Below are 576,716 nucleotides of genomic sequence, written 5' to 3'. Positions count from 1 at the left end.
CCCAGCTGATCATTTTTTCTAACGAGGACTCCTCGGAGGTCAAATACATCCCCTGGAAATTTGGTGGCATGTACTGCCTTGGTTAGGGTCTGTTCCTGAGTGTTGGCTGACTGATACTTCGTCAATGGAGCGACTACCTCCTGAGGAGAAGACGAAGAAAAGCCACAGCTAGATGCTGTCGATATCTTCACCGAACATTTTCATGAGCTGTCTAAATTCATCTTATACTGGAGGCTCATACGTACTACAGCATGAACTCTCCGTATTATACACAACATTAGTCATAAGGAGAAATCTTCTGGAGAGATTACAGCTACTGAACTATCAGTTCCCAGTATTTACTGCATGCGAGTAGACCAGAGAGAAACCGTCGGCAAAGAACGATACGCTCCAGGGTAATTACCATTGCCGAGAGCGTAAAAAGTCTCACGGTAAACCCCTTTCATGGAAGACTCACTGATATGCCTAGGAGGTCGATTGTAGTGCACTAGCCTCGACGTGGAACAAAAAAACAGCCGGTGCTCTCTGACAGAACCCACCAGTTCACACAGTTGGTTATTCCAGAGATACACATCCGCCTCCATCACTTTGGGAATTTTTCTGCACCGTTCGAAGCACAAATTGAATTTTTGATCCCCAGAGCTCGTCAGGCAATCAGGAGAAACCTACAGTCTTGCTTCGGGTGTAAGATCTTGAAGAAGCCTAGGCGGCAACAAACCGAAGCAACGCTGCCAGCTGAACCAAGTTACTTCTGCTAAATCATTCGCTGTGCGTGGATAGACTTGGCTGGACCACTATTCATCAAAGTGGGAACAGAAACGCACAAGTCTCATATCGCTCTTTTTGCATGTGCTGCCAAGCGAGCAGTGCATCTCTGTACAGGTTTGCCAATAGATACTTTTCTTATGGTACTCCAACGGTTCGCCGGAATACATGTACCCCGTGCGATTTACACAGACAACGGGGAAACATTCCACACAGCAAACATGGAACTAGCACGACTTTGGAAACCGTTGACTACCACAAAGATTTCCCAATTCCTTGAAAATCACGTTATTACATGGAAATTCATTATCTCACGAGTGGCTTGGTGGAGAGGACGTGGGAAATAATATTGGGCAGCATTGTCTGCTGAAGATATTGCGGCTCGGAAGGCTGACGGATAAACGATTGACCACCACCTTGATTAGCACTGAAGCCGGTGCGAACTCAGGGGCCCTTCGCGCAAGGAGACGCTGCACTGACGCCTTCCCTTTTCGTGGGTGGAGAAAACCACGAAACATCACCAACGGGACAAGAGACTACGTCGAATCTAGCAAAGGAATTCCGACTGAGCCAGAAAGTCTCCGACAATTTCTGGAAACTTGGGCACCAAAAGCGTTGTATCGTATTAATATAATAACATAGCGTACTAAATCCACAAGAAATCTTATTGTTTGTCACAGAACTACGTAGACTAAGGTGACAAAAATCGTGGGATAGCGATTTGCACATCACAACACACAGATGGTGTTGGTATCTCGTACACGGGCAGTGCATTGGTGGAGCCGTCGAATGCACTCGGGTGATTCATGTGAACATATTGCCGACGTGGTTGCGGCCGCACCTCAAAATGGTTCAAATGGAGCTGAGCACTATGGGACATAACATCTGAGGTCATCAGTCTCCTACTCAACTACTTAAACCTAAATAACCTAAGGACATCACACACATCCATGCTCGAGGCAGGATTCGAACCTGCGGCCGTAGCGGTCGCGCGGTTCCAGACTGAAGCGCCTAGAACCGCTCGGCTACAACGGCCGGCTCGCACGTCAGACTTCGAACACTGAATTGTACACTCCTGGAAATTGAAATAAGAACACCGTGAATTCATTGTCCCAGGAAGGGGAAACTTTATTGACACATTCCTGGGGTCAGATACATCACATGATCACACTGACAGAACCACAGGCACATAGACACAGGCAACAGAGCATGCACAGTGTCGGCACTAGTACAGTGTATATCCACCTTTCGCAGCAATGCAGGCTGCTATTCTCCCATGGAGACGATCGTAGAGATGCTGGATGTAGTCCTGTGGAACGGCTTGCCATGCCATTTCCACCTGGCGCCTCAGTTGGACCAGCGTTCGTGCTGGACGTGCAGACCGCGTGAGACGACGCTTCATCCAGTCCCAAACATGCTCAATGGGGGACAGATCCGGAGATCTTGCTGGCCAGGGTAGTTGACTTACACCTTCTAGAGCACGTTGGGTGGCACGGGATACATGCGGACGTGCATTGTCCTGTTGGAACAGCAAGTTCCCTTGCCGGTCTAGGAATGGTAGAACGATGGGTTCGATGACGGTTTGGATGTACCGTGCACTATTCAGTGTCCCCTCGACGATCACCAGTGGTGTACGGCCAGTGTAGGAGATCGCTCCCCACACCATGATGCCGGGTGTTGGCCCTGTGTGACTCGGTCGTATGCAGTCCTGATTGTGGCGCTCACCTGCACGGCGCCAAACACGCATACGACAATCATTGGCACCAAGGCAGAAGCGACTCTCATCGCTGAAGACGACACGTCTCCATTCGTCCCTCCATTCACGCCTGTCGCGACACCACTGGAGGCGGGCTGCACGATGTTGGGGCGTGAGCGGAAGACGGCCTAACGGTGTGCGGGACCGTAGCCCAGCTTCATGGAGACGGTTGCGAATGGTCCTCGCCGATACCCCAGGAGCAACAATGTCCCTAATTTGCTGGGAAGTGGCGGTGCGGTCCCCTACGGCACTGCGTAGGATCCTACGGTCTTGGCGTGCATCCGTGCGTCGCTGCGGTCCGGTCCCAGGTCGACGGGCACGTGCACCATCCGCCGACCACTGGCGACAACATCGATGTACTGTGGAGACCTCACGCCCCACGTGTTGAGCAATTCGGCGGTACGTCCACCCGGCCTCCCGCACGCCCACTATACGCCCTCGCTCAAAGTCCGTCAACTGCACGTACGGTTCACGTCCACGCTGTCGCGGCATGCTACCAGTGTTAAAGACTGCGATGGAGCTCCGTATGCCACGGCAAACTGGCTGACACTGACGGCGGCGGTGCACAAATGCTGCGCAGCTAGCGCCATTCGACGGCCAACACCGCGGTTCCTGGTGTGTCCGCTGTGCCGTGCGTGTGATCATTGCTTGTACAGCCCTCTCGCAGTGTCCGGAGCAAGTATGGTGGGTCTGACACACCGGTGTCAATGTGTTCTTTTTTCCATTTCCAGGAGTGTAGTTGGAGCTAGACACATGGGACATTCCATTTCGGTAATCGTTAGAAAATTCAATAGTCCGAAATCCACAGTGCCAAGAGTGCGCCGAGAATACCAAATTTCTGGCACTGCCTCTCACCACGGACAACGCAGTGACCGACGGCCTTCACTTAACGACCAAGAGCAGTAGCGTCTGCTTAGAATTGTCAGTACTAACACGCAAGCAAACACTGCGTGAAATAACCGCAGAAATCAGTATAAGACATATGACGAATGTATCCGTTAGGACAGTGCGGCAAAATTTGGCGTTAATGGGCTATAGGAGCAGACGACTTTCCGGAGTGTCTTCCTTAACAGCACGACATCGTTGCAGCGCCTCTCATGAGCTCGTGACCACGTCCGTTGGATCATAGACGACTGGAAAACCGTGACCTGCGCAGATGAGTTCCGATTTCAGTTGATAAGACCTGGTGGTAGCGTTCGAGTGTGGTGAGAAGCATCCAAATTCTCAACAAGGAACTGTGCAAGCTGGTGGTGGCTCCATAACGGTGTGGACTATGCTCCGGTCCATCTGAACCGATCGTTGACTGTAAATGGTTAAGACCGACTACTTGGAGATCATGTGCAGCCATTCATGGACTTCATATTTCCAAACGACGATGGTATTTTTATAGATTAAAATGTGCCATGTGACTGGGGCGATTGTTCACGATTTATTTCAAGACTATACTGGACAATTCGATCGATTGAGTTGCCCATACAGACCCACCGACATGAAAATCATGGAACATCTGTGGGACATAATCGAGTGGTCAGTTCGTGCACAAAATCCGGCACAGGCAACACTTTCGCAGTTATGAACGGCTGTAGAGGCAGCAGACTTCCAACGACTTGTTGAATGCATGCCGCCACGAGTTTCTGCACTGAGTCATGCAAAAGGAGGCGGAACACGATGTCACCTCAGTATATGTGTCAACAAGTCAGAAATATTTCTTCAAAGAATAAGCAGATAGTCTCTCACTCATAACAGGTACCTCATACCGAGACACCTTACCCCAGTATCCAAATGAGGTACCCTTCTAGCAGGGACGTTGCTGACGCCATTCACGGTAGAATACAGGATAGTAAATCGAATTTAAATTCGTGCGACCTATTAACAGCTATCGCGCCCGCAAAATGGGACACCGTGAGAGTTCTTGAAGGTGGCTTGGTGTAGCAGTAGTAGTCGTAGTAGAGGGTTCTTTAGGTGCAAGACAGCAAAGTCTTCAGCGCCCGCTCAGTAACAGATTGAGACGGATGTCAAGAAAATACTCAGAAGAGTAAGATAAAACAGAATGTAAAACACAGGTAACAAGATGTGATAAATATATGCCTACCCACACCGAAGCGTGGGACGAAGCATGTCGTCAGCAGTAAAACATCGACAACACAGGAAGAAAGTGGTAGAGGGAGCTAAAACAATATAGCAGATGGAAGTGGCTGGCCGACCGCGAGGAAAAAAGTGAGGAGCCAGCCACTCTCCAATACACTAAAATCTCCAGTCTAAAAGTTTAGGCCAGAGTCCAGACACATCACAAAACATTAAAACCCCCCGACATACACGTCTCATCGTTAGCTAAAACCCATGGCAGATCCCCATCAACTTGTGCTTCTGCCCTTGCATCAGGGTATAAAACGCAGTCTGTTAAAATGTGCAGGACAGAGATGTGCTCCGTACATGGGAAGCGGACAGGACTTGTCTGCTCCAGTTTTACAGGGCGTTTGTGCGATCTCGGCTCGATTATGGGTGCACGGTGTATGGGTCTGCGAAGCCTTCTTACTTAAAGATGTTGGACGTCGTGCACCATGAAGGGCTTCGGTTGGCCACTGGGGCATTCAAAACTAGCCCCATAGCAAGCCTCTGTGCAGAGGCTGGTGAACCGCCACTTCATATGCGGCGACGGCTACATACGGTGCGCCAGGCGTATAAAACTTTGTCCACACCATACACTCCTGGATACCATACCGTTGCTCAGCTTCCTCTGGCACGGCGATTTCATAACCGGCAACGTGCGACACGGCCCTATGGGTTTCGCGCACAGAATTGCCTCTCTGCGATGGATATGGCTGGTCTTCATGTTTTACGTCACGGTTGGAGCAGATTTCCACCTTGGCTCCTACGAGACCCAGACTTATTTTAGATTTGACTAATTTTAAGAAAGTACACAAGATTTTACATTCCAATCTCTGTTTTTTAACATTTTAGATGTGCATCACGGTTTTACCGTCGTTTACACTGATGGCTCTAAACAGGAGAATTTGCTTGGCTGTTCTGTAGTGTTCCCTGATCATGTTACCCGGATTCGCCTCCCTGATGAATATACCGTTTTCGCAGCGGAGCTCCGCGCGATCCTGAAGGCACTGGAGCGGATGAATCGTGTTCGGGGCAATCGATTTCTCCTCTGCTCCGATTCTCTTAGTGCCTTACAGTCACTGCAGAATCTGTACCCAACTGAAGCGGTGGTCCAGCTGATATATGACCAGTTCTATCCGCTCCAACGGCGCGGTAAGAAGGTGTCCTTCTGCTGGCTGCCTGGTCATGTAGGAATATGGGGCAATGAACAGGCCGATGGGGCTGCCAAGGAGGCCTGCAGAGAGGATGATGTAGTCCAGTGTCCTATTCCCTTGCAGTCTGTCATCTCTGCACTCCACAAGAAGTGCATGGAGTTGTGGGAGGAAGAATGGCTGGCGGTGACGGCCAATAAACTGCGGTTGGTGAAGTCAACAACTCGGCCGTGGCGTTCCTCCTGCCGGTTGCTCAGGCGGGGAGAAGTGACCCCCACGCGTCTTCGGATTGGACACTGTCCTCTCACACATAGCTTTCTATTACGGCGGGAGGATCCCCCGTTTTGTGATGATTGGTGTAGTGGTGCAAAGTGCTAAGTGCAAGGTGGTGGCGCGGCTACGGACTTCCCATGGGACGGACGTACCCAGGGAGCGGCGCAAAAGGTGCCCACAAGGGCCCAAGCACAGCGAGCAGAGAGGTTGCAAATACAGACTAAAAAACTTGTAAGAAATGTGATTTAAGAATCAATCAGGAGAAGTACGTGAGTTCTCCTACCCTCGTGGACGCATCTTCTGTCCGCGATTGTAAATGAACGCTGTTGTCACAGTACCATTTCTTAAGAAGCGCATCGTCCGAGCATCAACATAAATAAACGACAACTGCGGAAGAGACGTCTGTAGCTAACACGATTTATGTGTCAACAGTATGTTTAGTTCACAGAGCTGCCGTCACATAGCTAGCTCAAGATCAACACTAAAATTCTTAACATCCAATGAACGCAAGATTTAAAGAAAACATGAGCACGTCTGAAGATGTACCGCGCAGCTCTGAAGTAAACGTTAGGAACAAAATGCCCCATCAGAAAAAAGTCTCCGCACCATGAAGGAGTTATGCAACATGAACGAAAGTTGGTGGAAGTGTTTCTAGATCTTAAAGTTGAGGTATATTTAAATTTCACTCCACTCGCATAAGAGTGGCACCAGTAGCGCCACTATGAGGATGGAAATCAGGTTTGCTTTAAATACGCGCTGTAACGGTCGTAAGCGTTAGTGACCTTTGAGGCTGGACGTGGTTAGTCGATGTTCGTCAAGAGCGCCTTTAAGGCGACAAGGAAGCCATATCCACACCTCACTGAGTTTGAATGAGGTTGAGTAACAGGACTACGGAAAGCTGGATGTTCCTTCTGCGATATGTAGAAACACTTGGCAGGAACGTAGATACTGTACATGACTGCTCACAGCGGTGGTAACGAGAATGTACAGTGACACGAAGACCGGGCTCCAGACAGCCACGTGGCGCTACCGAGAGGGAAGGCCGCCGTCACGTGCGGGGTGGCCGCTCGGTTTCAGGCGCCATGTCACGGATTGCGCGGCCCTCCCGCCGGAGATTCGAGTCCTCCCTCGGGCATGGGTGTGGGTGTGTTGTTCTCAGCATAAGTTAGTTTAAATAGTGCGTAAGTCCAGGAGCCGATGATTTTAGCAGTTTGGTCCCTTAGGAAGTCACACACATTTGAACATTTGAAGACCGCCGTGTTCGGCGTGCGTCTCTGGCGCATCGCACCGCATCTGCAGCAGCAATCCGAGCAGTGGTTGCCACCACAGTGACACAAAGAACTGCTACAAATTGGTCATTTCGAGGGCAGCTCCGAGCCAGACGCCCCGTGGCGAGCATTCCACTGGCCCCAAACAACCGTCATTTGCTGCTTAACTGGTGTCAAGAGAGAGTTCATTGGAGGGACGGGTGTAATTCTGCGGTGTTTTCTGATGAAAGCTGGTTCTACCTCGGTGCCAGTGATGGCCGTGTGTTGATTAGAAGGAGGCCAGCTGAGGACCTGCGATCAGCCTGTCTGCGTGGTATACACAGTGGACCTACATCTGGAGCTGTGCTCTGTGGTGACATTTCTTATGACAGAAGGAGCATTCTCGTGGTTATCCCACGCACCCTGACTGCAAATCTGCGTGTCAGTCTGGTGATCTGATCTGCTGTGCTGCCATTTATGGAAAGCATCCCAGGGGCTGTTTTCCAACTCGATAAGGCTCGCCCACGGACATCTGTTGTAACCCAACAAGCTCTACAGACTGTCTACATGTTCTCTTGGCCTGTTCGATCATCAGACCTGTCTCCAATTGAGTCCATAAGGGACATCATCGGACGGTAATTCCAGCGTCATCCTCAAACAGCATTAACCGACCCTGTATTGACCGATCAACTGCTACAGCATGGAACTCCAGCCCACAAACTGACATCCGGCACGCGTACAACATAGTGCATGCACGTTTGCACGCTTTCATTCTACATTAATCATTTTTTGGTGTTGTGGTTTTTTTTATTTTGGTCGGTGTAGTTTCGTAGACCACGAGCATACAACGTGGAACATTCAGCAGTACTGGGGTAGTTGCCGCTACTTTGCTACAGGTTTGTAGGTTCTCAAAGGTCGCTGAGAGTGTGCTGAAGCATATGTGCCGCCTGATGGACTGCTTCCGATTTTCCCAACTAAGGACTGGAACAAGACGTGTGGTGGATGAAGCAAGCAAGAGTTGGAGGGGAAATACAATTTACTTGCTTGCCTGCCAGTAACTTTGCTGCTCCTTATTTTCGATTGCTATGATCTTCTGTGTAAATAAAAAAGAACACACCTTCTTTGGCTGAGTAATAATACAAGTTGTCCTAGGGGTAATGGTGAGTTTCAGGACATGATAGGAACGAACATTCGAAGCAGAATAGTCTAGTAAATGTTTGCTGTAAAGTGTATGCCTTAAGAGTTATGAGCACTTGTTCAGTAGACGATGTGTCGTTCGTCAGCAGTTATCTAGGCGATCTCTGACGAGATGACAGAGCAGCTGCTACTTAGCAGAGTACAGCCCAGCGTGACTTCAGTAACGCAATCGGTGAGGTTTCGCTTTGCTCAAAGTAACGGACCGCAAAATAAAATTGTAATGTGAAAACAATAACAGGAAAGGGATATTTTCTCAACCATTAATTATAGTTCCTTTTCTTTTCTTTGTAATTAGCTGTTATCCAAGGCAGCACCCACTTACCAGTAGTTTTGTTATGAACAGTGATTTTGCCCAAGTAAGCTACTGCATGTGCAATAACACCAGCTTCCCTCACGTGTCTGCCTGTTCGGGTAAAAAAAGAGATGGGGCCCCTCCACGCCCGCACCAACGTGGTGACCAAACCAAAAGTTCTACTGTCACCTCCGTAAACATGTTAGTTATCTAGTAGGTGGATCACAGGATGCTGGGCTGTGATGTTGTCCGTGCGTCTGGGTAAGGCTACGCATTAACACGGTCCATCAGGTGATAGATAGTGGACGAAACGCGAGTGAGGGTAGCGATTTGAAGAGCAGAGGGAAAAAAGTGCCATGGCTCGTGCCGTGGGAAAAAAAACCTCTGCGACAGTGGGATGGGTAGTAAGAGCAGTAGTGGCTTACTAGCTGCGATAGTTCATGCAAGGTTGGATTTGTTAGTATAGGTATCATGCATCATTACCGTGACAGGCGATGGCGATGTGTCCCAGTTGCTGCGGCTGCTACTTTCCTGGAACAATCAAGATCGTTATACAGTAGTGGGAGATCGGTCATAGATCATCTCACTGTGTGGGGGATGTGTGGAGCTTCTTTGCATGCAGTGTACGGTACGGCTTCCCTGTATGGTGCCAGTTATTCGGCAGTGTATTTCAGCTGGATATCCAGTAAATGCGTCTGATTAACAGGGGCTCGCCTGTGCCGTTATGTTTGCGTAAGCTTGGCCATAGATGTTATGTCCTTGCAAGTATGTCTTTTGGTCTTTTATGTTTCCATCTATGGTTGTGGTCGTAGTTCCCCAGATTCAGAATAAACGGGTTCTGCGAATGTCTGGAGTTTCTGTATAGTCTTGTGGTGAGTTTGTGGATTACCTTCGTGAGAGTCTCAAGTCGGTATTCCCGGTGTAGGTCCTCGATGCGTGTGTATCGTGGAGCATTGCTTATGATTTTGAGTACCTTGTTTTGTATGAGCTGCAGACGGCGCAGGCGGGTAGGCGCAGCGTATCCCCAGACGGGAGCTGCGTACGTCATCAGGGGTCGGATAAGTCTCATGTACATGGACCTCGACACCCTTCTGTTCAGTGTGCTACGCCTGTTGAGCATAGGATAGAGCTGTTTGAGCCTCGCGCTAGCTCGGTTGGTCATGTGTTGTATGTGGTCCCCCCAGAGTAATTTCCGGTCCAGCCAGACACCGAGGTATTTGACTTTCTCGCGGAAACGTATTGGACGTGCATGTACAGTTATTGGTCTGCAGTAGCGGTGTTTGCGCAGTTGCTTCGGTCTTCTCGTGAACAGAACGGCTTCGCACTTGTCGACGTTTACTCTAACACGCCATTTCTCCAACCAAGGCTCGGCCACTCTGAGTGCAGTCTGTAGGCGTGACGTAATGTTTGATGGTTTCCAATCTTGCGCAAGGATGGCTGTGTCATCCGCGTAGATTGCCATCATTGTGTTGTGTGTGGTTGGGAGATCGTTTATGTAGAGGTTAAACAGTAGGGGCCCTTGGATGCTTCCCTGGGCTACTCCCGCGTGTATACCGTGTCGTGTTGACTGTTTTCCCTGCACGTCAGTGTTGAAACTCCTGTCTGTGAGGTATGAGTGTATTAGACGCAGCAGCCCGTCGGGGAATCCCGCGTCGCTGAGTTTGCGGATGAGGCCGTTGTGCCATAGACGGTCGAAAGCCTTTTCGATGTCCAGGAACACTGCCCCTGTAGCTTTGTTTATGTTGAAGCCATGTGTTATGTGTTCAACGACCCGTTGGAGTTGTTGTGTTGTGGAGTGGTGATTTCTGAAGCCGAATTGCTCCGGTCTCAGAATGTCATTTGTTATGCAGTGCCTAGTGATGCGTTTGAGAATCACCTTCTCAACAATCTTACTGAGCGAGCTCAGAAGGCTGATGGGTCGGTAATTTTGTGGGAGGCTGTGGTCTTTCCCCGGCTTCCTGAACATCAGGACCTTGGCCGTCTTCAAAAGGCGGGGAAGTGTTGGTGTTTTAGTATGGCATTCGTTATATGTGTTAGGTACTCAGTTGCTTTATCCGTGAACTCCTGGAGGACACGGTTTTGAATGCCATCATGACCAGGGGCTTTCCTAGCAGCGGAATGCATTATAGCCCAGGAGACTTCGGCTGTGCTAGCATGTCGAATGTCGTCGCGCATGGTGGGTGTGATGTGTGCCCCACTCTCCCACCTCCCAAGCTGTCCCAACGCACAATGCGTCAGCATGCAAAGCATTGCTGCTGCGTGGTGCATACAGAGAAGCACGGGCAGGAGAGCACACCTATCCATCTCGCTTTTGGAGTGTCCATACATTATACATCGTATACAACAACAAATTGTGTGGCAGTATTGATTACACACAATGAAGATTGTATAAGCTTTGTCTTTATTACCTCGAATCGTACCATGTAGCACATATCAACCAATAAAATCATTTTCAAAAATATGATAGAGACCAAAGTCAAAAAGCTTTTTCAAGAATAAACATTTTTCCCTAATTCGCATAATATTAGTCAAATCAGTAAGTATCTTGCGCTACACACTTTTTAATGTAGTCTGTTATCTCCAGACCAGATTCGTCGAAATCTGTTCAGCGAAATCTGTTCTGTTGGTCGTGAAATCATAACAAACAGGGTTATGATATTATTGTGGTTAACACTGTCAATGACGATGTCTTTTTTTCGTGATCCGATTTCGATGAAGTAAAAGACTTTGCGGTGTCCCAAGCTATGCTCAATTTAACTGTGAAAATCCCATGAAAATTTATCTAGTAGTATTGGAAATCAGCATGTTCAAAACCAGAGAGACCGACAGATACGACGGTTTTAGATAAAACTTTAAACCACTATATTTCTCCGTGATCCGATTTCAATGAAATAAAGCCTGTACGGTGCCGTAAGCAATACTCAAGTTACCTGCGGAAGCTCCACGAAAATTCGGCTGTTAGTTTTGGAGAAGCATGTTTAAACAGACAGACACGACTGTTTTTCAGATTTACAATTAGCATAAAGATTAATAATGCATGACGAGAAAATAAAGTGTGTTCTTTATTTTACATCATACGGAAATCATTGTGCAATTGCTGCATTAAACAAAAAGATACAGATTTTGTTATACTTTAAGAGAGAACATATAACTGGCTTAATTAAAACTGGTAGTGAGAGGGGATAGATAACTTATTTAATTACCATTGACGAATGTATGAGACGTAGGTGACGATATGTTGAGTAGATTGGTGCAGTAATGGCGTGAGCAGACTACCAGTCGCCTGGGAGCTTTGAGTCTCAAAATATTCGACGACATGGAATCCTACAGAGAGGTACCTCTGATACAACAGGTGTGTAGGGACCGACGCTTTTCAATGGTCAGGGCGGCGCGCTCCCACCGCCCTGCTACCAGACACCCACGTCGCTTCGCGAGACAAGGGAGGCGATTGGTTAGTTTCATAGCCGTTGGCGATTACAAGCAAATGGACCCAGCTCCCGCTAGATGCTCGAAAGTTTGTGAGCCACCTTCTACACAAATCATGATGCACAATTCTCAAAAACCATACAACATCCGAAGCTAGGCTCGCCACTGGTCGAAAATCCCACTTCGTACCACAACTAGAGAAGCGAAGAGACAGGACACAGCTCTACCGCTTCCTGACTGACTGCGCTTCGCGAACGATGTGCTTCAGTGCAGCACTTGGTAAGATGTCAGGTGGTATGAGGGGGATCAAACAAGGAGTAATGGGGTATGTTACACTGCGGGAACAAAAGTCAATAACACCTGAGTAAAAAAGCGGGATGCACACATACAGATGATGGTAAAAGGGTACTACACTGGCCGAGCTGTCACTGTACTCTTAGTGATTCACGTGAACAAGTTACCGGCGTTATTGTAGCCGCACTGTGGGACTCAAGACTTTGAACGGGAAATGGTAGTTGGAGCTAGACGCATGGGGCATTCTGTTTTGAAAATCGTTAGGAAATTCAGTATTTCGAGATCTGTAGTGTCAACAGCCATTACCTCTCACAACGAAGAACGCAGCAGTGGCCGACAGCATCCACTTAACGGCCGAGAGCAGCGGCATTTGCGCAGAGGTATCAGAGCTTACAGGCCAGCAAAACTGCTTGAAATAACCGCAGAAATCAATGTGAGACGAACGTATAGGTTAGGACAGTGCTGCGAAATTTGGCATTAATGGACTATGGCAGCAGACGACCGTCGCGAGTGGCTTCGTTAACAGCACCACATCACCTGTGGCGCCTCCCAGGGACTCGTCATCGTATCGGTTAGAATCTAAATGACCGGAGAACCTTGGTCTGGTTAGATGAGTCCCAATTTCAACTGGTAAGAGCTGATGGTACGGTTCGAATGTGACACAAACCCCACGAAGCCATGGACCCAAGTTGTCAATAAGGCACTACGGAAACTGGTGCTGGCCCCGTAATCGTGTGGGCTGTGTTTACACAGAATTGGCCGGGTCCGAGGTTATGTTCAGGTACTTGGAGATCATTTGTAGCCATTCGTGGACTTCATGTTCGCGAACAACGATGGAATTCTCGTCGATAACAATGCGCCGTGTCACCAGTCTCAACTGTTTGCGACTGGTTTGAAGAACATTCTGGACAATTAAAGCCAATGGTCTGATCACCCAGATCGCCCAACATGAATCCCATCCAACATTTATGGGACATAATCGAGAGTTAAGTTGCTGCACAACGACCTGCACCGGCAATACTTTTGCATTTATGGACGGCTATAGAGGGGGCATGGCTCAGTATTTCTTCAGAGGACTTCCAAACACTTGTTGAGTCCGTGCCACGTGGAGCAGCTACACTACGTCAGGAGAAAGGAGATCAGACGCGATATTAAGAGGCATCCCATGACTTTTGTGTTAGTGTAGTGCAGCATTAACTTATAGGTTGAGAATACTTGATATCACATACGTCTCATCATATTGTCTGTTGGTCCGTTATGATTCATTGGTCACATAGGTTGCTGAAAGAAACGTCTTGCAAAGGTCATTTGTTGTTGTGGTCTTCAGTCCTGAGACTGGTTTGATGCAGCTCTCCATGCTACTCTATTCTGTGCAAGCTTCTTCATCTCCCAGTACCTACTGCAACGTACATCCTTCTGAATCTGCTTAGTGTATTCGTCTCTTGGTCTCCCTCTACGATTTTTACCCTCCACGCTGCCCTCCAATACTAAACTGGTGATCCCTTGATGCCTCAGAACATGTCCTACCAACCGATCCCATCTTCTGCTCAAGTTGTGCCACAAACTTCTCTTCTCCCCAATCCTATTCAATACCTCCTCATTAGTTACGTGATCTACCCACCTTATCTTCAGCATTCTTCTGTAGCACCACATTTCAAAAGCTTCTATTCTATTCTTGTCCAAACTAGTTATCGTCCATGTTTCACTTCCATACATGGCTACACTCCATACAAATACTTTCAGAAACGACTTCCTGACACTTAAATCTATACTCGATGTTAACAAATTCCTCTTCTTGAGAAACGCTTTCCTTGCCATTGCCAGTCTACATTTTATATCCTCTCTACTTCGACCATCATCGGTTATTTTACTCCCTAAATAGCAAAACTCCTTTACTACTTTAAGTGTCTCATTTCCTAATCTAATTCCCTCAGCATCACCTGACTTAATTTGACTACATTCCATTATCCTCGGTCATAAGTGCCTTAATTGTTATGACATCAACCTACATAACTGGCTTAGAGCAACGATTTCGAGACAAACTCTCTACCGACCAGTCACTGTTGCCATGTGTTAACGCTGTTGATTTTTCAGCTTATTTTGGTGAGAACCGTTGTACACGACACACCCAACAATATTAGATGCAGGTAAAGTAAATGATTGGAAGTGACATGCCTGCAGTCACAGTGTAGGCAACTTACAGTGTCTTCATACACACACACCTCACGACCTATCGGCGACAACGACTTCAGTTTTTTTTTAATTTATACAATTTTTATTTATTCACTGCAATGTTACATTTAATTTATTGAGTTCAGTATTTTATATCAGCATCAGTCATTTAAGTAATATTATTCAACACTTCGTTTTTACCAAAAAAAGTATAAATTTGTTTAATCTGCAAAGAAAAATTGCAGGAAGGTAGTTTTACCGGCAGGTGGGGGGGGGAGGGGGGGAGGTTCAAATGTGGCAGTGGTGCCGGATCATTTCGATGCAGCCCTGTCCTTAGTGCTCCGTTCTTTGAGCATTAACTATCCCAGGGACGGCTCCTTCCTTCGTCAGGGAATTTCGGTCTATTCATGTGCCATATGCTAGTCCCCTAGACTTTCAATTTTTTCTCTGGGACGTATTGTCTCAGAATTAATTAAAAATGGCCTCCATTCTCTGGTTCTGACCAATGATTTAATGAGATTTTCCATGGTTGGAAGGTAAATGGAAACATGCTGCTACATATTCACAGTCTGGAGTCCCACTGCTCCCATATCAGCTCGCTTGATATCTGGTTATCGACACCCTGAGTGTTAAGGGGATGTGTATTGGAAGGCCCTCTGTACTTACAGAATGACAAGTATACAACAAAATACTCAAGTTGCGTTGTAGTTTCTCTGGCAACATTGGTGCTGCTGGTTTGACGAGACTGCAGTTTGGTCCAGCTTGGCAGCATGCAATCCTCACCACTGAGAGACCGCTACAAAAGGTAAAGGTAAGTCACATCAAAAGAATTGTATTTCCTACTGCGAAGACAGCGTCATAAGCGAAAGGAGAGTTGCGTATCTCAAAGTAGTGTGGCATGACTACAGAGTAGTAATATCTACAGCACGATAATTCAGACGGGCAGAACACGATTTTTGTCGTCAGCATACATTACCCTCAAAAATCAGCCTGGATAGCCGAGCGCGTTAAAGTACTGCTTCTGGGATACGGGGAGGTGAGTCTGCCCGGATTCAATCCAACTCGCGGATTAACGATGAGGGCCTATGAAACGACCAGCCTGAATATTGTTTTTAGTCGGTTTTCCACACCCAGCTAGGTAAATACCGGCTGGTCGGCATTCCCGCCTGAGATACATACTACGCAAACATTTACAAAACGTCCTCATGCTTGAATCTAGATTTACTCCAGACTCAGACATATACGGTATAGAGATTCCATGCCAACCGTACAGGTAGCGTCAGGAACGGCGAGCCGTCAACCAGATGCCACTAACATTGCCTCAATGGCGAAAGAAGGGTGAAAATAAAGCGGCACCTATTTCAGCTTAGGTGCCAACACTCAAGAGTTTTCGAGGAGATGACGCTCAAATTTTCTATGCTACTTCATAAGTCTTCTCGTGCATCCTAAAACCACGTGAGTTGGTAGCGCAATGCCTAAGACAACAGTCTGGAAATTTCTCGAGCCATGTTCGGATCTATTCTTATGTTTTGTTTTTCTTTTGTTATCGCTGAAATATGTAACATGAATGTTTTAATGACATCGTAAAATACAATGGATTTATTGACAAAAGAAATAAGCACTTTAAATGTTATTAGAAGTAGATTATATCATCATAAAACGTATCTAGATAACATTAACTGAAAATTAACAACGTAAGAAATCAAGTGTCTCCATTTTTATTTTACTTTTTATGCTTCAAGAGAATCATGGAGTCATAAAAGCATTCAAAGCATAAAAATGGAGATCACATATGGTAAAAATACAAAGAAAATCAATACAGTTTAATACCCTGTACCAAAATTATTTCACTGAAATGTTAAATTCAGTCAGTCCCAAATACACCATATAATACAGTTTAACTGACGTTTTACAGAATACATCGAACTTGGGGAAATGACTTCCTTGTCACTTTTGTATCTTCCTTGTCACTTTTGTATTTGCGAATTCATTTATCAATTCCTGAAAATCTTAACTGACTGTCATGCCTGATTCTATTGCTAGTACACCAAGACCGACAGTCATTTTTGATTTTCTGCTATCTCTAGGTAGTTCTCCATCCGTTTTAAAACAGAAAAGGACCTTTCACCTGAACAGTTTGTTGCTGGAGTACCGTTGTAAATCTTGAGTTGTAGATCTTGAGTGTCCACACCTGGATAGACACCAGTAATTTTTTAAACCAACATTCTACAAAGAAATGATGAGAGGACAATTGTCAGCATCTTCTTTCCTCGTAGACAACAGATTGCTTTTAAAATGTATGCATTCTTCAACAAAGTTGTTCCCCATGTCAGAAATAACGGTGGATCTAAGTTTCTCAGCTGCATCATAAATTTGAACAGCTTGTAGTTCGGTGATAGTTGACAGAAATGAAAATCTTATGTTATGTTCTCTCCAGACATTAACTTTTTCTGTAACTCATTCTGAAGAGGTCGTATAATCTTTAAGTACGATATTTTCATTCTCCATAGCTCAACACAGTCTGATCAGTTTCTTCTTCAGGACTTTTGTATTCGGATTTGAGTCAGAAAATTTCTCGAAGAATCTCTTGTGATTAATTTGCCGTTTCGTTTTCTGATTCTCAGCAGCTGAAGGATGTGGAACTGAATCCTAATCCCTGATCTCCATATGTTTCTTTTCTGCTGAATCCATGTGAATTGACAAGCCGACCGAAGTGGCCGAGCGGTTCTAGGCGCTACAGTCTGGAACCGCGCGACCGCTACGGTCGCAGGTTCGAATCCTGCCTCGGGCATGGATGTGTGTGATATACTTAGGTTGTTTAGGTTTAAGTAGTTCTAAGTTCTAGGGGACTGATGACCTCTCGTCAGCTACGAGATCTTTTCGGCAAAAAAGATGGGAAGAAATCATAGGCAACGACTCAATAATATAATCAATCAGATTATAGTGCTCAGAGTCATCAGAACCATTTGAATTGACAAATATGTCTGAAACTAACCTAAAAACATTGCAAGAGACACTTCAAAAGACGTAGAAATGTCTACATCCTCAGCTTGCATTTTTTTTCATTGCTTTGTCATACTATTGCAGAATACAGCCTTACACTGACGTCATGGTTGCTACCTGACTCCTACTTAACGTTCTAAGAAGTCCTTCAGCTTTACATCTAACTTTACCAATATAGTCTTTCCAATCTGCGTTCAAACTGTTACAAGCATCCTCAGGTGGGCGCCATCGTGCTGTAGACATTCACCTCGGTATCATACTCGCAGAACCAAAAAACGTTTCCAATATATTCCATCTGCCTGTAGAATTTGCAAAAAAGTTGTATCAAGTTTGAATTAACTCAAAACACCGTACTGCAGCTGTCCAACACTGTGCAGCTGGTCAGCCAACTGGGTTCAGCGAGTGTGCCAAACTAGGAGTTAAAAAAAAAAAAAATTTGAGAGTTTTGGTCCTTGAATCTTGCTTGCAAGCCTGAATATGCGCCAGTCATGTTGGTTATCTGATCGTATGACTGACCTCTACGGCTGTCAAATTTCAGTTTCTGTAGTTCTAAGGAATTCAAAAATACTTCCGGAAGCTTCTTTCCAGTGCGACCCGCATTTTTTTGTTAAACACAGGAATTTTTCAAGTGATAGCCTACCTTCATTTACGTACCTATAATAATAATCTTCATAAGTTGCTTGTGAGACGTATGAAGTAAATCGTTTTCCATGGTTACGAAACCTTGCTATATGGTCAGCCAAAAAAGAACTATGCGCCGCAATTAATTCCAGACACACCATGAAATTTCCATTTTGCATAGAGCCAAACACTTGTTTGTCTGCAGGAAAAGCTAGACCCCTAGAAGGTACCTTCTTAACTACAGAAATAATTATTTTTAGCATATTTTTCCTATATGTAACTTCATGTCCATACAATTCTATTCATCTCGTTTCCTCTGCTTTTCAGTTTTAACAAGCAGTCTAAGCGGGAGGTAGAGTTTTCATGCTTAGCTATCCGTTCTCCAAGATGGCTCCAGTCACTGAAACCAGATGTTGCACATTGAGATGCACCACCAAATAATTTACAACATGCACCGAACAACGATCCTTGGCTAGGTGCGTATACAAGATATTCATGGTTGATAATTTCATCATTCATCAAAACCTTCGAAATAATTTTTGCTGCAAAATCGCTGAGATCCGTCGGTGTATCGCCTAAAGGACATAGAAAAATCAACATTTTTGTTTTCATTGATATCATTTTTAACCGAATGATACAGCGTCTACTCATTGTTTTTCCAGTAAAATGAGCCATTACTGAGAACAAGAAAAGTCCTGTGCCTTAGAGTGCGTAGATTCTTGCCGTCTCTCCGGAACATCCGAAAGTAAGAACTTCTTCATCCTGTTTAGCGTTTACAACACTAATTTTGTCTGCGCTTACAGACCTACACTGTTCGTTGTTATTGGTTTTAACCGCAAGTTCACCTGAATGTTCAGAGCCACGTTGTTCGCTCTCACTTTAACCACTAAAGTATGCGTCTAGTCGCGGTGTTTTCTATAAAAGTTTACTATTCCACTCTCTTTTTCTTTCTTTAGCTTTGTTTCGATATGCAGGACCAGTTAACCTAGATTGTCCACCCATACCGCTACCGTGAACTGAAGAAAAAGAAATGTGCGATGCAGTGTTGGAAACTGAACTACCCAGCCTAATGTGGCAGAAGGTCAAGCTGGACAACAAAAAAGCGATATAGGTGGTAGTTCGCAAATTCTCTCTTGCAATCTTAGTAGTAGCGCTAAAAACAGCCTTTTTATGCCCAAACCCAATTTTATTAACATTTTCTGATTTCCATAATCATTACATGTTTTTTTCGTTTATCACCCACTTTGGACTTTTCCATTTAAGAAAAAAGGACCTGAAGAAACAAAGAACACTAAGAACAATTGATTCTTCTGTTGCTGCTGGTGTAACATTATTTATCATAGAACATTATTTATGGCAAAAACCATTTACTTTGTTTTATTATTTATTGAAGTATACAGGGTTATTACAAATGATTGAAGCGATTTCACAGCTCTACAATAACTTTATTATTTGAGATATTTTCAAAATGCATACAAAAACTCAAAAAGTTTTTTTAGGCATTCACAAATGTTCAATATGAGCCCCTTTAGTGATTCGGCAGACATCAAGCCGATAATCAAGTTCCTCCCACACTCGGCGCAGCATGTCCCCATCAATGAGTTCGAAAGCATCGTTGATGCGAGCTCGCAGTTCTGGCACGTTTCTTGGTAGAGGAGGTTTAAACACTGAATCTTTCACATAACCCCACAGAAAGAAATCGCATGGGGTTAAGTCGGGAGAGCGTGGAGGCCATGACATGAATTGCTGATCATGATCTCCACCACGACCGATCCATCGGTTTTCCAATCTCCTGTTTAAGAAATGCCGAACATCATGATGGAAGTGCGGTGGAGCACCATCCTGTTGAAAGATGAAGTCGGCGCTGTCGGTCTCCAGTTGTGGCATGAGCCAATTTTCCGCGGGCTACGCGTGAAACTTGCCCGCACGCGTTCAACCGTTTCTTCGCTCACTGCAGGCCGACCCGTTGATTTCCCCTTACAGAGGCATCCAGAAGCTTTAAACTGCGCATACCATCGCCGAATGGAGTTAGCAGTTGGTGGATCTTTGTTGAACTTCGTCCTGAAGTGTCGTTGCACTGTTATGACTGACTGATGTGAGTGCATTTCAAGCACGACATACGCTTTCTCGGCTCCTGTCGCCATTTTGTCTCACTGCGCTCTCGAGCGCTCTGACGACAGAAACCTGAAGTGCGGCTTCAGCCGAACAAAACTTTATGAGTTTTTCTACGTATCTGTAGTGTGTCGTGATCATATATCAACGAATCGAGCTACAGTGAATTTATGAAATCGTTTCAATCATTTGTAATAGCGCTGTATATTCTCAAAATAGAAATAATCACTAAACATGGAGCTATGTAGCCGCGCGGGATTAGCCGAGCTGTCTAAAAAAAATGGCTCAGTCCCCTAGAACTTAGAACTACTTAAACCTAACTAACCTAAGGAGATCACACACATCCGTGCCCGAGGCAGGATTAGAACCTGCGACCGTATCGGTCGCACGGTTCCAGGCTGTAGCGCCTAGAACCCGAGCGGTCTAGGGCGCTGCAGTCATGGACTGTGCGGCTGGTCCCAGCGGAGGTTAGAGTCCTCCCTCGGGCATGCGTGTGTGTGTTTGTCATTAGGATATTTAGGTTAAGTAGTATGTAAGCTTAGGGACTGATGTCCTTAGCAGTTAAGTCCCATAAGATTTGACACACATTTGAACATTTTGGAGCTATATAAATAAAACATAAACTGAAAAATATTTCCAACACTGTGTACAAACGAGTGTGAGCTACAGATCAATCGTCAGTCGTCTACACTGAAATCAACTTCTGCCTTCTCATACATTTCTCTGGCGCTATAAAAGTCATTGGCAGATTCCCGTGGTTCCAGAATCGCAATGGTGACTTCATTTTATGATATAATATTTGCAGTATATTGTGGCACCACTGAGCTTGGTGAAACAAGGATTGTGGGGGATTGATGTTGTCGTGTGTCATAGTTTAATATCGCAAGTTGAGTCTCTCTGTTCAGGTGCATTTTTAAATGAGTTTGTGTTCGAGATAGAAATGTCTTGAACGAGTGTGCATAACTCAAAAATAAGTTGCCATTTGGTAGAACACACGCTTCTCTCTCCTGTTACTGTTTATCTATGATGTGTTGGTGATTTATGATTTCAGCTACTCCTCCAATTATTTCTTTTCGTTTCTCTTACTCCGCGGAATGAACTGATATTGGAATTTCCTAACTGTTCTGGCAGATAGAGGGGAAGCATGTTAGAATGAAGTATCATAAAGACAGTGCCTCAAATTACAAACACTTTTCTTCAATTAGCTTGCTTGGAGTTATTGATCATGATGACAGCTCGGTGGCTATCATGGGCAACTGCGACAGACACTGTGACACCACAAGTTCTGAAAACACTTCATTTTCCTGCGAATTCATACAAGGAAAATACACTCCTGGAAATTGAAATAAGAACACCATGAATTCATTGTCCCAGGAAGGGGAAACTTTATTGACACATTCCTGGGGTCAGATACATCACATGATCACACTGACAGAACCACAGGCACATAGACACAGGCAACAGAGCATGCACAATGTCGGCACTAGTACAGTGTATATCCACCTTTCGCAGCAATGCAGGCTGCTATTCTCCCATGGAGACGATCGTAGAGATGCTGGATGTAGTCCTGTGGAACGGCTTGCCATGCCATTTCCACCTGGCGCCTCAGTTGGACCAGCGTTCGTGCTGGACGTGCAGACCGCGTGAGAGTCCCAAACATGCTCAATGGGGGACAGATCCGGAGATCTTGCTGGCCAGCGTAGTTGACGTACACCTTCTAGAGCACGTTGGGTGGCACGGGATACATGCGGACGTGCATTGTCCTGTTGGAACAGCAAGTTCCCTTGCCGGTCTAAGCATGGTAGAACGATGGGTTCGATGACGGTTTGGATGTACCTTGCACTATTCAGTGTCCCCTCGACGATCACCAGTGGTGTACGGCCAGTGTAGGAGATCGCTCCCCACACCATGATGCCGGGTGTTGGCCCTGTGTGCCTCGGTCGTATGCAGTCCTGATTGTGGCGCTCACCTGCACGGCGCCAAACACGCATACGACCATCATTGACACCAAGGCAGAAGCGACTCTCATCGCTGAAGACGACACGTCTCCATTCGTCCCTCCATTCACGCCTGTCGCGACACCACTGGAGGCGGGCTGCACGATGTTGGGGCGTGAGCGGAAGACGGCCTAACGGTGTGCGGGACTGTAGCCCAGCTTCATGGAGACGGTTGCGAATGGTCCTCGCCGATACCCCAGGAGCAATGCATCCGTGCGTCGCTGCGGTCCGGTCCCAGGTCGACGGGCACGTGCACCTTCCGCCGACCACTGGCGACAACATCGATGTACTGTGGAGACCTCACGCCCCACGTGTTGAGCAATTCGGCGGTACGTCCACCCGGCCTCCCGCATGCCCACTATACGCCCTCGCTCAAAGTCCGTCAACTGCACATACGGTTCACGTCCACGCTGTCGCGGCATGCTACCAGTGTTAAAGACTGCGATGGAGCTCCGTATGCCACGGCAAACTGGCTGACACTGACGGCGGCGGTGCACAAATGCTGCGCAGCTAGCGCCATTCGACGGCCAACACCGCGGTTCCTGGTGTGTCCGCTGTGCCGTGCGTGTGATCACTGCTTGTACAGCCCTCTCGCAGTGTCCGGAGCAAGTATGGTGGGTCTGACACACCGGTGTCAATGTGTTCTTTTTTCCATTTCCAGGAGTGTATATTTTGCTTCTGAAACCATTGTCAGGCACAAACATGCTCATCCTTCATGTGCTGACTGGTGATGAAAAGTTTAAATTTCGAACCTATCTGATGACTCCTTTCCCGAAATCAGCAGCCTCGGAAAATCCTTCAAAAGCAGTTTTCGAAATAAAAAAAATATGCAGGGGTCGTCGTTTGGTCGAAAATGTTTTCTGTATACTCTCTCAAGAGTGGTGATTCTTTATAAGGCCTATAGACGTACAATCGATACTGCAGAAGCTGCTGTGAAAGCGGCATATTTGTAGCTTAAATTGTACTACAATGGCACCACTACTTTATGCAAGCACATTATTATTTCAACTAAACAGCAGTGTGCACTATAATATTGACCTGGTACTACAACTCAACTGCGCATTTATTAATAAGCAAAGAAAACACCTATCTGATGTACACTTTCGTTAATTTCCTTCCTTGTCGCCGCCTTTTTAATCACATGTTTATAACCGCAGTGTAGTACATCGTGCAAAAATACATTTTCACGCACCAGCTCAGTCAGTCTTTCTGTTTCTGACTCCATCTTGCGCACACCTTCCCGCTAAGGATTTTATAGAAAACCGCAACCTGCCAGCTGTACTTCGCAGGCAAGGGCGGCCTATCACAGGCGCCCGCCCAAGACATAGGGTTCCCGCGCAGGTTACGCGCTCCCTGTTCGACAGGGCCTTAACCCTCTAACGGTAAGGCGAAGTTTCCTGGCATAAACGGTAAGGTGGGGTTGGATAAGACTCCAACCTCCAAATATCGATTTTTCGGGGTAATATAAAAAATAAATAATGGGAAAAAGATTTATTTTCAATTAAACACACATTGTGTTTGTTATACAACAAGTTTTTTTTTTATTTTTCTAGCCAATAAGTAAGAATATAAAGCACTTTGGAAAAAAATAGGAACTTGATTACAAAAAAATACCTTAATAGAAATATTCTCTATAAAATTATTGAAAACATAATAAAAATCAATAGATTCAGTCATCAACTAAGAATTTCAGTGCTTTAGAAATTCTTAATATACAGGGTGTTTAAAAAATGACCGGTATATTTGAAACGGCAATAACAACTAAACGAGCAGCGATAGAAATACACCGTTTGTTGCAATATGCTTGGGACAACAGTACATTTTCAGACGGACAAACTTTCGAAATTACAGTAGTTACAATTGTCAACAACAGATGGCGCTGCAAGTGACGTGAAAGATATAGAAGACAACGCAGTCTGTGGGTGCGCCATTCTGTACGTCGTCTTTCTGCTGTAAGCATGTGCTCTTCACAACGTGCAAGTGTGCTGTAGACAACATGGTTTATTCCTTAGAACAGAGGATTTTTCTGGTGTTGGAATTCCACCGCCTAGAACACAGTGTTGTTGCAACAAGACGAAGTTTTCAACGGAGGTTTAATGTAACCAAAGGACCGAAAAGCGATACAATAAAGGATCTGTTTGAAAAATTTCAACGGACTGGGAACGTGACGGATGAACGTGCTGGAAAGGTAGGGCGACCGCGTATGGCAACCACAGAGGGCAACGCACAGCTAGTGCAGCAGCGGCCTCGGGTTTCCGTTCGCCGTGTTGCAGCTGCGGTCCAAATGACGCCAACGTCCACGTATCGTCTCATGCGCCAGAGTTTACACCTCTATCCGTACAAAATTCAAACGCGGCAACCCCTCAGCGCCACTACCATTGCTGCACGAGAGACATTCGCTAATGATATAGTGCACAGGATTGATGACGGCGATATGCATCTGGGCAGCATTTGGTTTACTGACGAAGCTTATTTTTACCTGGACAGCTTCGTCAATAAACAGAACTGGCGCATATGGGGAACCGAAAAGCCCCATGTTGCAGTCCCATCGTCCCAGCATCCTCAAAAAGTACTGGTCTGGGCCGCCATTTCTTCCAAAGGAATCATTGGCCCATTTTTCAGATCCGAAACGATTACTGCATCAGCTATCTGGACATTCTTCGTGAATTTGTGGCAGTAAAAACTGCCTTAGACGACACTGCGAACACCTCGTGGTTTATGCAAGATGGTGCCCGGCCACATCGCACGGCCGACGTCTTTAATTTCCTGAATGAATATTTCGATGATCGTGTGATTGCTTTGGGCTATGCGAAACATACAGCAGGCGGCGTGGATTGGCCTCCCTATTCGCCAGACATGAACCCCTGTGACTTCTTTCTGTGGGGACACTTGAAAGACCAGGTGTACCGCCAGAATCCAGAAACAATTGAACAGCTGAAGCAGTACATCTCATCTGCATGTGAAGCCATTCCGCCAGACACGTTGTCAAAGGTTTCGGGTAATTTCATTCAGAGACTACGCCATATTATTGCTACGCATGGTGGATATGTGGAAAATATCGTACTATAGAGTTTCCCAGACCGCAGCGCCATCTGTTGTTGAAAATTGTAACTACTGTAATTTCGAAAGTTTGTCTGCCTGAAAATGTACTGTTGTCCCAAGCATATTGCAACAAACGGTGTATTTCTATCGCTGCTCGTTTAGTTTTTATTGCCGTTTCAAATATACCGGTCATTTTTGAAACACCCTGTAGGAACTAAATGAGAAACATCTCTTACTAATTGTAGAAAATAATTATAGTGTCAGCAGTTTCGAAATATGAAGTTCTCAATAACAAATATCTTTGTACACATAACGTAATAGGAACAAATAATAAATGTATAAAGTTATCCTGGAAACGATCACATACAGCCCTGAAAATACATATTTGGCACAATTTATCACATCTCAATTTCTTTACAGCCAGGGCATATAATAACTTTATGCTCCCCACATATAGAACGATTACACTTACTACAAAAAGCATTCCCCTTCCTATCTTTTGATCTGTCACACAAATCACATCTTCTTTTCTTTAGTGGCTGTGCTTGGATAGGGTTGTCTAATTCGATTGGTTCTTTTTCTAAAAGTTTTCCAATAGACGAACGGAGCTCACGGGGAAGATGTGTGTTATTCAACCTCTTTTCCATAAGAGATTTTGTCAGAGAGAGCGCAAGATTTTTGAGAAATGATATTCTCGCGTCATTTGAAAAGCTGTCCATTTTGCTATTGCTTTTGTAAATGATAAAACTATTTATAGCAGCGATGTCTAAAATAGCATAAAAGTACCGCATGGGCCATCTCGATTTTCTTTTTGTGGTCCTGTTGTGGCAAAGCATATCTAATACATCGACCCCTCCTTTAGTTAGATTGTAGAACTCCACAATTTCAGGCTTATTTGATTTTTCGTTAATCTCGCCAGAGAAGTGCATAGACGATATCAGTAAAACTTTTTTATTTATCTTTGGGGTAAATGACACCAAAGTTTTGTCGTCCTGATACATAAATGTTGAACAGCCTACTGGCGCGGAAAGCAGCATTGATGGTGGTATTTGCGGTTTTTTCCTCCTCAGTGAACCTACAAATGTGAGTTTCTTTTGGAGGAGGGCGTCAGTCACCTCCAGTGAGGAGAATCAGTTGTCCGCTGTAATGTTTCTATTAGAACCCCTGATAGATTCCCTCCGCGCAAAACATACTGGGCAGGTAAAGGCAAATCTCCAGGTCTCCTCTTTATTCTGTTGTCCTTGCCAGTGTATGGAATGCCACGTAAAAAATAGAATGCCCTTGCGTCGCATAGTGACATTATTTTCAACCCATATTTGTCGGGTTTCGATGGGATATGCGTTTTGATTGGACAGGCACCCCGAAAACTCAGTAGAGCCTCATCTACTGTGACATATTCAGATGGACTATACTTTTTTTCACTGCTAGATTCAAACATGTCCCACACTTCTCTGAAAGCCGCAAATTTGTCGTTGATTTTTCTCGCCTCTCTGGTGGCTTTATCATCGAAGCGGAGGTTTTCTAGAAGAAATGCAAACATTTTCTTGCATATAGTGCAACGGAATACCGGAGGTCCATAGGTTGCTGAGAACATCTCATCTACACTGAGCATAGAATTTTTTACGACACCACTCATGAAGAGAATTCCCATCAACCCTTTTATTTCAACGCTCTCTGTTGGTGAGTGAAACCACTGGATCGTATTGTACTTCTGCCTAGATTTCTCGATTTCAAGATTTGTGTACAAAACAATTTTTTCTATAATTTTCGAATCTATAAATAATAAAAATATTTCCAATTCACTAGTGACCCCCCTCGCTTCCCCACGTGGACCAGGGAGATGAGTAATAATATTTGACGCTGGTGTTCTAGAAAATTTGGAATGGATGGGTTTGTTGGTCCATATTACCTAGCTCAAAATTTCTCTCATCATCTACATCTGACAGAATTATCAAACTCGACCGCTCCTGCCGCACAATGAAATACACCATCCTCGTCATCAGTATGAGATAATACATCATGCTCGGTTTCTGAACAGTTTTCTGCATCGATGTTGTCGCCATTCTCTGACTCAGCCTCCTGTCGGAAAAACTCGTTGTATATCTCCTCAGGAGTTCTAAGGAGTTGATGCGCCATTTTAGTAAGATACTAGAAGAGAAAACAAAACTCAGATGTAATACAAACATCAATATGGGGTTGAATCCTCCCCAAAAAAGAAACTAATAAGTGTGACGTAAACAGTAAGGTGTGGTCGGATCCAACCCGAGCGCGGGTAATGTAGGTTTCTGATAGAGGGGGCAGCTGCAGGTCTCTCAGCAGACTGACGTGGCCTCCTCGGCGTTCTCGGGACGACTGGCTGCTAGGGGGCACTCGCAGTCGAGCAGCCGACCCGAGCGGAACGCTGCTCTCTGCACCTGGCGTAGCTGCCCGCGGATAGCTCCTTGGAGTGGTCTCTAATAAGCTGCAACTGGCGTAGTTGCCAGTGACGCTCTTCTGAGCGGCACGAACCCGCGCAAGCTGCTTAACGCTTTCGGGCGCTAAGTGGCAAGAGCTTCGGCTCAGCTTCCTGCAACTTCGGTTGCAAACCTCCCCAGCGGGATTCTCCCGTTCTTTGGTAGGGTAATCTCAGTGTGAGGGGCCCGTTCACGTCGGATAACCCCGTGCACTGTAGGCCGCTCTCTTCAACCCGCGCTCTCTTGCGCCGCTCATTGCACTCCGCGCAGATAGGTCGTAGGGACACCCCTCTTCTGTAGGAACACGAGACACAAAGCTTTCGCTAAAAAGCAAATATTGTCGCTCCTTAAAAAGAGCAAAATTGTCGTGCATCCATCCTTCCCTATCCAAATAAATAAATACTCCCAAAACAGCAAAGATGTCCGATCTTTCCTGTGCTTCCCCACCACTCACCCGCAGCAAAGCTGCAGCACAAGAGGCAGTAATGCCGGCTACTCCCGCCATCATTTCCGTCCCACTGTCCACCTTCCAGGAGCAGGTTGCCCTGAAGGACAAGTAGATCACGGAACAGCTGGAGCTGATCGCAGAGCTGATGGGCAGTGAAAACACACGAACAGAAACACCCACACCACACACACAGGCACCTGCTGAACAACAGAAGGACGTGCCCCCTATTTCACCTCTGGCGGCCCAGGCACCGACGGAACCGGATCCAGAGCCGACAGAGGACACAACAAACACAGATGAAGACGGGCCGTGGCAGCAGGTCGGCCCAAGGCGCAAACAGCAGCCAACTACGCAAACAAGTGAGCCCACAAACTCACGAGGCAACGGCCGAGCGCTGCTGCCAACACCATCTACGTCGCGAACAAACAACAATAACAACACAGGGACCAACACAAACAACCCTGCGACTGCAGCAACCACAAACATACACGCAGCTACGCAGAACACAAACAACACCGCGACTGGCTTCCCACCGCTCATCATTCATAACTATGGAGACCTAAGTCTCCTAAACAAGGAATTTAACAATAAGCACAGCCCCACAACATACTACTCTAAGCTCACCGGGGAACACGCCGCACTGTACATGGCGAACAACGCAGACTACACGAATCTACTGGAAAGGAAGGTAGAACACTTCACGTACAGGACAGTCTTGGAAAAAACACAACAGTACGTGATTAAGGGGATAGACTCACGAACCACGACAGACACGGTACACAATGAACTCTCTGCTCTCGGGTGGGAGTGCATTCGGGTAAACCGAATGTCAGAGTTCGGCACAGCGAGACCGTCACATAACTACATGGCGGAGCTGGCCGACACGGCCAAATCCCGCGACCTGCTGAAGTTAAAGCTATTTCTTCACATGGTCGTTAATGTAGAGGTGTACAACACGCCGCGCACCCCCCAACAATGCCACAACTGCCAGCGCTATGCGCACGCGGGTATCAGATGCGGTCTCGCACCCCGCTGCCGCATTTGCGCTGGCGGTCACACAACCCAACGCTGCAAACTCCCCCACACAGCACCTCGCAAGTGCGCCAACTGTGGTGCTGCCCATCCGGCAAACTACAGAGGGTGCATTGCATACAAAGCAGCTCTGAGGCGCAAAATCGCGAAACATGCGAAACCAACCGCCATCACAGTTCCAAAACTGCCCCCGCGCCCAGTAAGAAGTGGAGTATCCTTCGCTGGAGTGGTCGCTGGCAGCCCCAGCAGCGCGGGACGGTCGGGGGAGCCCCAGAGCTCAGAACACGCTCAGCAAACACCCCCAGCAACAGACACACAACAGGCAAGCACAACAAATGACACCACACCCGCACCGGGCACACCACACGAAACAAGCAACAACAACACCCTACCCCCTGAGATCGCGAACTGCAGCCCACCACAGGCTACAGAAAACGCACCCACACAGGGACAACCACAGCGCCAGAGGAGGAGGAGAAGGAGAAACAGCCGCAGCACGAGGAACACGACCACACCACAACAAGTACACAGGCAACAGAACACCAACACCCACGAACACATCCCGGACACCAACTCAACAACCCACATAACACACCCACTCACCACAGAGAATACACAGGCGCCCACAACTGCCACACGAACAACCGACTCGCAGGCCAGCCCTCACCAAACGCCAACACTGGAACAAGCGGCCGCTAACACGACCAATAACTCGCAGGCCGACATGACCAACATTACAACAACATTCCAGAGAATAATGGAAACATTATTCCCCGGACGCACGACCACCGAAATAGTCACGAAGATTATGGGGTGTGTCTCACAACTCTTCATGCAGTTCATGTCGGGTACGCTCAACTGGACTAGCTTCCAAGCCACTATCACACCGCTTTTTACACTACTACATGGATAATACACCACACCAGCCCCGAAACGCAGACTTAAACACAATCACACAGATCCTGTTTTGGAATGCCAACGGGATCGCAAGCAAAAAAGCCGAGATGGCCGCGTTCATGGAGCGAAAGGGTATCCGAATCGCTCTTGTGAACGAAACACTGCTTACGCCTCGCAAACAACTAAACCTCCCAGGTTATTGCGTCTATCGTACCGACCGAGCGGATGGCAGGAGGGGAGGCGGCACGGCAATCATTATTCACAGAGACATAGACCACACGAACATCGAGCTCCCAGCACTTGAAAGACTAGAGGCTACGGCCGTCAGGGTCAAGTTCAACGGAGCCAACACCACACTGGTATCGCTATACAATCCTCCTAAAAACATAGTAACACGCGATATCAGCACAGTACTCAACATAGCACCGCGGGTAATAGCCGCTGGAGACCTCAACGCAAAACACCCTGATTGGAACTCACGAATACGAACCTCCAACGGCAAGAAACTGTACGAACACGCACTAGGCCGAAACTACATTATACTCGGACCGGACGTTCCCACGTTCGTGCCTACACAGGCCCGACATAGGCCAGACGTGTTAGACATAGCCCTCATAAAGGGCATCACAAGCACACTCAACCTGACGGTTGAAAATGATCTGGACTCAGACCACATGCCTGTAATACTGCACATGGAAGAGACACTGCAGGACATCGAACCACGCAGGATGCTTAACTACAAGCGTGCGAACTGGACACTGTTCAAGGAAACGCTTGATAGTCGCATTCCTAACACCCACAAAATTAACAACACACAGCAAATCGATGAGGCTGTGGAGGCTCTCACAACTGCCGTCCAAGACGCAATAACTGACGCCATTCCATTTACAACGCCAAGACAACACTCGACGGCCCTGCCCCAGGAAATCCTGGGCCTTATCTCAATGAGGAATCGCCTCAGGAGATACTGGCAGCGTACCAGGCGCCCGTTCTATAAACTGCACGTCAACAGACTCCAGGGCATAATACGGAATAAAATTCAAACATTCAGAAACGAACAATGGGGACAGAAACTCGCTCGGCTGGATACCACACGTCCTGGCGTGTGGCAGCTGGCCAGACACTTCACCAGGGAGAAACATTACATTCCCACGTTACAAGGACCAAACGGCCCAGCCTACTCCGCGACGGAGAAGGCAGAGCTTATGGCCACAACACTTGCAGCGTCCTTCATGCCGAATCTGGCTCCTTCAACCCAGCATTCACACTTGAAACAGACCAGGAGGTTACACGACTTGTAGCCCAGCCCTCGCGCGACGAAATAAGACGTACTAGCACAAATGAAGTCACATGGGCTTGGTGTGCTTGATAAAGCACACCAACGCTAGAAAAGCCCCTGGGCCTGATGGCATTCAAAACCGTGTCCTCCAGGAGTTCACGGATAAAGCCGTAGAATACCTCACACACCTAACGAATGCCATCCTGACACACCAACACTTCCCTGACTTTTGGAAGGCGGCCAAGGTCCTGATGTTCAGGAAGCCAGGGAAAGACCACTCCCTCCCACAAAATTACCGACCCATCAGTCTGCTGTGCTCGCTCAGCAAGATTGTTGAGAAGGTAATACTAAAACGTATCACTAGGCATTGCATCGCCAACGACACCCTAAGACCGGAGCAATTCGGCTTTAGGAATCACCACTCGACAACACAACAACTCCTCCGCATAGTCGAACATATAACACACGGCTACAACATGAACAAAGCCACAGGGACCGTGTTCCTAGACATCGAAAAGGCTTTCGATCGTCTCTGGCACAACGGACTCATACGCAAACTAAGCGAAGCTGGTTTCCCAGACGGACTCGTACGTCTCATACACTCATATCTTACGAACAGATGTTTCAACACTAACGTGCAGGATAAACAATCAACACAACACGGTATCCAAGCTGGAGTACCCCAAGGAAGCATCCTGGGGCCCATCTTGTTTAACCTGTACATTAATGACTTCCCAGCGACACGAAACACGGCGTTAGCCGTCTACGTGGATGACACAGCCATCCTCGCGCAAGACTGGAAACCGTCGAACATCAACTCACGAATACAGACAGCACTCAGAACAGCTGAGCCTTGGCTGGAGCGATGGCGTATTAAAGTAAACGTCGACAAGTGCGAAGCAGTTCTGTTCACACGCAGACCGAAACTACTGCGCAAACACCAACACTGTAAACCGATAACACTACATACACGCCCAATACGTTTCCGAGGGAAAGTCAGATACCTTGGTGTCTGGCTGGACCGGAAACTTACATGGGGGGACCACATCGAATACGTTGCCAACCGAGCGCACGTGAGGCTCAAACAGCTCTACCCAATGCTCAACAGTGAAAGCACACTGAATAGGAGGGTGTCGAGGTCCTTATACATGACACTGATTAGACCTCTGATGACGTACGCAGCTCCCGTCTGGGGATATGCAGCTCCCACACGACTGCGCCGCCTGCAGATCATACAGAACAAAGTGCTACGAATCATTAGCAATGCTCCACGCTACACACGCACCGTGGATCTTCACCATGAATACCGCCTTGATACCCTCAAGGAAGTATTCAAGAAACACGCCACACGACTATACAGGAACTCGAGACACTCGAACAATCCTTTCATCCTCACTCTGGGAAACTACGATCACAACCACAGGTGGAAACACAAGCGACCAAAGACACTGCTATCTAGGGTATAACCACCTATGGTAAACTAACATACGCAAACAGCGACAAACGTCGGTAAGCCCCTGCATATCAGCAACACTGACTGGCAACTACCAGCTGCTATTAGAGCCGACCAACAGGCCACAGCAGGGACACCGACGAGCTCGCCCACAGACGCACGAACAATCTCCCAACACTCCCTCACACTGTGCCTCCGGTATATGACCTATCGGACACAAGACCGATAACAAACCTAACTGTTGCAGGTTGCAGGACGCTGAACGAGGACTCTGTACCAGCACCCAGCGCCAGCCGCCGAGCAACACAAACGCACAACGTCAAGGTATCGACATGCATGATACCCACTACTAACAAAGCCTATCCTTGCACAACCTATCGCAGGCAGCAAGACAACCGCTACTGCTCTTGCCGCCCGACCTAACTTTCGCAGAGGTTTTTTTCCCTTGGCTCTTGCCTTGGCACTTTTTTTCCTCTGCCCTTCAAACCGCTACCCTTCGTCAGATTTCGACCAATCTATCTCCAGATGAGCGCGTATTAATGGTTAATCCTAACCAGACGTACGCAAACATCGCAGTACCCACATCCTGCGACACCTCACTTTAGTGAATACTAACCCTTATGCAGAGATGGCAGTAGACCTTTTGTGTTGGCCATCATGCCGGTGTGGGCGTGGAGGGGCTCCACCTCTGAAAAAGGCTGCTAGGATAGCTGGAGCCACAGCGCTCTCAGAAAAGGGAGTGGGGAGTTACAAACAAAACAGACTCGCTGGGGTCGGATCCAACCCGAACCTTACCGTCAGAGGGTTATGCCCTCGGATACGGAAAACGTTATGCAAGTGAATTTGTGGTAAAATACGAGTTTAATGACTGGTACAAATATTTGCCAATATTTAGTCAATAAATAATGAATGTCTGAATGCTAATGGAATTAACCTTAAAATTTTCCTCTGGGCAGCATAATCTAGAGAAACTATTGCTGAAGTTTAAAAGAAAAGTTGACCAAACACAGAACAGATATGTATCTAGTAGAACAATTCATGATGGGTGGGTCCCTTCACAGTATGCAATCCCTGTGAAGGAGCGGCATGATAAGTTTAGAACGTAACATAGGCCAACAGATAGTAAAAGGTTAAGTGATGGATATCAAAGGACCACGTATAAACCATTCAACGACTATCATAGTAGAATGTATCGAAAGACTGTCACAGAACTCAAAGCAATCTCGCTAAATGTAAAAACTATCAGTCTGACTATTGTGTTACTATTGTCCAGGCACTCACGGACTCCACAGGAAATGAAATTGTGCCTTATTGTTGTTGTCTTCAATCTGAAGACTGGTTTGAAGCAGCTCTCCACAGAAGTCTATCCTGTACAAGATTCTGCCTCACTGAATTACAGCAACCTGCTTCTATCTGAACCTGGTTGCTGTATTTATTTCTTCGTCTCCCTCTACAATTTCAATCCCCCACACTCCCCTCCAATGCCATACTGATAATTCATTGACGCCTTCTACCCTTGATGTTTCCTATCAACCGATCCATTCTTTTAGTTAGGTTGTACCATAAATATCTTTTCTTCCCAATTCGATTCAGAAAAAACTTCCTAACACTTAAATTTATATTAGAAGTTAACAAATTCCTGTTTTTCAGAATTACCTTCCTTGCAATTGCTATACCTTGGTCATCATCAGCTCAAATAGCAAAACTCATCTATTACTTTTAGTACCTCATTTCCTAATCTAACTACCTAGCTTAATTCGACTACATTCCATTATCTTTGTTTCACTTTTGACATCTTATAAAATAATTTCAAGACACTGCCCATTCCATTTAACTGCTCTTCAAGGTACTTTGCTGTATCTCACAGAATTACAATGTCATCGGCAGACCTCAAAGATTTTATTTTTTCTTCCTGTTCCAAATTGCTTCTTAATTTTCTTTACTCCTTGCTCAAAGCACAGATTGAATAAGATCAGGGATAAGGTACAGCCCTGTCTCACTCCCGTTTCAACTACTGCAACTCTTTCATGTCCTTCGACTCTTATACCTCCAGTTTGGTTTCTATACAAGCCGCATATAACGTCTTGCGCTCTGTATTTTATCCCTGCTATCTTCAGTATTTCAACGAATGTACTTCAGAGAACATTATCAAATGCTTTTTCTAAGTCTACAAAAGCTATAAATGTAGGTTAGTCTTTCTTTAACCTATCTTTTGAGATACGTTGTAGGGTCAGTATTGCTTCACGTGTTCCTACATTTCTGTGGAACCCAAACTGGTCTTCCCTGAGGTCGGCTTCTGCCAGTCTTTCCATTCTTTTGTAAATATCTCGTGTCAGTACATTCCAAAACTGACATCAAACTGATAGATCGGTAATATTCACAACTCTCAGCACGTGCTTTCTTTGGAATTGGAATGATTACATTCAAACCCGCGTCCGGCCATCCTGATTTAGATTTTCCGTGATTTCCCTAAATCGCTTTAGGCAAATGCCGGGATGATTCCTTTGAAAAGGCGTGGCTGATTTCCTCACCCATCCTTCCCTAATCCGACCTCTCTGTTTGGTTCCCTTCCCCAAATCAACCAACCAATCGTCTTTAACTGACTTAAGAACGTCTTTCATCTCATCTTACAGTCTTTCAGTCTCTTCATTATATTTAGAGTCAGTTGTAACACGGACTTGTACTACGGTGGTGGGTGTTGCCTTCATGTCTGTCTTGGTGGTGAAGTGCATTCACTGTGCTGTTCATAATAGCATACCCACATTCCTATTTTGTTGTTCATTATTAGACCTACTAAACTAAAAACTGAACTCCCCCCGAACAGGCCACGAAGGCCCACCGGTACCGACCGGCCGCCGTGTCATCCTCAGACCACAGGCATCACTGGATGCGGATATGGAGGGCCATGTGGTCAGCACACCGCTGTCCCGGCCGTATGTCAGTTTCCGAGACCGGAGCCGCTACTTCTCAGTCAAGCCACCACCGCCTAAAGAGAAGGCCTTCGCGCTCTTGTGACGTCACGCAAAGCGGGCCGGGGTTCGATTGGCGCTGCGCTTAAAGAATCGAGACGCACGGCCTGCAAATCTTTGTCAAACGGTTTTACAGAACCTATTCCGTAAAAAATAATTAATTTCTGAAATACTTTTAGCCTTATATGGCAGCTTCATGATAAAGTGCCAATCATTTCGATAATGGTCATAACTATTGTGGTATTTCACAGATGAGTATCAAATTTGAAAACGTTGCCATCAAAAATAGAGGTCGCTATGAATTTGTGTTTGATGCATATTACACATTCTATTGCTGAGTATGAAATACAGATGAGGTTTTGAAATTTTCGTAAAACTTTGGATCAATATCTCCTTCCAATCTCGAAAAGATTGAGCATCTGCAGCAACTTCACTTCCGATCGCGACGCGCGGGAATGAAATATTCATAACGCCTGTCATATCTCGTAAACCGCTGGAGATAACGAAACGAGATCTTGGCAAATGATACCACGCAAAGAGGAGAGTACTTTGCCGAATGGTTAAAATAAGTAACTTTATCAATCGCGATATAGCAGAAACTATAGTTTATAATTCTTTTTTACCGGTAATGTAATTGCATAAGACTTATCAATAGCCAGTGAAAACGTACGAGTGCGGGATGTAAATAATATTGCGATATACATGATAAAACAAGGTACATTTGTGAAAAATGCACTGTGATAAAGTACATTCTTTCTGGACCAGACAACTATTATTTACACTCACTTCAAAAATTCTGCACTAATACAGTGTACAATATTAAATTCCTCTGCCTTCAGTATCCTAAATAAATATTCTGTAGCTGTTTATAGAGCTCCCTCAGGAAAGCTGAGTACATTCCCCAAGCAAACAATCACTTTTAACTCACCTCTCAAAAACAATTATGCGTTGTTATTGTAATGTAAATTTTCTTTCCTGTAAAAATATGGCAGATTTTGAGCATAAGTCAACAGTGAAAATCTACAAACCTTCAGCAGACATTTGCAGCAGTTGGAATGAGACAATGTGTCAAGCTAAAAACGTCAATAATAAATTTAACCTATTTCTAGATTAATTTGTTCCATTGTTTGACACGTCGAAAAATAACACAGATATGCTTCATACAGAGAGATCGCTTTTTAAACATGAAAACAGCAGTTTCAACATTCGTTAGCACTCATGCTAACTAATGCGAGAGTGAAAAACAACACCCACTCACAATAGAGAATAAAACGTATCGGTAATGCGTAACAAAATACGAACTGCAGAGAAATTTAAACACGAATAAAAAGTAACACGAGCCACAAATTTATATTTCGTTTTCAAAATCAAAATAAAGCCACTTGATAACGAATACTAGGCCCACTTACTGCCAACTTTTCCTCACAATTTTAGTCAAATGTATCCAAAATGCAAGATATTCCACCAGAAAAAATAACAATTGTACTACGTATATAGTTTTTACATACCTTCATGTGCTCAGTGGGTTGGAAATTGACCCGATGAATCGCTGAAAGACATTTCCAACGCAGATTCGCATCTTTCGGAAAGGAAAACAATATTACTTTCGGTCGAGTTCCGTAATTCACACGACACCTTGGCACACAGCACTTGTAAACCATGTTCACAGTAGCTTCACTACACGCAAACACTGTAATCGCTAGTTTTAAGCACGAATATAGCACTCGATCCAACAAACGTGTAAATAAACAAACGCTTCGAAACACAACATGGTGGCCCGCTTGGAGTGACGTCACGACCTGCTATGAATTTCGCGCCGCGGCCTTGTCTCTAGGTGGTGGTGGTCAAGCAGCTCCTCAGTTTGCCTAACAAGGGCTGAGTGCACCCCGCTTGCCAACAGCGCTCGGCAGACCGTTCACCCATCCAAGTGCTAGCCCACCCCGACAGCGCTTAACTTCGGTGATCTCACGGGAACCGGTGTTACTACTGCGGCAAGGCCGTTGTCATTAGACCTACTACTGTATTCATTTTGTGTTTATAGCCCTGTGCTCATCTAACCGGAAATCTTGTTCTACCACTGCACTTCACAAATTCCCACTATATCTAATTTCAAATTACCCATTTAAATTCTCTAACCTTCCTACTTGATTAATGGATCTAACATTCCACATACACAATCTTAGTATGCCAGTTTTGTTTTTCTTGATGACACTATCCTCCTGAGTAGTCGGTGCTTGGAGATTTGAATGGAGGACTATTTTACGTACAGAATATTTTACGCAAGAGGATTCCATCATCATTTAACCACGCAGAAGAGTTACATGCCCTCAGCAAAAATAACGGCCGTAGTTTCCCCTTGCTTTCAGCTGTTTGCAGTTCCAACACAGCAAGGCCGTATTGCCTAATGTTATAAGACTAGATTAGCCAATCATCCAGACTGTTGATCCTGCAACTACTGAAAAGGGTGCTGCCGCTCCTCCTCAGGAACCACATGTTGGTCTGGCCTCTCTGCAGACACCCACCACTGTGAATGCATCTATCTTCATGGCTATCTCTATCGTTGACACACTCAAGTCATCCCCAGTTCAGGAAGGTTCATCTTTGATAGGGACAACAACGCAAAATAGAAATTCTGATTTCCGTTTCCAAATGTTTATTTGGAAAGGAAAATCCATATCTATTGCCTCCATTTAATTCTCGCAGTATAGCAGACATAAATGGCATAGGTACCAGTGTCAATGACATTGAGAAACAGTTAACACAGTTAAAGCTAAACAAATCTCCAGATTCTATACAGAATTTTTTGTGACTTAGGACCTTCTTTAACCGAAATACACTGTTGATCCCTCAAGCCACAAAACTTTGCCCAGTTGCTGGAAGAAAACACAGGTCACATCTGTCTTCAAGATACAAGGATGGTCAGATGGTAAAGTGACCCACAAAATTTGCGTTCAGTGTCTTTGATATCATTCTTTTATATTATGTTAGAAGATATTCTGACCTCAAATAGGTATCTCAGTCTGAAAGACCTCCCGGCCGGCCTCGGTGGCCGAGCGGTTCTAGGAGCTTCAGTCCGGAACCGCGCGATTGCTAAGGTCACAGGTTCGAATCCTGCCTCGGGCATGGATGTGTGTGATGTCCTTAGGTTAGTTAGGTTTAAGTAGTTCTAAGTTCTAGGGGACTGATGACCTCAGATGTTAAGTCCCATAGTGCTCAGAGCAATTTGACCCAAAGACCTCCCGCTTGAAAACTGGTATGGATTCTGAAAACATCGGTCATGTGAAACGCAACTCCTGACTTGCTCACGTAACATTCTGGAAGTTAAGTTATGGATCACATCTGTCAGATAAATGTAGTATTGCTTGACTTCCAAAAGTAGTTGACTCAGTACCACACAACCTCTTATTAACGAAAGTAAGATCTTATGAGGTATCAAGTAAGATTTGCGAATTGATTGAAAATCTTGGTAGGGAGGCCGCAGGATATTATCTTGGATGGTGAGCTCAGCGACAGATGCGGCAGTAACTTCAGGCATGGCTCAGGATAATGTGCTAGGATCCACCTGTCAATGTTGTGTATTAATCATTTGGTTGCTAATGGTTATAGAAACTTCAGACCTAAATAATGTACTATCTGAAAAACTGCAAAAAATATTCAATCTTATTTCAGTGAGACATCAAAGTGGCGCAAAGACTGACTACTTGCTTTTAGATATTCAGAAACATAAAATCGTGCTTTTCACATAACGCAGAAATGCAGTATCATATGAGTATAGTATGAGTGAGTCACAATTGTAATCACCCAACTCTTGCAAATACTACATATAAAAATTTGTAAGGATATGAAATGGTATGACCTCATAGACTTAGTAGCTGGTAAGGCAGGTGACAATATTTCTATCATTTTTAAGATACTGGGAAAATAGTATCAATCTACAATCGAGATTGCATAAAATAAACTCATGTGACCCAGCCTAGAATATTGCTCAAATAACGGAGACTCACACGAAATAGGACTTACATGAGACAATGAAAGTGTACAAAGAAGGTAGTAAATATGGTCACATATTCGTCTGATTCATGTGACAGCGTCACAGAAACGCTAAAGAGGGCGAAATTGCAGACACCTGTACACAGATGGCAACTATCCTGCTTATAACTAATGTACTTATAAAGTTTTAAGAACTATCATTTAGCTAGGAGTCTAAGAACGCACTACAATTCCTTATGTATTGTTCCCATAGGCAATATTAGACTAATTACAGCAGGCACAGGGGCATTTAAGCAATCCTTCTTCCCACTGTTGATATGTGAATGGAATGGAAGGAAGACGTAAATGGTTTAAAATGGGAAGTGTCTTCTGCCGTATAGTTCACAGTAGTTTGCGGAGTATAGACTTCCTTAATTAATTTATTTATTCATTCATTCATCTCCAAGCATTTGCTTGCAACTGATTTCGCCATGAGTAATTCTACAAACAAATTTTCACTACACACTGACATGTTAGGGAAAGCATGGCGAAATTTTTCCCTTCTGTGAGATAGTATGTTTGGGTTATGTTTGCCATTGCTGCTGTTTCTGTTTCTGATTTGCTACTTCCTTATTAAGCGTTCAGACAAACTGTGTAATTCTTTTTAATGACCACATTATGAGAAGGATAGACTGCTACCCACCACATAGACAGGATGTCAAGTCTGAGACAGGGCAACAAAAAGAATGCTAAACATTTGTGCTTTTGGCCAACAGGCCTTCTTCTAAAGTAGACAATACACTCACACATACAGCTCACACATACATGACCATCGTCTCTGGGCACTGAGGCAACCTACTGTGCATGTTGAGAGATGCAATCTGGGCGATAGCAGCAAGAAGAGCATTGGGGTGGGGGTGGGAGGGATAGTAAGGTAGGTGTGAGAGAGGGTGTGCTGCTTCTTGTCGAAGCGTACAGAGCCGGCCGCTGTGACCGAGCGGTTCTAGGCGCTTCAGTCCGGAACCACGCTGCTGCTACGGTCGCAGGTTCGAATCTTGCCTCGGGCATGAATGTGTGTGATGTCTTTAGGTTAGTTAGGTTTAAGTAGTTCTAAGTCTAGGGGACTGATGACCTCAGATGTTAAGTCCCATAGTGCTTAGAGCCATTTGAACCATACAGGGACATAGTGAGGACTAGATGAGTAGCTAGGGTGCAGTCAGGAGACAACAGTGCAAGGGGGGGGGGTTAGAAAAGGAGAGAAATAGGAGACTGTTGGTGTGCTGGTGGAATAGAAATTTGTCTAGTGCTGGAGTGGGTGCAGGGAAGGGGATATGTGGGTGAAGAACAGGGACTAACGAAGGTTGAGGCCAGTGGGGGAATGTAGGTTGTATTTCAGGAAGAGTTCCCACCTGTGTATTTATAAACGCTGGTGTTGGTAAGAAGGATTAAGATGGTGCAGACTGTGGAGCAGTCACTGAAGTAAAGAATGTTGGGTTGAGCAACAAGCTCAGCAACTGGGTAGTCCAGCTGCCTATTTGCCACAGTTTGTTGGTCGCCATTCATACAGACAGACAGCTTGTTGGTTGTCATGCCCACGTAGAACACTGTACAGTGGTTGCATCTTAGCTTGTAGATCACATGACTACTTTCACATTTAGCCCTGCCGTTGATGGTCTAGATGATTCTTGTGACCATATAAGAGTAAGTGATGCTGGGAGGGTGTATGAGACAGGTGTTGCATCTAGGTCTACTACAGATATTGGAGCCGTGAGATAAGGGGCTGGAAGCAGAGGCAGAGTAAGGATGGGCAACGATATAGCGTAGGTCTGGTGGCTGGGGGAATACCACTAAGTGAGGGGTAGAAGGATAGTAGGTAGAATATTCCTCATTTCAGGGCACAACGAGAGGTAGTCGAAACACTTGTGGAGAATGTGATTCAGTTGATCCAATCCTGACTGGTACTGAGTCACGAGGGGAATGATCCTTTGTGGACAGACAGTTGGACTGTGATGTAGCAGTTGACTGGAGAGATAAGGCATGGGATATCGATTTCTGTGAGACATTGGTAGTGTAATTTCAGTCTGTGAAGGCCATATGGGGGCCCTAAGTATATTATGAAAGGGATTGCTCATCACTATAGTTGTGATGGCCATGGGTGACTAGGCTATATGGAAGGGACTCCTAAGTATGGAATGTGACTGGAGATTACTATGCAGTTTTTATGAACGTTTCCTTTATATTTTCTTTATTTTCGAACGACTTAAGTAGTAGTTTAGTAATAACAATAGAACAATGACTAAAAACGATAAAGTTCAAAGAAAACAGATACTGAATATAAAGCTCTTTGGAGGACTATATAAGCCTTTATTAGCATATTGTTAAGCTACTACCAATATTACCATTAATGTTTCGACTATTGGAACAGTTACTAGTACATACTGCTCCTTGTCAAATGTAGATGCTCATGTGAGCCATTTATGCCTTGTGAAGTGAACTCTGTGAAAATATATTGCAAAAAGTATTTTAAGGTATTTCGTGTTCAGAGTAATTGGAAAAGTTAACCTTTGAAGACTGTGTTTCTGCCCAAGCAAGTGCTTAATTACAAAAAGGAGTTAATTCAGCAAAATCCCAAGCTGAAAGACATGCGTATTTGCTCCAGTAGCAGGACACAGTCAGAGTGACATCACATAGAAGTCTCACGTGTCACTGCGATGAACTGTGGGGGTATGGATGTGGTGAACCTAATGTTTTGGGCTATTTAAGGTGGCACCATCGGATTCCCATTTGTGACGTCATGCCACCTCCCTTGTTTTTTTTTATCTCTATGGGATTTTGCGATAGAGTGAAAATATCTCTGGGGTGAGCCTTAAGCTCTGCACATTGAAATGGAAGCACTTTCCCATTTCTCTCCTTCCCATTACTATGTGCAGATCTCAGTATCTACTTTCGGTTTTATGCAAATTATGTACAGATCTTAATTACGCACTATTAATTTTAAATGTTATTCAAATAACTTTTATATTGTGTGCAGATCTTAATTCTCCATTTTCTGGTGTGACAAGATTATTTATATTAATTTTAATTATGAATTCATTAATCTTTCCAAAGATGTTAATGTTTTGTCAATTGTTTGTTCTTTGGAGGAGATGTGTTTTGGAGGAAAGTTGGAACGACAGTTGAATGCATGTGGCTGGTGTTGATGGAACGATTGGACAGTGAAAATGTTTTGCATTTTTTGCGAATAAACAACGATGACTCAAAAATTCTGCAGATAATTATTGCAACATACACATATAGGAAGACTAGCTGCAGTAAGACCAAGGATTCTCTTTCCTAACGGAGAAACCTACATTCAAAGTAATTTAGGTTAAGTATTCCTTAACCAGCAACAGAGAACTGACTCTATAAATACAAGTTTTTCAGTTTTTCCGGATGTTTAACGGGTGGTGGAGGAGACAAAGAAGCATGTGCTTAATTGTGTAAATGATGATATTACTATTCAATGCAATCTTTAATATGTGAAGAACTCGCTGATTACATTGTTAGTAATTGGAATGCTTCCCAAGGTAGTGGGAACATTTGAATGTGGTCGAGGAGCTGGTATTGCACAAAGCTGGTCTTTAATATGTTCGTATGTTTGCAGTTAATAGTGAGTGTTGCCATGAACAAAATTCGAGCAAGAATTTGCGGATAAAAGAAAGTGAGAAGTGAAGGGTGACCAAATCATCGCTGGACTGCCACACAAAAGACGAGTACGATAATTTTCAGTAATTTTCTCTTCAATTCCTTTTCGTAGTGTTTACAAGTGACAATATTGTAGGCAGGTTAAGGCATAAAATGTGTGTGATGAAGTTCAAGGTTAGGATTTGCTGTTGTGTATACTGGTCCTTGCTATAACAATCACCATGTCTAGTTCCAAGAATATAGGCGTTACAGGAGAAACATCTACTCCACCACAACAAATCCACATGTCGACACGAAACTGGCAGCAATCGTCTGAAAGCCCGTCATTTTTGGGATTTCGATCACGGGAGAAAGCATCTGGTTTACTAGCGAATTTAGCAGAACTATTAAAACAAAATAACAAAGATCTGCACACAAGTTGTCAGCATTGAACTGCGAGTGGCACGTGATCTCGGGACGAAATGAGGAGTATTCTACCTACTATACTACCCCTCACTTAGTGGTATTGTGCCACCCACCAAACCTATGCTACATCGTTGCCCATCTTACTCTGCCTCTGCTTCCAGCCCCTTATCTCATGGCTCCAATGTCTGTAGTAGACCTAGATGCAAGACCTGTCTCATACATCCTCCCACCATCACCTTCTCCTATATGGTCACAAGAATCATCTATACCATCAAAGGCAGGACTACATGTGAAAGCAGTCGTGATCTACAAGCTAAGACGCAACCACTGTACTGTGTTCTGTGTGGGTATGACAACCAACAAGCTGTCTGTCTGTATGAAAGGCCACCAAAAAACTGTGGCAAAGAGGCAGCTGGATTAAGATGGTGCAGGCTGTGGAGCAGTCACTGAAGTAAAGAATGTTGGGTTGAGCAACATGCTCAGCAATTGTGTAGTTCAACAACAGCAATGAGACATATTCACATATATACTCATTACCAGAACTTGTTATGAATGCAATTAAGCCCACATCCAGGTTTCTTGCAAACCCTGATTTATGGAGGAAGTGCCTTCATGGAAAGACTTAAAGTGTGGAAGAAAGCCTCAATAATTTAATATGTATTAGATGCTCAAAAAGGACATTCTGTGGACATGTAGTACTTGAAATAGGTGTCTATGATGCAGTTTTGTGTTACAATAACGGAAATAAAGGTGCTGAAGAGAGTTGGTATAGATCGTGGTGTGTTTACAACCAAAGCATTTTACACCATCGATGCGAGCAGAGTCAAGAAGGCTAACAGATCAGTGTCTTACCTGCAAATACAAGCCAGGCAGATCCAAAGAGGAAAGAAAAGAAACCTGGGGGATGAGGAGTATCAATATAAAGGATTCTCAAATTGAGGTAAGCTTATTGCATGTAGAAGTATGAGAAGAAGATCTTTGAACCTCATTTTCTCTGTTTTACATTTGTTACGTTATTAGAAGCCTTTTCGCAGAAAGTATATCCACTAATGCTATGAAATTTTCAGGAATCTTTTGCAACGTGTTGCTTTCTCCCTGGAGCTAAAAAAATATGAGATCCTGCAATTAAATTCTGATTTTTAGACGATTGTATGTAGAAAAAAAGTTAATTTTAGATGAGCAAAATTAAAAACTCTATTAATGTTACAGTTTCTACCATAAATTAATAACTGTAGCTCAGTGGTCTTATAACCTTCTCAGGACACTACAATAAAATGTTCAGATTAATTACATTATTAGAATTTGAGTTAAAGCTTTTTATAAAAAAGACAATATAAAAATTAGAAATTCAAATTTCTGGAAAAATAATAATCCTGCACATTTTATATTTAATTATATTTTTCCGTTAAAACACAGCTCTTTTGCTTTACACATGCAAAATTTTAGATTTGTGCATTAATAAAAATGGCTGTAATGATTTTAAATAAATGTTTACATTTTCTGTTACATTCCCCCTTAATCACTGAAATGACAAACCTCGTAGTTTAATATCGTTACTATAAAGGGATGAACATCGGATGAAGTTATCTGGAGGAATGCAAATTTGTTAGTATCGGCATAAAGGTAAGGCAAAGGAATCTGCGAGATCGTGCCTTCTTTTATAAATTTTCTTTCTCTATCTGGATACATTGCGCTCTAGTAGAGCTTCAGTACTTTATGTTTAATCATTCAAGGCAAGATCTCAATAATTTCAGACATTATAAAATTTTCTTTCACCTTTTGGAGAGCACACTCCATTGCTTTTGAAAGCAGTGCCTTGGAATGATACAAACGCAGCGTGTGAAGTTTAAAGTTAGATTTTTTCTTTTTAAAATTGAGATAGGACTGTTAACACTCTAATAAATTTAAAATGGCTAAAGGCACTAGACCCAGAATGTTAGAAAAAGAACAGTTGATAGAGTTTTGATTGAGGGAGAATTTGCACGATGAAGAAGATGTCGAATTAGAAAACGATCAAGCGATAATTTGTCATAGCATTTCAAATTCTGCTTTAAGTAATGAATGTTGGGGTGGCCTCTAGTTTGGTCAAGATGAGTTCCAAAGTGGTGAAATTATATAATGCTGTGATACTGCATGATCCAAATATGATGATCCAAATATGAATGAGGATATTTGACTGCCCACGGATGCTTGCTCAACAGGGATGGGTGCTTCTCTGTTCCAAACTGAGCAAACTGGTGAAAATCATCAGTTTCACCAGTAAAATTTTATCAAGATGCTAACAGACCTACATAGTGACTGAGCTAGAGGTATTAGCTGTTAAATTGGTGTCAGTAAAATGTAGCTATTTTGTGTTTGGCAAACACATAAAAGTTTACTGTGACCATCAGTCAATGAGTTTTCTTTTATGATCTAGGCTGTTACATGCTAGGTTAGCCAGGTGGGCATTGGTATTGCAATCTTGTGATATTGAGGTAATCCCTGCAAAGTTCTGACAATATGCCTTATCTATTTTTCCACAAGAACATTCATATTGTCAAGAAGTGATTGAGGAAAATTCACAATTTAGTCTTGTTCATAAGGAAGACACCATTCAAGTATTATTACATGATATGGGTCATAATATGAACAAATTGCAGGATGATGATCCACAATGATATTGTATGAAACAATAATGAAGGCAAGATAATGAGGAAACAGAATTCGCAATTCATCTGATATCTGATGATATACTTTATTATAGTAGTGATAGGCAGATAAGAGGCGGCGAATTTGTATCCCTTCTCAATATGTCATGAGCTTTATATGATTTAACCATTACAGCTGTGGCTATTTCGGCATTGACAAATGTACAAACAAGATAATGCAGCATTGTTACTAACCTAATATGAAAATAAAAGTACAAAGATTGTTGATATGTAGGGTGAAAAGGTCAGCCCAATTAACAGGTGTAGTAAGAATGCCTTACATCTAATAATTCCAACAAAATCATTCCAGTTACTGGACTGCTCCCCACTGCTAGAGGTAATATATTTTCTGTTTGTGATTTGCTCAGTAGATATCTTAAATTATATCCCACTCGATCTACAAGACTCTTGTTCAGAAATTAGAGCAGAACTATACTAATAACCACCCAGAAGAAAGTCCTGTGGAAAGGATATCTCATGAACTAAATCGCTTCATGAGGTGATATGCCTCAAAACAGCAGACTACTATACAGTATGAATCCATTCTCAAGAATATTTTTAATCACTTGCCCCATTCTTTCACTTATTATATACTGGCAGAAGAGCTACTAAATGAGAAAGAGTCAAATGAATGGATATACCCTCTTCCAAAGATAGCTGATCAAAGTATTAATCAAGAAGAAAAACTAAAATTAAGATTATAAAATCTGAAACAGAGTGCACAAATGCATAAAATAATATATGACAGTAACTTAGGTAAAGTCATTAAATACCACGTGGATGGAAAGATATTGCTCCAAGTTCACTCCAAGCCCTCAATGCTGAAGAAGAAATATAAAGTGGCAAACAATGTACATGGTTCCATACACAATTATCGGTATACCACACGATGGCAGTTATCTCACAGTATACCCATCTTATCTCAATTTATATCCCACTTGATCTACAAGACTGTTGTTCAGAAATTCAAGCAGACTTTCTGTCGAACCCATATAGTGCAATGAATCTGTCTAGAAAAGATGAAGTGCGGAAAAGTTTCCTTAGTGCACATTTACTAGTGGCAAATTGGTCAGTGACATGTTTAAAGAACTATAAAAAGTAGTTTGAGAACTTATCACAAACATAGAAGGCAAGTGCAAATTCCATTGTTAGGTAGCTCCAAACTAATGTCATTCTGTTCTATAGAAATCATGTGTGTGAATTACTTTGTGGGAAATCACTAAAAGAACATGTGTACTGCAATCTATAAGAAAGACAGGACACAACCCTTGAATATTGTGATTCATTAATGAGGTGTGCTACAGATTTGTTTCAGAATTACATCTTAAATAATAAATCTGCCATAAAAATTTCTAACTTCAAGTGTAAATGAGGACCACTATAGCAACAATCACTGATGTGTGGAAAAAATATGGATAACATGATCTGGTAACACACTGTGGAGTATATAATATGCTTGCTGTTTGTAACAAACTATTTATATAACAATCTCAACATAATAGATGAAATAAGGACTGCAAAAGCAGCTATCACTATGATGAAAATGAGAAGTGTTCTGTCATTGTGAGCATTTGTGCGAAGTGAACTGCTTTAGCAACAACCACATTAACGCTTTCGTGAATATTCAATGGCTGTTCAAGTGGAAACTTTATTTTATATCGATGATGTGCTCAGTAATGAACTGATGATACAGTTGGTATTAGGAAGGTGCACAACAGTGCAAAGTTATTAATAAAATGGTTGATGTACTTCTGCTATGTTGTTCAGAAATATGCAAACAAACGAACTGTTAATTTGATTAGCTGTGTGTTGAACAAAGATGTTAGGCTATCACCACCATGATTTATGAAATGCACATGGCTATAAACCAAGTGAACTTTTCTTGTATCTGGTTTTTCAGGACACAAGATGCAGATTATTAGTACTGTTTCATATTCATGGCTTTAAGTTCATGCACACCTAACTGCAGGCTACCAGCAAGTGGCTGGTCGTCTGGAAGGGCAAGAGTTCAAGCCTGCAGAGCTACAAGAAATAGTCCTGTTAGACCTCAGCTTCTGCTGTCAACCACAGCCGTAGTGGGTCATCACATTTGTGACCTCCTGTCTAAGAGAAATGGTTCTGGCTGTTAGCCACAGGTCTAGCAGGTCATCACATCTGTGACCTGCTGAAATCACAGATAACAAAGAGCAGAATCCCAAACATACGTCACTGCTAATTGTAAAACTCAAATTTGAGTTTGATACATGTACAGTCGTGGACAAAACGAGCGAGACCCCTCGCCTTTTCGTTATGCTGATCCGCACGGCTTTAAAGTCTGCTACACAGCATAACAGGCAAGGCGACGAAGTGCTACCAACATACTATGCACAGGCGTGAAATTGACAAACTATCTGAACTTTTTTAGGCTGTTTTCAATAATCTGTAAGACTATATTATTGCTGATTAGTGTGTTAAATACAACACGTAAATATAAGACAGAACTGAAAGAAGAAACGCTAATTGGTATGAACTGTACCAATAAAAATGAATTTCAACTTATCGAGATAACATAACTGTTTTAGTAAGACAAAGAACACCGGATCGTTACGAACTAGCAAAATATTATCCGCATTCGGCCGTGAAACGGTCTGTGACGACGTTCAGACCAGTCATACTGGCTTACCGTTGCTGACCTACCATGAAAGTGTGCAAATTTAGCAATGCGTGAAGATTCATAACGAAATTCAGTTAAAAATCATTCAGTGCCACACTTAAGTCAATTCCATTATTGACAGAAGCGGAAAAAGTAGGCAGTAACATGTATGAAATTCTACAAGAGTGTCATATTGACATGCACAGGGCGCCAGTACAGAATAAAGGTAACGATAAAACGTATTGGGGGCGCGAGAATTTCTTAAAATTGCTTTACTGATATTCTACCTGCCTCCATCGAGATTAGAACCGAAAACAAACCAAACCTCCCTTTCACTACGCTAGCAGACAACGCAGGCAAACAGCCCTCTATTATTACCCCAGACATGAATAAGCCGGCAATTTCGCAATGAAAATGGTAAAATGATCTGCAGATTCTGTTGCATAGAGCTTTCTGGGCTCAAAAACATGAATTTTCTTTCTTTATGTCACCGCTTATGTGACAATCATTCGGGATGTTTATCGAAATAACAAAATACTGTTATTAGAAGGTAAATTTAGTAGGATAATTCTGCACCACCTCAGGAAATAAACGGCTACATAGCTGCCAAACATATTCTACACTGTTTCGAATTCTCCACTAGACACGCCACAGCTAGAAAACGTTCATTAGCCTAAGTGTTTCTTAAGCTAGCTAGCAATGGGAATGTTCGCACTTCTAAAACGCGGTGGCATTAATACTTGGATGTGAATTACCACGTGTATAGGCAAGTGGATTCTATTTGCATTCCTGTAAACTTGATTTGGATCGAAATCGTAGCTACGATTAATATCCTGATGTATCGACTACAGCTAGAAAATTTCGAATAAAGAGTAGGAGGTGTTATTTATGCGGCCCTCATCTTCAGTAGCTATCGTAGCTGTTTTCGTTGTTAGGATTTCGTCACATAAACCGGTATAAACGGAACCCTACAAGTCTCACTTTCTTGACCGTCTATCTGTCTACCCAACCTTTAAAACCCGTTTACCTTCTGAACGGGTGGACATAATAAGCGGAAATGTATCGCACTTCTTGCGGTAACCGGTCCCTTGGTGGTGCAAAAAAGTGAGCTTCTATGTCAACGCAATCTAAAGATACGGCCGTTTATGTAAAGAAAATTCACGCGAAAGGTCAAAAAATGGCTTCAAGAAATATGCGACCAAACTGCTTATGTCATCAGCCCCTAGACCTAGAACTAATTAAACCAAGCTAGCCTAAGGACATCACAGACATCTATGCCCGAGGTAGGATTCCAGCCTGCGACTTAAGCAGCCGTGCGGTTCGTGACTGAAGCGCCTGGAACCGCTCGGCGACAGCACCCGGCGGAACCCTATTCACCTCATGTATAATGATAATATACTGTCTAGTGAGGATAAACTGTATTCGCCAGCAACTCAGATCGTTTGATCACGGAACTTTTACGAAGCTACATTCAAACTTTGTTCGAAGTCGTCTGCAATATCCATTTACGAGTATAAACACCCTAGGAACGTCGTATGCGATATCCACTTCTGAAGACGCTGGCAGACATTGCAGTACCATAACAAGTAGGTAAGAATTTATTGTTATTGGTCCATGCATCACACTTTATTTCAATATCAATTTAACGCGCCTAGGTGTTCGTATATGCCTGAAACTAATGAACAAAAAGTAAATAAACAGCAAACAACTTCGATGTTCAACTCAAATGAAAGTCACATGTCGCAATTACAACATAATTTCGTTGTTACATCTACATGACTACAACAACAAGATTTCTTTGCAATCCAGACTTACGTGCCTGGCAGAAAGTTCGGACTATTTCTCTACCGTCCCACTCATTAACAGTGTGCGGGAAAAAGGACCACTTAAATCTTTTCTTGCAATCCTTGAATTACATTATTACTATGGTTTCTTCCTGTGTAAGTTCCCGAGAAAATGATGTTTTGGCATTCAGAACAGATGTTGGTGATTGAAATTTCGTGAAAAGATCTCGCAGCAACGAAAAACGCTTTTGTTTTCATGAATGTTACCCCAACTCGATTATCAAATCTGGGACCCTCTCTCCCCTATTTCGTGACATTACAAATCGTGCTACCGTTCCTTGGACGTTTTTGCGTGCACAGTCAATCACGTCTGTCATGGATATTATAGCAGTGGACGGACAAACGTAGTATAGGCAGTGTTTTCAGTTGGCCTGTTGCGTATTCTTCGTGTGCGGCCAATAAAACGCAGTCATTCGTTTGCCTTCCCCACAAAAATATGTTTTCGACCGTTCCAGTTTGAGTTTTACTGGGTACTGAGATGAACTGACAGTGCTTCGACATGTGTTTTGTCATGTAACCGAAAGTTAATTATTGTTATTGGACGCAGCTTTCGTGTTTAATATATTCCTCATTCAACAGAGTACACTGCTCCTACACCACATATAACTGTTTCAAAGTATCAAATTGTTACTGATGTTACCATGTTGGAGTGGTCATCTTAACTTGCCGTTTTGAAACAAAGGAAAGTATTATAGAGAAATGTAGCAACTAAGCAGCGGAGTATCCAAATAAACAAACATTTCCGGTTTAAGTAGTTGCAGTAGGTCTACTACACAGTAACGTAAATTAGGAGCAAAGTCCATTAGTAGATCGTTATCAGGAAAATCAGCCCTCATAATGCAAAGTGCCACTACAAGAAAGAAAGTTTCCAAACATGTCAATGAGTAGTCGAGGAAAGTGGACGCATTCTGTCTACTGAATCCCAACGCACGCCATTTACGAGGGGACACGCGAAGTGTCATACCCCGATCTTGCTGAAACTTCGCTCAGTGAAAGAGGGGACAAAATAAGGGAACACGTGTCTCGGCTTATCTGCTTACACTCTACCGCTTCTGAGAAAACGACGACGCCGGCTGGAGAGGCCGAGCGGTTAAAGGCGCTGCAGTCTGGAACCGCACGACCGCTACGGTCGCAGGTTCGAATCCTGCCTCGGGCATGGATGTGTGTGATGTCCTTAGGTTAGTTAGGTTTAAGTAGTTCTAAGTTCTAGGGGACTTATGACCACAGCAGTTGAGTCCCATAGTGCTCAGAGCCATTTGAACCATTTTTTTTTTGTTGAGAAAACGACGGTCAAAGTTTTCAATGCGCTGTTGCTATAGTGTAGATATCTCTTAGCGGGTAAGGATTCAACTGAAGCGGTGGCTCTGCGGCTACCATAGCGACTTCGGAACTTTGCCCTGCGAGTTCGAAACCCGGTTCCCCCCCCCCCCCCCCCCCCCCTCACTCTCTGAATTATCTACGAATGTTTATTCCAATTTATGTTGAAACCCTGTTGTCGTTATTCGTCAGTTAATTTACTGTGTAAAGAAATAAGTTAAAAAGGGAACACATAGTGCGTAGTGGGGCGATCACTCTGTTGTAGAAATAATTCAGAAGCCAAGATCGCTTAAATACTGTTTACTGGATAACCGGTTTCAACACACTAAAGGTGCCATCATCGGATCTGAATGTAGATTAACATTTATAAACCATTTGGATATAACGATACATGAGGCAGACCAGATGATTTTAGATCAGCTGGTCTCATTCGTTTATTATTTTTTAATTCATTAATTACACATAGAGTTAATTGGCGAATAATGACAACATTATTTCAACATAAATTAGAAAAAAAAAGCATTCTTAGATAATTCTGATAGAGAGGCAGGAAAAAATAATAATAAAAAAACCAATATGGTCTCGAACACGGGAATCAAAGTTAAGAAGGAACGACGGTAGCCACTGAGCCACCGCTTCAATTGCGTTCTCGGCTGCAGAAGGTATCTACACTATAGCAAGAGCGCGTTGATAACTTTGACTGCCGTTTTCTCGGAAACGGTCGAGTGTCTGCACATAAGTCGAAACACATGTTCGCTTATTTTGTCCTCTCCTTCACTGAGCAAAGTTTCCGGACAATCAGCCTATGACACCTGGCGACTTCCCCTCGGTAGTTGAGTCGCTTCTTACGCCTGGCGAGAATTATGTATGCCTCAGAGTAAACTGCGCCACTTGGAAACACGGCGAGCGAGGATAAACACCTTTTCCTTCTTATAAGGCAACCTTCTACAGCTAAAATTCACGAAGTGCTCTTCAGGTTGCCTCATATATTTCAGAAATGTTTCTTGCTTTAGGCTTGCCGCATATGCAAAACGTAAACATTTCATTTCATGTAATATTTATCAGGATAAGACATGGCAAGAGTGGACCAGTCCCTTCTGAGAAAAATTACAGATTCTAAGTTGCTCCACTATGTAATGACACGGGTACGGGCTTGCGACCTCTCGTTTATGCCATTGATTTCCGTGTTACACATACTTGGCCACTGCGTTGTGGCTGCCATCGTGTAGGAGGCAGTCTGTTTCCTACTAGCGCTGTTTCCGCAGCAGATATTAACCGCGACGAATCATTCAGTCAACGCTAAATGGCCCATCTTGCTGAGGAAGACAAGGGCGCTATAATAGCACTACATACAGAGGGATCTTCAAATGGCTATATAGCAAGAACTATGGGTCTTCCCAAGTCGACGGTAGCCAGGTGGATCAGACGAAAGGAAGAGAGTGGTAACTTGAATGGGAGGCCTCATGGCCGTAGCCGCAAAACAGCAGCAGCTCACGATCAGCAGATACGCCGTTTCAGTGAGAACCACCCATTTGTCAACGCACGACAAATTCAGCAGACTTTGGGTCTCAATGTTAGCAGTAAGACCGTCACTCGTCGTTTAAGGGAAGGTGGACTGAGAGCAAGAAGCGCTGCTTTGAAAGAGACATTGACTGTGTCCCACAGAGAAGCTCGCCATGCTTTTGCTGCTGAAAATGTCGAACAAACCTCTCCAGTTTTGGAGGCGAGTGATTTTCACGTATGAAAAAGTTTTCTCTACGGCATCAATCAGAAAAGTACTTGTTTACCGGCCTAAAGGTGCTAGGTATAATCGAAAATATATTACTGTTGCCGAAGGAGTAGCAGGGAGCCGGTAACGGCATGGGCATGGATATTGGCCGAAGGGTGTGGGCTCCTGTGGGAAGTGGAAGGAAGATTCGATGCGCGCAATTACATATCAATTCTGGAGAACGTTATGTTGCCTTTTGTGACAGCAAGATTTGGCGATGATCAGATCATGTTCCAACAAGATCGCTTGCCTATTCATACGGCACGTGTGGTTAAGAGGTGGTTCGACGCCCATAGTAATATTACTGTAATGGAATGGCCACCTAAAGGAGCTGACATGAATCCCATTGAGAATATTTGCGCAGAAATGGTCAGAGTAATATGAGAAAAGGGGCAGTCACCGTCGACTCGCCAACAGCTTTCTGATGTCATTCATGACGCTTGGAATGAGTTACTTGAATCTCCTAGTTGTGTGGCTCGAGTTGTGGGCTCAATGCCCAACAGACTTCGAGCTGTTGTGGAAGCCGAAGGAGGCTATACGCGATACTAAGCAGCGACAGCGGAGGTGTTTTTTTTTTTTTCAGCCCTTCGCCAATCAGCTGCAACAGCTGTTTCAAGTTTTTTCTTTATTTACAGACGTATATTTTATATAATTTCAAGGAAACGCAGTAAGTGTAATGTGGACAAACAAATTAATTCACAGCAAGATATGTAATATTTAATTTGACAAGAGAAGAAATACACACCTTATATATTCATGCAGTCTCTAAAAATACATGACACACATGTATATGCAAGAAGGGTACAAAACAATTCAGCACAAATGAAAAATATTGAGGAGAAGCTCGCCGATGAAGGCGTAAATGGAGACCAAAGGTTGGGCTAGAAGGAGAGGTAAGGAGGCCCGAAAAAGCAGAGAAAAATCAAATACCCAATAGCCTTTGAGCCGTTGTCGCAGCAGAGAGTGGTTGGTATATGTGATTCGGAGCAACAGTAGAAGAATAGTTTTATTTACTGATTTTTGAGGCTTTATTTTGTGATGGCTAAACAGTGCTGCATCATGAGACCCACTATTTTTCCACATGTGGCTTAAACATCAGAGGTGTAAAAAATTTTGAGAGATGCCGAAGTTCTCTGGAAGAGTAACGTGTTTCAGACAAGAAGATGATTTTTAGTTCATTTCATTTTAACCATTCACACTATGCTTTGACATTCTAATCTTTGATTTCATTTTATTATCATGTATCTTTTCGTCAGTGAAAGTCAACGGTAGTAAGTTTCAAGATATGAAGAATAACTGGAAGTTTTTAATTTGTGGAATAGCGTATTTAACAGTTAATATTTTCAACAAATTTGTAGTTATAGGACATATTAAGAAGCAAGTCAAAAATGGCATTGTGGAAAGATCAGGTTGGTCTCTAAAGGGTAACGACGGTAAAACAGCAAATACGAAACTATGGGTAACAACTATTGTTGATGGTGAGGAGCCATAATTGATATGCCACTATTCTGTAATTGTTTTTCTGAAGTTTATCGTCAATCCTAGGACTGAAACCGATACTCTGTTTTACGTAAAGAATATAACCTTCCAAATTTATTTAGCAGCGCAGAATATTAAATCATAGTTTATAGATCACGAACCTAATCCAACTGCCTTTAATTTTATTCTCACGGATGACATTGAGACAGTAAATAACAAGAGAAATAACAGAACTCTCAGAATCAATATAGAGAATTCAAGTGTTCAGTGGATTCAAAAGTTTGCTATAATAGCGAATAATTGCTTTTACTGACTCCTTCATGCCTACGTTTTCTGTCAGACAATGTTTGAAACTAGGACTAGCAAGGTAAACAATTTTTCCACAAATTGTCAAATTGGAAGTCGGAGAGCCAGTTACATAAATTACGATGACAACAAACGTTTTTCAAGTAAACTGATCACAGGAGGCATCCAACACATTTATTGTGTGTTACATGCACAGTATGTAAACTGGCAACGCCACCAACACACAATACCACTAACAACGGAACATCCCCATCGCACGCCCCTCAGATTTAGTTATAAGTTGGCACAGTGGATAGGCCTTGAAAAACTGAACACAGATCAATCGAGAAAACAGGAAGAAGTTGTGTGGAACTATGAAAAAAATAAGCAAAATATCCAAACTGGGTAGTCCATGCGCAAGATAGGCAACATCAAGGACAGAGGGAGCTCAGGAGTGCCGTGATCCCGTGGTTAGCGTGAGCAGCTGCGGAACGAGAGGTCCTTGGTTCAAGTCTTCCCTCGAGGGAAAATTTGAATTTTTTCTTTTCAGACAATTATTATCTGTCCGTCCGTCCGTCCGGTGCGAGGTAACTGCGCCGTAGTATGATGACGCTACACCGGAACAAACATCGAAACACATGACGTCAATCGACTACAGCGCACGGAAGAGAGAGTATTCCTGCTAACGAGGCTCCATGGCTGGCAGTGGACTGTTCGCTACTTTGGAAGAGAGTGCATTAAATACGTGAGATGCATTCCGTGGGCAATATGAATCTAGCAAATAGAGCTCGCGACTTCAATAACAATGTCAATGAATATTTTCCGAACTGTAAGGCATCGGAAAGTTCCTTAAGGGATCGAACGATTGTCGAACATTTGTATGATTATTTCCTACATTTGTTGATGAACACTACGTGTGGTGATGATTGTCTGAAAATAAAAAAATGAAACGACTCACTCGATGGAAGACTTGAACAAGGACCTTTCACTCCGCAGCTGCTCACGCTAACCACGCGACCACGGCGCTCCCGAACTCACACTTTCCCTGCGCATGGACTACTCAATTTGTATATTTTGCTTATTTTTTTCATAGTTCCACACAACTTCTTCCTGTTTTCTCGATTGATCTGTGTTCAGTTTTTCAAGGCCTATCCACTGCGCCAACTTATAAGTAAATCTGAGGAGGGTGCGATGGGGAGGTTCCCTTGTTAGCTATGAAACAACTGTAGCAAAACGGAGCATCCTCGTTATCCATGTGATGGATAAGACGACTGATTCGCAACATAAATGTCAAAGTAAGCATCAATTTATGTTGCAACGTGCTTCCTGGACCAAATAACATACATTTCCTACGTCTTCAATACGAATCATGAAGCAAATGTAATTTAAAGGACATAAAAATATCGAGTGATTTTACTAACATAATTATGAACCACCCACGAACATCAATCGATGATCACATAGTTGTCAAAAGTATTCTACAGTATTGCCATTGTCCATTAGACTAGCAGCAGGAAGAAAACGTTCGCTCAGCGTGGTGAGATATCTTGCACTGACGAATCTAGCGCTTCGAAGACGCCACAGCATCGTCTGCCACCATTTCATGGGAAACGAAATATCTCAACTGTACAGTCTTAGACATAAAAACTGACCTCCGGCCGGCCGCCATAGAGACTAAATTAGAGTCTATTCACTTAACGTGGGCAATAAAACTGACCGGCCATCTGCACAATTTGGCAACACTGTAAGATGCGGAAGTGTTAGGAGGAAGTGTTGCCTACTTCCGAGATTTTCTCGAATTGTGTGAGCCCGTGGTCTAGTGCTAGCCGGTTGGCCTCTGTAATCAAAAAACTGAGTGGAAGGATACACCACCGAACTTGAACAGGATGTCCTGCGGCGTCCGCAACGACCAAACACAACGATCAATGATTAACACAAAAAAAGTGGTAATCGTCATGCATTCTAAGCTTATGGTCGCCTGTTCGCGTCCAACAACTTTTTTTTTTTACCACATTTCGGTCTAAAGTTATGAGTCTGATTGAGTATCGAAGATAATTCGCTTAACATTCTACCCACCAGCAATAACAAGTATTCCAGAAACAACTCCCCACGACAGCTCGTGGCTGCGCCGCGATCAGAACAGCTTACGCTCGAGCGTTTCCTCGCGCTGCAGCGGCTACCGGCCACCGGCCAGACGCCACCCGCCGCTTGAAATCCGGCGCCGCCCATGTGAACGCGGCGCCACGCTGTCAGTGTATGTATCAACTGTGTTTGGAGCGAGTGCTTTTGGTAAAAATACGCCAGAAAAAGATATTCGTGTTTCAACAAAGATCGTTCTGGCATGAATGATTTTCCACATTAAGGAAGTCTCGACTACTGATATATGTGATAGATTACCATTTAACCATCATGCGACATTTGCATTCAACAGGCAAAATTCAGAAGACTGGTGTAGGAGTACTGCATGCTCTAATTCGAAACAACAAAAATCAACGGAGTGACTATTATTGAACGTCATCAGGTCACTCATCGAGCATTCCTATGCAGTACTGTTACTGGTGACGTGTTATGATGCCTTTATCGTTAACTTCCTAAGAAGAAATGAAAGGCTGAGCCCCACCAAAAGACGTAAACTCGAGGAAAGAGTAGCGTGAACATAATATTTTACATCTGATAAATCCAAAAGTGTGTTTTGGGCTACGAATTATCCCCCCCCCCCCCCAGGGTGCGTGAACACAGATGGAATTTGTTGCCAACAACTCAGACACCTTTCGGTCGCAGTGTAAGAAAATCGAGCAACAAAACTACATCACCTGTGCTATTGCATGATAACGCACTATGTTGACTTGAGAAACAAAACTATCCAGGAGATTGATAGGAAAGTCGTCTCTCAGGCACTTGTATTGATAGGGAAGTCCTCTCTCAAGCACTTGTCCCTCTCGTCATATATTGGTAAAATTTTACCTCTCCCGCTCTTGGTCGATCAACCGTCAAGGCAATTCATTTCTAGACGAAAATACTCTTAAAACTACTCTGGTTTAATGACATCGCTAGAACCAGTAGGTTTCTACAGGCGTACAATTTGTAAACAACTTTAGCATTGTCAGATCGTTTCAGATATCGTGAAAGAAAATTCTGCTGCTGATTAATTTCTCTTTGATAATTACTGTTGCGATTAGTAAACTAATGGAAAATGCAATTAAAATATTCACTGTAGTAATACAAATTAAATTCAGCTTACTACAGAAACATCACAACGGTAGTCTTTCTTAATAAAGACGATTGAGCCTACATTAACACGAATTAGTAGGGTATTACCGACTTTTGACTTCGAAAAGATCTGTATTTATTTCATTTCCTCTACCATTCGTAAGTATTATGAAAATGTGACATTTCATAGATAAAGTTATGCATTCACAACAATATGTCGGCAGAGAACACAAGTGGCATTATGAATTTGGCAGTACCGTAAGGATTTCGCTCTGACACTAAGAGTTACTGAAAGTAGCGAGACGAATTTTGCTCGAGCGTTGTCTTACGATTCCCTTATTGAGTTTTTATCAGCCTGCTTGTAGCTGTGCTACAAAAGAATTAAAAATCTGGCTTTCAGCGAGTCTCGAAAGGCGAACGAAAGCAGCTTGCGCCTGTTAGCTAAGCATGTTACCTGGGAACTGGTTTTTTCCTAAAGTGGGAAGACATCCTTTTGTGGTTGAATTGTTGGCAAATGTCAGTCAGACGTGTGCCGTTGGTCTAAGCGTTTCGGTGTGTTGAATTTGTACCAAAGATTTTTCTACAGGTTTTTTCTGTCCCAAATAGAGAGTTGAAGTCTCCCATTAGTATTTTCACGTCATCCTGGTGAATTTTGCTCATAGTATTTTCGAGTGTGTTCCAGAATTTTTCGACATTTTCGGTGTTTTTCTTATTTTCGATATTGGTGGGGACACGTGCATTGATGAGTGTATATTTTTTACTGGGGCTCTGAATGAGCATAGTCATAAGTCGCTTGTTGATGGGAGGGCCGCGGTGGCCGAGCGGTTATAGGCGCTTCAGTTCGGAACCGCGCGACTGCTACGGTCGAAGGTTCGAATCCAGCCTCGGGCATGGATGTGTGTGATGTCCTTAGATTAGTTAGGTTTAAGTAGTTCTAAGTTCTAGGGGACTGATGACCTCCGCTGTTAAGTCCCATAGTGCTCAGAGCCATTTGAACCTTTTGATTGTTGATGGGTGTGATTTCTTTGACAGAGTTGATGATAGATCTGTGTTCGAGAAATGCAATGCCGAAGATTGGTACGCCTTTCGCTACCTTTTGTTGTATTTTGCTCTTGAAGATGCAATGGTTTCCCTAATGCAAAGGTTTCATTGTCAGTTAGTCGTGGTTCTTGAAGAGCAAGGATGAGAATTTTTTGTCGGTGGATTACTTTTGTGAGATTATTTAGTTTTCGTGTTTGGATCAATGTATCGATGTTTACTTTTAAATGCATGTTTCTGGCTTGTAGGGAAATTTACCAGAGATCTTCGATATTCTCTGCCGTGCTAACCTTGACTCCCCAGAATCCGAAAATCCAACTACCGCCTGTCGACAGCCGGGTTGTGTACCACCTGTGGTAAAGTTAACTTTGCTTGCATAGTTCATGTTTGCTTGTGTTTCATTGGTTTGGATTCGGTGATACCAGGACCGGACAGGACCAGAGGGTGTTGAAGCCTTTGAAAGCAAATATTTTCAGCCAAGCTCATTGAGCTAACAGACGGTGACCAGAGTAGCGGTGATTTTCCCTCAGACGTGTCTGGATTTTGGGTTCAACGGATTTAGTAGCCGTTCAGGATTGTGTTAGTATTTGGTTCACCCCTAGTATTTGATTTCCTCGGTACCACCCATATGGAGGAGGGTTTCCCCTATCCGCCACACGCGATTATTATTATTATTGTCATTATGTCATCAGTAAATCCGATCTGGTGTATCTTCCCACCACTGAAATAGATGTGTATTGTTCGATTCAGTATTTCCATCACATAAATGTGGGTTATAATTACGTTACATTGCTGCTAGTAGACATATTTCTCACTTTTTCTTAGACAGTTGCTACCTATTACTCCATCATAGGAATTTATGTGCGCAGCATTGTTGCAATACAGACGTTCAAATTATCCGATTTCTGTAATTTCGTTTCGATACCAGATAGTTCTAATCGGATCCAGCCAGGCGGTCTTAATGTGGATATCCGACTAAGACTCTCATCATGTGATAGACTGGGTAAATCACATTCTTAATAGGACTGTTGAATATAGATCACTTATCTATGACAGGGCCTGAATTCTTAAACACTGTGGAAAATAATAATCCAATGTGCTTATTACAAATACGTAATTTAAATATAAATATATGAACTAACGAGTTAGCAGTTTATTTACAGGAGCAGAGCGCCATCCATCATAGCAGAGCAGTGCGAGATTGGTTTCAGGGCCAAGAGAGGATAAAGCTGTTGCCGTTTGTTCCACGATCACCAAACATCAATCAGATAGAGAATATGTGGGCAGAGGTAACAAGGCCATTGCCACGTGGATCTACAAAAGCAAGCGACCTTTGGACAAATATAGAAAACATATGTTGGGACGTAAACCATCACGCTGAACTGTCGACGACTTAATGAAATCAATTCCCCTACGCCTTCGAGAAATCTTACGTAATGATCGTGGATGGGTTGGTTACTAAAAGTATAAAAAATGTTCAAATGTGTGTGAAATCTTATGGGACTCAACTGCTAAGGTCGTCAAAAATGGTTCAAATGGCTCTGAGCACTATGGGACTTAACATCTGTGGTCATCAGTCCCCTAGAACTTAGAACTACTTAAACCTAACTAACCTAAGGACATCACACACATCCATGCCCGAGGCAGGTTTCGAACCTGCGACAGTAGCAGTCGCGCGGTTCCGGACTGAGCGCCTAGAACCGCGAGACCACCGCGGCCGGCTAAGGTCATCAGTACCTAAGCTTACACATTACTTAACCTAAATTATCCTAAGGACAAACACACACACTCATGCCCGAGGGAGGACTCGAACCTCCGCCGGGATCAGCCACGCAGCCCATGACTGCAGCGCCCCAGACCGCTCGGCTAAACAAGCGCGGCTACTAAAAGTATACTCGTCCACAAAACCCATGTGGACAATTATCTGATAATCGGTCAACCTTTGCTTTGTCGCAGCTCTTTAGCATACAAGTCCATTTACTTTCAGGCTCCTCCTTACAATTCTTGCAATGCAAGGTAATTGAGAAAACTCATCCACTCGACGCCAACTGAGGAACTGACTGGTGCATGCGTTGTTCAACACACAGTAGTTGTCACCCTCACTGGAATCAATGACTGTGTGTGTGTGTGTGTGTGTGTGTGTGTGTGTGTGTGTGTGTTTTCGTGTTCATGCACAATCTGAATCAATACTATTAACATTAGAGAGACAACCAACAATAAATAATTCATCAAATATGACTGTAAAGTTTTTAATGCGATGGGAAGTTAGAAACTGAATTTTCACCCAACCCACGTCCTGCATATTACGTTAAGTAAGATGGATTAACTCCATCGTATCGTTAGCAGAGACAGTGCGCTCTTGTTGTCGAGGCTCGCGACAAGCGCAGCGATCAGCAGTGCCCAATGCCGCCGCGATTTGTTTATGTTGGCTGAGCGTGGACACTGCAGCAGACGCTTCGCCATAAACAGAAAGAAATCACCTTGGCTCTGACCGCAGTGAGCGGATATCACTGCCTGCGTGTTCTTATAGTAACCAACGTGAGACTCTACTCACAGGTGCCATGGAGCAATTGCAACGGGTATCATGTCATTAGTCATCAGAATATTAACCAGTGATGAAATGTCCACTCTATTTGAATCCCAAGAAAATAGGAACCTTCTCACAAAGGAATGTGAGGTGATATCAAAATTTATCCAACATACAAAAATTAACTGCAGGGCTTTCATGTATGCAGTAGTAGCACACAAGGAAATATTGTGTCTTGGAAGCGTATATTTCATTTCCTCTTCTCATATTATCGCCCTTGTTTTAGTATAAAGTGGGAAAATATACACGAAAAACTTAAGTTCCTGAGAAGCATATAAGTCATTTCCTCTTCTCATATCATAACTTTTGTTTTAGTATGAGGTAAAAAAATAAACAGTTTAGGGTTCTGAAACATAATATGACACCAGATTCTTATCGTAGGCGCTATCGGAAACGCAAAAAGCAGGGAGCTGTCCATTCTTTTGTCCAAAAGTCTGTTTCGTTTCATGCATTACTCACGCTAGGAGATCCTTATTTAAGACTTGTGGGCATCAAGTTCTTCAGCAGAACAAGGCTTATGTTATTGTGCTAATTACGGCATGGAAAAAATGCAACAAAGACGAGTTCCCCTGGAGCACATGTCTGTATTCAGCAATGACAGCCAGCTGCCACAACACTTCACAGAATCCTTGCGACAGGCAACACAACTGTGCGTGGACTTCAGACTTCATTCAGTAAGACGTCAGGAGATGGATGGAAACGTCAAAGTCGTATTCAATCCAGAATGAGGTGTTATTAAGGTAGTTGAACGTTCTAGCAATTACACTTCTATAGTTCCCATATGAGAATTCCGATAGACAAAAGAACCCGTTAGTGTGAAACCATCTGGAACTGCATTAACATCAAACTGCAAGGACTTGAGACAATACGTGGACTCTTCTCTTCGCTAAGTGACCTATTACTGACATTTAGGATTCTCTCCGTCCTAGGCGTAATGGAAATGGAACTTTAAAGGCGCTTTCCGCTATTCTTGACAAACATGAGAATCTTGTACTCACTGCGAGTTACAACTGCGTGATGATAATGGTTCAGGTTGTCAGTAGTTGTGGTGGTGTTATGCTGTCAAACTGCTTACAGCAACGTTAATGGTGGCGCACATAATTTAGCTGACTACCTACTTAAGTAAAGATAGTGTTTTGGCGTCGTCGCTTGTCTTCATTTGGTCTCAGCTTGAGTAATCCGATTTAACGAACATAGTACTACATTCGCGGGCGGCTGATGATACAGTATGACTACAGAGATCATCGTGCGGGTGATAAATTAATTCTGCAATGACTTGCTTAAAAAATATTACTCTCAGCTATGCAGCTGGAATGACTCATTACACAGGTACTCTATGTTGCACTTGGTTTAGTGATCAGTTCGCTGCAATCCTGCTTCTACTGTTTGTAAATACTTGTATACTTCAAAAATTGTTCAAATGGCTCTGAGCGCTATGGGGCTTAACGTCTGAGGTGGTCAGTCCGCTAGAACTTAGAACTACTTAAACCTAACTAACCTAAAGGCATCAGACACATCCATGTCCGAAACTGGAGACAAACCTGAGACCGTAGCTCTCGCGCGGTTCCAGACTGTAGCGCCTAGAACCGCTCGGCCACCCTGGCCGGCATACTTGTATACTGACCATTCGTTATTTGACAAAATATGAACTACAATCTAATTCGCATGTATATGGCATGGGTTAGCTCCGGCACGAAGGTATGACTAAGGATTGGATGCCGTTGGAGTCCCGTTATTTTGATGGCAAGACAAATGTTCGCAAATCACCTCTATTGCCTCAAAAAACAATTACATCTTAAATATCGAAGGACCGACGTCCACACTGTCACTGCGCGTTGAAATACAGCAACGACGGCAGATGAACATTTGTGACCGACTGAGCTTCGAACCTAGACCTGCTGCTTACTAGACAGACGTGCTGACCACTGCACTATTATTCTTTTTTAAAGTTTTAGAAGTCTTTCGGCACCAGGTAGGCGGGGGCAAAGAGGGCAGGGGTCGAAAATCTGGGGCCTGGCCACAGTGCCTCCCCCATACCTGTCACTGAGCAGCTGCATTATTCACATGTATTCCATGTTTGCACTCATATATTCCTTTAAATTGTTGAACAAAATTGAAGTGGTAATTAAGGTAAAATAAATTACAGATTGTCGCCTCCAATGGCGTGCGTTCCTTGTGGAACATAACTTATTAACAGTGAACAGGGTAACGGAAAAATAAATAACAAACATTCATTCAAAAATATATTCACAATTTAAGTTATTATGCACTGAATGCATATGAGGTCTGTAAGGAAGCCATATATTTTTCAACAAATGGAAGAAGTTTCAGAGCCGGAGGGGGTTTGCCAAGTTAGAACAGTTCTGATTTTAGAATCAACGTAAAAGAACATTCCAGGAATAAAAAAAAGTGAAAGAATAGTATTCTGCTTCTAATCAATAAAACTGTCAACCTCTTTGTAGCCCACATAAAACAACAGATAAAAAAATTTTAAACCATTCTTTGTATTTGTTATTCTTCTTCAGCTTAAAATGTTCTTCTGCAATACAAAACATGCACTCTTCTAAGTTCTAAGTTTTGTTTATTACGACGTAAAACACAAACTGTCCCAGAAGCCACGAATAACTGTTATTCTTTGCGGACGGGTAACATTTCCAGTCCGGTTGTAAAGCTTCAGTTATCGGTATATGTCTTTCTGCGGTTCTGTTGATAGTGCTAATTTCTTCCTAGTCCAGTTCCAAATTCTGATTCTATTTTAACATAAGAAGGTGTGCGCTACAGTTTCTACAAGCCCACATTTGTCGTAGTATGAAGATGGTCTTAATCTGATTTTTCATAATCGTTCCGCTGTGGGTATGGTTTCGTTTACAACGTCGCACCATACGGCACTGACTCTAGTTGGTATAATTTTATTGTCGATATTTTTCCAGACGTTCCTCCAGTTTTATGTAGGTTAATTCACCGGAATTGGTTTGTGTAGACGATGTCTGGTAACATAATCATAGACGGTTCTAGTGTTGGTTTGTGCTGGTGGAAGTCTTATACAGCTCCAATCGCCATAGTACTTTCGGACGTAATCTAGGCTGGCGTGCTACATTAACAGGAGTGTTCCTATCTCCAGGATCGAACGAGAGGAACAGAAGTTTCGTGATGCCTGTCTTAGTGACGTGTATTAGTTTAAAAGCACGTCTTTAATTACAAGTCCTCTGCTTTGCCTCTGCAATGTCGCCGTGTGGAAGAATACTTTGAAGATATTTTGTTTCCACACATACCAAGATGCTGCAGGTAATATTTTATGTGCAGTGACCTGCAGTATCGGTAAGACTGCTGCGACATGATAAATTTTGCTAAGTATGTAGGTATTTATAAACTGAACTTTCTGCAGTCAGTCTAACGACCGCATGTCATGGGCCTTCAACAAGGTTCCGATGACATTAAGTTTCCGCTCCCAATTGTTCGGGGCCATGCGCTTGAGATCCGCCCTTAATCACAATCCGAGTTGGAGTCTCTCTTCAGTTACATCTAACCAGTGCACACCTATTGCACTATTGTAAGAACCGATATGCAGTATTTTTGATTTAAAATTTTGTAAATTTGTGATAAGAACTTATGAGAGTAAGCCCCCCGACCACTATTCCACTCGCTCGCGGCCACACTGTATTCCCGCGTGGGTTTGGACGATGTCGTGCGCCTAGCACTGAAAACTTTAGATGAGCCGCCGAGACCCAAATAATTATACAGGATGTTTCAGGAGGAATGGTAAATATTGTAGGTGGTGGTAGTATAGACAAGTTGCAGACACAATGCCATATAACATGTGTCCAATTTTTATTTCGTACATACAGCTGGGTTCAATGCATTTCCGTTTCGTACGTTGGACTTTACAGGACCCAGTTGTCTACATTTCCTTGAAAATGATTTCCAGCGTTATTGGAAGAGGTTCATTTGGCTACAGGAATGCCTACGTTCCTCCAGCATGACGGGGCTCCTGTAAATTCTAGTCGTCGGGTAACACATTATCCAAACCTAACATTTTCTGGAGGATAGATCATTAGATATGGGCACTTTTCTTGGCCTTCAAGGTCCCTGGACGTTCTCTCTTTGGATTTTTGTCTGCGGGGATGGTTAAAGGCGAAGTCTACAAAGAAAAAGTAAACCCAAGAGCCGATTTGATCGTTCGGATTATGAATAGTGCAGCCCTCATAAAAGAACGCAAAGACGACCTCAGAAGAGCTACACGTGGTGTTATCAAGAGAAGTCAAATGTGCATTGAAGTTGTTGGGGGAATTTTTGAAAATCAACTTTGAACGTCCTCATTTGCCTTTGATTTGAGTTTGTTAGGTTACGTACTAACAGCTGTATCTCTGTCCTCAATAAAGAGTGGACGCATTTATATGGAATTTTTTTTATGCATTTCGTCTGTACTACCACCTGCTAAAATATCTACTATTCCTCCTGAAACACCCTGTATATGGATATATGTGTGGTGTCTGTTCTTTCGGACATGTCCGAAAGAAAATGCTTCATTGCATTCTGCAACGACCTTCGATCTAGTTGTACGGGCTGATAGAGATTTCTGAGCTGCTTGGCTGTCTGAATAAAAGTAGATGCTACGATTTTTGTAGGGTCTACTCTAATTCTCCTCCGTGCACATGCTGATAGAAGATGTCATGTAATATTGTGGCCATCTTCCCTAGAGAGATTCTAGGCAGTACACCAGACCCGGTACATTCATCTGTTTTCGACCTGTCAGTAAACCACTATATTATGTCTCCTGCACGGTGTAGTGGTTCGTTCTTCCACTGATCCCTGCCTCCAACTGTTACATGGCAAGGTTTATTGAAACAGCTAGAAGTTATTGTATAGTTAGTCGGCATTTCCCGAGCCAGCGCCATACTGATTTGGGATTCCGTATATTCTAACTATATCCGGCTATTTTCAATTTTTAATCTTTATGTCCCTGCCGCTGTCTCCATTTTAAGCCACAGGTGTAAGGCAGGCATGTCTAGCGTAATATCAATCCCAAGAGTGGATGTCCTGCTAATTCCATCTGTTTGTGAAAGTAGATCAGTCTCTGCACTTTGCCAGACTCCCTAGCTGCCACCTTCTGTTCGACTTTGTTCATATTATAGACCTATAAATTATCAATGGTCTTTTTACGGAAGTGTATATCCAGTAAGTACTGGGTTTAGACCGCATTTTACCCCACAGCAGCTTCTAGTGCTTATAAGATTGTCTTTCGCAGTAGAACAAATTATTTATGTGAGGTGTTCATAATATTTTTCCATCCAGGGCTACCTCTAGATACATTACAACCGAGCTATATGTATGTTCAATAAGAATTGGACACATGTTATATGTCATTGTTTCTGCAATTTGCCTATACTACCATCTCCTGCAATATTTACTATTTCTCCTGAAACATCCTGTATAATTCAAATGGCTCAAATGGCTCTGAGCACTATGGGACTCAATTGCTGTGGTTATCAGTCCCCTAGAACTTAGAACTACTTAAACCTAACTAACCTAAGGACATCACACACATCCATGCCCGAGGCAGGATTCGAACCTGCGACCGTAGCAGTCGCACGGTTCCGGACTGCGCGCCTAGAACCGCGAGACCACCGCGGCCGGCATCCTGTATAATTATTTGGGTCTCGATGGGTCATCTAAAGTTTTCAGTGCTAGACGCACGACATCGTCCGAACCCTAGCGGGAATAAAGTGTGGCCGTGAGCGAGTGGGATAATTGCCGGGTGTTGGGTCGGCGGGGGGGGGGGGGGGGGGGGGGGTACCGCGCATGTGGTATGCGGCAAAGATGGGAATTCGCGTCTGCTGAGGAGCGTGTGTAGATAGGTGCTGCAGAGAGGTTGGTTGCTGTGTCCCGACAGTGCCCACCGTCGGAGCTTCGAGTCCTCCCTCCGGCATGGGTGTTTGTGTTGTCCATAGTTTAAGTTAGATTAAGTAGTGTGTAAGCTTACTTGGTCCCATAAGTTCTCACCACAAATTTACAAAATTTTAAATCAAAAATACTGCATCTCGGTTCCTCAATAGTGCAATAGGTGTGCACTGGTTAGATGTAACTGAAGTGAGTCTCCATCTCGGATTGTGGTTAAGGACTAACCCCAAGCGCATGGCCCCGAACAATTGGGAGCGGAAACATAATGTCATCGGAACTGTGTTGAAGGACCATGACATGCGATCGTTAGACTGACTGCAGAAAGTTCAGTTTATAAATACCTACATACTTAGCAAAATTTATCATGTCGCAGCAGTCTTACCGATACTGCAGGTCACTGCACATAAAATATTACCTGCAGCATCTTGGTATGTGTGGAAACAAAATATCTTCAAAGTATTCTTCCACACGGCGACATTGCAGAGGCAAAACAGAGGACTTGTAATTAAAGACGTGCTTTTAAACTAATACACGTCACTAAGACAGGCATCACGAAACTTCTGTTCCTCTCGTTCGATCCTGGAGATAGGAACACTCCTGTTAATGTAGCACGCCAGCCTAGATTACGTCCGAAAGTACTATGGCGATTGGAGCTGTATAAGACTTCCACCAGCACAAACCAACACTAGAACCTATAAAGGCACATTTGCATGCCGAGCGTGAGTTTCCTCGGAAACTCGAAATATTAATTAAATAAATAATCAGTGACAAATAAATAAAGCCTATGGCACACAACTGCAGCGCTGTGTCGCTGATAAAACAAAAGCACAATTACGTTACTCTTATGTTTGATTAAGAAAGGGGAGAGCTCTGGTAGAAGTGGTGCGAGAAGCACGTATTTTATTTTATTGTCTGGCACACCGCCATATTTCATGTTATAGAAGAATACTGCGAGTTGCAACCAGACTAGGCACTCGATTCTGTAAAGAATTTATATTTATAAAAGTAAGTAGGATTATGAACTGTAGGCTTATTCATTGAATATATCTGATTTAACTAACTGTGTAACTTTATTATGTTTAGTAGACAATCACCTCTGTACGACGTATTGGCATGGCTGGCAAATTATTGAAATATTGAGATTTAGATTATGAGTCCGCACCTACCGCAGCAGTCTTTGGAAACGATTTATTTACGAAGTCCGATTATTTCAGTTTTATTTCACGGTCAACTACGAGTAACATTGCCTTTATGAGAAAGCCATTGTCAAGCGTCTGATACCGAATAATTAAACGTCCACGTTCCAGATAAGCAAATATTTATTACAATTACAATCACAATCACCATCATACAGATAGAATAATTAATTAATTTAAATAATATTTTTTTATTTTATTTATTTTATATTGGCGACCGTGACAGTTTGTCATTTGTTACATTGTTCTCTTTGTTTCATGTGAAAAATCAACTTTCTGGACCTGGACTTGACTATATGAGAAATAACAAAAATCTGAAGATATTTGCCAATTATAAAATTTTGCGGGAAGACGCAATGAAGCTTCCAGCAAAATAAGGTAAGACGCAGCATCTTTGCATTGGCAGGCTTGACCAGACGCATAATTCAGTGTATTAGCTCTTCAGTAGATTCTGTAGTATTTCTTTCGCGCGTAGCAGTTTTCAGTGATAAATTTCATTCTCAGTACTTTTCCTTAAACAATAACCTCTGCAACAATACCAATACACGAGTGTACAATATGGCCGACTTCTGTACGATACGTTGTAACACGGACAGCAGCCATTAACAATAATCCCATATTCAGTTTACATTTCTAAATTAACAAACAGCCATTGTTGCTACGAGCGATTCGTGCTCAACTGCATTTTATTTTAAAACCAGTGTCAAACATTATTTTCTTCAAACATATATCACGTGTGGCATGGCCATAACTAGAAAACAATACGCAAAGATGGAACAGCAAAGACATACTATTCAGACGCAATCCGACTCGGACGAGAGACAAGTGTTAGAAAATGACTTTACGACAGCAACCGGTAGTGACGATTCATCAAATATTGACGCAAGTGTTAACGGAAATTTTGACAATAGGCCGTCCACCACAAAAATTTCAAAGTCTCAGTCAGAGCCCATGTTAATACATGACGTCACGTCTAATGACGCGGCGGGGGCAGAGACCTTGCAAACAGTAAACATTGCCAACATGTTACAAATGCTAATGAAACAGAACGCGGAAAACATGGCAACCTTAAAGACACAGTTAAAGACACAAAATGACGAAATTAAATCTGATCTCATAGCAATCAAGACAGGTAATGACACTTTATGTAAACGTGTAGAACTTATTGACGCCACACTGACCAAACAGATGACTGAACTCAGTACTAAATTTTCCCAGCTTAATACAAGACAAGAAAAGACTGCAACTGACGTAGCACTTTTACAGACACAAGTAAAAAACCTTAATGTCACGTGTGAAGTTCTTACTGAACAAATTCAAACATATCCTTCAGTACATGACAACCTTGAAAAACGAATTACTGACGTACAGAATAAATTTGACAATGTTGAACAACACCTGACTGACATCTTACAATCTGATGCCACAGCTCATTTTCAAAATATTAATAAAGAATTTCATGATTGGGTAGTGAACAAAGACAAACATTTTGATAGATGCTTACGTGAAAATTTACCAACAATTGTGCACGACTCCGTAGCGCAATACATTACTAATAACAAACAGCTGATCAGTGACGCAGTACAATCCGCCACTGCACCCATGAGACAATTCACCGATCGACCACAGTCTGAATGTAACGAAAATATCAGTCAAAATGCACAGTTCAGGAACCAATATACATTCGAGTATGACACACACATACCGCACACGACAAACACACAAGAACAAAACACACCACGACTACAACACATACCACGATGTGCAAACACAAACACAAGCTATTATCATGGTAAACCACAGCAACATTATCGTAATTACTCGCCAGCTGAACATACCAGTAATTACAGTGGAATAAATCCATATCACAATACGAAGGAAGAAGAAAGCTTAATGAAACACAGGCAATTTCAGATTTTTATCCCAGAAAAACGAACCATTCATCCGGTGATTTTTCTTAAATCTTTTAGTAACGCATTTCCACGCACTTGGAGTGACCGGAAAAAGATTTCATATATTGTCGGTTACATCCAAGGCGATGCAGCTGTCTGGGCATACAGTCAAGCTGACGTATGTACCACGTACAGTGAGTTTGAGCGTGCTTTTCTGAACAAATTCTGGTCGCAATCCGTCCAGGAGCGACTCAGAAGACAAATTTTAGAACCTGAAACTTTTAACAGTAAAAATGGCAACTTACGCAGATATTTTGAAAAATACTTGAACATGGGACACTTTTTAGACGAACCAGTCGCAACGCGTGATATACTCCATGCGTTGAAGGCCAAATTGCCTTTCAACATTAAAGAAAAACTCCTACATATCTCGGATGACGATTCAGATTATTTTTTAACAGCCTTAGATTCGGTTGACATGTTGAAGATCAGCGCTTCGCGCGGCAAAACAACAGCCACAATGTTTACACTAGTGGTATGCAAAACATGCAGGCTTGCCAACTCAATTCTGGCGCGCCCACAGTTGGATACGCGGTACAGCAAAAACAGCAAACTCACATGCCGTTTCAATACGAAAATCAAAATCAACACGCGTATTCCAATACAAACAATAGTTACAACAGTAATAACACTTCATGCGGCAATCCATACAAAAGGCACCGCGGTAATAACTACAACGGTAACAACGGATACAAAGGCAACAACAAAAACACAAACAGAAATAGAAATAATAATAACTACGAGCCAAGACAGCATCAAGGTTGGACTCGTAACGATCAGTACTTTCATTCAAACTCTGCTTTACCACAGCAGCCACCAGGACAAAATTGGAGCATACCTTACGACCGACAGGTAAGTTATAATGCGCAACAGCAACAACAACCGCAAAAGTTTGGAGATCATAATAGGCAATATCCGAATGTGAATATAATAGAAATGACACCTGATGCACAACCTCAATCTGTGTCAGTACCTAGTACAAATGCCAATCCAACAAACTAGAAACAGTCACTTCTATGCCCCAGGTCGTGGCTGAAGAATTCTTGGGGGGGCGACTTCAATGTTAATCAGTTATTTGACACCACAATTGAACAACAAAATATTGATATGCCTAATAATACTAAACAAAAACTACCTGTTTTATTTATAAGATACAACCACAATGAGAATATATCAGATGAACTTTTACAAGACAGTACACAATGTCGTTCAAACACAAATGAAATTGTTTTAGCATCTACTACTGGTGTAGTAGGTGGGATTCCAACTACTATTATCCGAGATACAGGTGCAGCTGTGAGCGTTTTGTCTTTTAAGTTCTATAAAAAGATGTGTGAATTGGAACCTGTGCCTGAGTTTCCTGCCCAAAACTGTAAAATAACTACTGCACTAGGTAATAAGTCATGTAGGGTTATGAAGCAAGTTTTTGTAAACATTAAAATAGGTAATGGAACCGTACAATGGCCATTCCTGGTTGTACAAAACCTTGTGACAAATTGCACATTAGGAATAGATATTATGAGCGAGAAGGACTCTATTATAGACTTCTCCAAAGGTAAATGTATTTTAAATGATAAAGGCAGTGTAATTATTATTGATTTGGACAGGAGAACTCTAAAGCATGACAAACACTGTACAGGGTACAAGGTTCAGTTAGTACTTGACAATGACATTCAAGATATGCAAACACACTCAGCTGACACAGAGATAATGGACTTGAAAACATTGCTTGATCATAAGATAAGTGAAGCTACAGCTCTCAGTGTACATGAACGTATAAAACTACAGGAAGTGTTATCCAAATATTTACAAGTTTTTACCAAACGATTAGGTGTTATCAACACGTATGTATACAAGATTGAAGTTAAGCCTCACAAGATATTCTACCACAAGACATATAACGTACCGTTATCTCAACGACCTGCTGTGTGGCAAGAATTAAAACAAATGTTAGACTGGAAGGTCATTGAACCATCCACCTCACCTTATTGTAGTCCTCTACTTGTTGTCAAAAAATCAAATGGAAGCATTAGGTTAGTGTTAGACGCACGAGCAATTAATGAAATAATTTTACCGGTTCACACAAAACCCGAAAATTTAGAAGAGCAATTACAGAAATTTCTAGATGCAAAATATTTTTCCACAATAGATCTCGCTAATTCGTTTTGGCAGGTGGGTATCACTCCTGATTCACGGAAATATACTGCATTTATGTTCGGGGGGCGAACCTATCACTTTTGTGTTCTACCTTTCGGACTGAATGTCAGCTCTGGGGTATTCATTACAGCCCTGGATACCGTGCTTGGCGATGATTTAGTTGAGACAGTCATACACTATGTAGATGATATACTGATAGCTACACAGTCTTGGAAGGAACACGTTGACACACTTCAAAGAATTTTAGAAAAATACGCACACCGAGATCTTAGAGCATTTCATGCTGAATAATGTCAAAGTCATACCCATCAAAATATTGCTAAGCAACTCGAAAAACACTGTTGTTACAACACAGATAATAAGTAGTGTAGAAATTTTCATTTCAGCGGTTCCAGAGTCGCAGTTGAAGGCAGAAGAACTCTTCTTTCAGCGCGCGCCACCACCTGGAAGACGGAATATCAAAATAAAATTTATAATTACGTAGCAGTGAATGATATATTAATTTTTCACGGAACATTTGTTATTGTAGGTACCACTGACTTGGTATGACACCTGACGAACCGACAGACGTCATCTGTGAAGCGATCTTTTACTTTGAGAAATAGATTAGACGCACATCTCTCAACACGAAAAGCATCTATCAGTAGTCAAGGCCACACAGACACTCTACACACACGCACAAAACGCGAGGAATCGAACGTTTTCTCTCTCTTACTATTTTGAATATTTATTGAGTAGTGAAAACGCCTGGTCTTGCCTACTGATGTAATGAATGTTGTGTCTAACCTATCTTAATTTCAGATGACATCACGTGACACAATGTAATAACCTATAGCTATGTAATGATGATGCAAACATGTTTATGTGCAACTGTATTATGTTTATGCTAAGAAAATATGTGACGTGTGTATGTATAATTACTTACTTTTTTAACTGATGTATCATGTAACTGTTACTATGTAAAAATTTGAACAAAACGAGTGCCAAAAAGACATTGCATAGTGAACCTCTGTTCACGGACATTAACGAACATTACTAACTCTGCAACTACGCAGAAACCTATGTGAAGGAAACGGTTAATGCCATTCATTATGCATCGTACCTATGTAAACGCGATGAACGAATTCCTTGATTAATAACTACGAACATTTAGGTGAGCTATATTCAGCAAAAACTGAAAATGTGAAGTGCATAATTCCTGCATCGTCTAGTGACATTACCACAGTACCTAACTTCAAGATGTTAACTGGATTAAATGGACACAAACTGCCTGTCCAGAAAACAACACGACGGGTGGAAGAATTTTGGTTGGAACTTCAGGGAATGAAATGTTCTCGAAATGTGACGGACACTCTTACCTGGACTGTCCAAGGATCGACGCCAGCTATGTGCCGTCCGAGGTTCTGCAACCAAGCTTCCACGGAATGTAAAAAACGAACTGCACGTGGACCAATTACTCGACGGGTCACGTCTGATCTGTAATAAGCAATGCTTTTAGTCACAACGAACTGCATCACAACGACTATAATGGAAATGGGAAATGGACACGCTTATGTATTAATCACGTTGTTATACAACGATGTTACTGTGATCAAAAAACTTTACCACGACGATACTAACCTGTAAAAAAAATTATTGTGCAGCAGATGAATATGAACTGTAATAACGACACGATGTGTATAGGTCAACGCACCTGAAACATACGGACATTTTTCTTTGAAGTATTTCAAAACAATACTCTGTAACTAAGAACATTCAACAATCTAAGTTGTATTGTGTTATAACAAATATTGTAAATTTAAAACTAAGTTACCTGTCATAGAATGTAGTCTTCATATGTAATCTTGGTTGAATATTTTCTTTGTGCAACGACTGAGAAACGCGCGCACACGAACAATATGAACTGCAATACTGTGCCGCGTGATCTAACTGTACGATATAACGGCAGTGCCGGAGTCACACAGACGCTTCTGCGCATGCGCGCACTCTATCTGCCAACATAAGAACTTTTACGGCGCACCCGCGTCATTCAAATTTTGTATATAATGTGTATAATGTAAGTCATGTAAATAGTTGTAGATAACTTAGATTTTCTTGTGCCTTTAGGTGAATTGCTCGCCTGCAGGTGTGTCCTTTCGCCTCGCAATTCAGGGGGCAATATAAAGGCACATTTGCATGCCGAGCGTGAGTTTCCTCGGAAACTCGAAATATTAATTAAATAAATAATCAGTGACAAATAAATAAAGCCTATGGCACACAACTGCAGCGCTGTGTCGCTGATAAAACAAAAGCACAATTACGTTACTCTTATGTTTGATTAAGAAAGGGGAGAGCTCTGGTAGAAGTGGTGCGAGAAGCACGTATTTTATTTTATTGTCTGGCACACCGCCATATTTCATGTTATAGAAGAATACTGCGAGTTGCAACCAGACTAGGCACTCGATTCTGTAAAGAATTTATATTTATAAAAGTAAGTAGGATTATGAACTGTAGGCTTATTCATTGAATATATCTGATTTAACTAACTGTGTAACTTTATTATGTTTAGTAGACAATCACCTCTGTACGACGTATTGGCATGGCTGGCAAATTATTGAAATATTGAGATTTAGATTATGAGTCCGCACCTACCGCAGCAGTCTTTGGAAACGATTTATTTACGAAGTCCGATTATTTCAGTTTTATTTCACGGTCAACTACGAGTAACATTGCCTTTATGAGAAAGCCATTGTCAAGCGTCTGATACCGAATAATTAAACGTCCACGTTCCAGATAAGCAAATATTTATTACAATTACAATCACAATCACCATCATACAGATAGAATAATTAATATTTAAAACAATATTTTTATTTTATTTATTTTATAAACCGTCTATGATTATGTTACCAGACATCGTCTACACAAACCAATTCCGGTGAATTAACCTACATAAAACTGGAGGAACGTCTGGAAAAATATCGACAGTAAAATTATACCAACTAGAGTCAGTGCCGTATGGTGCGACATTGTAAACGAAACCATACCCACAGCGGAACGATTATGAAAAATCAAATTAAGACCATCTTCATACTACGACAAATGTGGGCTTGTAGAAACTGTAGCGCACACCTTCTTATGATAAAATAGAATCAGAATTTGGAACTGGACTAGGAAGAAATTAGCACTATCAACAGAACCGCAGAAAGTCATATACCGATAACTGAAGCTTTACAACCGGACTGGAAATGTTACCCGTCCGCAAAGAATAACAGTTATTCGTGGCTTCTGGGACAGTTTGTGTTTTACGTCGTAATAAACAAAACTTAGAACTTAGAAGAGTGCATGTTTTATATTGCAGAAGAACATTTTAAGCTGAAGAAGAATAACAAATACAAAGAATGGTTTAAAAATTTTTTATCTGTTGTTTTATGTGGGCTACAAAGAGGTGGGCAGTTTTATTGATTAGAAGCAGAATACTATTCTTTCACTTTTTTTTATTCCTGGAATATTTTTTTACGTTGATTCTAAAATCAGAACTGTTCTAATTTGGCAAACCCCCTCCGGCTCTGAAACTTCTTCCATTTGTTGAAAAATATATGGCTTCCTTACAGACCTCATATGCATTCAGTGCATAATAACTTAAATTGTGAATATATTTTTGAATGAATGTTTGTTATTTATTTTTCCGTTACCCTGTTCACTGTTAATAAGTTATGTTCCACAAGGAACGCACGCCATTGGAGGCGACAATCTGTAATTTATTTTACCTTAATTACCACTTCAATTTTGTTCAACAATTTAAAGGAATATATGAGTGCAAACATGGAATACATGTGAATAATGCAGCTGCTCAGTGACAGGTATGGGGGAGGCACTGTGGCCAGGCCCCAGATTTTCGACCCCTGCACTCTTTGCCCCCGCCTACCTGGTGCCGAAAGACTTCTCAAACTTTAAAAAAGAATAATAGTGCAGTGGTCAGCACGTCTGTCTAGTAAGCAGCAGGTCTAGGTTCGAAGCTCAGTCGGTCACAAATGTTCATCTGTCGTCGTTGCTGTATTTCAACGCGCTGTGACAGTGTGGACGTCGGTCATTCGATATTTAAGATGTAATTGTTTTTTGAGGCAATAGAGGTGATTTGCGAACATTTGTCTTGCCATCAAAATAACGGGACTCCAACGGCATCCAATCCTTAGTCATACCTTCGTTCCGGAGCTAACCCATGCCATATACATGCGAATTAGATTGTAGTTCATATTTTGTCAAATGACGAATGGTCAGTTGAAACGTCCCCTTACAAAATTGTACAAGACTGTGCTTAACCTGACAGACTGTGCTTAACCTGACAGACTGTGCTTAACCTGACACACAATATTATTTACCCCAACGCAATCTGACTTTCAAAAATCCCTACAAAAGAATGGCCCTGACTAACATTAAACTATACCTTTCACAAATAACTTACCTCACAAAAATCTTCATTACTCGAACTACTGCAATACAGCGAGCGCCATTATTGCCAGCTAAATAAAAGATTCAAACTACAGAAGGCACTAACTACTGATAGGCATAGTTAGCAAATGAAAGATATTAATAGAGAACAAACAATGTATTTACCTTAATAGTCATAATATATATATAGCAGTTCATGACAAATTACAAAACTCCGCCATCTCTCTCCCCACATCCACCACTGCTGGCGGCTCACCTCCAACTGCGCAACACTACACGCTGTTCACATCCAGATGCCGCTGCCCAACACTACAATGGCAGACAACAATGCAAACTAGCCACAGGCTGCACACAGCACAGCCAGTGATTTTCATACAGAGCGCTATGTAACGTTGCCAATTAGAAAATATAAAGAGCCTACTTACATAGCCCCCATGCTCCCCACAAAAAATTTTACAAATTTTTTTGGGCAGTGGCCAATAATGATTGGAAAAATTTTTTCATAACTACAATAACAAAGATATCAAATGAACACACTTATTTATACAATGTTGGTCAGAAGCTAAAATTTTTTCACAGTCCATAAAGACAGTCCAGATTGTTCATCACAGTAAAATTTCAGTGTTTTTTTTTTTCTAAGTCTGAGCAGTAAAAGACAATGCGTCCCCTTAGAAAATTGTACAACACTGTGCTTAACCTGACAGACTGTGCTTAACCTGACACACAATATTATTTACCCCAACGCAATCTGACTTTCAAAAATCCCTACAAAAGAATGGCCCTGACTAACATTAAACTATACCTTTCACAAATAACTTACCTCACAAAAATCTTCATTACTCGAACTACTGCAATACAGCGAGCGCCATTATTGCCAGCTAAATAAAAGATTCAAACTACAGAAGGCACTAACTACTGATAGGGATAGTTAGCAAATGAAAGATATTAATAGAGAACAAACAATGTATTTACCTTAATAGTCATAATATATATATAGCAGTACATGACAAATTACAAAACTCCGCCATCTCTCTCCCCACATCCACCACTGCTGGCGGCTCACCTCCAACTGCGCAACGCTACGCACTGTTCACATCCAGCCGCCGCTGCCCAACACTACAATGGCAGACAACAATGCAAACTAGCCACAGGCTGCACACAGCACAGCCAGTGATTTTCATACAGAGCGCTACGTAACGGTGCCAATAAGAAAATATAAACAGCCTACTTACACAGTATACAAGTATGCCGGCCAGGGTGGCCGAGCGGTTCTAGGCGCTACAGTCTGGAACCGCGCGAGAGCTACGGTCTCAGGTTTGTCTCCAGTTTCGGACATGGATGTGTCTGATGCCCTTGGGTTAGTTAGGTTTAAGTAGTTCTAAGTGCTAGCGGACTGACCACCTCAGACGTTAAGCCCCATAGCGCTCAGAGCCATTTGAACAATTTTTAAAGTATACAAGTATTTACAAACAGTAGAAGCAGGATTGCAGCGAACTGATCACTAAACCAAGTGCAACATAGAGTACCTGTGTAATGAGTCATTCCAGCTGCATAGCTGAGGGTAATACTTTTTAAGCAAGTCATTGCAGAATTAATTTAACACCCGCACGATGATCTCTGCAGTCATACTGTATCATTAGCCGCCCGCGAATGTAGTACTACGTTCGTTAAATCGGATTACTCAAGCTGAGACCAAATGAAGACAAGCGACGACGCCAAAACACTATCTTTACTTAAGTAGGTAGTCAGCTAAATTATGTGCGCCACCATTAACGTTGCTGTAAGCAGTTTGACAGCATAACACCACCACAACTACTGACAACTTGAACCATTATCATCACGCAGTTGTAACACGCAGTGAGTACAAGATTCTCATGTTTGTCAAGAATAGCGGAAAGCGCCTTTAAAGTTCCATTTCCATTACGCCTAGGACGGAGAGAATCCTAAATAACAGTAATAGGTCACCTAGCGAAGAGAAGAGTCCACGTATTGTCTCAAGTCCTTGCAGTCTGATGTTAATGCAGTTCCAGATGGTTTCACACTAACGGGTTCTTTTGTCTATAGGAATACTCATATGGGAATTATAGAAGTGTAATTGCTAGAACGTTCAACTACCTTAATAACACCTCATTCTGGATTGAATACGACTTTGACGTTTCCATCCATCTCCTGACGTCTTACTGAATGAAGTCTGAAGTCCACGCATAGTTGTGTTGCCTGTCGCAAGGATTCTGTGAAGTGTTGTGGCAGCTGTCGGTCATTGCTGAATACAGTCATGTGCTCCAGGGGAACTCGTCTTTGTTGCATTTTTTCCATGCCGTAATTAGCACAATAACATAAGCCTTGTTCTGCTGAAGAACTTGATGCCCACAAGTCCTTAAATAAGGATCTCCTAGCGTGAGTAATGCATGAAACGAAACAGACTTTTGGACAAAAGAATGGACAGCTCCCTGCTTTTTGCGTTTCCGATAGCGCCTACGATAAGAATCTGGTGTCATATTATGTTTCAGAACCCTAAACTGTTTATTTTTTTACCTCATACTAAAACAAAAGTTATGATATGAGAAGAGGAAATGACTTATATGCTTCTCAGGAACTTAAGTTTTTCGTGTATATTTTCCCACTTTATACTAAAACAAGGGCGATAATATGAGAAGAGGAAATGAAATATACGCTTCCAAGACACAATATTTCCTTGTGTGCTACTACTGCATACATGAAAGCCCTGCAGTTAATTTTTGTATGTTGGATAAATTTTGATATCACCTCACATTCCTTTGTGAGAAGGTTCCTATTTTCTTGGGATTCAAATAGAGTGGACATTTCATCACTGGTTAATATTCTGATGACTAATGACATGATACCCGTTGCAATTGCTCCATGGCACCTGTGAGTAGAGTCTCACGTTGGTTACTATAAGAACACGCAGGCAGTGATATCCGCTCACTGCGGTCAGAGCCAAGGTGATTTCTTTCTGTTTATGGCGAAGCGTCTGCTGCAGTGTCCACGCTCAGCCAACATAAACAAATCGCGGCGGCATTGGGCACTGCTGATCGCTGCGCTTGTCGCGAGCCTCGACAACAAGAGCGCACTGTCTCTGCTAACGATACGATGGAGTTAATCCATCTTACTTAACGTAATATGCAGGACGTGGGTTGGGTGAAAATTCAGTTTCTAACTTCCCATCGCATTAAAAACTTTACAGTCATATTTGATGAATTATTTATTGTTGGTTGTCTCTCTAATGTTAATAGTATTGATTCAGATTGTGCATGAACACGAAAACACACACACACACACACACACACACACACACACACACACACAGTCATTGATTCCAGTGAGGGTGACAACTACTGTGTGTTGAACAACGCATGCACCAGTCAGTTCCTCAGTTGGCGTCGAGTGGATGAGTTTTCTCAATTACCTTGCATTGCAAGAATTGTAAGGAGGAGCCTGAAAGTAAATGGACTTGTATGCTAAAGAGCTGCGACAAAGCAAAGGTTGACCGATTATCAGATAATTGTCCACATGGGTTTTGTGGACGAGTATACTTTTAGTAGCCGCGCTTGTTTAGCCGAGCGGTCTGGGGCGCTGCAGTCATGGGCTGCGTGGCTGATCCCGGCGGAGGTTCGAGTCCTCCCTCGGGCATGAGTGTGTGTGTTTGTCCTTAGGATAATTTAGGTTAAGTAATGTGTAAGCTTAGGTACTGATGACCTTAGCCGGCCGCGGTGGTCTCGCGGTTCTAGGCGCTCAGTCCGGAACCGCGCGACTGCTACTGTCGCAGGTTCGAAACCTGCCTCGGGCATGGATGTGTGTGATGTCCTTAGGTTAGTTAGGTTTAAGTAGTTCTAAGTTCTAGGGGACTGATGACCACAGATGTTAAGTCCCATAGTGCTCAGAGCCATTTGAACCATTTTTGACGACCTTAGCAGTTGAGTCCCATAAGATTTCACACACATTTGAACATTTTTTATACTTTTAGTAACCAACCCATCCACGATCATTACGTAAGATTTCTCGAAGGCGTAGGGGAATTGATTTCATTAAGTCGTCGACAGTTCAGCGTGATGGTTTACGTCCCAACATATGTTTTCTATATTTGTCCAAAGGTCGCTTGCTTTTGTAGATCCACGTGGCAATGGCCTTGTTACCTCTGCCCACATATTCTCTATCTGATTGATGTTTGGTGATCGTGGAACAAACGGCAACAGCTTTATCCTCTCTTGGCCCTGAAACCAATCTCGCACTGCTCTGCTATGATGGATGGCGCTCTGCTCCTGTAAATAAACTGCTAACTCGTTAGTTCATATATTTATATTTAAATTACGTATTTGTAATAAGCACATTGGATTATTATTTTCCACAGTGTTTAAGAATTCAGGCCCTGTCATAGATAAGTGATCTATATTCAACAGTCCTATTAAGAATGTGATTTACCCAGTCTATCACATGATGAGAGTCTTAGTCGGATATCCACATTAAGACCGCCTGGCTGGATCCGATTAGAACTATCTGGTATCGAAACGAAATTACAGAAATCGGATAATTTGAACGTCTGTATTGCAACAATGCTGCGCACATAAATTCCTATGATGGAGTAATAGGTAGCAACTGTCTAAGAAAAAGTGAGAAATATGTCTACTAGCAGCAATGTAACGTAATTATAACCCACATTTATGTGATGGAAATACTGAATCGAACAATACACATCTATTTCAGTGGTGGGAAGATACACCAGATCGGATTTACTGATGACATAATGACAATAATAATAATAATCGCGTGTGGCGGATAGGGGAAACCCTCCCCCATATGGGTGGTACCGAGGAAATCAAATACTAGGGGTGAACCAAATACTAACACAATCCTGAACGGCTACTAAATCCGTTGAACCCAAAATCCAGACACGTCTGAGGGAAAATCACCGCTACTCTGGTCACCGTCTGTTAGCTCAATGAGCTTGGCTGAAAATATTTGCTTTCAAAGGCTTCAACACCCTCTGGTCCTGTCCGGTCCTGGTATCACCCAAGCCAAACCAATGAAACACAAGCAAATACGAACTATGCTAGCAAAGTCAACTTTACCACAGATTCAGAGCCCCAGTAAAAAATATACACTCATCAATGCACGTGTCCCCACCAATATCGAAAATAAGAAAAACACCGAAAATGTCGAAAAATTCTGGAACACACTCGAAAATACTATGAGCAAAATTCACCAGGATGACGTGAAAATACTAATGGGAGACTTCAACTCTCTATTTGGGACAGAAAAAACCTGTAGAAAAATCTTTGGTACAAATTCAACACACCGAAACGCTTAGACCAACGGCACACGTCTGACTGACATTTGCCAACAATTCAACCACAAAAGGATGTCTTTCCACTTTAGGAAAAAACCAGTTCCCAGGCAACATGCTTAGCTAACAGGCGCAAGCTGCTTTCGTTCGCCTTTCGAGACTCGCTGAAAGCCAGATTTTTAATTCTTTTGTAGCACAGCTACAAGCAGGCTGATAAAAACTCAATAAGGGAATCGTAAGACAACGCTCGAGCAAAATTCGTCTCGCTACTTTCAGTAACTCTTAGTGTCAGAGCGAAAACCTTACGGTACTGCCAAATTCATAATGCCACTTTTGTTCTCCGCCGACATATTGTTGTGAATACATAATTTTATCTATGAAATGTCACATTTTCATAGTACTTACGAATGGTAGAGGAAATGAAATAAATACAGATCTTTTCGAAGTCAAAAGTCTCTAATATCCTACCAATTCGTGTTAAAGTAGGCTCAATCGTCTCACAGACACTTAATGCTTTATTAAGATAGATTACCATCGTGATGTTTCTGTAGTAAGCTGAATTTAATTTGTATTACTACAGTGAATATTTTAATTGCATTTTCCATTAGTTTACTAAACGCAACAGTAATTATCAAAGAGAAATTAATCAGCAGCAGAATTTTCTTTCACGATATCTGAAACGATCTGACAATGCTAAAGTTGTTTACAAATCGTACGCCTGTAGAAACCTACTGGTTCTAGCGATGTCATTAAACCAGAGTAGTTTTAAGAGTATTTTCGTCTAGAAATGAATTGCCTTGACGGTTGATCGATCAAGAGCGGGAAAGGTAAAATTTTACCAATATATGACGAGAGGGACAAGTGCTTGAGAGAGGACTTCCCTATCAATACAAGTGCCTGAGAGACGACTTTCCTATCAATCTCCTGGATAGTTTTGTTTCTCAAGTCAACATAGTGCGTTATCATGCAATAGCACAGGTGATGTAGTTTTGTTGCTCGATTTTCTTACACTGCGACCGAAAGGTGTCTGAGTTGTTGGCAACAAATTCCATCTGTGTTCACACACCCTGGGGGGGGGGGGGGGGGGGGATAATTCGTAGCCCAAAACACACTTTTGGATTTATCAGATGTAAAATATTATGTTCACGCTACTCTTTCCTCGAGTTTACGTCTTTTGGTGGGGCTCAGCCTTTCATTTCTTCTTAGGAAGTTAACGATAAAGGCATCATAACACGTCACCAGTAACAGTACTGCATAGGAATGCTCGATGAGTGACCTGATGACGTTCAATGATAGTCACTCCGTTGATTTTTGTTGTTTCGAATTAGAGCATGCAGTACTCCTACACCAGTCTTCTGAATTTTGCCTGTTGAATGCAAATGTCGCATGATGGTTAAATGGTAATCTATCACATATATCAGTAGTCGAGACTTCCTTAATGTGGAAAATCATTCATGCCAGAACGATCTTTGTTGAAACACGAATATCTTTTTCTGGCGTATTTTTACCAAAAGCACTCGCTCCAAACACAGTTGATACATACACTGACAGCGTGGCGCCGCGTTCACATGGGCGGCGCCGGATTTCAAGCGGCGGGTGGCGTCTGGCCGGTGGCCGGTAGCCGCTGCAGCGCGAGGAAACGCTCGAGCGTAAGCTGTTCTGATCGCGGCGCAGCCACGAGCTGTCGTGGGGAGTTGTTTCTGGAATACTTGTTATTGCTGGTGGGTAGAATGTTAAGCGAATTATCTTCGATACTTAATCAGACTCATAACTTTAGACCGAAATGTGGTAAAAAAAAAAAAAGTTGTTGGACGCGAACAGGCGACCATAAGCTTAGAATGCATGACGATTACCACTTTTTTTGTGTTAATCATTGATCGTTGTGTTTGGTCGTTGCGGACGCCGCAGGACATCCTGTTCAAGTTCGGTGGTGTATCCTTCCACTCAGTTTTTTGATTACAGAGGCCAACCGGCTAGCACTAGACCACGGGCTCACACAATCCGAGAAAATCTCGGAAGTAGGCAACACTTCCTCCTAACACTTCCGCATCTTACAGTGTTGCCAAATTGTGCAGATGGCCAGTCAGTTTTATTGCCCACGTTAAGTGAATAGACTCTAATTTAGTCTATGTAGCGGCCGGCCGGCGGTCAGTTTTTATGTCTAAAACTGTACGCCAATGTGTTTCAATCACATATCTGTGTGGCGCTAAAGTGTGGTTATGGATAATACGTATGCTCAGATTGCGAATCTAACGTCATAGGTAAAGAGAGGGAAATGAATTAGGCGTCTTTCGTCTTCCGTAACATCACATATATTTTCCTTATTCTATCTTAAATAAACTGCGCAGAAAATCAGTCACCAGAAGTAGATAACTTGTTAGCAACATCAGATGATATTAACAGCTTGCCGGCGCGGGTTAGCCGTGCTTTCATATCGCGGATCGCACGGCTGCTTGCGCCGTCAGTTCGAATCCTACCTCGGGCATAGATGTCTGTGATGTCCTTAGGCTAGCTAGGTTTAAGTAGTTCTAGGTCTAAGGCTGATGACATAAGCAGTTTGGTCGCATATTTCTTGAAGCCATTTTTTGACCTTTCGCGTGAATTTTCTTTACATAAACGGCCGTATCTTTAGATTGCGTTGACATAGAAACTCACTTTTTTACACCACCAAGGGACCGGTTACCGCAAGAAGTGCGATACATTTCCGCTTATTATGTCCACCCGTTCAGAAGGTAAACGGGTTTTAAAGGTTGGGTAGACCGATAGATGGTCAAGAAAGTGAGACTTGTAGGGTTCCATTTTTACCGGTTTATGTGACGAAATCCTAACAACGAAAACAGCTACGACAGCTACTGAAGATGAGGGCCGCATAAATAACACCTCCTACTCTTTATTCGAAATTTTCTAGTTGTAGTCGATACATCAGGATATTAATCGTAGCTACGATTTCGATCCAAATCAAGTTTACAGGAATGCAAATAGAATCCATTTGCCTATACACGTGGTAATTCACATCCCAGTATTAATGCTACCGCGGTTTAGAAGTGCGAACATTCCCATTGCTAGCTAGCTTAAGAAACACTTAGGCTAATGAACGTTTTCCGGCTGTGGCGTGTCTAGTGGAGAATTGGAAACAGTGTAGAATACGAAACTTCCTGGCAGATTAAAACTGTGTGCCCGACCGAGACTCGAACTCGGGACCTTTGCCTTTCGCGGGCAAGTGCTCTACCAACTGAGCTACCGAAGCACGACTCACGCCAGGTACTCACAGCTTTAAATCTGCCAGTACTTCGTCTCCTACCTTCCAAACTTTACAGAAGCTCTCCTGCGAACCTTGCAGAACTAGCACAGAACAGGCTCTGGCTAAGCCATGTCTCCGCAATATCCTTTCTTTCAGGAGTGCTAGTTCTGCAAGGTTCGCAGGAGAGCTTCTGTAAAGTTTGGAAGGTAGGAGACGAGGTACTGGCAGATTTAAAGCTGTGAGTACCGGCCGTGAGTCGTGCTTCGGTAGCTCAGTTGGTAGAGCACTTGCCCGCGAAAGGCAAAGGTCCCGAGTTCGAGTCTCGGTCGGGCACACATTTTTAATCTGCCAGGAAGTTTCATATCAGCGCACACTCCGCTGCAGAGTGAAAATCTCATTTTGGAGTGTAGAATACGTTTGGCAGCTGTGTAGCCGTTTATTTCCTGGGGTGGTGCAGAAAAATCCTACTAAATCTACTCTCTAATAACAGTATTTTGCTATTTCGATAAACATCCCGAACGATTGTCACATAAGCGGTGACATAAATAAATAAAATTCATGTTTTTGAGCCCAAAAAGCTCTATGCAACAGAATCTGCAGATCATTTTACCATTTTCATTGCGAAATTGCCGGCTTATTCATGTCTGGGGTAATAATAGAGGGCTGTTTGCCTGCGTTGTCTGCTAGCGTAGTGAAAGGAAAGTCTGGTTTGTTTTCGGTGCTAATCTCGATGGAGGCAGGTAGAATATCAGTAAAGCAATTTTAAGAAATTCTCGCGCCCCCAAGACGTTTTATCGTTACCTTTATTCTGTACTGACGCCCTGTGCATGTCAATATGACACTCTTGTAGAATTTCATACATTTTACTGCCTACTTTTTCCGTTTCTGTCAATACTGGAATTGACTTAAGTGTGGCACTGAATGATTTTCAACTGAATTTCGTTATGAATCTTCACGCATTGCTAAATTTGCACACTTTCATGGTAGGTCAGCAACGGTAAGCCAGTATGACTGGTCTGAACGTTGTCACAGACCGTTTCGCGGCCGAATGCGGATAATATTTTGCTAGTTCGTAACGATCCGGTGTTCTTTGCCTTACTAAAACAGTTATGTTATCTCGATAAGTTGAAATTCATTTTTATTGGTACAGTTCATGCCAATTAGCGTTTCTTCTTTCAGTTCTGTCTTATATTTACGTGTTGTATTTAACACACTAATCAGCAATAATATAGTCTTACAGATTATTGAAAACAGCCTAAAAAAGTTCAGATAGTTTGTCAATTTCACGCCTGTGCATAGTATGTTGGTAGCACTTCGTCGCCTTGCCTGTTATGCTGTGTAGCAGACTTTAAAGCCGTGCGGATCAGCATAACGAAAAGGCGAGGGGTCTCGCTCGTTTTGTCCACGACTGTACATGTATTGAAATATATGGGTTGGATTTACATAAGTGAAGCAAACTTGTTAGTTACTTTCCTTAGTCACAAGTGGACTTATTTGAATGTAGCAACCTGTTACATTGATTTTAATTTGAATCTTGAAAGTTGTTAGGCACATTAGTGGATAAGTTGTGAAATATTTAAGTTGAATGTATTTAAGATTTTCTTACTATGAGTATTAGAAATTTCGAACTACAATTTATGTTTTGATTTATGTAGACATTAAGCATTGAAATATTTAAGTTTTCTTTACAAACATTACTATATTATGACCATGTTTGTTGCGGAAATATTTAAGTAGTAATAATGAGATACTTAAGTTATCTTGACCCAATGCCAAGTTTAATTGAATGGGATTTATAAGTGCCATCCTTAAGGCAGCTGACTAGATTGTATTACGCTATTGAGAGCTGCCATTAGCACGTTCAAAGCAGGTAAAGTGTGGCATGCTTCTAAACTGTGATTAGTGAAGCAGGTATCCACTCACACTAAACACAGTTCAGGAGCTTTGTAGCCACACTATGTGTGATTGAAGATTACTGTATAGTTTTATGAGCATTTTCTTTATAATGTTTTCATTTGTGAATGACTTTAGTAATGTTTTAGTAAGAAGAATACAGCAAATATCAAAAATGATACAGTTCAAACAACCGAACATTGAACATAAAACTCTTCTGAAGACTGTATAAGCCATTGTTAGCGTATTGTTAAGCTACTACCATTATTACTGTTACTCTTTCGATTAGTGGTAGCATTACTAGCACTGCTTCTTGCCAAATGTAGATGCTCATATGAGCCATTTATGTCTTCTGAAGTGAGCTTTATGAAAATGTATTGCAGGAAAGTATTTCACAGTGTTTTCGGGTTCTGAGTGATTGGAAAACTTAATCTTTGAAGACAGCGTCTCTGCCCAAGCAAGTGCTGAATCACAGAAAGGATTTAATTCAACAAAATCCCATCCATAGAGACAGTTTCAGATCATGAAGTTTTTTCAGAATAATAATTTGTAACAAAAAGTCAGAGATGTACCAAATGATCTTGAGAGTTGACTCACAGTGACTGCAAGGAAATAATACATCTGACCCCTAAAATAAACATTTCTAACTAATCACTAAACAAGCCTATGTAAGTTATTTATTGTGAAATGTTGGAACTTTTCCAGAATAGACTGAAAATAGAAAGTGACTTGTTGCAGAACTGTGATTTTAACTATCTATTTAACGAAATAATGCATGCTCTACCAATACCTACTTTATTAACATCTGTAAATGTGTGCAGTGAGCAAGAATGCAAATGGCACAGTTTTCTCACACAGATTATAAACTGATGCCCCATACAGCAGAAAACAATAGTTTGTAAGGAAACTGAGCCACTTCCTGCTACAGTAATTAATCTAAATTGCTTCCCTGAGATCCCAGTGACATCAGTTGGAAGAAAAAAGATTATATTCATTGAGCCAAGCAGAGGGTGGTTTCAAATTGTAACAGCTGTCAAAGTGGAGGTACTGCTGGTTGTTGGTATGTTTGATATGAGTGGAGGGACTGATGCAGCTATCTTTGAGGTGGAGATCAACATCGAGGAAAGTGGCTTCTTGTGTTGAAGGGCACCAGCGAATGGGTAGAAGGTATTGATGTTCTGGAGTAATATTGATAGGGTGACCTCACCCCAAGATCCAGGTCACGAATATGTTATCATTGAATCTAGACCATGCGGAGGGTTTGGGATTCTGGTTTCCTCTAGATTTACTATGAATAGATTTGTATAGGATGGTGCTATGTGGATGCACCTTGCTGTATGATGGATAACACATGCCAACGAAAAAAACTGTTTTACTTTGATAGCTAATCTTTATAGATTTTTATGAGCTGAATCCAAATCTAACCTTAGTTTTGTCGTATTACCCATAGTTTTCAAGCAATATGCTTTTTATTATATAGTATTAAAATCCTATGCTATTCGATAAATGGGGAGATTAATGAAATGCTTTGTTACAACATAAGCATGGTTTGTATTTACAGTAAGCTACTTAAAACAACGATATGTGTTAATAGAGGTTTCACTTGTCAGCTGGAATTGTTTATATTTTCTTTCTATTATTTTTTTAAACTTCTTGTGTAGCTTTTTCTATGATGAGTCGCTTGCTGAACTTCTCAGTGAAGTGACCAACAGCAGTCTCCCATCATGTAGGTGTTCCAGCGGCCTTAGTAGCATTTCTCCATCACTTTAATCTCCTTGTGAAAACGCTCTGCTTGCTCCTCATTAACATCTCCCATATTGTCTGGGAAGTAATCAAGGTGACTGTTCAAAAAGTTAACTTTCAGGCTTATTAAAGAACCTAATGTTTTAAACTGCTTTACCATTGCAGCTATAATAGAAACATATTCTGGGTCTTTTTCATGTCCTAAGAATTTTGTAACGACTTGCTTGAATGATACCCATGCATCTTCCTCATTTAAGGTCATTGTGGTGTCAAAGTTAACATCAGACATCAATTTTCTAATGTCAGGTCCGACAAAGACACCTTCTTTTAGTTTAGCTTCCGAAAGGTATGAATACTTCTGGCAGAGATACTTAAATCATGGTCCATCTTTAGGCAAAGCCTTTACAAACTATTTCATTATGCCTAACTTTATATGTAGAGGTTGCAGGAGAACGTTATTTGGATCTACAAGGTTTTGTGTAGAATGTTCTTCTCACCAGGTTTTAAAGAATTCCTCACAGACGAGTTCTTTCTGTACCAGTGTTCATCCCTAGCCCTACTGTCCCATTCACACAAGAAACATGGAAATTTGGTAAAGCCACCTTGCTGACCAAGGAGCATGCATGTTACTTTTAGATCGCCACGTATCATCCAACCATGAGCAGAATAGCCTATTTTATTTAACATTATTTCTAGGTTTTCATAGCTTTTTTACATGTGTACAGAATGTCCAACAGGTATAGAGGCATACATGTTACAACTGTCTAATAAAACAGCTTTAAAACTAGTTTTGGATGAATCAATAAACATCCTCCAGTCTTCCTTGTTGTATTCAATACGAAACTCATTCATCAGACCTGGAATGTCTGAGCAGTGCACTAAATCACCTTCTTGCTGAAAAAAGTTGGAAAATTGCTGCTCTCTCTTTCTATGCATGTATATGCTGGTTTCAACTGCCAATAAGTTCTTTTCTTTTAATCTAAAGCCAAGCAATTCAACTTTTTCTTTCATTAAGCCCAGATCCCTAACCAAATCGTTAAGCTCGGTCTGAGTAAACAATTTGGGCTCTAGACTTTCTGTATTACATTGGAATTCATCATCATCTGGTTCATCTAAATCACATTGAGCATCAGAAAATACTTCTGTTGGAACAGAATTTAAATCACCTGGTGGGTCAGGAAACGGCAAATCTACACCATGCCTTACTGGTCGGATGGCAGATGAAAGGTTAGAGTAGCTTATTACCATTTTTGTTTTCCGCATAATGACCAGTAATATCAACACTGCAAAAGTAGCAATCATCGTAATGATTTCTTGGCTTCCTCCATATCATGGGAACAGCAAATCTAAAGGCTTTTCTCTCCTTTTTGAACCATTTTCTCATGTCTCCAACACACACACAATATACCTTGTGTGGCGCCTAAAATTTATCTTGATCACCAAGTTTAGATCGAAAGTATGATAGATAAACCTTTTTCAAAAAGTCAACAATGTTTCTTTCGTGTTTTTTAATCACAAATTCAACACAAATATAAAAAAACTGTCAGCAGAGTTTTTACAACCACGATTAAACACTGTATTGAGCACATGTACAGGAAACGAGAAAGTGAAGTTAGATTGACAGTAAACAAACCACCATCTGTTAACACAAATATAGAATTGACATTTTTTGCCATCAAATGTTTCTCAGCAGTGCTACCAACGTCATATACATTTATTACACCTCATTTTAAATTATTTTAACTATACAAAAGCTGTTAAATTCTTTAAAAAATCGCTTAATTTAATAAATTTAACTGTAAAATGTGAAGAAATGGAGGGTGATACAGTTTTTGAAGTATCATATTTAGATTTCCCACCCTAACAACGAAAAGAATAAGGTATTTTCACCAAAAAGTTTTCCATTGTTGGTCTGTGTAATTATTTGTTAATATGGATTTCTCTTCACTGTAATTTTTCTGGTGCTGTAAGCTGTATATTTTTCTCAAATTTGTAACTTTCTGCTAATTAGGAGATAGCATTTCTTTGGAAGTACAATTGTACTGACCATTCATATATGATGCAAAAACACTTCATAAAGGTTTGTTTTCAAATATGAGCTGTAACGTTACATGCATTCTGCTTAACCTTAATGAAAGTTATCTTAATCCATTTTGACATATAAAAAATGTTTGTTTTGTTTTTTTCTCTGCATGCAATAATTCATATTGTCACAGAGTATGCAGTTTCATGGCAAGTCACATCTCCGATGGAATAAACAGCTGAACCAGCAAGTACCACAAAAGTATAGTAAAGCAGCTGCCGTCATTCCACCTTGCAGACATGTGGCGCCCATCCTTACCCATGTACATGCACAGACAGTCATAAACTTCCAAACAATATGCTATTCTAGACCAACAAACTTATAAAAAACCAGTATGCTCACAATGATACTCATCATTTGTCGGGCTGGTAGACATTGTGCAACACATTACCTTACCCAAGTGGTATGTTATACTGTATGTCACCTTTTTGTGTATGTAAATGATGTCATCACAACCACAGGACATAGAGAAATAAATAATACTGCTAGTTCAGATTGTACATTTGTCTTCAGAAACTAAAATTGTTAAAACTTTGTAAAATAAAAACCCTTTACTTATGGTATTAGAACTAAGTAATATTTCATATAATTCCTTTCAAAACATCTTTACTCATGACATAGCTGTAACCTTACTTAATGATTACTTGTGGATTACTTACAAAGACTCATTAAAAATTTGTCATTTCAATGTATCTGATCTCAAATACTTTGCTTGAGGTCGGATAAACACTGGTGCAAAGTAACCATCCTTCAATATGAATTTGAATTCTTGAAGTAAGTTATAGCCTTAAAATGTTATGACCATGTATTATTTTTTCATTGTCTCTATTTCTCTATATATGTGGACCAGCCACAATGGTGGCTGGTAAACCAGCTGTACCTCTGTTTTAATTATCAATGGTCTATTCAGACACAGTGAGTATTCGTAGCTTAGTCATGCTGACTGGATATGGAGTAATTATTAATTCCTATTATGAATTGATCATAGTTGTATCTTCATCTGGATTAGAAGTGTCCGTGCGGTTAAAGGCGCTGCAGTCTGGAACCGCAACACCGCTACGGTCGCAAGTTCGAACCCTGCCTTGGGCATGGATGTTTGTGATGTCCTTAGGTTAGTTAGGTTTAACTAGTTCTAAGCTCTAGGGGACTAATGACCTCAGCAGTTGAGTCCCATAGTGCTCAGAGCCGTTTTTTTCATCTGGATTACCAACTAAACTTGTAAGGAAACATAGGCTTAGGAGCCTCATTTCTTATTTCCTCTACACTTCTTTCAAGTAGGATAAGGTAAGCAGGCAGTTAACCTACTTATTCTAAGTTAAGCTAACATTCCCTAAAAATGTGTATAAACTAAATCATGTGATTTAACCATTCAAAATAAGTAAAAATTCCCCTCGTAAAAAGCACCTAGCAAACAAAGGTACTGCTAACCATGAGAAAAGTACAAAACATTCTAAGGAATAGTTGTGAAACACGCAAACATCCCAAGTCGTTGGATGTATACATTCAGTTCTGACAGCAAATTATAGTTTTCCATAGACACTTCGAGCTTTTCGCAGTTTATATATTAATCTGTCAATTCCAAACAATCAAATGTAATAAATGTTGAGAACAACTAGTGTAGTAAACTCATTAACTTCCTACTTTCTGTGTTAAGAGCAGCACACAAAGTTAAGACAATTCTCTCCTAGTTATCCATTTCTGAAATGAGTATAAGAATTAGACCACAAAACTCAGGTGGGTTTCTATATTTTGCAACTTTGGAGTAATCCTCAAAGCTAATAGTATCCTACTTCTGCAGAAACCCATAAATACTCCTCCCCCTACAGAAAAATCCTTCATAAAGACCATTCAAATTTTATTGCTATATTGTCCCTATATATATATATGCCTCCATTTTTCCTCCATTTAAATTTAAGTAATACTCCCTTTTTCCCACCTACACTATTCATAATATAATTCATGTATATATGCGTATCATAGCCTGTTCATTATTACATCACTCCCATTAAGCCACTACTTTCTCGTCTTACCTCTTATAACTTTAGTTACCTTAATTCTATTGTATTTTGAACCCATACCTTATTACTGAGCTTCCTCTTAAATATACTACTGTCTCTTAAATATATGACTGTCTCTTAAATATACTACTCTTTGTTCAACTCAGCATGAGCAAGAAACATTATTTTGAGTAAAGTCATCTAGACCAATATTAAAATTTTCTTCATTTATTACACCACTTCAGCTCCTGCCGCTATCAGAGATCGAAAAGCTTAGAACTTACAGTACAAGGTTGTCCTTGACAAAATATATGTTGTTCCTTTTACAGAGCAGCCTTTTTGGACTTAGAATGTAATCTGGATATTCTTGCCATTTATTACCATCTCTCTATGTGGTGATGGCTATGCATGTAACAGAGAATCTATTCAGTTCTGATATCTCTTCTGATCTCTTGTTCTTTTTAAATGTGAGCTGTGGCAAATTATGGTGATTTCTGTGAGTAATGAGTAATTCCTTAATAGTAAATGCTATCTTCTTATGCATAGTTATCTACATATTACTCATAAAATATTTATTCTCATCTATTATGTAGTGAAGTTCATAGTCAGTGTAAAATAGTGACTTGTCTTGCTTCCAAATTGTTCGGTAATTGAGTAATTCAACTCATGCTTGCCAATATTTCAGGTAATGAAAGCTATTTTTCTGTGAGCTCCCTCTCCTGGATTCGATTCTCCTTGGTACAGCTCACAACCCAAGTTGAATTATTATACATCAATGGCTAGTTTGAACACCTGATTCATTTTAGGATGATGCTTTTGCTGTAGCTTGCTTAATATTGCTAAAGTCTTCTTTTCTACTTTCATCAAAGTTCCAGATAGTTTTCTATTTCAATAAGTTCGATAAATGAGCATCTTTCACAGCCTAGCCTCTTATAAAGCTCCTATAGAATCCAGCCAAATCTAAAAGTGATCATAGATGCTTAATATTTCTAGTCTCTGGACAGTCTTTTATAACTTGCATTCTTTCTGGACATGGTTGTATTCCCATTATTCCCACACTGTGTCCCAAAAAGTCAACTCTTGTCGCCAAAAGTATGTTTTGGAAACTTTTATTAGTAACACTTTTTCTTCCAGTCACCTCAAACTATATATATCAATAATTGTCAACAGTCTTCCCAAGTCTTGTAGACTATTAATAAATCATTGACATACATTATTAATTCTTGCACTAATTCCCTCCCTAATAAATATTGAGCAGGAATGAAAACTGACACAGGAATGTCCAATTCGGTAATGGAGTAATTCAATCATGCTTGTCAAGACTTCAGATAATGAAAGCTATTGTTCTGTGATCACCCTCTCCTGGATTCCATTCACCTTGGTACAGCTCACAACCCAAGGTGAATTGTAATACTTCCATGGCATTTACTTTAAACTGAAAAGATTTTCTTTCAAATAAGAAGGCTGTGTATGGTCTTGAGTGTTCATGTAATGCTACCTGCCAGTATCCTTCCATGAAGTCTATGGAAATATGAAATTCTGCTTCATCAAAGTTAGATACCATCTCTTCTGTACTCAGGGTTCTAACCCTTCCTGTCTCTTTGTGTTTATGGAGTGATCATGAATCTAAAACTAAATGAACACCTACCACAAGTCTCTTAAGTACCCACAACAGACCCTAAAAATACATTGAGTTATGTTGCTGTCTATCTCCTTTCGTATTTCATCTTTCACTGCAATTCGAAGGTTTATTGGTACTGGATATGACTTGCAAAAGGAAAAAAAACTGTGTCATCTTTTACTTTAAACTTACAGAAGTATTCCTTCATTAGTCCCAAGTTATCTGTGCCCACATCTTTATGTTTTAACAGAATACCTTCTAATTAAGATTTCTGTTCTTCTGGCACTACAGGTGATTCTCTTGCTATCGATTTAATGCCAACTCCTCTTGATTTAATGCTTCCCTTCTTTTTCTTGTTTATTTTCATCTGTTGCAATAATATTAGTAAACACAACTAAATGAATATGCTCCTCTGATGATGGGCCTGGCTTAGATTTCAATGGATTACTTTGGAAAGCTATGCTAGCTACCTTTTTATCTATTTTCCACACAAATATTTTCTGGTTGAAATCCAATTGATAATAATTATCAGGTATCCAACCTTATCCTAACAGGATATCTATGGCACCAGCAACAATGTTTGATGTAAGTTCCACTTTTTAATCGTAACTGGTAGTCATGTTTCTTTTTTAATTTGCTTCCCTTTATTACAGGTGGTTCCAGTAACACACATTCCCATTACTGGTACTAGGAGGCAACAATATTTCTTCCTCATTAGCGCTAGCCATGGTGTAAGATTAATGATATTTTATGCACAGAATATAGGTGAACATCAACTTTCTTTCCAAAAATGTCACCCACTACTAGTGGTTTACAATGTTCTTCCTTAGCTGTTACTTTTCCTTCTTCAAACAACTACTCAAGAATAGGTCTCAGCCATGTGAGGATTACTGTCTTCTCTGAATGAGGGTCTACTATTCTATTATTAGTTTGGTATGGATCTTAGTGTCAAATCTTTTTCCTTAACTTTAGGGTGAATTTTACAGCAATTCATCCACAAAGCTTTAATGTAGCAAAAATTATGTTTATATCTTTTTTAGTAATAGGTCAAATTTCGGACAACTTTTTCCATAACGAATCATATTTCGACCAAATTTTTTTCCAAAAATCCAAATGTTTGTCGTATTTTTAAGTACACAAGAATATAAACACGAAAATTTTGCTCACATGACAATGTTTGAGGTAATGTTGTCACAATTAAACACAATTATTACAAAGCTGTATTTATCGGGTTTATAGTAGACAAGCAGTGTAACACATTATGTAGTCTGTTCACTGATATAAAGATTGTTGCACAGAGTCTACAAAACATTCTCGAAGCCAACAAGGGCGGCTTCTGGCGTAATAAACGTAGCACAAGTTGTCATCCCATTCAGTTTGAATACAAACTTAGTCCTATTCGACGAAACCAGGGGAGAAGTTCTTCAGCAATGACAAGGAAATATTATTTTATAAAGTATATGAAGGTTAATGGGGAAAACGGCTTTAATGTGTAATAACACTGCAACACCTCCAAACACAGTAGCTGCATGAAGATAACTGCTGATAAGGACAGCAGACGAACGCTGTTATTTGAGTAGACATGTCCATCTTCAGAGGTGCAAGAACTTGTTTAAGGTGGTGGTGTCTTGCAACGTCCTATTGGAGAAGCTGAAGAATTCCCGCTTCAGACAGTTCTTGAAGTACAAAACAAATCCAGTTCCAGATGAATCTACGCTGAGAAACGACTATTTATTTATTTTTATTTATTGTATTTTTTTTGCATGGAGACACCAACTGGTGTCTTTATCTATGTGCTACGAGGAAGTGCTCGACAAAATACGAATTAAAGTTGTTGACCAAGAGATTAGGGCGTCTATCGGAAACCACCAATTTGGATAGGGGTTGAATTGTAAATACTTTTGTTGGTGTTCTTAAAGTAGACGGACCTGGAGAAATGTTTCTCCTAAGGGTGTGAAGTTCTCAGCAGAATAAACAGCTCGACAACTGCGTTTGCGTTTGACAACTCAATGAAGCTACTGTCGCTAGTTGGTGTGAATAGAGACCAATAAATGGTGCTTCATACATGGCTGTAGCAGCCTACAGACTTCAGAGTCTCTATCCCAGTGTGGCACACATCATTTGCCTTGCACACGCATTGTACAGAGCTGTAGAAGAGGTGAAATTAAATTGCACTAATGTGAGCCAACCGATCTCCTCTAGCAAGAAAATCTATGTGAAAGCTCCACTAAGAGTACAAAAATTCAAGAACAGGGAGCTTCCCTCCATTTCCCCCTCAGCTTGTACTTACACAATGAGGTTCTTGGGTTAATGTTGTTTAGTATTACTGTACCTATTACACCAAAACAAGACGATCTTTTCTGTGCCTGATAGTGATTAATAAAGTGCTATCAGAACTGCGAAAGAGTTCTTTACAGATATGTTGTCTCTAAACTTGGCATACATCAACGCGCTGTGTCGTCCGAACAAGACACAGGTGCAAAGATGCGAGCTGGTGCCAGTGCCATAGAGACTCTCCACTTGCGCGAGTTCCACCTGCGCCACTGTTGGCGCTGAGGGTAAAGATATCGACCTCGCCTCAGCCAATTGCTGACCGATTACAGTCCGCCAATGACCAGACGACAACGGAAAGAAGCCTGCTCGGACGATAGAAGAGCAGCTCTCGCCCACTTGTTTATAGATCATCGTCCAGGGCTGACTTGGACAGGGAACATCATTCAGTGAACTCTTAAAAGTGAACAGACAGTTCTTGTAAAAATTTCATTTGCTATGTACTGTGAAGTTTACCTTCAATCATTTGCACTTAGCCATTGAGGGCCTCTTTTATCTTATATTACATGCAGTATTGCAGACTTAATCATTCAACAAGTCACAAAGACAAGTAAACCTTTTTAACTCATTTGTGTGACTTCGTTGCTAATTTGTTGGAGTGTTGTTGAACCTTCATTCACCTACCCTGTCACCTGACCCTGGGGCACAGTTGTGTAATAGTGGCAGGGACAAATTGTCTTAGCGGTGTACTGCACCAGAAGCCATTCCACAAACTCTCAAACTCGGCCTGCCGTAACACAGGGCAACTCGGCCTCCACAGCAGTATCGACGAGCCCTTTACAAAACTGGTGACGTGAGTTTACAAAACAACGCCAACTTTCCAGTGGTATCAAAAGGCATCACATGACTGTAAGTTGATGGTACTCAACTGTGTGATGCCCTGTCTATTGTGCAACATAAGCAATGTGAGTTGCATTGAGCTCGTGTTCATCTGATCAATAAAGTGAACAACAAACTGCAAGGTGTTCTCCAGTCAATCAGCATATTAGTACTTACATTACTGTTCACACAACAAGCTGACACTCGGCACGGTGGCTGATGGGAGCGACAGCTGCTGGACATACCTTCACATCAGCCACCTTCACATCAGCCACCACACTAATTGTCAACCTAGTTTCTGATGATGTTATTTACATTACTAGAATGAATTGTCTGTGCCTCGTTACTTCCTTGATTATTTCTCCTATTTTTATTCCACATCCTTACTTCACAATACTTCGTATTACTTTTTCGTTAAAATGTGTGTGGATACCTTTCCCTTCATTATTGTCTGGTTGGCAGTTGTCACCTTGTGCGTAGTCTCCTCATTCTTTGTTCAGTATATCAATACCTTTGATAAATGTCAATAAACACTTTGCCGTCATCTGCTAAGATATTATATTTGTTTCTTCACATAGTAAGGTAACCTCTGCACCAACACTTTAATTACAGGCTGTCCTCTATAGGATTGTCCACGTATTTTGAGCTTTTTAGCTACCACTCAATATACAGGGTGTCCCAAAATAATGTATATGCTCTTTGAAACAGAGAATATCTTTAATTAAAGAAGACAGAAATACAATTTTTATGGGTAATAATTAAGAAGGCGGTGAAAAACAACAATGATTTCTTCTGTTTCAGGATTGTCAGTGAACATGGCGTTATCGTTTGAACAAAGGAAATGGACGCTAAAGTGTTACTGGAAAACAGAGAATGTGAGTGTCGTATGCTGACATTGGAGAGCTGAATTTGGAATACCACCACCAACAAGAGTAACAATTCTAATAATCAGAGATAAGTTTGAAATCGAAGAAACAGTGCACAATGAGAAGAAGGGACATAGCGGACGAAAGAGAAGTTCAACAGACAACGAGAGTTTTGATGCAGTAATCCAGGCATACACACGATCCCCGAAGAAATATGTGAGCAATGCTCTCATGGGACTGGGATCTGCAGAAGCAGTGTTCATAGAATTTTGCCGTCTCAGAACTTTAAACCTTACATTCCAAGACTTCTCCATGCTCTTAACGAAGATGATCCTGATAGGCGAAGCGAATTTTGTGAGTGGCGCATTAACAGATTTGAAGAAGAGCAATGTTTCCAAGATCGAATTATTTGGCCAGATGAAGCGACGTTTGAACTTGATGGAGCAATTAACAACCATAATTGCGTGTACTGGGCCAGGGAGAATTCATACGTAACTGTGCAAAGGCATGTTAATCTACCAGGAGTAACAGTCTGGTGTGGTCTGTCTTCTAGAGGGTTAATCAGACCGTACTTCTTCAACAACACTGTCACAGGTGACTCGTACTTGGAAATGTTGTAAATGATAACTCCTGGTCTTAGCGTTGTGTCTGGAAATGAAGATTATTACTTTCAACAGGATGGGGCGCCACCTCACTTTCACCTGGATGTGAAGGCATTTCTCAATCATACATTCCGTACCAGATGGATAGGACGAAGATGGAGTGTGGAGTATCCCGCTCAATCTCCAGATTTAACTCCTCTAGACTTCTTTCTTTGGGGTACTCTCAAGAATACAGTTTACACTGTGACACCACACACACTCGATGACCTTAGAGAGCAAATTAAACAAGCCTGTGCTGCTATTCCGTTGGAAACAATAACATTGGCATGTCGCTCAGTTGTAAGTCTTTGTCGACAGTGTATTGCGATGGACAGACACCACTTTGAACATTTCCATCTTAAGTCGGGCCATGAGGCACCTAGTACCACTAAAATTGTATTTATAACCCCTTTCATTAAAGAGATGTTCAGTTTCAAAGAATGTATACATTATTTTGGGACATTCTGTATTTCTTATAACTACCAGGATGCCAACTATTACTATAATATTTTGGGCCAAATAACTCTAGCATTAACTTTTCCTGTGTGCTGGACAACCAGTATTTCTTAAACATTTCCTGAAAATCATTCCAAGAAGGGAATTCTTCGAATGACCAGTTCCTCATTTAGCAGCATCCCCTTCCAAATAACTCAGGGAAAAATCAGTTTTTTGGATTCATCAGAACACTTAAGCAGGGACTTATAAAATATCTTTAAAAACATGGAGAATGTACATCTGCCTCTGGATTTAATTTAATACCTCCAGTTTCAATATTTGCATAAGTAGTATCCAATTTATTATTAAAGTCAGATTTTAATTCTGCAAAAACTTTCAATAGCTCTTCCATCTCATATTGGCATATGGTAAAACCATAACGAGTTTGCACCTAATATTCTACTGCTGCTAATTTGAGGCTAAACAAGTGCTGTATCGTTATAAGAGGCACAGGGGAAAGCTAGTGTGCAGGGGTTTACTCCAGTTCACTACTACCAATGTCACATCATCATAACATCTGTTCTTAACATACAAAGGATTACACCATAATATAATTGTGACATTAAAAACTAAAATAAATGCTCCAAACTTCATCAGTGTAGGCTTAAGTATATTATTTTTAACATTTTAAGGTCTCAGAATGATAAAATTAATATGAAGGGCTTATTTCAATAGTCGTACAAGTCCATTTTTGTTCATTTTGAGATACAGAGTCCTAAAATTAAATGAATGCTGAAAAATCTGCAGTTGAGATACCAGATATATTCAATTATACTATTGAAATAAGCCCTTCATATGTCAGGCAAAATATACGATCTTAAGAAAAAATAGTGGCACTAAATAAGTTACCTCTATTGGTTTTCTAATTATTTACTAAAAACCAAATTTGGAATGAAGTCCTTACTCATAATTGAGCAAAGAGGCACACTTTCTTTCAGTGAGCATAAAGAGGAATCTGGACTTGCAGACTGGAAATTATGCTCAGTATGTTCTCCACTACTTTCTGCCAGACTGCAAAAGTAGTTTCCAGGCTCTTGTAAATATCAAAGGAAGGTATAAAGCATGCACACAAAATTTAAGTGCTTATTCATAACAACATAACAAAAGAAATCACCATTTGAATATTTACCCATGACCCCACGAACTGTCAAGCTGGCGTATTTATACTTCATTCAACATCTCTGTTTTTGGATGTAGACACTTTTAAATTATTTCACAGTAGGTACCACTGTCACAAAAAAGTAGTATGAATTAAGTACAGCTCACCACAGTTGCTCTGTAGCATGGTGTGTAGCGGACACTGATGGCAAGCTGGATCACTGTGCCAGGTGGACTCCATTGCTGAAAGTTAATGGGTGGCTGACACATTCACTTCTCAATTCTATGTCATAGTTGTGGAACCAATGAAACAGTTTTAGTCCTTAGAAATTGTGATTGACGGTCTTCCCACTCATTCTTCAACAGCAGAGTTGATGGCTTTAATAATTACTCATCAACCAAGCAGGTATTATAAAGTTTCTTTATTGAATTGCTGGTAATGGCTCGTGTGCTACTGTAACCTCAACTATTGGTCACATAGTTAAGGACAACAACAATATTTTTCAATGAAACCCCCTTCAAAATCGTTATTTTTTTCTGGGTTTCTGTTTACTGTATTTTTCTTATTCAGATTTACAGCACAGAATTAGTCTGGGCTCTTCAATGAGTTGTCAGGATGAAGTGTTTTCCCTTTTGTGAGACAGTATGTTTAGATTACTGCCATTATTTCAATTTCTGATCTACTTCTTTATTGAGTGTTCTGACAATCATGTAATTCTTCTTTAATGTGGACTTATTCCCCACTGCACCTCCTCAGGTGGTGGAAGCTGTAAACTTTGTTAATTAATTATTAATTAAGATCAACCTCTACACAATTCTCATATTCTTCAAGTTTAAGATAGACCTTATCTTTCAGCCACTTTAGTGAGACCTGAGGTACCTATGAAGGTAATATACTAAAACGTCTTGTAACTAGACAGCTGTAACTACACTGCGTTTTCTCTAGTTGTTTGTGTATCTGTTTTTAATATTTGATAAGTATTATGTTTGTGCACAGGCTGCCTTAGGCTATACTGGCGGTGGTTTTCTTTTAAAGCAAGGGACAACTGTGTATGAAGAGACATGTAACTATTAATACAATTTACTGTTTGGAATAAGGCCCACAAGATGTTTCAGTTATGGAAACAGCTAATGCTCTTCTTCTGCTACATTTTTTTTCTCCAGGATAATCACCCCACCCAACAAAACCAAATCTTATATAAACGTGAAAGAATGCACAATATGAACAAAGGTACAGTTTTTCAGAAAGACATTTATGTAGTTTACTCAACAGATAAAATCTGCATCCATATACATGCCAAGTAGTTTACCAGATATTCATTGGCATTAAACCAAGTATTTGATAACTTAAAGGACTGACCGTTTTGTAGTTTCAGTTTGTTCACATCTTTCCCAGAATTTGCAGTCATTGTGTCATCTGCATTATGTACAGATATACATGGCAAATTACTCTGAAGATCATTAACAAACATTGCAAATGACAGTGACTGAAGAATTGATCCTTAGGCAAAGGTTCCAAGTCGTGGATGCCATAATGCCTTGGTATCTCCATTTTACTAAATCAAATACATTACTCAGATCAGCTAGAGTGCCTTCAGTAGATGGTTTTGATTCAAAAGAAGCTTGCACGATAGAAATAACATTTTCACATCTTTGAATATGGACCATTGGGGCCTGAAAACACACTGAGACCTAGTGAATTATGAACAGTGTGTATAAAAACAATCATCTGATTTCGCACATCGACATTTCTGAAACTAAAAATAAAATATACAACGAATTTTATTTTTTGATGGATGGGATACACAAAAAGTTTTTTTCAACTTAAAAGGTCATCTTTTTTTATTAAAGTTGGGTATGGGAGTGAACATCTTGTAGCAATCACTTGGGAACATCCAGTATGCTAATAAGGAAGTTATCTGCTTGAGACAGCATTCATTTTAAAATCATTTTTGAATACATAACATCAATTTTGAAATCTTTTTTGAGCTATATTTGTGGCTCTGTAGCAAGATCTAGTACACGTATGCAAGCTGTCATGCCACCTCACATTAAATTAGAAGTAACACTGAAACATCTGGCAAACTGAAGTCTCTGCAATATTTGTATATGTTTGTTTCACTGATGCAGCACTTATTTTGTAATCAGAATTTATAAAGCTGTGGAGAAAAGTAATTACTCTGTAACAGGGCCAATATGAACACTCTCATATTTGCATAGGATTTTAATGATGGACAAGAGTAGTTTTAATTCTCTAAAGTTAAAAATAAATTTCCATTTCGCCATAATACTTACACTCAATAACTAAAGCAAGACCTATTATCACTATACTGAAATAAAAAATACCTTTACAGTATTGAGTGTTCTGCTGTAATATGAACTTCAACAAGTCCATTCTGCCAGTAACGATACTGTTTAATCATTTCGCCGCTTTGAAAGATGATATGTTACTCTGTTACAAATAAAGATTATAAAGAGTTATTGAATGTTAAAAAGATGTCCCTGTCACATAGTTTAAGAATATTTTGTCACTTTACTTAGTTGAAGAGCAAGCACATTATTTTGGTATGACGCTAACTTTTCAAGTAAATAAACAAACGATTCTAGATCTGTGCTGTTGAATGAATCAGAGTAGAATGAGAGCAGATCCACTAATAATAGTTGCTGAAACTTGTGGATGTTGGTGGAGGAGGTAGAACGCCACTTAACTTTCAGAAGTTAGGTGTAAGTTGGTATAACAAAATGCAAATTGCATGTTTCCACACGTATGTTGACTTATGGGATTGGTAGCAGGGGATCTACTTGTAAGAAATTCATGCCAGTAGAAACCCAGCTTTAGAGCCAGGTATGGACTTCTGATTACCAAGAGCAGGGGAACTGGCCTTTGTAGCATTGTGACAACAAAATGAAAGATTAAATTTGTATTCAGTAACATTAAAATCATAGATAGCTTTTTCACACTTTCTGCTTCTACCTAATTTTATGTTAATGATAATCCAAGGAGCTGGGATAGAGACCATGATGTGGAATATGAACTAGAAATAATTAAAACACAGAAACATTATAATTAAAGTTGAACTTTCAAACCACTGTAGAAATTACACCACTGGTCAGAATAACTTCAAATTGATATGGAATATTATCGGAGAAGGGGGAAAACGTATGGCAGAAAAAAAACAAATAGTTACAAAATGTAGCAAAAGAGGCTGTAAGAATCATGATTTAATAGTGGTCGACTAAAAATGAAGAATGAATCATACAACGATACCTAAGGTGTACGTTTGACTTTAAACAAACTGTACTACTCAGTGTGCATGGGTGTACAGGTGTGATACTGTTAGTTAAGTAAGCCCATCCACCATGGCAAGGTCATATCACATAAGATGGGAAAAATCGGTTTTTAATGTCCTGAGGTCAAAACCGCATAAAAAGCATCACTCACATGGGTTTTTAATTGTTCTGAGGCATAAAACCACATAAAAAGTATCAGTCACATCGGTTTTTAATTGTCCTGAAGCCAAAAAACGCGTAAAAAGCATCAATAAAAATAAAATCGTATTATTAATTGCCATGTGACTGGCGCAAAACATGTGCAGTGTGCTGTCCACCGTTTTCCACAACACTATGTCTATTGACACACAGTCAACATGGGTTCAGAAAACATCGTTCCTGTGAAACACAACTAGCTCTTTATTCACATGAAGTGCTGAGTGCTATTGACAAGAGATTTCAGACCGATTCCGTATTCCTGGATTTCCAGAAGCCTTTTGACACTGTACCACACAAGAGGTTCGTAGTGAAATTGCGTGCTTATGGAATATCGTCTCAGTTACGTGACTGGATTTGCAATTTCCTGTCAGAGAAAAAATGGTTCAAATGGCTCTGAGCACTATGGGACAACTTCTGAGGTCATCAGTCCCCTAGAACTTAGAACTACTTAATCCTAACTAACCTAAGGACATCACAAACATCAATGCCCGAGGCAGGATTTGAACCCGCGACCGTAGCGGTCGCGCGGTTCCAGAATGTAGCGCCTAGAATCGATCAGCCACCCCAGCCAGCGCTGTCAGAGAGGTCACAGTTCGTAGTAATTGACGGAAAGTCATCGGCTAAAACAGAAGAGATTTCAGGCTTTCCCTAACGTAGTGTTATAGAGCTTCTGCTGTTCCTTATCTATATAACCCCCCCCCCCCCCAAACCATGAACCATGGATCTTGCCGTTGGTGGGGAGGCTTGCGTACCTCAACGATACAGATGGCCGTACCGTAGGTGCAACCACAATGGAGGGGTATCTGTTGAAAGGCCAGACAAACGTGTGGTTCCTGAAGAGGGGCAGCAGCCTTTTCAGTAGTTGCAGGGGCAACAGTCCGAATAATTGACTGATCTGCCCTTGTAACACTAACCAAAACGGCATTGCTGTGCTAGTACTGCAAACGACTGAAAGCAAGGGGCAACTACAGCTGTAGTTTTTCCAGAGGGCATGCAGCTTAACTGTATGGTTAAATGATGATGGCGTCCTCTTGGGTAAAATATTCCGGTGGTAAAATAGTCCCCCATTCGGATCTCCAGACAGGGAACTACTCAAGAGGACGTCGTTATCAGGAGAAAGAAAACTGGCATTCTACGGATCAGAACGTGGAATGTCAGATCCCTTAATCGGGCAGGTAGGTTAGAAAATTTAAAAAGGGAAATGGATAGGTTAAATTTAGATATAGTGGGAATTAGTGAAGTTCGGTGGCAGGAGGAACAAGACTTTTGGTCAGGTGATTACAGGGTTATAAATACAAAATCAAATAGGGATAATGCAGGAGTAGGTTTAATAATGAATAAAAAAAATAGGAGTGTGGGTAAGCTATTACAAACAGCATAGTGAACGCATTATTGTGGCCAAGATAGATACGAAGACCACGCCTACCACAGTAGTACAAGTTTATATGCTGACTACCTCCGCAGATGACGAAGAGATTGATGAAATGTATGATAAGATAAAAGAAATTATTTAGATAGTGAAGGGAGACGAAAATTTAATAGTCATGGGTGACTGGAATTCGATAGTAGGGAAAGGAAGAGAAGGAAATGTAGTAGGTGAATATGGAATGGGGGTAAGAAATGAAAGAGGAAGCCCTCTGGTAGAATTTTGCACAGAGCATAACTTAATCATAGCTAACACTTGGTTCAAGAATCATAAAAGAAGGTTGTATACGTGGAAGAATTCTGGAGATACTAGAAGATATCAGATAGATTATATAATGGTAAGACAGAGATTTAGGAACCAGGTTTTAAATTGTAAGACATTTCCAGGGGGAGATGTGGACTCTGACCACAATCTATTGGATATGAACTGTAGATTAAAACTGAAGAAACTGCAAAATGGTGGGAATTTAAGGAGATGGGACCTGGATAAACTGACTAAACCAGAGGTCATACAGAGTTTCAGGGAGAGTATAGGGGAACAATTGACAGGAATGAGGGAAAGAAATACAGTACAAGAAGAATGGGTAGTTCTGAGGGATGAAATAGTGAAGGGAGCAGAGGATCAAGGAGGTAAAAAGATGAGGGCTAGTAGAAATCCTTGGGTAACAGAAGAAATATTGAATTTAATTGATGAAAGGAGAAAATATAAAAATGCAGTAAATGAAGCAGGGAAAAAGGAATACGAACATCTCAAAAATGAGAACGACAGGAAGTGCAAAGTAGCTAAGCAGGCATGGCGAGAGGACAAATGTAGGGATGTAGAGGTTTACCTCACTGGGGCTAAGATAGATACTGCCAACAGGAAAATTAAAGAGACCTTTGGAGAAAAGAGAGACACTTGTAAGAATATCAAGAGCTCAGACGGAAACCCAGTTCTAAGCAAAGAAGGGAAAACAGAAAGGTGGAAGGAGTATATGGAGAGTCTATGAACTTGAGGACAATATTATGGAAATGGAAGAGCATGTAGATGAAGATGAAATGGGAGATATGATACTGCGTGAAGAATTTGACAGAGCACTGGAAGACCTGAGTCGAAACAAGACCACGGGAATAGACAACATTCCATTAGAACTACTGAAGGCATTGGGAGAACCAGTCCTGCCAAAACTCTACCATCTGGTGAGCAAGATGTATGAGACAGGCGAAATACCCTCAGACTTCAAGAAGAATATAATAATTCCAATCCCAAAGAAAGCATTTGTTGACAGATGTGAAAGTCACCTAACTATCAGTTTAATAAGTCACAGCTGCAAAATACTAACACGAATTCTCTACAGACGAATGGAAAACTGGTAGAAGCCGACCTCGGGGAAGATCAGTTTTGATTCCGTAGAAATGTTGGAACATGTGAGGCAATACTGACCTTACGACCTATCTTAGAAGAAAGATTAAGGAAAGGCAAACCTACGTTTCTAGCATTTGTAGACTTGGAGAAAGCTTTTGAAATGTTGATTTAAATACTCTCTTTCAAATTTTGAAGGTGGCAGGGGTAAAAGACAGGGAGTGAAAGGCTATTTACAATTTCTACAGAAACCAGATGGCAGTTATAAGAGTCAAGGCGCAGGAAAGGGTAGCAGTGGTCGGGAAGGGAGTGAGACAGGGTTGTAGCCTGTCCCCGATTTTATTCAATCTGTATATTGAGCAAGCAGTAAAGGAAACAAAAGAAAAATTCGGAGTAGGTATTAAAATCCATGGAGAAGAAGTAAAAACTTTGAGGTTCGCCGATGACATTGTAATTCTGTCAGAGACAGTACTTGGAAGAGCAATTGTACGGAATGGACAGTGTCTTGAAAGGAGGATATAAGATGAACATCATCATCATCATCATTTTGGACAATTTCCAGCCACTGGCTGGGTCTGTAGGGAACACAAGCCTCTCCATCGTGTTCTGTCTTTCCACCATTCCCCCTCTTCCACCTTCGTCCAGTTCTCTCCTCTTCTCGTCACATATTCCTTCACTCCCTTCACCCATCTATCTCTTGGTCTTCCTCTGGGCCTCTTCCCCTCCAGTTGCAGATCAAACATCCTCTTTGGAATTCTTCCCTCATCCATTCTCTTCATGTGTCCATACCACTGCAGTCTTGAGTTTTCTATCCTGTCCTGTACTGGTTCCTCCTTTAGTCTTTCCCTCACATACACATTTCGCAATCTGTCTCGTCTTGTTACACTCAACCTGCTCCTCTGGAACTTCATTTCACTAGCCTGTATTCTACTTTTGTCGCTTTTGTGCATTACCCATGTCTCATTTCCGTATGTCAATATGGGGACAAAGTAGGTTCGGTATATAATTCCCTTGGATTTCTGTGGCACCTCCTTGCTCCAAATAAGCCCCCTAATGCATTTGTAGAACTGCCCTACTTTTCTGCACCTTTCATTTATTTCCATTGTGTTTCCCCCCTTACTTTCAGTCATGCTTCCCAGGTACTTTAAGTTCTCTACCACTTGTAGTTTTTCCCCTCCACAAGTTATATCCACATTTGGCCTATTCTTCTTCCTTGTTGTGACAATTATTTCACTTTTCTTTGCAGAGAAATGAATTCCATATTGTGCTGCCGTTGCCTCCCATACATCTAACTGCTCTTGCACCTCCTTCTCGCAATTTCCCCATAACATCAGGTCATCGGCAAAAAGCACTGCTTTCATTTTATGATCTACAACTGCATCTGATACTTGCTGTAGGATTTCATCCATAACAATAATAAACAATAAAGGCGAAAGTGCACTTCCCTGTCGTAGCCCATTTTCCAGCTTGAACCATGCAGTACGTTCCCTCCCCACTTTCACACAACTCTCACTTCCTTCATACATTTTTCTGACTTTTCGTGTTATCTCTTCATCTATCCCTTTTGCGTTCAGCACATCCCAGAGCTTGTCCCTACAGATACTGTCATACGCCTTCTCAATATCTAAAAAGGCCGTGATTAAGTCCTTCCCGTACTCATAGTGCCTTTCCTGCAGTTGCCTTACCGCAAATATGAGGTCCGTTGTTGATCTTCCCGGTCTGAAACCGTACTGCTCCTCTTGCAGTCTACTTTCAATACTGCTTCTTATTCTCTTCTCCAGGATCTTTTCATAGATTTTTCCACAGTGGCATAGCAGGGTGATTCCTCTGTAGTTCTCACATCTCCTTTTATCCCCTTTCTTGAAGATCGGGACTATAATTCCTTTCTTCCAATCCCCAGGAATTCTGTTCTCCTTCCACACCACCCTCAGCACTCAGTATAGCCACTGGGTTCCTACTTCTCCTGCTGCTCGTATCATATCCACTGTTACTTCGTCCCAACCTGGTGCCTTGCCCCCTTTCATCCTCTTTATGGCTTCTTCCACTTCATTCCAAGTTAGATCATCAATTTCCCCACTATTACAATCGTCTGCTGCCTTAGGCTCTCCATCGCTGTTAGTTACCCGCTTGGCGGCATTCAACAGATCTTCAAAGTACTCCTTCCAAATCTTTTTGAGCTCATGCATTTCCTCCACAACTCTTCCATTATTATCCATGATCCTCAGACACTCGCTTCTGTCGTTCCTCTTATTTCTTACCATGGTGTAAAGTACTTTTTTGTTCCCTTCACTGTCCTCTTCAAACATTCTTGTCCATTTTTCCATCCACTTCTTCTTCTCCGCCCTTACTATGGTCTGTGCCGCTTTCTTGCTTTCCTTATATTTTACCCTAGCTTCCTCTGTTCGGGTCTGGAACCATTCTCTGAAGGCTTTGTTCTTTCGAAGTACTGCCTCTTTACATATGTTGTTCCATCATGGGGTTTCCTTACTTTTCCTCTTTGTGCTAGTTCTTCCACACACAGTCTCAGCTGCCTCAACTAGAGCCCTCTTAAAATCTCCCCATTCTTCTTCCACTGTTCTCTGATCTTCCTTTGGCAGCTTCTTCCTGATCAGTGTCTGGTACTGGGTCCTCCGTTCATCCTCTTTCAGCATCCATGTCTTCAACCTTTTCTCCTGTATATCTGTTGCCCTCCTATCTTTTTTCTCTCTCAGGGTGGCTACCAACAGCCGATGGTCACTGTCTAAGGCCTCAGATGGGATGACTTTAACATCTGTGAGGCTGCTCATCATCTGCCTATTCACTAGTACATAGTCTTCTACTGAAGTTTGGGACCAGTCTCCACTGTACCAAGTTATTTTGTGGCTACTTATCTTCTTGTACCAGGAATTTGCGATTGCCAGCCCATTCCTCTTGCAGAATTCCAGCAACAATTTTCCTTCTCTATTTCGGTTCCCCCAGCCCTCTGGTCCCATTATCTCCTCGAATCCTTTCCTGTCTGTGCCAACATGTGCATTGAGGTCCCCTATTATAATCTGATTACCTCCATTTAGCTGCTTTTGCATGTCATCTTCAAATTCCTCCTTCTCCTTTTTTGTACACCCCACCTGTGCGGCATATGCTTGGATGATTTCAATGCTTTTTCCTTTCACTCGTACTCTGGCTTTTATCATTCGATCATTGATACCTTCCACCTCCTCCTGCAGACCCTCTCTGACCACTATTGCCACTCCATTTCTTCCCCTCTCATTCCCTATCCAGTACAGTTTACATCCTTTACTTAGTGGGTTTTCACCAACTCCTCTCCACCTAGTCTCAGCAAGTCCCAAGATGTCCAATTTCCTCCTTTCCATCATTTCTACAATTTCTTCTAACTTCCCAGTTAGAGTCCTTACGTTTAAGGTGCCCAGTCATAAACCAACTCGTAATCCTTTTCCATTGCTTGGTCGGTTTCCTTTAAATCCGTTCCGTGATCCGAGGCATGTTCCCTTTTTAACATCAACAAAAGCAAAACGAGGATAATGGAATGTAGTCGAATTAAGTCGGGTGAAGCTGAGGGAATTATATTAGGTAATGAGACACTTAAAGTAGTAAAGTAGTTTTGCTATTTGGGGAGCAAAATAACTGATGATGGTCGAAGTAGAGAGGATATAAAATGTAGACTGGCAATGGCAAGGAAAGCGTTTCTGAAGAAGAGAAGTTTGTTAACATCGAGTATAGATTTAAGTGTCAGTAAGTCGTTTCTGAAAGTATTTGTATGGAGTGTAGCCTTGTATGGAAGTGAAACATGGACGATAAATAGTTTGGACAAGAATGAATAGAAGCTTTGGAAATGTGATGTTACAGAAGAATGCTGAATATTAGATGGGTAGATCACATAACTAATGAGGAGGTATTGAATAGAATAGGGAAGAAGAAGAGTTTGTGGCACAACTTGACAAGAAGAAGGGACCAGTTGGTAGGACATGTTCTGAGGCATCAAGGGATCACAAATTTAGCATTGGAGGACAGCGTGGAGGGTAAAAATCGTAGAGGGAGGCCAAGAGACGAATACACTAAGCAGATTCAGAAGGATGTAGGTTGCAGTAAGTATTGGGAGATGAAGAAGCTTGCACAGGATAGAGTAGCATGGAGAGTTGCATCAAACCAGTCTCAGGACTGAAGACCTCAGCAGCAACAACAACAACAACAACAACATCTATATAAACGATTTGGGAGACAATCTGAGCAGGCGTCTTCAGTTGTTTGCAGATGACGCTGTCGTTTATCAACTAATAAAGCCATCAGAAGATCAAACCAAACCGAAAAACGATTTAGAAAAAATAGCTGAATGGTGCGAAAAGTGTCAGCTGACGCTCAATAACGAAAAATGGGAGGTCATCCACATGAGTGCTAAAAGGAACTCGTTAAACTTCGGTTACATGATAAATCAGTCTAATCTAAAAGCCATAAATTTAACTAAATACCTAGGTATTACAATTATGAACAACTTAAATTGGAAAGAACACACAGAAATTGTTGTGGGAAAAGCTAATCAAAGACTGCGTTTTATTGGCAGGACAATGTAACAGACCTACTAAGGAGACTGCCTACACTATGCTTGTCCATCCTGTTTTGGAATACTGCTGCCTGGTGTGGGATCCTTACCAGATAGAACTGATGGAGTACATCGAAAAAGTTCAAAGAAAGGCAGCACGTTTTGTAATATCGCGAAATATACGAGAGAGTGTCACAGAAATGATACAGGATTTGAGCTGGAAATCATTAAAAGAAAGGCGTTTTTCGTTGTGACTGAATCTTTTCACGAAATTCCAATCACCAACTTTCTTCTCCGAATGCGACCATATTTTGTTGACACCGACCTACATAGGGATGAACGATCACCACGATAAAATAAGGGAAATCAGAGCTCATATGGAAAGATATAGGTGTTCATTCTTTCCGTGCACTATACAAGATTGGAATAATAGAGAATTGTGAAGGTGGTTCGATGAACCGTCTGCTAGCCACTTAAATGTGATTTGTAGTGAATCCACGTAGATGTAGATGTAGATGAAATTGAAATCGAGAAACAGCATGTTCCACAACTGATCGAAGTGTTTACAAGGTCATGTTCTGAATGTGTTGCCCAATGTGTGCCTTCAGTACTCCTAAGTTTGCAATCGGAACACTGAACACAACATCTTTCAGACAGCCCCACAGCCAGAAGTCACACAGATTAAGATCAGGTGATCAGGAGGGCCAGGCGGTGGAGAAATGATGGGTGATAATAATAACATTCCCGAAATGGCGCTTCAGCATGTGCTTAACTAGATTTGTAATCTGCGGAGGTGCGCCATCTTGCGTAGAAATGATCCCATTCACATATCCGTGCTGTTGGAGAGCTGGAATGATGTGGTTGTGCAAAAGACACTCATAGCACTTACCAGCGATGTTACAGGTAACAGGAATGGAAGCACCTGCCTCTTCGAAAAAATATGACTCTATGATATATGATGCCATAAACCCACACCACACAGTGACCTTTCCAGGATGAAGTGGTACTGGTTGATTTCCATGTAGATTTTCCATTGCCCATATTCGAAAGGAGGAAAAGCCGTGTACCAGGCATATTTATACCAACTTCAGGGGTCGTGCACATGACAGGTGATTTCATTTATGTATTCTGACACATACAGCGCTATCTATTGGTCAATTTTCACACTATTTTTTTGCTTATGCCATACGTTTTCCCACTTCTCTGACAATAATGCATTGCAACTTGACATCATTTACACCAGTGGTGTTATTTCCACAGTGTTTTCAAAGTTTAATTGTAATCACCCTGTATATACGCTTTAAAATAATAGGTGATATAATAAAATTAGTTTCAACTGTATAAAGTTGGGTTTCCATAAGCATGAATTTCTCACCCATGCATTTCTCCACTAGCACCCATGTAAGTCAACTTAACATGCGGAAACATCCAACTTTCAACCTGGCTTGACAACTTACACATAAGTTACGAAATATAAACGCTGTTTAACTTTTTTACATGATGTCATTTCTCCCACCATCGCCTGTGAGTTTCAGTATTGCTGCTAGGTGGATCTGGTCTCAATCTGCCCTCGTTTGTTGGACTGTGCACATATTTAAATGTTTGATTACATACATGTGTAATTAGTGTCATAACAAAATACTGCTCTTAGTTTTCAGTTAAGTTAATGAATACCTTATAAAGCAGCATAATTTTCTTGAACATGCCATAGAAGTCTCAGTCTAGGATCCAGAAATTTCTTATCATTTATTTGTAATAAAGCAACATAGCATCGTAAGAAGTAACGACTAGATTCAAGAATATTGTAACTGGGGATATGGATTTACTGATATTCATATTACTGCAGAACAGTCAATACTGTAAAGGTTGTTTTTATTTCAGTATTGTGATGGCAATTTTTTCACGTTAGTCATTGAGTGCTAGTATTATGGCGAAATGGAAATTAATTTGTGGCTTTATACATTTAAAACATTGCTGCTCAGGAAAAATCCTAACTTCGCGATGTATCTTCAATCTGTAGTAGATAACATACGAATTTTAAAATAGTGTTCTTTGGAATGCAATATCTGTATTGCAGGGTCTCAAAAAATATTCAAAATTGATTTTACTCATTCGAAAATGATTTTTGAACGATATGTCGTCCTTGGAGAGTAACACCCTGATTAGCGTATTGGATATTTCTAAACGATTCCTACGAGATGCCCTTTTCCGTATCCAATACTTGTGGGCCCATTTCTGCTGCTTTAATGACACTATAAGTTCTTCATCTGCAAGATGAGCAACTCACATACGAATCATTTCACTTACCGCCATCATAAAATTCTTGTAAGTTGCGTTTCCAGCTTCAGCATATGGAAACGCTAACTTGGTTGAAACGGTAGCAATGGAGGGGGGAGGGGGATGCACATTTAAGAAATTCTTGCCTCTGGAAATTTAGTTTAACTTCAGTGCTTTGTATAATAAACTGTTATCTATATATGTACTTACTAGCAGTGAGTTGAACAGGTTATCACAAGCAGTAATTAATTTATGTTTATTGGAAAGAGAACAAATCTACACTCGTAAGAAAGGTTTTACATATGGAGCAGAGACCACGAAACAGAATGCAGTCTACAAATACATATTTGTTACAAAATAATCCCTTTGGCTATGTAGCGCAAGTGAAGAGTACAATATGCAGTTCTGAATATACGGGAAAATTGAAGCCACTACCGGATTCGCAAGAAGAACTTCAAAATATTTAGTGGAAAGAGAGAAAACTGAATAATATATAAAATGTCTACAGCTAGAGTGGAGACCACTACAATTGAAATGGAAATGTCGTGTGGCTAGGGCCTCCCGTCGGGTAGACCGTTCGCCTGGTGCAGGTCTTTCGATTTGACGCCACTTCGGCGACCTGCGCGTCGATGGGGATGAAATGATGATGATTAGGACAACACAACACCCAGTCCCTGAGCGGAGAAAATTTCCGACCCTGCCGGGAATCGAACCCGGGCCCTTAGGATTGACAGTCTGTCACGCTGACAGACTGGTTACTACAAAATGGTTACTACAAAATGTAGTTTAGCCTCAGGCGAGTAGCGCGGATTTCTGTCACCTGTTCTGAGGCCTAAATTTACCACCTTCCTTTTTTTTGCAACTAAGCAAAAAATAATTGAGGCCTTCGACAATGCATAGTGATATTTGGTTAATACGAGGGTCACTCCGAAAGAAGTGCACACTATTTTTTTAAAAATCAATCCTTTATTCTACATGTTTGAAAGTTTTACAGTGTGTAGATACATCCTTTAGGAACAATATTTTCATATCTCCACATAATTTCAATCCCTCTCAACGGCCTTACGCCATCTTGGAACCAGCGCCTGTATACCCCCACAGTAAACTTCTGGACCAACCTGTTGGAGCCACTGTTTCGCAGCGTGCACAAGGGAGCCATCATCTTCAAACCTTGTTCCACGAAGAGAGTTTTTCAGTTTCTCAAAGAGATGATAGTCACATGGAGCCAGGTCAGGACTGTAAGGCGGGTGTTTCAGTGTTGTCCATCCGAGTTTTGTTATCGCTTCCATGGTTTTTTGACTGACATGTGGCCGTGCATTGTCATGCAACAGCAAAACATCCTGCTTTTGCCGGTGTGGTCGAACACGACTCAGTCGAGCTTGAAGTTTCTTCAGTGTCGTCACATATCCATCAGAATTTATGGTGGTTCCACTTGGCACGATGTCCACAAGCAAGAGTTCTTTGGAGTCGAAAAACACCATAGCCATAACTTTTCCAGCAGAAGGTTTGTGTTTGAATTTTTTTTCTTGGGTGAATTTGCATGATGCCACTCCATTGATTGCCTCTTTGTCTCTGGTGCAAAATGATGGAGTCATGTTTCATCACATGTCACAATTCTTCCTAGAAATTCATCTCCACCATTCTCGTACTGTTCCAAAAGTTCGCTGCATACCGTTTTTCTTGTTTCTTTGTGAGCCACTGTCAACATCCTGGGAACCCACCTGGCATAAACCTTTTTTAACGCCAACACTTTCAGTATTCTGCAAACACTTCCTTCCCCTATCCCAACGTAGCGTGACAATTCGTTCACTGTGATGCGTCTGTCATCAGTCACCAATTCATTAACTCTCTGCACATTGTCTGGAGTGTGTGCAGCACGAGGCCTGCCGCTGCGAGGACAATCCTCAATACTGCCGTGCCCGCTTTCGTCACGTAACCTGCTTGCCCACTGGCTAACTGTACTGCGATCGACAGCAGCATCTGCATACACCTTTTTCAACCTCTTGTGGATGTTTCGCACTGTCTCGTTTTCACAGCACAGGAATTCTATGACAGCATGTTGCTCCTGACGAACGTCAAGTGTAGCAGCGATCTTGAAGACATGCTGTGACGGCGCCACTCACGGGAACAGGTTGAACTAAGTTTGAAAACAAGCAGGAAGGATATATCTACACACTGTAAAACTTTCACACGTGCAGAATTAAAACTGTATTTTTACAAAAATAATGTGCATTTCTTTTGGAGTGACCCTCGTACTTATAATCAAAAGATAGAGATGTTAGAATTTATTTTTCCTGCATTACATATTAAGTGTCTGCTATGCTTTCCAGTATGTGAAACAAATAGTTCTCGAATATTATTTACATCGCTTGTTTGTGTGAGTTATCTATAGCAGCAAACAAATGATACGGTTAAGAAAGTTTCAACAAAGAAAATATATACAGTCATGCAACGAGAATTACATAATTTAATGCATCTGAATCTACAGGGAACTGGATTTCATAATAATAAATTATGGTGTCCTGATTTAAGTTTGGGGAGTTCTTGTACATATATTACTTTTCTATATATTATCAGTAGGATCTTAGTAGGCATTTCCACTGCACATTACACTAGGTGCATCCAGTCTGCGTATGGACAAGCATGCTCCAGTTCGTCTGCCTACTACTAGTTGATGGGATCAATTCAGTTAAACCATGCCTTGCCACGTTCAGGAGAATATCACCACTCACAAGCGCTTACCTTGCTGTATAAGCTTTTCATAATGTTAGAGAAAAAAAACAGTAATGAATATTCACGCCAATAAGCGACATCAAGGAGGAAAGTGCTAGTAGCATAGGAGAATAGGAATATTTGTACGGGGGCAGAAGCCAGTCAACCTATTACCACAGCACTTTTCCTACAGACTAGCTATTTGGAATACCTAATAAGAAACCGTTGCAGAATCTAGAGCGAAAAGCAGGCATCCTGTGACGTATGGGAAACAAATAGATTTCTTATTTCGCACCTCTGATTCTCGAGGGTGTCATTACATATTGACTTATACACCTTATTATCTTGCAGTGTAGCCATGAATTAGGTTGTAAAGGTAATAGGTAGTTGAGGAAGGCTTTTGATTAAAAAAATAGACTTACCTGTGGCTAGGGCTAATGTCAGTGGAATATGGCATAGTAGTTGTTATAGAATATACTTGTCCAGAGATTTAAAGCAAATCTTTAAGTATTTCTCGAACGGTGGATAAAACGTTTCTTTCAGGGATTGTGATATGGTTAAGCATACTTTTTTTTCTAGAGATAGAACACAGCCAATCAGCTGCAAATTGGCTGGTTTATTAAAACCCCTTTACCAGAGTTTCAGCTTCTATAAAAACGTCTTCTTCAGAAGGCAATATAGACAGTGTAAGCAAGTTACCAATGGGAACACACATACAGATACAATCATATCATATTTTTTTTAGCTTCTATTTTTGAGGGTGAATGGTACCTATTAACTTAAATTTCAGGAAATTCGCTGTAAAAGTTATCAAGATATTGCTGACCTTGTTGTTGGCAAATCTAAACTTCCATGTCAGCACAAAAATCCAAAATGTCTCGATCAAGGTAAATTCAGAACGCTTCCTGAATTTGCCAGCAATCAGAGTCTGAAGTTTTCAACCAGTTGATTGCATCACTCAAGAGTAGATTTGGGAACCAATCTGCAAAATTTTTCAAATCATTGGAAAAATTTACTCTTGGGCATCCTACAGGTGTCGATTAAATTGTAAAATTTTACAAAAGAGATTTTGATGGAAAGAGATTGATAAGTGATAGAGACATGTTTTTGAAAGTTTTGAATAGATAAAACGAGCACGAAAAGAACTTGAGAGGAGGTTTGCAGTTCTTAAAAAAATTTGAATGGGCAATGGGACTAATTCCTAGATTTGTGCACTTCCTTCATTTGCCTATTACATTTATCATCCTTTCCTAATGAATGAAGGTTTTCGTTTTTACATTCATCGAATCTTATTTAAGATCAATCGAATTAATTATGTTGTTATTTTACATATTGCTGAGAGTTACTGTATCACAAATGAATAATTAGACACTTGAAAAACACAAGAAGAAAAACGAACATTTACACACTTGAACAACACAAACTTATTCAAAACCAAACCAAACAAAGGCACATGACCAAAAGGCAAAAGATTACACACTTGTACTGTGTAACCTCCCCACAGAAATAAAGTCAATGATAATGAGCCAAATGTTAACTCCCCACAAAATATCGTTAAATTGAAATGGAGCCAAGTGTAACCTCCCTACAAAATATAATAATAATTAACTGAATTTTTTTAATATTGTAACCTCTGAACAAGATTAATATTAATGTAACCTCTAAACAAAATTGGCTCCGACTTATAGTCTCTATGCAAAGAATGCATTCACACTTAATATTCCCACAAAATTCTTTTTTTCATTTAATGTCAAGTTCGAAATAGAAAATTTCTAAACACCAAAAATAATAAAAAAGTTTCTGTAACCTGATAAATTTAATAAGGACAGCAACGCTGACCTTCGGCCCTGTATTCTGAATTAAAAAACAACAAAAAAATTCTTACCTCAATAAAAACTGCATCTATATCTGCTCTTAATTATACATTCTTCGACACAGCTTCGTGCAATGCTGGCGTATATATATATATTTTTTATTCTTGGAGGAAATGCATAGGAAATACTCTTTAAATTGAAATGAATGTTTTTCTTTAAAAGAGTTACTTTATAAAAAAATTATTATTGGGGCATTTTTTGAACAAATTAATTATAATTAACATTCATTATTAGATATGCGCAATGCTGCTTCTTTACCTTCTACAACAATACTCAGTGTCCAGAGTCCTGACCAGAGTCGCGAGCAGAGCACACCGCTGATGCATGCCGACTCCCGCTCAGTACAACCGTCCACTCGCTACTCAAGCCGACCGACTACTACTGCCGACTCGCTACACACACTGTTGACTCGCGCGGTCAAGCGCAGACTAGCAACAGCTAACGATAAACTACTCTCTCGTCAGAGATTCTGTCATGCCTCGCCCATCGCTGGTAATGTATACGTCTTTCATAACCCTCCACTGGGGGAGCAAAAATTTGGCAGCGATGGTGAGTCATTTGGACTTGCCATGAGCAACAAATTTTTCTTAACTAACTAACTTTACAATCACAGAATATATACAGATATATAGGTGCAGAACATGAAGTAAATATAGTGCACATGCACTGAGTACAGAACATATCAGGCAATGACAAAATATATATACAATGAGTACAAATCATATTAACAAATGACATAAAGTGCACACGCACTGTAGTACAGAACATATCAGCAAATCACAAAAATGTATATGCAATGAGTAGAAATCATGTTAACAAATGACAAAAGTGCACATGCACTGTAGTTCAGAACATATCAGCAAATCACAAAATGTATAGGCAATGAATACAAATCATGTTAACAAAATGATTTTTACTATGTTACAAGAATTAGGATAGGAAAGGGAAAGATTGCGTCATGGTTGTAGCACTTTAAGTTGCATGCAGCTGCATTGAAAGTCTATATCTTTCTATAGAAGCACAACACCAAGTGAGACAATCTGAAGTTCTTTTCCTTGAAGTATTAATCAGTATAGCCAAGACACTGAAATGTCGTAGTAATATTCCATGTTATCATTTTGGTAGTACATTATGTACACCAAACAGAGGGACCATAATAACATCTCCATCGCTCACGGTGGTGGACAGCATGTCATGTCAACACCACGTTCTTGTAAGGTACACCAACGTAGAATTAGTGCAAAAACCAAATATAGTGCTCCATGATCATGAGGATATACAGGACAAACGGATATTGCAGTAATTCCAGGTAATTAGGTCAGAAGGTGAAGGATATTAAGTCACATAGTAGTCCTCATTGAGAATTACACTAGTCTAACAACTGATTTGAGTAATTGGTGGCACTCGTCGCCCAGTTACTGAACATTTCTGTACCATGTATGTAGTATTGCAGAATAATGTTCGTAAATCGTTTGTTTACAGAGAACATTGGCACTCATTGCCTAGCTACAAACCATCAGAAGTCATCATTGAAAACAGGAGCTAATAAGTGGCATAGTATTACAGAATAATATACATAAATCGTTTGTTTACAGAGAACATTGGCACTCATTGCCCAACCACAAACCATCAGAAGTCATCATTGAAAACAGGAGCTAATAAATGACATAGTATTACAGAATAATGTTCATAAATCGTTTGTTTACAGAGAACAATGGCACTCATTGCCCAGCTACAAACCATTAGAAGTCATCATTCAAAACAAGAGCTAATAAATGGCATAGTATTACAGAATAAAGCATTTTTTTGTGCTAGCAATGCATTGCGTTGGGATCGATAATTACTAACAATATTTGCTTTTGAGTTATTGCTACATATAAAGATGTGTAACATCATTCGTCATGAGTCAGCTGTAGCAAGGTTATGAAACAATTAGAGTATATGTGATCACATTCATAAATGACATAGGTTTAATGAACAACTGCTTATAGCACATTAATTTCATGAATAATTTCTCCTGCAAAATATACAAAAATGGATTATTAAACTGAAAGAAGAAACGCATATTATGATGAAAAGTAGTGATCTTCGAATTAACAGTTAGTGAAATGTGTATAAAAAAATATGTGTTCTCTAGCTGTCCTTTCCAAAACCTTCAGTCATCATACTGTGCGATATAACACATACTGTCAAAACGAACTGCAACAAATAAATAAATACATAGCATAAATACATAAACTTCAACATTATCCTCATCTGTAAATAAAAAAAACTTCATTATCCATATTATCATAACTCCATTATTATCATCACCTGTAAAGAAAAACTTCATTATCCATAGTAGCATATTCTTCATCATTATTCATCATCATTCATTATCATCTGCAAAAAAGTCACTTCATTACTCATTATACAACTATTCCTTATTTCTAGCATATTTCCTCACTAAAACTAAAATGTGTAGTTCTGTCTGACAGCCTGCATCAATCGCCTCGTATTCTGAAAGAAAAAATTAGTTAAGATTGCTATTCTACGATGTGTATAGTATATTCTTGTTAATGCTTGTTAATTCTGATCCACTTACTCTTCCTCACGAGGTATTGCATCTTCTTTCGTTCATTCCGAAGGTGAAATTCCCATTTTTGTTTAATTTATTTCTTTTACACGTTATTTCTTTCTGAAAATGATGAACAAAGATTAATGTCTTGCATTAAAATCATATACTCACTAAATAAAAACTAGTTTATATTAACATAATTGAGCATACAGCATAGCATGACAGAAAACGTAATATGTGAAAAACATAGACAGTGTTCAGAGGCAAAAATGTACAGTGTATCAAAATGTAGCAGCAAAAAAGTGTAAAAATAGTCACGATGTTGAGATATCATAGGGTAAAAATGCTAAAGTCAATTGGTGTTTGTTGTATCTTAAATATTTCATAGTGCATAGAAACAAAACAGGAAAACAATCATACATACATAAAAAAAAGATGACAAGAAATGTGACCTTCTTTGTGTTCAGCTTGTATGTTGTGTAGTTAATAGAGGCGAGAATTAAAGACTTTAATGGAGACACAATTTAATAAAATTAATGTCACTAGTTAAAATTGCATAATTATTCATATGATACGTAAGTTCATCTGGAAAAATGTGCATGGTCTGATGTGTAACGACAAGAAAAGCGACCTGCTAACCTTACCTTGCCGGGCACTTGCCAAGAAAAATACGACAATCATCAGTAAGTATTCATGTGAATATAATTGCATAAGTGGTCATAAAAAATTAGGAAATGGCATTACAGTATGATAAATCCTAAAGTATGTTCATTCAATAAAGGGTTTGATATGGGATATGTGGTGGTTCCCTTTGGATTTCTGGTTCTCAAAGTTTCGAAGTGTACAACATTGGGGTGAGGAATGCTGCGAATCCGATATGGACCTGCGTATAGAAGTTCGAATTTACTACACCTACCTTTTACTCTATTGGGTAAATAGTGTGTACGTACTAATATCTTCTGTCCAATGTGAAAGTCACGGCGTGTACAAACCTGTTTTTGCTGTCTTCTCCGGCGCTCTGCGGCACGTTTGATGTTGTTCAGCGCAATGTCAATTATTTCATGGTGTCGTAATCGACGAGATGTAGGAAAGGTTACTAATTCTTTAATTTTGTTAGGTGGTTCAACATTTTTCAGTATAACAGACGGAGATAGTATAGTAGATTCATTTGGTATGGAATTAATTACATCCTGGAATTAGAGTATGTGTGTATCCCAATCAATATGTCTTTTATGGCAGTATATTCTACACAGTTTACCAATTTCTTTCATTAATCGTTCACAAGGGTTCGAAGAAGCATGGTACCTGGATATATAGATCGGAGAAATGTTTCTAGCTCGTAACATACGTGTCCATATAGCAGATCGAAACTGTGATCCATTGTCGGAAATTACTTTCAATACATGCCCTACATGAAATAGAAAATGTTTTACAAATGCTTTCGAAACAGTTTCAGCAGTAGCTTTGCGTAACAGAGTGAAGGTAACAAATTTTGAAGTGAGTTCATCAGCGACAAAGATGTAGCAAAAACTTCTATTAGTTCTGGGAATCGGACCAAAAATGTCTACAGCGGCCATATGTCACAATTTAACAGGTACAATGGGATGTAATGGAGGAATATGTGAAATCGTGTCTGACTTAGCTTTCTGGCAGATTTTACATGACGCTAAAACTCGTCGTATACGTTTCTCCATGTTGGTAAAATAACAGTTCTGTCTCAGTATAAGAAAACATTTTCTGGCTCCGTAATGTGCGTAACTTAAATGAATATACCAGATTAATTTGTTGACAAGTTCATCACGAATGCATAATAACCAATTGTTGCTGTCAGGATGAGAGCGGCGAAACAGAATGTCATTGCGTACAGTATAATGGTTTCTAATGGTAACATTATTCCTATCTTGCCAAAGGTGTTTAATTTCTTTCCACACGTTGTCTTTACTCTGCTCTTGTGCTATGTCTTGTAATGACGACGAAATGAAATTTTCATATGCAACTTGTTGAATGTACATGACGCTGAAATTTGCTTTGCAGAAGTTGGTTGCGATGTCTTGCTGAGTGTTGCTGAGAGAACGAGATAGTGCGTCTGCTACAATATTTTGTGTGCCGGGAATGTGAACAATTGTAAAATTAAATTCCTGCAAATATAGTTTCCATCTACTTAATCTGTCGTGAGTAAATTTAGCCGAAAGTAAAAACTGTATAGCTCTATGGTCTGTGTAAACGGTGGTATGTCTTCCATAAAGGAAATGCCGAAATCTCATAAATGCCCAGACAACACATAATGTTTCAAGTTCAGTAACAGAATAATTTCGTTCAGCAGGTGACAGAATGCGACTTGCAAAAGCGATGTTCTTAATTACTGTACAACCATCTTCTTGAATTTCCTGAAAAATATGTACGCCTAAAGCGGTGTTAGAACTGTCAGTGGCAATGGAAACATTTCTAGTAAGATCTGGGTGCGATAAGAGTGATGCATTCAACAAAGCATGTTTCAAATAACATTCTCGTGAACAAGATTCTGCGTGTCAAAATTATTGCTTGCGTTACTGGAATATGCAACCTGTACTGTATCCAGTCAAATTCTATCTGACGTGCTATTATTTTCGGGAGGATGCTGTGTCATTTCGACTATCTGTACTGTTCTGTTATTTCTTCCAGATGTATTACGTTCTGGATGATATCTACTGTCTGGTTCATTCATGATAATATGTTGTTGCTGATCTTCTTGCTGCTGATAAGACCGACTGTTATTAAATGTACGCTGAAAATTGTGCTCATTATTTTTACGTCTGTCATGATAGTCATTTCTATACGGTGCAGTGCGATAGGAATTGAAATAGTGTGTTTTCTGTACGTACTGATTCCCTTGTTGCTGTGCGTTACTATTTGTTGGAGCTGAGGCTATACGTGCACGCGGCGAAACATTAAAGCTTGGTTGACCTTGTACATTACATTGTTGGTTAGGTATGCTAACTGGCTGCCTTTCATGCTGTTGCGGTGAAAAACGTCTATTGTTACCAAAATGTGTTTCCTGTTGCTGATAATTTTACACATACTGATGATTACAATTTTATCTGTTATTAAAATTACGGCGATAGTTGTCATTTCGGGAGTGTCTAAAGAGAACTGTCACTTCGGTAAAATTTGTCGTATCAGGTTTTCTTTACTCATTTTTTAATTCTAGATAGAGCGATAGTTGAAGAGCTGTTTTGATAGATATAAGGGATAGTAGAAGAGAAGGCAGCAGTGCAGGAAACTAAAGATGAAACAGCACTACTACGGCCCAGAGCCCTGTGCACGCTACGGCACATATTTATTAAAGCATAATGAATCCCCTGAGGTTGATTACGTGCTACAAATAAATTTTAGCTTTTGCGTTACAGGCAAGGGAGGTAAAAATTCAGAAGCAAATTGTTGTATCCAAGCCAATGCTAGTTTCTGCATTACACGCAATAGCGGTGAAACTACAAAAATAAATCGACGAATCCAGCTCAAAGGGTGTACCTGTGCTCTGTCATTTTTAAATACCTTAGATTTTTTTACAGATACAAACTGCTTATAATCAACGTCATCGTCACTGAATGTGTGAACAGGTTCATGGTTGCACAAGAATCCGTTTGTCTGTATCTTTTCGGATTTTAAGTCGCGTAGTCTCTGTAAATTACTTAAGTTATACTGGCTGTGTGAGTGTGACAAATGTTCGGAATGTGCCGTATGCTGTGACGTGTTAGTGACTGAAACATTTTTCATTTCTGTTACTTTAATACTTTCGTCAATTTGACTGATCTGTTGTTCAAATTTCTTATTGATTTCCGTATCCAGAGTGTGTGAAAGTTCTGGTGACTTTAAATTAAACTCGTCGCGTATCTGTGTTACGTTTTCTGAACATTGTTCAGTGACTGCATTAATTTCATCTCTAAATGATTCTGTTGCTGCATGTGTATTACTTAATTCTTGTGCAACAGATCTAGTTTCTTCACAACTGTTCGTAGCACAAGCCTCAATTTCGTCACGTAACTGTTCTTTAGTATCATGACGTTGCACGGTAATGGCTGTAATCTGTTCACTAAGTTGTTTGTTCTGTTCATTAAGGTTGTCGTGTTTATCGTTCGGCTGTTTAAAACTTTCATTAAATTGTTTGCACGATTCATTAAGTTGTTTGAAATGGTTGTCGAATTTTTTATTACGTTGTTTGAAACTTTCATTAAGTTGTTTGCACGATTCATTAAGTTTGTCGTATTTTTCATTAAGTTGTTTATTCTGTTCACTAAGTTGTTTGAAATTTTCACTAAATTGTTGTTTGATATTCTCGTTTTGTTTTTCATTAAGTTGTAGCATTAATGCTATAATTCGATCCATGCCAAAATTAGCTACTGTATTCTTTGTGTTGTGTAATGGTACATGTGCATTTGTCACGTTGTCTGTACCGGTAACCATTTGGTTATTCTGTGATTCTTGAAAAGGTTTGCTAATCAGATGTGCACTGTTAGTCACTACCTCAGAATCAAATAAATCTTTCGTATTTTGAGTACACTGTTCATTTGCGTTAGAAACAATTATCTGTTCGCTACGTAAATTTTGCAAATCGGGCGTGTCAAACTGGGCAGCGTTCATTGTAACAGAACGTGCAGCGTCATCAATTGTCGTGAAATTAACCGAGGATACAATTGAATTTATTTGTTCACCATTAGGATCAAAATCATTACAAGTGGTCGGTACGCACTGATTGTCTGTAAACGGACGATTGTCATCATTACACTGCGTGTCGCAAGTACTATCGGTCAAATTATTAGAGTCAGCTATTTCGCTCATTACACATCGCGATGTACTGTTAAGTCTTTCGCGGCATTTTTCACAAATCAAAATTATTCACAAATGAAATAAAGACAATGCAAAATGCAATAAACACAAATACAATACCGATGATCTGTGAAAGAAAGTGACAAAATTAGTAAATGCGTTGTGCCAGATGCAAACTACGTTTAAGTAAATAAGAGCAGATATATGACTACTTCTCAGAAGATTCCCAAAGAAATACGATCCTGGCCGGATGTCGCCAAGTGTAACCTCCCCGCAGAAATAAAGTCAATGATAATGAGCCAAATGTTAACTCCCCACAAAATATCGTTAAATTGAAATGGAGCCAAGTGTAACCTCCCTACAAAAAATTTATAATAATTAAATGAATTTTTTTAATATTGTAACCTCTGAACAAAATTAATCTTAATGTAACCTCTGAACAAAATTGGCTCCAACTTATAGTCTCTATGCAAAGAATGCATTCGCACTTAATATTCCCACAATATTCTTTTTTTCATTTAATGTCAAGTTCGAAATAGAAAATTTCTAAACACCAAACATAATAAAAAAATTTTCTGTAACCTGATAAATTTTATAAGGACAGCAGTGCTGACCTTCGGCCCTGTATTCTGAATAAAAAAAAAAAACAAAAAAATTCTTACCTCAATAAAAACTGCATCTATATCTGCTCTTAATTATACATTCTTCGACACAGCTTCGTGCAATGCTGGCATATATATATATATTTTTTTTTATTCTTGGAGGAAATGCATAGGAAATATTCTTTAAATTGAAATGAATGTTTTTCTTTAAAAGAGTTACTTTATAAAAAAATTATTATTGGGGCATTTTTTGAACGAATTAATTACAATTAACATACATTATTAGACATGCGCAATGCTGCTTCTTTACCTTCTACAACAATACTCATTGTCCAGAGTCCTGACCAGAGTCGCGAGCAGAGCACACCGCCGATGCATGCCGACTCCCGCTCAGTACAACCGTCCACTCGCTACTCAAGCCGACCGACTACTACTGCCGACTCGCTACACACACTGTCGACTCGTGCGGTCAAGCGCAGACTAGCAACAGCTAACGATAAACTACTCTCTCGTCAGAGATTCTGTCATGCCTCGCCCATCGCTGGTAATGTATACGTCTTTCAACTGCCAACTGCTGAAAACAAAGGTACAGAGTTCAGTTATTAAATTTCCAAAGATGAAAAAAATTATAGCACCATTCTCCCTTATTTACTAACTTACAGAATCCAGTATTATTACACAACCATTGAAATCTAACTGGAAACAATGGTTTCGTTGATATTTCAGTAAGTTGTCCTTCAGTGTCCACTTTTAAGCCTGTAATTTCACTAGCACTAACAAACGTGTACAAAGATGTGTCTTATACGAATATGCTACGTTTGTCGATGAAATTTAGGATTCTAGGCTCGCTGGATAGCAGCTTCGCTATCAATATGTAAAATTGGTGTTGATTTCAACTGATTCAATTGTGTGAAAAGCTTCTTCATCCGGACTATCCCTCAAGCAGCTTCGCCAGTGGCTACAATCTCAGCTTCAGTTGTGAATATGGAAACAGAAGATTGCCTTTGACTAATCCAGGAGATAGGTGCCTCAGAATAAGGACAAAGAACACCTGATTTTGAACGCCCTGTGCCAACATCTCTACTAGGATCAGAATCACCATAGCATTCAAAAATCTCCCTTTTTGAGCTTTTTTATAAACAAGCCCACAATTTGTTGAACCTCTCAGGTATTGTAGAATCCTCTTAAATCACAACCTGTGGTTTGTCCAGATTTGTAGATACCACACTGACAGCATATGCAGTATCAGGAACTGTTCCACACATCAGAAACATTAGTGTTCCGACAGCTAGTCTGAACCGAAATTCAGAGTAATGATGACTTTCTTCTGCATCACTGTCATTTTCAACCGAGGTAGATATAGCCTTGCACTTATTCATGTTGAAGTGCTCTAATATTCCACACAAATGAGACTGACTTACGTGAACAGATCAGTCTTCTTGTTAATCAGTTTCCAGTCCTAAGAGAAATGATGCAGGTGATGAAGTAATTTTGAAATCTTCTGTTAAATCACTGATAAATTATTGTAGTTACTATTCACTGTGAGCTGCAATCAAACCATCATCAACATAAAGCACAAGCAGTATTTTATTTAAAAAATGGCTCTAAGCACTATGGGACTGAACATCTGAGGTCATCAGTCCCCTTACTTAGAACTACTTAAACCTAACTAACCTAAGGACATCACACACATCCACGCCTGAGGCAGGATTCGAACCCGCTTCCTTTGCAGCAGCGTGGTTCTGGACTGAAGCGCCTAGAACTGCAAGGCCACAGCGGCCGGCGAATATTTTATTAGAGCCTTTCTATCTCATGATAATACAAGAATCAGCTTTGGTCCTCTGGAAGCCAAGTTTAGAGAGATGATTACTGAACTTTTCATTCCAGCAACAAGGAGCCTGCTTCAGTACATGCAGATCTTTCTTTAAGCTACATTCTCTCCCAGACCCATCATCACATCCTTCAGGTTGCTGCATGTATGTGGTTTCTTTCAAATCATCAAAAAGAAAAGCTGTTGGAGCATCAGCTTGTGAAAGTTTCATGCTCTCAATTGCTGCAACACAGAGTAGTGCTTCATTAGTAGACACTCGAGTTACAGGACTAAAGGTTTTATCATAGCCAACTCCACTCCTCTGAGAGTAGTCCTCCACCACCAATCTTGCATTGAATTTATTGACTGATCCATCAGCATTTGTTTTCACTTCATATACCCAACTGTTTGGAATGACCCTCTTTCCTGGTGGTAGTTCAACAAGGTCCTATGTTTTATTTTCCTGAAGAGTTTTTATTTCACAATCCATGGCTTCCTTCCAGCCAGACTTCATGGCTTCACTGAATGTTTCTGGTTCTTGGAACCATGCTGAGAGATGCATCACACAATCTCTAAACTATTGTGGAGCACTGAGAGTTGATCAATCACACAGAGGAAGTGAGGCTCCTTCATTTATGTCTTCCTGATCTTCCTCCTGAGTGTCTTCGTGTATATTCACACATCTGTTATCCTCATCAATAATGGACTGGTCATCAGTCTGATGTGTTGAATCCTGATGATTTAAAAGTAGTCATTGGGGAAATTAAAAGTTTCTCAGATTTCAAATGCATCTCTTCAAAGATTACATCTTGTGATCTAATGAGTTTGCCCTCCTCTTTACAATAAATTCTGCAACATTCACTGTGATCGTATCCAATAAGAATTCCTTTCACTGCTTTCCAATCCGTCTTCCTTCTCTGATGTTTCGTAATATAAGCATAGAAGGTGGAGCCTGTCTTCTGCAAACGTTTCAGTCTTGGCTTCTTGCTATACCATAGTTCATATGAGGATATCCCTGGACTATTGGAAGGTCTGTTCAGATCAAGATGTAGGTTGCAGTATTCACCATCTTCGCCCAAAGCCTTTGTGGAATATTTCCATGTATATGCATTATGGCTCTGCCAGTTTCCACGACATTGTGAAATTCTGTTCCATTGTCACTGAGAAGTTCCTTGAAGATATATCAAGCAGTTTTTGCTTCAGCTATGAACTGACGTAACTTATTTGCAACTTCAGATTTTTCTTTGATGAAATTTAGTCTACTAAACTTCGTATAATCATCATTAAAAAGTACAAAATACAGATATCCCGTCATTGAATTCTGAAACCGACCACACAAGCCTGTGTGAATAAGGCATCCAATTCTGAAGTTCTCTTCCTGGAGCCAAATGGCAAACGATGAGCCTTGCCATAAATAAGCCTTCACACAGTTTACTGTCCCTTTCCTGATTGATGTTTAGCTCGCTACTACATACAGACTTCACATGGCGCTTCTTTTGTTGTCCAAATCTTGAATTTATTTTTAGATACAAGATAGATCATTTCTGATTTAGCTAGCTAAAAATACTGGAAAAAAGAGGACGATCTGATTCTAAAGATGAATATATAAGGGCAACTAGTGCATACAGGGACAACCATAATCCTTACTGTTGTTTTAGCAGAGTATGTCATTAACCGCCTTTTGAACTGGAGATGTTATTCAGTTCTCTAATGTAACGTGGGTTCCTGCCGTGAGAAAGACTTCAAGAAAATGGTTAGAGTGGAACAGAAAGAATTTTGTTATGATGGGAATCGGTGTTTCTGTCATGATTTCAGATAAGAGCTTTAGATCGAATAGAAACATGAGGGACAGTGTTTGTTGATAAGACAATAGATAAGACTTGTCTCTATGAAGCCAGGATAGCTGTGGAAACGATGGTGAAATATGATCAAAGAATCGCACATCATGGATATAACGATCAGAGGGGTTCACAACCAGTTCCAGGCACCATGGGATATCCTGAGAAAGGCCTTGTATGATAATATTGCAGTAATCCGTAATTGGAATTGTAAGTGTTGAGGAGTAAATGAAACAAGAATTTTTCACTATGACAAACGAGACATAACGAAGCCTCTGGTGATTAGTATATGAACTAATAAATCTGTCTATACTAAAGACACTGCTGCTGTTTATAGGAAAACCATGGTACTAACACTCCTATCAGTAACTGTTGCCTCTAACAACAGGCTGAAGCTTTTTTTCCTCTGTGGAATGACAGTAACACTGAGGGCTCAAGTAATCGTAGTTTATGGTATAATTGTTTAGGTTAAATCTTACAACTAAATTTTGAACCACTTCCATTTGTCCAATTGCCTTCAAATCCTCCGTAAATACCTATGCAGCTCCCAAGACAATGTGTCAACTGATGAAATGACCATGTCGACAGGATTATCCAGCGTGGCTGCTGCTTGCCACCTCCAAATTTGTGCCGCCCGTGGCCATGCCACTCCCTCATCTCCCCCTGTCCCACCCCCCTCCCATGCCATCCCAGCACCCCTCCATACGATGCAACTGTTAAGCCTATCTCACAAATCTGGTATTGTGGAAGAAGCAAAATTACTATAGAATGATGTTTTGAGGAAAACAAAAACTTATGGTGGAATAACTAATTTTACTTCTTTCTAGAAGTTTTGTTGTATTAAGTTTCACTGGGTACATCTGTTCACTTTGGTCTTTAGGTAAAAGCAACTACTCAGTGATGCTGATGCCGTCATCCAGATGGTGCAAACTCTGATGATGGCCCATAATTAAAAGACCAAAGCTGGTCAAAAGTTAACATTGGCTGTGATGAAGACTGTTTTTAAATAATTTTATACAGCTTTTCATTTTATTATGAATGTATTTGTATTTCTTAATGTTCATTTCCTCCATGCCACGGTATGATAGATACCACACATGGGTCATGTGTTAAACATTGGACATCTCTGCACACACATATCCATGAAATGACATCATAATGTATACCATCTTATCTCCTATTTCAGTGACATATAACTTGGTGGTTCCCCTGTCTGTAGAAATCTGGACACCACAAATAAGAGCTAAAGAGTTAAGAGCTTACAGTAACACAGTGGCACTTTCTTGTAAATGCAGTACAAGATATTATACAACAGTGTTGTGCAAAGTTTCTCGTTTATGACGTGACTGAGCAGTGAGTGCTGAAAGAATATACTGAACTTTCTAATTGTGTCAGTAAATTATCACATCATGCCAAAATCACAGTATATACAAACTTACAGAAAGGAGTGGTAGGATATGTTGGATATTAAGGAATGGATGCCACCAGTTGTAACAGAGACAACTACAGCATTTTACAAAGCAGAATAAGGGCAAAATTATACTATTTAAAAGGTAATTTCCAAGAATGTTTGCCTATCGAAGTCGCAGGCTCCAAACGATAGACATCTAATGTGCAATTCTAAATCGATCATGTGACTGTGGTTATGAGCAGATTGATAGTGGTCACTACAGCAACGAAAAAAAAGAGCGTTACTGAAATAGTTGTAATTACAAAGGAAACGACTTACCTCACTCGTCGTCGACGTTGTCATCGTGACAGAAAGTCCATTTGATGTGTATGCTACGGGAAGCATTCCTTTTTTGTCGCAACCTGAGTAGATTCTGCCAATGTCACGCAAAAATACGGGTAGAGTGTCACATTTCTGACAAAAATTCAAACAATTTTCTACATTGCATAAGCATGGAATTAGATTCTTCCACGTGAGGCAATCGGCCAAAGAAACATCTACAATACCAGACATCCCACTCACTACCGATATAAATCGTTTGGTTTTTTCCTAGTAACTTGCAAATATCATAACACCCACCACCACAGTCGATTTAGAATCACAGGTTCGATATCCATCATTTGGAGCCCGCAACTTTGTTAGCCAAAATTCTTGGAAATTACCATTTAAAACATCATTTTAAAGTTCTAAATAATACTTTCCAGCATCTTTTTCATTTAGTAGTAATGTGAGACTCAAATCATGTTTAAAAGAGTTAATGAAATCACAGGTGCAAAAAAGGCTGAAGTTAGATCAGCACTGTACATTGCAACAGATTCTGCAATAATGAGTACTGATTATCTGCCACAATTATAGAATACGGTATTTTCTTTGAGTGACAGTAAAATAGTGATCTTCATCTGTATGTGATATAATGTATGGGCATAACTGTGAATATACTCAACTCGCATTTCACTTTTTGTTAGTGTGAGATACAGGCAAACAGAAATTCAATCTTACTATAGATGAATTGACTGACATCTCAGTATCCAAATTATTAGCAGTTGCTGGGCAATATTACAGCACACAGATGAACGAAATTTTTGGGTATTGTTGAGCTACTAAAATGTAATTATGCGTCTTTAGGAATAAAACAACTTGATCCAAAAAATATGCAGGGGCTCGACATAGACAACACCAGCATGATGCATGGTGTTAAACAGTGGGGTATATGTTCAGATGAAAAAGGAATTTGAAAATTATTGTTCTTCTGCTTTGCTTCTGTCATTAACAACAGTTTGAACTTTCTCATTCTACAGATGAAACTCAGTCCAGAAACAATTAAGTACTTATGCATGAAACTGATGAATAATTCTCATGTTCTTCTCAGTGCAACTTAGAAAAAGTTTAGGCGCATGCACAATTATTGTGAATAAATTCGCAATACTTGCACCTTATACAGTACCACAAGGATACAATCATTAAGATGCATTCTGTGATCGGTGGAAACTGGCTACATTCTGGCAGCTGTCGAATGTTCATGGGTGCTGCCAACATTAGCTACATAACAGTGTTGTGCTCTGTAACAATAGGTAGCTGTTATGTAGTAGTGTTGAGCAGTAGTGTGGTGTTGTGCATAGTGATTGTTTATGTTATTTACTAAATTGGGTGAAGACGCTATACCTGGACCTGATCCTTCTAGTGACTCGCCATCAACTTTTGTGTCACTTCTGCAGCTCATTAACCTATTACACATTAATATCTTCCATGATCTGTAAGCTGGCTGCTCTTGGAAGAAGGAGGCAGGGTGTGTCTTAGCAGCGAGTGTGGTACGAGCCGAATGCAAGCTTCCACCTCCAGCATCCTCCGTGCAGGAGCCAAGTAAAAGTATGTGATCGAACTAAAAAAAAACAATAAATTTTCAATCCGAGACTGCGGAACCCCCTAAGTTATTAGATAGTTTGGCCAATTTAGTTCGGTCCACAAGAGGCAGCATAATAAATCCCACAGCTAAAATTGATCCCCTTCAAAGCAATATTGCTAATCATATTGATCCATCCTCATATCTCTGCTACTCAGTCGAAAGTGAACTAAAACTCTCCAGTCTCTCCGATGACGAAAAGAAAACTTTATCGGACAGATGACTTTACAATAAAGCTGGCTGAGGAGTTTCAAAATACCCATGCAGATAACTTTGAAGTAATCCACCAAATGACATTCCTAAATATTAGAGACACCTTGAAAAGAGTGAAACATCCTATTACTGGTTTGGTATTAGTTAACGATATGAGTTTTAAGGAAAATGACAATATTGAAAACCAGAGGGGAAACATTAGCTACATAAAATGGATAACTGAGACATCCAATTCTGAGTTCTGCCAAGAAGTAAGTATAGTGATGCCAGAGGTGAAAATCATTTTACAGAATTCGTCTCACTCTCAAATGGTTCAAATGGCTCTGAGCACTATGGGACTTAATATCTGAGGTCATCAGTCCCCTAGAACTTAGAACTACTTAAACCTAACTAACCTAAGGACAACACACACATCCATGCCCGAGGTAGGATTCGAACCTGCGACCGTAGCAGTCGCGCGGGTCCATACTGAAGTGCCTAGAACCGCTCAGCCATACCGGCCGGCAGTCTCACTCTCATTTTCAGTGTTAACTCTAACATGCTCCAGTGCAGGAGCCAAGAGAATTTTTAGCCAGGTAAACTTGATGAGAAAACACAAAAACAACTCAGAAACAGAGTTAAAACGAATTTACTCTCTGCTATTACGACTGTAAGATACAGATTGAAACGTTACCATTAACTGTTATTCATATGAAGTCCCAGCAGAAATAGTGAAGCTTGTTGGTACAAATGCCACATATGGGAGGGTGACCAGTGAAATCTGCAGCACCAACAAAAGAAATGAGCCCGAGGAGAACTATACTTATTTTTTCTAGATGAGTGTTTTCTCGTATTTTTATTTTTTTATGTATTAAATACATTGCTTGTGGCTTAATCACTGTCTTGTAATGTGTAATTTTGGACCCACATGAAAGGAGAGATTTTTTGTTGTATGTATTATTTGTTAGTTGGAAAGCAAATTCAAGTACATTTTTTTATGGATTCCATTGCTTTACTGTCACCAGCCTCTCAAATAGTCCATTCTCTGAGATATTTACCCAGTCTTATACCACTCTTAATATTTGTGTTCCATTCTCTGACTATACTTTCTCAAGCCCACAACTGAACAGCAATGGGTTCCGATAGTTCGCCCATAAATTTAACTTACGAAAATGTATTTGTAAGGGTCACTTTTATAATATTCGTTGTTTTCTTATCCAAACCCATTTCTTCCAGGACTGTTAACAGAGATTCTCTAACAATCGAATCATATGCTTTTTTGAAATCAATGAAGGAGATTATGTATGTCTTGATTTTTGGCATGCCATTATGTTTCTGAGGTTTAGTATTTGTTTTGAACATGATCTACTCTTTCTGAAACGTCCCTGGTATTCCCTGATTTGCGAGTCCATTTACGGCTCTGTCTGTTCAAAAGGACCTTAGAAAGAATCTTGTATGTTATATCCAGCAGTGATATTCCTCTGTAATTGTCTTCAAACCTTTCTTGTGGATAGGGAGGATGAGAGCTGTTCTCCATTCTGTGGGGATCTCTTCTTCTTTCCAGATTTCTTCGAAAACACACTGAAGGGATGTAATTGCATTTTTGTCAGTTTTTTTCTATAGTTCGGCTACTATTTGGTTTTCTCTGGACGCTTTGTTGTTTTTAAGTTCTGAAATGACCTTCTGTAGTTCTTCAGCTGTCGGTGGTTCTGAATCCGGCTTCTCACGGTTATTTGGGATGGATTCAAATTTTTCAAGGATGGGTTCAAAATTCAAGAGTTTCTCAAAGTAGCTTGCTAGTAATCTGCAATTTTCTGCGTTATTGTGAGCGATGGTCCCATTTACATCTCGAAATTGGAAGGTGGGTGCTTTGTATCGTGATTACCTTTGTTTGAAAGTTCTGTAAAAGCTTCTTGTGTTGTTTTTAGTAAATACTTCATCAATTTGGAGGAGAGTTTTGTTTTCATGTGTCTTCTTAATCCTTTTTACATTTTTATCTACCAGTTTTCTAACTCTAATGAAATTCAGTCTGCTTTCTTCTTATTTCTGTGATTGCCAGTTTTGTCATGCCTGTTTTCTTGTTTCAATGAGGGCATCACATTCTAACGACCACCAGACATGTTTTTTACTTTTTGTGTTAGGTGTATCCGTTCGGCTATAGTAATGAGGTTTTCCTTGATATCCTCCCAGCTTTGTGTCTGAATGGTTTCTGTTGCTTTTGTGAATTCATCTGATTTTAATATCTTTTCCGAAACACTAAACATGAATTTCAAAGGCCAAATGGAGAAACTTGAGCTAAAGGAAAGAAAAAAATTAACAAACATCATAGGACCAAAATTTTAAGACAGTAAGATTATATTAATCAAAAATGAAACTCTCTACAAGAAAATTGAAAAACTTTCAGATACTATGCGAAAAAGGAGGATAAATTTTTATGGACATTCTCTCAGAATTAATTCCAACAGATTAACCAAACAAATCTTTGACTTTTTCCGTAACCGCAAAGCGAAACCCAACTAGTTTAAAGAAACTGCGAAAGACCTTGTAGAATTAAAGATTTCAGAAAATTCACTTATCGATCGAACAGCTAAATTAATTATTAAAGATGAAAACATAAGGTTACAAGACAAATCTACACAAAAGTCGAAACCCTTCATCTCGGAAGAAGAGAGGAAAAGAAGATCAGAAAGATTGAAGAAATACTGGTCCCTAAGGAAAGAACAAAGCACAAAGAAATCATTGATCCAGCGTACCCCAAAGAGGGCGAAACGGAAGAAGAAGAAGAAACGTATAAATTATAGTTTAACCATTTTTACGAGAATGTTTTAATCTTCGACCATAGATGGTCGAAGGTTTTAATATATTCATTGTATGACAGTTGGAAACCCTGCGAGTACTTTTCAAATGAGCGCCAATTTGGAATAGATATTGAACATATTATATTTTAGCTTCTCACACATTTTTCTATGTGGATATTTATAGTAAATATATCTCACAAGGTATAAAAATGTATAAATTTTAATATTCGTGTTTAGTTACTATGTAGCATTCATACGATGCCGAAAAGATGTTCGTTCCAAAATAATGGTTTGCTGTTTCCGAAACATTGTTATTTTGTGTTTGTCATTGATGCTTTTGGTTTGTTGAGGTGAAATAATAAGTGTTCGATGTTTTATGATTGTGTTGTTTGTCGTATAGATTTCTGTACATCGTATTTTGTAGAACTACCCTCGTAATTGGATATACCCTTTAGAACAACATTGTTTATCATTCACAGTGACGACGACATATGAAAATGATAATTTTAGTTCAGTAGCTGACAGTAAAACTCAACGACTGACTTGGGTATGTACGAAAGTATTTGTAGCAATACCGTGGTTGCTTGTAAATAGTGAAAGCTGATTGTTTTAATATCGTAACTGCGAGTAGAGTCCTTGATTAGGTTTGAATTTAATTACTAGTAAACCTTGAAGTTCAGGTATGAAACTTTTACAAATAATAGCGAAATAAATTTACAATTGTTAGTTTTGCTATCAGTCTGTGAATACATAACAAACCCGAAAAAAGCCTATGTAAAGAAGTAGATTAGTGATCGCATGCTTTGGTGTGAAGCAAGCAATCCAGAATACTGAAAAAAAAAAAAAATTGTGATTATTCGTTTGCCAGCTTTCTAGTAATAATTATTTCACTGAGAATTGCAACTAATTATCTAACAGTAAATATCATACGGTATCTATTAAATACTGGACAGTGATCATTGTTTATTTATCCAACATTCTTGTGTATCCTTTTATGTGGATCCCTTCAGTGCCTTAATGACATATCATTTCGTTTGGCTGTTTTTCTTTGTTTACAGGGGTCATCCCACATTGATATAGAATTTGTCCTCACAATACGATGAAAATAAATAGCTCGAAATATAGAGATGTATAGAATATGTAAGATTACTTTTATCAGTGGTCGTCCACGACATTATCCATCTTGGCATTAGCCTGAAATTATTTAGGAAAATCATGAAAAACGTTAATTAGGATGTCCAGATAGAACAAACTCCATCCTACTGAGTTTGAAGTTAGTAACTGAATAAGCACACTGCCTCATTCAGTTGGCCCCTATTGTGCAGTTTGCTCCAGATACTTATAAAACATTGTCACTAACTCCAGTCTGTTTAGAAAACTGACTCTGGACCTTTACAAGTCACATGCATGTCTGCCATTGTCATAAAAACTGTGTGAGCTTCGCCCCCCCCCCACCCCCGCCCCCAGTGTGATGTTGAGCTCAGGAAAATTACAAGGCACACACTGTAGTAGATCTTTTTCTTTTAAAAGAATTTCATTATGACCACATATTGTGATGTGACAGGGTGCTATAGTTATCCCCTTCCATTATTAACCACTGTTCAGACTCATGTAAATGATCCATAACTGTGTAGGCTACATTACTTATGAAGAATGTTATAGCTGTCTTTTTAAACAGTTATATTTTAGTAATCTCTCTCATTTTCTTGGATAGGATGTATTATACAGTTTTATTTTCTGGTAGAAAATGCTGTTTTGAGGTTTATGTTTGTTTTTCCGTTTGTAAATGTAAGTCTGAATTGGCTCTTGTTTCATGATTATGTATGGAACTACTAGCTGTTACCTGCAGATGCTCTGGCAGATCAGTTGTCCTGTCATGACGGGTGATGGCTAAGTAGGCTATTTTACGTGCAGTAACATTAGCAACCCTCACCTGTCTGCCTGTTTGAGTAACTATAGCTTGTAATATGCACTGCCCCTCCTCCCAACTTATGCAATGCACGAGATGGCTGCATTGCTGCCAAGCAGTGTGTGTGGAGGGCCATGGGCAGGAGCACACATCTATGCATTGTACTATTGAAGTACCAACACATTATATGGTATATAGCTTACATTTTGGTAGAGATTTAATATTTTTTAATATGATATATGTTCACTGATGTAAAATTGCTACAGTGGTTTGGTTGTGAAAAGGTAACAGGCAACACATACTTTTGTTTTTATAATATTAGTAAGGGTTAGTGGATACTTAGTAGACCAGATGTTCTGCCCAATTTGCACAACAGATTATTGGATGTAGGCATACTCACTCGGTACAGTAAGTATAGCCAGTTTTTATAATAATTATTTACACTGAGCCTTAACTTCCTCTTAGGTATTATTCTTACGGCCCTTTTCTGAAATTTAGAAATGGTGGTCAGAATATCATAGCTAAGAACTGAGTGTATGTAGGAATAGTATGTCACCACAGGACATTGGCTGTTACACACTGATAGTAGAACCCTAAGAACATAACATGCCGATGACATTCTTTTGTCGGTATATTTGTGTATTCATTCCACGTTAATTGGCAATCAATATTCATTCCTAAAAACTTTGTGTTTGTTACAGAATCCTTAGCTGTATCATCAGCATAATGTAACATACTGGTTTTCCCTTTTTATGCAGGCGTGCACACTGTTTTCTTTATGTTCAGTGTTAATTTATTACATATGGCCTAATTGTAAAAGATAAGAAGTGAGTAGGTATAGATACATGTTCCGGTCTATGTGGTGAAGTGTTGCTTAGACACCATACATGCCTGTACTGCCCAGTTGTAAAAGATTAGAAGCCAGCAGATATGGATATTGTCCCAGTCTCTGTTCTGAAGGGGTGCATATACAGCACACATGACCCATTAACAAACAGAATAAATGAGTCCTTCAATTCAGGTATTTTTCCAGAATACCTAAAGCATGCACAAAGTTGTGCACTAAAGAAAGATTAGGTGTAAAGTATTGCAAACTACAGGTCAGTTCTGCTGCTATCTGCACCCTCAAAAGTTATTGAATCTATCATGAAAGATAGTTTAATGATTTACATGAATAATTACAGTTTTCAACTAATAGCAGTTTATCAAATAAACAGACTTGTCCATGGTTTTTGGCAATGTTGGCTACAAAATACTATAAAAAGCTAGAAGCAGTAGGTGTAAAAGGAAAAGCAAATGATTGTATCACTTTTACCTTGAAAAAAGGGTGCAAGCGCTAGAGATAGTTTACACATTTGCTGATGTTAAATTTTTTGTAAAACAATTGTTAGACAAGAAACATAGGTATCCCTTAGGATAGTGTACCGGATCCAGTTCCGTGTTTAGTATGTATCAGTGTTCTTCCAGATAGTATAAGACATGAAGAAAAAGTTCTTGTCGATTATAACAGCGACATCATAATTGCTGATAAAACACCACAGCTTCTATTTGCTAAAGCAAATGAAATCTTCAAGGATGTTTATAATTAGGCAGTACATAATAAATTAGCATCGCACGTAAAGTATGCACTACAGCATAAGGAGTAGAAACAATTTGGTCACATTATGCATAGATGATAAATCAATAGACTTCATAATAAACTTTTTAGGGATGAATACTGATTGTCAGTTAACAGGGAATGAACACTTGAAGATACTGGCATGCATCAGCATGCTACCAGGCTTGCAATAAGTTCTGGAAATCAGGGAATTTCAAACTTATCAGGGAAATCAGGAAATACATACCACTGGAAAAATCTTTTTGTCTCTGTATATGAAGTGGTTTGTTTACTGAGATGTCATGCATTGTTACTGGCTGGGCAGAGCTCTGTACATGTGCCACTTCCCAACTTTCTCATTTTTACTGCTTCTCCCCTTCCTACCACTCCCCTTAGCTTGCAGTCAGTGCTGCCACCACTTCTTGCCACTAGTATAGCAGCTGCAGACAACAGGCAGGGATGCGTGAGGTGTAGTTTGTTTGGGTCTGATTCTCAGAGATTGTTGACACGGGCCGTAGACGGTGGTCACATGTGCATGAGTTGTGTCTGAGTGAATTGTGAATGCGTGTGTGTGATTTCGTTTTCTGACAATGGCTGTGGCTGAAAATTTAATTGTGAGAGTGTGATTGTCTTTTCTGTGTGTCTGTCTGTGGCTCAGTGATACTCTTTATGGTGAGTTGCTACCTATCCTCATTAGTACTGATTCTCAGAGTATTTGTGCATGCTATCTGTTGCAAGGATTGATCACTGCAGTCTCATTTCATCAACATGGTGTCTGTGATACATGAACAGCTGACCACACGAGTGGACTTCCATGATGGGCCAAAACCGCAGGCCATTTCTGCAGGTATCGCTAATGGATCTGGCCTGCCGATCTGAAGCCCTTAATTTCCCACCAATATGAAAGCCCTGCTTGTCAGATCGGGTCTCACTAATCTGCCCACAGGCTGGGCCTGTTTTTATTTGGCATAATGTGGCGGATTTTTGTAATTTATCTAAGGACCCAGGACTGCAGTGCTTCTCGGCAGGCCAGAGGCCACAGGCAATGGATTTCAGGAATTGTGACTGTCTCTTCACAAGTACATTGTACAGTGTGGTGTTTTATAGACATTTTATTTATTCTAGTACATTTTGGCAATCTGAAAGTAATTTTTATATTAGAGAGTATGGATAATAAGAAGAAAAAAATTGTGGCAGTCCCTGGCAGTTTGTACGTTATGTATTCATATATTTCTCTAAAGAAAAATTACACAACACCTGTAAAATAATAGACATAACACAATGTGTAATAACTGACAATAACGAATATAATAGGACTAACATTTTATTGGCAGTCACATATACTGTTGGTTACACAAGCCTTCTGTGCCTTATACACTTCTTCCCAAGGTGCCTACTTTTTTATGAGGTTATTTCTGGAATCAGTGAAGGTATTTTAAATCTGTTTTGTGACTCCAAGGAAATGTGTATTTTTGTCACCAAATGCGTTATGTTTTATTGAAATAAAATAACAACAGTGGCCTTAATAGAACACATATACCGTTGGGCTTGCTTTCTCCATCTAAAAACATTTCATTACAGAAGATGTTGATGTTACTGCTGAAGATTTTTGCTCACACAGGGGAGAAATACAGAAGTCCTTAAATTTTTTTGTCAACTTATGTCTATACTGACCCTTGAGATCTCAAAATTTGTTAAGGAAAAATGCTAAAACGTGTCTGGAAATCAGGGAATTTCGCTTGGGAAAACTTTTGGCAACCCTGGTTATGTTCTTAAGAGTTTTTATCATCAGTATGTAACAAACAATGCCTTGTGGTAACATACTCTTCCAACATACACTCGATTCGTAACTGTGGCATACTTTTCTGGGGCTGAAGGCATGAAACATGGACATGATTTTCGAACTACTGAAAAGGGCCGCAGGAGTAGTAACTAGAAGTAGTCGGGTTTATTGTAAAGAGCCATACTGAGTGAGTGCCTCTAAACGATCTGAAGTGTATATCAAGGAAAACATTACTAAATAAATTGCTAATAGCTCTATACATAGCTATTAAAAAAGAGCCACTTTGGACTTACATTTACCAAGGAGAAACAAATAAAAACCCAAAACAGCATTTTCTATTGGAATAAATAAGTGGTATGTACTACACAATCAAAGACTACTTCGAGGGCTCAGAGTGGTGATTAATAATGAAAGGGGACAAGTACATCACCCTGTCCCATTTCAATACATTATCATGGTTCACTGCTTTTGCAAGAACATTGTTTATCAATATCTAAATTGCATGTCATTCTCCTGTGTTCAGCATCTCACTTATCATGGAAGGATGCTGACTTAATTTTTCAGGTGGACAAAAGAAAGAAGTGGAGTCAGTTTTCAGAACAGACTGGAGCTAGTGCAAGTGGCATATGTGCATCCTTGGCCAGAAGTCATCAGTGGAAATGCTTAGTGTGTATGGCAATGAAGAGCAAAACTGTTTCGTGTTATAAGCTTTATCAGAGTACATTGTATAGTAGGCACGTACTGAGTGACCAGCTGAATGAGGTGGTGCAGCTGTTAAGACACTGATCTCATATTTGGGAGGATGGAATTCACTTTGCCCGGCCATTCTGGTTTGGATTTTCCATGGTTTTCCTAAATCATTGCAGGAAAACATCAGGATGGTTCCTTCAACAAGTGTGTGGCTAACCACCTGTTCTATCGTTACAGAGCACAGTTATGTATCCTGTGCAGTTATATATTGAGCTACCCATGACAATTGCTATATCTTTTATAAGAATGAGTGATCCCCTTCAATTTACATACAATTGCTACATCATTGTGAGGTGAGCATTAGATTGGGGGAAAAAATTAAATGAAACATCCTTCAGGGTTTCATTTGGCTTTTCTAAAAGGGGTTCTTGTGTTCTGTGCATGAATATGCTGTTGCTGTCATAAGCAAAGAGAGCTTTCTCTCAATGTCTTGTACTGCATAGAAAGTGATTACTATAAGCATAGTCCATATCAGTTCAGGAAGGCTAGGAAAAAATCTTACCTTTACAGTCTCAGATGTTATTGAATTTAGCATATGTTAAAATGAAGGACTAAGTAAGGAACACACATTTTTTTTGTTTTCTCAAAAAAAGATTTGTGCTCCGAGATACAGCCCTCCAAAGATGACACTGTGCAAACCATGTGGAAGATGCAAATTTTGGAAAAAATTTAAAATGCTGTATACCTGAAACAGCTCCAGGTATATTGTTTTTTTTTTTTTTTTTTTTTTTTTTTTTTTTTTTTTTTTTTTTTTTTTTTTAAATTTGAAAGATAATTGGTTTATGATTACAAAGAAACCCTCCATTTGTAGATATGTGTCAAAGTTCTTTTACTATAGTGTTCTGAACTTTTTTATAATTTATGGAATTTTTTAAAAAAATGCTAATCCATAAAGGTTTTATTTTTTTTCTGTTGATTAGTATCATATAATTTACTTTCCTTGAAAAGGAGAGCTTCCACTTTTAGGTTGAACAGGTTTTATAAACAATTGAAATTTTCGGCATACATATAACTTGTTTTATTGCCACATTATCACATAATCGGCTCATAAAAATCTAAACCTAGCCTTATTTAACATTATTTTAGTTTTTAAAGATGAGTAAGAGAGACGTTTTTCGAGCATTTTAAATGGTTGCAAAAGGTATGTGAAAGGTCCAAAGACTTAAAGGTTTCAATTTATACAACTTCTGTGTACTCTGTTTTGTGCTGAAATTAGCCAGTCAGTGAACTAAAAATGCGTTCCACTGCTTCAGTATCTTCCTTTGATATAGAGTGATGCCTTCCTGTTGAACCAATAAGAACTGGCGCACTTACAGTCTTCAAAACATTGTGAACAGGAAGTCAGCACAAATGGTGTTGTTGCTGTCCTTAAGCTGATAACCTATAACCAGCAGCTGGTCCATGTGATAACATAAAGTTCACTACAATTTCGTTTAACTCATGAACTGGTGTCTATAATCTCTGCAATCCACCAGTCACAGTCATACACAAATGCCATAAACATCCACCTTCTCAGGTTGTGAATCTCAATATTATCCTGCTGCTTCTGAGGTGTTGGCCGAACAAATGATATTTCTTCTTTCTTTCTCTTTAAAGTGCCCATCACTTTGAGTCCAATAATTTGTCTTCTTTGTTCCTTTCACAGGAGTAGTTTGGTTGGACCATTCTTCTTTTTCCTGCTCACAGAATTCTTTGTTTTTCTCTTTGGGTAAAAGAATGAGGGCTGTGGATGTGTTAGATTTCACGACTCTTGTAAAATCCTCAGCATTCTGAATCACAGCTGTATTTGGTCTGGAAAAATTGTTTTGTAGCATGGTGCTTCAGCAGGCCTCCTACAACACAAGACCCCTTCCCGTGACCAGTAGCACTGTATACCCAGTCAGTTGGCACAAGCGACTTACTCAATTCAAACAACCAGTAATGAGTTTTAAAATGACTAGGAGCACCATCACAAACAATTATGATCTTTTCTGCCCCTGTTTGCAGTTGAAGAATTTTGCACATCGCTAGCAAAGCATCTGCTGAGTCATGTTGCGTGTCATCACTTATAGCTATAACACTTGTGGTTTTGTTTTGAAAATATGTCACTCCTGTAAACAGTGTAACCTGGTCATTACTCCAATGATATAACCTTGTACTTCTTGTGGGAGAATTACAGACCAGTTCTCAGCAAAATCACAGTGAAGAACTAAACATAGTTCTTCAGCCTGTACACACCCTTTCACTTCTGAAATGTGTTGTTGTTGCAATTTCTTCAGATGCTAGTGTGTTACTGCTTACACTGACTGTTTACCAAGTTCATCAACGAAACTGTCAAAGTCAACAGTTGTCTTAATTAGTTTATTTTCCCCCATGCTGCATGTGTAATTTCTACAGAGTTATCTGCTACATCTACCAGGCCAAGTGTCTGTAAAGACAGTGTTCCCTTTCCAGGGCAGTCACCACATTCTTGAAACAAACAAGTCCTTCACTTTACGTCACAGTCCACTAATGACTCCACACGCCCAACCAGGGTGTCATATGTCACGTGCTCCAGTAAGATCTTCAAAGTTACCGCACAAAGTTCAAAATTCATGCAGTACACACATAAACAGACATCTCTAGGTGGGTGTGAAACTACCCACTTTGGTCGTAGTGCATAAAATTTTGATCTTCCAATATGTGAAGTTGTTTAGTTGCTCTTATAAACTGCAAAAGTTTCTTTAATACTGCAAGTCATATACCTCTTCATTTTCACAACTTTTTGACCTTCAACTGTTACAGTTATAGTGTCTTTCTTGTTGGCACTCTGGCAAGAACAATCCCATTTATCTTCCAGATAAAATGACTGCACTATTTGAACTTGAGCTGCTTCTACAGGGTGACCATAATAGGGATCTGCTCGTGATAAGACTCGTTTTACAGACCTCACATTTCTTGATTTGTCTACCATGTACTTTGATACTGATGGAATGTGGTTCACAATTGTTTTCTTTGAAAATGTCAGTGGAATAATAGTTAAAACTTGCACCTTTTCACTGTAGGATGCACAATATTCAACAGCTGAATTGATATTTGTGAAAAAATCCTTGCAAGAGTGCTTCGGTTCATTTTCTTCTGAAGATGGAATTTCTACATTGAAGAGTGTGGTCAGTTTTGCTGTAGTGTATTCATCATAGCTTCAGTAATTCTCTGCGCTTTCTTGATGCATAGAGCTTCTGACTTTACTTCACTGACCATGGTTTCTTAACAGGACTAACACCTACCTCTGTAGTTGACCCCCCCTGCGGGTCCGGGGTAAGAATAGGCCCGAGGTATTCCTGCCTGTCGTACGAGGCGACTAAAAGGAGTTCAACCGTTTCGGCCTTCCATGTGATGGTCCCCCTTGGGGTTTGACCTCCATTTTTCTAAATTTCTACAGAAGTACGAGCCTTTTGGGGAAGGACACCTTACGTGGTGTACCACTGGTCCTAAGTGCACTCAGACCTTGGCACTCAGCATTGCACCGGCGTTGTAACCATACCCACTATTGCTCAAATTGGGCCTAAACGCCTTTTGGGTTGTCCCAGTTACGCCCATAGTGCGTCTCCATCTGCACCAGCGATCATGATGGACTTTCCATGGCACCAGAAATCCAGCACGGTAGCCAGCCCGTTGTGGTGGGGTCGTCATGTACCCTCTAGGTTGTAGCCCCCTGACAACACAGGGATCGTACTGCCGATACCTGAGCTGCACCCTCCCCACGTCGGCCAAGGAGTAGATGCCCGTCTCCTTGGGGCATCAGGACTCCCGGCAATGGTCATCCTGCCAGGTGGCCCTTGCTGCGGCTGGGTGGCGCCCGTGGGGAGAGCCCCTGGTCGGAGTGGGTGGTATCGGGGCGGACGTTTCGCAGATGAAACGTCACCACGTATCGGGTCGCTCTGCGGCCGAGTCTTTTAAAAGAAAAAGTACCGTTTCTGGTTCTGGTTCTCCTGCCCCTTCCCCCTTGGCCACTCCATGGGAGGAGGGACAGGCCCGCCGGCTTGGAGCGAAGTACTTCCCCCGCTATTTAGTCTGTTCTCGGACCGATGGGGGGACATTCGCCACCTCCAAGCCCATGTTCTTTGTTCAGCACATTGAGGACATCTTCGGGGAAATCGAGGCTCTCAGTAAGATGCGTTCAGGGTCCGTACTTATCAAGACCACGTCTGCCACACAGTCGGCGGCGCTCCAGGCGTGCGACCGCCTAGGGGACATCCCAGTCTCCATTGTCCCACATCTGGCACTCAATAGGACGCAGGGGGTTATTTTTCATCGTGACCTCCTGCTACAATCTGATGAGGAGCTCAGGGCCAACCTGGAGCGCCGAGGCGTGCATTTCGTCCGGCGAGTCCAGCGCGGCCCCAAAGACCGTCGCATCGACACTGGGGCCTTTATCCTCGCCTTCGAGGGGGACGTTCTCCCAGAGAAGGTAAAGGTAATGTGCTACCGGTGTGACGTGCGACCCTACGTTCCGCCTCCTATGCGCTGTTTTAGGTGTTTGCGCTTTGGGCACATGTCGTCACGGTGTGAGGCTGAGCCCCTCTGTGGCGATTGTGGCCGTCCTCTTCGTGAGGAACATACATGCACCCCACCACCTCGGTGCGTTAATTGTCCTGGCGTCCACTCGCCTAGATCCTCAGACTGCCCCGCATATCAGAAGGAGAAGAAGATACAAGAAATCAAAACTTTGGATCGGCTGTCTTATTCTGAGGCCAGGAAGAAGTACGACCGCCTCCATCCCGTGCCATTGACCACTTCATTTGCCTCAGTTGTGTCCACTCCTTCCGTGGTATCCTCACCCCTCTCCTGTCCCCCCTCTGCCTCCTCCGCCCATCAGGGGGCTCTGCCTCCACCTCCCAAATCCCTCCCTTCCAAATCCTCCTCCCCCATGGCCCCCACCCCCTCTGCCCCAGGGGCCATCCTTCCTCCTCCTTCCCCCCACACGCCACCTGAGAAGCGATCCTCTTCTCAGGCGTCCATTGGGGAAACGTTCCGGACCCCGGCTTCCGAGGTCCGGCGTTCCAAAACGGACCCCACGCGTGAGGACCTTCTTCGGGTCCAGCCCACCGTCCCTGTGCCTCCTCGGCCTTCCAAGAAGGCCTCCAAGAAGAAATCTTTATCCCCCTCTCCACCCCGGCGCGTTTCGACTGACGCTCCATCCGTGAGTCGCCGCTCCCGGCCGTCCTCAGTTTCGCCGGGACGCTCTGCTGCCAGGCGCTCAGCTGGCCTTTCGTCGGCAAATGATGCTGCCCCTCCTACACAACCAGGGACAGCGGCCGCAGCTGGCGACCAGTCGATGGAACCGGATCCGCCTCCCGTCGGTTGTAGCGTTGTTCCCTCGCAACCTGGCCCTCCGCGGCCGTCGAGGTGACCAGCTCTTCCCCCGTCTCGTTCCCACAACTTTTTGACTAGCGATGGCGTTGTTTCATTGGAACATAAGAGGTATTCGATCTCATCGGGAGGAATTACAACTGCTCCTCCGCCTGCACTGTCCGCTCGTCCTTGGACTCCAGGAAACCAAGTTGCGCCCGACTGACCGTATTGCCTTTACCCACTATATCTCGGAGCGGTATGACCTTACCCCTGTGGACGGTGTCCCAGCTCATGGTGGGGTCATGTTGCTCATTCGGGACGACGTCTATTACCATCCCATCCCATTGACCACCCCACTCCAAGCAATAGCTGTCCGCATTACTCTTTCTGCTTTTACTTTTTCAGTTTGTACCATCTACACTCCACCGTCGTCTGCCGTTAGTCGGGCTGACATGATGCACCTGATCGTTCAGCTTCCCCCGCCGTTTTTATTGTTTGGCGACTTCAATGCCCATCATCCCCTTTGGGGCTCTCCTGCATCCTGTCCAAGAGGCTCACTCTTGGCAGATGTCTTCAATCATCTCAATCTTGTCTGCCTCAATACCGGCGCCCCGACTTTCCTCTCGGACTCCACTCATACCTTCTCCCACTTGGACCTCTCAATATGTTCTACCACTCTTGCCCGTCGGTTCGAGTGGTATGTCCTTTCTGACACCTATTCGAGCGACCACTTCCCCTGTGTGGTTCGTCTCCTGCACCACACCCCATCCCCACGTCCTTCGAGCTGGAACATACTGAAAGCTGACTGGGGACTTTACTCATCCCTGGCGACCTTTCCGGACCACGATTTTCCCAGTTGTGACAGTCAGGTCGAATACCTCTCGGCTGTTATCATCCATGCTGCCGAACGTTCCATTCCTCGTACTACTTCTTCACGTCGCGTTTCCGTCCCCTGGTGGAACGAGGCTTGTAGGGACGCTATCCGTGCTCGACGACGTGCTTTACGCACCTTTCGCCGCCATCCTACGTTGGCGAATTGTATTGAATACAAACGACTCCGAGCGCAATGCCGTAGAGTCATCAAAGACAGCAAAAAAGCTTGTTGGGCCTCTTTCACCGGCTCCTTTAACAGTTTTACTCCTTCTTCCGTCGTTTGGGGTAGCCTGCGCCGGCTGTCGGGCATTAAGGCCCACTCCTCGGTACCTGGCCTGACCTCAGGTAATGCGGTCCTTGTTGATCCGGTGGCTGTCGCCAACGCCTTTGGCCGCTTTTTCGAGGAGGTTTCAAGCTCCGCCCATTACCATCCTGCCTTCCTTCCCAGGAAAGAGGCAGAAGAGGCTCGGCGACCTTCCTTCCACTCGCTGAATCTGGAAACCTATAATGCCCCCTTTACTATGCGGGAACTCGAACGTGCGCTTGCACTGTCCCGGTCCTCTGCTCCGGGGCCGGATGCCATTCACGTTCAGATGCTGGCACACCTTTCTCCGGCGGGCAAAAGCTTCCTTCTCCGTACCTACAATCGCGTCTGGACCGAAGGTCAAGTCCCCATGCGTTGGCGTGACGCCGTTGTTGTTCCTATACCCAAACCCGGGAAGGATAGACACCTTCCTTCTAGTTACCGCCCCATTTCTCTTACAAGCTGTGTCTGTAAGGTGATGGAGCGCATGGTTAATGCTCGGTTAGTCTGGATTCTTGAATCTCGACGGCTCCTTACTAATGTCCAATGTGGCTTTCGTCGCCGCCGCTCCGCTGTTGACCACCTCGTGACCTTGTCGACATTCATCATGAACAACTTTTTGCGAAGGCGCCAAACGGTAGCCGTGTTCTTCGACTTGGAGAAGGCTTATGACACCTGTTGGAGAGGAGGTATCCTCCGCACTATGCACAGGTGGGGCCTACGCGGTCGCCTGCCCCTTTTTATTGATTCCTTTTTAACGGATCGAAAGTTTAGGGTACGTGTGGGCTCCGTATTGTCCGACGTCTTCCTCCAGGAGAACGGAGTGCCTCAGGGCTCCGTCTTGAGCGTAGCCCTTTTTGCCATCGCGATCAATCCCATTATGGATTGCATTCCACCTAATGTCTCAGGCTCTCTCTTTGTCGATGACTTCGCGATCTACTGCAGTGCCCAGAGAACATGCCTCCTGGAGCGCTGCCTTCAGCGTTGTCTAGACAGCCTCTACTCATGGAGCGTGGCAAATGGCTTCCGGTTCTCTGAAGAAAAGACGGTTTGTATCAACTTTTGGCGATATAAAGCGTTCCTTCCGCCATCCTTACATCTCGGTCCCGTTGTTCTCCGATTCGTGGACACAACTAAGTTTCTAGGGCTCACGTTGGACAGGAAACTGTGTTGGTCTCCACACGTCTCTTATTTGGCGGCCCGTTGTACACGTTCCCTTAATGTCCTCAGAGTTCTTAGCGGTTCATCTTGGGGAGCGGATCGCACTGTCCTGCTTCGCTTGTATCGGTCCATAGTCCGATCGAAGCTGGATTATGGGAGCTTCGTCTACTCGTCCGCTCGGCCGTCCCTCTTACGCCGGCTCAACTCCATCCACCATCGGGGGTTACGTCTTGCGACCGGAGCCTTCTACACTAGTCCTGTCGAGAGTCTTTATGCTGAAGCTGCCGAGTTACCGTTGACCTACCGGCGCGACGTACTGCTGTGTCGGTATGCCTGCCGGCTGTCGTCTATGCCCGACCACCCCACTTACAAGTCCTTCTTCGCCGATTCTCTCGACCGTCAGTACGGGTTGTATGTGTCTGCCCTGCTGCCCCCCGGAGTCCGCTTCCGTCGCCTGCTTCGACAATTGGATTTTGCCCTCCCTACCACCTTCAGAGAGGGTGAGAGCCCGACACCACCTTGGCTCCAGGCTCCGGTTCATATTTATCTCGACCTCAGCTCACTCCCGAAGGATGGTACTCCGGCTGCAATGTATTGCTCACGGTTTGCCGAACTTCGTGCTCGACTTGCCGGTCACACCTTTATTTACACCGATGGCTCCAAAACTGACGATGGTGTCGGCTGTGCCTTTGTCGTCGGGGCCGCCACATTTAAATACAGGCTCCTCGACCAGTGTTCCAGCTTTACGGCCGAGCTTTTTGCTCTCCATCAGGCCGTTCAGTATGCCCGCCGCCACCACCATTCATCATATGTACTGTGCTCTGACTCACTCAGTGCTCTTCAGAGCCTTGGAGCTCCCTATCCGGTCCATCCCTTGATACAACGGATACAGCAGTCCCTCCATTCTTTGGCTGATAATGGTGGTTCTGTCAGCTTTCTGTGGGTTCCCGGACATGTGGGAGTGCCTGGGAATGAGGCTGCGGATGCTGCAGCCAGGGCTGCAGTCCTCCTGCCTCGGCCAGCCTCCCATTGTGTCCCGTCATCCGACGTTCATGGGGATGTCTGTAAGAGGCTTGTGTCGTTGTGGTGGGATGCTTGGTCATCCCTCCAAGGAAACAAGCTCCGGGCAGTAAAACCGCTACCAACTGCTTGGACAACATCTTCCCGACCATCTCGGCGCGAGGAGGTCCTTCTGACCAGGTTGCGGATTGGGCATTGCCGGTTTAGCCACCGCTACCTGCTCTCCGGTGACCCAGCCCCGCAGTGCCCTTGTGGTCAGGCATTAACAGTGTGCCATGTTTTATTGTCGTGTCCCCGTTTTAGTCAATTTCGTGTTGTCCTGTCCCTGCCATCTACTTTACCGGATGTTTTAGCTGATGACGCTCGAGCAGCTGCTCGTATTCTGCGTTTTATAACTTTAACTGGCTTGTCCAAGGACATTTAATCTTTTTACTTATTTTGTCTGCATCTTTGTCGGGTCCTTCTGGTGTCCCCTCCATCCCCTTGAGTTTTACCAGATTCCATGTGCCCAAACAACAGTGACTGGGCGCTAATGACCTCAGCAGTTGAGCGCCCTTAAACCCAACCAAAAAAAAAAAAAAAAATCTGTAGTTGACTGATTCAGGGTATTTAATTCTTCCTCCGTTGATGTAAAATCTGCATCACCTGCACCATGGGAGGCTTCACCTTGTTCAGATACTATCATTGTTGTTATTCTGTCAAAACATTCAGAACACAAAAAGTTGTCACTTTGAAGCAGAATATTCAGATGAGACCTCTTATTCCCAACCTGAACAAAGCCCGTTTTTTTTTTGTTTGTCTTATATGTCACTCTTTTTATGGATATGCAAATAGTCAGCACACTTCACTCTCCTGTGGCCCCAGTCAGAAGACATTGCAAACAATCCTTTTCACATAACACACTGCAACTGCGTCAACTGGCTACTTCCTCACAAAAACACAGAACTCACTGGATGGTCTCAGATATCTTGAAAGCCTCTTCAGTAAACAAATTAGCATTGAAAGACTACAATATGGAAACTGCAAGTGAACAACCACGACAAAGAAACTGACAAGAAACTACAACAAAGTGTAAGAAATATCTGTAACAATGAAAGTGAAAAGAAATAACTGCAACAAAGAAAGTGATAAGAAATAACTGCAACAAAGACAATACTAATACACATTGTAACAAAGAAATTAGTAAGAAACAACTTCAATGAAGACATGCATTAACCTTGAAAGTTAAAAAAATAGACTTTTTAAAATAAACCATGTCCAACTTAAAAGTGGAAGCTCTCCTTTACAGGGAATGTAGAACTACGTGGTACTAATCATCAGGAAAAAAATAAAAATTTTATTGATTGGCATTTTTGAAAAAAATAATTTTGTTGCAAAATTCGCATCTTTGAAATAGTGTTCACAGTGTCATCTCTGTAGCCCTGTAGCTCGGGGCAGAAGTTTTTTGGAAAAACCCCAAAAAAATACATGTTTCTTACTTACTCCTGAATTTTAACATATTCTAAAATCAATAACATCTGAGACTATGAAGGTAATCCCCCTTGCTTGAAGTGATATGGATTATGCCCTAAGCAGGAATGGCTAGAGGACAAATGTAAAGATTTAGAAGCATATTTCACTAGGGGGAAAAAGATACCCCATACAGAAAAATTAAAGAGGTCTTTGGGTAAAAGAGAAGCAACGGTATGTGTATTAAAAGCTGAGATGTAAAACCAGTCCTAAGCAAAGAAGGGAAAGCTGAAAGGTGGAAAGAGTGTATGGAGGATCTGTACAGGGGAGATAAACTTGAAAGCAATTTTATAGAAAGAGAAGTGGATGTAGATGAAGAAGAGAGGGGAGATATGATACTGCGAGAAGAATTTAACAGAGCTCTGCAAGATCTAAGTCAAAAGAAGGCCATGGGATATACGATATTCCAATAGCCTTTGGAGAGCCAGCCATGACAAAAGTCTTCCATCTGGTGCACAAGGATGTATGTGAAAGGTAAAATACCCCTAGATTGCAAGAAGAATCTATTAATTCCAATTCAAAAGAAAGTGTGATAATTGCTGAACTATCAGTTTTAAGAAGTCATGCTTGCAAAATACTAACACAAATTCTTTATAGGGGAATGGAAAAACTGGCAGAAGTCAACTTTGGGGAAGATAATTTTGGATACTGGAGAAATGTAGGAACATGTGAGGCAATACTAACCTTGCGACTTATCTTAGAAGATAGATTAAGGAAAGACAAACCTACATTTATAGCATTTGTAGGCTTAAGAAAACTTTGACAGTGTTGACTGGAATACTATCTTTGAAATTCGGAAAGTAGCCAGGGTAAAATACAGAGCACAAAAGGTTATATGTGTCTTCTACGGAAACCAAACTGGAGTTAAGAGAATCGAAGGACGTGAATAAGTAGCAGTAATTGAAAAAAGAGTATGACAGGATTGTAGCTTATCCCTGATGTTATTCAGTCTGTGCTTTGAACAAGGAGTAAAGGAAACGATGGAGTAATTTGGAGTAGATTTTAAAGTTGAGGTAGAAGAAATAAAAACTTTGGTGATTGCAAGTTGTCAAGAGACAGCAAAGAACTTGGAAGAGTTGTTGAACGGAATGGACAATGTCTTGAAAGGAGGATATAAGATGAACATCAACAAAATTGCAGCAAAGATAATGGGCTGTAGCTGAATGAAATCAGGTGATGCTAAAGGAATTAGATTAGGAAATGAGACACTTAAAGTTGTAGATGAGTTTGATATTTTGGACGCAAGATAATTGACAATGTCCAAGGTAGAGATGATATAAAATGTAGGCTGATCGGTTTATGGGACACATTCTGAGACATCAAGGGATCACCAGTTTAGTGTTGGAGGGCAGTGTGGGGGGTAAAAATCATAGACGAAGACCAAGAGATGGATACAGTAAGCGGATTCAGAAAGTACTTATTCAGAAATGAAGAGGCTCACATGGGATAGAGTAGCATGGAGAGCTGCATCAAGCCAGTTTTCGTACTGAAGACCACCACAACAACAATATCCTGTGACCAAAAATCACATAAAAAGCAAAATGATATTGGTTTCTATTGTTGTGAAACTGCTGCAAGACATGTTTATATGCATCGACCATTTTCTACTTCTCAAGTTGAAATCGAGAAACAGCATGTTCCACAACAGCTCAGAGTGTCTTGGGGTCATGTTCAGAAAGTGTTGTACAATGAGTGCCTTGAATTCAGCTGTTTTTAATTGGAGCACTGAACACAACATCCTTTGGATAACCCCACAGCCATAAGTCACACGGATTAAAATCAAGTGACGTGGATGACCACATTCTAAGGAAATTGTGGTTGATAATAGTAGAATTTCCTGAATGCCTTTGCACTGGGTGTGTGATGTGTGGAGGAGAACAGGGTTGCATAAAAAAGATCCCGGCCACACATCCACACTGTTGGAGAAATGTAATAATATTGGTGCGCATCAAAGATGGTACAGGTAACAGGTCCCGCAGAACTCATGTCCTCAAAAAAATACAACCCTGCAGTAAACAATGCCATCACCCCACACCACACAGTCACCTTTGCAGAATAAAGTGGTACTGGTCGATATGCGCAATTCTGCATGTTGGAGATGGAAATGGGCTTTGTCTGATCCACTGATCCATTGCCATCCATTGTCCAATTCCATGTGAGCAGGGAGTTCCAGATCAAGTATTCATCTTGCTGTTAGGTCAGCAGGAAGCAACTTCTGAACATGGGGTGCAGGATATTTTGTAGGATTTTATGCGCCATGCTTGTAGGCATGGCCAGTGTTCTGGCAGTTCCCTATGCACAGCATGTTTGCATGCCGCTGCTCGACCCCTCCTACAATTCTGTGGCCACTACTTTGATGGACGTCAGTTCAGCTGCTTTCCTCCCTCTGCCACACTCACACTGCACTTCAAAACAACCTGTCTTTTCACATTTTGTAACGATTTTCTCCTGACCCTTAGCAGACATTGGACAAATGCCTTTTTTCATAATCTCGAGTGTCTGGAACTTCTGCAGTGCTTCTGGCATACAGTCACCGTTCTTGTAAAGAGCCTGTTGGGTGTCTCGGATGCAAACTGAGCAACAGTCATGTGACGTGCATCAGTTGGTTTGCATATTCGGGTGCTTACAATACCATCTAGTCATAAAATTTTTCTCAAATTTTGTTTTTGGTGCATGACATTTCGCTCTGCGTCAGTAATGTGCTGTTCAAATCTGATAATATGCTGTTCAAATTTGATGTCATTCTGAGCAGTGGTTCTCTTTCTATGATGTTTTTAAACTCGAACTTTAATTATGGACACCTTATATACTAAGAACAGAACAGGATCCAATACACTGCCCTTAGAGACATATTTGTTTATATGTATCTTTTCTAATAATTGTTGTACTAAAAATCTATCATGAGTAGACAATCTGAACTATCTCTACCCTAACCCTAAGCATCCTGTTTTGCACATAAGTTTGCTGTTTCTCTTACGCTTATTACTTCTAGCTTGTAAAGTAGTATTTTATGAACAGTGTCAAAAGCCTTGGACAAGTCTATGAATATGTCTGTGACACAATCATCCTTGTAAAGATCTTCAAGTATCACTTTTGTGAATTCTTTAATGGTCAATACTGATCTTTTCCCACTTTGGAAGCCGAATTGTGTGTCATTAAAAAGTTGTAATTATTAATGTAATGCATTAGTCTAGCTTTCATGATACATTCATTTAATTTTGAGAATGCAGACAGTAGTGGAAATAACTTGTTGTTTTTAATGCTCTCCACACCTTTCTTTAACTAAGGGCACATTTCATGTGTGTTTCTTGTACTTGAAGTAAAGGACTAATTTACTATGTTTGTTATGGAGCTTATATGCTGTCTATGCACACCTTCAGAATAGAGACTGGACCTCACCTGTGCCTCCTGGCTCCTTATTTTTTAATTTCCGTCTTGTTTTCATGACATTAAGCTCTGTTGTGAGAAACATCATTTTGTTTGCTGTGTAAGTCATTGGAGGTGTACATGCATTCTAAGAAGATTTGATAGAAACTTCTTTACAATACCGAATAAATAATCATTTACAAAATTTGCCAATTCCAAAGGATTTTCAGTTATTGTACTCCCATCTGTATTCATGTGTAATTGTACTCCTGTCTGCCTTTTCCAGTCTCTTGTTCTGTGATATCCCATATTACTCTGTTTTTATTTTCTGCGTTATACAAGTATATTATTTTGTCATTGAATGTTTTTTCCCCAGAAAACAATACTCCTCTGTATATTTTTTATATCTGTGACAGTAATCTAGGAACTGTGGATAAGTATATAGAACTTTTGTAAAGACTGGAGAAATTTTAGTTTTTGGGAGGAATTTCAGATACCTGCAATTATTGATCTATTTTCCTTACCTGCTGCTGTTGAAGTGCTTACTAATTTAAACAATGTACAGAATTCAGGGAACTTTGATCAACATTGTCATACTTCATCATATGTTTGATTTGCCAGTGCCCTAGAAAAAAACATAGTTTATGTTCCAAGAAGATCCTTTTAAAGCCTGAAGTTTTGTGACTTTTATCAAGCCTATCTTTAGTTTTATTATGTACAGGGTGCAGCCAACTGCAGTTGGTGGCTCATGTCAGTACCAATGACGTGTGTCGCTTTGGATCAGAGCAGATTCTATCTGGTTTCGGGCGGCTAGCGGAAATGGTAAAGACTGCCGGTCTTGCTTCCGAGATTAAAACGGAGCTAACCATCTGCACCATCATCTATAGAACCGGCTGTGGTCCTGCAGATTCCTTGACTTGCACCATCAGGTGGTGGGTTTCTGGGTTCCACTTAACAGGTCAGGAGTCCACTACATACAGGAGGTGGCTACATGGGTAGCGGGGGTTGTGTGGAAGGGACTGGGTTGTTTTTTAGGTTAGAAGGTCTCTGGGAACCATAGAAGTGGGCAGGTAAAACACAGTAAGGTAGTTGTAGAAACGATTGGTATTGTAGTTGTAAATTGTCGTAGCTGTGCTAGGAAAGAACCAGCTTCAGTGGTTTCTATTAGGACTTGGAGAAGTCCTAATAGAGTGTTCAGAAAGGATAGATTAAATACAGTTGGTGGTGGAGTATTTATTGCTATCAGAGGTATCTTGCCTTGTAGCGAAATTGAAGTAGATAGTTCGTGTGAAATAGTATGGGTAGAGGTTATACCTGACAATTGGACTAAACTATTAATTGGATTGTTTTACCAACCCCCAGACTCAGAAGATATAGTTGTTGAACATTTCAAAGAAAACTTGAGTCTCATTTCAAATAAGTGCCCAACTCATACAATTATAGTTGGTGGTGACTTTAATCTACCCTCAATATGCTGGAAAAATTATACATTTAAAGCCAGCGGCAGGCATAAAACATCATCCAAAATTGTACTGAATGGTCTCTCAGAAAATGTTTTTGAACAAATAGTTCATGAGCCCACTCGAAGTGTAAATGGTTGCGAAAGCAACAAATAATCCTGGACAAATAGTGAGTATTGTGACGAATACAGGGATTAGGGCGACAACAAGGCAGTTGTTGCTAGGCTGAATACCATAACACCTACAACCATAAAAAAGAAACACAAAGTATATTTATTTAAAAAAGCTGATAAAAATGCTCTTAACGCCTTTTTAAGAGACAGTCTTCACTCCTTCCGATCTGATCATGTAAGTATAGAAAAGTTGTGGAATGTTTTCAGAGATAGTATTGACAGCAATTGAGAGATATATAGCACATAAATTAATAAGTGATGGTACTGATCCCCCATGGTATACAAAATGGGTCAGATCATTGTTGCAAAAACAACGAAAAAAGCATGCCAAATTTAAAAAAATGCAAAATTTCCATGATTGGCAAGTTTTACAGAAGTTTGAAATATAGCGCATACTGCAATGCGAGATGCTTTTAATAATTTCCACAAGGAAATTCTGTCTCGAAATCTGGCAGAAAACCCAAAGAGATTCTGGTCATACATAAAGCACACCAGTGGCAAGACGCAATCAGTACCTTCACTGCGTGATAACAACGGTGAAGTCACTGATGACAGTGCCACTAAATCAGAGTTTTTAAACACGGTTTTCCGAAACTCCACCAAAGAAGATGAAGTAAATATTCCTGAATTCCAATCAAGAACAACTGCCAAGATGAGAAACATAGACGTAGATATCCTCGGTGTAACAAAGCAGCTTAAATCACTTAATAAAGGAAAAGCCCCTGGTCCAGATTGTATACCAGTCAGGTTCCTCTCAGAGTATGCTGATAAAATGGCTCCATATTTAGCAATTATTTACAACCAGTTGCTCACAGGAAGATCCGTACCTGACGACTGGAAAATTGCTCAAGCCACACCAATACCCAAAGAGGGAAGTAGGAGTAATCTGCTAAATTACTGACCTATATCACTAATGTCGATTTGCAGTAGGGTTTTGGAACATATACTGTATTTGAACATTATGAAGTACCTAGAAGAAAATGATTTATTGACACATAGTCAGCACGGATTCAGAAAATATCATTCTTGTGAAACACAACTAGCTCTTTATACTCATGAAGTAATAAGTGCTATTGACAGGGGATGTCAAATTGATTTCATATTTTTAGATTTCCGGAAGGCTTTCGACGCCGTTCCTCACAAGCATCTTCTAACCAAACTGCATGCCTACGGAGTATCGCCTCAGTTGCAGAACTGGATTCATGATATTCTGTCAGAAAGGTCACAGTTCGTAGTAATAGATGGAAAGTCATTGAGTAAAACAGAAGTAATATCCAGCGTTCCCCAAGGAAGCGTTATAGGCCCTCTATTGTTCCTGATCTATATTAACGACATAGGAGACAATCTGAGTAGCCATCGTAGATTGTTTGCAGATGATGCTGTCATTTGCCATCTTTTAAAGTAATCAGATGATCAAAACAACTTGCAAAATGATTTAGATAAGATATCTGTATGGTGCGGAAAGTGGCAATTGACCCTGAATAAAGAAAAGTGTGAAGTTATTCACATGGGTACTAAAAGAAATCAGCTAAATTTCGATTACGTGATAAGTCACACAAATCTGGAGGCTGTAAATTCAGCTAAATACATAGGGATTACAATTACAAATAACCTAAATTGGAATGATCACATAGATAATATTGTGGGTAGAGCAAACCAAAGACCATGATTCATTGGCAGAACACTTAGAAGGTGCAACAGGTCTACTAAAGAGACTGCTTACACCCCACTTGTCTGCCCTATTCTGGAGTATTGTTGTGTGATGTGGGATCTGCATCAGGTGGGGACTGATGGATGACATCGAAAAAGCGAAAAAGTACAAAGAAGGGCAGCTCATTTTGTATTATCGCGAAATAGCGAAGATAGTGTCACAGACATGATATGTAAATTGAAGTTGCAATCATTAAAACAAAGGCGTTTTTCGTTGCTACGGGGTTTTCTCATGAAATATCAATCACCAGTTTTCTCCTCCGATTGTGAAAACATTCTGACATTCTGTTGGCACCCACCTACACAGGGAGAAATGATCATCAAAATAAAATAAGAGAAATCAGGGATCGTACAGAAAAATTTAAGTGCTCGTTTTTCCCACATTCCGTTCGAGAGTCGAAGAGTAGAGAGACAGCTTGAAGGTGGTTCATTGAACCCTCTGCCAGGCACTTTATTGTGAATAGCAGAGTAATCACAGAGATGTAGATGTAGATGTAGATGTGACAGTAATTGTCAGAGAGGTAAAGATCTTTTATAAATACTTTAAAATTTTCTCTGTTGATGTCTCTAAGTACATGATGTAAGACAGATTCTGAACTTTTTGATACAATAGTAGGAGGGGTTTTATCATTTTGCCATGCCAAAAGTGTTAAAAATGTTTAGAAAGTTATTACTAATTTCACCCTTGACAGCACTGATATAAACGCATGGGCCTTCACCCTATAAGGTAGTAACTTGCACATTCATATGGTAATAGAACTACATGCTTTATTTCATAGTCTCCACACCAGTGCTGTGTAATGCATGTCACACTACTGTTGAAAGACTGTTATTCAACTTCAGTATGTTGTATTTTTAATAGACTCCAGATTCTGCTGGAAAACAAAAAATTCTGAACAGATTTTTGTGGTGTTTGTGCAATCTGGAGTGGTACATTCTATTTTTTGTGTACAAGCTGAAGAAATCTCTATTGTTGATATACTTTGAAAGGCGGGAAGCCTGGTGTCATGATTTATCCTTGTAAAGGCCTAGTCCTCCTACTTGTGACAACAAATATTTGACAGTGTGTGGCCCGACACTCACCTGCTTTAGTCTCACTAATTAATACCACCATCTTCCTTTCCCAGTCCTGTTGAGGTGCAGACGATGCTCATTGTAGCTCCACCTCCCAACATTCCCCACCGGCACCAGTGCAATGCGTGACTTGTCAGCAGTTATCAGTGCCATTTCCAGCTGTGCGTTAACTCACCATTAAGCACTGCCAAGATGAGGCTGATTATGCTGCTTGGACAGCACAACTGTCTTCACATTGGTGCTACTTGTCCTGTAATATGCCCCGTTCAGTTAACTACACTTCTGCCATAACTGCTACCTAGCGGCAGTATTATCTTTGTCCTAACAGTAGTGTTATTCTTATTCTTCCAACTCATGAGTAGAGTCAACTGCACCATCTTGAGGCTCCTCTGCCCTCAACTCTACTAGCTGGAACCTGTCAGTGGTAGACACAACAAAACTGTCCGACCACAGCCTCCCCTACTAGCCTTGTTACCAACTGCTAGTTCCCAACTAACCCATTCACCATTGCCATCCTCCATCATCACTGGCGCCATCCTAGCTTCATTGAAATGTGTGTGAAAGGCACATATCTTTCTTTATTGCTTCTCTATTAAACTGTTTCTGCAGAATGTTTTGGCATTCCAGACATTCTCTTTCTCTCTCTCTCTCTCTCACTCATGTTTTTCAGGATTTGCCCATCATCCATGTCCTAGTGGGCACTAAGCACAAGAGAATCTTCTTTTGGTTGTATTTTGATGACATCTTGTTTGTGTTGTTACCTTGGTTCCCTTCTCGGATTTTTTAGTGTTTTCTTTACGGCCACCAGTGCTGACAGCTTTTAGATGGTAAATGGGGGACCAGTCTTCACTGCTCTCCAGCTCAGATGTCATTGGGAGCAGCTGAATGAGCTGGCAGTGGTGCAGCCGTGTGGCTGCATGGGCAGCCGGCATCATGGTCTCGACAACTCTGCAGCACTTTGGCAAGGAGATAAACGTTGTTCATGGCCACAGACATTGAGACAACAAGGCCAACCAGGTCACCAGTGATAATAACCTCTGCTGGTGTGCTGCTAGGTGCAGCAGCTGCTGTAGGACAACTCTGTGCGGTGTCAGCACTGATGGCAGCTGGAGCGCTTGCACTCCTGCTGACAGCCGCTGTGGTGTCATCTGAATGGCAGTGTATTCCCTCCCTAGGGAGATCAAACGACTGTCTCTCTGGTTTCTGTCTCGAGCATGCTGTCTGGCGTACAGGCACCATCTTCTTCCATTTCCAGGGGAGGAGACAGTTGTGGCAGCATTGCTGGCCATCATGTGCTTGATGTTGCTCGAGTCCTCTGTCGTCCATGCAGCTGAGTGCAGACGGTTAGCAGAGCAGCCAGTCTTCGGTTAGCAAGGCACACTGCACTGGTGGACAGTTGCTGACTTAAAATCCATACAGCCACAGTAACTTGCAACACGCATACCACCATTGTTTTTGCACTTCGATTTGTGCATCCTTGGTGGTGGGCAGATCTCTCTTAAATGGTTACCTGCACAGTTAACACTTGCTTCAGAGAAGGAGCAGCAGTCTGCCACCTGCCTCACCCTGTGGCAGCAAAATTTCTGATGTGCTCCTCTCTTTTTGCAAAGTGACTTGACAGTCACTGTGGTGTAGGCCACTCTCTTCAGCTGGAACAGATTTGTCCAGGTTGTCTACAGCGATCACCAGGAGCAGTGGTGTCTCTTTCTGCATCTGGTGGCCCTCGATGTATGACACAGTATGCTCTGTGAATCTGAGACCCTCCAGTTCTTCTTTAAGGAAGTCTGGGATTGTCAAGTGCGGAAACCTCTTGAAGATTGCATAGATGAGCTTTCCCAAAATTGTGGCTGTGTATAGAAGGGCAGCAATGGTGCTGCCGCCTTGCTCGTCACCTCCTCGAAATCGTCAAAGTTAGCGTGCTGTCTTGCTGGTTAACTCGCAGTCATCCACTGCTTGAGATGTTGCAGGAGCCCCCTGTAATCGTCTTTGACCTCTGTAATGATTTGGTTTGACCAGTTGTGCCTGTATCAGCTGCAGGTGATAAATGGGGGGCATTGAACATGGACGCTACGGGTGCATGTCCCACCATGTTTTTTTCAGTCACAGCTGCCTTCTTTGAGCTGGTCTTCGAGACCACAACTGGTCTTCTCATCTGTGTTGATTTTTTGCTCACAGGCTGTGGCTCTGGCCTGGAGCAGCTTCTCTTTTCTTGATTGAGGCAGAATAGCACTGCCTGTGCTGCGCTTGCCTTCCAAGCTGCCTCAGAGAACTTGGAATTACATGTCAAGGCAGGAGGATGGTCATCATTTACCACAGCTCCCACAATGAATCCCACTACTCACTAACTTTTGTGCAGCAGCTTCCACAGTTTCCGTTCATAGTCAAATAAAATATCTATAGGTAAGGAAAAAAACATAAATATATGAAACTAAAAGAAACTCCTGAGATGTATTAAATTTAGTTTCCTGTAAAAGAATGTAACCTCCAAAAATGGGATGAGTTCACTACAAGCATGAGTTCAGTACAGTCATATGTATGCACATAATCGAAATGTTTATTTCACTCCATGTAGTTCCATACTTACCCATCATTACTAATTCATTCACAAATTTCAGTGCCATAGTCTTTTATCACCTTCTCTTCACGGAGTTGCTGTGTGCTCATACATCTCTGAAACAGTGAAAACTAAAAGAGAACAGCTGAAACAACACTGTGTCGATACATGCACAATAAAAACCATAGACCTACAGTCTTTCAGCAAGTAAATATACTTTGTAAATTTCACAAGTAATTAGCATTTCTGTGGGGTAAAGTACTCGCTTATTAATTTATTCATATTTTGTGTTCTGTGAATTCTATCATACAGGAGATCTTTAAGAAATGTGGAATAAGTCAAACTATACAGTAACAGGCAGAAGGAGCTATTGGAGGCAGTGTATAACAGACGCCAACAGCAACTTAAAACTATTGTTAATCTATTCACACTGAAAATTACAAGAATTGCGCTATAAATGTACAAGTACTGTGCACGAAAAAGAAAGCAGCTACTTTGAAAAAGTCACTTAGCCTCCTATTCCATAAATTAGTTGCTGTTTTTATCTGCTACTTCATATTAATCATTTGTATAACTTTGCTATCTCAGAAATATTATAGCTATATTGTGGAAAAATTACAAACTTCTTTAACATTAGCATTCTGTTTACTGTGAATATTTGCAACCCCATGGTCAGTTGTTCTGAGAAACTTTGGGAGATGTACCTAATAAGGAACACTTGTGTTTAAGTTTTGAAAGCTTGGGGACTAATTTCTGCTGACCATACCAGGACATGAAAGTCCATTTTAAATCCTAGACATGGATACATAAAATACTAAGAAGTTATTTTTAATTCTAATATTGTTATTGTGAATTACCACAAATACAATTATGTATTTAATATAAAAGTCTAAGAATATAAAAGTTTCAGAATGGTCTTAGCTTCAAGCTGTTTGATTATCAACTTTTCAAACAGTTACAAAATATTCTTACTATACCATTGTGTTACATACATACTTTTTTTGGTTATATCTGTGAAGCCCAAGCAAATTTTATCACTGGACAGTTTTGGTTTATCATGATGTTTCCAATTTCAGTTTGTTATGCATCTGGGTACGTAGTTGGAAGTTGCAGTAGTGCCTCATCCAGTGTGTAGCCTAGCCATTGATCTCTACTTCTAATACATGTGAGTTAGTCATATTGGCATGCATAATATGAGCCTTTATAAGATTAAAATTAAGGGTTAAACTGTTTACTACATATCAGCTGTAATCCTGTTCCATTATCCTTATTGCTCTGTCCTGTTATAGGTGTGTTTGGGATCTTATGAATATACCATACATTTCATCAGCAAACATTACTATGTGTGGTTCTTTTTCTTTCTTTCTTTCTTTTTTAATGATTTCTCTGTTGTCCCTGGTAAACGTGTGTGCAGCTCAATAACAGGAGCAGATCAGACAGAAAAACATCTTTCAAGTTGATTTTTAAAAAAAATAATAATGTCCTAAAATTTCTTTTCTCTTCAACCAATTTGATGTGTGCTAGTAACACATTATAAATTATAATTCCAGAATGATTCATGTGTCTTTGAGTACAAGTTCATTCTATTCATTATGTGTGGAGAGCCGTACAGTTGTGCTTGAAATAATGTTGGTAACCAGTGTTAGTTTGTAGATACCCAAACAGAGCGCTGACCACAAGCACACACTTTTAGGGGTGTACCAAAATTCATGCAAGAAGTAATTTTGATAAAAACCAAGTTTATAATAAAAAATCATAATTTTCATATTGATTCATAAAATGTTGAGTGTAGGGTTATGTATGAAATAGCATACCTGGTAAGTGGTCTTCACAGCGTAGTGGCATACACACTTTTTATTTTACATTTTCCGTGGCTGTTTTGCATAAATGTGGCTGTATTTTCTTGGTACAATGCTCCCTCATCATGGTGTGGGTGGTCTTGGACCACAAAGAAAAAAGTCCATTTTAAATCACATGATCTGGACTGCCAGTTCTGATCACCCCAAACTGGCAGATTATGCAACCAGGAAATGACTCATGCAATATTTGAATTGTTTTTTGGGCTGTATGGCATGTGATACTGTCTTGTTGAAACCACATATCATCCATGAAACCACATATCATCTGCGCCCATGTATTGCAATTTAGGCAAAAAAAATTCAATTATCATTTCACAACAGTGAGCACCACTTATGAACAGCCACATTTTTGGAAAAGAATCGTCTGATGATGCTTCCAACCCAAAATCCACAGCAAACAGTAACACATTGTCAATGCATTTTATTTCTCAACAATAATTTGAGACTTTTCTGTACCTGAAATAAGACAATTTCATTGATTAATCAACACATTAAGATGAAGATGAGCTTCGTCACTGAAAATAATTTCCAAGTAGACAGTTCTTGTGTCAGCTGAACTTTGTAACCATTAAACAGCCAGTCTTTTGCATGAATACGTTGTAGAGAGCTTCTTGAAATGTCCAATTCTTGACCACAGTGTTGATGGGCTGAATTGATGTCCCTGGACAGTCTGCAACACTCTCACAAATTGCTTCTATGTTTGGAGTTGTACGACTTGCTGAAGGACAGCCAGAGTGTTTTGCAGTTTCTGTCCTTTTTTTTTTTAATTAGTCTCTTCAAAGTTGATAAAGTTAAGTCACTATGCTGACCATATTTTGCACGAAAATTTGTAACTGTTGCTGCCAAACTTTCACTATTTTTAAATTATTGCTCATCAATGAAAACACACTGTTCTTTCATTTAGTGCTCCATTTTTAATATCCTTGTACTTTCCTGCTCATATATAAATATGAAAATCTTACTGCGCAGTGGTGTGTGCAGTTACTTTAAAAAAATTCTTCAAAAAGCTTTCATTTGCTGAATGAACTTTAAGAAGAGGAAAACTCCCATGGAACATGATTTGCCAGACAGTAAACTCATGACTTGAGTCTTTCTCAGAAAGTCTTTACATTATCAAAAGAGAAAGGAAGACTGGGCTGGGGGTTCAGAAAGGGGTATTGTTGTATATAAATAAAGGGCTTCACTGCATTACTAGGAGACTAAAATCTTTCAAGCAGCTGAGCAGTAAGATGGCTTTAATGGAAACAGCCACATACTGTCAAGCCACGTACATCTATCTATACATCCACATGATTACTCTGCAATTTATGATTAAGTGCCTGGCAGAAGCTTCATTGAACCACCCTCAACTTATTTCTCTACCATTCCATTGTCGAATGCTGCATAGGAAAAACAATCACCTGAATCTTTCTATGCGAGCTCTGGTTTCTCTTGTTTTGTTGTGATCATCATTTCTCCCCATGTAGGTGGGCACCCACAGAATATTTTCACAATTGGAGGAGAAAGTTGGTGATCAAAATATCATGAGAAGATCCTTTAACAATGGAAAACACCTTTGTCTTAATGGTTGCCACCTCAGTTTCCGTATCATGTCTGGAGCATTCTCTCCCCTATTTCTCGATTATACAGAATGAGCTGCTGTTCTTTGAACTTTTTTGATGTTCTCCATCAGTTCCATCTGATGCGGATCCAACACCACACAGCAGTTCTCCAGAAGAGAGCAGACAAGCGTGCTGTAGGCAGTCTCTGCAGTAGTCCTATTGCACTTTCTAAGTGTTCTGCGTATAAATCTCAGTGTTTGATTTGCTTTCCCTGAATCTGTGTAATCATTCCAATTTAAGTTATTTGTTATTGTAATTCCAAGGTATTTAGTTCAGTTTACAGACTTTATATTTGTGTAATTTATTGTGAAACTTAAATTTAGTGGATTTCTTTTAATATTCATGTGGATGACTTCACACTTTTCATTATTTAGAGACAGCTGCCGCTTTTCGCACCAGACGGATATCTTGCCTGAAGTATTTTGGGGTTGGTTTTGATCATTTGATGAGTTTACGGGATGGTAACTGACAGCATCATCAGCAAACAGTCTAAGAGGGCTGCTCACATTGTCTCCTATGTACCATATGTAAATCATGATCAGCAGAGAGCCTTTAATACTTCCTTGGTGAACGCCAAATACTACTTCTGTTTTACTTATTGACTTTCCATCAATTAGTATCAACTATAACCATTCTGATAGGAACTCACTACTCCAGTTGCACAACTGAGGCCACACTCCATAGGTATGCAATTTCATTAGAAATCACTTGTGAGATGGCATCAAAAGTCATATGGAAATCTAAAAACATAGAATCAGTTGGACGACTCTTGGTGATGGCACTCATTACTTTGTGAGAATGAAGAGCTAATTATGGTTAGAAAGAACAATAGTTTCTGATTCCTTGCTGACTATTTGGCAATAAATTGTTTTCTCCAATGTAATTCGTAATGTTCAAACATAGTATATGTTCCAAAATCCAATTGCAAATAGACATTAGTGATATGGGTCTGTAATTCAGTGGATTACTCCTATTTTCTTTCTTGGCTGTTGGTTTGACTTGTGCAACTTTCCAGTCTTTGGGTATGGATCTTTTGATGAGTGAGCAGTTGTATATGACTGCTAAGTATTGAGCTATTGCATCAGCATACTCTGAAAGGAACCTGACTGGTATACAATCTGGACCCGAGACCTTACCTTTGCTGAGTGATTTGAGCTGCTTTGCTACAGCAAGGATATATATTTCCGAGTTACCCTCATGTTGGCAATTATGCTAGGTTCAAATTCTGGAATATTTACTTCGTCTACCTTGGTGGAGGAGTTTTGGAAAACTGTAACTCAGCTATAGTCGCTCTGTCATCACATCACCATTTTTTTCGTGCAGTGAAGGTATTGATTGCATCTTGCCGCTAGTGTACTTTACGTATGACCAGAATCTCTTTAGATTTTCCGCCAGATTTCAAGACAGAGTTTTGTTGTGCAAACTATTAAAATAATACCAGTATAACATTGAAGTTGGTGCTAAATTTTGAGCTTCTGTACAACTACACCATTCGTGGGGATATTGCGTTCTTTAAATTTGGTATGCTTTTTTCGTTGCTTCTGCAACAGTGTTCTGACCTGTTTTGTGTTCCATTGGAGATCAGTACTATCTCTTATTAATTTACGTGGTATATATCTCTCAATTGCCATCGGTACCATTTCTTTGAATTCAAACCACATATTGTCTATGCTTGCATAGTCAGATCAGAAGGAGTGGAGGGTGTATCTTAGAAAGGTGTAAAGTAAATTTTTGTCCACTGTTTTAAATAGAAAGAAGAAAAGTAGATATGTAAAACTAAACAACTCAAAGAATGCCCAATAGTAACAGAAGCACACAACACTTTTACTTCTATCAAGAGTGTTGTGTCTTCCAGAGAATCGATAAGTATTGGGTTGCACGGACGAAAGGAGAGTGGGATTCAGAATGAGTAATTGATGTGAATGGTGTTATGATGTAAGTAGTAAATGGCAAACTTGAGAAGACAGTGTTCGTATTGACTGTCAGTCCTCCGTCATTTCTTGAACCTATAGATTCTGGGTTTATTCACCTTAATGTAAGGCCATACATCCCAATCCAAAATGGGCACAGCATCATAGGCAGCAAGAGAAGTGCAACTTTGTGAAATGTGACCAATAAGCACACAAAGAGGGATTACTTGTAGAGTGGCTTTATTCTGTGTCAGCTGTTCAGACAGTCAAGCTTTAGGCTTTAGCAGGTGAAGCCATTTTGAACAGTTGTACCTGAAAGTACAGCTTCAATGCTTGAGTTCTCGTAAACCAGTAGTGATCTACAACTAATGGAGGCTGCAAACAAATATACTTTGCAGATCAAACTCTTATCTCTTCAAGCAGATCAGATAAAATCAAACATTATGCTACTAAGAATGAAATAGTCACGATTTCGTTTAAGAAGGAACAGTTGATAATAAACAGAACTGCTGAAGGAAAGAGCACAATGCCCTCTGAACATGGAGCACTGCCTTTGGTCAGTGAATTTGAAGATGTCTTGGATACTGGTCTGTCTGAGGAAACCAGTAAGCTCCTGGTACAACTCTCATCCATCACAGTATCCCCACCTCATTGGAAAGTTAATATAAAGGTAAAGGTAAAGTCAAAACACACTGGTAAGATTGTTGCTATAATAGTACAAAATGATACCTATATGTTTCATTCATTTGTGCTTTATGACCCAGTTGAACAAGAGACACTTATTAGCCTTCCACACACCTTTCAGTACTCCTCATGTCTGGAGGTTTAATGCACACTATATGCTGTGATATTCTACTACCATGTGCCCCAGGAGTGAACTGTTTAGAATCTCTTGTTGACAGGATCTATGTTTCGAACAGGGGGCAGAACGCAGGCACTTCTGCACTACTGCTGGAGCAAACAATGCCTGTCACCTGGGCTTTGAGGTTACCTATACTTGAATCATTCCAGTGACTAATAGAGAAGACTGAGAACACCAGCCTTGCTCATTGAGTTTTAATGACTCTCACAATAAGCAACATTTTCCCCAGGACTGATCATGATCCCGTGGTTCTAAATTGAGTGAAAGCTTGAACCGGAGAATTTGAAGAATCTGTGACAAGCTAGGCTGAACATCCTAGATTTGTGCCACAGGAGTAAGAATATTGGGGTTCCCTAAATGGGTCAGATGTGCTCTGTTCAACAGAGACTGCTGTCCAGGTAGCTGACTTTGTGTGGTTTGCACACAATGTTTGTTGGAATTAAGCTACTCACCATTCAATTCAGATAATGATAGCTGCAAGAGACATGGATGGTATCAGGGCAAGATTTAAAATAAAATAAAATAAAAAATCTCCACAGAAGACAGTGTTAAAATCCTAGTGATTAACTGCCTAAGCATTAGTAACAAAATGCCTGTGTTGAAAGTGCTTCTGAGAAACGGTGGAAGTTAGATAATATTAGGTACTGATAGCTGGCTAAAACATGAAATAGATAATAGTAGATCTTTGCATAAAATTTTACTCAGTATCAAGGGAGAGTATAAACTTACATTTGGATCTTTCTGTTAACCACCATATTCATCCCCTCCAAGTGCAATTGAGATCTTTAGAGAAAATCTCTGTTCGCTAGTATGTAAGTTCCCCAATAATACTGTTATCATCAGTAGAGACTGTAATCATCAAACTATTGATTGGGATGATTACAGTTTTGTAAGTGATGGACAGGACAAGATATCCTGTGAAAAATTTCTAAATATCTCCTGTAAAAGTTTCCTTGAACAGATGGTTCAGAAGCCCACATATGTGTCTAAGAAACCTGACCACTTTGAGGATGTCCACGTTGAAACTTGTTGTTGCAGTAGTTGCAACAATTATTACCAGAGTATAAAGGACAACTAATGCACGTACAAAGTTTGATATGCTCAGCAAACTAGATAAAGAGACAATAGTGACATATCTCAACAAGGAACATGAATCGTTCTGCTCTGGACAGGAGTTTGTTCAAGAACAGTGACTCAAGTTTAAAAAGAATAGTTGAGTACATACTTGATGAGTACACAGTTCATTGTGAATGGGACCCTTGTGGTATTAAGTCACTATAAACAAACATCTAAAGAAACAGAGACTACTGCATAATATGCATAAAACAAAGAATGGGACGATAGGTAGAGATTGTGAAATGAAACTCTTTTGGTTGTTGAGAAGGCAATATGTGAAGCCTTCAATGACTTCCTTAGCAGAGCATTATCAAAAGATCTCTAACAAAACCCAAAGAAATTTTGGTCATATGTAAAAGCTGTTAGTGGTACCAAAATCTGTGACCAGACACACTTGTGGATGTGGCAGGAACTGAAGTTGAAGTTGAGGGTAGGGGAAAAAGAAGAAGAAGCAGAGGAACGAAAGAGAGAGAGGAGGTATCTGAACTCCATCTTCAAATGTTCCTTTAAGAAAGAAAACCCAAGAATATTGCCCCAATTTAATTCTGACACCACAGAGAAGAGAGCAATAGAAATTGGTGGCAGTGGTGTTGAGAAATAGCTCAAATAGTTAAAATTGAACAAAGGTCCATGACCCAGCAGAATCCCTATCAGATTATATATCAAATTTGCAGCTGAGCTGGCAACTTTTCTTTAATCATTATATATTGTAGATGCCTCAAACAAAAACCTCTATCCAGTGGTTGGAAGAATGCACAGCTCACAGCTGCCTACAAGAGCTGCAGAAGTGATCCAGAGCTACCATCCAATATCCTCCAATATCCATGACATCCATTTGTTATTGAATCTTATAACATCTTATAAGCTCAAATGTCATAAGGCCTGTGGAATAGAATGATCTCCTCCTTGCCAACCAGCATGGATTGCAAAAACATTGGTCATGTGAAACCTAACTAATGCTTTTCTCTCATGACTTCCTGAAGCTCATGAATCAAGGCAGTCAGATAGATTCAGTATTTATTAACTTCCAAAACCATTTATCTGTGTACTCCACTAACACTTACTAACAAACGTACAGCTGTATGGGGTATCACACAAGATACATGGCTAGATTGAGGTTTTCTTCATAGGGAGGAGATACACTGTTATCTTTGATGGATAGTCATTAGCAAATGTAGAAGTAACTCCAGGTGTGCCACAAGGATATGTGTTGGAAGCCTTGCTGTTCATGTTGTGTGTTACTGACTTGGCAGATGATATTAATTGTAACCTCAGACTTCTTGCAGAAGATGCAGGTATCTAAATAAAGTACCATCCAGAAAAAAAACTTCACAAATAATCAGTTAGATCTTGATAAGAGAAGAGACCTTCTTGCAGAAGACGCAATTATCTAAGTAAAAAAAAAAAAATTCACAATTATTCAGTTAGATATCGATAAGATAAGAGATTACATACAGGGCACTCACGTGACCCATCCTAGAATGTTGCTAAAGTGTGTGAGACCTACATGAAATGGGATACTAAGACTCAGAAGGGCAGCACGAATGGTCACAAGTTGATTTGACTCATTGGAGTTGGGTAACAAGATGCTGCAAGAACTGAAACTGGCAGAAGCTTGAAGATAGCTGCAAACTATCTGTGGTGTCTCCGCCAGACACCACACTTGCTAGGTGGTAGCCTTTAAATCGGCCGCAGTCTGTTAGTATACACTGGACCCGCGTGTCGCCACTATCAGTGATCGCAGACTGAGCACCGCCACACGGCAGGTCTAGTCTAGAGAGACTCCCTAGCACTCACCCCAATTGTACAGCCGGCTTTGCTAGCGATGGTTCACTGTCTACATATGCTCTCATTTGCAGAGATGACAGTTTAGTGTAGCTTTCAGCTACGTCATTTTCTACGACCTAGCAAGGCGCCATATTCAGTTACTATAATTACTATCTTCAAGAATATATTCTGAACAGATAATATTGTGAATCATGTACCGTCAAGAGTGACGTTCATCATTAATGGATTAAAGTTAAGTGTCAAACTAATTATGTCCGCTTTCTGAATTCTCATTCCTTGTCATGTTCCAGACCTCACGTCAGTATAGTTCTTCCCTCCTCAAGCCAGCCTGCGTGAGCTAAAACACGTGCATTTCGGCCTCCACTCGTAACACCGTGTTGGCTCTTCTGCTAATACAAAATTATCCAGTGAAAACTTACTCACCAGTTTTAAGAGATGAATCTAGGAATATACAACAACCTTCTATGCATCACTCACATAGGAGTAGTGAAGCTGAAATTAAACTAACTACAGTGTGAACAAAGACGTTTAAACAATTATTTTTCTCATGTTCTGTATATGAATGAAATGAGAAGAAGTCCTAGTAACTGGTCAGATGGGAATTTCCCTCTGTCGTCATTTCAAATTTTTTTGCAGAGTAGTAATGTAGATCATTGTCTTCCAACAGTGTTACATTATGCTCTTCTGCCCTTAAGGAAACTGGTGGTAATTAATTGATAATTTCATCTCCATTGACCACTTACTGACCTGGATGCTCGTAAGAGACTGACCAGAAACTGAAAGGAAGCTGCTTAGATTGATGTTGGAAATAATGTCCATGATTGGATAGATCACTTCACCAGCACTATTCACTCCAATCTCTTCAGGACTCTTCAGAAGACAACCTGTTTGTTGATTTGAGAAGTCGGGAAGATATACCTTGCTGGGTGAATGTTTTAAGTGCAAACCATTCATGAAAACCCTTGAAGTCTTTGAGTTAAAGAGGACAAAATATTGTTGTATTAATGAAAGCATGAAGTTTCCGAACTGTTCCACCAAACCAGTACAAGTATTGGGGAAAATTTATACAATCAGTGAGGGGGTACAAAGTGTCAAATTAATGCAGTAATGCAAAATAAGGTCCTTCAGTCCATCAAAAGAGACACTGTCCAGACTTGCAAAGCACTTTGTTCAAATTGCTGCTGCCACAAGGCAAGATTCAGTCTTTCGCCATCAGCAAGCAGTTAATGAGAGGAGCAATTGAGACTTAAGTTCTATGTCAATGAAGTTTACCACCAACTTTTGCCTGTGTGGGAGGTGGAATCATCATTGTCTGCAGCACTTATCCAGGATCTGAGCTTCCTGTGGAAAAAGCTATTTTTATATCCATCACATTTTGAAAGGATCATACCTGCCCAAATCGTTATTGTATATTTCATGAGGGTATTTTTGATCTGTCATTGCAACTACAAAATGCCATGATTTTTTCATCAGACGCGTTCCGCATTATTGAGGTAAAGCATCATCAGTGGTCTGTAATAAAGTTTATTTAGAGGCTAACAGGAAATGCTTGACAAGGCGACATTAAATTCTTCATAGTGTCCGTAGTTGCTTTATAATTCATGAGGGTATTTTTGATCTGTCGTTGGCAACTACAAAAACGCGTCATGTTTTCACCAGACGCGTTTTGCTTTATTGAGGTAAAGCATCATCAGTGGTCTGTAATAAAGTTTATTTAGAGGCCAGTTAGAAATGGTTGACAAGGTGACATTAAATTCTGAAAACTATTTGCAAACAGCATGGTCCTGTGAGATCTGTCCAACAACAACCTTTTAGAAATTGGAGTATGAGGTACCTTATTATGTAAAGGTTGAAATAAATCACAACTTGGCTTCTTATTAGGCTCAAAACTATTGTAGATGTAACGATTTTTGCAGGACTCCAAATTTCATGTTTATACTGACTTTTTACAGTATTTTAGTGAGATGTAACCTTACTTTTGAGCCAGAAAGTCATGCACCCAAGGGAGAATGAGTCGTTGGAAGTGAGACAACTAGCTAGCTGTGGTGTTACTACTCAGTCACTGAGATGGAATGAAGTAGCACGGTGTTGGCCTGTAACCCAGGGCTATATACGAACATGATACAATGCACCTGTTCATTCTGCCTCTGCTGTACACATTTTAATGGAGTGTAAATTTAATGCCCTCTACTTTAGCTGAGAATGGACTAGTGTTGTACTGCTTGTTTTGAAATTTTTTGTGTTATCTACATTCCAGGCTAAACTATTAGGTTGGAGAGTTTCATGTGTTGTATAGTGGCTAACTATTTCTTTTTTAGTCTAGTAATCAGCCAGATCCAAGAATTTGCAGTTATATTTTAGTCTCTTTGCTATTTGTACCTTCTCTCATTTTCTCTCAAGTTTGAAGACACGGCGTAGGTTCAGGTTCTTAATTTGTGTGTGTTTGTGTGTGTGTGTGTGTGTGTGTGTGTGTGTGTGTGTGTGTGTGTGCATGCTGGAGGAAAATATTTTGTAATCAATGAAAACACTTTTTAATATTTTTATTGTTTTTCATCGTTTTTGCCTCAAGCTATTTTGGTAAAGGGACTAAAGACCAAAACAAATCATATTAAGTCTTTTAAAATGACCAGCTAAATGAAGTGCATCTTTTTTTCAGGCAATGGCAGATGAAGATATGGTTGAAGTTCCCGAAAAACTTTCAAAATGGTTCACACATGATGAATGGAAACAGATGTCTTACTATGAAAGGAAAAGAACTCTTAATGTTTTGGAGAATTATCACACACTGACTGGTTTGGGTGAGTATTTTATTCTGTTCCATGTGTGTGAGAATAAACTGTTTTTTGATATTTTAATAGGTATCTGTGTACTAACATAATTTTCCATAGTATATATGATAAGATAATCATTCGCTTTCTGCTGATATAACCATGCAAACCTCAGATATTATCTTCATGCATTCATTTATTTTTGTCCTTTTTCTGTGAATAATTATGAATAGAATGTCCAGTATAAATAAAATCTCTGGCTTGTGTGTAGTTATTTGAAGTAGCAATTTTGGCTATGGACGAATACTAACAAATGAAAGTACAAATAGCCTTTTTTTGTGTTTCATTTAGTTGTACTTCCAGCTGTTGTAATAGTTTTCACAAACTGCCTTAAGGTCATTTCAGATCTTTGTGAAGCAATGCCTTGTTTGGTTATAGTAAACTCAAGTGTCTAGAAAATTTATAGTGGTCATAGTGCATTTATAAGATGAAGAAATTGTCTAGATCACACTTCATTTATCCACATCAACTCTAAATTATGTGTATTGGCTAACTGCCATTGTGTCATACAAATGAGACAAAAGGAATTAACGTATTTATTTTTAGCTTCTGTAAAACAGGGAAATCACACATCATCACAAACTTGTAAATATCTTATGAGTAAAGCAAATCACTCACTGAAAAGCAGAAGGATTGAGTCATCGACAGACACACACACAAAAGAAAGAAAACTTGCCAGCTTTTGAAGTAATCTTTATTTGAGCTAGCATGCAAATATACCAAGGAAAACACACACACACACACACACACACACACACACACACACACACACTCCTATGCCCCTACATGGCACTGGCTGGATGAACTATTACGAGCTAGCAAGTGTTCTTTCTTTTTTCATGTGTGCCTTTTGTTGACTCTAATGCTCCTCCTGTTCAGTGAGGGGTTTCCTTTACTGCTGAGGTATTTACATTCTGCCATAACTTAACTACAATATTTCACCACAAACTTTATAGAAACAATACAGACAAAGAAGAAACAAATAATCAATACGAAAAAAAGTCAACTTTTGTATTGAAGTGGTCCACGTACAAGCATCGGTCACCAGTTTCAGCAACCCACTCAAAACAGCAAACTAATCAACGTGTCATCAGATGGTGATCATTGCATGTGAGAAGCACACTCATCATGTATAAAATGGCAACAGACAAAAAAACAATGCAAAATATACAGTCCTCCCTAAACATATCCTCTTACAATTAGTCAGTTGTTGATTTAACAATCCAGTACACATCTGTTTGGAAGAATTTACCAATGTCTAGCACTCATATGAACATAATCAACTAATGAAAATTACAAGTGAACAAATGAAAATGGAAACATATCCCCCAACTGACTGCATTTAGCCTGTTTTGGACAGATAAAAATGAAAATTTTATTCCAGAATTCAAAGGACAGATAAAAATGTATCTCTATGAAAACCCTTGTTAGACAAGAATTGAAAATTGAAACTTCATTAAAATATGTAATGAGGAATCATTTTCAAGGAAGGAGAAGAGCAAAGGGATAACATACTAAAATATCTGCATACCAAGATTTAAATAAAACAGAAAATATATATGCATCAGTATTGTTTATTACCAATTAGGGAAACAATTCATTACCAACATAAGAGAAATTATCACAACAGAACAAAAATTGTAGACCTGAACTAACATACTTGACAATGCCAGTCTGACAAAACATGTACAGCAATGATGGAATTAGACAGCAATATTCAAAACCTCATTTCAGCCACTGACTGCAGTACTGCTGTTGTAACCAGAATGAGTATATTGATGATGCCAAGACCAGTATTTTAAAAGCTGCAAGTGGATTGAGTGGGAACTATCTCCTACTTCCACTCAGCTGACATTACCAAACACCACATGCACTCTGTCAAGCTACCACTCATTAGAATAGAACCTTATTGAAATCTGATCTTGTTTCTGGGAACAGTTTTCATTTACCATAGATCAAAATCTTTAAATCGCAGCAGTCTGTAAACATGTGTTTTTGTGAAGTTATTTGTAGGGCGAGCCAGCTCACATCTGAAACTTACCAGGGAATGGAATGCATCCTTCATATTAAATACAATGATACTAATTGCATCATTCAAGCCTATATTGATTTCTATGAACATCAGCAGCATGTACAGCCAAACGCACCTGCTTCTTTGAACTAGACATGTGTCAAGTACCCCAACGCTCTCTGAAAGTACTACACACATTTCCTGAAGACGTCTGTTGACAATGCACTATCCATGTGAAATGGAAAGATATTACAGAAGGTAACAATATGAGTCTTACGTAATTCATAAACAAAGAAGGTGCAGTAGCCCTTATAAGAGAAATAATCTGAAGGGACATTGCCGCTTCAATGCTACAAAAACAACCTTCAGGATAGAAACGATATCCACAAAGAGTACCAAATCATACAAACTAAATACACTGCCATTTTGTGCAGTCTTTGAAACTAATGGGCACTGGGCACAGGAGTAGAAGAAAATGACCAGCATGAAGGAAAGCGTAGAAAATTTGAAACAAATGTGCTGCTTCCTTCACTTAAATATAGGTCAAGTATTAAAATATGTAGCAAAAGGGACAAAACATTTTGTTCAAAATGCAAACAGTTGCACCACTGCACCATTTACTTGAGAGACAACTTAGATGTTATGACAGTGAATAAAATTCAGAATTTGATTTCCGACTACATTCACTTTCAGATAGCAAGCATCTGATGGGCCTATGTACACTTGACACAATTTGTCCCAGATTTAGTAAGCCAGTCTACATTCATCATGCATTACTTGTCAATGAATTACAACTTACCACTGTCATTGAGAAAGATGTACCAGTCTTGAATACATATTCGCTGCAACCAACTATTTCTCATGATGTCTTTTCACTTGCAAAGTTGCACACATTGCCACTGGCTGATCCTTAAAGGTGGCTCACCAGATATTCAGACTGAACTTCTCATCGGTGCAGACCACTACTAGAAGCTGATAAGTACACCCCCGATCTGTATCTCATCTTCTTTAATACAAGTCCCTTCCATTTTTGAGTGGGTGTTAAGTAGAAATAAAAGTGGAATTGTTGTTAACCAAATCACTGTCAACATCATACCTGCACTGCATGTCCATCATGTTTGTAATTTTTGGGGACTTGAGACTGCAGTATCTCAGAGTAGTTTCATGCCTCTTACTCCACTGAAGATGCAGAAGAGTTGTTTGATTTCCTAGAAGTGACCTATAACTTGTCTCCAGTAACACCACAATAGCTCAGAAATGATTTTATGCATTGTGCAGAAAGTTGCAAAGCAACACATACTATACAGCTAATTATGAAACAAAAAAGATGGAATTCTCTTCTCAAGACCAAGTGCAGATGGTGAATTTAGATGTTGAGGGAAAAATGACTTTCTGGTTACCTCACCCCGTCATGAAAATGATGCTCCATGCTTTAATGACATTTTAAACATAAGAGCAAATTTCTTTCATGACATATTAAACATACTGCTTCATTTCATATTACATTTATACTGTATAGGTGATGTCAGACATGCCTTTCTACAGCTTTCATTCATTATAGAGACCTGACACAATTCTTTTGATTTTGAGTATTTCCCAATGATGACAACAACCATCAGATCACCAATGAAATGGCTATGTACTGGTTCTTCTGCTCCATGTGTGTATGGACAATTTTGCAGCTTCCATTGATGATGAGGGGTGCATCAGTGCAATATATGACCATCTAACTGACTTTATGAACACCATAACATTATTGACATCAAAATATGCTGTGAATTGTTCATAATTGCATCAGCTATGGCATCATTGAGATGTACCACTTCTACAGAAACACGCATCTTCGGAATCGACTGGAAGAATGATTTTGATGCACTTCACACTCCATCTGCTGACATCTTTTGAAGAGTTCTAAGCACAACCAACAATTTAACATCTTGTCCTTCAGATGGTGTCATGACTGCTCGATCCATCTGTGAGTGAATAAAACTATAAAAGAACTTGGAGTAGTAGACGGAGCCCAGAACTGTAATTTGGCCACAGCCAACCAGAGCTGGTCATTGACTAGGTGATCTGTGGAAGCAACCAGTTCCCTGTCATCAGACCTCCTATGCCGATGTCTGGGACAACTTTCAGAAAGTTACTACAGCCCAGCCTACTGCCAGTTACAACAGCCAACTCAGTCATTGTCCCTGTTCCCGATCATTCGGCGTGACATACAAATGCAACCACTACCATAAACTCAGCATCGAGCTCCAGCATTTAAACACGACCTAACCAGCCCATCATTGTTTGACCAGTTGAGCAATGAAATTGCACCCAGTCTGTGTCAGCCACAGCCTTGGGGTCTTCACTCTAACTGTGGCACCAGTGCCCTATCATCACTGGGTTGCAAATGAGGGACCAGTGCCTGATTGCATAAGCTCTGGTGGCCAATATACTGCCACCATCTCTATGGGACTGCCTGCCATGGTATCTGCCATTGGAGTCTGTCAGCTCTTATCCTGCCGCTAAAGGGAAGATTTCGCTGGCTGCCCTGTGTCAATAGTGAGGCAATGTCCAGCCTTACGACCATTGTTGACTCAGCTCCACATGCCTGCTATGCGAGCTCAGTGTGCCACCTCTCAAGTAGTGTGTGTCCACCATGCGTTGTACCAGCCCCGTTTGCCACTACAAGTTGGAATATTATGAACTGACGCTAAACTATACCAAAGATGAAGGTGCACTCAGATGATTATCCAGATGAATGTATTAATAAAGAACTGTTTATATTTCCAGAATGAGATTTTCACTCTGTAGTGGAGTGTGCACTAATATGAAACTTCCTGGCAGATTAAAACTGCTTCTGTAAAGTTTGGAAGGTAGGAGACGAGGTACTGGCAGAAGTAGAACTGTGAGGACGGGGCATGAGTCGTGCTTGGATAGCTCAGTCGGTAAAGCACTTGCCCGCGAAAGGCAAAGGTCCAGAGTTCGAGTCTCGGTATGGCACACAGTTTTAATCTGCCAGGAAGTTTCAACTGTTTATGGGCTTGTGGAGGAACCAGCAAATTGCTGAATACTGTAACAGAACACAGCATGCCCTAAGCATGGAACAGAACCAAGACATAAGCAGAACAAGAGCTCCAAAAAGGCATGAAAATTTGAATAAGAGACAATTAACAAGACTGCTGACGTGTTGCAGGACCATTGACACATATGGTGCACGACCATTGACAGTTAACACATAACAATAGAAAAATTACAGAAACATTGCATAATAACTTCGAAAAGCTCAGCGCAAGATACATAAATACACTGAACTAAACCAAGAGACAACATAAAATGTGATCTCAAGAGAATGAACATGCCGTGTTCTTGTAGGGGAACGGTGACTAGTCACTGCCCCAGACAGCAATGGGAAGACCAGGTATTGGGAGTACCAGGCATCGGGAAAACCAGGCATTGGAGGGCCTTTTGTCAAAATTTCCAGGAGATGCAACCCAAGACTCAGAAATGCAAACAATGAGATTGGCAGTGCCAGCCTGAATGGGCAGACTGGCAGCAGGGCTGGCAGCGACTGCAGGGGAGGTCATGGTGGCTCTATAGTGGACAACTGGGCAGGCCATGGAGGACTGGGGATAGAGCAGACATTGTCACCGACAAGCTGGGCAACGTTAAGAGGGCAGACAGTGATGGAGTTGGCATCTGTTGGCGACACAAGAAAGGGCTGAGCCAAGAGCGGACGGGCACTGCAGAACTCTGATCGTGCAATTCAAACACTGTGGGAAAAACTGTCGTCATTTACCGAGAGATCGTCAGATGATTGGTTTGATCAGAAGTGGCTGTGCACAAAAATGCACATCTAACCGTTCTACTAACAAGTCATAGCCTATGGCCTACAGACAAGAGCCTGGAAAAAACTGACAACACAAAATTTTTATACTCAAGACTTGAAAGAAACTGATCACTCCATTACATACTTTGTATGCTGATTGCAACGTTTGACTCCAACTGTTGATGGTATGTGGCCCAGTCTTCAATCTGACCATCAACCACCTGAAAATATAGCACAAATGCGAGAGTGGCTTGCCAAGAAGTGGTTGGTGGAGTGAGAATCTGAGTGAACTGAGTGATGCCCTGCAGGAGGGTGTGAATTTTCTTATCCGTAATTGAACAAACTGAGTCAAAGACAGCTTTGATGATTGGACAGACATGTTGGGTGGGGGGGAAATACACCGAGAGCAGACTGAAACTGAAGGATTGATAATAACTCAGACTAGCAGCAGCAAGTAACGAAAGACACACTGGTACAACCCAAGAATGACCACCAGGAGACACATAAAAATAAGACAACAACAAAGAAATTTGTTGCACGATCTGGTATAGACTGAGTAACTTGCTCCATAGGAGAAATCACCCAGTGCGATGAGGCACCAACGCTTACAGACTGTGACAACCCAACAAGCATGAAGATGCTGTCCTATCAAAGCAAATAAGTACACAAATAAAAATCCAGCCATTCGAAAACAACAGGGAAAAAAAACACCTGAAAAATGGGAAGCATGTTCCAGTAAAACAAACAAGGAGACACCAAGAAACACTAAACCTTTTACATCGCTGCCATTGAAGTGTATGGCAGACGAGAAAAGGCAACATCAAAACACACTTGTGTTACACTTGTGAAACAGACTCATCACTAATTAAATATGACAGACCAGCAAAGAGCACTGAAAAAACACACCACCTTTACCTTATTGCCACTGAAGTACACTCACAGTGAGGTATATGACCAGCAGGAGTAGTACACATACTTTACAATAACAACTGCTTATTACAATCTTAAACGAATTGTGATACAGCTACTGAGAATCGATGTCTACACAAGTTGGGAGCTATAATGTCGTGACGAGAAGTGTAGATTAATAATGACACAGTCCTACTTGGCAGTGTGCTCATCGGTAGTCACATGTGAGAACTGCAAAGTGGTATCCTTGGGAACAGCTGACAGTGCAGCAGTAGACATGGCTCATGGTGGGGGTGAGCGCAGCAGTTGGGGTCCATAGTGGAGACTCTTATTGGACACCTGCAGACACATAGCTCTGGTGTTCTGACCTTGACAGGGTGTATACGGCCCGGGACATCCGGGAATTCCGGGAAAAACCCGGGAATTTTTTCATCCGGGACAAATCCGGGAAAAACCCGGGAATTTTTTAGAATTCCGGGATTTTTCGTTGTTTTAGATTTCAGTTAAAGTTTTGTAGGTGTGACGTGTAAGATCTGATACGCTGACAAAGAACTTTAGTCCACTACTGCTGAATATTATTGCAGCAATGAAACACAAATCAGACAATAACACCAAAATAAAAGTTTAGTTGAATAGAAAATGGGTAATTTACACAATGCACAGACCAGCTTGCTGACACCGTTAAGTGTCATAGGCTTTAGGTCGAAGATTATGCAGTACGTCCGTAACAACTAACGTGCATTCGATGTGTGTGACGTCACAATTGTTTACATTTCTAACAGATCACCAGAAAATATTACGAATAGTGGCTTGAGATGCGTTACTTTCAAAGGAAATTTCCACGCTAGATGATTTATGTTACGTGTGAGAATGTGCAGTGAATTTCTTAAATCACAGGGCGTTAATAACTCTCATTCAAAACTTAACACTTTGTGGATCAGCCATTTGAAAAATGTCCGGCCGAGAAGATAAGTCATTTATGCCACTATTTAAAATTTTACCGGCACATTTGTATTTGATATGACTTAACGTGTAACACACGCTAAAAAAAGACCGAGCTTCAAGTTAGTTTTCATATTTAATGTTGTTTTTACATAGATAAAAAATTATGCGATCGATGGCAAAAAGTGTAATTGACCTTCAAAAAAATGTGCATAATGTGTTACTGGGTAATGTCACAAGTCTCTTCATGCCAGAACACCTCGACTTTTCTACGCAACTGATAATCATTTTGGCACGATTTTAATTGCCAAATTAGAGCCTGTTAGTAGGCCTACGGACTTCCTATCATTGTAGGACTAATATCAGTGGATGCCAATAGACGATGCAATTCTCGTTTGTACATACACATCTACTTCTGAGTTAACCGCTGTAGAAATGCACTTTGCTGAGTTGAGCGAGCTCGGCCCACGTTTGTAACGCACGCGCCGCGGCCTGTCTTTCTCGTAGGCTTCGTGCTCTGAACAACTGCCGTCATTCGCTAGCGAGATCACGTGACATGAGCTATGACTGGCTGACAAAAGTGCATCGCTCAACACAATCTCTATTTTAGAGTTTCGGAAGCTACCGTGCTGTAATTTGTGGAATTTGTGTATATACTTTAGCAATACGAAAATAAACTCTGTGCATATTGTCTCGCATCAAACGACTTTCCAAACGCATTGTTTTTCCTGGATTTTGTTTCCTAAAGTGCTGGGACGTCCTCCGCCGGTATAAGACCTTCACGATTCAAAGGACTGATAGGTTTTACAGCTCCCAGGGAAAGTGTACTGTTGCTTAACACGGATGTATTTTCACCCGCTTTATACGTAATTTCATCCGGGAGAAATTGTGTTTTTAACCGGGAAAAATCCGGGAATTTTTTTTTCTTGTCCACGTAGACACCCTGCTTGAGGTTCTCCATGAGATACATATCCCATGATGAATCTGCAATCTGACAATTACTCACTACTCTCTTCCCTAATGATCCCAAATGGGCATGTGGCACCTCCATTCTTCGGTTGCAAATTTATGACACTGTCACAACTCATATGCAGCAAGACAAAACTTGCTCCAATCAAAATGGTTTATCTCCCATACCTGGAACTACTTGCAGCACTTTTTGGGACAAAGCTTGTACGGTATTTCTTCCAAGCTACAACCTGTGCACTCAAGGTAGGCAGAGAATGGCCTACTGGTTCAGGGATCATATGTTTCAGTCCCTTCTTCAACTTAGGTATGCACATTGTCATGTTCAAACTAAGAGAGGAATTTTGGATCTTACATGATCTGCAGACAGACAATAAAGTTTTGTATGTGTGCCTGCCATGTAAAGGAAACAAAACACACCTTGCCAGCAAATAGAAGCCCCACTCCCCGCAGATCACTTGCAGCCACAAAAACATTCCACCGTTATGAGAATAGACTTTATAGGCCTACTATTGACCAAGAATGATCATATTGTAACAAATGCTTCATCGCTGTTGTCTCTTGCTGTACTACCTTTGCTGTCCTAGAACTCTGCTCAGATGTCACTGCTGACAAATTTCGATCAGCATTTGAGTGGTTCATGGGAAGGAGAGGGCAACTGCAGGCCATATTTACGTGCAAGGCTCCAATGTTTCACGCCATCGACAAACACACAACCCTTCCCAGAATAATATCTCAGGGAAGTTTATTGTTCTGAGGGTAGCATAGTGAAGAAGATGGTGGGAAAGAGTGACAGTGACTGTTAAATACTGTCTACGGAAGATTTTGGAATATTTGCAGGTGACAGAGGACTGCTGCAATACTACTCTTGTTGGTGTTGAGACTATGATAATTTCACGATCTTTTATGTAGTGTGTTGGCAATCTCTATATCACCCTGACTCCAGCACACTTTATTACTGGACAAAAACTGACCACAATAACTATCACTCCAGAAGTATGATGGTGACAGACCTGAAGAATGACTATCATTATAGACAGAAATTTACAGAGGGTTCCTGGAATCAGTGGGTACGTAATATGTTACATCACTGCGAAGTTTTCACGAGGTTCGTCAGAAGAAAGGATCCTCAGTGCCAAGAGCTGATAATGTGGCTTGGTTGTATGAGAATGCCTGTCCACACCACTTGTGGAAACAAACCTGTACTTAGCAGCTGCTGAAAGGATGTGTTGAAAAAACACACATCATGGAGTGGTGCACCCTGATGGCAACACAATCACACTCCTCATTCAGCTGGTCATCCCCTTAGAAGTCAACCAGTTTGGGGAGGATGTAACTGTGTGTGATAACATCTGTGATTAGGGTATAGTTCTTTGACTGTGTATTACGTTTCACATGTACATTCTTTGGAGTCAATAAAACATAGCTTTCAGTGAAATATCACTGTTCTTAATGGTGGCTAAACCATTTTCTGTACACAAATCCATGATAATCGTAAAGGACCACTTGAGAAACTATTTCGCTCTGTGTCATGTGGAGCTACATGCTGAACATTGGACCACAGGAGATGTAATAGAGTTATGAAATTCCTCATCTAATTTGGATACCTGAGTGGTTTTCACGCTTTGCAATGTGTGTACCAAGCAGAGAAAGCATTTCAGAACTGTCAGGACTTTCTCCTTTGCCTATAGTGTCTGGGAATGAAATGATACTATGTCATGTACAAGGGCATGTGAGAATTCAGAGCAACGAATTGGCAGATGCAGCAGCCAATGAGGCCCACACAATCTACTTTGACACACTGTTATGTTCTCTTACATGGAGTAACATGGCTTTTGAGACATATGGTCAAGTGCCATTGGGAGGAAGCACAGTTGGAAGTGAGTAGCAACAATCCATGTTCGCTGTAGCCACCCACCTGGCTATGATAATAACACGTAGCCTTTGAGGCAGAATGAATTCCCATTAACACCCTCTGGATGGTTCACTGTCTCCATACACATCAGTCCCTTCCTCAGCAAAAGCACCTACATGCTGTATAGGCCACATTTTGGATGAGAATACGCAGTTGGCACGTGAGAGGGCAATCCATGATTTGGGCAGGGACTTACCTTTTATTAATAGTGATGAAACTCGGTGTCTGTTTGATATATCCTGTGACTAGTGAGTGTGAGTGTGAGTGTGATGATGATGATGATGATGTTTGGTTTGTGGGGCGCTCAACTGCGTGGTTATCAGCGCCCGGACAATTATCCAATCTTTGCTCAGTCCAATTTCGCCACTTTCCTGGATGATGATGAAATGACGAGGACAACACAAACACCCAGTCATCTCGAGACAGGTGAAAATCCCTGACCCCGCCGGGAATCGAACCCGGGACCCCGTGCTCGGGAAGCGAGAACGCTACCGCGAGACCATGAGCGGCGGACAAGAGTGTGAGTGTGAGTGCACCAAGTGTGGTGTTGCTGTACACGCATGTTTGAATCGGCCACTAACTGTATCCGCACGGGCTGGCCACTGTACGCATTTTGATCTCCACCACGCCATCTGCCGCTCTTTTTTTTTGGTGGAGCCCCTTCACGCCTACACTAGCATGATGGCCAACACAAAAGGTCTACTGCCGTCTCTGCATAAGGGTTAGTTAAGTGAGGTCTCACAGGATGTGGGTACTTCAGTGGTTGCGTATGTCCGGTTAAGGTTAACCATTAATACGCACTCATGTGGGGGCTGCCGGTGACTCATGGGTATATATGCGTGGGGCAGCACAAACTGGGTCCTCTTGTATCTCCTTCCAGTGGGCCATTCATGTCAGTATACTGTGTCTTGTTATGTGGGATGCATGGGAGTCTGTTTTGCGTTATTGTTGAGTACTTCATGAATAAAGCCATATTTGTGGTATTTGGATGGATCTGCTGTGTTACTTGGTTACTACATGATTGGAGACAAGAATGGGATGATTTCCACATTTGCAGTTTCTTCAGGTTTATTTATAGTGGGCACTGTGCTGCCAGCCCTGATTGAACAGCTTACTTTGGTCATTACCACTTTGTCGGCTTCTATTAAGAGACAGGGTATCGTTCCACCTATGTTCCCTGCATCCAGTGTTTCAGCTGAGTATTGGGACACATATGGAAAAAGACTCAGAGAGCATATTTGGCTTTTGGTAGGACAGACTCAAATTTGCGCAAAGCCTTCTTCCTTTCATGGATTCCGTCTAAGGTGTATCATTTCCTGTGTCAGCTTAACCCTTCACAAGAGCCAGCAGCTCTTACCTTTGATCACATGTACAGTTTATTGTCCAACTACCACCGCAAATGAATGTACCTCATAGCAGTGTGAGTTGAATTTTACCGGTGCCGCAAGAAACCAAACCAGTCACACATGACCTCGGAAACCAAACTTCATGTCCTTAGCTGTAACTATCAATTCATTATTGATATCAATAATGACTCTTATGCAGACTCTATGGTTTGTGAAGCAATTGTCTGTCTACCTCCGGATGAAGAAGTGCACCAGAAGGCTTTACTCTGTGAGTTGGCATAAGTTTTGCAAATAACACAATCTTTCGAAGTTTCTCGGGCAGCAGATGACCAAATTGAAGTACAGGGTGATGTGGCAATAGTGTCACAATGTGTACCCACTAGGATGATAGATAGCTTGTTTGAGGAAGTGACAATGGCAGGGGAAAAATGTGGGCCCAGCACAGAACTGACCAAGGCCGGGCCAAGCAGCTGTAACCACCAAAATTGGGGCTATGTTGGGGAATGTAAAAGATGATCTGGGGCTAGGGGCTACGCAAGCCAGGTACACAACTGCCCATTAAAATTGCTACACCACGGAGATGGCATGCTACAGACGCGAAATTTAACTGACAGGAAGAAGATACTGTGATATGCAAATGATTAACTTTTCAGAGCATTCACACAAGGTTGGCGCTGGGGCGACACCTACAACGTGCTGACATGAGGAGAGTTTCCAACTGATTTCTCATACACAAACAGCCGTTGACCAGCGTTGCCTGGTGAAAGGTTGTTGTGATGCCTCGTGTAAGGAGGAAAAATGCGTACCATCACATTTCCGACTTTGATAAAGGTCGGATTGTAGCCTATCGCGATTGCGGTTTATCATGTCACGACATCGCTGCTCGCATTTTGGTTAAGATCCAATGACTGTTAGCAGATTATGGAATCTGTGGGTTCAAGTGTGAAATACGGAACACCGTGCCGGATCCCAATGGCCTCGTATGACTAGCAGTCGAGATGACATTCATCTTATCTGCATGGCTGTAACGGATCGTGATGCCACGTCTCGATACCTGAGTCAACAGGTGGGGACGTTTTCAAGACAACAACAATCTGCATGAACATTTCAAAGACGTTTGCAGCAGCATGGACTATCAGCTCGGAGACCATGGCTGCAGTTACCCTTGACACTGCATCACAGACAGGAGCGCCTGCGATGGTGTACTCCACGATGAACCTGGGTGCACAAATGGCGAAACATCATTTTTTCGGATGAATCCAGGCTCTGTTTGCAGCATCATGATGGTCGCATCCATGTTTGGCGACATCGCGGTGAACGCACATTGGAAGCGAGTATTCGTCATCGTCATACTGGCGTATCACCTGGCGTGATGGTATGGGGTGCCATTGGTTACACGTCTTTGTCACCTCTTGTTCGCATTGACAGCACTTTGAACAGTGGACGTTACATTTCAGATGTGTTAGGACCCGTGGTTCTACCCTTCATTCGATCCCTGCGTGGCTCTACCCTTCATTCAATTCCTGCGACACCCTATATTTCAGCAGGATAATGCACAACCACATGTTGAAGGTTCAGTACGGGCCTTTCTGGATACAGAAAATGTTTGACTGCTGCCCTGGCCAGCACATTCTCCAGATCTCTCACCAATTGAAAACGTCTGGTCAATGGTGGCCGAGCAACTGGCTCATCACAATACGCCAGTCACTACTCTTGATGAACTGTGTTATCATGTTGAAGCTGCATGAGCAGCTGTACCTGTACATGCAATCGAAGCTCTGTTTGACTCAATGCCCAGGTGTATCAAGGCCGTCATTACAGCCAGAGGTGGTTGTTCTGCGTACTGATTTCTCAGGGTCTATGCACCCAAATTGCGTGAAAATGTAATCACATGTCAGTTCTAGTATAATAAATTTATCCAATGAATACCCGTTTATCATCTGCATTTCTTCTTGGTGTAGAAATTTTAATGGCCAGTAGGGTATTTATAACATACCATGCCAGTGTGGGATGTCATACATTGGGCAGACCACCAGAACTGTGGACATCAGGTGTAAAGAACACCAGAGACATACCAGACTCAGACAGGCAACTAAATCAGCCATAGCATAGCATTGTCTTGAACTTGGTCATTCAATGGATTACAATGACACCAAGATTGTGACACAGACCTCAAGATTTTGGGACAGTGTCATTAAAGAAGCCATTGAGATTAAGGTCACAGATAATCTAATCAACATGAGTCGGGATACCAAATCAGCACAGCCTGGAATCCAGCACTTGAGCTTTTGAAAACTCAATGCAGGACCTTCCGAGATTCTACAAGAAATAGAAGTTGAAACCGAGAGAACAGCTGAGAGACAAGGTGTCGGACATTAGAGACTAGATTTGACCCACCCCAGATCATGAACTCGATTTCAGAAGATGGCCAGGCCAGGCGCGGAAGGCGGTCAGAACACCGGCGACAAGAGAGGGCCAATGTAGCCGCGTCTGGTGGGCACGGACCACAGACGCAACACACAACCGACCGATTATGGAGCGCTCAGCACGAAACAGAAATGGAAATTATAGTAACAGTCATGAGACAGAGTACCCAACATCTCAGATCGGGTCTGACACACCTCAGATGACGACCACAACCGTTGAGGATGGCCAAAATGGGCGCGGACGGCATTCGGAACATCTGCGACTGGACGGGTCCATTGAAGATGAGTCTGGTGGGTGCGGACCACAGACGGAACACTTGACTCGGTGCGGACCGATTAGGGAACGTCCAGCTCCTTCCAGGCATAAACACTGGACTTGATCAACCCAAGGACCAGTCTCAGGCAGCACCTGAAGAAGACAGCGAGGCATGCTGTTGAAATATCGTGCGAGAATGATGCAAACTTCCAGCTGGATTCCCTAATATCAAAGATGTCAACAGATCGCCAGGAAAGCATGTAGAATTACATCAATATTCCTATATTTTCCATTTCTTGGACTGAAGCTAAGCCTTCCTCTGTGGCTTTGTTAATCTTCAAATCCTCTACTATTTTACACAGTTCTTTTCCTTCTGGTGGGACTGAATCTTTCTTCTGGAATTATTCTTGGCCATTTATCTTCAGGTTCCTCACAATTTGAGAAATGTTCTATGTATCTGGCAAAGATCTCATAATTTCTGTCCTTGTGTGTCCCAGTTTCCCATCTTCCCTCTCAAAACACAAGCCTCTCGGTTGGTACCCATTTAACTGTCGCTTAGCAGTCATGCAGGGGGTGTGGCTGATGAGCTCGCAGTTTAGTCCTGTAACCCACAGCCGGTTAACCAATCAATCCTTTAGCAGGTTGCACTGTTATTCTTCTCAAATTCTGTCTCCATGCTTCAGACTTCTTGGATATTTGATTTATTTTTGCTTGTCATTAGGTTTTTTCCTTCTGTTTGTGCATCTCTTTGTTCTTCTTGAATTTGGTTTCTGGTTTGTCTATGTATAATCTTTAATTGGCATCTACTCTCATTTCAGTTGTGTCATCACAGTCTTCAGTCCACCACTGGTGCTAGCATGTTTGTTGTATGAGGGTGGTCTGATAAGTCTGGTAAAAAAGTAAGAAAAAATTCTTGTTTCGTGAACAACTCACCTTGCTTCTCAACAATGTACAGAAAAACAAATGATCACAGTTTCGGAAAAATTGGGTGCTGCCCCCCCCCCCCCCCCCCCCCAAGAGAAAGATCATCACAAAATGAGGAAGTCAGGAGCACATTGGTCCACTGCTGTCCATTATGGAAGCAATTATTTGCCTTGGCATTGATTGACAGAGCTGTTGGATGTCCTCCTGAGGGATATCAAGACAAATTCTGTCCAATTGGTGCATTAGATCACCAACATCCCAAACTGGTTGGAGGACTCTGCCCTTAATGCTCCAAATGTTCTTACCTGTGGAGTGATCCGGCAATGTGGCTGGCCAATGTAGGGATTGACAAGCATGTAGACAAGCAGAAGAAACTCTCATTGTGTGCGGGCAGGCATTATCTTCATGAAATGTTAGCCCAGGATGGATTGCCTTGAAGGGCAACAAAATGGGGCATAAAATGTCTTTGACATAGTACTATGCCATAAGGGTGCCACAGATGACAATCAAACGGGTCCTGCTATGAAAAAAAATGGCACCCCATGCCATCACTCCTGGTTGTCGGGCTGCATGGTGGGGGACAGTCAGATTGGTAACTCACCGCTGTCCAGTTGGTCTCCAGACATGTCTTCGGCGTGGAATGCCATTGACTGGAGTAGACTTGTCTTCAGCGATGAGACTCACTTTGAACTGAGCCCTGACAACCAGTGAAAAAGTGTCTGGAAATGCCCTGGACAGCAGTGGTATACCAACCTGCCTCTCACATGCTGTGTGGCCCAGCAACAAGAAGTAATGGTCTGGAGTGCAATTTCTTTTTATAGCAGGACTCATTTGGTTATCATCCGCAACACCCTTACAGCACAGGACTTTCCATTGTTTAATTTTTGCCTAATGGCTTTTCTTAGATCCTGACCCAGTGCTGTTTTACTTTGTTACTATATTCTAATGCATCACTATACTCCCTGTCTGTCCTTCTTTCTCTTTTTTCCTGTGTTTCTCTTGTCGCCTTACAAACTGCACTGTATGCTCTGCTTATGAACCACACTGTATCAACCATCTCAGCTGCGCACAGCAGATGGCTGCAAGACCATGCCGATTGTTGGTGCTGCACCTTACATCCCACATTACTCCTGCCAATATCATTAATCCTATACCTCCAAATTGATCACTCTCCCTGCGTCACTCCCCTGTATTTTCCCGTGATATTTCTGACATCTTTCCAGTGCCACACGATCTTGTATCTCATCCTACAGACCCCTCCCCAACCCCCACTCTTTCTCTGTTCTATCCCATTTCATGCCCACTAATTCCACCTCATCCAGTCACATACGCCATCCTGCTTCTTCATACTTATCCACCCTCAGACAGATATTTTCTTTGATCTCATTGTGACTCAGTATAATTTTAGTGAGTTTTCACCTTTCGTTATCATCGACTCCCTTGATTTGATCTTGTTTCCCTATTTTACTTCCGTTTCATCCTTCTCGTGATTTTTCACACGTACTTGGGTGTATTTTTGTGAATTTTCATGGATCCTTGCTCCTTCCATCTGCATCAATACAGAATAGTTTCCTTATCTGTAGCCAGATCCCAGTCCCACATTGTCTCCCAGTCCTGCATTGTTGCTTCACTCATGGAGTCCTCCCCAAATGGCCTTACCATCAAATTACCCATCTCAGGCTTCCACCCCTCCTTCCACACTGACCTCCACCTGTTCAGATTCTGCCAATCCTTAGCCCTCATCAACATAGTCCTGCAAAACCATGTCAGTCAGGCACAAACCTCCTTGCAGCACCTTCTCTCCATCCGCAAAATTCTCCAGCTGTGCAATCCCAAATTTCTGGAATCTGTAACAGACACTGAAAGTCTTGCCCTCCAGGAACTAGAGCAACATGCACAATGTCACTTCAAAAAGCTCTCCACCGTGCTCACTTCCTACTACTGCCTTGGAGTACTACTGTCCACCACTTCTACAACAGCCTCCAAACCTCCTCCATGTCCCCTCATAGCTGAGAAATCCTGTCTCGAAGACCTACTACATTTACACAACCCTCCAAAACTCCCTCCCACCACCACACAGAATCCAGAACCTAAACAGATCCTGAAACAGTCGTGAACCTTTCCTCCAGAAGCCTTAGCCCTATAGAAATATGAGCCCTTTCGAAAGACCTCACCTTTTGCACCACTCCCAAATTCAATCATGCTGGACTTGTTAAAGACCTTCTCACCTTGTCCTGGTCCCTGTAGTGCAAACATGTTTTTGCTGCCAACCCACCAATCAGACTCAACCAAAAACCATTGTTGAACCCTGCCTAACTCAGTTCACTCCTCCATCCAACCATGATCCACCACCACTGCCCCCAAATCACTCCCTGTTAACTTTCCAGAATTTCTTAACCTCAAAATTTGCCTCACCATCATTACCCAAATCCCTCAAAATTCAAACTAATCTTACATCCACATAAAGAACTGCAGTCCACCATCTGAAATCTTATCCCGACCTTATAATCCTATCTGCAGATAGAGGCTTCATCACTGTTGTTTTGATCCGCAAGCATTACCTATCAGAAGGACTCTGCCAGCTGTCAGATACATCCACCTACAAACCATGGCACAGTGACCCCATTCCAGAAATCCAGCAGGATCTACAGTCACCCCTCAAATCCTTAGGCCCATCCCAGCAACTTTCCCTGGAGGAGTCCATCTCTCAGCTCATCCCTACCACTCCCTGCACTCTACATGCTTCCTAAAGTCCATAAACCCAACCCCCCAGGATGTTCCATTGTGACCGGTTACTGTGCCCCACTGAGAGAATGTCTGTTCTCATAGACCAACAGCTTCAACCTATTACCCAGAACCTACGCTCCTACATAAAAGATACCAACAATTTCCTCCTCTGACTCTCCACAGTTCCTGTCCGTTTACCACACGGTGCCTTGCTCATCACTATTAATGCCACCTCCCTTTATACTAACATCACTAATACCCATGGCATTACCACTGTTGAACACTATTTTCCCAAATGCTCGATGGATTCCAAACCAACAACCTTCTTCCTAATCGCCATGACCAACTATATCTTCACCCACATTAATTTTTCCTTTGAAGGCTTTACCTACAAACAAATCTGGGGTATGGGTATGGGCCCCGGCTGGCACCATCCTATGCAAACATATTCATGGGCCATCTAGAGGAATTCTTCCTAAACACTCAGAATCCTAAACCCTCACCTGGTTCAGATTAATTGATGACATCTTTGTGATCTGGATCAAGGGTGAGGACACCCTATCCAGATTCCTCCAGAACCTCAACACTTCTCCCCCATTTCCTTCACCTGGTCCTACTCAACCCAACAAACCACCTTCCAAGCTGTTGATCTCTATCTCAAAGAAAGCTACATCAGAACCTCCGTCCATCTCAATCCGACTAACCACCAGCAATATCTCCACTTCGACAGCTGCTACCTGTTCCACACCAAGAAGTTCCCTTCCATACAACCTAGCCACCTGTGGTCATTGCATCTGCAGTGACGAGCGATCCCTCTCAAAAAATACCAATGGTCTCACTGCCTTCACAGGCAGTAATTATCCTCCCAACCTTGCACAAAAACAAATCTCCCGTGCCTTATCTTTCCAGTCTCCCACCACCTCCCAAAGTCCCCTCGTAAGTCAGTACCACCCAGGACTGGAGCAATTGAATTACATTCTCTGTCAGGGTTCTGAGTACCTCTCGTCGTGCCCTAAAATGAGAAATGACCTGCCCATTATCCTTCCGACCCAACCCACAGTAGTATTCCACCATCCACCGAGCCTACACAAAATACTATTCCATCATTACACAACCTCTGCTCCCAGCCCATTACCTCCTGGTTCGTATCCCTACAATATACTTAGATGCAAGATCTGTCCCACACATCCTCCCACCACCACCTACTCGAGTCCAGTTGCAAACATCGCCTATCCCATCAAAGGCAGGACTACCAGTCATGTAATCTAGAAGCTAAGCTGCAACCACTGAGCTGCATTCTTTGTGTGCATGACAAACAACAAGCTGTCCATCCACATGAATATCCACCGACGAGCTGTGGCCGAGAAACAAATGGACCACCCTGTTGCTGAGCATGCTGCCAAACATGACATCCTTCAATTCAGCAACTGCATCACAGCTTGTGCCATATGGATCCTTCCCACCAACACCAGCTTTTCTGAATTGTGCAGGTGGGAACTTTCCTTCCAATATATCCTATGTTCCCCTAACCCTCCTGGCCTCAACCTTCGTTAGTCATATTTCTCACCCATCCAGCCCTGTGCCTGTTCCCATTCCAAACCTACACAGCCCTTATTCCACCAACACACCCAATCTCCTTACTTCTATCCTTTTCTTCTACCCTCCCCCCCCTCCTCCCATCCCCCAACCCCACTCCCTCCTGTCCCCTGCCCTCCATCTAACCTCCTGACTGCACCTAGCTGCCCTACCCTCTCTCCATCTCTTCCTTGCACATTCTCCAGCAGCATTTCACTGTCCCCCATCCCTGCTCTGCTATACCTCCCATGCCCCAACCCAGCCTCCTTCTTACCCACACCCAGTTGCCACTCCCATTATGCAGAGCTGCTGTTGCTTGCAGTGCCACTTCAACTGCCAGAGGCTGCAGCTGTGTGTATGAGTTGCATTTGCATGTGTGTGGATATGTGTGTGTCTGTCATCTGTTTTCAACTAAGGCCTTGTTGGCCGACAGCTTATATTGTGACATTCTTTTTGTTATGCCTATCGGTGACTCAGCATCTGCGTTAGATGGTGAGTAGCAACTTTGCATTTCATAATAACTAAGCATGTAATAAGTATTTCTGAGCACGTGTATTTTTTTAAAAGGATGGATTGTGTATGAAATTATGGAAGTTTGGAGGTAAATTCAAATTACACTATACGTTTGTGTGTGTGTGTGTGTGTGTGTGTGTGTGTGTGTGTGTGTGTGTGTGTGTGTCGTCTATTTTTGACAAAGCACTTGTTGGCCGAAGGCTTCTTTTGTGACAGTCTTTTTGGTGTGCCTATCTGTGACTCAGACTCTCCACTGTAAGGTGAGTAGCAACCATCCTTTTCATAATATTGTTACATTCCATCCTGGATTTTCAATTGTTAAATAATATTTTTGGTTCATGTTCTTTGATCATGTTGTTGTGGTTGTGGTCTTCAGTCCTGAGACTGGTTTGATGCAGCTCTCCATGCTACTCTATCGTGTGCAAGCTTCTTTATCTCCCAGTACCTACTGCAGCCTACATCCTTCTGAATCTGCTTAGTGTATTCATCTCTTGGTCTCCCTCTACGATTTTTACCCTCCACGCTGCCCTCCAATACTAAATTGGTGATCCCTCGATGTCTCAGAACATGTCCTACCAACCGATCCCTTCTTCTAGTCATGTTGTGCCACATGCTCCTCTTCTCCACAATTCTATTCAATACCTCCTCATTAGCTATGTGATCTACCCATCTAATCTTCAGCATTCTTCTGTAGCACCACATTTCGAAAGCTTCTATTCTCTTCTTGTCTATACTATTTATTGTCCATGTTTCACTTCCATACATGGCTACACTCCATACAAATACTTTCAGAAACGACTTCCTGACAATTAAATCTATACTCGATGTTAACAAATTTTTCTTCTTCAGAAACGCTTTCCTTGCCATTGCCAGTCTACATTTTATATCCTCCCTACTTCTACCATCATCAGTTATTTTGCTCCCCAAATAGCAAAACTCCTTTACTACTTTAAGTGTCTCATTTCCTAATCTAATTCCCTCAGCATCACCCGACTTAATTCAACTACATTCCATTATCCTCGATTTGCTTTTGTTGATGTTCATCTTATACCTTCCTTTCAAGACACTGTCCATTCCGTTCAACTGCTCTTCCAAGTCCTTTGCTGCATCAGACAGAATTACACTGTCATTGGCGAAACTCAAAGTTTTTATTCCTTCTCCATGGATTTTAATACCAACTCTGAGCTTTTCTTTTGTTTCCTTTATTGCTTGCTCAATATACAGATTGAATAACATCGGGGATAGGCTACAACCCTGTCTCACTCCCTTCCCAACCGCTCCTTCCCTTTCACACCCCTCGACTCTTATAACTACCATCTGGTTTCTGTACAAATTGTAAATAGCCTTTCGCTCCCGGTATATTACCCATGCCACCTTTAGAATTTCAAAGAGAGTATTCCAATCAACATTGTCAAAAGCTTTCTCTAAGTCTACAAATGCTAGAAACGTAGGTTTGCTTTTCCTTAATCTTTCTTCTAAGATACGTCGTAGGGTCGGTATTGCCTCACGTGTTCCAGCATTTCTACGGAATCCAAACTGATCTTCCCCGAGGTCGGCTTCTACCAGTTTTTCCATTCGTCTGTAAAGAATTCGCGTTAGTATTTTGCAGCTGTGATTTATTAAACTGATAGTTTGGTAATTTTCACATCTGTGAACACCTGCTTTCTTTGGGATTGGAATTACTATATTCTTCTTGAAGTCTGAGGGTATTTTGCCTGTCTCATACATCTTGCTCACCAGATGGTAGGGTTTTGTCAGGACTGGCTCTCCCAAGGCTGTCCACAGTTCTAATGGAATGTTGTCTACTCCGGGGGCGTTGTTTCGATTCAGGTCTTTCAGTGCTCTGTCAAACTCTTCATGCAGTATCATATCTCCCATTTCATCTTCATCTACATCATCTTCTATTTCCATAATATTGTCCTCAAGTACATCGCCCTCTATACTATACTTCTCCGACCTTTCTGCTTTCCCTTCTTTGCTTAGAACTGGGTTTCCATCAAAGCTCTTGATATTCATGCAAGTGGTTCACCTTTCTCCAAAGGTCTCTTTAATTTTCCTGTAGGCAGTATCTATCTTAGCCCTAGTGAGATAAGCCTCTACATCGTTACATTTGTCCTCTAGCCATCTCTGCTTAGTCATTTTGCACTGCCTGTTGATATCAATTGTGAGACGTTTGTATTCCTTTTTGCCTGCTTCATTTACTGCATTTTTATATTTTCTCCTTTAATCAATTAAATTCAATATTTCTTCTGTTACCCAAGGGTTTCTAGTAAACTTCGTCTTTTTACCTATTTGATCCTCTGCTGCCTTCACTATTTCATCCCTCAAAGCTACCCATTCTTCTTCTACTGTATTTCTTTCGCCCATCCCTGTCAATCGTTCCCTAATGCTCTCCCTGAAACTCTGTACAACCTCTCGTTCTTTCAGTTTATCCAGGTCCCATCTCCTTAAATTTCCGCCTTTTTGCAGTTTCTTCAGTTTTAATCTACAGTTCATAACCAATAGATTGTGGTCAGAGTCCACATCTCCCCCTGGAAATGTCTTACAATGTAAAACCTGGTTCCTAAATCTCTGTCTTGCCATTATATAATCTATCTGATACCTTTTAGTATCTCCAGGGTTCTTCCATGTATACAACCTTCTTTCATGATTCTTAAACCAAGTGTTAGCTATGATTAAGTTATGCTCTGTACAAAATTCTACCAGGCGGCTTCCTCTTTCATTTCTTAGCCCCAATCCATATTCCCCTACTATGTTTCCTTCTCTCCCTTTTCCTACTCTTGAATTCCAGTCACCCATGACTACCTGAATAATTTCTTTTATCTCATCATACATTTCATCAATTTCTTCGTCATCTGCAGAGCTAGTTGGCATATAAACTTGTACTACTGTAGTAGGCGTTGGCTTCATGTCTATCTTGGTCACAATAATGCATTCACTATGCTGTTTGTTGTAGCTTAACCTCACTCCTATTTTTTTATTCATTATTAAACCTACTCCTGCATTACCCCTATTTGATTTTGTATTTATAACCCTGTATTCACCTGAGCAGAAGTCTTGTTGCTCGTGCCACCGAACTTCACTAATTTCCACTATATCTAACTTAAACCTATACATTTCCGTTTTTAAATTTTCTAACCTACCTGCCCGATTAAGGGATCTGACATTCTACGCTCCGATCCGTAGAACACCAGTTTTCTTTCTCCTGATAACAACGTCCTCTTGAGTAGTCCCCGCCCGGAGATCTGAATGGGGGACTATTTTGCCTCCAGAATATTTTACCCTAGAGGACTCCATCATCATTTAATCATTCAGTAAAGCTGCATGCCCTCGGAAAAAATTACGGCCGTAGTTTCCCCTTGCTTTCAGCCGTTCGTAGTACCAGAACAGCAAGGCCATTTTGGTTAGTGTTACAAGGCCAGATCAGTCAATCATCCAGATTGTTGCCCCTGCAACTACTGTAAAGGCTGCTGCCCCTCTTCAGGAACCACACGTTTGTCTGGCCTCTCAACAGATACCCCTCCTTTGTGGTTGCACCTACGGTACAGCTATCTGTATCGTTGAGGCACGCAAGCCTCTCCACCAACGGCAAGGTCCATGGTGCATGGGGTGGGTCTTTGATTATATTGTTCTTCATTGTCATCCCAAATATCTTACCCTTTTTGTTGCATGAATTCAATGTTTTTTTTGTGAAGATACCTTAAAGAATATTAAAATTCAATATGCTATTATTCCATCTTACGGTAATAATACATTAGTAATATAGTCCAAGTTTACTGGTCATATATTGTGAACATAAAAAAAATGTAGAAATCAAGAGTTTTTGCCTGTAAAGATCTGTATTTAGTTCAGTTTCTTGAAGCTATTTTGATTTAATTTTTACTCCATCTGTTTCTTTTAAATCCTTATGTAACTAGTAATATTATTGGAACTTTATTATTCATTCATTCAGTTATATGATTGAAGCTTTTGTAACTGACCAGCTTAGTTTAAAATGTCAAGTAATATTCTTTGCATGGATAACAAACCCCATAAATTTTGCAATGCAGTACATTTTATTTATTAGTGTTTCCCCATTTGATTAAACCTACATTTTTCATTTTAGTAGAACTGTTGATGTTTCTTAGAAAGATTGAGATGTGTCTCACAAATAATTATTAATTTTGGTTTATAAGTGTGGTAACAGTTGTGTTTCAATAGACATGTCATCACGTTTTTCATTGTTTTAGGTATTAATGTCCCTAAACCTGATTTTATGTATCCTGCTCTCCACAAGACACCCAGACCTCTTACCCAGATAACTCCAGTTTACAGCACAAACAAGGTACAGTCTTCTCAGTACTCGTAAAATCAACTGATAGAATTATAGTTACCTTTAGAGTTTTGTTTCTGTAAGTTTTGTAATCAAACCCAACAGAGGTTAGAGGGTACAGGAAAGTATCGAAAACAGGAAGTACATGAAATGAAAAGGAAAAAAGTGTATACTTAACTTTCACACTAACATACACAATTGAATTTCAGGAGAGCCACATAGCTGTGGCATTGTAGCACAATAATTATTTTCTTTCTATTTATTATTTGCTAATTACCCAATGTTATTGAGTCTTTATCCTGTGTTAGAGAAACTGTATTTTTATGGATTATGGTGTTAGCACATTACTAATTTACCTCCTGTTTAAAGAAATGGTTGCAGGCTTATTGTTCTTTTTTGTATCCATGTGTCATCTCATTGTTTGTTAAACTTCCTAGCCAACTAACTAAAGTAGTTAATTAAGTAACTAACTAAGTAACTAACTCCTGGCAGAATTCCATTTGTTGACAGTTAAAATATTGTTGTAAAGCCAAATAGAGAAACACAAACAATGACAACTGTAAATGTTTAGTAAGGATAATTTACTGGATTTCAACAAATCATTTGGTTTACAGTTTGGAAAGGCTAACTGTATTCAGTTTTGGATTGTGAAAAGTACGGTAATATCAGTACTTAAGTGAGTAAAGGAAAAATAATTTTTTTTGTGTGGAAAATGCTGGATTATACCCACATGGACAAAAACTCGATAGAACAGGTAGATTAAATTGTGCAGTAATCTTGTGAACACAGTTACAAGGTTTGACGTTTGCAGAACTTTTTGAGAACTATCTTCTACTTCCAATCCAGAGGGAATCATTGCCTTGGTAAAACACATGCATTGAAAGATAGCAAACAAGCAAAGAAAAATGTATCACTCATGAACCATAATACTTTTAAGCATCAGAATAATAGCCCATTAAGATTTCATCATCTGGTTTCGTGTGTACTGAAGACATCTTCATTCCTTATAGTGTGTGTCTTGCCACATCTATCTGACTCTTACCTCAAACTAAGGGAGAGGGTATAGTTATTATAAAATCTGAGAAAAACAACTTTCAAATAGCGGTCATGCCACCCTTTCATAGATTTCCCATAGTTTCCCAATACCTGTGAATACTGATACAGTACCTTTGAATATGATATGGACAACTTTCTTCTTCATCTTTGCCCTGTACTAGCTTGTTTTCTGTCCCTAATTACCTTGTCATGAATGGAACTCCAAACCCAAATCTTTATTTCCACCCAAAAAATTGCTGTTAGTGAGTTCAGTAAACAAAAAGGGTACCAATGAGTAGGAAAAATTTTTGTGTCTTATGATAAAGCAACAAATGGTTCTTAAAAGCCTGTACACTCTACTATCAAGAAGTTAGCAACAAATTCAAAGTAGCCAAAACAGAAATGTATTTCCTTGTTAACAAATCATTTTTCCCCCCAGTCTAGTAATAGTTTTATTCTTGCACATATACATGGCCTAGTCACATTAATGTGACCACTGCCTATGTTTGATGTCAATAACTATTCACAAATGGCAGGTGTCAGCACTAGCAGTGAATGACACATAAATGTGTAGTAATAATATCTGTTGATTCAGTTCTTCAGGTAGGCTGAGGAACTTAGTTGAATATATACAGGAATGAAATCTGGAGTTGGTGTACAGGATACAACAGCAGCTTCACAGTGAAGGATGCATGTGCAGGTTTCCTTAGTGTGTGCAGCAATGAAGAACAAAAATATGTTTTCTATTATAAGTTATGTGAAACAGATGATGTGTAAATCAAGTAATATTGTACAGTAGGTATTTACTGAATGAGTCAGTGCTGCTGTTATGACACTGACCTTATATTAGGGAGGATGGAGTTGCTCTGTCTGGCCATTCTGATTTGGGTTTTTCATGGACGACTACAGCCGACCACCCATCCTGTCTTCGTAGACTACTTATCCTTTCCTTTTAAAGCATTTTATGTATGCTGTGTGTTATTTGTTTTCACATATTAATTTGCATTGTATTACCTGACAAGTCCTATGTCATTGTGAGATGATCCTTCGAAGAATAAAGATAACTAAATAAATAGTAAAGAGTGCTTTTAAAGGTAGTATCCAAATACAAACTACCAGTTGCTACCATTGACACCAGTGGCACCACAAAAACTGTGTAACTTAAGAAGAGTCACAGTACAACTACAGAAGATACGAAGTTTCTCTATCAAGTTAGACCATCGACAAAAGCTTGAAACTAAACTGTAGCCTCAGGGCACAAAAAAACATAGCTATCCTTTATTGAACCAGTGTACATTAAAAACCAAAAAGGTATTTTTTATTTGCTCCAAAAAGATGTTAAAATCATCTACTTCTTTTAGCGATCGAATATGTACAGTGTCCAATCACATCAATGTGTCTACATGCAAAGAGCGTAAATAATCACCTTTACTTCACAGATCACAGCAAGACATGCAGCAAGAGAGTCAACGAGGTTCTGAAAAATACCAACAGGGACGTGAAGCTAGGTATGCCAGCTCCAGAGCCTTGGCCATCGACACTAGGTTTCTTGGTTGAGGATACATGGCGTGAGCAGCCCGATTGAGGTGGTCCCATAGATTCTCAATTGGGTTTAAGTCCAAAGAGCTTGGTGGCCTTAGGAGTTTGGTAAACTCATCCTGAAGCTCTTCGAACTATGCATGTACAGTGCGAGCTCTGTGACAGATTGCATTGTCTGGTTTGTAGAAGCCATTGATCGAAGGAAAAAAAAATGGCATGTATGGGTGGACATGGACCCAAGGGTAGAGGCATAAGTGTGTTGATCCATTGTGCATTCTAGAATGACGCGATCACTCATGGAATACCACACAAACATTTCTCAGGCCATAGTGCTCCCTCCTGATCTGGACCCTTCTTATGTTGCAGGGTGTGTGCTTTCAGATGTTTCATGCTGATGCAGCATAAAATGTTATTTATCCAAGAGGGCCACCTGTCGTCATACTGTGGAAGTCCAGTTGTGATATTGGCTTGCAAATTCTGACCTTGGTTGCCAATGAGCAGCAGTCAGCATGAGTGCATGAACCAGGAGCCTACTAAAGGTCGTTGAGGAGACACTGTTGGTAGCCCCTTGGTTCATCTGGGTGGTCAGTTGCTCAACACTTGCACATCTATTTGCCCATACATATCTCCAAAGCCGTCATTCACAACTGTCATCTTTAGCCCATGGTGCACCATAGTTGCCTCGGTGCTGGTTTTGGGTAGTGGCATTTTGCCATGCACGGTACTTTTTAACTGTGGTGGCAAGCAAACGGTTTACAAAGTTACCCATTTTGGAAATTCTTCCATCATTGGGCTCCATTTCTGCATTACAACAACAACTGCAAATTTATTTTAGTAAACTTTTTCATTTCCTTTGAGAATTTATTGCACAGTTTTATCCTCTTATACAAAGTGCTGTTGTGAGTTATTTGTTTGTTTGTCCTGGGTAAATGTAAGTCCAAACAGGCTCTTGTCCTTTGGTTATGTATAGAACTGTTGGTGCTATATTTTGTAATGTAGGCTGGTAGATGTACTCACTTGATGCAGTAAGGATTGCCAGTTTTTTAAACAGATCTTTGCTACAAGCCCAGCTACTACTTCTAGTTACTGTTCTCAAAGTCCTTTTTACAGTTTAAAGACTGTGTCCATATTTTGTGCCTTTGATCTCCATAAAAGAATTCCATAGCTAAGAACTGAGTGCATGTAGACACAGTATGTCACCACAAGACATTGGCTGTTACAAACTGATGCTACCATCCTGATGCTGCCACCCTAAGAGCATAACATGCTGATGACACTCTTTTTGCCATTATCTTTGTGTTCATTCCATGTTAAGTGACAATGTTCCTCCTTAAACATTTGTTACACAATCAGATTTATCATCTATGCTTAACATGATGGAGTTGTTTCCCTTTTCATGCTGAACTGTGTGGTTGTTTTCTTTATGTTCAATACTAACTTATTAGATACTACCAAATAATAAACATCCCTGAGTATTTCATTTGCTTTCTCTAATAGTATTTCTGGTGTTTTATCAGTGATTATGTGTTGTGACAGTGCCACGACATTTAACAGTGCCGCCATGACAGTACGCGCAAACGGCGATAGAGGCGCTCCGCAAATTGGCTGAGCGCAGGAGCGCCACCTAGCTACGAACGGCGCCGGCCGCATGTCACGGCACGGCAGTTGAACGAGAAATACTGAGTTGTTATCATGTAACCAACTATTGTTTCTAAGTGAGTGTGTTTGAATATCCACGCAATTATTGGTGATTAAAGGATATAACACTTTTTGGCGACGAGGATGGGATATTTTCACTGCGTTGTGGATTTGTGTGTTCGTGACGGGGCAGACATGGAACAGCTTATGCAAGCGCTCATTAAACAACAAACACAGCTGACGGCTGCTATTCAGGCACAACAAACACAGCTGACGGCTGCTATTCAGGCGTTGTCGACGTCGCTTACTCATCATCTTTCTTCCTCTTCTCCGCCTCCATTCCCTCCTTATGACGAGGCCGCTGAAGATTGGGAGGATTATGAGAAGCGTTTGCGGCAACACTTCTTGGCTTTCGGCGTTGTCGACGCTCCTGTGTGTAAGTCGTTATTTCTATCTTGGATTTCCCCACGGATCTATCAGCTGCTATCTCAGTTAGCCCCTCTGCGGGAACCTGCCTCCCTGTCCTTCCAAGAAATGTGTGACTTATTGTCTAACTATTACCGCAAAAACACCCACGTCGTTGCCGCCTGCGTGGTGTTCTACTGGTGTTGTAAACAGCCCCATCAATCTTACCGGGCTTGGGCGGCAGAACTACTCGGTCTGAGTAGGAAATGTCAGTTTGTCACTGACACTCATCATGAGTCTTATGCTGATTCAATGGTTAGGGATGCTATTCTACGGCTTGCTCCTGATAAAGAAGTTCGGCAACGTGCCCTACAACTGCCAAACCCGTCGTTGTCGGAAGTTCTAAGCATTGCTCAATCCTTTGAAGTGTCTCACGCTGCTGGCGTGCAAAAATAGATGCGTGGTGTGATGTAGGTGCTGTACAGTCAACTTTCGACACGGACAATTTGCCTGTTTCACAGGAGAACGAAGATGTGGCGGTGGTTCACTCGCGTAAACAACGTCGCGTTGGGCCGCAACGCTCGCAGCGAAAACAGCAACCACAGAAGCGGGTTCGTTCCTCACTTCCTTCTTGTCCACATTGTTTCGTACAGCATGACAGGGCCGCATGTCCAAAACGTTGAGCCACGTGTAATTCACGTAGGAAAAAAGGCCACATTGCTTCTGTGTGTCAGTCCCCTAAAGTTTCTGTCGACGAGGACGAGGCATCGGACATGGATGTTAACTGTGTGCTTTCACAAACAAATAAGTTGTTTGTTACTGTTCATGTTCTGGATAAAGACATTCGCATGCAAGTGGACACTGGCCCTGCAGTAACTCTCATTAATTCTCGCACGTATTTGGAGTTGGGCTCCCCTCTCTTGTCTCCAGTTACGCGAAATCTGAGAACTTATAATACACAGAAAATTCCTATCATTGGCCAGTTTGATGCTTCCACTGCCTACAAGTCTGTTGTTAGGCCCCTCACGTTTTATGTGGTGGATCATGCGAGCACTGAAAACCTGTTCGGTTATGATGCTTTCCAGTTGTTCGGGTTCTCCATTGATAATGATGTGCACCTCATATCTGAGGATATTCCGTATCAACAGCTGGATGGATTGTTCTGAATTTTCATCCGTGTTCTCTGCTGGTCTGGGTCGTGCCAAGGATTTTGAAGCCCACATTACTCTTAAATCTACAGCTCGCCCTAAGTTTTTCCGGGCACGCCCTATTCCGGTGGCGTTGCGTGCACCTGTCAAGGCTGAGATAGACAGGTTAACAGCTTCAGGGATTCTCCTTCCTGTTACCTCCAGCGAATGGGCATCGCCAATCATGGTGGTTTCTAAACCAAACGGGAATCTGCGATTGTGTGGTGATTTTAAAGCCACCGTCAACGCTCAGAGCGTCATTGACACTTATCCTCTTCCCCGTCCTGAGGAGTTATTTACCAAGCTCGCTGGGGGCCAGTTCTTTTCCAAACTTGACTTATCGGAGGCGTACCATCAGTTGCCGTTGCATGCTTCTTCCAAGGAATTTCTTGTCATCAACACTCCTTGTGGGTTGTATCAGTACCAGTGGTTACCATTTGGCGTCGCTATCACGCCGGCCATTTTTCAGCGGTTTTTGGAACAGCTCACGGCTTCCGTTCCCGGCTGCATAAACTACCTGGATGACATTGTTGTCATGGGGGCCTCCACTGAGGAGCACCTTCGCAATTTGCGTTCAGTTTCAGGTTTTGCATTTGGCTGGGTTGAAGTTCAATCTGGACAAGTCACAGTTTTTCCAACCCTCCATTGTGTATCTTGGTTTCCACTTGTCCCGTGAGGGTATATGTCCTCTATGTCAGCACGTTGCGGCCATTAACACTCTATCCCGGCCGTCTACGGTCAAAGAACTTCAGGCGTTTCTAGGCAAGATTGCTTATTATCACAAATTCATTCCATCCGCGGCGGCGGTAGCTCATCCTCTGCATCAGCTGTTACACAAAAACGTCCCTTTCTGTTGGTCCGACGAGTGTGAGTAGGCTTTTGTCCGCCTGAAGGCTCATTTGCAGTCGGCGCCTTGTCTTGCCACATTCCGTCTGGGTCAGCACTTGGTTCTGGCGACTGACGCGTCACAGTATGGCCTAGGGGCTGTTCTCGCCCATTGGTATGAGGATGGGTCGGAACGACCCATCGCCTATGCTTCCAAGACCCTCAACGATGCGCAACAGCGTTACTCTCAAATCGAAAAGGAGGGGCTCGCTATCATTTCTGCTCCAAAATAGTTCAGCGTTTTTTTGTATGGTTCTAAGTTTCACCTCATCACCGATCACAAGCTGCTGGTCTCTCTGTTCAGCCCATCGGCGTCGCTTCCGGATAAGACAGCTCACTGCCTGCAACGTTGGGCCTTATACTTGTCTCGTTTTCACTATGAGATTCACTATCGCCCCACGGCCCAGCACGCCAACGCTGACGCATTGTCGTGATTGCCGATGGGCCCCGACCCGGTTTTCGATTCTGATGAACTACTCTGTTCCCACACTGATGAGGGAGAACATCGTGCGGTCGAGGGTTTTCCACTTGCAGGTTCGCAGGTCACGTCGGCTACTGCGCGGGACCCGGTCCTGCGTCAGGTGATCGGTTTTGTTCAATGGGGTGGCCAGACAGGACCAAGGGCCGGGCATCGGATCCCCTTCGCAGCTACCATGCCTTGCGCCTTCGTCTGTCTGTTCGTGATGGTGTTGTTCTTCTGGCCACGGATGGCGCATCTCCATGGGTCGTGGTGCCAGCCTCTCTTCGCAAAGATGTTCTCAAACTGTTGCATGAAGGCCATTGGGGGATTTCTCGGACTGAGTTCCTGGCCCGCAGGCATGGTTATTGGCCCGGTATTGATTCGGACATCGCCCACATGGTTGCTGCGTGTGGTCAGTGTGCTCAACAACTGGCTGCACCTCGTACAATGCCCTTTCCATGGCCTGATCCGGCGCAGCCATGGGAACGGGTGCACGCTGACTTTGCCAGCCCCTTTCTCGGTACTTATTGGCCATTGTTGATTGACGCCTTTTTAAGTTTCTGTTTGTTGTTCGATGTCTGTCGCCCACCACTGCGGCGACGACGCTGGCTTTGTCCAAAATCTTTGTGCTAGAAGGTTTTCCATCCACGATCGTCACGGACAATGGCCCTCAGTTCTCTTCGCAGGCCTTCCGTGATTTTTGTACTGGACAAGGGATTCATCATGTTACAGCACCGCCCTTCCATCCGCAATCGAATGGGGAGGTCGAGCGCCTTGTCCGCACTTTCAAAAGCCAGATGAAAAAGTTCCTTAGCGATTTTTCCACAGATGATGCTCTGCTGCAATTTCTGAGTTCTTCTCGCTTCACGTCTCTGGGTGATCGCAGACCTGCTGAACTCTTGCATGGCTGCCAACCGCACACTCGACTGCACCTGCTTCACCCTGTCAGGCCTTGTGCTGTGTCCCCTAGTGCGGGAAAATACTCGGTGGGCACCGACGTGTGGGCACGAGGGTATGGATCTCGCCCTAAATGGATTCCAGGGGTGGTGAAGGCTCTTCGCGTCTGCCGGCTTTGTGAAATGCATACGAACGACGGCATGGTTGTTCGCCATTATGACCAGATGTGCCCACGAGTGGTGGCCATGCCGGTGCCACCGCCCCTTCCTTCGCCTCCTCCAGCCCGAGAAGCCAGTCCTGTCGCTGCTGCCGAGCTACTGTACATGTTGATGCAGCCGATGTCGCTACCACTTCCGAGTACGCCGGAACCGGCCCCAGTCGCGCCGCCGCCTTCTCCAGGACCCATCTCGCTGGAGCACACCCCCAGGTCCACGACATCTATGGATGCTGCTCTGGAGTTTTCACCCATCATCTTGTCCAGGAGGCACGTTCCATGCACGAGCTTCCATCCTGGACATTTTTGACCATACTCTCGTGTCTCTCCACGGGATCTTCTCGGGGCCTCACAAGAGGCCATGGATGTCTCCGCACTGTCCATGTCTCCAAGGAAGTGAGTGTTTTTTTTTTCTTCAAGGGGGGAAAAGTGTTGTGACAGTGCTACGACATTTAACAGTGCCACCACAACAGTACGCGCAAACGGCGATAGAGGCACTCTGCAACTCGGCTGAGCGCGGGAGCGCCACCTAGCTATGAACGGCGCCGGCCGCATGTCATGGCATGGCAGTCAAATGAGAGATACTGAGTTGTTATCATGTAACCAAATATTGTTTCTAAGTGAGTGTGTTTGAATATCCACGCAATTATTGGTGATTAAAGGTTATAACACTATGGTTCTGCTAACATCAGCAAAGACAAGTTTTTGTCCTTGTCTTACACATTGTCTGGAAAGTCGTTGAGATATACAGATTGACTCAAAAGTTCGCTAACATTTGAAAGTGCACTAATTCATGGTATAATGTAGGTTGTGAGGTAAAAATTGATACAGACGCCTGAAATGACATGGTGTCTTTATTGAAATTATTTATTGCATTCAGAGGATTGGCCCCATAGTACATGACCAGTACAAGTGTTGCAGACAGTTCATGAAGGAATAGAAATTGTAGCAGCTTCATCTGTGCATAGTGAAGTCAGCGCTCGTGAAGTCACATGTTGCACTGGTGTTCCACGTACCACATTCTAGAGAGCACTAAGGTGTACCCTTCAGTGCTATCCATACAAAATCCAGCATCAATATGAACTTTTAGCTATCAATTTTGTGATGCAGAGAGCATATGCAGTGTGGGCATTTCAAAAAATGGGGAGAGATGACAATTGACTGTCTAAAGTGTTGTGGATCAATGAAACCCGTTTCACACTCCAAATGTCTGTTAACACCCACAACTGCATTAGGGCTCCTGAAAAACATAGAACTTCCATGGAAACCCTATTGTGTGACAAGAAAGTCATGGTGTTGTATGAATTTACCACATCAGTGTGATCAGACCCTTCTTCTTCAAGGAAATGCGTGGTTGTGCTTTTCAAAATGTCAGCATGACAGGTGCGAGGTATGCTGATATGTTACAAAATTGCATTATCCTTAGTCTGGGTGATAAACACCTGCTTGCAGATACAACCTTGATGCAGAATGGTGCTCCACCCCATATTACTAAACGTGTGAAAGATGTCCTGTGGACATCATTTGATGAGGATTGCATTTTGAGCTGCCACTTTCATCTTGCATTGAGCCCAGGTCTCCAGACCTCAGTTCTTGTAACTATTGGTTGTGGGGGTTCCCTGAAGTCGCAAGTCTACTGCAGCTGTCTGACCTCATTAGGGATGCTAAGAGATAAAATCCACAGCAATTTCTCACCATACCTACTGATATGCTGTACAGTGGCCCTCGCATACAGATATTGTTGATGAATGATGGTTGACATGTTGAGCATTTGTTATCAAGAACATCTTTGCTAAAAATCAATTTTTGTACTAATTATAGATTTTGTATCCTATGAAGCACTGAATTTTCAAATGTTAGCAGACTTTTGGGTCACCCTGTATATTAAGAACAGAACTGGCTCCAACACACTACCCTCAGGAAAAACTATGTTTATATATTTCTAATTGGATAATGTTGTCAAACAAAATACTCAGATAAATGTCAGTAATTACAAGAAAATAATGTGAGATACATACACAGCACAATTAGTTAAGTGACAATAACAATAAACAGTTACATAATGACCACTTACAAGACAAATACCCTTCATAATTAGATCTTTGACATAGGCCATAAGTAATTAAATAGTTAGGTAAATGGCAATAAGCTCTTCCTCATCAGTATTTCAGTTGGTTGAGTTCTCCACTGCACTGTGTACGTACAGTATATGAAGACAGAATGTGTCACCCCCCCTCCCCCCCCCCCCTACTTGCACTACACCTCATCCCACAGCAAACACTGTGCCCTCTATCTGCTCCCCCCACTTGACAGATGCCAGTTACTGTCTCCAAGTAGTACTAATATAGCATGGGAAACTTTTTGTCTAGCGAGAAATCAATTTTACTTTGATTGTCCTCAATACCAGTAAAACAAGATTAACATTACAATAGCTTTATATTAACTATTATGGAAGTGGGAGTGGACAGAATTATGCAAACAGCTGTTCTAACTAAAACTACTGCAGCAACTGAGATGGCAGCACTATCATTGGCAGAGCTACAATTCATACATCATTTATACTTGGTGTGTACACCACGTATAGCTCAGTGCTCTATGTAAACATTATTGAGAAGAGTCCTTTGGGATTAAAGACTGTCAAAGGTAGCTCATGTTTATCACCCAAACTTATGCAGAGCTCCATTTTGAGAAATTCTCGAGTGACAACTGCATTGGAAGAATTTGTGTCAAAAAAACATGTGACTCCGTCATCAGCTGAAGTAGTGAAGAGAGAATAGTTTAAATTTTGCAAAAGTTCTGAAACAATTCAACGTTCTGAAACAATTCAGTCCTAAGGACAAACTTGATCACTTTCTAACGAATTTATTGCAAAGTGTGAAATATGATTTCCCCAAGTTCGTGCAGAAGCTGATATGCACGTTTCATGGAAATGCTGCAGTTGAATGAGGCTTTTCCATTAATAAAGACATTTTGGTTCAAAACTTAGAAGAAGATATCATTGTTGCAGAAAGAAGTGTTTACAATGCCATATATTTGTTAGGTGGTTTACTTAGTGTTGAGAAACAAGAGAATGTGTACATAAAAAATCAGTGATACTATCTCTCAGAATATGTTCTCAAAAAGAGTAGAAGTCTTAAAAAAGAAGAAATCTGATGAAAATGAAGTGGCCAATATTAAAAGAAAAACTGTCCAAGAAATAAAAGAGCTTAGAAATAAAAAAAATTAAAAAGATGGGTATAGAAAAGGCAAAAGAAGCAGCTGAAGTTTTAGATGCTGAAATCCCAAGTTTAGCTAGGAAGCTTAGACAGTGAATATTTAACTGTGAATTTAACATTGGACATAAATTTTGCACTTTCAGAATTGTAATATTGTCTGAGGGATAATTGTAAGTTTACACAACATTACTATGGTAAAACAATTTGCATTTTTATTGATATGATGATAGATGTATCAGAAAATAGTCATATCCCATCCTGTGTGAAACTCTAATGTTTTTACAGCATTTGGCAAATAGTATACTAAAATTCATACATAATTACATTATTCATGCTGACGTACAGCTTAAGTGATATAAGAATTATTACATTCAGCTTTCATTTCAGCTAGCTTTCAGATTCCTGAAATAGTGTTTTTGTCATTGAACTATCCATTTTTTTGAGATGTTATGTAAATAACTAAAGAGGTATTGAAAAAGTCCTGAAAAGGTCATGAATTTGATCCTCTTAAAATCTGTAGACACCTAGATGCTTCTCAGATTCTTTTTCTATATCTTCTTTGCTTTCCTGATTTTTGTTATCTTACTTCCTAAATATTTGTATACTCTTGTTTGTTTCATTTTATTTCCTGTAATCTGTGTAGATGTTGAACAGGGGTTGTCTAACACCTTGAAGAATTCTAGCTTCTTTTGTCTCTTTCATATGTTTACTAATGCTGTTTGTTCTTTGTATTGTTCCTTAATTTTCTTCTGTCTCTAAGTCTGTTCTAGCCATTTTTAGAATTTCCATCAGTTTGTTCCAGTTGACAGTGTAAATTTTTTTTTTTCCTGAGGTCTGTGAGAGCTATGTAAATTTTTCTGTTGGCTATAAACTTTTTTCAGTTATAGCGAGAAGACTTCTCCATTCTCGAAAACCAAATTGGTCTTCTGTCAAATTGCCACCTAGTTTGTTCGTAGTAAATCTGCGTATTAGACTTGTTAATATTTTGGAAACGAGTTAAGAGTCTCAGAATACTGCGATCCGCATGTGGGTGTGGCTGCTTTGTTCCTATTTGGAATCATTATCATGGTATTTTTCTCAAACTCTTCTGGGATTACCAGTTTTAATTGGGATAATACCAGTTTTATATGTGATGTTAATTAAGATGTATGTCAGATGCTTTGCTTCTGCGTCAAAATCTTTAAACTGAAGTGACCTCAGTGTTGTGAAAAGTGTGAGCCAAACACAAACTGTATACTCTGCATCATATAATCTCTGACATACATGTATTCTTTGCTTTTCATTAATATTTTGTTCATTAGTACTCTGTTGTTATAAATATTTGGTTGCTTGGACTGAAAAATGTCATGTTGCAGTTGTGGTGTCTAATGTCACTCATTAAGTGAATCTGTTTAAACTGCTACATTTTGGTGACTCCAACATGATATACAATGCTAGCTGATACCTTGTACTGTACCATGTTGTGCACCAAATGCGAAACATACGCTTCAGCCATGCCGTTTATCTTCCATGTATTTCACCTTCATAACTTTGTGATGCAAGATCTGCCACCGACTGCTGCCCTGCCTACAAGTGCAGTTATCAACTGCATCTTGGCTAAACCACCGCTATGCTGACAACAGAACCCAGTTTTATGGTTTACACCTTTGGAGTACCACTTCGTGCTTGCCCACAAAACTGCTGACAACACAAAGAACAGCTACATTGTCTCTGCATTAAATGAGAACATGGATACATAGGTGCTGGACATTCCAGGATCACCAGCAAGCACCGATTGTTACACAACCATCAAGAATGCCTTGATCACCAGCCTCTGGCTGTCTGAGATGAAACGTCTAGAGAAGTTACTCTGTACTGAAGAGCTAGGTGATTGCACTCCTTCGCAGGTACTGTGCTGCCTGCAGATTCCAGCGAGTAATGCTGTCGGCGGGGACATCTTATGTAAAGTCTTCCACCCAATGCGCAGAAGATACTGATGGTACCTGCAGATCTCAGTGCACTGTTACTGACTGCTGATTACAATGTGGAAATGTACCCATTCACATGTGTCACAAGTGTATGTTTGGAGCCTCAAGCAGATAATACTCTTGCTGCATTGCAATCACAGATTTCCGAACTTAGTGACAAAGTCATTGCCTTGTAGAAACAATGTTGGAAGTGAGTGGTGGTGGCAATTGGCTCACCAGAAAGCAGGCATCAACTGTTCATTATGGAACATTATATGAAGCTGCAGTTTTTAGTGAACACAACTGCTGATGTGTCAGTATATCCAGCTGCGTGACTGCCTTGCCACAACAGCTACGACTGTTGCCTTTCTGCTGCCAACGGTTCACTGCTCTGACATATAGTAGTGTCACACTGGTTTTGAACCTAGGCCTCCGTGGTAAGTTCAAGTGGCAATTTATCATGGCAGATGTGGTACAGCCTGTACTTAGGGCAGATTTTTAGCCAGGCTCCTACGTCACGTCTTTCATCGTTGCCTCCTTGACTCTAATACCAATTTAGTTAGTCATGGATGTGTATGCTGTCTAGATGATACTGCAATGCGGACGATTGCTGGTGCTTCTTTGTTTGTAGTGTTATTTAAGTAGTTTCGGGAAGCCATTCGGTAAGTATCTACATGACCATCAGTTCAACATTTGACGATGGATTATATACTGGCCATACCAGGCCTACCAGGACCGCCAGTTCATGCTCGACCTCCCCATTTAACACCAGAGAAGTCGAAAGTAGCAAAGCAGAAGTTCTCTTTTATGCTTGCACAAGGCGTCTGCCATCTGTCAAGTAGTAGTTAGGCATCTCCACTCCACATAGACCTGAAGAAGGATAAGAGATGGCGCCCAAGTGGGGATTATATCAGGAACGTCTGTGATCGTTATCCAGTACTGCACGTTGAAGACATTGCGTTCTACATCCATGGCTAATATATCTTCTCCACGTTGGACTTGGTGCATACATTCTATCAGATACCTGTCGATCTGGACAATGTACCTAAAAACGATGTTTGCACCCGCTTTGGTCTCTTTGAATTTACCAGAATGCTTTTCGGACTGTACAGTGCTGTACAGACCATTCAATGGTTCATGGATGAAGTGTGTATGTGGAACAGCTGAGGTCCAGTTCCTGGGTTACACCAACACCCACGGAATACAGTTGCCATAGGAGAGAGTCAAGGTCATAACTAAGTTTCCACAACCTTCCACAGTTCAAGAGATGTGATGATTTCTTGGCACTGTCAACCTTTATCGCCGTTTTCTGTGCTACCATGAACTCTTGGCCACCCCTTTGAATGACTTGCTACGAGATTCACTGATGCTAATGATAAACTGCCCTTGATAGCTAGGTTGAGTTGACATTTACTGAAAGTTAGGACCGCAGAGGCTACTCTGTTAACGCATACTGTTCTGCAGGTGCCTCTAGCTCTAACGGTCAACACATCTGCCGGTGCAGTTGGTGCCATACTGCAGCAATGAGTGGAAAAACACTGGTAACCAGAAGTTACTGCTGTCACAACAGAACTGTGCAAGCTACATTTGCGAATTGTATGCAGCATATGCTACTATCAAAAAGTTTTGCCACATGCTTGAAAAACAACAGTTTACACTGGCCACAGATCACAAGCCACTGACGTATGCTTTCAGCCAACATGCAGATGAAGCATCACCACACCAACTGCAACACCTTGATTACAAAAGGTCTGCTCAGCTCTCACATTATCTACACCATTGATGAACCCGCTGCAATGGACATTGGATGCTCAGACTGATGATTTGATTGCAGCTTTGCAAAAAGCCTGTCATTATGCAATCCAGACGCCAAATCCATTTTAACAAATGGTACCGTTAGCACTAATAGGGCAGTGGTGAAGGGATCGTGCAATATAATGACAATCGTGAGCCAAACACAAAGTGTATACTCCACATCATATAATCTCTGATATACATTTATTCATTGCTTTTCATTAGTATTATGTTGTTGTTAGTATCTATTTGCTTGGACTGAAAAATGTCAGGTTGCGGTTATGCTGTGTAATGTTTTGAATAGTAAATGCGCAAACAAAGTTGACACTTGGCTTGGTGTCTGATGGGAGCAAATGTATTTGGCAAATGCCTTTAGGGTGACTCCCAGCAGCCATCCCACCAAGTGTCAACTTCGTTTACACATTTAATAAAGTAAACCTGTTTAAATGTGCAACAAAGCACTTCACTTGCAGTGTTATCAGTATCACTTGTCTTATTTTCTTTCAGATCACTTAATGCTTTTTTGAATTTTTCTTTTGTAATTTTTGGCTCCATTTCCATTTGCTCACCTTTCCTTTGTTTATTTAATTGTTCTGGCTTGTAACGCAGTTCTTCAATATACTGTTTCCATCTGTTAGCCTGATCTTCATTTTCTATAAGAATCCTTACAGCCTGTGAGCAGACTGAATTGCTGTGCATTTATTTACCAAAATGCTCTTTTTATTTGCTTGTGTGTCTTTTCTGTGTTTTTTTTCTTCACTGAGCATGTTAATCTACTACTTTGTTTGATTTGGTTCCTTTGTTTCTTTTGGTTCATTATGTAATAAATTTGATAGTCTCCTGTATGCGTTGGTTTTGTCCATGTTTAATATCTACTTGGGTGGTTTAGAAATAGTGTGTCTTTTATAGCCAGCTCTTTTTCTCTTTTATTTCTAGTTCCTGATCCCTGTCACTTCAGCTTCGTGTTTGTCTCCTACCACAGCATTCCAGCCACTCATAATAATAAGATTCACTGTTCACTTCCACATATTTCAGAACTTCCTCAGGTTGTTTGTACACTTCTTTTATTTCATCACCAGTATATCCAGATGTTGGCAAGTTTGGTTGGATGACAGCTAGACTTACAGGTTCTGCTTTCATATTGGATTAGCACTATCCTGCCTCTATACAGCTTTCAATGGTTTTTTCCCCATTCCTTGAACAATACTATACCAACTCCAGCTCCTTTATTTTCATGGCTTGACTATATTACACCGTTATTATTGCTCCAGAAATCCTTTAATTTCACTCATTCCTAGTACCAGTATATCTATGTATGTGTAGGCTTGTCATGTCACATTTTATGTTCTCCAGTTTAACACAAACCTCTAGTAATCCAGCTTTCCATATTGTCACTTTTTATTTGGTGTATTTGAATTAGTTTTATGACTGTCTCTGCCTGAAGCACCAAATGGGGAAGTATTTTACCTTTGGTAAATTTGGTGTCAGGGGTTTACATGATAGATACAAATGGTTTGTTACCATGAGACAACAAGTACAATATAATAATAATAACAGACATACGATGACTTATTGATATATGATTATCTATTATCATAAGAAAATTAGGTCATTTGTCACATACCCTTGGAACCTTGTCATTTGTCACACACCCTTGGAACCTTGAAGCAGAACAAAATCCTTCATTTTTGACGTGTTGAAATAGACAAGCCCAAATATTCGTAGCTGATGTGGGTCTTTGTTAACCAAAATGCTTTTTTTATTTTGTTGTGTGTCTTTTCTAAGTTTTGTATTGTGTAGTTTTGTCAATTTCATCACACATGGTTTACAGCTGGTCCTCTTCCGTTCTTTTTTCCGCTTGTTGACTGAGCATCTTAGTCTATTACTTTGTTTCTTTTGGTCCATTATGTAATCAATTTGATAGTCTTCTGCATGCCTTGGTTTTATCCATCTATAATATTTTCTTGAGTGGTTCAGAAGTAATAATTTTTTTATAACCTTCTGTTTTTCTCTTTTATTTCTAGTACCTAATCGATACTCTCCTTTCACTTAAGCATTTCGTATGCCTCCTGTCAGAGCATTCCAGTCACTTATAATAATAAGATTCGCTGTATCTTTCACATATTGCAGAACTTCTTAAGTTGCTTGGACGTTTCTTCTGTTGCATCATCACTATATCTAGATGTTGCATGTCAATTGTATTTCCACAGCTTCTGTTACGGTCATTAATAGATCTCGTTGTTGTTATTGTTGTTGTTGTTGTGGTCTTCAGTCCAGAGACTGGTTTGATGCAATTCTCCATGCTACTCCATCCTGTGCAAGTTTCATCATCTCCCAGTATCTACTTCAACCTACATCCTTCTGAATCTGTTTAGTGTATTCATCTCTTGGGCTCCCTCTACGATTTTTACCCTCTGCACTACCCTCCAATACTAAATTGGTGATCCCCTGATGCCTCAGAATATGTCCAACCAACCGATCCCTTGTTCTTGTCAAGTTGTGCCACAAATTTCTCTTCTCTCCAATTCTTGTCAATACCTCCTCATTAGTTATGTGAGCTTCCCATCTAACCTTCAGCATTCTTCTGTAGCATCACATTTTGAAAGCTTCTATTCTCTCTTTGTTTAAACTATTTATCGTCCACGTTTCACTTCCATACACGGCTACACTCCATACAAATATTTTCAGAAATGACCACCTGACACTTAAATCTATACTTGATATTAACAAATTTCTCTTCTTCAGAAACGCTTTCCTTGCCATTGCCAGTCTACATTTTATATCCTCTCTACTTTGACCATCATCAGTTATTTTGCTCCCCAAATAGCAAAACTCATTTACTACTTTAAGTGTCTCACTTCCTAATCTAATTCCCTCAGCATCACCCGATTTAATTCAACTACATTCCATTATCCTCATTTTGCTTTTGTTGGTGTCCATCTTATATCCTCCTTTCAAGACACTGCCCATTCCGTTCAGCTGCTCTTCCAGGTCCTTTGCTGTCCCTGACACAATTACAATGTCATCGGTGAACCTCAAAGTTTTTATTTCTTCTTCATGGATTTTAATTCCTACACCGAATTTTTCTTTTGTTTCCTTTACTGCTTGCTCAATATACAGAATGAATAACATCGGGGATACGCTACAGCCCTGTCTCACTTCCTTCCCAACCAATGCATCCCTTTCATGTCCCTCACCTCCTATAACTGCAATCTGGTTTCTGTACAAATTGTAAGTAGCCTTTCGCTCCCTGTATTTTACCCCTGCCACCTTCAAAATTTGAAAGAGAGTATTCCAGTCAACATTGTCAAAAGCTTTCTCTAAGCCTACAAATGCTAGAAACATAGATTTATCTTTTGTTAATCTATTTTCTAAGATAAGTCGTAGGGTGCCTCACATGTTCCAACATTTCTACGGAATCCAAACTGATCTTTTCCGAGGTCGGCTTCTACCAGTTTTTCCATTCGTCTGTAAAGAATTTGTGTTAATATTTTGCAGCCATGGCTTATTAAACTGATGGTTCAGTAATTTTCACATCTGTGAACACCTGCTTTCTTTGGGATTGGAATTATTATATTCTTCTTGAAGTCTGAGGAAATTTTGCCTGTCTCATACATCTTGCTCACCAGATGGTAGAGTTTTGTCAGGATTGGCTCTCCCAAGGCTATCAGTAGTTCTAATGGAATGTTGTCTACTCCCGAAGCTTTGTTTCGACTTCGGTCTTTCAGTGCTCTGTCAAACTTTTCGCACAGTATCGTATCTCACATTTCATCTTCATCTGCATCCTCTTCCATATCTATAATATTGTCCTAAAGGACATCGCCATTGTATAGACCCTCTATATACTCCTTCCACCTTTCTGCTTTCCCTTCTTTGCTTAGAACCTGGTTTCCATATGAGCTCTTGATATTCATGCAAGTGGTTCTCTTTTCTCCAAAGGTCTCTTTAATTTTCCTGTAGGCAGTATTTATCTTACCTCTAGTGACATATGCTTCTACATCCTTACAATTGTCCTGTAGCCATCCCTGCTTAGCCATTTTGCACTTCTTGTTGATCTCATTTTTGAGACGTTCGTATTCCTTTTTGCCTGCTTCATTTACTGCATTTTTGTATTTTCTCTGTTCATCAATTAAATTCAGTATCTCTTTTGTTACCCAAGGATTTTTATTAGCCCTCGTCTTTTTACCTAATTGATTCTCTGCTGCCTTCACCATTTCATGACTCAAAGCTACCCATTCTACTTCTACTGTATTTCTTTCCCTCATTCTTGTCAATCGTTCCCTAATGCTCTCCCTGAAACTTTGTACAACCTCTGTTTCTGTAAGTTTATACAGGTCCCATCTCCTTAAATTCCCACCTTTTTGCAGTTTCTTCAGTTTTAATCTACAGTTCATAACCAATATATTGTGGTCAGAATCCACATCTTCCCCTGGAAATGTCTTACAATTTAAAAACTGGTTCCTAAATCTCTGTCTTTCCATTATATAATCTATCTGAAACCTACTATCGCCATGCTTCTTCCGTGTATAAACCCTTCTTTTATATTTAAAAAGAAAGATGATGAGACTTACCAAACAAAAGCGCTGGCAGGTCGATAGACACACAAACAAACACAAACATACACACAAAATTCTAGCTTTCACAACCAACGGTTGCCTCGTCAGGAAAGAGGGAAGGAGAAGGAAAGACAAAAGGATTGGGTTTTAAGGGAGAGGGTAAGGAGTCATTCCAATCCCGGGAGCGGAAAGACTTACCTTAGGGGGAAAAAAGGACAGGTTTACACTCGCACACACACACATATCCATCCACACATACACAGACACAAGCAGGCATTTGTAAAGGCATTTGCCTTGCTGTTTGTAGTAGCTTACCCGCACTCCTATTTTTTATTCATTATTAAACCTACTCCTGCATTACCCCCTATTTGTTTTTGTATTTATAACCCTGTATTCGCCTGACCAAAAGTCTTGTGCGTCCTGCCAGTGAACTTCACTAATTCCTACTATATCTAACTTTAACCTATCTATTTCCCTTTTTAAATTTTCTAACTTACCTGACCGATTAAGGGCTCTGACATTCCACGCTCCGATCCGTAGAACGCCAGTTTTCTTTCTCCTGATAACGACGTCCGCTTGAGTAGTCCCCGCCCGGAGATCCAAATGGGGGACTATTTCACCTCCGGAATATTTTACCCAAGAGGACTCCATCATCATTTAATCATTCAGTAAAGCTGCATGCCCTCGGGAAAAATTACGGCTGTAGTTTCCCCTTGCTTTCATCCGTTTGCAGTACCAGAACAGCAAGGCCATTTTGGTTAGTGTTACAAGGCCAGATCAGTCAATCATCCAGACTGTTGCCCCTGCAACTACTGGAAAGTCTGCTGCCCCTCCTCAGGAACCACACGTTTGTCTGGCCTCTCAACAGATACCCCTCAGTTGTGGTTGCCTACGGTACGGTATCTGTATCGTTGAGGCACGCAAGTCTCCCCACCAACGGCAACACCCATGGTTCATGGGGGGGGGGGGGGGTGTACCACAATCTATTGGTTATGAACTGTAGATTAAAACTGAAGAAACTGCAAAAAGGTGGGAATTTGAGGAGATGAGACCTGGAGAAACTGAAAGAACAAGAGGTTGTACAGGGTTTCAGGGAGAGCATTAGGGAACGATTGACAAGAATGGGCAAAAGAAATACAATAGAAGAAGAATGGGTAGCTTTGAGGGATGAAATAGTGAAGGCAGCAGAGGATCAAATAGGTAAAAAGACAAGGGCTAGTAGAAACCCTTGGGAAACACAAGAAATATTGAATTTAATTGATGAAAGGAGAAAATATAAAAATGCAGTACATGAAGCAGGCAAAAAGGAATACAAACGTCTCAAAAATGAGATCAACAGGAAGTGCAAAATGGCTAAGCAGGGATAGCTAGAGGACAAATGTAAGGATGTAGAGGCTTATCTCACTAGGGGTAAGATAGATACTGCCTACAGGAAAATTAAAGAGACCTTTGGAGAAAGGAGAACCACTTTCATGAATATCAAGAGCTTTGATGGAAACCCGTTCTAAGCAAGGAAGGGAAAGCAGAAAGGTGGAAGGAGTATATAGAGTATCTATACAAGGGCGATGTACTTGAGGACAATATTATGGAAATGGAAGATGATGTAGATGAAGATGAAATGGGAGATATGATACTGCACGAAGAGTTTGACACAGCACTTAAAGACCCAAGTCGAAACAAAGCCCGGGAGTAGACAACATTCCATTAGAACTACTGATAGCCTTGGGAGAGCCAACCCTGACAAAACTCTACCATCTGGTGGGCAAGATGTATGAGACAGGCGAAATTTCCTCAGACTTCAAGAAGAATATACTAATTCCAGTCCCAAAGAAGGCAGGTGTTGACAGATGTGAAAATTACCGAACTATCAGTTTAATAAATCAAAGCTGCAAAATACTAAGGCGAATTCTTTACAGACGAATGGAAAAACTGGTAGAAGCTGACCTCGGGGAAGATCAGTTTGGATTCCATAGAAATGCTGGAACACATGAGGCAATACTGACCCTACGACTTATCTTAGAAGAAAGATTAAGGAAAGGCAAACCTAAGTTTCTAGCATTTGTAGACTTAGAGAAAGCTTTTGACAATCTTGATTGGATTACTCTCTTTCAAATTCTGAATGTGGCAGGGGTAAAATACAGGGAGCGGAAGGCTATTTACAATTTGTACAGAAACCAGATGGCAATTATAAGAGTCGAAGGGTATGAAAGAAAAGCAGTGGTTGGGAAGGGAGTGAGACAGGGTTGTAGCGTATTGCCGATGTTATTCAATCTGTATATTGAGCAAGCAATAAAGGAAACAAAAGAAAAGCTCGCAGTAGGTATTAAAAGCCACGGAGAAGAAATAAAAACTTTGAGGTTCACTGATGACAGTGTAATTCTGTCAGAGACAGCAAGGGACTTGGAAGAGCAGTTGAATGGAATGGGCAGTGTCTTGAAAGTAGGGTATAAGATGAATATAAACAAAAGCAAAACGAGGATAATGGAATGTAGTCGAATTAAGTCGGGTGATGTTGAGGGAATTAGATTAGGAAATGAGACACTTAAAATAGTAAAAGAATTTTGCTATTTGGGGAGCAAAATAACTGATGATGGTCGAAGTAGAGAGGATATAAAATGCAGACTGGCAATTGCAAGGAAAACGTATGTGAGGAAGAAAAATTTGTTAAAATCGAGTATAGATTTAAATGTCAGGAAGTCGTTTCTGAAAGTATTTGTACGGAGTGTAGCCATGTATGGAAGTGAAACATGGACGATAAATAGTATAGGCAAGAAGAGAATAGAAGCTTTTGAAATGTGGTGCTACAGAAGAATGCTGAAGATTAGATGGGTAGCTCACATAACTAATGAGGAGGTATTGAATAGAATTGTGGAGAAGAGGAGCTTGTGGCACAACTTGACTAGAAGAAGGTATCAGTTATTAGGACATGTTCTGAGACATCGAGGGATCACAAATTTAGTATTGGTGGGCAGCGTGGAGGATAAAAATCGAAGAGGGAGACCAAGAGATGAATACACTAAGCAGATTCAGTAGGATGTAAGCTGCAGTAGGTACCGGGAGATGAAGCAGCTTGCACAGGATGGAGTAGCATGGAGAGTTGCATCAAACCAGTCTCTGAACTGAAGACCACAACAACAACAACTCCTGGTCAAAATGATATGTAAGTTGTAGCTCTGCCGAAAAGACTGTGCTGTCATGTATTATGTTGCTGGGGAGTATCAATTAGAACAGTTGTTTCTTTACTTCTGTTCCCTCCTTCTTCTATTTAAATCTCTTTAAACTGCATCTTTTCTTGGAAAGGCGTTTCTTTAAAAATTTTAGATTTTGAAGTTTCAAGTTTACCTAAGAAATTAAGTGGTGAATCTTTTACTGTGAAAGAAAAGTCTTGTTCTTTCACAATTGTTGTATTGTCTTAAGGAGAATAGTAATTCCTTAGCTACATTACTATGTTAAAACAGTATGAATTGTAATTGATGTAACGATAAATGTATCTGAAAATAGCCATACCCCATCCTAAGTTACATGTTTTTATAGTATTTTAGGATTTGATGAATGGTATACTGAAAATCATGCATAGTTACATTTTTCATGGTGACATACAGTTTAAATGATATAAGAATTAATACTTTCAACTTTCATTTATAGTGGCTTTTATGTGTACTAAAAAAATTGTCGTTGTATGATTAACATTTAAGAGAGGTCATAAATTTAGCTAAAGATGTAAAGGAAAAGTCATGAAAAATACCTTAACACATTGGAGTCTAACGGGCTGGCAGTCCAATTAATATGCAGATCCTGAGGAGACTTGCTACGATTTACAATGTTTTAATAAATTTCCTAATCCACTTACCTGTTTAGGCAGTATATTAGCTTAACCTTCCATCATTCCTCTTTATATATGTTTAGCACAAATAAACTATACAGGGATTTGTAGATACTACTCTAAAGATACTGTTTCTCAGCATTTTTATTTTCCCCCGAAGTGGACAAAATTTTCATAAGTAATAGAGAATGGTAGACTATTGATTTAAAATCACTTGACAGCTGGAAATAATAAATGCTTCATTTATAGGTAAAGTGTTTTATTATGAAATGTTTTTTTCTCTTTTTTACAAATTAGAGATCTTCACTAAGGTATGAAATCTTTCAAAACATTCAGGAACACAAGGCCTGTGTTACATGGTCTACAGTAGTACCTGGTCTCTTTCCTCACTACCTATCCTGCAGCTTTCTCTTATTCCCAGTGGACCTTGCATCTTCTAGCTGAGTTTGTTTCCTTTTCTGTTGGTGGCAGTTTCTCAGGAAAATGACATGCTGTGAGTCTGTTTGCACTTGCGACTCCTGATATTGAATGTGTGTCTTTATTTAGGTCCGCTCTCCCTTTTTGAACCAATTGCTTTGCTAATTTACAGATAAAATCTGCTAATGCAAACTTTTTTGATATTTTGATGTTGTGAATAAAAATCTGCTAATGCACACTTATTTGATATTTTGCTGTTGTGAATAATGTTGACATTCACAACTGCCCTCATAAAAATATAAAGAAAATCTTTTCCCATCATTTTAAAATATTTCGCTGGAAGGGATAGTAACTCATCAGCTGATCTACTCTGTCAACACATGTTTTAGGCAAGTTGTAGACTAGTACAAAGTCTGGCTTTACTACCTCAACATATCCACTCCTGGATTTTACACCGACATGCGAAGCAGTCATCTTATGCTGTGTTGACAACATGTGTACATCGTGTTTGTCTTTCCATTTCAAGCACAAAAGGTGTTCTTTGTGACAAAATGTCATTTCTCCTTTCTTTAGTTTTTGATTTATTGGGTATCTTATCAAACCTTTCCTGTTCTTCATCACAGTTCCATCTCCCAATGTATTTCTTTCCCATAATTCTTCAAGGACTGCAGGACTTGTATAAAATCCGTCCATGGATACCACATGTCCTTTTCCCAATTAAGAGGAACATAGCCTCAGCAGCAGGGATTTGACAGAATTATCAACATTTCCTTTTCCTCCAATATAAACTTCAGCACTACATATGTAACCTATTTGAGCATCACTTACAACATATCTTATTTTTCTCTGGTTTGTCTTTCATATAAACACGGAATACAGTCTTCCTCAAAAAGGACACATTGCTTCATAGTGATGGATGAAAGATTTTTCTGCATATTTCTGTGAAAAAGTCCTAAACAGGTCTAATTTTATGCAGACGGTCATGGTCTGGTTCTCGTTGAGGTATCCATAGTGCATTATTGTTCACATTCAGCAACCTGAATATGGTAAAAAATCTGTCTTGTGACATTAGCTGAGAAGCATCTGATGAAGAAGCACAGGGTCTTCAGACCAATAATCCCTAAGTTTATGGTCATTTACAACACATACATGCAAAATGATTGCAAAAAATAGATATACTTCATGTATCCTCACTGCTCTCCATTTATTCCATAAAGATTTTGGTTTGATTCAGAAATAGTATCAGAAGCATATATATTTGTCTCTGATTTTATTTTTAGAAACATGCTGTGATCAAAAAATAGCCGGCTGCGGTGGCCGTGCAGTTCTAGACACTTCAGTCCGGAACTGCGTGACTGCTACGGTCACAGGTTCGAATCCTGCCTCGGGCATGGATGTGTGTGATGTCCTTAGGTTAGTTAGGTTTAAGTAGTTCTAAATTCTAGGGAACTGATGACCTCAGATGATGAGTCCCATAGTCATCAGAGCCATTTGAACCATTTTTTGATCAAAAAATAGCAACAAACAGTCTAGTTCTGTTGATATTGTATTGACAGGGACCTGAATTCCACTCGTTTCTTCAAACAGAGGTAATTCAGGGAGTGCATCAAAATGACACCTATCATTATGAAGGACAAGCTGTTGAACTGAATGACAAACCTGACTAATAGAAACTTGTGCATTAGCTTCTTCATACCCACTACCATCGTTTCTATCAGCAGCACGGGTTTCATTCTCCACCTCACGTGAGTCATCGTCGTCTTCTGAAAAATCTCTGATGTCGTCTAAAGGATCATCAAGTTCTGAGCCGTTGTTCAAGAGTTATCCAATCTCTAAGTTTGACGAGTGATGTCTGTTAGCCATATTCACTATTTGTATGTTTTTGCACATGGGAAGAATGCACATAGTAGCACAACACTGCAGCTGACATAGGACAAAACAGTATTACGTGTGCATGCGCAGTTCATGAGGGACTGGCACAGTCTAGCCATCAACAATGCACTTAAGACAAGCCAAACAGTTAGTCTCACCACTTACAAACATAAAACACACGTTTGAATCACAAATAAATAAGTTGGAAGTGAAGAACGTATGACGTATGTCTGTCGGATTTTATGGTTGAAACATAGTGAACGTGTCTAGTACATCCGTCGGCTCCAATGTGTTAATTTGATCTTCAGAAAACCGGTAGTCATCTTAAGGAGATGCTTGTGTGAAAAACTGTGTTGAACCCCCAGGGCGGGTTCGAATATAGTTGCAAAAGCTTCACAAAGATTATTGATTTTCCTGGAAGGTACTATGTCACCAATGACCTGAACTGCATCAATGATTGAGAATCCAAACAATGAATAAGAATGTGGACCGAATATTTTTTCGGCTGAGTGACTATCGACAACAAACAACGTTATTTGTCATGTGACACAGTTTCTGGAAACCATGGAATATCAGGGAATTTCAAACTCATCAGGGAAATCGGGGAAACAGCAGGGAGACCTGAAAAAAAAGAAAAACACTGAAAAATGCACATTTTGGTCTCAGTAGATGAAATGGTTTGTTTATTAAGGTGTCATGCATCATTGCTGGCTGGGTGTAGTAGAGTACGTGCATTGCTTCCCTACTCCCTCATTCCTTCTGCTTCTGCCCTTCCTATCACTGCGGTCAGCTTGTAGTCAGTGCTGCCACTGCTTCTTGCATCTAGCCTAGCAGCTGCCGATGAGAGGCAGGTAGGCATGAGAAGTGGGTTGTTTGGATCTTATTCTCAAAGACTGTAGATGCAGCAGCAAGAGACAGCAGTCTTGTGTGCATGAGTTGGGTCCGAGTGATTGTGTGAATATGTGTGTGCTCTCGATTTCAGACAAAAGCTATGGCTGAAAATTTAGTTATGAGAGTGTGATTGTTTTTTCTATGTGCCTTTCTGTGGTCCAGCATTCATCTCTACAGTGAGTTGCTACCTGTTCTCATTATTATTGATTCCCAGGGTATTTGAACGAGTTATCTGTTGCATGGATTGATCACTGTGGTATCATTTTATCAACATGCTGTCTGTGGCTCATGAATAGCAGGCCATATGAGTGGATTTCTGTGATGGACCAAAACTGCAGGCCATTTCTGCGGGTATCTTCTGTAGTGGATCGGGCCTGCTGATATGAAGCCATTCGGTTTCCACTAATGTGCAGGTCCTGCATGTCGGATCTAGTCTCACCGATCTGCCCCCTGCCAGGGTCTGTTTGTTTGTGGCGTAATACAGCAGATTTTCGTGGTTTATCCATTGATCCAGGACTGTGGTCCTCCTCAGCAGGCCAGAGGCAATGGGCAATGAATTTTGGGAATTGTGACTGTCTTACCACAAGTACATTGTATAATGTGGCATTTTATCGACATTTTATTTGTTCTAGTACATTTTGGCATTTCAAAAGTGATTTATGTAGAAAGTATGGACATTAAGAAGAAGAAGAAGAAGAAAATTGTGTCAGTCGCTGGCAGTTTGTATGCTATGTAGTCGTATATTTCATGAAAGAAAAATCACACAATACTTGTAAATTAAAGATATCACAGAGTGGGTAATGACTGACAGTAACTAACATAATAGAACCAACATTTTATTGTCAGTCACCTACAGTGTTGGTTTACCCATTTCTTCCTGCCATATACACTTCTTTCAAGAGGCTTACTTTTTTCTGAGGTTATTTCTGGAATCAGTGAAGGTATTTTAAATCTGTCTTGTGACTTCAAGGAAATGCCTATTTTGGCACCAAATGTGTTTTGTTTCATTGAAATAAAATAACAGCAATGTTGTTAATGAAACACACATACCATTTTGCTTACTTTCTTCATCTAAAAACAGTTCATTACAAACGTTGTTGATGTTATTACTTAAGATTTTTGCTCACATCAGGAAATGCCATCTGCTTGCAAACTTTTTTAAATATTTCCTTGTTTGCACTGTTGTTTCTTGTAATATAGGTGTAAAGACAGATTGTCAATTTATGTCTTAACTTACCCTTGAGATCTCAAAATTTATCAGGGAAAAATGCTAAAACTTGTCTGGAAATCAGAGAAATACACTCCTGGAAATGGAAAAAAGAACACATTGACACCGGTGTGTCAGACCCACCATACTTGCTCCGGACACTGTGAGAGGGCTGTACAAGCAATGATCACACGCACGGCACAGCGGACACACCAGGAACCGCGGTGTTGGCCGTCGAATGGCGCTAGCTGCGCAGCATTTGTGCACCGCCGCCGTCAGTGTCAGCCAGTTTGCCGTGGCATACGGAGCTCCATCGCAGTCTTTAACACTGGTAGCATGCCGCGACAGCGTGGACGTGAACCGTATGTGCAGTTGACGGACTTTGAGCGAGGGCGTATAGTGGGCATGCGGGAGGCCGGGTGGACGTACCGCCGAATTGTTCAACACGTGGGGCATGAGGTCTCCACAGTACATCGATGTTGTCGCCAGTGGTCGGCGGAAGGTGCACGTGCCCGTCGACCTGGGACCGGACCGCAGCGATGCACGGTTGCACGCCAAGACCGTAGGATCCTACGCAGTGCCGTAGGGGACCGCACCGCCACTTCCCAGCAAATTAGGGACACTGTTGCTCCTGGGGTATCGGCGAGGACCATTCGCAACCATCTCCATGAAGCTGGGCTACGGTCCCGCACACCGTTAGGCCATCTTCTGCTCACGCCCCAACATCGTGCAGCCCGCCTCCAGTGGTGTCGCGACAGGCGTGAATGGAGGGACGAATGGAGACGTGTCGTCTTCAGCGATGAGAGTCGCTTCTGCCTTGGTGCCAATGATGGTCGTATGCGTGTTTGGCGCCGTGCAGGTGAGCGCCACAATCAGGACTGCATACGACCGAGGCACACAGGGCCAACACCCGGCATCATGGTGTGGGGAGCGATCTCCTACACTGGCCGTACACCACTGGTGATCGTCGAGGGGACACTGAATAGTGCACGGTACATCCAAACCGTCATCGAACCCATCGTTCTACCATTCCTAGACCGGCAAGGGAACTTGCTGTTCCAACAGGACAATGCACGTCCGCATGTATCCCGTGCCACCCAATGTGCTCTAGAAGGTGTAAGTCAACTACCCTGGCCAGCAAGATCTCCGGATCTGTCCCCCATTGAGCATGTTTGGGACTGGATGAAGCGTCGTCTCACGCGGTCTGCACGTCCAGCACGAACGCTGGTCCAACTGAGGTGCCAGGTGGAAATGGCATGGCAAGCCGTTCCACAGGACTACATCCAGCATCTCTATGATCGTCTCCATGGGAGAATAGCAGCCTGCATTGATACGAAAGGTGGATATACACTGTACTAGTGCCGACATTGTGCATGCTCTGTTGCCTGTGTCTATGTGCCTGTGGTTCTGTCAGTGTGATCATGTGATGTATCTGACCCCAGGAATGTGTCAATAAAGTTTCCCCTTCCTGGGACAATGAATTCACGGTGTTCTTATTTCAATTTCCAAGAGTGTATCAGGGAATTCCATTTGGGGAAACATACGGCAACCCTGTTTACACGATGGGTGCAGTGCACACAGTGGTGTGGAGTAGCCCACTTGTGTCTATGCTGTGAGGCAGTCTGCCCGTTGCCCACGCTGATGGGGTGTGATTGGCTGTTCAGAAACCATCTCAACATATCATGATGCTGTCATTTGGGAAATGGCTTATGAGCATTGCCACCCTGCTCCCCCTTGAGCGCCTTCCACCATCCCCCTCAAAGCGTTAAGCAACAGCTGGAACTTGCTAATTTTGATTCTGCCATGAGGTGCTCATTTTCAGCCTGCATGAGTTTGAAAAAGAGTGCACTATTTTAAAAATATTGTGCAAAGAATGGTTGTCCCGTTTGAGGGCAACCGTTTGTACCTCCAGATCAAGAGCCAATTGACCACTATGTCTCAAATTAGAGGTTTTGCATGCTGTGTTCGCACAAGCGAAATTATATCGACAACTCAATCCTTGTAAATTGGTTATCCAGGAGTGATATGAGTGACCAGAATGCTTGTAATATTGGTGAAATTTGAGTCGCAATCCTACCACATGGAATCTTTGTGAATAGTAATTTGAAGGCAACGTGCACATTTCCTCACATGTGAGTGTAATTGGGTTTGGGTGGTAGCCAATTTCTTTACTAAGAAAGATATCTCCAGTGAACTTGAAGAAAGAAAAAGCAAGTCACTGTAAAAAAAAGTCCCAATTTCATTGGCATCATTAAAAGGTAGAAATGCAGTTCAACAGCTCTCTGCCTGGGGAGTGACCACTGCCTGTATTGGGTAAGTACCCTAGACCTGCTGTTGATCCTTCAAAAGCTGAATTTTCTGTCAGAGGATCTCAAGTATGCTGTTGTTGTTGAAACTGCTACTGGAACTGATTGCTGCTGCACAGGGCAGCTGTTGCATTTATATTCCAAGATCTGGATTAGAATTTATGTTTATGCACTTTATTTATGAGCACTTATAGTTCAAAGTCTGTGAATTTGCAGTTTTGCACAATTTCTGTAATAGCTCTATTGGCCATCCCATTGGATGGTGAAATTTTGTGCTTATAGACATATTTGTTATTATTGTATTATCCACAAATGATCACATGGCATCTTTATCCTTATAGATATATTTGTTCATATTTTACTATCCACAAGTGATCGTCTGCCACCTTTATCATCCATGCACTGGACACATTTCCACTTTAGCTGGTTGTATTATTTCGTAGATGGAACAATTCTAGCACACCAAACCAAAGTCTAGTGTTTCATTCACACTCCAAATGCCATTTTATAGTGTTTTCATTCGCTTCTTACATTTTCCACTTTCAGGAGTCTTTTTTTAGAATGTAGAATGTGTGTAGAGTGTTTTCTGTTCAGGTTGTTGATTTTCTTCCAGCAGCAGTTGTTGATTTTCTTCCAGCAGCAATGCATACATAATGTTTGTATTTTTAAATTGTTAATTTCATATAGTAGCTTTGTGATAACTTAGATTACACAATCTGCAGTGCACATTTGTATGCCTAAACCTTTGTCACTGCATTTCCAACAAAATCAGATATTTTGGCTGCGATTGGATTTACGCAGTATAATGATCACAGTTTCAAGCTTCATACAATACAAACAACGTAGTTATCAGGAGACAGAAAACTGGTGTTCTACAGATCGGAGTGTGGAATGTCAGAGCTTTTAATCGGGCAGGTAGGTTAGAAAATTTAAAAAGGGAAATGGATAGGTTAAAGTTAGATACACTGGGAATTAGTGAAGTTCGGTGGCAGGAGGAACAAGACTTCTGGTCAGGTGGATACAGGGTTATAAATACAAAATCAGACGGGTAATGCAGGAGGAAGTTTAATAATGAATAAAAAAATAGGAGTGTGGGTTAGCTACTATAAACAGCATAGTGAACACATTATCATGGCCAAGATAGACACGAACCCATACCTACTACAGTAGTACAAGTTTATATGCCAACTAGCTCTGGTGATGACGAAGAAATTGATGAAATGTATGATGAGATAAAAGAAATTTTTCAGATAGTGAAGGGAGATGAAAATTTATAAGTCATGGGTGACTGGAATTCGATAGTAGGAAAAGGGAGAGAAGGAAACGTAGTAGGTGAATATAGATTGCAGGTAAGAAATGAGAGAGGAAGCCGTCTGGTAGAATTTTGCGCAGAGCATAACTTAGTCATAGCTAATGATGTGGATGCTACACATGCAGTTTCAGTTATGTGTTTTCTTCTTTCTGCTCTCATATTTTTTCATCTTTGTAATAATATTACAGGTGATCCACAGTAAATACTTAATTTCTCACAGCTAGAAATCTTTTATCACTATTTTTAATTATACTAATGGAGCTACTACACTTGAATTTTACATGTACTGTCATCTTCCTTACTTCCCTTTCTAGAGAACAGGGGTACTAGGACACGTGTTCTCTAACAGGGGTGTTAACACATGCTCTCTCTGGCGCTGCAAGTAATGAGGTCAGATAACGTGAGCTTCTACATCTACATCTACGTCTACATCTACATCTATACTCCGTAAGCCACCTGACGGTCTGTGGCAGAAGGTACCTTGAGTACCTCTATCGGTTCTCCCTTATATTCCAGTCTCGTATTGTTCGTGGAACGAAAGATTGTCGGTATGCCTCTGTGTAGGCTCTAATCTCTCTGATTTTATCCTCATGGTCTCTTTGCGAGATATATGTAGGAGGGAACAATATACTGCTTGACTCCTCGGTGAAGGTATGTTCTCGAAACTTCAACAAAAGCCCGTACCAAGCTACTGAGCGTCTCTCTTGCAGAGTCTTCCACTGGATTTTATCTATCATCTTCGTAACACTTTTGCAATTACTAAATGATCCTGTGATTAAGCCCACTGCTCTCCATTAGATCATCTCATTGATTAACTGTCGTAGCAGAGCGCATGTTGATGTTGCAAAATATCTGTTTTATTTAATAATAATAAAGTATGCAGCTATGTCCTGTTAAATGTTACTTTTATGTGTGCCAGCCAATTATGAGTTTACATGATGGAGTTGTGTTCTCTGTGCATGCACCTTACAAGTGAGAACATGGTTAAAAAATTACAGAAACTAAAAAGTTGGGAACTTCAGTCAGTTTCAAGATCAGCTATATAGTAGTACTTGCTTTCAAGAAAATGAAAGCAACAATTCAGTAAAATGTAAGGAGTGAGTTTACCTAAACTATGTTGTTTATAGTATGTGGGAATTGGCTTTATGTAGAAAATACATCGGGAAAAACATGAAATAATAGTTGAGAGACAGAGAGAGAGAGAGAGAGAGAGAGAGGGAGGGAGGGGGGGGGGGAGGGAGGTAGGGAGAGGGATAGAGAGTGATTGGAGGAAAGATGCAAAATTTGTTTACCAGGACTTAAAGAAGTAACTGAGCTTATTCAGTGTTTTGAAAATTACACAGGTAATTGACATGATGGAAGTTACAGAAACAATTACTGTTACTGTTATGAGTAATTATTAGAAAATACAAGATGGAATAATAATAATAATAATAATTAGAATAGATTGCTACACACCACATACGGGAGGTGATGAACTACAGACAGGCACAGTTAAATGTAAACTGTTGGGTATTTTTAGCTCTCTCTCTCTCTCTCTCTCTCTCTCTCTCTCTCTCTCTCTTTCTCCCTCTCTCTCTCTGTGTGTGTGCGTGTGTGTGTGTGTGTGTGTGTGTGTGTGCTGACAGACATGTATCTTACCGAACTATCAATTTAATAATCCATGGTAACAAAATACTGACATGAATTATTTACAGGAGAATGAACATGAATTTTTTACAGAAGACTGGAGAAAAACTGGACAAAGACAGTCTCAGGAGAGAGCAGTTTGGGTTCCAGAGAAATGTAGAAACATGTGAGGCAATACTGACCCTGTTGAGAGAAGTTGAAAAAAATGCAAACTTACATTTATAGCATCGGTAGATTTAGAGAAAAATTTTGATTGGAATACACTCTTTGAAATTCTGAAGATAACTGGAACAAAATACAGGGAGCAAAAGACTGTTTGCAACTTATACAGAAATCAGGTTAGAGTAATTGGAGTTGAATTGCATGAAAGGGAAGCAGAGGTTAAGAAGGGAGTGTCATAGATATACAGCCTATCTCTGATGTTATTCAATATATACGTTGAGCAATCATTAAAGGAAACCAAAGAAAAATTTTGGAAGGGAATTAAAGTTCGAGAAGTAATAAAAATGTTGAGGTTTGCCAGTAACAGTGTAATTCTGTCGGACGGCAAAGGACTTCAAAGAGCTGTTGACTGGAATGGGTAACGTCTTGAAAAGATGTTATGAGTATGAATTAAAATAAAGAAGTGGTAATGAAATGTAGTTAGTTTAAAATATGTAATGCTGAGGGAATTAGATTAGAAAATGAGACACTAAAAGTAATAGATAGCAAAATAATTGATGATGATCAAAGTATAAAGAACTGGCTATCACAAGAAAATCTGAGAAAGTCTAATACAATTTAAATGTCTGGTGTTCAGCTGTGTATGGAAGTGAAATGTGATCAATAAGGAGTTTAGACAAGAAGAAAATATAAAACTTTTGAATTGTTTGGCTACAGAGGAATGCTGAAGATTAGATGGGTAGGTCAAGTAACTGATGAGAAGGTACTGAATCGAACTTGGCGAGAAATAAATTTATAGCATAACTTGATTAAAAGGAGAGATTCGTTGAGGCCTCAGTGAATCATTAATTTGGTAATAGAGGGAAGTGTCGGCAGTACCAATTGTAGAAGGAAACCAAGGGGTGAATACAGTAAACAGGTTCAGCCGCATATAGTTTTGCTTAATTATATGGAGATGAAGAGGTTTTGCACAGGATAGAATACACTGGAGAGCTGCATCAAACCAGTCACAACATCATATAGCAGAAAACTCCTGTACTCAGGCTAGTCTTATATTTTTTCTATGTTTAGGAAAATCATTGATGAGTAATTGAATGCATCTTTTTTTACAGGTGACAGAGAGACCCAAGGAAAAAGACCAGTACTCTTTCAGGTAGTTGCAATTTAGTTCATTAAGCAGTCTTGCAAAATACATATGGACATTTTGGTTTTAATAATCAAAAAACTAATACTAAAGAAGATCTTAGAAACAGTGTTTACAATTTAATTAGACTAGTGAAGTATTTGTCATATGGAAGAATATGCTAGTAATCAATAGAAACATGTTTTATTTGTACAGTTTAGATGACACCGTTATTACAAATTATGGTAGTTGCTTGACAGTGTGTAGTGTTAATATGGTAACAAATATTTTACTTCATTCATTTTAATGTAAGAAACAAAATGTGTTAAAATGCTTCCTTGAGAGAGTCAACATCATGGTTAAATAATGTATTTCTGTGTAGTGGAAACTATGGGCAGAAGCCACTTGGGTTGTATTAATGTAACAAAAATATGCCAGATTAATGCAAAGGTGTCTCTTTATTACATCAACGCTTTTTTGTGTGTCATCGTATTTCTACAAGTAGGGGTGGAAGGTTTCTGAGCAAGAACATTACGAGAGACTACATGACTTTTCCATCTCCTCCATTGTGGTGCTGTTACTTGTTTATTCATCATTTCATATGGTTAAGTACTTGTGTGATACAAGATTCTATTGAGACCTAATACTGTGGAGAACAATATCAGCAGGTAAAAATACCACATTTACCCAGAGTTAATGCTAGTGTGATTTTTATCTTTGAGGAAAAGCAGATCACTTTGAATCTTGGGTTTTTATGATGAAAGTTTTCTACTTTGGGAACTGAAATGAAAAGTTATGTAAAAACTATGAAAAACTAGGAGAATTCACTGTGTTCATTTGAACTTAATTCCTATTTGTTTAAATGTATTTGAAAAATTAATGTCAACTGTTTTCAGCATATCTCATAGCAGTTTGAAAAATAGTGTTATTTTGAGCTCTGAGTTTATCTAGTGGGACTTACACTATATTTAGAAGCCTTAAAGAACCTGAGGAAATAATGCAACATTCATAATCAAAAAATTATCTTGAACAATTTGTAACTATCCTGTGACTCTGAATTTTTTGTATTTTTTATTTTTTTTATTTTTAGAATCCGTCCAAAGACAAAAGAAGAATTGTGTAGTCAATTCCAAAAAATCAATTCTAGTGGCCCCCAAAGGTCTTACAACTCCAGTATGTTCCTTATGTGCTGCAAGTCTAACCTGTGACTGCCTTTTTTCACCCCTCATGGTCCCAGCCTGTAATGACTGGGTTTGGGCCTGGTAGCCTTATGATTTCCGAGCTGTAGGCTGTCCAGCAATGCCAACTAGTTATGCAAAATGCCTGGGCATTTATACGTTGGGGCAAATGCCCAGGATAAATGCCTGGGCATATGTCCAAAATTCATAAATGACGAAGCATTTATGCATTTTAAAGATTAATTGATAAGTGGTGCTTATAAAAGAAATGTAAACTGATATTTTGTATTGGAAAAGGTGTTTTGCAACACTGTTTAGGGAAATAAATTGGACTGTAAACATAACCATACATTTTCAATGGGGGTAGTGCACAATAAGAAAAGAAAACAAAACTCAAGTTTAAATGTAATTGTGGAAATAAGGTACAGTTTGTATTAAGTTGGTGGCCTGTAGGTAGTATTTTTACTTTTGCTATCACCATAAGTCATTGTGCTCATTGCTGAGTCTCGTGGCCCCATGAACCAAGCGTCTCCATCCAAGACGGTTGCCAGCTTCTCTTAGTGCCTACTGAAGAGGTAGACTGGAGATCTTCTAATTTGATCTATCCATTTGCTCCCTACTCTTCCTCTTGTTCTTATGCCCTCGATCTTTCCCTGTAAAATTATTTTCTCTGGATTTTCTTCATCTCTTCCCACAATATGGCCAAAGAAATGGAGAATTTTTTTTGTGACTCAAAAAGAAAGGCGCCTGGAGATATCGAGTTGTTCAATAATGGACACATTTGTTCTTCTTTTGGTCCATTTTATGTGTTGCCTCCTATGCCAGCCCAAAGCTCAAACGCATCAATGCACTGTTTGTCTCTGGCCTTGAGTGTCCATGTTTTGCAATCGCAAAAGAAGACAGAAAACACAAATGTTTCGACTAGCCAGATCTTTGTGGTGTTTGTTACTGCTCTGCTCTACCAGATCTTGATGAGCTTCTTCATAGCTATTCGCCCTAGCGTGATCCGTCTTCTTATCTCATCTTCACAACTTCTTGTGCTGCAGTTGGTTGACCCAAGATAGGCGAAGGAATGCACAACTTCCAGTTCCTTTAATCGATCTGTAAAATGGATCTGGTCTTCTCGATCAATTATCATGAGTTTGGACTTGCTGATGTTGATGTCTAATCCATATGCTAGACTAATGTCCTTTATTCTTGTTAGTAGCTCAGCAAGTTCATCTTCGCTATTGGCTAAAAGCACAGTGTTATCAGCAAAATGAAGATTGTTGATACTTCTCCCACCAATTGAGATGCCTTTGGTCCAACCATCAAGAGCTTTCCTAATGACATGTTCTACATAGATGTTGTACAGTTGTGGGGATAGGACACAACCCCGTCTCACACCTTTTGATACTCTGAAGGAATCAGACATGCCAGCACTTGTCTTTACAACTGTGAAGTGATTATTGTATAGACTTTCGATCAATGCTATCAAGTGAGGTGGGACACCGAACTCTGCAAGCTCCTGCCACAGACTTTCCCAGACAACACAGTCAAGGCTTTCCTATAGTCAAGGAAGCAGATGAAAACTGGAACACAGAACTCTCGCGATTTGTCAATTATTTGTCTTATGTTGAGGATCTGTTCACGAGTTCCTTTCCTTTCATTCCTTTCAACAAAACCTGCTTGTTCTGTGGATATATGAGGCTGAATGTATGGCTTCAAATGTTGGTTCAGAAAGCGGAGCAAAATTTTATCTGCATGAGATATGAGGGCAATAGTTTGGTAGTTGTAGCAATTCCTGATAGACCCTTTCATTTGTAAGGGGATGAAGAGAGACTTTGGCCAGTCATCCGGCCACTCCCCAGTTTCCCACATTCTTTTACATAATGAATGCAGCACATCAATACCTTCACGTCACATTCTTTGATCATTTCTCCAGATATACGGTCTACACCAAGGGCTTTATAATTCTTCAGATGTCGAATCGCATTCTCTATTTCACTACGTAAGATTGTAGGTTCCTAAGTAAGTTGCTCAACTGCTTGATTGTCCGTACTGTTGTTAATTCCAGAGTACAGCTTTTCACAGTACTGTTTCCATCTCGCAACGATGTTCCCTGTCTCTGATAGGGCTACCCTTCTGGTCATCTACCACCCACATACGAGGATTAAATTCACGGGTGATGCTGCTGATTTTCTTTAAGAGATCGTATACCTGATTGCAATTATGATGTTGTTCCATTTCATTACAGATACCGTTAATGAAATGTGCTTTGTCCTTTCTACAGTTCTGTTGTATTACTCTGCACAGGTTCTTGTATCTGTGTTGATCCTGGGTAGTGTGGATACCAGTTTTCTTCAGATGGGTTCTCTCATCAATTAACTGTAGTGTGAACTGCGCTAGCCATGGACGTTTTGCACTCTGTGATTGTTGTGATGTCGGAAGTGACGAGGAAACAACATTCTTCATTTGGTCCCATATTTGTGATGCAGATGCTTCCTTATCGAAACTGATCTTGTGAAGTTTTGGTCTTACAAGTTTACCAAACTTGCAAATATGTTCCTTGTTTGTGAGTCTTAGCTGCCTTTCTTCTTTCTTCTTGGTAGATTTAAGCATAATGCGCATTTTTATGGATAGTAGAATGTGATCACTACCACAGTAAGCTCCAGGAAAGGTTTTACAATCTAAGACTGAAATCTTCCAACATCTTCACACTAGGATGAAGTCGATTTGGTTTCTAAATCTATCACCAGGTGATATCCAAGTGTACAGTCATCTTGGGTGATGTTGAAACATTGTGTTACAGATGGACATGTCGTTACTCACACAGAAATCCATTAAGTTCATGCCTTGTTCATGTCTCTCACCAAGACCATAAAGTCCAATGATGGATCTTAAGTGCAAGTCTTGGGTAGAATCTCCAACTTTAGCATTGAAGTTGCCTTGGATTATTGTCTGTTCTTTGCTAGGATCTTACTAAGGATTTGCTCCAGTTGGTCATAGAACTTCTCCATCTCCTCATCTGACACTGTAGCTGTAGGAGCATAGATCTGAATTATGTTGAGTCTGCATGGAGAGCATTCAGTTTGATAGAGATGATCCACTCATTAATGGGTTCATAACCTATAACACAGCTGTTCAGATTTCTAGGAACAACTATTGTAACACCGTTCGTACTTTGGTCACTACTCCCTGAAAAGTACACAATGCTCCTTCCTTGAGTCATAAAATGGCTACCTCCTGTCCAGTGAGTCTCACTAAGCCCAAGGAAATCCAGGCCACACAGGTCCATTTCTCTCTCTACTATGGCAAGTTTTCATGTCTGAATTAGCCCACACACATTCCATATTGCAACCTTTCTTACAGTGCGCAGGGATAATATGCACTGTGCTGTTGGTCTAGTGACTTCTCTCAATCCTGTATCCCCCAGAGATCCAACTGGGGGACTTGAAGCTCAGGATAATTTAGAACTGAGCAAAGCTTCGAGGTTCTCATTGGAAAAGTATCAGTGGTGGTTTCCCATTGCCTTCCACCTCCAATTCCCCTCTGCTCACCTACTCAGTTTCCTGCTGTGGTTGGTTACCCAACCGAGTTGCTCGGCTTGACAGGGGCACCACATGCAGGTAGAAAGTTGGAGAATATAAAGGTGACAGAGGCTAAGAGAACTCTCTCGCTGAGTTCCTGTAATCGCGTGTCATCCCAATTGTTTTGCCAGAGTCTCAAGGTATTCGCAGAGGCTCCCCCAGGTCATCTCATGGCCTCAATACTTATACTATACTACTGCAAAAATATTGCAGTAAAAAAAGTTTATCCACAATGATTGTAATTAGGGATGGGTCATCTGCCGATTGCAATTCCACGAGTCCAAGAATTGCCGATTCTTTAGGAATCAACTAGTATCAGAATTGAATGATTCCAGCATCTTCAGTATTGAGTTTTTGTTATTAAACCGTTTTATGAATGTTCTCATTTTATCTTCAAGGCAGTGCAGTTATACAAAAGTAGTCTCGTGTGTCACTACATCTGACAGTAAAGAATTTTTTATTTTTTATTTATTTATTTATTTTTTTTATCTTAAAGAGTTTAACATTTAAGAATACGTTTATTATCAAGAAACGCATGTCAGATGTTTAAGACATGTTGTTATCAATAATCATTCTTCACTAATATTCAGAGATTTCACACGGATTATAAAGTGTATCTAAAAACAAAGATGATGAGACTTACCAAACAAAAGTGCTGGCAGGTCGATAGACACACAAACATACACACAAAATTCTAGCTTTCGCAACCAACGGCTGCTTCGTCAGGAAAGAGGGAAGGAGAGGGAAAGACGAAAGGATGTGGGTTTTAAGGGAGAGGGTAAGGAGTCATTCCAATCCCGGGAGCGGAAAGACTTACCTTAGGGGGAAAAAAGGGCGAGTATACACTCGCGCGCGCACACACACACACACACACACACACACACACACACACACACACACACACACACACACATCCATCCGCACATACACAGACGCCGGCCGGAGTGGCCGAGCGGTTAAAGGTGCTACAGTCTGGAACCGCACGACCGCTACGGTCGCAGGTTCGAATCCTGCCTCGGGCATGGATGTGTGTGATGTCCTTAGGTTAGTTAGGTTTAAGTAGTTCTAAGTTCTAGGGGACTTATGACCACAGCAGTTGACTCCCATAGTGCTCAGAGCCATTTTGAACCATACACAGACACAAGCTGACATTTGTAAAGGCACAGAGTTTGGGCAGAGATGTCAGTCGAGGCGGAAGTAAAGAGGCGAAAGCTGTTTTCAGGTTGTTGGTGTAATGGTTCAGGGATTCCGGACTGGTGCAGATTCGTTTGCAACGAAGACCTAGGCTGTAGGGAAGGGACCGTTTGATGTGAAATGGGTGGCAGCTGTCATAATGGAGGTACTGTTGCTTGTTGATGGGTTTGATGTGGACGGACGTGTGAAGCTGGCCATTGGACAGATGGAGGTCAACGTCAAGGAAAGTGGCATGGGATTTAGAGTAGGACCAGGTGAATCTGATGGAACCAAAGCAGTTGAGGTTGGAGAGGAAATTCTGGAGTTCTTCTTCACTGTGAGTCCAGATCATGAAGATGTCATCAATAAATCTGTACCAAACTTTGGGTTTGCAGGCCTGGGTAACCAAGAAGGCTTCCTCTAAGCGACCCATGAATAGGTTGGCGTACGAGGGGGCCATCCTGGTACCCATGGCTGTTCTCTTTAATTGTTGGTATGTCTGGCCTTCAAAAGTGAAGAAGTTGTGGGTCGGGATGAAGCTGGCTAAGGTAATGAGGAAAGAGGTTTTAGGTAGGGTGGCAGGTGATCAGCGTGAAAGGAAGTGCTCCATCACAGCGAGGCCCTGGACATGCAGAATATTTGTGTATAAGGAAGTGGCATCAATGGTTACAAGGATGTTTTCCGGGGGTAACAGACTGGGTAAGGATTCCAGGCGTTCGAGAAAGTGGTTGGTGTCTTTGATGAAGGATGGGAGACTGCATGTAATGGGCTGAACATGTTGATCGGATGTTTGGGTTTGTGAATTTTAGGAAGAGGGTAGAAGGTAGTGGTGCGGGGTGTCGGTGGGGTCAGGAGGTTGATGGAGTCAGGTGAAAGGTTTTGTAGGGGGCCTAAGGTTCTGAGGATTCCTTGAAGCTCCGCCTGGACATCAGGAATGGGATTACCTTGGCAAACTTTGTATGTGGTGTTGTCTGAAAGCTGACGCAGTCCCTCAGCCACATACTCCCGACGATCGAGTACCATTGTCGTGGAACACTAGTCCGCCGGAAGGATGACGATGGAACTGTCAGCCTTCAGATCACGGATAGCTTGGGCTTCAGCAGTGATGATGTTGGGAGTAGGATTAAGGTTTTTTATAAAGGATTGAGAGGCAAGGCTGGAAGTCAGAAATTCCTGGAAGGTTTGGAGGGGGTGATTTTGAGGAAGAGGAGGTGGGTCCCGCTGTGACGGAGGATGGAACTGTTCCAGGCAGGGTTCAATTTGGATAGTGTCTTGGGGAGTTGGATCATTAGGAGTAGGATTAGGATCATTTTTCTTCGTGGCAAAGTGATATTTCCAGCAGAGAGTACGAGTGTAGGACAGTAAATCTTTGACGAGGGCTGTTTGGTTGAATCTGGGAGTGGGGCTGAAGGTTAGGCCTTTGGATAGGACAGAGGTTTCAGATTGGGAGAGAGGTTTGGAGGAAAGGTTAACTACTGAATTAGGGTGTTGTGGTTCCAGGTTGTGTTGGTTGGAATTTTGAGGTTTTGGAGGGAGTGGAGCTGGAAGTTGGAGATTGAGTAGATGGGAGAGACTGGGTTTGTGTGCAATGAGAGGAGGTTGAGGTTTGTTGGAAAGGTTGTGAAGGGCGAGTGAGTTGCCTTTCCAGAGGTGGGAAAGCAGGAGATTGGATAGTTTTTTAAGGTGGAGGGTGGCATGCTGTTCTAATTTGCGGTTGGCCTGTAGGAGGATGCTCTGAACAGCCAATGTGGAAGTGGGAGAGGAAAGATTGAGGACTTTTATTAAGGATATGAGTTGGCGGGTGAGTTCATTGGCTGAGTTGATGTGTAGGTGGAGGATTAGGTGGGTGAGGGCAATGGATTGTTCAGTTTGGAACTGGTATAGGGACTGATGGAAAGAAGGGTTGCAGCCAGAGATGGAAAACTTTGAGTGTGAGGCCTTTGGGGGTAATGCCAAATGTCAGACAAGCCTGAGAAAATAAAATATGGGAGTGTAATCTGGCTAGGGCGAAGGCATGTTTGCGGAGGGAATGTAAATAAAACTTAATGGGGTTGTTGTGGGGGTGTTGACTCCTTACCCTCTCCTTTAAAACCCACATCCTTTCGTCTTTCCCTCTCCTTCCCTCTTTCCTGATGAAGCAGCCGTTGGTTGCGAAAGCTAGAATTTTGTGTGTATGTTTGTGTTTGTTTGTGTGTCTATCGACCTGCCAGCACTTTTGTTTGGTAAGTCTCATCATCTTTGTTTTAGATATATTTTTCCCACGTGGAATGTTTCCTTCTATTATATTCATATCATTAATTTGAACCCAATTGTCACTGTTGCATTTCGAAATCTTTTCTGTCGTCTTATTTTCTCTTTCTGTTTTTGCCAGTAGTTTCACTTTATATTCACCTTCTCCTTTTTACCGTAATCTACTATACAATTTTATCCCGCCGATATATATTCAATAATACGCAATAATACATAACCCACTTCCAAACCACAACCAAAAAATTTTTTTCCACTTTCAACACTACCGCTACTACAAAATCCACCGTTTCTAGTTCCAAACAGTTCCTTTCACCTATTAAACAACCATTTCGGCTAGTTCTAATAACTTTTGCTTTATTTCCATTTCCGTTTTTCTCACATCACTGACCATTTTTAGCCGCTTCCCACATATTTTAACGTCATTATTTCTTCGTCAGACAATTAATAGCCTCAGTTTCATAATCTGTCACCACAAACCACTCCTTTTAATACATTTACACGTAGTTTTTTCGAAATTTTCCCGAATTTCTCCACCCTTTAGCGTGTTTTGGCGGCAACACAACCACCTAATATTTATGCACATCATTGTCTACCTACACATGTTCACCACAGGATCAACATAGCCCAGCTCTAACAAACACTTTTTCGCCTTTTTTCACACCAGATCTCCAGTTCCTCTCTAGTTCACCTTTATCTCTCCCCATATATTATTATTTTTATTTTCATTTTCATTTCAGCCTCCTGTTACACTTTCCACCTTCTAATACCATGTCACCCTCACAACACCCCCACAACGACCCCATTAAGTTTTATTTACACTCCCTCCGCAAACATGCCTTCGCCCTACCCAGATTACACTCCCATATTTTATTTTCTCAGGCTTGTCTGACATTTGGCATTACCCCCAAAGGCCTCACACTCAAAGTTCCCATCTCTGGCTGCAACCCTTCTTTCCATCAGTCCCTATACCAGTTCCAAACTGAACAATCCATTGCCCTCACCCACCTAATCCTTCACCTACACATCAACTCAGCCAATGAACACACCCGTCAAATCCTATCCTTAATAAAAGTCCTCAATCTTTCCTCTCCCACTTCCACATCGGCTGTTCAGAGCATCCTCCTACAGGCCAACCACAAATTAGAACAGCATGCCACGCTCCACCTTAAAAAACTATCCAATCTCCTGCTTTCCTACCTCCGGAAAGGCAACTAACTCACCCTTCACAACCTTTCCAGCAAACCTCAACCTCCTCTCATCGCACACAAACCCAGTCTCTCCCATCTACTCAATCTCCAACTTCCAGCTCCACTCCCTCCAAAACCTCAAAATTCCAATCAACACAATCTGGAACCACAACACCCTAATTCAGTAGTTAACCTTTCCTCCAAACCTCTCTCCCAATCCGAAACCTCTGTCCTATCCAAAGGCCTAACCTTCAGCCCCACTCCCAGATTCAACCAAACAGCCCTCGTCAAAGATTTACTGTCCTACACTCGTACTCTCTGCTGGAAATATCACTTTGCCATGACGAAAAATGATCGTAATCCTACTCCTAATGATCCAACTCCCCAAGACACTATTCAAATTGAACCCTGCCTGGAACAGTTCCGTCCTCCGTCACAGCGGGACCCACCTCCTCTTCCTCAAAATCACCCCCTCCAAACCTTCCAGGAATTTCTGACTTCCAGCCTTGCCTCTCAATCCTTCATAAAAATCTTAATCCTACTCCCAACATCACCACTGCTGAAGCCCAAGCTATCCATGATCTGAAGGCTGACAGTTCCATCGTCATTCTTCCGGCGGACAAGGGTTCCACGACAGTGGTACTTGATCGTCGGGAGTATGTGGCTGAGGGACTGCGTCAGGTTTCAGACAACACCACATACAAAGTTTGCCAAGGTAATCCCATTCCTGATGTCCAGGCAGAGCTTCAAGGAATCCTCAGAACCTTAGGCCCCCTACAAAACCTTTCACCTGACTCCATCAACCTCCTGACCCCACCAACACCCCGCACCCCTACCTTCTTCCTAAAATTCACAAACCCAATCATCCTGGCCGCCCCATTGTAGCTGGATACCAAGCCCCCACAGAACGTATCTCTGCCTATGTAGATCAACATCTTCAACCCATTACATGCAGTCTCCCATCCTTCATCAAAGACACCAACCACTATCTCGAACGCCTGGAATCCTTACCCAGTCTGTTACCCCTGGAAAACATCCTTGTAACCATTGATGCCACTTCCTTATACACAAATATTCCGCATGTCCAGGGCCTCGCTGCAATGGAGCACTTCCTTTCACGCCGATCACCTGCCACCCTACCTAAAACCTCATTACCTTAGCCAGCTTCATCCTGACCCACAACTTCTTCACTTTTGAAGGCCAGACATACAAACAATTAAAGGGAACAGCCATGGGTACCAGGATGGCCCCCTCGTACGCCAACCTATTCATGGGTCGCTTAGAGGAAGCCTTCTTGGTTACCCAGGCCTGCAAACCCAAAGTTTGGTACAGATTTATTGATGACATCTTCATGATCTGGACTCACAATGAAGAAGAACTCCAGAATTTCCTCTCCAACCTCAACTGCTTTGGTTCCATCAGATTCACCCGGTCCTACTCTAAATCCCATGCCACTTTCCTTGACATTGACCTCCATCTGTCCAATGGCCAGCTTCACACGTCCGTCCACATCAAACCCACCAACAAGCAAAAGTACCTCCATTATGACAGCTGCCACCCATTCCACATCAAACGGTCCCTTCCCTACAGCCTAGGTCTTCGTGGCAAACGAATCTGCTCCAGTCCGGAATCCCTGAACCATTACACCAACAACCTGAAAACAGCTTTCGCATCCCGCAACTACCCTCCCGACCTGGTACAGAAGCAAATAATCAGAGCCACTTCCTCATCCCTTCAAACCCAGAACCTCCCACAGAAGAACCCCAAAAGTGCCCCACTTGTGACAGGATACTTTCCGGGACTGGATCAGACTCTGAATGTGGCTCTCCAGCAGGGATATGACTTCCTCAAATCCTGCCCTGAAATGAGATCCATCCTTCATGAAATCCTCCCCACTCCACCAAGAGTGTCTTTCCGCCGTCCACCTAACCTTCGCAACCTCTTAGTTCATCCCTATGAAATCCCCAAACCACCTTCCCTACCCTCTGGCTCCTACCCCTGTAACCGTCCCCGGTGTAAAACCTGTCCCATGCACCCTCCCACCACCACCTATTCCAGTCCTGTAACCCGGAAGGTGTACACGATCAAAGGCAGAGCCACGTGTGAAAGCACCCACGTGATTTACCAACTGACATGCCTACACTGTGAAGCTTTCTATGTGGGAATGACCAGCAACAACTGTCCATTCACATGAATGGACACAGACAGACAGTGTTTGTTGGTAACGAGGATCACCCTGTGGCTAAACATGCCTTGGTGCATGGCCAGCACATCTTGGCACAGTGTTACACCGTCCGGGTTATCTGGATACTTCCCGCTAACACCAACCTGTCAGAACTCCGGAGATGGGAACTTGCCCTTCAGTATATCCTCTCTTCTCGTTATCCGCCAGGCCTCAACCTCCGCTAATTTCAAGTTGTCACCACTCATACCTCACCTGTCTTTCAACAACATCTTTGCCTCTTTACTTCCGCCTCGACTGACATCTCTGCCCAAACTCTGTGCCTTTACAAATGTCTGCTTGTGTCTGTGTATGTGCGGATGGATATGTGTGTGTGTGCGAGTGTATACCCGTCCTTTTTCCCCCCTAAGGTAAGTCTTTCCGCTCCCGGGATTGGAATGACTCCTTACCCTCTCCCTTGAAACCCACATCCTTTCGTCTTTCCCTCTCCTTCCCTCTTTTCTGACAAAGCAGCCGTTGGTTGCGAAAGCTAGAATTTTGTGTGTATGTTTGTGTTTGTTTGTGTGTCTATTGACCTGCCAGCGCTTTTGTTTGGTAAGTCTCATCATCTTTGTTTTTAGATATATTTTTCCCACATGGAATGTTTCCCTCTATTATATTCATACGGATTATAAAGTGTGTTACATTACAAAGTGATGACTTAAGGACAATGTTTTTTGTACCAGCTTATCACTACAGTACAGAATAGAACTGGTAAAGATAAAAAGGACATTGTAAAAGAAAAATATCTGTCAGTAACATGTGTCCATCTTTGGTACAGCAAATTTAAACAATTTTTTTGGAAAGGGGGGGGGGGGGGAGAATTTTGTTTCATCTTTCCTTTTGTTCTCAGTGATAAAGGCAATAAATGAAATATATATGTTTAAATGTAAACATTTACTAATTTCTAATATTGGGAGTGTTGTCCCATGCCTTGTTTCAATTGTAAATTATACATTCTAGTTGTGAAAATTTTGAAAAATACTTTTTTTATAAATGCCCAGATTTTGGGCCTTTAAAACTGTTTTGGGAAAATTCCTGGGGGAAATGCCCATTTATAAATGTCCTGCCCAATGGGAATTTGCCCAGCGCACTTCACTACTGCCAATTCTCTATTAATGTAAACTTTTAGTATGACCATCATGAGGTGTGATGGTGAAATGTTGTGTGCCTGAGAGAGCTGGGGTCTTGTCTTAATTGCCTAGATCACAATGATAGTAAAAACTTCCAACCTCAGCCTCAAGATTTATGACATGCTGATGGGATGGATGGCTGTGGAGGAAGACAAGTCAAATGCAGGCACCCTTTGCAGAAACTTTTGCACCCTACTTCTATGGGCCTCTGCCTGTGCTAGACATTTGTGTCCCTCACACCTTGTCGGAGTGAAATGGTTCTTATGGCTCAGACTCACACTCCTGATGGAAAGAGTAGACTGTCAGTGAGTTGTAATGTCAAGTCAATAAAAATAGCTCAGGCAGGCCCTCCTTCTGACAAAACACACCACAAGAATAGTGTAAATAATAACAGGCCACAAGTTGGCCAAAGTTCATTTGTAGTAGTTAAGAGAGATACAGGATCTTTTGAATAGATTCCACCTTTCTACATTCATAAAGCCTTATAGAGTCCATTGATGGTTTATTGAAATAAGTCAAACATCTTTGAAATAGGACTCTGCTGGTCGAAACAACTACAACAAGTGTCAAAGCTTTTAGGTTTCAAAAATATAGTTTTATAACCTATTTCAACTGAAGTACATAACGCCATTAGTTTTTGCAAACTGGAAATTGATCCCAAAGGATTCGAGGAAAAATTGGCAAGTGTTAGTATCCCAGAGGTGAAGAACTTTATAAAGAAAAGTTACCAGAACTTTATAATGAAAAGTAACCAGAAAAAACTGCAGTATTTTTTCTAACATTCAATGTCCCATACTACCAGAGTATATCAGATCTTGATGTTGAAACTATATATCAAACCCCCTTAGGTGTTTACAGTGCCAAAAATTTCATCACACAACTCTTGGTTGTGCTGGTGAAGCCACATGTAACAGTCACTGATCAAAGACACAGGAAACAAATTAATCCTATATACCGTATTTACTCGAATCCAAGCCGCACTTTTTTTCCGGTTTTTGTAATCCAAAAAACCGCCTGCGGCTTAGAATTGAGTGCAAAGCAAGCTGAAGTTCTGAAAAATGTTGGTGGGTGCCGCCACAACTTACTTCTGCCGTCGAATATATGTAGCTCTACACAGGCATGCTTTGTAGGCACAAAGATAAATACTGGCGCCAAAACCTCTGCGTCAGGAAATAAATTAAAAAAAAAATGTGGAAGACGAGCTTTTTTTCTCCGCCCCGAGTTTCGACCACTGCATTTTCATACATTATCCAACGAAGTAAATACAAATTCCGTATTGTTCATCTTCGAATGTAGCAGCATTTCAATGTACTATGAAAATCCGACTGGCAAGACTGTTTGGGATGTTTGTCAATATGGCCAACTCTACATTCTGAATTTTTTTCCTATCTGTGAGACGAGTTGGTTGTTAATAGGAACTTTTACAAATTGTGAATCACATGCAGTATTCTCGTCACCATGAGAATAATACGAATATTAACATTTTGCCATGTATTGTTTCATGTTGGCTGCTATCTCATTTAAGTCCTATCTGCCTAATAAACTACAAAACTAGAGTGAGACAACAGCAAACGCGGAGGAATATACATATCATGTCATGTTTATATCCGTATTATTCTTATGCTTAGTAGTGATACAGTCAGAAATTAAGCACGGCAATTGACTAGATTTTTAAATCTACGATGACTCTAATTTCTGTATAGAATGTAATGTACTAAAGAGGCGCATGCAAAGATTTTCAAACGGAGAAAAATTTTCGCTAAACTCTCATTCAGAACATCTTCTATCATACGCAGTCTATTATTTGGTTCTTGTTGATCATTATCAAAGAAAGCAGCAGTATAAGTAACAGCAAATAGCAGTTTATTGCCATTGTTTCGCTAATGAGACGATTCCTCTCTTTTTTTTTTTTTTTTATTGTAAGCGGCGGTAGCGCGCACAAAAGCAAGCCCTGCCGCGAGCGGCGACAGGCCGTAAGCACGCACTATCAGAATGCGACAAACAATGCATGACACAGTACAGTAATGCATTTTCAGCTTAGAGTGATGTAAACACCTATAGCAAAGAAAACTGCGCTTATCAGATCAAAGAAAAAATAAGCAATCAATTCAAACAAGACGAAGCACGTGGAAAAGGAAGGGTACCCGTATAAATACGGACGGAGCGCTTGACGCATCGCAATGGCTACCTGGTAAAGCTTAACTGCTAAGCTTACGACTCGAACCAAACTACTGTAGCTGTATCGTCATTCATTCGCCCGAAATTGTCTCTCATATTACAATGGACCAACTTTGTTTCGATTTGGGGATGCGGCCTATAACTTCTCTCTCCCCTTGAATTTCGAGTCTCAAATTTCAGGTGCGGCTTAGATTCGGGAAAATTTATTTCCTTGATTTCGAGTCTCATTTTTCAGGTGCGGCTTAGATTCGAGTGCGGCTTAGATTCGAGTAAATACGGTATCTCCTCCAAAGTGTTTAAATTGTTCAGTTGACCATCTTGTGTGGAGCAAGGATTGCTGTCTTTATGCCAAGGAAAGAAAAATTCTAGGTATCAGAGTATATCTGTCTTCTGAATGGAGGTCAAGCAACACATTCAGCTCCACCACAGATTCCATCTTGGCTATTGACCATACTTTCTGTTTGCCTGATTTCACTGAGTGGAGTGGGAAGTTGACAATGATCTTCACTCAACTGACCTCTTCTCTATCTGGATATATGTTACATATAAAAGAGAACCTGAAAGGACTCTACTGGATGGGTTGTCAACAGAGAAAACTGGATGCTTTATAGCCAATTACTGAAATTGGAACACTCAAGACAGCATCAAGGAATTGTTGGGTCACGTTAGTGACATCCACTGTGCCACTGAGACATACATACTAAAGACTTCACAACACCATGAGAGGCAATGTGTCCCCTTGTTGTGGCGTAGCAAGACAGCCACACCACTCGGAGGTAGCCGAAAGGCACGCTAACTAATGCAGACGGGCGTGAAGTCTGAAACAGGATAACTATTGAATGGTAGCAAGAAAAGTACGTAGTTGCTTTATACTTAACTTTTATTCTCTGATGAATACAGCGTTCTTCTTGAGACATTTATACTATAACTCTCAAAGTAGGTAAGGCTAATGGCGCCTTGCTAGGTCGTAGTCATGTGCTTAGCTGAAGGCTATTCTAACTGCCTCTCGGCAAATGAGAGGAAGGCCTCGTACGTCTAGTCGCTAGCAATGTCGTCCGTACAACTGGGGCGAGTGCTAGTCCGCCTCTCTAGACCTGCCATGTGGTGGCGCTAGGTCTGCAAGTACTGACAGTGGCGACACGCGGGTCCGACACGTACTAATGGACCGCGGCCGATTTAAGCTACCACCTAGCAAGTGTGGTGTCTGGCGGTGACACCACACCCCTTGTGTAACCACAAATGCCATACTACAATCGAGAACAGGCAAGTGGCAGTGTAAGATTCAAAACCAGACCAGTGAGAAAGAACGTAGCAGTGTTTTGGGTCATGAGGGCAAAAGTATGGCAAGCAATTAAAGAAAGCAGGAAGACATTGGGAAAAGATTTTTGAAATCCATTAAATGCTGCAAACCAGCCACAAGAATGCAGGTGTCAATCAGGAAGATCTCTGCTAAAAGAAGATCGACATGTATCCCTGCCGTAATGAATAATGGGAGTATTTGAACTTCCCCAGCTGACATAATGCAAGCAATGATGGCAACAGAGAGCCAACATTCTTGTACCAGAAAGAAGCTGTAGAGAGATGCATATGGAATTTAGTTCAGACAGCCAAGAAGAATGTAACTGCTCTTTTTCTTTGTGGGATATGGGAAGTACCTTGTCAGCAGCTATGGATACAGCACCAGATCTAGGTGCTATTATGCATAGTGTGTTGAAACAGCTGGATTATGAAAGGCCTATATCCAGATTCGTGCAAGGAATCCATAATTATTCGCCTCCTAGAACCAGGGAATGATGATACCTCCACAAACTATTGCTGTAGTTTTCCTCTCACAAGCTGTGTAGGTTAAACCATTGAATGAATGGTAAATCTCATCCAGTGTGGTTTTTAGGAATAAACTCATTAACTGCTTCCTGTTTGGTTTCAAGAAGTGTTGTTTAACCCAAAATAACCTGATGCCTCTGGTGGAAGTTTTACAGGAAGCTTTCCTACATGGACATCACCTTGTAAGCGTATTTGTAGATACTGAAAGGGCATATGACACAATGTAGAAATCATTCCTTGCACAGTGATCATCCCCTTGCCATATAGCTGACATGCTTTCAAGCAGTTTGATACAGAAGAATGGTGTTTTTTATGGGAGCATTTTAAATTACACCCTTCTTGCTATTGGTATAAGCTGTGTAACTGACACAGTGAAAAGATACTTGTTTGTTGTCAGTTTTATGGGTTCCTGCTCCTCCTCCTGTCCTGCATCAACAGCTAGTCACTTATGAGGGCAGTTCCAGACTGATGAACACTTTCTTTATTCCCTTGGTTCATGGTGCACTGTATAATTCATAATTTCAGTTATATGTATGTAATACTTTGGTCTGCGTGTAAGTGATATGACCATTAATAGAAGTGCAACCTTTGCACAGCACAGCCCATTTTCCCAACCGCTGTCACTACGTGAGCAGACAACATGGAGTATAATCATCAAGGACAGTGCTGGCTGAAGTGGTTTCTGTGGAAGGGGGTGTAAACACTACGGGTGAAATGAAATGATCGTATGGCATTGTTGTCTGGGAGGCCCCATTGGGAAGTTCGGCCGCCGAGTGCAAGTCTTATTTCAGTCGACGCCACATTGGGCGATTTGCGTGACGGTGATGAGGATGAAATGATGATGAGGAAAACACAACACCCAGTCCATGATTGGAGAAAATCTCCAACCTGGCCAGGACTCAAATGTGGGCCTGCAGCATGGAGGCAAGCACTTTACCATTCAGCTAAGCTGGCGGACTCACGGATATTTGCAGGCGATTGTTGGCAGTCTGTGCAAAGTGTGCACCATCATGTAAAACCAAGTACAACTGGACGAGTAACTGGAAAAGTGGCTGCACATCAATGGACAAAGGTACCTGTTCTGGAAGGAAAGTGACTATGGTAACGCCAGTCAGCACTTCAAGGATAGAAAATCATATTTAGGAGAATAGGTGCATCATATTTACAGAGCTGGAGTACTAGCCAGAAGCACTCTGCACTGCATGGTGCATGAAAACCTTAAGTTTGGGAAAGTGTCTGCCAGATGGCTCCCCAAATCCCTGAAAGCAACACAAACACAACAGTGGAAGGATTATACAATGATCTCCTTCAGTGCCACAGCCAGGATCCAGAAGACTTCATGTTAAACTTGTGACTGACAGCAAGACTTGGGTCCCCTACTATGAGCTGGAGCTTAGAGCCCATTCAATGCAGTGGAAGTGTACAGACAGCACCTCACCAAAGAAGTACTGTACAGTGCCTTCAGAGCCTGGCCAGTCTTTTGGAACAAGGATGGAATCCTCCTAATTGACTGGCTGGAATCAGTGTCCACCATTAACAGCATGACATATGTGGAGATCTTTGGATGTTATATCATGGAATTTAAAAGAAATGGCAAGGAAAATGTGTGAAAGGAGTGCTCATGCAACACTAAAACCTTCATTCCTACACAAGCCAAAGAACTGTGGCTGCCATTGCTTACCCCCTTAATTGCCATCTGTTTTAGGCTATGAAGAAGTTTTTGGGGAGTGTGTTTTTGTTTAATCATGTGTGCCACATTTTTAATGACCCAGAACTGCTTATTAATGACAATATTCTCAATTTCAATCAGTCAGCTAGGTTCCTGGGGCTCATACTTTATGAAAAAAAAAAACACAGTCTACCACACTTGTGAGGCCTTAAAACAACAGCATTTAAATCTTTAGTCAGTTAAATGTGTCTCAGTGTGAGGTGCTGATGGATCCAATCTACAGCAATTTTATAAAGCAGTCATACAGCTTGTCCAAACTTAAGGGTGCACCATTTGTGATTCAGCTCCACTTAAATATGTAAAAATATTGGATGCAGTACATCATGTGGGATATCGGACTAACGATATGGTCTTACAGAACAAACCATATCCCTAGCTTCTTGTGTGAAATGTAGTGAGTGACTACTTTCCGTCTGACAGTTGCTCTTCACTGTACGACATGCCTTCAGAGTAGAGTACGTCAATGAATGTTCAGTGTCCACTGTCACTGCACATCCCATAGCTCAACAAATGCGCTTGAAACACCCCCTCCCCCCCCGTCCACCCATGAAGCTGTCAGCGATTTTGGGTGAAACAGCTTTTAGTAGACATCAACATAGCGGATATCAAGGTTATCCCAGAGTGTTGAGGAGAGCAGCCTCCTGAAACTCTGAAAAGAGCTACAGTATGTTGCAAATTCTTGGAGTGATATTGCCATATTGTAACAGCACCTGACATAGATCTTGACACATTATTTGAATTTTTGCTTCTGGAAGAAGACAGCTGTCTATTTATTATGCATCCCATGGCTTATGGTTTCATTACTGATATGCATTAGATGACATTTATCATATCTTACTGAGTCCGAGTCTCACTGTATCTACATAATTCCACCTGTCCTTGCTCCCATCACATACGACACTGTTGTTGAATCTACCTTCTTCTTTCTCCCATCAATACTTTGATTTTCACACCCACTTCTCCCTTGTACCTTAATGAACTGACAGTTTTTGTATGACTCTGTGCACCTAAGTCCTTTCCTTCTGAAAATATTTCTCTTTTGGTGGGATTACTTATTTTTATTTTCTTGATATTATCTCTAAAACATCCCTTTAACCTTATCTATACATCTATTTTAATCAGAATAATTTTCAAACTTGTAGTTAGTTTTCCCTTGTCTTCCAAAGTTTGGCTCTTTTGAATTTTTGTGCCCCATAATGTTCTATACCTTTGTACATATTCTGTATTATAAAGTCCTTTAACTCTTAGTTACAGGGTTCCTTAATGTTACCGCTTTATGGTGTTTCACTTGTAATACTTCCCATAGGCCATGGTTTCAACTGCTGAATTTTTTACACTGCTTATGTAATTTATCAGTATGGTTTAGTGCTCGAAATGTAACTAAGTTCCCTTCCTCAAAGACAGGAAGACTGTTAAGTTTTATTGTGTATCTTTAATCTTGTGGTTGGACTCTGTTTGAGGCATTGTTGTACTGTTTCCTGTGTTATAGGTACTTCCCAACTTCATTGTGAGGCCATTTTAATTTATTTATCGGCGGTGCTACGGGAATGGTTTCCTGATAACTTTCCTGGGTGTGAATCCCATACTTATGTGATATAGCTTATTTAATAGTGTTTCATATTCTTTAACTTTTTATCTCCACATATTGTGTCTTTGTGTACAATACCTCCAACACAACTGTCCCATCTGCTTCATAATATGTTTAGTGGGATTTCCTTGTGGATAAAATTTCAAAATTTTTGTATGCTTCTGTCCATGTTCCTCTAGAAACTCACTGAATTTTCCACTGATAAATTGACTCTCATTATATGTCAACTAACATTTGGGTAGGACAAAGCATCACTGCACCACAGTGTTTGAAGTCTTTTGTCCTATGGAAAACCAAACATGCCCTCATCTGGTATTCACCATCCTGCCTACGCTTTTAGAGAAGAAGAACTTATTTGTTTGCATCAAGCACTTTAGTATTCCAAAATGTCCATATCTTCAGAACATATAGTCAACTGCTTTACTTATTAATTGCTGGGGTACACAGAATTACTCTTCCAATCACTTCTCCAGTACAGAATGTTGTCCCATATTAACGAATAACTATTTTGCTCACCAGCTCTCTTACTGTTTTTTAGGGCTTGTTTTATCTTATGCAGATAGTGTCTCTATCCTGTTCCTCCCTAAACACTTTAGTGAAGTCCCCTTGTTACAGTCTTTTAATCCAGGCTTCTAAAAGTAAGTATGAAAGATTTCACTTCCTGGTGACATTGTTGATCTTTTTCCATCCCTATGGGCGAACAACATACTGTATTGGCAAGAACGTTTTAATTTCCCTCTGCAAATACTACTTCAAAATTGAATTCTTGGAGAAAAAGTACATAATGCTTCAATCGATCCTGTAGTAATTTACTATTCATTAATAAGGAAAATACTTTATACTATACCATTTACTTAGTACTTTATAGTATATCATATGCAGACAATAGGTACTGAAACCATTTGAACCCCCACACTATTACAAAATCTTCTTTTTCTGTAACTGTGTACTGGTAATTACATTTGTGTTGGTTCAAAAATCTACTAGCAAAAGCAATGCTTTTGTGGTTTTCAGCATCTCTGAATTCTACTTGGAATATATAGCATGAGATACTGTAATATGAGGCATGAGAAGACGTTTTAAATCCCTCATTAAATTTTGGGTTTGCACTTATCAATATTCTCTTTATATTATCAAATGCTTCCCTTTCTAAGTTATCCCGTCTCCACCTGATTTCTTGTTTTAACGGTCCCATAATGTCGGGATGTATTACACTAAATCTAGGCAAATAGGGCCTGTAGAAACCCACCACTCCAAAAATTATTTCAGTTGCTTTTTGGAAATTGGGGTAGGGGATTTTACTATAGCTTCGATCCATTTAGGAGCTGGCCTTATTCCATCACTGACAAAAGTCATGGGATAAGCACATATACAGATGACAGTAGTATAACATACACAAGGTGTAAAAGGTCAGTGCATTGCCAGAGCTGTCATTTGTACTCATATGATTCATGTGAAAAGGATTCTGACATGATTATGGCCACACGATGGGAATTAACAGACTTTGAATTCAGAATGGTAGTTGGAGCTCGACACATGGGGTGTTCCATTTCAGAAATCATTAGTGAATTCAATATTTCAAGATCCAGAGTGTCAAGAGAGTGCTGAGGATACCGAATTTCAGGTACTACCTCTCATCACAGATAACGCAGCATTCGATGCCCTTCACTTAACAACTGAGACAACAGCGTTTGTGTAGAGTTGCCAGTGCTTACAGATAAGCAACACTACATGAAATAACTGCAGAAATCAATATAGGATGTACAATGAACAGTCAACTAGGACAGTGTGGCGAAATTTGGAGTTAGTGGGCTATGGCAGCAACGACCAATGCGAGTGCCTTTGCTAACAGCACTACATTGTCTGCAATGCTTCTCCTGGACTCATGGCCATATCTTTGGACCCTAGACTACAGGAAAACCATGGCCTGGTGGGGTGAGATCCAATTTCAGTTGTTTAGAGCTGATAGTAGGGTTTAAATGTGGCGCAGACCCCACGAAGCCATGGAGTCAAGTTGTCAACAAGGCACTATGCAACCTGGTGGTGTCTCCATAATGGTGTGGACTGTGTTTACTTGTAATGGACTGAGTCCTGGTTATGTTTGACTTCTAGGAGACAATTTGTTGCAATTTGTGGACTACATGTTTCCAAAAAATGGCATTTTTGTGGTTGATAATGCATCATGTCACAGGCTGCAGGTGTTCACAATTGGTTAGAAGAATATTCTGGAGAATTCAAGCGAATGTTTTGGCCACCCAGATTGCCCGACATGAATCCTATTGAACATTTGTGAGAGATAATCGACAGGTCAGTTCATGTACAAAATCCTGCACCGGCAACACTTTTGCAAATATGGACAGCTAGGGGAGGCAGCATGGCTCAGTATTTCTGCAGGGGACTTCCAGCGACTTGTTGAGTTGCTGCACTATACCGGGGAAAAGGAGGTCTGACATGATATTAGAAGATATCACTTGACTTTTGTCTCCTCAATGTGTGTCCTAGATATTGGACCTTTCCTAATCCATAGGAGGACATACTTATTTTATTGCTATTCCTTTCTTTTGAAATTGTTCTAATACTCCTGTTAGAATAGCTTTATGTTCTGTCCATGTTTACGCCACAATAATTATGTCATCAATGTACACCGAGATATTTTACGACGACTTACGAGCCAGGGCTCTTATAAATACGTTTACTGATACTCTTAAGCCAAAAGGCAAAACAATGAAATGGTAAGAATGACCATCGAAAAGAAATACTGTCCCTGGCCTGGAATTAATGTGAAGGGGGATCTTGAAACTAAGTGGCCGTTAAATTGATACAACTAGTATCTTCCCTTGATTGCTACATTTGCATTTCTGTACACTGATTCAATGTGCATGCATTGAGCATTAGTTTCAAGTTTCTGAATTGTTTTCTATAACACTTTGAATAAGCATATTATTAATTTATTTGGTAGCAGGCTCTTTCAGGACCAGCAACATGGTATAGGGCTTAACAAAAAATTGTTTTTCTGTAACCTGGACTTACAAAGGTTTCTAGTAGTTCTTCTTTCTCAGACTTTCTTGGTCTACTGCTTGGATTCCTACAGTTGGGCCCTGTATTTTCAAACACTTGGTTGGTCCCTCTGTATGTCCCCAACCATAGGATCCTTGTTGTTTTCCTCATCTCAATTATAGCCATTACTATGTGCTGTTCATTGTTAGTTCAATTGTTGTAACACTGTTCGTACTCAACAGAAGCATTGTGTGATTTTTGTCTTTTGTCATTAAATTTTGTTTGTTTTGTTTCACAATACTGGCTAATGACTGTGTTACCTTCTTTTCTTTGTAATAATGTGGTTATCCTGGCACACATTTTGCCCATCTTGTGACCATTCTTCTTCTTGTTCTTTTTCATGTAATGTATGTAGTTGGTCTAAGTAAGGTAACGAGTTGCTAATCTTTGTACATCCCTTCACAAGAAGTTTTGCCTGAATGGTTATAGGTAATCTCTTCATTAGAACCCTAGTAACCTACGCTTTGTCCATGGACTTTTTGAATAATTTTGCGTGTTCTGAATGCTATTTAAAATATTTCTTATAGCCTCCCCATTTCTTGTTCTATGCTTTTGTATCTGACAGTTATAGAGCGAACTTCTCTTGATCCCTCACTTTCCAGTAGCCCTCTTTGAATACTTCATGTATCTGGTGACCCCCCATTCTTGTAGACTGTCCTTCAGTTTTCATGTGGCACACTGTTACCTTCTTTTCATCACTTCATGTAGCTGATAACCCTTCTTCAAATGACTCCAGGAACAAAGCCGAGTGTACTCCTCTCGCTTGCTTAAAGGATGGTATCTTCTTTGATCATCCCATCTCATTTATATTGTCCACTCATCCAAAAATTTCCATAAGATACTGTCTATTTTCTTGAATGCTCCCAGAATAAATATCCAAATTACTCTCGTAGGGGTTGCCAATGTGCTTCACTCCAGTTCCTTTTATCAAAACTCTCCCCATTGTTGAAAGATCTGAACACTTGATTATACCTTTTCCTTCGTAACAGCTTTTGAGTTCCCATATTCTACCTCCTAGCTTCCTATAATACATAAGTTTTCCATCTTTCTTTTTATTTTTTCCAACTTTCTATAATCGGTGTCCCTTTGTGATTTATGGATGCCAGTTGTCCTAGCAAACCCACTACAGTATCCCCCAGACTTATTTTGTTGTTTCCTGCATCTCCTCCTGTTCTGTTTTGAAACCTTCCCACAAAACATTCATATCTTCTCTAAGTTGCTTTAAATGTATTATCAATGAACTGAAGAAACTCACTAACCTGTTTCTTGGCCTCATCTTGTGACTCATTCCTTAAAGTACTTATATCTACTTAATGCTGTATGCTATGATTCTTTGTTTCTTTATCTAGTTTGGCTTGTAAAATATGCCCATCAAGGTTTTTTCATATTATTATCTATCTATGTTGATAGTTCCTCTATAAGATTAGCTATTTGCTCCTTGAGGGACTTCTTTTCTATCCTAGATTCCTGAATGTGTACATTGAATTGTTCCTGAACCATATCCCGATTTACCTTCAAACCAGTATGTACTCTGGAATCACAGCTACTTGCTTGATCATTACACGCCACTAAACCTTGCTTCACTGCCTGCTTTGAAGTCACAACTACTTGTTTCAGCATTACAGACCATTCAGGCTTCCTTTGCTTCCACAAAACTATCACTGATAGCACTTTATTATGAAAAGGAAAATCGACGAAATAAATCTCGGGTGAACAGCCTGGTATGAGTGTGAATAGGACACAATATTTCGGCAATCGACCACGTTGCCATCATCAGGTGTGCTGATGTACTGACCGGCGGTGGGCCGGCACCATGTATATATAGGACAATCTCCCTCCCGCTCCTCCCTCAAGTGCTTCGTATGAGTCGGTGTGGTCTGCACTGTGGTGTCACCGCCAGACACCACACTTGCTAGGTGGTAGCCTTTAAATCGGCCGCGGTCCGTTAGTATACGTCAGACCCACGTGTCGCCACTATCAGTGATAGCAGACCGAGCGCTGCCACATGGCAGGTCTAGTCTAGAGAGACTACCCTAGCACTCGCCCCAGTTGTACAGCCGACTTTGCTAGTGATGGTTCACTGTCTACATACGCTCTCATTTGCAGAGACGACAGTTTAGCATAGCCTTCAGCTACGTCATTTGCTACGACCTAGCAAGGCGCCATATTCAGTTACTATAATTACTTCAAGAACGTATTCTGAACAGATAATATTGTGACTAATGTACCGTCAAGTGCGAAGTTCATCATTAATGGATTAAAGTTAAGTACGAAACTAATTAGTCCGCTTTCTGAATTCTCATTCCTTGTCATGTTCCAGACCTCACATCAGTAGGCTAAAACGCATGCATTCCGGCCTCCCCTCGTAACATGGTGTTGGCTCTTCTGCTAACACAACATGCATCCTGCGCGCGGTCCAGGTACAGCGTCCGTTCTCCCACCGTTTGAGCGCTGCATCTTAGGCCTTCTCGTTCAGGGGGGTCTGCCAGCACCGCTCTCGTTATTCTTCCCTCCTCCTCCTCAGCCAGAAATTTGACGAAGAGACCACCAACCTTTTCAGACATGTTCTGACATCAACTTACTTCTAATTTGATGGCGAATACTACGAGCAGACAGAAAGAGTAGCCATGGGGAGTCCACTCTCACCCATTGTTGCAAATATGTACATGGAACATTTTGAGGAGGAAGCTCTTGAATCAGCATATCTAAAACCCACCTGTTTCTTTAGATATGTGGATGATACCTACGTTATCTGACGACATGGAAGAGATAAACTGGCAGACTTCCTCACACATCTCAACTCCAGACACGAGAATATTAAGTTCACCGTGGAGATCGAAACGGATGGCATGCTCCCTTTCCTAGATGTTTTTATTACAAGATGAGCTGATGGCACTTTGGGCCACAGCATGTATAGGAAGAAGACGCACACTGATTTGTACCTACATGCGGATAGCTGCCACCACCCGGCACAAAAGACACAAAAGAATGGCGTGCTCAAAAATCTTGTACACAGAGCTCACACCATCTCCGACAGGGACAGTCTCCAACAAGAATTGGACCATCTTAAGACCATGTTTCGGAGGAACGGTTACAAGAAAGGGCAAATTCAGAAGGCACTATATCCCACACCTGCAGCACTGGCAGAAACTGAGGAGGCGGCTTTGGCTATTATTCCGTTTTGTGGGGCCTTATCCGGAAAAATTGGATGCATTTTATGTAAACACCAAGTGAAAACCATCTTCCGTCCTCCAAGCAAAACCAAGAGCCTTCTTGGTAGTGTCAAGGACAACCTTGGTCTACGTAAATCAGGGGTTTATCAGATACCTTGCCAATGCGGTAGTGTATACATAGGGCAGAACATTCATACCACTGAGGACCGATGCCAAGAACAACGGCACACTAGACTGCAACAGCCCATAAGTCGGCAATCGCTGAGCATTGCCTGTCGGAACTTCACTTCATGGATTATGACCAAACCAAAGTCCTGACACAGACTTCCAAATACTTGGACTGTGTCAGCAAAGAAGACATAGAGATCAGAGTAATGGAGCCACAACTAAATCGTGACAGCGGTTACATCCTTAGCAAGGTGTGGGAACCTGCAATCACTGGGATTAAGAAGAAAAAGGATATTTATCGACTTCGGGGGCGGAGGGAAGAATAACGAGAGCGGTGCCGGCAGACCCCCCTGAACGAGAAGACCTAGGACGCAGCACCCCGACAGCGGGAGAACGGACGCTGTACCTGGACTGTGCGCGGGGCGCGGACCGCACCGACTCATAGGAAGCATCTGACGGAGGAGCAGGAGGGGGATTGTCCTATATATACATGGCACCGACCCACCACTGGTCAGTACATCAGTGCACCTGATGATGGCAACGTGGTCAATTGCCGAAATATTGTGTCCTATGCACACTCATACCAGGCTGTTCACCCGAGATTTATTTCGTCATAAAATACGCCTGGAGAAATTGAAGAATCACAAAAGGAAATTTGCTGCTCACATTATAGCAGATATGCTGGATTGCAGATAGGCACAACAAAAAGACTGCCACAATAAGCTTTTGGCTGTCAAGGCCTCTCACAAAAATAGTGTCCTATGCACACTCATACCAGGCTGTTCACCCGAGATTTATTTTGTCATAAAATACACCTGGAGAAATTGAAGAATCACAAAAGGAAATTTGCTGTTCACATTATAGCAGAGATGCTGGATTGCAGATAGGCACAACAAAAGGACTGCCACAATAAGCTTTTGGCTGACAAGGCCTCTCACAAAAATAGATCCCCCCCCCCCCTCCACACACACACACACACACACACACACACACACACACACACACACACACACACACACAGACTGCAGTCTCTGACAGCTGAACCCACACTACAAGCAGCAACATGGTTTGGTGGGAAGGACCTATATGACACAGGCTGTGAAGCAACCATTGAAACGAAGGATGTTGTGTTGGGCAACGTGCTCAACAACTGTAGAGTGAAAATTTCATTCTAGAAACATCCCCCAGGCTGTAGCTAAGCCATGTCTCTGCAATATCCTTTCTTTCAGGAGTTCTAGTCCTGCATGGTTCGCAGGAGAGCTTCTGTAAAGTTTCGAAGGTAGGAGACGAGGTACTGGCGGAATTAAAGCTGTGAGGACGGGGCGTGAGTTGTGCTTGGGTAGCTCAGTCGGTAGAGCACTTGCCCACGAAAGGCAAAGGTGCCGAGTTCGAGTCTTGGTCTGGCACACAGTTTTAATCTGCCAGGAAGTTTCATATCAGCGCACACTCCACTGTAGAGTGAAAATTTCATTCTAGAAACATCCCCCAGGCTGTGGCTAAGCCATGTCTCTGCAATATCCTTTCTTTCAGGAGTGCTAGTTCTGCATGGTTCGCAGGAGAGCTTCTGTAAAGTTTGGAAGGTAGGAGACAAGGTACTGGCGGAATTAAAGCTGTGAGGACGGGGTGTGAGTCGTGCTTGGGTAGCTCAGTCGGTAGAGCGCTTGCCCACGAAAGGCAAAGGTCCCGAGTTCGAGTCTTGGTCTGGCACACAGTTTTAATCTGCCAGGAAGTTTCATTGCATGATGGTAGTTGCAACTGGGTGGGAGTAAGGAGGAGGCTGGGGCAGGGAGGGGGAGCAATAGCAGGATAGGTGTTGCGAACGGTGAAGTACTGCTGGGGAGGGCACAAGGATGAGATCGAGAGAGGGTAGGGCAGATAGGTGCTGTGAGGAGGTTAGACGGTGGGCAGAAGAGAGATTGTGTGTGTGTGTGTATATTGGGGGGGGGGGGGGGGGGGGCTAGCGGAAAAGGAGAGGAATAAAAAGACTGGTTGCAATGGTGAAATGAGGGTTGTGTATTGCTGGAATGGGAACAGGGAAGGGGCTGGAGGGGTGAGGACAATGAATAATGAAGGTTGAGGCCAGGAAGGTTACAGGAATGTAGGATACATTGCAGGGAAAGTTCCGACCTGTGCAATTCAGAAAAGCTGGTTTGTTTGGAAGGACCTATATGACACAGGCTGTGAAGCAACCATTGAAATGAAGGATGTTGTGTTTGGCAATGTGCTCAACAAAAGGTTGGTCTACTCTTTTCTTGGCCACAGTTTGTCAGTGGCCATTCATGCGCAACGACAGCTTATTGGTTGTCGTGGCCACATAGAATGCACACAGTGGTTGCAGCTTAGCTTATAGATCACATGACTAGTTTCACATGTAGCTCTCCCTTTGATGGGATTGGTGATGTTTGTGACTGGACTGGAGTATATGGTGGTGGTAGGATGTATGGGGCAGGTCTTACATCTAGGTCTATTACAGGGATATGAGCCATGAGGTAAGGGGCTGGGAGCAGGGATGGATGAGTATATTGTACAGGTTCGGTGGATGGCAGAATACTAGTGTGGGAGGTGTGGAAAGGCTATTGGGCAGGACATTTCTCATTTCAGGGAACAGCAAGAGGTAGTTGAAACCTGGCGGAGAGTGTAATTTAGTTGCTCAAGTCCTGTGTGGTTCTGAGTTACGAGGGGAATGCTCCTTTGTGACCGGATGGTGAGACTTTGGGAGGTGGTGGGAGACTGGAAAGATAAGGCATGGGAGATTTACTTCTGTACAAGGTTGGGAGGACAATTACAGTCTGTGAAGGCTTCAGTGAAACCCTTGGTATATTTTGATGACCTTAATGCTGTTTCCATTGTTTGACTGATATCACTTTATTATTAACAAATAATTGTATTATTTCTTTCATAATTCATGTGCAATCTGATATGTAGCCTCAAGTTTCCATGATTGTCTTTGTCCTAAATGCCACAATACCGTATACAAAAACTTTACCTCACTTATGAAGTAATTGTACACAAGAAATATTTCTCTAAATATACGACCACATCGTTATCGTTGCCGTATTCCTTTACACCACTGTTTCAAGTAATAAGAATCTTTGTGCACAAAACTTTAAATATATTGTCTCCACAGCACTTCCATCAACACCCTGTTTATGGATATAAGGGTTAATGTCTCAAAGCAGTGTCATTGCTTGAACTGATAGGAAAGTGCCGTTGAGTTGTGATGACTGGGTTGCTGTGATGACATGATCAGTCAGCTCATCTGGGCTGTGAAGAGGGCTGCACAGCCACAGAGTGTAACAGATCACAAGACAGTGCTGTACTTCATGCTGCCATCACTTTCACTCAAACTGCACAAAAGAAAAACCTTTTCCCTTCTCCTTGGCTTCTTTTTCCTTCTTTTTTTGTTTTTGTTTTTTTTTTTTTTTTGTTTGTGGTTTTAGGGCGCAAAACTTCTATGGTCATTAGCGCCCAAATCTTTTTCCTTCCTTGTTGTTGTCTTGTGCTTCATCTTTTTGCTTGCCTCCTGTTGCTTCAAGATATCTCTGGACCTCAAGTAGCATCAAAGTTTTTTCTTCAACCACTTTGTGATTTGGTGCAATCCTCTGCCAGTCTTCTCGTTCCTGCCATGTTTGCCACATACAGTGTGTGTAGTGGTACGACCTTATACATCTGTTGTAGTCAACTGATGTAAAGCTCTGACAGGTCAGGTGCTTTATTAACAGCTAGGTCAAATGACTATGAAATTGTTTAAGGCCATTTGCAACAGAAAGTCCAAAGATAAATAGCTCACACAGGTTCTTGCCACTATTTCTTGCATGTAGAAGATTGGAGGATCCCTTTTATCTTGATGTTGAAGATTTAATGTATTAATCTTAGATTTTCTCCACCTTTTAGTGGTCTTTTTTGTACTGATTGCTGTGCCAACGACAGGTAAACTTTGCCTCTGGATAGGTCTGGGATGCATAATTAACCAATTTGATTTGTTCAGAATTTGTATCCAAAATCACTGCTCTAATATTATACATGCACCTCGAAAGCTGAACAAATTGTATTTACATAGTCATTCAGTGCACAAGCTTTTTGAGTTACTCACTTTTTGTACAACACTGAGCTGGCAAATAGCTGCATGTTTTCCAACAACCAAACATAATCAGTAATGCTGAGCACTGGACTTTACTGTCACTGAATAAAATTTTTGTTACCACTTAAAGCTGTCCAATTCTTGAACATAACTCTTCATCAATTTTATTCATTACAGATAATATATATCTTCAAGCCCTTTGTAAATCATTTGCAGATTTCTGCTGTACAGTGCATGGTGAAGAGTACCACTTAACACTACAAGTCATTTCCTGTCCTGTTCCACCTGTAAATAAAGAGGGAGAAACTAGTACCTATAAGCCCCCATGTGAGTCCTAATTTTCCTCATCCCACCAATGTAGTACTTATGCAAAACTTATGTTGGTGGCAGTAGAATTGGTTTATAATTAGCCAGTTCCCTAAATTCCTGCAATATCAGCTCGTGAAAAGAGTGCCATCCTTCCTCCAAGAATTCCCATTTGAGTTCACAAAGCATCTCTGTAATACTTGCATGCTAATTGAACCTACCAGTAACAAATCTAGCCACATGCCACTAAACTGCTTCGATGTCTACTTTTAATCTGACCTGTTAGGGATCCCAAACACTCAACAATATTAAAGAAGGGTTACACTAGCATTCTATAATTGTCTCCTTTATAGATGAGTTACACGTTCCCAAAATTCTACCAGTGAAATGAAGTCACCATTTGCCTTCCCTTCCGCCAACTTGACTTGCTCATAACATTTAATATCGCTTTGGGATGTTATACTTAAATATTTGGTTGATGTGACTTTCAAGCTGAACACTACAGAAACATTAAACATTAAAAAACAGAAATGTTGTCCTTCAAAAAACACTAATGCCGTATGTGAACATTAAACGATTGCTTTCCCTTCTCATCCACATTGCCTTTCATTTTTCTGTATTTAGAGCAAGCTGCCGTTCATTGCAACAACTAGAAATTCTGTCTAAGTCACTTTGTATCCTCTGACAGTTGCTCAATGAAGATACCTTCCCCTACAACACTGTGTCAACAACAAAAAGCTACAAATTGTTGCTCACTTTGTTCATCAGATCACTTATGTAAATAGAGAATGAGAGGGATCCTACAACACTTCCTTGGGGCACATGTAATGATACCCTTTTCTCTGATGAACCCTCACCAACAAGGACAGCATGCTGGGTTCTGGTACTTATGATGTCTTAGAGCCGCTCACATATCTGCGAACCCAGTCCATATCCTCAGACCTTTGTACTGCGGAATTGTGTCACTTTCCAAAAATCTATGAATGTGGAATCTGCTTGTTGCCCTCCATCCATGTTTTATGGGATATCATGTGAGAAAAGGAAAAGCTCAGTTTTGCACAAGTTATGCTGTCTAAACCTGTTCTTAATTGTGGACAGAAGGTTTCTGTATCACTGAAATTTATTATATTCAAACCTTGAATGTGTTCAAGAATTCTACAGCAAACTGATGTTAAGGATATTGGTCTGTAATTATGTGCGTGTTTACCTGAACATAAGATGAGGTTTTTTCCCAAATTTGTCATTCAAAAAATACAGTGTTATATTCACGAAGTAAACTATTGCTGCAGAGGTCAACATTTTTCATTGCTTACCGGTAGTAGTGTATATAGGGATAGTCTTATATTTGTAGGGGTTGTCTTACATTTAGGGATGAAGCTTTTGCTTTTGAGGTCATGTGCAGATCGAATATGAAGTACTCAGAAGTGCTGGGCTCTGCAAATAATACTCATGTTCCAACAGGTTCAAGATTTCCCTATGTGCTGAAGTGTTATGTGACACGGACTGGCGAGCCACCAACCCAAGAGATATGTGAGAAACTATGAGCTAGCCACTACAATAGTCTATTACTCTGATTAAAATTTGACGATTTTATGAAACACTAGACGAAATAGAATTAAATTCTATCATCTTACAAACTTTTGTTGTATATGATGGTTTTGCAATAAACCTCATACATGTTTGGATACCATGCACAAGCATGTTAATGCTGCTTCTTAAGTAAAGGTATCATTAAAAAACAGAAATGTTGTCCTTCAAAAAACAGTAGTTGATCCAGAACCCAGACAAATATTTTATTTAGTTATGAGAGACTCAAATGATTTACTAAGTGGATTGCAAATGAGAAATTAGGTCACTGTTCACGTATTAGAGTAGCAGTTAAAAGTGTTACCATCTTTAATCATCTTTAGAACATGATGGTGACACTCAGTTGAAGCAAAAATGAAAATTAATCTAGTACAAAGTATCTAAATTAAACAATGGAAACCACAGGTAGGAAAATCAACAATGTAGAAAAATACAGGTTGCTATGTACCCTAAAGAAGACACCTCAGGTTGCTGACTGGCACAATTAAAAGACACTTACATAAAGCTTTCGGCCACAGCCTTCATCAGTAAAGCAGAGACACACACAATTCACACACGCAAGCAAGCACACCTCATGCACACGAGTGCCAACTCCAGATTCTTAGGCCGGAATGCAACTCTATCAAGTGGGATGCAAGCAGCAATGTGGAGGGAGCGGGGAAAGGTAGTAGGTAGTAGTGTACAGGTGGGGTGAGAGATAAATGCTGTCTGGCGGTGTGCAGGGACTAGACTGCCAGCAGGTGCAGCATCAGGAGGTTGTGGGGCAGGGAGGTGGGGAAAAAGGAGCAAAAAAAAAGAGGAGCAGGGGAAAATGGATGGATGCATCAGCAGAGGGCTGCAAATAAATAGGGTGGGAGATGAGAATGGGGAGGAGATGATAGGACAGAGGAGGTGGAAACTGTTTGGTGGAGCATATGGGGACATAGGCTGAGGCTGGGATACATATAGGAGAATAACGTGTGGTAAGGATAACTCCCACCTTCACAGTTCAGAAAAGATGGTAGTGGGGGGAAGGATGCAGATGGCTCATGTAGTGAAGGAGCCATTGAAATCAAGTGTGTAATACTCAGCTGCATGTCGTGCCGCAGGGATGTCTACTTTGCTCTTGGCCACAGTTTGGCAGTGTCCATTCATCCTGGCAGGCAGCTGGTTGGTAGTCATACCAGTATATAGAGCTGTGCAATTATTGCAGCAGAGCTGGTAAATGAAATGGCTTCTTTCCCATGTGGCTTGGCCCCTGATGGGGTAGGATAAACCTGTGACAGGACTGGAATAGGAAGTGCCGGGTGGATGGATTGGGCAGATTTTGCATCTGTGTCTTCCACAGGGATAAGATACTTGTGGCGAGTGGTTTGGATTGTAAGTGTCTTAGGGATGGACCAGGATGTTGTGTAGATTGAGTGGGCAATGGAACACCAGTTTAAGAGGGGCGGGAAATATCTCTGGTACAATGTCGCTCATTTGAGGGCATGGTTGTAAGTAATCAAAGCCTTAGCATACAATGTAGTTTAGTTCTTCCTGTCCATCGTGGTACTGGATAATGAAGGGGGCGCTCCTTCGTGCTGGTTCTTGGGGTGGTGGGAGGATTGGGGATGTGAGGGGAATTGGCATGGGAGATCTATTTGCGAACTATGACTGGAGCTGGTGTCTCTCTGTGAAGGCCTTGGTGAGACCACCAGCATACTGAGTAAGTGAGCTATTGTCACTGCAGATACACCATTCCAGGTTGCTAGGCTGTATGGGAGGTATTTATTAGTGTAAAAGGGATGGTAACTCTCAAAATGGATGTCCTTTTGGTGGTTTGTGGATTTAATGTGGACAGAAGTACAGATGGAACTATCAGAGAGGAGGAGGTCTACATCTAGAAATGTGGCATGATAGGTTGAGAAGGACCAAATTAAGTGAATGGGAGAGAAAATGTTGAGGTTATGAAGATAGGTTGTCTTGGCCTTGAGTCCAGATCTTGAAGATATCATCATTGAACCTGAACCAGACTAGGGGTTTGGTGTTTTGGGAGGCTACAAAGGCCTCCTCTAGGTGATCCAGAAAAACGTTGGCACAGGAGGATGCTTGCAGGTGCTCATGGTTGTGCCGCAGATTTTTTTTGTATACTTTCCCTTCAAATGAGACGTGGTAGTGGGTTAGGATAAAGTTAGTAAAGTATATGAGAAATGAGGTAGTGGCTTTGGAGTCTGAAGGACGTTGGAGAAGATAGTTTTCAACAGCGGTAAGGGAAGTTGATGTATGGGGAGGTGGCATCAACGGTGACGAGTAGGGAACCAGGAGGTAAAGGGTTGGGGATAGAGGCTTTAAGCAGGGATTGGAGTTTGTGTTGGACTTCTAAATACTTGAAGCCTTACGTTCTTCTCAGAACATCTCACCTGAATCCACTTTCCTCCTCACCTGCATGACACCCAACTTCTACATGCTTCTCAAAATCCACAAACCTAACAATCCTTAATGTCACATTATGGCTGGTTATTGTTTCCCTGTTGAAAGAATTTCGTTCCTCATTGATAAACACCTCCAACTAGCTGCCTGTAATCAGTCCTCCCACATCAAAGGCACCAAAAACTTCCTTCACCTTGCTAACCTACAACTTCTTTTCACATGAAGAGTAGGTAGATAAACAAATCCAGGAGGAGGCCTTTGAAGCCTCCCAAAACACAAAACCCCTAGTCTGTTTCAGGTTCATTGATAATATTTTTGTGATCTGGACCTTGGGCCAAGACACCCTATCTTCATTTCTTCACAACCTCAACACCTTCTCTCCCATCCACTTCTTGTGATCCTCCTCAACCCAGTGTGCCACCTACCCAGATGTTGACCTCCTTCTCTGTGATGCCTCCATCTGCACCTCTGTCCACATTAAACCAACCAACCACCAACAGTACCTGCATTTTGACAGCTGTCATCCATTTCACACCAAAAAATCCCTTCCATACAGGCTGGCTCTTCAGGGATGGTGTGTCTGCAGTGACAAAAACTCCCTTGCTCAGTATGCTAAGGACCTCATCAAGGCCACCTTCACGGACAGGAACTATCCCCTATACATAGTCTGTGAACAGATCTCGCATGCCATTTACCATCACACCCCCAAACATCCCACCACCCCAACAAGAACAAGCTACAAAAGATTGTCCCCTTCATCATCCAATACCACCCTGGGCAGGAACAATTGAACCTCGTATTCATTGCCAGTGCTTTGATTATCTATCATCATGCCCTGAAATGAGGGGCATCCTACCCAAGATACTTCTCACGCCTCCTAATGTGATTGTTCCATTACGCACCCAACCTGCACAACATCCTGGTCCATCCCTAAGCCAGTTTGAGTCCAAATCCCTCGTTACAAGTATCATATCCCTGTTGAAGACCCAGGTGCAAAATATGCCCAATCCACACACCTAGCACTTCCTATTCCTGTCCTGTCACAGGTTTATCCTACCCCTTCAGGGGCCAGGACACATGGTAAAGAAGCCATGTCATTTACCAGCTCTGCTGCAGTCATTGCACAGCTTTTTATGTTGGCATGACTATCACCCAGCTGTTCACCAGGACGAACGGTCACTGCCAAACTGTGGCCAAGAGCAAAATAGACCACCCCACGGCACAACATGCAGCTGAACATAACACACTTGATTTCAATTGCTGGTTCACTAGCCGAGCCATCTGGATCCTCCCCTCCACTTCCAACTTTTCTGAACTGTGCAGATGGGAGTTATCCTTACAACACATTTTCCAGTAAACCTCCCTGTGGCCCACAATGCAGTTGAAAATATCACACTTGATTTCAATGGCTGCTTCGCTACTTGAGCCATTTGGCTCCTGCCCTTCACAACCAGCTATACTGAACGGTGCAGATGGGAGTTATTCTTACAACGCATTATCTGTTCCTGTAATTACCCCAGCCTCAACCTATGTCCCCACGCATTCTGCCCAACAGTTTCCACCCAATCTGTCCTATCATCTCCTCCTCATCTTCCACCCTGTTTATTTGCAGCCCTCAGCCAATGCATCTGCCTGTCTTTTCCTGCTCCTCTCTTCTTCATTGCTCCTTTTTTCCTCACCTTCCTGCCCCACAACCTCCTCACACTGCACCTTTTTGGCAGTGTACTCCCTGTACACTCCACCAGACAGCATTTGTCTCTCTTCCCACCCATCACTACAACCCCTTCCCGTTCTTCGCCCCCTCCAAATTGCTGTTTGCATCCCACATGATTGTTGCATCCCAGCCTGAGATGCTGGAGTTGGTGGTTGTGTGTGTGTGTGTGTGTGTGAAGTGTGCTTGCTCATGTGTGTGAATGGTGTGTTTGTGTATCTCATTTGACTGATAAAGGCTGTGGCCGAAACTGTCCTTTAAATTGTGCCTTCTGCAACTTGAGGTGTCTTCTTTATGATAAGTAGCAATCTGTCTTTTCTACAGTGTTGATACTACGCCGACTGTAATTGTTATCATGAGAATAGCAGCAAGACGCATCATGGAGATAGTACTGATAGGTGTCACAAGATCTCGGGATGAGCAAAAGTTTGAAAATGGGACTGAATTTTATTTATGTGTTAATCGGTGTTGTTGCATATAACCTGCACACTAGAATATATGGCAATCTGCTTTTTACAGCTGTTCAAGCTCAGCACTACTGAGGACTTAGAAGGGGAACAGCGAAACCAGCTTGGTCGTGAGCTGGGACGATTGTGGGGAGGAGAGCAGTGAGCGAGCAACAAATGTTGTCACGTTACCAACCATGGGAATGGCAATCTGTACCACTTACTTTGGCTTTTTATGAACGCCCACCACATTTAAACTGCAGTTTGCCTGAATCCGTTTGTAATCCGAACCAAACTGACTTTAAAATTAGAAAAATACTCATCAATAGCATTCATTTCTGCGGGAAATGGCAAAAGTTTAGATAGGGGCCAGTGGTGTACTTAAATGTTTCTTACTGCAATGTTGCTGATGCTCGCCGTGACATATGATGGGAATGAAAGGAATTGTGTCAGCTGTTTCTACACAGCCAATGAAAGAGTGACGGGCAGGGAATATGAATGGAAGCAAGAGACATTGTAATATTCTCATGGCTGTATGGGAGTGAAATCCAATACATATTTGGAAAAAAAAGAAAAAAAGGAGTGTCCTCAGGTAGCATCATAATGACAATCTCAAAAATAGCAACATATTCAGAAGAAACACCCAAGTTCTTGTGACAACCAAGGTATAAATTTCACAGTTGTGCTATTAGGATGATGATTAAAAATAGTGATACCACAAATCTCAGGGGTAGTAAGCAAAAACAGTTAGAAAAGAAAATGGTCTGAAAATTAAAATAAACCATTTATTTTGGTTTATTTTATTTCTCTTAGTATTATCAAAATGAAGACAATCAATGAATGACATAAGTTTAGAATATGTATAACATTCCTCCTGTGTGAATAATTTCTTAAGCATGAAATTTAAACTTTATTCTGACAATAATTATGAAATTATCATTTATTGGCTTTCACTACCTTAACTCTTCTCTCCCCTCGAATGGTTGTTGTGGAAAATAAGTTGTAGGCTTTCCATACTGTGACACTACGCCAGCAGTAGCAGCAGCAGCAGCAGCAGTGATAGTCAGTTGCTCCTGATGAAGACAATGGTGGTGATAGTTGGAAGTTTAAGATTTGGTGCATCAAGGAAACAGAATGATTTATATAAGCTAGCTAAAAAGTTCATGTAATTGTAGTGTAATTATGCCTAGTGCAGATTACTGTTTATCAATGAGTAGTCCATTCTAGTGAAATTTTATGATACCTTCTTTTACCCATCTGCCTGTTAAACAATATTTTAATGCAATCCATAGAAGAGTACATTTCATTTTTTAATTGATTACATGAAATTCTACATGAAAAATTGTAATGAAAGGAAATTGTTCATAACTTTCTGTTTACTGTTATGTAATAAAATCACTAATGTGCTTAAAATCTATAAGAATGGCACTCTAATGGTTTTTGTGTTGTCTTCTGTCTAGAGATGCTGGTGAAGTATCCTCAGTCCATCATAGTCGTGAGTAGTACTTTTATAATTTTATGTATTTGTTGTTAATTCCTATTTATTCAAGTTCTGAAAAGAGTTTTGATGAGTTGTAGTAATACTATAGACTGATCTTAAGCTGCACAATGCCTGTCTCACAAGGAAATCAATTTCTACTGAGTTTTTAAAGTGAAGCACCGATTCTTTTTTGTATTTGTAAAGTTTGATAGTTATAAAGTGAAGAATTAAAAACTATAGTTTTCCTGGAACTTGACAACATAATTTTCAAGACGTGAACTCATAGTAATTAATGGTCATGATATTAATAGAAGTGATGTATTTGAAAGTTTTGTATTGTATTTGAAAGATTTGTAAAATGACTGTGTAAATAAGTGACCATTACATTCTTTGCTGCACTATATTTAGATTGTCCATTAGCATAAAAAGGTTTGGAGAACATCATCTACTCTCTATTAATAGTTACTCTTGCTAAAGAAAATCAGAGTTTTTGGATTTTGGTACTACAAATATGCATCATTATTGAGAAATAAGTCTTCATACTTGGATGTTTCATTATTTTACTTCCACATGCTATCAGCATAACTACATGTATCTGCATAGAATACTAATCCACTTTTCTAACAGACTTTCTTAAATTCCTCTAAAGTTTGGCTTTGTTAAGGGATTCTTTGTTGGACAAAGCCTTACGTGACTTCAAAAAAGAAGTTGTTAAACAGTAAAATTTTACCATTACTAGTTGCTATTCTGTTCAGCGAGGCCTTTGATTGTTTAGAATATCAAGCTCTTCTTGTAGAACATGTACGCTGTTGGAATTCTATCAGTGGCTTTCACATTACCACTAGTTGAGTATTTTACCAAATAATGGGAACACACCTTTGCAGCAGGTATTCACTTAGAAACATTATTAAATACTGCAGAATGATGTGTGAGTGCAGTTGATGCAGTCATGGTGCACGTGTGGTATGAGGATGTAGGGAGCTTTTTCTCCCTAAATTGCAAAATTGCATCTAAAACTCATCTTCTTCTTGTTTTACAATAAAGGCATCATGTGGAATGTAAACCTGGCAAACTAAGTGTCTCTAATGGTCATCTTTGTTCATGTAATTGTCATGTGGCTTCAATTTAAAATTGAATTATGTCTCACCAAGTATTTATCATCGTACTAACTCTCTTCATGAAGTTAAAAAACTAAGTAGATTCATTTTTTAGTAATTGTTTTGTGTACGAAACCATGTACTGGTGAGTCATGTAAGATTTAACACTCTATTTATTTTGTGAATTATTTCAGATATTGAAATGAGGTTTCCTGCAATTGATTGCATATAGCTATATTGAAGCTTTTTTTTTTTTACTGTATGCTTTTCATAACTGTGTTCAGTAGCTTTTGGAAAGGCAGTTGTAGTAATATAGTGCTTGTTAACATTGACGTTGAAACCTTTCACAAAAGAATCCAAGAAACATACTGAAATTGGAAAGCAAAGCTGCCAGAGTCAGCTGTTGTAGTGTAAAAATTGACAAACGGAGCTCTCAGGCTGGGCTCCACCATTAAACACAGTAAGACAGCTTACACTACTAAGATAAAACCTCATTTTCTATATGACATAGATACAGGATCAGCTTTGACGTCTTTTAGAAGAACAGGTAGAATGTTCTTAAGAAACTGTGTATACTTATTTCCATTTAACACCCCTGGGTTGAAGTAAGGTCTCACAATGGAATTTCATATGATGCAGCACCATATCTTTCCATTCCACAGTCATTGGTGTTATATCTGATTTTCAGCTGTCACCCAACAGTAGTGTGTGTTACATATGTTTACGATACTGTGTAAATGTTAGTTTATCGCTAAAGAGCACATTTTGGAAATGTGTAGTGTTGTCTCCCAGGTGCTGCAGAGCAAACTGACAAAATTCTGTGCCACATTCAAAATCGTGTCCTGATGCAGTGACAGATTATAAGCGTCGAATTTATGTCAATGGAACATGCAAATGATACTCATCTGGCTGATCTCACAGTACTTGGCAATACATGTTGTGCCACCTTGTGGATTGATAAGCATCATAGCCAGAGACGCTTCTTCATCTGCTCTGTCAGTTGCAGTCTTTGCCCTTTTTCTCTGTTTATTGTTGTAGCTACCTGTTTGACCCAATAATTTGTGCAAGTGCCAAGCGTGATGGGCAAGAGTTTCGACAGCGTGTCTTTGACATTTTCTGTATATAAATAGCATATCTAACTTCTCCTCATTGGTGTTTGTATCTGTGTGCAGGAATTGTTGGAGCAGAAATGATGTGCCTGTAGATGACACAGTTTCCGCTACATCTGCAGTGCAGACAAGTAAACAGTCAGAAGGCTTGAGACAATGACTTAGCTTGGCATGAGCATGTTTACAACACAATAGCTGATTCCAGCTACTTGCTTTTAAGCTTTACAATATTTCTCGGATTCTTTTGCAAAGAGTTTCAACCTCAAAATTTACAAGCAGTATATCACTGTAATCGATGTTTCAAGTGCTTTCGGATACATTTAAAAAAGTTTATTGTTATATTAAAAAAATATACTAACTTAAATATGTCAATCAACACAAGAATTAAGACTCCTTATCATATAAGAATTACATCCCCCTTAGTGTAAATTAATTGCTGAAAACTTGTTTTGATATCTGGAACCATTCATGAAATAAAAGAACGTTATGTCTTATGTGACTCACCATATATATCTACTTGTGGTTGATTTTGTAAGTACCATTTTAGCATTGGTTTCTGTGATTACTGTAAAGTTTTTCTCTTCTGTTAGATACATAACCTGTTTCTCTCTCGCCCCCTCAGAAATAGCATAGAAGTATTTTTTACTAAACATGTTACCCTAGGTGTGTGTACCTCAAATATAACAGTATACAGGGTGTATACGACCTGAGACAATCGGGAGATCCGGGAAAAAACGGGAATTTTTTCATCCGGGAGAAAACTGGCCAGTCTTCCTTTGGACAAGCAGTAGACACTGTAGAACAATACAGAAAGAGTATGGAAGGTTTTATTGCCTACGGTATACTGAAAACCCCTTTTAGCTTGATCATCCACTAGCAAACAGTCACTGGATCATATTTGATGAAACATCTGTTGTGGTTTGCATTAATGGCTTCTGCAACTGTGTAATTAAAGAAACAATCAAAATAAAAGTCACTGACAACACCCTGGCCCACAGCTCTCTGCTCTGTGGGATCCAGCGATCACAAGGGTGTGGCAGTTGCATTGAATGTGGAATCAATATATGTCCATATATGGTGATGCTGTGAGCAGCGGTGATGTAATGGCTGGCAGCTGGAGTCTGCAAAGTTGTACCAGCAGCCCAGCATCAGCCATTCCACTTGACAATGGTCAAGGAGTGCTTGATCAAAATCTTGATAGTGGCTGGAATCCTGAGAACATTTTATTCAATATTATTGCCACTAGACTCTGCTCTCTTATTGAGTAGCAATGAAAGAATATTATTTAACAACAAAAACAATCAATTATTGATAAAATTATTTAATTGGATAGATAAAAAATCTACTCACCAAGTGACAGCAGAACACACACACTGCAGCTCTGCACCGTATCCCCTTCCATATGCTATCGAACAATCAGTCTTTCCATCTCATCGCAAGTCTCCCCGGACCTGCAGTTCTGGGTGACTTTCCCAAAATCTACCCCTTTTCGTAGACCTCTCCAGTCTTCCCTTTCAACCATTCTGTCTGAAGAAGGAGCCACTGGCTCCGAAAGATTGCCAGTCACAACAGTCTTAATGTGTGTGTTCTGCCGCCACATGGTGAGTAGATTTTTTATCTATCCAATTAAATAATTTTAAAGAATATTATTTGAACTTTATCCAATTAGGCTCACTTAACTCTTCCTTTATGTTGGTTGAGAAGCAAGCAGCAGTCAAGAAGAGGTGGAATGCTAATTGTAGAGTGGGGAATGGGACCTCACAAAGATGAAGCAGTGAATGGGGTACTGGAGGATATAAAGCAGAGAACATAAATTATGTAACTTTCATATTATTCTTTTTCAGCACACACATTTCAAATACACAAATACATACAAACTTCTAGTGCTATGTATACCTTACGTGATTGGTGTTGAGGGCAAGGAGGCAGGCAGAGTGAGGGAGGGAAAGACAGTAAAAGGTTGCATATGCTGAAGATATGGATGACAAGAGGGCAGACCCTGTTCACTGAGTGTGAGAAGCCATGGATAATTTTACAAAGCATCAGAGGAAGAAGAAAAGTGGACAAGGGAAGAAAATGTGTTGTAGGCATGCATACACTATTCATGTACAGGACAGAATCATTCACAAAAACAGTACAAAAGTAGAGCAGTGCTGTTTTAGTACAGTCCTGGATGTGAAATAGCAAAGCCTATAGTCTTTGCTGGGTCCTTATATGATAGCTGGGTTGTCACAGCATTTGGCATGATTCTGGAGAAGAAGATAGGTGAGTCCAAAAGTTGCACACTGTGATTTAGAATGTTAATGTATAGGTGAAATTGTTAAGTGGACTTGTTAAAAAATGTGACAGAAAAAATAATGATATTTAAATTTGTGACTCACTCATATGCATTACATTAACAGAAGGCTAGCCTTCCCGTTGTGCTATTGTCACTTCCCTCTTCATCAGTGGTGGCACACTGCACTTGCATGAGAAAGATAAGTGAGTTGCAACTGTTCCCCATCGCTCTCTTTCCATATGGCATGACATCATTTGCTTTCAGTGAGTGACCATTCGCCAGTGTGACTAAGCAGGCAAGTGGCCCATTTCCCGTGGCTTAGGAAACTTGGTGACGAGTGATGTCACAGTGTAGCATCAGGCCTACAAAAGTTCATTGAACCTGTGCACACTGCAGCTCTGTGCCCTTTGCCGATCCATATGCTATCCTTGTAGCTATGCAAGCTGTATAGGTGGCCGTGGTAGCTCTGCAGCCATGTGACTAGCGCTAGTTTTGATGTTCTCGTAAAGATAAGTCATTTTATATTATAACAACATTTAGTTTAGTACTGATTACAAGGTAAATAGGTGTATTAGTGTACTTTTTAAGCATACTATTAAAGGTTTCATTTTTGTTTACATAATATAGCAGAAAATGTGGAGAGATCGTACAGTCTGGTTATAGCTGTACTTTCTGTTTACATTTTGCCGCAGCAGATCTATAGAATTTCATTTAATTGTTCTTTTCTTTCTCCAGCAATTTAACTGTAGCGTATACCCCATGAACCATGAACCTTGCCGTTGGTTGGGAGGCTTGCGTGCCTCAGCGATACAGATAGCCGTACCGTAGGTACAACCACAACGGAGGGGCATCTGTTGAGAGGCCAGACAAACGTGTGGTTCCTGAAGAGGGGCAGCAGCCTTTTCAGTAGTTGCAAGGGCAACAGTCTGGATGATTGACTGTTCTGGCCTTGTAACAAAAACCAAAATGGCCTTGCTATGCTGGTACTGCGAACGGCTGAAATCAAGAGGAAACTACGGCCGTAATTTTTCCCGAGGGCATGCAGCTTTACTGTATGATTAAATGATGATGGCGTCCTCTTAGGTAAAATATTCCGGAGGTAAAATAGTCCCCCATTCGGATCTCCCGGCGGGGACTACTCAAGAGGATGTCGTTATCAGGAGAAAGAAAACTGGCGTTCTACAGATCAGAGCGTGGAATGTCAGATCCCTTAATTGAGCAAGTAGGTTAGAAAATTTAAAAAGGGAAATGGATAGGTTAAAGTTAGATATAGTGGGAATTAGTGAAGTTCGGTGGCAGGAGGAACAAGACTTCTGGTCAGGTGACTACAGGGTTATAAACACAAAGTCAAATAGGGGTAATGCAGGAGTAGGTTTAATAATGAATAGGAAAATAGGAATGCGGGTAAGCTACTACAAACAGCATAGTGAACGCATTATTGTGGCCAAGATAGATACGAAGCCCACACCTATTACAGTAGTACAAGTTTATATGCCAACTAGCTCTGCAGATGACGAAGAAATTGAAGAAATGTATGATGAAATAAAATAAATTATTCAGATAGTGAAGGGAGACGAAAATTTAATAGTCATGGGTGACTGGAATTCGATTGTAGGAAAAGGGAGAGAAGGAAACGTAGTAGGTGAATATGGATTGGGGCTAAGAAATGAAAGAAGAAGCCGCCTGGTAGAATTTTGCACAGAGCACAACTTAATCATAGCTAACACTTGGTTTAAGAATCATGATAGAAGGTTGTATACATGGAAGAACCCTGGAGATACTAAAAGGTATCAGATAGATTATATAATGGTAAGACAGAGATTTAGGAACCAGGTTTTAAATTGTAAGACATTTCCAGGGGCAGATGTGGACTCTGACCACAATCTATTGGTTATGACCTGTAGATTAAAACTGAAGAAACTGCAAAAAGGTGGGAATTTAAGGAGATGGGACCTGGATAAACTGAGAGAACCGGAGGTTGTACAGAGCTTCAGGGAGAGCATAAGGGAACAATTGACAAGAATGGGGGAAAGAAATACAATAGAAGAAGAATGGGTAGCTTTGAGGGATGAAGTAGTGAAGGCAGCAGAGGATCAAGTAGGTAAAAGGACGAGGGCTAGTAGAAATCCTTGGGTAACAGAAGAAATATTGAATTTAATTGATGAAAGGAGAAAATATAAAAATGCAGTAAATGAAGCAGGCAAAAAGGAATACAAACTTCTCAAAAATGAGATCGACAGGAAGTGCAAAATGGCTAAGCAGGGATGGCTAGAGGATAAATGTAAGGATGTAGAGGCTTATCTCACTAGGGGTAAGATAGATACTGCCTACAGGAAAATTAGAGACCTTTGGAGATAAGAGAACCACTTGTATGAACATCAAGAGCTCAGATGGAACCCAGTTCTAAGCAAAGAAGGGAAAGCAGAAAGGTGGAAGGAGTATATAGAGGGTCTGTACAAGGGCGATGTACTTGAGGACAATATTATGGAAATGGAAGAGGATGTAGATGAAGATGAAATGGGAGATACAATACTGCGTGAAGAGTTTGCCAGAGCACTGAAAGACCTGAATCGAAACAAGGCCCCCGGAGTAGACAACATTCCATTGGAACTACTGACAGCCTTGGGTGAGCCAGTCCTGACAAAACTCTACCATCAGGTGGGTAAGATGTATGAAACAGGCGAAATACCCTCAGACTTCAAGAGGAATATAATAATTCCAATCCCAAAGAAAGCAGGTGTTGACAGATGTGAAAATTACCGAACAATCAGTTTAATAAGCCACAGCTGCAAAATACTAACACGTATTCTTTACAGACGAATGGAAAAACTAGTAGAAGCCGACCTTGGGGAAGATCAGTTTGGATTCCGTAGAAATACTGGAACACGTGAGGCAATACTGACCTTACGACTTATCTTAGAAGAAAGATTAAGGAAAGGCAAACCTACGTTTGTAGTCTTAGAGAAAGCTTTTGACAATGTTGACTGTAATACTCTCTTTCAATTTCTAAAGGTGGCAGGGGTAAAATACAGGGAGCGAAAGCTATTTACAATTTGTACAGAAACCAGATGGCAGTTATAAGAGTCAAGGGACATGAAAGGGAAGCAGTGGTTGGGAAGGGAGTAAGACAGGGTTGTAGCCTCTCCCCGATGTTATTCAATCTGTATATTGAGCAAGCAGTAAAGGAAACAAAAGAAAAATTTGGAGTAGGTATTAAAGTCCATGGAGAAGAAATAAAAACTTTGAGGTTCGCCAATCACATTGTAATTCTGTCAGAGACAGCAAAGGACTTGGAAGAGCAGTTGAACGGAATGGATGGTGTCTTGAAGGGAGGATATAAGATGAACATCAACAAAAGCAAAACAAGGATAATGGAATGTAGTCGAATTAAGTCAGGTGATGTTGAGGGAATTAGATTAGGAAATGAGACACTTAAAGTAGTAAAAGAGTTTTGGTATTTGGGGAGCAAAATAACTGATGATGGTCGAAGTAGAGAGGATATAAAATGTAGACTGGCAATGGCAAGGAAAGCGTTTCTGAAGAAGAGAAATTTGTTAACATCGAGTAAAGATTTAAGTGTCAGGAAGTCGTTTCTGAAAGTATTTGTATGGAGTGTAGCCATGTATGGAAGTGAAACATGGACGGTAAATAGTTTGGACAAGAAGAGAATAGAAGCTTTCGAAATGTGGTGCTACAGAAGAATTCTGAAGATTAGATGGATAGATCACATAACTAATGAGGAAGTATTGAATAGGATTGGGGAGAAGAGAAGTTTGTGGTACAACTTGACCAGAATAAGGGATCGGTTGGTAGGACATGTTCTGAGGCATCAAGGGATCACCAATTTAGTATTGGAGGGCAGCATGGAGGGTAAAAATCGTAGGGGGAGACCAAGAGATGAATACACTAAGCAGATTCGGAAGGATGTAGGTTGCAGTAGGTACTGGGAGATGAAGAAGCTTGCACAGGATAGAGTAGCATGGAGAGCTGCATCAAACCGCTCTCAGGACTGAAGACCACAACAACAACAACAACAACAATCTCTTCATTATTTAACTCACATTTCCAGAAAGTAGCATAAAGTTTAAGTTGTTGTTTCAGAAACTTTGCACTATTGTTTTTGTTTACATATACTTGCATATAGGCCAAATTTGTGGAATCATATTTTCGTGTTTATCTGTAATTTAACTGACTTATTCTTAATAAACTATTGCATTTATCATGTATGAAAAGTGCTTGACTTGCCATAGAATTGTTAGGTTGGGGCTTGCTGTAGTTTTTTCCATGTGGGTGACTGTTGTGTGGGAATAGGGGAAGTAAGTGAGACTCATCAGTGGTTTTGTAGGATATCTAGTAGAGATAGGAAATACTAAAACAGGAGGGGAAAATTGCCGCCCTTCAAGCTGGGTTAGACCAGGCCAGGGTAAATCTTGACAGGTTAAGGAGGGAGAAGGGTGAAGAGAGGTGGGAAATGGCAACAGGCAACAGGAGGAACGGGCCTAGAACTTTGTCTGACAGCTTTGTTGTGAATGTGGAAAATAGATTTGACCTGTTGCTTTAGTTAGAAGCTGGTGAGCCTCAAGCAGTTGCAGGTGTAGACAGGGCACAACAAACTTTCACCAGCAAATTGAAAAGTAAGAATATAGGGAAATCAGTACAGAGAAAGGAAGTGTTGTTGTTAGGTAGTTTCCATGGAAGAGGTGTTGGCCAACTTTTGCAGGATGAACTAGGATCAGAATACCAGGTCATCAATTTTTTTAAACTTAGTGCTGGTCTGGGGCAGGTGACGGAGGATTTAGGATCACTTTGCAAAGGTTTCAGTAAGGAAGACACCGTAGTTATAGTGGGTGGTCCAGGTAATAATATTGACAGAGATCCTGGGTACGGTATAGAGTGTGACCTGGCAAAGATCGCATCAGCACCGAAGCATACTAGTGTCGAGTTTGTATCTGTTCCTGAGCGCCATGACCGACCTCATTTGAACTCTTCTGTCAAGAAAGTTAATTTAGAGTTCGAACAGCTGCTTATGTTGGGTGCAGGGTCACACATTGGTGTGGTTCCTGTTGATTCTCTCAATAGGTGGGATTATAGTAGGCTTGGCCTTCACCTCAACAGGAAAGGGAAGGGTAAACTGGTTGGGAAAACAGCATGCAGGTTAAAGGGTGGAGGCACTGTCATGAGTGATAAAATATCAGTGGTTATAGGGTTCAGAAAAGACCCTCTTTTAGGGGAGGGAGGACAGAAAGAAACCAAGTTTTAAGAGAGGTTAGGATTGAGACAAACCTTCAGTTTGAAAAGGAGACAAAAAAACATAATTCTAGTTTATTACATCAGCATAAACAGCTGTTGGTTAAGAATTTTCAACAATTAGCAGAAATTTCAACTCTACCCAATTTTAACTCAGTGAATGTGAAATATCAACTGTCTTTATTGCATCAAAATATTCGAGGACTGAGAAATAAAATTAATGAATTAATTATCTGCATAGATGAATTAGAGTCCTCAAACCAAGCTGACATAATCTGACTCTCTGAACATCATGTGATCACTGATATGGAATTTTTAAATATTAAAGGATTTAGGTTAGCATCTCACTTTTGCAGAGCAGAAATGGAGAAAGGAGGAGTTGCCACATTCATCAGAAACTGTCATAAATTTAAGAAGATAGACATTCATAAATTTTGCCTAGAACAGCATATAGAACCATGTGCAACAGAAGTAGAATTCACAAAAAATCCTTCATAATCCTTCTTTGTAGAAAAGTCCAATGAACAAAATTACACTCATGCTCATAAATTAAGGATAATTGCAGAATGTGGTGCCACACAATGTGGCACTACACAAAACTGGTGCTAATAGCATAGGCACATAGGGAACACATACAACTCAGATTTGTAAGTCCACGGTATTGATGATAAGTTGAGAAAAACATCCCGAAACATATGTGCTACAATATGCCACTGTTTACTGTGCATGTACCCCAACATCAATAAGGGATATGCTCATGCACACGTACACAGGCCGCACAATGGGTTGGCATGCTCTGGATCAGGTGGTTGAGTAGATGCTGGGGTATAGACTCCCATTCTTGCACCAATGCCTGTTGGAGCTCCTGAAGTGTCCTGGGGATGTGAAGACATGCAGCAATACACCAAATCAGAGCATCCCAGACGTGCTCGATGTGGTTTAGGTCTGGAGAACAGGCAGGCCACTCCATTCGCCTGATATCTTCTGTTTCAAGGTACTCCTCCATGATGGCAGCTCGGTGGGGCCATGCATTATCATCCATGAGGAGGAAGGTGGGACCCACTGCATACCTGAAAAGGCAGACATACGGGAGCAAAATGACATCCCAGTACACCTAACCTGTTACATCCCAATACACCTGACCTGTTACAGTTCCTCTGCCAAACACATGCAGGGGTGTATGTGTTGTTGTTGTTGTTGTTGTTGTTGTTGTTGTTGTTGTTGTTGTTGTGGTCTTCAGTCCTGAGACTGGTTTGATGCAGCTCTCCATGCTACTCTATCCTGTGCAAGCTTCTTCATCTCCGAGTACTTACTGCAACCTACTTCCTTCTGAATCTGCTTAGTGTATTCATCTCTTGGTCTCCCTCTACGATTTTTACCCTCCACGCTGCCCTCCAATGCTAAATTTGTGATCCCTTGATGCCTCAGATCATGTCCTACCAACCGATCCCTTCTTCTGGTCAAGTTGTGCCACAAACTTCTCTTCTCCCGAATCCTATTCAATACTTCCTCATTAGTTACGTGATCTATCCATCTAATCTTCAGCATTCTTCTGTAGCACCACATTTCGAAAGCTTCTATTCTCTTCTTGTCCAAACTATTTACCGTCCATGTTTCACTTCCATACATGGCTACACTCCATACAAATACTTTCTGAAACGACTTCCTGACACTTAAATCTATACTCGATGTTAACAAGTTTCTCTCCTTCAGAAACGCTTTCCTTGCCATTGCCAATCTACATTTTATATCCACTCTACTTCGACCATCTTCAGTTATTTTGCTCCCCAAATAGCAAAACTCCTTTACTAATTTAAGTCTCTCATTTCCTAATCTAATTCCCTCAGCATCGCCCGACTTAATTAGACTACATTCTGTTATCCTCGTTTTGCTTTTGTTGATGTTCATCTTATACCCTCCTTTCAAGACACTGTCCATTCTGTTCAACTGCTCTTACAAGTCCTTTGCTGTCTCTGACAGAATTACAATGTCATCGGCGAACCTCAACATTTTTATTTCTTCTCCATGGACTTTAATACCTACTCCAAATTTTTCTTTTGTTTCCTTTACTGCTTGCTCAATATACAGATTGAATAACATCAGGGAGAAGCTACAACCCTGTCTCACTCCCTTCCCAACCGCTGCTTCCCTTTCATGTCCCTCGACTCTTATAACTGCCATCTGGTTTCTGTACAAATTGTAAATAGCCTTTCGCTCCCTGTATTTTACCCTTGCCACCTTTAGAATTTGAAAGAGAGTATTACAGTCAACATTGTCAAAAGCTTTCTCTAAGTCTACAAATGCTAGAAATGTAGGTTTGCCTTTCCTTAATCTATTCTCTAAGATAAGTCGTCGTAGGGTCAGTATTGCCTCACGTGTTCCAATATTTCTGAGGAATCCAAACTGATCTTTCCCGAGGTCGGCTTCTACCAGTTTTTTCATTTGTCTGTAAAGATTTGTGTTAGTATTTTGCAGCTGTGACTTATTAAACTGATAGTTCGGTAATTTTCATATCTGTCAACACCTGCTTTCTTTGGGATTGGAATTATTATATTCTTCCTGAAGTCTGAGGGTATTTCGCCTGTCTCAAACATCTTGCTCACCAGATGGTAGAGTTTTGTCAGGACTGGCTCACCCAAGGCTGTCAGTAGTTCCAATGGAATGTTGTCTACTCCTGGAGCCTTGTTTCGACTGAGGTCTTTCAGTGCTCTGGCAAACTCTTCATGCAGTATCATATCTCCCATTTCATCTTCATCTACATCCTCTTCCATTTCCATAATATTGTTCTCAAGTACATCGCCCTTGTATAGACCCTCTATACACTCCTTCCACCTTTCTGCTTTCCCATCTTTGCTTATAACTGGGTTTCCATCAACACTCTTGATATTCATGCAAGTGGCTCTCTTTTCTCCAAAGGGCTCTTTAATTTTCCTGTAGGCAGTATCTATCTTACCCCTAGTGAGATAAGCCTCTACATCCTTACATTTGTCCTCTAGCCATCCCTGCTTAGTCATTTTGCACTTTGCCTGTAGATCTCATTTTTGAGACGTTTGTATCCCTTTTTGCCTACTTCATTTACTGTGTTTTTATATTTTCTCCTTTCATCAATTAAATTCAATATTTCTTCTGTTACCCAAGGATTTCTACTAGCCCTCGTCCTTTTACCTACTTGATCCTCTGCTGCCTTCACTACTTCATCCCTCACAGCTACCCATTCCTCTTCTACTGTATTTATTTCCCACATTCCTGTCAATTGTTGCCTTATGCTCTCCCTGATACCCTGTACAACCTCTTGTTTTATCAGTTTACCCAGGCCCCATCTCCTTAAATTCCCACCTTTTTGCAGTTACTTCAGTTTTAATCTACAGGTCATAACCAATAGATTGTGGTCAGAATCCACATCAGCCCCTGGAAATGTCGTACAATTTAAAACCTGGTTCCTAAATCTGTCTTACCATTATATAATCTATCTCATACCTTCTAGTACCTCTAAGATTCTTCCATGTATACAACCTTCTATCATGATTCTTGAACCAAGTGTTAGCTATGATTAAGTTATGCTCTGTGCAAAATTCTACCAGACAGCTTCCTCTTTCATTTCTCTCCCCCAATCCATATTCACCTACTACGGTTCCTTCTCTCCCTTTTCCTACACTCGAATTCCAGTCACCCATGACTATTAAATTTTCGTCTCCCTTCACTATCTGAATAATTTCTTTTATCTCATCATACATTTCATCAATTTCTTCATCATCAGCAGAGCTAGTTGGCATATAAACTTGTACTACTGTAGTAGGCATGGGCTTCATGTCTATCTTGGCCACAATAATGCGTTCACTGTGCTGTTGGTAGTAGCTTACCCGCACTCCTATGTTTATATTCATTATTAAACCTACTCCTGCATTACCCCTATTTGATTTATGTATTGATAACCCTGTATTAACCTGACCAAAAGTCTTGTTCCTCCTGCCACCGAAATTCACTAATTCCCACTATGTCTAACTTTAACCTATCCATTTCCCTTTTTAAATTTTCTAACTTACCTGCCCGATTAAGGGATCTGACATTCCACGCTCCGATCCATAGAACGCCAGTTTTCTTTCTCCTGGTAACGACATCCTCTTGAGTAGTCCCCGCCCGGAGATCCGAATGGGGGACTATTTTACCTCCGGAATATTTTTACCAAGAGGACGCCATCATCATTTAACCATACAGTAAAGCTGCATGCCCTCCGGAAAAATTACGGCTGTAGTTTCCCGTTGCTTTCAGCCGTTTGCAGTACCAGTACAGCAAGGCCATTTTGGTTAGTGTTGCAAGGCCAGAACAGTCAATCATCCAGACTGTTGCCCCTGCAACTACTGAAAAGGCTGATGCCCCTCTTCAGGAACCACACGTTTGTCTGGCCTCTCAACAGATACCCCCTCCGTTGTGGTTGCACCTACAGTATGGCCATCTGTATCGCTGAGGCACGCAAGCCTCCCCACCAACGGCAAGGTCCATGGTTCATGGGGGCAGGGGGTGTATGTGCGCCAATCATTATCCCACCCCACACCATCAAACCATTACCTCCATACAGATCCCTTTCAAGGACATTAAGCGGTTGGTATCTGGTTCCTGGTTCATTCCAAATGAAAACCCGGCAAGAATGGCTGTTCACGCTATACCTGGACTCGTCCATGAACATAACCTGGGACCACTATTCCAATGACCATGTACTGTGTTCTTGACACCAGGCTTTACGGGCTCTCCTGTAACAAAGGGTCAGTGGAATGCACCTTGCAGGTCTCCGGGCAAATAAACCATGTCTGTTCGATCACCTGTCGACTGTGTGTCTAGAGACAATTGTTCCAGTGGCTGCGGTAATGTCCTGAGCAAGGCTACCTGCTGGCACTGATGGTGAGATATTGGTCTTCTTGTGGTGTTGTACACTATGGGCGTTCCGTACTGTATTGCCTGGACACATTTCTTGTCTGCTGGTAACTTTGCTGTAATCTTGAGATCACACTTTGTGGCACATGGGGGACCCGAGTTACGACCTGCTGTGTTTGACCAGCCTCCAGTCGCCCTAGTATTCTAATCCTCATAATGTCATCAGTATGTGTTCTTTGAGCCATTTTCAACACACAGTCACCATTAGCACATCTGAAAATGTCTGCACACTTACTCGCTGCACCATACTCTGACATGCACCAACACACCTCTGTGTATGTGGACTGCTGCTAGCGCCACCGTGTGACGACTGCAGGTCAAATGCACCACATGGTCATACCCCGAGGTGATTTAAACCCGCAAACTGCCCACCAGATCGTTTTTTGACCATGTATCAGCATTATCCATAATTTAAGAACATGGTTGTCAATAGTCAATGGCCTCTCAGACCATGAAAACTAACCAAGGTTAGAGCAAAGTCTACAAAGAAGCCATGGAGTACTCAAGGAATAGAGGTATCTTGCAAAACAAAAAGAAAACTGTATCTGTCAATCCAAAACGGTTCTGATGTTGATGCTACAGCACATTACACGAAATAATGCAAAATATTAAAGACTGTAACATGTACATCAAAGCAAATATATTACAAGGAAAAGATAATCATATCAGATAACAAAATAAAGACGATATGGGATATAGTGAAGGAGGAGACCGGTAGAACCAGACATGAAGAGGGAAAAATAGCATTAAGAGTAAATGATACATTGGTGACAGATGTGTATAGTGTTGCAGAACTTTGTAACAAACATTTTATAAGTGTTACTGAAAAGATGGGATTGTCAGGTTCTGTAGATGCTGCTACGGAATACCTCAGACCAGACATTTCAAGTAACTTCCATAATATGAATTTGACCCTCACTAGCCCAGCAGAAGTAATATCCATCATAAAATCTTTAAAATCAAAAACATCTAGTGGGTATGATGAAATATCAACATAGTTAATTAAATAATTTGATTCTGAGTTAAGTAACATATTACGCTACCTGTGTAACCAGTCGTTCATCAGTGGAATATTTCCTGTATGGTTGAAATATGCTGAAGTTAAGCCACTGTTTAAGAAGGGAGATACAGAAATAGCACCAATTTTCTGTCCAATTTCACTTTTGCCAGCATTCTCAAAAATTTTAGAAAAGGTAATATACAATCAGCTTTATAACCATCTTATCACAAATAACATATTGTCAAAGAAGCAGTTTGCATTTCTAAAGGGTTCTGATATTGAGAAGGCTATCTACACCTACAGTGAAAATGTACTTAATTCATTAGACAAAAAATTGCAGGCAACTGGTATATTTTGTGATCTGTCAAAGGCATTTGACTGTGTAAATCACAATACCCTTTTAAGTAAATTAGAATATTATGGTGTAACAGGAAATGCTGCAAAATGGTTCAAATCTTATAACTCTGGCAGGAAACAAAGGGTGTTATTTGGAAAGAGACATGTATGAAGCTGTCAGGCATCATCCAACTGGGAACTAATTACATGTCGAGTCCCACGAGGTTCCATCTTAAGGTCCTTACTTTTTCTTGTGTATATCAATGGAATTTCATCAGTAACATTACCAGATGCCCAGTTTGTTTTGTTTCCTGATGATACAAACATTGCAATAAATAGCAAATCAAGTGTACTCTTAGAAAGATCGGCTAATGAAATATTTGTGGGCATTAATCGCTGGTACCTAGCCAATTCTTTGTCACTAAACTTTGAAAAAACACACTACATGCAGTTCAGAACTTGTAAGGGGTGTCCCATGAGTATATGCCCAACATACGATGACAAGCAGGTAGAAGAAGTGGACAGTGTTAAATTGTTGGGATTACAGCTTGATAATAAATTCAGCTGGGAGGAGCATGCCACAGAACTGCTGAACATCTTAACAAATCTCTATTTGGAATGTGAATTGTGTCAGACATAGGGCATATAAAAATGAAAAAGCTGGTATGCTATACGTGCTTTCATTCCATAATGTCATACGGGATTATTTTTTGGGGCAATTCATCAAGCGAAGTTTAAAACGTGTAATAAGTCTTATATGTGGTGTGAACTCTAGAACATCCTGCAGAAGCCTGTTTAGGAAACTAGGGATACTAACTACCACTTCCCAATATATTTATTCCTTAGTGAAATTTGTCAGTAGAAATATATCACTTTTTCAAACCAACAGCTCAATTCATGGAATGAATACTAGAAATAAGAATAATCTTCACAAGGATTTAAAGTCACTTACTCTTGTAAAAAAAGGTGTGCATTATTCAGGAACACACATTTTCAATAACTTGCCAGCATCCATAAAAAGCTTAATAATCAATGAAATTCAGTTTAAGGGAAGACTAAAGGATTTATTGGTGGTCAACTCCTTCTATTCCATTGATGAATTTCTCAGTAGAGCCAACTGATTTGTGTGTGTTTGTGTCTGTATGTAAGTACAATCTAACTTCTGCACCATTTCAGATGCAGTAATGTGTTCTTTGTAAATAAGTATTGTAGTAGTTCTGTTATATGTTTATTACCTTATAAATAAATATTAAAAAATTTTTTTTTAATTCAGAGCATTAATGCAATCTTAGTAAATGAGTGGTTGTAAAATGATTCTTTCATGTAATGTTCATTTAAAGAAAAAATGACAATCATTCCACTTGGGACCTGTGGAAGGTACATTAGCTTATTTGTTTCAGTTGTAAATATTTGTCATGTATTATTGTTTTTCTGACACGTTCTACATCCTGGAGGACCTCCTCACTACCGATCATTTGGAATGAAAGTAAATCTATCTAATCTAATCGGTATCATTAGGTGAGGCAGTGTTTGTCATCTTCAGCATCTTCCGCCAAGCTGTGCAAAGAATATTTGCTCTGTCTCTGACACATCGTAGCTGAGTGAACTCTTATCTGGCAAGGGCACGAGCTTACAATGTTCTAATTAGCAACCAAAAGAAACTGTAGTGGTGACTGTATGTTATTTTCAGGAAATTATCTCATAAAGTTTATATCCAAAAATATCTTTCCCAGGTCGCAAACCTCCTTCATATGAACTCCGGAAACGCAAATACAATTGTTACAGAGAAGACAGTTCATCTGACGATGATGATTATCTATGTAAGTATGAATATTATATTGTTTTCTTAAGAATAATATTGGTTCATAGTAGAGTAATTATTGTGTGCTGAGGTGATCTTAGGGTGCTCATATTCTAATACTAAATTTAACTCAATATTTACATAATTATTGAGGAGCTGCTACTGTAACTGCTCCTATTAAGCAATCCTTCTGTCATCTGCAATGTGATCAGAGGATTGCTTAAAATATAGTTTTTTTCTGAAGTGTTCTAATTTAAGCACTTGTAAGTAGAGATGGGCAAAACTGTTCTTTTCAGAGATTGGATCAGAACTGTTCACTCCCTGAAATGAATTAGCTCTTTTTCATGACTCACCACTCATTTACAATATAAAATAAATGGAAGGCACATTGCCCTTTAAACTTGGTTTATTCCAGTACTATACCTGTATTTTGATCTTATTTGATCCTATTTTGAAGTAACACAGATAATGAGTAAGAATTTTGTATTGTTTATTGAAATTTCCACGATATGACAAAGTTTTTGATTATTGATTTATTTTGCACTATCATGGGTTTTTGGGTGATCGGAAAATGTTGTAACTTGAGATTTACATTAACAATATATTTGGCTATAACGTATTAAAATTTCATTAACCTCATACAAATACATCGCAAGCCATATATTTTTAAAGTGAACGTTTCCTTTCGAAGACGCCTAAAATCGCAAAATCCGTACCAGAATAAGAAAAAAAAATATAAATTTGACTGTAAAACGAAAGTGCTGCATATAGCCTTACGCAGAATAAAACAAGGAAAATATTGGTGTATCACATTTTGCGATACGTTTATCGGTTCGCTCGTAATTAAAGCGTAAATTCGAGTGTCTATAATAAAAATCCTATAGTAAGAGGAGTCATCAGGAACCTAATCTAATCAGTTTAAACAAATAAAAACAAATTAAAAACAATTGATGTATACATAACATAATAATGTAATATACATAGCGGCATTACTACGAAGAACAATATCCAGTGGGGACGAACTCCGATGCAGAGTCGAGCAGGTCGAGCCGCGAGCTGTATTACTGCGTGAGCTGAGACCGCAGAGACCACAGTGACACCTGAGTCGCTTTGCTCGACGCTCTGGCTAGAGTCGAGACGGTGGGGCGAGCGTTGAGCGGGCGAGTTCCGAGGGAGGGGGTAGCGGTGAACTCACCCGCTCCGAGACAAATAGTTCGTTCCCTTGCGAGCGGGTTTTTGCAAGTAGTTCCTATGTTATCCGCTAGGTGGCTCTCTGTCCTGTTGCTCGCATCAACTGCCCAGAGGGCAGGACGTGCGACTGAAACGATCGCCGACAGAGTGCGATGCGAAGTTACGCTGCGCCAGACACTGCGCGGCAGACGACACACAGAGACGCCACGGCATATGTGAAACACAAAATCCAATGGGGCACTGCACAATGCAGGCAGCCAAGGTAGAAGCAGGGCAGAGGCCGGCGCTGGCTGTGTTGTGTGGCGTGCACTGTGCTGTGACCAGCAGAGGCGCTGCTGATATGCTCCGTCTCTCTCTCTCTCTCTCTCTCTCTCTCCCCCTCTCTCTCTCTCTCTCTCTCTCTCTCTCTCTTTCTTTCTCTCTGCCGTGGGAAACGTTTGGAGCTACCGTTCTTTTTTTCTGAATCACTGATTGTTCACTCCTTTGAAAGATTGAACTCTATGAATTAGTTCAAGAGCGGATCCCCCATCTCTACTTGTAAGCAGTTGCATACTCACCATGTATTCTGATTTTTAACACTGTACTTTTTTTTGTTAACCAATTATAAGTTACCAGAATATCAACGTGTACCAGCCAATCTGGAATGCCTGGGTTGTTTTTGTTGAGGTTTTGCATCAAAACTCATTGCCTTAAGTGATAACTTACTCAGAATGTTTCACCTCAACAAGAAATAGGCCATAATTTCTTCATCGACCCAAAAATTTGTCTCTGCACATAATAAGTCACAGAGGAATTAATTCAGATCAGAAAGAATATTTTGACTCTTCTTAACCTTCAGCCACAAAGCTTATGTTAGCTGCGAGCTTAAACATTGGTGTTTGTTCTTCTTGCACTTTTATATGTGTTCTAAAATGACCATCCATTTCTTCATAGCTTCTACATATAAGTTAGACAGAAGAGATTATAAGCTACAACATTTTCTACCATTTAATAAATTTTTTTCTAGTATGAATCTTTCACCCAGCAGTGGAGTGTGTACTTCCTGAAACTTCCCAGCAGATCAAACTCTGTGGCAGACTTGCCTCTCACAGGCAGTGCTCTAATTGAATGCACTACCCAAACATGACACATGACCTGTCCCTGAGTTTTGCTTGTGTGTGTGTGTGTGTGTGTGTGTGTGTGTGTGTGTGTGTGGGTGGGTGGGTGGGTGGGTGGGTGTGTGTTTGTGAGCGGTGGGGGGGTTATGATATGTGACTTGGTAGCTCAGTCAGTAAGACCACTGCACATTAAAAACAAGCATCTGGGTTCAACCCCCCATCTGACACAAAGTTTTAATCCAACAGGAAGTTACAAACCTTTCCTTCTTGAATTCTTACTTTTATTACTTCCACTCAGTTATTATAGATTACTTCATTTATGTGTACCTTATTCCCATTATTTTCAGGTTTCTGAAACACTTATGCCACCTTAAATGTCTATAAACATCATGAAGATTTTTTTCTGTACGCTTCGTTTTGTTAATAACTATGAGGTTGTTCAGTCAGTACATTTTGGTGTTTCTGAGTAAACCTAATATGGCAGGGATACAGCACATGCTTAAGATATGACATGTAATCAGTGTCCCACCATAATACTGAGTCACATTTTGGAGCCTTTTTACCATTGCATGACATAGTCTATGTTAACAGAGGACTGACAGCACTGAAATATGCCATATTGGGAACCCATGTCTACCGTATTTACTGAAATCTAAGCCGCACTTTTTTTCCGGTTTTTGTAAACCAAAAAACCGCCTGCGGCTTAGAATCGAGTGCAAAGAAAGCGGAAGTTCTGAAAAATGTTGGTAGGTGCCGCCACAACTAACTTCTGCCGTCGAATATATGTAGCGCTATACAGGCATGCTTTGCAGGAACAAAGATAAATACTGGCACCAAAACCTCTGCGTCAGTAAATAAATTAAAAAAAAAAAGGTGGAAGATGAGCTTTTTTCTCCGCCCCGAGTTTCGACTACTGCATTTTCATACATTATCTAATGAAGTAAATACAAATTCCATATTGTTCATCTTTGAATGTAGCAGCATTTCAATGTACTACGAAAATCCGACTGGCAAGACTGTTTGGGATGTTTGTCAATAGGGCCAACTCTACGTTCTGAATTTTTTCCTACCTGTGAGAAGAGATGGTTGCTGATAGGAACTTTTATGAACTGTGAATCACATGCAGTATTCTCTTCACCATAAGAATAATATGAATATAAACATTTTGCCATGTATTGCTTCGTGTTTGTTGTTATCTCATTTAAATCCTGTCTGCCTAATAAACTACGAAACTAGAGTGAGACAACAGCAAACGTGGAAGAATATACATATCATGTCATGTTTATATTCGTATTATTCTTATGCCTAATAGTGATACAGTCAGAAATGAAGCAAGGCAATTGACTAGATTTTTAAATCTAAGATGACTCTAATTGTGCAGAATGTAATGTACTAAAGAGGCGTCTGCAAAGATTTTCAAACGGAGAAAAATTTTCGCTTAACTCTCGTTCAGAACATCATCTATCATACGCAGTCTTATTATTTGGTTCTTGTTGATCATTATCAAAGAAAGCAGCAGTGTAAGTAACAACAAATAGCAGTCTCTTGCCATCGTTTCGCCAATGAGACGATTCCTTTTTTTTTTTTTAAATTGTGTGCGGCGGTAGCATGCACAAAAGGAAGCCATGCTGCGAATGGCGACAGGCCTTAAACACTCATTATCAGAATGCCACAAACAATGCATGACACAGTACAGTAATGCATTTTCAGCTTAGACTGACATAAACACCTATAACAAAGAGAACGACACTTATCAGATCAAAGATAAATAAGCAATCAATTCAAACCAGACGAAGCACGTGAAAAAGGAAGGGTCCCCGTATAAATATGGACGGAGCGCCTAACGCATAGCAATGGCTACCTGGTAAAGCTTAACTGCTAAGCTTAGGACTAGAGCCAAACTACTGTAGCTGTATCGTCATTCATTCGACCTAAATTCTGTCTCATATTACAATGGACCAACTTTGTTTTGATTTGGAGGTGCGGCCTAAAACTTTTCTCCCCCCTTGAATTTCGAGTCTCAAATTTCAGCTGCAGCTTAGATTCGGGAAAATTTTTTTTCCTTGATTTCGAGCCTCATTTTTCAAGTGCGGCTTAGATTCGAGTGCCCTTAGATTCGAGTAAATACGGTAATGCAATCTGAAACAGTGCAGCCCTGGCTGTACTCACTATAGATGTTTCATTTTGGTAGCACTTGAGGCACATATTGCTTCTAAATGCTGTCAATACAGTGAGCAGAAGCCACCCTGCCAACTGAGCTTATCCATATTATGAGAACATGTGAAGTCAGGGATGTACAATGGTAGTTCATAAATTTCGCACCTTTTAGAAATACTGTGAATAATTTAACATGTACCTGTGCATGGAAGTACAATTAGGTTATTGTTGTTGTGCAATTCTTTCTGGGTTGCAGAACTTGGTAGTATTGCTGTAGTGAAAAGCTGCAAGATGGTTGCTGTGTTGAGTAACATGGCTAAGCATCCAGAATGAGATTTTCACTCTGCAGCGGAGTGTGCGCTGATATGAAACTTCCTGGCAGATTAAAACTGTGTGCCCGACCGAGACTCGAACTCGGGACCTTTGCCTTTCACGGGCAAGTGCTCTACCACTGAGCTACCGAAGCACGACTCACACCCGGTACTCACAGCTTTACTTCTGCCAGTATCTCATCTCCTACCTTCCAAACTTTACAGAAGCTCTCCTGGTTCGCAGGAGAGCTTCTGTAAAGTTTGGAAGGTAGGAGATGAGATACTGGCAGAAGTAAAGCTGTGAGTACCGGGCGTGAGTCGTGCTTCGGTAGCTCAGTGGTAGAGCACTTGCCCGCGAAAGGCAAAGGTCCCGAGTTCAAGTCTCGGTTGGGCACACAGTTTTAATCTGCCAGGAAGTTTCATGGCTAAGCATGTTCTGCTTCATTATTTGTTCTTATAAGGGTAACACGTGAAGAAGAAAATTAATGCTAAAATGATGACTGCATATGAAGGTAATGTAGCTGTATAGGGAACTTTTCAAGGAATGGAAAAATTTACTTCAGTGTAATTACTAGGGACGGAAAGTTGGCTGAAACGAGATGTAAACAGTAATGAAATACTAAACTCAGATTGGAATGTATACTGCAGAGACAGGCTGGACAGAAGGGGGAGGCATATTTATAGCGATAAAAAGTGCAATAGTATCGAAGGAAATTGACGGAGATCCAAAATGTGAAATAATTTGGGTGAAGGTCACGGTTAAAGCAGGCTCAAACATGGTAATTGGATGTCTCTATAGGCCCCCTGGCTCAGCAGCTGTTGTGGCAGAACACCTGAAGGAAAATTTGGAAAATATTTCGAGTAGATTTCCCTACTATGTTATAGTTTTGGATGGAGATTTTAATTTACCAGATATAGACTGGGAGACTCAAACGTTTATAACGGGTGGCAGGGACAAAGAATCCAGTGAAATTTTTTTAGGTGCATTATCTGAAAACTATCTTGAGCAGTTAAACAGAGAACCAACTCGTGACGATAACATATTAGACCTTCTGGTGACAAACAGACCCGAAATATTTGAAACAGCTTACACAGAATAGTGAATCAGCAATCATAAAGTGGTCACAGCATCAGTGATTTCAGCCATAAATAGAAATAATAAAAAAGGTAGGAAGATTCTTCTGTTTAGCAAAAGTGACAAAAAGCAGATTTCAGAGTACTTATGGCTCAACACAGAAGTTTTATCTCAAGTACAGATAGTGTTGAGGATCAGTGGACAAAGTTCAAAACCATCGTACAATATGCATTAGATGAGTATGTGCCAAGCAAGATCGTAAGAGATGGAAAAGAGTCACTGTGGTACAACAACCGAGTTAGAAAACTGCTACGGGAGCAAAGGGAAGTTCACAGCAAACGTAATCATAGCCAAAGTCTTGAGGACAAACAAAAATTACACAAGCCAAATGTAGTGTGAGGAGGGTTATGCGAGAGGTGTTCAACAAATTCGAAAGTAAAGTTCTATGTACTGACGTGGCAGAAAATCCTAAGAAATTTTGGTCTTATGTCAAAGCAGTAGGTGGATCAAAACAAAATGTCCAGACACTCTGTGACCAAAATTGTACTGAAACAGAGGATGACAGACTAAAGGACGAAATACTAAATGTCTTTTTTCAAACCTGTTTCACGGAGGAAGACTGCACTGTAGTTCCTTCTCTAGATTGTCGCACAGATGATAAAATGGTAGATATCGAAATAGATGACAAAGGGATAGAGAAACAATTAAAATCGCTCAAAAGAGGAAAGGCCACTGGACCTGACGGGATACCATTTCGATTTTACACAGAGTACGCGAATGAACTCGCCCCCCTTCTTGCAGCAGTGTATCACAGGTCTCTAGAAGAGCGTAGTGTTCCAAAAGATTGGAAAAGGGCACAGGTCATCCCCGTTTTCAAGAAGGGACATTGAAAAAATGTGCAGAACTATAGACCCATATCTCTAATGTCAGTCAGTTGTCGAATTTTGGAACACGTATTATGTTTGAGTATAATGACTTTTCTGGAGACTAGAAATCTACTCTGTAGGAATTAGCATGGGTTTCAAAAAAGACGATCATGTGAAACCCAACTCATGCTATTCGTCCACGAGACTCCGAGGGCCATAGACAAGGGTTCCCAGGTAGATACCGTGCTTCTTGACTTCCACAAGGCATTTGATACAGTTCCCCACAGTCGTTTAATAAACAAAGTAAGATCATATGGACTATCAGACCAATTGTGTGATTGAATTGAAGAATTCCTAGATAACAGAATTCAGCATGTCATTCTCAATGGAGAGAAGTCTTCTGAAGACAGTGATTTCAGGTGTGCCGCAGGGGAGACTAGTAGGACCGTTCTATTAACAATATGTATAAATGACCTTGTGGATAACATCGGAAGTTCACTGAGGCTTTTTGCGGATGATGCTGTAGTATATCGAGTTGTTGTAACAACGGAAAATTGTACTGAAATGCAGGAGGATCTGCAACGAATTGACGCATGGCGCAGGGAATGGCAATTGATTATCAATGTAGCCCAAGTGTAATGTGCTGTGAATACATAGAAAGAAAGATCCTTTATCATTTAACTACAATATAGCAGGTCAGAAACTGGAAGCAGTTAATTCCATAAATTATCTGGGAGTAGGGATTAGGAGTGATTTAAAATGGAATGACCGTATAAAATTAATTGTCGGTAAAGCAGATGCCAGACTGAGATTCATTGGAAGAATCCTAAGGAATTGCAGTCCTAAAACAAAGGAAGTAGGTTACAGTACACTTGTTCGCCCACTGCTTGAATACTGCTCATCAGTGTGGGATCCATACCAGATGGGGTTGATAGAAGAGATATAGAGAAGACCCAATGGAGAGCAGCGCACTTCGTTACAGGATCATTTAGTAATTGCGAAAGCGTTATGGAGATGATAGATAAACTCCAGTGGAAGATTGTGCAAGGGAGATGCTCAGTAGCTCGGTACAGGCTTTTATTGAAGTTTTGAGAATGTACCTTCACCGAGGAGTCAAGCAGTATATTGCTCCCTCCTACGTATATTTCGCGAAGAGACCATGAGGATAAAATCAGAGAGATTAGAGCCCGCACAGAGGCATACCAAAAATCTTTCTTTCCACAAACAATACAAGACTGGAATAGAACGGAGAACCGATAGAGGTGCTCAAGGTACCCTCCACCACACACCGTCAAGTGGCTTGCGGAGTATGGATGTAGATACAGATCACACAGATCTGGGTGATGCCCCAAGTAGTGGCAAACCATTTCTGATGGAGGAGCCAAGGATCATTGCAAAGGAGAAAGCTTTCTTGATGTCTAGTAAGTTTATTACCATCCAAACAATTACGGATAGGTTGGTATTAGTGTGAGAACAGTGTACAAGATCCTATATGTTGCACTTGTAAAAAGTGTCACCCCAACAGGTTTCTCATTTATAAACAACTACTCTAAGGAAGCAGAACAAAGAATTGTGAGGATTAGAGAGATGAGATTTTAGTCACCTGATCACAGTGGACAAAAATTGTGTTCCCCATTACAACCCAGAAATGAAAGGAATGAGAAAATCGTGGAAGAACCAGAGAGTCCTCTCCACCAGGTAAGACAAAAATGCAGTCCCATTCTAGAAAGCTTATGCTGTCTGTCTTTCGGAATTGCCAGTGACTATGCAAGACAGGGACAGACCACTTCAGCATTATATTGCAAAAATCTTCTGACTGTATCACCAGTGATGATGAGATGATTGCTGCAGTGAAAAACTTTTTCCGGAGTGAGACTCAAGACTTGCACAAGCATGACACATGACAAGCTGAGCGTTGCTCTAAAAATGTATAAACTTACAGGGATCTTATGCAGAAATGGACTAATAAATTTGCAAAAAATGAGATCTGTCATTGCTCCAAATCATCAGTGGAAAATCCTTCCACTCAGTGCCATTTTATTTGTGCAGTTAGCATCTGCAGTAGCAGTGTCCGGAGCTTCATTGTAAAAAATGAAATAAAATCGTGACATCTTTCATCAGCAGTTAATTTCTTCCTTTTGTGGCAATTAGACAGTATTTGTGTTCCAGTAATAATGGCAGCCTGGGTATTTTATGATAAAACTGTAGCAGAAGAATGGTATAGAATGCCACATTACAGTATAGACAAGTCTACTAGGTGCTATATCAATATTGGAATGGCAGACGCTGATGATGATGTAGATTTGTTGTTGTTGTGGTCTTCAGTCCAGAGACTGGTTTGATGCAGCTCACGATGCTACTCTAACCTGTGCATGCTTCTTCATCTCACAGTACCTACTGCAACCTACATCCTTCTGAATCTGTTTAGTGTATTCATCTCTTGGTCTGCCTCTACGATTTTTACCCTCCACGCTGCCCTCCAATACCAAATTGGTGATCCCTTGATGCCTCAGAATATGCCCTACCAACCGATCCCTTCTTCTAGTCAAGTTGTGTCACAAAATTTCTCTTCTCTCCAATTCTATTCAATACCTCCTCATTAGTAATGTGATTTACCCATCTAATCTTCAGCATTCTTCTGCAGCACCATATTTCGAAAGCTTCTATTCTCTTCTTGTCTAAACTATTTATCATCCACGTTTCACTTCCATACATGGCTACACTCCATACAAATACTTTCAGAAATGACTTCCTGATACTAAAATCTATACTCGATGTTAACAAATTTCTCTTCTTCAGAAACGCTTTCCTTGCCGTTGCCAGTCTACATTTTATATCCTCTCTACTTTGATCATCATCAGTTACTTTGCTCGCCAAATAGCAAAATTCATTTACTACTTTAAGCGTCTCATTTCCTAATCTAATTCCCTCAGCATCACCCGATTTAATTTGACTACATTCCATTATCCTCATTTTGCTTTTGTTGATGTTCATCTTATATCCTCCTTTCAAGACACTGTCCATTCCGTTCGACTGCTCTTCCAGGTCCTTTGCTGTCTCTGACAGAATTACAATGTCATCGGCGAAACTCAAAGTTTTTATTTCTTCTCCATGGATTTTAATTCCTACTCAGAAAAAAAGAGTTTGGGCAGTGTACATCTCTGCCCAAACTCTTTATCTTTAAATATGTCTGCTTGTGTCTGTATATGTGTGGATGGATATGTGTGTGTGCGAGTGTATACCCGTCCTTTTTTCCCCATAAGGTAAGTCTTTCCGCTCCCGGGACTGGAATGACTCCTTACCCTCTCCCTTAAAACCCACATCCTTTCGTCTTTCCCTCTCCTTCCCTCTTTCCTGATGAGGCAACAGTTTGTTGCGAAAGCTTGAATTTTGTGTGTGTGTTTGTGTTCGTTTTTTTTGTGTCTGTCGACCTGCCAGCACTTTCATTTGGTAAGTCATATCATCTTTGTTTTTAGGTGTGTGTATATATATATATTTTTTTAAATAGATTTTTCCCACGTGGAATGTTTCCCTCTATTATATATATATATATATATATATATATATATATATATATATATATATATATATATATATATATATATATATAAAAACAAAGTAGATGTGACTTACCAAATGAAAGTGCTGGCAGGTCGACAGACACACATACGAACACAAACATACACACAAAATTCAAGCTTTCGCAACAAACTGTTGCTATATTTAAAAAGAAAGATGATGAGACTTACCAAACAAAAGCGCTGGCAGGTCGATAGACACACAAACAAACACAAACATACACACAAAATCTAGCTTTCGCAACCAACGGTTGCCTTGTCAGGAAAGAGGGAAGGAGAAGGAAAGACAAAAGGATATGAGTTTTAAGGGAGAGGGTAAGGAGTCATTCCAATCCCGGGAGCGGAAAGACTTACCTTAGGGGGAAAAAGGGACAGGTATACACTGGCACACACACACATATCCATCCACACATACAAGACACAAGCAGAGATTTGTAAAGGCGAAGAGTTAGAGCAGAGATGTCAGTCGGGACAGAAGTATAGAGGCAAAGATGATGTTGAAAGACAGGTGAGGTATGAGCGGCGGCAGATTGAAATTAGAAATTAGCGGAGATTGAGGCCTGGCGGATAGCGAGAAGAGAGGATATGCTGAAGGGCAAGTTCCCATCTACGGAGTTCTGACAGGTTGGTGTTACTGGGAAGTATCCAGATAACCCGGACGGTGTAACACTGTGCCAAGATGTGCTGGCCGTGCACCAAGGCATGTTTAGCCACAGGGTGATCCTCATTACCAACAAACACTGTCTGCCTGTGTCCATTCATGCGAATGGACAGTTTGTTGCTGGTCATTCCCACATAGAACGCTTCACAGTGTAGGCAGGTCAGTTGGTAAATCACGTGGGTGCTTTCACACGTGGCTCTGCCTTTGATTGTGTACACCTTCCGGGTTACAGGACTGGAATAGGTGGTGGTGGGAGGGTGCATGGGACAGGTTTTACACCGGGGACGGTTACAGGGGTAGGAGCCAGAGGGTAGGGAAGGTGGTTTGGGGATTTCATAGGGATGAACTAAGAGGTTACGAAGGTTAGGTGGACGGCGGAAAGACACTCTTGGTGGAGTGGGGAGGATTTCATGAAGGATGGATCTCATTTCAGGGCAGGATTTGAGGAAGTCGTATCCCTGCTGGAGAGCCACATTCAGAATCTGATCCAGTCCCGGAAAGTATCCTGTAACAAGTGGGGCACTTTTGGGGTTCTTCTGTGGAGGGTTCCGGGTTTGAGGAGATGAGGAAGTGGCTCTGGTTATTTGCTTCTGTACCAGGTCGGGAGGGTAGTTACGGGATGCAAAAGCTGTTTTCAGGTTGTTGGTGTAATGGTTCAAGGATTCCGGACTGGAGCAGATTCGTTTGCCACGAAGACCCAGGCTGTAGGGAAGGGACCGTTTGATGTGGAATGGGTGGCAGCTGTCATAATGGAGGTACTGTTGCTTGTTGGTGGGTTTGATGTGGACGGACGTGTGAAGCTGGCCATTGGACAGGTGGAGGTCAACGTCAAGGAAAGTGGCATGGGATTTAGAGTAGGACCAGGTGAATCTGATGGAACCAAAGGAGTTGAGGTTGGAGAGGAAATTCTGGAGTTGTTCTTCACTGTGAGTCCAGATCATGAAAATGTCATCAATAAATCTGTACCAAACTTTGGGTTGGCAGGCCTGGGTAACCAAGAAGGCTTCCTCTAAGCGACCCATGAATAGGTTGGCGTACGAGGGGGCCATCCTGGTACCCATGGCTGTTCCCTTTAATTGTTGGTATGTCTGGCCTTCAAAAGTGAAGAAGTTGTGGGTCAGGATGAAGCTGGCTAAGGTAATGAGGAAAGAGGTTTTAGGTAGGGCGGCAGGTGATCGGCGTGAAAGGAAGTGCTCCATCGCAGCATTTATACACAAATATTCCGCATGTCCAGGGCCTCGCTGCGATGGAGCACTTCCTTTCACGCCGATCACCTGCCTCCATTATGACAGCTGCCACCCATTCCACATCAAACGGTCCCTTCCCTACAGCCTGGGTCTTCGTGGCAAACGAATCTGCTCCAGTCCGGAATCCTTGAACCATTACACCAACAACCTGAAAACAGCTTTTGCATCCCGTAACTACCCTCCCGACCTGGTACAGAAGCAAATAACCAGAGCCACTTCCTCATCTCCTCAAACCCGGAACCCTCCACAGAAGAACCCCAAAAGTGCCCCACTTGTTACAGGATACTTTCCGGGACTGGATCAGATTCTGAATGTGGCTCTCCAGCAGGGATACGACTTCCTCAAATCCTGCCCTGAAATGAGATCCATCCTTCATGAAATCCTCCCCACTCCACCAAGAGTGTCTTTCCGCCGTCCACCTAACCTTCGTAACCTCTTAGTTCATCCCTATGAAATCCCCAAACCACCTTCCCTACCCTCTGGCTCCTACCCCTGTAACCGTCCCCGGTGTAAAACCTGTCCCATGCACCCTCCCACCACCACCTATTCCAGTCCTGTAACCCGGAAGGTGTACACAATCAAAGGCAGAGCCACGTGTGAAAGCACCCACGTGATTTACCAACTGACCTGCCTACACTGTGAAGCGTTCTATGTGGGAATGACCAGCAACAAACTGTCCATTCGCATGAATGGACACAGGCAGACAGTGTTTGTTGGTAATGAGGATCACCCTGTGGCTAAACATGCCTTGGTGCACGGCCAGCACATCTTGGCACAGTGTTACACCGTCCGGGTTATCTGGATACTTCCCAGTAACACCAACCTGTCAGAACTCCGTAGATGGGAACTTGCCCTTCAGCATATCCTCTCTTCTCGCTATCCGCCAGGCCTCAATCTCCGCTAATTTCTAATTTCAATCTGCCGCCGCTCATACCTCACCTGTCTTTCAACATCATCTTTGCCTCTATACTTCTGTCCCGACTGACATCTCTGCTCAAACTCTTTGCCTTTACAAATGTCTGCTTGTGTCTTGTATGTGTGGATGGATATGTGTGTGTGTGCCAGTGTATACCTGTCCTTTTTTCCCCCTAAGGTAAGTCTTTCCGCTCCCGGGATTGGAATGACTCCTTACCCTCTCCCTTAAAACTCATATCCTTTTGTCTTTCCTTCTCCTTCCCTCTTTCCTGACGAGGCAACCGTTGGTTGCGAAAGCTAGATTTTGTGTGTATGTTTGTGTTTGTTTGTGTGTCTATCGACCTGCCAGCGCTTTTGTTTGGTAAGTCTCATCATCTTTCTTTTTAAATATATTTTTCCCACGTGGAATGTTTCCCTCTATTATATATATATATATATAGAGGGAAATATTCCATGTAGGAAAAATATATCTAAAAACAAAGATGATGAGACTTACCAAACAAAAGCGCTGGCAGGTCGATAGACACACAAACAAACACAAACATACACACAAAATTCTAGCTTTCGCAACCAACAGCTGCTTAGTCAGGAAAGAGGGAAGGAGAAGGAAAGACGAAAGGATGTGGGTTTTAAGGGAGAGGGTAAGGAGTCATTCCGATCCTGGGAGTGGAAAGACTTACCTTAGGGGGAAAAAAGGACAGGTATACACTGGCACACACACACATATCCATCCACACATATACAGACACAAGCAGACACACACACACACACACATATATATATATATATATATATATATATATATATATCTAAAAAGAAAGATGATGAAACTTACCAAACAAAAGCGCTGGCAGGTCGATAGACACACAAACAAACACAAACATACACACAAAATTCTAGCTTTCGCAACCAATGGTTGCCTCGTCAGGAAAGAGGGAAGGAGAAGGAAAGACAAAAGGATATGGGTTTTAAGGGAGAGGGTAAGGAGTCATTCCAATCCCGGGAGCGGAAAGACTTACCTTAGGGGGAAAAAAGGACAGGTATACACTCGCACACACACACACATATCCATCCACACATACACAGACATATACATACACACACACATATATATATATATATATATATATATATATATATATATATATATATATATATATGTGTGTGTGTGTGTGTGGGGGGGGGGGGGCAGTGCTAACTGATGCTCTTTTATGTACTTCCAGTGTACCATTCACATCTGTGTACTTCGTCTCGTAACATGGGGATCCATCATGAGTGTCTGTGTTCCATTACTGTTCAGAGGTTCATGAATAAAGCCATATTTGTGTTACTTCCTCATGTATTACTTGGCTCCTATGTGGAGAAAGAAGTGTTGCCACACTCATCAGGAACTGTCGTAAATTTAAGAATAGACATTTTATAAACCTTGCGTATAGCAGCATGTAGCATGTATAACAGAAGTAGAATTTAATAATAAATCCTTCATAATAGTCAGTGTATACCAGAATCCACAGGTAACTTTTATCGGTTTATCAACTACTGTTTAATGAACAAAATTATATTACAAAACCAACAGTTAATGGTATCTCAGATCATGGCATGCAGTTAATTTTGTTAATTGTTAATACTGATCAGAATATAAAATCTATTAAATCTGAATTCAAGATGGTAGTCAGTAAGCGACAAATTGATTATTTTAGGACACTCATTAGAGATATGACCTTGAGTGATTGGATACGTCGATCATGGCATGAATGAAAAGCATGACACCTTTATTAATAAAGTACTTACCTTGTTTGAATACCCTTTCCCCCAAAACGAACTGAGGTTAGACCAATGTCTACAAAGAAGCCATGGATTACTCAAGGAATAAGGGTACTATATCTTGTAAAACAAAAAGGAAAATGTATTATCAGTCAGGATAGTTCTGATGTTTATGCTATAGCACATTACAACACATACTGCAAGATATTACCAATATAGTATGGACATCAAAACAAATATGTTACAAGAAAAATAATCACATTAGATAACAAAATAAAGGCAAAATGTGGTACAGTGAAGGAAGAGACTGGTAGAACCACACATCAACAGGGGCAGATAGCGTAACGTGTAAATGATAACATTGGTAATGAATGTGAGCAGTGTCACAAAATGGAAAAAATGGAAATGAGTGTATGGCATCGTTGGCTGGGAGGCCCCATTTGGGGGAGTTCGGCTGCCAAGTGCAAGTCTTATTTCATTTGATGCCACATTGGGGGACTTGCACGCTGGTGATGAGGATGAAATGAAAATGAGGACAACACAACACCCAGTTCATGAGTGGAGAAAATCTCCAACCTGGCCGGGAATCGAACCGGGCCCGCTTGCACAGGAGGCAAGCACATTACCACCCAGCTAAGCAGGTGGACAGTACCACAATAATTTTTGACAAACCTTTCATAACTGTTACTGAAAAGATGGGGTCGTCAAGTTCAGTAGATGCTGCCATGGAGTACCTCAGACCAGACATTATACATAACTTCACTAATATAAATGTGACCCTCACTACCTCAGCAGGAGAAATATCCACCATAAAAGCTTGAAAATCAAAATGTTCTCGTACTTATGATCAGATATCAACAAATTTAATTAAAGAGTGTGGTACTGAGGTTAGTAACATACTGTGAAATTTCTATCTAGTTTCACTGTTGTCCACATTCAAAAAATTTTTAGAGAAGTTAATATACAATCAGCTTCTTAACCATCGAACAACAAATATTATTTTGTCAAAGTCGCAATTCGGGTTTCTGAAAGGTTGCGATATTGAGAAGGCTTTCTACACATAACAGTGAAAATGTACTTTAGTTTTTAGCCAATAAATTACATGCTACTGGTATATTTTGTGGTCTGTCAAAGGCATTTAACTGTGTAAATCACAATATCGTTTTAAGTAAATTAGCATATTATGAAGTAACAGGAAATGCTGCAAAATGGTTCAGATACTATATTTCTAACAGGAAACAGATGATGTCATTAGGAAAGAGATAGGTATTAAGCTATAGGGCATCATTGAACTGGAAACTAATTGTAGTACCTGACAAAGTTCCATTTTCGGGCCCTTACTTTTTCTTGTGTATCACTATCAATGAGTTTTCATTGGTAACATCCGGATGCCAATTTTGTTACATTTGAAGATTATAAAAACATTGCAATAAATATAAAATCAAGTGTAATCTGCTGAAAAGTATAATTAACCTCAAAACGTTTTAGGAAACCAGTAATTTTTACCACGGGTTTCTGTGTTACCTTAATAGAAATCTTGTTCTGTGTTCTTGCTTTCTTTCTTATAGGGAATTTGCAAATTTTTAGCTAAACAGAATGAAAGTTAACCAGCAGGCTTAATGTAAAGTTATTTGTTAACTATCCTGTAATACATTGCAGCAGCCAAAATGCAGCACCACTGTGAATGCGTTTCTCAAACACAAGATGAGTTGCCTGACATTCGTAAGCAGCTGGAAATCTCCTCTGCAGAAAGTACAGAATTTGCCATTACTCATCCACTTGACTGTGAGTGACATGTTGGTGGTAGATCTAGACATGGTGGATGGGAACCAGGGAGGGCTCAGGGTGTTGTTCCGTTCCCCCAAACAATATTTTTGAGGTGCTGTCTTTCAACGAAACTGAAACTGAGCCACTGGGACACACTTCACCTGTTCTGGGGAAACCTGTTCTGTCCTGTGGCAAGAGGAGGCAAACGCAAAAGATAGGGATCTATTAATCTTCAACAGTTCACACATATGACGAATAATGGTACCCCTTAGGGAAATGGCAGCAAGGGACAGGAAAGGGAAACAGGTGCACTCAGTATGCCTGGGAGACTCATTCAAAATGGTGAAGGAGCTATTCTGTGATGCACTTTGGAAAATAGGATGCCTGTCATTTGGGCTCTGAGGTCATACTTGGGTCATTCTAGTGACTGGCAGGGAAGCTTGAGAAGACCAGCTTTGTGCACGGAGTAGCAAAACTCATAATTTGCATCCTTATCTCCAGATCTGATTGTGGCCCTTTGGTTCTGTGTTAAGTGGAAGGACTGACCCAGAAAGTTCTGTGAAAAGCTGAGCTGCGACTTCGTGGACTTGCGTCATAGTATTGAGGACTGTGGGGTCCCTTCTGAATGGGTCAGGTGTGCGCTACACACAAGAGGCTGCTACTCAGATAGCTGACTGTGTGTGGGATCCAGACAAGGTTTTTTTTAGATTAGGCGACTCTCCATCCAATTGAGATAATGATAGCTGTAGGAAACCCAGAAGTATCAATGTAAGATTGAAAGAAATGCCTCCCACAGGCTAGAGTGTTAAAATCATAATAGTTAATTATTGAAGCATTTGCAATAAAGTGCAAGAGTTTGAAATGCCTCTGATAAGCATTGAGGGTCACATAGTACTTGGTATAGAAAGCTTGTTGAAACATGAGAAAATTAATAGCAATGTGATTTTGATAAAATTTGAGCATATATCGAAAGGATAGGCAGGTAGGAAATGCAGGCGGTGTATTTGTCACAGTAGACAAGATACTCAAATCCACCAAGATATAAATTGAAGCTGCATGTGTGATTGTTTAGCCAAGACTCAGTATCAGGGATGTGTGTAAAATTATGATTGGTCTTTCTATTGATTCAAACTCGTCTCCTGATCTAACCAAAAACTCTAGAGAAAACCTCAGTTCACTTGTACGTAAGTTCCCCAATCATACTGTAATCATCAGTCATCAGTGGAGACTTTAATCATCCAACAATTAATTTGGAAAATTACAGTTTTGTTACAGGTGGACATGTTAAGACATCCTGTGAATCATTACTAAATGCCTTATCCAAAAACAACCTGGAACAGATAGTGAGGAACCCCACTAATGATGAAAATATATTGGGTATAATGGCAACGGAGGGATCCAACCTCCTTGAGGATGTTTGCATTCAAACAGGTATCAGGAATCATGATTCACTGTGGCAATAATGATTACTGAAGTACAAAGGACAACTAAAATGGGCAGAAAAAGAATATATGTTCAATAAATAGTCGGTAGTGCCATATCTCATTGAGGAACTTGAAACTTTCATCAAAGGATAGAAGCCTGTAGAGGAACTATGGCTCAAGTTTTAGAGAATAGTTGGCCTACACAGGATATGTATGTACCCAGTAGAACAGTTCTTAATGGGGCAGACCCTCCGTGGTATTCAGTTACTGTAATGAAAGTTCTAAACGAATCGAGATTATTTCAGAACAGGTGCAAAATGAAGTGTAGAAATGCAGAATGAAATGCTTTTGGCTGTCAGGACAGCAATGTGTGATGCCTTCACTGACTACCATATCACAATATTATCAAATGACCTTTCACAGAGCCCAAAGAAATTCTGGTTGTATGTAAAGGCTGTTAGTGGCACCAAAGTTAGTGTCAGGGAATTAAAATTGAGAGTAGCAAACCAAAAGTTGAAATGCTAAACTCTGTTACCAAATCTTCAGTTAAAACTTCCGGGCTGATAGGCCGTGGTCGCTGTATAAAACTCTCCCATGACATATTTCATCTCCAAATGTGGGAGACATCCTCTGAGCTAAAGCGGTGAACTGCAAAGAGAACTCTAGGAAGTGCTGATTATGTAGGCAGTACAGAGGGTGCCTCTGTCCATCACATGGTGTTGGCTATGAGAGCCGGCCAGGATGGCCGAACGGTTTTAGGCGCTACAGTCTGGAACCGCGCGACCACTACGGTCGCAGGTTTGAATCCTGCCTCGGGCACGGATGTGTGTGATGCACTTAGGTTAGTTAGGTTTAAGTAGTTGTACGTTCTAGGGGACTGACGACCTCAGCAGTTAAGTCCCATAGTGCTCAGAACCATTTGAACCATTTGGCTATGAGACTATCCCTGGTAACGTTCAAACAAATTTCGGGCTTGCAGCCAGTCGTCGTTCAATACTTCGCATGATATTTCAACTGGGCACCTGCCAGTCATCTTCAGGTGAGCCGTCGCAGGCTGGCGATAACGTCCTCCGCTCCGCAATATATAGCGTAATGTAACTATTCTCCGCATGCGTCGAAAACTTGATAGTTGAACCAACACTGCCCGCCGGCAGCGCCCTCGCTGGTGGAATAGCAGAACTCAGTCGCCCTCTGCGTTGCTGTTTGCCACGGCCGTCGACGCACTCTGTCGTCTTCGATTTGAGCAAATCGTGGAGATATGGGATTCCATGCACTGTCCAGCTGGTAGCCACTGTCACGGCGGTTTAACAGATTTTCCGCCAGTCGTATTTCTACGGATTCTTTAATAATTGAGTCCCAGAAAGACGTTGCCGTGGACAAAATCATTGTTTTCTCATACTCCATTGAATGTCCAGTAGAAATACAATGTTCAGCAATAGCGGACTTGCTTGGCGGCAAAAGGCGGGTGTAATGATGTTCAGTGCAGCGTTCTTTCACGGTGCGTGTGGTTTGACCTATGTAAGCCATACCACATTGGCACGGTATCTTGTAAATTCCGGCCTTTCGTAGTAACAGATTGGCCTTCACTGATCCCACAAGGTCCGCAATCTTCGATGGTGGGCGGAAAACCACTTTTACCTGAAATTTTCGGAGGATTCTTGCTATTTCAAATGAAGTGTTGCCAGCGAAAGGAAGAAAAGCTAAAGATTGTCCCGGCATGTTCTCCTCTTTATTCACTTCCTGCTTCTTAGTTTTAACTGTTAGTGCCCTGTTAACCTGCCGGATGGAATACCCATTTTCGCTGAATACTGTCTTTAGATGGGCGAGTTCTTGAGATAAGCTATCTAGATCTGAGACAGTATGAGCTCTATGAACAAGTCTTTAAGCAAACTCATGGTTTGCGATGGATGATGGCAACTCGATGCTTGCAGGTACAAATCAGTATGAGTGAGTTTCCAGTAAACTGAATGCCCCAGAGAACCATCATTCTTCCTTCGAACCAGGACGTCCAAGAAAGGTAAACAACTATCTTTCTCTATTTCCATGGTGAACAGGATGTTGCTATGAATGGAGTTGAGGTGATGTAGAAACTCCATTAATTTATCTTCTCCATGAGGCCACACTATGAAAGTGTCATCCACTTACCGCCAAAAAACTGTTGGCTTCAGGGCAGCTGATTCAAGCGCTCTCTCTTCAAAATCCTCCATAAAAAGGTTGGCGACCAAAGGAGACAGGGGGCTACCCATGGCGACACCGTCATCTGTTCAAAATATTCTTGATTAAACATAAAATAAGTTTCCTGTTGATATCACTATTTTGTTCAGGAACACACTTTCCTCAACTTATTTTATGTTTAATCAAGAATATTTTGAACAGATGACGGTGCCGCCATGGGTAGCCCCCTGTCTCCTTTGCTCGCCAACCTTTTTATGGAGGATTTTGAAGAGAGAGCGCTTGAATCAGCTGCCCTGAAGCAAACAGTTTTTGGCGGTATGTGGATGACACTTTCATAGTGTGGCCTCATGGAGAAGATAAATTAATGGAGTTTCTACATCACCTCAACTCCATTCATAGCAACATCCTGTTCACCATGGAAATAGAGAAAGATGGTTGTTTACCTTTCTTGGATGTCCTGGTTCGAAGGAAGAATGATGGTTCTCTAGGGCATTCAGTTTACCGGAAACCCACTCATACTGATTTGTACCTGCAAGCATCGAGTTGCCATCATCCATCGCAAACCATGAGTTTGCTTAAAGACTTGTTCATAGAGCTCATACTGTCTCAGATCTAGACAGCTTATCTCAAGAACTCGCCCATCTAAAGACAGTATTCAGCGAAAATGGGTATTCCATCCAGCAGATTAACAGGGCACTAACAGTTAAAACTAAGAAGCAGGAAGTGAATAAAGAGGAGAACATGCCGGAACGATCTTTAGCTTTTCTTCCTTTCGCTGGCAACACTTCGTTTAAAATAGCAAGAATCCTCCGAAAATTTCAGGTAAAAGTGGTTTTCCGCCCACCATCGAAGATTGCGGACCTTGTGGAATCAGTGAAGGCCAATCTGTTACTACGAAAGGCCGGAATTTACAAGATACCGTGCCTATGTGGTATGGCTTACATAGGTCAAACCACACGCACCGTGAAAGAACGCTGCACTGAACATCAACGTTACACCCGCCTTTTGCAGCCAAGCAAGTCCGCTATTGCTGAACATTGTATTTCTACTGGACATTCAATGGAGTATGAGAAAACAATGATTTTGTCCACGGCAACGTCTTTCTGGGACTCAATTATTAAAGAATCCGTAGAAATACGACTGGCGGAAAATCTGTTAAACCGCCGTGACAGTGGCTACCAGCTGGACAGTGCATGGAATCCCATATCTCCACGATTTGCTCAAATCGAAGACGACAGAGTGCGTTGACGGCCGTGGCAAACAGCAACGCAGAGGGCGACTGAGTTCCGCTATTCCACCAGCGAGGGCGCTGCCGGCGGGCAGTGTTGGTTCAACTACCAAGTTTTCGCCGCATGCGGAGAATAGTTACAGTATGCTATGTATTGCGGAGTGGATAACGTTATCGCCAGTCTGCGACGGCTCACCTGAAGATGACTGGCAGGTGCCCAGTTGAAATATCGTGCGAAGTATTGAACGACGACCGGCTGCAAGCCCGAAATTTGTTTGAACAGTCAATTCGCCGGGAAAATTTTAAAATTCATGTCCCTGGTAATGTCAACATTCTCCATTGAAAGTAACTGATTGCCATGCTTCAGGTGCAACGCTGACATCTAAATTTTACCCAGTTTAGAACCTTCATCTTTCTTGTTAAAATTATCACGGTGTTTATCAATCTTGATAGCCTCTCTATACATGTGTGCATAATAATGTGAGGTTTTAGATATGAAGATCATCTCTCTGAATTTTATTTCATGATTACCTTCAGGGTAAACATGTTCTGCTATGACCGAATTTTCCGTGCGACGCAGGAGGCAATTCCTCTCATACTCAACAAGACGGGTGTTCACACTTCTCTTTGTAGTACCGATATAAACCTGTCCACAACTACAAGAAATTGTATATACATCCACCATGGCTTATCAGCCTGGAAGTTTTAAATGAAGACAATAGTGGCCGTGAAAGCCTACATTGTATGATCAAACGCCTCTATGGAGAAGATCTGTCAGCATCAGATCGACGATTCGAAGGAATGCGCAAGAAGAAAGCACAACAACTGTGTACCCTCGCCTTCCTGTTATGCTGCAGGAACACTTCGACGGTTCAAAAATTTCTGAAGGTAAAGAGGATGTTTTACTTGGCTCAGGCTCATCGTATTTACAACTGTTTGGAATCTGCAGTGTTGCGGGAGAGGATTCATTAGGCGCAGCAAGCACTGGCGGAAACCAGCAGTAAGCTTTTTGTTCTCCACTTGGTTATTAGTAATGCTATGACATTTGGTGATTGGAATACGATTGATGGTCTAACATTCAAAACTATGGAAAAGTGCAGAAATATCAGCAAATAGACAGAAGAAGAAGTTCGCTAACTTACAGAAGAACAGTTTGGGAGGTTCAGTTGAGGAAAATTCTTGAACTGTTATTAACATGTCAGATAAAGATTTGTTAAAAGTTGATATTTCTGTACCAGGCAAAGGAGGCAGTTTTGCTGTGACGCCCCAAAACGTACCCACAGAGGATATTGTCAGCTTCCACAGCAGCTTGCTGATGTAATTAGGATGGGAACATCTATGATTTTACCTACACGTAAGCCATGTAATAGTAATTTGTTGCAGGCACAAAGGAAGGTGCTGAGTGATATAAACACATATAAAAACATTATTGTTCTTAATGCAGATAAGGGTAATGCCACCATCATATTGAATAGTTAGGATTATCATGGAAATATCAGTGATATTTTGGAAGGATCTGACTATGAAGATTTTAAAAATGACCAGTGGGCTGGTGATAGCATTTTCATTCTCCTCTGATGATAAGAAGCTGATTTGTAAAACAGAAGAGTGCCCACCTAGACTTTATGGATTACCCAAAGTGCATAAACCTTAGGTTCTGTTGAGGCCAATTGTCAGTGCTGTTGGTGCAGAAAGCATCTTCATTCTCCTCTGACGATAAGAAGCTGCTTTGTAAAACAGAAGCATTCCCACCTGGACTTTATGGTTTATCCAAAGTGCATAAACTTTAGGTTTTGTTGAGGCCAATTGTCAGCACTGTAGGTGCTGAAAGTGTCTTCATTCTCCTCTGACGATAAGAAGCTGGTTTGTAAAACAGAAGCGTACCCACCTGGACTTTATGGTTTATCCAAAGTGCATAAACCTTAGGTTCTGTTGAGGCCAACTGTCAGCGCTATAGGTGCTCCCACCCATGAGTTAGCCAGACACCTTGCCTCATTGCAGCAACAGTATGTTGGTAGGAAAGACAGTCATGTTAAAAATTCAGCTCATTTCATTTCATTGACAAGTTGAAGAAAATGAGCATGGTCCCAGATGAATATCTTCGTCGGTTTTGACATTGTGTCGTTATTTACCATGATTCTTGTAAACAAAGCTATCTTATGCATAGCGGATATTTTTCCTGCTGATACTGTGGCATTATTCCGACACTGCCTCACCACAACCTACTTTCAGTACAATAGTGACTTTTATGAACAGATTGAATGGGCGGCTATGGGCAGTCCTTATAGTCCTGCCATGGCTTACTTGTTTATGGAGACTTTTGAATAATGGGTGTTGCAGACAACCAGTAAGAGACCAGCCAGATGGTATCGCTATGTCGATCTCATGTTCGTAGCATCAACACATGGAGCAGAGGAGTTGGATGCCTTCCTGACGTATCTAAACAGCATCAATCCGAAAATCCAATTTACTATGGAGACGGAGAGTAATGGGCAATTGAATTTCCTGGATGTGTGTGTGATTAAACGAAGGGACAGAACATTGAGCCATAAGGTGTATAGAAAGGCTACACATACTGATTGTTATCTGCTTTAAGATTCAAACCACCACCCTAGACAAAAAAAGAGGTTTAATAAAAACCTTGGTAGCCAAGGTGTACAAAATTTATGAACCTGTTTATTTAAAAGATGAGATTGAACATCTATGGTAAACTTTCGTGAAGAATGGCTATTCTAGCAAGGATATAGATTGAGTATTTCGCTCTAGGCAGAGAATCAGGACTAACAATGAACAACAGTCGTCCAACAGCAAGGTTTTTTTCCGTTCATTTGTAAAGTGACAGATCGCTTTGGTAAAGTGTTATGCAAAGATGAAACTATTTTCAGACCAACCAGGAAAATAAAAGAATATTTAAGATCGGCAAAAGATGCACGACACCCTTTGGCTACACCGGGGTGTATAAAATTCCTTGTAGTTGTGGACAGGTTTGTATCGGTACCACAAAGAGAAGTGTGAACACCTGTCTTGTTGAACATAAGAGGAATTGCCGCCAGGGTCACACGGATAATTCGGATGTAGCAGAACATGTTTACTATGAAGGTAATCAAAAAATAAAATTCATCGAGATGAGCATCATATCTAAAACCTCGCATTGTTGTGCCTTCATATATAGAGAGGCTATCGTTATTGATAAACTCTGTAATAATTTTAACAGGAAAGACGTAGGTGAAACTGGATAAAATTTGGATGTTTGTGTTGCACCGGAAGCGTGATGATCAATTATATTCAATGGAGAATGTTGGCATTACCAGTGACAGTCTCATAGCCGATGTCGCTTGATGGACAGTGGCACCCTCTCCGCTGGCTATATAATCTACACTTCCTTGAGTTCTCTTTGAAGTTCACCGCTTTGATTTGGACGATGTCTCCCGCAGTCAGAGACGAAACGTCAGCGGAGAGTTTTATACATTGAGCACGGCCTATCAGCTCAGAAGTTTTAAGTGAAGACAATACTGGCCGTGAAAGCCTATATTGTATGATCTGTTACCAAATGTTCCTTTAGAAAGGAAAACCAAGGTGAAATACCACAATTTAATCCAAGGAGCAATGAAAAAATGAATGAAATAAGTACTGGTGTTAGTGGTGATGAGAAACAGCTGAAATTGTTAGAACTGAACAAAGCTCCAGAGTCTGATGGAATCCCTTTCAGATTCTATACAGAATTTGTGGCTGAGTTAGCCCCTCTTCTAACTATACTCCATCGTAGATTCATCGAAAAAAGATTCCTTGGAAAAAGCACAGGTCACACCTGTCTACATGAAGGATAGTAGAAGTGATACACAGAACTGTTGTCCAATAGTTTTGACATCAATATGTTGTAGAATCTTAGAACATATTCTGAGCTCAAACGTAAGGACATACCTTGAACAGAATGACCTTCTCAATGCCAACCAGCATAGATTCCGAAACCATCTATCACCTGAAACCCAACTCACACTTTTCTCACATGAGATACTGGCTTGGATCAGGCAGTTTGCTTGATGCTGTATCTCTTGATTTCCTAAAACCATTTGATTTATACCACATCTACGCTTATTGTCAAAAGTATGAGCATATAAGATATTAAGTGAAATTTGTGACTGGATTGACGACTTTTTGGTGAAGAGGATGTAGTAGCATGTTGTCTTGGATGGAGAGTCATCATCAGATGCAGAAGTAACTTCAGGTATGCCCCACAGAAGAATTTTGGGGCCCTTGCAGACCATATTAATACTGACCTCAGACTTTTTGCGGATAATGCAGTTATTATGACGAAGTACTGTCTGAAAGAAGCTGCATAAATAGTCTGTCAGATCGTGATAAGATTTCAGAGTGTCTGCAAGGATTGCCAACTTGCTTTAAGTGATCAGGAATGTAAAACTGCGCACTTCACAAAATGAAAATTCTTGTATCCTACGACTATAATATCAGTGAGTCACTGTTGGAATTGGGCAACTCACACAAATACCTATGTGTGACATTTTGTAGGGATATGAAATGGAATGATCACCTAGGCTCAGTCTTTGGTAAAGCAGGTGGTAGCCTTCTACATCTATATCCATACTCCGTAAGCCACCTGACGGTGTGTGGCGTAGGGGCTTCAGTTTATTAGTAGAATATTGGGGAGGTGCAATCAGCCTACAAAGGAGATTGCTTACAAATCACTCGTGCAATTCACTCTAGGATACTGCTTAAGTGTGTGGGACACATACTTATACAAAGGAGGGCAGCATGTATGATCACAGGTTTGTTTAAATGTGGGAGAGTGTCACAGAGATACTGAAGGAACTGAACTGGAAGGCTCTTGATGTTTTCAGAATCCATGCTGGTTGGCATTGAGGAGGTCATTGTGTTCAATGTCCTTCATTATGTTCGATCTCAAAATATACTCTAAGATTCTAAAAAATATTGGATAGTAGTTTTGTGGCTCACTTCTACTACCCTTCTTGTAGACAGGTGTGACCTGTGCCTTTTTCCAAGAAATGGGCTTAGGTTTTTGTTCCAGGAATCTATGAAAGAGCATAGTTAGAAAAGGGGGTAACTCAGCCGTAAATTCTGTATAGAATTTGACAGGTATTCCACCCAACCCTGAAGCTTTGTTCAATTTTAACAATTGCAGCTGTTTCTCAACACCACTGACGCTAATACATATTTCATTCATCTTTTCAGTGGTACCTGGATTAAACTGTGACAATTCTCGTCCATATCTGGATTTTCCTCTGTAAGGGGACATTTGATAAAAGAGTTGTGTTACAGCCTTTGCTTTGCTACCATCAATTTATATTACCAGACACTAACTTTGGTGCCATTAACAGCCTTTGCATAGACCAGAATTTCTTTGGGTTTTGTGAAAGATCATTTGACAATATTCTTCTACAGTACTCACTGAAGGCATTACATATTGCTCCCTTGACAACCAAATGTGTTTCCTTCAGAATCTCTTTATCTGTAGCTCTATGCTTCATTTTGCACCTATTATGCAATAATCTCTGTATGTTTAGAACTTTCTTTACAATAACTATCTATGATGGAGGGCCCATTCCATTAATAACTGTTCTACTAGCTACACACATATCCAGTGCATGATAAACTATTCTTTTGCACTTGAGCCATAGTTCCTCTACATGTTCCTGCCCTTTGCTGAAAGTTTCAAGTTCCTCATTGAGATATGACAGGTTTTTATCTAGTTTACTGAACATATATATCTTTCTGCTTGTGACCCTATCCATACACAGACTAAAAGTATGTGAAATATTGCCACTGTAGCTACTACCCTCACATATTGAGCAGCTGAAGAGGTCTCTCTCTCTATCATTAACACTAAACAAGACTCAAGAGCAGAGAGAAAAGGGAAGAAAATATTAACAAAGTTGGGGGAGGAAATGGACATAGACAGGGGGAAAGAGGAGATGGACAGAGAGAGAATTCCACATCTGTGATGATCATCCGAGTTGGGATCTGTAGAAGGTACATTAGCATAATTGTTTTTTATTGTAGATATTTATTGTCAATTCTTGTTTTTCTGATGAGTTCTACATCCTGGAGAATCTCCTGACTATGGATCAACTGAAACGAAAAGTACATCTAATCTAACCTACCACCAGGGGCGGCTTCTGAGGTAGTGTGGCTGTGCCATGGCACCACTTGTATAAAAAAGAAAGAAAGTGAAATCTGTGCGAACTGCACATAAAACATTGTTCCGGAGTATTTTCTGATTTGAAGAGGCGCGTTTCGCCGCACATGCTCTTGTGATAGTTTTCTGAAGCTCAGAGCCAAATGCAGATTGGCATAAAGGCTGTAGCAAAGGCTCAGTCATTGGTTTCTACACCCTTCTTATGACGGGCGGTAGTACAACTAGTCTGGCTCAAGGCTTCACGTTCTTCCCACCAGAGAGCAGTAAAGTGAAGGACCAGTAGCAGCAAGACCTGCCATCTCGCGATCATGTTAGAATGCATTGGGGCGCAGATTTCTTGTAATCCAGTATTAAAATCTTTATGCAAGTTAATGCTAATGCATTCCTAAATGCGAATTAAGGCTTAATTAAATCAAATACAGAAATAATGCACTTAAAATATCGTTATAAGTACAGTCAATCGGAGTAACTTTGTACCACTTTTTTCCATTTTTTGAAAATACTGTATAAAAAAATAAATTACACATCAGAACAGATATTGTAACAATTTACATCTATAGTCATTGAGTGGTGGGGAAAATAGAAATGTATAATAATTATGCCCTATTACAGAGAAATTGCAATTTTAATACTGGTACAAAGTTACACTGTCATTCAGGTTAACTTTAGACCAGTCTTTAAAAAATCAGTATTTTCCTATATCTTATGCTCTTTGTAACTTTAGACCATGCCTTAAGGAAAACAGGTGTTAATAAGACATAAAAACAAGCAATGTTAATTCACTATAGAGTGTTTATTTTGAAATATCAATATATTTGTATCCACGTGGCTTTGACAGTTCTCAAATTAAGAGAAAATAAATGTAGAAAAAACATATTTGTCACAATGAATGGCTTGCAATACATATTACAAATAATAGTGTACAAATTTTCTTCAAAAACAGAACACAACACATTCACTAATACTATTCAGGAAATAGATTTCCTCAAATATCTTCATCCGATGAGCACAGGAGGTTATTGCTGATATGAACCATGCCCCTTTTATTAATATGTTTCTTTAATATACTGTCCTTTCTGTACCAAATTGAATCCTCTCTCTCAGGCCACACCCAATATTTTCCTTTTTTAACCAGGCAACTTATTCTGAATGTCACAAAATTGCCTCGCACCTCTACTGCAGTGACTTTTCCAGGGTAGCATATGCCCTCATATACTACAATGACATAGTCATTTACATGAAAGTCACCTTCAGATGTAGGAGGTTGATTGACCACATCAATTAGTAATTCTTCTTCTACAACCATGTTCCCCTCAGTGATAACAACAGGGTTGTTTACAAGTTCCATGTGATCAGTCATACTTCAGTTCACATCTAATTCAGCTAAAACACAACTTTCACAAGCATCTGTGGGCAGATTACTTCGATTCAAAGTTCTGAGTGTTGCAGCACGAGCTCTTACACCTCCTCTTGTTTTTGGTTCTGATCTTGCTCGTGATGTATCACACTGCACAAAACTCTAGCTCACCCCCGGTTCATTTTCTTCTCCCTCTATTTGTGATTGTCTCCTCCTTCCATTGTTTCTACTTAGCTCCCTATTCTCATAAAATGCCCTAACATCTTCTGTAGACACACTCTTCCCTGGTTCTATGGGCAACTTGTACTTTTTGACACACTTCACATTCAGATCTGATGTCTTATTGTCTCCAAATATTTTTTAAATTCAGCTCCCTCACTTCCCATCACAGAAGACTCATTTCTTGCATAATCAGGGAGACATTGTAAGAATATCACGGTTTACAGGACACAGTCCACATTTCTCAAATCCTTTCACTAAATTTGAAGATGCTGTCTGTTCACCTAACTGCAAAGTCTTCGCCCGTAGGCCACTAAATGTACCCTTTGGAAGACATTGTTTCCTTCTGTTCTCCTGGAGTATTCCTCCATTGAGAAAGAACATCTCTCCAGTTTTTCTTCATAGAAGAAAAATAAGCCACATCTAGTGGCTGCAGATGATGTGTCACATTCGGTGGCAGGCAAATGAGCTTAATGTTATTTTGTTCACAAAGCTCCAAAGTTCTGATTGAGATGTGAGAGGAGAGGTTATCTCCAATAATTACTCTCCTTCTTTCTTCCTTTAAGGCAAAAGCGAGGAAGTGAGTTTGAAACCAGTCATCAAATACTCCTTGTTTCATCCATCCACTGTCTGAGGAATTCATTCCTGTTCCAAGAGGTGGATTGGAAATCCAGTCAGTCCATTTTTGCTTACCTTTAAAAATAAGATATGGAGAAAGGAGTTCTCCTGCTGCATTCCCACAGAACATGACAGTGACATTTGATTTTGATATATTCTCAATTTTCTCAGGATGTTGACATGTTCGACGAAACAAAAGCTTTCCTTTTGCCGGTTTGTCATGAAACTCTGTTTCGTCAAAATTGAAAATATTTTCAGCAGGAACACCTTCTATCTCGTCTTTGTATTTCAGAAAGAAACTACTGATTATGTCCTCATTTACGGCAGCACACTTCCTTGAAATATTTACTGAAAATTTGTGAGAAAGTTCAGAACTATGCCTTTCTAAAAAGGCCTTCCCCATTCCCATCCAGGAATATTATCTGCCAAGCAGCTGACTTTTCTGTTACAGGTGTCATGATATGACTTAACTATGCACCTCAAGTCAAAGATTGATATTGGAACACCCATGTCACTGACAGTGATACAATTTTGTACAAAAGATCTTTCTTCAATCTCGGTAAACACAGTGGATCTTCCAACTTTACAGCTGTGCTTGTTTTTTAATTTGTTCACAATGGTTTATCTTGGAATGTTATATTTCCTTGCAGCTTCCCTCTGGCCAATTCTTCCAGTAGTAATTTCTTCTAATATTTTCTGCAGGGTGTCATTCGAGTAACGGGTTTTTGTGCCGTATTTCCTAGTACTCGGTTTTGAAGGTTTCTGCTATCCCATGGTCTGTAGAAGAAAAATATAGTACGCTTATTTAACTTCATGACTGAGTGGATGCTTAGGATGAATATTTTAGTTTATTATTGAGCCTACAGTAATTTTTAATATTTTACAAAAGAGTGATGTAAGAACTTGTTTAATAGTCTACCACAATTTTATTTAATTATTGTGATACGAATTTCCGATTTTTTAATCACATAAATGCTAGTATTGGTATGTTCAAGCATCAAAGTCACGTAATTCATGATATACCAAGTCATTTTGTCAGTTTTAATGTTATAATATCTAGATTTATTAGTCTACTTTCAATTTGGTAAACATTATTCCACAATCCTGGTAACTTTGTACCGGTACAATGTTACCCTAAACCAGTGTGCGATTTGCAGGGGGGGATTTCCCCCCCTTCTGCATCAGACCATCCCCTCCTCTGGTTTTAGTTTATGCATCCCAACCTGGGATGTTTATTTCCCAAGCACTGGAGTAAAACTTTACATATAATTTAAATTTGTGAAGCTGAACACTGAAAGTTTTTAATACAGTCTTACTATTAATAATATTAATATGTTTGCTTATTAATTTTGAAAAAGTGTTATGCAGTAGTTAAGCATTTCAATACATTTAGAACTAAATGACAAGACGACACACGCCACATTTCCGTAGCATGCCACAGTGTTGCAAGACGTCGCCCCAGCATAAACGAGGGTTTAGAGCCAGGTCTGAATGGTATGGTGGATGATATGTGTTGGGTATGAAACTAAAACCTGAAATCAGATCCAAACATCGTGGAAAACTGTGAAGAGGTGTCATCCTGCAGCAAGATAACGCTCGCCCACTTTCTGCCGACACAATAAAGGAGTTGAGATTAGAGGTGCTGGAACATCCACTATACAGTCCAGGCCTGGCTCCAAGCGATTTTCACATGTTTGGACCCTTAACGGAAGCACTACAGGGAAGAAGATTTGAAAGTGATGAAGACATCATTTCTGCGGTGCAAAATAGGTTACAGATGCAACCTAAAATCGTATTTTCTGATGAAATAAAAAAACTCGTAAAACGTCGGGAAACATGCATTGAAGTCCAGGGAGGTTACATAGAAAAATAAAGCATTTTTCAGTTTTCTATCATCAGAATAAGTACAGCTTTTCACAAATGTGCCCTTACTTTTTGAATTCCCCTCTTATACTTGTATGTAGATGATTTTGTAAATAAGCTTTACCTATAATGTACTTTTAAAGATATAACAAGGGATGGCTTTTCTGATAGTGCATACGCGTGAATAGTGAATTTCGGCATTAACATCTATTTATAAATAACTGTTTAACCATGGGTAACGACACGGTCCAAGCAACTAACATATATAATTATACTAACCCCCTAAGACATCCCCCCCACTGGTAAAAGCACAAATCGCACACTGCCCTAAACTGGGCTAGAATCTGCAACTAGCTATATAAACAGTTATTATCTCGATAAAGTAAAGAATAATTTCAATTCAAATTCCATCATTGTAAACTCAAAGAATTATTTAACTGTTTGCAAATGAAACATTACAGAGAAGCACATTATTTGTACTTACAATCACAAATTGAAAACACTGTTGTCACAAGTTCTCTTCGTTGCCAACACATTCAAAGAATAACAAGAGGCCAAAGAGCTAATAGGAAAGTGGAAAGACAGTTGAAATACGAACTAGAAATCTCAGAGGTAAAAACAGCGCTAATTTTGGTGTATAATAACGCCAGTAGATGGCACACCAAGCATTTCAATCAAAAGTAGGAAGAGGTACAAAGATACCCTGGCTGGTAAACAGATTGACTGTATATAGCTGTCTTCACAGTGTTATCTGTAAGGGAAAGTTCAGTTGACTGTGAAAATAGCAAACATGAACAAAGAAAACTGAGTTATTTAAAACGCCATTTAGCGACAGGACTCCCAGATAAAACCAGATAAAAAACGCTAGGTAGGCCACTACCAAAACTGAATCTGTAGCAGCAAACAAAAAATCGATGCCTCAAGTTCAACCCAGAAATTTACCAAAAGAAGAAATTGATTGATTGTGAAGAAAGCAACTCTGTTTTTTGTTTTCCTTGTGTGTTATTTGGGAAGGGGAGATGTTAATTGGTTTAAGACCGAAATAACCGATCTTGGGCTCATATAGTCTAAAATGAAAGTTCATGAAATGTCAAAGCGCCACATGTATAATGTGCTTAGTCTTTCATTTATAGACAAAACCAACATTCAGCAGAAATTAGATTCGCAATATAGATAAACAATTGACAGCCACAACAAACGTGCAGAAAAGAATAGATATATATTGAATTTAATTATAAACTGTATTCGGTTCTGTGGTGCTTTGGAACTGGCTCTCAGGCGCCACGATGAATCTGATGCCTCCCAAAATAAGGTGGTTTTCCGCGAGCTAATTCACTTCAGCGTGGAACTGCATAAACATCTTCAAGTTCATCTCATTCAAGCATTAGTGATCAAAGGCATTTCTAAGGCTGTTCAAAATGAACTACTGCAATACACGTTGGAAGTGTACCATGATGAAGTTCGTATAGAAATAAAACGTGCCGATTATGTTGCAATAATCGCGGATGAGAGCGCAGATGTGTCTTGCAAATTTCAGTTGGTTATTGTTTTGTGTTACCGTATGTTGTTGACGGAAAATCTGTTGAAATATTTTGGAACTTTTTTAATGCAGAAAGCCAGCATGCTCATTCTACAGCTGAGAGAATTCTGAAAGAAACTGAACCATTAATTGGCGATAATCGAGTGCAACTAGTAGCTCTGAGATGGTGCAAATGTTATGAGTGGCAAGTCGAACGGGGTTCAGAATTTAAAAGCAAACAACCAAATGCAAACCACATTCATTATTATGACCATCAGTTCAATCAAGTCTATGGCAGCGTCTGTTAATCGCAAAGCCTGCATCTTTTTTGCACACCTTTCAGGTAATTCTTCTTTCTTGTGTAACTCGCCACAGAGACCCAAAGTGTTGCATAGCATTATTCAAAAAAGCTTGCCCCGTTTGTGTGACGAAATAGAATTACTGATGTCATTTTAGTTTCTTACGATAAAACACTACGCGTAAAGTTAAAAGCTATTAGATGGTTTTTATTAAACTGAAAGGCGTAACAGAACAACTGAACAAAAACGCCTGTTTTACTCTTTGATGGTACAGCACTTAACGCAAGTCATACTGAGAATCATTAAAATTGCAATCTTAACAATTACCATTCGCGAGTAGTAATAGATGTTTATGAAAACAGGGAAAAATCTTATTACTGTTATGGAAGTCACTGAACCAAGCGAAAGCATAAAACTATCTCCTACTATTGAAAAAGCTGGTTCATACAAACAAAGACTGCGAGATAACGGAGTCATTATCAGGCTATCATTTTTCTATAAGGTAATGCCTCATGCAAACGTACATTTTAATCAGCTTCAGAAGAAGATAACCGATCTGACCACAGCAACACAAGACAACCAGAACATTGAAGCGGTAACATCACAGATGACATGACTCCATCCTGAACGAGATTAGTTTCGAAAATGATGAAACGGTGCCTGCCAAGATGCCACGGATTTTTGATGGGCATAAAATAGAGCTGCTTTTGAAGTGTGCGATGCCGTCCTTTATGAAATAAAATTACGCTCTCAGTTCACTGGACACCTCACTGGAGTCAATTTATTTGATGTAAATCAGATTGACAAATACATCACAGATTTTCCTGACAAATACTTTGAAATTAAAGACACACACATTTCTGGAAAAAAGAAATTTGAAGGGTGAGCTTCAATTCTTCTATGCTAGGCCTGAGTTGAGAGCACTTGCATTTCTTTCGCTGATTCTAAAGGATGACACATTCGACGACGAGACTGTTAAAAGTTTTGAAACTGCTAATCACGACGCCTATCACATCAGAAACTGAGTAGGCTTTTCAATGCTCAAGAGAATTAAAATGTTCCTACGAAACACCATGAAAGAAGAAAGATTGCCTTAGGGATGCTATCCTGTGAAAAGTCGTTCGTGTGTACAATTGAACATTTCAGTCTGAGATAACAGATTTATTGCCAACAAGGAGCGACAAATGGATTTACAATATCGTTCCTACTAATTATTTTGAAGCTGCCTCCCCAAAGTCATACCTTTGGTGAGCGCAATGCTCTTGGTTTTAAATGTTGGTAATTTGATTAAATTTGCTTCGCAAACTCCAGATTACAATTTCCATTAATTTATACATGCTCTATTACTTCTTGTACTGGCACTCATGTTGTAGTGGATACTTCTGGTAGTCGGCCGTGAACATGAAACGAACTAGGAGTTCTGGCTGGCCAGAGGAGAAGAGCGGATTGGGGGACAAGCCACGCTTCCTTCTCACAGGGCAGTGGTCCTGGGAAAACAGAACAGATGTAACAATGTAATATATGGGTCGCTGATTCCATCTGGTGTTGTGACAGTCATATTTGAACCCTGTGACAGAGCAAGATTGCTCCCTGCACTCATTTCAAAATAACAAAAGGAAACAGCCAGCAAGCACAACTCAAAGCAAAGCGGAGCACATAAATCATTTGGTAATGGCTAGAGCGCAATTGTTAGCTAAGGTTGGTGCTGTTGTTATGGGGTATTTCAGGCCCAGTCTCCACTGGTATGTTAAACAACTATACATAAAAACACTCCCTGCTTACGACTGCCATGTTAAAGTGACTGAACATATCATGTGAGGAGTGCAGAATTCTGCTGTTGATATGTGTGCACGTATATGCATTTGTGTATGCGAGAGAGATTTTCGTAGTTAGTATTACGTTTTATATCTTGTGGCGAAATAAATAAAAAAACATTTGATTTAATTGTGTTTTTTTAACTTTATAATTTTTGAAAGGCTTTTTGACGGATCGTATTGACTGGCTTGAATGCGGACAAATACAGTGCTGCGTGAAATATGCCTGTAATATAATTTACCATTTCGATTAATTACATTTTGAATTCTACGTCATTGTTGATTTAATCAGAGTTCTCACCTTAGACGTAGAATTAGTCCTTCTGCCACAATATTAATTCATCAGTCGCCATCGAAGTTCTTCTCTTTGTTGACCGTGTGTATCTTCCTAAGTCGGCATCGGTTCACTTCACGAAGACGGTGGAAACCAGGGAATACAATGCTACGTTGCTTTAAATAATTTTCGTAACACTTCGATACTTCTCACTATTTTTTATTCACAAGACAATAAGACTTGCTCTGCTCGTCGTACAAACCATAATTACTAACTACATGGCTGCCTTTCCTCACAGTCCAAAAATCACGTCCATCCTCCACGAGGCAACAATCGAAAGTGTCCCTTAGCTCCTTCTTGGAGTATGAAACAAAAGAGAATCCAATGTGAACATTACAAAGATTATAATCTACATGCCTCTTGATTTAATCTTTGGCGCAGCTTTTAAGGTATTGTATGTCTCTGCGTCGGAATGTGTCATTACAACTGCCCCCCTACTGTATACTGTCACTAGAAAATTTTATTTGGTTGACAGGATACAGTAGCCGACCTTGCAATTGCTAGGTTTGGGGGTCTTTTATTTACAAACTTCATTTCTATTGTCTCATTTTCATGGCACTGTGAATTCTTTGGTATTACTGAGTGTGTGTCAGTTTTTTGGTATACTTATGCTAATATTTACAAACCTTAATCCTAATATACAAAGTTCTGGTTAACACTGAGAAATCAACATCATGTGGTAAAGGTTGTACAATAAAATATACAATGAATACAACGTTATTTACAAATGTTTCCTTCCTCATCAGAGGTGAAAATAAAGTCCTTGTATTGGCTTCTGTATTTATTCTGGGGTGACGAGCTTTGTTCGCTAGACCCAGTGTTGAATATGGGCGGGTGATACGCGCGCCTGATTGTTTGGTCGTCCGTTAGCGGGCGACGTTGGTTGAATGCGCGCGCCAGTGCACTGAATATACACCGACGTGCGGGTACCGTCGAGACTTCCGAGCCTCAGTATGCGTGTGCCTTTTGTAGTTCCTTCCAGTACTTAGACTGGATACGACGAGGTACATTGGGTTATGTGCCCCGAAGAACACACCACACTATGTGCGAGGTGGAGGACGATCCCGTCGATGCCGCTCCAGGTAAGAAGCGTACCATGTCAAACTTGTTTGGCATTGTCCTTTCCTATTGTGACGCCATGGGTCGTTTGACGATACTAGCTTCAATTTTTCGATGTCCCTTGTTTAGGCTCGCTGACACTTGCAACGTAGCACTACTTTGCACAATTTCAATTTCTACACACACCACTTTAACCGCGAGTATTGCGATCGAAACTTTCCTTTCACTACACTTTTTTCTTCGTATTAACCCCTTTTACCTATTGTACCGAGATTCATTCCCCTCAATATTTCTGGTCAATGTACATAAATATTCACAAATTTGTAAGTCACGGGACTTGGTATGAAATACAAAGTACATCACATACAATGGAATAACATATAACACATACAATACATTGGTTACATTAATTACAGGAAAAAACTATCGACGAAAATTGAAAAAATTTTTGACCACTCATAGTGGCTTCTTCGTCTTGGATTTTACTGACACACACACACCTTTTTCCATTAATCAGTTAGAAGGAACAAGTCCTTTGTTTTCTTTCTTGAACTCGAGTGTAAGTTAAGGTTTACCTTCGTTACGTATTCTTCATACGCAACGACATGCATCAGCATGCAGAGAATACACCTGTAGCCGCTCCACTGCACCTTGGGAAGGGAATTTTCTACCTTCTACTTAGGGTAATGGCAACGACTACGTGTATGCTACGGTTTTTACCTATAAAATATGAAAATGCACGAAATAATCATTTATATGCAGCGTAACCCTAATATGTACAGTGTTTTGTGCTTAAGCACGTTCTGGTGTGCTTGTAAATCGTTACCTCTAATAAAATTTCCTACATTAACATAGACATATAAACATACAATCTTGAAGTTCAGGGTGTAGCAACTATTAATATGTACAGTGTTTCATAATAGCAGCACGCCCTTGTGTGCGTGTATCATTTTCAATTTAAGTACGCTTATAGGCGTCTTGTGTTATCATGGGAGAAAAAATACAGACATTTTAATGCATCGGTTATCGTGAAAATCTATGTACACGAATAATCAGACTAGCATAGCTTCAGTGCAGCATGAAATTCTGTATGACGTTCTTTTTTTTTCACAGTTTATTTTATAGACGATTCCTTTGCTTACAGGTCGTCGATCACACTACTTACCTGTTTCTCGTACAGCGGCGATATCATTTTCATTCTTTGTGACTGTAAATCGTGATATGTATGTAAGATATAATTTTAACGTGATTTATCATTTCATGTTTCAAGTGTGTAAAGTAATCCATACCTTCCTTCTGCATACATGAGTGAAGAATCGCTAATGTTGCACTTTGTATCAGGTTTTTTGCATTTTCTCGTAAACTCGTAGAGTCTTACGGTTTTAATTAAGTTGGTTCTTGACGTTAGGTATACCTGTTTATACGAAGTTGTCTTAGAGTTTAATTTTCCATATACACTTCTACGTTGTTTAAGTTCCGTACATGTACAGAGCTTCTTTCGCCTTTCACACATTCATATATACGTTTCTACACACAAAAAATATCTACCACTTAATCTACACATTGCTGGTGAGGCCCTTTTTCGGTACCCTGCACCATTCCCTCAATATTCCAAAATAATTCAGGGCGTGCTGAGCATCGTCCCTTATACTAATAATACTTACAACTAAATATTTCTTCTTACATACATAACTGCCTTACGGTCCATTAATGCGCAATCATTCCATATTTTCCTCCTTTACACTTTAGCCTTCGTACATATAACCTCGTGTATAGCTTATATATTCTACAAAGTTGTTTGCTGAGTGCTTTAGGTGTTTCCTAACGTTAATGTGTTTCAAATCCTAGGTATTTGCTTTGAGAGCGATACAGTTCATTACTCACGCTGCATAGATCTGTTTATTATTTTCCTATTTTAACGCTTGTGTCATTCTTTTCCTTAGTCACAAAAATTCACACGTTTACCTTCTTGTTCATTCTAAAAATCGCTAGCTACTGTGTAATGTAAATGTATGCGTTATCTCTTTGCTTTCCTCTTTGCTGCTTTTTCCCAATATGTAATTGTGTGTTGTTCTCGTGTACATAGCCTTTCTTCCGGTTATCTATCTGCATTATTTATTTATTTTTTTTTTCTATTTTCTTTCTCCTTCCGTACAAGCTAAGATTTTACTCAATATAATATAATATTACAATACCGTCCATGACCAGTATGTACTTGTATGTTCACTTTTATTACGTAATACCAGCTTATAATTAAATTTTCTAAACTACTATTTACAAGACTTGTGTACCCTTTTCTTTCTTGTTTTTGAATGGCTCTCGTCACTGTGTCTCATAGTAAGCGTGGTCTCAAAACTTTTAAACGTTCCGCGCATGCACGCTTGTGTACCATGACTGGACTGCAGGCGCGGAGAAAACTCTGCATTGTTGGTGAACATTATTCGTGATAGCCGCCATCGTGTAATAGAGTCACGTGACGCCTGGACTCGACCGCGCATGCGCCTTCGCGCTTTGTATACACTCAGCTGATCGGACAGGGAAGGGGGAAGATTTCTCCCCGGCTCGCTGCCTACAGCGCGGCCAATGACCTTGTCTTGACATGCAGCTATCGCGTGCACATCAGCTGAGCGTTGAATTGCAACTTCGACGCGTGGCTTGTTGCTCGTCTCAAGCGAACAGACCCTGGCCTTCGCGTTAATTTGTCTTCGTTCCTCTCTCTTAAATAACTGAGTTAGACTACAAAAGTACCGTATGGTTTATTTTATAGCGTTAAGACTCACAGTAACACATGTTTCATTAGGTGTAGTTGACTATGCGTTTTTTAGCTGGCATATGCCCCCAGTTGGTTACTAGTTTCGATGTTTAACTGAAATTTCAGTTATGTTTTCTAGTTTAATGCATGTTTTCCACAAACTGACAGTCTTTTGTTTTCGTGTTCGCAAGTTTCTTAGGTTAATGACAGCAATTTTACTATGTGATCCAAGGTTGTATAATTTTAATTTTGCTAAAATAACATATAACCTTTAATGAAAAAATTCCTTGATATCCTTGCCCGTTCGTGTGTTACCTAACAGATAACATCCGGCGTGAGGTTTGTCTATTATAATGAAAGGGCCATCATACAACAACTGCCACTTTTTGTTTAATGCCTTAATTTTAGAGGATTTTGGGTGGGTACGTAATAGTACCTCCTGTCCAATGTTAAATTCTGTAACCTTTCTTATCTTTTTGTTGAATTGTTTTTTCCTTATTTCTGCTTGTTCTTCCATCTGTAGTAATGCTTGACGTACCTTTTCGTCTAGTGTTATTTCCTTTGTGGCTAATTTAGGTAAAGGTTTAGCCCATTCGTCAAGTTCTGTGCCTTGAAACATTAACTCTGTAGGTGTAAAGCCTGTTGAAGTATGAATTAAATTATTTACAATATGCTGAAATGGAGCTATGTATTCTACCCATTTTGTCTGTTTATTTGGTACATAAGTTCTTATAAAGCGATTAAATTCTTTAAAATTTCTCTCAATTGGGCTCGATTCTGGGTGAAATTTAGATACCAATATATGTTTTATGTTTTGAGATTCGAGAAATGTTTTCCATTTATTACTAGTGAAGTTTGTTGCATTATCAGTTGATATAATTTTCGGTTTTCCCACTAGTGGTATGTAGTCTTCTATCATGCGTTTGATTATTGATCCCGACAGTACCGCTTTTATAGCATACATTTTTAAATACTTCGTGAAGACATCATAAAATGCGATCACAAATCTAACTCCTCCCCTAGCTCGTGGATATGGTCCTGCTGCGTCCACGGAAACTAGTTCTCTTGGTCTAGTTGGAATGATAGGGTGTAATACGTCCAAACAAGATCTATTAAGATGTTTAACCTTCTGACATATTGTACACTTTTTTATTATTTGTTCAATCCTGCGTCTGAGGTTCGGGAAGTAACAATACGTTGATATTTTCGCTGTACATTTTGATACCCCATAGTGTCCCCATACTCTATGTGTGTGTCTTATTAAATTGTCAATGTATTCTTCCGGGATGCAGACACACCAGGTGTTGGATTGTGGATTGCGCCTGTAGAAAAGAACATCGTTTGACATTGTGTAATATTGTTTCAGTGTACTATTGTCATCTGCCTGTATAACTTGTATAACTTGTCTCCATCTATTGTCTTCCTTTTGTAGTTTGCTCATGTCCTTACACATCTTTCTGTAATATGGTTGAAATGTGCCATCATGCATCAGAAAAACTCTAAAATCAGAAGTCTGTTCGATCAATTCATTGAACTCGCTCAAACCTTGTGGCAAGCGCGATAATGCGTCGGCAATTACATTCTGTTCACCCTTGATATAAACTATCTCGAAATCAAATTCCTGGAGGAATAAACACCAACGTGCAATCCGTTTGTGCAACAATTTGCATGTGAGTAAAAACGATAATGCTTGATGGTCACAAAACACTCGTGTATGCCTTCCCCAGAGATAGTACTGGAACTTGCGGAAAGCCCACACTACAGCTAACGCTTCAAGTTCAGTTGCCGAATAGGCTCTTTCACATTCCGTTAACGTTCTACTGGCAAAACTAATTATGTTTACTTTTTGTTTTCCATTATCATCTACTAATTGGAATAGACAAGAGCCTAATCCCTGACATGAGGCGTCCGTGCTCAAACAAAAGTTGTAGTTCATGTTAGGATGCTTCAGAATGGGTGCGTTTATGAGTGCCTGTTTGATTTTTTCGAAATCTTCCTCACATTTTTCTGTCTACAACCATGTGTGGTTTTTCCTTAAAAGGTTGAGTAGGGAATCACTATTCAGTAACTGTTTGGGCACGAATTTTCGAAAAAATGACGTGAGCCCCAGAAAAGCTTTCAATTGTTTACGTGTTTGTGGTGAGTGGAAATGTTTTATGGCATCAAGCTTTTTTGGATCTGGTAAAATTCCGCCTTGTGAAATAATGTGGCCTAAAAATTTTATTCGATCCCTTCCGAATTCGGACTTCTTAAAATTTGCTGTGACGTCATATTCTCGGAACTTTTGGAACACTTTGTGTACCAATTCTACATGCTCTTGCCAGGTCTCCGTGGCTATCAAGAGATCGTCTACATACAACGTCACTTTGCTAATCAGTTCTGGACCCAATACTCTGTCTAAAGCCTCTATAAACACCCCAGAACTCACGTTGAGTCCAAATGGCAGTACTTGGAATTGATAGCTTCTGCCAGCATGAATGAACGCAGTATATTTTCTGCTATCACTATGTAGGGCTATTTGCCAATACGAAGCCTTCATGTCAATGGATGTTAAATACTTCACTCCATGAAATTTAAGCAATTGCTCATCTAAGTTCTCCGGCCTAGTGCGTATTGGTACAATGATCTTATTAATTTCCCGCGCATCAAGTACTAATCTGACTGACCCGTCAGGTTTGCTGACAGCTAGGATGGGACTGCAGTACGGTGAATGCGAAGGTTCTATCACCTTCCATAGAACCATTCTATCTATTTCTTTGCGAACCGCTTCCTTCTTTGCCCATGGTATCGCATATGATTTATGGCAGTACGTTTTATGTGGGTAGACTTCCATTTTGTATTCATACTTTTTGATTATTGTCGGCTGTTTTCTAAAAATGTCTCGGTATTCATAAATAAGATCTGCCAGTTCATTTTGTTGAGTTTCTGAAAGACAAGTGGATTTTCCTACCTTCTCGTGGGCGGCCTGTTCGTTAATTATTTCCGTGTCTAATTGTTCGGGGAAAGGAATATCTATCAATAAAACTTGTGGGTAAACTAATTTTACTTCAGCTTGTGTCTGTAATTGGCCATTACGATCTATTGTTGACTTTACAAGATTAACCTTCACACTACGACTACCCACTCGGAAATAGCAAACTCCACTGCCTATGTCGATGTTTACTTTATGCTACCGGTAAACTTCCATACCTAAAATACAATTGACGATTAACTTGTCAACGATTAAGAATGTACAGTTTATCGTGACATCGCTAATGGTAACAGGTATTTGCGTCTGCCACTTAATACTTTTTGACTTGTTACCTACAGCTGTCAAGATTTTACAATTTTCCGTTGGCAACACTGGTACTTGTAATGCTGTCGAAACTTCTTTAAATAAACTGTTAGAAATAATATTCGTAGATGCGCCTGTATCTAAAATTACGTTGGTAATTATAGTTCCTATCTTTGCTGTTATTACAGCCTGCACGAGGTCACTTACCTTGTCCGGTGCTTTCTTCTCTTCTTCACATAGATAATCTTCTACGGTCGCATCCTGATCATATCTTAAAAATAATTGCCTAAGATGTAATGTGTGCTTGTTTGTGCCCCCTGTTGTCAAATCGGTCGGCCGGTGGGGGCTCATTACGACCGATTGTTGTTTACCGGTGGAGACAACGGCGTTGCTTCAGTACTGTCCGTTACATCTATAAAGTGTACTGAGTGGTTATTCTGTCGCCAATTAGTTTCCGGACCGCTGCGTGCAACATTTTCTTGCGACCGGCCGTCGCTATTCCTCCTTGGTCTGTCATTCCTATTACTGTAACTATTGTAATTTTCATTTGCGTGCCGCCTTTCATCACGCGGGCCTGGCCAATCATTCACGTGATTTCTATCATTTCCATACCGGCGTGGACCGTAATCTGCACGATACCTTCGGTCTTCACGTCTCTGTGGCGCCGAATTCTTCCGATTTCCGTAATTCCAGGTTCCATTACTTGGCCTTGTCGGATACGGATGCCAACTGTGTTGGTTTTGTCCATTGCCATTAAAATGATTCCCGTTACCGTTGTTTTGATTGGTTACGGAGTGTTCATTCCGATTACTTGTGCTCGGCTCTTCTTCGTATATTAGATCAATTGAGTCAAGCACGGAAAGAAAGTATTCAAGGTCGTTCTCCGGTATGGTTACCAATTTTTCGCGTAAGTTCGCGGGTAGTCTGTTTTTCAGAATTTTGAGAACGTCTACGTGCGGTATTGGATTATTCCAATAGCGCGTCTTATTCAAGTACTTTTCGAAATACTTTCTCAACCCGCCGTTTTTTAGGTTGAACGGTTGTGGGTTGAATACCTCACGTCGCAGTCTTTCTTGGACCCCAGCAGACCAATATTTCTCCAAGAAAGCCCGTTCAAATTGTTCGTAGGTGACGCACTGTTCAGCCATGTCTGTGGCCCACAAAAGTGCGTCGCCTTGTGTGAAGCCTACTACATATCTAATCTTCTGTGCCTCAGTCCAGTTTCTTGGTAAGACATTTTTAAATGCTCTTACAAATACGACTGGATGAGTTTTTCTGGATTCTGTGGAGAAAACTGGAAACTGTCTATGTTTCAACAGGCTCTCATCGACTAGAATCGTCGAGATGCAAGGCGACACGCCTACTGCCTGTTGCAGCACCGCGTTTGGCGAATAGCCATTGTTTGCCTGCGCCGGTGCGTGCACATACGCCGGACAGGGCGCGTGATGTTCTGCGTTATTGACATCGTAATCTGGCACGGGCGAATAAGTGTCAGGCTGCCTGTTGCTTGACGTAGGCAAATCATTTGAAACATTTAGTCTACCAGCAATTTCCTTACGTATTCTGTCCTCGGCTACTTTGATTTCATTACCTAATTTTTCAAAAAGTTTTGTTTCCCGGTCAGTTATTGATTCATTTACATTACCGTTTTCTAAAGTTTCATTTATTTTGATAATGTCCGCGTTGATACGTCGAGTCTCCCGTTTCAGAAAACCGACTTCTTCGTTAACTTTATTAACTTGGTCAGGTATTTCTTCACATGCGGACTGTACTCTTGTTAAATTTAATTGAATAGCCTGTACGTTTTCATGTATTTCTTTTTGTACGGTTTGTGTTTGATTGTGTGTTTCTACTATTTCTGACAGTTCCTGTTCCTGTTTGTTTGTAAGATCTGACAATTTCTTTTCTAAGTCATTTACCAATACATTGTATACACTATTGACGGTTTTGATGACTTTGTCTTCGATCTTTTGATCGATTTCATTGGTGAGTTTATTTAAGCGTTGATCGAAATGTCTGTGCATGTTTTCAAATTGCGTGTTTACACTTGAAAACTGCTGTTGGAACCCAATTTCCATGTTTGACAATTTTGTGTTTGTCATGTTGTGGCTGATTTCTAGATTCGACAGTTTTGTGTTGGTTGTGTTGTGGCTGACTTCTAGATTCGCCAGTTTTGTGTTCGTTGTGTTGTGGCTGATCTTTAAATCAGATAATTGCTCGCTCACGTTTGACATCAGACTATATAATGCCTCAAGCGTAACTGACGAAGCTTGTGTGTTTGTATTTATGCCATTATTTGTAGCCATTGTTTCTCTACCACGATCTGATTGAATCGAAACCGGGCTAGGTTCACTGATTTCACGCGAAATATTTTCATCTGATCTGGTAATCGATGCTTCATCGACTGTGCACAAGGTTTCATTTGCAAGTGGTTCATTATTGTTAATCCCTGTGGAGTGCAATTGAATCGTATTTACTTCTACATTATGTTGTGCTGAAAAACTAATTGCGTCATCATTTACGTCACTATTGTCAGAATCGGTGACGTGTCCATGAACATTTGTCAAATTAAAGTTCTCCGATTCCATTGTGGAGATATTATTTTTATCTGTACTTTACTGTTAATCTAAATCTTTAAATTCTCTCGCAGTTGAATTAATAGAAATATCTCGCGATTGTTATTTGTTGCGCGTCGGAAATTTACAAGATGTCGCACTACGTCTTCTAATTCTGCGATTGTTGAACATAAAAAAGTAATTATCAAAGTGTAATTGTGTGTTGCCACAAACACTACCAGGATTTTAATATGGAAAGGAAAAGGTTCTGCTTTAAGTGGAGCTAAGCCAAGGTGCAGCCACTGCATGCGTTTGCGCTTTCCTACCTTAATTCCGGCTGAGCTGCGTCACTCACGATTACGTTAGTTTTGTAAATCCTTGTCCTTGTTCCTTCCGGTTATTGTGCCATCTGTTTATACAGTTAACATTGTTTCACCTTATTCATCATTTTCCATGTGCGTCATGTAACAGAGAAACAGTAATTAGTACAAGTACATTTGTAGCACAACAATCAAGTACTTACTCTTTGTTCCACCAGCACTGTCCCTGTCAGCGGTCGCCAGTGTGGCGAAATAAATAAAAAAACATTTGCTTTTATTTTGTTTTTTAACTTTAGAATTTTTGAAAGGCTTTTTGACGGATCGTATTGACTGGCTTGAATGCGGACAAATACAGTGCTGCGTGAAATATGCCTGTAATATAATTTACCATTTCGATTAATTACATTTTGAATTCTACGTCATTGTTGATTTAATCAGAGTTCTCACCTTAGACGTAGAATTAGTCCTTCTGCCACAATATTAATTCATCAGTCGCCATCGAAGTTCTTCTCTTTGTTGACCGTGTGTATCTTCCTAAGTCGGCATCGGTTCACTTCACGAAGACGGTGGAAACCAGGGAATACAATGCTACGTTGCTTTAAATAATTTTCGTAACACTTCGATACTTCTCACTATTTTTTATTCACAAGACAATAAGACTTGCTCTGCTCGTCGCACAAACCATAATTACTAACTACATGGCTGCCTTTCCTCACAGTCCAAAAATCACGTCCATCCTCCACGAGGCAACAATCGAAAGTGTCCCTTAGCTCCTTCTTGGAGTATGAAACAAAAGAGAATCCAATGTGAACATTACAAAGATTATAATCTACATGCCTCTTGATTTAATCTTTGGCGCAGCTTTTAAGGTATTGTATGTCTCTGCGTCGGAATGTGTCATTACAATCTCATGCAGAAATGTGAAAAAGATAGCTAAAGCAACTTCTCTCTCTCTCTCTCTCTCTCTCTTATACAAACACTTGCTATCATGTTCTACAGGAATATATCAATCTCCTACTGTGCATAAGAAGGGCACTGCTGTAATAAGTGTTTATTTATGTTCCCCCTAACGTTTTGTTTGGTATATCTTGTGAAATATATGAATTATCGACAAAATTCCGTAATATGTTCGATGCAACCAAACTTTTTTTTTTTTTTTTTTCTGCCGCCAATGGAATGTCTCAGTGGCCGCCACTGCCTACTACTGTGCCATTTATTCAGTCTATTACTTTAGGATGAAGCACATTTTTTATTTTCTATGTCATTGGTCCCAAAAAAGATCATTGTCATACAACCCCTACTTCTTGATTAATGCATACGTACTGACCATGATTTTCTGATGTCGATATCCATCTTAATCGAGGATAGTCTGCTCCCAATGGCTTCGTGTCAGTATTAATCCCAGTTCATGTGGTATCAGATGGAACAAAGTTTTTGTACGTTTTCAAAATTCGGAGATCTCACTGTTTGTTTCTAATATAATCAACAAATTTATTAATGCGGCTTATTCTTTAAAAAATAAAGATATGTGGTTTCAGCTGTTATATAATTTTCAGCTGATCATTATCTTTCTATTTGGTAAGTATTTTTTTTAATGAGACGGCTTGCTCTAATGTACCACTAGTTATTACAATGATTGAATTGGTAATATTCGCCTATTCTGTTAAAGCAAGCTAAAACTATTTTCTGTGACAGCTGCATTGACGTTATACTATTTCTAAGTTAATTAACTACCATCTTAGACCTATTTATATTCCTATTAGACATGGCTGATGAGACTGAGGCATCTTCCCCGAGCACCAGTTCTTGTAATCGAATAGAATCATTAAATAAAGTACAGGATGATATCTGGAATATTTTAATTTTGAGAAACAATGTGATTTTCAGAATTTATTAAATAGTATATCAGTACAATAATATGATACTAAAAAAATGTAATATTTGTCTGTTAGATATATATGTGTTCAGATTAGAGTTTATTGTCCCTGGTCACTCTGAACATCTGCACCTGAAATTAAAACTATCTTCTGAGTATGTTGGTGCAAATACGGTGGACTTCTTCATCAGTGCAGTTTTGATTGTGCCGGAACTGAAGAGCTTGAACGGATTTTGAACTTTTGTAAATGAATACAAAGCGTTTACAGAAGAAATGTGTTTGGGCTTTAAAAAGAGCAATTGTTTGCATAACAGATGGACTAGAACTACGATAATTTAGTCTACAAACACTGCTGCCGTTAGAGTTTAAAAATCAGACAATCATTAAAAGGAATAAAACGTGTTTTTTGCAGATTGTATGATGACACCCAAACCTCCAGATGTCACTCAAATCGGTTCCAAATGTTGTATGTCGACAGAGTATCAACCAAAGCTCCGATTTACTTCGTACTATGTGCTGTCGTCTAGCAGAATGGGTGTACACGTTAATTAAAAGTAACATCAGAACTGTGGAGCACATCAAAAGCATAACTGTGATTGACTAAGACATGTTGCTTCCATGGGGAAGTTGATAGAGCATTAGATCGTATTACCAATAGTCCCGAACCCAAACCCCAATGACAAGAAATTCTTATATGGGACAATATGTTTATGACATGTGAAAGGGCTGTGTAGAGTTTACAATGTGTTTTTTTTTTTTTTTTTTTTGGGAGTCTGCATTCACTTTGTTTCGTCGAAAGTGGCAAACCTATTGAGTACAACTGTAATTTCACAGAATATACAATCAGAACAAAAAAATAAAGAAGCAACCGCATCACATGTGAAGAAGTTATAGTAACAATAATAATAATCAATAATAAACAAACTAATAATATCAATAATAAGTATAACATTCAACTAACAAAGCGAAAGAAAACTGCCAAAAGAACATTGCTACAAACCCCGAAAGGTCCCTTTTACGTGTCGGGAAAACTTTCTCCCATATAACAGTCTCACGCATAAATAGTTTAATAAAATTGTCATCAGTGGTGCTTTAACACTGGAACTCTAGTACGACAATTGAACACTCTACCCTCTCATCCACGAAGATCTACTACACTTTTCCTGTGCTCCATCGCTCCGGTGATACTTTTAACTACCATTTATGCATATTCTACGAGACGACAACACACAGTACAAACTAAATCGGTGTTTTGGTTCATACTCTATCGACATGCAACGTTTGGTACGAATATGAGTGTGTGACATCTGGAGGTTTGGGTGTAAGTGTCAGAAGTGTTGTGTGTACTGAATCAGTCATAGTACTTAGCAATCGTGAATAAAGATCATACTGTTAGTAGAAAAAGAAATGATGTGATGATCTTGATAAATTTTTGGAGATTTAAAAATTCTTATTTTATGAGTTCAAACGTATTGAAAAACGTGCAACCTATCTTGGCTGTATTATTAAATAATTTTTTTGTTTCAGTTTGTGATGAATGCAATAGAGAATGGTTTGGTGACTGTCCTTCTCATGGACCACTTATTCATATTATGGATACACAGGTAATAATCCTAGACTGTGAACTGTCATGATTAAAAATGGAAATTGCTTAATGAAATAGATAATTTATGGATACTTATTTGCTATAATTGACTGAGAGGAAGTAAAGTTTCTGTTTTAAATTATTTAAGCGCTTCATGACATGATTAAATGTAAGTTGTACATTGTCTAATGTTTATATGCATTTTCTGCCATGTAACAAGGATAACAACTATACAGGGTGACGCAAAATTCACGCACACGGGCTTCGCAGCGCGACTCCGCACATTCCATCGATAAAAAAATTACTGTCACAAAATTTCGTCCGGCATAAAAAGGACGTTAAAGAGTGGCAATCTCGAAACACTGTAACCACATGTATGGCAACTATGTCAGCATATGTTAGTTGGGCTTTACAGTCATCCGCGCTTCGGGCGACTAGGTTGTGCTATTAGTTCCACCCAGGCGCTGCTCGTGGTTTCTATACCGGGGAAGGCTGCGGCATTTATCTATCGGAGCCAACATAGACCTCGGGTTACGCTACAGGTTAGTCTGACATAAACAACTACGAATTCGGGGGGGGGGGGGGGGCAGATCACTCTCTACACACATTTTTACGTACTGTATCTTCTATAATCGGGTATTAAATATCATTAGAAGCTAACTTCGAGTTAAAATCTGTGGTTAGTGTTTTTATACGTCATCATTACATTTTCTGGTACTTTGCAGCAAATCATATGAAAAGACGCGCTTCGGAGATATCTTTAATGCGATGAATGTTAACTCTGCGGCTGCTTAATATTTTTGGTGTTTTCAGTTCTAAACTTAAGGTGTTTATTGTGGTTTACCTCCAAAGCTCGAAGGTTACGAGTTCGCATGACGATATGGTGATGTTTCGGTGACGTCACAGGTGTTGTTCTGTGATTGGGTGACATGAGCAATCCGTGCAACTGCCATATTAATTCACATGTTCGTATTTATTGTGTATTTTGAAAATATGCATTTATGTGAAATAGCACACTAAAGATCTCTCCAAAATACGTCATTTTTAGTACGGTTTGTTGTGCTGAAGTACACAAAATGGGACACTGTAGCGCAACACACGGGTCTAGTTTAGCAGGGGATACAACCCGTCGGCTTTGATCAATGACGTCAGAATTGGCCAGAGAGCATGTATTACAAAGATGAAAGAGCTGAGAAAGAAAGGAATGCAAGAGAGAAAAACTGTACTTCACATATATAAGGGCCAGTAGTATTTTCACGTTAACGATATCTCGTGTTTGTATCTTAGTATTTCTCCGCAAAGTACAATGGAAAGAAATGAATGAAATATATTACTAGCAAAGAATACATCACGTTACATGTGTCAGTTGTATCTCGAAACTCTTTCGAACTGTATTGCTTAAGTGCAGTACGGGATACAAGTTCAGCGTACGTCGATTTCTTCGTTTTCACTAGCATTTCTGTCCTGTTCTTCACTTGAACGATGTATCAAACCCTAAGTGGAAAACGGGATACAAATTGTAGATGTGGTGTTTATTTCGTCTCCGCTATTATTAACAGTCGTTTGTTACGTACATATCAGTACCACAGTACCACTGATGACAGAAGGACCTACGTATGTAATATATGTATACCCGACTTCCGTCGACCTCAACATATGTACACTGGCAACGAAAAGGTGGAAATAGAAGTACGTTACTGAACGACAAGAAGACGACACATGTACAATTTGTATCCCGTACTTCACTATGGGGTACAGTTTTCTTGTTGCCATGGACGCTAATAGTATCCCATTCGTTACATTTGTTATCTTGCTCGCCAATTGACATATATAGTGTCAGTGTAAAGGCGAAGTGAAGGACACTGTATCGGTACCAAAAGTGATTCGTTTCGGAAAATGTCATCACGTTTATGACTGGCTGAACATGACACTACCCTTTTTTACTCACTTCACTTAATAGGCTAAGTAGAACTTAACGTAAAGAAATTACCTCTTATCAATTATGAATGCACTTTTGCTTATCTCAATTCATTTGTTTATAGACGAAGTCAGCTCGTCTCCCCTTCTGCGCAGTAAAATGGTCTATGAACATTTCATTGAAATTTGGCCGATTCAGTAATTCTTTTTATAGGTAACACATTGCAAGCGCACGAAGCCTGTCCCCATTCATAGTGTTGCGCATGAATGTTTTCACTCGCTTTAACGTAGAGAAGCAGCGTTCTGCCTCTCCGGTTGTCATAGGGAAGGTTACTATTATTTGCAGAAGTCTTACATTTTCAGGAAAAGCTTTAGCCAGATTGTTATCGTAAAGAAAGTTCAACAAGGTCAAAGCGCCTGACGCCTTCATAAAGTCTTTTCGGCTGTACAACACGTTCAGCTCATGCCGTAGATCTGAAGACTGTAAATTGAACAAATTAACATCTATTTTAAGCTCTTTCTCCGGAAAAGTAGTTTGATGTTTTGCAAACAACGATGGATCAAACAGCTGGGCAATCGATACGTGATCATTGAAACTGAATCGTTCTCTGATCTGAGTTGTGATGAGGTCGCAAACGTTTCGCGCACACACTACTCTTGATTCTGTGAAACGTCCCCGTTTTGCAGTTGGTTCTACCTGTTCCCAGTGATCGTCAGTTTCAAGTGAGGCCCTCATTTGCTGGACAGAATCTGCAAAGTGCGATACATTTTCAACAGTTTTCACTGCATCAATATTCCTCTACTGCAGTTGATTAAAGAGAATGTCACAATCAAGCATGGCTGTATTAAAAAAATTTAACCAGAAGAGGAAATCTTCGTCTTGCAGGAAACCCTTCAGTCCCCTGGCCTTGTTTATTGTCTTGTAACCACTGGCATCATCATCAATAATTCTTTCTAGGCACTCAACAATTTCCTTTTGGTATTTGTACACAGCGGTTACGCTCCGTGATTTAAAATTCCATCTGATGGACTGAGGACAGGTACGAATACGCTTCTTCACTACTTCGTCAAGAATGGCTGTACGGCTAGAAGACCGGGAAAAAAGGTGGAAATTTCTTTCTAAGTTACTAAAGAAGATCCGCACTTGTTTATTGCTCGTCACACATCGTTCAACAATTAAATTTAACTGATGGGTGTAACAGTGAATAAAATGAGCATTCCTGTACATTTCTCTAATTCTAGTTTGAACTCCACTTTTATGGCCACTCATAACAGGAGCACCGTCGTAACAGTGAGCTATCAGTTTTTCAGGTGTCTCATGTACATTTATTTTCTCTAGCTCGTAGATAACAGCTGCAGTTACATCGTCTGCACTGTGACTTTTTGGGCGTACAAAGGAAATAAATCTTTCATTTATTTGTCCCAGTAGCTCATAGCGAATTATTAGGACCAATTGTGACAAATTTGCACAGTCAGTAGTTTCATCAATTACTATTGCGAGAAAGTTTGCCTTCGAGAGTTCACTCCTGATGAGATTGAGGCATACCTCATAAATTGATTCCAGGAGTTCATTTTGAATTGTCTTCGATAGGCCTAAGATATCATGGTTTTCTGATTTCTCAATGTGCTGCTTCAAGACGCAGTACAGTTCTACCATAAGACTGACTAATCCTCGAATCGTCGTGGTCCCTTAAGGCAAGCTCGAATTTGCCGCAAAATTTAATACAGTCTATCACTTTACCCAGAATATGCCGATTTTTTGATACATTTTCATTATATATCTTTACATTACGGCGGTAAGCACTGTCTAATTGGCACATAATGTCTACTTTCCCTATCATTGAAAACTCAATGAAACCATTTAAATGTTTTTCGCTGGAATTATGTTTTTTTTTCGCCTTTGCGTAAAAATTCTTTAAGTCAGTGATTCCAGTTTCAGTCCAGGCACTATCAGTACTATTTGTAAGAAGACAGGTGAAACAGAAAAATGCATTTTTCCTTCACAACCACACAACCACTCAGCTGCATCGTACATTCCTCTCCTAGATTTGCACTGTTTCTGTTCTTGATTGATCGTTAGATCGGGTCTGGGTGCACCAAGTTCTTTCACTTTCATCCTATGGCCGTGTTCCAAGTTTTTACCTGTTAAATTGCACACTGAATTCATATTGTGCTGGTTTCACACTCGCGGTATGTCGCAGATATTCACAAGCAATTAAAACTCACGTATGGGAGCCTTTATATTTTATGAAGTAACAGCTTTTTCATGAGATGAGAAAACATTTTATTTTCCAAGCACAGATCAAAAACTCATAAGAATAAACAACTCGTAACCAAGCCGACTACGGCAAAGATAAAAATCTGTCAGCTACAGCTTTCACCCGCTGTTTTTGGCGCAGTGGATAAGTGACGTCGCCACATCAGCCCCCCCCCCCCCCCCTCCTTTTGAAACCGGGTGCACCAGGTATGTGGGGAAACTTGCACTTGATTTTTCTACCAGCTCTCGTGAAAACATCTGGTGCAGGCAATGGCTGCTCCTGTTCTGCACTTGCTGCTTCGTTGTCCTCTTCTGAAACCGAGGGCTCGACGAGACTATCTGCTGTTTCTTTGGACTCCACGTTTGAGGGTGATTTTGCAGACCGAGGAAGGAGTGTATCCTCTTCGGTGTAAGCAGGCTTAAGCCGCTCAATTGAGACTGTCTCTTCTTTACCATCCTTATCGATTTTGAAGCTGTGGTTTCCTCTTGTTATTACCCTGTATGGTCCAGAGTAAGGCGAAAGAAGCGACAGGCGCACCGTATCATCCCTAAGCCACACGTGGGACGTTGCTTGCAGGTCTTTATGTACAAACACTCTCCGGTCTCCATGTCTGACAAGGTTAGTGGGTTTGATGTTTCTCATTCTATCGCTGAGTTGTCTCGCGAATTGCGTGCATAGCTCAGGGGCGAACGTCTGTGTAGATGCTGGAACGATTAATTCTCCAGAAACCCTCAATTGCTCGCCATAAACCAATTCTGCGGAAGAGCATTGTAAGTCCTCCTTCACGGCCGTTCTCAATCCGAGTAGGGCCAGCGGTAGTGCTTCAGGCCATGACGTGGAACTACACATTAATGCAGCTTTGAGCGTGCAGTGTAGTCGTTCCACCATTCCATTACTAGATGGATGATAGCTTGTGGTGCGTAGGTGGTTGCACCCGCACAGTAGTAAAAGCTCATTGAAAAGTTGGCTTTCAAACTGCCTTCCGCGATCTGTTGTTATGTTTTGCGGAACGCCAAACCTGGAGAACCATGAATGCAACAGTGCTTTTGCAACCGACTCCGCAGAAATGTCTTGTATTACAACTACTTCTGGCCACCTGGTAAAACGATCAATGATTGTGAGCAAATAGCGTTGTTCTGAAGAGCATGATAGCGGGCCCACAATGTCCACATGTATATGTGAAAATCTTGCAGATGGCGTCGGGAAGTCAGCAATAGGTGCGAAGACATGTCTGCCGATTTTATCACGCTGGCATGTTAGGCATGCACGCGCCCATGCACGACAATCTTTTTGTATTCCGGGCCACACTACTTTGGAGGAAACTAACTTGGCTGTAGCTCGTACTCCTGGATGTGATAGATTATGTAGTGCACTATAAATCTCGCGACGATATTGTTCTGGAATGTAAGGTCGCTCCTTTCCTTTTGCTACATCACACCAAATTCCGTCAGACACACGTCTGAGCGGCAGCGCAGTTCTCTGTTCCTCTATTAGACGGCGCAAGAAAGGATCTTCTCGTTGTTTAGCCGCTAACTCGGTCCAACGAATTGAATTTAAACTTGCACAATTCATAGACAGGCAATCTGCGACCAGGTTGTCTTTTCCTGAAATGTGACGCACGTCAGTTGTGAACTGTGCAATGTACTCGACTTGCCTGCACTGACGTGGTGAATTGAGCTCTGTGTCTCGTTGAAATATGGCTACTAACGGCTTGTGATCGGTAAAAATTGCAAACTGCCTCCCTTCGACAGACGTGCGAAAATGCTTTATGGCTGAGTAAATAGCAATCAACTCACGGTCAATAGCACTCCATTTTTGCTGCTGTCGAGTCAGGTTTTTAGAGAAAAATGCGAGCGGCTGCCATCTGCCATCAACTTCTTGCTGTAGCGCTGCACCCACTGCTGTTTGGCTCGCATCAACCATGAGCGCTAAAGGAGCGCTCAATCTTGGATGTCCCAGTAGTGTTGGCCTCTATCCTGGCTGTAGTTGAATTCGGAACACGCAGAAACTTCGGTTAAGGTGTTTGCGATGGTGTCTGCCTTTTTTGCTAAGACTTGCAATGGTAAGTCTGTTTCTGCTGCAATGACGGCACGGATGTTGGCAGGAAGTTTACAAAGCCATATTAGACGTAAAGACTCTTCAGGTAGGAGTTTCGGGCCGGCTAATGTACGTAAGGCTTTGAGTACTTGTGACGGAGTCTTGTCGCCCAAATCTTCGGATGCGAAAATTTTTTGTAGTCCAAAGCTGGGGGCGCGTCGGCCAGAACGCGGAAAGCTTAACATTTCCGTGTCGCGCGTAGGTACTCCCATCTTTTGCGTTAACATCTGTCGTTCCGTTTTGTGGCGAATTAAAGGGCGTGGACCGCGATCCTTGGTCGAACAGACTGTAGTCTTCAATCTTGATTCCACTGCCCCATGCTTTTGTCTCTGAATTCATTATTCTCGCCGTATATATATTTTCTTTATGCTTCTGCTACGATTTTTCGGGGTCACCACTATCCCAGCCTTTATATTTTATGAAGTAACAGCTTTTTCATGAGATGAGAAAACGTTTTATTTTCCAAGCACAGATCAAAAACTCAACAAGAATAAACAACTCGTAACCAAGCCGACTATGGCAAAGATAAAAATCTGTCAGCTACAGCTTTCACCCGCTGTTTTTGGCGCAGTGGGTAAATGACGTCGCCATACAGTAAAATCTTGCAAAATACACTCCGAAAAAGAAACTTGCTAATATCACACGGTATCAACAAAAGCAGTCAACATCAGCAAGCAAGGTAAGTAAAGTAACGGGATAAATTTCGCGCGCTTTGTCCTCTAATCACTTATGGAACTCTCGCTAGATGGCAGTATTGTAATGTTTCTGTAGTGTAGTGCACTCTGGCGGATATTTGCAAACTTATTCTAAATGTGGATAAAATAGCCAATGGCAGAAACAAAACAACAATGTACAACATTATCAAAACAATAATACTAAACGTCGATTAATGACGCGTCAAAGTGTAGTAGAGATGTGCTGAGACACAGATTGGATAGCGAAGTTTCGGCCTCTCTACATTCTTTTATTACATAAATAGTGGAACGTGAAAAACGTGTGGTGCTTGGTAGGACACCCTTAGGCTGCAAGGTCTGAGCCTTCGGGTCGCCCATAAAGAGCAGTACTATTTAGAAGCCACGCCCCCAAACCGCCACTACATGCAGGTTACGGACGTTCCAAGGCGCATTACTAACCATTCGGAAAACATCCATTGATACAAACAGTTCCAAAAACGTTAACCGTCATTATTTCAATCGGAATGGGAAATATACGAAATTCGTCCTGATAATTTAAATTATGTAGTACGTTCTTGCGAAATTTACTTTAACATATTTTTTGGGGCGGCTCCGCCTCAGAGCCTTTAATTACAAGCCGCGCCTGGTTCCACCTCTGCCGTAGCGCTGCGTGTTTTCATGTCCGTTGTGGGCGCCGCATCGCTGGTTGTCGGCTAGTGTGTGCGGCCCTTCCTATCGTGGTGTCGGGTCACGCCGTGGTTCTCAAGAAAATTCCGCGTACAGGTATTGTCAGCTTCACCTTTGACAAATCCACGCGTCATGGCCAGCCCAGTTCTTTGGAGATACATGACTGGTTAGTCAATACAATTCAAGTCACTACTGATCAGGTGCATACTGCGTATTTTGACAGCGAACTATGTGTGTATTTTGTTAAGTTTCTTTACCCGCTTCAGGTTGATAGGATACTTTCTCATCCCGGTTCTCTGGTACCCTTTACGCACCAGGATGCTTCTACTAGTATGGTTCTCTTCGCAAATGCAGAAGTGATATGTACGAATGTCTGGATGTTTAACCTTCTGCCCGAGGTAGACGACTGTTTTCTGATGCCCGTTTTACTTCCTTGTGGGGAAATACATCATATTCTAAAGGAACGCTGGTCTGCTCAGCACCGCTTACAGGTTTATAGTGGTATTCGGTCGGTGGAAAAGGTGGTCAGAAAACACATTCCTTCTCATCTACAGGAATGTGGTTACAGGGTCCATATTACGTACAGTGGCCAAGAAGGAACACTGGTCATTTCCGTGTCCCCGACGTGTGGTGGTATTAAAACTTACATACGAACAAGGTAAAAAATTGACTTTAGCTGATCTTCTCCCGCAGGGATCTCAGACAGAATCGCTCGCTGTTACTGAGGGACGCAGTGATCGGTTGACCAACAACACCCATGACTTTCCCCCACTGTCCTTGCATCGGGATGTAGATGCTGTTAATTCCGATGTGCCCACCATGATTTCTCACAGCAAGCGTCACCGAACACAGGATGATGCGACGGATGAACCATCCCTATTGATTCGCCCTTCCGATGGGCCTCCAGTAAAGGACCCCCTTTCTCAGTCTGAAATCGTGGATGAGGACGCCACAGGTGCTTTCATGCGTGTGCAAAAGATCCCTGACACCTTGTTTGGCGTTGTTCCTGTTGCCGAGGCCGCCCCTTCAGAGACGCCCTTGTAGGAATCAGCTCGCCGTTCCCATGGGTCTTCTTCGGTTCTCTCGGACACTTCTCATGTCGACACTGTTTCCCATTCTCCTTCTGCGACTTCTGTCGCCCCCTCTGGGTCACAGCCTTCTCCTGTGAAACAACTGATTGATTCTCAAGAGCCAGTGGATCCCGTTGTTATTCACCAACCATCCCTCCGTGAAGCCATGTGTGCGGACGAGTGGGATGTAGAGGCCTCTCCTTCGCAATCTGAAACGGAATACCTCCATGATGCTCCCACGTGACCGAAGGGACCAAGTCGGCGCCGCGGAGACGCAGTAGGATTCGTAAAGAGCCTCAGAGAGCCGCGTCATGGCCGAAGAAAAAGCAGTGGGAGATGAGGGCTCTGTTTCGTAGTTCTTCTCTCTCTGGTTTGGCGATTGATTCTGGTATGGTTACTTTTATGTTACTCCGTCAACTGACGGATCTCTACCATTCTTTGTTCTTCTTTCCGGGTTGGAGTTCCATGCAAGCATACACATTTCTTACTCTGTATATTAACAGAATACGTTTTGAGCTTCGGTTCGCTGCTTTGCAACAGTTTGTGTATCAATCTGGGGCGGATGTTTTTTTTTTTTTTTTTTTTTTTTTTTTTTTTTTTTTTTTTTTTTACAAGAAGTTTTATTCGACCAGTTTTCCATTTTTGGGTTCTCAACCTTTTTTAATGTAGCTTTCGAACTTTCTACGGGCACTGCCTTGTTTAATAGGGAAGGCATTCCGTTGATGGATTTCGAAGTACTCGACAGTGCAAGGGAGATCAGGTGCACGTTTTGTGATCTCAGTTTACTCCATCTTTATGCCCCTTCTGGCACAGGTTGTACTACTGCACGTTTGAGTTTCTATAAGGAAGAAATCGTTTACTTCTTCGTAAATCACCGACAAAGATTATATTAGGTGGGGACTTCAATTCTTTTCTGCGGCCGGTGGATCAGTCTTCACAATTTTAATTTCAGTAAAGAATTCGACGACCTGGTGCGCTCCTTGCGCCTGCGTGATGTGTGAGTTTCTCGCTATCCTACACTTGTGTGGCATACATACTATACTCCCACGTCTAGCAGTCGCCTCGATCGCTTTTACATTTCCGATTCCTTGTGTGGGCCACTTCTGGATGTTTATGTGATACCAGACTGTTTTACTGATCATTGCGCCGTAGCCGTCACGTTTAATTACGAGCGGCCACCGGTAAAATTGTTTCGTCCTCCCTGGATGCTCAGTATAGCCTATTTGCAGGATACCTGTCTTGGTGTCGTCCTGGAGAACGTATGGGTTGGTTGTTCTCGTACTATGGACCGGTACTCGTCTATTGTGGCATGGTGGACATTGCATGTTAAACCACAAAACCGTAGGGCTCTCATGCGTTTTGGAGTTGCAAAGGTGGCAGACGATTGACGTACGCAAGAATTTTACTGCTCAGTCTTACATCAATTGTAATAGCGCTACGCGTGCTCCCCTACGGGTCACTGATATACAGCGCATCAAAGTCAAATTGCTGCAGCTCAAACACATTCAAATGGAGGGACTGCAGACGAGATCTCAACCATCTTCCCTTTTACAAGACGAACTGACGTCACTTTACCATCTAGTCCGTTTACGGGCACGCCAGAAGCGTGTGTGCCTAGCCTCCCTCACGACCGTTGACGGCCGCAAGTTCACCTCTCACCGTGACATTTCTGACTTTATTTACACCTATTTTACTGATCTGTACGTTACCCATGTCCCGGCTAAAAACTCTCGACGACTTTACATCCTTGCTGAGTCACGTCGTCACTCCTCAATTAAATGACGCCTTTCTGCATCCCTTTCACAAGGATGATATATATGATGTAGTTACAGGATCTCAGTCCCGCAAGTCGCCTGGATTAGACAGTATTCCTAAGGAGTTTTTTGTTAAATTTTGGCCACTGATTGGTGACACCTTAACTTCAGTGGTAAATGAAGCGATGTGGGGAGTCTCACTTCCTGCCCCTTTTCAGGAAGATCAGCTGGTCCCCCTCCCGAAATCTACAGGTCGACCAGCGATTGATTCCCTCCGTCCTATTACTCTCCTTAACTTTGATTATAGACTTGTCGCTTGAGCAATTAATATCCGTCTCTCTAAGCTGCTCGATACCATTATTGCCCCCACCAAAGCTGTATGTCTGGACGCACGATACTGATTTCTGTTCTTGAATGTCGTGATGTAATTTCGGTGACGGCTGCTGCTAACCCAGGGGCTTTGCTTTTTCTTGATCTCCAGAAAGCATTTGATGGTGTCAGCCATGATTTTTTAACGAGAGTGCTCACTGCAGTTGGCTTTAATAATGATGCTCGACAGGTCTTAACTCGCCTTTTTACCAGTATCAGTGTCTCAGTGATTGTGAATGGTCACCCTACGCCCCGTATTTTGATCAGATGGGGTTTATCCTAGGGAAGCCCCTTATCCATGTCCCTTTTTGTCTTGTTCGTAGAGCCCTTACTTCGCTGTCTCGCCATGCAATTACGTGGCTGGACTACTTTGGGGAAATTTTTTCGGTCTGTGCATATGCCGATGACGTCATGGATTTAGTGCAACATGTCGAGGACATACCGAGGCTTAAGCATACCTTGGATTCATTTTGTCGTCTTGCTGGTGCTCTTATTAATGATCGTAAATGCACGTTCCTCCTGTTTAGAAGCTTTGATCATGTCGTTATTCCTTGGGCGAAGGTCGTCAATCGCCATAAGACCTTAGGGACCGTAGTGGATCACAGTCCGATCAAAATGGTGACACTAAATTGGCGTGAGGTTAAGTCGTATTCACAGGGCGATCCTTGAACATGAACGCCGTTCCCTTAGCTTCCTACCCTCAAGGGGCTCAGCATTTAGTTGCTGGGTATGGGCTTGGCAACCCTGGGGTCCCTGAACTGGGGACTGGGAAGCGCCACCAGTCCTCAATACCGTAAGCTCTGAGCGTGCTTCAACGACCTAGGCACGATGGTGGAACATTGTATGGTACAGAGCCTGTGGATCTTGGCTTAACTGCCTGGGTCGTGAGGATGGTATAAAGCTCTATAAAAAAAACCTCAATCTCAAGGTGTGCTGTGCACCCAGGAGACGCATGGCTGTTGAGGTAGAACAATTGCTAGCGGGCGACCTCTGTGGAACCTGCTGCCCCCCAGTTGTATTAGGCTTACCCAGGCAAGCAGGGCTCTGTCTGGGTGGACATTCCTTTCCCTAGCTGCTCGTGGGACCACCATGAAAATAAATACGGATAATGTGCAAGCATGAGTCTCTAAGAAAGGAAAGTTCAATGCTTTAATGTATGACCCCCAATCGTTCCAGGAACGGCAGTCTAAATTACCTGGTGAGACGTATCCTCGATTTCTGGTTTGCAGCCGAACAGATGGGGACTCATTTCTGACCACAAAGCCTCAGTTTTTTGTGGAAAATTTAGAGGACAAGTTTGGAGAAGTTGAGGGCATGTCTAAAATGAGGTCTGGAGCAGTCCTCATACAGACAGCTTCCCTAGCAGTCACGAACATTGCTTGCTTGTGACAAGCTTGGTGATGTTGCAGTCTCCATTACGCCTCATAAGAGCCTCAATATGGTTCAAGTACTTATTTTTCATCGTGACCTGTTGTTGCAGTCTGACGACGAGCTCTGTGCAAATATGGAACGTCGCGGTGTCCACTTTGTAGGACGTGTCTTCAGGGCACCTAAAGATAGTAGGGTCGCCACCGGCGCCTTCATCTTGGCTTTCGAGGGTGACCCCCTGCCTGAGAAGGTCAAGGTAACGATATATCGATGTGATGTTCAGCCTTACGTCCCTCCTCCCATGTGCTGCTTTAAGTGCTGGAGGTTTGGGCACATGTCATCGAGATGTGACGCCAACCCTACCTGACGGGATTGTGGACGTGCCTCCCACCCCAACGTCCCATGTTAGCCGCCCCCTGTTTGTGTCAACTGCGGACAGAAACGCTCACCTTGCTCGTCAAACTGTGCAGTTTATCAAAAAGAACGGAAGATTATGGAGTATAAGACCTTGGACAGGCTCACTTACACGGAGGCAAAATGCAAGTACGATCGACTTCACCCTGTGCGCATTTCATCGACGTATGCTGCAGCAGCTTCGATGTCGTCATCCCTGGCGATGAGCCCCCCAAGCTCAGCCGCTTTTTGTGGGCCTTCCAGCCCGGCCGTCTATTCCTGCCCCCCTGGTAGTTGGGGAAACACCCTCTTCCGGGACCCTACCAAAAAGAAGAGAAAGCAAAAGGAGAAAGACATAGAGACAGAAGAAGAGTTCACCAGTGCGCCTGAAGATGATGTGGAGCATCTAGCGTCCACTCAGGAGCTAGATGTTGCTTGACCCACAGCTCCTATGGAAGTTGATTAGGCTACTTCTCAATCGGTGGCGGTGAGTGCGTCTAAGGCGTGACCTATTCCCCCCCCCCCCCCCCCCCCCAGGTTCTTTCATGTCTTCACAGTCGGATACCATTATCCTTCAATGGAATTGCCATGTTTTTTCCACCACCTTCCTGAGTTGAAACAGCTTTTGTGCCGCTTCCCTGGCCCTACAGGAAACCTGGTTTCCTGTTCGGCGGACCCACTCCCTCTGTGGCTACGGTGTTACTATAAGAACCACGTAGAATATGACAGGGTGTCTGGCAGTGTCTGTGTTTATGGTCTTGCCACTGTTCCTAGTGCCCCAGTGCCACTTCACACGGCTCTCGAGGCTGTGGCTGTTAGAATCCGGGCAGGAATGGAGCTTACCATCTGTTCCCTCTACCTTTCCCCAGATGAGGTTGTCCCTCTTGCTGACCTAGCTGCCTTGTTCACCTAGTTCCCCCGCCATTCCTACTTTTGGGGGACTTTAATGCCTACCACCCTTTATGGGGTGGGGCCCAGATCTCGGGCCAGGGTAGGAACGTTGAGGCTCTCTTGGTACAACAGGACATTTGCCTCCTTAGCACTGGTGCTCCCACATATTTTAGCTTGACTCATGGCACATACTTGGCCATTGACCTCTCTCTTAGTAGCCCAGGTCTTCTTCCATACCTCAGTTGGAGGGTCCATGACGACCTCTGTGTTAGCGACCACTTTCCTATCCTGGTTTCTCTTCTTCAATCCCAACCCCCTGACCAGCTGCCATGATGGTCTCTTCATGGAGCTGATAGGGGAGCCTACACCTCAGCTACTATGGCCATTGCTCCGCTTCCTGGTGACACTGATTTGGCAGTGGACGAGGTCACTATGGCCATTGTTTCTGCTGCTGAGGCAACTGTCACCTGTTCTTCGAGTACCCTAAGGCGTAAGTCAGTCCCTTGGTGGACACCAGAGATTGCAGAAGCTATCCGGGACCGCCGGCGATTCCTGCAACGACACCGGTGTCATCCTTCCCTAGAGAATCTGGTTGCCTTTAAACAGCTGCGGGCCCGGGCTCGGCGGTTAATCCAGCAGAGCAAACAGGACTGCTGGGAATGATATGTTGCCACCATAGGTTCTCACACCTCCCCATCTCAGGTGTGGTCGCGGATTCGGCGCATTTTTGGCTTTCGCCCTCATGCATCTGTCCCTTGACTTTCTCTTCAGAGTCCACTTTGTACTGACCCAATCGCCATCGCCGAACATCTGGCAGAGTACTTCGCTCGCAGTTTTCCGCGACAGCAGGCTACAGCGCAGTTCCGCGCCATTAAAGAGCAGGCCGAGCATACGCAGTTGTCGTTTCGCATGCACCGTTTGAAACAATGCAATGCCCCGTTTAGTGAATGGGAGTTCGGAAGTGCCCTTACAGCTTGCCGCGATACCTCTCCATGTCCAGACCGAATTCACAACCAGTTTTTTCGCCATCTTTCGGTGCACTGTCAGGGTGAATTACTCGCCCTGTTTAACCGCATCTGGACAGAGGACGTTTTCCCAACTCGTTGGCAGGATAGCATTACCATCCCGGTGCTGAAACCTGGTGCAGATCCGCTGGTGGTTGATAGCTATCGCCCTATCAGCCTTACCAACTTTATGTGCAAACTCCTGGAATGGATGGTGAGTCGGCGGCTCATGTGGATTCTCGAAGCTTGGGGCCTCCTGGCCCAACAACAGTGGGGCTACCGTCAGGGCCGCTCAGCGATCGACAGTTTAGTCTCGCTAGAGTCGGCTATTTGTACAGCTTTTACTTGGCGAGAACATGTAGTTGCTGTTTTCTTTGATCTTTGGAAGGTGTACAATACCACCTGGCGTTGTCATATCCTTGCTACGCTGCACTAACGGGGCTTAGGGGTCCACTTCCGATTTTTCTACGGAATTTTCTCTCCAATAGCTCCTTTCGGGTTAGAGTTGGCACTTATTTTAGCTCTGCTCATATTCAGGAGAACAGTGTCCTGCAGGGCTCGGTTCACAGTGTACCGCTCTTTTTGGTGGCGATTAATGGTCTTGCGGCTGCAGTGGGCTCATCGGTCTGTTCCTCTCTATATGCCGACGACTTTTGTCTTTAATACAGTTCCCCAACATCAGTGTCGCTGAATGGCAGCTGCAGGGAGCTATCCGTAAGGCACATTTTTGGGCATCCAACCATGGTTTTCAATTCTCAGTCTGTAAGAGCCGAGTGATGCATTTCTGTCGTCGTCGAACGGTCCACCTCCATCCACAGCTCTACCTTGCCAATGAACTCCTTCGGATTGAAGAGACGCATTGCTTTCTTGGCATGCTGTTTGATGCTGAGCTCACTTGGACGCCTCATCTTCGCGAGCTTAAACAACATTGCTGGCTGCACCTCAACATCCTTCGCTGCCTCAGCCACACCGTTTGGGGGGGCTGCTCGAATGACCCTCCTACAGCTCTATAATGCCTTAGTCCAGTCACGTCTCGACTACGGGAGCATGGTGTACAACTCAGCAGCACCTTCAACGTTGCAGATAATCGACCCGATTCGCCATTGTGGCGTCAGACTGGCGACAGGTGCATTCCGCACTAGTCCGGTGACTAGCCTTCCTGTAGAAGCTGCAATTCCTCCCCTACGATTCTTCCAGCAACAGTTGCTTGCATCATACATTGCCTGCATCCAAGCCTCGCCCAACCACCCAAACCGCAGGCTCCTTTTTCCATCTTCTGCACTCCCCTCCCCCGACAGCGGGGTAGGTCGGGTCTCCCGATCGCGGTCCGCGTTCGTTCCCTTCTCTCGTCACTTGAGTCCTTTCCCCTTCCTCCATCCTTTCGGCCCTCTTCTTCTACCCCTCCTTGGTCCCTCCCTCGCTTGCGGCTTTGCTTGGATTTGTTGTGAGACTCCAAGTCCTCCGTTCCACCTGCCAGTCTTCGTCAACAATTCATGGCTCTTCTTGCCTCGTTTTGCGATGCAGATGTAGTCTACACCGATGGTTCTGTGGTCGATGGACGCAATGGGTTTGCTTTCATCCACAGTGACTATGTTGAGCAGCATTCCCTGCCTTGTGGGAGCAGTGTTTTCACTGCGGAGCTGGTTGCTCTTTATCATGCACTCGCTCACCTTTCCTACTGCCCTGGGGAGTCATTTGTCATATGCAGTGACTCCCTGAGTGGATTGAAATCACTCGATCAGTGTTTTTCTCGGGACCCTTTGGTGCGTGGTATTCAAGATGCTGTTTTTGCTCTTGCCGAGTGTGGTCGTTCAGCGACGTTTGTGTGGACCCCGGGCCACATCGGCATTCCAGGAAACGAATATTTTGATCGGTTGGCCAAGAAGGCCACCACTTCGTCACCCCTGGAGCTTGGTCTCGTGGAAAGAGACCTCTGGTCAGCCCTACATTGCAAGGTGCGTGATGTCTGGAGCTCTGAATGGTCTGTCTTGAACACGCCAAATACACTCTGCTTGGTTAAGTCGTCCATGGCTGTATGGAACTCATCCTTGAGGAGCACGCGTAGGAACTCAGTTGTTCTCTGCATCTCCGAATTGGACATACACGGTTGACCCACAGCTATCTCCTTCGCTGTGAGAGCCTGCCCAAGTGTCGCTGTGATGCAGGGCTGACAGTGATCCATCTTGTGATGGACTGCCCTCTTTTAGCCCCCTTGCGGCAGTCCTTTAATTTACCAGCTGCACTTCCTTTAATTCTAGGTGACGATGCCTCTATAACTGACTCAATTTTAAGTTTTATCCGTGCAGCTGGGTTTTATCACTCACTCTAGTGTGGGCGCTCTCACACGATTTCTCAGGCTACACCCTCTCCAGCGACTTTTAATTGTGACGTGGATACCAAAATAGTGGTAACAAGTTGTGTTGGTACCTCTATCAACGCCTTCCAGCTGGAGGTTCTTCGTTTGTAGTTGAGTGGTTGACCTTTTACCTGATCCATCAATGACTGTAGTATGTTTTACTGTAGTCAACTATTTGCTCTGTTCCTTTAAGTGTCATCTATTTTATGTTATTGCGGTGTTCATTTTAGCTCTGTACCCCTTGGTGTTCCCTCCCTCTGGGTGCAGAGGTTACGCTTTTACTGTATAGGCCTTTTACAAGTATGTCTGTTTGGAACAGGGGACTGATGACCTCGATGTTTAGCCCCCATCAAACCGCAAAACCAACCAACGAACCACTTTGTGTGGGATCTGGCTAGGAAAAAGGAAACTTTTCTGTATTGGCGCAAGTGGAAGGAATATGGATCCGTGGTGGGGGATAAAAACGCGTAAAAATACGTAAATTAGATAAAAATATGTGCGAAAAAATACCCAAAATACGTGAAAATACATGGAAAAAAGTCACAAAAAGGACGAAATTGATGAAGTAAGGGGATAAAGGTGAAACCTTAGGAAGTATGGCTGATAGGGCAAGGCGAAAATGAACTGAAATTGTCGTGAAAACACAATGAGATCAAAGAGATAAATAAATTAAAGGACGATAATGTGTGGTGCATGCCAGTGGGCAGATTTGCATGTAGATGGGGGACAGCACATGTGACTGGAGTAGACGAGGTTAGTATGTGTGTACTGGAATAAGGAAAGAGAAAGAGAGTGGGGGTGGGGGGAGTTGGTAGGTTGAGCTTCAACAAGTTCTTGGGACAAACACGAAATAACACCAAAAAATACATGAGAGTGATGCCGGAAGAGTGATCACTTTGAAGGTCTCGATTCCAGCTGGGTCGGGCATTTACTCCGCTCAGAGACTGGTTATTGTGTTGTCTTCATCATCATTTCATCCCCATCCGGCACACAGGCCGCCCAATGTGCACCAAGGTGGCCAGACCTGCCCCATAAGGGGCCTCCCGGCCAATGATGCCAAACCCTCATTTTCATTTCCAATGACATCGGCGGGAGTAATGTGGGACATGAGATGCAGCACGAACAATCAGTCACTTAGCCATGTGTTGAGGGTAGACTAGACGGTTGATATATAGTGTGGTTCATAAGTAAAAGCGTGTGTGGTTTGGAAGTCAACAGGTAAAACAGAGGAAAGAAGAGAAAGAAAACGACAGAAACTGAGTACAGTAATGTGACAGAAATAGTAACAATGGTAAACAGCACTGAGTTGCGGGGTGGGAGAAAAACCATTGGGCAAAATCAAACAATGAAAAATAAGGATGGGATAGCGACACATTAAGAAAAGTAAGCATAGATTGCTACTCACAATTTAGAGGAGATGTTGATTCGCAGACAGATACAGCAAAAAGTCTGCTATACAATTGAGCTTTAGGCCAAAAGGCCTTCTTCTAACAGAGAAAACACACACATGTTGATGCAAGGAAAACTCACACACACATTGCCACTGCATCTGGCTGCCGAGACTGGACTGTGAGCAACTGTGCCTGATGGAAGAAGCTATCTAGATGGTTGGGACATGGAGGATGTCGGAGAAGAGAGGGGGAGGGATAGCAGGGAAGGATTGAGAGAAGGTGTAGTGCTGCTTGTGGGAGCATGAAGGGATGTGGTGGGGTCAGGGTAAGGGTGGTAAGTGTAGTCGGGAGGTTTGCAGTGCAGTGCTGGACTGAGAGCAGGGAAGGGAATAGGTGAGTGAAGGTTGAGGTCACGGGGGTTATGGGAATGTAGAATATATTGCAGAGAGAGTTGTCACCTGTGCAATTCGGAAAAGCCGGTATTGGTAGGAAGGATCCAGTTGGCAAAAGCTGTGTAGCAGTAATTGAAGGGTAGCATGTTGTTTGGGGCAGTATGCTAAGTAACTGGATGGCCCAGTTGTCTCTTGGCCATAGTTTGTCAGTGCTCATTCATGCAGACAGGTTATGTTGCATCTTTTGCACTTATACAATTTGCTGTCTGAATTCATATATTTTTTTAAACCCTCAAAAATGCATTTTCTAAAAAAACAAATTTTATCCTAAGCAAAAGACGCAACATAATCTACACTGACCTTGCCCTGTTACTCTGAAAAGACGTCTGTATGCCCATGTAGCATGCAGCACAGTGGTTACAGCTTAGTTTGTAGATCATGTGACTGCTTTCACATATAGCCGTGCCTTTGATGTGATAAGTGATGCTTGTGACTGGACTGGACTAGACTTGTGGTGGTGGTGGGAAGACGTATGTGACAACTCTTAAATCTAGGTCCTTTACAGAGGTATGAACTGTGAGGCAAGGGGTTTGGAGCAGGATTGGAGTAGGGACGGACAAGGGTATTGTGTAGTTCAGTGGGTGGTGGAATATCACTGTGGGAGGCATTGGAAAGATAGTGGGTAGAATATTCCTCATTTCAGGGCATGCTGGAGGTAGTCGAAACTCTGGTGGAGAATGTGATTCAGTTGCTCCAGTCCTGTGTGGTACTGAGTCATGAGGGAAGTGCTCCTTTGTGGCCACACTCAGTCAGGTAAATGACTAATTAGTACTACAATCAGTTGATTTCATTGAGCAGTTCGACAAGATACATGGCTTGCTTTAAATGCCATTCTAAGAAATTCCTATAATCTCCACAGCTATAGTTGTACATATCTGGGCCTAAAATTCTAGCCTGAGCTTTCTTTGAGCTCTGTCTGGCCAGTATTTTGTTTTAAAGACACATGTAAACTGCTCAATAGCATGAAGCTTTTGCATATTAAGAATTGTCCGTTTAACATTTCATCCATAAGAGATGACATTTGAGAGACACAGCTGTTGATAAGGACAAATAAACAGCTTCTACATCAGTCACTTGTTTATTTGGCCACTACACATTTTGATGGTTAACACAATTATCTTCAGGTGGAGAATTGTTTGTTGATGTAGTTGGTGTTGGTGAAGAGTACAGACATATTTTCACAGTAGCAAACCAAGGGCAGGGTATGTTATGTTGCACCTTTCGCACTTACACAATTTGTTGTCCGAATTCATATATTTTTTTAAACCCTCAAAAATGCCTTTTCTATTAAAAAAAATTATCCTAAGCAAAAGACGCAACATAATCTACACTGACCTTGGCCTGTTACTGTGAAAAGACGTCTGTAGTCTTCAGCAAAAAAACAATTCTCCACCTAAAGACGATGGTGCGAACCATAGAAACATGTGGTGGTAAAATAAACAAGTCACTGATGCAGAATCTGTTTTATTTGTACTATTATTATAAATCATATTAAGTTTTGACTATCCAATGAGGAAGGAAGTACACCCTGAAAAAATGTTTTTAAAATATCATAGGATCAACTTTTCCATTCAGTTTAAATTTAGCAAAAGTTGTAGCACCACCTCCTTTCAACTCAGCTTGTAAATCTTCTAACAGCTCAGTATTTTTACATCTGTGACTAAGTATTTCATCATTACTTAGTCTTCAGACTTGGCTGGTTCAGTGTCAATGCATAGCCTGTACACATTACCACATTTAGGTTTGTTTGCCTGTGTTTCACCTCACCTATGTGTGGAAGTGAGGTGCACAGACCCACTAAAACTAAGAATGTCACTAGAGTTGTAAAACTACTATAGGCTACTGTAGACTATCATAAGTAGGCATACTCTATGATAGTATTCCAAGTAGATCTGGTCAGTTAAGGTCGTACATGTGCTTCCTTACACTAGCTGCAGTGCACATCTATGGCACATAATCTCATAATAGTTCCTTTTTTTATGTATGTGTTCAGTGTCTTACTGAATTCTCCTGTAAACTGTCTAGAGACTGAGTGAGGATATATAAAGCACCGGGTAATCTACAGAACAGTTTCATTCTACATATTTACCTTCCTGTCTGTCACTTAAAAGTAAACAATGTGTATTGCAAAATTGAAATTGTCAACATTTGTGTGTGTGTGTGTGTGTGTGTGTGTGTGTGTGTGTGTGTGTCTTTTATTGATGAAATCTGTGGCCAAAAGCTTTGTGTAAATGTCTTTTAATTGTGCCTGTCTGCAACTTGATGTGTTGTCTTTACAGTAAGTAGCAATCCATCTTTTCATACATTGTTGATAATTTATAAACAAGTAGTGAAACTACTTCAGATACAAGAATAGTTCCAGCAATAAGTTGCTCTTTTTGTCTCTAGTACCATTGTACTGCTTTCCACTTTTAATCAGTCTCAGAATAAAAATCACTTCTACACAAGTTCTATCTAGATCTTTTTCACACTGCTGAAAGTTGTTTCTGGTCTTTAATGAACCTCCCCACCCCCCTCACCACCACCACCACCACCAACCATCTGGTGGCAGAAAATTGCTTAATGTTGTTAGCTTCCAGTTTTGTAGATGGTACTGTCAGACCAGTTTGTGAGTTGAATTTTTCAACTGAAATTCAGTACTGCAGCCAAGGCATTAAAATAATTTGCAACATTCCTCCTGCGTGGAGTTTAATTTACTCAAGGAAACTGAATGCCTAAATTAGTCTGAAGAATTAGTCTCAAATATACATTAAGTGTTCACTTTCTGTGAGAGAGGGAAAAAAAATCTTTCACTGAGACTGAATAACCAGTTTCTCCCCATATGTTCTCTACAGCTCTTTTTTACTATGACAAAGTTGGCTTCTCTCTTTAAGATTTTATTTTTTATGCACAACCTTAACCCTGTATGCCACAAGGGCTAAGCTTTCTGGGTTTGCATGGTTAATGAAAGCTAATCAGAAGCTACAAATCATTACCATTCTACATACAACGCTGAAAGAAATCAAAGGACCTGAATGCTGGTTACGATTAAAAACAGCTAGGTAGTTTTATCCTTAAGCATCGATGTAGATGTTTCATGTCATTTTACTTGTATCACATACACCAGTGAATTTATTGTGCCAAGTGCCAACAGTATCTCAAAATTACTGTCAATTGATGTACCAGACTGGGACTCAAATCTGGAACCTTTGCTATTTGAGGGGAAAGTGCTCTACTGACTGGGCCACCGAAGTGTGGCCCACAACCCATCCTCACAAATTTACTTCAGCTAGTATCTCATTGCCTGCATTCCAAACTACACAGAAATTCTCCTGCATATCTTATGTTACTAACACCCATGGAAGAAAGGATTTTGCAGAGACATGGCTTATTCACAGCCTGGGACGTTGTTTCCAGAAGCAGTGGAGTGTTCACTGATTTGAAACTTTCTGGGGGATTAATACTATGTGGTGGATGGGAATTCTAACCTGCCACCTTTGCCTTTGGCTGGCAAGTGCAATACTGAGGAGATGAGGTATTGATAGAAGTGAACCTGTTGTAAGTCGGGTCGTGGGGTCATGCTTAGATTGCTCAGTTGGTAGAGCAATTGCCCACAAAACGCAAAGGTCCCAGTTTAGAGTCCTGGCCTGGCACATGGGTTTAACATGCCATGAAGTTTCAGACCAGCACACACTCCATCGCAGACTGAAAATTCATTCTGGAAAAAAATATTCCAATTTTCTGTACTGACCTTACATTTGTAGAAGTTGTTATTGATGTTTAAATGAAAGTGATTCTGTTGTTAGAAGGTAAGGTATGTTGGGACATTTGTTAATAGAGATTATCTTGCATTTCATTAATAAACATTTCATGAATACAAAGGCACATTCTTGAATATTCAGATTTTTCCTTTTAATGTATTTGTTTTGATTTAAATTAAACCAGTTTATAGTGGCCAAATTTGATGTAGTTCTTTAACCAGTACCCCCAAAGCCTTGAGTCTTCAAATAATCAAACCCAATGCATAAAACAATTTCAACCATCTGGTAACTGTACAAATGATTTAATGTATTAAGGGGACCACACCCTGCTTATCTAACCCATGTTAATTTAGGCAAGTATTTGACCCATTTCTGAAAAAACTATTTGATGCAGGACCTTAATATTTGTACTGTATGTTACATGACACTAACAGAGTCAATTGTACTAAAATCTACTGTATCCATTTTATAGTTTTTAAGAAATACATTTATAAATTTATTAACAAAAAATATTAAGTTTTTTCTGCAGAAAATATTTTTTTGCGAACTTCCTAATGGGGGAATATTAATGAATGTAGTACCAGAGGTGGCTTTTTATGTTATGCAGAATCTCTGAAAATTTCATTCATTTATCTATGATAGTTTCTGATATAAAGGGGCATATGTACTGAAAATTTTAGTTTGCGGGAAATTGACTTTAAAGAAAAAACTTTTGAAATTTGTTACTTACAGTTAATTAAAACTGTCCTGCTGCATATGATGGTCCTTCTTTGGCCTCTAGCAGGTCTTCCATCTTCTTTTTCACCTTTCTGGATGTTTGTCTTGATTTCTTGGCCATATTAGATGCAGACCTGTCTGCATTGGCTATCCTCATTTTAGTGCAATGTTGCAGCCCAGGATTAATTCCCAGCTTTTTCAGTACCTAACACTTTCCAATATTACCCCAATTGAATGTAATAACAGCATCATGAACTCCTAGTTTCTTTTTATGCATGCCTAAAATACAGTTTTAGGAAGGCGGTTCCAAATTATGCTGTTGAAACATTCATTTGGGTTCTGCATCTGCCCATACAGACAAGGTTAGGATGAGCCAACTCTATGAAAATAGTTTTAATTGCTGCAATAACAGCAATAGGAAGAGAATGCTGGTGAGAATAAGATTCTCCAGTTGCCTGAGCCCTATTGTATTTGCACCACGAATTTTATCGTGATGGATACAATCCATGACATGGCTTATCATAAGTACAGGACTTATTCAAGAATATGGCCCAAACATCTCTTTTCATTGCCTCCAGATTTTCTTTATTTCTCCTAATTGCCTGCCCATAGTATACCTGCAAGTTTTCTGTTTCAGTTTTAGTTTACCAATCCTGTCCTGTCAACAATTTTCCACCTTCTAATTTTTTTCCACTCATATCAACAGTTAGTTTCCTCAGCCTTGTTCCCAAACATTTTTGAACATGGCCTACACATTCTATTTTGCTGATAATGACATCTCCATATGGCTTAGAGTTCACCACATTGTTGTATGCGTTACTGTCACCAATGCCCAAATATTTGGTGTACCGTACGCCTCTTGTTTCTACGGAGCAATGGAATATTTGTTTACTCCATGAACTTCCATACCACCACTTGTTCCTCTAAAATTAGTTACACAGTTGTGTTCTTTATGTTAATTGAATTTACAACATTTGCAATATTTAGACATTATCTCAACATCTAACACTTTACTGATGTCTACACTCATGGCAGTCACTACTCCAGAGAAGTATGTCTTCTTTTCTGCCAGCTTCCTTCAAGTGCAACTGCAATATCCGTACACCCATCATTTTCTTCCACTGCTTCCATAGTAGACAGTTTCAAGCTTTCCTCACTGACCTCACGTATAGCTTTCTCTAATATTGCAGTCAGTTTTTCAAATTTATTTGGTGGTTGATGTAAGTTCATCACTGAACAAAATGTTCTCCCTGCAGCCATGCCCTTGCCAATGGATCGTAAGGTATAAACTAATCTAGTATTGATTTCATAAAGGCCATTTGCATCTGGTTTTGAAGAACTCATAAATGAAATCACAGCTGAGCATTTAGTGCAAATTAAATCCAAAGCAATTGCTAGGCCTTTTCTCCCATTGGCACACTCACAAATTTTCACACTCTGTGACTCACCACACTGTCTACATTGTACAAATTTAGAAATTACATCTGATAATATTCTCAAATTTTTAATAATGTTACTGCACCCCTTGTCACTTACAGTAAATTCATTGTAACACTCTTGAAATGGTGAGAGCTTCTTTGTTGATGTACTTGTTGAAGAATTACTACTAGAAACATCATTGCCTTGTACAAAAAGCTTTCTAAACTTGTTTCCTCTAAATTGTCATTTCTTGAAAATGCCTCTACGTTTCGTCATCTTCAATGAACACAACAAAACACACATAAACAAGCACTGCAAACGTAAGTATAACAACTACTCGCAATCGCACTTGAACAAAACTAACCGCTTGTTAGAAAGCATGTTGTTAACAAACAGCAGAAACAAAAGAGACCAACCATTGCATTCCAAGGATAGCCCACACATTCTGTAGTAAAAAAAAAAAAAATCCCTAACATGCAATGTAGGGGATATAAAGATCTAAAATATATGCAGAAAAGTGAGTGACAGAAAAGTGGGCATGGCACATAAACACACATGGTAGGAAAATGCTCTTTAAATGCTTGAAAATTTTTTTCAGCAAAATCCTTTTCAGAGTACTTAAATAAAACCTTAATGTATTGAAATATGATGAAAATCGAAAATTTTTTTTTTTTCAATCTGAACCACGGTGTGGTCCCCTTAAATACTTCATTTTAAGTGTATAAAACTTTTGTGGTTGAAGACAAAGAACCATAGTAGTGTTGCCTTTATTAGTTTAGGATTAGTCACCAATAGAGTAATGAAAAAGTTTAGAAAAGAATTGAAATTTTGCTTAAAGTTTGTTGGAAGTCACCATGTGTTCTCATTATGAAACACTGGATGACTACAGTCTGGGTAATTTGCAGTTTGTTTTAAGATAGGCTAGTTTTCCATACATCTTTTTTTTCTTTTTTCTGAGGGGTGTTTCAGATTTTGTGTAAGGTTTATTGGAAGTATCTCTAATCTTGAATGTTCGCAATGTTGCCTGGGACTGCAGTTGTGTGTGTGAGTTGCATTTGCGTGTGTGTGCGTGTGCGTCTGTTGTTGACAAAGGCCATTGGCCGAAAGCTTTAAGTGTGAAAATCTTTTTGTTGTGCCTATTTGTGAGTAGCAACTTTCCTTCTCCTAATATTGTTATAATCCTGAATGAATATAGTTTGGGTGATTTGCATCCAATGAGTTATGCTGATTCAAGACAGATACACATTTCTAATTTTAATAATTGTCTTGCTTTGTTAAATCTTTAGCATAAGAGTATATCTGTTAATGATTTGAGTGAGAGAGGATTTGAAATGTTTAAATTTGGTCAGTTATATCAATACTGAAAATCATACTTCAACTCCGATTGCCAATCTGTACTGTCCTATTTGCATCACATGATACTGCTGTGGGATGTTGTGTTTAAATTCCATTCCCAGCAGTGTGGACTTGGTTTCATTGAAATCCTCAACACAATTACTGCTACATTATTTTGCAAATTACCACTTAATTAACAAGTCCATTCTAATAATTAGCCAATGGCCTTGCCGCAGTGGTAACCCCAGTTCCCATCAGATCACCGAAGTTAAGCACTGTCAGGGTGGGCTAGCACTTGGATGGGTGACCGTCCAGTCTGCCGAGCGCTTTTGGCAAGCGAGGTGCACTCAGCCCTTGTGAGGCAAACTGGTAAGCTACTTCAACTGAAAAGTAGTGGCTCGTAAACTGACATATGGCTGGGAGAGTTGTGTGCTGACCACATGCCCCTCCATATCTGCATCCAGTGACACCTGTGGGCTCAGGATGACACAGCATCTGGTCAGCACCGACTGGCCTTCATGGCCTGTTTGGGCAGAGTTTAATTTTAGTTTTTATTCTAATAATTACTCATCAATAATTGTCATGTAAATGTTGTGAGGCGTTGTTGCTATGAAACTGCCAGGCAATAAATTAAGGGTGAACTGTGGCATCTATAAGGTGTTGCATTGAAAATGTGTCCCACCTACAGCTGGGTGATTCTTTAATTGCTATTTCGGTTTCTGTCAGTAATAAGCATACTACTAAATTAAAGTATTAGCAGTGATTGTTTTTCAGTCATTACAGGTAGAATGTACTTTTGTTCTTGTGATTTTTATAGACTAAATGACAGTTTTGCTGGAGAACAACACAGGAAAGACTTTACTGTCAGCATACTGTTTTCTTTTCTACATTCACTGCTTTCATTTCTTTATGCCTTTTCAGCACACCATTTCAGTCAGTGTGATAGTGTCTCTGCACAGTTAGCTTTATTGATTACAAAATCTCTATTACTTGTAGCTTAAAAAATAGCTCTAGGATGTTCATGCTTTGAAGTCAGTGCTTTGTTGGTACCATTTCATTTGCCAATGACTGTTTTCTTAAGAAGATATTTGTAAGTCCACAACAATCAAAATATATGTTACCCACTCATAATATTGCAGTACAGTCACTGGAGGTGCTCCAAAAAAGTGAATCGCATCTGATGAATGAGTGTTTCAGTTTATGGTATGATCAAAGTATAAAAACAAACATAATTGTGACAATTATTGGTTTATAATGTTTAGTTTGCTGTCAGTGCATCTGAGTCTTATTGGTAACAGTGGACTAGACTAGTTACAAAAATGGAAACTAAACTCTTTGACTTATACTTTCAATATTCCAACCCTAGTCTTTGAGATGTAAGCCTGCACAAGAAACATGTCTACTGTGGAAACTTATTCTTCCTGGTGCTAGTGTAATGTAGACTTTCGTGGTGCTAGTATAATATAGACTTCACAATGGTGCAAAATATGTTTTGCAACTCTGTGACCATAGAGTTAGTTATTGGATGTTACAGAATTATCGTCCTAAAAGCACTTGATATTTTCATATCATTTCCACTGAATAACCTGAGTGATTTATATTTAAGTTGTGATAACAGATTATCAAACTATGCCGTATATTCCAGTAGAGTCATTTCATGTGGGAACTACAAATAGCATCCTCTTTTATTTAGCAGATTTTCTGTTTTAGCCACCAGTACAGCACTGAGGGAGATACGTATTACACAGTTGTTTTCTGTCAGGGAAGAAATGTGATTGTGCAGCGAAGCAGAGGCTATTCTTGATCCCTATTTCAGTCTCAATGGGAAAAAATCAAACAGTGGAAAATCCAGTATAGAATGTAACAATATTATGAAAAGGAAAATTGCCACACACCATATAGTGGATATGTTGAGTCGCAGATAGGCACATTGCTGGCAGTTAGTAGGTTTGATTTGGATGTAGGTACTGATGTAGCCATCTTTGAGGTGGAGGTCAATATCAGGGAAGGTGGCTTGTTGGGTTGCGTAGGACCGCGTGAAGCAAATGGGGGAGAAGTTGTTGACGAGGTTCTGGAGGAATGTGGATAGTGTGTCCACACACTCCATCCAGATTGGAAAGATGTCATCAGTGACTTTGAACCAGGTGGGGTGTTAACGATTCTGGGTGTACAGGTAGGATTCCTCTAGATGGCCAATGAATAGGTTGGCATAGGATGGTGCCATGTGGGTGCCCGGAATCGTACCTTGGATCTGTTTGTACAGGTAATGCCTTCACAGGAGAAGTAACTCTGGGTGAGAATGTAGTTGGTCATGGTGACTAGGAAGGTTGTTGTTGAATTGGAATCTCTTGTGCATTGGGAATGGTAGTGTCTGATAGTGTTAAGGCCTTGGGCACTAGGGATGTTAGTATAAACAGAAGTGGCATCAATTGTAATGAGCAGAGCGCCATATGGTAAAGTGACAGGAACTGTGCAGAGTCGGTGGGGGAAATGGTTGGTATCATTTATGTAGGAAGGTAGGTTCCGTGTCATAGGTTGAAGGTGTTGGTCTATGAGAGCAGAGTTTCTCTCAGTGAGGGCACAGTAACCAGCCACAATGGGGCATCCTGTGTCATTGGGTTTATGGACTTTAGGAAGCATGTGGAAGGTGGGGGTGCGAGAAGTGGTATGGGTGAACAGAGAGATAGACTCGGGGGAGAGGTTCTGAAGTAAGCCTTAGGATTTGAGGAGTGACTGGAGAACCTGCTGGATTTCTGGAATGGGGTCAATGTGGCAAGGTTTTTAGGTGGATGTATCTGACAGCTGATGAAGTCCTTCTGCCAGGTAATCCTTAAGCTTCAAGACAACAGTGGTGGCGCCTTTCTCTGCAGGTGGGTTTTTAAGGTCGGGATCAGTGTTTAGATAGTGCACTGCGGCTCTTTCTTCAGATGTAAGGTTAGTTTGCATGTTGAGGGATTTGGGTAATGATGGTGAGAGATGGTTTAGATTAAGAAATTATGGAAAGCTAACAGGGTAATTTTGGAGCAGTGGGGGTGAATTACAATTGGATGGAAGAGTGCATTAGGCAGGGTTTAACATTGGTCTGTGGTTGAGTCTGATTGGTAGAGTTGGTGACAACGTCCCTTCCATACAGACTAGCTATCAGGTGTCATCACATCTGCAGTGACAAGCAGTTGCTCTTGAGACTGGAGACATGTGTGAGTTGCGTTTGCGTGAGTGTGTGTGCCTGTGGGTGTGTCTGTCACTAATTTTGGTGAAGGCCTTATGGGCCTTAAGCTTTATTTGTAACAGTCTCTTTGTTGTGTATATCTGCAACTCAGCATCTCTGCTATATGGTGAGTGGCAACATTCCTTCTCATAATTTTGTTACATTCCATCGTGCATTTTCCATTGTTTGATTTTCTGAAGAAGGCAGGAGTCAAATACAGGGAGCAAAAGGGTATTTACAATTTGTACAGTAACCTGATGACAGTTATCAGTCAGGGGGCATGAAAGGGAAGCAGTGGTTGTGAAGGGAGAGAGACAAGGTTGTAGCTTATCCTCTATGTATATTGAGCAAGCAATAAAGGAAACAAAAGAAAAATTCAGAGTAGGAATTAAAATCCATGGAGAAGAAATAAAAACTTTGAGGTTTGCCAATGACATTGTAATTCTGTCAGAGACAGCAAAGGACCTGGAAGAGCAGTTGAACGGAATGGACAGTGTCTTGAAAGGAGGATATAAGATGAACATCAACATAAGCAAAACGAGGATAACGGAATGCAGTCGAAATAAATCAGGTGATGCTGAGGGAATTAGATTAGAAAATGAGACACTTAAAGTAGTAGATGAGTTTTGTTGTTTGGGGATCAAAATAACCGATGATGGTTGAAGTAGAGAGGATATAAAATTTAGACTAGCAATGACAAGGAAAATGTTTCTGAAGAAGAGAAATATGTTAACATTGAGCAGAGATTTAAGTGTCAGGAAGCCCTTTCTGAAAGTATTTGTATGGAGTGTCGGCATGTATGGAAGTGAAACATGGATGATAAATAGTTTAGACAAGAAGAGAATAGAACCTTTCGAAATGTGGTGCTACGGAAGAATACTGAAAATTAGATGGGTAGGTCACATAACTAATGAGGAGGTGTTGACTAGAATTGGGGAGAAGAGAAATTTGTGGCACAATTTGACTAGAAGATGGGATTGGTTGGTAGGACATAGTATGGGGCATCAAGGGATCACCCATTTAGTATTGGAGGGCAGCGGGAGGGTAAAAATTGTAGAGGGAGACCAAGAGATGAATACACTAAGCAGATTTGGAAGGATGTAGGTTGCAGTAGGTACTGGGAAATGAAGCAGTTTGCACAGGATAGAGTAGCATGGAGACCTTCATCAAATCAGTCTCTGGACTGAGGACCACCACAACAACGATATAGTTTTGCAGGACTGTGTTGGTGAGGGTTAAGGACTGGTGGAACCTCAACAGGTGGAGATCATTGTGGAAGGAGGGGTGACAGCCAGAGATCAGTAATGTAATGGTAAGGCCATTTGAGGGGATTCCGGAGCCAGCACATATCGATTTTAACAAATTAATTTCTTTTTATACATTTAGGTCTGAAATATAATACATTGTATACAAAACCAAATGAAATTCATTTTGTTAAACAGCTGAGATACTGTTCACCCATACGAGAATCAAAAATAGTCCTTGTATCAGTTATTTCCATAAAAAAAGTAATATTAGAGAAGGGTGTCCCGTTACAAGATTCTGGAGGAATGTGAATGGGGTGTCCTCAACTCGATCCAGATCACAAAGATGTCATCAGTGAATATGAACCAGGTGAGGAGTTTAGGATTGTGGGTGTATAGGAAGGATTCCTCTAGATGGCTCATGAATAGGATGGCATAGGATGGTGCCTAGCGGGTGCCCATAGCCATACCTAGCATTTGTTTTTAGGTAATGCCTTCAAAGGAGAAATATTTGTGTTTGAGGATATAGTTGGCCATGGCAACGAGGAAGGAGGTTGTTGGTTTGGAATCCGTCACGCGTTGTGAAAGGTAGTGTTCAGTAGTGGTAAGGTCACGGGCACTAGGTATGTTAGTATAGAGGGAGGTGGCATCAATAGTGATGAGCAGGGCACCGTGCGGTAAAGGGACAGGAAATGTGGAGAGTTGGTGGAAGGAATAGTTGTTTTCCTTTATGTAGAAGAGTAGGTTCCAGGTAATAGGTTGAAAATGTTGGTCTACGAGAGAAGAGATTCTCTAATTGGGTGCACAGTAACTGGCCACAATGAGGCATCCTAGGTGGTTGGGTTTATAGACTTTAAGAAGTATGTGGAAGGTAAGAGTGGGAGGAGTAGTAGGAGTAAGCAGAGACATGGACTCCAGGGAGAGGTTCTGGGATGGGCCTAAGGATTTGAGAAGTGACTGCGGATCCTGCTGTATTTCTGGAACGGAGTCACTGTGACAAGGTTTGTAGGTGGATGTATCTGACAGCGGGCAGAGTACTTCTGCCAGGTAATCCTCGCAGTTCGAAACACCGGTGGTGGGGCCTTTGTCTGCAGGTAGGATTATAAGCTCGGGAACAGTTTTTAAATGGCGGGCTGCAGTTCTTTCTGCAGATGTAAGGTTAGTTTGCATGCTGAGTGATTTGAGGAATGATGGTGAGGCAAGATTTGAGATCAAGAAATCCTGGGAAGTTAACAGGGGGTGATTTGGGGGCAGTGGGGGTAGAACACAGTTGGGGTGAATTGAGTTAGGCAGGGTTCAGCATTTGTCTTTGGTTGAGCCTAATCGGTAGGGTTGGTGGCAAAAAAAGTGTTTTCTCTGTATGGACCAAGAGAAGGAGAGACAGTCTTTAAAAAGTCATGCAAGATTGAATTTGGGACTGGTGCAAAAGGTGAGGCCTTTGGAAAGGACTTATATTTCTGTGGGGCTAAGGCTTCTGGAAGAAAGGTTCATGTCAGTGTTTCAGGTTTCTTTAGGTTCGGGATTCTGTCTGGTGGTGGGAGGAGTTTTGGAGGGTGGGGTAACTGTAGAAGGTCTGAGAGACAGGGTTTACATGCTATGAGGGGATGTGGAGGTAGTTTGGATGTTGAAGAGGTGGTGGGCAGTGGTATTCCAAGGTGGGAGTAGGAAGTAAGCAGGGTGGAGAGCTTCTTGAGGGGGCATTGTGCATGTTGCTGTAGTTCCTGCTGGGCAAGAGAATGTTATGGGTTTCAGGAATTTGGGATTGCATAGTAGGTCAATTTTGTGGATTGAGAGGATGTACTACAAGAAGGTTTGGACTTCATTGATATGGTTTGGCTGGACTATGTTGATGAGGGTTAAGGTTTGCAGAATCTGAACAGTTGCAGGTTATTGTTGGAGGTGTGGCGACAGCCGGATATAGGTAATTTGATAGTCAGGTCATTTGGGGGGATTCATGAGCCAAGCAACAATGCAGGAACAGTATGTGGGACTGGGTTCTGGCTAGGGAATAAATATAATTGGCTAAATGCAGTCTCGGGCAACTGTACCCACACTGCAAGCAGCAGCACCAGTACATGATGTGAGTGGCAACTGTGCGGGGGTGAGGAGGAGGTTGGGTTGACGATGGGAAGGGATTGTAGGGTAGGGCTGACAGACAGTGCAGTGCAGCTGGGGTGCACACAGAGACGAGATGGAGAGAGGGTAGGGCACCTGTGTGCAGTGGGGGGGGGGGGGGGGGGTTAGACAATGGTCAGTGGCGAGGGGGAGGATAGCGGAAAAGGAGAGAAGTAAAGGTGCTATGTTGGAATAAGGGCTGTATTGTGCTGGAATGGGAACAGGGAGGCTGGATGGGCGAGGACGATGACTAACAAAGGTTGAGGCCAGGAGGGTTACGGGAATGTAAGATATACAGCAGGGAAAGTTCCCACCTGAGCAATTCAGAAAAACTGGTGACTGTGGGAAATATCCATATGGTACATACTGTGAAGCACTCATTGAAATGAAGGATGTCACATCTGGCAGCATGCTCAGGAACTGGGTGGTCCACATGTCTCTTGGCCACAGTTTGTTGGTGGCCATTGATGTAGACAGACAGCTTGTTGCTTATCACGACCACATAGAATGCAGCACAGCAGTTGCAGCTTAGCTTGTAGATCACATGACTGGTTTCACAGGCAGCCCTGTCTTGAATGGGATAGATGATGTTTGTGACCAGACAGGAGTAGGTGGTGGTGTTGGGAGGATGTATGGAATGGGTCTTTCATCTAGGTCAATTACAGGAGTATCAGCCACGTGGTAAGGGGCTGGGAGCAGAGGTTGTATAGCGATGGACGAGTATATTGTGTAGGTTCGTTGGACAGCAGAATGCCACTGTGGGAGGGGTGGGAAGGATAGTGAGCAGGACATTCTTCACTTGAGCATGATGAGAGGTAGTTGAAACCCTGGCGGAGAATGTAATTCAGTTGCTCCAGTCCTGGGTGGTACTGAGTTACCAGGAGAATGCTCCTCTGTGGCCAGACAGTGGGACTTTGGGAGGTGGTGGGAGACTTAAAGGAAAAGGCACGGGAGATTTCCAGAATGAGATTTTCACTCTGCAGCAGAGTGTGTGCTGATATGAAGCTGCCTGGCAGATTAAAACTGTGTGCCAGACCGAGACTCGAACTCGGGACCTTAGCCGTGCTCTACCATCTGAGCTACCCGAGCACGACTAATGCCCCGTCCTCACAGCTTTACTTCTGCCAGTACCTCGTCTTACAGGAGAGATTCTGTAAAGTTTGGAAGGTAGGAGACGAGGTACTGGCAGAAGTAAAGCTATGAGGACGGTGCATGAGTCGTGCTTGGGTAGCTCAGATGGTAGAGCACTTGCCCATGAAAGGCAAAGGACCTGAGTTCGAGTTTCAGTCTGGCACACAGTTTTAATCTGCCAGGAAGTTTCACAGGAGATTTGTTTTTGTAAAAGATTGTGAGGATAATTACAGTCTGTGAAGGCTTCAGTGAGACCCTTGGTATATTTTGAGAGCTCGACACTGCAGATGCAATGACCATGGGTGGCTAGGCTGTATGGAATTGACTTCTTGGTATGGGATGGTTGGCAGTTGTTGTAGTGGAGATATTCCTGACGGTTAGTAGGTTTGGTATGGACACAGGTACTGATGTAGCCATGTTTGAGGTGGAAGTAACTTCTAGGTAGGTGGCTTGTTGGGGTGAGTAGGACTAGATGAAGCAAATGGGGGAGAAGTAGTTGAGGTTGTAGGGGATTTTGGATGGGGTATTCTCACCCTTGATCCAGATCACAAAGATGTCATCAATTAATCTGAACCAGGTGAAGGGTTTAGAATTCTGGGTGTATAGAAAGATTCCTCTAGATGACCCATGAATGGGTTGGCATAGAATGGTGACATGCGGGTGCCCATAGCAGTATTTTGGATTTGTTTGTAGGTAATTCCTTCATAGGAGAAGTAATTGTGTGTGTGAATGCAGTTGATCATGGCGACTTGGTAGATGGTTGTTTGTTTTGAATCCGTCAAGCATTGGGAAGGTAGTGTTTAATAGCAGTAAGGTAATGGGCACAGGATGTTAGTGTAAAGTAAGATGGCATCAATAGTAAAGAGCAGGGTACCGTGTGGTAAAGGGGCAGGAACTGTGGAGAGTCAGTGGAGGAAATGGTTGGTATGTTTTATATAGGGGGATAAGTTACCTACCGAGAACTGAGGCTCACCTACTGTTCCAGGATTGTTTCTTGGCTTATGAAATACCACCTAATGGCCTTTCCATCAAATTATCTGTCTCTGGCTGCCACCCCTCCTTCCACAATGACCTCTACCTGTTCAGATTCCCCCAATACTTAACTCTCACCAACACAGTCCTGCAAAACCATATCAACGAAGCCCATACCTCCTTGCAGTACATCCTGTCCATCCGCAAAATTCACCTACTATGGTAACCTGAATTCCTGGAACCCATAAGACACATTGAGACTCTTGCCCTCCAGGAACTAGAGCAACATGCACAATCCCCCCCCTCAAAAAGCACTCCACCCTGCTTACTTCCTACTCCCACCTTGGAGTACCACTGTCCACTACCTCTACAACAACCTCCAAACCTCCTTCATGTCCCCTCATAGCTGATAAACCCTGTCTTGCAGACCTACTACATTTACCCTACCCTCCCACCACCATATAGAATCCAGAACCTAAACAGACCCAAAACCTTGTCATGAGCCTTTCCTCCAGAAGTCTTAGCCACACAGAAATATTAGTTCTTTCCAAATTCCTCACCTTTTGTCCCAGATCCAAATTCAGTCACACAACACTTGTTATGGAACTTCTCTCCTTCTCCTTCTAATGGTCCCTACAGTGGAAATAGTGTTTCGCCACCAACCCTGCCAATCAGACTAAACCAAAGACCAATGTTGAGCCGTGCCTAACTCAGTTCATTCCATCCAACTGTAATCCACATCCACTGCCCACAAATCATCCCCTGTTAACTTTCCATAATTTCTTAACCTTGAAACTTGCCTCGCCATCGTTACCCAAATCTCTCAACATGCAAACTAATCTTGCATCTGCGGAAAGAGCCACAGTCCACCATCTAAAAATGATCCTGACCTTATAATCCTACCTGCAGACAAAGGCTCCACCTCAGTTTTTTTTAACCACAAGGATTACCTGGCAGAAGGACTCCACCAGCTGTCACATACATCCACCTACAAACCTTCCACACTGAACCCATTCCAGAAATCCAGCAGGATCTCCAGTCACTCCTCAGATCATAAGGCCTACCCCAGAACCTATCCCCAGAGTCTGTATCTCTTTTCACCCATACCAATCCTCGCACCCCTGCCTTCTACATGCTTCCTAAAGTCCATAAACCCAACCACACAGGATGCTCCATTGTGACTGGTTACTGTGCCCTCACTGAGAGAAACTCTGCTCTTGTGGACAAACACCTTCAGCTTATGACCTGGAACCTACCTTCCTACATAAATGATATCAACCATTTCCCCCATCTACTCTGCACAGTTCCTGTCACTTTACCACACTGTGTCCTGCTCATTGCAATTGATGCCACTTCTGTTTACACTAACATCCCTAGTGCCCATGGCCTTAACACTATTGAACACTACCATTCCCAATGCACAACAGATTCCAAATCAACAACATCCTTTCTAGTCGCCGTGACCAACTGCATTCTCACCCACAATTACTTCTTCTGTGAAGGCATTACCTTCAAACAAATCCAAGGTATGGCTGTGGGCACCTGCATGGTACCATCCTACGCCAACCTATTCATTGGCCGTCTAGAGGAATCCTTCCTTCACACCCAAAATCCTAAACCCCTAACATGGTTCAGATTCATTGATGACATCTTTGTGATCTGGATCGAGTGTGAGTACACCCTATCCACTTTCCTCCAGATCCTCAACAACATCTTCCCCATTTGCTTCACCTGGTCCTACTCAACCCAACAAGCCACCTTCCCTGAAGTTGACTTCCACCTCAAAGATAGCTACTTCAGTGTCTACGTCCATATCAAACCTACTCACTGCCAGCAATACCTCCACTTCACCAGCTGCCACACGTTCTATCTCAAGAAGTCCTTTGCAGACTGCCTAGCCACCTGTTGTCGTCGCATGTGCAATAATGATCAGTCCCTCTCGAAATATACCTGGGGTCTCATTGAAGCCTTCACAGAGCATTATTATCCTCCCAACCTTGTACAAAAACCAATCTCCCATGCCTTATCTTTCCAGTCTCCCACCACCACACAAAGTGCCACTGTCTGGCCACAGAGGAGCATTCCCCTTGTATCTCAGTACCACTCAGGACTACCTCTCATTGTGCTCTGAAGTCAGAAATGTTCTGCCCACTATCCTTCCGACCCCTCGCTCCGTGGTATTACGCAGTCCACTGAAGCTACACAACATAGTCATCTGTCTCTACACAGTCCCTTCTCGCAACTCCTTACCTCATGGTTCAGGCCCCTGTAGATCCAAGACCTGTCTCATACATCCCCCCACCAACACCACCTACTCCCGTGTGCTCACAAACATCACCCATCCCATCAAAGGCAGAGCTACCTGTGAAACCAGTCATGTGATCTACAAGCTAAGCTGCAACCACTGTGTTGCATACTATGCAAGCATGACAACCAACAAGCTGTCTATACACATGAATGATCTTCGACAGGCTGTGGCCAAGAAACAAGTTGACCACCTGGTTTCTGAGCAGGCTGCCAAACATGACATCTTTCATTTCAATGACTGCTTAACAGCTTGTGCCATATGGATTCTCCCCACCAACTACTACTTTTCTGAATTGCGAAGATGGGAACTTTCCATTCAGTATATCCTACGTTCCCGTAACCCTCCTGGCCTCAGGGTTTGTTAATCATTTTCCTCACACATCCAGCCTCCCTGTTCCTATTCTGGCACTATACAGCACTCATTCCACCATTGCAGCCAGTCTTTTTACTACTCTACTTTTCTGCCCCTCCCCCCTCCTCCCACCCTACCTCTCCCCTGCCCACCAGTTAACATCTCGACAGCACATAGCTACCCTACCCTCTCTCCACCTTGTCCTTGTGCGCTCCCCAGCATTTCTGCACTGTTCACCACCCTTACTCCAAGAGAGAGATCTATTTTGGATGAAGACCTTATGGGCCGAAGCTTTGTTTTTGTGACAGTCTTTGTTGTGCCTATCTGCGACTCAGTATCTCCACTATATGGTCAATGAAGCAAAGCTTTTTACCTCTTCTGTAATGGAGACATAGGCATCTAGATTGAAAATGAGCAAGGAAAACTTCATCGTCATAACTCTTTCTCCTACTAATACTGCCCTGTAGTGATAATGCTTTTTTTTTGTACTTGTGCTGGGATGATTTGCAGTTTTTTTGTGAAATCACAGTTGTGGAATAATAACTTGTTAATTGTATTTCTTTATGTGTTTACTCCAACTGCCACATATCTGTAATATTTGATTATGAAAAAGGACAGCATAAAGACACAGGCTATTTAAACCTCTGAAATTGGTAACTGTTCCTGATTTGTGATGATTTAAGCATGCTGATGGTACAGTTACTTTGTTTTATTAAAATAGATTTTCATGCTAAGCATATCATGCTAAATTGTAATTCATTTGTATAGTACAGTGTATATTTTTATAGTGCTTTTTCATTTGAAGACAACAGTGAACATAAAAAAATTAATCATTAACTATATCCTCTGTCACTTTATTTTAAAAGGTTTGACAGTATTCAGGTATTGTACAGAACAGTCTTCTCAAGCCAGGTCCAAAAGACTTTTTTGTCTTGTTTTGTCCAGAAAGGATTGTTTTTTTGTTTTTGTTTTTTTGTGGAATTAGCTGAGTGCTGTGCGTGTTATTGTGCAATAGCAACACTCAGTGCAGTTTTCTTAGTTGTTTTTTTACACTGCTATTGAAAGGGTGTTGGCAGTAAATAAGAGCTGTCATGGACACATTCCTGGGAAGCAGTTTGTAGTATACAATGGTCTTTTGTGTCACCAGATGCAAAATATTTCTGTTTGCACTTCCCTTTGCTTCAGGAGATGTCTCCTGTTAGGGCCCAACAATTGATTTTTTCTTATAAAGTTAATATAAAGGCATTATAATTCTTCACTAGTAATAAAGTCGCATAGGAATGTTCAGTGAGGAAGTTCAGGCAAAAATACAGTTATAGTTACCACTTTGAGACTTGTTGCTTTGTATTAGAACATGCACTACTCGTGCACCAGAGTTCTGAAACTTGCCCAAGGAATAAAAATGTCTTACAAACATTAAATGGTAGCAGTTTATGTCATTTGTCAGTTACTGCGACTTCCTGAACGTGGCAAATCATTCATGCCAAAACGATCTTTCTTGAATTGAGATAACAATTTTTTGTTGTGATTTCTGTGATAGCACTCACCCCGTGCATGACACAAATGTCTTGAGTAGCCTCAGCTATGTATACATCTCTGTTATATCCAAAGTGAACAATATGTTGCAAAAGTTACATGTTCTTCCACTTGAGACTATTTTGTAAAACTCGAACAGCATTTATAGTGCAAAATCCAACACACAGTTGCAAGTAAATGCTAGAACTACAAGTAGAAAAAAAAATGTAATTGATAAACTCACTCGTACCAAGTAACACTCCAAACATAAATGTTTCAAACTTGCATACCAGCTTAATTATGTTTTAGATAACTTTTAACTGAGATGGTTGTCTACACACTACAAAATTCATGTCATTGCTGTGCAAGCTGTAGCTGCACCATTGTGTTATTGAACAGTGTTGACTTGGTGTATCAAAGTGAAAATCAAATGACATTAATAAACAATGTTATGCTTGCTGATGCAAGAGCAGAAACATGCCCATAGTGCACCGTGTCATGATTACCTGAGCATACACTGGCTGGAATCTGACAGCTAGTGGCTGGTGGCTAATGGCTGCTGGTTAATGAGGAAACTACTGAGCACAAATTCCTCTAACCTTGATACAGCCCAGAGCTCTTTCACAGAAATATTTCTAGAAGATGTTGCCATTTTTGATGAATTAGAAAGTGAAGCAAATTATCTTCCAGGTCCCATCAGACTGATACTTCTAGCAGACAAATGAAATAAGGAAAGGAACTCTAACTTACAACTTTGCTTTTACAGCATATGATGTTTACCACTACATCATGAGCAGATACAGCATTACAACAGCTAGATCAGATGATAACAATTCCTCCAGAAACTTTTGCATCTTGCATTGTTGCCAGATTGTACAGATTGCCGGACTTAAAATTGAGTGGTAGCCAGTTTCACCTTAAGTGAAAACCTCAGACTCACTCTCTGTGACGGCCAGCATGCGGGCTGTTTTTATGTCAAAAAATGTGCATTACAGAATAGTTTTACGTTCTCTTCCAAGCTGCTGTATGTATTCAAATTTTATTTGCAAGGATCGTGCCTTATCTACAATTGCTTTATTCGACAACTGTCGTATGTCATTTTCAATTCATCTCTTGCCTTCTTACTATATCTTGTGAGAGATTCTTATAAATTAAAATTCCTATTTATATTTCTGTGTACAACTAAACTAACTATATTTATGTAGCTACCTAAAGTTGGATAAAAAGTTTCCATTGTTCATCCATATTTTGAGCCTGATAAAAGTTCGTACAGTCTTCAAATTCTTCTAATGTTTCTAGTTTGCTTAAATGGGCTGATTTAGTTTCCCTTAACTCTATTAACACTTGTGTTTAGTTGGTATTTTAAAAATTTGTTGAGAGTAGTTGCTATGTCTGCTTTCAGCTCTTGCAGTAATTTTTGCCACTTCTAATGGATATTTCTGTTACGTGTTCTGTTGGGGAATATACGTGAACAATGATTAGTTCAAGATGGACTAACAATCATATATAAAGGATAGATTAATTAATTGGATATATAAAAAAATCTACTCAGCAAGCAGCAGCAGAACACACACATGAAGGACTGTTGTGATTGGCAAGCTTTTGGAGCCAGTTGCTCCTTCTTCAGGCAGAAGGATTGAGGGGAAGGAAGAAGTGTGAAGGAAAAGGACTGGAGAGACCTAGGAAAAAGGGCAGATTTCAAGAAAGTCACCCAGAACTGCGGGTCAGGGGAGACTTACTGTACAGGATGAGGAGGAAAGCCACTTGCCAATCACAACAGCCTTTTATGTCTGTGTTCTGTCGCCACTTGGTAAGTAGATTTTTTATCAACCCAATTAATTAATTTTGTCTATAATTGAAAGGACAGATTGCTATTCACCCCATAGAGGAGGCACTGAGGCAGACAGGTACAATCAAAAAGAATGCTATTCCCTGCCCCTCATGTGTCTGTTGCTTCCCTGCAAGAACACACCTTCTAGCCCACCAACCCATGTACATAGCCCATCCCCCTTCACTACTTCTCTCCTCTCCTCTCGCCCCTTCCATCACGCCCTATCCTTTCTCACAGCACAGCCTTTCAATGCTGCACCTAGCGGCTTTGTCCTGTCCTTACCGCATCCCTGCTTGCTACCATAAACAAGACTAACGTCTTCTCCTACCCCTACTTTGCCATCCCTCCCCCTCCCCTTTAAAAACCTGTTCCCTACTCCCAAACTCACTCCAGGTGGATTTCTGCTCACCTCAGGCACAGCTGCAGTCAGGCCTTAGTGCCCAGGGGTGAGTTGTGCTAATGTGAATGTGTGAATTTTCTGCTCCTAATGTTTTGCTCACACTTATTTATTATTTACTCATAACTTCAAATTCTAAGTGTTGATCATATTACAAAATTTTCTTTTTAGTAATGGTGTGTCAGTGTATTGACAACTGTGTCTCCAACAACTAAATAAATATTGAAATTCTCCAGTAGCTTTAGCAAATTCTTGTGTTGATGGTGATGGTCATAGAAGCAGTGCATCCTTTACCTTTTGGGCTGGATGGTACCTATACTGTGTTGCTTCTGCTTCAAAAAATATTTATCTTCTGTTGACCACTGTCAGTAGGATACAGTGTCTCATTGTTACTTGCATATGTACCCTTTGTTTCAGATATGCAGAAATGTGTTATTCTTTCATAATACAATAAATTTCAGGAAATAACCTCATTTTCTTTTATCCCATGTCATGTAATGTCAAAAATATTTTACATAAGCTATGGGTGATTTGCATAGGTCCTGTATACTTCGCTCTTTTTATTTAATTTTTCTATTTTATGGCCTTTCTTGGACCATTCTAGTCAGTTATTATCAAGGGTTTATACATGTAGTTGTTACTCAGTAATACAATTCAGTTCAATAATAATTCGATAAAACAGTTCAATAGACAATCAATACAAGGATTGTTGTTGTTGTCCTCGGTCCAAGACTGTTTTGATGCAGCTCTCCATGCTACTGTGTCCTGTGCGAGCTTCTTCATCTCCAAATAACTACTGCAACCTACATCTTTCTGAATCTGCTTACTGTATTAATCTCTTGGTCTTCCTCTATGATTTTTACCTCCCACACTTCCCTCCAGTACTGAACTGGTGATCCCTTGATGTCTCAGAATGTGTCCTATCAACTTATCCCTGCTACTGCTCAAGTTGTACTACAAGTTTCTTGACTCCCCAATTCTAGTTAGTACTTCCTCATTATTTTTGTGAGTGACCCATCTAATCTGAAGCATTCTTCTGTAGCACCACAGTTCGAAAACTTTTTATCTAATCTGTTTATTGTTCATATTTCACTTCTATACATGGGTACACTCCAGACAAATGCCTTCAGAAAAGACCTACTAACACTTAAATCTGTATTCTATGTCAACAAATTTCTCTTCTTCAGAAATGCTTTTCATACCATTGCCAGTCTACATTTTATATCCTCTCTACTACAACCATCATCAGCTACTTTGCTGCCCAAATAGCAAAACTCATTGGCTACTTTAAGTGTCTTGGCTGCTAATCTGATTCTGTTAACATCACCTGATTTAATTTGACTACATTTCATTATCCTTGTTTGCTTTTGTTGATGTTCATCTTATATCCTTCTTTCAAGACACTGTCCATTCCGTTCAACTACTCTTCCAAGTTCTTTGCTGTCTCTGATAGAATTACAATGTCATTGGCAAACCTCAAAGTTTTTATTTTTTCTCTCCAAACTTTAATAATTTGTACTCCAGTGTTTTCTTTAGTTTCCTCTAGTGCTTGTTCAGCATACATATCGAACAACATTGGGGTTAAGCTAAAACCTTGTCTCGCATTCTACTCAACCACTGCTTACCTTTCACTCCCCGTGACTCTTATAACTGCCGTCTGGCTCCTGTACAATTTGTAAATAGCCTTCCCTGCTGTCTGGCTCCTGCACAATTTGTAAATAGCCTTCCCCTCCCTATATTTTACTCCTGCTACCTTCATAATTTCAAAGAGACTGTCCCAGTCAACATTTCCAAAAGTTTTCACTCAGTGTACAAATGCTATAAATGTTGGTTTGCCTTTCCTTGAGCTATTTTCTAAGATAAGTCATAGGGTCAGTATTGCCTCGCATGTTCCTACATTTCTCTAGAATCCAAACTGATCTTTTCCAAGGTCTGCTTCTTTCAGTATTTCTATTATTCTGTAAAGAGGTCATGTTAGTATTGTGCAACCTTGACTTACGAAATTGATAGTTCAAGCAATGGAAACTCCAAGTGAGAATATGAACAATGTAGGAAAGGACACATTGCTACTTACTGTAAAGAAGACACATCAAGTTACAGACAGGTACAATTAAAAGGTACATGCACAAAGCTCTTGGCAACAGCCTTCATCAGTAAAAGAGAGACACACACACCATTGCGACACACAGACAAGCACACCTCATGCACACATAACTGGAATTACTACATTGTTCTTGAAATCGGAGGGTATTTCGGCTTCTCATACATCTCATCTTGCACATGAGGTGGAAGAGTTTTGTGATGGCTGGCTCTCTCAAGGCTATCAGCAGTTCTAGTGGAATATTGTCTAGTCCTGGGACCTTGTTTTGACTCAGATCTTTCAGAGTTATGTCAAGTTGTTCTTGCAGTATCATATCTCTCATCTCATCTTCATCTACATCCACTTCTCTTTCTATAGTATTGCTTTCAAGTTCATCTCCCTTGTACAGACACTGTATATACTCCTTCCACCCTTCAGCTTTCCCTTCTTTGCATAGGAATGACTTCCCATCTGAGCTCTTAATATTAATACAGCTGCTTCCCCAAGGGCCTCTTTAATTTTCCTGTAGGTGGTATACTTCTTTCCCCTAGTGATATATTCTTCTAACCATTTGGCCCTAGCAATTTTGTACTTTCTATCAATCTCATTTTTTAAACATTTGTATTCTGTTTCACCTGCTTCATTTTCTTCATTTTTAAATTTGCTCCTTTCATAAGTTAAATTCGATATCTCTTGTGTTATCCAAAGATTTCTACTAGGCGTTTTCTTTTTACCTATTTCATGCTGTGCTGCCGTCAATATTTCATCTCTTAAAGCTACCCATTTGTCTTCTGCTGTATTCCTTTCCTGTGTTCTAATGAACCGTTGTCTAATGCTGCCTGTGCAACTCTCAAAAACCTCTGGTTCTTTCAACATATCCAGGTTCCATCTCCTTAACTTCCTACCTTCATCCAATTTCTTCAATTTTAATCCACAGCTCATAAGCAATACATTGTGGTCAGAGTTCACATCTGCCTCTGGAAATGTCTTACAACTTAAACTCTGGCTCCAAAATCTCTGTCTAGCCATTATGTAATCAGTCTGAAACCTTTCTCTAGGTCTCTTTCATGTATACAACCTTCTTTTATGATTCTTAAACCAATTGTTAGCGATGATTAAATTATGTTCTGTGCAAAATTCTGCCAAGCAGATTCCTCTTTCATTCCTTTCCCCAATCTGTATTCACCTAATATATTTTTCCTTCTGTTCTTTTTCCTACTATAGAATTCCAGTCCCTCAACACAATTAAATTTTCGTCTCCTTTAACTATCTGACCAAATTCTTATACACTCCTGGAAATGGAAAAAAGAACACATTGACACCGGTGTGTCAGACCCACCATACTTGCTCCGGACACTGCGAGAGGGCTGTACAAGCAATGATCACACGCACGGCACAGCGGACACACCAGGAACCGCGGTGTTGGCCGTCGAATGGCGCTAGCTGCGCAGCATTTGTGCACCGCCGCCGTCAGTGTCAGCCAGTTTGCCGTGGCATACGGAGCTCCATCGCAGTCTTTAACACTGGTAGCATGCCGCGACAGCGTGGACGTGAACCGTATGTGCAGTTGACGGACTTTGAGCGAGGGCGTATAGTGGGCATGCGGGAGGCCGGGTGGACGTACCGCCAAATTGCTCAACACGTGGGGCATGAGGTCTTCACAGTACATCGATGTTGTCACCAGTGGTCGGCGGAAGGTGCACGTGCCCGTTGACCTGGGACCGGACCGCAGCGACGCACGGATGCACGCCAAGACCATAGGATCCTACACAGTGCCGTAGGGGACCGCACCGCCACTTCCCAGCAAATTAGGGACACTGTTGCTCCTGGGGTATCGACGAGGACCATTCGCAACCGTCTCCATGAAGCTGGGCTACGGCCCCGCACACCGTTAGGCCGTCTTCCACTCACGCCCCAACATCGTGCAGCCCGCCTCCAGTGGTGTCGCGACAGGCGTGAATGGAGGGACGAATGGAGACGTGTCGTCTTCAGCGATGAGAGTCGCTTCTGCCTTGGTGCCAATGATGGTCGTATGCGTGTTTGGCGCCGTGCAGGTGAGCGCCACAATCAGGACTGCATACGACCGAGGCACACATGGCCAACACCCGGCATCATGGTGTGGGGAGCGATCTCCTACACTGGCCGTACACCACTGGTGATCGTCGAGGGCACACTGAATAGTGCACGGTACATCCAAACCGTCATCGAACCCATCGTTCTACCATTCCTAGACCGGCAAGGGAACTTGCTGTTCCAACAGGACAATGCACGTCCGCATGTATCCCGTGCCACCCAACGTGCTCTAGAAGGTGTAAGTCAACTACCCTGGCCAGCAAGATCTCCGGATCTGTCCCCCATTGAGCATGTTTGGGACTGGACGAAGCGTCGTCTCACGCGGTCTGCACGTCCAGCACGAACGCTGGTCCAACTGAGGTGCCAGGTGGAAATGGCATGGCAAGCCGTTCCACAGGACTACATCCAGCATCTCTATGATCGTCTCCATGGGAGAATAGCAGCCTGCATTGCTGCGAAAGGTGGATATACACTGTGCTAGTGCCGACATTGTGCATGCTCTGTTGCCTGTGTCTATGTGCCCGTGGTTCTGTCAGTGTGATCGTGTGATGTATCTGACCCCAGGAATGTGTCAATAAAGTTTCCCCTTCCTGGGACAATGAATTCACGGTGTTCTTATTTCAATTTCCAGGAGTGTATCTCAACATACACTTCTTCAACCTCTTCATCATCCGTGGGGCTAGTTGCCATGTAAACTTGTACTTCTGTGGTAGGCATGTGCTCAATGTCTGTCTGGGCTATGATAATGCGTACAATGCATTCACTATGCTTTTCTTTCCTATTTTCTTATTCATTATTAAACTCACTCCTGCATTACCTCCTCCTGCCATCGAACTTCAATAATTCTCACTATATCTAGATTCAACTTATCCATTTTCCTTTGTAAGTTTTCTAACCTACCTGCAAGGTTACGGGATCTAACATTCCACTATCTGATTTGTAGAAGTCACTTTTGTTCCACCTGATGATGACATTCTTCTGAGTAGTCCCCGTTTGGAGACCTGAATGGGGCATTAGTTTACCTCTGGAATATTTTACTGAAGAGGATTCCATCATCATTTAACTGTACAATTTTATTGTGTATGTTTTTGCTGTGTTCAGAAAGGAGAAATCCAATCTCTGTCACATCAGGGCAGTGAAATAATTCATTGTTGACAAATTAAAATATCTACCAAGGCCAGGATTTGAACCTGGGTCTCCTGCTTAGGCAGATGTGTTGACCATCCGCACCATCTTGACACAATGGTTAGACACAACTGCACGCACTACTCAAGCATGTCTCCCCCATCAATCCAAATTCCCATTTGATGCACACTACCAAAGTAGCATCTCTTACCGCTTTTTTTCTGTTTGTTCCTCACATCATGTGAAGTCCCACACGAAGTCAGGTGAAGAGTGCTCTGCACTAAAAAATGGTTCAAATGACTCTGAGCACTATGGGACTTAACTGCTGAGGTCATCAGTCCCCTAGAACTTAGAACTACTTAAACCTAACTAACCGAAGGACATCACACATGTCCATGCCCAAGGCAGGATTCGAACCTGCGACCGTGCTCTGCACTGAATGATTGTATTAGCTTGTATGGGGCATATATATATCCCTGTCCTTTTGGAATGTGTAATTTGGATTTGTTTTGTTCAGTTTTTTATAGTTTCTCATTTAGATTGTATGTTACAGTTTCACCCAAATATTTAAATTTATCAAGAATTTTGATTCTTTGTTCTCCTATTGTAATTTTGTTTGCAAGTGGTGGGTCATTAGTGTAATCTGTTTTTCAAATGATATTCTTCATTACTGTGTGCCATTCTTCCATCTTCATCTAACAGTATAAGCATAGGGAGCTCATACCATTTTAGTTGTTTCCTAAAGATTTTGCAGCAATTCCTGGAATTGGTTTTGTGGTAATCATCTCCTGTAGAGTTTATTATGTCTTTATGGAATCCTCTCTTAATTGTCCTGATGTTTTGTGTGGATTTTTTCCTTTCATTTTTGAGATTGACAGTATTTTCTTGTACTTTGTGTATTTGAAACTTTAACCATGCTTAGTGTCTTTTTTGTGTAATTTGCCACATTATGGTGTCCATCATGCATGTTTTCTTAGTGGGTTCAAGGGAGCTGGATTCTCAATTTGTTTCTTGAGACTTGGTACCAGTTTTTCTATATCATCTGTTACTTTGATGGTGTATGATGTTCGTCGGTATTTTCATTTTTAATTAGCTGATGTGGGTCATGCCTCCTTTTTGTTTTATTGGCTTTCCATTATTTTTCTTTAATGTGAATTTAATTTTATTTTTAGTGAAGTAGTGTTCTGAGTTTGCATCTAATCCTCTCAATATTTTAACATTGTAGATTTCCTCATGAAAATTTTTGTGTACAGATACATGGTCCAGCTGCCATTCCACCTTCTTCCAGTGTGGGTGTTTCCATGTTCCAAGTTTATTTGGCTTCCCCTTGAAGTATGTTGATGTAGATATAAGACATTCTTTGTAAAGTTCTAAAAGTCATCGATCATTTTTGTTTGTAAAGTTACACGGAGTCCATTTGCCATTATCTCTTTATATTTCCTAGATGGGCATTGGTGTCTCCCATTAAGATTTTTACATTCCTTTAATTTATTCTGTTCACAATTTGTTTGAGAAGATCCCCATTTTAAAAGTCAAATTTGCAATTCTTGGTGATACTGCTCTAAAACCAGTTGAATTATTTACTTTTTATATCCACTATAAATCCTTTTCCAAATTGGGGAAATTGCTGCATAACCCTTTGTCCCAGTGTTCCATTATTATTTATTTAAATAATCTGTTAAATTCTTGAGTTCTCCAGTCTTAAGTAGTGTTTTTATGTTGTATGTTACAATTTAATTTATTTTCTTATGTTAAGTCTTCTTTTTGTGTGTTAGTGTGCATTTGGGTGAATGCAATTTGATGTTATTTTCTAGTTGGCTATCAATGGAATCGGATGTATCATTTATTTGCCTTTTAGGGCAGGATAGTGGTATTTTTTTCCAAAGAGACGTTTTTGTATTTGACATTAACTGGAACAAACTCTGATTTACAACTACAATTGTTAACTGCAAGGGTTATGTTTGGTCTCAGAGAGATATTCTATAATGAAGAGCCAAAGAAACTGGTAAACCTGCATAATATCCCGTAGGCCCCCACGAGCACCCAGAAATGTCGCAACATGACGTGGCGTGGACTCGACTAATGCCTGAAGAAATGCTGGACATAAGTGACATCATGAATCCTGCAGGGCTGTCCATAAATCTGTAAGAGTACAAGGAGGTAGAGATCTCTTCTGAACAGCACATTGTAAAGCATCCAAAATATGCCCAATAATGTTCATGTCTGGGGAGTCTGGTGGGCAGCAGAAGTGTTTAAACTCAGAAGAGTGTTCCTGGAGCCACTCTATACCAATTCTGGATGTGAGGTGTCACATTGTCCTACTGGGATTTCCCAAGTCTGTCTGAATGCACAATGGACATGAATGGATGCAGGCGATCAGACAGGTTGCTTATGTATGTGTCACCTGTCAGAGTTGTATCTAGACGTATCAGGGGTCCCAAATCACTCCAACTGCACATGTCCCACACCATTACAGAGCCTCCACCAGCTTGGACAGTACCCTGCTGACACGAAGTGTCCATGGATTCATGAGGTTGTCTCCATAGCCATATACAATTTGAAACAAGACTCATCTGACCAGGCAACATGTTTCCAGTCGTAAACAGTCCAATGTTGGTGTTGACAGGCCCAGACAAAGTGCAAAGCTTTATGTTGTGCAGCCATCAAGGGTACACAAGTGGGCCTTTGGCTCTGAAAGCCCATATCGATGACGTTTCATTGAATGATTTACACACTGACACTTATTGATGGCCCAGCAGTGAAATCTGCAGCAGTTGTTGGAATGATCTTCTTCAGTTGTCATTGGTCTCATTTTTGTAGGATCTTTTTCCAGCCTCAATGATGTCGGAGTTTTGATGTTTTATCAGATTCCTGGTTGTACAGGAAAATCCCCACTTCATCCCTACCTTGGAGATGCCATGTCTCATCGCTCCTGCTCTAACTATAACACCACATTCAAACTGACTTAAATCTTGATAAACTGCCATTGTAGCTGCAGTAACCGATCTAACAACTTCGTCAGACACTTGTCTTACATAGGTGTTGCCGACCGCAGCGCTGTATTCTGCCTGTTTGCATATCTCTGTATTTGAATGCGCATGCCTATACCAGTTTCTTTGGCACTTCAGTGTATTTCAGTCAAGTCCTCCGGTAAGCTGGTGAGGACCTCCCTATCTGCCATGTGGAACTCACTACCCCTCCTGCTATGACAGAGTGTAGTAAATGCTGTAATATGTTAAACCTCTATTTATTTTTACCTGTCACTCAATTTCAAGTTCATTTCAAATAATCTAAGGTGAAACTTTGTCTGAATTCATATGCCTTGCCAGTAGAATTTACACATCCCATATTTTGTTTGATAAAAATTGTAAATTATTTATTATTTTATTTGCAAAATTTGTTGAATGTTTCAGGTATCAGTGTACCCTTTAGACCCTGAAAGAGCAGCGAAAACGTTACCTAGTATCTTCCGAATAGGGCCTTCTGCAATAAGGAAAGCAGGTCTGGGTGTATGGACAACTACTTCACTTTTGCCACGTACAGTATTTGGACCTTATGAAGGATCACTTTCTGATACTGCTAACGACAATGGGTACTGTTGGTTGGTATGTACATAGTACAATTATTATAACTGAAATGATGATAAATTGGTATTACAAAATACTAGTGACTGAAATTAATATTAAATAAAATTTTAAAACTGGGGCAACCACGGCTAAAATTGTCATACACGATTTACAGACAATTCATACAAGTGTTAAAACTATTAAATATAAAAGTGAATGAAAAGTCGAACAGTTCACTGTAGCTGTATTTATTTAAGTCAATTATAGACCCACACAACCAGTTTCACAACTTTTAAATTGTGTTTTATGTTGTGTATCTGTACAGAATTTTTTAAAGTTAATGCTTTGATAATGAAGAAAAGAAGTTACCTGAGATATCTTGAAGTACTGAATGAATAGACTTAAAAATGAAAAAAAAAAAAAAAATTACCCATCTCGTTAGGAAACTAGGTGTGGATCACATATGCTCCACAAAGAACAGGGCCTATCCACATTTAATAAATAAGATTTATGATTTCATACAGAAAAAGGTTACATGCAAATGCTATGTCTTATGTTACAGGGAGTAGTTACAGAATGCTGCAGAATAAGTGTTGGAATGGCTAGGCAAAGTTTTCAGCACTCCTCAATTGATAAAAAACGATTATCAGTGGTGAATGTCATGTCTAAAAACAAAAGAATAGAATTAGGGATCAGGACTTATCCTTGAATAAAAACCAGTAAATCAGTAACTCTAATGAGAAATAGATGGGGACAGTCCCCATCTGATGCGGAACAACTGCCAAAAATGGGACTGGTCTGTGTTAAAATCACAAATTGTCATTACTTTACTGATTAAAATATGTTCTTGTCAGCCTGTGTCAAGCAACAGACAGTACCCCTCATATAAGTTATCCAGGAAAGTACTGGGTCCTGTGGCGAGTGAAGAATAAAATAAAGTTAGTGATGAAAATTAATAAAATTAATGCACTGAAATATACTGAAAATTATTTTAACTGATTTGGGGTTTCACTGATGACCGAAAGGATGAAGCTGATATTGCTGGCCAAACTTACCCAAAGCTGACACACTCTTGGGTGTTGTTGAAGCATGTGCTGTGGCTGCCATCTGCATACTGAGATGGTGATAGAAACTGAACTAATGTGATCAACATGGAAGATAAGAAAAGCACAATGCTAGTTCTCCGCTGAGAAATTGTGTGGCTAATGGTACTACACAAACTATCATACTTGGCTCTCTATATTACTTAAAACTGAACCTTGATTTGGTATGGAATTACAGATCTTATTTATTAAATACGTATATGCCTGTTCTTTGTGAGGCATGTCTGATCTACACCTACTTTCCTAATTAGATGGGTAACATTTTTGTCCATGTTCAAGCCTATTCATTCAGTACTTTAAGAGGTCTCGGATAACTTCAGTTCCTGATTATCAGAGGATTGATTTTAAAAAATTCTGTACAGATATACACCAGGAGATGGAGCTGAAAAAGTTGTGAAACCAGTTGTGTGGGTCTATGATCGACTTAAATAAATAAAGCTATAACGGACTATTTGACTTTTCTTTCAGTTTTAACTTTCAGAGTTTTAACACCCGTATTTAAACAACCATTTACTGTATGAATTGTCTATCAGTCATGTGAAATTAATATTTCTGTCTGATGTGATCAGCTTTTAGGCAATAAGTTAATTATCATTAAGAAAACCAATAATCACTAGCATTTCAGAGTCACATGGATTCTGTACAGGTTATTCAATTTTGTTTTTCTATAGCTACCCATGGTGAGCAATCTGATAGTAATTTGGCAAAATAAATAAAAATCATATCACACGTACCTTGCTGTTAACCAAGTCATAATGAATGTCTTTAAATATTGCTTTTAGGCAGATGAGCTCATTCAGAAAAATACCCAAGTATTTCTGGGTTGGAGTGTGATGTATTGTTTGTAGACATATGTTTGACTAAAATTATAACCATTCTGTATTCACTTAAAGTTACAGCTTATTTATGCAGTCTCTCTTTTCTTTTTCTTATCATTCCTGTTATCTTATTTGTATTTCACACAGTCACACTTTGATTTCAGTTGATACTATTGGTTACAGAATCTTATGGCTCTGGCAACAGTGGTATCAGGATAGTATCTTTAACTACTAATCCAGAGGTTGTGGGTCTCAGATACCATCCCAGCCATTGCTTAGATTTTAAATAAAAATCATCGGCAATGCTAGCTGAAGCCTTCAAATACAAATAGTCACCAGTACTCTGCCAACAACATCATTATAAGAGGACTGAAGAGTAGAGTCTGCGGAGAATATCCTTTTTTTTTTTTAATCATATCAGTCTGCATAATTTTCTGCACTCATCTCTAGCATTACATCTCAGATTCTTCTATTCTTTTCATTTCCAGTTTTCCCATAGTCCATGATTTATTTGTTTATTTACATATCAAGTTCTGTAGGACCAAACTGAGGAGCAAATCTCCAAGGTCATGGAACATAACAGTACACGAAATTACGAGGGCCACTCCAAAAGAAATGCACACTATTTTTGTGAAAATACAGTTTTCATTCTGCATGTGTGAAAGTTTTACAGAGTGTAGATACATCCTTCCCGCTTGTTTTCAAACTTAGTTCAACCTGTTCCCATGAGTGGCGCCATCACAGCATATCTTAAAGATGGCTGCTACACTTGACGTTCATCAGAAGCAACGTGCTGTCATCAGATTCTTGTGCTGTGAAAACGAGACAGTGGGAAACATCCACAAGAGGTTGAAAAAGGTGTATGGAGATGCTGCTGTCGATCACAGTACACTTAATCAGTGGGCAAGCAGGTTACATGATGAAAGCGGCCACAGCAATATTGAGGATTGTCCTCGCAGCAGCAGACCTCGTACTGCACTCATTCCAGACAATGTGCAGAGAGTTAACGAATTGGTGACTGCTGACAGACGCATCACAGTGAACGAATTGTCACACTACGTTGGGATAGGGGAAGAAAGTGTTTGCAGAATATTGAAAGTGTTGGCGTTAAAAAAGGTTTGTGCCAGGTGGGTTTCCAGGATGTTGGCAGTGGCTCACAAAGAAACAAGAAAAACGGTATGCAGCAAACTTTTGGAACAATACAAGGATGGTGGAGAAGAATTTCTTGGAAGAATTGTGACAGATGATGAAACATGACTCCATCATTTTCCACCAGAGACGAAGAGGCAATCAGTGGAGTGACATCATGCAAATTCACCCAAGAAAAAAAAATTTAAAACCACACCTTCTGCAGGGAAAGTTATGGATATGGTGTTTTTCAATTCCGAAGGACTCTTGCTTGTAGACATCATGCCAAGTGGAAGAACCATAAATTCTGATGCATATGTGACAACACTGAAGAAACTTCAACTTGACTGAGTCGTGTTCGACCACATCGGCAAAAGCAGGATGTTTTGCTGTTGCACGACAATGCACGGCCACATGTCAGTCAAAAAACCATGGAAGCGATCACAAAACTCGTATGGACAACACTGAAACACACACCTTGCATTCCTTACCTGACTCCATGAGACTATTATCTCTTTTGGAAACTGAAAGACTCTCTTCGTGGAACAAGGTTTGTAGATGATGACTCCCTTGTGCACGCTGCCAAACAGTTGCTCCAACAGGTTGGTCTAGAATTATACCATGCGGGTATACAGGCTCTGGTTCCAAGATAGCATAAGATAGTTGAGAGGGATGGAAATTATGTGGAGAAATGAAAATATTGTTCCTAAAGGATGTATCTACACTCTGTAAAACTTTCAAACATGTAGAATAAAAGGTAGATTTAAAAAAAAGTGTGTTTCTTTTGGAGTGATCCTTGTACAACATATAAGTAATAACAGATAAAAATAAAATCTTTATGAACCCAAAGAACTCAATCCATAAGTATAAGTATGCAGTCAACAGTGCAACAAGAATCAACTTACTTTTTCAAGGAACTCCTCGACAGAATAGAAGAAGTGACACATGAGGAAACTCTTCAGTTTGGATTTGAAATCGCATGGATTACTTCTAAGATTTTTGAATTCGAGTGGTAGCTTATTGAATATGGATGTAGCAGTATACTGCACACCTTTCTGCACAAGAGTTAAGGAAGTCTGATCCAAATGCAGGTTGGATTTCTGGCGAGTATTTAACTGAGTGAAAGCTGCTTATTTTTGGGAATAAGCTAATGCTGTTAACAGAAAATGACAGTAAAGAATATATATATCGAGAGGCCAATGTCAGAATACCCATACTCGTGAACAGGGGTCGACAAGAAGTTCGTGAACTTACATCACTTATTGCCTGAACTGCCCATTTCTGAGCCGAAAATATCCTTTTAGAATGGGAAGAGTTATCCCAGAATATATCATCATACGACATAAGAGAATGAAAATAAGCAAAGTAGAATAATTTTCGTGTCAAATGATCACTCACTTCTGATACCGTTCAAATAGTAAAATGTCATTAAGTCTTTGAACAAGATCCTGAAATCAGGCTTTCCACAACAGTCTACTATCTATCTGAACACATAGAAATTTGAACTGTTCAGTTTCACAAATCGTATGCCCAATTTGTGAAATTAAAAAGTCAGGTTTTGTTGAATTGTGTGTTAGAAACTGCAAAAACTGAGTCTTACTGTGATTTAGCACTAGTTTATTTTCTGCAAGCCATGAACTTAGGTCAGGAACAGCACTATTTGAAACTGAGCCAATGCTTCACACAGCATCCTTTACTATCAATCTAGTGTCATCAGCAAACAGAAATATTTTAGAGTTATCCGTAATACTATTACATTTTTATAAATAAGGAACAGGAATGGCCCCAACACTGATCCATAGGGCACTCCCCACTTGACCGTACCCCACTCAGACCCCACACACAGCCATTCTCAACATTGTGAATGATGACCATTTGCTGTCTGTTGTTAAAGTAAGAGGTGAACCATTTGTGAGCTACTCCCCGTATTCCGTAATGGTCCAACTTATGGAGCAATATTGTGTGATCGACACAATCAAATGCCTTAGTTAAATCAAAAAATATGTCTAGCATTTTAAACCTTTTGTTTAACCCATCCAGTACCCCACAGAGAAAAGAGAATGTAGTATTTTCAGTTGTTAAGCTACTTCTAAAGCTGAACTCTACATTTGATAGCAAATCATGTGCTATAAAATGATCAATTATCCTTACATACACAGCATTTTCAATAACTTTAGCAAGCACTGATGGCATAGAAATAGGTCTAAAATTGTCTACATTATCCTTTTCTCCCTTTTTATAAAGCAGCTTTACTACTGAGTACTTCAGTCATTCAGGAAACTGGCCATTCCTAAAGGATAAATTACAAATATGGCTAAATACAGGGCTAACATGTGCAGAACAGTACTTTAATATTCTGCCAGGCACTCCATCATATCCATGACAGTCCTTAGTCTTCAGCGATTTAATTATTGACTCAATGTCCCCCTTGTCTCTATCACAGAGGAGTATTTCAGACATCAATCTCGGAAAGGCATTTGCCATGAGAGTTGTATGATTCCCTGTAGAAGATAATTTCTTATTTAATTCACCAGCAATGCTCAGAAAATGGTTGTTAAATACTGTACATATGTGTGATTTATCAGTAACAGAAATATTTTTACTGCAACTGACTTTATATCATTTAGCTTGTGCTGCTGACCAGACACTTCCGTCACAACTGACCATATGGTTTTAATTTTATGCTGTGAATTAGCCATTCTATTTGCATACCACATACTCTTTTCCTTCCTAATAACATTTTTAACCACCTTACAACACTGTTTGTAATGGGCTACTGGAGCTTGATTGTGACTACTTCTAACATTTTGATGTACAGCGTGTGGCAGCGTTCATAGTAGGATATTGAAAACACACCATCAGGAAGTAAATGTAATTTATTTATTACCTCTTATGTCAATTAATAGTTAAAGGTATGCCATTTACTAATGCATAAGTCATTGTCCATTGCATGGATTACTTTTTGAATATGACTCCTGCACTACACATTCATCTAGGCGGCATTGGAGGGTTTCCATAACTCGGCATAATGTATTCCCTGGGACATTGCCGACAGCAGTTGTGATGCAATCCTTCAACTTAGGAATGGTGGCACAATGTGTTTGGAACACTTATTGCTTCAGGTAGCTCCAGAGGAAAAAGTCTGCACATGAAAGGTCAGGTGAGCAAGGCGGCCAGGAAATGTCACCAAAATGGGTAATTGCTCTACCAGGAAATGTCTGTCACAAGAAATCCATGCAAATTCTTGCTGTATGCGAGGTCGCTCCATTTTGTTGAAACCATAATTGTTCCACATCCACATCAACCATACCTAATTGGGGAAGAACGAAGTCTTGCAGCATCTTTAGGTAGTGTTCACTGGTAACAGTTACAGCCACACTGCTGTCATCCTCAAAGAAGTAAGGGCCAATAAACCCAAAGGAAGCAACTCCACACCACACTGTGACACGAAAACTGTCCAAGGGCTTGATGTGCAGTTCATGTGGGTTTACATCACTCCAATAATGCATATTCTGTTTATTCACTGAACCACATAATTCGAAATGAGCTACATCTGACATCAGGATGGAGTGCAACATTTGTGGATTTTGGAGAAGGAGATCACGCATGGTTAAGCAGAATGTTTTGCATGAAATCCAGTCACTAGGCCTAATTTCCTGAACAATCTGCAGCTTATATGGGTGAAAATGGAGATGTTCGTGCAATATTCTCCTGAATGAGCGATCGGACATATGCGCAGTTTGTGCATGATGACGAGCAGATCTTTTTGAGCTATGCAATAGTGCAGCAGGAACATTTTCCACGGCTTCTGGTGTCTGCACAGTTCTTTCACTTCTTCCCGGTTTGCCATTGCAAACAGAACCTGTTGTTCAGAATGCACGTACCCATCTCACAATGGTCTGTCCATCTGGAACTTTCCCATGACATCCCAAGTTGAAATTTTTCTGAAATAGACACTGGGTAGCAATAACAAAGTTGTTATTCTTGAAATAACTTTCAACAGCAAAGGCATGATGCTGTGCACTCCACTGCTCCATATCACTGTCACACTCGAAATGGCAGCTCGTTAGTATACGAATGTGGCACGAGCTGTTGCGCATTCCTGCAGTATGTCATTATGCTACGCAAGTCACATTACACTGTGAATGCTGCTGCACCCTGTAATTCCCGCTTTACTCTACATGATATACTTATCCCACTAGTCAGCCACCCAGGCCGCCTATTACTGCTGGTACCCCGTTTAGAATGTTCTAATGGAAAGCAACTCTCAAATAGCATGAGAAATGTGTTTTGTTCCCAGGTTTAAAAAACTCTCTATTGATGTTAGTTTAACTTTCCTACATAGTTTGTAATTACATGTGACATTTGTTTGAATACAAAACCCTTCTAGTGTTGAAATTTGTGCATCATGGTCTGAAAAGCCATTCACGCATTTACAAACAGAATGTCCATCTAGTAATTAAGAATGAATAAAAATATTGCCTGTGGCTGTGCTACTATTCCCCTGCTCCCTAGTTGGAAAAAACACAGTTTGCATCAGATCATATGAATTTAGGAGATCTACCAACATCCTTTTTCTTGGACCATCATACACAAAATTTATATTGAATTCACCACATGTAACTAATTTCTGGTACTTCCTACAAAGTGAATCAAGAGCCCTCTCTAGCTTGAGCAGAAATGCTCTGAAGTCAGAATTACATGAGCTACAAACAACAACAATTAGAGGTTTAGTTTCACTAAATTCAACTGCCCTGCACAAAATTCAAATATCTGTTCTGTGCAGTGCTGTGATAGGTCTATGGACTCAAATGGAATACTGTTTTTTTACATACATAGCCGCTCCCCCAAACTGCAAGGAACTCCATGAAAAACAGTCAGCTAATCTGTATCCTGGAAAAGGAAGCTTCTGAATTGCCAAATATTCAAGTGGTGCTCCGACATACCAATAATTTCAGAGTCAACATCTGTAAACAGTTCACTAACTTTATCTGTAATACCTCTTATATTTTGATGAAATATGCTAATTCCTTCTCTACTTGGAGAAATGACATCCTCTAAAGGTGAGCCCTTAGTTAGGACGACTTCCATTAAGCAGGGTTATCTATCAGCTGACTTCAATCTAAAAAAGGTGCACCTCTAACACCAACTACTACAGGAATTTTTCCATGAGTGATCCCTCCACCACTCACTACACTGTCACCTATAAGCTTTGCCAGCCTCCTCTTCCCATACCTATTGAGGTATGCCTAGTGAAACCTGATCTGCTGGTAGACTCAACTGGCACCACTGAAATGTGACCCATGCCCTCTGCCATCAGCACCCTCTCCAGTCCCATGTTAACATCCCTAACAGCCGCATTGAGATGTGGCCAATCATGATGCTGAAACAGTTGCACAAAATGCACATTAGTGCCACCAGTTTGAGTACCTATCTTTACCAGATCACCACCTACATCATATTCCCTGTCCCTATCAAGACTGTGACCTGCTCCACCCATTATCACTACCTGATCCTCACCTATAAAATTTCTGCATAACGCTCCTTTGCTGTCAAGTCACCTGAGCCAACCGTGCACTAGGCTTCACAATGCTGGTGACTTGGTACTCACTCCCCAACACTTCCTGCAACTGTATGAACTACCTAGCAGCAGAACCTTCTTTCTGTCTGACTTTGCAACTAACGTAGGCCTCCTAACTGCTGAGGACTGCTGCACATTCCCTACATCTACAGCTATTCATATTCAGATGCTGAAGAACCTTCCTCCTGCGGGTAAAGGTTTTCTTCTTCGTACTTATAATCGCATCTGGATTGAGGGTCATGTTCCTACATGCTGGCACAAATCTATTGTTGTCCCGATTCCTAAGCCGGGGAAGGACAAGCACTTGCCTTCCAGTTATCGACCCATTTCCCTTACCAGCTGTGTCTGTAAGGTGATGGAACGAATGGTTAACTCTCATTTGGTTTGGCTGCTCGAATCTCGACGCCTACTTACCAATGTACAATGTGGATTTCGTAGGCGCCGCTCTGCTGTTGACCATCTGGTTACCTTGTCGACCTTCATTATGAATAACTTCTTGCGGAAGCGCCAGACAGCGGCTGTGTTCTTTGATTTGGAGAAGGCTTACGACACCTGTTCGAGGGCGGGCATCCTCCGCACCATGCATACATGGGGCCTTCGCGGTCGCCTCCCTCTTTTCATTTGTGCAGTTTTAATGGATCAAAAGTTCAGGGTACGTGTGGGTTCTGTCCTGTCTGACGCCTTTCGCCAGGAGAATGGGGTGCCACAGGGCTCAGTTTTGAGTGTTGCTCTCTTCACCATAGCGATCAATCCAATAATGGATTGCCTCCCAGTTGATGTATCAGGCTCCCTTTTTGTGAACGGATTTACCATCTACTGCAGCGCGCAGCGTACATGTTTCCTGGAGCACTGTCTTCAGCATTGTCTTCACCATCTTTACTCCTGTAGTGTCGCCAGTGGCTTCTGTTTTTCTGCCGGGAAGACGGTCTGTATTAACTTCTGGCGCTACAAAGAGTTTCTCCCACCGTCCTTACATCTCGGTCCCGTTGCTCTCCCATTTGTGGAGACAACAAAATTTTTAGGTCTTACATTTGACAGGAAACTTAGCTGGTCTCCACATGTGTCATACTTGGCTGCCCATTGTACCCATTCCCTAAATTTCCTCCGTGTTCTCAGCGGTACGTCGTGGGGAGCGGATTGAACCATCCTACTTCGCCTATATCGGTCGATCATCCGTTCAAAGCTGGATTATGGGAGCTTTGTACACTCCTCTGCACGGCCGTCCATCTTACGCCATCTCAACTCTATACAACATCGAGGTTTATGTCTTGCGATTGGAGCGTTCCATACTAGTCCCGTCGAGAGTCTTCATGCTGAAGCCAGTGAATTGCCACTAACCTATCGGCATGATATACTGCTTTGTCGGTATGCCTGTCAGCTATTATCAATGCCCGACCACCTGTCTTATTGTTCCTTTTTTGATGACTCTCTCGACTGTCAATACTGGTTGTATGTATCTGCCCTGCTACCCCCTGGAGTTCGCTTTCGTTGCCTCCTTCAGCAACTTGATTTTCCACTCCCTGCAACCTTTAGAGTGGGCGAGAGCCAAATGTCACCTTGGCTCCAGCCTCAGGTTCACATTTACCTTGACCTCAGCTCGCTCCCAAAGGAGGTTACTCTGGCTTCGGTATACCGCTCGCGGTTTGTCAAACTTCGTTCAAAGTTCATTAATACGATCTTCATTTATACAGATGGCTCTACGACCAATGACGGTGTCGGGTGTTCTTTGATTGTCGGGGCACACAGTTTCAAATACCGGCTCCATGGCCATTGTTCGGTCTTCACAGGCTGTTCTTTACATCCGCCGCCACCGACATTCTGCTTATGTCATCTGCTCTGATTCTCTGAGTGCCATCCAGGGCTTCAGTGATCTGTATCTGGTTCACCCTTTCATGCACCAGACCAAACGCTCTCTTCAACAGCTTGCGGATGACGGTTCTCCGGTTACCTTTATGTTGGTTCGTGGCCATGTCGGTATCCCTGGGAATGAAGCTGCAGGTGCCGCGGCCAAGGCTGCGGTCCTCCAGCCTCGGACAGATTCTTGTTGTGTGCCTTCATCTGATTTTAGCAGGGTCATTTATCAGCGAATTTTAGTGCTGTGGCATGCCGATTGGTCTACACTTACTGAAAACAAGCTTCGGGCCTTGAAACCTCTTCCCACAGCTTGGATGACCTCTTCACGCCCTTCTCGGCGGGAGGAGGTCGTTTTGGCCCCGTTATGGATTGGACACTGCCGGTTCAGCCACCGTCATCTGCTGACGGCTGCGCCGGCGCCGTTCTGCCCATGTGGGCGATTGCTGACGGTACACCACATTTTAACGTCCTGTCCGAATTTTAATACACTGCGCATTGGTCTTGGCCTGCCATGTACTCTGGATGAAATTTTAGCGGACGACCCAGGAGCAGCTGCTCGCGTTCTTCGTTTTGTCCACTTGACAGACCTCTCTAAGGACATTTGATTATGCTGTTTTATTTTAATCCCTTGCCTGTTAATGTGCCTTTTATAGTGTTGTCCATTTTTGTTGCTGTTTTAACATTGTGCCTCACAGTGCCTTCATAATTTAGTCTGGGCGCTAATGAGCACTGTAGTTGTGCCCCCTAATAAAAAAAAATATAAATAAATAAATAAAAATAAAAAAATAGAAAAAACCCACTACATCTACAACTACAAGAGGCTCCTCTCCACTCAACTCTGACAGTTTGTTAAACCTACTGCATATGCACACACAAAGTATAACTGTCTGAATACGTCCTCCTCTTAGCTGCCTTCTTGACAACTGCCTGTTCCCATTCCTCAACCTATCTAGTTCCTCCTGTGCGCATTGTAACTACACCTGAAGGGCACAGATCTTACACTGCTGCTCCTATATCAGTTTACTTCTACTACAGATTCTGCATTCCCAGAAGGGGATCTGACTAGAATGCCCATTGGCTTCCCCAGTGCATTCCCCCCAATGGAAATACTTTGAACAAACCCCACATCATAATCCACTACTCAAAAACCTATGACAGAGCCCACACTTCTCACTCAGGGTAAAATTTTACAGTTACTGAAAAAAACTATACGTCTGTGTTACCTAAGTTCAGTTACACAAGTACAACTGTTTATAGAACTAACAATAGTGCTCTGAAAGGAACTACTTGTATTACTACTAGTACACCACAGTTAATCCAATACCAACAAAACTTCACAAAATTATTCGCTAAAACCAAAAATTCAATTCAAGTGGGCACTGGAACTCTCAATAAAGTTAAAACACTGACTGAAATATTTATTGAAATATTTCACCAGAAACAATAAGAAATGTCAGCTGAAAACTAAAGCATTAGATTTACTAAATGACTTCAATGCACACTAAACTCTAAAAAACACAGTGAATGAACATTTTCAAAAGTTTATAAAATTGTTATTTTTCCACAAACAGCACGAAACACCACTAGGACTATTAAATTTAATAATTGTATAACAGTGCACAAATAACTTTCTCAGTACTTAGCTTTATACCCAATACAGCTGCAACTGCGTGCCACAAAATGTAAACACACTACTGAGGCGTAAGTCTTGGATGAACAGTATAAGCACTCTCCTGAATAACATACCATTTGAGTCAATAACACAGGGAGAAAGACAGAGATTAATGAAAATCCACTAATAGGTTACTTTTACAGCAAATATTAACACAAATAAAGTTTAAAATCAGTAACTGAAGACTAAGAACTTATAAAATATTGATGAGCAATTTCAACAGCAGTCCAGATCACATGACGTCACACCAAAGATCCACTTCCATATAATGCCTTGTCCAAATGTACATTCTCATTTCTTCTTCACATGAAGATCTGTTTTGATACAAGCAGACTTCTTTTAGAGATGGATGCCTTCTTTGCCTGCATCTCTCTGCTTCGTATATCATCTTGGTTTCATCTGTCACGTGCAATTTTCCTTCCAAGATAGTTATGTCTAATCTTATTTCTTCTACTCCTCATTACTATAGTCTTTTTTTGGTTTTCCCTCAATCCATATTCTGTGTTCAATAGACCATTAGATTAGATTAGAGATTAGATTTACTTTCATTCCAATTGATCCATAGTGAGGAGGTCCTCCAGGATGTGGAACATGTCATTACATTTGACAGCTCCTGTAATTCTTCCACAGTTTCCTTGTGAATAGCAATGTCATAAGTGAAACTTGTCATTGATATTGTTCACCCTGCATTTTAATCTCACTCTAGAACATTTCTTTTATATCCTTCATTGTATCCTTGATATACAAACTGAATCAGAGAGGAGGAAGACTGCATCCCTATCATATACTCTTTCTAATCTGAACACTTTGTTCTTAAATTTATTCCTGAAATTCAACATAACTTTGATAGATATAGGCATATTACCTAAAGTGACATAAGAAAATTTGTGCCAGACTGGGACTTAGCTGCAGATTTCCCACTTCTCACAAGCAATGGCCGTACCACTTAGGCTACTGTGCATGATATGTGGGAAATCCAGGTTCGAGTCCTAGTCTGGCAAAAATTTTCATATGTTGCCTAAGGTAGAACATGTATACTTACTATGGTTAAGCTGAATTTCAGGAATAAATTTCCATATTTGAAACTGTAGTTCATCATGAAATATATTTAAAAAAATTGGTTTTTGGTTTTCTGTTCTTATTTTTCCATCTTGGTTCTTGTACATATTGTAAATTATCTATCTTTCCCTATGTACCGTATTTACTCGAATCTAAGCCGCACTTTTTTTCCGGTTTTTGTAATCCAAAAAACCGCCTGCGGCTTAGAATCGAGTGCAAAGCAAGCGGAAGTTGTGAAAAATGTTGGTAGGTGCCGCCACAACTAACTTCTGCCGTCGAATATATGTAGCGCTAAACAAGCATGCTTTGTGGGCACAAAGATAAATACTGGCGCCAAAACCTTTTTTTTCTCTGCCCCGAGTGTCGACCACTGCATTTTCATACATTGTTCAACGAAGTAAATACAAATTCCGTATTGTTCATCTTCGAATGCAGCAGAATTTCAATGTACTACGAAAATCCGACTGGCAAGACTGTTAGGGATGTTTGTCAATATGGCCAACTCTACGTTCCGAGTTTTTTCCTACCCGTGAGAAGAGATGGTTGCTAATAGGAACCTGATGAAATGTGAATCACATGCAGTATTCTCTTCACCATAAGAATAATATGAAAATAAACATTTTGCCATGTATTCTTTCGTGTTTGCTGCTCTCATTTAAATCCTGTCTGCCTAATAAACTACTAAACTAGAGTGAAACAACAGCAAACGCGGAAGAATATACGTATCGTGTCATGTTTATATTCGTATTATTCTTATGCCTAATAGTGATATAGTCAGAAATGAAGCACGGCAACTGACTAGATTTTAAATGTAAGATGACTAATTTCTGTGCAGAATTTGATGTAATAAAGAAGCAACCGCAAAGATTTTCAAACGGAGAAAAATTTTCGCCTAACTCTCGTTCAGAACATGTTCTATCATACGCAGTCTATTATTTGGTTCTTGTTGATCATTATCAAAGAAAGCAGCAGTGTAAGTAACAACAAATAGCAGTTTCTTGCCATCGTTTCACTAATGAGACGATTCCTCTCTTTTTTTATTGTAAGCGGCGGTAGCGCGCACAAAAGCAAGTCATGCCGCGAGCGGCGACAGGCCGTACACACGCACTATCAGAATGCGACAAACAATGCATGACACAGTACAGTAATGCATTTTCAGCTTAGAGTGACGTAAACACCTATAACAAAGAAAACGCACTTATCAGATCAAAGCAAAATAAGCAATCGATTCAAACCAGACGAAGCACGTGAAAAAGGAATGGTACCCGTATAAATACGGACGGAGCTCCTGACGCATAACAATGGCTACCTGGTAAAGCTTAACTGCTAAGCTTACGACTCGAACCAAACTACTGTAGCTGCATCGTCTTTCATTCGACCTAAATTGTGTCTCGTATTACAATGGACCAACTTTGTTTCGATTTGGAGGTGCGGCCTAAAACTTTTCTCTCCCCTTGAATTTCGAGTCTCAAATTTCAGGTGCGGCTTAGATTCGGGAAATATTTTTTTCCTTTATTTCGAGTCTCATTTTTCAGGTGCGGCTTAGATTCGAGTGCGGCTTAGATTCGAGTAAATACGGTAAGTTCTCAAATTCCTGTAGAGCTGCGTCCTGCAGTTCAGTCATGACTGACACACCACTCATTGGATTTGCCAGCCTCTCAATGCAAGCTGATGCAGGCCAGCGTGTCTATTGCCCTTATATAGCCTTCATCTGTAATTGCAAAACCCACAAAATTAATTTTTTATAGAAGTGTAAGTAATTGGATAGATAAAAAAATCTACTCACCAGGCGATGGCAGGATAAACATACATAGAAAAGGTATTACAGTTTGCTAGCTTTCGGAGCCAGGGGCTTATTCTTCTGGGAGAAGAGTTGAAGGGGAGGGAAGAGGCTTGAAGGAAAGGGACTGGTGAGGGTTAGAGGAAGGGGTGAGTTCAGAAAAGTTGTCCATAAACCTGGGATAGAGGAGACTTACCAGACGGGATGACAAGGAAAGATTGTTAATAAGAGCGAAAAGCTAAGTGCATTGTATGTGGTAGAAGTGGGAAGGGGCAGTGCAAAATAGATAGGATAGAAAATGAAAGATGTAGAAAACTTAAAGGGAGCAAAGAAAGGAATAGGTACTGTGAAGAAATGCTGAGACCAAAGAAATTAACATAAATGAAGGCCAGGTGGATGGTGAGAACTGAGAACATGTTGTAGCACCACTTGCAGAGTTCCATAAATTTGTGCTTGGGGTAAAAGAATCCTGCCTGTTTCATCACATGTGCTGTCTGGATTCATCATCCAGACACAAGTTTCTCAGAACTCCACAGGTGGGAACTGGCACAACAACATATCCTTGGTTCTCACCACCCACTTAGCCTTAATTTACATTTATTTCTTCCATCTCAGCCTTTCTTCAGAATAGCTTTCTACATGTTTAATTTTGTGACAAGTCTCGTTTTTATTGTCCCTTCCCACCTGTATCAAATACAATGAACTTAGCTTTTCCATCTTAATAACTCACACATTATGTTTTAGCGGTGGTCTCTGTCTTACATATTACCCTACCTTACACCTTTAAGTTGTCAGGTTTTCTTTTTGCCAGCTGCAGTCCCAACCATTAGTCTTTACCTATCTGGTAAATCTCCCCTGACCTGGGGTTCTGCGTGATTTTCCAAACCCTATCCCTTTTCATAAACCTCACCAAGTTCTTTTCCTTCACTGCTCTTCTAACCCTTCTGCCAGAAGAAGGAGCCACTGGCTCTGAAAGCTAGCAAAATGTAATATCTTTTATTTATGCATTCTCCTGCTGTTGCTTGATGACCTGATTTTTTTATCCATCCAACTACTTATGTTTTCAAAAATTGATTATTTTCATTCTTACATTATTATAAAACCTACACATCACAACACATTACATGACTCACAATTTTGCACTGATTCCTTTGCGTTGTTAAAACATAACCACGTCACTGTGTTTTTGGTGGAAAATCTAATGTAATGTCTTTCATTAGTTGCACACACACTTCATAATGCACAAAAGTACATTAAACTTATTGCTACTGTCAATACAGCATTACACATGAGTTAGGGCTAGAATTTCACCGGCTTTTTCATGGTGATGTAATGTTTTTGCTTAGATCCTTGGTTTTTGTGTTATTTACATTTTATTCAGTGAGATAGTCAAGATTACCATTATTTATTTTATCTGTTGTGTACCTAATTAGAATGAGATAATTTGTTGTTGATGTGTCCTTCAGTCCAGAGACTGGTTTGATGCAGCTCTCAATGCTATTTTATCCTGTGCAAGCTTCTTCATCTCCCAGTACCTACAGCAACCCTCATCCTTCTGAATCTGCTTAGTGTATTCATCTCTTGGTCTTCCTCTACGATTTTTACCCTCCACACTGCCCTCCAGTACTAAATTGGTGATCCCTTGATGCCTCAAAATATCTCCTACCCACCGATCCCATCTTCTAGTCAAGTTGTATCAAAAATTTCTCTTCTCCCCAATTCTATTCAGTACCTCCTCATTAGTTATGTGATCTACACATCTAATCTTCAGCATTCTTCTGTAGTACCACATTTCGAAAGCTTATATTCTCTTCTTGTCTAAACTATTTGTCGTCCATGTTTCACTTCCATACCTGGCTACTCTCCATACAAATACTTTTAGAAAAGACTTCGTGACACTTAAATCTCTGCTCGATGTTAACAAATTTCTCTTTTCCAGAAACGCTTTCCTTGCCATTGCTAGTCTACATTTTATATCCTCTCAACTTCGAGCATCATCAGTTATTTTGCTCTCCAAATAGTCAAAAGACCTTAAGTGTCTCATTTCTTAATCTAGTTTCCTCAACATCACCCGAATTAAATAGACTACATTCCATTATCCTCGTTTTGCTTTTGTTGATGTTCATCATATATCCTCCTTTCAAGACACTGTCCATTCTGTTCAACTGCTCTTACAAGTCCTTTGCTGTCTCTGACAGAATTACAATGTCATCGGCGAACCTCAACATTTTTATTTCTTCTCCGTGGACTTTAATACCTACTCCAAATTTTTCTTTTGTTTCCTTTACTGCTTGCTCAATATACAGATTGAATAACATTGGGGAGAGGCTACAACCCTGTCTCACTCCCTTCCCAACCACTGCTTCCTTTTCATGTACCTCGACTCTTATAACTGCCATCTGGTTTCTGTACAAATTTTAAATAGCCTTTCGTTCCCTGTATTTTACCCCTGCCACCTTCAGAATTTGAAAGAGAGTATTTCAGTCAAGATTTTCAAAAACTTTCTGTAAGTCTACAAATGCTAGAAACATAGGATTGTCTTTCCTTAATCTAGCTTCTAAGATAAGTCGTAGGGTCAGTATTGCCTCACATGCTCCGACATTGCTACGGAATCCAAACTGATCTACCCCAAGGTTGGCTTCTACCAGTTTTCCATTTGTCTGTAAAGAATTTGTGTTAGTATTTTTCCCAGCTGTGACTCATTAAACTGTATTTTCACGTCTGTCAACACCTGCATTGTTTGGGATTGGAATTATTGTGTTCTTCTTGAAGTCTGAGGGTATTTCGCCTGTATCATACACTCGCTCAGCAGATGGTGGTAGAGTTTTGTCAGGGTTGGCTCTCCCAAGGCTATCAGTAGTTCTAATGGAATGTTTTCTACTCCCGGGGCCTTGTTTTGACTTAGGTCTTTCAGTGCTCTGTCAAACTCTTCACGCTGTATCATATCTCCCATTTCATCTTCATCTACGTCCTCTTCCATTTCCATAATATTGTCCTCAAGTACATCGCCCTCTGTATACTCCTTCTACCTTTCCACTTTCCCTTCTTTGATTAGAACTGGATTTCCATATGAGCTCTTGATATTGGAGAAAAGTGAACCACTTGTATCAAAGTTCTCTTAAATTTCCTGCAGGCAGTGTGTATCTTACCCCTAGTGATTTATGCCTCTACATCCTTACACTTGTCCTCTAGCCATCCCTGCTTAGCCATTTTGCTCTTCTTGTCGATCTCATTTTTGAGAAGTTTGTATTCCTTTTTGCCTGCTTCATTTACTGCATTTTTGTATTTTCTCCTTTCATCAATTAAATTCAATATATCTTCCGTTACCCAAGGATTTCTACTAGCCCTTGTGTTTTTACCTACTTGATTCTCTGCTGCATTCACTATTTCATCTCTCAAAGCTTCCCATTCTTCTTGTGCTGTATTTCCTTCCCCCATTCTTGTCAATCGTTTCCTAAAGCTCTCCCTGAAACTCTCTACAGTCCCTGGTTCTTTCAGTTTATCCAGATCCCATCTTCTTAAATTCCCACCTTCTTGCAGTTTCTTCAGTTTTAATCTGCAGTTCATAACCAATAGGTTGTAGTCAGAGTCCACATCTGCCCCTGGAAATGTCTTACAATTTAAAATCTGATTCCTAAATCTCTATCTTACCATTACATAATCTATGTGAAACCTTACAGTGTCTCCAGGCCTCTTCCATGTATACAACATTCTTTCATGATTCTTGAACCAAGTGTTAGCTATGATTAAGTTGTGCTCTGTGCAAAAATCTACCAGGTGGCTTCCTTTTTCTTTCCTTACCTCCATTCCATATTCACCTACTACATTCCCTTCTCTTCCTTTTCCTACTATTGAATTCCACTCACCCAAGACTATTAAATTTTCGTCTCGCTTCACTATCTGAATAATTTCTTTTATCTCGTCATACATTTCATCAATCTCTTCGTCATCTGCAGAGATAGTTGATATGTAAACTTGTACTACTGTGGTAGGCGTGGGCATTCACTATGCTGTTTGTAGCAGCTTACCCGCACTCCTATTTTTTTTTTTTCCTTCATTATTAAACCTACTCCTGCATTACCCCTCTTTGATTTTGTATTTGTAACCCTGTATTCACCTGACCGGAAGTCTTCTTCCTCCTGCCACCGAACTTTGCTTGTTCCCACTATATCTAACTTTAACGTGTCCATTCCCCTTTTTAAATTTTCTGATCTACCTGCCCGATTAACAGATCTGACATTCCACACTCCGATGTGTAGAACACCAGTTTTCTTCCTCCTGATAACGACGTCGTCCTGAGTAATCCCCGCCTGGAGATCTGAATGGGGGACTATTTTACCTATGGAATATTTTACCCAAGGGGACGCCATCATCATTTAACCATACAGTAAAGCTGCATGCCCTTGGGAAAAATTACGGCTGTAGTTAACCCTTGCTTTCAGCCGTTCGCAGTACCAGCACAGCAAGGCCTTTTTGGTTAGTGTTACAAAGCCAGATCAGTCATTCATCCAGACTGTTGCCGCTGCAACTACTGAAAAGGCTGCTGCTCCTCTTCAGGAGCCACACATTTGTCTGGCCTCTCAACAGATACCCCTCCATTGTGGTTGCACCTACGGTACAGCTATCTATGTCGCTGAGGCACACAAGCTTCCCCACCAATGGCAAGGTCCATGGTTCATGGAGGGGATGAGATATTTACGGGTAGTTAATGTAGTCTGTTATCTAATACTGGAGCTGCACTTCTTGTTGTGCAATTCATTTTACATGAAAGTGAGATTTTTGACCCTCAGAATCAACATTTGGGCTTATAACTCAAACTATGAAGTTGTTTTGCAGTAGTATTTTTCAAAGCTGTTTTGTAGTAGTATTGTTCAGTTGCCATCATTTGACACATTGTTTGCTATGATTCCTTAAGGATACAGGGTACTTCTAAATGGTGGAAAAATTGAAACTTTTTTGACTGTATTAAACTCTATAGGCTTTCCTGATTACAGTGATATATACATCATAGGGTTTCAAATGAAAAATGACCAATATATACCAAATTTTAATATTATGACCATGTATGCCACCATGCCTCCTTTATTTCTGTTACAGAAACCAGTATTATTTCGAAAAGCACTGTGAACTTTCTGTTTCCAGTGATTATACGTATGATACATTGTATTTGTTGATAACAGTGCAGGTTTCTATTGTCTTAAATGATTATCTTTGCTAGTATTTACTTTTGTTTCACTGAAGCAGTTAGTTCATGTGTTACTGAATGTTTGTTGCCCATATGCTACATGTATTTGTGGAAGTACATATCTTTTAGTGTGCAATAAATACAAACTATGTCATGCATCAAGAAATTCAATAAAAGGAAATTCCATGGTGATCAGGTCACAAACATAGCAAGCCACACTGTTGAAAGTAATGTATGTATCAGTTCTTCAGGAAGGAAACTCCCACATGGCACCCCTCAAATTCAAATTTGTGTGTTAACAATGATGCTTTTTGTAGTGGATTTATTGTTTTTGATGTGGCCATCTTATCTTCTTTGATAAAGGAAGTGGCAAAATGTAATCAATGTGATGGTGTAGGCTGTCTGGAAATAACTGAACAACAAAGTAGCAGGAAGAGTTTAGCGTCAAAATTAGTTGTTCTGTGTAGATCCTGCATTAAATCTACCTCAAAAATGGCTTCAAACATTTTGCACGATTCAAATTATGTGAATTTGAAGTTACTGTGTGCAATGCGTGCAATAGGGAAAGGAAAACAGGCTGCTCAATCGTTTTGTGGTTTGATGGACCTTCCTCCTCCTCCCAGTAGGTTCAGTGAGTATATAAAAATACGTTCAGGTGCCTTGACAGTTGCATCTAAAGCATCTATAAATGTGCAGTAGAAGAAACTGTAAATATTAGTGGAAACAGGGACATTGCTGTTGCACTTGATGGGACATGACAATGTCGAGGACATCATTCCTTGAATGGGGTTGTGAGTGCTACTTCTCTGGAGAATGGAAAAGTTTTTGATCTTGAGTGCTTATCTAAGTACTGCCACACCTGCCATGGTAGCACTGAAGGGCATATTGAACATCAGTGTTCTAAGAATTATGATGGTTACAGTGGTGGTGTGGAGTATGATGGAACTCTACAAATATTTCAGAGGTCAGTGCCCATTTATAGCGTTAGAAGTACCTAGACGATGTGCACTCTAAAGCTTTCAATGAAATTAATGAATTCAATGTTTGTGGTGATACCTTGGTAACAAAACTGGAGTGTTGTGGGTGGACATATGCAAAAGCGGATGGGTGCTAGACTGAGGACGCTACAAAGGGAAATGAAAGGAAAGTTGCTTTCAGATGGCAAATCTCTGTCTGGCCGAGGCAGATTGACAGAAACTGAGATAGACCTCCTTCGGAGTTATTATGGACTGGCCATTAGAGGAACTGCACCTCTGAATGATGTTACAGCAATGAGAAAACTGTATGGGCCACCTACTTTCATAAGTCGTCTACAGATGACCACCCTGTTCATGGACTTTGCCCTAAAGGAGCAGATTCTTGGTGTGGTTACCAAAAAGCAAAATAAACTGGTCAAATATACCATTTTAAGCATTCTCTTCCTGAGCCTGTTATGAATGAACTAAAATCAAGTTTTAGAGATCTGAGTGACCCTGTTTTGCTTAGTAAATGTCTTCGTGGGGGCACTCAGAATACAAATGAAAGGTTCAACCATTGAGTATGGGAAAGATTACCCAAGACTGTTTTTGAAGGACTAAATACATCAAAAGTTGGTTTACTAGCTGCAGTGATATGTTTTAATGATGGAGTGATAGGAAGGTTGGAAATCCTGAGAAATTTAGGCATAAAATGTGGCTCTAATATGGGAGATCAGTTGCTTGCATGTGACAGACAATGGGTGCATGAAACTGAAAGATTTGCTCTTCAAGCTACCAAAGAAACAAGAAGTGCTAAAAAGAATGCCAAGAGGAAGCTTGAAGATGAAGAAATGCTGCAGGATGAAGACTACGCTTCAAGAATGTTCTGAGGCACAGTTCAATTGGTCTCATATCTTCATTCTCAATTTCCCACAAGTGGTATTTTTCAGAATTCAGGTACAAATATTTCCTAAAGTTTGTAAAGCATTGTTCTAATTTTTTTTCTGTAACTTGCAATAGTCCTTACTTATGTAGCAGACCTAAGCTTTATTGCAGAATCAACTAAATTATAGAAAAAAGAACTTTTTACTAGGGAAAAAATATAAAAATTAAAATGTAAGATGTGATTTTTTTTATCCTTGCAATATTCATAATATGTGGAATTAAATAGGTCTAGTACCTCATCCATCATGTCATGCTTATATGGTAAAAATTTGTTCTCCTTCAAATGTATGACATTGGATTAAATGGTACCTCAATTTGAGGAAGCGTTTTGGAAAAGGAATTGCAACAATTTCTTTGTAATTTTTTAAATAACCCTAAGCAGGTTCAAAAATATCCAAAATACTTCTAATTTGTTTAGAAAGTGTGCTGCATTACCTGATGTCAACAAAAATCTGTAAAATATATACATTATAATCAGTGCCTGAAAGAAGTAGGTGTTGATTTTTACATAATATTGAGCCGGAAAAGTACCCTGTATCCTTAAGGCATTTAGAAGTTACTACTTTTTCAAATGAATTAAGTACATTCATATCTTAAATCATCAATATCTAAAATACTATTATATCTACAGAGTGGATGTTTAGACTGCTTTCTCACATTGTTTCCCTCTTTCGAATGGTGTCGTTGCTTATTCTGACTCTTTGTTAGTATAGGTTTCACTTATGGGGCAACAGTGAAATAATTTGCAGGCTCTGAGTTTTCGCTGAGGAGGCACCTTACCACTCACCAGGCAAAAACAATTTGCAGTAATATGTGGACTACCCGCTGCCTGTATAATAGCTGGGTTACCTCATGGCTTGCATATTTTGCCAATAGCAGAAGTTCAAGTTTCATCTGCAGACAGCTCCCAACTACCTCCATATGCGCTATGCTCACCCATGTTGGGCTCATGCTGTGCGACATTGTCTGTCTAACTAGCACATTTCTGTTGTCCTAGAAGCATAAATCTTTTTTCTGTGAGTTTCAAACATCATGCAGCATTTTACACTGCCAAATGCTTTTTCCAAGTTGAGAAGTCTCATGTGAGTGTCTTTGATCTCCCTTGTATGTTGCTTTGATTATCAAGCACAATATCTGAGCTGCCACTTTGCGACTTAACCTTTCCTAAAATCAAACTGATTGACATCTAACAGGTTCACAATTGTTGTTTTCCCTAATTTCAGGTCTTATCCAAATATACCTCCTCCTTTTGTGATTCTTGAACAGTGCATTTGCTATTACTAGCTAAAATTTATTGTAGAGCTCCAAGATTCTTTCTCCCCTCACATTTCAATTAGCAAGCCCATATTCTCTCATAATTCTTCTATTGATTCCCATACTATAGCATTCCAGTGCCTCATGATCATTGGATTCTTTAGATTCTAACTTACTATTACATACCGAGTTGTCCATCCCATGTAGACAGTACCGGCATCAGGGACAGGTAGGGATAAGGCTAAATGTTGGCCATTCCCTTCTTTTCTTTCTTAACCATTCTACTTCCTATGCAATTTCAAGTTACCAGCTCACACTTGTCCGCCCCTGGTAGCTGAGTGGTCAGCATGACTGAATGTCAATCCTAAGGGCCCGGGTTTGATTCCCGTCCGGGTCGGAGATTTTCTCTGCTCAGGGACTGGTTGTTGTGTTGTCCTAATCATCATTGTCTCATCCCCATCGATGCGCAAGTCGCCGCCGAAGTGGTGTCAAATAGAAAGACTTGCACCCAGGGAATGGTCTACCTGACGGGAGGCCCTAGTCACATGACATTTATTTATTTTAGCTCTCACTTGAGCCACCTGTTACAGCAAATACCGGATTACTTCTCAGGTCGACTTCTTTTTCGCTGGCAGACATTTTCCGTATCTATTAGTCCCACAAGCATACGATAAACCGAAAGAGAAAATAAAGGAAAGTGAAAAACAACCTCACAGACCAAAAAGCTTAAATTTGCCGCTTACTTGTATTCCTGTGCTAAACACTGTTACTGTTTGGTCAGCCAGTTCAGCCTCCAACAGCTCTTCTTATGACATCATACGTAAAAGTGTCAGGATGGTTGGAGTGGGGAAATGGCTCTCTGCTGGAGATGGGGGGAGGTGTGGACAATGAAAGCAGTCAAAACTACTTTACTATTCCCGTAAGCTTGATCAGCTGCAGGAGTATGCCCATGTCCTAGTGCACTCTAGCTCAACTTCTGATGTCCCTGCATCAGTGCTGCGTGCAAGGATGATGACCCTGGAGTTTATGCATGCTGCTGGAAGCGTTGAGCTTATTCAGCAAGGCTGACAAACCAGAAACTGAAGTGGCAGCGGCAGTCATAGCCCTAATGCTCGGCTGGTGGCAGGTGGCTAGTCAGGTGAATGCTCCTGGTGGGGTGACTCAGTGCCCCAGTGATAAGGCAGACAACAGTGTTGCCCATGATGATGAATCATGGCTGGATATCAGCTATGGAACTAATGGCTTATATCTGAATGGATCTCAGTTCATACCTGTGACCATGAGGTGGTGACAGAATTTTCAGCAGATGTTCTCTTGGAAATGGTGGCAGAGTGAAGGCAATCTGCTGGCTAGGTCATCAAGCAGCAGTCATTGGTTTGTAACCCAGTTGCAACAATGATAGCTGTGTCAGGAAAGTGTCATTGACCTCATGGCGGAGAATGACACATGGTGTGCACTGCTGCATAGCCCAGCCATGATGAGATAGATATGGCCAAAGTGGATCTACTACTGTGGAAGACAAGTACTGCTGCCTACTTTAGTGCGGTCAAATCTTCCTGAAGACTGGTCACTGCCGAGATTGCTGGGCCACTATCCAGGACACTGCAGGTATGGCATAAAGTTATGTCAGCTTGCTGTGATTTGTGCCCTGGATAAGACACTGGGCTGCTGTCTTGACTTGTGTCATTACACCTTATATATTTTCTCTGTCTCTTCAATTTCCACACAAGGCGTTGGCCTGTGTAACTGAACTATTATGGTTGGTGTTCGTTTGCTGTTGATTCTCATGGGAATAATCCTGTCACTGATATGTTCACAGTAGTTCATTCTCTATCCTACTTTCCAAACTGAAGAAACTGCAAAAAGGTGGGAATTTAAGGAGATGGGACCTGGATAAACTGATTAAACCAGAGGTTGTACAGAGTTTCAGGGAGAGCATAAGGGAACAATTGACAGCAATAGGGGAAAGAAGTACAGTAGAAGAAGAATGGGTAGCTCTGAGGGATGAAGTAGTGAAGGCAGCAGAGGATCAAGTAGGTAAAAAGATGAGCGATAGTAGAACTCCTTGGGTAACAGAAGAAATATTGAATTTAATTGATGAAAGAAGAAAATATAAAAATGCAGTAAATGAAGCAGGCAAAAAGGAATACAAACGTCTCAAAAATGAGATCGACAGGAAGTGCAAAGTAGCTAAGCAGGGATGGCTAGAGGACAAATGTAAGGATGTAGAGGCTTATCTCACTAGGGGTAAGATAGATACTGCCTACAGGAAAATTAAAGGGACCTTTGGAGAAAAGAGAACCACTTGTATGAATATCAAGAGCTCAGATGGAAACCCAGTTCTAAGCAAAGAAGGGAAAGCAGAAAGGTGGGAGGAGTATATAGAGGGTCTATACAAGGGCGATGTACTTCAGGACAATATTATGGAAATGGAAGAGAATGTAGATGAAGATGAAATGGGAGATACGATACTGTGTGAAGAGTTTGACAGAGCACTGAAAGACCTAAGTCAAAACAAGGCCTCGGGCGTAGACAACATTCCATTAGAACTACTGACGGCCTTGGGAGAGCCAGTCCTGACAAAACTCTACCATCTAGTGAGCAAGATGTATGAGACAGGTGAAATACCCTCAGACTTCAAGAAGAATATAATAATTCCAATCCCAAAGAAAGCAGGTGTTGACAGATGTGAAAATTACCTAACTATCAGTTTAATAAGTCACAGCTACAAAATACTAACACGAATTCTTTACAGACGAATGGAAGAACTGGTGGAAGCTCACCTCGGGGAAGATCAGTTTGGATTCCATAGAAATATTGGAACACGTGAGGCAATACTGACCTTACGACTTATCTTAGAAGAAAGATTAAGGAAAGGCAAAGCTATGTTTCTAGCATTTGTAGACTTAGAGAAAGCTTTTGCCAATGTTGACTGGAATACTCTCTTTGAAATTCTAAAGGTGGCAAGGGTAAAATACAGGGAGTGAAAGGCTATTTACAATTTGTACAGAAACCAGATGGTAGTTATAAGAGTCGAGGGGCATGAAAGGGAAGCAGTGGTTGGGAAGGGAGTGAGACAGGGTTGTAGCCTCTCCCCAATGTTATTCAATCTGTATATTGAGCAAGCAGTAAAGGAAACAAAAGAAAAATTCAGAGTAGGTATTAAAATCCGTGAAGAAGAAATAAAATAAAAAAAATGGCTCTGAGCACTATGGGACTTAACAGCTGTGGTCATCAGTCCCCTAGAACTTAGAACGACTTAAACCTAACGAACCTAAGGACATCACACACATCCATGCCCGAGGCAGGATTCGAACCTGCGACCATAGCAGTCGCGCGGTTCCGGACTGCGCGCCTAGAACCACGAGACCACCGCGGCCGGCGAAATAAAATCTTTTGAGGTTCGCTGATGACATTGTAATTCTGTCAGAGACAGCAAAGGACTTGGAAGAGCAGTTGAACGGAATGGACAGTGTCTTGAAAGGAGGATATAAGATGAACATCAACAAAAGCAAAATGAGGATAATGGAATGTACTCGAATTAAGTCAGGTGATGCTGAGGGAATTAGATTAGGAAATGAGACACTTAAAGTAGTAAAGGAGTTTTGCTATTTGGGGAGCAAAATAACTGATGATGGTCAAAGTAGAGAAGATATAAAATGTAGACTGGCAATGGCAAGGAAAGCGTTTCTGAACAAGAGAAACTTGTTAACATCGAGTATAGATTTAAGTGTCAGGAAGTCGTTTCTGAAAGTATTTGTATGGAGTGTAGCCATGTATGGAAGTGAAACATGGACGATAAATAGTTTGGACAGGAAGAGAATATAAGCTTTTGAAATGTGGTGCTACAGAAGAATACTGAAGATTAGATGGGTAGATCACATAACTAATGAGGAGGTATTGAATAGAATCAGAGAGAAGAGGAATTTGTGGCACAACTTGACGAGAAGAAGGGACCGGTTGGTAGGACATGTTCTGAGGCATCAAGGGATCACAGATTTAGTATTGGAGGGTAGCGTGGAGGGTAAAAATCGTAGAGGGAGACCAAGAAATGAATACACTAAGCAGATTCAGAAGGATGTAGTTTGCAGTAGGTACTGGGAGATGAAGAAGCTTGCACAGGATAGGGTAGCATGGAGAGCTGCATCAAACCAGTCTCAGGACTGAAGACCACAACAACAACAACTTTCCTAGTCATAATAAATACTACTACTATTATAGCATTTTCTGATGCCAATATCCTGTATTCATCTAACCAGAAATCCTTCTCTTCCATCTGTTTCACCTCACTAATGTCCAGTGTATCTAGACTGAGCCTCTGAAATTTCATTTTTAGATTTTCCAGCTTACCTACCACGTTCATACCTATGAAATTCTGTGCTGTGACTGGTAAAATTTTATCCTTGCATTGGTTATTCAACCTTTTGTTGCCTGGTTGGTCACCTCCACCATGGCAGTTCCTGGAGGTCGAAATGAGGGGAGGGTCTCATTCAGAATAATTTGCCAGTGGAGAGATAATGATGAAACTTTTTTTAGCTACATGTCCTATGGATACAGTATTGTAGTGGTTTCCACTTCCTTCTGCCTTCCCATACTGTTGGTCACTGCTGATTCACCTGTCTCTGGAACAGCCTCCCCTTTCAGGGGCAAGAGTTTACCCTGATCCTTTATCTATCCTTCTGCCTTCTTATACTGGAAGTCTTCAATCACTATTGCTGATGAGGTTTATTCAGAATTTAAGCAGGGGCTAGGATTGAACCTGTGACTATGATACACAAATCCCAGTTCCCTCCTGGACTTGACCACCATCAATATGCAACCCCCTCCCCATCCCACTGCATATTTCATTTACTGCTTCTTCATTTCTTTTATATCTTCATTACACCTGACCTACTCCTCAGCCCAGATCTCTCTCTTTGTCTTTCCTTTTCCCCCAACAACTCATTTTTAGGTTTTAATTGCACTATTCAGTTGACTTTTCATTTCTCTTCCTGTATCCATGTTTTGTGTCTCACTCTGTCCTTATATCATCTCTGGGCTGACGGTAGCAGGTGCTGATTAATAAACTATCATTGACCTTGTGCTCCCTCGTATGCATTCCCCTTCATCTTCATTTCTCCTCTCTCCTACACCAGGAATGTGATTGACCTGCTGCTCCTTTCTTACTTCCCCAACCTATCTCTTATTTCCTGCCTGAGGAAGAAAGTAATAACTCTAAAGTCCAGGATTAATGCTTTCAGTGTTAAACCATGTCATTCACCATTTCTGAAATTTTGCCTCCTGGAGGTAACTATTGATCAGCCATGGAGCCATGCTGTCTGCTGTCTTTTTCAAGTGAGGTCTTTTATCATTTAGTATTAATTGGAAGAATTTCAAAATTTGCAGTGAATATATGCCAGTCATTGTTTGCAGATGTTCCAAATATTACATCTAACTCTAATAAATCAACTAAGCACAGCTCAAAATCCTTGTCCCTTGCTGTGTATTGATACTTTAGTGCTGCTGAAAATTCCACATAATCTTTCACAAAAGAACTGTTCCTTCAGTTTTGGTGTTGTTTCTAGAGCAGAATCTGATGAGAATGTAGCCAGAAATATTATTGAAACAATATGTTATCCCTTTAGCAAGTGTTGTTCAGTTACACTTGGCATATCAACTGTGGCAACTTGTTTTTTGATGATCTGCATCTACACCTACACCTGTACTTTGTGAACCACTGTGAAGTGCATAGCAGAGGGTACATCCCATTGTACTAGTTATTAGTACTTTTTCTCATTCCATTCACATAGAGAGCACAGGAAGAATTATTGTTTAAATGCCGCTGTGCATGCTGTAGGAAATTTGTGGTAAGGACTATGGGACCAAACCACTGAGGTCATCGGTCCCTAGGTATACATACTACTTAATCTAACTTAAACTAACTTACGTTAAGGACAACACGCTCACCTCAGCCCGAGGGAGGACTGTACATGCTGTAATTAATGTAATATTGTCCTTATGATCCTTTGGTAGCAATGTGTAGGGGGCCCTTAGTATATTCCTAGATATCCAATTCTTTAAATTTTCTAAGTTGGCTTTCTTGGAAGAATTTCCTTCTATCTTCAAGAGTCTGCCAGTTCAGATCCTTTAACATTTCTGTGACACTTTCCCATGGGTCAAACAAAGCTGTGACTATTCATGATTCAGTACGTCCTGTTAGTCATATCTGGTACAAGTCCCCCTACACTTAAGCAGTATTCTAAGATGGTTTGCATGAGTGATATGTAAGCAATCTTCTTTGTAGACTGATTACATTTCCCTAGTATTGTACCAACAATCTGAAGTCTGCTGCCCAGGTTACCCACGAATGAGGGTATGTTATTGTTACATTTCGTGTCCCTACGAACTGTTACTCCCAGCTATTTGTATGAATTTACTGACTCCAACTGTGATTCACTGATATTATAGACATGGGGCATTCCAGTTTTACATTTTGTGAAGTGCACAATTTTGCACCTCTGAATATTTAAAGCAAGTTGCAGATCTGTGCACCAATTTGAAATCTTATCAAGATCTGACCAAATATATGTGCAGCTTCATTCAGGCTGTACTTTTCTGGAGCTAACCACATCATCTGTGGAAGGTCATTAAGATACAACATAAACAACAAGAGTCCCAACACAGTTCCTTGGAGTACACCAAAGTTACTTCTACATCTGCGATAACTCTCCATCCAAGATAACATGCTGTGCCTTTCCTACCGAAGTATCCTCAACCCATTCACAAATTTTGCTTGATATCCCGTGCAGTCATACTTTTATTACAAGTGTAGGTATGGTACTGGGTCAAATGATTTTCATAAATTCAGAAATAATACCTCTTCTTGACTGCCTTGATCCATGACTTTCCGTATGTCATGTGAGAAAAGTGTGAACTGGGTGTCATATGATTGATATTTTTGAAATCCATACTAGTTGGTATGGAGGAGATATCTCATGAATATTTTGGTTTTAAGAACCTAGAAGTAACAACAATTTAACGAAGACCAGCGGTTCACTCTTAGTATGGCATTGGGTAGGTCTTGGGTGCCAAGCAAAAGTAAGGGTGGAGGCTTGACACTTGAAGGGAGATGGTAGTGGCAGTTTCACCTGTGCCCCTAGCCTCTTGTGCCATCTGACATCATTAGGTACTGTGGCGGGATGAAGCTGTTATTAGCTGCCCAAATTGCCTTCTGCATATGCCATCACTGGCCCTCTCTGGAAGATTCGAGGTGCTGCTATTACATTTATGTAAACAGAACAAAGTGCCAGCTCCAGCAATCAGTGATTTGAACTGTTGATAATGATGTGGAGACAGCTATCAAAAGCTCAAGAATTTTATTTGAAGTGACATGGCATGTAAACCAAGATTTTATCGAAGCTTGCCACTGCGAAAGACTCCGAGGTGCTTTCTGGGTGAACACGCTTTGAACTCTGAGAGGTTGTGGCCATCTTCCTTCTTACAGTACATTGATGACACATTCCTAATATGGGCTCATGGTGAAAATGCACTGCATCAGTTTGTCGACCACATGAACAGTGTCCGTCCCAACACTAAATTTACTGTCAGGATGGAGAAGAATGGTAAGCTCTCATTCTTGGATGTTTTAGTTGAGTGAGAGGCAGGAGGCTGGCTTCATCATTCAATATGCCACCAAGAAATACTCTGAGGACATATATCTTTCCCCTATGGTGAGGATTGATTGATTGATTGATTGATTGATTTTAACAGGAAAGCTAAAACAGCTTAGGTCTAACCCGCCACTGCCCACACCAAAACTAGGTTTATTGTGCGGTATCGCTCCCTGTATATCTAGTAAAGCCAACCAGTGCCCTTATTAAATAGTGCAAGGAGTCCCTCTACCAGATTTTTGTTAGACACAATTTCTTCAGGTCTAGTTGTCCCAAAGATTCTGTATCTTTTACTCTCCAATGCCTTGCATTCAAAGATTAGGTGTGATGCAGTTTCCTCACCCTCATCACAGATATGGTGAGGATATAACACATATTGTGCAGCTGTTTGAAAAAACTGAGGATGAAGAAATGACATCTGCTGAGTACTTCAGCATTTTTACAACACTGCCAGGACAAGAAAATAATTCCTCATTTTGCCTGAGTCAGGCACTACATTTGAAATGTTGCTATGTGTAGAATTTTGAAGAAGAGTAGTCATGTCATAAAGTGATAGCGAATATGACAGAAAGACTTTATGTTAATGCCATTGATTATCATCTTCCAGACTAACTACTAGCCATATCCTAGCAAAAGCTGAGCCACTGAAATCCAATATTAGCCAGGAGGAATGACTTAGTTTAGACTCATTAAGCGACAATGGTGATGTGGTTGTCCTGTCAGCTGATGCAGGAAATGCCACTGTGGTCTTGAATCCTGAAGGCTACTATCTGAAGGTGCTGCATTTATTAGAAGATAATACATACCAGAAGCTTGGTAATGATCCAACACAGACCATCATCAGAAAGACAAGGAAATTTATAAAGGACTCAGATATGCCGGAAGAAGTGGTAAAGAAATTAATGTCATGGCCACCAAACCTCCCAGGCCTTACGGATTTCCCAAGATAAACAAAAAGATGTTCCTCTCAAGCCTTTACCCAGTGCAGTCAGTTCACCCATCTACAGAATGGCGAAACATCTCGCAGGGTTATTAACATCTAAATGGGGACATTGTGAGTATCATGTTGTTAACTCACAGTCATTCATTGGGGCCCTCAGGAAAATAAAGATTGGTACAAATGACATAAAGGCTTGTCTGGACGCTCTCACTTTTTACAAAGCTGCCCTTACGTGTCATGCTAGATCCTTTGGTCCAACAGTTTCCACCTAAGGAGTCATGGGGTCCCCACTTTCTGCAGCTGTTGCAGACTTCTTCACGGAACACTTTGAGGAGTAAGCTTGACCTCTGCAAGGTTGTGGCCATCTTGCTTCTTACAGAACACTGATGCATTCCTTATGTGGCCTCATAGTGACAATGCATTGCAGCAGTTCGTCAACAACATGACCTGTTTACCCAGAATGTAAGTAACTGTGGAAATGGAGAAAGATGACAATCTTCCATTCTTGGATGTTTTAATTGAGTGGAAGGCAGGAGCCTGGCTTGGTCATTCAGTGTACATGAAATCTACACACATTGATCAGTACTTGAACACTAACAGTTTGGTACACAGGGCCAACGTTTCTTCTGACAATGACCATCTAAAGTCTAATTTCAGCATGTACCATATATTCAGGGAAAATGGTTACAACAAGGGAGAAATTGCAGAAGTTTTTATGTGCCACTAATAAAAAATGTCTCATGAATCACCAGAAGAGGCAGTGTCAGCTTTATTCCTCCCATACAGTGGAGCAACAACTAGTAAAATAGGATGCTTCCTGAAGAGATATGTGCTTTGGCCTGCCTCTAAGATATGAGGTATGTTACGCACTATTGAAGACAACATAGGTTGTTTGCTTCATGATGTGTATGGTGTCTCCTCTGAATGTGGTAGCATTTACAAATGATGAACTATTTTCATTGTTTCTGAGCATTATGCAGAGCCCCAATGACATATTGAACAAAAGGAACTTGAGAAGCTGGTCATGCCTGAACAGAAATAAAATAAAATTTGACACAATGAGATTTCTGACTCAAACATCATCATATCAGAATTCCGTTATAAAAGAAACATCTGAAATTAGAATAAACAACAACAGTTTTAACAGACCATAGGTACACACTTAGCAGGACATGAGGGCAAGCTTCAAATTGAGTGATAGCAGAGATGGAGGCTTAACGCTTGTAGGAGTGGCAGTTTCAAATGTAGTGCCAGTTCCTCGCACCACCTGACATCCCTCAGTCCTGAGGCAGTATGGAGCTGCTATGTGTGGCCCAACTTGCCTTCTGCACGTGTGTCAGCCCTCTCTGGAAGATTCCAGGCACTGTTGTTGCATTTGAATTTTTATAAACAGAACATTGTTCCAGCACCAGTAATCAGTGATTTTAACTGATGGCGACAAAGGCAGCTATGAAAATCTCAAGAGTTTTATTTGAAATGACGTCACTTGTAAACTGAGAAGACTTTATTGAATGTAGAAGTATCACTGTCAGATGAAATCTTATCATTAATTTTGATCATTTCTGATGGGACACTTATCACAAAAAGTTTGTTTGAAATACTGTGCTAATTCAGGTCTTAGGGCTTTGTAGCCACTAGTATGACATCTCTGACAACATCTCCAGTATTGGAAACAAGATGTTTCCTAATCGTTTCTTTGACTAAGTTTTCCAGTCCAGTTTTCAGTTTTTTTCCTCTAGTATGGACACCACACCCAACAGTATAGACACCTACAGTACTTGTTTTCAAAGTGATTACAAAAATTTGAAACTGTTCATTTTCAGCTGTTGTTTCTGTCTTCACACAGGATCAAATCGGTAGACTGCTATTGGATGAAAAGATCATGGAGGTAATGTTTTTCTAAGTCAGATAATTCAGGCACTTCAATAATTCATCATACCTGTTAGAGCCTCTAGTTATTAGCTTCCAAACATACAACCACATGTTCTAATTTAGCCACATTGTACTTAATTAGAAATGGTAATGTATCACTTAATTTTGTAACTTTGTTAATTGATGACTGACAGCAGATACTTGAATAACAATGCAATAGAGAAGCTTGAAGTATAAATTAACTGTCTCTAATTAGAAAAAAATCTTTGTTATCTTCAGTATCTCTGGTGGGCAGTGTGTGAACTCCTTAACAGTTAGTGTGAGAAAAGCAGGTGACATCAATCTCAGCTCATGGCACTCAGCAAAATCATCACCACAGCAGTCCCTTTGGGGGAACCAGAGCCCCCTCTAGAAAGTATGTGGGAAATGCACTTGTCATACAGAATGTGCCCTGTGTTGCATAGGTGGGGGTGTTGGTGCTGGTGGCCAGTCATAGTACCCCAGTTGGTCACAATTCCTTGAACATATCTGAGGGCTTGACTTGGTCAAGAAAGACGATAGAGGGATTCCATTTATTGATATACCCACATTGCACACTGCTTGTTGTAGGTCTATATGAGGGCCTGTGTACTGTGGTTGAATGGAGTGTTCGATGCCATCCATACAAAGCATGGCATGCTTAAATGTTTCCAGGCCATAATGTACATAGGTGTAAGGTGTGCCATATCGAGAAGCTTGGGTCAGGGCAAGTGTGGAATGTGTGTTCCCCCAAACTGACAAGTGAAGTCACTATGGTGTGGTCAGAGAGTTGGAAGGACTGTGCATCTATAAACTAGCTCTTCCAAAGATGAATCTAAGTCAGGGTTGTTGGTACTTGTTAGACCAAGTGAGGTCACTGGTAGAGCTGTAGTGCAATTGGTATCATGATACTTGAATGTTGCATTTAGAAAATGGTGCTGGCCTTCTATAATATTGTTACTGGTGGGGTGGTAACTTGTTCTGTGGTGAACAGTACCACAGAATTTGTTTGGTTCAGCAAACAAGTCAGATTGGAGCTGTTTGCTGTGGTGCATTGTGAGATGTAGTGGACAACGAAATTGACCAGGTTGGCTTGAGACGACTGTAGAGTCTGAAGTTTCTGCAGAGATGTTGTCTGTTGGCACTGGTTCTGACCATTGAGTAAATCAGTCTATCATACTCAGAATGTAACATTGGCTGTTGAATGGAGGCAGTGGACCTACAATGTCAATATGTACATGTGCAAATAGTGTAGTTGGGTCTAGGAAGTCCCTCCCACAGGTGTGTGCGTGTGGCAGGGAACTTTGCTTTGTTGGCACTTGATACTTGTATGAGTCCACTCTCGACATGCTTTTTGAACTCCAGGCCAAATAAATCATTGTGAGACTAGGTCGAATGTGGGTGTGATGCCAGGATGACACAAGGTATGTATGATATCAGAGGCACATCTGCAGAACATATCTGGCAGATAAGTCGCAATATAATTTGGTAGCTGTACCAGGAACATCAACAAGTTGCAAGTCTAAGACTGATGACCTATCCTTGAGGAGATTCGGGAGTTCCTGGTCAGTCTCTTGTGCCTGGTGCACAGAATTGCTAGTGTCAGAGATTTTGCTGACATTGGAAAGACTATTTGCTTCTGCACACTTAATTTCATAAATGCGTCTGATGTCTGTGCTAAACTGGGTGATAAATACAAGTTTATTATGTTGGGGAGGTGACCAGTTGTTGTTTTGGCAGAATGCATAAGTGAGTGGCTAATGGTCTGTATAAATAGTAAAATCTCTGGCTTCTAGTTGTGGGTGAAAGCACTTGATGGCCTCATAAAGTGCATGTAGTTCCCTGTCATATGCACATCACTTTTGCTGTGATGGAAACAGCATATGTGGGAAAAGAGCCCGTGGTTGCCTTGTGCCATTGTGGAATTGCTGTAAAGCTGCACCTATAGCTGTTTGACTTAAGTCTGCAATTTGTTCATGGGATACCTCCAGGTCAGGATGTGCAAGAAGTGCTGCGTCAGCTATGCTTTGCTTTGTCACTTCGAAGACAGAGCTCATGGTGTGCGTAAACTGAATCAGTGAGCTGCTATTGGTTTTTGGACCAGGGAGTGCTGCGGTCAACTGTTGTTGTACCTCAGCCAAGTGCGGCAGATGGTGAAGGTAGAAGTTTAGCATGTTCAGGAAGTGACATAATTCTTTAGCAGTGTTTGGTTGAGCACGCACTTGGTTGTGTTGAGAACCATGTCATACTGTTCTAACTGTGTAAAAACTTCAATTAAATGCTGTCTGCATTGCTCAGCAGTGGATGAAAAAAACAAGAATATGGTTTAGACAGGCAAAACAGTAGGAAGGACCTTGCAGTTCAGCATCAAGAAAAATCTTTACCATAGCTGTGCAGCATTTCTTAGGCCAATTTTGTAAAAAGGTTCTCAAACAATCCTTATGGAATGATGATGGCTGTTTTTCGAATAGCTTCCTCCACCAGTAGAATTTGTGTAAATGCCTTATCACAATCAAGAACACTGAACAAGGTTGCTCCAGATAAAGTGTGATTATATTCCCATAACAAAGGCGCTGGGTACTGATCTGGCACAGTTAGAGCATGACAGTCTCTAAATGGATGCGACGCACCAGCCTTCTTTGGCACAGGGTGTAACAAAGATACCACGGAGTATTGGATGATGTATTATGCCTTCCTTCAGCGTGGCATCACATTCCAACTTCGCAGTGCCTAAGCGGTCGGGAGCACAAGATAGGCGGACTGTCAGTAGTCTTAATATGATGTATTATGAGGTATGTCTGTAGGACGCCAGACAGGTGTGTCAGGGCTGGAAACTGTTGCAGTAGTCCTACATACTCATACTCATCACTGGCTGCTGAGACAATCTTTGCCTTGTGCACTGCTGCACTATGTTAGGAACCTAAACCTGTTAAGCTTGTGATGCTGTTGACAGTTCACACATTCACCATGTATGGTAGCAATAACAAAAAATTAGCTACAGTGCTGGGCTCTGTAACATCTGCAATTGTAAAATCCCATGCATACATACAACGCAGTCCAAGATCCAATTCCATATACTGTGAGAATGCTCTGAGAAAGAAGATTAAAAATCTGAGAAATGCATTTTATCACAAACACATATGTGTGATGAATAAAAAAAGCAATTCAGGGCCTAATATGGAAAGAAAGTAATTTACAATCATTAAAATTCATTCTAGATGTGATGGAACTATTTGCAGGAATGGACAGCTCAATTTTAAGTATCTCAACTTCAGTAACTATTCATATTTGTTAACCGAGGCCATAAAATTATTGATAAGAATCTACGTAAAACAGGAAATTTTATTCTGGTCTTAAAAAGTCCCAGTTTTTTAAATTGTAGTAACAGCAGTTTCACAATCCATTTTACTACAGTAGATCACACAAACAAGTTTGTAGAGAAAAAGTAACTAAAAAGTTTGAGTTCATTTATATAGTTCTATTTATTTTCATAGATGAATATACATTCTAGTACATACATAATGAATATACATTGATGCAGGATGATACTATTGGTATTTCTCTTGCCTCTCAACCTTTTCTTGTGGTGTCACAAAATATTCTTTGAATTCCTCTTGTACTGCCTGTGCATTTGTTAAACTGGTACAGCTGCGAGTAGCATCTAACCGCTCTCCAAGAGTAATTACACCATTGTCTACATCTTCTGTGTCCAGGCGACATTGAGGTGAATAGATAGTTCTGTACATCACACTAATTGTGGAGATACATACAAGCTTTTGTAACTTTTTCAGCCTTCTTAACTTCAGTAACATTGGCTTCTTAAACACTCTAAAAACCAAGAACATTGCTCCAAAAGCAATTTCGGCAATATGTCATGTCCAAGTAAATCTGTACCATATTTTACGGACTATAAGACACACCTTTTTCTTCGAGAAATTGCCACCAAAATTCAGGTGTGCTTTATACTCAAAATGAATATAAAAAGTCCAGTGTTTGATGTAAAATTCCTGCCAGCCTTAAAAATGGCCATACATTCCATTCTGCAGGAAACCTGTCCCTCTCTGGCTACATTCAATTCAACTGGCAGCAGCAGTGCACCAATGCAATGAACATGAGTTGTGGGGATTCACGAGCTTGCTGACAGTTTCCCCCCTAGCCCTGTCACCACAAACCCAGAACATGGCCTAGCCTATGATGCATCATTGTAGGCTATGGTGCCATTGCACTTGACTTGAAAGTTATCTATGATATCAGTAAGAGTACAATATTTTTGTTAATATCTAGTTTTGTAATGGAAAACAATAAAAGGTATTCATATGCGTGGGCTATAAACTGAAAGTATAGTGTATGCAGAAGAACTTAGAAAAAGAGCAGCTGAGTGGCATTTTGGCCCTCCTCCAACAGAAAAAAACCAGTCATGACTGGCAGGCTAGTGAAGAACTGAAAAAAATGAGGCAAACTAAATGTGGACTGATTGCAAAATGGCCAAAACTAGAAGGTGGCATATACACTCCTGGAAATGGAAAAAAGAACACATTGACACCGGTGTGTCAGACCCACCATACTTGCTCCGGACACTGCGAGAGGGCTGTACAAGCAATGATCACACGCACGGCACAGCGGACACACCAGGAACCGCGGTGTTGGCCGTCGAATGGCGCTAGCTGCGCAGCATTTGTGCACCGCCGCCGTCAGTGTCAGCCAGTTTGCCGTGGCATACGGAGCTCCATCGCAGTCTTTAACACTGGTAGCATGCCGCGACAGCATGGACGTGAACCGTATGTGCAGTTGACGGACTTTGAGCGAGGGCATATAGTGGGCATGCGGGAGGCCGGATGGACGTACCGCCGAATTGCTCAACACGTGGGGCGTGAGGTCTCCACAGTACATCGATGTTGTCGCCAGTGGTCGGCGGAAGGTGCACGTGCCCGTCGACCTGGGACCGGACCGCAGCGACGCACGGATGCACGCCAAGACCGTAGGATCCTACGCAGTGCCGTAGGGGACCGCACCGCCACTTCCCAGCAAATTAGGGACACTGTTGCTCCTGGGGTATCGGCGAGGACCATTCGCAACCGTCTCCATGAAGCTGGGCTACGGTCCCGCACACCGTTAGGCCGTCTTCCGCTCACGCCCCAACATCGTGCAGCCCGCCTCCAGTGGTGTCGCGACAGGCGTGAATGGAGGGACGAATGGAGACGTGTCGTCTTCAGCGATGAGAGTCGCTTCTGCCTTGGTGCCAATGATGGTCGTATGCGTGTTTGGCGCCGTGCAGGTGAGCGCCACAATCAGGACTGCATACGACCGAGGCACACAGGGCCAACACCCGGCATCATGGTGTGGGGAGCGATCTCCTACACTGGCCGTACACCACTGGTGATCGTCGAGGGGACACTGAATAGTGCACGGTACATCCAAACCGTCATCGAACCCATTGTTCTACCATTCCTAGACCGGCAAGGGAACTTGCTGTTCCAACAGGACAATGCACGTCCGCATGTATCCCGTGCCACCCAACGTGCTCTAGAAGGTGTAAGTCAACTACCCTGGCCAGCAAGATCTCCGGATCTGTCCCCCATTGAGCATGTTTGGGACTGGATGAAGCGTCGTCTCACGCGGTCTGCACGTCCAGCACGAACGCTGGTCCAACTGAGGCGCCAGGTGGAAATGGCATGGCAAGCCGTTCCACAGAACTACATCCAGCATCTCTACGATCGTCTCCACGGGAGAATAGCAGCCTGCATTGCTGCGAAAGGTGGATATACACTGTACTAGTGCCGACATTGTGCATGCTCTGTTGCCTGTGTCTATGTGCCTGTGGTTCTGTCAGTGTGATCATGTGATGTATCTGACCCCAGGAATGTGTCAATAAAGTTTCCCCTTCCTGGGACAATGAATTCACGGTGTTCTTATTTCAATTTCCAGGAGTGTAGAAATGGATTCAAGGACACCCAAAAAATGGCATTGGAATTAATACATGAATGATTCAAATACAAGCCCATAACCTAATACTACAGTGGAACTTAACAGACTTTAAGGCTGGATTTGGTTGGCATTACAGGTTTATGAACTGTCATGGACTTAGTATATGAACGAAAATCAAAATATCTCAGAAAATGCTACAAGAGTAAGAAGAGAAAGTATTCTCTTTCAATCACTTTATTATTCAACATCAAAAGAATTACCAGTATGGAATGAAGCCAATAAGTGAATATGGATGAAACTTCTCATAGGCACAACAAAATGATTGTGAGGGGGTGATGAGAGCACGCTGTTGTTCCATTAAAGCCTGCTGCTGGGCAATAGCAACTTGGAGCATTTCTTCCATTGAGATGTTTGTCGAGTGACTTAGCATAGACACTAACACGTGGACAAAATGTAACCCTCACTTGTCACCAAGTTTGTTATAGCAAGAACAAACATAATTTAGGGAACGTAGTACTTTATAGAGCTAACATAAGATACAATGAAGTACAGGTTGTGCATAGCCCTGAAGACATTGAATGGATAACAGTGATACAATTTACAGAATAAGCAGAGTACTCATTTGTGATTGCTTAAATAATGCTGTTTCTTTGTCGGCTCACCAGAGCATGCCATGGGACCGACCCAGATGGCCTCTACAGGGTGTTACAAAAAGGTACGGCCAAACTTTCAGGAAACATTCCTCACACACAAATAAAGAAAAGATGTTATTTGGACATGTGTCCAGAAACGCTTAATTTCCATGTTAGAGTTCATTTTAGTTTCGTCAGTATGTACTGTACTTCCTCAATTCACCGCCAGTTGGCCCAATTGAAGAAAGGTAATGTTGACTTCGGTGCTTGTGTTGACATGCGACTCATTTCTCTACAGTACTAGCATCAAGCACATCAGTATGTAGCATCAACAGGTTAGTGTTCATCACGAACGTGGTTTTGCAGTCAGTGCAATGTTTACAAATGCGGAGTTGGCAGATGCCCATTTGATGTATGGATTAGCGCGGGGCAATAGCCGTGGCGCGGTATGTTTGTATCGAGACAGATTTCCAGAACGAAGGTGTCCCGACAGGAAGACGTTCGAAGCAATTGATCGGCGTCTTAGGGAGCATGGAACATTCCAGCCTATGACTCGCGACTGGGGAAGACCTAGAACGACGAGGACACCTGCAATGGACGAGGCAATTCTTCGTGCAGTTGACGATAACCCTAATGTCAGCGTCAGAGAAGTTGCTGCTGTACAAGGTAACGTTGACAACGTCACTGTATGGAGAGTGCTATGGGAGAACCAGTTGTTTCCGTACCATGTACAGCGTGTGGAGGCACCATCAGCAGCTGATTGGCCTCCACAGGTACACTTCTGCGAATGGTTCATCCAACAGTGTGTCAATCCTCATTTCAGTGCAAATGTTCTCTTAACAGATGAGGCTTCATTCCGACATGATCAAATTGTAAATTTTCACAATCAACATGTGTGGGCTGACGAGAATCCGCACGCACTTGTGCAATCACGTCATCAACACAGATTTTCTGTGAATGTTTGGGCAGGCATTGTTGGTGATGATGTTCTTCCACCTACGCTCAATGGAGCACATTATCATGATTTCATACGGGATACTCTACCTGTGCTGCTAGAACATGTGCCTTTACAAGTACGACACAACATGTGGTTCATCTATGATGGAGCTCCTGCACATTTCAGTCAAAATGTTCGTATGCTTCTCAACAACAGATTCAGTGACCGATGGATTGGTAGAGGCAGACCAATTCCATGGCCTCCATGCTCTCCTGACCTCAACCCTCTTGACTTTCATTTATGGGTGCATTTGAAAGCTCTTGTCTACGCAACCCCGGTACCAAATGTAGAGACTCTTCGTGCTCGTATTGTGGATGGCTGTGATACAATACACCATTCTCCAGGGCTGCATCAGCGCATCAGGGATTCCATGCGACGGAGGGTGGATGCATGTATCCTCGCTAACAGAGGACATTTTGAACATTTCCTGTAACAAAGTGTTTGAAGTCACGCTGGTACGTTCTGTTGCTGTGCGTTTCCATCCCATGATCAATGTGATTTGAAGAGAAGTAATAAAATGAGCTCTAACATGGAAAGTAAGCATTTCCAGACACATGACCACATAACATATTTTCTTTCTTTGTGTGTGAGGAATATTGACTGAAAGTTTGGCCGTACCTTTTTGTAACACCCTGTATAAACAGGCCTGTGAATTGTATGGACACAGGACACAGCAGACCTTTGGAAAAATCCTCCCAACTAAATTTATCATTAAGCTGTAATCCCAAAAATTTAAGCCTCTCAATGTCTTCTACCTGCCTATCATTATATGAATATACATATCCCTTAAAACCCACATCCTTTCGTCTTTCCCTCTCCTTCCCTCTTTCCTGACGAAGCAACCGTTTGTTGCGAAAGCTTGAATTTTGTGTGTATGTTTGTGTTTGTTTGTGTGTCTATCGACCTGCCAGCGCTTTTGTTTGGTAAGTCTCATCATCTTTCTTTTTAGATATATGCCTATCATTATATTTTAGATATGTACTGGGAGAACACCTCTTACAAGCTCTAATCTTGTAAGTCTAGTTACAAAGAATTGGCTTAGAATCATTTATTAATGTCCATGAAAATTTCATTAACTGATATTTTTAAAACTACTTGATTTGCCATTAAGTGATATATTGGTATCATGTGCAAACAAAATAAACTTGGCATCCGGTAATGTTACTGGGGAAAGCTCATTAATATATACAAGATAAACCATGTAGGACACCACATATAATTACTTCCTGATGGCTTAATACATGACAATTTGGTGTTAACATCCTGTGTTTCCTTTCAGTGAGAAATTATATGAACTATGGTCCAGCATTCCCCGTTACACAATGATGTTCTAGTTTACTTAAAAGGATGTTGTAATTTACACAGTCAAATGCCTTGGACAGATGACTGAATATACCAATAATCTGTAATGTATTATGCAATGAATTAAACTTATTTTTCTGTATGTGATAAATAGCCTTGTCCATATTGGAACCCTTTATAAATTCAAACTGTGAGTGATAATATACAGGGCGAATCTTATTCACTTTTAAAAACCTCTGAAGCAATGTACATTATGCTGAGACAAGTATACATTATAAAAATAAGTGTACAATTTGTGTGCCACTAAAACTCAGAAACAAGCCTCCCAGTACAATCAAGGGAATTACATAGTGTGGTAGCCTGCTGTGCCCCATCCATGAAGAAGGTTCCCATTTTTACCTGAGGGGCATGCTTTGGAAGATGGGCTGGGAAGTTTCATCTTCTAGAAATTTCTAGAACATTCCAGAACATTTGAGAGTAATCCTGAACATTTGAGAGCATTCCACAGCATTCCAGAATGTTCCACAGTGATTCAGGGTGTTCTGGAATGTTCAGGAATAGTCTGGAGCATTTGGGAAGATTCCAGAATCTTTGGGAACATCTGAGAATTTCCCATATCATTGTGGAACATTCCAGAACACTCTTGGGCATTGTGGTATGTTCTGTAACATTGTGGATCATTTGAAGCCTTTTTCGGTATGCTCTGGAGTTCACTATGGTGGAGCTACGCAATGGTATGAGTAGATAAAGCAAGATCCATCATGGGTTTGAATGTCAGTTTCTTATCAGTGATGAAGGCAGGAACCGAAAAAATAGTGCAGTGAGTGAATAAAAACAGTGAAGTGTGAGTAGTCAAAGTGATACAGTGACCAAGTATAAATAAAAAATAAAGTATGAAAAGTGTTCAAAGGACACTTAGTATAATTGTTGATAAAAAGTTGATTTGATTTATATGTCCAAACATAAAAGAGGAAGAGATCTTGCCAGTTCTGAAGCAAAATGGTGAAAACAGCAAAGAAACAAAATGGACAGAGTGTGAAGCACATTTAAGTTCCCAACAAACGACAGCAAGCACTGTGAGAAGCAGAGAAACCAAAGAACAAGGAAACGAACAGATTGAAGAATCAAAAATTGAGACATGATCTTATAATAAGACTGCAAACTGAAAATTACAAGAAGTGCAGATGAGGGCAAGTAAACAGTACAACCTAACAAATGAAGCATTCCACTATGACCCGATGAATGAATGTAACAAACAAACAAACACAAAAACATCATAATCAGAAAAACCTCTGCCACTTTTGGAACAAAAGAAATTCAAGAGAGAAACACCTGGATTATGTTGCATGAATGGAAAAATTCAATTACAACTACTGGAAGCACCGCTGCAGGAATTTTTACATTACATGACTGAGGAAATTCCAGAATCAAATCACTTTCTTCAAAATATAAAAGAATACAATGCCTGTTTCCAAATGACTTCTTTCAGTGTCACTTTGATCAACAGTAGCAGAGATGAAATGCATTCTGCTTTTTCCATCCAAAGACAAATCGGTCACTTCATGGGATCCTTACTACCATTAACCAACAAAGACCATAAATTTCTGCAAGTATTGAAGATGAAAAAATATAAATTGATCAATGATGCAGAAATATCAGTAGATTGAGATGAGTAGTAGTCCAAGATGTACAGATGATCTTACACAGTTGCAGTCAACTGAATCACACATTCAAAACAGCACTTCACCGAATAGTTTCTGATGACTATAATTCAAGCCGTTAAAAGTCCATCTGGAGAACATGAATGTCGAGTCAATGAACCTCAGATAGATGAAGACGCCATCGTAATTGTAGACAATGGAAACACAAGCTGTGACATAACTGTACAGCAAAGAAGAGGAGGACTACAACCCATTGGAGAGACACACCTTTCATGTGATGCCCTTCAATATCCATTAATATTGCTGCATATAAAGGGCAGATATCATTTTAAATGTGAAACAAATCCAACTTAAAACAGGTGTAGAAATAACAAAAATATTCTCTTCCAAATAGTTTTACCGCATTTACTCGAATCTAAGCCACACTCGAATCTAAGCCGCACCTGAAAAATGAGACTCGAAATCAAGGAAAAAAAAATTTCCCGAATCTTAGCCGCACTTGAAATTTGAGACTCGAAATTCAAGGGGAGAGAAAAGTTTTAGGCCGCAACTGCAAATCAAAACAAAGTTGGTCCATTGTAATATGAGACACAATTTAGGTCGAATGAATGACTATACAGCTACAGTAGTTTGGTTCGAGTCGTAAGCTTAGCAGTTAAGCTTTACCAGGTAGCCATTGCTATGCGTCAGGCGCTCCGTGTATTTATACGGGTACCCTTCCTTTTTCACGTGCTTCGTCTGGTTTGAATCGATTGCTTATTTTTCTTTGATCTGATAAGTGCTGTTCTCTTTGTTATAGGTGTTTACGTCACTCTAAGCTGAAAATGCATTATTGTACTGTATCATGCATTGTTTGTCAATGTGTGTTCACGACCTCTCGCCGCTTGCGGCATGGCTTGCTTTTGAGCGCGCTAGCGCCGCTTACGATTTTTTTATAAAAGAGAGAGAGAGGAATTGTCTTATTAGCGAAACAATGGCAAGAGACTGCTATTTGTTGTTACTTACACTGCTGCTTTCTTTGATAACGATCAACAAGAACCAAATAATAGACTACGTATGATAAAAGATGTTCTGAACGAGAGTTTAGCTAAAATTTGTCGCCGTTTGAAAATCTTTGCAGACGCCTCTTTAGTACCTTACATTATGCACAGAAATTAGAGTCATCTTAGATTTAAAAATCTAGTCAATTGCCGTGATTCATTTCTGACTGTATCACTATTAGGTATAAGAATAATACGAATATAAACATGACATGATATGTATATTCTTCCGCGTTTGCTGTTCTCACACACTAGTTTCGTAGTTTATTAGGCAGACAGGATTTAAATGAGATAACAGCAAACATGAAAGAATACATGGCAAAATGTTTATATTCGTATTATTCTTATGGTGAAGAGAATACTGCATGTGATTCACAATTCATAAAAGTTCGTATCAGAAACCATCTCTTCTCACAGGTATGAAAAAATTCAGAACGTAGAATTGGCCATATTGATAAACATCCCAAACAGTCTTGCCAGTCGGATTTTCATAGTACATTGAAATGCTGCTACATTCGAAGATTAACAATACGGAATTTGTATTTACTTCGTTGGATAATGTATGAAAATGCAGTGGTCGAAATTCGGGGCGGATAAAAAAGCTCTTCTTCCACCTTTTTTTAAAATTATTTACTAACTCAGAGGTTTTGGCGTCAGTATTTGTCTTTTGTGCCTGCAATGCATGCCTGTGCTACATATATTCGACGGCAGAAGTTAGTTGTGGCGGCACCTACCAACATTTTTCAGAACATCCGCTTACTTTGCACTCGATTCTAAGCCGCAGGGGTTTTTTGGATTACAAAAACCGGAAAAAAAGTGCGGCTTAGATTCGAGTAAATACGGTATGCTTAACCTTAATGATCAGAAACAGTGGAACATACAAGCACATTCTCAACACTCGCTGTTTACTGAAACAGTTCCTGCCATATCTGTGTGCAAAAATAGAAGCAGAACAGATGTTTTACATAAGAGTGAATCAGGGGAAACTATGCACAGAACAACATCCACTTTTCAGACACAGCCATAAATGCTGGAAACATTGGAACAGTGGTAATCTTCCCCTCATCATACATAGGAAGTCCAAGACACATACACGAATACAATCAAGATACCATGACCTACATAAGAAAATATGGGCAACCTGACCTCATTCGCATGCAACTCATCGTGGCCAGATATCAAATAACAACTAAGATACTGACAAGCTCCCATGCATTGACATGACATAATAACCTGAATTTTCCAAGAAAAACAGACATTTATTGAAGTCGGCACAAAATACCACATCTTTGTAACCATTAGATGCTGGATGTGCATGATCAAATGGCAAATATGAGCACTGTCTCACTCACACAATCTCGTATGTCTACACAACAGAATTTATCTTACTCATATTGACAAAATCATCCAAGTTGATTTTCCCAGTCCACTCAGAGGATTTGAAACTGCATGACATAATAGTGTAAAACATGATTCACGGACCATGTGGACCATTAAACCCCAATTCGTCGAAACAATACTGGGATGACACACAACCCAGAGTTGATGGCTGTCACAAATACAGAAGACAATCACTGAAAAACAGTGTCTTTACAGGATTGAGCTGAAAATAGATAATCAATGGGTAGTACCATACAACACACTACTTCCCAAACTGTTCCAAGCTCACATAAATGTAGAATACTTCAGTTCAGTGAAATCCGGCAGATATGTCTGTAAGTATGTGAACAAAGGCAATGACATGGGAGTATTTCAAATAGTCAAAGACAATGAACAACAAAACAGAAATGACGATATCCTCATGTGCCAAATGGGGAGATACATCAACAGGAATGGAGCAGCTTGGTGATTTTTGGTTTTCCATTATATGAACGGAAACCAACTGTGCTACATCTAGCAGTATATTTGGAGAATGGACAGAGAATTTACTTCACAAAGGACACTGCCAGAAGAATTGCAAGAAAACTATCTCAGAACGCAGTGTTAATAGATAGCTTTTTCTCAACTGTGCTAAACGGATCCATTCACAGAAACATTATTATATTCCGATGTCCCTACCTGTTGTATGTGGAACACAAGAAAAATCTTTCAACAATGAAAACAAGAAATTCCAATAGCAGATCATCCAGGAATCATGAAAATTGGTGCATTAGGTTGGGTATAATCCCTACATCCAAACAGTGCAGAATGTTTCTATCTCCAGATGCTGCTACACGAAATAGGTTTACAATTAACAAAGTGAATGGACAGACTTTAAATTATTGCGACATCAACCTCAAAGACTCTTGCTTCTCTCATAGTCAGTTGAGTTATATGTAGCTTCCTCTCAAGCAGGAAATATGAAAAATTTGTACATATATACCCCAGATAACAAAACAAAGTGTTGTTTATAAACAAGTATTATAAATAGAATATTTTATCAATAAATTTTTATTACGTTTTATATTTTAAAATTTATACTTTTATTGCAGCTACCACAGGATCTCATAACTTCCTCAGCGAAGCCAGGTACCGCAGCTAGTTTACTGTAGTACACATGGGGCCACAAATGGCAGGAAATACCAAAAAAGTGGATGAAAAATGTTGAACATGTGATGTCACCAGTTGACATACCTTACTGCACGTGCAGTGGTTGAATTTGTCAATCCTATTCTCGTCGATAGGGGAACAATGCTACATATTACTCGTGCTGGGGAACTGAGTTTTCATTCTTGCATTATCTGATGTAAGACAGTAGTGTTCGTGGTAGGGGTAACACAAAACTATGATGAATCCTTTCACATTCATGTCTTTTTTCTTGTTCTATATCTTTATGGCACTGTGTGTGAGTTCATCCATCTTCCTACATGCAACATTCACATATGAAATAGCCTTCCATTTGCATATTTCAGAATTTTTTAATTCATTGCTGTTGTTAATACAAAAAATAATTGCTGTGACTTTTGCAGTGACCTTCGTACATCCAGTTTCTTATATATGTACTTCAGCATATTTCAGCCAATTTGGAAATACTCTAGTGGTAAGAAAAGCCTGCACAAAAAACTAAATCCGTTATTAAACTTTGGAGAATGGTCTTTAATTTTGTTGCTTTTTTATCATATCTACTACAATTTTTTGATTTTAAAGATTTTATGGGTTAGTTTTCCTGATATATATATACACATCTGTTACCAGTGTATCATTTACTCTTAAAGCTGTGTAATCCTCTTCAATTCTGGTTCTACTGGTCTCCTACTTCACTGTATCCCATACTGTTTTTATTTTGTTACCAGATGTGACTGTCTTTTTCTCATAATGAGTTTGCTTTGATGTCTGTATTACTATCTCCAGTATTTTGTGATATGTCATATAATGAGCTATAGCATCAACCTCAGAGCTGTTTCTGATGGGTACAACGTCCTTTTTGCTTTACAAGATACCTTTATTTCTTGAGCAATCCTTGGATTTTTTTTGTAGACCTTAATTTAATTTTGGTTACTTTCTTTTGGATGGGTGGATGTTATTGCACTAAAGCGAGGGCTTCTTTAATAAATGTGTTTTATTTTTCATTCATATCAGAAACACTGTACAGGCAGTGGATAAACGTGTAGAAACATCACAACCACAATACATTACCATGCTTAATGAGTGTAGGAAAACAGTTGGCATTCAAACCAGCTTCCAGTCTTCTTGGAATGGATAAATACAGGTCCGATATGATTTTCAAGGAAACCTTTTACCATTCTTCCTTCAAAGTAATGGCTAGTTCAGGTAACAGAGATATAGGTGGATGGCACTCACACATCATTCTCTCCACAGTATACCACAAAGGATCGATAATATTGGGATCTGGTGAATGTGGTAGCTAGGGGAGATGCAGCAATTCATCTTTGTGTTCACAAAAATAGCCCTGGACGACACAAGGTATGTGAGAAGGGACTCTGTAGTCTTCAAACAAAGCACCACCATTGAGGAACTAGCATTAAACCATGGGATGGACCTGATCAGCCCAAATGGTCATGTAATCCTTGAGAGTAATGTCATCTTGTAGAGCAACCATTGGGCCCATGGATATGGCTGCCCAAATATTTACCAAATCCCTGCCAATCCTGGGACATAAACTCAGCCAGAATTTAGGAAACAGCGTGAAATAAGACTCATCCAACCAAATGACATTCTTCCATTGCTACAAAGTACCAGTTTTATGGGTTCAATGTTATGTTTTCCTGTTACAGACATTTGCACCACTGATGAGTGTTGAGTGTATTTTAATTCTTCCGTTGCAATTTGTAAGAGAATGTGTGCTTTTGTTACCAAAGACGTTTCATTTTATTTACATAAAATGTCATCAGCAGTCTGTAATAAATGATTTACAATTTGACTTGAATTGTAGATTGGAAAACAGTTCATAAGAAATATGTTGATTTTTAATTGTAATGAAAAGTGGAGGATGGAATAACAACAATATTGCCATTCACCACATAGAGGAAGCACTGAGCTGCAGACAGGCACAATGAAAAGACCGCAATACGTGTAAGGTAGACAAAAAAAAAATGGAAAACACACACATATTCTCAGAAGCACAACTCACACATATGTGGCCACTGTGTCTGAGCACTTGCTTGTGTATATGTGTGTTTTTTTTTCCATTTCTGAAGGACTTTTTTATCTGAAAGCTTTAAAGTTTAGCATTCTTTTCATTGTGCCTGTCTGTGATTCCACATCTCCTCTATCTGGCAAGTGGCCATCCATCTTTTTCACAACATTGTTGATTGCTTCTTATGGTGTTTCATTCCTGATTTCTTACACACACCAGGAAACGTCATCTGCTAGCATGTTTTTGGGTTATTTCTTTATTTGGTGCTACTGACTCTGGTCTAATCCCATACTGCTTTTCAGAACGGTACATTTTTTTGTTGTTAAACACAACACATCGCATCTTTTTGGCTAAATATGTACAGAGTTAACACATTTGCTACTAGTTTTTCTTTTCGCTGAAACTGTTTTTTCCTTTTTTTCTGCTGTTCGTCGTATTTGTGTTATGCCATTCATTTATGTTACTGTGTGTTTATTTAATGTGTAAGAGAAATGAGGGAGTAGTGAAGGAGTTGAAAATCTGAATGGTGAGTAGGTCAGGGATGAGGTAAATATGAGTGAAATGTGAGTGCAGTGCAGTGGGATTAAGAGTGATGGGGAAAAGGGCAAGGACCAAGAGGTAAAGTGAAATGCTGGGTAGTGGGTGGGAAGTAGAGTGAGAGAGAATTAAGAATGGGAACAGGAAAGTATTTTGATGTTTTTCATTATGTGATGGTTTCAGTTATTTTATGCATTATCTTGTGTCCAATATTTATTCAGTTATTGTGTAATGGTCTATTGTGTGTTAATGCTTTTGATGTATGGAAGTTTTCTTTTTGTGTAGTATTTGGTCTACAACATTCCTGTTTAAAGTGGTCTTCAAATATTGTGGTTTGTACTGATGCCCTGATGTTCTCTTTACATCATGTGTCAAATGTCCTGCCAGTCATCTAAATGTAGATTTTTTCAGTCCCCACAATGAATTGGTAGGTACCAGTTTTTTGATACCTGCCCAGTTTTGATTTTGGTTTAGGGATTCTCTAAATTTATTTATCTTAGTTCATCTGAGAATCATCTCACAAGTACATTGGATTTCTTACAGTAATACAGTGCAAATCAGTATGCTAATATATGCAACACATAGCATACACAACATGCCTTTTGAGGCTAGGACAGGTAGCTTACGGGGATGGGACTGGTGTGGCCTTGATCAAGGAACAGTCCCTTGACCCTATTGTATAATGTTCCTTGATGTACACAAAATTTGTTTTAGATAATCTGCAATATAAAACATAGTTTCGTTTGCCATTGTCTCAGACACTGAGGAAATCTACCAATTACTCCTGACTGTGAAGATGTTTGTGTGCCCCTTGCTTCAAATCCACACTCTGTCTTCTCCACATTCAATTACGTGCCACTGTCCACCTGAAAAACTAAGCCAACGGACATTACTATCATGCATTTTACATCTTGAGACAAGATCTCCTTTGAAAACAGTAAGCCATAATCATGTATTGAAATGCAACAAGGTGCAGTAGCTATCCCCTTTCATCACTATGCAGTACACTGGGTCCTCTAAGAAATATTTAATTCTGTAATATGCATTATAATGTTCTAGCTGCCTTTTTAGACATATGTGTTTTAGTAATCTTTTTCAGTTTGTTTGACAGTTTACTGTACAGTTTTATCCCAAGATGTAACATGCAGTTTTGAGTTTTCTTCTCCCTTTTTTCCCCCCTCTTTAAAATATAACTCCACATTGGCTCTTGTTCTATGACTATGAAACGATTAGTGCAGTTTTTACAGCACTATTAGTGCAGTATTTAGTAATATTTTCACTGATTTTCACTGATGTACTCACTTGGTGCAGTAAGGATGCCCATTTACTACTTTGAGTTGTTATTCTTACGGGCCTTATGTGCAGATTAAAAATTGTGCCCATGTTTTGTGCCTTTGAATCCCAGAAAAGAACCACATGGCTAAGAACTGAGAATATTTAGGCCTAATATGTCACGACAGTCACCACAAGACACTGACTGTCACAAACTGATGCTAATACCCTAAGAGCATAACATACTCATAACATTTTTTTGTCAGTATTTTTATGTTCATTCCATATTTGCTGACAATCAATGTTCATTCCTAAAAACTTTGTGTTTGTTACACAATCAATAGATTTATCATCTATGCTTCTACATCTACATCTACATCCATACTCTGCAAGCCACCTGACGGTGTGTGGTGGAGGGTAACCTGAGTACCTCTATCAGTTCTCCCTTCTGTTCCAGTCTCGTATTGTTCGTGGAAAGAAGGATTGTCGGTATGCTTCTGTGTGGGCTCTAATCTGTCTAATTTTATCCTCATGGTCTCTTCGCGAGATATACGTAGGAGGGAGCAATATACTGCTTGAATTTTTGGTGAAGGTATGTTCTCGAAACTTTAACAAAAGCCCGTACCGAGCTACTGAGCGTCTCTCCTGCAGAGTCTTCCACTGGAGTTTATCTGTCATCTCTCTAACGCTTTCGCGATTACTAAATAATCCTGTAACGAAGCGCGCTGCTCTCCATTGGATCTTCTCTATCTCTTCTATCAACCCTATCTGGTACAGATCCCACACTTCTGAGCTGTATTCAAGCAGTGGGCGAACAAGTGTACTGTATCCTACTTCCTTTGTTTTCGGATTGCATTTCCTTAGGATTCTTCCAATGAATCTCAGTCTGGCGTCCGCCTTACCGACGACCAACTTTATATGATCATTCCATTTTAAATCACTCCTAATGTGTACTCCCAGATAATTTATGGAATTAACCTCTTCCAGTTGCTGACCTGCTATTTTGTAGGTAAATGATAAGGGATCTATCTTTCTGTGTATTCACAGCACATTACACTTGTCTACATTGAGATTCAATTGCCATTCCCTGCACCATGTGTCAATTCGCTGCAGATCCTCCTGCATTTCAGTACAATTTTCTATTGTTACAACCTCTCGATACACCACAGCATCATCTGCAAAAAGCCTCAGTGAACTTCCGATGTCATCCGCAAGGTCATTTATGTATATTGTGAATAGCAATGGTCCTATGACACTCCCCTGCGGCACACCTGAAATCACTCTTACTTCGGAAGACTTCTCTCCACTGAGAATGACATGCTGCGATCTGTTATCTAGGAACTCTTCAACCCAATCACACAATTGGTCTGATAGTCCATATGCTCTTACTTTGTTCATTAAACGACTGTGGGAACTGTATCGAACGCCTTGCTTGACATGAAAGAGTTGTTTCCCCTCTTTATGCTGAATTGCCAAGTTCAAATCCTGGCCTTGGTACAAATTTTCATTTGGAGTTTCAGCTACATGTATACATCATATATTATTTTGTAACTGAATGATATTTTTGCAGCAAGCAGTACTCTACAGTATATTTTTTTTATAGCTATGACAGTACTCAAGGAACTGTAAATTAGAGCAATGTTTTTGCAAAGAACTGAGAAATTTAAGTGTGTGGGGACTTTCTAATACCATCTGTTTTACTCAGATGCTGCAGTAGAAATTGCTGCTTTTGGAAATGGGTCCAGAAAAATTGATTTAAACCTGTACAGAATCTAGAGAACTTAGCATCTACATTGCTTTCCATGTACACTTCATCCCAGGTTTTACCAGTCAATGCCCTAGAAAAAGCATTTCTTTTATGGTCTGAGAAAATCCTTGTGTAGGCCTGCCGTTTTGCAGGTTTCACCAAGCCTGTCTTTAGCTGTAATATCTGACAGCAATGGTCCGAAATGCCAACTTCTCATCTAAGTGCTTTATAGGAGGGCTTCCAACCCCTTAGGGGTCCGCCGGCTCTTTTTGGGGGGTCTGTGGCTGCATTTCACCAAACTGTGTAAAATAATGCGTTAAAATTATTGAATAAAAATGTAAAAATCAAATTCATCACTATTTTTTTATTTTTTATTTTATTTTATTTTATTTTATTTTTTGTGAAAAATGTGTACTTTTACTTCAGGTCGTATTCCCAAGCAGCCTTTGCAGTTCCTAAGTGAGAATGCACACACAGTTTAGTGCCAGAGAATGCGGCTTCTCTGATTGAATGTTTTACAACAATACAGGGTCGTTTGTGCGCAGGCTCACGGCGCTAGATGCGCTGAAACCTTTTATGCATGCGCGGAGCGAGCTTTGTCGACCAAGCACAGCACTCGCTGGCTCATATGTGGCCCCAGGCATCATTAAATGTTAAGCTTGCTTTGTCAGTGCACTACCTGTTTCATAAGTCGATTTTTGACCAGTTTATTACTTCTAACATGAATAGGTGGCTGAAGTCAGGATCATTGAAGAAGGGTGCAGGTTCTCCATCGCCTTCACAAGTGATGTTTCCAGTTGAAATGAATGAGGAGGGAGGATGACCAAAGGAAGAACAATCACAAAAAGCTCCACAGCTGGATTTATTATGTGAAAACACTCCAAGTACTCCATTGGTTGCAATATCCTGTGGAATTGGAATAACCAAGAAGCATAAGTACAACGAAAGCTATTTAGAAATGGGGTTTATGGAGACAAAGGAGGGTAAAGCTTAGTGCGGGAGTCCTTCCGAACAGTTCAGTTGTTCCAGTTAAATTGCACTGTTATTTTGAAGGTACTCACCTGGATTTACAGGCTAAAGACATCGATTTTTTTCAAAAGGAAGAGTGCTGAACTAGCTGCTTCTCAGCATTGCATGAAAACTCGTGCAAAAACAATTAGTGAAAATTCATTAAAAGCTTCTTTCTTGGTTAGTTATCGAGTGGCAAAAACAGGCAAAGCTCATACCATTGCACCATTGCAGAAAATCTCATAAAGCCGTGTGTTAATGATATTGTTTCTTGCATGCTAGACGAAAAGCCAGTAAAGCCTGTATCTTCGGTGCCATTATCAAACAATACTGTCAAGTGACGCATTGTTGACATGTCAAATGATGTGAAAGACACTCTTGTTCCTCGCAGCCAACACAATTCATTTTCTCTGCGGATAGATGAATCCACTGATGTTGCAGGATAAGCAATTTTATTGGCTTTTGTCCATTATGAATATTCTGGATATTTTGAGGAGGACCTCTTATTGTGCAGACCACTACCTGCCAACACAACAGGTGCTGAAATATTCCGTCTATTGGATGATTTTTTAAGGACTAATGAAGTTTCATGGTCTAATTGTATAGATGTGCGCACAGATGGTGCAAAAGCTATGACGGGTCCTACAGTCAGAGCAATAATGACAATAAATGAAAACGTGAAGAATTGCCGCAGTAGTCATTGTGTTCTCCACAGATACGCTTTAGCTATGAAACAAATGCCTGTTTTGTTCAAGAAAGTTTTAGACGAATCCATTCAAATCATTAACTACATAAAATCAAGGCCGTTGAAGTCAAGACTTTTCACAATACTGTGTGAAGATATGGGAAACCTTCATCATTCCCTGCTTCTCCTCACAGGAGTGAGGTGGCTCTAATGTGGGAATGCAGTGTCTCGGTTGTACGAATTAAGATTGGAAATCTTAACTTTCCTTTTGGAGCATAACACCAAATTAGCAGACCTTATTAATGACGAAAATTGACACTGTCTACTTGCCTATTTGTCAGATATTTTCTCCGAAATGAATGAAATGAATATTTCACTCCAAGGGCAAAGTGAAACAAAGGTCACTGCTATTGTCAAAGTTCAAGCATTCAAGAGGAAAATAAATTTTTGGGCAGAGTGTGTCGAGGAGGGGGAGGTCGAGTGTTTTCCTCTTCTCAAGGAGTTTTTGAAAATAAAAACATTGGCGCTTGGGAAGAATTTGTTTCACGAAATCCTGGAACATCTCCGAAGCTTGATGTTATTCTTGGAGCATTATTTCCCAACAGCTGAAGATGAGAAGCTGCAGAAATACAAATGGGTCATCAACCCATTCACTGTATCCAAAAAGCCAAACATTCTATCATCGAACGAATATGAGTTGTTGATAGAAATTGCCACAGACCCTACCTTGAAATCAAGTTTTGACGTTGACTGTTACTCACACTTTTGGATCCATTTGGATAACAAGAAATACTACCCCCTTGTTGAAAAGGCAATACATGTATGTACTTCTTCCGTCTGCCACAACATACACGTGTCAATCTGGATTCTCCATCTATGCTAGCCATAAAACTAAGTACCAAAGCTGTCTAGATGCGGAACCAGACATCCATCTTCAGTTGTCAAGAATTAAACCCAACTTTTCAGAGTTGTGTCAGCAGAAGCACCCTCAACCATCACATTAGGATTCCATTATTATTCCTGCAGACTCATCTATAGAAAAGAAGAAAGCATTTTTCTTCGTAGATGCTCAGTGAACGTATCTGAACTATAACACTGTAGGAATTTTGTTTCTGTCTTCTATCATTTACAAACTAATTATTAATTGAATTCTGTTGGCATTGATGTTTTTGTTACGAAAATTAAAATGACCTCTAAAGCTAATTTCTTTTCTTTATAATATATTCAGTCCTCTCAGTTAAAAATATGGCCTGCCTATACATCAATTACAATTACTTGCTATTACTCTGACACTATATTGTGGCAACTGGCTGCGAGCGTAAAAAAAAGAGGACTTTTCATGTGCCACCTTGTAAAAGGTAAACCACCTCTGCCAGAACTATTTCCTTTGAGAAAAAAGTCTTATATTCTGTGAAATGCTTTGCTTTCTTATATAGAAATAAGAGTGTCTGTTTGTTTGTTTTCCTAATTTGTTTACAGTCGAGGCTGACTGCCACGATATAGTATCCAAGTAGTAGTTGAAGTTGTCAGCTGTGGCTAAACTGATGCCAGGCTGCCTGCCAGTTGCCAGCTACCAACTGACAGTACACTTTTGCGATGCCACCTGCTAGCTGCCAGCTATGAACTGACAGCTGCCATTCAGTAGATCGCAAAGATGTAAAAATAACTACACTTTCCGACCTGTTTACATGGGCACGAAAATCAATTGTGGAACTGGAAAATGGCTTTATAAAAGTAGATTTCCAGAATCGATTTTAAAGTGTTTATCTGACCAACCAAAAGGGGAACTGGGACATCGGCTTACGAAATCCGGGTTTGGAAACACATGTAAACTGGGTAAATGTATTCCCACAAATTGCACACCAGATGTCACAAAAGTCGTTTAAAGGCAATTCCTTGGCCTCTTTTCTTTCGTGCTGTGTTTGTATCTCGAATCATGGGTCTGCCTCTTTTCTTTCATGCTGTGTTTGTATCCCGAATCATGGGTCTACCTCTTTTCTTCACAGCCGCGCGGAATGGCCGCACAGTCTAAGGCGCCATGTCGTTGTGGGTTGGTGGCCGCTCCTGCAGGAGGTTCGAGTCCTCTCTCGGGCGTGTGTGTGTGTGTGTGTGTGTGTGTGTGTGTGTGTGTGTATATGTTGTCCTTAGTGGAAGTTAAACTTAGATTAATTGTGTGTAAGAGTAGGGACTGACGACCTCAGCAGGTAAGTCCCATAGACTTTACATGGAACTGCAACGTGTTGAAATGGGAATATGGCACTTTCATTAAGAAGCTGTCAGTTCCCATGGGTTTTGCTCTGAAATTTGAAATTACTGTGCTCTTGACTGACTAGGGGTCCGCCAGCTGAAAAGGTTGGGAAGCCCTGCATTATAGCTTTCACTGTCTGTATCCTTAAGCACATAGTCTAAAAGTGAAGCCAAACTTTTTGAGACTCATTACCATTTGTGCCACTACAAAAGTACTTGAAATGTTTAGGAAGTTGTTACTAATTTCACACTCAAAACCTGTGTCAGTATTTATGTCTTCAAATAGGACTTCAAATAATTTGTTGAAGAAGGTGTTCCTATCACAGTAGGTGAGTGATAGACACCCAGAATATTAACCTCTTACGTGCACCTCTCACTTCATTATTTCAGTGGCTGCCAATTCAAAATGTTCTAACTGTGGTCAGATCGTCTCTAACTTTAAAATATGTTCCAGCCCAATACAGATAAATGATTACCCGCCCTTTGAGGTAATCCTATAATAGCAACTTGCACATTTGTATAATATATCAATTGAAAATCCTGGACGTAATGTAACAATACTATGTAAAGGATAGTTGCTACTCACCATATAGCTAGCAAAGATGCTGAGTCACAGATAGGCACAACGAAAAGACTGTCACAAAATAAGCTTACAGCCAACAACACCTTGTCAAAAATAGACATCAGATGCGCGTGCGCCCATCCACCCACCCACCCACCCTCCCACCCACCCACCCACACACACACACACACACACACACACACACACACACACACACACACACACACACACACAAAGATGATGTAACTTACCAAACGAATGCATTGGTATGTTGATAGAGACACTAACAAACACAAACACACACACAAAATTCAAGCTTTCGCAACCCAAGGTTGCTTCATCAGGAAAGAGGGAAGGAGAGGGAAAGACGAAAGGATGTGTGGGTTTTAAGGGAGAGGGTAAGCAGTCATTCCAATCCCGGGAGTGGAAACACTTACCTTAGGGGGAAAAAGGGACGTGTATACACTCGCTCACACACACATATCCATCCACGTGGATTGTTTCCCTCTATTATGTATATACACTCCTGGAAATTGAAATAAGAACACCGTGAATCCATTGTCCCAGGAAGGGGAAACTTTATTGACACATTCCTGGGGTCAGATACATCACATGATCACACTGACAGAACCACAGGCACATAGACACAGGCAACAGAGCATGCACAATGTCGGCACTAGTACAGTGTATATCCACCTTTCGCAGCAATGCAGGCTGCTATTCTCCCATGGAGACGATCGTAGAGATGCTGGATGTAGTCCTGTGGAACGGCTTGCCATGCCATTTCCACCTGGCGCCTCAGTTGGACCAGCGTTCGTGCTGGACGTGCAGACCGCGTGAGACGACGCTTCATCCAGTCCCAAACATGCTCAATGGGGGACAGATCCGGAGATCTTGCAGGCCAGGGTAGTTGACTTACACCTTCTAGAGCACGTTGGGTGGCACGGGATACATGCGGACGTGCATTGTCCTGTTGGAACAGCAAGTTCCCTTGCCGGTCTAGGAATGGTAAAACGATGGGTTCGATGACGGTTTGGATGTACCGTGCACTATTCAGTGTCCCCTCGACGATCACCAGTGGTGTACGGCCAGTGTAGGAGATCGCTCCCCACACCATGATGCCGGGTGTTGGCCCTGTGTGCCTCGGTCATATGCAGTCCTATTGTGGCGCTCACCTGCACGGCGCCAAACACGCATACGACCATCATTGGCACCAAGGCAGAAGCGACTCTCATCGCTGAAGACGACACGTCTCCATTCGTCCCTCCATTCACGCCTGTCGCGACACCACTGGAGGCGGGCTGCACGATGTTGGCGCGTGAGCGGAAGACGGCCTAATGGTGTGCGGGACCGTAGCCCAGCTTCATGGAGACGGTTGCGAATGGTCCTCTCCGATACCCCAGGAGCAACAGTGTCCGTAATTTGCTGGGAAGTGGCGGTGCGGTCCCCTACGGCACTGCGTAGGATCCTACGGTCTTGGCGTACATCCGTGCGTCGCTGCGGTCCGGTCCCAGGTCGACGGGCACGTGCACCTTCCGCTGACCACTGGCGACAACATCGATGTACTGTGGAGACCTCACTCCCCACGTGTTGAGCAATTCGGCGGTACGTCTACCCGGCCTCCCGCATCCCCACTATACGCCCTCGCTCAAAGTCCGTCAACTGCACATACGGTTCATGTCCACGCTGTCGCGGCATGCTCCCAGTGTTAAAGACTGCGATGGAGCTCCGTATGCCACGGCAAACTGGCTGACACTGACGGCGGCGGTGCACAAATGCTGCGCAGCTAGCGCCATTCGATGGCCAACACTGCGGTTCCTGAGCTATACTGTGTTCGTATGTGTGTGTGTGTGTGTGTGTGTGTGTGTGTGTGTGTTTGTGTGTGCACTCAGCATCACCACTGTATGGTGAGCAACAACTGCCCATTTCATAATGTTGTTACATTTGTGTAATAGCACTATATGTGGCAGTTCATCACCTCAACACCATTGCTGTTGAAACACTGTAACTCAACACTGAACTGGATAACTTTATTTTTAACAAACTGCACATTTTGATAATAATAGGTAATTATAATCAAATTCCCATGGTGCTTGTACACTCCAATGTGGTACAGCCTATTTCCTGCACACACAATGCACAAGTTTCTAAGCTTGTTGAGATATTTTTGAGAAAGAGGGGAGCCTGTTGCCATGGTTTACCCTAAAGAGGTCTAGCTTTCCTACCTATGATAACAGGTATTTCACTCTGTATGGCACCACCACACATGCTCACTGTACTCTTACTTACTAATCCACTCTTATCAACCACTCTTTCCCAAATCTGTTGAGGTGCAGACCATGTCTAGCGTAGACCTATCTCCTGATAGACTCAATTGGCACCACTGCAATGCGTGCCTGGCCGGTCATCATCAGTACCCTCTTTAGCTCTTCATTGATGCACCTTACAGCACTACCAAGAGGAGGTCAATTATGCCGCCAGAACAGCTTTTCTGTGCTCACGTTGGTACCAACAGTTAGAGAAGCTATCTTAATCTGGTCACAACCTACGTTGTGTGCCCTGTCTCTATCCAAGCTGTCCCGTGACCCACCCACCTGTCCATCTCTTGTGAGATCCTTACACAAAGGATCTAAATCCTCAATCATCTGATCCAGCCCAACACTCGGCTTGAAAATGCCCAGGATAAATGTATAAATGTGATGTGGTTTGTTTGTTTCAGCATTTATGTCTTTACTTTTCTGTTGAGTTTATCTACAAATTATTATTATTATTTTTTTTTTTTTTTTTTTTTTTTTTTTTAATACTGTCTATTTCATAGTGTAGTCACAAATGTTTAGCGGGAATGTTATTGAATTTGTTCAGCTAGTAGATGATTGCAGCTTGTGATCCGTGGGTGGTTTGAGGTTGCATTTACTATTGTTTATGTTGTTGTTGGTTTACTGTACATGTCAAATTAGTGGTTGTGATCGTCTTTTCTTTCAGATATACCTAGAAAGTTGTGTGTTTCTACTGTTCTTCTTCTATTCTAAACCTTATGTTCTTAAGTATATGAATTATATCTAAAAAGAAAGATGATGAGACTTACCAAACAAAAGCGCTGGCAGGTCGATAGACACACAAACATACACACAAAATTCTAGCTTTCGCAACCAACAGTTGCCTCGTCAGGAAAGAGGGAAGGAGAGGGAAAGACGAAAGGATTTGGGTTTTAAGGGAGAGGGTAAGGAGTCATTCCAATGCCGGGAGCGGAAAGACTTACCTTAGGGGGAAAAAAGGACAGGTATACACTCGCGCACACACACACATATCCATCCACACATATACAGGCACAAGCAGAAGAAAAATGTCTGCTGCCAGTGTGCCCAGCTACCCTGGTGTATTTCCTGCTTCCTAGACTATGAGTTACTGTTGTGAGCACTTGGGGTACAACAGTAAGTGGAGAACGGAGATATATGGATGAAGATAGTTGAGGGAGCTAACGACCATCAGAGAGTGCAGTGAAAAAAAGAAGAAAAAAACACATGTGAAGAAATGTAGGGGGGAAAAGTTTTTGATCAAAGAAAAACTACAGCAAACTCCCGTTTATCTGAAATGATCGGGGCGGTGGAAGATTCGGATAGCGAAAATTTCGGATAAACCGAAGTCCCCCAGTTTTCACACGTGAAACACTCCGAATAGCGTCAATACTGCGGAATATGATCGTAAAACGTGCGTAGGGTATGCAGAATGTTATTGATATGATTGTGAATAAGCCTGCATGTTTTTGATTGAAAAATTGTGTTGATGTGTTAAAAAGGCGATAACTTATGATTGAAAACCGAGTTTTTAAATGATGAATAACAAAGCTCGTTTATTTTGCATTCTTACGGAAAAAATCCGCTCTACTTGGCAGCAGGAAAACCATGAGTTTTAATTTTATTACTTACTCGTTTGAATAAAAATAAACTACTGTACTAAAATATGAAACAAATCCAGAGATTACTCAAAGGAACGAAAAGTTTGTCTAGAGAAACTTAAAAAAAAAAAACTTTTAACTTATGGACGTTGAAATTCTAGGACGCATAATTAGAATTTGGCAATATATCTCCAATGTTGGAAACAACAATTTCGGGATAAGAATTCTCCTCCTGTTGACTGATGTACTCCAGGGCGGTTTGGATTGCTGCGGTTTGGATTGCTTCGTAACCGACTGTGTGAGGAATCTTTTTTCCTCTGCTTCGTCATCAGAGACATATTTTTGTGACGGTTTCTGATTGGTCGCAATTTGGATGATTTCTTCCTCAGTCAAAAAAGTCTTTTTCAGTCCACTCTTCAACGTCTTTGAAGTTCGCATCTTCACAATCTGGTAGCTTCTTCAGTAAATTCACCAAAATTACGTCATATTCATCAGTTTCTGGCACGTCAGCTTGAGTTTCTGTGTTGCCTCCTTTGACCTACATCTGATGAGTTGCCTTATGATGTAAGTGTTTTTTTTCTTCCAAGACCTAACGAAAGAAATTGGTGGAATTAAATTCCAAGCTTCAGTAATCCAATGGATGACACTTAAAACATCGATTTTTGAAAGAGCTCGCACAAAATCATCTTCAGCATCAATCGCACCGATTAAGTATTCCAGCAGCTTGCGTCTTGTAATATTTTTCATCGCCTCAAGAACGCCTTGGTCCATCTGTTGACATAGAGATGTGACGTTTGGTGGGAGAAACACAACTTTGATATCCCCATCTTGTAGATCATCTGGGTGAGAAGGAGCGTTGTCTACAAGAAGTAGCGATTTTTGAGGAAGTCCATTTCCTCCATGTATTTCTCTACAGCTGGAACAAACTCTGCCTGGAACCACTCTTTGAAGATGGCACCATTCATCCATGCCTTAGACTGATTCGTGTACCACAATGACAAAGGCTTATCAGCTGATTGCCGTTTAAATGCTCTTGTTTCTTTGATTTGCCAATTAAAGCAAGGTGCAGTTTATGATTGCCAGTGGCATTACACCATAAAGGCTTATCAGCTGGTTGCCGTCTAAATGCTCTTGTTTCTTTGATTTGCCAATTAAAGCAAGGTGCAGTTCATGATTGCCAGTGGCATTACACCATGCGAGGACAGTAACTCTTTCTTTGCTTTTTTTGTATCTGGATACCATTTTTTACTTGTTTAGAGGCAAGGGTTTTTGTTGGCAACATTTTGTAATTCAGTCAGGTTTCAACTCTTTTGTGGATATGTGCGTGGCGAGCACGGGGCCCCGAGCTATTGCAGCCGTCCTTCTTTCGAGGACTGCATTTCCTTCCCCTTCCCCTCCTTTCCTCTCCTTGCTCCTTCCCCCTCGCCCTCTCTTCTCCCTCTCTTGGTTTCCCTGCTTATGTTGGTCCACGCTATCGTCCTGGTTATGTTGGTTTTGCAATTTAGCTTTGTTGCGTAATCACCTCCTCTTTTTGGCACTCCCTGGTCCCTCTCTGGGGTTTGACCTCCATTACTAAATTTCTCTTCTGTAATGTGAGCCATGTGGGGAAGAGCACCTTACCTAGCGTCTCCGACGTGTGCCCTCCTAGTTCATTCCACCTTTTCTTTCACATCAGTGTCTGATGCTAGGGTGCATAGCCAGCACGGTAGCCAGCCCGTGTGGTGAGGTCGCTATGTACCCTTTTGGTGGAGCCCCCTGAACACACAGGGATCACACTTCTGATACCTGAGTTGTGACCTCCTCATGCAAGCCTTGGAGAGGTTGCTCGTCATCCTGGAGCATCAGAACTCCCGACAATGGTCGCCATGCCAAACAGTCCTTGCTGTGGCGCCCATGAGGAGAGCCCCTGATCGGAGTGGGTTGTATCAGGGAGGACACTATGCAAATGAAACGCATACGGATCCAGAACTCTGGCCGTTCTTCTGTGTACGTCTCTCTGCATGGAACTGATTCTTCTAGTGCTGCTTCTCCTGCCCCTTCAGCCTTCCCTTCCATGGCTACCCCTTGGGAAGAGGGTCAGGCCCGTCGGCTAGGGGCGAAACCTATCCCCCGCTATCTGGTTTGCACCAGGACTGATGGGGATACTTTCACCAATACCAAACCTTTATTCTTTGTGCAACACATTGAAGAAAAGTTTGGCGAAGCGGACTCCCTGAGCAAGATGTGGTCGGGTTCGTTGCTGATCAAAACTGCTTCAGCTACCCAGTCTGCGGCCCTTCATGCCTGTACCCATCTTGGCACAATTCCTGTGTCCATTACCCCCCACCAGTCTCTCAATATGGTTCAAGGTGTGATTTTTCACAGGGACCTCATCCTTCAAACTGATGAGGAACTTCGGGAAAATCTCGGACAGCGGGGTTTTCACTGTGTTCAGCTTGTTCAGAAGGGTCCTAAGGACAATCACATTGATACTGGTGCCTTTACCCTGGCCTTTGAAGGGGATACCCTCCCTGAGAATGTAAAGATTATGGTTTATCAATGTGATGTGAAGCCGTACATCCCACCTTCTATGAGGTGTCTTAAGTGCTTGCGTTTTGGACATGTCTTCCCGCTGTTCACAGGCCCCTCTCTGTAATGACTGTGGACATACACTCCATGAGGGGAGTCCCTGTGTTCCCCCTCCTGTGTGTGTTAATTGTCATGGCAATCATTCTCCACGTTTCCCAGATTGCTCAGTATATAAGAAGGAAAAGAAGATACAGGAGTATAAGTCCCTTGATCACCCTGTGTCCATGACGTCTAGTTATGCTTTAGTTACATCTTCACCCATTCCTCCCCCTTCCTTACCCCAATCCTGGACCCCTCTCCTCCCCCCCCCTCCCCTGCCGCTCCCACATCTTCTCCTCTGGGTGCTGCTCTCCCTCCCCAGCCAGAGAAGTGTCCCACTCCTTTGGCGTCTGCCCATCAAGGGCGCCCCTCCCAGGATGCCCCTTCCCGGCACCTTCCAGGCCAAAGGTCTGCTGCCATGCGACGACTGCGAGAACAGCGGTCTGTCGGCCCCCAGGTTGCCTGATCTCTTTCTGTTCCCGATCTTGCTGCAGCTGGCTCCTTTATGCCACACAGCCCTCCTCGATCTCAACCAGAAAAGAAGAAGAAACATGAGTCCCACGGCAACGAGCCTCTGGTGTCACCAGAGGTCCCATCCCCGGCTTCACAACCAGATTCTGACCTGTCGTTCACGGATGTCGCCCCCTCCTTGTCGGTGACGGGTGGTGACACGGCGGTATGACTGTCTTTAGCCTGTTCGACCCCCATTTAAATCATCGGTCTGTGGTTATGCAATGGAATTGTAATGGATACTACAGTTGCCTTCCGGAATTGAAATCCCTTATTTCGTATTACTCTGCTGCTTGTGTGGTTCTACAGGAATCTCATTTTACTGATGATCACTCGCCGCCTCTCTGTGGGTTCCATGTTTTCTGTTGAAATCGGGTCGGACCCCTGCGGGCTTCTGGTGGCGTTTGTACATTGGTCCGTACAGACATTGCTAGCACGTGGATTCCTCTTCGAACTACATTGGAAGCGGTTGCTGTTAGGGTCCACCTGGACTCTGAGGTCATGGTTTGCAGTCTTTATCTCCCTCCTGAGAGGACTCTTACACCTGCTGCCTTAACTGCCCTTCTTCAGCAACTTCCTCCTCCCTTCCTCCTTCTCGGGGATTTTAATGCTCATCATCCGTTGTGGGTCAGCATTTCCATCTAGACGAGGTCTTCTCTTAGATCAGTTTATTACAGACCACGACTTGTGCCTTCTTAATGATGGCTCCCCTACTCATTTCAGTGCCGTTCATGGTACCTTTTCTGCCATTGATCTTTCTCTTTCTTCTCCCTCTCTCCTCCCTTCATTACACTGGTCGCCACATGACAACCTTTGTGATAGTGACCATTTCCCGTTGAATCTCTCTCTCCCTTCCCGCTCCCCGATGGACTGGTTACCTCGTTGGTCTTTCCAATGCTCCAATTGGCCTCTATACACTGCACAGGTCGTGTTTTCTCCCTCTTTGTCGGGTTGTATTGATGACGTCCTACGTGATGTGTCTAACGCTACTGTTCGCGCTGCTAGACTTGCTGTACTGCGCTCATCTGGACCATTTTGTCGCCGGCAAGTCCCGTGGTGGAGTACGGCCATTGCCATTGCCATCCGTGATTGCCATCAAGCTTTGCAACACCTTAAGAGGCACCCATCCATTGCCAGCCTTATTACCTTTAAGCGCCTTCATGCTAAAGCCCATTATTTAATCAAACAGAGCAAACGGATATGTTGGGAACGATTTGTTTCTTCCCTTGGTTCTACTGTCCCTATGTCATGGGTATGGGCTATGGGCTACACTTTGCTCTCTCCAAGGTTGCCATCGGCAGTTCACCCTCCCAGGCCTTTGCCTCCCAGATGGCCTTTGTATGGACCCGTTGATTCTCACGGAACATCTTGCGACCCATTTTGCAATGGCATCAGCATCAGCCTCCCATCCGGCTACTTTCCTTCTCCAGAAACAGCGGGCCGAAGCTTCCACCTTATGTTTTACCCCTTGGCAATCAGAATCTTACAACGAACCTTTTCTTCTCATGATACGGCCCCTGGCCCAGACTCTATTCATAACCAACTGCTTCAACATCTCAGTGCTCCACAACGGCAACATCTTCTCCGGGTGTTTAACCATAACTGGCTCCAGGGTGAATTCCCTTCTCAGTGGAGGGATAGCATTGTGGTTTCTGTCCTTAAGCCTGGTAAGAACCCCCTATTTGTTGACGGCTATCGGCCAATTAGTCTGACGCCCAATGTTGTTTGCAAGTTACTTGAACGGATGGTAGCCCGTCGGCTCAATTCGGTCCTCAAAACTTGGGATCTATTGTCCCCTTACCAGTGTGGCTTCCGAGAGTGACGGTCTCCGATCAATCATTTACTTCGCTTGGAATCCGCAGTTCGGCAGGCTTTTTCCCAGCGCCGCCATTTGGTTGCAGTATTTTTTGACCTACGCAAGGCCTATGACACGGCCTGGCGCCATCACATCTTACTTACCCTTCATCAGTGGGGTCTTTGGGGCCCAATCCAGATTTTTATCCGCCAGTTCCTATTCCATCGGTCATTCATGGTCCGGGTTGGTACTATTTTTAGTTCTCCATAGACCCAGGAGACGGGCATCCCACAGGGTTCTGTCTTGAGTGTACTTCTTTTCCTCATTGCTATCGATGGACTTGTGGCCTCTGTCGGTCCTTTGGTTGCCCCTGCCCTGAATGTGGATGATTTCTGCATTTGGGTTAGTTCCTCTTCAATGGCCTCTGCAGAGCAGCAGCTCCAGGGAGCTATACGGCGTGCCTCTGCATGGACCCTCTCACACAGGTTTCAGTTCTCTCGTTTAAAATCGTGGGTGGTCAACTTCTGTCGCCACACTACGATCCACCCTGATCCAGAGCTCTATCTCGATGCACAACGATTGCCTGTGGTCCCACAGTTTCGTTTCCTGGGTCTTCTTTTCAACAACAAGCTCACTTGGCAGCCCCATATCGGACTTCTGAAGGTAGGATGTTCCCGTAAACTCAATGTCCTTCGCTTCCTTGCCCACTCCTCTTGGCGCGCAGACTGATCCCTCCTTCTCCATCTTAATCATGCTCTAGTTCTGTTTTGCTTGGACTATGGTTGTCAAGTTTATGGTTCGGCTGCTCCTTCCACACTACACATACTGGATCCTTGTCCACCATCGTGGTATCCATTTGGCCACTGGTGCCTTCCCTACTAGCCCTGTTGATAGTCTCCTGGTTGAATCTGGGATCCCCCCCCCCCCCTTTCTGTTCGGCGGTCCCAGCTTCTGATGTCTTATGCACTCGCTGTCCGTTTCTCTCCCACTCGCTGTCCGTTCCTCTCCCACTCATCCTTCCTATTCTTCTCCCACTCATCCTTCCTATTCTATCCTGTTCCGAGGCCATGGACGTCGTCCACCTGATTCCCGCCCTCGGGCAGGTTTACCGGTCAGGCTCCATCTTGCGTCTCTTTGTCGTGATTTTCAGCTTCCTTCTTTGTCCTGTCTTCTCTGGTTAGTTCCTCAGCCTTGAATTCGGATGGATCTCCGCCAAGGTCCAACAGATTCCATCCCCCCGATGGTGTTCCGTTCCTTTTCCCGCTGAATTGTATGGGAGTTTCGGGATGCTGTTGTTTTTTACACTGATGGCTCTAAATCTGCTGATCATGCGGAGCATGCCTCCACGTCCTCTGTTGGAACGGAAAACCATTTGCTGCCACCTACATGTGGGGTGTTTACTGCGCAATTGATGGCAATTTCCCAGGCCCTTACCTTTATTAAACAGTCCCAACACAACTGAGTTTTGTTAGGTATGGACCCAATGAGTGGCCTTCTGGCTATTGACCGGTGTTTTTCGCGCCATCCCTTGGTCTCTGCCATCCATGACCACCTCGCTGATATTCACCGTGCTGCTTGTTCCATTGACTTCCTTTGGGTCCCTGGCCATGTGGGTATCCCAGGTAATGAGGTCGCCGACCGTTTGGCTGGGGGAGCAGTCACTTACCCCCAGTTTTCTGTAACCCCTCCTGCAGTGGATTTACGGCTTCACATCAAATCTCACTTCGCACAATCATGGGCCATCTCTTGGGAGGCTACTTCCCTGTCTAATAAACTTCGTGTGATTAAGGTGACACCAGGCACGTGGTGTTCTTCCTTTCGCCTCTCCCAAAAGGGCTTGACCACACTGTGTCGTCTCCGCATTGGCCATACCAGGCTGACCTATAGTTTTGTTTTGCGTGATGAGCCACCCCCACTTTGTGGTTGTGGAGACTTCCAGTCAGTAGCACATTTTTGTTGAATGCCCCCTTCTTTCGGCTCTGCGTGCTGAGTACAGACTCCCCCTCACTTTCCCTTTGATGTTGGCTGACGATTTCCGGATGGTCGCCCTGGTTCTCGGTTTCCTCTGGGAAAGTGGTTTTTACTCTCAGTTTTAAGGTTTTTAATCTCCCTCTGGTGTTGGGGCAGGGCAGTGAGTGTTGGGGTATCTCCCACTGTAAGCCGTGTTTGGAGATTCCCGACTCCCCTCCCTGACCGAGATCCTCTTTTCTTCCCCTTTTACTCTGTTTTTATCACAGTTTTTTTAAGGATTGGTTAGTCTCCTTTTCCCATACATACTTCTACATTCTAGTGGTTGCACCTTTTAAGTTGCAGGTGGTCTTGCCTCTGCTGCTTCAGAGGTGGGATATTTCCTGCCTCTAGCATAACATTGGGTTTGCTCTCTTGCTGACTTACCTAATTTTGTTTTTACCATTGACAACATGACTACCCTTTTACATTTTTTAGCCTTTCCCCTTCTATTGTTCTGACTTTTCTGAGATGTCACACTATTGCACTGGACCACATTTGAAACAAGGGACTGATGACCTTGCTGTTTGGTCCCTTACACCCCAACCAACCAACGATCACAGTTGTAAAGCTGATCGCTAGTACAACCTCCTTTGTCGATGATTGTGTGCAGTTTCTTCTTAAAGTCAGCGATGACGGCTTCATCCTCGGATAATGATTCACTGCTGATGGCAATTTCACGAATGCCATTCCGCTTCTTTGGAGAACTCCTTTCCTTCAATCAGCTCATAAAAGGTCATCGCTTTTTGATGAAGTGAAGGACCTGAAACTGGTACACCTTTGGGTCTTATTTGTTCGTGCCACAAAAATAAGGCCTCTTCCAGCTGAGTATGTGCACCTTTCCTCATTGTTTTTTGAGATTTCACTGCACTGCCTGACGCTTGGATAGTACAATTTTTTTCAATTTCTGATAGATTTGTCTTCCAATCGGTAATCATATTCCTACCGACATTCAAATCTGCAGCATCTTTCGCGGGTGGCGCACCAGCATCAATTCTCTGCAAAGGGCGAAGCTTTTGTTCCATTGAAATCACATTATTTTTTTCGTTTCGCGCCCGTAGTCACGTTCAGCATTTTTCTTTTTTCTTTTTTTTTTTACCGACAGTCGACTGATTCTTTTTTGGTTTTTGGCCACTTTTATGTCTGGACATTTTGCAGCATGTAGCGTGAGCACAAAATGTTAAATCGAAAACACACAGACGCTCGACTTGACAACACTCGCGAACACTAGACAAAGCTTTTGACTTTTGAAACCAAGCTGTGGCAGCCATTGAATGAAAATATTCTATACATCTATCCCCTCTCCCCTGTCTTACCTAAGCCCACATGGCAACACAACAGTGCGTTGTACCTTCGCTGTTAAATTGTTAAAAGCTCGGCTTTGTTTGATGTACTGACAATACACGGAAAGTGTTTGGCGCCACACTCCCATTGTCAGTTTCGACAGGGCTATGTCGCCCTGCATAGAGCAATACTGTACGTGTACTTCTCAAGGAGTTCCAGTAGAATGGGAATGGCACGAAACCACGCAATATGGACAAGAAACACGCTAAAACTTCAACCGACACCCGCATGAATTGACGACACTTGAACTTTTGACATGCGCAAGTGCACTGATTAGCAGTAGACTGCCGAAAAACACCAGCGAATTCATGGCTCCAGGCGCAGACAAGTTGTGAAACTTGTCGAGTGTCAGTCTAGCTAGGCCAAAAGCATAACTGCGTGATGGGTGAGACATCGTCAGTATGAGCCACGAAGATTGGAAACATTTGTTAGGATAAAGTGGATTTTGGACAAGCACAATTCGGATAAACAGGAGTTTACTGTATTGGTAAAATTGGTACCACTACAAAAAACATGTGATTCACATTTAGCCAGAAAGATAAAAATAGTTAGGCCTAGTAGTATTGCTACATTGTGTTGAGTTTAGCATAAAAAAAGAAATCATTCTGCAACGCAGTACAGAATTAGGCCACGCTCAACAGTGGGGGAATGGGGGGGGGGGGGGGGGGAATTCCTGCAAGCAGACAGTGTTTCATGATGTCAATAAGAAACTGAAATACTATAGTCAACATCTTTTGCTATGTTACCTTTTGTTATGTGATGTTGAAAACAAGTAAAATTGCATATACCTTTAATTACAGACCACTTATGTTTTATTTCAATAAAATGAAACATGTTTGATGACACAAACGTGTTTTCTTGTAGTTACAAAGACAGAGTTAAAATATACTCAATAATTGTAAAGCAATTATGGACAATATGGCCACACGAAGAAAGAATTCATTGACGAATGGCTTTGAATTCCAGTGTGCCCTTCATTTTTATGTTTATGGAGCCCCCTTCATGTTGTTTTGGTGCTGACTGGGTTTGCAAGTGTAACATTTAGTTGTACAGACACTTTTGCAACTGCCACAATCCTCTTCATTGATTGTTTATCATGAGCACCCATCACACTTTCACCCATGTTGTGACTCAATGGATGATGTTGTTCTGCTTCCACTGTATGCAGCACAAATCTTCAATTTGATGCCTCTTGACACACCAAACACTTCAGCTACCTTACTTCTGGAAGTACACACCATATGAGCATCAACAATTTGTTCACCTTCAAATTAACTGATCTCTGACATAATGCACTCAGAACTACACAAAACACAGTTTTGACCATGACTGAGACTTGCAACATATAAAGGACATTAGGCAGGTGCTGTTCATGGACAAATACAACAGCAGAACCTGCAGGCTTGGCTAGCATCTGCAAATAAGTTCAAGCATGCATTTCTCATGATGTTTCCACATTTTTGTCCTACCCCTGTGTGCATTACAGTTCATATCTTCGATCGGTTTCTGAAAACAGTCAATATTCAATTTATTGACTACACTCTTCAACTCAGATTTAATAGATTTTGTATACTGATCAGTAATATCATATAATACAAGGAACTCATTTCATGGTCTGAGAGGCCATTCACTATTTGGTTTTGTAATATAATTTTGTTCATTAGACAGTTCTCTAAAGACATTATCAGTGATTGTTTTTGAACAATCAGCTACCCTAGTTGGTAAGTTGACAGAAGGAATGAAACCTAATGATAGTGTTACTGACTGCCATAAATGTTCAATGGAGGAGTTGTTAAGAAAATGTTCAAATCTGCTTGTGTCTGTATATGTGTGGATGGATATGTGTGTGTGTGCGAGTGTATACCCGTCCTTTTTTCCCCCTAAGGTAAGTCTTTCCGCTCCCGGGACTGGTATGACTCCTTACCCTCTCCCTTAAAACCCACATCCTTTCGTCTTTCCCTCTCCTTCCCTCTTTCCTGATGAGGCAACAGTTTATTGCGAAAGCTTGAATTCTGTGTGTATGTTTGTGTTCATTTGTGTCTCTGTCGACCTGCCAGCACTTCCATTTGGTAAGTCACATCATCTTTGTTTTTAGGTATATATATATATAATAGAAGGAAACATTCCACGTAGGAAAAATATACCTAAAAACAAAGATGATGTGACTTACCAAATGAAAGTGCTGGCAGGTCGACAGACACATAAACGTCATTCTTCCGGCGGACAAGGGTTCCACGACCGTGGTACTTGATCGTCGGGAGTATGTGGCTGAGGGACTGCGTCAGCTTTCAGACAACACCACATACAAAGTTTGCCAAGGTAATCCCATTCCTGATGTCCAGGCAGAGCTTCAAGGAATCCTCAGAACCTTAGGCCCCCTACAAAACCTTTCACCTGACTCCATCAACCTCCTGACCCCACCGACACCTCGCACCCCTACCTTCTACCTTCTTCCTAAAATTCACAAACCCAATCATCCCGGCCGCCCAATTGTAGCTGGTTACCAGGCCCCCACAGAACGTATCTCTGCCTACGCAGATCAACACCTTCAACCCATTACATGCAGTCTCCCATCCTTCATCAAAGACACCAACCACTTTCTTGAATGCCTGGAATCCTTACCCAATCTGTTACCCCCGGAAACCATCCTTGTAACCATTGATGCCACTTCCTTATACACAAATATCCCGCACGTCCAGGGCCACACTGCGATGGTGCACTTCCTTTCACGCCAATCACCTGCCACCCTACCTAAAACCTCTTTCCTCATTACCTTAGCCAGCTTCATCCTGACCCACAACTTCTTCACTTTTGAAGACCAGACATACCAACAATTAAAGGGAACAGCCCTGGGTACCAGGATGGTCCCTTCGTACGCCAACCTATTCATGGGTCGCTTAGAGGAAGCCTTCTTGGTTACCCAGGCCTGCCAAACCAAAGTTTGGTACAGATTTATTGATGACATCTTCATGATCTGGACTCACAGTGAAGAAGAACTCCAGAATTTCCTCTCCAATCTCAACTCCTTTGGTTCCATCAGATTCACCTGGTCCTACTCCAAATCCCATGCCACTTTCCTTGATGTTGACCTTCACCTGTCCAATGGCCAGCTTCATACGTCCGTCCACATGAAACCCACCAACAAGCAACAGTACCTCCATTACGACAGCTGCCACCCATTCCACATCAAACGGTCCCTTCCCTACAGCCTAGGTCTTCGTGGCAAACGTATCTGCTCCAGTCCGGAATCCCTGAAGCATTACACCAACAACCTGACAACAGCTTTCGCATCCCGCAACTACCCTCCCGACCTGGTACAGAAGCAAATAACCAGAGCCACTTCCTCATCCTCTCAAACCCAGAACCTCCCACAGAAGAATCACAAAAGTGCCGCACTTGTGACAGGATACTTTCCGGGACTGGATCAGATTCTGAATGTGGCTCTCCAGCCCAGCAGGGATACAACTTCCTCAAATCCTGCCCTGAAATGAGATCCATCCTTCACGAAATCCTCCCCACTCCACCAAGAGTGTCTTTCCGCCGTCCACCTAACCTTCGTAACCTCTTAGTTCATCCCTATGAAATCCCCAAACCACCTTCCCTACCCTCTGGCTCCTACCCTTGTAACCGCCCCTGGTGTAAAACCTGTCCCATGCACCCTCCCACCACCACCTACTCCAGTCCTGTAACCCGGAAGGTGTACACAATCAAAGACAGAGCCACGTGTGAAAGCACCCACGTGATCTACCAACTGACCTGCCTACACTGTGATGCATTCTATGTGGGAATGACCAGCAACAAACTGTCCATTCGCATGAATGGACACAGGCAGACAGTGTTTGTTGGTAATGAGGACCACCCTTTGGCTAAACATGCCTTGGTGCACGGCCAGCATATCTTGGCGCAGTGTTACACCGTCCGGGTTATCTGGATACTTCCCACTAACACCAACCTATCCGAACTCCGGAGATGGGAACTTGCTCTTCAATATATCCTCTCTTCCCATTATCCACCAGGCCTCAATCTCCGCTAATTTCAAGTTGCCGCCACTCATACCTCACCTGTCATTCAACAACATCTTTGCCTCTGCACATCTGCCTCGACTGACATCTCTGCCCAAACTCTTTGTCTTTAAATATGTCTGCTTGTGTCTGTATATGTGTGGATGGATATGTGTGTGTATGCGAGTGTATACCTGTCCTTTTTCCCCCTAAGGTAAGTCTTTCCGCTCCCGGGACTGGAATGACTCCCTACCCTCTCCCTTAAAACCCACATCCTTTCGTCTTTCCCTCTCCTTCCCTCTTCCCGATGAGGCAACAGTTTGTTGCGAAAGCTTGAACCTGAAACTGATACGCATTTGCTATTATAAAAGTTGTATTATGAAAGTCTACCATTGTCGCATGTACTGCTCGAGGCCACATTTCTTGATATCTGTAGTCTTAGATTTGTGATGGTTTCCTGATGAATGTACCAACTCCTCCCGTTTACATTTCTGCTCTACAGACGTGATATGCTAACCTAAAATCTGTAACACAACAAATTTGCATCAGTGGTCACATGATGTCCAGAGAGTTGAATTATGTCAGCTGGGTTTGACAACTCTTAATTCACCAATGTAAATAAGTACTCATTAATTTTAGTCTTAGTCCTCAAATATAGTCATGGAGTAAGGATAATTGGTATTTCACTCTGACTGAGTTATAATTGAGCAGAAATAAAAGTTCTGTTTATTACTAAAATTGTTTCTCATCTCTTGGTCTCTTTCTGTCCTCCTAATCCTAAAACAAAACTACAACCTCTAAACTGATTCAAGGCTTTTCATGAAATATCCAGAGTAACTGTTGTCAAATAATGATGTACTATAAAAGTCCCAGATCTGTAAATTTCATGTCAAAGGATGATAAATCAATACTCACTTCAACCTAAATCTTATTATGGGGCATTACTACAGCATTAAAAATTGGTCAGCACCATTCTGTTTTCTGAAAATTAAACAATGACTCTCGATTTTTATTGATTTTCTGGAATTTAGGGAAAATTTTGAATGGTAGTCATTCAAGCATAAATGGTCTCTAACCTGTATAGAATGTAATCACTTCATTCCTTATTAGCAAAATATTAAACCATCCTTCAGAGTCGCAAAAATGTATTTTAAAAGAAATAGAATTGTCTACTTCCTTTTTTATGTTTATATGGCTGAGTGTCATTAAATCTAACAGGTCAGGGAGAATGGTCGACCGTCAGGATTCATAGATGCCAGCGACAGCAGCATATCAAACTGGATGCGATTTGTAAACTGTTCACGTCATGAGAAAGAGCAGAATCTTGTAGCTTTTCAGTATAAGAGGAAAATATACTACCGTACTACTCGCCTTATACCACCAGATGTAGAACTGCTCGTGTGGTATGGTGAGGAATTTGCAAAAGTCTTGGGTATTAACAAGAAGAAATACCACAAAAATAAACAGTGTGCAGGTGAGTAACCCTGAATTAAGGCAATGTAATTGTTACCAAAATCTGAATTCCTTAACATTTTAATTTGATTTTCCTTGCAAATAGTACCGTGATTAATCTTAATAGTTAAGTGAAGGGGATATTTGGCTTTTAGGAGTGAAGAAACAATATGATATGAACTCATACAAAGGGACAAATGTTTTATGTCATGCAATGTGAAGTAGTACAAAAAGAATAGAAATGTTTGATAACAAGAAAATCCCAATTTTGTGAATGAAGCCCTCTAGATCACTTATTAAATTTCTTTATTATGCTTCTTTTGGTTACTGCCATCATCTGGTATCTGTTATTAAGATTAAGGAAACATTAAGAGTGACAGGTATTTATTATACAACACCAAGTAACAATAGATTAGAAGTTATAAATAATATTTAAAAGTACACTCGCCAAAAACTTAGAATAAAATGAAACTATATTGGTTCTTGAGTCATTCTCAGGTCTCGAGCATTTATTATTTATATATATGCAGACTGAAGCTCCGAATGAAAATTTGTACCTATGCCAGGATTCGAATTTGGGTCACATGCTCACTAGGCAACCACTATGTCATCCCGGGACAGTGGGTTTGCATGACTGCATGGACTACTCTAGCACATCTCTCTCCACAGTCCAAATTACAATTCACACCACAGACCACTTGGTATTCCTTCTAAACTCTAGCTTCTTCAACTGTATTGGAGTAGCACCTCAGCATCGAATGAACTGTGGTTCTACTTGAAACCTAGTTATAGGTGCTTTAATCAAGTGAAACTATATATGTTTCCAGAGTCCTTTTCAAGTTTCAAACATTTGTAGTGAATATATATGCAGGCTGAAGTGAAAAATGAAAATTTGTTAATACCAGCATTCAAACCCTGCCTCGTGCTCACTAGGGAGATGGGCAAATAACTTTGTGCAGTGGCTTTGCACGATGGCACGACTAACCTAGTACATCTCCCTCATCAGTGCAAATTCCCATTCATGCCCCAACCCACTTGGTATTCCTCCTATAAAGTTCGAGGCTAAATGGCATACCAAGTGGACTGAGACATAAATGGGGATTCGGATTGAAGAGGGAGGCATGCTAGGGTAGTCCTAAATTTCGAGTTTAGGGGGAATACCAAGTGGACTCAGATGTAAATGGGAATTTTTATTGAGGAGGGAGGCATGCTAGGGTAGTCCTAAATTTCGAGTTTACGGGGAATACGAAGTGAACTGAGGTGCAAGTGGGAAAGTGGATTGAGGAGGAAGGCATGCTATGGTAGTCTGTGTATTTGTGCAAAGCCATTATGCCAGGATGACGTAGTGGTTAGTGAATCTGCCCAATGACCAGGCTTCAGAACCTGGCCTTGGTACAAATTGTTATTTGTCGCTTCCGTTTATGTATATAAAAACTTAGAACTTGAGAAATGAGGTTCATGGTCAGTATTTAAAACCAGCACCTACTCGTGGTATCAACTAACAACTTAGCTCATAAAATTATACAAAGCTATAAGTTCTAGCTGTCAGGTGGTGAGACTATCCTTAAATTACAAATTTTCAAAGTCAAATAGTATCAAATGTGTATAGTTGCATACTTGTAAAATTAGCCTTTTCAGATGATGGCCATAAATCAATGTTCAGTTTACCTAATAATATACGGAAAGATGGCTCACAGAATGGCAGAAGCAATGCATCATTGATAGGTACACAAACGAAAGGTACAGAGCTTTTCTAGGTTTCAAAATTCACTTCCTTTTTTAAGCTTTTAGGGAAAACACACACACACACACACACACACACACACACACACACACACACACAGCCGGTCACAGTGGCCGAGCGGTTCTAGGCGCTTCAGTCTGGAACTGTGCGACTGCTACGGTTGCAGGTTCGAATCCTGCCTCGGGCATGGATTTGTGTGATGTCTAGTGTTCTAGGGGACTGATGACCTCAGATGTTAAATCCCATAGTGCTCAGAGCCATTTGAACACACACACACACACACACACACACACACACACACACAAGTTGGGCCAGGAAGGTTACGGGACCAAAGGGTGTGCTGTAAGGATAGCTCCCATCTACGCAGCTCAACAAAGCTGGTTGTGGTGGAGAGGATCCAGATGGCCGGGTTGTAAAGCAGCCATTAAAATCTTACATGTTGTGCTCTGCTGCATGTTGTGCCATTGGGTGGTCCACCCATGATTTTGGCAGTGGCCATTCATTCAAGTTGACAGTTGCTTGATTGTCATACCAATATAAAACGCTGTACAGTGGTTCTAGCAGAGCTGATATATAATGTGGCTGCTTTCGTAGGTGGCCTGGACTCTGATGGGGTAGGATAAGCCTGTGACAAAACTGGTGCTGGGTGGGTGGATTGGGCACGTCTTGCATCTGGGTCTTCCACAGAGGTATGATCCCTGTGGCGGAGGATTGGGGGTGGGAGTGGCATAAGGATGGACTACAATGTTGTGGAGGTTGGGTGGGCAGAGGAACACCACATAGGGAGGGGTTGCAAGTATCTTGGGTAGGATGTCACTCATTTCAGGGCATGATGATAGGTAATCTAAGCCTGATTAAGAACATGGTTCAGTCGTTCCAGTGCAGTTTAGTATTGGGTAACAAGGCAGCCACTTCTTTGTGGTAGGTTCTTGGTATGGCTGTTGGTATTAGGTGTGTGTGAGAATGGGAGATCTGTTTGTGACATAGGTCTAGAGGGTATCGCCTGTCTGCGAAAGCCTCTGTGAGGTCTTCAGTGTACTGGGTGAAAGAGTTCTCATTACTGCAGATGCATCATGGGTGGCCAGGCTGTATGAGAGGGATTTTTTTGTATGGAAAGGGTGGCATCAAAGTGGAGCTACTGTTGGTGGGTGGTGAGTTTGATGTGGACTGAAGTGTGGATGGGGCCATCTGAGAGGAGATTAACATCTAGGAAGGTGGTTTCCAGATGAAGTGGATGGGAGAGAAGGTGTTGAGGTTATGGAGGAATGAGGACAAGGTGTTCTGGCCTTGGGTCTAGATTATAAAGATGTCATCAATAAACCTGAACCAGACCAGGTTTTGAGGCAGCTAGGAATGTTTGCTTTAGGTGACCCATGAAGAGGTTGGCATAGGAGGGTGCCATGCAGATGCCCATGGCTGTGCTATGAATTTGTTTGCATACCTTCCCTTCAAAGATGAAGTAATTATGGGTTACGAGATAACTGATCAGGTGTACAAGGATTGAAGTGGTGGGTTTGGAATCCATAGGGCATTGGGAGAAATAGTGTTCAATTGCTGTAAGGCCATTGGAATGAAGGGTGTTGATGTATATGGAGGTTGCATCAACACGGACGAGCAGGGATCCGGGGGTAAGGGTGTGGGGATGGTGGAGAGCCAGTGCAGAAAGTGGTTGGCATCTTTAATGTGGGAGGCTAGGCTTTGGATCTAGAATGAAATTGTTTAGATAATTGGTTGGAGATATAGATCAAAAAGGGCAAGGTTCTTTCACTAGGGGCTCTGTAAGCAAACACAGAGGAGAACCTAGGATTATTAGGTTTTTGGATTATGGGGAGCATGTAGATAATGGATGTGCAGGCTGTTCCTGGGGTAAGTATGGAGATGGATTCAGTAGAGAAATTCTGGGCATTACCTACGGATTTCAGCAGTGTTTGGAGAATATGTTGGCCTCCTGAGATGGTATCACTTTGGCAGAGCTTGTAGGTGGAGGTGTTGGACAATTGACAGAGGCCCTCTGCCATGTAGTCACTCCGGTTCATCACAATAGTGGTGGAACATTTGTCTGGCAGGAGGATGATCAGGTCTGGACCCATTTTTAGATTGTGTAGGGCAGTCCTTTCTTCTATTGAAAGGTTGTTGGTCTTAAGGAGGGACCAGGGGAAGGATGGTGAGGCCAGGTTGGAAGTTAGGAATTTCTGCAAGGTGACGATGAAATGGTTAGGTGGGAATGTTGGAAGATCACAGTTGGATGGTGGTGTGAATTGGGATAGGTAGGGTTTGATGTTTGGATTGGGTTGGCTTTGGTTGGAGGTGCTGGCGATAAGAGTTTCCACTGTAAGGAGTGGGAGAAGGATAGTAGGTGTTTCCGAAGTCCGATGTGGTTAAACCTGGGGGTAGGGCTGAATGTGAGGGTGTTGAACAGGGCTGAAACTTCTGTGAGGATGAGAATTTTGGTGGAGAGGTTAACAACGGTGTTCTGAGATTGTGTCAGCTCTGGATTTCATGGAGTGTTGATAGGGGTTTTTTGGAGGATGTGGGTGGTTGAAAAGGTCAGCCAGGCAGCATCAAGGTTCTATGAGGGGCGAATGAGGATGAATGCTATGGGTAGGAGGGGGGTTGGACAGTGGTGTTCCAACCCGAGAGTAAGGACATCAGCAGGTTGGATAACGTATGGAGGTGGTATCTGGAATTCTCTTCCAGGTGTTGTAATGTCAGGATTTCAATTTGGGCGATGAGTTGTAGGTAGTGGGGCTGGCATAGTAGTAATATTTTGCAGAGGGTGTGGAGGTGGTTCAGGGATGCCTGTGCCATGGAGCTGTGTTTTTGTAGAACCAGGTTTGTGAGGGAAACAGACTGGCTGAAACTGAAAAGATGGAGGTCATTGTGGAGGGAGGGTTGGGATCCAGAAATAGGGAATTTTTTGGTTAGGCCATTGGGGGGGAGGGGCATCCCATGGCTTAAGTGGCATTTAAGGAACAGAATGTGAGTCAGGATTTTGGTTAGGGATAGGAAAACTTCTCTGAATTGATGCAGATAGATAGGGAAGGGGTCTACTGTGAAAAGTGGAAGGGATAGCTCTGGGGAAAGAAGTTGGTGTTGGAAGGGGTGAGTAAAGATATCTGGTTGTTGTAGGGAGAAGTGAATAATGTTGACTGGTGTAAGAAATAAAAGGAATTGTATTGGGGGCAGGGGCTAGTTTGTGACTATGGTATATCTGATTGCGCGTGATATATCATCATGCACATGAAATAAATTCAGTCACACGTGATTTATTGCCATGTACAAGAGATAAAAATAAGAAACAAGGACAGGTAGATCAGTAGCAATATGTGAGGGAAGGAGGATTTTGATTTTCTAGAAGTGTGTTATGCAGTTATCAGGAGGTGCGTGGCATGTAGAGGTGCATGCACATCAATTGTAATGGATGTGGCCAATACTACAGTGTGTAACAAAAGCCACATGCAACCACGTGTGTCGCGGCCATTACAGAGTGGATAGCAAGAGGGAAGAAACATAAGAGAAAGAAACAGATGGACAATAGACGGGAGATAAATAAAGGAGAACAACAAAGGACAGATGAAGTCACCTAAACCTGACAAGTGTTGACTGAATCCACCATAAAGTAAACATCTGTACGACTTCCACAAGACCTTAGACCTTTAATAATAAATTCATTTTGCATTAACATGAAGTAGTGACTGTAAAAGTGTTACGTGTTGTAATTATTACAAATGTCCAATAAATAAAAAAGTGTGCCCTATGAACTAAAACTTAGCCAAACAGTATAGTAAAGTATGTATACCTGTAAAGCAAATTACAAAGATTAAAACAATCTTAGAGTTTTACTGGAGTCTTCATTTGTGAAAATACCATACCATGACATCTAGGTCCAATGTTAAAATCTCTTCTGATTGTCCAGCAACTTCCTTTTTTCTTTTGACATGTCTGCAATGTACAATGTGAGAGGTGGTGTAAGAACTGGTACTTGTGGTAGACTGCTCTTTAATTTTCTTGGGCTTGGGATGAGACTTGTTGGAAATACTCAGTCATTTAGCACACTATCGATTGGTCAAGCAATTCATTTGAAGGGAATTACATGAAGAAGCTAATAAATTATGCCTTCTCTCCATACTGCATCACAGGCCATTGATAGGTCAGTAAATGTAGCTGTAGTTTTAAGCTTTATTCCAAATCCTGCTCAATGTAGGTGGTGAGTGACACAGCTTGATCTCCGTAGCTATTTTTGGCCAAAGCCATGCTTGATCAGACAGGACTGCTTCAAGTAATCTTGTACTGATTCTATTATGGATATGTTATTCTAACAGCTTGTAAGTTTCAGATAGCAAGGCTACTGGTCTGTAATCTTTAGGGCTGTCAGCTGGTTTCTTAGGTTTTAATACAGTAATAATCTAAGAGTGTTTATATTCTTAAGATATATTGTCAGTTTGCATAAAGTTGGTGGAGAAATGAACTGTCCACACTTTTGTGTATTTACCACAGTTTATTAGAAATTCAGGGTAGATATTGTCAAATTTTAGAGCTTTTCTTGGTTTCATGTCATTAAGCACTGTTGAGGCTTTATTGCAAGTGAAGGGACAGTATTGTTCAGTTTCAGGATTCTGAGTTCTTGTATTGCCTTGATAAGTGCTCACCCATAACAGGTCAGGCATGTACTGCACACAGGAAGCAGCTGATAGGGTAGCTGAGCATGTGTGGTGTGCACGAGTGAGCTTTTAAGGATATAGACACCCTTCCACAGGCCCCATTAAGATACTTTCCAGTTCCAGACATGGTAACATTTGTCATAGCTGATCAGAGAAAGAGAATGTTAATATAGTATTAGTTAACTGCAGGAGTGTCTATGGAAAGGTCATGAAACTAGTCTCACTTATAAACAGTGACAGAGACCATGTAGCACTTACGGTAGAATGAAGTTCTAAACATTGACTGGAATGTACATTACAAAGATAGGTTGAATGCTAGTGGTGGAGGTGTGTGTATCATCATAAAAAATACAACCGTATTTAATGAGATTTGTACAGATTCAGAATGCAGAATAATTTTGCTGACTGTAAGTGTTAGAGGCAGTTTGAGCATGGTCATCAGATGCTCCTATAGATCCCTGCCTCAGCTGCAGTAGTGACAGAAAATTTGAAGGGAAACTTCGAGAATATTTCACATAAATTCCCTGATTATATTATAGTTTTAGGTGGAGATTCCAACTTAACAGCTATAAATGGATACTCAAGTGATTATGGCAGGTAACAGGGACAAGGAATCTTGTGAAATTGTTCTAAGTGACCAACCCAAAATTATCTTGAGAAGTTAATCAGAGAACTGACTTGTGAAGGTAACATCTTAGATCTGATGGTGGCAAACAGGTCCAAACTTTTTGACACAGTTAGTGCATAATGTGGGAATAGTGGTGATATGGCCATTACAATGTTAAAGAATACAGCTGTAAATAGGAATACAAAACAGGATAGGAAGATCTTTCTGCCTTGCAAGAGTTACAAGAAACTGATCTCGGATTACCTGACAGGTCAACCTGAAAATTTCACCTCCAGCACTGAAAATGTTGAACATCAATGGACAAATTTCAAGAGCATTGTACAATACATTTTAGACAGGTATGTGCTGAGCAAAATTATGAGAGACAGAAGAGACCTGCCATGGTTTGAGAACTGTGTTGGAAAACTGCTACAAAAGCAAAGAGAGCTTCAATACAAATTTAAACAAAGCCAAATCCTCACTGACAAACAGAAACTAAATGAAGCCAAATTACTGTAGCGGGAAATGTTCAACAAATTTGGAAGTAAAATTCTCTCAACTAACTTGATGGATAATCCCAGGAGGTGTTGGCCTTATGTTAAATCAATAAATGGATTGAAGCCGTCTCTCAGACATTCTTTGACCATAATAGCATTGAAACAAAGGATAACACAGGAAAGGTGGAAATAACAAATGTCTATTTTCCAAAACTATTTCGCAAAGGGAGATCACATTGTAGTTCCTCTTTTAAGTTGTCACATGAATGACAAAAGGGCAGGTATCAAAATAAATGACCATAGTATAGGAAAACAACTGAGACCTTCAACAGCAGAAAGGCCACTGGAGCTGATGGGTTACCAGTTTGACCCTACAGAGAGTATTCAAAAGAACTTGGCGCTCTTCTAGCAGCAAAGTACCATAGATCTCTGGAGGAGTGAATAATTCATAATGAATGGAAAAAGCACAGGTCATTTACATTTTCAAGAAGGGTCATCAAAGAAGCACTCACAATTATATGCCTACTTCTCTGACATCAGTCTGTTGTAGAATTTTGGAACATGTATTATGCTTGCATATTGTGACATTTCTGGAGATGGAAAATCTCCTCTATAGGAATCAATATGAGTTCTGAAAACTGTGGTCCTATGAACCCCATCTAATTCTGTTTGTTCACAAGACTCAGAAAACAGTCGATACAGGCAGCCAGGTAGAGGTCATGTTCCTCGACTCCTGAAAAGTGTTCAGTACAGTTTCATACTGCAACCAATGAACTAAATGCAAGCATACTCAATATCAGAACAACTGTATTATTGGTTTCAAGAGTTTCTAACAAACAAAATGCAGCATCTCATTCTGAATGGAGAGAAGTCTTCAGAAGTAAAAGCAGGTTTGGGTATACCCCAAAGCAATATTATGGGACTATTTCTTTTCACAGTATATATAAAAGACCTGCAGAGGGTCTATGATTGGTGCAGGGAGTGGCAATTGACCCTCAACATAAACAAATATGTGTGCACATAAAACCACAAGACCCATTATTGCATGACTATACAAGTGCAGAAAAATCACTGCAAGAAGTTACTTCTGTAAAATATTTAGGAGTATACATACAGAGTGATTTGAAGTGAAACAATCACATAAATTGACTGTGGATAATGCAGATGCTATATTGGGATTCATGAAAGAATCCTCAGGAAATGTAGTTCATCAATGCCAGAGATAGCTTACAAAATACACTTTTAATCAGTACTTGAATGTTGCTCATCAGTCTTTGATCCATACCTTTTAAAACTGTTAGAGGAAATTGAGAATATTGAAAGAAAAGCAGCAAATTTAGTTAAAGTTCATTTAGTAAGTGCAAAAGTGTCTGGGAGATGCTAAGTGAACTCCAGTGGTGGGTGCTGGTACACAAAGTACCCGCTGCCACACACCATGAGTTGGTTTGCGGAGTGTAGACTTAGATAGTATGTACTTTGCCTTTTGTTGCTCTGCAGGCCGCTAATAGGTATGAAGTAAAAGCATGTGGATTACCTGCTGTCTTATTCTTTAATGAGTTCTTATTCTTTAATGAGTTCCATGTATGTCTACTGTGTCTGAAAAATTCAAGTTTTCTGCTGTTTCCCATCCAGTTTTGCCATCATTCTGTATCTAGGCTGTGGAGTAGCTAGTGTATGATTTCTCTGTCATCATTTTTGATGAAGTTTTAGTAGAGCTCCTCACTGTTTTTTGGACAGGCCAGGGATGTAATTCTTTCAGTAGCCTCTTGGTATACGGGTTTAAGTACTGCATCTTATGACACCTGCAAGGCTTGTATGGTTTCTGCTGGTGGAGCTGTATGGCTTGAGCATGTGTGTATAGTTCCTCAGAACGTGGTCCAGTTGGCCTTCCTTAGATTGTCTATTGCATAAGGATAGATGTCATTAGAGAGATTTGCTATCTTAGCTTTCTTATTACTTGTCAGTGCTGGCTGTGTGGGATGTCATTGAGGACTTTTGTTATAGGAAATGAAACGTTGATCAAGTTACATTCTTTCCTTCAGGCTGCTGACTTAAAAGTATATTGGTTTTTAGCATGAATAAAAGTATGAGGTTAAATCTTCAATCCAATTTACTAGTTTTTGTCCCATTATTCTTGCAGTCTCTGTGTTTCCATTGCTTGTGGTGGCTGTTACAGACACCCACACAGATGGATGTGCATAGATAACTTCAGCTGACTGGTATATGGCTGATGAATTGTGGGTTTTGGAGATGGCGTGCTTCCATTTTTGCAACCACATTATGGATTTCATCATGAGTAGCTTTGGAAACAAGAGAGGTGTTTTCTATATCTTGTTTAACTTCTGTAGCTATACCATATATCACTGATGATACAGCTAGGCACCTAGCAGTTTATAACTCAATATTTTTCCCATTTTTTGGATTCCAAACCTCAGTTGGTAAAAATGGAACCCTTATAAGTCACATTGTTGTCCATCATAGAGATATGAAGTTGAAATTTGTGTTAGGTAACAAGTCTACGGTCTCTTGGTGGTGTTGAAAATTTCAGTTTCTAAGCCAATGCAGTTGACAGATACAGTCATTTCTGTCACAGATTCCCATACTAAGTTCCTAAAATTGATTGGAATGTAATGACCTACTATAGTTCAGGCTGGTACAGCGGTGGACTATGTGAAGCTTTTTGTGATTGACATTACTTGTGATATTAACAGTTTCACTTGAAAACAGCTTGCGAAATAATCATGCTGCTTCATTTTGAGCGGCAGACTTCTTCTTCAAAGATGCAGTACCCATGCCAGCTAGAAATTATTCCAAATACTAACTGCTACAAAAGTGGTGGTGCTGTTTCTTTATCATTCATATGTTATACCTCTGTTACTAACCATGCATTGACGAAAGCATACACAATGACAAGCTCACAATACAGAATAGTTCTTTGCACTCTGTATGTCCACCATTGCTTTTTTTTAACCAGTGACATTGTGACAGTTGTCGTGTTGATGAGGTTCCATCTTCTGCAGCGAATATACTAACTGGGATGGCGTAATCACAGAATAACTGCTGCACCCAGCGGGTGTCTTCAAGTACAGGGATATAGGTGCCCATCACCCTCACTTTGCAGATATGCTGCATCCATACTCGCTCTCGTGGCATATGCAAAACAACATCAAAAATTCTGCACTGAGTATCTGGCCCAAAACCAAACACACTAAAAATAATGAAAGAATGAAATGCTTGCTTAAATTCAGCACTATCCTTTGCCTGTTAGAGAGACAGAGGTTTAGGTTACACTTCATATGCTCCACTTAAACGAGGTATGTTATGGCAACTCAATTTTCCGAACAACTAAAATATCCTTACCTATTATGCAAGGCACTATTTCTTTCATATACACTATGTGATCAAAAGTATCTGGACACCCCCAAAAACATACGTTTTTCATACTAGGTGCATTGGGTGATTGGGTGTCACTTGTGTCATAAGTCTGTAGGTGAGATTTCCGCACTCCTAAACATCCCTAGGTCCACTGTTTGTGATGTGATAGTGAAGTGGAAACATCAAGCGACACATACAGCACAAAAGCATACAGGCTGACCTCATCTGTTGACTGACAGAGACTGCCAACAGTTGAAGAGGGTCATAATGTGTAATAGGCAGATTTCTATCCAGACCATCACACAGGAATTCCAAACTGCATGAGGATCCACTAAATGTACTATGACAGTTGGGCGGGAGGTGAGAAAACTTGGATTTGTTGGTCAAACAGCTGCTCATAAGCCACACATCACACTGGTAAATGCCAAACAACACATCACTTGGTGTAAGGAGCGTAAAAATTGGATGATTGAACAGTGGAAAAACTTTGTGTGGAGTGATGAATCATGGTACACAATGTGTCGATCTGACGGCAGGGTGGGGGGATGGCAAATGCCCGGTGAATATCATCTGCCAGCGTGTGTAGTGCCAGATCCGTAGGTGGTGGTGATGGTATGGTGTGGGCACAATTTTCATGGAGGGGGCTTCCACACCTTGCTGTTTTACTTGGCACTATCACAGCACAGGCCTACATTGGTGTTTTTAGCACCTTCCTACTTCCCACTGTTGAAGAGCAATTCAGGGATGGCAATTGCATCTTTTAACATGATTAAGTACTTGTTCATAATGCACAGCCTGTGGCACAGTGGTTACATGACACTAACATCCTTGTAACGGACTTGCCTGCACAGATTTCTGACCTGAATCCTCTAGAATACCTTTGGGATGTTCTGGAACACCGACTTTGTGTGTGGCCTCACCAACCAACATTGATACCTCTCCTCAGTGCAGCACTCCATGAAGAAAGGACAGCCATTCCCCAAAACACCTTCCAGTACCTGACTGAACATAGGGCTGCGATAGTGGACTGTCATCAAGGCTAAGTGTGGGCCAACATCATATTCAATTGCAGTATTACCGATGGAGGGCGCCATGAACTTTTAAGTCATTTTCAGCCACGTGTCTGGATACTTTTCATCACATAGTGTACCTTACTTCAACTATTTAAAAAAATAAATGTACCATGTGTCATTTTGTAGCATGTTAAACCTCATTTCAAATCAGAACACCTCATATGCTAATATTTTTGTACCGGTTCTTATAAGTTGTCATTGGATTACCTCCTTAATCTTAGCTATTACTTAGTATCACCATATCTTTCCGTTTTCATGGTGAGATCCAGGACAACGCTCAGGATTAATTTAAGGAAAACTCATAGAATGATGGCCCAACTTGATGCATCATTTATAATTCTGAAACAAATATTTCTTTTTAATAACAATTCTATCGTAAGCCAACTAACAGTTACCAATATTCTTGCCAGATACAAAACAATAGTTAAGGTTTCGAAATTAAAATCACAATGCATGAAGAAATGCATTTGCGTTATACATAAAATTACAAAAGGTGCTCAAAGAATATGTTAGCTGCAATACAATGGTGGCCCGACGACTAACGGTTAACTGATTAAAGAAACCTGCAGCTGCACTCTGTCCGCATGACTAGCATCACAGTTGTGGGCTAACCCACCACAGGACTTGAATATAAGTTCAACAAACATGAAATAAAAGACGTTAAAATGCATTCATCTCCACTGGTTATTCTACTCTCATATAGACAAGGTTCGGCCAAGCTGGCCAAACACTATCCACATGTTAAAACCAAAGCAAACAGTAATACTTCACTGATTGGCTACAAGCCTGTTACACCTAAATCAAGTCAAATACTTAAATAAACTAAAACACTATCAAAACGATAATGACAATTAAACCTCAATTTTTTTAAGTAGTCAAGAACTCAGTACTCAGTTTGGCCAAAGGCTTTCATCGCACATCTACCAGGACCTTACAATAATAGAAAAACTGAGTAAATTACTTCCTAATCCAACAACATCCCTGCCGAGGTTCAATACCAAAATAATGACTATAAACTACTCAACTTGAGGCTGGAATGGGAGATCCACAGAAGTACATGTGGCTTGCCAACACATAGGCCTCATGCAATGACTGGAATGTCCCCAAAGTAGGAGGAAAATGCAGCCCTGCCGTGGACCAGCAGAACAGCAACACATCAGCTGCTGCTGATACAAAGCTATCAACATATCTAACAACAAACAGCAAACAGGTTTGACAGCAATTAACATATGCAGTAATACTTAAAAGGCCAAGCAAAGACGATTTTCAAGAAAACCAACTGTTAAAACTTCTGTATAGGAGTGCCTAACTCATAAACATTGCAAGTTAACCTTCCTAGCAATAACAAGGAACAATGTACAAAGTAATTTAAAAAATAATTACATAATAATTCAAATAAGATTAAATAAGTCAAAGTATACCTCTACTGGGGCCTCTTAGGCACTAATGGTCATAGTAATTTGGGTACACACTAAATGGTAGATAGCCAGATAAATGTACACCTATAATAACCCAAAGGACTCCTCAATAAGTGTAAGAGTGTGCAAATACACACACACACACACACACACACACACACACACACACACACACACACACACACACACATGTATCTTTAGGCTGAGTGCACACAACTTTAGTTACAGGCCAAATCCAAACACTCGCCCCAGGAAGGGCCATAAGGTATACTACAAACGGAAATTACAATCAGCAGTATCAAATACTCAGTGACACCAAACAGTGATTTGTAGTAGCAGATTAAAATTGCCAAATAGTAGCTTGGTCCTTACAGAAATCTCCAGATTGACACACACAGCACTGAAAACAGTCACTGAAAGTCATAAAGGAACTAGATTCCTGGACAGCGGAGACTGTGGAAGAATTAAGTACAATATTTAAGTACAGTACTTACTGAACAGTCTTCATGCACAATTTCAAATAAATGCCAAGGAGGGCAGTAGCTTCAGGACTCCAACTAGGCCCTGGATAATACTGCCCTCCTGCTCATAGCTGCTAACAAGTAGTCCAGTTCTTCTCAGCGCATTTAGCATGCTACAGTTAACTGATGCACTTTGTAACCAGACTGCAAGTAATGAAAGCCTTGGCCACTAAACTTGCTGGTAGCAACAGTCAACACTGCAGGAAAACATGGGCCCCAATAACCCAGTGGTTAATGGTTTCAACTCCCTGCAATTGCCTGTATGCTGTGAAATCAGGCACACCAGTCCAGCACCGAGCGAGGTGGCGCAGTGGTTAGACACTGGACTCGCATTCGGGAGGACGACGGTTCAATCCCGCGTCCGGCCATCCTGATTTAGGTTTTCCGTGATTTCCCTAAATCGCTCCAGGCAAATGCCGGGATGGTTCCTTTCAAAGGGCACGGCCGACTTCCTTCCCCGTCCTTCCCTAATCCGATGAGACCGATGACCTCGCTGTCTGGTCTCCTTCCGCCAACCAACCAACCAGTCCAGCTCCACATCCCACACTCCCCTCACTAACACACAGCCCCAGAGAGAACACACAACCAAACAAAGATGATATGATGAGAGCCAGAGTTGACGGAACATGTACACAAATGGCACCAGTAGGATCGCATGTGTACTCTCACAGAAGGCACCAAGGCTCAACCTCCCATTCTCAAACCGAACTCGCAGACATACACCAAATACCTAAGTTTGGGGCCCATCAGTCTCTTCATGTCAAAAGCTAAGGACTTCTTTCAGCCAGATCCTCCTGGAGAAGAACTGCAGCAACCCCAGCATTCAAAGCACCAGTGTAGACAATAAATGTCATGTCAAAATCAGGCACAGCCAATAATGGAGGATTAGTGATGATAGCATTAATAGCCTCAAAAGCACACAGCTGACTTTCGCCCTACACAAAGCTCTCTCCTTTCCTGTGCAAACTGTTAAGGAGAGCAGAAAGCTGCACAAAATTTGGAACAAATTCATGAAAATTACAACTGGAGAAGACAGGCGGAGACTCTGGACAATGAATTTCTTGTCAAAATCAGGCACATCCAACACCGGAGGATGTCAATGTAATACCCAAGTCGTTCTGTACATTATGAAACCGGGGAGTTTGTGGTTGGTCATCCTCAGCCAAAACAGGTGAGACGGTTGTTGGATCTGTTGCAGAAGTTTCCTAATCTCTTGTCCAACAAACTGGGTGTTACTAATTTGATTCAGTATAATATTTGTATAGTTGATGATGTTTCAGTTCAACACGGGCCTTTTGTCTTTCACCGCCTAAAATGAAAATTTTGAGGCAGAAGATCAATGTTATGTTGTGAGATGGAGTAATTAGGCCTTCCACTTTGCCATATGCTTCATCAATATTCTTTGCCCCTAAAGCTCAGGGACAGAAATAAAGGCAGCTGGCTGACTACAAGATTCTAAGAAAAGGTCTTTTGCCTGATCTTCACAATTGATTTATGTGGTTTTCTGGGGCTAGTTGCTTCACCATGCTCAACTTGAATCAAGCCTATTATGGGATTCCCTTGACCCAAGAATCTAAGCATGTCACTGCTGTATAAGTTTAATAGCGTGTGATTTGGGTTGGCAACTGGAGCTGCTGTTCTTTCTCATTTATTGGATCTTGTCTCGGCGGATTTGAAATTTCTGTGATGTTTACATTTTCCTTCGTGTTGTTGTTGTCTATAGACATTTGTTTGAGGAACACATTTCTCACCTTGGTCATATGAAGTACATACTTCATTCCACTGGGTTAACAGTGAAGCCTCACCAGGTGCCAGACTCATTTTTGGGTTACCTCATTTCAGCTCATGGCATTAGAATCAGCCGGGAATGAACAACAGACCTGAGTAAGTTTCCTCCACCTAGGAGTAAAAACGAGGTGGCCAGGTTTATAGCAATCACTATTTATTTTCCTAAATTTGTACCCAATTTTGCACAACTTTCTGCTCCATAAATAATATGCACAGGAACGGAGAGTGATTTGTGTGGGGAGAATGTCAGCAGTGTGCTTTTGAGGCTATTAAGACTGCCAGAATTAATCAGACTTGGACCATGGCAAGAGCAGCTTCTCCACTGTAAAATATTTAAAGAACAAGGTACCACAGGCAAAATCAAGGACCAGTCCGGTCCACTGAATCAAATCACAGCCAAGCAACAAGGAGACTGCCAAGTCCTTAACTATAAGAAGTTACAAACAGATAAACAACCACATACCTTGCCAACCAGCGGCAAGTTCTGCCCATTGGCCACACGACATCTCCGGGAAGATGAGTGCATAGGAGACAATTAACTTAAGTACTCGAACCCCAGGTACCGTATGCAATCAAGTAAGGAGGACGAACTGCCTAAGTTCAGTAACACACAAACTGTTTCCTGTCCAACATGGGCACATACATAAGGAATGAAAAATTTTTCCATAGCATGACTATACATACAAGGTGATGGGAACCTCCTCTGACATGTTCGACCTCGACCTGCTTGGTGTCAGCTGTTAGACCTGGGGTTTGTCCAAGGTGGCACGAGGTCATCGCTCATAATGCAACGGAAACAATGCTTGCAACCGTAACAGTCAGATTTGGATCGGTTTTGTTACATTGGTATGATAATAGGAAGAGACACACCTATCATCCAAATGGTGCACAAGAAAGGCAATGTGGACTGTCCACTGCAGCACACATTATGGGTGCAGGTCTGGGACCTTACCTTCTATAGACAAGCCACAAACCTTTAATTCATACTACAAATGCTTCCTCTTAAGATTCGAATGCCCTGGGTACCCCCTGGAATCCATGGTAGGTTGTGACATCCTGAAAACAACCAAAATTATTCATATAACAAGTGACTAATGTGGTAGTACAATAATTCAAATGAACAGCAAATGACATCATAGGTTGGACAACTCTAACTCCCCATCAGAGAGAATGTAACCACGCTCTGCATCTACCAACTGAGACCCAGGATAAGGATTGGGATTAATTTAGGAAAATATGAGGAATGGTGGCCCAACTTGATGCATCATTTATAATTCCCAAACAAATATTTTTATTTAGTAATAATTGTGTCATAAGCCAACTAACAGTTACCAAGATTCTTGCCAAATACATACAAATACTTAAGATTTTAAAATTAAAGTCACAGTGAATAGGGGCATTTGCATTACACACAAAATTACAAATGGTACTTCAAGAACATGTCAGCTGTGCAATATAATGGTGGCCCAATTACAGACAGTTAAGCAGCAGCACTGTTCACGTGACTAACATCACAACTTTGGACTAATCCACAACAGGACTTGAATATAAATTCAACAAACATTAAATAAAAGATATTAAATACATACATCTCCACTGGTTATTCTGCTCTCATATAGACAAGATATGGCCAAGCTGGATGAATTCTACCTATGTGTAAAAACCGAAGCAATCAGAAAGGCTTTCATTACATGCCCACAAGGACCTTACAATAATAGGAACACTGAATAATTAATTTCCTAGTCCGGCAACATTCCCGCCACATTGTGATACAAAAAGAATGACAACAAACTACTCAACTTGAGGTTGGACATCAGCAGAAGTGGGTGTGGCCCGCCAACATCTAGGCCTCATGCAATCACGGAAAAGTTCCCAAAGCAGAAGGAGAATGTGTCCCTGCCCCAGAACAGCAGAATAGGTACACATCAACTGCTGCTGATACAAAGTGAATGCATCAACTGCTGCTGATACAAAGCTGTCAACATATACCAAACAGCAAACAGGAAATACATTTCATAGAAATTAACAAACCCAGCAATACTCAAAAGGCCAAGTAAAGATTATTACCAAGTAAACCAACTATTAAAACTTCAGTTTAGGAGTGACCCACTTATAAACATTGCATGTTAACCTTCCTGTAACCAAGGGCTCCTCAGGCCATAAGGTCTACAAGAAACAGAAATTACAATCAGTAGCATCAGATACTCAATGATAAGAAACAAAGACTTCAAGTACCAGATTAAAATTGCCAAATAGTAGCTTGGCACTTACAGAAATCTCCAGATTGACAGACACAGCCCCAAAAGAGGTCACTGAAAGGAACCAGATTCCTGGCCAGCTCTCACTGTGGCAGAACTAACAGCCTTTAAATGCAGTATGTACTGAACAGTCTTCATCTATAATTTCAAATAAACGCCAATGAAGCCAATAGCTTCAGGTCTCTAGGTAGGCATTGGATAACACTGCCCTCCTGCTCATAGCTGCGAACAAGTTGTCCAATCCATCTCTGCACATTTAACACACCACAACTGACTAATGCACTTCGTAACCCCCTCCCCACGAACCTCAGTGATACAGATAGCCGCACCATAGGTGCAACCACAACAGAGGGGTATCTCTTGAGAGGCCAGACAAACATGTGGTTCCTGAAGATGGGCAGCAGCCTTTTCAGTAGTTGCAGGGGCAACAGTCTGGATTACTAACCAAAATGGCCTTACTGTGCTGGTACTGCAAATGGTTGAAATCAAGGGGAAACTGCAACCGTAATTTTTTCCGAGCGTATGCAGCTTTATGTATGGTGAAATGATGATGGCGGCCACTTCAGTAAAATATTCCGGAGGTAAAATAGTCCCCCATTCAGATCTCCGAGTGGAGACTACTCAGGAGGACATCGTTATCGGGAGGAAGAAAACTGGCTTTCTATGAATCAGAGCATGGAATGTCAGATCCCTTAATCAGGCAGGTAGGTTAGAAAATTTAAAAATGGAAATGGATAGGTTAAAGTTAGATATAGTGGGAATTAGTGAAGTTCGGTGGCAGGAGGAACAAGACTTCTGATTGGGTGACTACAGGGTTATAAATACAAAATCGAATAGGGGTAATGCAGGAGTAGGTTTAATAATGAATAAAAAAAAAAATAGGGGAAAGCTGCCACAAACAGCATAGTGAATGCATTATTGTGGCCAAGATAGACACAAAGCCCACACCCTCCACAGTAGTACAAGTTTATATGTCAACTAGGTCTGCAAATGACGAAGAGATTGATGAAATGTGTGATGAGATAAAAGAAATGATTCAGATAGTGAAGGGAGATAAAAATTTAATAGTCGTGGGTGACGAATTCGCTAGTAGGAAAAGGAAGAGAAGGGAATGTAGTAGGTGAATACGGAATGACCCCATTGAAAAAGGAAGCCATGTGGTAGAATTTTGCACAGGGCATAACTTAATCATAGCTAACACTTGGTTCAAGAATCATGAAAGAATGTTGTATACATGGAAGAGACCTGGAGACACAGGAACGATTCAGATAGATTATATAATAGTAAGACAGAGATTTAGGAACCAGATTTTAAATTGTAAGACATATCCAGGGGCAGATGTGGACTCTGACCTCAACCTATTGGTTATGAACTGCAGACTAAAATGGAAGAAACTGCAAAAAGCTGGGAATTTAAGAAGGTGGGACCTGGATAAACTGACGGAACCAGAGTTTGTAGACATTTCAGGGAGAGCATTAGGGAACAATTGACAGGAGTGGGGGAAAGAAATACAGTAGATGAAGAATGAGTAGGTTTTATAGATGAAATGGTGAAGGCAGTAAAGTATCAAGTAGGTAAAAAGATGAGGGCTAGTAGAAATCCTTGGGTAACAGAAGAAATATTGAATTTAATTGACAAAAGGAGAAAATATAAAAATGCAGTAAATGAAGCAGGCAAAAAGGAATAAAAACTTTTCAAAAATGAGATCTACAGGAAGTGCAAAATGGCTAAGCAGGGATGGCTAGAGGACAAATGTAAGGATGTAGAGGAATATATCACTAGGGGTAAGACATGTACTGCCTACAGGAAAATTAGAGAGACCTTCAGAGAAAAGAGAACCACTTGTATGAATATCAAGAGCTCAGATTGACAGCCAGTTCTAAGCAAAGTAGGGAAAGCAGAAAAATCGAAGGAGTATATAGAGAGTCTATCCAAAGGTGATGTACTTGAGGACAGTATTATGGAGAGCATGTAGACTAAGATGAAATGGGAGATATGATACTGCATAAAGAGTTTGACAGAGCAGTGAAAGACCTAATTCAAAACAAGGCCCTAGTAGTAGACAACATTCCATTAGAACTACTGGTAGCCTTGGGAGTGCCAGCCCTGACAACTTTACTGTCTGGTGAGCAAGATGTATGAGACAGGCAAGATACCCTCAGACTTCAAGAAGACTGTAATAATTCCAATCCCAAAGAAAGCCGGTGTTCACAGATGTGAAAATTACAAAACTATCAGTTTGGTAAGTCACAGCTAAAAAATACTAACACAAATGCTTTACAGATGAATGGAAAAACTGGTAGTAGCTGACCTCGGGGAAGATCAGTTTGGATCCCATAGAAATGTTGGAAGACGTGAGGCAATACTGATCCTACGACTTATCTTAGAAGATGGATTAAGGAAAGGCAAAGCTATGTTTCTAGCATTTGTAGACTTAGAGAAAGCTTTTGAAAATGTTGACTGGCATACTCTCTTTCAGATTCTGAAGATGGCAGGGGTTAAATACAGGGAGCAAAATGCTATTTACAATTTGTACAGAAACCAGATGGCAGTTATAAGAGTCGAGGGGCATGAAAGGGAAGCAGTGGTTGGGAAGGGAGTGAGACAGGGTTGTAGCCTCTCCCTGATGTTATTCAATCTGTATATTGAGCAAGCAGTAAAGGAAACAAAAGAAAAATTCAGAGTAGGTATTAAAATCCATGGAGAAGAAATAAAAACTTTGCGGTTCGCCGATTAGATTGTAATTCTGTCGGAGACAGCAAAGGACCTGGAAGAGCAGTTGAACAGAATGGACAGTGTCTTGAAAGGGGGATATAAGAATGAACATCAACAAAAGCAAAACGAGGATAATGAAATGTAGTATAATTAAATCGGGTGATGTTGATGGAATTAGATTAGCAAATGAGACACTTAAAGTAGTAGATAAGTTTTGCTGTTTGGGGATCAAAATAACTGATGATGGTTGAAGTAGAGAGGATATAAAATGTAGACATGCAATGGCAAGGAAAGTGTTTCTGAAGAAGAGAAATTTGTTAACATTGAGTACAGATTTAAATGTCGGGAAGTCGTTTCTGAAAGTATTTGTGTTGACTGTAGCCATGTATGGAAGTGAAACATGGACAATAAATAGCTCAGACAGGAAGAGAGTAGAAGCTTTCAAAATGTGGTGCTACAGAAGAATGCTCAAGCTTAGATGGGTAGACCACATAACTAATGAGGAGGTATTGAGTAGAATTGGGAAGAAGAGAAATTTGTGGCACAGCTTGACTAGAAGAAAGGATTAGTTGCTAGGACATGTTTGTGGCACCAAAGGATCACCGATTTACTATTGGAAGGCAGTGTGGAGGGTAAAAATTATTGACGGGGACCAAGAGAATATACTAAACAGATTCAAAAGGATGTAATTTGCAGTAGGTAAGGGGACATGAGGCAGCTTGCACAGGATAGAGTAGCATGGAGAGCTGCATCAAACCAGACTCAGGACTGAAGACCACAACAACAATGATTTTCTCCATCGAGATTGAAATAGCGAATGAGCATGACCTTCACTTTGCTACACAATCACTTTTCTTCCTTGACAGAATACAACTGTGTAATACATATCTCCCTCAGTGCCGCAATGGTGGCTAAAACAGAAAATTTGTAAAATAAAAGATGATACTGCAACAACAACAACAACCAGGTTGTACACAATGAGAGGAGCTGATTGCCCACTAAAGTCACTGGTAGCAGTTGTCATCGCTTCAGGAAAGTGCAGGCTGTGATAGCCCAATGTCCAAGGGTTTCAACTTGCTTCAATCACCAGAACACCAAGTCCTCAGGTCCATCCATACACCTCTGTATCCCACACAGCACTCACTGCCATACAGCCCCAGAGGGAACACACAACAAACAAAGATGATACAACGAGGGCCAAAGTCAATGGAACACAAGCACAAGTCCATCCAGTAGGCTCGCATGGGTGCTCTCACAGAAGCCGTTACCATGGTTCAATCTCGCACACATGAATTGAATAATTCCCCCTCCAACCCCCCCTCCTCCATCCATCAAGTAGGAAAGGTATATTAATTAACAAGCTTCACCTGACTAAGATGATCTTGGAAGATCATCACAGTGGCAAACTCTTTGACTAGCAAATTAACTGGCTACAAAACCTTGATGATACAATACAGCCTACACAGTGCTGGGTCAACGTACCAGCTCCTGCACCATTCTGCATTCACCCCATGAAGTTTCTAATAAAAACCTTATTTCCCACCTCAACCTGAAAGGGTTCTCTGCCACAGGTGTAGCACTTTGCCTGACATCCATGAGCAAATTCAGTATTCTGCATAGCCCACTGCCAATTCTCCTTGAGAAGACTTGGAGCGATCGATGTGGGTAAAAGGTCATTAATGTTCCACAAGTTGGAAAGGAGAAAATTAAGGGGGGTGTTGTAACATAAGAATGGCCAGAACAGTCTTGGATGCCTCATGCTAGGCTGAATTGAATGTGCAATTGTGTCAGGGGAGGGTGCCATCCCATTTACTCAGAGCCTTAGCTTGGTATATAATTAAGGCCATGTTAAGATTAAAACTGACCCTCTTCACAAATGATACTTGAGAATAATACAGCATGGCAGTAATACGCCTAATGAAGTTGCGGGAACAGGACTATCTATACTGCCTAAAGATGGAGACTGGAATGTTCTCACTCACAAGGACCTGGAGAGCCCAAATCATGAAAAGATGTTGGTTAGGTGATGGATGGTAATGGAAGTGGTAACCACTCAGCTAGGGAACAGCCAAACAAACCAAGAGAACGCATCAGCAACAACCAAGATGTAACAGTTGTCCCTCGTAGTATTAGAAAGGGGTCCTACGAAGTGGATAAAGAGTTTATCCATTGATGCTGCTCTCACTTGGACTGCTGTAACTCACTAGGTGCGTTAGTGTTCAGTTTCCCCTCTTACTAGACTGACACCATTAACCAAATGGCAAACATCCCTGTATAACGAAGGCCACATGAGGTGAACATGAGCTCTCGCCAAGGTCATGTAAAGGCCTAAATAACCACCCATTAAAAAGTTAGAGAAATAGTGAAAGATAACTAACTCAACAGAGAGAGAACTCTTTGGCTCACTGAGTTCACCTACTATTTTATGCAAAATCCCATTTTTAACAAACATTTCAGAACACACTCTCTGAACAACAATTGCCTCCTAATGGGTCCCCAAAATGGATCCTGATCCTGCTTGTTCATAACGGTGCCAAACAATTGCAGTACTTCAGCTAACACACCTCACACAATACCCCAAGGTTGCCCAGCTTCACCTTTGGCTACTGAATACTCATATTAAAACATGCGACCATGTGTGTCTGCTACCTGGTTGTCAGAGCCTTTAGTATAGTGTACCTTGAAACGGAAGGCTGATATGCAGATAGCCCATCTTGTAGTCCTACGAGTTTTCCTGGGCCATGCCAAAAACCACCACAACACCTGATTGTTGGTTTCTAAAACAAAGTATCTGTGTTCGAGATAAAATTTGAACCTTTCAATGGCGAATGGAATGACAAAGGCCTCATGTACATAAATTGTATACCTAAGTTTGGGACTGGTCCATCTCATTGAGTCAAGCACTAAAGGACGTTTTTCAGCCAGATCCTCCTGGAGACGAACCACAGCAACTCCAGCACTCAAAGCATCAGTCTGGACAATAAATCTCTTGTTGAAATTAGGCACAGCCAACAACAGAGTATTTGTGATGGTGGTCTTAATAACCTCAAAAGCACACTGCTGTCTTTCTTCCCACACTAAACTTTCCTTTCTGTCACAGATTATTATGGGAAGCAGGAAGTTGCGCGAAATTAGGAACAAATTTACGAAAATAATTAGTGATTCCTATAAACTTGACGACCTCCTTTTCATTCCTAGGTGGAGAAAACTTCTTCAGGTCCATTGTTCATTCCCATTTGATCCTAATGCCCTGATCTGAAACGAGGTCACCCAAAAATGGGTCTGGCAGCTGGTGAGGGTAACCTTGGACTGCTTCACTATTAACCCAACAGAATGAAGTCTGGACGACACATGACCAGGGTGAGGAAGGTGTTCCTCAAACGAATGGCTATAGACTACAACGTCATGAAGGTAGCTGTAAACAGCCACAAATTTCAAATCCCCCAAAGCATGATCCAATAAATGAGAAAGAACGGTAGTCTAGTTGCCAACCCAAATGGCACTCTATTAAATTCACACAGATTCCAGTCCGTGCAACAGGCAGTGACATGCTTGATTCTCTGGTCTAGGGAATATGGTAATACCATGGTGATGCAACTAGCCCAGAAAACCCCGTAAACCAGCTGTGAAGATCAGGCAAAGGGAGTGACTCCAGAAAGCCTTTATCTCATAGAATGCTGTAATCAACAACCTGTCCTATAGTCCTGTGCCTGAGCTTTAGGGACAAGGAATATTGGTGAAGCACATGGTGAAGTGGAATGTCTAATTATCCCATCTCACAACATAACATTAATCTTCTGCCTCAAAATTTTCATTTTAGGGAAGATGATAAGGGGCTGTCAAACTGGAACATTATCAACTATACGAATATTATATTGAGTCAAATTAGTAACACCTGGTTTGTCAGACAAGAGATAGGGAAACTCCTGCAACTTGTCCAAGAACTGTCTTGCCTGTTCTGTCTGAAGATGACCAAACGAAGTACCAGTTTCACAACTTACAGAATTAATGAGGCTCAGAGTGTGACATAAAATAGAGGGCTGTCTTCTCCACTGGAGAGAATTTAAAGAACAAGGTACCACTTACAAAATGCAAGGACCAGTCGGATCCGCTGAATAAAACCACAGCCGAGCAACAAGGTGATTGCCAAGTCCTTAAGTATGAGAAATTTGACTGGCCATGAGAAGTTACAAACGGATAAACTACCACATACCTCACCAACCAGAGCCAAGTTTTGCCCATTTGCCACATGTCATTGTTGTGACTCGCCGATCGTTCAAAGTGCCGCTGCGCAGTTACGCGCATCCACTACATGCTGCGCTGTCTGCCAGCCATGCAGCAGCCGCGCCACCTAAGCGGCCAGCCAGCCAGCGGCTGCTAGACTTGGACTCGGTGCTAATTTGAATGTTACCATGTACACATGTCTTACTTTGTCTACTTGCTCTGTGACTAACATGTGTTGTGTCGTTTTTGAAATATATGTGTTCAACTTGACGTTATAACAGTCATCTCTGGGAAGATGTGCCAAAGTAGTCAATTTACACAAGTGGCCAAACTCCAGGTACCATTTGTAACCAAATAATGAGACCGAAGTTCCAAAGTCCAATAATTCGCAAACTGTTTCCTGCCCAGCATGAGCACAAACATAAGGAACAGAAGATCTATCCATAGAATAAATACACATGCAGGGAAACGTAACCTCCTCTAACACGTTTGACCTCCCCCCCGCATGGCACCAACTCTTAAGTCTGGGGCTTGAAACAACGCTTGCGACCTGACCAAACAGATTCAGAGCATGGTTTGTTATCTCATGGAATAAAAGGTGTCAATGGTAGACTTCCATTTGACCTGTGCTGCTTGTCAGAAAAGGTCAGTGCCTCAATTGAATCTAGCAATTCCTGAAATTCATTAAAATTAGTTGGGTGGCGTGCAAACACCATGTGAGACTGACCCTGTGAGTGCTTGCCTTCTAAAATATTGAAGATACTATCTGATTCATTAACCCCCAATACCGAGTTCTGACACAGCCATACAATATGTTCAACATGTTGGTTCAAAGTCTTGGAAGGTGCCTGGACCCACCGATAATACCTCTGATCTAGCGCACTGCGCATACGCGATGACACCTGTTGGTCTATACCTTCGAGCATTGAGCTGTCTTATGGAATCCTGATGCCTCAAGATTTGAGAGACCAAGATACTCAGTGTCTCTTTTGTTAATGGATAAAGAAATGTGGAGTGGCATTTGCAGCCAGGGCATCAACATGAGAGGCAAACAGGAAATTCAATCACAGCACTTGCTGAACTTGATGCAAATCATCAGTAGACAAATCAGGTACACCAGGAAGGAGGCACATAATAGGATTGGGCAATTTGGCGAAGTAGGAGAGTGCAAACTACCAAGGCCTTGGGCACCGGACCACTTATCAATAAGAGCTGATTACAAATTAAAACAAAGTGCTAGATACAGGTGGATCATACAAGACTTCTTATAGGTGGGTTGACTGCCCTCTAGGAGAAACACATTATGTTGCACATCACCAAATGTGGCTGAAATAATAGGAAGAGAGGCACTTACTTCCCAAACAGTGTCCGAAGAAAGCAAAGCGGACTGTCCACCACCACGCGCATTCTGGCTGCCAGTTCTGGGACACTACCTTCTACAGGCGGCCCACGAACCTTTAATTCCTACTGCAAATGCTCCCTCTTAAAATGTGAAAGCCCTGGATACCCTCTGGAATTTATGATAGGCAGTGAAATCCTAAAAACAACCAAAAGTATTGATATAATAACTTAAGAAGTAACTCAGTTAATGACAAATGTATTGGTACAATAACTCAAAGGAATGATACATGATGTGAGAGGATAGACAACTCAAACCCCTGCTTGCCAAGGAAAATGGAGCCACGCTCTGTGGCTACCAGTTTGGACCCAGGTCAAGGACTGGGATTAATTTAAGAAAACCCGTGGAAAGGTGGCCCAACTTGATGTGTCATTTATCATTCTGAAACAAATATTTTTATTTAGTAACAGTTCTGTTATAAGCCGTGGAAAGGTGGTCCAACTTGATGTGTCAATTATCATTCTGAAACAAATATTTTTATTTAGTAACAGTTCTATCATAAGCCAACTAACAGTTACCAAGATTATTGCCAGATAAATACAAATAGTTGAGGTTTTTAAGTTAAAATCACAATGCATTGGGACATTTGCATTACATATAAAATTACAAATGTTACTCGAAGAACACGTCAGCCGTGCAATAGAATGGTGGCCCAGTTACAGGCAGTTAATTGATTAAATAAACCAGCAGTGGCACAACAGGACTTGAATATAAGTTCAACAAATGTTAAATAAAAGACATCAAATGCATACATCTCCACTGGTTATTCGGCTCTCATATGGATAAGATATGGCCAAGCTGGCCAAATGCTATGCATGTGTAAAACCTGGAGCAAACAGTAGTGCTACACCGACTGGCTATAAGCCTCTTACACATAAATAAAGTTAAGCACTTAAATAAACTATGGGGCTCCTAAAATACTATTAAAATGACAACAACAATTAAACTACCTATTGTTTTCAGGTAGTCACCATACTCAGTGCTCAATTTGGCCAAAGGCTTGCATCACAAGTCCACATGGACCTTACAGTAACAGAAATAGCGAGTAAATTACCTCCTAATCTGGTGTCATCCCCACCAAGTCACAATATCAAAACAATGACAATAGACTATTCAACTTGAGGCTGGAATGAGAGATTTGCAGAAGTGCTTGGGGCTCACCAACACCTGGTCCTTGTGCAATGACGGGAAAGCCACCAAAGCAGGAGGAAACTTGTCTCTGCCACGGACCAGCAGAACAGCAACACGTCACTGCTGACACAAATCTGTCTGCGTGTACCAAAAAACAAACAGCAAATAAGTCTGATAGAAATTAACATGCATAGCAATATTTAAATGGCCAATTAAAGATTGCTTTCAAGGAAACAAACTACTATTAAAACTTCAGTATAGGAGAACCTCACTCATAAACATTGCAGGTTATCCTTCCTGGGAATAACAAGAAATAATGTTAAAATTCATTTAAACAAATAATTTCATAATAATTCAAACAAGATTAAATGAGTCGAGGTATACCTCCACTGGGGACTCTTACTGACTAATAGACTCTGTAATTTGGATGTGCGTCAAATGACAGATGGCCAGTTAAGATGTACACCTATAACCTGAAGGGTTCCTCAACACAGAGTAAGAGATTGTGCAAATACAAACACGAACACATACATTACCCACACATGCAAGTCTGTAGGCTGAGCCTATACAACTTTAGTTACAGGTCAAATCCAAAAACTTGCTGCAGGAAGTGCCATTAGATCTACAACGAACAGAAATTACAATCAGTAGTATCAAATACTCAATGATAATGAGCAACGATTTCAAGTACCAGGTTAAAATTGCCAAATACTAGCTTGGCGCTTATGGAAACCTCCAGATTGACTCTCACAACCCGAAAAGAGACCACTGAAAGTTATAAAGGAACTGGATTCCTGGCCAGCCCACACTGGGGTAGAATTAACAGTCTTTAAGTACAGTACATACTGAACAGTCTTCATACATAATTTCTAATAAATGCTAAGGAGGCCAACAGTCAACACTACAGAAAAATGTGGGCCTCGATAGCTCAATGGGTAATGGTTTCAACTTGCTCCCTTCACCATGAGTACTCAGAACACCCATCCAACTCTGTCCCACACCCCACTTACTACCACACAGTCCAAGATGGAACACATTGCCAAACAAAGATGGTATGACCAGGGCCAGAGTCGATGGAACTCACATAAGTGGTACCAGTTGCATTGCGTGCCAGCCTTCGTGGAAGCCGCCGTGGCTCGCAAAGGTTTCCTTTTGACAGAGTCATTTTGTTTATAGTGCTTGTTGTTTCTGCTGAAAACAATATTTTTACCACATTAACTTTTCAAATTACGTCATGCTATGTTAACTACATCTTTCTATGTAGACTAGCTGCCTAAAGGATTGTTCCATTATTGAGAGCATCCACTTAGTTACTAGTTCCTATCAGGCATCTGGTTCGTCTTCATATTTCTATCTGGTCACTCAAGAAACTGATAAATGTATCTCCCAGTTTATTCCTTTTTCATATTTTATTCCTTTTTCATATTTGTTCCACAATTTACCTAAGGGGTAGATAGATTATTTATGCTAAGTTAAAATTAATCTCCTCTGAGAAATACACTTATAAATCCCACCAGGTATTTCATATATTCCAAGAAACTAGAAAATTTCCCAGATACAAGTAGTTAATCCATCTATAACCATTAGTCTACCCATGAATACATAATGCTTGCCACAATGGGACCATGGGATCATTTCGTTCAAAAGTAATTGCCACACACATTAAGAGATTTATCCCACTGGGGGACAAGATGATCAACTACTGTTGTGTAGTATATGGTCAAGCACTGATCCACCGCCGCAGCCACTCTTGCTTGTCCACATCCAACTGAAACCCACCTTTCTTCAGGTTGCGAAAGATTTGAAAATCACACGGTGAAAGATCTGGGCTGTACAGAGGGTGTTGCAGTCAGTGCATCCCAACCAATTCACTCAGGCATATCCTTATAGCCTCAGCCTTCGTTTGACAGACCGGATGGGGGTGGGGTGGGAGGGGGGAGTGGACATTATTGAGCAAAGTGTCTTCATAGTGATGTGCACCAGTTGTGGTTCCATGCTCAAGGAACTCAATGAGCACATTGCCACTGCAGTCGAAGAAGGAGGTCACCATGATCTTCCCAGAACTTGTGTCAAATGCTTTGGATTTCTGTGGCATGGGGATGGGGAATGTTTCCACTGGTTGCTTTGCTGTTTGCCACCAGTTGTCCAAAGAAAGATAGATAGACAGATTGATTGATTTGTGGGATATACTCTGTAACATAGTAATATATACTTAAATGAGTAGCATCAAATTTGTTACTGCATTATTCTGAACTTAGTAACTTCTGTTACTTTTACTGCTATGAATACATTTAGGCTCTGTATGCTGCAACAGGATGAGAAAGCTCAGACCCCTGTCCAATTGATCATTTAACCTTCCCAAGGTTACAAATCCCAGTGAGTTCATTTAGTTTGCTAGCTTGGAGTAAGCATGAGAATTAACAATGGCGTACTACCTCTGTAAACTCTATCAGATAAACCACATATCACAGAAACTGTCCACTTGTTCCTTCCCACACACTCCTTTCAGTGTGAGTCATCCTCTTGGTCCAGCCCATCATTCTCTTACACAAATGTCAGGGTGCCTACACAATTAAAAAGAAAAGAAAAAAAAGGGGATCCACAGTAATGACCTTCCTTTCCCCTCAGCTGAGATGTACTTGCCATAAGCAGTAGTTTAAGTGCAGTTTTTAAACATCAATAATTTATATGGAATAATGTTTATATACTGGGTTGGTGCATAAATTTTTGTTGTATGTGTTGGTATTCTAGTTAGGTTTATTTATCACTTATCATTTTTTGTTTGTAGTTACATATTATCATTTTGTCATTTGGAGATTGTGCAAGGACCTGCGGCAGCTAGAAGATGACGTGGCATGTAGAGAAATCAGATCATAGAGTTCAGTAGAGGGGTGACAGTGGTAGAGGCAACCAGGAACATTTGTGCTGTGTAGGGGGATAGGGGATAGTGCCATTGGACAGAGCATGGCAAGAAAATGGTTTTCTAATTTTAAGGAGGATACTTTTGACATAATTAACTCTCCACATTCATGAAGATCTTCTTGATTTGATGAAGATCATTTAAATACATTCCACATCTTCGTAATCAAGAAGTGGCAACTATGATGAACTGTGTTCATTCCACCATCGTGTATTATTTGTTTGCAGTGGGTACTGCAGGTATTAACATTCAGTTTTTGTCTCAGCTATGAATAGAATGCAACAGATCTGGTCCCATTGGCAATTGTGCTATGAACAGAGGCTACATGCAGTTTTAGGCGCTTTGTGTTTCGAGGAGCAAGGTGCAGGGAAACAGCAGCTGCTGGTGGGCAGCATGTGGAGGGCGGGGCGGGGGTGAATGTCTGTTGATGTAATGTCACATACCACACCAGTAGCAGCCGAGCAGGCAGTTGTCAGAGCGACCTACTCAATGCTTGTGGGTGGTGTCAGTTGTATCGGTAAGGGTAGTGTGAGAGTAGCATGCATGGCAGCAGAAATGGGTGCTGCACCAATTGCGGTCAAACCAGTGGAGAGGCGAGGCAGTGGCGGCCTGGCCTCCACTTCAGCCTGGTGCAGTGGCAGTGGTACATACAGACTAGTCTGCTACTGCAGACAGTGTGGAGATGGCGTGGACAGCCATTGCCCTGGGTGCTATATTGAAGAAGTATCCATTCCTATCCTTTCCCACTTTCCCAGCATAGCACAGGTAGACAGGCCCAAACTTTGGATGCTGTCAGGGGGGAATTGTTTAAACTATGGACAGCCAGGTTAGCAGCATTTTTAAACTTAAAGTGAATTTATTCTGAAATGAATTGAATTCAAACTGAATGAACTGAAAGTAGGTACCGGTAAGCAGGCAAGTTCAAACTGTTTATTACATGCAGGGTGAAAAACATGTTTATGTAGCCACCACTCAGACTAGCATCCTTTATGTAATAAACAGGCTTACATCTGCAGGGGAGACAGAGACCTTTCGTCCTGAGTGCGAATACCAGACAGGCTTGGACTTGTGTTGCGGAGGAAAAACATCCTTTGTCTCAGGTGAGACAATGCTCTTTGTCCTAGAACCACAAGCTCAGACTAATGGGAGAAAAACATCATTTGTCTAACGACCAGGCTATGACCTGCTGGATAAACAAACATCCTTTGTCTCAGTTGAGCTGCATGGGGGGTAAACCCTAAAGGTCTGACAGCAATACATAACACACCAGTATCCTAGGTCAGCCATCTTGGATTCTGATGACATAGAGCCTCTTTCTCTGCCAATATGCAGAGGTCGCTGTCTTGGATTGCCGTCTTGTCCGCCCCCGGTAGCTGAGTGGTCAGTGCGACAGAATGTCAATCCTAAGGGCGCTAGTTCGATTCCCACCTGGGTCGGAGATTTTCTCCGCTCACGACTGGGTGTTGTGTTGTCCTAATCATCATTTCATCCCCATCGATGCACAAGTCACCGAAGTGGCATCAAATCGAATGACTTGCACCCGGCGAACGGTCTACCCGACAGGAGGCCCTAGTCACACGACCTCCACTTCATTGCCGTCTTGAATTGTTGGATTGTACACCATCATGACAATGCACTATCTTTGAGTTTTGAATTTCCTGCCAATTTATACTTGGGACAACTGCCCTACTTTCTTAGTAATGTCATAGGAGTGGTGAAAACCCTGTTGCGGATTTGGGCCATTTTTGATTTTCCTGGCCAATTTTGAGTTTCCTGCTATTTCTTGCAATTTCTCACCATTTTACACACAGGATGGTTGGGCTGTGTCACAGAGGTGGGGGAGAGGGGAAATTTGGCAAAAGTGCAAGACATCATCAATGCAGAGCTTGCCAAAGCCTGCACTGTCAACCTACTCACATCTGCTCCTGGAAATGTTTTGCCATTTAAAATCCAGTCTCAAAAGCTATGTCGTTAGATTATACATTCTATCTGATTCCTTCTAATATTTCCCCACCTCTTCCACATATGCAGCCTGCTTTCATGATTATAAAACCAAGATTTAGCAATGATTCTACTGTTGTGATCTTTGCATAATTCTACCTGGAGGCTCTCCTTTCCACCAGTCATCGTTCTCCTATTTTCCCTTCTCCTCCTTGCCCTACTGTCGAATTCCAGTCCAGCAGCATCATTGAATGTTCATCTCCCTTAACTAACTTAATAATTTCTTTTACAGAATCTTACATTCTTTCAATCTGTTCGCCATCTCTGGCCCCGGTAGATAAGATAAACTTTAAACTATTGTGTTTGTATATCTGTCTTAGCTGTGTTTAAGCATTCACTATGCTGTTCGTAGTGGCACATACATATTTCTTATTTATTATTAGACTTGTTCTGACACTACTCCTATTCAATTTTGTGTTGATAACCCTCTACACATCTGGTAGATAATGCTTCTTCCTGTAGCAATGTTTCGCTAATGCCTACTATATCTAAGAGCAACATAGCCATTTTTCTTTTTAAAATATCTAACCTACATATCTTATTAACCTGTAAACATTGCATTGTTTTTCGATTTGAAATGCTCCTGACTGCTCTTTGCCCAGAGATCCACATGGGAGACTATTTTACTTCAAGAATGTCTCATCCAAGAGTGTGCCATTTTCATTAAGCCATACATCAAAAGCCCCTAATGGCTTGGCTAACAAGACGACATAAGGCCGGAGAGGAACAGGGCTGATATTTAGGCAGAATTACAAGAGCCCCAGGATTACATTAATGACACCGATTTCATAACTTCTAAAAAGACCTGATTGGCGCCAAATATTTGGCCGTTAAGGAGAAACAAATCTTTGTCCTCCATATGCCTAAATATTTCAATTTCTTCAAAATGTTTAACTTGTTACCCTTTTGCGCAAAATGCAAAATCGATTTTGTACTTGCGAAGGACTATGGCCACTGGCTTTAAGGTGTTCGGCAAAGGTGGAGTTCTGTTTTACCTGTCCCCATCTATTGAGGAGATGTTCTTGCAATCTAATTTTAAAGGTTCTGCCTTTTTATCCTACATTACAACCGCGACACCCCCGATGCCAAAAAATTGTTCTTTTTAGGTGATTCATTATGTATGTACATAAACTGGAGATTGGTAGCCGTGGAAAATACTATACGAGAGTCCACTCCCCGAAGAAGTTTTGCCAGTTCATAACTAAAATTGCCCATAAATGGCAAAGAAATGTGATTGTGTTCCGCGACAGAAGCTGCATTGGGTGTACTCCGATGCGGCATCGTTGTTTTGTCTTCATATAACTTATTAATAGGCGCAACACTGTAGCCATTATTACGGGCGATATACTTTAGATTGTCAAGTTCTGTATTAACGGCGTCTTCAGATACTCGCATAGACGCGTGATCATAGCTCGGAAAAAACTAATCTTATGTTGACGCGGGTGTCAGGAAGAAGCATGAATACTAGCATCTGTGGTCGTGGATTTCCTGAAAATATCTATGGATACTTTGTTGTCACGTAGCTGTAACCACAGATCTAGGTAATTGAGGACTCCGTCAGTATTCATATCCTCATGCGTGAAAATCATCTTTGGGTGAAGAGCATTAAATTCATCAATCAAACCCGAAATTTCTAAGTCATCGCCGATAAAATAATTTTTTTTGACAAAAATAGGGATTGCGTTTAAACACCTGGAGCTCAATGTAGTTAACGAATACATTAGCAAAAAAATCAGCCGAAACGCTGCCCATAGCCAGGCCATCTCTCTGACTGTACATGTTGTCGTTGAACGAGAAATAATTATATGACTTCGAAGAAGTCGAAGAATTCGAAGAAGAGAGATAACCTCGATAATTTCGTTTGTTATCAATCGCTTATTATGGAAGAGATTTTCCTGGATAATCATAATGGTTTCATCTATCGGCACAGTTGTGTATAAATTCTTTATGTCAAGGGATAACAGGCGACAGCCTGTCGGGAAGACCTGGTCCGGTAACAACGTAACCAGTTCTTTCCGACTCGTTAACGTCAAACTCTGCTAGAAAACAAATTCTTTTTTCAAAAGGTGCAAGAGAAATCTTTGCGGAGAATCACCTATATTCCTTCTTGCATTAATTAACGGGCGGATAGGGAAACCTTCCTTATGAGTCTTAATTTGGGCCCCAGACTCCGATGATATAATTGCTGAACAGTTCAGAGAAAATTTGAGTCTCGTAACAAATAAATACCCCACTCATACGATTATAGTTGGTGGGGACTTCAACCTTCCCTCGATATGTTGGCAAAAATACTTGTTCAAAACCGGTGGTAGGCAGAAAACATCTTCCGAGATTGTCCTAAATGTTTTCTCCGGAAATTATTTCGAGCAGTCAGTCCACGAAACCACGCGAATTGTAAATGGTTGCGAAAACACACTTGACCTCTTAGCCACAAACAATCCAGAGCTAATAAAGAGCATCATGACTGATACAGGGGTTAGTGATCACAAGGTCGTTGTAGCTAGGCTCAATACCGTTTCTTCCAAATCCACGAGAAACAAACGCAAAATAATTTTATTTAAAAAAGCGGATAAAGTGTCACTAGAAGCCTTCCTAAGAGAAAATCTCCATTCCTTCCGAACTGACTATGCAAATGTAGACGAGATGTGGCTCAAATTCAAAGCTATAGTAGCAACAGCAATTGAGAGATTCATACCTCATAAATTGGTAAGAGATGGAACTGATCCCCCATGGTACACAAAACAGGTCCGAACGCTGTTGCAGAGGCAACGGAAAAAGCATGCGAAGTTCAGAAGAACGCGAAATCCCGAAGATTGGCTAAAATTTACAGACGCGCGAAATTTGGCACGGACTTCAATGCGAGATGCCTTTAATACACTCCTGGAAATGGAAAAAAGAACACATTGACACCGGTGTGTCAGACCCACCATACTTGATCCGGACACTGCGAGAGGGCTGTACAAGCAATGATCACACGCACGGCACAGCGGACACACCAGGAACCGCGGTGTTGGCCGTCGAATGGCGCTAGCTGCGCAGCATTTGTGCACCGCCGCCGTCAGTGTCAGCCAGTTTGCCGTGGCATACGGAGCTCCATCGCAGTCTTTAACACTGGTAGCATGCCGTGACAGCGTGGACGTGAACCGTATGTGCAGTTGACGGACTTTGAGCGAGGGCGTATAGTGGGCATGCGGGAGGCCGGGTGGACGTACCGCCGAATTGCTCAACACGTGGGGCGTGAGGTCTCCACAGTACATCGATGTTGTCGCCAGTGGTCGGCGGAAGGTGCACGTGCCCGTCGACCTGGGACCGGACCGCAGCGTCGCACGGATGCACGCCAAGACCGTAGGATCCTACGCAGTGCCGTAGGGGACCGCACCGCCACTTCCCAGCAAATTACGGACACTGTTGCTCCTGGGGTATCGGCGAGGACCATTCGCAACCGTCTCCATGAAGCTGGGCTACGGTCCCGCACACCGTTAGGCCGTCTTCCGCTCACGCCCCAACATCGTGCAGCTCGCCTCCAGTGGTGTCGCGACAGGCGTGAATGGAGGGACGAATGGAGACGTGTCGTCTTCAGCGATGAGAGTCGCTTCTTCCTTGGTGCCAATGATGGTCGTATGCGTGTTTGGCGCCGTGCAGGTGAGCGCCACAATCAGGACTGCATACGACCGAGGCACACAGGGCCAACACCCGGCATCATGGTGTGGGGAGCGATCTCCTACACTGGCCGTACACCACTGGTGATCGTCGAGGGGACACTGAATAGTGCACGGTACATCCAAACCGTCATCGAACCCATCGTTCTACCATTCCTAGACCGGCAAGGGAACTTGCTGTTCCAACAGGACAATGCACGTCCGCATGTATCCCGTGCCACCCAACGTGCTCTAGAAGGTGTAAGTCAACTACCTTGGCCAGCAAGATCTCCGGATCTGTCCCCCATTGAGCATGTTTGGGACTGGATGAAGCGTCGTCTCACGCGGTCTGCACGTCCAGCACGAACGCTGGTCCAACAGAGGCGCCAGGTGGAAATGGCATGGCAAGCCGTTCCACAGGACTACATCCAGCATCTCTACGATCGTCTCCATGGGAGAATAGCAGCCTGCATTGCTGCGAAAGGTGGATATACACTGTACTAGTGCCGACATTGTGCATGCTCTGTTGCCTGTGTCTATGTGCCTGTGGTTCTGTCAGTGTGATCATGTGATGTATCTGACCCCAGGAATGTGTCAATAAAGTTTCCCCTTCCTGGGACAATGAATTCACGGTGTTCTTATTTCAATTTCCAGGAGTGTAGGTTCCACAACGAAACATTGTCTCGAAATTTGATAGAAAATCCGAAGAAATTCTGGTCGTATGTAAAGTACACAAGCGGCAAGACGCAGTCAATACCTTCGCTGTGCAGTGCCGATGGTACTGTTACCGACGACTGTGCCGCTAAAGTGGAGTTATTGAGCGCAATTTTCTGAAATTCCTTCACCAGGGAAGACGAATGGAATATTCCAGAATTTGAAACACGAACAGCTGCTAGCATGAGTTTCTTAGAAGTAGATACCTTAGGGGTTGCGAAGTAACTCAATTCGCTTGATACGGGCAAGTCTTCAGGTCCAGATTGTATACCGATTAGGTTCCTTTCAGATTACGCTGATACAATACCTCCCTACTCAGCAATCGTATACAACCGCTCGCTCACCGATAGATCCGTACGTACACCCCCTGCGGGTTCGGGGGTTAGAATAGGCCCGCGGTATTCCTGCCTGTCGTAAGAGGCGACTAAAAGGAGTCTCACATGTTTCGGCCTTATGTGTTGGTCCCCTCTCGGGTTTGACCTCCATCTTTCTAAATTATTCCGAAGAGCGAGCCAATTGGGGAAGGGCGCCTTACGTGGTGCACTGTATCCGTCGTGCATTGAGACCTTTAGCCGGCTTTTTCGTCGTTGCAACGGTGTCCCGCTCGTTTTCCATCTCTTGGGTGAGGATACGTCCCTGGGTGCGATTCCCATGCTGCACTCTGCAGTGTTTCTTTTAACTGCGACGACGAACTTGGACAGTTTTGCACCTAAGATCCAGCACGGTAGCCAGTCCGTTGTGGTGGGGCCGCCATGTACCCTCTTGGTTGTAGCCCCCTGACAACACAGGGATCGCTCTACTGATGCCTGCGCCGTTAACTCCCCACGTATGCCAAGGAGTAGACGCCCGTCTCCCTGGGGCATCAGGACTCCCGGCAATGGACATCCTGCCAGGTGGCTATTGCTGCGGCTGGGTGGCGCCCGTGGGGAGGGCCCTTGGTCGGAGTAGGTGGCATCAGGGCGGATGACCCGCAATGAAGCGTGGTACATCATCTCTCGCTGGCGGCCAGCCGCCAGCAGTCTCTAAGCGTTCTCGGGCTCAATTTAATGCTGAAAAGTACAATCCGAAAACGTTCCCCTCTCTGGCCACGCCGTGGGAGGAGCGTAAGTCTCAGGATGGAGGTAATAGTTATTCGCCCCTATTCTTAGTTTGTACGAGAGCTGATGGGGAGTCTTTTCTCTCCACAAAGCCTCAGTTCTTCGTCGAGCATTTAGAGGACAAGTTTGGGGAGGTGGAGGGCTTGTCAAAAATGCGCTCTGGATCGGTCCTGATCCAAACGGCATCCTCTGCCCAGTCGCGACGGTTGCTTGCTTGTGACAAGTTGGGGGATGTTGCTGTTACGATCACGCCGCATAAGAGTTTAAATATGGTTCAGGGAGTTATTTACCATAAGGACCTTCTTTTGCAGTCTGATGACGAGCTGCGCGCCAACTGAGAGCGCAGGGGTGTACATTTCGTCCGGCGCGTTCATCGGGGTCCGAAGGAAAATCAGATAGCTACCGGTGCCTTCATCTTGGCCTTCGAGGGTGATACGTTACCGGAAAAGGTCAAAGTGATGGTTTACCGATGTGACGTCAGGCCCTATATTCCTCCCCCGATGCGGTGCTTCAAGTGCTGGAAGTTCGGCCATATGTCTTCCCGCTGCACTTCCAGCCTCACATGTCGAGATTGCGGACGCCCGTCTCATCCCAATACTCCATGTGCCCCGCCTCCCATCTGTGTCAACTGCGGGGAGCACCATTCACCTTGCTCGCCTGACTGCAAAGTCTTTCAGAAAGAGCGCAAAATTATGGAATATAAGACCCTGGACCGGCTGACCTATACTGAGGCCAAAAGGAAATATGACAGACTCCATCCTGTGAGAATGACATCTTCTTATGCAGCTGCTACGACAACTGTGCTAGCCCCATCAGTTTCGCGACTTCCAGCCAGCTCGATAAGCAGTAAGACTCCTGCCCCCTTGCCTGTGGGGGGCTCTACCCAACCGGTTGCTCCTGCACCACCTACCTCAGAAGCAACCTCCTCCCACCTGTCGGGGACGTCCGTCCCCGCTTCTCAGCCGGAGAAGCGTCTAACTTCTTCGGCTACTCTCGCCCGTAAGAGTTCCCTTGGGACCCTCCCTTCCCAGGGTTCCACCAGCGGGAAGGATGACGGCCGCCAGTGGCATAAGTCCTCACCAGCGGCCGGGCGTAGGGCTTCACGATCCTCCTCTGTCCCGGAGACTGAATCGGTGAAGCCTTCCCAGCCGGTGCAACCCAAGGTTCAGCGAGAGAAGTCCAAGAGAAAGACCTCTAAGGCCAAAGAACTTGTGGTGGCGCCAACCCCACCGCACCTTTCGCGCTCTGCGTCTGAGGATGCAGTCGAGATTCTAGCGTCCGCTGAGGACCTTGATCTCGCTGGTCCCTCAGACGCCATGGATGCCTCTCGTACGGGTACTGAATCGGTGGAAGTGAGTGAACAAGCGGCGTAAATTGCCTTACCAGTCCTTTCACGCCTTTCTCAGCCATGGACAATATCATCCTCCAGTGGAACTGCGGCGGTTTTTTCCACCGTCTAGCTGAGCTCCAACAACTTATCCGCCTTCACCCTTTCTTCTACATTGCTCTTCAGGAAACTTGGTTTCCAGCAATGCGAACCCCCGCCCTCCGTGGCTATCGGGCTTATTATAAGAACCGGGCAGCATATGAAAGGGTGTCGGGTGGCGTCTGCCTCTATGTCCTTCACACTCTGCACAGCGAGTCTGTCCCTCTCCACACACCTTTAGAGGCTGTCGCTGTTCGGGTGTGGACGCCACAGGCTGTTACCGTCTGCAGTCTTTACCTTCCACCGGATGCTGATGTCTCGCAGCATGTCCTGGCTGCGCTGATAGCCCAATTGCCGCCACCTTTCTTGCTATTGGGCGACTTCAACGCCCATAACCCTCTGTGGGGTGGGTCAGTGGCAACAGGTCGAGGCGCCATCGTTGAGCATTTATTGTCGCAGCTCGATCTCTCGATTTTAAATGATGGTGCCTTCACACACTTCAGTGTGGCGCATGGCACATACTCCGCCATTCACCTTTCAATATGTAGCCCTAGCCTCTTACCGTCTGTCCAATGGAGTGTGCATGACGACCTGTGTGGTAGTGACCATTTTCCGATCTTTCTGTCACTACCACAGCGTCACTCTTCTGGGCGCCCTAGCAGATGGGCTCTGAATAAGGCTGACTGGGACTTGTTCTCCTCCACTGCCGCTCTTGAGTCTCTCTCTAATGGCGACATTGATGCGGTGGTTCAATCGGTCACCACCGGCATCGTTACTGCCACCGAATCTGCCATTCCCCGTTCTTCTGGGTCCCCTCGGCGGAAGGCTGTGCCTTGGTGGTCGCCTGAGATCGCTGAAGCGATTAAAGATCGCCGGCGGGCGCTCCAGCGTCACAAGCGACATCCCTCCTTAGACCACCTTATCGCCTTCAAACGGCTGCGTGCGCGGGCCCGCCTCCTTATCCGCCAAGGCAAGAAGGAGTGCTGGGAGCGGTATGTGGCCACCATTGGCCTCCATGTCACTCCTTCGCAGGTCTGGGCCAAGATTCGACGCGTCTACGGCTATCGGACCCCTGCCAGCGTCCCTGCGCTCTCACTAAATGGAGCAGTTTGTACTGACTCCGACGTCATTGCCAATAGCTTAGCAGAGCATTTTCCTATGAGTTCCGCTTCTGCGAATTACCCTCAGGCCTTCCGCTCCATTAAAGAGCAGATGGAACGTCGGAGCCTTTCGTTTCGCACCAACCACCCAGAATCTTACAATGCTCCATTCAGTGAGTGGGAATTTCGCAGTGCCCTAGCTGCTTGCCCTGATACCGCTCCTGGGCCAGATGGCATCCACTGTCAGATGCTGAAACACCTTTCAGTGGACTGCCAGCGGCGCCTTCTCGATCTTTACAACCGTCTTTGGGTCGAGGGGGTGTTTCCGTCGCAATGGCGGGAAGGCGTTGTCATCCCCGTTTTGAAACCTGGAAAGACCCCTCTGGAGGTGGACAGCTACCGCCCCATTAGCCTCACCAACGTTCTTTGTAAACTTCTCGAACGGATGGTGAGCCAGCGCTTAAATTGGGTACTGGAGTCTCGGGGCCTTCTGGCTCCGTCTCAGGGTGGGTTCCGGAAAGACCGCTCCGCGCCGACAATCTGGTGAGCCTGGAGTCGGCCATCCGTACTGCCTTTGCCCGCCGTCAGCACCTGGTCGCTGTCTTTTTCGACATGCGGAAGGCGTACGATACGACATGGCGTCATCACATCCTTTCTACGCTTCATGGATGGGGTCTTCGGGGCCCTCTGCCGATCTTTATCCGCAATTTCCTGTCGTATCGTACCTTCCGCGTGCAAGTCGCAGCCTCCTATAGTTCCACCCACGTCCAGGAGAACGGTGTGCCACAGGGTTCTGTTTTAAGTGTCTGCCTGTTTTTAATAGCCATTAACGGGCTCGCTGCGGCCGTGGGAAATTCTGTCTCTGCTTCCCTGTATGCTGACGACTTCTGCCTTTATTACAGCTCTACTGGCATTGCAGCTGTTGAACGTCAGCTACAGGGCGCTATCCGTAAGGCGCAGTCTTGGGCTGTAGCGCATGGGTTTCAGTTTTCGGCAGCCAAGACCCGCGTTATGCATTTCTGCCGGCGCCGAACAGTCCATCCTGAGCCGCGGCTTTATCTTGCCGACGAACTCCTTGCTGTGGTGGAGACCCACAGGTTTTTGGGGGTGGTTTTCGATGCCCGGTTGACTTGGCTGCCTCATATCCAGCAGCTTAAACAGACGTGTTGGCGGCATCTAAACGCTCTGAGATGCTTGAGCCACACCCGCTGGGGCGCCGACCGCTCTACCCTGTTGCGGCTCTACCAGGCGTTAATCCAGTCCTGTCTGGATTATGGGAGCCTGGCTTATGGCTCAGCATCCCCATCTGCGTTACGGGTGCTGGACCCAATTCTCCACAGCGGGATACGCCTTGCCACTGGTGCTTTCCGCACCAGCCCTGTGGACAGCGTACTAGTGGAGGCAGGTGTACCTCCACTGCGGTTCCGGCGCCAACGTTTGCTGGCCGCTTATGCTGCCCATGTTCTAAGCTTGCCCGGGCATCCAAATTATCGTGTCCTGTTCCCGCAGTCAGTCGTCCATCTGCCAGACCGTCGGCCCCGGTCGGGTTGTCCGATCGCCGTACGCGTCAAGGAGCTTCTCTGCGGGCTTGGGTTTTTCCCTGTTCCACCTCCTTTCCGGGCGCCTCTGCGTACACCCCCGTGGTGTGTTCCTCGCCCTTGCCTTCGGCTCGACTTGGCATGGGCTCGAAGGACTCGGTCCCTCCAGAGGCCTTCCGCCGCCGCTTTTATTCCATCCTGGCCACGTATCAGGGCTCTGGAATTGTTTACACCGACGGTTCGATGGTTGCTGGTCGTGTCGGGTATGCGCTAACTCTAGGGGACCATTCCGAACAACGGTCCTTGGCGGCTGGCTGCAGCGTTTACACTGTTGAGCTAGTCGCCATCTTTCGAGCCCTAGAGTATATCCGCTCCTGCTCAGGTGAGTCCTTCGTTATCTGTAGCGATTCCCTGAGCGGTTTACGAGCTCTCGACCAGTGTTTTCCTCGTTCTCGTCTGGTGATGGCTATCCATGAGTCCCTGCATACTCTTGCGCGTTGCGGCCGCTCTGTGGTCTTTGTGTGGACGCCCGGTCATGTCGGTATCCCGGGCAATGAACATGTTGACCGCCTGGCGCAAGAGGCCACGAGTAAACCCTCTCTGGATGTTGGCCTCCCAGAGGTTGATTTGCGGGCAGTCCTCCGCCGAAAAGTTTTTGCGCTTTGGGACGCTGAATGGCGCGATCGGATTACACCCAATAAACTACGTGCCATTAAGGTGACGGCGACTGTGTGGCGGTCCTCCATGCGAGCCAACCGCAGGGACTCAGTCGTCCTTTGTCGGCTCCGCATTGGCCACTCCCGGCTAACACACAGTTATTTACTGCGCCGGGAGGACCCTCCTGTATGTCGCTGCGGGGCGGCTTTGACAGTGGCCCACATTCTGTTGGCCTGCCCCCTTTTAGCTGTGGTCAGGCAGACATTTGCGCTGCCTGATACGCTCCCTGCCGTTTTATCTGATGACCCTGTTATGGCTGCCTTAGTTTTACGTTTTATTAGGGCAGGGAGTTTTTATTCTTTCATCTGAGTGTTTCTGTTTTATTTTATTATTTGTGTTGATTCTGGCCTTTGGCCTATGATTTTAAACTGATCTTTTAATGTGTTTCTAAGTGGTTGGCTTTTCCTTTTTTATTTCTATGGTCGGCCAACCACTGTCACACTCTGTGGTTTTAGTTCGTTTTGTCTTGTCCTTGTCTCCGTTTCTCTTGTTCTGTATCGTCTGTGGTCTATTCTGTTCCTCGTTTTTATTCTCTGTGGGTGTTCTTTGTATTCGGAAAAAGGGACCAATGACCGTAGCAGTCTGGTCCCTTTCATCCCCCAAACCAACCAACCAAGATCCGTACGTACAGATTGGAAAATTGCGCAGGTCGCACCAGTGTTTAAGAAGGTAGTAGGAGTAATCCATCGAACTACACAGACCTATATCATTGACGTCGGTTTGCAGTAGGGTTTTGGAGCATATACTGTATTCAGACATTATGAATCACCTCGAAGGGAACGATCTATTGATACGTAATCAGCATGGTTTCAGAAAACATCGTTCTTGTGCAACGCAGCTAGCTCTTTATTCGCACGAAGTAATGGCCGCTATCGACAGGGGATCTCAAGTTGATTCCGTATTTCTAGATTTCCGGAAAGCTTTTGACACCGTTCCTCACAAGCGACTTCTAATCAAGCTGCGGGCCTATGGGGTATCGTCTCAGTTGTGCGACTGGATTCGTGATTTCCTGTCAGGAAGGTCGCAGTTCGTAGTAATAGACGGCAAATCATCGAGTAAAACTGAAGTGATATCGGGTGTTCCCCAGGGAAGCGTCCTGGGACCCCTGCTGTTCCTGATCTATATAAATGACCTGGTTGACAATCTGAGCAATTCTCTTACGTTGTTCGCAGATGATGCTGTAATATACCGTCTAGTAAGGTCATCCAAAGACCAGTACCAGTTGCAAAGCGATTTAGAAAAGATTGCTGTATGGTGTGGCAGGTGGCAGTTGATGTTAAATAACGAAAAGTGTGAGGTGATCCACATGACTTCCAAAAGAAATCCGTTGGAATTTGATTACTCGATAAATAGTACAATTCTCGAGGCTGTCAATTCAACTAACAAGGGAGCCTCCCCATCGCACCCCCCTCAGATTTAGTTATAATTTGGCACAGTGGACAGGCCTTGAAAAACTGAACACAGATCAATAGAGAAAACAGGAAGAAGTTGTGTGGAACTACGAAAAAATTACTAAAATATACAAACTGAGTAGTCCATGCGCAAGATAGACAACATCAAGCTTAATTACGCTCAGGAGCGCCGTGGTCCCATGGTTAGCGTGAGCAGCTGTGGAACGAGATGTCCTAGGTTCATGTCTTCCCTCAAGTGAAAATTTTAATCTTTTTATTTTCGCAAAGTTATGATCTGTCCGTTCGTTCATTGACGTCTCTGTTCACTGTAATAAGTTTAGTGTCTGTGTTTTGCGACCGCACCGCAAAACCGTGCGATTAGTAGACGAAAGGACGTGCCTCTCCAATGGGAACCGAAAACATTTGATCGCAAGGTCATAGGTCAACCGATTCCTCCACAGGAAAACACGTCTGCTATATTCTGTACGACACTGGTGACGGCACGTGCGTCACATGACAAGAATATGTTGTCGACCCACCTAACTTGCACACTTGTCGAATGGGTAAAAAGATTCTTCTACCTTTCCCGATTTAGGTTTTCTTGTGGATGTGATAATCACTCCCAAAAAGGTGATGAAAACATAAGAGTTTGTCACATAAACTGAAAATAAAAAGTTAAACTTTTCACTCGAAGTAAGACTCGAACCTAGGACCTCTTGCTCCGTAGCTGCTCTCGCTAACCACGGGACCACGGCGCTCCTCGTCTCCCATCGTCCTTAATGTTGCATATCTTCGCATGGAGTACTCAGTTTGTATATTTTAGTAATTTTTTTCATAGTTCCACACAACTTCTTCCTGTTTTCTCGACTGATCTGTGTTCAGTTTTTCAAGGCCTATCCACTGCGCCAACTTATAACTAAATCTGAGCGGGGTGCGATGGGTAGGTTCCCTTGTAAGTACCTGGGTGTTAAAATTACGAACAACTTCAGTTGGAAAGACCACATAGATAATATTGTGGGGAAGGCGAGCCAAAGGTTGCGTTTCATTGGCAGGACACTTACAAGATGCAACAAGTCCACTAAAAAGACAGCTTACACTACGCTCGTTCGTCCTCTGTTAGAATATTGTTGCGCGGTGTGGGATCCTGGGATTGACGGAGAACATCGAAAGAGTGCAAAAAAGGGCAGCTCGTTTTGTATTATCACGTAATAGGGGAGAGAGTGTGGCAGATATGATACGCGAGTTCGGATGGAAGTCGTTAAAACAAAGACGTTTTTCATCGCGGCAAGATCTATTTACGAAATTTCAGTCACCAACTTTCTCTTCCGAATGCGAAAATATTTTGTTGAGCCCAACCTACATAGGTAGGAATGATCATCAAAATAAAATAAGAGAAATCAGAGCTCGAACAGAAAGGTTTAGGTGTTCGTTTTTCCCGCGCGCTTTTCGGGTGTGGAATGGTAGGGAGATAGTATGATTGTGGTTCGATGAACGCTCTGCCAAGCACTTAAATGTGAATTGCAGAGTAATCATGTAGATGTAGAATGCAGGAATTTTAGGATTCATAACACGCATTCTTGACAGCCTGTTAGGAGGAATGATAAATAAACATCCTTCAAGACAATCTTTAAGTTCCCTCGCCTAGGTAACCGATGGACCGTGGTCTATTCGATGGACGTTATTCTCTTCGAAGAATGAAAGAACCTGATCCACATATACATGTCGATATATAATAAAGGCTGAGTTACCTTTATCTGCGCGAGTAACAAGGGCTTCCTCATCCTCGAGGTTTTGTTTATAGATCTCAAAACTGACATCTCAACATTATGGGTTTGCCTTTTTACTGCCTTAGTTATTATGTCACTCGCCCTACAGACCAATATGACATTTTCTTCTTTAGTACACTTCGAAGCGTCGATGGCCATTTTTACATTTGCTTCTAAAGGGTCGATCTTCCTACCATCAAGCTTAGGCTGAATTCTATTTTTAAGCCTTCATCCAGAAGTCGAGATTGTTTTTCATCGAATGCAAGTTTGGTGAGATTAATCACTCTTTTAGCGGAAGTAAAGGCATTTCTAGGAGTAATATTCTGCTGTGAAATAGCAGTTGGACACCGCAACCTAAGTATTTCAAATTTACGAGCATGCACTTCTGCAGGATGAGTTGCTTCTCTTCCTATATGACGACATTTGTGAGTTGCATACAAAAATCAAAAGTAAACGGCTCAAATATTGCCGACGCAGAAAAATACAAATCGTATGCCAACACATTTAGTCTATATTTTACAGCGTACTAGCGTCTAATTTCTCCAGACATAATTGAGCGGGCACACTTGAGCATAATACTACTTGGATAACAACCTTTTGCTATTCTAAGAAACTTATACACATAAGCAGGGATCATCTTATACTCTAAACACTCCTTGTTAAATGAAATGTTCATAGAGGCTTTCATAATCTTGTTTTTGATGTTAGGCAGCTAAGACTGTTTTTAACCAATACTGTTAAACACTGGTGTGCTGGATGCCACAGATGGATTGGAAGAACTTACTGGGGGTTTAAAACTGCAACACCAGAACGCGAGGATGGGTCCATTGCTTTTCTGGGCAAGTGCAGTACTAACTGAGGACATGGCACAAGATCCATCTACAAAGCCAATACCTCATTTCGTGCCTTCACAGAAGTTCTCTTGCATAACTCGTGTGACTAGAACTCATGGATATAAAGATATTATGGACACAATGGCTAGAGACAATCTGGGGGATTATTTTCAGAACGAATGAGAAAAGGCAAAGGTCTTGGATTTGCATCCCGGTACAGTACACAGTTTTGATTTGCCAAGAAGTTTCATGTCAGCACACAGTTCACTGCAAAGTGAAAATACATTCTGGAAGCAATCCTCCAGGGGAGACAGTTTTGCGGGAGAACTTCTGTGAAGATTGGAAGATACGAGATGAGGTACTGGCAAAAGTTAGGCCGTGAGAATGTATCCTGAGTTGTGCTCAAGTGGCTCAGTCGGTAGTGCACTTGCACATGAAAGGCAATGATCCCAAATTCGAGTTCCGGCCCGGCACATGGTTTTAATCTGCCAGGAAGTATCATGTTGGCTGGATTTTCCCCTTTTTTTCGCCACTCACAGTAATGAAATAGCAAGGCCATGTTGGGTAATATTACAAGGTCGGATCAGTATCTCATCCATACAGCTTCCCTTCTACTGAAAGAGTTGCTGCTTTTCTTCAGGAACCATTTGTTAGTCTGGCCTCTGTTCTGTACAGATATCCTTCTGGTGTGAGTGAACCTACTTGTACTGTTGCAGCATGCAGGCCACCCCCACTACTTCAGTGTCAATGTTTTTTGAGGGGACAGATTGATGGCAACTTAATTCAGGATGCGTCTGCATAAGATATAGCACTTTGTTTTACGAATTGGGCGTACTTACAGTTTTGGCTCATACATCTAACTTTTCGACTCCCACTATATGTCACTTCGTTTTCTTCCTCCATAGTAGAATGAATGACTAAAGTGCAGATGAAAATAAGAGAGAAACAATTTTCTTAGTTAGTTTTGTGTTCCATGGGTCATTTCTATGATTAATCATAGTGATGTGATAAGAGTTATTTTGCAGTCACATTTCAAATCCTTATATATAAAATTCTCATGTCACAGTGTTAGTTGTCATACTCCTCCGAAACGGCTCGATCGATTCTGATGAAATTTTACATGTATATTCGGTACTTCTGACAATTGGTCGTAATCAATTTTTCATACCGCTAAGTGATAAGGGTGGTCCATCCCAAGGTTTTCTTATTTTATGGACAGAACTTCATAATTTTTATGATGTGGCATTACAAAATACACGAAACCCTAAATTTTCACCCTTCTGCCACCAACCTCTATTTTTTAATAGCGATTTTAGTAATTTTCAACCCCAGTCGATAACTGATCAATTATCACTTGATCAGTTATCCCCGTCCGGTGTCTACCGGTGATAGTCTTTCACTATTCGATAGATAGGTAATTGAAGAAAACATACCAAAAGCAAACTCAAATATCCCTCTTTGAATCGACGTAACTAGGCCTAGAAGGTTTTAACTAGGTAGCACGCGTCATTCGCCAAACCGATTTTTAGGTCTAGCGCACACGCATCGATTTTATCGTACGGAAATATATCGTACGATCAAATTCTTTTAGTGTTACAATGAAGTTCTAATGCTCTCCTTTGTTCCTCTAAAAGACTTTAATCGTACAATATTTTTACGTATCATAAAACTCGATGCGTGTGCGCTTGACCTTATTCATAATGCTGGCGAACACGTTTCGACACGAAATTGCCGCTATGTTTGTATGCTCATGGACGAGCCGTGTATCGGCTGCAATAGTTAAATCCGCGCCATCTACCGTAGAAACGCTAAAACTAATAGTGGCCGATACTGCCGGACTTCCCCCTAAGCCGTTTCTCACTCCCTACACTGTTTTCGGCCATTATTATTGTTTGTGTCACGAGCTCCCGCCAACAACGGCTATTGTGTTAAACGTATACATTATTCTTAGAGACTAGAGATAATTCATATGGCAAAACAACGTTTGCCGGGTCAGCTATAACATATAAAGATTTTCAAAGGCGGAAAGAAGTTCGCCAGGTATACGGTAGCTAATTCATATGTAAATATGGCTATATGCTGACCTGTTAAAGGTTTTTATTTTTTTTATTTTTTGACTCAATGTGAGTCAGGAAATCCTACCAACATCTTTTACACTTTACAAAAATAGAAATCTAGATCTATGAAGGCAAAATCTCTCATCAGGTCTGCATGGGATAGAGATGGGATATAGCATAGTCTCTCCATTCTGTAAGGCACGGGATGTCGATGACTGCTTATGGTTATTAGTCACGGACGCAGCAGTTAGTGCAGCTCACAAATATTGCGACAGGTGGACAGTGCGTCAAGCACCATCAGTTCAGCTCAGTTAGCAGTACGTAGAAGTCTACAAGTCTTCTCATCAGTGGTTACAAGGCCGGTTGCAGTGACTGAGTATGGTAGACCATACTGGTAGCTGTCTCGCAGGCAGAAACCATGTTGGCGTAAGATAGCAGTGCTTCACAAGTTCGGCCTTGTAGGTGGTGTATTGCAATTTTAGACAAAGTCTCGGAAGTATTTGTTACTACTGGCTTGAGGCAGTGACGTTATATCGGGCTGGCGATAAGCGAATGTGGCCTAATTTTCTGGATTCTTCAGAGGTCTTTACCACCCTCTATTTTGTAAGAATGGCTTTCAGGGCTTCAGTTTTACCACCATATCAGCGGGCTGATAGATGTTCCCGTGAAACCTTTATTCTCTCTCTCTTACGAAATTAAACAATGCTTTTGCAATGACGTGACGTCTCATTGTTGAGGTTACACAGCCGTATTTACAATTCAAGCATCTCGTTCCTGGGAGGTGAGGCAATCATTTCCTGGTTTTTCTGCTTTCTGTAGGATCGGATTTCTGCCTGTTTGTTGTTTTGATTGCTACATGGGGTGCTGGCCAAGCTTGTCCTGCCTTGGTGTTGGTAGGAGAAGAGTTTGAGAAAATTTTCATTTGTCCATAACACGTTTCTGCTGTATAACATTCCTCTCTTCTTTAAAAACGTACCCCGAATTGTTCCTAGTTTGCTTCTGAAACAGTCTGACAAAATTCATGTTGCATAGGTGACTATACACTGTAGAATTTTCTATTACTTTCACTTTTGACAGGTATTTCATGGGCTAGTGCTTCATGATTTTACACCTCAAGCAAAAGTGGGATGTCCAAACTGTTAGTAGAACCATAGCAGCACTGGCAGTGCAACTTCGTATTGTCATGATGTTACGTCGTTCATAAATGTAGAGGTAACTCTATCTTTCTGAATACGCTGGAACATTTGTCTGCCATAATTCGTCCATTTTCTGACGCTATAAGCTCATCTAGTGAGTACAGTAGTTTGGGGTTTAATTTGTTGTCGAGGAATGTCACATATCGTGTAGGTAACACTTCAAATTGATTTTCCAGCCAATACAACATAGGTTGCAAGACCTGAATCGTGATCGTAGGCTATCTGTGATAGTAGCTGGAAGACAACATTGTGCTCCTACTATGTCACAAGTTGTACCGTTTATTAATCCACCACTGACTCGTAGTTATGCTTTGGCCATGTCCATTGGTTTTCCGTTTTTGTAACAGTTTACAATGACAACTCCCCGTGTGAAAACTGAATAAATCCAGTGTGCTTTCACTCTGTGGAAATAAGGTTGTGGGGGTAGCACTTTTCTTTGACACACCACTTATGTTTTCCCTAATAACAACTATACTTCGCATGCTTGTACGGTATTCTGTATCGCTTTGGCTGGCCAGCCGTGACGTCTTGTAATTCTGCTGATCACACGAGGACGGAATATTCTCTTTGTTCTGAGATTAATAATACTTCTTGTGTTTGTATTTACTCCAAAACATTCTCTTTCTGTGCTACATCATGTAATTCTGTGAATCGTGTCTGCGACCTGCGTACCAGTACCTCATTTCGTATTTCACATATGTCGTAAGTTAATTTTAACGTCCACAGATGATTAGGTAATATGGTGCACAATCTCCTAGAATTGAGTAGCTGGCTCCAAACCGTAATTGTTACCCCTTCCTTGACAAAGTGCTTGACAAAGTGAAGCATTATCAGGGCTAAGGTAACAGTCCTGGACGTCCATAGTGGACGCCACCGAAGAGAAAACAATGTCTCATTAGTTCCTTCCCTTTCCGAAAATGTGTACTCGTAAGGAAGAGAAAATAAACTGTACCCTACTCAGTACAAAACTCGTGAACTCTTTTGCGCATGATACATCAGTTATTATGTAGCAACACTTATAGATAATGAATGAACAGGAAACTGAAACAATATAAAAATGTGGTCATAACTTCTAATTTGTCGATCTGTGTGCATAAGGCATATTGTGTATCTCTTAGTCGTCAATAGATACTTGTTACATATCATTTTGCACACTTTTTCGAGACTTGTGCAACTCATGGAACATAGGGTGAAGTCTTAACAGCTCCTTTGAATTGTTTCTTTCTGCTTAAATGAGGAACAGATAGATGTTTTCGTTGGTCACTGCAACTTAACATTTACCGATGATGTCATTTCAATGACTTGGTATGGTCTATAGTACTTACTTAAAATTTTTTTGGTTTTATATTTTGGTATGTATGAGTTGGTTAAGATACATACTGACCAATTCTGTATTGTGGCAGCTTCCCTATATGTTGCCCTTTCTGTTCCAGACATTGTAAAGCTTTTGTTTAGGCTCATTTTATGCTTTGCCAGACTTCACGTATACAATTCGCAATTTCTGTTACTGACTCGCTGTTAGTTCCAAGCTTGGATTTTATCATGTCAAAAGGAGATGGCAGTTTAATGCCCTGTACCACCTCATATGGTGAAAGGCAAATACTAGATTTGTACACCGAAATTATGAATACTAGGTATGTGCCCAATGATTATGTTGGCTGTTAACATAATGACGCAACAATTGGAAATCATTCCAGGGGCTCTTTCTGTTCATCCATTTGCTTGTGGATGGAAGTGACTTGTTCTTATCTTGTGAATGTGAAGGAAACTACATAACTGTTTCATTAACTCTGATGTGAAATCTCTACCTTGGTCAGTTGTTATGGTATCTGGTACTCCAAACCTGAGGCTGCAGTTATTCAATAATGCTTGTGCTACTGCGTTAAGTTGTCGGTCTTGGATTGCTACCATTTTCATGCATTGGGAAAAGTGATCTATTAACGTTAATATGTACTTATTTGCTGCAGGGGTTTTATTAAGTGGACCTAAAATGTCCAGAGCAAGCATTTTAAACTGTTTCTTCGCTTCTGGCAATCATTGCAATGAAACTTTTTCGTGGGTGATATTTGCCTTTTGTGCAAAATATATACAAATTTTATGTACTCTTTCAAATCACATTTCCTGATTTTCCACTAATACGGTTCGGCAGTATTCCTATTCTTATTACTGTGAGCGCCATGACTTGCTAATATGTAATCATGTGCTTGTTTCAAAACATCATTCCTGAATGCTGCTGAAGCTACTATGTCCGGTTTGCACTTTGTCAATCTGCAGAGTGAACGATTGTGCATTATGAACTGTGGCTTCAGTTTAAATGCCTGGCATTCAACATCACATGATAATGCCTTCTGCGATTCTGCTATGCTTTTGCCTAATGTTTGCAGTACTGCAGTTTTTCTGCTTGATGTATCTGCATTTGTATGCTCCTTTCCTGGCAGATGAAATACTTTATATTCTGTTCCACTCAACCCAAATCCCATTTCGTTAGTACACTAAATGGGTTATTTAATCTTAACAACCATTTTAGCAATACATAAATTGTTACTACTTAGAACTTTTGGCCGTATACATAACAATGAAAGTATGGGATTCCATAAATCCCAGCTAGCATCTCCGTTTATGTTGTGGGATAATTGTAACCTGCCTTGTTGAGTTGTCTAGAGCATTGGCTACAGGATGTCCTTTACCATCTAAATTTAAATTAAGAGCACACCCTAGCACACTGTTACTAGCATCACTCGAAAGGATTAATTCTTTTCTGAAATCTGGGAATATCTGTACTGGATCTGATGCCGATATTTTCTTCAACCTCTCAAATGCTGTTTGGGAACCTGTTATTCATTCGAAGTTTACACTTTTTCACAACAATCAGTTCAGTGGTTTGGCAATTTTTGCAATTCCTTTAATTAATTTCCTGTATAGCCCTAGAAATGACTGAAGTTATTTCTTTGTTTACAGTGTTGCAAAATCACAGATTGCTGAAATTAATTGTGGATCAGTTTTTACACCTGCACTATCTGGTTGGACAAAATTTTATTTGTTCAAAATGGCATTTATCAGTGCTGATTGTCAGGTGTGCTGTTTGTAGCCTGTTAAATATTTATTCTCAACGCCTGATGTGTTCTTCCATGTCTGTCAAAAGTACAATTATGTCATCCAGGAAAACCATACATTTTTAAGTTTCAGCCTGTGAGTACACTATCCAGCAGTCTCTGGAATTTTGCCAGTGCATTTTTAAGTTCAAATGACATTCTTCAGTACTGGCAGTGACCTGATGGTGTTGTGAAGGCAGTTTTGGGTCTATTTTCTTGAACTACTTATAGTCGGTGATACCCATATCTTAGGACTCTCACTGAAAAGTATCTGCATTGACCCAGTCCACTGCCCCCTTAATACTGGGAACAGGATGTGTAACAGTGTCGCTTTTATCATTCAGGTATCTGAAATTACAATAGAGTCTACACTTTTTAGTAACATCTGGCGATGTTGGGATGATGACCATATTTGCACTTCATTGATTATCACTATATTCTATTATTGCCTCTGGAGGTTGCTCATCAACAAATTCTTCCTTTAATAGTTGTAAACACTTGGGAAGTTGATATGGTTTCCTATAGACTGGAGAAGTGTATGCCTGTCAATATATTATGTCGTGTAACAGGCATTTCTGATAAAGAACCATTGGTGTTAAACAAAAATTGTAATAACAAAACTTCCATCACAAGTGATTCACTTCTTATACAATTCTGATGCACTAAGGTTTGTTTGCAGTTCTGGTCATCAATAACCTATCAATGCCTTCTTCATCCACAATATCTAAACTGGCAATCATCACATTGTCCATGTCAAAGGTATCTAGGCTAAGGGGAACCATAAACTCTTCCTTTATATCACTAATGCATGCTACTCTATGGCATACAAAACAATTCATTGTGTCTAATTCTTCATTGCTTTATAGTGGTTTTACCACAGACAAAATCTCTTCAGGTACATCAGCATCTACAGGAATCCAAGCCAGCTTTCGTGTACCTGATGGTAAATTACCATGGGAATCAGTCTTTAGTGTACATGTTCACAGGTCAGTTGGTAACACCTCCATGACTAGTGTACGTTGTGACATTGCCTTGTAGTAGTAGTAGTAGTAGCTTTATTCATCTGTAGATCTCTTTTTACAAGGATATAGGACATGTCAAAGTATTTACAAGCTTAGATCAATTTAAAATAAAAAATTCGTACACACATATATTTACAGACTTCTAGTTAGAGACAATAATTAGATTTACTCGTGGTATACAATCCTTTTTTTTTGGTGCAAATAACGTATTAAATAATGTAATGCCACACTGTTCACTCATATCTCATTGTCAGTCACTGCACTCACTATTCACACATTGTTTCATAACACTTCACTCACTACACACACACACACACACACACACACACACACACACACACAAATATTTCTAGAAAGGAAAAAAAACATAAAGTGAAGCTGTTATGTGGAATGTTGTATGTTTTATAATCATTATTATTATTATTTATTTGTGTAACATTTTTTTATCAAACCCCTACTCTGTTTTATCTAAGTAATCCTTCAATGTATAGAATGTATTGCATAACAAGTACTATTTAGCTACCTTTTTAAATAAGTGTAGTTTTTCAATTTCTTTCATCACTTTTGGTAATTTATTGTACAGTTTTATTCCTCAGCAGAATATGCTGTTTTGACTTTTATGTTTATTCTTTCTTGGTAAATGCAAGTTGAGTCTATCTCTTGTTGCATGGTCATGGACAGAGCTATTTGTGAAGTAATTGCCAATGTTATTTTTGATATGTACAACTGACTGTTAAATGTATTCTCATGGAAATGTATTCTCATGGAGCAGTGTTTTGAACAGATCTTTACTATGAGTTAGACTAGTATTTTTGGTTATTATTCTTATGGCTCATTTCTGGAGTTCGAAAATTGTGTTCATATTTTGTGTGTTTGTTCCCCAATAAAGAATATCATAGCTAAGAATTGAGTGTAGATATGAATAATATGTAACCAAAAGACACTGCATGTTACACACTGATGATAGGATTCTAAGGGCATAACATGCTGATGACATTGTTTGCAAGTACCTTCGTGTGTTCACACCACTTTAATTGAGAATCAATATTCAGTCCTAGAAATTTTGCATTTGTTACATAGTCTGTAGAGGTGCCATATGCATTTAATTTAACATTGTCATTTTTCCTCTTCTAACTGAAATTCATGCCATTAGTTTTCTTTATTGCTTATTGACCAATCATTAACTTTGTTAAGAGTTACATTTGCTTTTTCAGCAAGGAGTTCTCTTGTTTTCTCAGTCACTATAATATTGCTGTCATCAGTGAAGAGAATTTTTTCACCATGAGTAACACTACTTGGAAAGTCATTGATGAACAGTATTGGTCCGAATATGCCACCTTGCGGAACCCCTATATTAATGTAGTTTGATTCTGATAAGTGTTTTACTACATGTTTATATCTATTTGAAGTATGTGTTATCTCTACTCTTTGTACCCTATGTGTCAGGTATGATCGAAACCAGTCATTAACTACCCCTCTTATTCCTAATGCTTCTAATTTATTTAATAGAATCTTGTGGTCGACTGTATCAAACGCCTTAGAAAGATCCAAAAATATGCCTGTAGTACACTCATCTTTATCAAGAGCATCAAGTACAACTTCTGTGAATTCTACTATGGCTGACTCTGTATTTTTGCCACTTCAGAAACCAAACTGTGATTCACTTAAAATATTGTATTTATTCAGGTAATTCATTAATCTGTCTTTCATAATTGCTTCTATTATTTTTTAAAAGTCCTGACAGCAGGGAAATGGGCCAGAAATTTTCTATGTCTCCTGCATTACCTTTGTTAAGCAAAGGTACAACTCTTGCCTGTTTTAACTACTCCGGAAATGTCCCTGATGTGAAGGATTCATTTATTATGTTTGTTAAGGGGCCTTGTATAATCCCTATGTACTGTTTCAGTACACACATTGGTACTTTATCTAAGCCTACTGACTTTTTATTTTTTAGTTTTTGAACAGTTTTATTGACTTCATTTTCTGTGGTTGGAAGTAATGTCATTGTATTTAGTGCAACATTATTTACAGGTGTTATATTTGTTTTGGGGAATTTTTGCTGTAACTTCTCTGTAATACTTGAAAAATGTTCATTTACATAGTTTGCTAAGTGTTGTGGATCATTTATTACCTTATCCCGCTTCCTTAGCAGTATGTTATTCTGAATTTGTTTGCCTCTCCCCGTTTCTTTTTTTATAACATCCCAGACAGCTTTGCTTTTATTCTCTGCATTATATATTATTTTGTAATTAAATGACTTTTTTGCAGCAATCAGCACCTTCCTGTAGGTCTTTTTGTATCTGTGATAGAAATTTAAGAATTCTGGATCATTCTGAATCTTTTTCATGGAACTGAGGTGTTTAAGTGTTCGGGAGGACTTCTTACTACCTGCTGTCATCCATCTGTTTTTTTGAGATGTTGATACAGACATGCATACTTTTGGAAATGCCTTTTCAAAGTTCAATTTAAACAATCTGGAGAATTTAGTGAATTTAATATTCACATTGGTTTCCTTATACACTTCATCCCAGCTTTGTTTTTCTAGCTCTTTTGAATAATCTTTTATTTTGATTTCTGATAGATGTCGTTTGTAGGCTTGTAGTTTAGGGAATGATTTGATGCCTGGTTTTACTGTTGTTATTTGACAGAGATGAACTGATAGTCCGAGATCTTTTACAGCTACATCACATTTTTCCCTGTCCATATTTGTGGCCACACAGTCAATTAATGATGGAGTCGTTGTAGCAACCACTGTTGCACTATTGACCAATAGGTACATGCCAAAACTTTGGAGGATGTTTATGAAGGTGTTGCTGGATTCATTTATGATATTAGTGTTGATGTTAATGTCCTCACACAGAATTATGTTGACCTTTGTACTTAAGACTTTATTTATAACTTCTGTTAATTTATTGAAAAAAATGTCCACACTAGCACTGGGAGATCTCTACACACACATATCAAGCCTTGTAATTCAATAGCTGATATTTTGAAGTGTTTGTCTTCACTTACTGTACTGAAGTCATGTCTTCATTTGAACTGTGTTCCTTTTCAAATATAAATGCATGATCCTCCACCCCTTGAAGTAGTTCTGCAGTAAGAGTTTGCCTTTCCATACAATGGTAATACTACATGTTGGATTTGTGTCTCTACACCAGTGCTCAGTAGCACAAACTACTGTTCATTTCAGAGATTTGAGCTCAACTTCTAATAGTTGTATTTTATTTTTTATTGATTGCATGTTTTGATGGAGGATTGTTAAGTCTGTGAAATTCCCCATGTTACTCTTTCGAGTGGTTTGTTTTTCTTTCCGACATCTGGTATGTGTGATATTTGAAGTGTTAAAATCTGTTTTGTGAGTGATTGTTTCAGTATTTTTTTAAACTGCTGGAGATACTCATTACGCAGGGGTACCTGTTGTTTAGATTTATCCTAAAAAACCTATGTTTCCTACCTATGACAACAGGTATTTGACCATGTGTGGCTCGAGGTCCACCCCCTATGCTTTCATGAATCAGCTGTACCCATCTTCCCAGTCCTGTTTAGGTGTAGGCCATGTCTAGTGAAACCCCATCTGTTGATAGTCCCAATGGGCACCAGAGAAACATGACTAAAGTTGGCTGTCCTCAGAGCCATCCCTAACCCCACATTGATTCGCCTCACAGTTCCATCAAGGTGTGGCCGATCACAACTCTGGAACAGCTCAACAAAGTGTACGTTGGTGCCACGAGTCAGGGAAGCTATCTTGTCCAGGTCACCACCTATGTCCCCCACTATCACTACATGGGCCTCTTTTGTAAAGTCCTTACGTAAAGACCCAAGGTCCTCTATCACATGACTTACCCTGCATATGGCTTGAAGATACTGGTGGCCTGGCATGCTGTCCCTAAACTTTCCTGTAACTGAGGGCCTACATCTTGCCCATGGCTACTCCCTAGCAGCTGCACTTCCTATCACTATGTATATTCCTAGGCTTCTTGGCCTCAGTTGAAGTGTGCTGCACATTTCCTGCTCCTCATTCTACCTGAGGCTCTTCTCCACTTAACTCTGGCAGTGGTAGACACTTGTTTTTGGTGTTGATGATAAAACTGTCAGATCGTGTTCTCTTTCTTCCTATCCTCCTACCTGCTGCCAGTTCCCAACTACCCTCCTCCCCCCCTCCCCCCTATCTCCCTTGATCCTTTTGAGTTCTTTCCTTGCTTCCTCCAACTGTGCCTGAAGGGCACAGATTTTCCTTTCCTGTTCCCCCAATCAAATGTTCCTACTGCATAATCTGCAGTTCCAGGAGAGAGCCTCTTCTGTTCTCCCAACATTCTCACCACTGAGTCCCCCCCCCCCCCCCCCCCAGTGAAAATATTTCATATTTCCGACAAGATTGGCAACAAGTCCCTCTACTCACTACCCTATTACAGCTTCCCTATTTCACACTCATGGTCAGTTTCGAAAGAATAATTACGTTTAAAGAATGTTTTAAATTTGTCAAGGATGCGAGAGTGGCAGTGTGTAAGCAAAAAACGACACAAAGGTCGTATGTGCGGTGGTTTTTTGTTTGATTTAGAGATACAATGACAGAAGAATGAATTTGTAATTACTTTGCTTTTATGTTATCAGGCGTGTTTGGTCAGGTTTTTAAAACGTTTATAACTCCGATATTTATGGCCTAGATCGCGTCCATCTAACTGGTAAGCAATACGAAATGTGTTAGTTAAATACGATTTAGAAACGTTTTAATTACCCTTTTGTTGCGACAGTAGACACTGATGAAACTAGTAGCTGTCTTTTTTAAACGAAGAAATCAAGAAAACTTGAATAGAATTTTTTGTGTTTAGCCACGCGAGATTTCGGGTTATGTCGCGATTTTCGGGACTTCAGCTAAAGAACAAGTTTTTTTCAAGAAAACGCTCTGCTGGGTCGCTAATATTCAGTTGTGTGACAAGAACGGACACTGCAGCATGTATAAAAACAAAGAAAATTTAAATTTGACACTATTTCCTCTTGAATAAGTTCTTTTAGAGGACGAAGAAAACACCTGTGATCTCACTCAGCGGCCATCTTGGAACCTTGATTGCAGTTGTTGTTTCCAGCAAAAACTAAGTTCACCTGTATACCACGAAAGATTGATTTTGGCATGATTTTTATCCAGAAACTCTAGTCTGAGAATCGCAGAACAACCTTCACCAAAATTTAACAACACTTCTATGTATTCTCGAAAACTCTTACCTCCTATGCAAAAGTCGAGCAGTGTTAACCGTATCAACGTCACATTGTTGTATTATGGTGATGTAAGTCTCTTCCTGTCTAAGAGGTCCATATTAACGACTGACCTGTGGACACCTGTGCCTAATTAAAAACTTACATCCTTGCCCTGAGCTGTACCTAACAAGCAGTATCCCATCCCTGCAAACGTTAGTGCAGTGTTCCTTTGTACTGGGAATGCCTTATGGTGGGTGGCGCATTCCCATTTGTGTTTAACGGATGCTCCTTCTTGTGATGTTTGCCTTGTTTCTTATTCCTAGAATCTTGTGCCTTGTGACCAGGTTGACCACTGAGAACATTGTGGCTGGCCACATTTCTTCAGCCAGTGACCATAACGTCCCCATCTATAACATTTAACTTCAGAGGCGAAGACCAGATGGTAATTATAGTCTTTCATAGCAATATCTATTTCCTCCAACCTGTGATGCTCATAATAGCTACGGCCAGGTCAGATGAATTCTCCGTCCTGACTGTGAAATATCTGTGGAGACACCCATGAGACAACACTGTGAGCCATAATTTAGCTTGAGGCACAGTAACTGAATTAGTTGTTGCTCGTTGGGTCTGCGCATATTTTTATGCATTAATCTTCCTGATTCTATCCCAAAATTTCTGCGCTAAACTACTTAGTTTGTCTCTCAAAAATCTCACGGTGTTTTGTTTCCAGAAGCACTGGTGCAAGTTATTAGCCTCATCTTGGAATGCTCCTACCTTGCTTAGTACATCATGATACATAACATGTGCCTTAGCGTGATCTATTAACTGTAAGTTAGCAATACGCAAACATATTCCATCCATCCAGTTGCACAACTCAGTGGTAGCTAATACATCTCAAATGAACACCATGATATCCTCTGTTTTTCCAGAAAAAAGGCGTTATTAAATTTGCTACTGATGAACTAGAAGAGGGGAGGGTACACTGAATATGATCTTAGCTTCTCCTCGTCCTGATTGCAACAGCTGTACCGCAGCTTTCATGTTTTCAACTTACTTATATAAGTTTTCATTTTTCTGCTAATGCTCTTTTTTACCTCACTCTGTCACAGCTGTGACAAAACAAATATTTGGGAAAACTATACATTTACTACACACAGCAGTACAACAAATTAACTCCTGTACTAAATCATTATCCCACATGACTCTGAACAATCCTCCAGAAGTGTCCAAACCTTCTACAAATGTCATACATACCTGCCACAGACGTAGTACATACGGACAAGTGGCCTGATAAAGTACAAAATTAGCACCTCACTGGTATTAGATACACTTCAGGTTCCTGCAGTTTCACAAATGACACTGTAAGAATGGATCTAATGCCCCTGCACTTTGAAATGGCCACAAACAAGAACATAGAAAGGCCAACAGAAAAAATGCTTGCCTACCTCATTGCAGTGCGTCGGAATGTAATTCCAGTGATGCTGCAGATGTGGTTCTGCCAAGGTGTCACTTTGCTGCCAAAAACAGTTCTGCCGCCAAAAGCAGTTCTGATGCCAATTTGTAGGAGCTTCAGTTGTGACATCTATTGTTGTTGGGATGATGCAGTGTGGAGTACAGTGGACCAGGCCAGTCAGTGAGTTGGATGCTAATGTTACAACACTAGTGGAACAAGCATTTGTTAATGAAAGTTAGTAATTGTGTATTCTTCCCTGTGTCAGTGACCAAGCCAGCAGTGGTGATGCAGTGTGCGACATTGATACTTGCTGACACTGTCTCAAGTGAACTCTAGCAGACATCACCCTCAGTGTCCAGCTCATGTAATCATGGTGTCGGGTGGGTAGCAGGCCTTGGGGGGTGTGGGCATAGCTTATACATCAGGTTTGGCTGACTAGGACCGAGACTACAAACTAGCACAGCACTCTCGCTAGTGTCGAAGTGGATGTGCTCAGGTAGTCTCTCACCGGCTCTACACGGCGTGGAGATGGTCCACAGCATAGCCCTTTCACCCTGTAAGGCCCATGATGTCGATGACTGCTTTATAGGTACCAGTTGGGAGCAGCAGCGGCTAGTGCACCTCCAGAATACTACCGTAGGTGGACAGTGCATCAAGCACTGTCAATTCAGCTCAGCAAACATTAGGAATCTTCAATTTCTCGCATCAGTGGTTGTGAGGTAGGTAGTGCACAATGACTTAGAATAGTAGACCATAGAGGTAGCAAGCGGTCTGGGAGGCGGAAATCATCTTGAAGAATGGTGTCAGTGTCGTAGCTGGCATACTGCAACGTAAAGATTGAGATAATGGCATAGAAGCCTGAGCATTTACTATTTCTGATTTGAGGCAGTGACGTTACGTCAGGCTGGCAGTGACTGACTATGGCCTATTTTTCTAGTCACATCAGCAGTCTCCACCACCCTCTGGGTCGTAAGAATGGCTCTCAGGGCTTCGGTTTGATAGTTTTCCGCCATATCAACATGCTGATAGATTTTCTTATGAAACACTCTCTCTTACTAAATCAAGCTTCTCGTCACAGAGTTCATGTTTGCCGAGATTACAATTACAGATTCTCGCTCACTTGGGGTGAGAAATCACATCCAGGTTTACAATTACAGATTGTCGCTCACTTAGGGTGAGAAATCACATCCAGGTTTCTTCAGCTTTCTGCAGTGCCACCTTTCTACCTGTCTGTTGATTCGAATGTGACACTGAACATTGACCTGGCTTGGTGCTGGCTGCGGAAGACTTTGAGAAAATTTCGCCTTTGTCCATAATATGTGTAAATATCTGCTGTATCACAGTACTTCTCAGAACATTACTCACCATGTCTTCAGTTGCTGTAGGTTCATTTGAACTGAGTACAATACTAATGTCGTCTGTAAATAAAAAAAAACTATTTCTTCTTCTTGTATATCAGACAGAAGATCATTACATATATGAGAAACAATAATGGAGATAAAACTGAGGCTTGTGCAACCTCCAATGTTCCTCCAATTACAGCTGAGGATAAATACTTCTCATTGGGAGAAATTCATCGTAATATGAGAGTGATGTAGTTTTTGCAGTGGAATACTTACCTTTGAACCGTTGAATCTCCTCCACACAATAAAGTCCATTAGCCGATGTATATTGCAGATTTGCCGGGATTTCGGACATGATGAAAATATGGATATTAAAATAATATTTTCAACACACTGCTGAATCCTTTTAAGATCAGATGTACACTCCTGGAAATGGAAAAAAGAACACATTGACACCGGTGTGTCAGACCCACCATACTTGCTCCGGACACTGCGAGAGGGCTGTACAAGCAATGATCACACGCACGGCACAGCGGACACACCAGGAACCACGGTGTTGGCCGTCGAATGGCGCTAGCTGCGCAGCATTTGTGCACCGCCGCCGTCAGTGTCAGCCAGTTTGCCGTGGCATACGGAGCTCCATCGCAGTCTTTAACACTGGTAGCATGCCGCGACAGCGTGGACGTGAACCGTATGTGCAGTTGATGGACGTTGAGCGAGGGCGTATAGTGGGCATGCGGGAGGCCGGGTGGACGTACCGCCGAATTGCTCAACACGTGGGGCGTGAGGTCTCCACAGTACATCGATGTTGTCGCCAGTGGTCGGCGGAAGGTGCACGTGCCCGTCGACCTGGGCCGGACCGCAGCGACGCACGGATGCACGCCAAGACCGTAGGATCCTACGCAGTGCCGTAGGGGACCGCACCGCCACTTCCCAGCAAATTAGGGACACTGTTGCTCCTGGGGTATCGGCGAGGACCATTCGCAACCGTCTCCATGAAGCTGGGCTACGGTCCCGCACACCGTTAGGCCGTCTTCCGCTCACGCCCCAACATCGTGCAGCCCTCCTCCAGTAGTGTCGCGACAGGCGTGAATGGAGGGACGAATGGAGACGTGTCGTCTTCAGCGATGAGAGTCGCTTCTGCCTTGGTGCCAATGATGGTCTTATGCGTGTTTGGCGCCGTGCAGGTGAGCGCCACAATCAGGGCTGCATACGACCGAGGCACACAGGGCCAACACCCGGCATCATGGTGTGGGGAGCGATCTACACTGGCCGTACACCACTGGTGATCGTCGAGGGGACACTGAATAGTGCACGGTACATCCAAACCGTCATCGAACCCATCGTTCTACCATTCCTAGACCGGCAAGGGAACTTGCTGTTCCAACAGGACAATGCACGTCCGCATGTATCCCGTGCCGCCCAACGTGCTCTAGAAGGTGTAAGTCAACTACCCTGGCCAGCAAGATCTCCGGATCTGTCCCCCATTGAGCATGTTTGGGACTGGATGAAGCGTCGTCTCACGCGGTCTGCACGTCCAGCACGAACGCTGGTCCAACTGAGGCGCCAGGTGGAAATGGCATGGCAAGCCGTTCCACAGAACTACATCCAGCATCTCTACGATCGTCTCCATGGGAGAATAGCAGCCTGCATTGCTGCGAAAGGTGGATATACACTGTACTAGTGCCGACATTGTGCATGCTCTGTTGCCTGTGTCTATGTGCCTGTGGTTCTGTCAGTGTGATCATGTGATGTATCTGACCCCAGGAATGTGTCAATAAAGTTTCCCCTTCCTGGGACAATGAATTCACGGTGTTCTTATTTCAATTTCCAGGAGTGTATTTTCTGTAAGCCTTTGCAAAGATGTTCACACATGACGGATAAAACAGAAATTGTTACAGACTTTGCGTCATTATATTAACCAAACTTGCACTGACTTCAAGTGCTTTACGCCTGCCAATATATACCATATCTTTTTTTAACAATGTATGTTCTTTGGCCTATTGTCAAAAACAAATACATTTACTGATGTATAATGAAAAGTTAATGATTCATGACGAACTGTTAGTGCAGTTTTAAGGACAATAAATGATGATTCATTCTGAATACATTTATTAATATTGCTCTTTTGAATTTTGTGTGGAAATTTGGTTATGAAGTTAGAATGACAATACCTATCGTAAAATCATTAATTACTTCTTGATTTCACACTGGGTTTTACTCCTAACATTGATTGAGGTACAGTACGAAATGCCAAAACGGAATTTCAGGTTAAATATCTGCATGTCATAGTATCAAAATGACTAAAAATCTGTAGTGCTTATTTCAAAATGTTTGAGAATCGTTTGCGAAAAAGTTAATTATAACTGATTTAATTGGTCTTTCATTACTGACATGGTACATCAAGTGCACAAGTCATGTTAAATACATCAGATGACTGATATTAAATGTTCCAAACGTCTGTTGATGGTAAGTGGAAATTTACGTTTTTTGCTAATTAATTATTAGTTTAATTACAACATATCATTTTTAGGGAACCGTAATAATGGATTCACGGAAATGAAATTATAAATTTTGCTGAAATTTACGACAGTGTGTTATTTCACAATATTACGTTCTCAAACTAATTACAATTTTCTGTTAATTACAATTAAACGACGTGAAATAATGTTAATGATGTTGATTTGTATATAAGTGAGCAATATAGGTTAATTTTCTGATAGAAATAAAAAAAACTAACTTTTTAACTTTCGTCCGTTACATATTGTGGATAGGGTGATATGCAATTTGCTGAACTTCCAGTGGTATTGAAGCATTCTTTAACCAGCCTATAAATAGTTGTATCACAAACTCCATAAGTGAGTTCACCCCCAATCAGAGGGTATCCCCTACTTACAGCCCTTGAATTGTTAAATACAATTTTCTGAATTCTGTTCGTCTGATTTTACATTATCCATTGGTTGGCTGTCCCGTGAGGTCCACAAAACCTCTGTTTATCCTTTAATATATTGAGATTCACATAGTCAGATGCCTTACGTAAATCACATAAAATACCCACAGTTGCTATTTCGTTATTTAATGCTTGTAAAATGTGGTGAATGAATGTGTAAATGGCATTCTCAGTTGCGCAACTCTTCTGAAATTCAAAATGTGATTTACTAAGGACAGTACTACTGTTCAGTGCGATACTATTCTAGAATACATCATCATCTCAAAAATTTTGGAAAATATTGTCAGTACTGAAATAGGTAGGTAGTTATTGACATCTCTACTATCACATTTCTTAAGAATCGATTTAATAACAGCATATTTTCGTACATGAGCCTGGGAGTGGTGATTGTATGAGCAACTGAAGGGAGGCCAGTCTGAAACGAAAGAGAGAACTAAAATAATCTTTTTACTACATTCTAGCAGTACAGCGTAAATGCGGGCTCATTGCGGTGGCAGAGATGGAGGCTGAATCCCAGTCTAAGAACTGGGATAGCAGTTCACACCTGTGTGGTTGATGGCGAGTCCTGACGAGCAGAGACAGAGGTGGATGGCAGAAGCCATGTACTAAGGCTGAAATCTGGACCACAAGAGAGAGAAGCTACTACTGTCTTCGCCCCAGGACCCTTGAACAACAACACACGTGACATGCCTCCCACATTTTCTACTGGTAAACAGTGGCGTAGGACGCCATTATATTCAGCAGAAATGGTGTAAGGTCCGATTCAACAACTTATACGGGATGCAACTGACTCTGTCCTCGACGGGCAGCCTGTGATGGCACGTAGACACCGAGACTCAAGCTGGTAGCTTGGTTAAAAAGCGTATGAGACAGATGGGAGAAAAGTTAGTAAAATTTCGCAGATTATCACCATAACCTTTTATACTTTTATCACATTGTGAGACAAGACGGGCAGTGCCTTCACGCAAAAATGTTTGTGGTTTCCTACAGAACCGTGATTGTATACATGCGTGTACCTCTTTGTCCAAAGTACATCGATGGCAACGAATGTCTTTGTTCAGGGGCTTGCATATTTCTCAGATTGTTTCGATTACAAGTTTCGCTGCGAAGCCCTAGAGAGAAAGAAGACTTTCGTGGCCGCTGATTTTGCTGTGTCCAGACTAAGCGCCTGCAACTCTCGCTTCCCGCGAAGCAGACCGGTTCAGCGGGCCCCGGACCGAGTAGGGGTCAGCCTGGCCGGTCGTCCCGGAAACACAGACGCTTCCCAGAGACCACCAGGAGGCGTCCGCGGCGCCCCAAGAGGTCGCTACAGCCGCGGACCTCTTTCCGTCCGCTCGACACGTGACTGCAAATAGAGCCAGCCATATCCATGCGCCAAGCAGTATTTAGGCTGGCGCAGGAGCCTGGAGAGGCAGTTCGCCGAGCGAGCCCACTGGTGTCATCGTAGCCGCCAGCGTACCGGAGCCATCCTCGCAGGGCGTCTACTCGTCCTCGGACTCAGGTGACGGCAATGTGGACTCCGCGCCGCTCTTCACGAGACGCCCGGGGGCTTGGTTTGGTGACGTTTTATGGTTACTACAGACAGTTTATGTTTGGAAGAATCTCTGATTGAGTTATTGGTAGGCTTGGAGGATCAGTCCTATCTCACGAATATTGTTTTGTAAATTTTGAAGAACGACTTTAGTTTAACTAAAAACGCTATAACTCACACTCTGAGACTTTCCTATTCGCGGACTGCGGATATATCAGATTTGCTTCAGAGGACGAGGTACACTCCTGGGTATAATCATGATTCTACTAGCAAGTGCAAACATTTTTTTTTGGTTGTTGTTGCATGTAGACATTGACCGTCTTATCTCACAGTGGGATAACTGTATTAACAGCTTTAGCGATTACTTTTGAAATAATAGTTTCTGTAGTTTTTCTTCCATCAGTTTCGTTTCCATTTGACTGTCACTTATACACTGATGGAATAAAAATCACAGCACCAAAGAAAAATTAATGCAGGGTAATGAAATTTCGGAAATACATGTGTATAGGCAAGATATTTAAGAAATTAACATTGCAAGCCCACAGGTTAATTTAAGAGCGAGATAAACAATTGAAAATGTGAAATTATGGCATTAATAACTGTCGTAATCGCCAGAATGTTGAAAGCAAGCACGCAAACGTGGATTCATTCTAATGTACAGGTGCTGGATGTCCGTTTGTTGAACGGAATTCCATGTTTGTAACACCTGCTCGGTCATCACAGGAATGGTTAACGGTGTTTGTGGATGATGCTGGAGCTGTTGTCCGATGCTACGCTCGATTGCAGACGGATCTGGTGGTCATGCAAGCCAAGGCAACATATCGACACTGTAAAGCATGTTGGGTTACAACAGCGGTATGTGGGCAAGCATCATCCTGTTCGAAAACATCCTCGAATGTTTCCGAATGGCAGCATAACATGTCGAATCACCAGACTGACGTACAAATCTGTAATCATGGTGTGTGGGATATCTACGAGAGTGCTCCTGCTGTCATTTGAAATCGCACCCCAGACCACAACTCCAGGTATATGTTGAGCGTGTCGAGCACATAAACAGTTTGGTTGCAGGCCCTCAACTGTCCTCCTTCTAACCAACAAACGGCCATCACTGGCACAGCGCCAGAGCCAGCTTTCATCCGAAAACACAACAGACCTCCACCTTGCCCTCGAATGAGCTCTCGCATGGTGCCACTGAAGTCAATGAGTCCATGGCAGTGGTTTGGGTTCAGTGTAATGTACTGTACAGAGCGTCTGGCCAGGAGCTGTCCTCAGAGTAACCAGTTTGTAACAGTTACATGTGTCATTGTGGCCGAGCGGTTCTAGGTCCTTCAGTCCGGAACCGCGCTGCTGCTATAGTCGCAGGTTCGAATCTTGCCTCGGGCATGGATGTGTGATGTCCTTAGGTTAGTTAGGTTTAAGTAGTTCTAAGTCTAGGGGACTGATGATCTCAAATGTTGAGTCCAATAGTGCTTAGAGCCATTTGAACCATTTGTCATTGTGGTGTCAACTGCTGCTCAAATTATCGCTGCGTATGCAGTACGATGTGCGAGAGCCATAAGCCAAACACTATGATCTTCCATCTCAGTGATAGTCCAGAGCCTGGTCTTCCCGCGACCATATATTATCATGACCACCGCTGCCAACAATCATGTACAGTGGCAACATTCTAATGAAGTCGTTCTGCATGATAACAGATGGAAAGTGCAACTTCTGGGAGCCCAATTACACGGCCTCATTCATGCTCATTGAGGTGCTGATAATGATGCCTTTGTCGCCTTAAAGGCATTCTTGACTAACGTCAACTCATCACCTCCAGTCTCAAAGGTAGCTAACACTCACGGCCGTTACAGCGTGTATTTAAAGCAAACCTGATTTACATCCTCGCAGTGGCGCTACTAGCGCCACTCTTATGCGACTGGCGCGAAAATTGAATATATATCATCTTTGAGATGTATAAACCCACGTACCAACTTCCGTCTACGTTGCACAACTCTTGCTATTGTGATTTTTTTTGCAGTTTCTTCAGTTTTAATCTACAGGTCATAACCAATAGATTGTGGTCAGAATCCCCATCTGCCCCTGGAAATGTCTTACAATTTAAAACCTGGTTCCTAAATCTCTGTCTTACCATTATACACTCCTGGAAATGGAAAAAAGAACATATTGACACCGGTGTGTCAGACCCACCATACTTGCTCCGGACACTGCGAGAGGGCTGTACAAGCAATGATCACACGCACGGCACAGCGGACACACCGGGAACCGCGGTGTTGGCCGTCGAATGGCGCTAGCTGCGCAGCATTTGTGCACCGCCGCCGTCAGTGTCAGCCAGTTTGCCGTGGCATACGGAGCTCCATCGCAGTCTTTAACACTGGTAGCATGCCGCGACAGCGTGGACGTGAACCGTATGTGCAGTTGACGGACTTTGAGCGAGGGCGTATAGTGGGCATGCGGGAGGCCGGGTGGACGTACCGCCGAATTGCTCAACACGTGGGGCGTGAGGTCTCCACAGTACATCGATGTTGTCGCCAGTGGTCGGCGGAAGGTGCACGTGCCCGTCGACCTGGGACCGGACCGCAGCGACGCACGGATGCACGCCAAGACCGTAGGATCCTACGCAGTGCCGTAGGGGACCGCACCGCCACTTCCCAGCAAACTAGGGACACTGTTGCTCCTGGGGTATCGGCGAGGACCATTCGCAACCGTCTCCATGAAGCTGGGCTACGGTCCCGCACACCGTTAGGCCGTCTTCCGCTCACGCCCCAACATCGTGCAGCCCGCCTCCAGTGGTGTCGCGACAGGCGTGAATGGAGGTACGAATGGAGACGTGTCGTCTTCAGCGATGAGTCGCTTCTGCCTTGGTGCCAATTATGGTCGTATGCGTGTTTGGCGCCGTGCAGGTGAGCGCCACAATCAGGACTGCATATGACCGAGGCACACAGGGCCAACACCCGGCATCATGGTGTGGGGAGCGATCTCCTACACTGGCCGTACACCACTGGTGATCGTCGAGGGGACACTGAATAGTGCACGGTACATCCAAACCGTCATCGAACCCATCGTTCTACCATTCCTAGACCGGCAAGGGAACTTGCTGTTCCAACAGGACAATGCACGTCCGCATGTATCCCGTGCCACCCAACGTGCTCTAGAAGGTGTAAGTCAACTACCCTGGCCAACAAGATCTCCGGATCTGTCCCCCATTGAGCATGTTTGGGACTGGATGAAGCGTCTTCTCACGCGGTCTGCACGTCCAGCACGAACGCTGGTCCAACTGAGGCGCCAGGTGGAAATGGCATGGCAAGCCGTTCCACAGAACTACATCCAGCATCTCTACGATCGTCTCCATGGGAGAATAGCAGCCTGCATTGCTGCGAAAGGTGGATATACACTGTACTAGTGCCGACATTGTGCATGCTCTGTTGCCTGTGTCTATGTGCCTGTGGTTCTGTCAGTGTGATCATGTGATGTATCTGACCCCAGGAATGTGTCAATAAAGTTTCCCCGTCCTGGGACAATGAATTCACGGTGTTCTTATTTCAATTTCCAGGAGTGTATAATCTGATACCTTTTAGTATCTCCAGGGTTCTTCCATGTATACAACCTTCTATCATGATTCTTAAACCAAGTGTTAGCTATGATTAAGTTGTGCTCTGTGCAAAATTCTACCAGGCGGCTTCCTCTCTCATTTCTTAGCCCCAACGCATATTCACCTACTACGTTTCCTTCTCTCCCTTTTCCTACACTCGAATTCCAATCATCCATGACCATTAAATTTTCGTCTCCCTTCACTATCTGAATAATTTCATTTATTTCATCATACATTTCTTCAATTTCTTCATCTACAGAGCTAGTCGGCATATAAACTTGTACTACTGTAGTAGGTGTGGGCTTCGTATCTATCTTGGCCACAATGCGTTCACTATGCTGTTTGTAGTAGCTTACCCGCACTCCTATTTTTTTTATTCATTATTAAACCTACTCCTGCATTACCCCCTATTTGATTTTGTATTTATAACCCTGTATTCACCTGACCAGAAGTCTTGTTCCTCCTGCCACCGAACTTCACTAATTCCCACTATATCTAACTTTAACCTATCCATTTCCCTTTTTAAATTTTCTAACTTACCTGCCCGATTAAGGGATCTGACATTCCACGCTCCGATCCGTAGAACGCCAGTTTTCTTTCTCCTGATAACGACATCCTCTTGAGTAGTCCTTGCCCGGAGATCTGAATGGGGGACTATTTTACCTCCGGAATATTTTACCCAAGAGGACGCCATCATCATTTAATCATACAGTAGAGCTGCATGCCCTCGGGAAAAATTACGGCCTTAGTTTCCCCTTGCTTTCAGCTGTTCGCAGTACCAGCACAGCAAGGCCGTTTTGGTTATTGTTACAAGGCCAGGTCAGTCAATCATCCAGACTGTGGCCCTTGCAACTACTGAAAAGTCTGCTGCCCCTCTTCAGGAACCACACGTTTGTCTGGCCTCTCAACAGATACCCCTCCGTTGTGGTTGTACCTACGGTACGGCTATCTGTATCGTTGAGGCACGCAAGCCTCCCCACCAACGGCGAGGTCCATGGTTCATGGGGGGAGGCATCCTAATTTAAGTTATACAATATAGCACTGAAGATGGTCACTTAGTGACAGAAAATCGATTTTGCGATAGTAAAAAATATACGACCAATGCTGTCTCTCTTTTCAAGTATGCCTATTATCTGGTCGTAGTGCACAGGACAACATGGAGTCGCCAATCAATAAGTCCCATGTACGTAAGCATCCTGCCTGATCACCTGCATCCATTCATGCCCATTGTGCATGCCGACGGACTTGGGCAATTCCAGCAGGACAGTGCGACACTCCATATGTCCAGAATCGCTGCGGAGTGGCTCCAGGAAAACTCTTCTGAGTTTAAACTCTCCCGCTGGCCACTGAACTCCACAGATACGAACATTATTGAGGATATCTGGAATGCTTGCAACGTGATGTTCAGAAGAGATCTCCACTCCCTCGTACTGTTACAGATTTTCGGACAGCCCTGCAGTATTCATGTTGTAAATTCCCTCCAGCACTGTTTCAGACATTAATCGAGTCCATATCACGCGTGTTGCGGCACTGCTGCGTGCTCGCGGGGGTCCTACACGATGTCAGACAGTGTTGCAAGTTTCTTTGGCACTACAGTGTAGAAGAGTAAGTATTGGTCAGACGGATTCAGCACTGAGCTTGTAATGTTCTACGGGTGTCTCTAGAAATTTGTTGTCTGTCAAGCATTAGCAAATGCTTTATTCTATGAAAATTAGTGACAGGCATAATGGAACAATATGCTACAAATTTTAAAATATGACTGAGATACTATTAATACACTCTAAAGCAAAAACACAACTCGCCATGAATGAGCTACGCAAATTGGTCACAAATTGATATTCATACAGGTATCAATGGAAAATGCAAATTTGTAATCTTACGCAGCTGATGGAGGAATGTGTGACATTGCAACGCAGTTTCACTGTACAGCTGGCAAGGATAGTAAACAGGGTACGTGTTGATACCAGTAGATAGTCTTCGTGAATTTCACTCCGTGTATTCAGTTGGACAGTAACATGCCTTGCAGACAGGCTCGTGAACAAGACATACACATTTCAGCATTTGCAGGAGGATTTTAAATTGGGCTCTGAGAAGCCAGCTCGTGTAATCGGGAAATCACTCGACTTTTGAATAGGAGCCATGCTACTGTTTGACAAAGTTGGCAGGAATGGGCAAACCGTGATCGAACACAGCTGCTTCAAGAAGGAAGTGGTTGACTTCGAAGACGACAGAATGTTAGGACCGAGAAATAGTCAGAGAGAGGCGCTCAGAACACCTGTTTCACCGTTGTCATCGACCCGACGTGCAGTTGTTGATTCAGGCACAATAAGGACCATCAATAGATGGTTGACAGAAAGGGGGCTGAATTCACAGCGCCCCTTGTGCAGACTACCGTTGACGTTTATATTCCAACAAGCCCATTTCCAGTGGTGTCAGGCACATTTGGTCTGGAATCTCATTGAGTGGCGTAGAATTGTCATCAGTGATGAGTCCCACTTAGAGCTGAGCCCCAATGACCTGCCATGACATGTCTGGAAAGACCCTGGACAGCAGTGGGATACCAACCTGACTGTCGCCTGCTATATGACCCGACAGCTAGGAGTGATGGTCTGGGTTGCCATTTCATTTCATAGCAGGATCCCTTTGGTTGTAATCCGTGGCACCCTTAACAGCGTAGCAGTGTGTCGACGATACCCTATGCCCCATTTTCTTGCCCTTGATGGCACTCCATCCTGGGCTTACATACAAGCAAGACAATGCCCACTCGCACATTGAGATAGTTTCTACTGCTTGCCTTCGTGCTTGCCAAACCCTGCCTTGGCCAGCAAGGTCTCCAGATCCCTCTCCAACTGAGAACGTGTGGAGCATTATGGGGAGGGCCCACCAACTAGCTCGAGATTTTGATGGTCTAACGTGCCAGTTGGACAGAATTGGATATGATATCCCACAGGAGGACACCCAACAACTCTATTAATCAATGGCAAGCCGAATAACTGTTTGCGTAGGGGGCAGAGGTGGAAGAATTTATTGTTGAGTTGCTCGGCTTATGAAGCACTTTCTCTTGGATAAATCATCCAGTTTTTCTGAAATTGTAATCATATTTCCTAACTTCCATCCAATACGGATAATTCCCTCGTGATGCGTCGATTTTTTTTTTTTTTGTCTTAGTGTAGTAATGAAACTCAAAATACTTGCACTACATAAAGTCGTTGGTAAGTAAAGGAACTGTGCATGCTACACTATGTGATCAAAAGTATCCGGACACCTGGCTGAAAATGACATACAAGTTCGTGGAACCCTCCATCGGTAATTTAGAATTCAGTATGGTGTTGGGCCACCCTTAGCTTGATGACCGCTTCCTCTCTCACAGGCATACGCTCAATCAGGTGCTGGAAGTTTTTTGGGGAATGGCACGCCATTCTTCTCGGTGTGCTGAATTGAGGAGAGGTATCGATGTCGGTCAGTGAGGCCTGGCACAAAGTCGGCGTCCCTAAACATTCCAAAGGTGTTCTATAGGATTCAGGTAAGGACTCTGTGCAGGTCAGTCCTTTACAGGGATGTTACTGTCGTGTACCCATTCCGCCACAGGCCGTGGATTATGAACAGGTGCCCGATCGTGTTGCAAGATGCAATCACCGTCCCAGAATTGTTGTTCAACAGTGGGAAGCAAGAAGGGGCTTAAAACTTCAATGTAGGCCTGTGCTGTGATTGTGCAACGCAAAAGAACAAGCGGTGCAAGCTCCCTCCATTAGAAACATGACCACTCTGTAACACCACCGCCTTCGAATTTTACTGTTGGCACTAAACACGCTGGCAGATGACGTTCACCGGGCATTCGCCATACCCACAACCTGCCATCGGATCGCCACATTGTGTACCGTGATTCGTCACGCCACACAGTTTTCGTACTGTTCAGTCGTTCAATGTTTACGCTCCTTACACCCAGCGAGTCATCGTTTGGCATTTACCATCTTGATGTGTGGCTTACGAGCAGCCGCTCGACCATGAAATCATTTTTCACCTCCCGCCTACCTGTCATGGTACCTGCAGTGGATCCTGATGTAGTTTGGATTCCTGTGTGATGGTCTGCCTATTGCACATTACGATCATTTTCAACTGTCGGCGGTCTCTGTCAGTCAATAGACGAGGTCGGCCTGTACGATTTCAACTTCACTATCACATCAGAAACGGTGGACCTATAGATGTTTAGGAGTGTTGAAATATCGCGTACAGACTTGACACCCAATCACCTGACCACATTCGAAGTCCGTGAGTTCCACGGAGCGCCCCATTCTGCTCTCTCATGATGTCTAGTGAGGTCGCGGATATGGAGTACCTGGTAGTAGGTGGCAGCACAATGCACCTAATATGAAAAACGTATATTTTTTGGGGTGTCCAGATACTTTTGATCACTTAGTGTATGTGCACAATACTAAGTGGAAGAAATACAGGTTGATAAGACTGACTGGGTGCAAGAGATAAAGGCTTATTTATACCCAGTGGCAAAATTACAAGAGAACAATGCTAGCCAGTCATTGCAACAAGTGAGGTGCAATAACTCAGTAAATTAGGATGAAAAGGCGAGGGGGCAAAACAGGAAAACTTGTACCCTCTGGTGGGTTGAACCTGAACTACTCTATGGCAACGGAAGAAATAGTAAAGAATTGCAGTGGCGACACAGCAAGAAGGAAGAATCAAATACAGGAGGACAAAAATGAGTTGGATAGGTGCCAACAGCCACTACTCATCGATTTAAATCCATAATGCAGATCAGCAGAATACCGTAGTTGATCGTCGTCTAGCCTTCTGAGCAGCTTGAAGAAACTGTGCCACCAAAAAACCGTCACACATCTCTTGTTGACCGTTGAGTGAACGTGCAGAAAAACATACAACAAGAGCGTGGATATTTGTAGGACATTATAAAAGATCTACATTTCTTATCTATAGAAAAATAAGAACTGATGAGTGTTGAGCAACAAGCGATATCTGTAGATATGAAATTTCTCATAACATGGAATTAATCAGCTTGATTTCGTCACCATTGGAGAAATGCCGCTGAGATACACAATGAAACTTCTTAATTCTGTCGGCAAACCAAAGGAATGGTGCACCATAAAACACATGTACGAAATCTTAAGTATATTGATCCATGTCACAGAATTTGCTATCTTCAGTTTCCCTAAAGTACCCCAGAGACCAATACAGTTGTAAATGAGACTGATACCTCTAATGGTTCTGAACAGTTGTTAGGAATCGTAATAACAGATACGTTATTTATACACAGTGTTTACACCTAAAATTTGTGTCTTAAAACTATAAAAATCAAAGGACTATGCTCCACATAGACGCTCTTCAAACTGAATTTAGGTCAATAATAGAGCATAGGGGGCTACCCAATAGGCATCCAGTCAAACAACCTTTGTATAGGATCCAACATCTAACTTATGCAAAGATACACCACACAAAAGAAAAAGAGTATATACAGTATACTCTCAATTATCCATGCGTGGATTATATTGTATGCATATTATGCATTGCCTATTTCTCTCACTTTCTTCTGCTGCTGGAAATTTTTCTTTAGCATGGGAGTGGTCACGGGTCAACGATAGTCTCACTTTGCAACACAAGTGTAGTAAACAGTACGCTACTAAAACAGTGCAAGGTCTGAACTTATGTAAAAGATACAGCAGGAAGTGGAAATAATACACGAAGTCAAAGAAGGCAGTTTTGGTACACGAAATCTGACTTTGATTTACATTGTGGGTTAAACTGCAGTCCGTGATATTTTTGGAAAAATAAAGTAATCCAGTTTGCTAATAGTGCTAAATCATTTAAGGCAGGCCGGAGCGACCTTTGGTAACCTGCGGGTCGCCACATCATGACGCGACAGCAACATTGCTAGGTAAGATTCAGAACTGCAGGGTCCGTGACGTTAATGTTTATGGGGTAACACGCATGATATGAATGACAATGCCATGCCAACAAACTATGCCTCAAGACACGTGCTTTTTTAGAGAACATTCATCTTATGTTCACCTGGAATTTAGTCTGTGGGCCACGTTGAAACCAATTGCGGGAAGGGTCTGGGCTGGCGGCTGCCCATCTCTAATCTAAAGTTCTGTCAAAGCAGCACGCTTTGCAAATGTCTGTATACTCAGAACTGTATAAAGCCATGTTGGACGGGTTTAAAAAGAATATAGCAGAGGGCACACGCATATCTGGCCCAGTACGCCCCAAACAGGTCTAGTTTTTGTTCAAAAACTTGTGGGTTGAAGGGGACTTTAATTTATCCTCTGTCTGGTCAACTGGTTAAACGGCGGCAGAGATTGCCGTCCGAGGAGGAAAATTAAGTGGTGATAGTAAAGCTATTTTGAATTTTGTAATGATTCACCGATGTTAATTGCACTAGAAAATTTAGAGCTGGAGCAAATACACAATGCGATCGAAACCAGGTTGTCTTGGAAGTGTCTACCAACAAAGACGTTAGCTTTCGAGGCAAAGCGTAGTGCAGCTGGTTATCAAGCAAGCAAGGAGAGGTTAACTGATAAACTGTGCCATCTGAGGGATCACATAAATTTCAACGTGTTGTAATAGGTAAACCTAAAAAACTACACTGTTGCAAAGGAAAAGAAACGTATTATTTACCTGTCCATCACTTTCACCAGAAGGGGGATTGGATGGACCCCATAATACAAGGCGGATTTCGTTGTGGGGTTATGTGAAGGAAAGTGTGTTCATCTCCCCTTGACCTCGTGACATAGAACAGAATGACAGCCGCCATAACTACTCTACAAGCAGATTTGCTATGTAAAGTTTATGACGAATTGACCTAACGTTTAGATGTTCATGTTGCTGCTGGTGGAGCATTTTGCAATGTAACTCATTTTTATAGTATGTTTTTATCGATAGTGTTTCGAAATCAGATCGTTCTTTTTGAAACAGTTTGTGCTCGTAGTATGAATATAATATAAGTAATTCTGTATGATGTGCATTAGAAGAAATAATGTGATGACATTCCATTTCATAGGTGACGTGTACCGCTGCATCAAGTGCAGGCTGTCTTTCTCCAATGCAGCATATCGGGATCGACATCTTTCGTACTGCTGGGGACGAAGCATGCCTTCCAAAGTCAGCTGTACTACTGCAATCGAGCATGAAGATGGAGAGTGCAAGAACAGTAACAGTGATAACTACACAGACCTGATGCATGATACAGCAAAGAGCTCTGCTTCTAAAGTAGAAGATAACACGAATAGCATTTCATCTACCCAACCGAACAGTTCTAGTCGGGCTCAATGTAGTCAAATGAACTGCAAGCGCAAGAACTTAGCTCAAATATGCATTAAACGCGTTAACGTTAGGGGTACTAACGAAGACAGAATACAATCGGAAGAGAACTATTTAGATATCACTTCACTATCAACTGATAAGGGTATTATGGACAAAATGGAGTACTCAGACAGTAGTATGGGCTGCAATAAAATATTCTCTAGTACTTCAAATGTGAACAGTCATGATCGAACTCATACAGGAGAACTCCCATACAAGTTCCATACCTGTAACAAGACTTTAGATAAAGCGCACAGTCTCCATCTGCATGAGCGAATTCACACAGGGGAACGTCCATACAAGTGCACCACCTGTAACAAGGCTTTCTCTCGTGTCTCAAATCTCCATGTGCATGAGCGAATTCACACAGGGGAACATCCATACAAGTGCACCACCTGTAACAAGGCTTTCTCTGATGCCTCATCTCTCCACAGGCATGAGCGAATTCACACAGGGGAACGTCCATACAAGTGCACCACCTGTAACAAGGCTTTCTCTCAAACCTCAACTCTCCACAGGCATGAGCGAATTCACACAGGGGAACGTCCATACAAGTGCACCACCTGTAACAAGGCTTTCTCTGATGTCTCACATCTCCATGTGCATGAGCGATTTCACACAGGGGAACGTCCGTACAAGTGCACCACCTGTAACAAGGCTTTCTCTGATGCCTCATCTCTCCACAAGCATGAGCGAATTCACACAGGGGAACGTCCATACAAGTGCACCGCCTGTAACAAGGCTTTCTCTCAAACCTCACATCTCCATCTGCATGAGCGAATTCACACAGGGGAACGTTCATACAAGTGCATCACCTGAAGCATGGCATTCTCTTAATTCTCAGATCTCCATAAGCATGTACATACTCAGAAAGGGGAATGTCGATAGAAGTGCACCACCTGTAACAAAGCTTTTTTGCTGCCTTATCTGTCCATGTGCATGAGTGAATGCATACAGGGAAATGTCCAAGATATTGCATCACCTTTAATAAGGTGTTCTCTGATGTCTCACATATCTGTAGGACTGATCACTCACACTGTAGTACCAAATCATTTGCGCCACTGGTGTTGAAGTTAGGATTTACTAAACATCCTTTAGTTGTTTACTGCTATTGCATTAGTTAAGAGCATAGTTCCCTGGAACTTTTTGAAACTACTGACATATTGAGACCAACGGGATAACACAGTGCCTATATTGTGTAGTTCACACAACAACTTGCATAATTATGTAAATTGCAATTTCTCTTCCTATTGTTCGATGAAGGTTTGTGTTCTATCGTAATTCTGCACATGTGCACAAACTGTCACATTAAGGAGACAGAAGTGTATCCCCGAAGTATGATAGTTAATCAGTTAATGGAGGCACACTCGCATCCCTGGCAATAGTGAATTCACTTTTCTTGGTAGTGGTTGCAAATTCTTGTTTTCCATGTCCTGTACCGCTCTGTTAATAGAAATATCCTGCTGTTTGTGACTACATGTAGAAACATAACACACATGACATTCTGTGTGTACAGCTGTAGCATTATTCAAAATGGTTGTTTCTGTGACATCATTCAGTTTGTTTATGTTATGCTACAGTGAATGTAACACATTCAGGAGGATGTGTAATTCATGATATTTATATTACTTGTTTACAGATAACATAATTGCTCTGCAAATAGTGTCCCACTTTCACATGTAAATGGGCAACACATTAGCCAGAGTAGTGTAAACACGGGATAATTTTAACCTGAAACTTACAAACAGGTAGTTTTTGTCAATGATGTAGTGCCAAGTGAGATCAGTTTATGTAAAACCAATCCGTTCATAAAATTCGTTATACTATGAATAGATATTCACAGATAAAATCATTAAAATAATATATATTTTACTCTACCTGCATTGGGATAACTGATACAGAGATTACGCATAATGTTGCATGTAGGAAACATATGACCTGGAAAAAAAAGGCGGTTGTAGTCTTTGATGATTATCAGATAACAACAATGTGCTGATAAGTGTAATTACATTTTTCTTAATTAAAATTAAATTCTATATATTTTACTCGGAACTTTTCGGGGTTCCAGACATTTGACATGGAAATCTTAGCACTGTACCTTGAGTGGCCACCAAATTGCCTTCATCAAATGAATTCCATAGTGGAGTTCACTAGTCACAGTCACTGAAGTACTAACCAAAAAGTGGTTTCCAGTGTTTGTTAGCAGCTTGTAATTGCACTCTGATTAATTTAACTGGGGCTGGACATTAAGAACTGATTATATATACAGCCATCCCTTATAAATTAAAAACCTGCTGTCTCAATAGCTCCAATCATTTATTAAAATTTACTTCCAAAAGTGGTTGGAAAGATCTTAGAGAAAAATATGGAATGTCTAATAAAGTGTAGTACATAGTTATGGCAAACTTATTAGCTGATAATGATGAGGATAATAAAGATTGCTGGATGATGAGGATGGATGGATGGATGGATGGATGGTTGATAACTGCATCTAATTCCACTAGAATAGGGATTTTTGTTGATTTATTACGCTAGAGACTCTATTTTGCTGCCAGCCGAAACAGGATGGCCAAATGCCTACATCGTCAGACTGTAATATAGGAACTTCATGGAATATTCATTACGCTGGGAAGTCTTGAAGATACATTCAGGTTTTTTATTGGTGTATGTGAAAAATTCATTAAATAATACAGTGGCAAGCCTATGGTTTCACATTGAACTGTGTGTATGGTTTCGTCCAGAGCATATTTCATGTAGCAAAGAACAGTTGAAAAGTTTTTGTCTTTTTGCAAAGGTGTATGAAGCGAAATTAAATATTTATGCACATTCACAGCCAAGGTATACATGGACCCATCACAGTAGTACAAGTTTATATGCCAACTAGGTCCATGGACGATGAAGCGATTGAAACAATATAAAACGAAATAAAGGAAATTGTTTACATAGTTAACGATGACGATAATTTACCTGTGATGGCAGCCTGGAAGTCGATCATAGAAAAGGGAAGAGATTGAAAAATTATAGGAAGATATGGACTGGGGCAAAGAAATGAAAGAGGAATTGTCCTGGTAGAATTTTGCGTGCACCATAATTTAATCACTGCTAACACTTGGCTTAAGAAACATGGATGAGACCTGGGGACGCAGGTATATTGATTATATGACAAGTCAGATTTATAAACTAGATTTAAACTTTAACGTATAGGAAATAGATGAAGATGAGATGGGAGATATGATATTGCTAGAAGAATTTGACAAAGCTCTGAAAGACTTAAGTGAAAACAAGGCCACTCTAGAAGACAAGCCCTCAGAAGTATTTGTGATCCATGGGAGAGCTAGCAGTAACCAAACTCTTCCACATGGTTTTGCAAGGTGTATAAAACAGCTAAAATGTCCTCGCACATCAAGACTGGAGATAATGGATGAGATTTTCTATTTGGTAGCAAAATAACTTATGATGGCCAAAGTAGAGTGGATATAAAATGCAGACTCTCCATAAAGAAAAGCGTTTCAGAAAAGAATTTGTTAGCGTCTGTTAGAAATTTAGATGACAGTAAATCTCTTCTGAAGGCATTTGTGTGGAATATAGCCTTGGGGAGAGGTGAAACATGAGCGATAATCAGTTCACACAAAAAGAAAACGAAATCTTTGGAGATGTGGTGTTACAGAGGAATGCCAAGATTGATAGAACGTGTAAATAATGAGAAGGAACTGAATGTAATTGGGGAGAATAGAAATGTATGGTACAAATGAAGTAAAAGAAGAGATTAGCATCAAGGAATCGTCAGTTTTGCAGTGGTGGAAAGTGTAGTGAGTAGAAGTTGTAGATCGAGATCAAGGGTTGAATGGAGCTCAGGTGGAGGTACATTGCTGTAGCTGTTCAGAGATGAGGATTTCACAGGACTGACTAATGTGGAGGTGCTTCAAACCAGTCTTCAGAGTGAATACCACAGCAACAACGATACTTAGTTTGCCTAAGTCTGCATCTGTATGTAATTGTAGACATATTATTCATATGGTAAATCAGGTAGCAATGACGAACGTGTATGAAGCAAATGTCACTAACTTGCGTAAGAAAATATCAAGTGGACGAGTTCTGTAGATGATGAATGTGACGCCAAAGACAATACTTGTCTTAGCGAAGAAAATCGGGTTAACAATTGCGTTTTATCAATGATACAGAATTGAGAATCATGCTGTGATGCCATTGGCGGATAGTACCACGAGATGGACGCGTTGAGACGTTATGTTGACGTGCCTACTCATCGAGAGTGGTGGTTTGGAACTCGAGTAATTTGGTACAATGCGTTTGTTACAGAAAACCTGGTAAAATTACGAAAATTGATGGAAAATACGTGAAACTGAGTTAAATACAAGTACGACAAAATATAGATGAATGAGGATACTTACATGCTTGCCTGTAAAACCTCAACTCTTCCTGAACAGGCCACGAAGGCCAAACGGTACCAATCGGCCACCGTGTCATCCTCAGCCCACAGGCATCACTGAATGTGGATAGCGAGGGGCATGTGGTCAGCACACCGCACTCCCAGCCATATGTCAGTTTATGAAACAGGATAAATGTGAGTACTTACATGCTCACCTAATTGTATGAAAATCATTCCATTCCTCCAGTGGTGCGTTTGACAACTGATCCAAGCCGTATAGGTTTAAGTCCTGCAGAATACTCCTTGTTCCACATATGTTTATGCATTGTAATCCATAAAAATGAAAGACAATGTCAAAAGATTTGGCGGTTATGATGACCGCCAACCAGGATACCAAAACAGTGATACTATATGTGGGTGTGATATGAGTAATCAGTGCTCTTTGTCTCTTCGAAAATGGAACAGCGAGGTGTCTGATACCCCACCAATGTGGAACATGAATTTAAATTTACTGGTCATCACCTTCAGAAAGCTATTTCGAGACACTCCACAGTGCTGCAAAGTCTTCCAGTTTCCATATGTTGCAATGTCTTGCACATTTTTGTCAATAACAAACATTGCCTCTGTCTTTCATTTCAACTATCCTGTGTGTTGTGGGAGCAGCGTAACTTACACCATGCGATGTCCAGCTTTCTGTGGGAGCCAATAGATCGAAACGTCTTAATGCTGGTTTAGCACTCGACACATGTCTCCACAGTTTTGGTGGAAAAACAAAATGTATGGCGGTGTACAAAGCTGTAGTCCTACACTATTTGGACGTAGTACAGCAGAAAAACAATGTATCAAACTCGTTATTAAAGAACAAGATGGGAAGCTGCTCTTGTGATTGATAGTCTGTGTGATATGGTCTGTGCAAGCGACTTAAATTGCTGCCACCTGCTCTACTGGACCAATACGTGTATATTTAATGGGATCACCTCAGACTTCAAGAAGAATATAATAATTCCAATCCCAAAGAAAGCAGGTGTTGACAGATGTGAAAATTACCGAACAATCAGTTTAATAAGTCACAGCTGCAAAATACTAACGCGAATTCTTTACAGACGAATGGAAAAACTGGTAGAAGCCGACCTCTGGGAAGATCAGTTTGGATTCCGTAGAAATGTTGGAACACGTGAGGCAATATTGACCTTACGACTTATCGTAGAAGAAAGATTAAGAAAAGGCAAACCTACGTTTCTAACATTTGTAGACTTAGAGAAAGCTTTTGACAATGTTAATTGGAATACTCTCTTTCAAATTCTGAAGGTGGCAGGGGTAAAATACAAGGAGCGAAAGGCTATTTAGTTTGTACAGAAACCAGATGGCAGTTATGAGTCGAGGGGCATGAAAGGGAAGCAGTGGTTGGGAAAGGAGTAAGACAGGGTTTTAGCCTCTCCCCGATGTTATGCAATCTGTATATTGAGCAAGCAGTAAAGGAAACAAAAGAAAAATTCGGAGTAGGTATTAAAATTCATGGAGAAGAAGTAAAAACTTTCAGGTTCGCCGATGACATTGTAATTCTGTCAGAGACAGCAAAGGACTCGGAAGAGCAGTTGAACGGAATGGACAGTGTCTTGAAAGGAGGATATAAGATGAACATCAACAAAAGCAAAACGAGGATAATGGAATGTAGTCAAATTAAGTCGGGTGATGCTGAGGGAATTAGATTAGGAAATGAGACACTTAAAGTAGTAAAGGAGTTTTGCTATTTGGGGAGTAAAATAACCGATGATGGTCGAAGTAGAGAGGATATAAAATGTAGACTGGCAATTGCAAGGAAAGCGTTACTCAAGAAGAGGAATTTGTTAACATCGAGTATAGATTGAAGTGTCAGGAAGTCATTTCTGAAAGTATTTGTATGGAGTGTAGCCATGTATGGAAGTGAAACATGGACGATAAATAGTTTGGACAAGAAGAGAATAGAAGCTTTCGAAATGTGGTGCTACAGAAGAATGCTGAAGATAAAGTGGGTAGATCACGTAACTAATGAGGAAGTATTGAATAGGATTGGGGAGAAGAGAAGTTTGTGGTACAACTTGACTAGAAGAAGGGATCGGTTGGTAGGACATGTTTTGAGGCGTCAAGGGATCACCAGTTTAGTATTGGAGGGCAGTGTGGAGGGTAAAAATCGTAGAGGGAGACCAAGAGATGAATACACTAAGCAGATTCAGAAGGATGTAGGTTGCAGTACATACTGGGAAATGAAGAAGCTTGCACAGGATAGAGTAGCACGGAGAGTTGCATCAAACCAGTCTCAGGACTGAAGAACACAACAACAACAACACCACCACATATGCTCGATGTCAAGACGCAGTATTTTTTTTCTATTTATCAGAGGAGAAAGACGCGATAATATCCTATTGTGTTATCTACCAGGTGATGTTAGTGAGAGAGAGAGAGAGAGAGAGAGAGAGAGAGAGAGAGAGAGAGAGAGAGAGGGGGGGGGGGGACAAACTGTGCCGTCAGCGAAATCTTTGACATCACATTGTCGTTTATCTAACATAGTAATCATAGGAATATGATAAAGGGGAGAAGGACATATACTGAGTGATTTTTTTTATAGACCATCATTCTATATCGATGACTTGTAGATGTTATGCTTCTGAATTTCTTTGTGTAGTCCGTGAATACTCCACATGATTGTGAATTTCCTTCTGTAGATATATGTGCTTTTTTTTACGTAGTGATAGATCTCTACCTAGTCAGTGATGGGTGGAGGGCTAGACAGCCTCGAACAGTGGTGTCGGGACATGATGAGATTTAGAGAGAAGTAGTAGGGGTCTCTGACTTGGAAATCTTGTGGATTCAAACGCCAACATATCACACTCTAAGATTCATGAGAGTAGGCAGGTAAGTGATACCCTGCAGATAGGGGAGTTGAGAGGTTAGCTGTATGCCGCTTCTTCTAAGTGTTGTCAGCAAACATTATAACCTCTCACATTCGTCTCTTGTGACTGCAGTGGGAAAATTAGGAGCTAATACGAAGCCTTTTTACCAAGAGGCCATCAGCAGCTGAAGTTCTGTCTTTAGTTTTCTCAATAAATAAGAGACGACATTCTTCTGTGAGGTTTATGTGCCTATAAATGGATAGAATGAGATCTTAAAAGAAAGCCTAATTTACATTGCCTTCTGTATGTTGATTTCAAAAGCCATCATACAGGGCATGGTGGAGGGTACCCTGTGGCACTACTAATTATTCCCTTCCCTTTACTATTCCAATCGCAAATAGTGAGGGAAAGAGATTGCCTGTATGCCTCCCTATGAGCACTAATACCTCTTATCTTATTTTCGTGGTCATAATGTAAAATGTATATTGGCGGCGGTAGAATCCCTCGGGTCAGCTTCCAGTATCGGTTCTGAATAGCGTTCCTCGAAATTAGCATCACTTTTCTCCAGGGATTCCCATTTGAGCTACCTGGCGAGTGTAATCAGACAGCTGGAAAAAATTACTCACTGTGAAAAGTGACTCTCATAATCAGTTTAATTAGCCTATCAATTTGATATCAAAGACATGCTGCCAAGTAGATGGAAACGATGGCCAGGGAACCGTGGATATGATTCGGGAGTTGGAGCGTTAGTCGCCTTTTTTCGTTGTGTAGAGAATATAGCTTATCCCACACTGTTACAGGATTTCGACAAGTAACAATACTTTGACGATGTGAAAACGTGTGAATGCCCCGATTTCTTCTGTCTTCGACAATAATTTGTATAAAAGGGAGAAATCTAAATTTCGCACGAGAAATTCTCGGCTTATTGTCAACAACATCCCTGTTTTTGATAGGGTAATCTGAGAAGCGTCTATGTTAGGGTGAAATTGTAAGTAGAACTATACATTCAAGCCGCGCCTTCTTTCCTCGCATTTCGTCCCAGACAGCAGCAGGAGCGGGCACGAGACTTCGGACAATTGGAAGTCACAGTTTAGTTACAAAGAATGCACGGACCTGATGGCTCTTGTTAAGTAACCAGTATGCTGGATGACTGTCGACAGAAGAGGACATGTGTTGCGTTACAAGATTCAAAATAGTGGGTATTTGCATTGGACGATTATCCACCCCTGTAAATTAGTCGGTTGACTATTTGGTGACGGTCTCTACCGACCTCTGAAAGTTCAGTAGTGGGGTTGGTGTGCGGATACTGCAGGGTGGACGTCCAGCTGCTCGCATGAACTGTGTGTGTGTGTGTGTGTGTGTGTGTGTGTGTGTGTGTGTGTGTGTGTGTGTGTGTGTGTGTGTGGGGGGGGGGGGGGGGGGGGAGGAATCTTTCCCGACTGTGTGAATGTGACCTGTAAGATTTTTTTCACCACATATGTTTAGTGGAAATGTTATGGTGGAGGAGGGTGCTTGTGTTGTCAAACGTCGGTGTATAAAAGACCTCAGATGTATTTAGTGCTATGATCTATTTGTGTCGGATATTTAATTACTTGATTTGCAATATGTTTGCATGTGATTCTGAGACGTTGAAAATGTTTTATTACTAGGATGAATCATTGTAAGGTGGTGGTGAGTGTCTTTTAGCGATTTATTTGACTACTGTGTATTATTAAACAATTAATTTGGTAGGGTACTGCAAATGGACTGTTTCCCACTATCGTTGATACTGAAACTGCGTCAGCTCCCCCTTTGTCCCCAGCATTAGCCTATGGGAACACAGTATTCTGAGGAGAGATAAAAACCTCCATCAGCATGTTTGGACGCATTGGTTCATGCACAGACAGGAAGTAGCGAGAGAGCAGAGGTGGTTTCCTGTGTATCAAATATCAAAGGGCTCTTACTTCTGCTCCGCAGTCGCTTGCAACCGGAAGTAGCCACTTGAGAAGGGGTCGACGCATGTGTGGACCTCCAGTCCTGCCCCAGTTGGCGAGGGTGATTCATGGTGCAGTCACAGTGAATTGGGCTGACGCGGCAGCAGCCCTGGCAAGTCTTTCTTGCAGTCTATGCAGAGATGTAATCGGAAGATTTTTTAACAGTGTAATTGCATGCAGTGGGTGCTTCTTCGTGGTATTCCTGGCACGATTGAAAAAAAATCTATTTTATTAGTTTTTTCCAAGTATTTTACAAGACTTGAACCTTCCAAAACAGCAGAGAATGATCAGCATCTCCCACCAAATAAGAGATCCATCTCCTGAAAATAGAATTTTATGAATAAACAATATATCCTTTGCTATCTAATTGAATTTCCTGTCGTGGGATCCTTGCAGTCCAGCACAGACTGTCTTTTTCTTGCCAATTTCCAGGTGGTGCAGGAGAGCATCTGAGCTTTTCCCACCAATTTCCAACCAGGTAGCACACAAAATAAAGAAAATAAACTACCCTATCACCGTCCTCTCCAGTACAGACAAATCTTTTTTCTACCATTTTTTCCTGAGAAGGGGGGACGTGGGGGAGGGGATGGCTGAGAGATTTCCCATAGAGAAAGGGGTAATTAATGGGTCAATTTAATTAATTAGTCAATTAATTTGATATCAAAGCAGCAAAGAAATTTCCCAGAGGGTTGATGGTGGGGGAGGATGAGGGTTTTTCAGAAAGATGGATCAGCCTCAGGGGCTCTTCAATCAATAAACAGAACAATAGATTAAGAGGGCAAAAGCTTACATGAAAAACCACTTAGCAGAACAATAGGTTGAGGTCATAAACTAATCAGCTGTCACAATTTAATTTATTTGTGTATCAATTTTATATATCAAAAGTGTGCTCGCACTCCCATCATCCCACTATTAGTATGAAGAGTCGTGACTGTCTTTACTGCTCTCATATTAATCCATAAACGGTAAGATTTCCCCCCATTGATTAAATCTTTGGCGACGACCATGGGCTTGCAGAAGGTTGAATTATCCCTGCAGCCAACTATTGTTGAGTAGAATCTTCAACTTGTAATTTTTTTTGACGGCCAGTGTCGGTTGGTCACAGTCAGTGTGCTCCCTGCCGCCGTTGGATAAGCAGCTGCAGCAGCAAGTCGTATACTCCTAGCTCACTCATTTCTTACATAGTTTAATTCTTAATTTCATTGCGTGTTTTTGGTACTTGCATTGTTTAATTCATAAATTTCGGGCGTATTATAGTATTTGAGAGTTGTAGCATCGCGTTTTAGTACCTGAATAGTGTAAAATCGCGTAGTCTCCTTCCACCGCCGAGCAGTATGTCAGCAGTGCGCAAGTAGCAGCATTACTGCATTTACTAGGCAATCTTGTATTTTAATAACCGTTTAAATTTTGTGTCGATTTGTTTGCGCTCTCTGTAGATTAGTTCAGACGTTTTTTGCAGAACTGTTTTTAGCATGGACAGGGACTGCAACTGCTGTGTTCGGATGCAGGCTGAGTTGGCATCCCTTCGCTCCCAGCTTCAGGCAATGTTGGCTTCGGTCACACAGCTTGAGGCTGTTGCCAATGGGCATCACTGTGGGGGTCCGGATGGGGGTTTGTCGGGGACGGTCAGCTCGTCCCACGCATTCCCCGATCGGACTAAAACTGTGGTTGCCCGGGATACTGCCCGCATTGAGGCTGATCCCTCACCTGTGGTAGAGTTGGAGGTCATCTCAAGGTGTGGCAGGGGGCGAAAGACATTCCGGAGAGCTGAACGGAAGGCCTCTCCAGTTTGTCTGACGAACCGGTTTCAGGCTCTGTTTCAGGCTGATACTGATCGTCGGCCTGACATGGCTGCTTGTCCTGTTCCAGAGGTTGCCCCTCAGTCTGCAAGATCCGGGCGGTCGCAGAAGGTGGGCTTACTGGTAGTTGGGAGCTCCAACGTCAGGCGTGTAATGGGGCCCCTTAGGGATATGGCAGCAAGAGAGGGGAAGAAAACCAATGTGCACTCAGTGTGCATACCGGGGGGAGTCATTCCAGATGTGGAAAGGGTCCTTCCGGATGCCATGAAGGGTACAGGGTGCACCCATCTGCAGGTGGTCGCTCATGTCGGCACCAATGATGTGTGTCGCTATGGATCGGAGGAAATCCTCTCTGGCTTCCGGCGGCTATCTGATTTGGTGAAGACTGCCAGTCTCGCTAGCGGCATGAAAGCAGAGCTCACCATCTGCAACATCGTCGACACGACTGACTGCGGACCTTTGGTACAGAGCCGAGTGGAGGGTCTGAATCAGAGGCTGAGACGGTTCTGCGAGTGTGTGGGCTGCAGCTTCCTCGACTTGCGCCATAGGGTGGTGGGGTTTCGGGTTCCGCTGGATAGGTCAGGAGTCCATTACACGCAACAAGCGGCTACACGGGTAGCAGGGGTTGTGTGGCGTGGGCTGGGCGGTTTTTTAGGTTAGATGGCCTCGGGCAAGTACAGAAAGGGCAACAGCCTCAACGGGTGCGGGGCAAAGTCAGGATATGTGGGGACCATGCAGCAATCGGTATTGTAATTGTAAACTGTCGAAGCTGCGTTGGTAAAGTACCGGAACTTCAAGCGCTGATAGAAAGCACCGAAGCTGAAATCGTTATAGGTACAGAAAGCTGGCTGAAGCCAAAGATAAATTCTGCCAAAATTTTTACAAAGGTACAGACGGTGTTTAGAAAGGATAGATTGCATGCAACCGGTGGTGGAGTTTTCGTCGCTGTTAGTAGTAGTTTATCCTGTAGTGAAGTAGAAGTGGATAGGTCCTGTGAATTAATATGGGTGGAGGTTACACTCAACAACCGAGCTTGGTTAATAATTGGCTCCTTTTACCGACCTCCCGACTCAGCAGCATTAGTGGCAGAACAAGTGAGAGAAAATTTGGAATACATTTCACATAAATTTTCTCAGCATGTTATAGTCTTAGGTGGAGATTTCAATTTACCAGATATAGACTGGGACACTCAGATGTTTAGGACGGGTGGTAGGGACAGAGCATCGAGTGACATTATACTGAGTGCACTATCCGAAAATTACCTCGAGCAATTAAACAGAGAACCGACTCGTGGAGATAACATCTTGGACCTACTGATAACAAACAGACCCGAACTTTTCGACTCTGTATGTGCAGAACAGGGAATCAGTGATCATAAGGCCGTTGCAGCATCCCTGAATATGGAAGTTAATAGGAATATAAAAAAAGGGAGGAAGGTTTATCTGTTTAGCAAGAGTAATAGAAGGCAGATTTCAGACTACCTAACAGATCAAAACGAAAATTTCTGTTCCGACACTGACAATGTTGAGTGTTTATGGAAAAAGTTCAAGGCAATCGTAAAATGCGTTTTAGACAGGTACGTGCCGAATAAAACTGTGAGGGACGGGAAAAACCCACCGTGGTACAACAACAAAGTTAAGAAACTACTGCGAAAGCAAAGAGAGCTTCACTCCAAGTTTAAACGCAGCCAAAACCTCTGACAAACAGAAGCTAAACGATGTCAAAGTTAGCATAAGGAGGGCTATGCGTGAAGCGTTCAGTGAATTCGAAAGTAAAATTCTATGTACCGACTTGACGGAAAATCCTAGGAAGTTCTGGTCTTACGTTAAATCAGTAAGTGGCTCGAAACAGCATATCCAGACACTCCGGGATGATGAAGGCATTGAAACAGAGGATGACACGCGTAAAGCTGAAATACTAAACACCTTTTTCCAAAGCTGTTTCACAGAGGAAGACCGCACTGCAGTTCCTTCTCTAAATCCTCGCACAAAAAAAAAATGGCTGACATCGAAATAAGTGTCCAAGGAATAGAAAAGCAACTGGAATCACTCAACAGAGGAAAGTCCACTGGACCTGACGGGATACCAATTCGATTCTACACAGAGTACGTGAAAGAACTTGCCCCCCTTCTAACAGCCATGTACCGCAAGTCTCTAGAGGAACGGAAGGTTCCAAATGATCGGAAAAGAGCACAGGTAGTCCCAGTCTTCAAGAAGGGTCATCGAGCAGATGCGCAAAACTATAGACCTAGACCTCTGACGTCGATCTGTTGTAGAATTTTAGAACATGTGTTTTGCTCGAGTATCATGTCGTTTTTGGAAACTCAGAATCTACTATGTAGGAATCAACATGGATTCTGGAAACAGCGATCGTGTGAGACCCAACTCGCTTTATTTGTTCATGAGACCCAGAAAATATTAGATACAGGCTCCCAGGTAGATGCTATTTTTCTTGACTTCTGGAAGGCGTTCGATACAGTTCCACACTGTCGCCTGATAAACAAAGTAAGAGCCTACGGAATATCAGACCAGCTGTGTGGCTGGATTGAAGAGTTTTTAGCAAACAGAACACAGCATGTTGTTATCAATGGGGAGACGTCTACAGACGTTAAAGTAACCTCTGGCGTGCCGCAGGGGAGTGTTATGGAACCATTGCTTTTCGCAATATATGTAAATGATCTAGTAGATAGTGTCGGAAGTTCCATGCGGCTTTTCGCGGATGATGCTGTAGTATACAGAGAAGTTGCAGCATTAGAAAATTGTAGCGAAATGCAGGAAGATCTGCAGCGGATAGGCACTTGGGGAGGGAGTGGCAACTGACCCTTAACATAGACAAATGTAATGTACTGCGAATACATTGAAAGAAGGATCCTTTATTGTATGATAATATGATAGCGGAACAAACACTGGTAGCAATTCCTTCTGTAAAATACATGGGAGTATGCGTGCGGAACGATTTGAAGTGGAATGATCATATAAAATTAATTGTTGGTAAGGCGGGTGCCAGGTTGAGATTCATTGGGAGAGTCCTTAGAAAATGTAGTCCATCAACAAAGGAGGTGGCTTACAAAACACTCGTTCGACCTATACTTGAGTATTGCTCATCATTGTGGGATCCGTACCAGATCGGGTTGACGGAGGAGATAGAGAAGATCCAAATAAGAGCGGTGCGTTTCGTCACAGGGTTATTTGGTAACCGTGATAGTGTTACGGAGATGTTTAACAAACTCAAGTGGCAGACTCTGCAAGAGAGGCGCTCTGCATCGCGGTGTAGCTTGCTCGCCAGGTTTCGAGAGGGTGCGTTTCTGGATGAGGTATCGAATATATTGCTTCCCCCTACTTATACCTCCCGAGGAGATCACGAATGTAAAATTAGAGAGATTAGAGCGCGCACGGAGGCTTTCAGACAGTCGTTCTTCCCGCGAACCATACGCAACTGGAACAGGAAAGGGAGGTAATGACAGTGGCACGTAAAGTGCCCTCCGCCAAACACCGTTGGGTGGCTTGCGGAGTGTAGATGTAGATGTAGATGTTGATGTTGTAGATGTCATGGGAGTGTGCTTGGTTTCTGAGCAATTGGCCGAGCGTCTCCAGTTGGAATTCCATTTTGTATAAGGTCAGTTGCTGCCATTCCTCAAACAACAAAGCATGTACTTCTAATACTAAGTATAAAAGTTTTCGCTCTGAATCAGACAAATGTGTTAACTTTTCATACAACTGATTTTTCAGTATGGGTGCATTTCCGCAAACATTCCTTACTTGAAGCTGCCTCTTTCTCTTATCCTTCAATCTGTTTTCACACTGGAAGTCTTTCTCTACCACCTTTTGCCCAATAGCAAGTATTGAACCCACGTGTTATCTCAAGATATCTGAAAATTATCAAAGCACACCGGAACACACCATTTCTTTCCCACAGTCTCTGTTTTACTCAGACTTCGTTTTATGTGAATCTATAACCTGCCAAGAACCTCGATTTGACTGAGCGGATCAACCAGAAAGTCCAATCTTGGTGGTGTTCGCGTCCAGAGAACTTTTCCTGTACCACCGTTGATTGTAACAAGGATGTTAATTTCTTTGCACTCACGTTGTTCTATTGGAGCCTGTGGAGGAGACTTCACAGCACACATGCCTCGTGACTGAAGTGCACTGTTACTGCAAAACTGTGAGTCGCCTCACGGAATTGCACATTTTACGTCTTCTAATCTATTAACGCTTGAAAATCGTTCTGTAAGTTGTTCCCTAAAATGACATCGAAATACCGTCTGCGTTTTCTCACAACTTTCATGTCAAAACCATAGTTTTAACATCTGTCTGCAAACTTACAAAATGTGGTCCTGTTGGTACTATTATTTCTACTCCTAATCAACTAATATTATAACTTCTTTCCCAAATGGTGGCTTCGGCTCATGCTTATCACTATGAGAGACAAATAATACACTAATTTTAGCCCTGCATCTGCTGATACTTTGACAGTCTATCCCCTGATCCTGCCTTCTGAAGGTATGTTAGCCGCCTCATCTACATATCCACATTGAACAGGATTAATTAATCTTGTTTGGGGCAAGGGTGGGCGTCAGAGACCTGCCCCTTTGCCATGTCCTGACATGGTTGTACAACAGCTTTATTTTAACCTCTTCAGCTAGCACTTCATTAACGAATATTATCCTGTCCAAATACATATGTCCAATACGACAAACCTGGCATTTGGTTGCAAAAGCTTCAAGATCTTCATCCGGCCATTGGCATAACGTGGAGAAACAGTCTCCATAGAGGTTGACTCCTCTTTTGTTGGAGTAGAACTCTGATGAACTGCGTACCAGGACATCTAATGTTTTTGTATCTCGTAACGCATTGATAAATTCTACGTACGTGAGTGCATCACTTGAATGCTTTAATTTGGTTATCAGCAATTTAAACCAATCAAGCCAGGAATATATCCGACTAGTTTGCAGATGATCTGCAAAAGCGTTGTCCCGTTCCCATTGTCTTTTTCCCAAAGGGAACGGAATAAGGCCAATGGCTGGTATGGTGTCTACAATAATGGGACGCTGTTTTCATTCCTTCACACCATGCGCTGTCAGTTCTTGTATCCTGGCTAATAATGTGGTTAAATGGCTACCACTACTGGTTGTTTCGCTATCTTCAGCCCTTAGTGCAAATTTTACCTATTTCCTATTCAGTTCCAAACGTGCATGAGCCTCATCTTTTCAGTCATCAACGGCTCCTATACGATAGTTCGTAGGGGCGGAGGAGGAGGCTAGACTTCAGGATATTGATTATTTTCAATATTGAAAACCAGTGTGATCCCAAGCATTTTCTTGAAAGAAAACACCTGAGTATAATACATTTTTTTTCGTTTCCCTGAGGGCTGTGGCGGGCGGGAGGGGGGGGGGGAGGGGGGAGCGAGCGCAGTCTCCCTTGGCTCCCACGTATGAGCGCCCTTGGTCTCAATAGCACGGTCTACTCTAGCACGGTCTACTCTGTGTCTGTCTGCCTATGCAATCAGTTATTCTCATCTTCTAATTTTACATTTAATTCAAAAGTCTGTTTGCCTGCTCTTCCAATTCTGTATTTTTTGTTAGTACTCTGTGCTCTTGTTCCTGGAACGCCTCAAAGTCGTCGATATTGCCTTCCTCAGTGGCACTTCCGTGCTACATTTAATAAGCAGACCCATCTGGCTAGGAACAAGTACATCGTATACTGCAGCCATTCTGTAAGGAATTGATGACATTTTCAACACGCTTGCCTGAAAAGATAGGAATGAAAGATGCTGCAAGGAAACTGCTTACAATATTTGGCACACAAGACAGTACTAACTTAAGAGGCTACTGGGTGATTGCAGTAGTTTGACTTGCAGTTTGTTAAATTTCACGTAAATGCATCCCTTCAGCAAGCTGTTTGTATGTTTCGCAACTTTAGGGCTGTGATTTATCCACTGAGAGCAGCGGCAGGGCCTGCATTAACATTTCCAGCGCAGCTGGCTCCTGCTGTTTCTGCGGTAGATTTGCCCCAGTGTGTATCTCAGGCATCGTTACAAAATATGTACACAAAATGTATACATCCGGGTGAGCGGAAGAATTTCGGTTAAATAAGAACAAAAAAAAGTAAAACACTCACTGGAGGTGAATTCCAACAAATATGGCCTAATGGTATACACCCTGAGGCTGTGGCTTGTGGGAGTCTGTTGACAGCCTGACTGAAGGTGTTAGGCCCCCAAATGAGGAGAAGTAGGAATGTGCATGTCGCTGAGTCGAGGGTTGTCTGCAAGGGAGCGTTTCCACGGTGCCAGTATGTTCCTGCCAGTCCAATCCCACGTGACCCTTTATAGTTCTGATTGGCCGTTGGAGGGCAGTTTGCAAGCGTAGCTGGCCAGCTAGCTGACCTCCTGTACTTAGAGGCAGTATACCCTGCAACTGACTTAAACACAGCTGTTGCCACTGACTGCACTACTTCGACTGACCTGTTATCAGTTACAGAGAGCGCACAGGCCATTGGATACACATCCTTCATTATATAGCGATGTCATCACTACATTTTATCTACCCCTACATTTTATCCACTACAGACTGAATCTCTCCATGGTGGTCCATATTCCACTGTAGATGCCACACAGGTTTGCGATACTTGTATGCTTTAAACAGATAAACTGTGTTGATTCTTGAGCTGTTAACTTTCTCCTATCACCCCTAGATATGTCGATGATAGATACCCTTTTGTTGACAAAGATATTAGTGGGTTGTATTCGGCTGTCATGCAATCTTTGATATATTTGTGCTTGCTGCACAGTTGATCCCACTCCATATCACTGAACTGCAAGTTTGTACCCCACCCAGCATTCTCTATTCCTCTTATAATTTCAAAGTTCATATCTGATGCTAAGCGAACATTAATGCGCTCCAATCCGTTGGTGGTCAATTGATAATTAGTGTTGAACAACAGCACTGTGTAACGACTTACCTGGTGTAGATGTTGCATGTAGTGGGAGTTCAAAGTCTGGAAATAGTTCTTTACACTGTTATATTGGACACTGCATCTGAGAGCTCGCCTTTGTGCTGACTTAGTGATGTCAGTAATGGTTTTAATGGAAATACAATGTCTGGAAACAATTCTGCATCCTAACTTGATTTCAACAACAACACGTCGGGAGTTGCATCAGGAAGTGTTTCTGTGTATCACTTGATTTCTGCTGCCTCTGGTCAAATACTTAAGGTGCTACATCGTCAACATCTAGGGCATGTAGAACTGAGGGAGAAATAAAAGAAAACCACGAAAACACTAATGATAATAATGATGACAGAACTGAAGAAGCCTCGGACAAGCGCCGTCATGGTCGGGGACGACGCTTGAACCCTATGCCTGCCCACAATGGTAACGACACTGCTAGCCAACTGAAAAATGATTTAAATCCAGATAGAGGTGTTTTGCAGGATATGCTTCCTGCAACCACCCTAGAAGGAAAACAGACAGAGGATGAGATGGTCAAATGAAGTTAATCGACACCTCATGTTCTGTTATTACCAAGCAACAAACCTAGGAACCAACACAACTGGATACAGATCACAAGTATACACAACATTTATTACCAGGTACCCAGAATTAAAATTTTTAACAGAACAACGTCTAGCTGATCAGATCCCTGTAATAATCAAAAATAACAGGATACCCCAGTCAGAATTAGAAAACATCAAACAACAAGTACAACAAATACTAGAACAAAATAATGTGCAATCAGAAGAAGAAGAAAATACAGTAATGGACTCAAACATCCCAGAGCAAACAAACAAAGAACAACACACATCAATTAAACAATCAGAGAAAAACGACATCTTAAGACAGCCACCAGAACAAGCACAAATAGAACACGAAGTGACACACATGTTAGATATAGAAGAGAAATTTCAGCTGACATATATAGAATACAAAGACACAAATACAGACATTAGACCATTCTTGCATAGACCACCAAATAACCCACAAGTCGAAACAACAAAAATAACTATCAACACAATCATACACAACAAAATAAATGAAAACACAACCATGGAAGAGTTACAACTACTGGTTTATGTAGGAGCACTCACTACACTAAATATACACACTAGGCAGAGATCAGAACCAACCAACACACAGAAGAAACCCACAAAACCAGCATGGCAACACAGGCTACAGATGAGAATAGGAAAAACTGAGAAAAGACATCGGACAGCTAACACAATTTATAAGAAATGAAATATCAGACAAAAAACGAAAAAGGTTAGGTAAAATTTCACAACAATAAGTAATAGAGCAATTAGATGAAAAGAAGCAGAAATTACAAGCATTGGCCAAACGACTTAGAAGATACAAAAAAAGTGAAAATAGAAGGAAACAAAACCAAACATTCAACACAAACCAAAAGAAATTTTACCAGACAATAGATAACACACACATTAAAATAGACAATCCACCAAACATAACAGACATGGAACACTTCTGGAGCAACATATGGTCAAACCCGGTACATCACAACAGGCATGCACAGTGGATACAAGCAGAAACAGACACTAAGATGATACCACAAATGCCTGAAGTGATAATTTTGCAACATGAAGTCACCCAAGCAATTAATTCTACTCACAATTGGAAAGCCCCTCGAAATGGTAAAATAGCAAATTTCTGGCTAAAGAAGTTCACCTCAACACGTTCACATCTAACTAAATTATTTAACAGTTACATTGCAGACCCATACACATTCCCTGATACACTTACACATGGAATAACCTATCTGAAACCTAAAGACCAAGCAAAGACAGCAAACCCAGCTAAATATCGCCCCATAACATGCCTACCAACAATCTACAAAATATTAACTTCAGTCATTACACAGAAATTAATGACACATACAACACAGAACAAAATTATAAATGAAGAACAAAAGGCTGTTGCAAAGGAACACGAGGATGTAAAGAGCAACTGATAATAGATACAGAGGTGACATATCAAGCTAAAACTAAACAAACGTCGCTACACTACGCATACATCGATTACCAAAAAGCTTTTGATAGTGTACCCCACTCATGGTTACTACAGATATTGGAAACATACAAAGTAGATCCTAAATTGATACAGTTCCTAAACAGTTATGAAAAACTGGAAAACCACACTTAATATCCAAACAAACTCTAATAATATCACATCACAGCCAATACAGATTAAGCGTGTAATATACCAAGGAGACTCATTAAGTCCTTTCTGGTTCTGTCTTGCTCTGAACCCACTATCCAACATGCTAAATAATACAAATTATGGATATAATATTACTGGAACATACCCACACAAAATCACACATTTGCTATACATGGATCATCTAAAACTACTGGCAGCAACCAATCAACAACTCAACCAATTACTAAAGATAACAGAAGTATTCAGCAATGATATAAATATGGCTTTTGGAACAGACAAATGTAAGAAAAATAGCATAGTCAAGGGAAAACACACTAAACAAGATTACATATTGAATAACCACAGTGACTCCATAGAAGCGGTGGAAAAAAACAGATGCCTATAAAAATCTAGGATACAGACAAAAAATAGGAATAGATAATACAAATTTTAAAGAAGAACTAAAAGAAAAATATAGACAAAGACCAACAAAAATACTGAAAACAGAATTGACAGCAAGAAACAAGACAAAAGCTGTAAATACTTACGCTATACCAATATTGACCTACTCATTTGGAGTAGTGAAATGGAGTAACACAGACCTAGAAGTGCTCAATACACTTACACGTTCACAATGCCACAAATATAGAATACATCACATACATTCAGCAACAGAAAGATTCATATTAAGCAGAAAGGAAGGAGGAAGGGGATTTATCGACATAAAAAACCTACATTATGGACAGGTAAACAATTTAAGAAAATTCTTTCTAGAACGAGCAGAAACTAGCAAAATACACAAAGCAATCACTCATATAAATACATCGCCTACACCACTGCAATTTCATAACCACTTCTACAACCCTTTAGATCACATAACATCAACAGATACAAAGAAAGTAAATTGGAAAAAGAAAACATTACATGGCAAGCACCCGTATCATCTAACACAGCCACACATCGAAAAAGACGCATCCAACACATGACTAAGAAAAGGCAATATATACAGTGAGACGGAAGGATTCATGATTGCAGTACAGGATCAAACAATAAACACCAGATATTACAGCAAGCATATTATTAAAGATCCCAATACCACAACAGATGAATGCAGACTTTGCAAACAACAAATAGAAACAGTAGATCACATCACAAGCGGATGTACAATACTAGCAAAGACAGAATACCCCAGAAGACATGACAATGTAGCAAAAATAATACATCAACATCTTGCCTTACAACATAAACTGATAAAATAACACGTTCCCACACACAAGTATGCACCACAAAATGTACTGGAGAATGATGAATACACATTATACTGGAACAGAACCATTATAACAGATAAAACAACACCACATAACAAACTTGACATCATACTCACCAATAAAAGGAAGAAATTAACACAACTAATCCAAATATCCATACCCAATACAACAAATATACAGAAGAAAACAGGAGAAAAAATTGAAAAATACATCCAACTGGCTGAGGAAGTCAAGGACATGTGGCATCAGGATAAAGTTGAAATTATACCAATTATACTATCAACTACAGGAGTCATACCACGCAATATCCACCAGTACATCAATGCAATACAGCTACATCCAAACTTATATATACAACTAGAGAAACTCGTAATTATTGATACATGTTCAATTACCCAATAGTTCCTAAATGCAATATAACATATACCTTACAGTTAAAAGGAAGTCACGCTTGATCAAGGTCCGCGTCACTTTCCGTTTTTAACCAGACATAACGTCTGAGAAAGGAAAGAAATAATAATAAACATTGCAAAAGAGAAATGGGTCAGTACTTGGATCTAACTGCTGGAGTCAGATTTTTATGCTTGTAGGTGGCATACCTCTGATGACACTTCATGATGATGATCAACCTTTTAGAATGGCATACAGAGCACAAGTGTCAGGTGTGCTTGATGGTGTAATGGGTTTTTGGAGGTTCTGTTTAACACTCGAACGCCCAGAGGGGTCAAAATGACCCTTTTCGGTTTTTAAGTGCTAGCTACGTTTTGAAGAATGATTCAAGCAACATTTACTTTCGTGACATTTATTTGGAGTGTACTTTCATTATATTAAAAACAGTGCATTTCGCCTTATTGATATCACTTTTTTCTAGTTTTACCTTTAACGCCTGGAGGGGTTATATTAACCCCTTTAGAAAAAGCTATAATTTTGTTTATAGTTAGTGCAATAATTTACTTTCGTTCATATTATTGCCACATGAAATGACAACAACGGACTCGGTTCATCATTGTTCGTCATTTGCTTGTCAGAATCAATCTTTCAAAGGTGATTGTGAGCTGAATATGGAAATGAATCGGAAAGAGTATTTGCAAGATCAAGAGATTTTTGCGGAGTTACAAAGAGTTATAGAGTGTAATTCAGATGGTTGGGAACTTTTTTTCTGACGATTCAGAGGAAGAGTTTTTACTGCACACATGGAGAAACAATCATCTGATACTAATAGTTCTGATTCTTCAGATACAGATAATGGAAGTTCACAGTCTAGTAAGTATATTAATATTATTATTACTACTATATTATTATTGCTGCGAATTTATAATCATCATATTCTTATCTACATATAATGTTACCGCACTTAATTTAGATTTTATGGTGGCGTTCTTGCATTTCTTCATTGTCTGCTGAAAGACAAAGAAGTTGCTCCTGATGGAACAGTCTGGATAGCAGTGCCTGATTCACAAGGTGGGCGTCTTCCTAATCACAATATTTTGAGAGAATCTCCAGGACCTACAACAAATGCAAAAAGAAATGTAAGTGATGGACTTGTATCAAGTGCTTGGCACTTGTTCATAGACAATAATATAATCAAACATATATTGAAATGTACTATAACAGAGGCACACAGAGTACTAGGAAATGACAGCTGGTCAATGCCCACATAAGAACTAGAAGCACTTATTGCAATTATTTATGCTCGTGCTGAGAGTGGTTGCCGAAGTACAGACCATTACAGTTTATGGTCAGATTCCTGGAGCCTACGATTCTATGTGGAAACGATGAGCAGAAGTAGATTCTGTGAGATTCCTGAGGTTCAATGAGAGGTCTATACGCTCTGTACCATTACAGAATGGTAAGTTTGCATTGGTTTCTGATGTCTGAAAAAAATTCATAGAAAACTTTACGCGTTGTTACAAACCTGAAAGTGACATAATAATAGACGAGCAGCTCTTCCCAAGTAAAGCTAGGTGACAGATCACGCAGTTCATGGCTTAAAAGCCTAACAAGCATGGGCAAAAATATTGGTTAGCTGTAGATGTTGAAAGCAAGTATATACTCAGTGGTTTCCATTATCTTGGTAAGGATACTGCACGATCCCAAGACGAAAGGGTTTCAGATTATGTAGTGATCCATCTTATGGAACCATTTCTGGGCAACGGCAGAAATGTCACTACAGGCAGTTACTTCACTTCTCTCAAACTAACCAAAAAATTGAAAGAAAAATCGACGTCTATTGTAGGAAAAGTAAACAGAGCAAAAAGAAAAATATCACATGCTCTGAAGTCCTTGAAGAGCCCTCTGTATTCCTCAAAAGTTTTAAAATTGTGACAGTCTATCAAGGAAAGAAAGCAAAAAATTTTAGTTATGTCTTCCCTTCATCCTAGTGTTACCATAAATACAAATGAGAAAAATAAACACAAACTATATGTTATTACAACAAAACAAAGTTATCTGTCGTTGAGCGGCCTCGACGGAAACTACCCTAGGATGGAGCCAGAAGGCCCCGAGACTCCAGGGCCAACACAACCTCCGGCTCACCATTCGTTCGAGTAATTTGCAGAGAACGTTGGTGACGCTAATGGGGCAGTAGCTGTCAAACTCTGCAGGGTTCTTCCCAGGTATCAACACTGGGACGATGACGCTGTCTTGCCACTGGGATGGGAACTCTCCCTCACCCCAGATGCGATTCAAGATAGACAGAATCTGACGCAGAGGCCACAGACAATGTTTGAGAAATTTCGAGTGAATTCGGTCAGGGCCTGCAGCTGTATCAAGACAATGGCCAAGGGCACTGAGGAATTCCCACTTTGTAAAAGGAGCATTGTACAGCTCAAGGCAACGTGATGTGAAGATTGACTGTGGAAAATGTACAAAGGAAACAGGGTAAATGTGTGTTATGTAAAACAATGAAGTAGCTGAAATTTCTGTGCAGATTAAAAGTTCATTTTTTGTATGAATTTAGAACAAAGAAAAGCCTGTTACCTGGTTAGACTTGTTTGGGTGTTACCAGGTTAAGAGAAATTTGTTTATATGTCAATAAATAATGTAATTTGTGTCTCTTCTTTTTATCCACAACTCTGTATCTGAAATGGCTATAAATCTTGTAAACATTAATATATAATAAATGCATAAAATTTCAGAATAATAGTTAAGAAATTTTTTTTAATGTGGTAGGGATCAAAATGACCCCTCCGGGCGTTCTAGGGGGCAGGCAACGTCTGGGCGTCCAAGTTTTAAAGTTGTTGTCTTGTGTAGTGTCATTGTAAAACGTATGAAAATGTAGCAGCAATAATAACAGTATTATTTGAAAAACTAATAATTTCTGATAATTCTTATTTATATGCTGCTGAGCCCGACTGTAATGTAGTATTTTGTCATACCTTATCACTACAAATATTGAAATGCTGTTTGAATAGTTCAGTACATGGCACTAAAATGTATGCACCAAATAATTAATACGTCACACCACAACCTCTACCCATAACAACACGGGTGTCATAAGTATTTTTATTGAAGGTCAGTGATAAATTATTCTGGCAAAAATTGATCTTATACACCAGCCATAATAATTATTTCATTTACGTAAAGTCTAAGATTGTTCTACTGAATGTTGTTTTCCCTGTTAGAATAGAAAAATAATAAATTCCCATTGGTTCTTATCCTCGGAGTACAAATATTGTAATACTGATCGAAAGAATTAACGTCCGATTATTTCTGTAGTTTGAAATTGCCGCTCCATACGCTCACGTAATGGCGGCAGGCAAAGTACTGTCTGGAGTGCTACAGACACAAAACTTATAACATTCATAGTTGGTTATCTAGTTGCAAATAAAAGTCCGTACACTAGAATTCCATTTATTAAATTGTACGTGATATTTTTCCTTTGATCACTTAGACTAACTTTTACAATATTTAAAAGAACAGACCTAAGCTTATCTTCGCTCTCAGCCACTTCATACATCTCGGAGAACAACAGAAGAAAGCAAAAACTTATCTGCTAAGGTCATCAGTCCCTAAGCTTACACACTTCTTAACCTAAATCAACCTAAGGACAAACACACACCCATGCCCCCGGGAGGACTCGAACCTCCGCCAGGACCAGCCGCACAGTCCAAAAACTTCAGACAATACAATGCCAATACATTCCTTTAGTGGTATTATCTTTTGTTGTATGATTATTCTTTGTAGAAAACTGGTTATCAAAATAAAAAACATATTGTTGTTATTTCAAATGTAATAATAAATCACAATATAATTATAAATCTTTTCTCAGTTCTCACATATAGTCTTAAAAGTCATTTCTGAAAAAATATGCATTACTTCATAAATCTAGAGCACTGTCCCATACACTGGCGACACAAAATACTGGCGTTGACATTACAATGGCTGGTAACCCTGGACGCTGAGGATGAGCACTAGGCGTTGGCGACTGCAGCACTGCGGAAAATGGAACAACTACTTTGGACAGAAAACGTTCCAGGCTGCACCCATTTCCCCAGGTACACCGTCTTGGATCGCCATCATAGATTCTGAAGTCACTGATGACGCCATCTTGAATTCTACAAGTAGCACCATGCAGCTGCACCAATACGCTCAGGAGCACTACCTTGGGTTGTTTACCATGCAGACTGCAGTAAGATCAGTCATTTTGTTTACAGTTGTGGGATAATTTGTTGCAATTATAATGTAATTTGGTACAATGCAGTAATAGGTATTCGGAAAAATCAAAGTCCAAACTTTGCCTGAAATGTTTTTGAGTAGCCTTCATAAAATCGAACTCCTCACGATCTTGAATAACTCTAAGTTTGACGATTGCTGGAAGAATTTCACTACAGGCAAAAGTAGTTGTGTCCTACAACATAGCAGGCTTTTCGTATTTCCACACCTGACAGAAAGCATGATCGTGTCACATCTTCTGACACTGGGTGTCTTTACCAGCAGGAAGACCCTGCAAGGGCGTCCTTGTTGAAGGAATCGTACAGATATTAGTCAGAAAATGATTTAGAAATGTAATGGTAGCGTATAAGCTAGTTAACAGGAGTCCCAGTACCATACCAGTCAATTACAAAAGTGTATCACATAAAAATTCTTCTGCTCCCTTAGGACATCTGGTGCAACAACCGTATGTAGAATATTTGCATTGAAAACCGTCTTGGTTGCAACGTATTCTTTCATTAACAACGTTTTTCACTGTCACGAGGCATCTTCAGATTACCTACACGGATAACAAAAGAAGCTAAAATTAGGGTATGGTCCGAGGTGGTGGTGATGGTAAGTTCCAGTGGCACCAAACTGCTGAGGTCATCGGTCCCTAGGCTTACACACTACTTAATCTAACTTACGCTAAGGATAACACACACACGTTTCTATGGTCCGAGCATGCATGATTCTAAACAAGAAATTGTTACTGATCTGAAAATTTTCCTTTTGCAACATATTAAACACAATAAAACAGCTGTGTGCTAGACTGAAGCAAGCGGCGAATCAGATGGATCTGCCGAGACCCTTTCAAAATTTTAGAACCCATCATAAAAAGGCATTCAGGTAGACATCAAGTCAGATGAGCCCGCAGAGACCTAGTCAAAAACAATAATATAATGCAGGCTGTAACTGCAGGATAGAGTGCTAAATCAGTAACCAAAATGAACGAGACATACCCTTAACAAAGTTGTACGAGCAGGCCAGAACGATGCAGTGGTAGGACCACACTCACAAACGAGTGCACACATTTAAACATAATACACAATGCTGCCGCCGCAACTTCGTGGCAGGAACTTCAGGTGGCCACACAGGCGAACATATATTTAAATGTGTACAATTCTTTGTGAATGTGGTCCTACCATTGCACCATTCTGGCTTGCTGGTACGACTTCGTTATGCGTATGTCTCGTTCAGTTTGGTTGTTGATTTAGCATTCTATACCTTGGTTTCAAAACATTATTTTAGTAATTTTTGACTAGGTCTATGCGGGTTCGTTTGATTCACGTGTGCTTCAATCTAGCACAGAGCCGTTTTATTGTCTTTAAAATGCTAGAAAAGGAAAGGTCCATCTGATCCGACACGTGCTTCAGTGTAGCACAGAGCCGTTTTATTCTTTTTAGTATGCCGTAAAAGGAAAAATTCTTATTCGCATTTCGAATAGTGCTAGCTAGGACCTTAACCTAATTTTTGCTAATTTTTTTCATCAATGTAGATAATCTGAAGACGTCCACGAAGGCGAAATGCGTCCTTAATAAAAGAATATGTAACCAAGTTTGATTCCATCAGGAACTGTTGTGGACAGCGACCGTAGACTATAAGGAAAGAGAGGCGCATAGCAGTCATTCGCAACCCCATTAGCTTTTATTATTCTTGCAAATCTAAATGTCGGCTATAAATAGCCATCTTCACTACTTTTTCTTTATATTTCAACAGGCGGCAAGTCTGTCTGTAAACAACCGCCTCAGCGTGCTTCTGCCTATACACCTCTAAGAACATATGGTGACATGAACTGCCGCGAGTCTGCACTGAATTTGGCTATTTACAGACGAAATCTAGATTTGCAAGAATTGCACTCAGTTCTTAGCTATGGAATTCTTTTTTGGGAAACAAATGCACAAAATATGAACACAATTTTCAAACTCTAGAAAAGAGCCATAAGGATAATAACCAAAAATACTAGTTGAGCTCATTGTAAAGATCTGTGCAGAACACTGGGGATTTTAACTGCTCCATGTGAATACATTTACCAGTCAGTTTGACACATCAAAAATAACATTCGTAATTACTGCACAAATACCATGACCATGCAACCAGAGATAGACTCAACTTACATTTACCAAAGAGATTAAAGAAATTGCCAAAATACTCTTATTTAAAAAGGCAGCTAAGAAGTACCTGTTATGCAACACATTTTATACATTGAAGGATTACTTAGCTGAAACAGCGTAGGGGTTTGTTAAAAAATTTTATACAAATAAATGATAATGATTATAAAATATCCAACATTCCTTCACTTTGTTTTTTCCTTTCTAGAAATACTTACCCCCAAGTTATGCCTAGCACAACACTAACACCTCTTCCTCTTTCTGAGCTCAACATCTCACTCATTATGGAGGGATGCTGACTAAGTTTTTCAGGATAGCAAATGGGAAGTTGCGGTACAGAAAATGGCCCAGAGATCACCAGTGTGTGTGTGTGTGTGTGTGTGTGTGTGTGTGTGTGTGTGTGTGTGTGTGTGTGTGTAGTGTTGTGAAACAATGTGTAAATAGTGTGTGCAGTGACTGATAGTGAGAGGTGAGTGAACAATGTGGCATTACATTATTTAATAAGTTATTTGTAAAAAAAAGTATTGTATACCAGGAGTAAATCTAATGATTTTCTCGAACTAGAAGTCTGTAAATATATGTGTATACGAATTAGCTTATTTTAAATTGATCTAAATTTGTGAATACTTTGAAACGTCCTATATCGTTGTAAAAAGAGATCTACAGATGAATAAAGCTACTACTACTACTACTACTACTGCTGCTGCTGCTGCTGCTGCTGCTAACAAAAGCTAATGGATTTGCTATTGACTGCTGTTGCAGCACGTTCCTCAACTGTCACCATTTGGAAATCCGATGGGTATGTTAGACGTCTTACTTATAATGTACTCAGGACTTGTATTCGGGTGAACAATGATTCAGATTCCTTTCTGACCATACAGATTTAGGTTTCCCGTGATTTTCCTAAATTTTTACAGGCAAATACCTGCATGGTTCCTGTGAAAGCATAGCCAATACCCTCTCCCATCGTTAATAAATTCAATGCGAACTTGTGCTCCACCTGTAATGATCTTGTCATCGATGGGACATTAAACCCCAATCTTCCCTTGCTTCTTTGCTTTCTTGTATAACATGAAACATGTACTGTTTATGAGAAGTATCATCAAAAACATAGTGCTAGTCTGGACATTAGATCATTTTCTGTCTGAAGGAAGGATGTTTGAAGTAAATCGATATTAAGTGGTAGAGGCTGAGGTGACTTGCGCCCGTGGCGTTTGCAGCAGTAGCAGTAGCAGTTAGTGATACACAGTAATTTTTCACGTACTTCTGCGGAGAAGTGAACTATACGTCTGTATTTTATTGTCTATAGTCATCAAAATTACTCTGTTTCTGTTTTTGCGTCAAATCGTAGTGCATATCGGTGTGTGAGGCGGATTCCTCATGTAATTTTCCGCCGCCAGAAGCACCATATCAAGTCTCTGTGTTTGAATCTTACGTTAGTACACAGAATTCGGTTTAGGTAAGTGCATTGGAGTTTACATATTTATTTCCTGCAGGAGCTTTTGAGTAAGGAGTGTTTCTAGTAAATAGTAACTGTTGATATATGCATTTTCATTAGAGAAATTTATATCTGTTTTAAGAACTTAGGTTTTTAAGAGCTTGCGGATTTTGTGGTCTCAGGGTATAGTGAGAACGGCTTAGAGCAGATTTTAATGTTTGTTTATTCTCCTCGTTATATTTTGTGTACATTATAACCTTAGTCGGGAAATTTTCTCGTTTGCTGGATTACTACTGTTTTCTAAGTTAATCCTGACAGCATTGTATTTTTTGAGATCTTTTTGTACAGTTCGAGATGCCTAGGGACTGCGATTTTTGTGAGCGGACACAAGGACAGTCGGCTGCTGTCAGTAAACTCTAGGGAATTGCCTTGGCCACAGTCGACAGCCTCCTGGCTGATGCTCAAAGCTCTAGCGACATCGGGGCGTTGGAAACGATGTTCGCGACACCTTTGGTACCGTTGGAACCTCCTGGTGACGTGCTTGTCGCTGCGTCTTACGATACGTAACATCTGATCGGTCCATCCTCACTCGAGTGGTTTCGCATGTCATTGGGCGATAGGTGAAAAAGGGAATGGGCCGCGCGGCTTGGTTCTTGCACCTTAACAAAAGGCACAGGGTACTACCCAGCGTCCATAATACTTCTAAGCCAGCATGGGATACCACTCTTATTGGGCCAGTGGCCAATTTTCCTGCCCAGTGTGGACAATTATAGAGGATGGCTATGCTAGTCACTGGGAGTTCCAGCGTTAGGTGGGTGATGGAGCCCCTCAGGGAAATAGCATGAAGAGAGGGAAAGAATGCCAATTTGAATTTTTTATGTGATGTTTAAAGCTTTCCCTGCGTAGTGATTGTTCCATAAAAACATAGGAGAACTGCCGGATGTCAGTAACGTCCTGCCACGATATTTCGGCGCAGAGTCTTCTGGCCATCTTCAGTCGAGTACCACTGTAGTAGTACTGGCGAGTACGCCTTTTTTTTCTCTTTATTGTGATTTTAATACCCGTATAAAAACAGGTAGGCTGGCACCAGCACAATACGCCGCTCTTCAGCCAAAGATATTACAATGATAAAACAGAGAAGACACATGAGTTGGAAAAAAACGGCGGGGAATAAACGGTAGACACATGAGCATAAAAAACATGAAGCCATTCACACTCGATGACAATCCACACTACAAACTGTTGACACGACGCACAAACACTGAAGATGTCGATGGCACTGGCGTACAATGGAGTGTGACGGTGAACACTGAACACTGAACACTAAACACTAAACACGACGACACACTCGAGACACTAATGGCGATGATGTCTGGTGCGCGAATGTCCACGTAGTGTGTGCGAGTCTGGTGACCGGCCAAGAGGGGAAGAAGGGTGAGGGGGGGAGAGGGGAGAACAAAGATGCCGATGGCTGAGGAGATGGGAGGAGGAGTAGAGGGACAGGGGGGGAAGTCCGGGGGAGGAGTGGGGAGAAATGGAGGAGGGAGGGAAGGGGGGAGAGAAGGTGGGAGGGTGCCCAAAGGAGCAAACACAGGAAGAGGGAGGGAGAATCAAAGTTGATAGGAGGGGTAGATGGAGGGGAGGAGGGCATCATCAGGGAGGGGGAGCTGGCGGAAGCCACCTTGGGAGAGGGTAAGGAGGGTGGAGAGATGGAGACCGGGTGGGATGTGGGAATACAGGCGCGGCAGCAGGCGGGGGTGGGAGAGGATGGGGGAGACAAACGGGTAAGGAGGATCGAGTTTTCGGGAGGTGTACAGGATCTGTATCCATTCAAGGAAAAGGAGGAGGTGGGGGAAGGCAATGAGATCATACAGGATCCGCGTGGGGGAGGGGAGATGGATGCGATAGGCAAGGCAAAGAGCATGGCGTTCAAGGATCTGAAGGGATTTATAAAATGTAGGGAGGGGGGCGGAGATCCAGGCAGGATGGGCGTAACAGAGGATAGGGCGGATGAGGGATTTATAGGTGTGGAGGATGGTGGAGGGGTCCAGACCCCACTTACGGCCGGAAAGGAGCTTGAGGAGACGGAGTGGGGAGCGTGCCTTGGCTTGGACTTTCCAGAGATGGGGGATCCAGGAGAGGCGACGGTCGAGGGTGACGCCAAGGTACTTAAGGGTGGGGGTGAGGGCGATAGGACGGCCATAGATGGTGAGATAGAAATCAAGGAGGCGGAAGGAAGGGGTGGTTTTGCCTACAATGATCGCCTGGGTTTTGGAGGGATTGACCTTGAGCAACCACTGGTTGCAGCGAGTACGCGCTGAGCTCTGCTATTTAAAGCCATACTGAGGTGACATTGCGCATGCGTTGTCCAGCGTGCGCGTTCGTAACAACTCCGTGCGCTGCGCCTCGCGCCCTCCACGGTGAAAGCCTGGCGTATCGATATCAGGGCGATTTTCATCTTTATGCAGATAACTACGTCGACTACGAAGTTTCTCTATAACAGGATTCCAAGCAGAGTTTAGCTGATAACCGCTATCTCGATTGATGAGAGTCTCGTCATCAGACAAGCTTATTTCCACACATTCATTGATAATCGAGCTCCAAAAGTTTGATGTATGGGCCAAGATTTTTGTGTCGTCGTAATTCATGGAATGGTCTGTGGAAATACAATGTTCGGCGATTGCGGACTTGGTGGGTTGGAGAAGGCGAATATTCTGTTGGTGTTCCACAATGTGTTCCCGCACAGTTCGTGTTGTTTGCCGTATATATGATTTGCCGCATTCACACGGAATTTTGTAAATTGTCTGACAACGAAACTCTCATCAATCGGTTATCAGCTAAACTGTGCTTGGAATCCTGTTATAGAGAAACTTCGTAGTCGACGTAGTTATCTGCATAATGATGAAAATCTCCCTGATATCGATACGCCAAGCTTTCACCGTGGAGGGCGCGAGGCGCAGCGCACGGAGTTGTTATGAATGCGCACGCTGAGGAGCGCATGCGCAATATCACCTCAGTATGGCTTTAAATAGCAGAGCTCAGCGCGTACTCGCCACCTGAAGTGGCCAGAAGACAC

At 41.5% G+C, this 576,716-nt stretch overlaps 1 protein-coding gene and 1 non-coding gene across 2 annotated transcripts; one reads left to right on the top strand and one right to left on the bottom strand.

The window, feature by feature from the left end:
* Positions 1 to 138,372: 138,372 nt before the first annotated feature.
* Positions 138,373 to 415,662, top strand: LOC126150512 (histone-lysine N-methyltransferase PRDM7-like). The gene is made up of 9 exons (XM_049915881.1): positions 138,373 to 138,461; positions 176,609 to 176,750; positions 201,334 to 201,428; positions 235,919 to 235,959; positions 274,340 to 274,374; positions 292,089 to 292,175; positions 341,171 to 341,247; positions 390,884 to 391,062; positions 415,431 to 415,662. Exons 1-9 carry the CDS (start codon positions 138,429 to 138,431, stop codon positions 415,660 to 415,662), a joined length of 921 nt encoding a protein of 306 aa, XP_049771838.1. The 5' UTR covers positions 138,373 to 138,428.
* Positions 296,995 to 297,068, bottom strand: Trnas-uga (transfer RNA serine (anticodon UGA)). The gene has a single exon. It is a non-coding gene; the product is annotated as a tRNA-Ser (tRNA).
* Positions 415,663 to 576,716: the final 161,054 nt, after the last annotated feature.

Source organism: Schistocerca cancellata, chromosome 2 (assembly GCF_023864275.1).
Source record: "Schistocerca cancellata isolate TAMUIC-IGC-003103 chromosome 2, iqSchCanc2.1, whole genome shotgun sequence".
Lineage (NCBI taxonomy): Eukaryota > Metazoa > Arthropoda > Insecta > Orthoptera > Acrididae > Schistocerca > Schistocerca cancellata.
The sequence above is the reverse complement of the archived record's forward strand: the minus strand, read 5'-3'. Positions and strand labels throughout refer to the sequence as shown.

Bases quoted from the DNA above. Each gene is read 5' to 3' on its own strand.
- LOC126150512 (XM_049915881.1), top strand. From the start codon at position 138,429: ATGTGGATATTTATAGTAAATATATCTCACAAG. The intron at 176,751-201,333 runs GTGAGTATTTTA...TCATTGTTTTAG, and splicing joins TCACACACTGACTGGTTTGG to GTATTAATGTCCCTAAACCT. The intron at 391,063-415,430 runs GTACTGTTGGTT...GAGCTTATTCAG, and splicing joins GATACTGCTAACGACAATGG to CAAGGCTGACAAACCAGAAA.